This window comes from Clarias gariepinus, chromosome 6 (genome assembly GCF_024256425.1).
Source record: "Clarias gariepinus isolate MV-2021 ecotype Netherlands chromosome 6, CGAR_prim_01v2, whole genome shotgun sequence".
Lineage (NCBI taxonomy): Eukaryota > Metazoa > Chordata > Actinopteri > Siluriformes > Clariidae > Clarias > Clarias gariepinus.
In genome coordinates, this window is record NC_071105.1 from 22027449 (window position 1) to 22543623 (window position 516175).

The 516175-nt window shown below is 37.9% G+C and overlaps 16 protein-coding genes across 32 annotated transcripts; 7 read left to right on the plus strand and 9 right to left on the minus strand.

The window, feature by feature from the left end:
- The first annotated feature begins 3204 nt into the window (after positions 1–3204).
- Positions 3205–6687, plus strand: LOC128526892 (inhibin beta B chain). The gene is made up of 2 exons (XM_053499097.1): positions 3205–3736; positions 4646–6687. The coding sequence occupies exons 1-2, from the start codon at positions 3313–3315 to the stop codon at positions 5410–5412; spliced, it is 1191 nt and encodes a 396-aa protein (XP_053355072.1). The 5' UTR covers positions 3205–3312; the 3' UTR covers positions 5413–6687.
- A 21465-nt stretch (positions 6688–28152) lies between these two features.
- Positions 28153–69754, plus strand: gli1 (GLI family zinc finger 1). Of its 2 annotated transcripts, XM_053498743.1 has the most exons (14): positions 28153–28626; positions 35746–35801; positions 58292–58389; positions 61009–61208; positions 61500–61598; positions 61803–62001; positions 62133–62292; positions 62387–62494; positions 62846–62983; positions 63121–63270; positions 63366–63530; positions 64870–65112; positions 65270–65582; positions 65713–69754. In XM_053498743.1, exons 2-14 carry the CDS (start codon positions 35781–35783, stop codon positions 68238–68240), a joined length of 4422 nt encoding a protein of 1473 aa, XP_053354718.1. In that variant the 5' UTR covers positions 28153–28626; positions 35746–35780; the 3' UTR covers positions 68241–69754. The 2 variants fall into 2 exon arrangements, with proteins under 2 accessions (XP_053354718.1, XP_053354719.1); XM_053498744.1 differs by lacking the exon at positions 35746–35801.
- Positions 69755–74607: 4853 nt separating this feature from the next.
- On the plus strand, positions 74608–101501 carry LOC128527094 (zinc finger E-box-binding homeobox 1-like). Of its 2 annotated transcripts, XM_053499384.1 has the most exons (9): positions 74608–74691; positions 75760–75950; positions 91465–91698; positions 93389–93586; positions 95027–95244; positions 95361–95469; positions 96255–97615; positions 98243–98426; positions 99686–101501. In XM_053499384.1, the coding sequence occupies exons 2-9, from the start codon at positions 75893–75895 to the stop codon at positions 100282–100284; spliced, it is 2961 nt and encodes a 986-aa protein (XP_053355359.1). In that variant the 5' UTR covers positions 74608–74691; positions 75760–75892; the 3' UTR covers positions 100285–101501. The 2 variants fall into 2 exon arrangements, with proteins under 2 accessions (XP_053355359.1, XP_053355360.1); XM_053499385.1 differs by lacking the exons at positions 74608–74691; positions 75760–75950 and adding an exon at positions 87706–87902.
- A 7127-nt stretch (positions 101502–108628) lies between these two features.
- Positions 108629–157632, minus strand: arhgap9 (Rho GTPase activating protein 9). 3 transcript variants are annotated; one of them, XM_053498431.1, is made up of 20 exons: positions 157500–157632; positions 142692–143177; positions 139396–139706; positions 131150–131368; positions 130885–130974; positions 127266–127322; positions 126647–126784; positions 126423–126485; positions 119966–120027; positions 119023–119110; positions 118793–118888; positions 118421–118519; positions 118212–118329; positions 116932–117051; positions 116245–116343; positions 114097–114174; positions 113829–113882; positions 112393–112527; positions 111580–111685; positions 108629–110796 (listed from the first exon to the last, which is right to left on the minus strand). In XM_053498431.1, exons 2-20 carry the CDS (start codon positions 143074–143076, stop codon positions 110604–110606), a joined length of 2511 nt encoding a protein of 836 aa, XP_053354406.1. In that variant the 5' UTR covers positions 143077–143177; positions 157500–157632; the 3' UTR covers positions 108629–110603. The 3 variants fall into 3 exon arrangements, 2 of the variants coding, with proteins under 2 accessions (XP_053354406.1, XP_053354405.1); XM_053498430.1 differs by lacking the exon at positions 157500–157632 and adding an exon at positions 156128–156288; XR_008360814.1 differs by lacking the exons at positions 108629–110796; positions 111580–111685; positions 157500–157632 and adding an exon at positions 156128–156292 and having other exon boundaries at positions 112442–112527; positions 114097–114176; positions 116246–116343.
- A 69-nt stretch (positions 157633–157701) lies between these two features.
- mars1 (methionyl-tRNA synthetase 1) lies at positions 157702–173819 on the plus strand. Of its 3 annotated transcripts, XM_053498539.1 has the most exons (24): positions 157752–157793; positions 157946–157985; positions 158143–158300; positions 160340–160430; positions 160511–160589; positions 161962–162093; positions 163636–163711; positions 163817–163983; positions 164099–164208; positions 164942–165058; positions 165333–165536; positions 166679–166880; positions 167266–167340; positions 167487–167657; positions 167735–167830; positions 168253–168370; positions 169646–169859; positions 170068–170199; positions 171219–171323; positions 171551–171746; positions 171886–171957; positions 172376–172402; positions 173255–173320; positions 173579–173819. In XM_053498539.1, the coding sequence occupies exons 3-24, from the start codon at positions 158198–158200 to the stop codon at positions 173591–173593; spliced, it is 2568 nt and encodes an 855-aa protein (XP_053354514.1). In that variant the 5' UTR covers positions 157752–157793; positions 157946–157985; positions 158143–158197; the 3' UTR covers positions 173594–173819. The 3 variants fall into 3 exon arrangements, with proteins under 3 accessions (XP_053354513.1, XP_053354514.1, XP_053354515.1); XM_053498538.1 differs by lacking the exon at positions 157946–157985 and having other exon boundaries at positions 157702–157793; XM_053498540.1 differs by lacking the exons at positions 157752–157793; positions 157946–157985; positions 172376–172402 and having other exon boundaries at positions 158064–158300; positions 173579–173817.
- A 154-nt stretch (positions 173820–173973) lies between these two features.
- Positions 173974–178335, minus strand: ddit3 (DNA-damage-inducible transcript 3). Its single transcript, XM_053498541.1, has 4 exons — positions 178178–178335; positions 176492–176558; positions 175887–176094; positions 173974–175676 (listed from the first exon to the last, which is right to left on the minus strand). The coding sequence occupies exons 3-4, from the start codon at positions 176025–176027 to the stop codon at positions 175002–175004; spliced, it is 816 nt and encodes a 271-aa protein (XP_053354516.1). The 5' UTR covers positions 176028–176094; positions 176492–176558; positions 178178–178335; the 3' UTR covers positions 173974–175001.
- Positions 178336–187020: 8685 nt separating this feature from the next.
- mbd6 (methyl-CpG binding domain protein 6) lies at positions 187021–202271 on the plus strand. 2 transcript variants are annotated; one of them, XM_053497707.1, is made up of 14 exons: positions 187021–187459; positions 187736–187918; positions 189051–189227; positions 190584–190723; positions 192705–192807; positions 193381–193549; positions 193732–195771; positions 195873–196717; positions 197156–197303; positions 198694–198818; positions 199109–199768; positions 200915–200964; positions 201048–201111; positions 201265–202271. In XM_053497707.1, the coding sequence occupies exons 4-14, from the start codon at positions 190608–190610 to the stop codon at positions 201313–201315; spliced, it is 4371 nt and encodes a 1456-aa protein (XP_053353682.1). In that variant the 5' UTR covers positions 187021–187459; positions 187736–187918; positions 189051–189227; positions 190584–190607; the 3' UTR covers positions 201316–202271. The 2 variants fall into 2 exon arrangements, with proteins under 2 accessions (XP_053353682.1, XP_053353681.1); XM_053497706.1 differs by having other exon boundaries at positions 187021–187918.
- Positions 202272–202347: 76 nt separating this feature from the next.
- On the minus strand, positions 202348–219421 carry dctn2 (dynactin 2 (p50)). The gene is made up of 14 exons (XM_053497708.1): positions 219234–219421; positions 216560–216628; positions 209503–209599; positions 209330–209391; positions 209139–209237; positions 206886–207046; positions 206137–206287; positions 205970–206035; positions 205268–205306; positions 205096–205173; positions 204907–204978; positions 204069–204171; positions 203214–203305; positions 202348–203132 (listed from the first exon to the last, which is right to left on the minus strand). Exons 1-14 carry the CDS (start codon positions 219267–219269, stop codon positions 203046–203048), a joined length of 1212 nt encoding a protein of 403 aa, XP_053353683.1. The 5' UTR covers positions 219270–219421; the 3' UTR covers positions 202348–203045.
- Positions 219422–221355: 1934 nt separating this feature from the next.
- Positions 221356–263457, plus strand: kif5ab (kinesin family member 5A, b). The gene is made up of 29 exons (XM_053498467.1): positions 221356–221600; positions 221681–221857; positions 231910–231997; positions 234310–234383; positions 234467–234571; positions 234692–234740; positions 235209–235264; positions 235672–235759; positions 238122–238246; positions 243346–243450; positions 243595–243743; positions 243844–243992; positions 244659–244819; positions 246053–246121; positions 246280–246486; positions 246621–246767; positions 247933–248121; positions 248203–248320; positions 248651–248700; positions 248896–248990; positions 249072–249173; positions 260858–260918; positions 261018–261089; positions 261175–261279; positions 261404–261620; positions 262352–262502; positions 262583–262653; positions 262761–262788; positions 262932–263457. The coding sequence occupies exons 2-29, from the start codon at positions 221729–221731 to the stop codon at positions 263029–263031; spliced, it is 3060 nt and encodes a 1019-aa protein (XP_053354442.1). The 5' UTR covers positions 221356–221600; positions 221681–221728; the 3' UTR covers positions 263032–263457.
- A 2353-nt stretch (positions 263458–265810) lies between these two features.
- Positions 265811–278703, plus strand: soat2 (sterol O-acyltransferase 2). The gene is made up of 16 exons (XM_053498908.1): positions 265811–266026; positions 270691–270834; positions 270961–271019; positions 271159–271310; positions 271403–271453; positions 271570–271677; positions 271768–272050; positions 273321–273396; positions 274018–274102; positions 274218–274263; positions 274377–274506; positions 276078–276175; positions 276709–276807; positions 276936–277071; positions 277635–277780; positions 278009–278703. Exons 2-16 carry the CDS (start codon positions 270735–270737, stop codon positions 278063–278065), a joined length of 1626 nt encoding a protein of 541 aa, XP_053354883.1. The 5' UTR covers positions 265811–266026; positions 270691–270734; the 3' UTR covers positions 278066–278703.
- A 5418-nt stretch (positions 278704–284121) lies between these two features.
- Positions 284122–291832, minus strand: igsf8 (immunoglobulin superfamily, member 8). Its single transcript, XM_053499622.1, has 7 exons — positions 291748–291832; positions 291457–291575; positions 288108–288488; positions 287552–288004; positions 286595–287005; positions 285547–285972; positions 284122–285290 (listed from the first exon to the last, which is right to left on the minus strand). Exons 2-7 carry the CDS (start codon positions 291530–291532, stop codon positions 285157–285159), a joined length of 1881 nt encoding a protein of 626 aa, XP_053355597.1. The 5' UTR covers positions 291533–291575; positions 291748–291832; the 3' UTR covers positions 284122–285156.
- A 19178-nt stretch (positions 291833–311010) lies between these two features.
- sp7 (Sp7 transcription factor) lies at positions 311011–314789 on the minus strand. The gene is made up of 2 exons (XM_053499011.1): positions 314687–314789; positions 311011–313341 (listed from the first exon to the last, which is right to left on the minus strand). Exons 1-2 carry the CDS (start codon positions 314705–314707, stop codon positions 312007–312009), a joined length of 1356 nt encoding a protein of 451 aa, XP_053354986.1. The 5' UTR covers positions 314708–314789; the 3' UTR covers positions 311011–312006.
- A 12995-nt stretch (positions 314790–327784) lies between these two features.
- stmn3 (stathmin-like 3) lies at positions 327785–333208 on the minus strand. The gene is made up of 5 exons (XM_053498754.1): positions 332956–333208; positions 329660–329755; positions 329274–329452; positions 328717–328908; positions 327785–328198 (listed from the first exon to the last, which is right to left on the minus strand). The coding sequence occupies exons 1-5, from the start codon at positions 332975–332977 to the stop codon at positions 328139–328141; spliced, it is 549 nt and encodes a 182-aa protein (XP_053354729.1). The 5' UTR covers positions 332978–333208; the 3' UTR covers positions 327785–328138.
- Positions 333209–334232: 1024 nt separating this feature from the next.
- Positions 334233–340461, minus strand: arfrp1 (ADP-ribosylation factor related protein 1). Its single transcript, XM_053497733.1, has 7 exons — positions 340080–340461; positions 339827–339914; positions 339658–339740; positions 337822–337903; positions 335584–335654; positions 335019–335119; positions 334233–334764 (listed from the first exon to the last, which is right to left on the minus strand). The coding sequence occupies exons 1-7, from the start codon at positions 340170–340172 to the stop codon at positions 334677–334679; spliced, it is 606 nt and encodes a 201-aa protein (XP_053353708.1). The 5' UTR covers positions 340173–340461; the 3' UTR covers positions 334233–334676.
- Positions 340462–346362: 5901 nt separating this feature from the next.
- Positions 346363–406624, minus strand: LOC128527246 (potassium voltage-gated channel subfamily KQT member 2). 4 transcript variants are annotated; one of them, XM_053499644.1, is made up of 17 exons: positions 406249–406624; positions 375367–375457; positions 374330–374456; positions 373843–374018; positions 365932–366057; positions 365010–365120; positions 364226–364321; positions 362296–362390; positions 359567–359635; positions 359423–359452; positions 358890–359113; positions 357849–357896; positions 354229–354337; positions 351323–351454; positions 350332–350427; positions 348778–348901; positions 346363–348406 (listed from the first exon to the last, which is right to left on the minus strand). In XM_053499644.1, exons 1-17 carry the CDS (start codon positions 406539–406541, stop codon positions 347681–347683), a joined length of 2673 nt encoding a protein of 890 aa, XP_053355619.1. In that variant the 5' UTR covers positions 406542–406624; the 3' UTR covers positions 346363–347680. The 4 variants fall into 4 exon arrangements, with proteins under 4 accessions (XP_053355619.1, XP_053355616.1, XP_053355618.1 ...); XM_053499641.1 differs by lacking the exon at positions 350332–350427; XM_053499643.1 differs by lacking the exons at positions 350332–350427; positions 357849–357896 and having other exon boundaries at positions 354229–354334.
- A 13620-nt stretch (positions 406625–420244) lies between these two features.
- ralgapb (Ral GTPase activating protein non-catalytic subunit beta) lies at positions 420245–473851 on the minus strand. Of its 7 annotated transcripts, none has more exons than XM_053497973.1 (32): positions 473696–473851; positions 469353–469560; positions 457448–457650; positions 455591–455757; positions 455144–455330; positions 450753–450884; positions 449072–449250; positions 447585–447635; positions 446987–447034; positions 444140–444288; positions 442180–442387; positions 437627–437828; positions 433522–433689; positions 432905–433019; positions 432656–432803; positions 432436–432500; positions 431825–431963; positions 431025–431146; positions 429442–429624; positions 429182–429333; positions 428532–428719; positions 427620–427723; positions 426932–427087; positions 426116–426325; positions 425638–425796; positions 425362–425521; positions 425079–425201; positions 424231–424367; positions 423698–423803; positions 423138–423213; positions 422865–423013; positions 420245–422214 (listed from the first exon to the last, which is right to left on the minus strand). In XM_053497973.1, the coding sequence occupies exons 2-32, from the start codon at positions 469527–469529 to the stop codon at positions 422021–422023; spliced, it is 4557 nt and encodes a 1518-aa protein (XP_053353948.1). In that variant the 5' UTR covers positions 469530–469560; positions 473696–473851; the 3' UTR covers positions 420245–422020. The 7 variants fall into 7 exon arrangements, with proteins under 7 accessions (XP_053353948.1, XP_053353947.1, XP_053353946.1 ...); XM_053497972.1 differs by having other exon boundaries at positions 426932–427084; positions 431025–431158; XM_053497971.1 differs by having other exon boundaries at positions 431025–431158.
- Positions 473852–516175: the final 42324 nt, after the last annotated feature.

A 516175-nucleotide genomic window follows, 5' to 3' on the forward strand; every position in this document is an offset into this window, starting at 1 on the left:
AAACAAAAAGGAGTCATTTCTTAAATCTCTCCACATTGTACTTTATTTAAAAACTCTATTTTTTGATGAACTCATTATTTAATGATTTACCACATAAATATAATTGCTAAATATATGCCTTCATTTCAAATTTGGTAGTTGCAACATCCTCCAAGAAAAGATGAGACAGGAAAATTTAAGACCAATAACAATGTGACAAGTAGAAATTACAAGGTGATGAAAAACAAGTGTAAACCAGTTCTGTTATAGTACACAAGGATTTTCAAAGAAATGCCTAGTCTTTCTAGAGTAAGGATGGGGGGAGCCTCACTGATTTGCTAACAGATGAACCAGCAAATACTCCAAAACTTTCGGGATAACATTGCCCAGTGTTAGTACACAGTATTATCAAGAAATTCAAGGAACCTGTTGAATCTCAATGCACAAAAAGCGGGGCCGAAAACCACTTCTGAATATGTGTGGACACTGACATGCTTCTGTAGTGGATATCACAATGTGGGAACACTTTAGTAAACTTTTGTCCCTTAACACTATTTGTCACTATTTCGCTGCATTTACAAATGACAATTAATGCTTAACAAAGATACTGTCCAGCAGTGTCAAGGAATTCTCTGGGCTCTGTCTCATCCGAGATGGACAGTGGCACACTGGAAACATGGAAACAAGTCAACATTTCAAATAGTCTTTTGGAAAGAACACCTTTTATGTTCTCTGGGTCAAAGAGGAAGAGGACCATCCAAGCTATTATCAGCACCAGGTTCAAAAGCCAGCAACAAGCATGGTATGGGGGGGGGGTGCCAGTGCCTGTGGCATGGGTAAATTGCATATCAGTGAGGGCACAATTAATGCAGAAAAATATGTAATTTTTAAAGCAACATAAGCTGCCATCAAAACATCATCTTTTTCAGAGACATCTTTGCTCCGCATTTTGCTCAGATTACAAATGCATGGCTAATAAACAAAGGGTTTTTCTAGACTGGCCTGACTGTTCAAATTGGGAATGTGTGGTGCATTATAAATATGGCAATGAAGACCAATTGAGCAGCTAAAGATCTGCAAAATAGAGTGACCAACTGCTGTCATGTGGTCTAATGTACCTACCCTGGTCCTCTACAAAAGTACTATATTATAGTATATTATGGCGAACAAGGGGAAAACTATGGTACATACAAACAAATTCTTATGGGTAGGGAGATATATTTATCTTTGCAACTTTGATATGTATCTTTCACTTGGAAAGATAAATATATTTAATTAATTTAAATATAGAATGATTAATTGTACATGTACATGAAAATGGACTGTAAAGGTTCAAGGAAATTTTTTTCATTTTTCTTAAATCTTATTCTCATGTCAAGACTGACATGCTGAGACACACTGATTTTATCTTATCTAGTAGAAACTGGAATGTGAATATTATTTTTAAATTCAACCTCTCTCTCTCTCTCTCTCTCTCTCTCTATCTCATTTCTGTGCTGATGAAACATAGGGAGGGGGTTGTTCAGTGGATGCCCTGTGCACTTTTCCTGAAAATGTTTGTTTGCCTTTAAACTTATCTTGCCGGTACACAAAGGCATTTGGGTCGTCGCATTAACAGGCACGTCGAGGTTATTTTTTGGGGGGGGGTAGCGGAGAGAGTTCCCACTGTACCTGTTGACATGATGGGGGTCCTCTGTTCCTCTGACCAGCTTTAGTGTAAAACGTGAGTCTAACATGTCCCATGCATTGTATTGATTGATTGCTGTGTTATGATAGTGGAGTTTATTTTTAGAGGATAAATAACGGCGCACGTAGAACACGTGGCTGCGACGTGTCGCTCTCTGTCCTAGATTTGTTGCACCTCCAGTGTCCCGCCGCTAGGCGGCGCTAGGCTTCGTGAAAAATCAGGCTAATATTAGTTTTGAGACCAGTAATCCGTTCATTGCCCTTTTCCAAATCGAACAGCACGAGCCGTAACGTATAGACGTACTTTCAGCTGTGCAACACTTTGTTCTCACTTCAGCCTCAATTTCAACAGCAAATAATCCATATAAAAATAGCTCCATCTGTCCCCGACCCTGAAAACCTTTAGATCAGGTCTAGTCTTTCCCATGGAGGTGAACAGCCGATTGCATGATATTTACAACACGTGCTTCCGCATGCTTTCCTGAAGCTGACTGTTTGGTTTGGATGTGTGGCAGGATGGAGGTCACTGGGACAAAGATCATGAGCTCCGGACTTAGCTCTCTCTCTCTCTTTCTCTCTCTCTCTCTCTCTCTATCTTACATACACACGCACAACAGTGATGCGCAAATTAAAGGCCAGCATTTATGCCTTCTGCAAGGTATCCCAAAAGTTTTTTTATGCATAGGGCAATCTTCTAAAATGTTCCATATTTAGTGTTAGGAGGAGTATGTCACATAGGGGAGTATGCCTCTACTAGGAAAAGATACAGCCCAAAGATCATTTAAAGAAATACAAAAGGAAGTCTGGGTGTAGGCATAACACCCGAACAAAAGTATCAAAGATGACTGTGTGTGTGTGTGAATGTGTGTGTGTGTTTGAGTGTTTACAAATAAACTTAAATGAAGTTTACACTTTGCTACATAGTGTCCATTGCCCTTATGTACTGAGACTTTCTGGGTAACTGTAATGTGTTTGTAGTGGTTAGTACTGTCGCCTTGCACCTCTAGGGTCCGGGTTCAATTCCCGTCCAGGCTCGATTCCCATCTCTGTGTGCATGGAGTTTACATCTTCTGCCTGTGCTTGGTGGGTTTCCCCCGGGTACTCTGGTTTCCTCCCACAGTCCAAAGATATGCAGGTTTGGCTAATTGGCGTTCCCAAATTGCCTGTAGTGTGTGTGTGTGTGTTCCCTGCGATGGATTGGCACCCTGTCCAGGGTGTACCCTGCCTCATGCCCTAAGATTCCTGGGATAGGCTCCAGGTCCCCGCGACCCTGAATACAGGATAAAGGTATAGAAGATGAGTGAGTGAGTGTAATGTAGCACGTGCTGTGTCCCCTTTATTTGCTTTCTTGTACTCTTAGACTGTACTGTAGTATTGATAAGTTACTGCAGTAACAGTGCATCTCTCTCTCTCTCTCTGTCAGTGTGTGTGTGTGTGTGTGTGTGTGCGTGTTCGAGCGTCCTGACTCGTTCATTGGTGCGCTCACTGGACGTGTCATAACTTTTGGTGGATTACCCCAGTTTTGTTCTGCCACTGCCACAACCCACAGAGTCAGCCGCGCGTCACGGTCACCTCTCAGATACCGCATCACCGCCTCTTATTTTACTTTGGAACAATCTCCTTGACTGTGAACATTTAAGCACCTGCATGCACAAGTACTCTAAGATGTGTTCGGCTTCGGCACCAGTCTCCATGTTCTACCCAGCCGTGTGGGCGTGCCTGTGCGGTGATGTGTGGCGCGGGATTGTTCTGCTCGTGCTCCTGAGCGCGCTCGTGCCCGAAGGCCTGGGAGCGGTGACCGGCTGCACGACGTGCGGCGCTCCGCACATGGACAAGGGCTCGGAGGAGCAGTTCCTCATCGAGCTGGCCAAAAAGCAGATTCTGAGTAAACTTCACCTGCGGGAGAGACCCAACATCACGCAGACGCTGCCGCGCGCGGCGCTCGCCACTGCCCTGCGCAAGCTGCACGCGGGACGCGTCAGAGCCGACGGCAGCGTGGAGCTGGAGAGCAACCTGGCGAGCGCGCAGCACACAGAGCAGGCGTACGAGATCGTCAGTTTTGCAAACACAGGTAAGGAGCTTAGTTCAGTTCAGGTTCAAAGCAAACTTTATAAACCATAATATTCTTAAAAAAAATTGTTATTTTTACAAAATTGCTTTCCCTTCTTCCCAAGTGCTTTGAATAGTTCTAAAAGGACGATAATGAACGCACAGATTTCTGTAATGTAAATGGCCAACTGTACAGACATACAGTCATTTAGAGTAGTTTTGACTATATGTGGCCTATACAGTATGAATGTGCTGTAGTTAAACCCTTTTTCTAATACAGTTTGGCAAGGTGCTTTAAGTTATTATTATTATTATTATTATGATAGTCCATTGTTTGGATTCATTCTGCCAGGGAAACACTAAGCTTTAGGGTTCTACACAGAGCCTTTAAGCTTACAGCTTTTATTTGAAGAGTGCACAATGATGCAATCTAATCACCTGCTATTTTGGTGTCAGCTTTAACTATTATCAACTTTGACCCAAAAACGTGTCATGGACACCAAACTGCACTTACAATTTGCTTTACCAGTTCTTAATTAACGTTAATTATAACGTTTTTAAAGTAATTGGAGGCGTAGGGTAATTAAGATGACTCATATTTAAGAAAAATCACAGACACACTCTGATTCTACAATAAAGAGCAAAAAAAAAAAAAAATATTTCAAGGAATAAGTTTAAGAAACCGTGTGATGTAATATATGGGAGGGTTGAACTGGCTAGTGCAGGAGGAGGTGGGGGGGAGGGGGGTTACGCATATGAATAATGAATATTAAAAACCTAAATGTACACACTGCATACTTTTCTTATTCCCTAATACATTTTACCACTTCTCCCTGCCACTTTCTATTAAAATCCAGCAATTTCTTGTTGTTCTACTCCTGGACCAATTTCTCTTACATTAAAAAAAAAAAAACTTTCTCTTTCTTTCCAGATGATGTCGATTCCAGCAGTATCAGCTCCATTTTGTCGTTCCAGTTTCTGCAGGAGCAAGGTCAAAGCATTCAGGTGCTGCAGTCATCCCTATGGGTTTATATTCGTCCCGCCAACAGTCCCCTCCCAGCAGGCCGTGTCTCTGCCCAGGTGTACCTGTCAGACTCGAGCAGTGGAAATCACACCCTCCTGCTCCAACGCAGCATTGAGGTAGTACGGGGAGGATGGCAGGCCTTTCCCATCACCCGTACCGTACAGTCCTTCTTAGATGGTGGCCAGCAACACTTACAGCTTGTAGTCCACTGCGAAGTGGGTGGACAAAACTTGTGCAGCCAAAAAGGTACCGACGCATCCCAGAGGGCCTACTTGGTGGCACAGGTGCAGCTCCGTGATGACGACCACAAACACAAAGTCAGCAAGCGCTCTCTGAGCTGCGGTGATGATGTCAGTGTTTGCTGCAAAAAGGACTTCTACATCAAGTTCCAGGATATCCAGTGGCAGGATTGGATCATTGCACCAGAGGGGTATCATATGAACTATTGTATGGGCCAGTGCCCACAGCACCTGGCCGGCTCACCGGGCATCGCTTCATCTTTCCATGCCACGGTGTTTAGCCAGCTTAAGGCCAATGGCATTCACACGGCTGTCTCATCCTGCTGTGTTCCCATCCAGAGACGTCCACTCTCCATGGTATATTTTAACTCGCAACACAGCATTGTAAAGACTGATGTGCCTGACATGATTGTGGAGTCCTGTGGGTGCACATAAACAAACAGGGAGTGTTAGAATGCAGTTCATTTTGCAGCAGGGCACTTTTATCATTAAGGTTTCTGAGATATTGTTTGAGATTGTAAATACACATTTAAATTCCCAGGGAAACTTTAGATGCACTAATAGTATAAAGCAATCCAGCATAACAGAGTTTCTAACCTTTAGTAAATTGACGTTTTCTTTACCCCCTTAAAATCAAGATGTGTTATAAAACCAAGCTATTTATAACATAAATATATTAATGCAGTACTGCTGAATTGACACCTCTGTTGCAATTATTGAGAGGCTTTAAGTCTTTTCACTGTACTGTTTGATTAATTTCCACCTGAGGTCACTGGCCTGACCTCTGCCTGGTTACCCAATGAGGTGAGTAAACATTTAATTATTGCCTCATTCTGAATTGAAGGTCTAAAAAGACGTGATGGTAAATGTGCCACATTGATGTCTGCTTGCTGTTGGATTGTAAGGCTTAGATATAACTTAGATTATGTCTAAATCTTCATATCCAGTTTTACCAAAGTTCTCAATGCTTTTAGGTACTGTTATGGTTACATTAACATGAGCAAAGTGTGTGTGTGTGTGTGTGTGTGTGTGTTTTGCCTGTGTGCATGAGATGTTTTATTCAAGTTTATTAACTTAAGACCTTTTCTTTAGACGTGTTACGTTTGTTTAAACATTGTTTAAATCTTTAGATTCTGTTTGTTTTTTTGCAAACATTTTGAATGTATGCTACAATCTAATGCAAAACCTTTTTACCAAACCTAAAAGAAAAAGACATAATTTTCCCAAGATTTGCATAAAAGTTGCGTTTTTATTGATTTTTAAAGCACTTCCTGTACCCAAGCATATTAGCACGGGGATGTTTCAGGCTTGTGGCATCATCATTTGTTTCATATTCCATGTTTACTTCTCTTGATTTCACCATCAGGGCCACAGAGAAAGAACAAAGTCTTTCTAATAGCAGGTTATATAACATTTATCAAACTTGTTTAAACTAAAGCATGTTTAAACTAAACACATATGATTTCCAGGAAAACTATTTTTTCATGTTCAAAGCTGCACTTTATTTGTCAAAATTTAATAATTTACCTGCTCAGTTTTAAATGCTTTATGGTGTTCTTTTGCAAACACTCACGTGTGTAGACTATTTTGTTTTTCCATTTCATTTACTATTGGTAAATACACAGTAACTTATATATAGATGGCAATACTGTAAGTTAAGTTCTCGAAAAAGTTATTCATTTTTAATATAATTTATATAATTTTGTAACAATGCACTATTTTCTTAAAATATTATATTTTCAAAATCTTGTACTCTGTAGTGTAATTTTATTGATTGTTTTTCTATTTCAAATAAATAAATATTTTACCTATTAAAGCAAATTATTCATCAGAGTTTTTCTTTTTAGAGACATTTTATATCCTATAGATTATAGACATTCAATCAGAGAAAGTATAGCTAGGTTAGAAAACGGGTCACATGCATGTTTTTGGGTTACAAAACACTATAATGCATATCAATATTTTAAATGCTAATGTAGTTTCATAAAATATTATTGATTGCCTGGTTGGTATCTATATGTGCTCCGTTATTGATTTTTAAGCACTTAAAATCAATAATGTCTGAAAGGCAAAGAGTGTGTTTGCTTGGGCAAACACCTGAATTAGTTTTTCTATGGACTGTCTATATTTGTCAAGTAAACAGTCATCTTTTTTAAAGACCCAACTCCACTGTTAAATTTATTCATAACTTTAAGAAAATATTTCTGATCATATTGTACTTAGCAATACATATGGCCTTTCTAATACAAGGGCCATTGGATAATAATTGAAGAGGTTTTATATGCTTGTTCCCTTTTAAAGTTTAACCAATTTTGTAATCTGTATTCAGAATTATGAAACTCTGGTGACTGTACAAACAAAGACAAAATGTTGTCTAAAGACAACACAGAACAACTGGACACAAGTCAGGAAACATGACAGTAACAGGACGGGGCAGAGACAAGCCTAGAATGAGAACATATGCACATGGCCATATAGAATAGAACATATGCACATGGCCTCATTACCACTGTGCCATACATGCTCACTCTATCATCCAGAGATATAAGTTTGAATCAGGTGATGATGTAGCCTCCTGCAGCCATTGAACCCAGAGAAAGCTGATCAGTTGAGCACTCGTTGGGGAAAAGTGATGGATGGCACTCTAGCACCCCCACATCACTCTCGATGCTAGACATTCACCACATCATTCTCAACGCTTTCTGTACACTCACACAAGTGGGCAGAGCAACAACATCCTCAATATGATCATAAGATAGAGCAGTGATGTCCCTTCCAGGGTTAAGTGATGATGTCTGCCAGGGTCAGAAGGCAGAGTGACCACAGGGGGACAGAGGGAAGAGCAGTGATGTCCTCACGTGGCTCAGAAAACAAAATGATGACATTCTTGCCAGGAGTAGGAGGAGAAGTGTCTCAAACCTCTGGCTTGGCTGCATGTTGCTGGCCTTGAATAGTGAGGGCATATCAAGCAAGGCAGCATCAGATGCCCTTCCATGTCTAGTTGTCTTCTTGCTAATGTAACATGGGATCAGCTGACTGTGCATGAAAACTGTAATGAAACTTTTTCATTTCTGGAAGATATTTACAAGAATTTGGCACAGAGGCAATGCAGCTCCTCATTTAAAAAAGAAAGAGTGGAGACATTGTAATCATTTTGCTAGTCCCAGCCATTGCCTATGGATTTATCCCCCAGGCACAGATGACAGAAGGTCTTGAAGAAATCAGGGATTTTATGCATAGTTATAGGACAGCTTTCACCTGAAAATCATCACTGGAGGTATACAGTTAAGGTATACATTGGCTGTGCTTAGGAGCATGACTATATTTTTGAATACACTGCCCAGCCAAAAAAATGCACCACCTAGATTTAACTAAATAGATAGGTAAGAGCCTCTCACTGGAAATTTACTGGAGCGATTATGGTTTTAACCCTAATTTAACCCTAATTGATGCAGTGAGTAGCTACATGTTTCTTCAACAACCATGTCAGAAGATGTATCTTATGGTCATAGCAAAGATGATTTGGCCTGCATCAAGAAAAGAAAACAAATAAGGAGATTGCTGAAACTATTTTTGTTAAGAACTGTAAAATGCATTATTGAACCCTGGAGGGATAGTGGTGAATCATCATCTTCAGGGAAGTAAGGTTGTCAGAAAATCATCCTGAATGACTGTGATGGGATATCGAGAAAAAAAACAACAGCAGTAGAACTCACGTCATGTTTAATAATAGAGTTAAAGGCGTTTTTACAATCCCAACATGAAAATAACTCTTTGGGATTGGGATTAACAGCTGGCCTAAGGAAAAACTCCTTCCAGTGAGGCTAATAAAAAATGCTTCAATTTGCTATGGAGCATGGACTGTGGAGGACTGAAAGGTCATATGGTCTGATGAGTCCAAATTTACTTCTGTCCCAGATTGATGCCATATCAGGGTAAAAAGAGAGGTAGAGGAAGTGATGAAGTCACTTCCTCTTCCTGATGGCACAAACATATTCCAAAATGATGATGATGCCAGGATTCATCTAGCTCAAATTCTGAAAGAGGGGTTCAATAATGCGTTAAATGTTTTTAAAGAGGTCATGGACAAAGTCAGCAATTTCTGCTTTCACATCAGTGATGGTCTAATTCTTTTCATCACTAATATGGCACAAAGTCAATCTAATTTGTTGTTGAATTCCAAAGACCTGGTAACAATGGTGAATTGTGAAGAAAAAGGCCAGTCCGTACCTATGCAGGTTCATGAGGGTATACCCCAAAGCCTCAGCAGGGGCAGCAGCAATAACCAGACCAAGCACATGCTACTTTTTAGCAGCTCAAGTGATAAAGATTAGTCAAATGGCACAGGAAGTTCAGTTACCCCAAAAAAGTCAAGGTTGGTACTGAGGTGAGATTATAAAGAAAGAGGAGGGCACATAAAATGGTAGCCTAATCTGATTTCCTGGTGGTCCTACTGTCTACTGTAAGAGCTAGGCTTGTGAGTGGCAACAAGAAAAGGTGCAGTCTTGTCCCAGTGTATGCAGATGGGCTTTAAGCCCTTTAAGACAGCAAGATGTAATGTATAGTAAGTAAAGTAAGAACAGTAAATTGTGAATGTCAATAAGAATGCACAGACAGCAGATTGTTCATTCACCTGAGTAATAGGTACATTCATGTACAGTACAAAAAAAGGAATATATATTTAAAATGACAAAAAGGGAATTATTCGCATTTCTGTCTTGATTTGCTGTCATGTTGTGTCAACCTCACTCAAGTATTGGTTAATGACTAAGCACTGGATGCCTCAACCTATACATCTTTTGTGCACACACTTTAGCAGTGTAATTCCATTTGTCATTGTGTAGCCAAACAATGAAGGATAGCGGGATGCTTATTCTGAGGTAATAACTACATATAACATATGCATACTTGCCTCAGAGCTCTCAGGCCGCACAGTGTCCTAAAGAATATGAAGAAATTGTGCATGGGATGGTGCAATTTCACATATATCATTGGCCATATTCAGTCTTTTATTTGTGTAAATAGCAGTTCTAGTTTATCTCTATTTACTGGTCCCACTTTGCCATATTCTGACATCATCATGATCATACAGTTTGCATTTGTAGACTGTAAATGTTTTTCTTGCCTTGGTCTTAACAAGTCTTAGTAGGGTATTGTCTACAACATCGTCTCTGTTAACAGCTGGTTATTTTCTAGAAGCAAAGTCAATTGTGGTGGAAAATCTGTGCATTGTATAAGAGTTACTCCACTCTAAAACCATCAAGGAACTTGATGTACTTCCCCTATTGCCTTTGCCAGCTGTTATCACTGGCTTTATCAACACAGCTGTACTCCAACCTGCAAAGTTTCAGCCATGTGCTTTTCTCTTCAAAAAGTTTCAGGTGGTAGAATTAGGAAAAAGTACTACAGCAGTTGGAAGAATTTCCATTTCCCAAAGCATAACAGAACAGCAGGTGTTGTGGAAACCTGTAAAATCATAATTGTAGGAACTAAATTGCTTATAGTTTATAGGTTGTGGGTCCTGTTGCCCTAGCCATCTTCCAGCATTTTCCCCTGTGTCCCAATTACTAGATGCTCTCATTATTCGTTGAGCATTTGGACTTCCTGAACACATGCAAGAGCACTATAGTTGACATACCTAGGGGTGAGGTTTAAGGTGGGACTACACCCTGGATGGTACAACACATCCATTGCCATCGAACTGTATCTCATGAAGATCCAATATACATTTTGTTAAGTATGGAGAATGTGTACATGCATTTCTCTCTTTTTTTTGCATGAGAGTGAAGGTTTATATCTGTGATAGGAAATGTCCAAACGCAGAGTGTTAAAGTATTTGCAACCAGGAAGGCACTGATATGTGTGGGTAATATTAAAAGGTGTGTAATCCAAGGAAACCTAGTGACTCACTGAAATACTGACACACTAACCCACAGACCCACAACTCTAATCCCGCACATGCGTCCTCACAAACAGATAATCTTCCATCCCCTTAATCCTCACACAGTGTACTATCCTAAAAGGTTTCTTACATGACACACTGAGCTACATATAGTCTCATTAGTCAGGAACCAACTGGTGAAAAGGCACACGTACAAGCTTTTGAGCTACTAAAAAACATTTTAAAAGTTTGTAGCACAAGGCGAAGTAATACATGTTTAAGGGTTTTGCTACCACAATAGTTGGAGCCCATTGGAACTATAGTCAGCAGTCTGTGATCAAAGATCACATGCTCTTACCTCTAGGTTACTCTACACCTCTAGGTTATGTAATAGCAGACCCACTGCTCAGCCATAACACTAAAAACACTGTTAGGAATAGTGAAAACTTTTTTTCACAATTTAATAAACATTGCTACACCCCATCATGGCAATGATATTGACTAAAGGCAGTGACAATTTTCAGCAAACATAATGCTCCCTAAAATGTTTAGAGGAACATTGAGCTCAACATGTTTGACTTGGTCACCAAGATCCACAGATCTCAAGCTGATTAAACATTCTTGGGATGTGCTGGACAAACTATTCTAATCCATGGAGGCATCACCTCAAAACTTACAGGACTTAAAGGATCTGCTGCTAATGACTTGGAGCCAGATACCACAGCACACCTTCAGAGGTCTGGTGTAGCCCATGTCTTTATGGGTCACAAGTTGTATTGGCCAGACAGGGGGAATCTACAGAAAATTAGGCATGTAGTTTTAATGTTATGCCTAATTGTGTATATGAAATTGTTTATGTAAACTAGTCAAGTTTAATGTCAGTTGATACACAGGGTTCTATTAACTGAAAATATGTACATATTCCAGTAACAACCAACTTTTACCAACTACAATCATTTCCTTCAATGATATAAATTGTAATTTATAAATTATCTATGGGATTTACACAGTTAAGTAGATGTTAGGTGTTGTTGGTCATGGGAATTGTCTAAAGTTAGTGCATTTAATGTGTCAAACTTAATAAATTAGGGGGTTGCAGGGGTTGCAATGCCAGGTTCTGAGTGTGCTCCCATTTGTGTATGATTGGTTTCTGTGGGTCAAGTCAAGTCAAGTCAAGTAGGCTTTTATTGTCATTCCAACCATATACAGGTTGGAATGACAATAAAAACCATTCCAACCATATATACGTGCAAATGTGCGAACAAAGAGCAAAAGAACAATGTAACACGACAACGTAACATGTTACAGTACTTTTTTTTTGTGATGAGGTAGGAGTTGAGGTAGTGGGAAGAGAAATAGTAGACAGTAAATGTTGACATTTCTGAAGTAGGTTGTAGATGGTTGAGATGGTCAATCTGAATAGGACATATTAAGCAAGACAAATGTTCTAATTTTGCATGTTGAATTGCAAGGACTAAAGACTAAAGAGTCACCTTCTCACTGGAGTCCACTGTCACAGGGCGGTAGTTCAGGTAATGTGAAAATTGGTCTGTTTGCAAACAACAAACTGACTTTTCAGTATGGTTCATGGACAGGGCCGAGAAAATCACGTTGGGTCTGGATGTTTTGGCACACAGTTGATCACATCTGTCTCTACATGATTATTTTTCATGCTAAGCAGTTTATTTAATGAACAATTTGTGTAGAACATAACATGTGGATATAATTTGGCTCTTACCTGAGGCTTTTTTTCTTTCATTAATGGTCTCAATTGGTCAAAGAAGTCAGCAAACTGCCGGCAGTATTGGTCACATGCCATGTCTGTGTCAGAGATCAGATTTTTTTTTTTTTTAATCTCATGTTGAGGCCAAACTTGCCATTTCTGCCAAGTAAGCTGACTCTACAGTATACCAATATAACTATTAATCAAATTATGAAAATGAGTCCAGTCCAGGACTGTGTTCAGTAATGACTCTCAAACACTATGTGGAATTCACTACCAGCTGGTTTAAAACCCAAGTGACTAAAAAAAAAGGTTAGTCAACTGAATAAAGGGCAAAGTAACATTTTTCAATCTAACAAACATTGATTCAGCCAACATACATACTTCCAACCTGAATGCGTTGTTCTGTACCAAATACAACCTATTGCCATCATACTCATCAGCAAAGATATACTAGATATAACTCTAATATTCCGCTCTGTCTCACAAATGGCCTGGCAAAGTATTGCAAATAACCCATATAATTCAGACCTAGTCATGTCTACAGTCCTGAGAAGGTCACTGTTTGACTGTTTGCGCTAGTATCTTCCCACAATGCATTTCAAAGGCCACTTGAAATAACTTCCAAAGCTTTGTGCTGATCCCATTACTCTAGACCCAGTTACCTGATTTATTTAAACAGTTACATCACACTTACTCTGCAATCCCAATGATTCACCAACATCAACTCTTAGTGGCCTGGGCGGGGACAACTATCACTTTCATTCTGTGGGTAATTGCACAATAAAGGTTTTAAAAAAACAAGCTAGTAAAGTTCTTACTGTTCATGTTCGCTAAAATCTGTTTCCAGCTATGATTACCTGTAAACAGCGTAGTGTATATTCATTCATCAATTCATACTCAGTAGCTGCTAGGGTCAATGTGGACATGGAGCCAATCCTGAAAACACTGCAGGTGGAAGAATTGACCCTGGACAGGATGCCAGAAAGGAAGAGCAAGCTAATATGGAGAGATATTGCAAAACTCTGAAAAATTCAGTTTTTATTCAAATCAATCCACAGAAAAAGACAATGCTGACATTGCATGCAAGAAACCTGATAAACAGTCCGCTTATATGGACACAAATGCACTGCTACCTTTTTTCAGACAGCATTAGAGTGAGGAGTTTATGAAAAGGTTGTGTGTGTGCAACATTGCTGCTGACTTTACAGATGCAGTATGATGATCTTCTCGGCTGATCCTCTCCTCATAGCTTCAGACACTTGTGATCTGTGTAACTTCCAAACCAGGTAGTGATACAACTGCCAGTACATGCTTTCTATGCTTTTTTTGCCTCTCTGTAAAATGTGTTTAAACTTAAGGTGGAATATTGGCTTTTTTTTCAGCCTTTACAAAAAAATTTTTTAGATGTTGCTGGGGTTTCTTGATAAGGAACTAGTTGTCAGGGACCAGGAATGTGGTGCTCTTGTTGATCTCCATGGAGGATATTTAGTGGAGAGTTACTGTGCTTTCCTTGCACCAACAACCATCTCTTTAGTTTTCTTATTAGTTTTGTCAGGAAGCCCAGGATCCAGTTGGTCGCCTCAGTAGGCTCAGCTTTCATGTACTAAAGAATAAATGTGTTCAATGCTGAATTAAAGTCTAAGAACATATAACTGAACATATTCATCCTTTTTTTTTCAGCTGGCTAAGTGGTCATTTGTTCAGAGTTTTGATTGGCCTCATGAAATGCCTCTCAAAGCACTTTATGAAAGATGTGATGAGATGGTAGTTATTGAGGAAGTACTTTAAAAACAAGGGTTTGAGAACAATAATGGTAGTGTTCAAGCATGTTGGTCTGATGGCACTGCTCTTACTGTCGTAAGACACAGTATGCGGTTATTTGGAGGAGAGGTTGTCTTTAACCAAGCATAGACGTTAACTGGCGAATCTGAATGGAGGCATCACGTAACAGACAGATGTAGTGGCCCAGGGTTGCCACATCATACAACTATTCTGAATGTGGCGGAATGTAAGGTAGATTTGCCTCACTTTTAGCAATGTCCATATGTTGATGCAGAAGAAGCTCTGAATGATTTGAAATAAGCAAGAATAAACAGTCCCTTCTAAATGTGTGTTTAGCATATTTGACAAGGTGTTATGGCTTAATGACTGGGTCAGAGTATTTCCAAAGTGGCAGGTCTTGATAGTACCTATCAAAAGTGATCCAAGAAAGAATAACTGGTGAACAGGTCATAGGGTCATGGGTGCCCAAGACCCACTGGTGCATGTGAGGAACAAAAGCTTGCTTCTCTGGTCTGATTTGACAGAATTACTGTTCTATTGTAAAACAAATTTTTGAAAAAAGTAATGGCGGCCATGAAAGAAAGGTGTGGGTCTATGCTGCCCTCGCCTATGGTTTTCTGTAGTTAACAAGTGTCATCTATATTTATAATTTGATTCACTGTGCCCTAACTGACCATCAGACACATGCTGATCTTTAATTACCTACTGTACCCTTGCTGGCTCGTGTGGATACTGAACCAGGTTCCCAGGTAGCCTTAGCAACTTTGGTGAATCCATAAAAGTTCCTAAGTATTTCCAGAGGATATGACAGGGCCCTACAACTCACCAGTTTGGCAAGGCTCCCAGCCCTTGGTGTTCCAAGGCCTAAGGTAAATAACAACTGGTAATTACAGTTCATCCAGAGTCCACACACCAACAAGTACTTTCCTCGTTGCCAGTATGCCGACAACAGTGTTGTGCGCCACCACTTTAATCTTGCTAGAATTAGCTTGAATTCATGAACAACTCCTGTAACAAGTCATGTGTTGAACAGGCACACCAGTTTCTTGCAATTGTGGTACCATCTGAGGATATCTTGCTTCCTCACCCTGTCATGATCTGGTGATAATGCAGATCTTTGCCTTTTTAATGGTTTTCATTTATAGTTCAAACTTTTATTATGAATGACAAAAACAATTGAAGAAGTTCTAATAATAGGATGAGATGATATACACTGTCCTTGTCGAGCTGAGCAATGGAAGAAGGTGGCCTGGTCTGATGGATCATGTTTTCTTTCTCTTCATCATGTAAACAGTGTGTGTGTGTGTGTGTGTGTGTGTGTGTGTGTGTGTGTGTGTGTGCGCGTGCATCACTTACCTGGGTAGATGGCATCAGCATACATTATGTGATAAAGTTGGCGGAAGCTCTGCAATGTGCTGGGCAATAATCTGCTGGGAAACTTGGGTTGTTGTATTTATTTGAATCATACATACCTAAAAATATTGCAGAACAAGTACACACCTTCATGGCAATGGTTTTCCCTAATGGCAGTTGCCTGCTTCAGGATAACCCACCCTGCCACACTGCTCATAAATTAATTTTTCTTAACAATTGATTGAGTAACATGACAAAATGTTTAAGATTTTGACTTGGCCTGCTAATCTAGCATGTGTGTGGGGTGTGCTGAACATGTAATTCCTGTCCATAGATGCCCTCTTGCACTCTACAGGACTCAAAGGATCTCCTCCTCATTGTGTTCATGGGCCTTTGTGGAGCCCATGCCTTAAAAGCCCATGGGTCATAGCTGTTTGTTGGGACAAGGGGGATAAATACAATATTTGGCAAGTCGTTTAAATGTTATGGATGATGGCTGCAGGTATCAAATTTTTTGAGGGAGGTGAAGCAAGGAAAATAATAATAAAAAAACAGAAGCACATATAAGCATTTAGGGCGGCTGGATAAGTATTTTAAGTTTCAAACATGGATCTACGTTGTCTGGCCACAAAAGTCCACAGTGCATCTTGTGAAGGGACGTAGGACAAAATTCTTATAAATGGTGATTCTCCTGAATCGACAGTGCAAGCAACTACAAAAGTATATCCAGTGTCTTCTTGTGCCAGTCCCAAGTCTGGATAAATGCAGAGAGTTGTGTCAGGAAGGTCATCCGACATAAAACATTTGCCAAATGCAAATCACGAATATAATTCCCATACCGGATCGTTGTGGCCCGGGTTAACAACAACCGCCACTGGTGTTGTTGACCTACAGGGTGCTGGTGGAAATTGGGCTACTGTTGGTCGAAGAAGGAGAGGAGGAAGGCGTGTTCGAAAGCAGAGAGAGAAGAGGAAAGGCAAGAGTTAAGGAGTGATAGTAGGGACTTTAAATGTTGGGACCATGACAGGGAAGGGAAGAGAGTTGGTTGATATGAAGAGTGGAAAGGCTGTTGGTCCTGATGACATACCTGTGGAGGTATGGAAGTGCTTAGGAGAGGTGGCAGTAGAGTTTCTGACTAGTTTGTTTAACAAGATCTTGGAGAGTGAGAGGATCCCAGAGGAATGGAGGAGAAGTGTATTGGTGCCAATTTTTAAGAACAAGGGAGATGTGCAAAGCTGTGGCAATTATAGAGGTATAAAGCTAATGAGCCAGACAATGAAGCTGGGAGAGAGTAGTGGACGCTAGGTTAAGGGCAGAGGTAAGCATTTGTGAGCAGCAATATGGTTTTATGCCTAGAAAGAGTACATCAGATGCAGTATTTGCTTTGAGGATGCTGGCGGAGAAGTACAGAGAAGGTAACAGGGAGTTGCATTGTGTCCTTGTAGATTTAGAGAAAGCGTATGACAGGGTGCCAAGAGAGGAGCTGTGGTATTGTATGAAGGTCTGGAGTGGTAGATAAGTATGTTAGAGTGGTGCAGGACATGCATGAGTGCTGTAAGACAGTGGTGAGATGTGCTGTAGGTGTGACAGAAGAGTTCAAGGTGGAGGTGGGTCTGCATCAAGGATCGGCTCTAAGCCCCTTTTTGTTTGCTCTGGTGATGGACAGGATGACAAATGAGGTAAGACAGGAGTCTCCATGGACTATGATGTTTGCAAATGACATTGTGCTTTGTAGCGAGAGCAGGGAACAGGTGAAGGAACATTGGGAGAGGTGGAGGTATGCTCTGGAAAGCAGAGGAATGAAGGTTAGCCGCAGCAAGACAGTATACATGTGTGTAAATGAGAGGGACCCAGGAGGATCGGTGAGGCTACAGGGAGCAAAGGTAAAGAAGGTGCAGGATTTTAAGTACTCAGGGTCAACTGTCCAGAGCAACGGAGAGTGTTCAAAAGAGGTGAGGAGGCGGGTACAGGCAGGTTGGAATGGGTGGAGAAAAGTGTCAGGTGTGTTGTGCGATAAAAGAGTATCAGCGAGAATGAAAGGAAAGGTCAGTGACAGGACAGTGGCGCTGAAGTAAGGACAAGAGGCAGAGTTGGAGGTAGCAGAGCTGAAGATGTTGAGGTTCTCTTTGGGAGTGACAAGGATGGATAGGATCAAGAATGAGTTCATCAGAGGGACAACACATGTTAGATGTTTTGGAGATAAAGTCAGAGAGGCGAGATTGAGGTGGTATGGACATGTTCAGAGGAGAGATTGTGAATATATTGGTAGAAGGATGCTGAGGTTGCCAGGCAGGAGGTCTAGATGCAGACCAAAGAGGAGATTTATGGAGTGAGAGAGGACATGAAGTTAGTTGGTGTGAGAAAAGAGGATGCAGAGGATAGGGTTAGATGGAGGCAAATGATTCGCTGTGGAGACCCCTGAAAGGGAACAGCCGAAAGACAAAGAAGAAGATCTCTGACGAGAAATAGTTTGTAATAAAAATACAGATATAGTTCTACCATTAAACAAATCCAACCTAGATTTCCTTTTTTATTTTGTCATCAAAGAAAGAAGACTATACTCATGCCTTCCAGGGACAGACATATGACATATTTTAGAATATAACATGTCCAAAGAGCATCTGTTGGTGAGATTCCACCAAATAAATGGCCAACTGCTGGAATTGTTTCATCTGGAAAAATGGAAATCTTGTTAACTCTGGCTACCCAAAGTTGCATTAACTTGAACATGGCAAGAAATAACCTCTGGCTGAACATTCTGAAAATTCATGTGAAACAATGTGTAGACGCTGCTGTTTCATTAATGACTGCCAACATGTTTTACAATATGCCACTAATGGTCATACACTATATGGTTTAAAATTCTTATAGAGTAGGAATTATCTGCGAATTCCTTTGGGGATTGTTTCTACTAAAATCTTTATGACTTTGTGGTTTTTAGGGGAGAAAACTCCATGTGGAGTCCATTCATTTTCCCTGATTGTTAGGAATATCAAGACACCTCACTGGTTAAATATGTAATAACTACATCCAACTCTTCTTCTTGGCTAATTGCCACCCTGATCTCTACTCCAATTTAATACAATCAAGTACAATTTTTTTTCTGTCACATGCACAACAATACACATAGTATGATATGCAGTGAAATGCTTATTGTAGTGTCAAGTTTGGCCTAATATCTTAATGAATGACGATCTCGGCTGAGGTGGCTAGTAGCCCACTAGTCATTCCCTTGAATATTTAGCCATTAAAACTTCTGATCTTTTAAAGTCAACAGATAACTTGTCGCCAATTAGAAAAAAAGACACATACAACGGTACACACAATCAGTAGCACATTACACATCCCCTTGTAAAGTCCTGACATCAAGCCAAGCCGTTTCCCATGTTTGGGCCATTAAGGGTGTTCCTGGGAGGCCATACAGCCAGCCGACCATGTCTTCCTACCTTGATGGTGTTTAAGCACTAGTGAAAGTCTGGGATAAGTACAATAGTGTAGACGGAAATGATGTGGAAAAATAAAGGTAGTTTTTATCTCTCACAACAGAGCTCGGTTATTCTGCACAATCAAAAGTCCTGGTTTGATTTGAATGCCCCTCATATAAGGACTTCACTTGCTTACTGTACGTGCAGTTTATAAAGATCTTTGGTTCATTTCCAGCTACTCCAGTCTGCTAATAAACAACATTGATACTACCATCATGTGCTAATAAACCTAAAGCCAGCTTCTTTTCACCTGTGATTACACAACGCTGCAGTGTTGCACAGCTTAGTTTGTTCTGCAAAAACAGGCCTTGGAACAACATTTTTGCCCAAATGCATAACAACCTGTCTGTTTATGTGATCACTGACCCTTGTGTCATCTTGTATTATGAATGTTTTTTGAATAGCGCCTGTATTTGTACTACCGAAAAAAGAGTGTCTTATTAGACATTTTATTATGATCTGAACAAATCTTAAAGCAGTGGTACCCAGCTCCAGTCCGAGTGACCTGGTTGGTCTGAAACAGCTTAGTGATTTTGCTGTTTATAGATACTTTAGGTGAATTTATAATGCCACCAAAGTGCCATGACATTTTTATATAGTACATTTTTATAGTATATAAGGGCATTTGGGTCTAGGTGGTAGGTTTCTCGTCTGGGTTTGATTCCCAGACAATGCCCTAACCCCAGCCACTGAATGCAATGCCAAGTCAATCTCACAAATGAAGCAGCCCAAAGACTAATAACAACATATATATAGTATACCTCATGTTTTTATTAATAAAGAGTAGGAAGTATGAATATTTTTTCCCTATAAATGCGTGTTTTATTTTTGTACATGCTTAGGAATATATATTCATGTATTCATATTTGTACAAAAAGTTATACTGTATAAATTAGAAGTTAATACATGCACTGGAACAATATAAAATAACAAAATGTGCCTAAATAGTTATTTCCCCCTGACCCAAGAAAGAACATGAAAAGCTCCTGAAAAGCTGCAAGTGCTTGTAATGAGGACTAGTAGATTTCACCAGTGAGTGATCCTGCTTAAGGATTTAATGTCACAAGTGATGCACTCTGTAAACCCCCTACTGGTACAAGGGTTTCAACCACGACTTTGCTAAGGAGACCTAATTCTTTGTGGTTCAAGTGGATACAAGCTACCAGGCGCCCTTGGGAAGTGCATAAGCCTCTGTTGATGTTTTCGTTGTGTAAAGAGCAGAGAGTATGTATTATCTTCCCAAAGACGAAAGCAAGGAGTCATTTCAATGTCAAGGTTTAGATATTAACACAATGTGATCTGCTATTTGATTTTTATCATTTTAATAATGTTTACATTGTAAAATATATGACAATTGATAAATTGTTACATTGTTGTTGTTTTTTTATTTATTTTTTTTACAAAAAGACTAGAATATATTTGTATACATACCAACATATAAATATTCAGTATTGACAAAGGCAAAACTGGTGGATTAAAACCACTCCTAGAATAAAAAGTGTTTCCTAAATGTTTTCAGAGTGAGGATTGTGCAGCAGTGCCCTCTGCTGGGCGGAAAGTGTATCATGGATTCTTTTTTTTAAAATATGCTATTGTATAACTCCGAATGACAAGGTGATCATCTGTTTTTACTTGGATTAATTTTTTAATCATAGGTAGGCTCATTGATCAAGAATTACTGCGATAACGTTGTGATATTTAATTATGTTATTTTAAATGTTTTTTGTCAAAAAAAAAAGGAAATTATTATGTATAAAGTTCAATGGCAAAATCTCACACATTCTTATACAAGTCTTATAAATCACATACTAATATATAGATCAATGCAAGTCATGTTAAGATATTGTGCATAAAATGTGAGACAAATATTAGATGCATTAATTTTCACTTCCACACAGAAATGCCAGTTTGAGCAACCTGCATTGCTTTTCAAAAATGTTTCATCACCTTGAATATATATTAAGTTAATATGCAATCAGGTAAAGTCATGTAAACCCAAATCGGTAACACAAAATACAGTGTTGCCATACAGTCCATTCTATAACATCCTGCCTGTTTTAGTAAAAGCAACACAACATACCTTATTATAACCATGATTCCCAAATGAATGCATGCAAAATTAGGCTAAATTAAGAGCTGGTTTACCTGTATTTGCAACACACTTGCTGTTTGCAGTGCATTTTCAGCAACATCCTTGCAGAATGACTTTGCTTATCCTCCTCTCCTGACACTTCTGATGTCTTTCCTCTTCTTCGCTCTGCTGTGCAGTGGTGGAAGAGAGAAGCTGAGAGAGAAGGGGAGAAGCTGCTTTTTATATGAGACGCTGTGTGTGGTGTATCAGTAGCGGTTCTGGATCTTGGACCAATTGGAAGAAAACATGTGCACGAGACCATCTGTAATGGAAAAACAAATCCCATAACGATGGCATGGATTTTGTACAGCAAAATGCTTAGGCAACAGATGTACTGCAAGATGTACATACCTCAACACACACTTTCTTACACTGTATCTGTTTTCATAGAAAAGCTGACAACTTTATTATTTGTAAAAAATAATAATAATAATAAAAACTCCACCAATTCAAAGCTAATCAAATTGGGATTTAAAGTGGTTTTCTTTCAGATAAATATAGAATGAATTCTACCATTGCACTGATTATAAGCATCATTTGTCATTATTAGTATTTTGCATGGATCACAACCATATGCATAAGCATGACCACAACCCGAACAGATCCCAGAGTTCCACTTTTGCATGGAAAGTGCTGGCCAGAGCTGGGTCTTCACTATCACATGCATGAATAGACTGTCCACAGTAACCTCTGCTCTGGCTTATGGCATGCCTTTGAACTAATCCGCTCTGATTGAGCTCGGCCAGACATCTGTGAATGGACACCTGTAATTTTTAGACTATTTGTGAACCAAGCTCCAGCTTGCTTATTCCAATTCACTGGATGGACAGGTGGTCAGTATCTTATCTGAGCCTAAAGTAGTAAAGCTGAACTTCACTAATTTCTTTTGAAAGCCTCTTTGAAGTCTTTTTTTTAGCGCAAACAAATGTTGCGCCTGTTCTAAGCTGTTCTAAAATGTTGCTGCTCTACTGTATGACATGTATAAATGCACTCACACACACAAACATACATTCATATGGAAAGTGCACCTAATGGCTCTTTTGGGACATAAAACTGCAGCAAAGTGTGTGGAGTTGAAATAGACCAACGCAAAACATCTTCAGTCTCCTCACCCGTCATATTCATAACTCATTCTGAATGCAGGACTCTTCTTATGATGGACAACATCTGTGTGAAGTGGGGGGTGGTGGGTGACAGAAGAGAGAGATAAAAGAGGGGAAATAGAGAACAGAAGTTATAACTAAAGTCACCTGGCATATGGACGTAGCATCTGCTTGAAAAAAGCGCACGGTATCACAGACAGACTCAACTCTCATTCACAATCTGCTCCTGACAAGAGCAAGGGAACTTAGCCAGAGAGCTTATAAAGGAATTCCAGGTTTACACTTAATCCATGTACAATGAATGGATCCAACTGTTTTGCTCAGCCTTTTACCTGTAATGTCTTGTTGCTACAGACACTTTGGGTACCCTGCTTAGATCTGAATATTTTTACTTTAGTTTTATTACTTTTACTACTACCTACATTTAAAACCTAAATACATTGTAGTTATATATAGTATATATATCCATAGCATAAATATACAACCCTATACACACACTAGTGCACAATAATTGTGTATTCTGACATTTTTCCCTTCTTAAATCACAGATCTTCCTACTTTTTGCATGCCTGTTCCAAGAGCAGCTGGACTTGAATGCACTGTTTCTGTTCTCCTCAGCTGCTTCAGGGAGGCATGTGGTGTGTGTGAGACTCCACTCCGGGTTTTTTTCACCTCTCTTCATCTCTCATCAGCCACACACAACGTCCCAGCTCAGCCCACACACCTCTGTCTGGCATGCATAAGTTCAAAAATGTTCAGACTTGCTTAAAGGATTATTATTATTATTATTATTATAAATAATCATAATTAGTTATTATTATTAATAATAATAATAATAATAATAATAATAATAATAACAACAACAACAACAACAATAACAATAATAATAATAATAATTGCATTGCATGACAAGAAACTCGTTACACAAAGCAGGGGATAACTTCTATGTGGTACCAACCTATCACAAGACAGAGGCACACAAACACACTTATACAGACACAGTGATACACCACCCAGCCTACAGTCTTTGGACCGGGGGTGGGGGGGTCTAATTATTATTATTATTATTATTATTATTATTATAAATGTTTAGTGATCTCTTTAAAAACAAACCAATAATGCACTTTTAGGAATAAAATTTGTAATCTATATTCACATTTCCAGGTAAAAGATTCATAGTGCAGAAGCCCAAGAGACCAAGAAAATGAGAGTTTGTTACCTTTATTTCTGTAATTATGGGATCTTACAGTTTGTGTGTCAGTCGTCATGCTGTGTAATGTGGAGGCAGGAAACCCCCAGTGAGGTCAGTGATGTATATCCAGGAGGCCCCTGGCTGTCTTGCTTTTTTTGTGTTACATAATGGTGGCGCAGATTATTATCAATAAGTGTAAAGTTCATATTTTTTTGTCATAAGCCTAATTGAGAGGTCGATTAAACAAGTATAAACAGTATAAGCCTTAACTGCAATTTCATAATTAAAACAAAGAAGACATTTTAATATGATACACAGTGGTTCAAATTTACATTAAATGGAAAGCTCAGGAATACAAGGCTTTACGCTCTTAGAAATAAAGGTACTATACACTACTTTTTCCCTTGTAACTGGAGTGGTATTTAGTGTTTATCATTCAAAAATCATTTAATGGTCATAAATGGACTGGATTAAAATATTAATAGTAATGCTAAAGATTTTTGAAAAAGATTAGGAAAGACACTAAGGGTGTGTAACTACACATTTACCTATTTAAGTACAGGAATTAATCTTGTTTTTAAGCGTTGATTAAATTGGCATGATTGCACATCAAGTCCATAGATGTAGATGAAGTTTTGTGATTCATTTTTTCCCCTACATAAAACCATATGTAGAATCACAATTAAATGACTTTAGAATAATTGTATGTAGAAAACAAAATAACAAACAAATAACAAACAAACAAACAAACAAATTAGATTTTTGCTGCATTTTCACAGACTGGGTCACATATTTGCCTAATTGTTTATGAATAAAACTTATACGGTGGTCATAAGAGGGACATAGCAAACTAGTTTAAAAAGTTGCTGGTTACTGTAACAGAACAGCTGATTTTGTTTTCATGTAGTCTTTAGTAGTAGTTGTAGTACTTAGAATTAGTAGTAGTAGTAGTACTTATAGTAGACTAGTAATAGTAATGATGGTGATAGTAGCCTGGTAGTAGCAATCATATTAACAGTGAAGGTAGGTTAGTAGTGGTGTTAGTGTTAGGAGTATTAATAGTAATAGTAATGATAGTACAGACTGGCAGTAGTAGTGATAGAAGTTGTAGTACTAATTATAATAGACTATTAGTAGTAGTGAAGGTAGGTTAGGAGTAGTTGTGTTGATGTTAGAAGTAATAGTAGTAATGATAGTACAGACTGGCAGTAGTAATAATAGAAGTCTAGCAGTAGTTGTTGAAGCAGTAGTACTAGTTAAAGTGTATTAGTAGTAGTGAAGTTAGGTAAATAGTATTAGTAGTACTAGTAATAGTAGTAGATAGTAAATAGTAATAGTAGTAGTGATAAAAGTTGTAGTATTAACTATAGTAGACTACTAGTAGTAGTGAAGGTAGGTTAGGAGTAGTTGTATTAATGTTAGGAGTAATAGTAGTAGCGATATAGGTCTAGCAGTAGTTGTTGAAGCAGTAGTACTAGTTAAAGTATATTAGTAGTAGTGAAGGTAGGTAAATAGTATTAGTAGTAATGGTAATGAATGTACAGACTGGCAGTAGTAGTGATAAAAGTTGTAGTACTAACTATAGTAGACTACTGGTAGTAGTGAAGGTAGGTTAGGAGTTGTTGTATTAATGTTAGGAGTAATAGTAGTAGTGATAGAAGTCTAGCAGTAGTTGTTGAAGCAGTAGTACTAGTTAAAGTATATTAGTAGTAGTGAAGGTAGGTTAGAAGTAGTTGTGTTGATGTTAAAAGTAATAGTAGTAATGATAGGACAGACTGGCGGTAGTAATAATAGAAGTCTAGCAGTAGTTGTTGAAGCAGTAGTACTAGTTAAAGTATATTAGTAGTAGTAAAGGTAGGTAAATAGTATTAGTAGTAATGGTAATGAATGTACAGACTGGCAGTAGTAGTGATAAAAGTTGTAGTACTAACTATAGTAGACTACTAGTAGTAGTGAAGGTAGGTTAGGAGTTGTTGTATTAATGTTAGGAGTAATAGTAGTAGTGATAGAAAGCTAGCAGTAGTTGTTGAAGCAGTAGTACTAGTTAAAGTATATTAGTAGTAGTGAAGGTAGGTTAGGAGTTGTTGTATTAATGTTGGGAGTAATAGTAGTAATGATAGGACAGACTGTCGGTAGTAATAATAGAAGTCTAGCAGTAGTTGTAGAAGCAGTAGTACTAGTTAAAGTATATTAGTAGTAGTGAAGGTAGGTAAATAGTATTAGTAGTAATAGTAATGAATGTACAGACTGGCAGTAGTAGTGATAAAAGTTGTAGTACTAACTATAGTAGACTACTAGTAGTAGTGAAGGTAGGTTAGGAGTTGTTGTATTAATGTTAGGAGTAATAGTAGTAGTGATAGAAGTCTAGCAGTAGTTGTAGAAGCAGTAGTACTAGTTAATGTATATTAGTAGTAGTGAAGGTAGGTAAATAGTATTAGTAGTAATAGTAATGAATGTACAGACTGGCAGTAGTAGTGATAAAAGTTGTAGTAGCCTACTAACTATAGTAGACTACTAGTAGTAGTGAAGGTAGGTTAGGAGTTGTTGTATTAATGTTAGGAGTAATAGTAGTAGTGATAGAAGTCTAGCAGTAGTTGTTGAAGCAGTAGTACTAGTTAAAGTATATTAGTAGTAGTGAAGGTAGGTTAGGAGTAGTTGTGTTGATGTTAAAAGTAATAGTAGTAATGATAGGACAGACTGGCGGTAGTAATAATAGAAGTCTAGCAGTAGTTGTTGAAGCAGTAGTACTAGTTAAAGTATATTAGTAGTAGTGAAGGTAGGTAAATAGTATTAGTAGTAATGGTAATGAATGTACAGACTGGCAGTAGTAGTGATAAAAGTTGTAGTACTAACTATAGTAGACTACTAGTAGTAGTGAAGGTAGGTTAGGAGTTGTTGTATTAATGTTAGGAGTAATAGTAGTAGTGATAGAAAGCTAGCAGTAGTTGTTGAAGCAGTAGTACTAGTTAAAGTATATTAGTAGTAGTGAAGGTAGGTTAGGAGTTGTTGTATTAATGTTGGGAGTAATAGTAGTAATGATAGGACAGACTGGCGGTAGTAATAATAGAAGTCTAGCAGTAGTTGTAGAAGCAGTAGTACTAGTTAAAGTATATTAGTAGTAGTGAAGGTAGGTAAATAGTATTAGTAGTAATAGTAATGAATGTACAGACTGGCAGTAGTAGTGATAAAAGTTGTAGTAGCCTACTAACTATAGTAGACTACTAGTAGTAGTGAAGGTAGGTTAGGAGTTGTTGTATTAATGTTAGGAGTAATAGTAGTAGTGATAGAAGTCTAGCAGTAGTTGTAGAAGCAGTAGTACTAGTTAATGTATATTAGTAGTAGTGAAGGTAGGTAAATAGTATTAGTAGTAATAGTAATGAATGTACAGACTGGCAGTAGTAGTGATAAAAGTTGTAGAGCCTACTAACTATAGTAGACTACTAGTAGTAGTGAAGGTAGGTTAGGAGTTGTTGTATTAATGTTAGGAGTAATAGTAGTAGTGATAGAAGTCTAGCAGTAGTTGTAGAAGCAGTAGTACTAGTTAAAGTATATTAGTAGTAGTGAAGCTAGGTAAATAGTATTAGTAGTAATAGTAATGAATGTACAGACTGGCAGTAGTAGTGATAAAAGTTGTAGTACTAACTATAGTAGACTACTAGTAGTAGTGAAGGTAGGTTAGGAGTTGTTGTATTAATGTTAGGAGTAATAGTAGTAGTGATAGAAGTCTAGCAGTAGTTGTAGAAGCAGTAGTACTAGTTAAAGTATATTAGTAGTAGTGAAGGTAGGTAAATAGTATTAGTAGTAATAGTAATGAATGTACAGACTGGCAGTAGTAGTGATAAAAGTTGTAGTAGCCTACTAACTATAGTAGACTACTAGTAGTAGTGAAGGTAGGTTAGGAGTTGTTGTATTAATGTTAGGAGTAATAGTAGTAGTGATAGAAGTCTAGCAGTAGTTGTAGAAGCAGTAGTACTAGTTAAAGTATATTAGTAGTAGTGAAGCTAGGTAAATAGTATTAGTAGTAATAGTAATGAATGTACAGACTGGCAGTAGTAGTGATAAAAGTTGTAGTACTAACTATAGTAGACTACTAGTAGTAGTGAAGGTAGGTTAGGAGTTGTTGTATTAATGTTAGGAGTAATAGTAGTAGTGATAGAAGTCTGGCAGTAGTTGTAGAAGCAGTAGTACTAGTTAAAGTATATTAGTAGTAGTGAAGGTAGGTAAATAGTATTAGTAGTAATGGTAGTGAATGTACAGACTGGCAGTAGTAGTGAGAGAAGCCTAGTAACTGTAGTGGAAGTGGTTGTAGTAGTATTTAAAGCTAAAAGTAGCTGTGTAGTCAGTCTACTTCGAAATAACTTCATTAGACGATGCTTGAAACAGGAGAGGAGTAAGTTACAGTCTCAGCAGTTAGACTCTCTCTCTCTCTTTCCTTGAAGAAAAACAGAAAGTTCACTTCCTGTTTCGGGGTGGTCCTCGGAGTGTGTTGCAGCAGGAGCAGGAGGGGGGCTCAGGGCTCAGCTCGCATGCTCTCACTGCCTCGGAAACTTCGGGCTCTGTGCAGCCGGATCCCCGACATGGAGCTCACCTTCACCGCTCAGCCCAAACTCCTGCTACTTTAGTGGAAACTTTCTTTCATGGATGTGTTACTGTTGGTCCCGTGTGTGTAAAGTGGACAACTGCGTGCTGGAGTGTGTGCTGTTCACTGTAGTTCACGCGCCTGAACTCCATCTGTGTGTGTGTGTGTGTGTGTGTGTCCAGCAGGAGAGAGAAAGACGGGCTTTATTGGAAATTCTCTCTCAAACCCCCGGTGGGAAGCTCAGCTCTCCGCTTCAGCCCTGCGCAGTCCTCCTGCTTCTTTTATTTTATTTTGTTTTATTTAGGGAAAGCTGAGTGTGTTTTTTTTTGTTTGTTTGTTTGTTTGCTTGTTTATTTTCGTGGACAGGGAGAGTTTAAGGCCAGACAGACTGATGCGGACTGCTGGAGAATCTGAAAGGTAAGTCTCATTTGAACTTCTCTTGTGTGTGTGTGTGCGTTAATTCATTAATGTTCGGACTGAGTAAATAATTCATCCTCATTAGAGGTAAGGATGTCAATGGCATTTTTACGAGACCTTAAAAAGGCTAATATGTGTAAAGACTCGAGTGCTGGCCTGGAGTAAAGTGTGCTGGAGTGTTAATCAAGTGGAATGTTTGCGCATTGATTAGCAAACCAAACATGTCTCTATATGACACACTGCTGAGGAGAATCACTTGACTAGAGATGGGAAGCATAAGCACATAAGCATACATCCAGACACATACAGCTGTAGTCTCTCAGTACTCTCAGAAGCTTACTGAATGAATAGAATAGACTTTTGCACTCTGGGTAATGAGGTTTACTTGCTGATTCCTGAACAATCATCCATGCTGCTCAAAAGCACTTCTGAAGCTGTTGTATGTGCAGGTTTATATGTTAAATTTTTACTTCATTCATATTCCTGCACGTTGCACGGCAAAGCTGAATGCTTCAGTCTGAGTTTTATGTGTCAGCCAGAAATAAAATGTCTGATGGTGGTCTTCTGGGGTCAACTAAGGCATTCTGCTGCTTTCCACAAAAAATACTTATACAAGTCCCGGCAAAGACATGCACAAGATACGAGCACATCTATATTCCCGTATGCATGCGCCCTTCAGAATCGCCTGCTTGATTTTCTTTTTAAAACAAGCTCTTTCTGTGGCAACTTTGTCACTTTTGATACGAGGTCCCAGGAAGCCTTCTTCTTCTTCAGCCTGGAGGTCACCGAATTCCTGTGTGGCTCGAGGGCCGCACCTCAGCAGCTGTTTCTCGTAACCTGAAATACTTGGGAAGCAAATATCTTTTCCAAATGTGCGTCACCACGGTCAGGACCAGACAACAGGCTTGAAATGTTGGTGATGGTATTTAAAAATGAATCGATCTTGGACATTTTGGATTTACACACAATTTCAATCACCTAATGTCTGGAAAAAAAATCTGCTCGTTTACTTTTTCTCTGCACTATAAACTACAAGCCACCAAATCATAGAAACCAAAAATTAAAATTGGACAGAATAGATATACAAAACAATTTGAATAAATAAAAAAAAAATTGTGTTGTAATTTTTCACAAATAGGCATATGCTTTCTGACATTCTCTGACAAAAAAAAAGTTGCCTAATTGCGGTGGCAGCCATTTTGAAACCTGAATTATTTTATTCTATTATAATTTAACGTTATTAAAATAGCTTTATTATGATATTTTGGTATGTACAAATTGTATTTCTTATTTGTTCACACAGCATTTGAAACGAAAAGGTTTAATAATTGTAAAGTACTTGTTAAGTACATTAGAATCAAAGAAAGTTTAAAACAAAGAAGACTTAGCGAGTTACTTTAGTTAAGATCAAATTCTATCATCCCTTCCTATTTAATTGAAATTAAATAGTGAAATACACAAACTCAGCATGGTTCTGAATACTACAATATGCCAAGGCAATGTTAGCGTGATGTATCAGAACATTATTTTTTGTACTTTTCCAAGAAAAAAAATCAAAACAGATTTTTCACATCTGCTCCCTTTTTTTGCTTTTTTTGGACTACTTTGTTGTTTTTTTGCGTGATTACTTGAATTGATCAAAAAATCTGAAATGAATTTGAACGTTTCAGTGTAAACATGAGAGAAGGAGAGCGATGGTTGAGAGGAGTTTTGAAAGAGGGGGAGATCCGGAGTTTTGAGTGTAAAAGCTTATGTAAGCTTTACTAATCTTCATAATTGCAGTGTAAAGAGCTCAGTCAGGCGTTTACTGTGGTTAGATCCCCTAAACATCATAAACTCGACAAAAAAAAATTCCCATAAATGACTTGTGTTGTGGTTTGCATGAATTGGGGGTATTTCAGCAGGAACAAGGAGCTGATACAGATTAAGTAAATTTCATAGTTGACGTTTTGGCTTATTATTATTATTATTATGAGGGAAGGGACAATAATTACTAATTGAACAGTGTCCAAAACCATCTTTAACTTCAGTTGAACTCCAATAGGGAGATATTTCCTTCCCATCTTGTGATCATCTCAGTACTCTACACTTCACCAGAGGCCACGCGATCACAGTCTCGCGATACTTGGTGCCGATAAGATCTATACTTGCGGTTCTATAAGTATCACAAATTAAAAAAAAATCTGTATTATTTTTTACAAATTTGAAACTTTTGGTTTTTTTTTTTTACAAATTTGAAACAAATTTTGGAAAATTTTTTGCTCCTATACACAGGATGCCAGCATGTGAACAGTTCAGAGTCCACTACTTACAATATAATAGAGCAACATTTTACCACCTCAAATGCAAACATATAAATTACAAAATAATAAATCGATAGATTTTTAAGTCAACATGGCGAAACATAAATTGCCACTCAAAAGAATTGATCTGTGACATACACACACACACACTTTTATTCACAACCATACACATTCCTTTGGAAGTACACTGCTACAGGTTGACATGGTAGCTGAACTTGCCCTATGAGAGGTGAGAATGACTCAGTAGGGTTTCTTCCTCTCCCCTGTTATTCATTATTAGTGTTTGATGGAGCAGTGTTAGGGCCAAAAGGCTCTCATTAGCAAGCACCCTCCCATCCATACATCCACACAAACACGCACACACACACACACACACACACACACACACACACACACACACACACATACACTTACAGCTGAACTTCCTTTTTAATCAGGCCTACCAGACTATCTTCAGTTCCAAACAGTGAGGTGACAAGGGGCTGGCGTATGCGTGTCAACATGGAGGTGGAGACCTGAAGATTAAACTTCACTTGCAAATCAGCGTAGTTGTTATGTCATTATCACATGCTTATTATGCTCTAATAGAGTTCTTCAAGCTTGTGTGACACATCGTTGAAGGATAAATCCAGCGTCTCCAGTCCTAGAGCACATAGGCTTTAACTTTAAACTTCGGTTTTTTTTGTTTTGTTTTTTTTGTGATTGAGCTTGTTGTCAAGCAAAACCAATTTTTTATTTATCCTTTGTAAAAAGAAGAAATCAATCACAGTGAGGGGATTAGCTGAAAATGCAAAACGCATATGGGTGGGATGCCGCTTACTGCTTGACTTAGATGTGTGTGTGTAAGCGAATGAGTGAGCCTGTCTGTGTCAGCGAGCAGGCAGGCAGCATCAAGTGCTGTGTTTTTTCCACACTAGATTCCTTTTTCAGACTGCGCAGCGAGATGCACTCGTCACGTGAGCCTTTCCTTTTGCTTCACCCCTCCACTCCTCCCTCCAGTGTAGAGACCACCCTCATAGGGAGCGTAGCCCCCAATCAGCCCCTTTCACACCCCGTGAACCTGAAACAATCAGAGTTTAATAGCAGCTGTCCATCCGCGCTCCAGCCAGAGAGAAAGACAGAAACACACCGAGCAAAAGATTCACACTAAATGTCCCCCGCTCGCTCTTTCTCTATGTCTCTGTCTTTTTCTCTCTCTCTCTCTCTCTCTCTCTCTCTCCCTCTCTCTGTCTTTATCCCTTTACAAGCCTTTTGTCTTTCTTCTCTTCTTCGTTCTGTGGGTAAGGAAAACCTAAGAAAGGACACGGCTGATGCTGTGCCTTTTATCCTTTTTGCCTACAAGAGTGTGGATGTATATTTTATAAGCCTACTTTTCTTTCTTTCTTTCTTTTTTTCTTTTTTCTTCTCGACAATCTGCAACAGGTTAAAGTTATGTGTGCCCCTCAATTGTTCTTGCCTAATGATTACCCCTGGAGACTTTTTAAAACAAAATTGGATTTGGTCTTGCAAAGCTACAGGTGTAGTGAGTATAGAATGTCAACGTTAAAGCAGAGAACGGGTTAGAGATTTTCAGGTGTATCTCTGAATGTCATTGTAATGAGTTTTTGTCATTGATTGTTGGGTCAGTGACTTGGGTCTTCTCAAGGGGGAAATTTAATGGATGGGGGGAGGGCTTCAGCAGTATTGCTAAGTAGTTGGTTTGACACAAAAGGGCAAAGGCATTAGATGTTTAGCCTTGGGATGATCAGTTCAGACATATCCTGACAAAAGAAGCAACCAAAAGACATTGCACTCCAATAGAACTAATGTGCAGTTTTAATAGTGATATTAATGATTAGCTCTATTAACAATAGCTGCATTAACTGTTCTCAATAACACTAATGGATGTTTTAAAGGAAAATAAGTATTTGGTCCTGTTTCCACCAATATATCATTTTTTAAAATGTTCCTAATATGGTCACTATTAACTCCATTTCTCTTCTATCTGATTGGGCTCTTGGAGTGGGAGTGGCTCTGAGACAGCCCATGTGGTAGATATTAGTAATAATACTGTAGTTAATGAGGTCCAGGTGCTAAAGCACCTCACATTTAACATGATTTTACAGCTTTTTTTTCCCCTTAGCTTTGCAACTTTCCACGAAGCCTGTTGTTTAGTTTTAAATCAGATGAGAGGTGCTGAAACTTTATCTGGTCTAGAGAGGTTGAAGAAAAGAGAGGAGCTGCTTTGATTGCAGTGCACCCTGAATTAGGCTTGTGTTGCAGGTCGAAACAGTTGGCTAATTGAGTTAAACCATACAACTGAGCATTAACAAGAGTAGTCCTTTTGACTGGAGAGTTTCTAAAAAGTAGAAGTGGGGCATTGTTGCCTGGCTGAGAGCTTTTAATGCCTCCACCACTAGGTGGTGAAGGCATTGTGTCTGTACATCATCTTTCTGTCTGTTCTTCTGTCCAAGATTAGTTTGATATATTAAAAAAGTTAACAGAATTTATATTAAAGTGCCTTATAGGCTCTAACCAGCAGATAAAGTGAAGATGGAGATGTCTTTAGTTTTTCTTTATTAGTTTTCTTTCTTTTCTTTTCTTTTCTTTTTTTTTAATGCTTATTCTTTAAAACCCACCAACTACGAAGAAAAATGGGTCAAAGTTAGCATGTTTTTGCCTCTATGTTGCCTGTGTGGATTTCTAAACCAGACTCAGATTTATGCTACTATCTCTCTTTTCTTGAACATGGAAGCATTGCCTTAACCATACTTTACCTTTTACTTTGTAATACAAGTAAAATGCTCTCATGGCATCCATGTGTTATAACATCTGACCAATGTATACATTAGATTGAATCACTCGGCGTCACAGGTGTTCTAGTAAACGTTAATTGCACTAACTGTTGGTCGCAGCAGGGATGGAAGTAGGTCAGTATGGTCCACAGTACTGAAAAATCCATATTCAAAACTAGTCATGGAAGCACTTTTAGCAGGAAAACACATCCCTCTCTCACCCCTGATCAAGAGTACTACTTGGTGTGTGAGGCAATGAATTTTAACACTATTTGGGTTTCACCCTCAGAATCTGAAAGTTATCTGATATTCTGAAGTGGAGAAAGTGGAAATATAAAGTAATTCTCCTAAGGTTCTAAGGACTGTCCACCACTTCCATGGTTTATTGTCCTCACCTTTTGGCTGCATATTATCAATAAAAATTAAAAAAAAACTTTTCATACAACCTGTCAGTCGCTAAAGATGATAGAAGAATGTGTGCTGGCGGAGCAAAATAACTGGTTAATTAATAAAACAAATTATAATCTGTTTAAAATAGCACTCCCTCCGATGTTATATTGCTTAAAAGTATTAAGGAGACTGAGCACAAGCACTTTCTTGCTTTTGAGATTCTTGCTTTGAACATTGACAGTACCATAGTGATTTCACAATAATTTCAAAACTGAATTCATAAAATAAAACACAAAGCACTGTTATTTTGTTAATCACAAGAAGAAAAAAAGCCAAAGAAAAGTAACAACTGGTCAAAACCTCACATCCTTTGCCTAGTGTAGAAGATAGATAGATAGATAGATAGATAGATAGATAGATAGATAGATAGATAGAGTGTTACCTCGGCATATGAACACACTGCTTTGCAAATTTTTGCTTTAAGAACACAAGTTTTGCCTCAGCTTGCAAAGCATTTTTTAGTATCCAACCGCCCGAGTCATTCATGTTTGCGCGTACATCCGGTTGTACATTTATCCAGCTGCACGTATTTCTGGTAGCCTATATAATTATAGTAATGGAAATTGGTATTATTGGTAATATTCGTGGGTGGCTTGAACGGATTATCTGCATTTAAATTATTTCCTTGTTTATCGCAATACGTAATTTCGATTTAAGAACGACGGATTAAATTTGTATGCCAAGGTACCAGTGTAAATAGATAAAGTAATGAATGTATGAATTAATAAATGAATGAGGGAACTGTTTGCGAGCCGAATGGCTCAGCTCTTATTGGTCAGCTGAGCCAAATGATCTGACTCATCAAAGAGGGCAGGAATTCCCATCTCTAGTCAAAGGTCAAAAGCAAGAGAAAAATTCCTGAAGGAAACACACAGTGGAAGATTAAAGTATTAAGCAATGTTTAAATCATTTTTCACTATATTCAACATCTGTTTTTAGAAATTCTTGCTTAAATTGTTGCAGTCAGTACAAACAGAGTGACTCCGCACATGAGATGATGTCTGTCCGTGATCATCATGTCGGAGATCTTTTGTAGTGTATGCTGATAAACCTTATGAGTGTGTGCTGATCTGTGTGTAGGATGTAACTTTGGGAATTCAAAGCCCTCTTTGGTATCATTAGTAAAAACAATATCTCAATTCAAATGTTCATCTTTACACTCTGATCAAGCTTCAGGCTCAAAGAGATAAAGCAATCAGACAAATCTCGAGTATTTAAGGCTGGTGAATTAGATAGATTTTTTCCATAAGCATGTACTTCTTTTACATTTTAAAGCTTTTACTTACCAGTACAAAAAAATATATGTTTTTGCAGTTATTTTAATGCTAGAAAATCAGATCTAAAAGAAAGAATAAGTTATTAAAACAGTTATTAAAACAATCAGATTTTTTGGTGAAAGGGGGAAAAGGCAGTAAATTTCATTAGCTCTTTCGAGTGCGTGAACTCCACAGGCCAAAGCAGGATAAAAATAGCTACTTAAGAAATCCACCATTAAGACTGTGAAGCTATTTAATAATGTCGAAAGTTCAGTCAATTATAAGATGTCAGTTAAGTCAGTTTTTAGTGCCACAATGTTGCTTGTGTTTCTTTAGGATGTATTTATTTTCCATCAATCGATTGGGCAGCGATGGCTTTAGGATGTAACAAGGTAAGTAGATTTGAAAACGTATTGTGTGTATGTGTGTGTGTGTGTGTGTGTGTGTGCGTGTGTAAAAAAAATTCAGGTAATGAGCAGCAGCAGACCCAGAGACAAACATCAAACACAGCATAACACATGCCAGAAATCACTGATACACAAGGGCTCTCTCTCTCCCTGTCTCTCTTACTGTCTTTCTCTCTCTCTTTCTCTCTTTACATGTGCTTTTGTGTGCTTAATACAGTGTGTGTGTGTGTGTGTGTGTGTGTGTGTGTGTGTGTGGTGATGACTCACTGATGTCCACCTCTTTGACAAAAGAGGGGGAGTGGTGTTTATTATTCATCTCAGTTGCCACGGAGACGGCGGATTCTTTCGCTGTCATCAGTATAATTATACACCTCTGATGTTTCTGTTCTCCTCATTTGGATTTTCAGCATTTGACAAATTAGATACAACAGAGAAGCCACTCAATAAGCTGATCTCTCTGAAACGGTGCAGGCATTTACAGTGTATTCACCAGCAGGTTAGTTTGGAGTTGAACCAGAAGAGATGTTGTGCTATTGTTGTGCTGAAATATTGTAATTAACAAAAAAGTAGGCATGAATAGGGCTTTTTGCGTCTTCACTGATTTCCCCAGGAATAGGATTAAAAAGAGATTAAACACTTAAGATCGGTATGTAATAAGTTAGCCAAATGGGTTTGGATAGCAGCACATACACGCCCGTACGCAGGAATATTCACACGGAACATCCAGTAACAAACCCAGTCACAGCTCAGCAAAATAATATTATTCAGAACGTCTGAGAAAGGGTTTTGTTTCATAACCCACTGGTGAGAGGGGAAGGATATCGAGCAAGACAAGAAGGCGGGCTTAGGAATAAAAAAAAAGAAAGAAAGAGAGAGAGAGAGAGAGCTGTAGATTAAATCCACTGTGAGTCAGGCTCTCAGATTTATGCCCATGGGCTGCTGCTGCTTCTTGGGTGGGCTGGAGCAACAGTCTGAGCAAATCACTGAAAGCAAGTGGGACAGAAAACTCTGTGAAACACATTTCAGTCCACACATTTGTTTGTTCTTTTGTTCTGTCTTTTATTATTAAAAAAAAATCTATTTTCTTATTAGCTTACATTTCGTGTCTAATGTATGAGAGATTGTATTGTATGATTCCGTTTCTTCTACATTTGGTCTTCCAACCTGATGTTTATAGAGCATACACAACATGAGGGTGTGCTTTTCGAGGTGAATTCTGTGCAGAGAAATACCTAGATAATGACTTTATTCTGTCAGTACTTGTAAGATCATAATTTACACATAGGTCTTGGAAAAGATGATCTTAATGTATTCTTATATACATCGAGTTGTCCTTTTTTTTTTTTTTTTTTTTAAACCAAATTGTTTTTGTCAGCCCCCTGAGCCCAGTCGATCTGTTTTACACCTTACATCACTGTTTAGTTTTGGCAAAGTTGGAAAAAGAAGTGAGAATTCCACATGATTACATTTAGCAGGAGAAAGAAAGCAGGCTATATGTTTACGAAATCCATGTTTCTCTAAGGGAATGCTAGCGCTGCAGTAATGCTCATTTTCCACGCTGAGCTTCAGATCTGATAAGGCTCAGTCTGCTATGAGTGCTTTCGTGCCAGCCCACTCTGTTTGTTTTATTTGAGACAGGGAGAAAAAAAATCTGAGCCCGCATCTTTCCTTCTCCTCGATTCGCTCTGTAAATAAGACCAAATGCAGGATGTGCCGTTCCAATATTGTGACTGTAGGAGCAACCGAGAGCAAATTTTAAGTTTAAACCCATGTAGACAGTGTTAGAAACGAATATAAAATATTAAATACAACACATTTTGATATTCTATACTACAGGTTATTTTCTTTTTATAAGTGACAAGTATCAAATTCTGTAAAATTGTAAAACAGTTTTTAAGTGTGTTAGAATTTTAGGGAAATAAGTGTATGATGTAAAAATAGTAGTTACTGTATAATTTGTATAATTTGTTAAAAGTAAGTATAATTTGTAGTGTTTTAAGTAAAGATGACATGGCCAAAAACAAATATTACAAGATGTTACTTCAATGCGCCATGAAGGTTTGGCGGATCACTAGTGTGCTTACAAAAAAATCTGAAAGTTTTGTGATTATTGACGTCTTTAAAAATGAAATCTAAAACACTGTAAAAGTAACAGTTTTGTTTCTTGTTTTGTGATTATTGACGTCTATAAAAAAAGGTCTGTGATTATTGACGTCTTAAAAAGTTCCGTGATTATTGACGTCTATAAAAATAAAATATAAAACTGTAATAGTAACATTTTTGTAACATTTTACAGTTTTAACATAGTTAACATCTAAATACAGTTTTTAAAAATAAATTGTGCACAGCAGAGATCATTTTGATTTCATTTTATTTCATTTTATTTCATTTTAATTTAGCCCTTTTTGTCTGTTTCCCAAGAGATTTTTTAACCTTATTGTGACACGAGGCGTCTGGCTTTTTTTTCTTATTCTGTATTTTAACAAATACAGCCAGCTAACTGCTTGCCATCCTCCAGAACAAAATCCCAAGTATATTTTTTGGTAAAAATCACATTCATTGTTTGAAGTGAACTAGTGGTCGCACAAATATGACGTGTTTTAACCTAGACGGTGTGACAAAGATGTATTGATGTGCGCACGCGTGTTTCAGAGCACAAACACATCCACGTTAGAGTCAGATAAAAGTCACTTGTAATCAAGAAAGTGACGGTCAGGACATGCAAATCCGATCTGACCAAAAAATCTGAATTGAGCAATGTGACTTGTAGTGTGGACGTAGCCTTAGCACTCTGCCTGCTAACATGTGGAGGGTTCATGGTAATATGCATGACTGCAAGCCATTAAAGCTATTATTTACTGGAATTTGTGTGTGTGTGTTTGTGTGAGAGTGTGTGTGTGTGTGTCGCTTGTTCATTCTATGATAATTGCGTTCGTTAATTACACACAGTTTGTCCCTTGTGTCCATCCAGCATTCAGTCAGAGTTGTAGTGTTTTCAAGTTCAGATGCTGTGAAAAGGGCCCAAGGAGACCTTCGCTCCCACGAAATCTGATCCTATGGACCTTTAGGGTTCGTCCTTAAAAATCTTTGCAAGAAATAAAGGCACAAACTGTGATTAATAGTGAACAGATCTTTCTTTAAGTGATCTAGCTTAGCTTCAATATTAATGAGTCCAAAGCAGTCTACATTTAACATTGCTGTTTTCTGCTGCACTGTGTGTGGTGAAGATTTTATTCTGGTTCCATCTGTTTCAGCCCTGCTGCCAGTTGTTTTGGAGTACGCACACAGACTCTTTAGATATCATCTCCTTCCGCCCTCATTCTTTAAGGCAAAGCAAACCGGTGTGCTGCTTGCCGCTGCCACAGATGTTTTCTCACTAGGGTGTGTGTGCGTGTGTGTGACCACGTCACTAAGCTACTGTTTAAATGGAAAAGCTTCCTTTTTAGTACAAGTGTGATAAATATCGCCAGTCAATTGACAACCCAGTGTGGAGAAAGTAAGAATTAAGATGGGTCTGACCTGTACCCAGTAGTAGAACAATCTACTTTGAGTAATCATAGGACTAATAGTCAAGGTAGAAATGATCAGTAAATCTACAAAATTCAAATAATTAAATAATGAATATTTAAAAACTTCATTAAATTAATAATTAGGTGAGAATGCACATTGCTGGTCTTTGACTATTCTTATGGCGTTTTTATATTGATCTGAGATCGATTTTTTTAAATTATAGTTTCACTGTAATTATTAGAGTTTTGCATGGTATGAGAATGGTAGTCCATCAGCACAAGATGGAGCAGTTTGCAAGGCAGTGAAATGTTGTTGTCAAGCTCCAATTCACAGCGATGTGGTGTACTTCAGCTCGTTGTGACTTTTAAGCAAATAGACATGCATTCAAGAAGAAGCATTTAGAAGAAAAAGTAGAAGTAGCTCGGGTACAATGACAGAATGTTGAGACCTGTTATATACTAGGACTTCAGGAGTCCTGATCGCTAATAATGTTTTTTCACCATAAATCAAGCTGTAATGATACATTTACCATTTAGCTATCATTTAGGAATGTGTTTATTTTTTCACCTCGTTTTTACGGATAAAAACAATGCTGTCCTAACCGAACAAGCAATACTCTTGGTCTCAGCCTGAAGTGACTTTGCTCTAGATGTATTTAAAGAAAAGTTAGCTCGGCAACCTTGCCACACTCCTCCCTGTTGATGACAAATGTTGCTAAGTTGGCATGCTGCCACAGCTGTTGTTGTTTCAGGTTGGTGCTCTCTTTTTTGATGCAATTTCTCTACACATCCCCCTTTTCCTCTGCCCATCCTTTAGAATTCTCTCACCGTCTTCATCAGTTCCCCCATTTACCCCCATTCTAAAACTTTCTGTCAGCAAAGTTCACAGGATCCAAGTCCACCTGCCGTCAGGGGGTTGGGGGGGGGGGGGGGGGGGGGGGCGTGAGAGAGAGAAAAGAGAGAGAGAAATGGAGAGAGAGTGCGACTGTGACAGAGAAAGGGTTCGCTGAAGGGTTGTGGTACATCTTCAGTGACTTCAGAGCACAAGAATGAAAGGACAGAAGAAAACTAGCAAAAGTGGATCCATACCAGTTGTTTGATCTCGCACTCAGTATGTGAGTGGTTTTGTGTGGAGGATTGAAGGCCCATGCTGAGAGTAGCCTGCTGATAAAGGACTTAAAGGAACGTCACTACAGGCAAGTCCCATGAATGTGAACTTCATCAGTGTTCTATTCAAAACGTGATAGATGTGTAATGAGATTTATAGACATCAGCTCCAACTTACTGGCTCAATCTCGGTTCAAATGAAGTCTAAACTGTGTATATACTGTCTATAGAAGTCTATACTGTGTATAAGTGCACTAAAAATATGGATGTTTAAACGCATCTCGCTTTTCGAAAGCTGACCCGCGCGTGTGAGATAGCACTGTATACACTAAGTATAAATCCATTGTTCCGGTGAAGGTCTTTCCCAGGTGGACAGAGAGGCAGGACAGTGGGTCCACACCTGGATAAATAGTGGGCTGAGGGGTTTGTGGTTCATCCCACAGCTACACATTCGCACACACTTATACACATAGAGACAGCATTTATTTTCTCGCCTTTACTCAGGTGGTGTAAACAAGCATGTGTGGGAGCTAGCTGTTTCTTTCAATCTGTGATTGATTCATTTATTTTATCCAAATGTGATCCAAATGCATAATACATTTTAATAAATAAGTCACTAGTAAATGACTTATTTATTGAGTTTAATTAGGGATAACTTTTAACTCGACTACATTTTTTTGTAAGCAGTTATTGAGTGTTATAACACTTAGTACCAGGTGATGAGTGTGAGCTACAGTTTTAGGGCATGCATATATGTGGAATAATATGTTGTTTAAATGTGTAATATCAAAGAGATTAAAAGAAATGGCAGAGGAACATTTTTTATAAATTTATCCTTATTCAGTAGTCCCAGTATTTATAAGTGTAACATGAAAATGATGTAATGTCTAGTGTGTTAAATCTTAAAACCATTAGTTGACAAGTGAACTGCTAGCAAACTACATTAGTTCACAGGTTACCAATGTAATATGAACTAACATTAGTTGACAGCGAGTGTGGTACACTAAACATGCTGTCTGTATTATGTAAGCATCATTTAAGCCAAAGACCACAAATTATTCACACCATTTTTTTGTGAGAACTATAAAATATTTAACAACTATTAAAAAAAATCTGCATTCAAAATATTGGCTGTTTCTGCTATTCACATTCAAATAAAAACAAGCTCGATCTTGTATGACTGAAAATAGCTCCACAGGAGCATTGCCAAGATGGCCACCAAGTGGACCGACTTTACTACAAGGACTTTGGTGAGCTGGCTAGTTTAGCATGTGGGTTCTGTGGCTAAGCAAGCTACCTAATAATTTCCGTCATGGTCACAATGTTCAAAGCACTTTAGCCCGGTTCACAAAGTCATGAGCTCATATGTCATATTTTTTTGGTTCAAATGGAAAAAATTCTATTTAGCACAGTGTTAGCAAATTTGATTCAAATATATTTAAGTAATACTTGGTATAGAAAAAAAAACGCATATAGCAAGCAGGAATTAATTTCATCCTAGTTAAATGAAGTCACTTCCTATATAATGACTTTCAGTTTGGGACTTTTTCCTGATGACTTCACCAGCAGGTTGACCACATGGTTGCATTGTATCCAGTTTTGAGATGAGCAGGTGTGTGTCGTGTCATGCTTTTAGTGGCTCCCTGTTGAGACACCTGTATGTAATGACTGTGTGTGATTACACAGCAGACTGTTAGAGAGGCAGATTTATGCATGGACTAGTGGGTGAGTGTGGGAAAGTGTGTGATCATGCTGCATTTGTGCTATAAGGGAGAGGACGGGTCAGAGGGCAAAGACTTTTGCTACAGTATTTCTGCGAGAGCGCGATGCTCACATCCTATTATACTTCTGTTCACACCCTCGTGCACAGACACAGAAGTGGCTCTGCTTCGGGAAACTCCACACCAAACTGGAAAAATGTTGCTGTGCTAGAAAGCCGGTTTACACAAATTAAAATGCAACATAGCAACTGTGTGTGTGTGTGTGTGTGTTTTCACCTTGGTCAGCAGCAAAAGATTTTCTGAGGTATTGTGGGGATTATGTTACGAGTTCTAACCATTTTCATGCTATGGGAAAATTATGGTTAGTTGTTGTTATTTGCTCATATTTGGGGCTAACTTCCCTCAGTCAGAGCAGTGTGAGCAAGACCAGAGGCACAGAGGTGTGTGGCTCACCACTGTGTGATCCCACACACGCGCGCACACACACACACACACATATATGTATACTCAGGGTGGAGTCTGGAGTTTTTCCCCTAAGCCTCATGCAGCTCAGCCCAAACCCAGGAGAAGCCTTGAGGCATAGCTCCAAAAACCGGCCTATACACACACACACACACACAGAACCCAAATTCTCTCCAGGGCTGTTAGATACACTGGTCAAGGAGGCAGTTGTTTTAACCCCAGAGCTGAAGTAGAGAGAAGGAGGGGGAGATGGAAGGATAATTCACTGCCTCATCCCTCCATAAACAGAAAGAGAAGGGGAACGAGAGGGATTGAGAAAGAGAGACAACTAGAGAGAGGGAAAGAGTAAAGGCGGTTAACAGTCTGAAGTGTGATGGCTGGTTAGAAAGTGGGGCTTTCTGTGTGGAAGGAGCGGATGCTGAAGAGCTCACAATAGCCCTGCTGCCCCTCTGGCTTTGTGTGCACAAGGGCCTTTACATAACCCACATAACCAATTACATTGTCTAGCAACCAGCCAGCCAGTCAGCTCTAGGGCCTACGTGCATTTGTGTGTGTGTGTGTGTGTGTGTGTGTATGTGTTCTAAGGCAGGCTTAGACAGGCCCCCAGTATGCCTGTTAAAATGCTAATGTACCCTCTGGCTTTAGGATTTTATTCATTTAGGAGTTTCTGATCTCACGAGGAACCCTCTTCTCCCCCATATATCTCTAGTTTATCTCACACACATTTGGCCCCCATCGAAATGAACAGTTTCCTGTTTAAACAGGGTCCTGCAATAAGCTTTAGCAAAACGGCAAAAAGCTGTGAACGTTTTGTTAACTGTTTACCTAGCCTCCCACGTTAAACATTGTTACTTACCAATGAAATTATAAACAGCAAAGTTTCTTAACTTGAAACTGTTTAAGAGTCAGATGTACATACATGATTAGACACAGTGCCAAGAGCAACTAGTTGCAGCTGCGAAATGCACTTGCGGTGCGTCTAAAATGAACGGTTGATTTATTAAAGCTGCATCTCATCACGCCGACTGTGCTCCAGACCTCCGACTAAATGCCCTGTGTGAGGCGTGAAGTGCTGAAAACAGTCGGGAAAATGCAAATGCTTTCTTATTCTGTAACGTATCAGAGCATGTAAACAGTGTATAGTCTAATTTATTATTATCATTATTATTATCTTCATTATCATTTGGTTGATAACTGACTTAAATAAAAAGGCAGCTGTGCTCAAAACAAGCTAGTTTATATAAAAGTACGCAATGAAGCTGTTCTGAATTTGTCCTGTGGTAGCATGTGATTTATAAAACATTTGGAAAATTGGCCATATCTCAAATTTAATTTGCTTCGTTGTTGTTGTTTTTATGTGGTAGATGTGAGGAAATTGATGTGTGGTTATGATGCACAGCCAGGCTTTCCAGCTCTGCATGATAAAAACAGCCTCAGTGACACAGAGCAATAAAAGACCTAGATTTCCTGACTAGTATTTCCATAAAGATTCAAAATCGGTCTTGGATTATTAGACACATTGACACAAATATGAATATCTATAATGATGGACCAAAAACAGCTTGCACTGCAGAGTTCGGTCCAGTTGAGGTAAAAGAATGCACCAGGCAACAAACTTGGAGATTTGTATAGCAGTAAGTTGAATGATTTGTTTTAATATATGTAAAATATACACTTATCAGCCATAATATTAACACCATATAACATTAACACTGATTATTATCTATATACAAGTAAACTGGTGACAGGTTCCTCAGGGCTACCCAAAGAACCGCCTGTCTTGTCCGATCACACAGAAAATCCAATGTGGCACAAATTGGTGAAATAAATCAATGAGAGAAAAGGATCAGAACACCCAGTGCATCTCAGGGTGTGGGACTTATGGGACTCAACAGATAAAAAGTTAAAAGTTCTTGATCTGGCCTCCACATTCCCCAGGACTTCCCTCCACTCCTCCAGGATTCCGATCGAGCATCCATGGCATGTCCTGGACAAACAAGTCTGATCCATGCCGGCCCCACCCTGCAACCCACAGCACTTAAAGGATCCGCTGTTAATGTCCTGGTGCCAGATACCACAACACACCTTTGAAGGTCTTGTGGAGTCATGCTCATTTGGTGGCACAAGGGGAACCTACACAATATTGGGCATGATGTTTGTGCATTTTCCCCTTAAATCATATTTACTGTATGAGGGACAGTAGTGTGCTATGTGCCATCTTGCACAGTGAACCCAACTGCACTTTTAGCAATCTTTATAACATATGTTTGTACATTAGATCAAGAGTGTTCATAAAGTCCAAGCTTATTTAAACAAAATATTTACCTGTAATTCATTGATTTTTTTTTTCCGCAATCCCAAAATCACACAAAATTATAAGTAAAATTTTTTTTGATAACCTTGTCGCTCATGGTAATCTTGGGTAAACTGTGTTTGGGCAACTAATCCTGATGTCCTTCTGTTTTGTGGGGGAAAATTATACATTTAGCTGCTACCTACAGAAATGATTAGAATGTGGGAGATGAGGCAGATATTCACAGTTTCATGCACAGGGACGTTACTAGTTGAAACAGCAACCTATTTGGAGAAACCGACATTACAAATCAATGAGTAATCTTAACAGCACTACTGTTAGCAAACAATTATGAATTATTCCGTTGTTCGTTAGAGGGACACTTGCAAAGCAACGCAACATCAAAGAGAGAAGTGCAGAGCAGAGAGCAGTTAGTGCTTTCATTCATGCACTTTTAGCAGTTCTGTGATTGTTTTTTCTGTGGCAAAAAATATGATTGCTGCCTTCTCCATTACTTTTCCATCCCTGTGTAGTAGAACAGAAATAAATTTGGAGAAAACCTGACCAATTAAGTGTATAATAATGTTTTTGTCAACTTTATACTAATCAAAGAACTTTGACAGAACCTGGGATTATTGACTGTCATTATCACACTTGTTTTATCACATTCCCATGTTAGTGACCCATTTAGCGGTAGCTAGTCTCTCTCTCACACACACACACACACACACACACACACACACACACACATACTTCTCCCATGGTGAAGAGGAAGCATTTATGGCAGTAGTCTCCATTGTCCTCTAATACACAAAGAGAAGGTGCTGTAGCCTTGCCATTGTCATGGGTGTGTGACCAGTCACACAGCGAAAGAGAGACAGAAGGACAGATAGGGGAGGAGGGGATGCATTGCTGGATGATGTCTGAATGGGGAGAACTGGTATTAGGGATCAAACCCAGAAAGGGGTCTTTTGCGTCTGGGGTGAAATCCCCCACTGAGCTCCATGATCTGCCTGCGTTAAGGTGAATACAATCTGACGGCAGGCCTGCGGTCTCGGCCAAAGTGCTACTAATGAGCAGCTGTTCTGAGCCAACCCCCTGCTACATCTAACAATTCCACACTCACATACTAAAGCACCATCAAATGACCTTTTCATGCCTAATATACATACCATGCTACTGTATTCCCATTTAATTAGTCCATTTTTTCATTGCTCTAACTTTCAACTAACAACTCGTACAAGTCCTTAAATACTGTATATCATCCTCTAATACTCAGTTGACCTTTCTGATCACTCCTATTTCATTTGTTCTACACCTGGGAGAATGCATATTCTCTCAGCTTTCTCCCCTTTGAGTTTGATTTAGTCAGACACCATTTTTTTTGCCTGCAGGAAAATAATAAATAATAATAATTAAAAAAATTATTAGCTTTATATGCATTCCACATAATGAGTGAATAAAAATCACAATAGTTGTCAAAGAAGCTAAATACTGACATAAACCTGAAAATTTACTCATGTATCAAAATATTTAAACTTAGGGCAAGTTGACCAACTTACAGTAAGTTGACCAACAATAAAGAATGGTAAAAATTGGTATGTTTAGGTTACATATGAACTTACATATGATTTGAGGAAATAAAATAATTTAAATGTACATATAATTTAAGTAAATAAAATTATTTAAATATACATCAGTCAAAAAATTCATACATACTTCAGGAAAAGAAAAACCTGTATAAATATTGGTATACATTATATATATATATATATACACTACTGTTCAAAAGTTTTTGGTCACTTTCTAACTCCATGATTGTTCCTGATTTTTATTTCTTTCTACATTGTAAAGGAATGCTGAGGGCATCCAAAAAATGCATTAATCTCCTTTGAACAGTTAATGGTGAGATGTTTCTGCTACTTCTGCTCTGTAAAGACTTCATAACGCCTCTAATCTGAGGTGCTGTTAATTGGTTATTTTTCAGACTGATAAATGAACTTCTCGTCTGCGGCAGAGGTAGGTTTTGGTCTCGCCCTTCTGGGATGGCCTTCATGAGAGCCAGTTTCATTATGGTTCTTAAAGTATTTTGCAAATGCACTTGACAATACTGTTCTTGCAAGAACTATTACAGAAAGGCTGACCTCTGTGTCTTAAAATAACAACTAACTGTTGTTTTTTATGTTGTTACGTAATTACCTAATTCCATTTTTTGTTGTTGAATGTAGAAAATAAATCACTAAACAAAAACAAAGAAATTTGCAAGTGACCCCAAACTTTTGAACGGTAGTATATATATACTTGGTATATATAATTGAAGTATTTATTTACTTTAATTATATTTAATTTCATATGTTTAATTTGGTAAACATATGTAAACCTTATGCAAATCTTAGCATAGAAAGTTCAGTTATTATACAAATAACTACAAGGAGTTTAATTGTGGTGTTTCATGATCAAAACAATAATACTAATGAAACAAACTTATTTTAAAGAAGCACTGTTTAACCAAGTGGCCAATTAACTTGAATAAGTGCCTTTTAAGCTGTTTAGGTTACACCATGTTATTAGCATATTCTTCAAGTGGGGTATGTCCTTACTTGTGCTCGTTGAATCTGTGAGTGTTTCAGAGATCGCGAGTGTGTACATATACATATTTGCACAGTGTTATCCAGCTTGTGCGAGGCCAACAGAAGTAAAACAACTGTCAATAGTAGAAGTCTATAAAAACGGGTCGTTCACAAAGCGAGAACAAACAGCCATGGTTTACTCAGGATTTCCTAACAAACACTCGAGGAGAGGGGACACATGACAGAGGACATGAGACGGAATAAAGAGGACGAAAGAACTTTTATTTGTCCGCTTGGCATAGTTTATAGAACACAGCTTCCACTAGGTCAAGTTTCCTCTCGAGTATATAATATAATTTAGTGCTAACTACAAATTTTTGTATAAGCTTTAATCACACACCAACAGATAGTTATCATGGGACACCTGTTTGTACGATGGATTGCAAATGGTTAGTTTCATCATCCGTCTTGGAGTAATAGATGATTTACTTGATTAAACAAAACACAAAGTAGTTAAAGAAAATGCTTAAAGGAAAAGATGGAGATGGTCTTGTGAAGGTCTATCTGTAGAACTATGATAAGTTCAGAGATTGTTAATCCTAATACAGTATAATAATATCAAAGATGCATTTTCTTCATGAATAGTCTCCAGGATATTTACTATATTGCATGCACTATTATTATAGAATAATGTATAATTAGATTTAATGTTTGCTTTTTGTAACATCTGTCAAATACTGTCCCTAATTATGTCATAAACATATGTACTACATTGTTAATTGTTACTCATATAATTGTATTGATTGTGCAGACTAATCTGTACCTTTATTTATTATAATATAAACTATTAGCTGTGATGTCAACAGAAGGAGAAAGCTTAAATGTCAGCTTCACACTTTTGGAACAAATATACTTAGACTCAAAGAAAGGCTTTTGTAGTCCATTAACACAAAGCCAGGACTCTAAAGCTCTTGGGCAAACAGGGACGCTATGAGGGAAAGAAGACTTTTCCAGTGCCTAGGGCGTCATTAAATCACAGAACTCAGTGTTAGTGACTCAGAACATGTAGACACAACACTGTAACTGACAGTTAACTCACTGTGTGTTGAATGGCATTGGAAATTACCTCTAAGTCTACATTTGTTTGGTTGAGGACTGGCATATAGACTGTAGAGATTTCAGTAGTTAAAGATAGAGTAGAGTGCTTTTTTCAATGCACAGTGTGATATAGTAAGTTATAGTTACTAATCTAAAACCCAAACTTGTCAGTCCTTATCCTAATTAAGTGTGTCTGATTCCCAATATTACCACCATACACATGAAAATGAAAAATACCACTGAAAGTAAAAGTACTTGGGAAAGTAGTTCTTTAGAGGTTGTGAGCTGGTGATGGTTGTGAAGCATGAGAAGTTAAATGACATCTCATGCAAAAAAATTTTGCATTTTTTCTCTCCGGAAAAAAAGGTTGATTTTACTCATAAGTTTATCTTACAGGTCTCATACTTATCACCGAAAAAAGTTTGTTGGTTTGCAGTAATGACAGTTGTAAGTATGTAAAGCAAAGTGTAACAATTAGAGATAAGGAAAAATCAATTCAATAAGGTATTGTGATTCATATATCGCCACACTGACACACAAAAAAAAGATGGTTAAATGTTGCCATTCCTCTATACTCTTACAGATATCTAAAAGATAGAGTTTAAGCCAAAAATAAGATGATTAGCTTTAATGTAATTAGTGATATTATTATTTCAGGTTGAAGCCCACATACATGTCTGTCTGTTTTTGTGCACGACAGAACTCCTGTCTAACTAATTAATTCAAAGAAATTAAATTTTGTACTTCTTTTGTCGTCACAAAAATATACTCCCTGTGCAGTTGTTGGAAAGTGAATCACATATGAGAAATCGAAAAAGTAGATTGGATAAAGTTTTGTCTTTAATCAACTACAGCGCGTTATTTCCGCTGTGAAAATATTGAATAATTCCAGAAGAATTATTCATTTTAGCTTTTCTAATTGATATATATGGGTGCAGGTGTTTGTTTACATAGAGCAAGTAGCTTATTAGTATTTTATTTTAAATTAGATTAATAAATCCAGCACGTAACACTTCATAACTTTGCCTTTACTCATCATTTTAATTTCAGCTTAAAATTTTGATTTTTAGGCTCAGGTTTAACTTCAGGCAAAAACCCAATACTACCAAAGTTTCATTAAATTCTGTTCAGCCTGTTTTAAGTAATGCTGTGAAAAAAATCTTCCTGGATAGCCATACTGACACATGCATACAGACAGAAATTTTTTCTAAGACCTTTTGGGCCTTCTGATGTATGAAACATAAAGATATCATTGAAAAGTTCTGACCAATGTGCAGACAAAACCTTTCTTTAACTTATATAGATAGTGAAAGAAGTACTAATTAAGGAACTGTAATTCATGATAATTGCAATGAATACTAAAGCATTATACACTTACAGATACTTTTACAGACCTAACTGTAGTTTAGTCCATATTTATAGCCTGCTAAGAACCAAATACACATACATAGTTACAGTACGACTCGCCTGACAATGGAAACAACAACAAAAAATGGGATCATTTGTTTCTGTACAGTGCTGTACCTCACTGTCCAGGGAAAAAAACACTATTAGGTTATATAGGTATGATGACTGGGCAAGCGATGTAGGAAGTGTTGAGTAGTTTAGGAGGAGTGGGTGATTAAAATTCATCCCACAGGGAGAACAAAAAGAAGCATGAAAAGAGTGAGAATGTGAAAGAAGGAGAATGTGAGTGATAAGATTGTACGACTTCCCCTAACTCAGCCTTTGAATTACAGCACAATCACTCAAAGACAACGGAGTAGAGGAGCTGGGAGAAAGAGAGAGAGAGAGAGAGAGAGAGAGACAGAGAACATTTATTATTCTGGAGGCTTTCTCTTCAGAGTAGCCCGGGCAGGCTGAACAGGAGGTCAACAATTGACTCAATTACAAGACAAACTTCCCAAGAGCCCTACACCCTGGCTCTCAGCAGACCTGCTCTCTCAGCCACAAGAGCTTTTTCTTTTATTTCTCCACTTCTTCTCTCTCTGTCTTTCTTTTTACTTTCTTTTCCTACTCCTTATCATAAATGTTTGAATGTTTGCCCCCCGCCCTAGGTAGGAGAAAGAGAGTGTAGCCTCTTTTATCCATTCAAGGATGCTTCTCCATCTTTCTAAGTGGTGGCAAGAAGGAGAATGGGTGAACGGTGGTGAAATAGAAGGGGAATAAGTGCAGGTTAGAGGGGAAGAAGGCATCTCTTTGTATTATTCTTGTTTTGTACCAAAGTAAAAGAAGTAGATTCAGACCTAAACACAAGGGTCTAGTTCAAAAAGGTAAATCAGCATCACTTGTATTAAAAATTCCTCAGGTCACCTAAAGTTGACCCACCTGGGGCAAATATGTACAAAAAGAATCCATTTATTCCAATAAGAGAGAAACAATCAGAACAAGCTTTTACATGAATAATATTTACCTACTAAAAGAGTTATCAAAAGTGTACACCCTTATTCTGATTCAATATGGGGTGTATCACACAAAGACATAAAACCTAAAACAAGGCCTAAAAAGTGAATTCGGTCCATACTGCATAGAAACTTCAAAAATAATAAAGCAATGTATTTTAATGTTAAAGAGTGAAATAATATAATTGTTATAATATGCAGCATCATGAATCAAGTTTTATAAGCTTAGCTCTTACGTCACATTATGTTGCTTTTTCAAGCAGTTTGCACATCATTCATATAATTTATAATTTTTATGTTGTGGGGTAAGATCCAGAACAGCAGTGGAATGCATTAAATAATTCAGCTTTTAAAAGAGATCATTTTTTCCCACTCACAAAAGTTTGGACAGGACAAAATGGCGACTATGTTTAAAGAAACTGCAGCTGGAATGTTGGAGAGTAATGTCTGATGTCTGTCTAAGAGAGAGGAGAGCTTTGGTAAAGATAAAGAGTAGTGAGAGTGGATTGATATTAGGTCTCTTAGTTGTTGTTTTTCTAAATTCCTGTATAAAATCTATCTATCTATCTATCTATCTATCTATCTATCTATCTATCTATATTAGAATAGTTAGGAATTTAGATGAAATCATGCTGTCTGATGCTATTTGTTATAATTTCAACAATACAATTTATAAAGAAATCTAGTGAAATAAACATTTAAAATGTAAATACTATAACAATTCAAATGAACTTTGTTACATCCTACTGTTAGTTATATTAGTTAGAAGTTAGAAGCATCTGTTCATGTCTGTTCCTGTACCTTTGTAATGCTTTGACTTAGGTATTGTAAGGTTCAGTCACTCATTTATTCCCAAGTCAGATTAAAGATTATAATACTATAGTCACAATATGCAGCTGTGAATTTATTGTATAATTTGCTTTTAGCATAAGGCATATGCTTTTGGCTCTTTTTGAACCCCCAAGAAATGTTTTCCCAATCAAGACAGACCCCAGTAAGACATCCTAATAAGAGGGCACAGCTTGAATCAATCTCTGCAGTGAAGCCCATGTTTCTGGAGCATCATGTGGACCTAAACACTTCAGGTTAGCTGGTATCATTTAAGTGAACTTTTAAGCCATACCAACATTAGAGTTGCCGGTATTGTTCAGCACTCAATAGAAATCTGACCCTGACTGATTCTCTTAGTCACTGGACTGACTTTTGTGAATCAGTTTTGTCAAACATGAGCGGTGCAATTGGTCTGTTATAACCAAGATCTGTATCTGTCATGCTCAATTGCTGTGTCAAAAAAGGCATCCAACAACCCAGCTTTTGGACAAAATAATGAAATATTTAGAAATGTAATTAATTTTTAATTAATCAAGACATCATTCTGTACACATTGCGCACATAGGAGCATGCAGTATTTAATTGAGTTTTACAGGACGGATTTGTAGCGATGTATGAAGTTACAGCTTATCAATAATCAGTGTAAACATGCTGTATACTATTGCTCACATTTTTTATATCCTTTAAAATTCTAATGTTCGTCATTTTATTTTACCTTACCTCTCATAACACACCACGTTTCTCAATTTTTAGTATTAACAATCCAAAATGTATGATGAGTAGAATCTGGTAAATTCTTCGAGAGTGCAGGATCTGGTATAATTCTTAAAGGCAGATTTTTTAATAAAAAATGTTTTTTCTACTATACAGTCCAACCTCCATATAGGACATAGATATATGTCTATGTTTGACTTTGAAACTAGTTATTGAGTTTTGCTGTTGGGTATTCAGAGCTATTTTGAACTGTTTGGTTTTCTGAGTGTGTTCATGAATGTGCGTGCGCGTGTGTATGTAACATGATCAGCGTGAATTAGTTAGCGTGGTGTGTGTGAGTAAGCACTATTGGCTGAGCATCGCAGCCACTGAGGCCACACACGAGCACTGCAGCATTTTTTAATCTTACAGCTACAGCAAGAATCAAAAATCTCTTTTCACTGTGAGGTAAAGAGTTGCGCTCTTAGCTCTTATAGATATAAATTGCAATATGCTGTTGCTGATCTCTCATTCTTGGAGGAAAAAGAACGAGATGGTAGGTCTGGAAAGAGGAAAAAAAAACAGGACTGAAGAAAGGAAAGTTTTGTGGAATAAGCAGATTGTGAGGTTAGACGGCTCTTGCTAAGCCTTGCTGAGGTGGCATTTTAGCTCTCTCGTCAAATTCTAGAAAAGAGAAACTGATGAGAAGGGGAGATAAGTTAAAGTGGGAAATGGACAAGACAAAGACATGAGACAAAAAGCGAATGAGGATGCTCATTTAGTGTGCCAGCAACAGATCCAAAGTGTTGACTCATAGCCTGCAGCCCTTGTTAGTTAATAACACAGGCATAAGCACACAAATGTGTAAGTTAACAAACTGAGTGCGAGTTGAAACAGGCAACATGAAAGTTGACTTTCCCATATTAAAGAAGCAAAGTGTTCAGATTAAACGATCTGAAACCCTGCTCAGACATCACAGAGTCAGTGATGTTTAAAACAATGCATGTTGAAATAATAATTTGTTTCTGTGGTACATTTCCAGATATACTCAAAATAAGAGTTTTTACATTTCTGTGATTGTTGCTTTTCTGATCATTCCTGAAGATTAAGTCCAAACACACAGCCTACTGTACGTCACTTTCCATGTCAGACTAGAACATGATCCCAGCCAGCGTCAGAGTTAGCGTGTGTGGTCTGTGTGCATGAGGACAGTCAGCATGAAGCCTTGCCATGAAACCCGTTTGAAAATGTAAATCTTGGTTTCCTTGGCGTTGCCTCCTCCAAAAACCAGGCATGTTCCTGCCGTCCTGTTCCTCTTCTTATCCTGTGCCTGCTTCTTCTCTCTGACTGCCCCCGCTCCACTGCTTTTTTTGGGGTATTTATAGTCAAATTTATAGTTCCCAAAATATTCAGCATGCACACAAGTTCTAGGGCCACCCATCATTATTAAGATTATTATTTTTTACACAATCATCTGAGCCAACATCAGGGGTTAGTAAAGGGTTATACAGTACTATTCTTGACTCTTTGTCTCAGTGTGTGTGTGGGGTGTGTGGGCGTGTGCATGCGTGTGTGCGTGTGTCAGGGCTCGGCCACTGCAGCTGGATCCCAGCTGTGCATCCCAGCCTTTTGGTGGAGCTGTTTTCCACTCCTCCTCCTCCTCCTCCTCCTTCTTCTCCTCATCTGTTCCATTCCTCCCTACTTCCTCCGTCTCCTAAGGGGAGTTCAAAGGGATACGTGTGGGCACATTTGGGCAAATTGATAACCCAATACTATAGGATGTAAGAGATTTTGGCTCAAGAACACAGCCTAAAGAAAGAAAAAAAATACAGGGCCCCATTATTGCCACAGGGTGTAGATCCCTTTATAATTTTCCCAATTTAATTCCCCAAATCCATGGTAGAAACCGGTTTCATGCTGAGTTATCAGTTGTTGTTATTGGATAAGATGCTTTAAAATAGCTAAATAAATAATAATCCAAGACATTAATGTGTTCAAGTGCAGCTAATTATTTAAGTAAGGACAGAAGTGACTGACAACATAGTAGGAAAGAAGGTATTAGAATTAATGGAAAGCAAGAAAGAGAGAGTAAGGTATGAGGTGAAGGGAGGGAGGGTGACAGGAAACCACAGGTATGCACTGCCTGAAGAGAGAGAGAGAGGGAAGTTGGTATGGATGAAGGTTAGATGGAAAATGGATTTTTAGGTTATTATCATATTGATAACTGCTCATTATGGATTCTCCTTCACACAAGTCGCTCAAAGACCCTTACATCTTTCTGTCTTGCACCCACAGCACTTTCCATAAGAGTTCTGTCATTGGCCACTGAAAGCACGTGTATTTAAATGTTGATAAAGATCTGTGTGCTAAATAAAACTGATGCACCTGAACTCCCCACCAAAGTTACGTTTCCTTTGCCGGTAAACAAATGTTTATTTTTACCAACATCAGTAGGAAATGAATTAGTCAACAACTTCAAACAAATTGTGTGTGTGGAAGTTCACCTTGAGGTTCTCAGCGGCGCTGAAGAATTTGAGTGTGTGTTTGGGGGGTGGGGTGTCTGTGTTGTGGGGAGCCGGAAGAGATGAGTTTGTGTTTTAAAAACAAAGGTAGAATAATGAAACAAAGTTTACCCTCTGAAAAAAAGTAACGTTAAAGGTATAGAAAGAGGAGAAAATGAAAAGGCAGGAAGCGCTTTTTTTTTTCCTTTTTCATTTTTTTATGTAATTCACCAAAATCTCAAGTCTGGTCCATTGCCCCCTCCCTTTCACCCTCGCTCCCTCAGGAACAGCAAGCTACATTAGAGCTGCCATTATCCCCTCTAGCTCATAACAGCCAGAACACCCACCTCGACTCTAAGCAAGGGATAGGGAGGGAGCAATGGGGGTTGGAATGAGAGAGTGTGCAAGATGAGCAGCTAAGGAGGAAAAGGAGGAGGAGGGGGTTTAGACGAGCGCGTCTAGCCCTATGTCTTGTTGTAGAGCGCCTTCTCTCATGGTGACGCAGACTTTTTATGCTGGGGACAGTAACAAACTGTTTATGTTGTAGTTGAGAGTGCCAAGGGAGTGGGAACAAACAGAGCGATTTTGAGGATTAAGGGATAGTGCGAAAGGGTGGAGAAAAAGAGGTGAAGGAGAGTGATGAATGTGGCGAAAAATTCATTCTGTTACATGTATGGTGGGAACGGAGACACAAGGAGTAGTGGTAATAGAGAGATTAAAATGATGGATGTTGCCTTATTTGTGCGGCCATTTACATGCCTGAGAGGAAAAAGTTAAACAGAGTGAACACAGTGAGGCTGCACACAACATGGTGTTTTACATCAGTGTCTTGTAACGTACACAGACAGTGCTGTTGGTCACAGATATCATTCTGTCTATCAGTGTTATGCAAAATAGTACTGGAGGATAATTTATCCTTGCCCGTGCTGGATGCATTTGTGACTGTTAAAGGTTCTGATAGTAAATAAGTGTATAAAAAGCTACGTCAGATTACATGATGCACATACACATTTTAGGGAAGGGAGTGTGCTTCATTTTTTCCCTCAGAAAAGTAAAAAAAGAGAAGCAGAGATAATCGTTCATCCATATATCTCTTCTTCTGGCGTAATCCTTTCATTCCTCTTTTAAATCCTTTCGAGTTTTGGATAGATTATGAATTCATGTTTGTGCCATACACCTAAAACAAATTCTCTGGGACAGCGATTTTTTACTATAGTACATATGCCTTTTTTTATATGTGTGTGTATTTTAGCTATATAATCCTATGTACATTAAAAGAGGAAAACACCACCTCTATTTTAGCCTGCTCTGTATTAAATGATTTATGTATTAACCTGGATATCAATATTGTACAGTTTACTTTTTTTTCTATATTTGGAAAATAACTGGTTTATACAGCTTGGCATAAAGATTACATTCCACTGCACTAAATTTATGACAGAATCCAGATTGGAATTCATTCACTAAACAGTACAAACAAATTTCATCCATGTCTTAATTCTTTTAACTGAAATTCAAGTTGAGAGTAACTCTCTAAAACTCTCTGTACTTTTTTATCAATTGTGTGTCCCCAGATCTGAAAACTTAAGCCATCTTTTACCTAATGCACAAAGACCTGTAGGAAGTGGACAGGGCATTTTACAGGCCAACACTACACTATTAATGCTTGGCGGCTCTTAAAACAGATTTAATTCTTCATGGCATGGATTTTACAAGATGCTGGATACTTTCTCCGATATTTTTGTCCATGTTGGCATGATTGAGTCACAATTCCGCCACTTTTATAATGCACAACTCCTGTTTCACAACTTCCAAAGTCAGATTTAGATTTGGTGATTGGAAATGTCATTGAAGAACATTGAACTCATTGTGATGTTCATGAAACCAGTTTAAGGTGACTCTTGATTTGTGACATAATGCAGTATCCTGCTGAAACTAACCATTAGAATATTTATAGATGTGAAAATTATGGCCATGAAGAGATGCACATGGTTAGCAACAATACTCAAACAGTCTAACATTCAAGCAAAGTTTGATTAAAATTATTGGGCCCAAAGTGCTCAATAATTTACTGCACCATTACATCACCTCCACCAGCCTGGACTGTTAACACAAGGTATGTTAGGTCCATGGATTCATGCTGATGGTGCCACATTTTGACCGCACCGCATGTGTACCTCAGCAGAAATCAAGGTTCCTCAGACCAGGCTACATTTTTCCAGTCTTCAACTATACAGTTTTGGTGAACCTGTGCCCATATTCTGAGGGTTGATGTAAACATTATCTAAAGCAGCTAGTCTACATCATTATGATTGCATGCATTACAAACAGTTGTTTTCCTTGTTTGATGCAGAAGTTCTGAACCGTGACTTTTCTGGATTAAGCAGTTTACATCATCCTAACTAATTTAGGAAATCACATGGAACAAACTTTGAAAAAATCCTATACATAGACAAAAAACGTTTGCTGTGTAATTAATCATCAGTTTTCCTCTATCACAGTTCTTAACAATACTTGTCAACACTTGCCTGCTAAGCGGCATGCCTTTAGTCACTGAGACATTAACACTTGTTCTGATACACATACATGAATACATTTCTCAGTAATGCAGAGCCCTTCTTTTTGGCTTATACACTAATCTCTGCTCTACCCCCTAATGATTCCAACAGGTGTCCATGTGTGTGTGAAGAACTGTACACTGCTATAGCAGCTGTGGCTTGAGAAGAGATCTCTATTGAGTGTTTCCTCCTCTTCTGCAAGTGTTATCAGATATACACCTCAAAACATCTACAGTACATACACACACACATGCACACAAATCTGTCAAACTACTGTATGTGATGCTTAAAAAAACTTTAAAATAAACTTATCTAGTTAAGTTCATGTAAGGGGGAAATGTGACCAAAAAAAATCCACATTAAAAAAAAAACAAACAAAACAATTTGAATCTAGTAATGAAAAAACTTGGTTATTGTGTGTTTTAGTATTATTCATATTATACTGTACATTAGCGATGTATGCTTTTTTCAGGGTAAATATCAACTATCAAATGTTTTTGTTTTATGTAACAAACTGAATAATAAATTATTTAACACAAAGAAATGTGTAGTATATTAAATATGTTAATGAAAGTAATAATGTTTTAAAAGTATTTCAGTGTTATTAAAGCGATGATAGCCATGGTATCTGCGATATAATGTTAAAATAGCAATATCATATCGTCCAACTCTGTGTTTATGCATTTTCTTTCTTATTTATGCTGATGTGAATGTGTTTGTGTTCTCACAGGGTCCTACAGGACTAGCAGGAGTGCTGGCCCCAATGCCAGTGGTCATGCAGCCTCACCACAGGCTGTATCACTACAACACCAGTCTACCAAGCAAAGGGTAAGATGAGCATTTAGAAAAGACATCCTTATACCTTCACCCTGATGGGTGACCTATTATGTGTTTTTTCGAACAATTAGGTTAAGGGCATCCCTATTACAAACGCCTCTGCAAGTTGTGTACCAAACTCAAACACTCTGGGGAGACTGGAGTTCCAGTAGCAGGAAAACTTTCTTTCTGTATGCCCTGATGTTGTTGTAAAGAAGGCTTGCTAGCTCCTCCTCTACTCCCTATCTCCACCCTCCTCCTGCAGAATGCCACCCAGGTTGAGCCAGCATTGGGCTCTCGCTCTTTCTCTGGGGTAACCTGAGTGGTGTTTGGTCAGTCATGCGGAGAGTAGCAGCTCCCTGACCAGTTAGTAATAAGCAGCTGTCAGAGACAGAGGGGAAAAGAGAGAGAGAAAGAATGTTCATCAGGGAGAACAGGGCTACCGATGAGGAAGAGTGAAAGAAAGAAAGGAGCAATGAAAGAAAGGGACCTTCAGAGAAAAAAAATAGGCAAAAAATAGAGGACGCATGAATTGAGGCAGAATTGGGGGGAAGGGGACTTGGTGGATTAGTGCGAGGAGATTAGGAGATGTGGAATACGCATTACATTCTAAAAGAATTACAGCGACTGAGTGTTAAAGTGAACGTAAAGATGTGTGTGTGTGTGTGTGTGTGGAGGGTATTTATCTATTTCTGGTAACTATGTGTCTGCATGTTGATAGGAATACATTACATTTGTGAACTTGAGAGGATGTTTAGGTGGTCCTTTTGAAGAAAAGCGCTTTTGTACACAAACTACAGCTTAGTTTGAAATATTTAAAGCGACTGAAAGATTTCCATTTTGTTCTCGAGATTAAAGTTAGGGTTAGGTTTAGGCAGAGCATTACAGTAAAACACATCACTGAAAATACTTCACAAAAATGTAAAACAAGACTAGGAGTGTGTATGTGTGGAGAAGACAGAGGGAAAGTCAGCGCTAGAGGAATGTGGGAATTCCCCTGTTGCTGTTTTTGCTCGCAAAATACAGTCGCCAGATGCCACCCAGTGGTTAGAAATGTACAGCACAACATCATCTTGCAATTTTTTTTTACATTTATTTATTTGTTTATTTATGGCTTGTTTGTTTCTTTTTGGTCATTTTTGATATAGATTATATATTGCTGTTGAATGTTGCAGGACTTTTTCATATCTGATATGATTTGATTTGAACGTTCAAATCAGGTTTTAACTTCAAAACACAGCTGACATCTGACTTTTTAACTCACATTTAAACACTTGCAACCAGTTTTTCCATTCAATCTGAAGTTGCTATAGACTAGGCCAATACATCTCAGTAATGGGTCAATAATTGTCTTTTTACCCTGTAGTGTCTACATGAATATTTCTCATGCCGTTGCAGAGGAAACATACAGTCAGTTCTGGATCTAATGCCAGCAAAAAATCTTGGCCTTATGGCCAAGAATTAACAAGGATAGAGACCACAATGATCACAGTGGAAACAACAAAATGGTTTGTTTTATCTAAAGCTATAGTGATGCTATTGGTAGAAAAAGTAGGTTTTCCTCCCTCGTAAGTTCCACCAGGGGAGCTATGTGAACACAGGTATCAGATATGTGACAGGTCTCACATACTGTTGGGCTCCGAACATTTGAGGCCGCTAATAAAAACGATTCTATTTACAGTATTTAATGACATTATTACATTATTATTAGTTGTTAAATACATTCTTTTCTACTAAAACAATTTTAATTTAATGTCAGATTACATCATGGACAGCAACCTAAATACAAAGTAGAATCTTTGAAATGTTTACAAGCATTTCAGAGTTGTTTTTTATATATATATATATATATATATATATATATATATATATATATAGTAGTTTAGACATGAGGAAAATCTGTGACCAGCATAAATCTGCTAAGAATTTTCTCAGAGACATTCTCTGTTTAAAAAACGTCTAAACTTAAGAGTGATTTAGGACCAATCTCAGAGATTTAAAGGAAAAGACAAAATCTCTTATCACAGTGAGGAGGTGGGAGTGACCAAGGTATGTAGTGGGTATGAAGTACTTTTTTTCGAAAGTGTGATTGGTTGTCAAAATCAAAAACACTCAATCACACTCATATTTGTTTATTTATTTTATTTTTCATGTTATTTATCATGCTTGTAATTGTACTTAATTTATTTAAAAGTAACTTGATAAAAATGGCTCTGCTCCTTTAAATTATTATGGTTGATATAAAGGCATGCACAGTGTAATATGCAGCATTTGATTTCATTCTTTGAGATTAAATGAGATTCAGTTATTTAGTGTTTAGAGCACATTTCTTCTCCCTGTTCGTCCTTTTGCCATTTTCTCATCTGCTTAAAAGACCTTCTACCTACCTAAGGATCCTTTACTTTAGGGGGTCTTTTAAAAGGTTAAGATGCTTTACTTTGATCTACTTTTTAACTTTAAGGGGAAATCTTGGAATTTTCGTACAATTTTGTCAAGAAGTGCATTAGGGCCCAGAATGTAATTGCTGTTAAGAGTACATTTTAAACGTGATATAATTTTTTAAAAAATATTAATGAATCAAAAACTGGAATTTAATTAACTTTATTGTGATCTGTGATTATGTGTTTGTAGTCTGGCGCCATCAATAAAATCACCTTACAGTGAGGCGTCTCCAGTGTGTGGGGCTCCCTCTTGTGGTCAACCTCCACAAAGCAGAGCAATGTACAACCCATCATTCAACCCTGGAACCTGCATGGATCCTTACATGCGGCCTCCACAAGGACCCCCACCCCATGGCATGATGGGACACCGTGGCATGCCACCGCCTGAGGGTATGCACTGCTATCCAGTATTTAAAATGTATTGTTTGTTAATAGCACTATATAAATTGTAATTATTGATTCCAATTGATTTCAATTTAGAAACTGGTTTAAACAGGAAGTAACGTTATGCATGTGCAGAGGGGGCATTTACTAGGTCGGTTTTATGCAAGATATTTTTATTATTATTTATGAATCCGGAGATGTCATCAACAATGACCCACTGAGAAATGTCTCTACTTTAGGCTTTACAGTTTTTGTTAGCCTGTATTTCATGTTACATTTTTATTCTGTGTATTTTAGGTGGCAATGGTGCTCCTTACTGTAATCAGAGCAACATGTCAGCTCATCATGGCTTTCCTCACAACCAGTCAGGCTCGGAACACATGGTTTCAGGAGATGGTGAGACAGCACTTGCATGATGCATCACATACCACTTCATCCACATACTATATACTTTCCATTATGTTTTAGTAAGTCTGTAAATTTATTTCTCCTAAACATAAACACTATTAGCATGTTGATTTGCCACGGTATGCGTAATGTAAGTGTTCGAAGTGTGTGTTCAAAGTTTGCTAATAATGTATGCTTTTTCCTTTTCACCAGGTTCCCGTTTTTCTACCCCTCGTTCCATGCTGAAGTTGAGCAAGAAGCGAGCACTGTCCATCTCTCCACTGTCTGATACAAGTGTGGACCTGCAGACAGTCATTCGCACATCTCCCAACTCTTTGGTGGCATTTGTTAACTCTCGGTGTGGGCAAAATGCTGCTAGCTCGTATGGACATCTATCTGTGGGAGCTTTGAGGTAAATGTTGTATGAATTAAATGCCAAAAATATGTTCAGCGCATATTCCATTGTCCCCAAAAAGTATTTGGCATAGTAACCTAACCTAAGTGTGCATTTTGCTAAATAACTGATCCTTTTTTTCTATTCAGTCCATCAATGGGTTACTCAAACTCAACAAACTACCAGTCCAGGCCTCAGGGGAACATGTACGGAACTCCACTTGGCCACACCCCTGCTCCCTGCCATGGACCCCCAACTCGCTTACCTCCTCATAACCCTCGTCTGCACGCACCTTCAAAACATGGACATGTAAATAAGATCTTGTGCTTTCTCACCATTTCACTGCGTCCTGAATTGTCTTGGAATTTGACTCATGTTGATGTGTGTATGTGTGTGTATTTAGCTAAAGACAGAACCCATCATAGGTAGTGTGATGGACGGCATTAATGTAAAGAGTTTAGAAGAGCATTCAGAAGGAGATGTGGCCAGTCCATCGTCTACTGGAACTCAGGTAATGCAGCCTAACTATTCAAAAATCACAGGTAATATTTCATTCTCTTGGAATAAATGTTTATTTCAGTCTGGTTGGGTTGGTTGTCTTGGTCTAAACTTAAATGCAGTTGCTATGTTCTCATGTGCCTAAAGGAACTACACTAAAGAAGAATGCACAAGGGTTCAATACCAACAGAGTAAATGCAGCATGTTTTAAAGTATATTTAGGTTTAACGTTTACACTATTTCACAAATACAACAGTTAAGTTAAAGATGAAATCAGTCTGCTAAAGTATGTGTAGGTACATGATAATAAGTAAGACTTTCTTTTTTGCCCAAGTTTTTAATCTGTAAAATGTATTTCCTTTAGGATCCTCTTCTTGGGCTTCTGGAGAGCAGAGATGATTTAGACAAAGAGGAGAAACCAGAGCCTGAGACTATCTATGAGACAAACTGCCACTGGGAGAGTTGCAGCAAGGAGTTTGACACCCAGGAACAACTTGTCCATGTATGACATCTAAAATTATAGCATGGAGGACACATATACTCTGTGGGATTGGTTATGGAGATATTTATGGAATTTTCATTCTATGTCACATTTTTATTTCCTCATCAATTCATTTATTTACTCGTATCTTCCTGTAGCACATCAATAATGAGCATATCCATGGGGAGAAGAAAGAATTTGTTTGCCACTGGAAGGACTGCTCTCGTGAGCAGAGACCATTTAAGGCTCAGTACATGCTGGTGGTGCATATGCGAAGACACACTGGCGAGAAACCTCACAAGTGCACTGTGAGTTTCTATGTGACTGATGCTTTATTCTTTTATATAATAATTTTCTGCAAAGCATGACATTATTTTTAACTATATGGTATTGTATGCCGTAGTTTGAGGGTTGCAACAAAGCATACTCTCGTCTGGAGAACCTGAAAACGCACCTGCGCTCACACACTGGTGAGAAGCCATATGTGTGTGAGCATGAGGGATGTAACAAGGCTTTCTCTAACGCATCAGATCGTGCAAAGCACCAGAACAGAACACACTCCAATGAGGTATGCATCAAACAAACATAATCATGACATCTAAAATGGTCAACTGGTTTTTCACCCTAACCTAGTGGTTCTCAAACATTTTCTGTCATTCCCCATTTAAGGGGGTGGGCGAATTTTCAAGCCCCACTTGTCAACAAAATGATAACGAAATCAGCCAAGTTTACTACCAGTTTTATTTCTTATTGAAATATCAATTTCTAAACCAATAAGATCAAATAACACCAAGTTCAAAACAGATAAAATACAAGGGCAATTGTTATAACAGGCTTACATTGTCACTTATCTAGAGCTTTCTTTCAAAGAGGTTGAGTGGCTTATTAACGTGTGTTGTCTCTAAGTGTCTTCCAACTTTGTCTCATGCTGTCTGCTGCCAGCGGTTTAAGACAAACACTAACGGGTCTCTCCTCTGCCCTCACCATCCCCACCATGAATCCAAGCACAACACAGGCTTCATCATGTTTTCCTTTTGGCTGGCTTTTTGGTTGATTAGGGTGCTGAATCAGCTGCTTTTTTGTGGTCCATGTAACAAATGTATCAATTGACGTTACTATGCTCACTACATACAGTACAGTACGCTACTAACCCGGTTTGTGACGGCGGTAAAGTTCTTTTTATATTCGCATATTCGCGTACATCTCCAAATTCAATAGTTGCGTAAATAAACCTGCAAATAAGATACCCACATATATTTCCTCTACATTGTCTTTAAGCTATATCCACCTTAAATTATACATGTTTAAAAGCATAAACACCGTTATTCTCTACGGTGCAACAAATGATTAAGGGATCATCGCAAAATGCCGCACACCAACAAAAAGCGTAGAACGATATTGATCTTCCCTTCTGTTCAGCGCCTGAAGGATCAAAAAGCAACTTTGTTACCACACTGGAAACTAGAAATGCCAGACTAGGCATTTGCCAGACTGCCTGATAAAATAAATTTTTTTACCAAAAATACAGAAACATCATCATACACATTGAAATCAATGAAATTACATATATAATACCGAATGTTTCCTTATATATTGTTCCTCTGCAATTAACATGCCGACCTTATACCGTTATTGTTGCTCTATGGCTCCACTTTTTCTCTGATGTTATTTTAATTTACTTGTATTAATGATCCATTTCTTTGCGTGTGATTGTTTAGTTTTAAGTGTCCGATCTTTATTGTCAATAAAGAAAAGCATGAAATAGAATAGGCACTTTCCTATTATTTTGCACTAATTCCCTTCCGTTCATTGTGCCCCACCTGTCATGTCTGTATTCCCCACTAGTGGAGCGCTCCACATTTTGAGAACCACGGCCCTAACCATACTTATCTGCTTCTGTTACTCAGAAACCTTATGTGTGCAAGATCCCAGGGTGTACAAAACGCTACACAGACCCAAGCTCCCTGCGCAAGCATGTAAAGACAGTTCATGGACCTGAGGCTCACATTACTAAGAAACACCGTGGTGACACTGGGCCTCGACCACCAGGTTCTGCTCTGACCTCTGCAGGTCAAAGTTCAGAGTTGATGGTAGAGAAAGAGGAAAGGCCCAGAGAAGACTGCAAACTTCATGCTCCTGAAAATACACTAGTGAGATATATATTTTTTCACATACACTCCCTCTTTCTGCTTTTAAATTATTTTCACTGTTTAAGAGCTGTTTTTTACGAATGCTTTAGAATCATAAGAGAATGTTTTTGTTCTTTTATGACTGATCTGCTATTTTTGTTTGCTGTGGATACCCCAGAAATCTCAACCAAGTCCTGGAGGCCAGTCATCCTGCAGTAGTGAGCGCTCTCCATTAGGCAGTGCAAACAACAATGACAGTGGTGTGGAAATGAACCTAAATGCAGCAGGTAGCCTGGAAGACCTGACAGCAGTGGAAGATGGAGGGGGCACCAGTGTGGCTGAGTCTAATGGGGGAGTCAGTTCCGGGGGTATGGGCATGTCTGCACAGGCGCTGAAGAGACTGGAGAACTTGAAGATTGATAAACTAAAGCAGATCCGCAGGCAGACTCCACCAGGCCGGGGTACAGTAAATAAATTACCAGCAATTTCAGGTAAGGAAGAAAAAAACTCAAATTAAATTCAGTTTTATTCATATAGTGCTTTTAACAATGGTCAATATGGGCAGTAAATAATGTATAAGCCAGATCATAATGCTTTCTCACTTTCTTTTCCTCTTCTCAGCATCAGGAGAGATCAGCATTTGTGGCCCCTCCCCTTTGCTTTCTAATCGTCGTGTGATGGAGCTTTCTACCCCAGACCTGAGTGGAGGTGGTATGGGTGGAATTGGCAGAATGGTTATGCCTTGCCCACCCAGTGACCGCCGTGGAAGTGGTACCAGTAGTTTAAGCTCTGCTTACACTGTGAGTCGCCGTTCTTCTGTGGTTTCCCCCTACTTATCAAGTCGGCGCTCAAGTGAAGTATCTCAGGTGGGCACAGGTGGGCATTGCCAGTCTGTTATTGGAAATGATGTGGGTGGGGACCCATTATCACCTGAAAGTAGCCACAGAACAGGTTTGTGCCAGAGCAACAGTGGATTGCCAGGTCTACCGAATCTGACTCCTGCAGAACAATATAGTTTGAAAGCTAAATATGCGGCAGCAACTGGTGGACCACCACCAACACCTCTACCCAATATGGAGCAGCCTGGTACCCCCAGTAGACGTTCTGCTTTCTTGAGTGAGTATGACGGACAGCCACTCCCACCATTTCTTCATCAAGTGGGAACCAGGAGACACAGTGCCAACACTGAGTATGGAACAGGGGTTATTTACCCACATCAGGCTCCTGGCAACAACATGCGACGTGCCAGTGATCCTGTGCGCTCTGGAGCTGACTCCCAAGGCCTACCCAAAGTGCAGCGCTTTAACAGCCTAAGTAACATGACATTAATGACCCGTCGTAATGCCTTGCAGCACTGTGGGTCTGATGCCAACATCACCAGACACATGTATTCACCACGACCACCAAGTATTACTGAGAATGTGATGATGGAAGCCATGGCAATGCAGTCTCATAGGAATAACACAGAAAGCTGGGATCACGGAAGTATGATACAAAGTTCAGACAGGGCCTACATAGGCTACCAGCAGTCACAGTCCCATCCTCATACTGGTGACCAGCTTTCTCCAGAAAATAAAAGCATGGGATGCTTGGATCCATCCTACCAGTCACAGATGCAGGGGCAGTTCCATAGTCAACGTGGGAATATAGGTGTTGGAGAACCTATAGGTCAGAATGAAATTTCAAACACTCTTCTCCAACAAGCTGAATACAGTATGAGCGCCTGTCAGCTAAGCCCCTCTGGACCACACTACCCTGGGCTAGGGCAGCCTAATGAGGGGCCAGGGCCTTGGGGACAAAATGGACAGCACCATAATGCTCCTTTGGGTATGCAAGCAGCTATGCCGTTCCAACACACAGGAATGCAGGGACAACAATACTCTCAAGGTTTGTATGATCCCAACACTGATCCTAACCACCAGAGGGTCACTATAAAACCAGAACAGTTCAATCCACCCATGGGAGGCTCCAGTGCCTGCCAAAATGCCAAGACTTTTCAACAGCGTCATCCACCTAGCACAATGGAGGTATGCCAACAAGGGTATGCACAACAAACAAAAGAGCATGGTTTGCTTAACAAGTCTTCCAACCCTAGCTGTGACTTTGTCCATGGTCAGATCAAGAACCAGACTGATCTTTGTCAACAGCAAACACAGGCTGGATCATTCCTCCATGGGGGAAGCGTAAGTCTTGGCTGCGCAGGCTCTGTGTTGGCTGAGGACCGGAGGTCACAGACTCCAATGCTGCAGGTGAAAGAAATGATGGTACGAAACTATGTACAATCACAACAGGCACTCCTTTGGGAACAGCAGCAAGAGCAACAAACAGCAAATAGTAGTCTCCCACAGAAACCTGAAAGCATGGAAATGGGAGCACAGCCAGCAATGATGCAGCATAGCCCTCAAGATCAGCAACTTAATCAAAACATTTATCATAACAGTTACCAGGGCTACTCAAATCACAATGTCATGAGTCCCTCAGGACAAAGTCAAGCATCCAACTCTGTGCCAGTCAAGGAACAAATGGCTGGCTTACAAGATTCCTCATATAGCCATGATATGCTGCCACATCCACCTCAGGTTCGAAAGCCTCTGAGTCGCCAAAACAGTCTTTCCCAGCAGGCAAATGGAGCATACCTAAGCAGCCCACCTAACTTAAGTCCTGGTCATTCTAGTGCCAGTCCCAGGAGAAGTGTCAGGTTACCACCTGTTCATCAACAGCAGCAACCCACTGATAATTTCTATTACTCAGGCCAGATTCACATGCACCACAACATAGATAAGTCTCTGGAAGCCCATGATGGAGCCTGCCAGCCCCAACAGCACCTTGCTGGAATAGAGCCTTCATCAAAAGCTGCTTCGGTAGCATATCCTCAGTCTGCAACCATGGCAAATACGCTTGAGAACCTGGACTTGGAGAATGCTCAGATTGACTTTGCTTCCATCATTGAGGATCCAGATCCTTCATCCTATAGCCCAGTAAATCCAGTCCTAGGCCACCAGTCATCCTCCCAGGCCTCCTCTCGTCTAACCACTCCACGAAACTCCATAACCCTTCCTTCCAACCTATCTAACATGGCCATTGGGGATATGACCTCAATGCTAAAATCCCTTGCTGGGGAGAACAAGTATTTGAACTCACCAACATAAAAAAGCTTTACATGGTTCAGAAGGTTATGAGAAATTGACTATTGTTCTGACTATATCAACATTCAGTGGACTTATTAGACTCTTGATGATTACCTGATGGGCCAGATTTCAATAGAGGGGCAATTCTGCTTCTCTGTTTCCGTTTGTTTTGGTTTTATTGCTTAATAAACATTGCCTTGGGTTTCATTATCAAGACTAAAATGGTATTTTAGGTGCCATGCTGGGAGGGTTTGTAATAAAACACTTTGTTTAAATGTAAATACCTTTTACTTTTTATATTAGCAATAAAATTTAACCTGAGACAATGATAGAAGAAAAAACAATTCTTCTGCATTATAAAATTTATGGGGACTAAGAAGAGTTAGAGAGAGCACATTTCTTTTCTAAGGTACTAGAAAAGCTCAGCTATAATAACTGGTAGAACATGTCTGAAGTGCCTTTGCCTATTGTGGCTAATGACTTGTGTGTAGTGTTATCTTTTTAGAGTGACAGTCAGACAGGTCAGAGTACCAAACCCATAATGACCAGTCATAGTGTCTATGTGCAGTGCAGTATTCAAAGCCTTATCAGTAGTTAATAGTAATTATTATTATTCAAGTGAATGAGGCAAAACAGAAGACCTGCGGTTAAATCCAGTGGAAACTATTTGATTTAAATGAACTTTTCTGTTTGTCTGTTTTTTGCTCATTTATGTTCAAACAGGTATTACTACTCAAGTTGCAGTGATTATCATTTTTAAAAGGTACTGTTCCCTCAAGGTCTGGATATAGTAGAACATAGTAGGTCTATTTCTATCTGACTCCAGGATTGTTATGATTTGAAACTCCTATTTCTAAACGTGAACACAGACCAGTCACCTAATAGACATTTGAATTTTTGTAGCATTTCCAGGCCTTAAATTGCACCACATCATGTAAACTTAATATTGCACTGACAACAGCACTGAGCTGACTTTTTTCTATTTTGGGTCTTATAGTACAGTATATGTATGATGTTGCGTTCAGGCAGTATCCAGGTGACACACTAAAGGACATAATATCCTTTGTTTTAGCATGGTCATGCAATGCCTCACAATAGTGTGAAGGACTCATTTAAGTGTTTAAAACAAGCATATCCCTGTGCTTTACTACAGCTGTTCATGGCATACCAAAGATGATTAGCACTGGGAAGAGTGCATGTGCACCCTTCAGTATCAATCTTAATACAGTCATGTCGCCATGCCCCTATAGTGCTGCGATAGAGAATGTAATTTTCTAACATTAAAAATAATAGTTTTGTGGAGTTTGCATTTTTGTGTGTTGTTCTGGCATCTGTCACACTTTAATTTGTTTTGTTTTGTTTTTGTTTTTTGCTGGCAAAAGAGAATTTAATGTAGCATTGCAAATTTGTGATATTAGCAGTTATTACATCTATATACAGAAAATCATGTGATATATTTTTTGCATACCATTTTCTACATTTTTATACAAAGTAAAGGTACTATATTCTACCTGTTTATTAATAAACAAGGCCTGTGATGGAATTCTCTGTTGTCATATATTGCTAGTTTATTATAAATACTTCATGACATTGTCTGTGGTTGAGACATACATATTCCCACTTTAACTTTTAAATACACCAGGAAACAATATAAATCTAATATACTAATAATACTAACAAATAACTGCATAAACTGAGATGTAAAGTTAATTTTGGACTTTTCAGGAAGTGTGTCATTGTGTATTATAGCTATTACAAGGATCATGCTGAGCTGGAGGGACGGACGAGGGACGTGTTAAAAAAGTAAACACATGGATCAAGATTCTAATTCACAAGACCCTAATTTAATTCATTCTAACGTATAGTTCATCATACTTAAACGGAATATAACAAACCACACTGTTATAGGATTAGATTAACGTGTCTCAAAAATATCGCAAATGTTGTTGAGGTAAAAATTTACCTCGAAAACCTAACTCTGAATTAAAATATGTTCATTCATGTTTACTAACCACTTCATCTTGATCAGAGTTTAGTTGTTCCAGCCTCTTAATTAAGGTTCCTGTCGATGTTCCTGTCATTTTGGACACTGGGATTTTTAAAACCTCTTGAAACACTAGATGGAGCCAGTGCTGAAAGACCAGGATTTGGGCATCGCAGATACGTAAGAAATATGCAGTGTACATCTAAATGTGTGTGTGTGTGTGTGTGTGTGTGTCTAAGAGAAAGAGAGAGCTGGGAGTGAGGTATAACTTTTTTATATAGTAATACTAATTAATGGCATTTCAAATACAATAAAGGCCAAATAATGTGCAAACACAATATTTTTTTTAGATTATATTAGATCATATTAGATAAGATTAGATTAGATTAAATTTAACTTTATTGTCTTTGTGCAAAGTAAATGTACAGAGCCAATGAAATGCAGTTAGCATCTAATCAGAAGTGTATGAGTGACCTATTTACAATAACTTACAATGTGTTATACAAACAGAAGATGCAGGAGGCAATAGAGATATGGTATCTATATAGTGATATGGTAATATGCAGTATAGCTGCAACATTGTGCAGTGAATGTGCTATGGGAAACAGAAGGTGCATTATGTTATTTATATATTACTTAATGCAGAATACATGCTTAATGCAGAATATACATATGTGCATATGTGAGTTCTGAATAATACAGTATATACAGAATACAGAATAAATACGGGTGTAAACTCGTAAAATTGCCTTCTTTCCTTCTTATTATCTTTATCTAACAAGCTTTCATACTTCATGTCAAAAGTTAAATTAATAAAAATCTATAATTTAAAGGTTGTATTGTTAATACTGTACTGCAATAACAGATTCAGTCAGACTGTTTCTAGTACCGGACGTTTATATAATGACCACAGAGAAGGGAAATTGATCAAATATACTACATACTATATAAGCATCCTTGGGACACCTCTCATCCAATCAGATTAGTGGACCATAACTAACCGTTAAGACTTACTGATTTTTTTTTATTCTTAAATGACCTTTTTAAAACTTAAATAGTGATATTTAATCATACTAAATGTACCACATTAGTGCTTTATAACTGTATGTGAGAGCTTCCATCAGGCACTAGTTAAAAATCTCTACAGTACTGGTGACTATGTGCAAAATTATACAATTAAACTGTGAAGGAACAGAGCAGAGAGTTAATCAGGCCCAGAACTTTAGCCTCAAAATGTGAGCCAGAATGCACGGAGCTAAGCTTTGTGATACAAATGGAAGTGTTGAAATGAGAAGTGAGGTTTTCACATGCGAAAAAGTGAGGCCAGGATAATGACTTTTCTTTTCATGTTTTGCCATTGCCACAAACAGAAACACACTTAAAATCTCTGTGGGGTACCCCACCCCTGGGCTCTACTGTGTGTGTGTGTGTGTGTGTGCGCTCATTTGGTGACCAGATTCCTCGGCTCACCAGTTATCAGCACCTTTTGGACTTCTGATTTGCCCTCTCTCTTTCACGTAACACACACACACACACACACACACACACACACAAAGTGCAGTAATGTAGGCCTATGGGGCTTGGGAATGTAATGTCAATGTCTTAGAGGTGACCTGCATTTTTGCAGCGTTCGGAGTATTAAGTTAGAAAGTTTTTGTACTAACCGAGTGTGATCATGCCCACAGGCTATTTTGGTGTTATAAACTGCGACATCAACACGTCAGTTTTTAACTTTCCGGATGCTACTGTAGTGTACATTGCATTATCTTGTCAAAGTTTTTTTATAAGCACCTAATAATTATGAATTTAATCTTTTTTTTTTTCGAACAGAAATAAGAGCCCTCATATAAGGATCACACAAGGATATACAGTGTAGGCAGTATAGCTGAGAGAAACGTTTTTATGTCCTCGTATGAGGATATTTGGGTCTCGAGAGATTACCGAAAGAAAAAGCAACAATTTAGGACTGTTGTTTTACCAGTGTTGTGTGGGGAAGCAACACTGGTGAACCTGGGGTTGACTCCGCAAACAAACCTAGTTACCCTGTGTAGGTATGGGTTACCTAGAAACCTGGTGTAAGTATCTATCCGATGGCGGAAACTTCAAAGCACTTTGTGTAAGTCGCTCTGGATAAGAGCTTTTGCCAAATGCCTAAATGTAAATGTACCAAAGCTCTCTACAGTACTTTATAAGGTACATACTGTACAGTACTGAATAAAAGTACTCAATACAGTATATATGTATATGGTATATTTGTTTTAATGTTAACGCAGTTGCCAGTAAAATCACTGGAGAATAATGAGAGAACTATAAGTACAGTATAATATTAGCTGCACACATTTGAACATTGGTGTTATCACACTTTGATTTCCTGTAGATTTGCAGGTCGTGTGCACATTCATTTGAAACCTACAGTGTATGGGTTTCTAGAACTGCTACATCTGCTGAGAAGAACAGGCACCCTGACCACACGACAGATATGAAAAGTTGTCTGGTAATGTAAAGAAGTCGAATATCCACAGCATTACTCCACTCCATTCGGGATTTAGTATGGATCTACAGTACGACGTCAATCAGCTGTGGTTTAAACATCCTTGTTTTGTTGAACAGCAGTAATAAGACAGCAACCTCTGTAAAGCAGTGCGACGATCCTGATATGGTTTTCTAGGAGCAAACTCAACATCTCAAGACTATATTCTTCTGTCTCACTTGTCACCTCCCTCCTTCTGTCATCTCATCCCCGATCCACAGCAGGGTGTTGCTTTATTATCCCCTCTGCACCTCCTTTCCTCGCCTGAACAAAAGGTCTGTGACCTCTCATCCCTCACTCTTTCTTTTTCTTTTTTCTCTCCACCTGGAAGGCTCTTTCTAACAGGCCTGAAAAGACAAATTTCCATTAGCAACTGCAGAGGGTCAACAGGAGGATTAGGTTGGTTTTACTCTCAGTTTTGTATGTGTGTGTGTGTGTGTGTGAGAGAGAGAGAGAGAGAGAGAGAGAGAGAGAGAATCTGGATGCAAATTAATAAGGGATCTTGAACTCTCACTTTACTGACGTCACATTTTACCTCTGGACTTTTCCAGAAACCCTCATGTGGAACAAACAGAGTGACATTACCTATGTTCTGTAAAACTTCGTTTTCAGTTAAATGCATCTCTGCCCTCTTAAAAATTCCAGTGATTCTGCGGCGACAATTAGCGTTGTAGGTTTGCGGTTCCTTACGAGGATTTTCCGCACAAAGGGCAACCCTCATCGCTGCTCTGAAACAGCCGTTAAGTTATTTTCAGAGCTGCTTGAATCGGCGACCTCAGCCACATCAAAGCGCGGCGGCTGTTCAGGCGCTTCTCGAGGAGCGACATTTCGAGATGGCGCCGCAAACCATTAAGCAGGAGCCCTGACTCAGTTCAGAATTCCTGATTTTTTATATATATAATTTTTTTTTTTTTCAACAGAGGCGATAAAGCAAAGCAATGTACTGCTAATAATACTATTAACACTATATATATATATATATATATAATTATATTTATAAATATATATATATATATATATGTTGTTACAGTATATATACACCCCCCCCATTTATATACTGTAACAACGCACACACACACACATATTATATTTATGAACGTCTATATGTGTGTAGGGGGGGTGCAAATTAACACTTTTTTTTTTTTGAGAAAATGTTTCCCCAAAAATTCTAGATAGCCTTTAAAACTGCGTTTGACAAATGTTTTTCTATATTATCTATATATTTATTCGTATTCTATTCCATAATTTATTTCTTATTGATAATCTTGATTTTAAGGTCGTATAAGCATTTCACTGCATATCGTATCTGTATGACTGTTTATGAGACAAATAAAATTTCATTTGAATGTGGTCATGACGTACCAGGATAAAATGCAGCATTTTTAATCAAATCAATGTTTCCGAACAGAAATAACAGCCCTGATGTGAGGAATACACAAGGATATAACAGTGCAGGCAGAGTCGTTGAGAGAAACTTTAGGTTTATCTCCTCATATAGGGATAATTGGGACTTCTCAAAAATGACCGACCGTCATGTCAATAAAATTACTTTCTTTTTTTGCGTTTTGATTGGCTGGATAGGTACAAAACTTTTGGGACACCATGTGTATCTCGCCATCTCTTTCTATCAGAACCCTAAAGAAAGGTGATTTTTCCGCACTGTTTGTTCGGTCCCGCTCTCTCTCTCTCATTCTCTCTCTCTCTCTCTCATTCTCTCTCTCTCTCTCTCTCTCTCTCTCTCATTCTCTCTCTCTCTCTCTCTGCGCACTGGAGAACCCACGCTGTGCGTCACAGGGGGTCATGCGTGTGAATGTCAAGGTAGGGGTCCTGAAACGGTGTGTTAGTGGTTTTTTTCGGATGTTTTTTTCAGTTGCTAAACAGATTACGGTCCAGTCATTCACACAATAGGATGACAATGTAATACTTCCTACAGCGATCGGGGAGAGAGAAAGGTGCAGGTGGGATGGCTTTACATGACTTTAAGGCTTTACATCAGTGACGAAGCGTGAAGTCATAACGTGTGCATGTAAAAGACTATTGTCTGAGCGCGTTAAAAGGCACAGGGATAATTCAGGACTTGGCTACGTTAAGGATTTGTTATGACAAGTAGATAAATACTCAACACCATGTAAAGTGTTTGGAATCATATTACTATTACTATTACTGTATTCCCGCCCTTTATGTCAGAGATTATTTTTATTTGACACACATGCGCAGGTGTCTTATATAAAATGTCAATGTTAATAATCATGCTGGATGTGTATAAATTCTATGTGTATTTTGATATTCAATTTTTACTGCACTGTCACTTCTACTCAAGTCTAAGAACGAATTCCTCCTATTTAAAATAACACTTACTTAAAAATTCCTGATGGCCATGTCACATCCAGAGTGTGATCCCAATATAGATAGCTTTTCACTGAGGTGGTACATTCAATTTCCATAGGCATCTTACAGTGGTGGCCAAAAGTACTGAGACAAAATAAAAATTCAGTAATGACAATTTTATATTATAAGATTAATGGGAAGTCCTTTATTCTTCAAAACTGGATCCAGCTGGAATCAAAATGACATTTTCAGTATTCTGGTGTAACTTCCTGAAGATCATGTAGAGAAGATGGTTCCTTAACTGCTACTGCCTTCTTCCCAATTGCCCAACAGTTTTCTATTAGGTTTAGATCTGGAGATGACCCAGGCCATAGCTCCAGAAGCTGAATATTTTTGTCACATAGCCAGTTTTTTACTAGTTTTTCAATTAATTAGCACAACTCTTCAATGCCTGTCAGGCTGGAACTAATTAGTGATGTTATAGAATTCTAATACATGACATGTGTTGTCTTAATACTTTTGGACACCCCTGTACAGAGCACCCCAGTGGCCAGGAAAAGTACAGTTATTTCTGAAAAGTCTTGCATTATATTTATATTATATTAAATTGCATGCAAACGACTTGTAGTGTGCTTGATTGGGGGTTTATGGGGACTGGGTTCACACCCGGGCTAAAATCTCTGACCATGTCAGTACAGGACCAGCCTCTGATGACATCACAGGCGCTGGTGTGCGCGTGCAGGACGTCAGTGAGGCAGAGCGCGCGGGCCACACGGAGAGAACTGCTCTGTCACTCAGCCTGAAACTCAGCGAGGCAGCTGCAGCGGAGCCATGGCCGAGGCGAGCCGCGGAAAGCGCAGGAAACAGCCGAACCCGCGACGCAACCGAGGTAGGACGAGATCTGGGAACATCCCAGATTTATTGCCATTTAAAATAATAATAATAATAATAATAATAATTATTATGCAGTCTGCAGTGGAGCATAAAGTTAGTGCAACCGCCGGCACAAGTTGTGAGACACATGCAGGTAGTGAGTATTAGTGCATGTGTATGTGTGTCAGGCTGTTTCACTTACTTTTATTTCAATCGCGATTTCAAGTTAAAGATGTAAAGTGCTCAGAAGTGCAGCAGCAGCAGCAGCACACACTCCCAGCCAGCAGCCAATAAGATGATGTGCGGCTTTTCTCTCCCTCTCCCTCTCTCTCTCTCTCTCACACACACACACACACATAGACACACGTTCTCTTATCACCAGCATGCACTTTCTTCTTTAGCATCACTAAACTTTACCTACTTTATCATTGGATGCTTTTTTTAATGCACATGGACACAAAGTTGAAAGTTTTAGAATATTCAAAATCTTGCAAAATGGAAAATCAAACGCCGAATGTAAATTAAGTGTTAAATTCACATGAAGTTCAATATAGAAATTGTTTTATTTGTTAATAAAAATGCTATTTGATGAACAAACTCAGGAAACAAGAGATTTCATGCAATGCATGCAAGAATGCATGCAAGCAATTCTTCACATTTTTTAATGTTCTTTTTTTATAAACATAAAAAACTCTGCCTGCAATATATTAAGGTCTACCAAATATCTAACAAATATATTGCTTATACTGAAAAAACAAATAACAAATATGAATTATAATATTTAGACTGGACTTAAAGACTATTTTAAATATTACATTTGATTTTGGAGGGGAGGATATTTTAAATGAAAAAAAATAGAGAGTAAATTCGTTTTATGCTGTTGCTGTGAAAAATGTTTTTTTTAAAGATACTTTTTCTCTGAATTCTTTCTAACAATAAGAACAATTAAATCAAGATTTTTCCCCCTCTTAGAAATAATTTAAAATTGTCTTATTATAATAAAACTTTTTATTTGCTTACGGGATGTACAGTGAACCGTTTTTAGTTTATGTAATTTTTTAATATATATCAGATATAGATATAAGAGCATGCCAGCCGTAATGTGGTTCGACGGAATATTAAGCGTTTAGGAAGTGTAATGTCTTTCAAAACTTAAAAACTCGTCTTTTAAAACTAAATATGTTGACTAATATTTTATTTTGAATCATTAATTTCGTTCTTTTGTACCTTTCAGGCGAACATTTTCTTTTCCATTCGTAAAAAAAAAAATCAAAGGAGAAGTGGCTTTTATAGGCGGATCCACGCAGTTGTTAATAATTATTTTATTGTAGACTGACAAAAAACAAACTCCATAAAAATAAATTAAGCATCCAATTATAACTCGTCTACTTTTAATGCTCAAGAAAGACAATAATAGCAGATGATACCTTCAGTCTTTGCATTCTACATTACTTTTTTATATCGTAGTTAACTTGCAATAGGCCGCATCAATGTACCTTAAATAGCCAAGGAAATGTGGCCGGAACCTAGAGATGAGAACCTTTGCAGAACATTTCATCTTATTAAATATAAAATCTTATAACTAAAATATATGCATATGATGTATGTAGTGATATCAGTCTTTTGCACCGCATGACACACAAATTGTTACGATTTATGAAAATAGTTGTGTGGTTTCGTCAATTTTGGGCCTTTTTTAGATTAGTTTGACTACCAGAGGACACAAAAAACCCTCCCACCTCTGACCTAAGTGAACATTCCCTGCTAGAGAAATAAATATTAATTATTAGAGACATTATACAGGTATTGTGAGACATTGGCCGAAGTTTTCGGACATAAAAAATTATTTTACCACTTGGTAAGGAAAGTTCTTTGCTGAAGATGTACAGTACATGTATGTGTGTGTGTGTGTGTGTGTGTGTGTGTGTGTGTGTGTGTGTGTGTGTGGTGTGATTGACCTTCCTCATTAGTATGCACCGTGAGGACTTATGCTACCATGTACCATGCCATCTCACACATAGACACACATACACATACACACCCAGACACACACACACTGCAGAAGATGTGGGCAGTGAGAGGCGACTTTTTCTTCTTCACAAGTTATGCAGTTCCTCTATTAGGTGATAATGTTCCTACATGATGCAGTAGTTATAGCTCAACTGTCAGCCACACTCTTGTGATGGCAACATGTTTCTCAGAAGTGTCAACTGGCTTTTTGCAGCTTAAATGGTCAGCTTAAAGGAACCCGCAACAAAGGTGACAACTGTTGGTGTAAATTAGGGAGTGTGTCTTCATCACATTTTGCAGCTTGGTAGTATCTTGCTTGCGTTCCAGTATCATGGCAACCAGCATTAGCTATATACAGTAGATACATATTGTGATTTCCCATGTCCTCTCTTGTGTCTTTTCTACATCCATCTTCTCTGCTCTCTTCGACTTTCTGTCCTCTGGGATATGAGCATGTGTACGACAGATGAGCGTGATCTGTGTTGAGAGAAAACACACAGCCAAGCAGATTAGAGATTCTGGGCGAGTTCCCTGGAATGCTGCTTGCTCATGGCTTGTTTCATGGGAAAAGTGACAACAACATAATTCTTAACAATTAACACACCACAGTAAAAAAGAAAGAAAGAAAGAAATTAAAATAATACGTGACGCAGAATCTTTTGCAATGTATATAAGGAAATCAGTATGGTCACCTGGTAGTCATTTTCTTTATTGCACCAAGGTTCAATCAATAGGATTGGTTCCCAAAATATGTTGGGACTGTGGATCAAATTATCTTTTATTTTTTGACTTTAATCCAGACAGTACCTTGAGCTGAAAAGTTTTAGAATAGTTTTTTTTTTTGTAAGTATTACAGCCATTACACACATTCTGCTTCAATCATAGATTAACAGTCAACAATACGCCGCATGTGCGCCTTCATGTGCGAGGACCCAGCATGAGAAATGGAACGCAATACCCTTTTACAGATCAGCGCCAAGACTCTCTCAGCATTTGTATAAAAAGGAGAAGAATAATAGAAGAATTATAAAACCGAGATTCTTGTTCTTGTTTGAGATTCTTGTTAAATAGTTCCCAGTGACTTTGTAAATCAGTAAATGTAACTTGCGATGGCCTGCTGCATTTAACTAAAGTTAGAAGAATTTCTCACTGAATTTCCGACCAGATAAAAACTAAATCTACTCAGAAAGGTGTTCTCGGAGAGTCTTTAAAATTGCCATGTGACGTATCAACATGGCTGATCAGACCATCAACAGCAAGCAAAGGACAGATAATAATGAGAATAATAATAATAAAAACATACATATTATATACACATTATATTAAGTTGATTAGACACATTTGACACATTCAATCAATCGTATTGATAAAACTCTAAAAGATATCAGCTCGTCTTGTAACAAGCGACAAGATTTAATTCTCGCCACAGTGTTTTTCTCTCTTTATAGCTTAAACACGCCAAGGACGAAAATGATGTCATTCTGCACTCCTACCTCAAAGTTAAGTTGAATGCAACATATGTAATTCTTATATTTTAAGAACAAAGAAAATACAAGCTATCGACCATAAAACATGACATCATGCAACATCAAAGGCTGAGCGGTTTAAATATTTGACATGGTAACTGCGATATTTAGATGCTTAGAACTACAGCGCATGTGTCAGGAAGGTTTTTTTTATTTTAAAGAAGGGATCTGGAAATGTATTCTTATTTACAAGTTCTCAAAATGATTCTAGCTATAATGAAGAAGAGCGCATGATAGAGGCTAATGTAAACAGTAATACACGGCTTGTCTTTAGCCACCATGCTCTCTGACCCGTTATTGAATTCTGTTCTGTGGTTGCAGCTCATTTCCTTTTCCCTTGACCTCCTCATTTGTCCCCTTTCTTCAACTTTTCCAATTGCCTCCCTTTCTATAATTTTTTTTCTCCAAGTGCCAATTTATTTAAACTCTTTCCCATTTTTCGACATTCTCCTTCATTGATTTCCAAAGTACTCTCTTTGTAGGCAGCTGGGGTCCAGCTGTGTGTTTTCTGCAGCGACTCTGTGTGTGTGTGTGTGTGTGTGTGTGTGTGTGTGTGTGTGTGTGGTTCTTTGGCACAGGCTCGTCACAGTGGGCAGTGCACAAAAAGAGTAGGGGGGGGTAAGAGAAAAACTGTAAGTGGGAGTCACTTGTCATTTTGGACCGCAGAGAAAAACTGGGCAAGAAATCAGAGAGATTCAGAGAGAGAGAGAGAAAACGAGAAATCGAGAGACGGAGACCAGTGCGGAGTCCAGGCTCCAGGGTTTATTAGCGCTGCTGCCTATACGACAGGGCCAAGGCGTCAGCTTCAGCAGGAGAGAGGGATTCAGAGAGACAGGGACAAATAATCAGCACATGGAAACACCAAAAAGGGAAGTGCGTGCGTGTGGTTGGTAAAAAACAAAAAAACAAAAAAAAAAACAAGCTGATAGAGATAGAGGAACTGTCCTTAAGTAACAGACATCACAACTACTTAAGCTGATAACACTAATGTAGGTACAGTAGGTGTCGAGACAGCGTGTCCCCCAGTGGAAAGATTTGTACTTTTACAGAAGAGTTGACGTGCACATTTTAACGTTGTAACACTTAATAATTTGCAGTGAGTCTGCTGTTAGTGACTAGGTGTCTGTCAAAATTTAACACACTGAGGTGTAATGAGACTCTTCACAGACATTTGGCCTATAAACCTGTGTGCGTGTGTGTGTGTGTGTGTGTGTGTGAATGTGAGTGGGCGAAGAAGTGTGAAGAAAAGGTGAGACTAAGATGCACGTGACTGCAATCATCTGATGTTTGGGAACTAAAACTCCCACAGCTGGCCCAGTGATGAATCAACGCTAAGCCAACTGAGATATTTGTTAAGCTGAACCTTTTGTTTACTGGTGAGGGGATGTGAGTCTTGCTGTGCATGCACACACCTGGGGTGGCGTTTGTATGTGAGGTGCGATGTGGGTCTGCTGGGTTGGGATGAACTGCTGGCGTTTGTCCCTTCTGGTAGCGAGTGCCCACGGATGATTTGCACTCTTTCTTACACACATTTGAAAGCACAAATAAACACACATCGGGACACACACATGGGTACACAGACGGCACAAACACCGCGAGCACTAATCTTAACTTTAGACCATAAAAGACTTTTTGGTTTTGTTTTAGGGGGGAAAAGGCATGTTGCTTTGTAGGGATATCATAGTGGGCACATTTGGTCCTCCAGAGAAAGAAAAAACAAACCAAAACACACATACACACACTTATTACTGAGGTGAAAGTGGTTAAAATTGACCTTGGGTATTATAAGACTTGAAAATTCCTCCCTTTCCCTCCTATTGCCAGTTCCTGCAGGTAACAGGTACAACCTAACCGCCCAGATCCACCTGCTGCACTGTGCTTTCGCTCGCACTTTCACACAAAAACAGATCCAGCCTGCAACTTTCATCCCTCTTTTAAAAAAAATTACACAAAGATCTATTTGCTGAAGGCATTAAATCTAAAAAAAGACCCTGACCTTTAGCACTTTATTGCTGAAGATTACATGGGATGCAAAATGGGAGGGCTGTAAAGGACACCTTTAATGCGAAACGGACCTTTCTACACGTGTAAAAATAACACTACCTGCTTTTTAACTTATTTCCATTGCGACAAGCCAGTTAAATTTCCCCCCTAATGTGACCTCACATAAGTTGCTGTTCTGCAGAGGGCGTGGCTCAACAGAAGCCCATTTACATTGACACTAAAATAGAGCATTTATAGGAAGAGTGAAAGAGAAGGATTGAGGTGTAGAAAATGCATTATCTGAGGGGTTATTTCAGCTGGAGCGTTAACACACAAACACGTTGCGGGAGCTCCGTGTTTAACAATAGATTTTCTTTTTTATCATAAAGCAACTTACATACGTTCAGAATCTGAATTTAAAATAATTTTTTTTTTAAAAAGTCCTGCTTGTCTAACGAGCAGTCCGAAGGTGAAAGACTTCCCTAAATAAGATGAAGAAGAAGCCTTAAGAGGAACCAGTGTCAAAAGGGAACCCATCCTCATTTGGTTAATACCAGATAGTGTGATCATAAACACATCCTTTCTATATCTGTGAGCGATATGGCTGAAGATTGCAACTGTTAGTTACAAGAAGTCGACTTTGTTGAGATTAAAAAACCTTAAGAGATTTTGTTAAGATTAAAACCACTGACGAAGTCTTGACTTTCAGAGCGTTCGCAGTCATACAGAAAAAAAAAAACAGTTTGTAGTGGTATAGGTGTTCAGACCAAATTCATTGGCACTATATAGTGATCCTATAGAAACCAAGAATGTAATGTTATTGTATAGTCATTTATTTTTCATCCAAGAATAAAGCAGACATTCTGTCAATGTAACTGTTTTTTTTTTTTGCGATTCGGTGTCAAAAAATAAAATTAGACACCAGCAGCATGGTGGCTTAGTGGTTAGAGCTGTCACCTCACACCTTCTTTGTTGGAGGCTGAGTCTCACTTTTTCACGTTTTCCCTGTGCTTGGTGTGTTTCCCCAGATACTTTGGTTTCCTCCCACAGCGAAGAAACATGCACTGTAGGCTGAATGAGTGCGTGCATGTGCGCTGTGATTAGTCCACATCCCATCCAGGCCCTATCCCACTGTGTATCCTGTATATATATATATATACCTACTGTATATATATACCTCCTTAACCACAAGCAACCTCGCAATGATTAGCAGCTGACAGAGGCATAGAGACCTTGCTAATAAAATCCAAGTGAATGACAATAAAAGAAGAAGGCTGTGAGTCCTATGGTAACATGGTTTTATCATTCAGAAATGTTGCTTGTCAATAGATGAGATAGATAGAGAGGAGATCAAGGTACATAGAGAGAGAGAGGAAGAGAATATTAGTAATGACATTCTTGCTGTGTATTGCCTCATGTACATGATGTAGATCATTTATAGCAAGCAGAGGTGTGAATGAGGCCTCAATGAAAGGGCACACACAAACACATACACGTGCACACACACACACACATGCAGACACACAGACACAAAAAACATGCAATAATAGGAAGAGACAAGGAGATGAAGCAGAAGGCAGTTGAGAGAGAGTGAAGGAAGGAGGGGGTCCCCCAAGCCCCATACTGTCGCCATCGCCCCCATCCCAGAGTCACACTGACGCCACACACTGCTCCTTTTCCCCCAAAACCACATCACACACACACATACACACACACACATACACACTTACTTCAAATGCGCTACAGCCCACCAACCTTCTGCTTTAACTTACAGCACTCAAGTCCCAGTCATACGTCTCTCTCTCTCTCTCTCTCTCTCTCTCTACTCATCTTCAACATCCAGTTTGCCTTTTTTTTTTTTTACTTCCTCATTTCTTCCTCTCTCTGATTTTCTTTTTATTCTGTTACTATTTTTCCACATGTCTCTCACACATTCACGCACTTACACTTCTGTATGTGTTATTATTTCGCAGCATTGGCGCTTTCTGTGACTTTAATTGGAGTGATTTTAAAGACGTTGGTTTAGGCTTGCATGCGTGCCAGCACAATCATGTGTGCGTGCATGCACACACACACACAAACACACAGGCACACACACACACACACAACGAGAAAGTACATTATTTCTGCAGAGTAAATGCTGACATGTGCATGCATTGCTTGTGCTGTTTTAGTAATATTAACTTGTGCTGTATAATACTTAAGCCAAAGTGGCTGATCTGCTCACATGTACTTTCTGATCATGTCACAAGGTGGTGCTAAGTTTGTTAGCTCTACAACTCCAAAGCACAGCACACCAGATACTGGATAATGTCTGAGGCCTTCTTATGATTATGCTATTAAATGAGTAGGGTAGTACCTGAAGCCACATCAGAGTCGCATCAGCATGGTGAGGTTTACTGAGTCGATTCAGAAATGCCACACGAGTCCATAAAAAGAAGAAGAAACCGTCCTACTGCTACGGATACCAGGCATATTTGAGAAACCCGAAAACTAATTTCTCAGCAAGTGCAAGTCAAGTCGAACTAACGAACTCGCACATTATAGAGCTGTTAAGCTCAAAGAGGCACTTTTATTTCAGACCCCCTCCTATTAAAACTTCAAACCTTTTTTTTTTTTGGTCGTGTGCGTTTGCTCCAAGCTCTGAGAATGTTTTAATAATCACGAACCACGATTGTGTGGTTTGTGCAAATGCGCAAAATAAGGAACCACATCAGATAACTCCGAAGAGGTCGCAAACATTTTCTTATGTTGGGAGGGGAAGAAAGAGAAAAGAAAGAAATAAAGAGAGGGAAAAAAAGAAAGAAAGAAGAAAACAAATTTTTTTTGGTGCGGGGGGAGGGGAGGGTTGGAATTTATGGTGCGGTGCAAGTCAGAGGAAAAGGATGGACAGAAAGAGAGAGGGAAAGAGAGAGAGAACTAATGAAATCTGTAACAAGAGAGAAACGAAAAAGGAGTTACTCGGATTCTTGGAGAGCGGTGCAGTACATGTGTGGGATTAAAGGCGCTCTGCGTTCGACACGAAACCATATCTACAGAGACATGCACATCCACATGTGCACAAATTTACACAGATACAGACACAACAGAAGTGTGATTACCACCTAGCTTTAATGACACATGAGTCAGAAATAGGTTATAGTGGCCAGTGACACCTCCATTGTACACAGCAAAGTAGCCAGTTAGTTGATGCCTTTTACAAAACCACTGAGATGGAGATGTGAAAATTAAGGTGTGGTTGTCTCTAGAGAGTGCACACACACGCACACGTGCACACGCATGCACGCACACACACACACAAATATGCACACGCACACACACACACACACACATGCTAATCTACATGGTACAGGTACATGCATGATATCATCCTGTACCCAAGTATAGTATCAGATGTGTGTATTTTCCACTTGCTGTATACACAGGTACACCGTCACACGTTTCACTCTGTCTCTCTTGCGTTTGCTGTATCTCTCTATCTAGCCTTTTCTCTTTTATCAGATGAGAATAATTTCCGCTAAACTTTTACACAGGTTAACCATCGCGTGTCTCTCTAACACTTTCTTCAGAACTTCTTATGCATGTGTGTGACTTTACTGTATGTCTGGCAGCACAGGATCTGTGTACACTGCTCAGGAACTCAGGAGTGAGAAGAGAGTTTCTAGAATATTTGCATGCAAGGCGGATGTGTAAAAGTATTATTTTTCATTGTGAATATTATTATTATTATTAGTAGTAGTAGTAGTAGTAGTAGTAGCATGAACCTTATGCTGTGGATGTTGTTAGAAGGACAAGCTGCTCTGTAGGGTTTAAGCGCTACACAGTGGTGGTGGTGGTGTGGGTGCAGTCATATAAAAGGCTTTGTCACCCTGCTCTTGGGAATTTCCCCACACACCTCTCTCCTGTGCTGCTCGAATATTTGCTCTAGAATGATCTGAGTCAAGGGTCTCTCACAGTGTCACACATTCTCACACACTACTACAGATCGCCCTCTCCATGTAAGCACTTTCCTCCCCCTTTCGGTCCTTCTCAGAAATCTTGTCTTCTTCCCGTCTTTTTCGCGAACGCACTCGATTGTGGGACAGGCTCAGAGGGGCGAACCCTGACATGCATCAATACACAGTGACTCGCATGTCACAGCAGGATAATCAGTTCAATCTGACTGCTGAGAAAAGCCGTATTCACACTTTGTAGCACAAGACTTTTATTCAGAATGATTAATTCAGTTTTAATTCATTTTAAATTGTCTAAATCGTTGCATGAGCAATTTAGGGGGACTGTGACATATGAATATGGCATCCACAATGTTAGCCATTTTTTATTACACTGTTGATTACTGCCATTACGAGACGGCCTGAACCGATTTCATCAAAATCTGATCGAGTCAACTTGAATACAACGTTAATAAAATGAACAATTTGACGTTTGAAAGTGCATGGAGAAACAAAGCTTGGCGTCCTCTAGATAAGTACGCGCAAGCAAATAGTTTTAATACAAGGGGTGTTCAAGTCAAACCGGGACTTGTGACTAAAAAGGTAAAACCCATAGAAGACATCAAGTGAAACATTTGATGGTGCGAACGTTTTAGAGAAGGCCATACATCTATGAGTAACTATTCTGGCCACGGAGGCTCAGAGCCCACTTGAGTCGTTCCCGCGAACATTTTAGCGAGTCGAATGTCTGATCCTTGAAAATTGATGAATAATTAGTCGCCAACTGTGGGAACACAATTATTCATGAATACACTGCTTTACATTTTCAGCATTTTGCAGATGTTCTTATCCAGGAGACTTACATAAGTGCCTTGAAGACTCTTACACATTATAGGAACTAGACTGGGAGGTTTTGCCACATCGCCCTTACAGGCCTCATCTCGCTCCAAGCCATTTTCACATGTTTGGGAGTTCCTGGGAGGCCAGCGTTTTAGATGAGATGCAGGCAGTCCGGTCATGGCCCCGGTGTACTGGGAAATCTTTCTATCTTGAGGATATTTAAGCACTAATGAAACACTGGGATAAGTTATTAGAAATTTTCCTATGAAGGTATATCCTATTTTAAGTGCATTAGTGTAGCAGGGGATTAAATAGAGAAATAAAGGGATTTTTTACTCTCATAACTGTGTTGTGTTATTCTGCACAAGCAAAAGTCCCGGTTTGACTTGATTGTCCCTTGTAGTTGGATCGTACTAAGTGAAATGAGTTTACTGCACTTACAGTATAAGAGAGAAAAGATGTCTGCTTGTAATAAGGTCTGGGTAAGTGCATAATAAACTAAAGAGCAGTGAAGCCAGTCTGTGTTCTGGCATAGCGGGTAAGAGTGTCCATGCATACCAAAATTATTACAAGAATGAGGTGAGGACTAGCATGTGTAGGCGGATTGCTTATGAGTATGCATGCAAATAAGTCTAAGCATCAATGTTTTTTGTTGTTTTTTTAAAACGAAAAATTCATTTGATACATTCACACATACATGCACGTCTTAAAGCATGACCACATCCACAGATGCACACGCAAACACACACTCAAGAACTTTATAAACACAGATCTGTCTCTGTATATAAACACGATATCCACATTTATTACTCCAAATTAACTTGAAGAGTTTTTCCCTGTTGCTGTAATAAAAACCAGAGCGTATGCAAGCACGGAGCGAAAAAAAAAAAAAAAAGAAAGTACAACTCCGCTGGTGTAAGTGTTAGTTCAGAGGAATAGCTGTAACTTTCAGTTAGTGTCAAGCCTATCCAAAGAAGCAAGCATTAGCTGCATTTCCCTCATATTTATTCGTAATTCAAGGTGTTGAACGTATGCTAGCGAACTCGCACATTTCTCACCTTAACCCCTTTATAAGAGCTCGTAATGTCGTATGTGCTATTCAGCATCACCCGCTACCCACCATGACACAGTTTGAAAGTGAGCTTGCAGTCAATGTGGCAAATGAATTTTAGCTGAGAGAGCAGATTTTCCTCTTCTTAAAAACAACAACACCGACAGTGTGACACTCATTTAAACAGTCCACCTTTACCGTTGCATTTTGCTTTGCTTTGTGTTCTTGAACCTAATCTTATCTACATATGGTGTATTTTTTTGTGTACCGGTCCTCTGAGTATGACTAAGGCATGAGCAAGATTTTGCTGTGTTTATATGTGTCTATGCATATGTGTGTGTGTGTGTGTGTGTGTGTGTGTGTGTGTGAGTGCGCGTGCATGTGTGTGCATCAGAGAGATAGTATGTAGGAGAGGTGTAGGGAGTGTTGTAGCTGTGATGTGGCGTGTGTGTGACTCATTGTCAGAGTTTGAAAATAGCGGCATCTGATAATTTCTCAAGCGTTTTTTTGTTTTTTTTCAACATTTTATGTAATGTAGAGGTTAAATATTTGTTTTTAAGCCCCATCTGGAATAAAGTTGTCGCAGTGGATTTATGCATGAATGACCTTTACCTCTGCTAAAGAAGGTAAAACAGACATTTTGATCAGTATTTGTATTTGTGCTTTGATCTGCTCAGACTGCCTGTGTGATGTTCATTAGTTAAGCACCGTCTGGATTAACCAGTAACTGATTCTAAAACCTCAGCAACCAAAACTAAACAAAAAATAATAAATAATAATAATAAAACAGTGGTGCTAAATGATTTGAAAATTGCTTAATAATAGCCTGAGACATGTAAAAGCGGATTCATCTGACATATTGTTTCTGTTTAAGTCTTCATGTGGCTTCTACTGTACAGATAAAACTTTCACACTGTACAATCGTGTACCGCAAAACACTCCAAAATAATTTGGATCCATTTTCTTATTTTGTTGTTGTTGTTTTTTTTCTGTCACTTTTCTGATAACACTGGCTTTTGAAATAATTTCAATTTAGTTTTCAGTCTCACATTGTGCTGACAGGCTTTGTGTGCAAAAACGAAAGCTGAGAAACACCTACATATGTTATAACAGCATGGTATTGGATATCCCTGACTATACGGTGTTATGATACAAAAACAAAGAAAAATACATCAATGAAATTGCATCCACTATAATGATGGTATACAGTGTAAAAATACATATATAACGACATATATAACGACTACAATGCGTTGTAGTCTGTATTAGCAATGTGACTCGAAGCAGGATCGAATACAGAAAATATACTGCTTTGTTTAACTGATGTCTAAATAAGCTCTCTTTATCATCATATGTCATATTGAAACCTTTTGTTGTTGTTGTTTAATTTTTTTTCTCCAAATATCTATAGTTTTCTGATGAATTTCTGACTCGTAGATTGTAAAGAAAAATCTTGTGTTTTTTTCACCGTCTTCCTTCTTATGTTACACATCATCTTTCCCCCTGAAATCACACCAAACCTCTCTGTCATGTTTAATACTGTATGTGTGAAAATAAACTCTGTATTATTACAAGCAATAATCGGTTTATATCAGTAAATACCTCTTTCCATTATGCCATTATGGTTCTATTTATTTTAAAATTATGTCATTATAAAGTATTAATTCACATTAATTCTTTTTTTTCTGATGCTTATAAATATTTTAGATCAGATGAGTGTTACATTGTAACACATTCAAAAATTTGATTATTCTACATAAAAGTTCTAATAAAATAATTGCAAGTACAGTTAAAACATGTAATGAATTCAAAATGCAAATTGTGTGTGATGGGTTTAAGATAGGATATGTGAAGAAAAATGTGTTACATTACAATAAAAAAAATAAAAAGTGAACAAACAAGAAACTATCCCTGGAATCTCGCAAAACTAAATCGAACCGTCGATTGGCTCAGGTGCTGCTGGTGAGAACTGACTCTGCATACACAGGCATGAGAATCGCTGGCTGCTGCTGTTCACAACTGACACATAACACAAACCAGGACACGCATTATTTCTCAGTTTAAAAACCATTCCGGAAAATATCAAATTCCAAAGCAGCACGTCTTGCTGAATTCATCAGAGTAGATCTCCAGCAAAACCTTCCATTTTGGTTTGTATTGCGTCTTATTAGCGTCCTCAACCAATGACATTATCAGAAATCATGACCTGCGCTCGGCCTGTGCCACTGAGAACTCCATAGCGGAAGTGTATGATTTATCATTATTTGTTAAAGTGACCATACTTGTGCATATATGAGCGCATACCGGTATGAAGACTCGTTTTAGTCTTACGCTCAGTCAGGAGAGTTCAGTATTCTGCACAGTCATAACATGAAAGGTCACGTTGTGCATGGCGTGGGTATGTGCATGCAAACATAAGGCCTTGTCCATACCATAAGCTTGTTGGGAGGTGGGGTCATTATTGTGCTCTGTATAGTCATAACCGAAAAGATGATATTATGAAGAGTGGGTGTGTGTTTCACCTGGTCACAAGTGTGTATTACTCATAGATGAGCAACACTGGAACTTTACCTGTAATGCCTCTTCACATACACACACACAAACACACACACACAAACAGTCAACACTGCATTGTTATTTCCATTACAGTCGAACTGAAACTGCAGCTTCCTGCCACATGATGCCAACAGGTTTATACTTCAACTTATTAGACAGAAGGGAGTAAAGCCAGATGTACACACACACACACACACACACAAATGGCATCACTGATAAGTTCATGTTGAGTGTGCCCGAATATACAGTGTATCTTAATATTATGATTAAAACATACAAAAGACCACCAAATTACAAAAGGTTAAAAGAAGAACCCACATTTTTTTATTAGAAGAATACCCATAATTAATTCCAACATCGCTTGTGTACCTACATGTTCTTTCCTGTTAGTCAACAGGAAGTTATTGGGTTAATAGACTCTTGGGACTAAAGGAATTCTATTGCACTTAACATTTTATACTGATCGTCATGATGGAAATGAGGGAAAAATAGAAGAAATGTGAACAGTTCAGTTTTTGTCATTTATGGATAAAAGCCTCATATTTGGTTGCTTATCTTTTATGCATATATATATATTTGTTTAGGCGTTCATGCTTTCAATTTTCATTATTCGTTGAAATGCAGAGCAGAAGTCATTTCTAGACTAATCGTAGGCCAGGCCTGAGATAAGGCTGCTGTTTTTGTAAACATGCTCGATCATCAGTCTCATTTTCAGAAATACCAGCTGATACAGTGTTAAGTTTCCCCCGCTGATACTTTATGGGAGTTAACTGAAAATAAAAATAAAATTTTGTATTTTAAAAATGATATGTTCAAAAACAATCAGACTGACCGATTAGTTTCATTTCATCTATCTGTTTGCTTTTTCCTCTGCTTTTTCACACGCCTTAAATTAATAGAAAATCCTTTAATTCATTTTCTGTTTTTTTTTCCCCATCCTACGCAACACCTAAAAAGACTGTTATAAAAGGTGAGATTGTGGGTGCACAGTGTCTACAATAGTATATAAATACACCCTAAGCCTCTGCACCTTTCAATGCGTTTCCTGTTCCTCATCTTCCTCATTTATTTTTACATTTTTCTGTTATTTATTATTTACTCGGGCTTCAACTGTAACATAAATAGAAAGAAAATTTAATTGCAAAATAAATAAATAACTGTTACAAATAAATCATTATTTTTAGCCATTTTTAAATAACTTTTAATTGTATTTTTCTGTACATTCTTCCTATGTTATGTTCACAGTTCATTCTACTAAATGTATCTGACCATTAAAGATATTAACCTTCACCTTAAAATGCTAAATAATTTATTGGTTTATAAGCCCTAAAAAAGGGGCTTCCAAATGAAACATTCCTGTAATATTTGATTTGTTTATTTAATATAGCTGAAATACTTACTTTCCATATTACACCAACCATGCATTTCTCATTATACATAATACAGCATATAATACGGAACAAAATAAAATAATGAACATCATGTTTTGTCATCAAAAAAAATAAAATAAATAAATAAATAAATATATATATATATATATATATATATATATATATATATATATATATATAAAACATAATCTTAATTACTTTCTCTTTCTCTCTATCTCTCTCTCTCTCGCTCTCTCTTCAGAGTGCTCTCTGGGCTCTGAGGGAGAGGATGAGGGGTGTGCATGGGGGACGGATGTGCAGGATGAAAGAAATGAACAAGATAAGATGAGTTTGACACCCAGCGAGGGCACGGAGGCTGGAAGCCCTGCTCGCTCCGCCCGTGCCCAGAGCCTGAGCCCCTCGCTGGAGCACTGGGACGAGACTGAGAGGACGACGCTCCCGAGTACCACCGGAGAGACAGAGAATAGTGGATACAGTAAGTAGCTATGATCTATGATTACATGAGCAGATGTCTTCAGAGATGAAAACTCCATACCCCTGTCAGTTCTTTACGAAATCAACAGGCAGGGACCACGTTTAGAAGACGAGAGCAGAAAGCTCTTAAAAATGATGAACAGGCCTCAGTCTTATACAGCACGTACAAGTGAATTTAACAGACTTTTAGTCTATAACATCTGTCAGTAATAAAAAGTGAACAGAGGCTTACAGGATACAAACTCAAGAGGTATCTAACCTGACAGCGCTTATTCACCCCGGACTATATACAGATTGATTTACCATTTATCAACATGATACGAATTGTTGTCTTTTGGTTAGGCACTTACAGCAACCTACTATGTTTAGTTATGATGTATTAAGCATGATTACAATCATTGCAGAAGTTGTGACTCTAAACCGGTTGCCTGACTTCAGCAATTTCCAACACCTACGAGATATTAGAGAAGATAAATAACCAAGCTGTGGACGGAAATTGAAACTTCTTGCTAGCATTTAGATAACGCAGCAGTATCAAAGGTTATTTTCAAAAAAAAGTTGTCACATCATGCATGACAAAGGGCTTTCACGTCAAACAAGATGACGTTCCCATTCCAAAGTCTAAGTAAGTGCAGCTTTGCTTTTATATTCATAGAATTAAAAGATTTGTATAGCTCGTTTAGAAACCGTCACTGCACACTCGCTCTCTCACTCTCTTTCTCTCTCTCTAGTAAAATGAAGAAATTAGGTGCTTTGGCTCTTCTCTGGCCACAGTAGACGATGTTGGATATGCGATGCCAACATCTGCAAACATTTGAGAAATCCTCCTCAAAGTCACAGCGCAGTGCTGGCGTTTGTCCTCTCTTTCTTTTTATATTATTATTTGATAGATTTTTTGGGGCTCTCTGAATCTTGTTGGTCTCGTGGGAAAATCTTAGAAACATTTTCCTCATTTCAGCTCTCATCATTCCCATTTCAGGGCACTTTAAATTCCCAAGACATTAAAGTGTCTCTCTTTTTTTTTTTCTTCAACAATAAGTAAGAAAATATAGCCCTGCTCTCTTTATTTCTGTGTTTTCCAATATGCTGCTTCTTAGGGAGGTTTTATTTTTTCTGCTGTTTGATACCTGATTTAAGATCGACAAATCATGCACATTCATACATTTTTTACACATGATTATACGTATAATATGTAATTATGTAAAAAACATGTAAAGGTCAGTTTCACCATGTTATCTTCTGGAATTGCATTTATGAATTCATCATATGAATATGTAACTTTCCATTCATAAGAATCATGACTTACATGCAAATGTCAATGAATCATATCGGGAAAAAATAAAACAAGTTATTTATAGTAAAAAAAAAATTACATGGAATTGTTTACATGTGATGTAACAAGGGATATTTTAACCATCATATGTTAAATATATATATGAATTTTAATAATCGTATGACCTTATTCAATTAAATTCCCCCAGGACAAACTGTGTATAAATAAATGGGTTTAAATAAATATTCTCTTATTTCTTGCAGCTGTGTAATGCAACCACAGGGTTTGGATAATTATTACAGCCTAGATAATGAAAGCTTGTTGAGAATTATCTTTTTTTTAATGATGTAATTACGACATTAGACAGCAAGTCAGCCGCAAATCTAAGATCAGACAAACCCTACTTCTGCTCCATCAGCACAGAAAGATGCCCGTGTTGTAGAGGACTGGACTCGCTATGACTTCCTCATGCAGCTGAGAAAAGTGTCCCACCTTACTGACTCACAAAACAGCCAGCAGCACAACGGCTCCCTCGCGTCCTATCACACCTCTGGCGTGCAGGACGACACACCGTCCGCCTTGTCGCCGGGCCTTCAGGAGTCACCTGAGGGAAAAGGTATGTCAGTCTAAGGCTGAAGGAAGCTACGACTTGGAAACATTTTTTTAAATGTTGAAACTGCAATAAAAAAACATTTCTACCCAAAATGCCAACCGCAGGGAATTTCATTTAGAGAGATGTTTTAGGATTTTCACCAAGATTTAATGCAGGACAGGGCACATAGTTTAGTCCTGCATCATTTATATTAAAACAAACATTTCTGTATATTGTTCCCTGGAATGTTTGTCTATTTATTTATCTCTTTTAATTTATTGTTTTTTTTAATGACACGAGTCACTTATTAAAATAACTATAAAATTATCACTGCACCATAAAATACAGAAATTATATTTATTTAAAATTTTCCTCTTCTTCCAACACAGGTTTGAATAATGACCTGGGTACTTTTATGCCTGTGTTACTACATTAAATAATAAATCTGTAGAATAATATTTTTTTATACTGCCATTACTTCAAGTGTCCTTAAATTCATGTCAACAGTACATTAGTGCTCTCTCCACTTATGCTTAAACATCTCTCAAAACATCTCTCAAAGTATGCCTTGTGTAAAGTGTAAAGCTGGAGAAGCATGTAGCACACTTAAATGAACACATTATATCCTGGAACGTCTGAGCACAATGAGATCTCAACTGAAAGAGGGAACATAGACAAGACATATATGACTGAGATCTGTATGCTATGGAGGGAGAAATGGGGACACGGGAGTTAAAGTCTTTCTCTCTTTTTTTATTCTTGCAGAAAATTTACTTTAATACCTAATGAGTAAAATTAGATCATGGAGGAAATTTTAAAATTAACAGATGCTTAAGTGCATAGATGTAATTGCATTTCAGTCAAAGAGTGACTTGTTGTTTAGACTGATCTCTCAGAGATACTTAGCCGAATACAGTTAGTGTGAAAAGATCGGGGTAAGTCAGGACACCTCGACAGCTTGCAAGAGTTAAAGGGAGTGGGGAGGAAAATAAAAAGTTTATTAAGGAAAGCAGGGTTTAAAAAGGCAGTGGTGGAGGTGGAAACAATATGAAAAACTAAACAGAAGAAATTGCATGAAAAATTAGTAATTATTATATGTATATGTATGTAAAGTTCCATAATGGTGCATATAAGTTGTTAAAAAATGATAAAATACTGTAAAGAGAAACAGCTATGTTATGACCCAGTTCAGTTTATATATATATATATATATATATATATATATATATATATATATATATATATATATAGAAAGATAATTATAGATAATTATATAAAATTATATAAAATTTTAAACTATGGTTTCCATAATAATATTTCCATAATGGTTACCATAATGATACAATTGTCTTTTTTACTGTAATTGTAGAGCAGTGTGATTTTAGACATTCAAGATCATATTAGCAATAATATTCCAATCACTAAAAATTAAATGAATGCTTTAATTCTCTTCCTGATTAACAGACGCAGACCCTGGGAGCCCTAATCCCACAGGGACAGAAATGCAGGTGTGTCCCTTTTGCCAGCGGTCATATCAGCAGGGCAACTATCTCAGAGAACACATGAAGCTGTGCCAGGAGAGGGAGGGAGAGCACAGCGTGTGTCCGCTCTGTGGCTACAGCACTCCGTACAGGGCACAGATGGAGCGGCACATGGCACTACACGTCCAGGTTAAAGAGAAGGTGGGAGCTCATGCTGCGATACATACAGTAGCTTTCGAATAGAAAAATATTTAAATACTGTAAAACCTAATGGTGACAGTGGACTTGAGTTGTTGTTGCATGTCTGTGTGTTTCAGAATTCCGTGTCTGACCCCAACATGGAAAACCGGAAGTTTAAGTGCACACAGTGTGGAAAAGCCTTTAAATACAAGCATCATCTTAAGGAGCATCTTCGTATTCATAGTGGTAGGGAAAAAATAAGTGTTTTCTCATTTGCATAATCAGGGTAAAAAAAATGTAAAGAAAAAAAGGAAGCCTCTATACAAAGACTCGTAGAATCTTACTGCATTACTTAGCGAAACTGTGACTAATTACACCATAGCTTGTAAAAGTTATTAGTAATATGTCACAGAAGATAAAGTGATGAGAAAAGTTGCATTTTTGCTAACGAAAAATCACGGTGTAGTGTGTAGAATTAGTAAGTCTGGTGAGCTCGCGCAGTTTGGTTGTATAAAGACTTTGTCACTAAATGATTTAAGAATCCGATCCACCAGCTGTGTCATAATAATAACGTTAATAAGCGTAGGAAATAAAATGCCTTCATGACTTTCACACTTAATGTGAATAAAATAATATGCTAGTAGTATAGAAACATTCACATCTCACCTTACAACAGCAGATCTAGTCTTCTTTCCTTTATCCTGAGAGAATGCTCTAATCCTCCTATACCCCACCAACACTTTGATAACTCTTTGCTCGGCGTGTATCTCAGTGACTAATAGATTTCTCACCACAACCAATGCAATGTGACGAAAATATGACTAAAGGGTATATTAATTTGATTTCTGGAGTGGTTAAGAAAAAAGAATTACAATGATGACTTCCTTGATTATTAAGAAAGTCCTAATCGATCAATCATTTAATATTATTTGGTGCAACTATATAAAATCAGCTTTGCTTATCAACCATCCATGAATAAGTGTGTTGAATTGACATAATGGTATGCAGTAAATATACTTTTGTCATTTTAGGTGAGAAGCCCTATGAGTGCTCCAACTGTAAGAAACGTTTCAGTCACTCAGGCTCCTACAGCTCACACCTGAGCAGCAAAAAGTGTCTCAATGGGGGCGGAGCAGGAAATGGTGCATATTTCAATGGCCACTCTCACCCTGCCTACCTCTTCCCCTCCCCAACATCACCCCCTGTAGCTGGAAGCAGGAACATGAACAGAGGGAAGAGCTCTCCATATGGCCCTCTAAGTCACTGCTACACAGAGCAACTGGCCAATCTCGGACAGGAATCTACCGCTTCCGCTCTCCGAGCTTCTGATCTAAGCGGGCCGTGGGATTCGGTTGCGGCCATGAGGATGGGGGTATTTAAAGGGACTACACTTTTGCCCTTACTGCACTCTGGTGGCAAGTTTGAACAGCTCCTTCAGGAAATGCTCCGAAACGAAGTGGTGAAGGATGAGCGGCTTGGACGCAGGCAGGACCGGGAAGAAGAAGACAAAACAGAAAGACGAGAGGGGAAAAGTGACATGCCTGTCGGGGCCGTATCATGTCAGCGCTGCTTCCAGCTCTTTCCAAATGAAGTAGTTTTAAAGCAGCATGAGCGATATCTGTGCAAGGGAAAGGATGAGCAGGATGCTGTACAAATGCACTGCATCAAAGACGGATCACCGCTCAACTTCTCACGTGTCTCCCAAAACCTTTACCACACACCAAAGACTCCTACAACCCCTAACGGAATGAGCCGAGAGCTTTCTTCTCCACAGCGGGCATCCTGGCATTCACTTCCGCAGCAGCTACTTGTGCCTCTGCAGTCACCTTTGCACTTTCGTTCCGATCCCGCACATGCCTACTGGTCAAACAGAAAGACAGACAGCCCTGGAAACTCCAGCATCATGAGCCCTACCTCGCCCTCGCTACAGGAGCGCCAGCGTCCAGGCTTCAGCTCTCCAGTGGTCACATCACCATGCCAGGCTCCTCAACACAGACCATCGCCCAGATCGGAGGTGTCTCAGAGCGAACCCCTAGACCTCTCCATTCCCAAAGCACGTAAAAGCTCAGAGCCTGGCTCGGACTGCAACGGCAGCTCACCACATACAGGCCACATGGATGTGGAGCACATGACCAGAAGATCAAGCCCACTATCCCATCATGAAGTAGGCGGGAACTATAGACCCTTATTCGGAAGTGCAGTTTTCAGCAACTACCCCTTTTTTAATCCAATCATGTCAGGTGGGCTCGCAGCGATGGGGCGTAACGGCCTGACGTCACTTTCTCTAACACCACCGGCACCCAGCCCTGGGTTTCTCTCCCCCATAACATATATGATGGAGGCAGATTCTGAGACCATGCTGAAGAGAATGCATCAGGAGATAAATGTCATGGTAAGAACTCAAGCTGAATCAGCAACCCAATCTCACCTCAAACTTCATGTGGTCACTAATAATATTTCTGCTATGATTATCTGCAACAAAGAAAAAAGAAAAGAAAAGCTTTTTTTTTTTTATGTACACTCTCGCATATATTTTAATGATATTTGCAGAAGCATTTTCATTAAAGCCCTTGTTAAAAGCTATACCGAAACCCACCCACAGCCCCTTCCTAAACTTTTAACATACGAGCAATTTGTACTTTCATTTCAACTCAGGACCTCTTATTCAAGAAAACGTAATGAGCTGAATTGCCATATAAAGAATCAACACAAGCCCTCATTTGCTGTCTCTTAGGCTCTTGTAGGTTGCTCTTGATGCATTTGTTTCCCCCATATATGCTGTAAACAAGCATATTACTCAGAGGGGAATTCCAGCATCAACATGCTTAAAGGGCAGAGAAAATGCAAGCCTGTTTACACACAGTTACACATTTTCTTATTTCACACTCTTTAAATGACTTGACAGATGTAGTGCCTAGTACACACTTTAAATCACATATTACTATATGTTCTTTTTCAATTAAATCATGTTTTATTCTGTTACAGACTCCAATTAACAAAATGAATATTTGTCTTTAAGTGTGATGCCAGAACTCGAGGAAGTCTGGACTACCTCGCCTTAATGGAGGAAGGGCTGGATGGAGACAATGGTCCAGGGAGAAAGAGACTCAGGAAAACAGAGGAAGGATTATACGCCTGTGACATCTGTGATAAAAGCTTCCAAAAGAGCAGCTCTTTGCTTCGCCACAAATATGAGCACACAGGTACTGACGCCACTGTCTGCATGTACTTTTGCCCTATGTATTAGCAAAACCTGGTTGTTTTGTCATTTCTAATTCTGGTAAAAAAGGTTTTATTTATCTGTAATCATAACCATGTTATCTTTGTGTCATGAAAATTGAAAAGCTCGGCAGAAGTGCTATGGATTTGCTCATTTGCTTACTGAAGCTTTCTGCTACAGTAAATGAACATCTCAAATAATATATATATATATATATATATATATATATATATATATAATGTGAATAATTCACAGGCCTTTATTTACAATGCTTGTAGCACTTGCCAAGCTACTGTATAGATACTGATGTAAGGACTAAAACACAAAAGAAAATGCTCTTAAGAACATCATTAGTGGCAAGGTGGAGTTGATGCCAAGTGATCGCCAAAAACCCTACCATCCCAACTGATTTACTTATTCTACAGCAATTTGCCAATTTTGTTTCATGTTTATTAACGACATGGCAGCACAGTGGTGTAGTGGTTAGCACCGCTGGGGTTGGGGGTTTGACTTCTGGCTCAGGTCTGTGTGCATGTGCAGTTTGCACGTTCTTCGCCTATTTGGTGGGTTCAGACATTCAGATTAGACTACCTGGCATTTCCAAACTGCCCTATAGTGTGTGGGTGTATGCCTTGCAATGGCAAGAGATGATGCAACCCTGTACAGGACAAGTAGTAAAGACAATAAGTGAGTGAGAGTATTAACAAACGGATATATTTCTTTCATTTATATTAGCATTAGGGCTATTTGGCACCCCGTTCAGGGTGTGCCCCACCTCATGCCGAAAGTCTCCTGGGATAGGCTCCAGGCCCCTGTGATCCTGTATATAGGATAAAGTAGCATGGATGATTAGACAGTGAGTGAGTGATATAAGCATTAATGCTGTGAAATATCCCCAAAACAGGTCTGTTCCTATTACCACTAAGGGATTATCACAGGTTACCTCTCCTCTCTCTCTTTAAATGAATAAAGCGAAATAAATCAGCTTGTGTTACAGACGAATGGCAAAGATGTGTCATGAAATATTTTATATGTCAGCAAATTGTATATCTGTTTATGAAGAGAGTCCCCCATGCAAGTTCTTGTAAATAGGCTGTGTGCATTTGACAAAAGCCGTGCTTTTACCGAAAACATCTTCTGACCAATCAGATGTGAGAATAAAGCAGAATTCCTTTTAATTGTCAACGTTCTATTAATTGCAAAAGTACAGAAACTGATTGTCGTTTCTTTCTATCTTTTTAGGAAAGCGTCCACATGAGTGCCAGATCTGTAAGAAAGCCTTTAAACACAAGCACCACCTGATCGAGCACAGCCGGCTTCACTCGGGAGAAAAGCCCTATCAGTGTGATAAATGTGGCAAGCGCTTCTCACACTCGGGCTCCTACTCACAGCACATGAACCATCGCTATGCTTTCTGCGGCCGAGACAATGACCCGGACGGCCAGGGAGAGGAGCAGGTTTTGGGGGACGCACCTCTCTACACAAGCACACACACCAAGCATCATGCTGAGACGAGAGACAATTCTCTGTGCCTAGAGGAAACAGCCACGTTCCTCAGTGATTCCAGCCTGGACGGGGCTCCACTGGGATTCAGAGCAGGAGAGGAGGATGAGGACGAGGAGGAGGAGGAAGAAGAAACCTTGCTTAGTAATCATGCACACAAGAGAAGGGAGGAAAGAAGAATGGAGTTAGAGGACAGAAGGAGACAGTCATGTGAAGAGAGCAAGAAGAAAAATAAAAAGGAGGCTGAGGGCCAGGACACAAAAAATGATTATCACAGTAGCAATATCGAAGTGGAGCCTGATGAAGAACAAAGAGACATGAAGCGAGAGATGGTATGATTGCTCTGAATGGAGAACTTTTTAAAGATTTAAGTCAATTTGCCAAAGATGTGTAAAAACTCAAGGACAGTATTGTACAGCACAGAATTTGAATGCCTTAAGTGCTTAAAAGTCTGTCTCGTGCCTTTGGATCTATGCTGATTTAAAACAACAATACAAGACATACACCCCCTTATTACAGATACAGCAACATACAAAGACAAGGGCTAGGTAACCAAATCAGGCTGTATATTTGGTACTCACTAAATATTGTGCTTGCTAAAGGATTTACTTGACCAAAGATATCATCAGAAAGATATTAATATATAAACAGGTTAATTAGAATTATCACAGCAGAATACGCTTAAGTAATGGAAGTCTTCACAATGGCCTGTTGAACTACACTCAATCAAAGGTACAGTTTTTTTGTGAATGAACCCAGGTAAACTGAACATACACTCAAGACAAAATTATAGTATTAGTCTTCATCACTGCATTTTTGCCCGAAATTCATTTATCGCGTACAGTATGAGTAAATTAATGACAGGGCTGATTCGCCACATCTCTGGCTTTCACCACCAAAATCATCTTGACAGCCCTGACATTTTAAAACAAAGATTAATCTATCTCATTATCTGCACTGTACAAAAAACAGAAATATAATGAATATTAACGTTTTTTTTTCTTATTTTGCCATTCAAAATAATCCCAAAACTATTTGCACTCTCTAATATCAGGTTGTCTTTGCTAAAACATGCATATACAAGATACTTGTCTGTATCATACCACTGTGATAGATAACATATAAATAAGTGAATGCTCTATGTAGACTGCCAAACTCTGAGAAAACCTGCTCCAAATAAGAACTAATCATACTGTTGTTGCATCCTGCATTGCTGCATGAGACCGCAGCAAGTGAGAAATATGACATTACTGAGGTTTGCTATTGTGTGGAGTTTAACTATGCAAGGGTTCAGATCAATGCATAGCACCTGTAGCATTCAAACGCCCAAGTAGATAAATGGTGCTTTTATTCCCCAGTTGGTTCAAGCTTTCCCCTGCCTCAAGTGTTTTTCTGTCAAAATGTTGTAAATGTTGCCAAATGTGTACCTCTTAAAACTATTTAATTTTTTTTTATCGCATCAGTGTTACTTTTATACAGAATGAGTTAAGCTTTTGTACAATTTTATGAAATTATTTGTGCATACATTTACCTACAGCTTAATAAAGTTGTACTTATCAAATCTCGAGTGTCTAAAAGATGCAAAAGTGTGAACCTAGTATGTCTAAAAAATCACACGCACGCACAAACGAGCGCATATATATATATATATATATACATTTTTTATAATGAGTACTTAACAGAATGAATCACCTTTATCCCCTGATGAGCAATGAGGTCCCCTGTTCACTTTCTGAATCAGATGTGGACTTTGGGCCGTCCCAAAATTGCTTAACTACATAAATTAATATTAAAAAAGGAAATAGATTTGACAATGAAACACCACTGCGTTCATCATAGTTTTATAACTGAGTAATATAGAGAACAGGGAGTGCTGATCAGTAAGAATATGTCATTTTTTTTCTTAAGATAAAACAGAACGGCACTATACTAATATAAAACAGACAAAACAGTGTTGAACCAATGCCTGCATTTATATATATATATCACACAAGATTAAAGCTAGGATAGCAGGAATAGACAAGATATGGAGCTTCAAAAATATAAAGTTGATGTCTGCTATTTGCAGATAATGTTAATTTTTGTGACACCTCCATGCACTTGAACCTTCAGCACCTCAAGGTTAGAAGTCATGGTTGTTTCCTGGAAATGACTGAGATTCTCCATTCAGGTGAGGCTTCAATCTGGTGATCTGTGAACTTTTTTATTAGTGATGAAAAAAAAAGTATAAATGGATGAAAGAATAAATGAACAAATTAATGAATTAATGAATGAATCAATCAATCCATTAAACAAATCGATCAGTTTCAGAGCACCTTTACAGTACATATAGTCATTCACTTACTGTCTGTATGACATAGAGTACAAAGTGATTATTTAATTAATGATTGTTTATTGTATTATTATAGTGCGATTTTCTTTTTTATTGTGGTAAGATCGTTCTATTCTATTCTATTCTATTTTATCTTACAGTTTTAGGTCATGGGAAGTCATAGAAGCATTTCACTGCGTATCATACTCTGTATGGCTGTGTACGTGACAAATAAAATGTGAATTTGACTTTAATGGAAGTCATTAAATCTAGAAACCACACATGCACTAAAATGTTGTTAAACCTGCAGATGACCTGGTTTGTGAATTTTGGTTATCAATACCCAAAGATCCACTAAAACCTGACTGTCTACATGTCTACAGTATGAAAGTTAAATAAAACAATAAAACAAACAAATCTAATATGTAATGTAGGTGTTTAACTTGCCGGTCAGATTAAGGAAGATAACCCTAGTTGAGACTGATACCGATATATTGACATTTTTACAGAAGTCCTATCATATACTGCCTGTCCAAAAAAGTCTCACAGCTTCGAATACAGTGCACATGTGCCATTGTTTAGACAACCTTATGCAGTGTTACAACATTTATTTCCATTTAGAGTTGCATCAATTCCTGGCCAAGATCTTGTATTGATGATGGCAGACTCCTAACACTCTATAAGGTTTTCTTCAGTGCATTAAATCTTTGTGCTCCCTAGCAAATTGGAGCCAGTTTGTCTTGATTAGCCTCACTAACAAGTGGTTTTTATATGTCCACACAGCTTTTTCGTCCCAATCCTGTGAGGTCTTGTTCCACTGTGCATGTGGAAATGCTCGAACTTTCACTATGAAACAAAACTTAGATTTCTACTTTCATTTTTTCTTAAATAGCAACACAACTTCACTAAGCGTATAAGTGCTCTCCAAACATGGTCATTTGTGATTTTTTTTTCTGACCACCAAAGTTGATGGTTCAGCACTGTCTTTCTGGGTTTTAATAATGCTTTGGACATTTCGTAACCCAATTTCAGCAATGTCCTTTGTTGTTTTCTTGGCTTAATGCAGACCAAAAATGTAACACTTCTAAAACACAGTAACATCTTGTCCATGTCTATGGGACATCCAACATGGTTATTTATGAAATGAGAAGCTACTCACTGTGTCAGTTATGGTTAAACGAATCATTGCTAGCTAAACCACATTAATCCGTGTGGTAATTAATGAATCAGAGGCTTTTGAGTATTAGCTCACTTATTTCTAAATGGTGACTTTTTCTTTGGCTGGGCAGTATGCATGTGAGACACAATTTATTGTCCTTGGGAATCCTTGGGAATTTTGTCAAACGAAAACATAAAACATTGCAGGAGAGACTTTTTGGCTAAGGAAATTAACTGGTACTGTCGCAGAACTGTTAAAGGAGACTAAGATTTGCGTGTTATTCCTGGGACTAATCAAAGCCACCAAAATTATTTTGACCGGAGCAATTGTTTCTTGCATTCCATTGTGAAAAGAACTGGCTGATAGAACGACTCATTCCTTATGGTGTTTTTCCTTTACATAAAGAAATGCAGAGGCAATGACTAATGCCTTCATCTCTTATTAATCAAGTAAGAAGGAATGCTAACATTCTAAATCAATAGAACTATATAAAACAGGTCTGCCAATTATACAAGTCAAAAAAAAAAAAAAATCCATTGTGAACTATGACATATTGGTGAAGTCTTTGAGTAGAACTTCCTCAACAAAGACCTGACAGACCAATTGGGCATTGGGAACACCCATAACTTATGATCAGGCATTCATATCACCCCCTAGTGGTGATAAATACTGTCTTCCTTTTGTCCCATATATTGTCCCATACATAGATTGATTTATCTTCATAGATTGATTTTTTTTTTTTATTCTAAAAATCCATGCACTTGTACTTGTTATGGTGCTCCCGCTGGCAATGACATTTGTTCCCTATATTTTACAGTAATAAACATTGGAACCCATGGTCATCTGTGCATGGTTTAAGTTCACCACTTGGCTGAGGGAGAGGTAGAGGGTCATAGGCTAGTTTCCAGGAATTAATAAATGATGATAAAAGACGAATAAATATTTTTATGGAACTGTTTACAGAACAGTCCAGTGGTGTACACTATGGTAACTGTTTAATCTTGGTCTTACTAAATATACTTAATCTTAATAGACTGGGATAATGTGTACTAAGCCTTGATCAGCATGACATTAACTTTAAAATGCAATGACAGTACAGTCAAATTCCCTGCAGCGGTACAGTGTTCAAGGTAGGTTGCACTCTCTAACTATTTATGTCTATCTCCTTCATAGTCCACTAAAAGTGCCGTTGTCCCAAATAGTTATGGTTTTATGGAATTGGGTTCTGAAGAGCGGTGTGCAAAGGTAAAACTAAAAGTCTAGATGGACTTTTCTAATGTCATATCCTTCATTCCACACACAAATCTTCTTACATGTTGTACCACATTCCTTGAAGCAAACGAGAAGTGAAGAAAGAACAGAGAAAGAATCTGTTGCTTTTTTCCGGTGAGAAAGAAAAAAAAGAATTATGGCCATTTATCTCATAAAAGAAGCAAGGTTCACCTACTCATCACTCAAGAGAGATGCCACCTAACTGAACAAGGCAGGCAGTACAGCAGGATCTGTGGTAGGCTTTTACCTGGACTCACTGGTGCTGAGAGGAACTTTTGCCAAGCAGAAGAGCATGTTCAGTGGCAGACTTCCATCACAGTGAAATCCTTAGTTTCCTGCTCTAACACCTCTTTACGATGCCTGGGGAGATGATTGGAATTGGTCAGATGGTCCCACTACCGGCCTTCGAGTGGCACAGTCATCCGGAGATCGCGAGTTCGATTCCTCTTGCAGCTGGAGGTCTAGAGAGAGCTGATTGGCCGAGCTCTCTCAGCGGGGAGGAATGAGAGGTACTTAGTGCTCCCACATTAATCACGACTCTACAGCCAATGCTCACTCACCAGAGCTCACACAAGTGGAAGTCCATATTTTTCACTCACTTTTTTATGAAGATGCTGATAACTATGATCCTCAGTTACTAAAAACTGAGATTTTGGCCCATTTCGGGCTTCAGCATAAATAAAAGGGAGAGCTAAAAGGAAACAAGCATGAGGGCTCCCTGCGAAGTAACAACTTGGGTGATCAATGAGATTGGGAAAGACAGCATCTAAACATACCAGTTCACCATAATACTCTACATCCACAAGTTCCCTGGATCTGCACCTTTACCTAATACTAATACTTAATCTATTCACAGAAGCTAGACTAAATAAATAGATTTTAAGCCTAGACTTAAACACTGTGATTGTGTCTGAGTCCCAGGGTCTATTACATAACTTTAAGGCTTTGTAAGAAAAAGTTCTGCCCCCTGCTGTAGTTTTCATAATAAGAGGTACTGACAAACATCCTGCATCCTTTGATCAAAGTAGGTGTGGCGGATCATAAAACAATTGCAGTTCTTTTAGGTAGTGTGGTACAAGACCATTTAGTACTTTATAAGTCCATATTAGTATTTAAAAAATCTGTGCAAAATTTAACTGGGAGCCAATGCAGTGTGGTTAAAATAGGGGTGATGGGCTAATATCTTCGAGTTCTAGTGAGAACTCTGATTGCTAAATTCTGGACTAACTAGTTTAACATCCAGACAGTAAGATGTTACAAAAATCCAACCTAGAGGTGACAAAAGCATGAACTAATTTTTCTGCATCATGTACAGACAATATATTTTATTTTACCCGGGCAATATTTCTAAGATGAAAGTAGTCCTAGTAATATTATCTACATGAGCGTCAAAAGTAAGGCTGGAATCTGTAATCACACCTAGATCTTTTACTGCTGCACATGGTGAAACAGAAAGGCCAACCAGAGATACTGTGCGATTAGCAAACCTTCTAGCTGCATGTGGTCCGAGCACAAGCACTTCTGTATTGTCAGGACTAAGCAGAAGTTGTTAATTAGCATCCAATGACGAATGTCCTTCACACATTCCTCAATTATATTAGGGTGTTTTTTCTTTATCTGTCTTTGCTGAGACATAACTATATATGCTAAGATACAACTGTGTGTTATCGGCATAACGGTGAAAACTAATACCATGCTTACATATATTTAGTCTTAAGGTCAAAGACATCCTCTGCAACATGAACAATAAGTTTATTTTTTCTGGATTTCTGGATCTGTGGATTTATGTATTTTGTCATCTCTGCAGGTAGCAAAGTCATGGATCCAGAGAAAATCAAGGTAGTTCAAGACTGGCCCACAGCAGACTCTCACAAGCAGCTTTAAAGCTTTTAATTTTTTTACCAATTATTATAGAGTTATATTACGTTGTCATGGAGGTATACACCCAATGACAATAAAGTACGCCATGTGTTTTTTTTCTATAAATCGTCTCCTGCAGAGTTTAATTATGTTGTGGCCAACAGAGATGTGCTAGCCATTAAGCTAGCATTAGAAGAAAGGCAACATTAACTAGGGAGAAACGAGCTACTTTTGACTGATCGTTAAAAAGCTTAAATAACTTCTGGAAAAAAAAGGTTTAACACTTGCAAAGCCTGGTGGAAACTGTTTTTGTTTTTTTCATGTCTGCATCACCTATCTAGGACGAAGGACCCGCTGATAACAAAATTTATCTTTCTTGGATCGATGGCACCGGTCAGTTGGACATTGGAAAATAGGTATTGAACTTAACCCATAACCAATCAATCTTACTATGTGCTCCAGATAGTCTGTGGTCCCAGGTATTCCAGTGGGGTCACTTTTCTCAACCAAACCATAACCATTATCAAGCAGCAGCGTGATAGCCCACTTTAGAAGCTGATGTTCAAGAAATCATTACTGCATGCCCTATCCGTGCCTAGCACAAAACTTTTTGTCAAGCTCCCTCAAGTCATTTGCTCCCTCTGCCTATTCCAAAACCCACATGGTCTCACATATCACTGGATTTTGTCATGGTCCTTCCTCATTTACAAGTTAATACTGAGTCCTAACCATAGTCAAAGAATTATCTAAAATTACACATTGTCCTGCTATTAAAATTACAGTCAGCCAAAGAAATTGCAAAAATTATGATTGTGTTTTTAGAGTTCATGGTTTACCAATGAAAAGTGGTCCTCAATATTCTTCTTTGTTTTTGAAGGAATCTTGTGAGTTGTTTGGAGCTTCTATCAGTATCCCTTCAGGTTATCTCCCTCAGTTTAACGGCCAGACTGAATGCCTCAACCTTTCCCATCTCCAAAGTAATCGACTCTGGCCATCAGACAAGTTGCAAGAACACTATGCATTCAACCCACATTTCACAGTTCTAAGATCAAGCCATGCAGAACCAGACCATTAATAAATGGCAAAACACTGACATTACTAAGAACAGAATGTCCCTTTAAAAATGATGAGAAGACCAGAAGAAAGCTGTTCCAAGAGACTGGCTGCTCCTTACAGGTAACAATAATCTCCCAAATTCTTCACAGGACTGGGCAATGGGGAAAGATGGAAACCTTTTTTTAACCAAAAGTTAAGAACAGCTCCAAATTTTAGTAAATTTTGATACAAAACCTTGAGGCTTCTAATTAACAAGTTAGATGTATAGATATTTCACCTTTCAGCATTACAGCTACAGTACAGCTCTAAATGAACAAAGGAATGGCTGCATCAAAAGAAGATTAGGGTTTTGGTTAAGCCCATCCAAAGTCCAGACCCAACTAAGTATCTGTAGTTTTACCTGAAGAATACTGTGCACAGGAAATACCCAGCCAATTTGACAGCTATAGAAAGCTTTTGCAAGGAAGTATTGCATTGCATAATATTGCAAGATGTGCCAAACTGATTGACTCTTACCCAAAAAAGATTGAATGCTGTGATAAAAACAAAGAATCATAGTATAAGATCAGAGATGTACATACTTATACAACCAGGTTATTATATCATGTTTCCTTTTAAAATATCTTTATATAAACTTATTTTAGAGGATAAATAAATATATATTATTATTTTAAATTATAGCTTGCAATTTCACAATGAATGTAGAAAAGGTTCTGCCATGGTCTATCTTTGTTGAATTCATTTTTACATCACAAAACCTATCATTTTAACAAGTCCATGAGGATGCTTAATATCCACTGGGGATACTTTATGTGTTACACAACAAAATTATTTTACTAATTCAGATGCTTGCACAAACTATTTGCCTGTACGCATGGACTTTTTCAATTGCTGATTCTTAAGGTGTTTATAACCTTTAAATAATTACTATTTATATTTTTTTACCTCCCTAGAATGGAAGTGATAAAAATATATGTTAATGTATTTTACAAACCAAAAACCACAGAAAAGGCTTAGACACAACTTTCCCAGAAGTTCTTTATAATACATAATCTTTCTGGTACAAACATATTTTCAGATTTACTTTCTTTTAATTTTATTGTCAAATACTTAACTTGAAGTAGTTTACAGGATCTTGAGGAAGAGTAAAGGAATAAACCAACAATTAGCCATATTGGTACAGTATTTAAACAGTATTTAAGGCATCATAAAAAATGCTATGTTATGAGAATGGGTGACTAAACGCCTGCAACGTCTGATATTACTTGATGGAAAAAAAGAAATATCGTATTACAAGTGTCATTTTCATTAACATTCAGTTTAGAGACCAACATATATAAAATTGAACAATGTAAGAACGGAAACTATTTTATAAAATGATGAAAAGATGAGTCAAAGGTCACTGAGCCAAACATTTAGGATAATAAATAAAATATTTCTGATGGACTTTTTACTTGGAACTTGTTTTCTGTGGTCACTCTGAGCTTAAACCAAAGCTTCTGAACCCTGAAGCTTGCACATTTTTTAAAAATTCTTTTTTTTTAACAAACATAATTGAATTAAACAGTTAAAGAAGCAAATTGTAATTCTCCTCTGCTGCCTGTAAGGCAAATTGCAAAGAAAACAATGACGAGCTTTTTCCTTCACTACAACCAAACACATCTTCACTGTTAAATGTATATGTCCTGTGAGCGGCCTTTTAAGAGAAAGGTGCAGGGTTGTGTAGCATTATTCCAGCTCAGAGCAGAGTACATTTCCAGGCTATGGTTTAAATCACAGGTTTGGGATATGGATCAGGTGTGGACATGGATCAGGTGTGTGGTGAGCGTAAAAAAAAATCAAACTATGTGGAAAAGGATTGCATGTAAGAGCCCTGGGCATATGGCAGATTGATCTTTAAAAAAAAAAGAAAAAAAAGAAAAAGAAAAAAAAAACACAGATAATGTACAACAGTATGAAGAGAAGGACATCAGTTCATTAAATATTCAACAAAATTCTCAGAAGTAACAAAAATAAGCTAGGACTTTATTTCACTCCTCCGCTTTTATAACTTCATGCTTCCCATCATAATAACAACAAAAAAAAAAATGAATAAATATATAAACTCTAACATTAAAATCCATATGCTCTTCGTGTTCTTTTCCCTCCCTCTCACTTCTTTTTGTCTCTTGCCAAGCCACAGTCAATATAAAATTACCAAAGCCCTGTTGCTGATGGGGGGTGGTGGTGGGGTGGGGGGGTTTACTCCACATTTTTTTAACATAATGCATTTTTAGCTCTTCTTTTGTTCTGTTATTAAAAACAGAGATTTGGACCAATAGTGGCAAAAGGCTCCACCGAATCAACGAGCAAAATACGGAACATACTTCTGCCCTCCTATCTGTCACGCAAAACACACACACAGAGACAGGCGCACACATGGACACACCACTGCCATAATGCTGGAACAAAAGAAAAGGAGATTACATAGCAATTTGGATTGTTAAAAAAGAACTGAAATGACTCAAACACAGTTGAATACCAGGTTAGACGTCAGACCTGTCTTCTTGTTTTACGCATCCTGGGTGACCATTGCTGATTTTATTTCATAGAATTTAGTTCATGGAGGATAACTTTTTTTCCCCCCAATGCAAAATGTGTGGTTTTCCCAAAGTCGCTGCAAACAATACAATGAAAAACATTTGCGAGGAGACATTGCATTCACAACACACACACACACACACACACACACACACTAACAAACATAAAATAAGCCTCTTGATTCAATTTGAAAACACATGTTTTTTTGTGTGACTTCGTGCCCACTAAAGGCCAGTTGGCTGATTGTTGCTCAAGCACTTCCATCCAACCATTCATCCATCCATCATCCCCCAGGATGGAATTTGTGGCATTACTGCAGTTCTAATGAACGAGGATCATATTTAGCTCCTCTTCCAAGCAGATTTCTCTGGTTCACAGTGCGCAGGTCCTGCTGCTGCTGTCCGAGTTCCACATGAGCGTCAGAGGGATCTGGATGGGTCAGATCCAAAGATCTGGTCGTATTCGCTGAGGATGAGTTCTACTGCCTGGTTCTGATAAACCATGTTAATGGCCATGTTTGCACAGTCGCTCTCCGGACGCATCAGAGTCGGCCCAAAGACGATCCCGATGTTCTGCGTTGTCATGCGATTGCTATCACAGTGCTCCATCACCCTGCAACGCACAGAGAGGAAACGAGATATTGTGTGAGTGCGTGTGTGGGTGAGAGTGCAACAAGGACACAGGGGCAAAGGAAGGGGTTAAACCTCTAGTATGAGCCTTTTTTTTTTCTCTGAAAATGCCATTCCCACTTAACCACAGATCCAGCCAGCAATTGCTCAAAACTTCCACATTAAAAAAGAAAAAGGGGGAAAGGGAAGAAAGGGAGGAGTGGTTTCCGAAGTAATGGCGCTGGTGTTGGTGTTTCTTCTATCAGATGACAACCAAAGGTCTCAGATTATGGAGAGTGAAGAGTCGAAACATATGGATGCACAAAAATGACAAGTTTGATGTATGAACTACCAAGGGAAAAGGAGTAACAGAACGGCAGTTCTATAGCTCAGGTGAAGTTACATTCTGTATAACATCTCAGAATAGTGTTTATTTCAAATGCTTAAATAAATTCTTCTACCTCTATTTGTTGTAACCAAATTAAAGGCAAACTGATTCACCACGGAACAGAGAGAGAGAGAGAGAGAGAGACATAAAACAGGCTCTTAAACAATGTGAGCACCCCACCCCCTCTTGTGGCTAAAAATAATATTCACACAACAACAAAAATATCTATGAAGCTCTTACATAAAACATTTTATAGAAAACAGTTCTGGGTAGATGTAGACATCTAATCTAAATATATAGAAGGGAAAATATTTATGATTTAGGTGTGTTAATGTTACACTTCTACATCATCAATAAGACCAATCTTAATACACTCTCAATTGCGAATGCAGTACATACCGCTTAAGATGCTGGAACATGTGCTTCATGGTGCTGTGGTTTGGAGGAGGCATGTTGACAACTAGCGATTTCATCCGTTCCACTTTATCCAGATAATCAGACAGCTCTAAAATGTTCACAAATATTAGGCAATAATAACAAATGTAGTATGACATATCTATTTTCCATAGATAAGTATCTACTTTCCCCTAGTAATATAAATTTAAATGATTATTTTAATTTCCATATACACCCATGCTGACTTAAAATTGTATGCTTATACAGCATCGCATAATTTAAATATGCCTTTGCACTCGTGTTATCTTGGAGTTTGCATAATTCGAGACCTATTTCAAAATCGATTGCAAAACATCACTTCTGTACACAGCCAAGTACAGTATCTGCCAGAATTAAAACACAAGTGCAAAGTTCTGTTTGACTTTTCATCCATACTGAAAAACAAAAACAACAAAATAATTAATAGAATGCCCTTCCTTTGCGATTGCACTTTCACATGCGCATACTACAACACAGCCAAAAATAAAACACCTCTGCAATCCTGTTCGCATTTGCATTCTCACCGTCAACAATGTAGCCCTGTCAATCAAACATGGTGGGTAGGATTGTGGAAGATTTTATTTTGGCCGAGTTGAGCATGAGGATTAGCATTTGAATTTTAAGAAAAATCTGAAAAATGTCACCATAGCAAATATCCCAACATAATACCTCCCTAACCCACAAATAAAGTATTCTTACTTTCCTATTTATGCTTATATAATAGCCTCTAAAAAGGCTATACAACTATCCATCCATCCCTTTTTTTTTCTCACTTACTGACAGTCTCGACGATTTCTTGAAATATTTCATACGGTACAAGGGGCTCTGGAAGCTCTCGAAAGAAGAGTTTCAAAGCTCCTGTTATGACATGGATGTCCTCCCATTGTGGGTCTTCCAGGTCCACATGCTCCACTGACCCAACAAAGAAGAATGGATGAGTTTGAAAAGAAGAGTGAACAAAACAACAAAGAGATAATAAAATTTTGCTTTAAGATGTTGCAGAAAGAGAGAAAGAAGGAATACTTAAATGCATATGCTTATATTTATCGCAGTGGAGGGCTTATTGTAATTAGTATGACAAGAGCAGTGAAATATAGACAATAGGACAATTAAAACAGCGAGATAAGGGAGAAATGTTGCAAATGCTTAAAGCATTTTATCACATACTGTACTTTTCACACATACACGTCCAATGAAGATTCACAGATTCTCAGAAATGTGGGTGTGGTTCCAAAGTTCAACAAAATGACAAATTACTGTAATCCAGAGCACTGTACAAATACATAATCTCATGTGTCTGTCAGTCAGTGGAGAGCAAGCTAATTAAAACAACAACAACAACAACAAAAAATCAAGCGAGTAATACAGAGAGCGGCATGCTTTAATTGAATGCGTGCAGTGGTTCTGGCCACAAGGTGTCAGTCACAAGCTTCCTCACGATCAATACTGTCAAACACATGGTCGATAACTGTCCACAGTCCAATGTCAGGTGAGCTGAACTGAACGTAAAAGTAATAAAACATTACCAACCCCTCTTAAAAAGATTCATTTAAAGGTTACATTTTAAATGTACAAACTGACTGAACATATATATCTTCTTCAAAGCAGATGAAAATACTCTAACTCACTAGCTATATGTTTAGTACATACCATTTATACATTTGATCAGTAATCCAGTTTACACCCTTGAGTTTTTTTTACTCTAATTTGCCCCCTAGTGGAGTACCAGAGACTAGCTCTTTTCAGAAGTCAATTACAAGCCACAAGACAATTTTGGTTATAAATCCATAAACTAGGCTGGATTAGAGCCTTTTGTCACACCAGCATTACACCAATGCTGATTCGCTAAACATGTCTTCCAATTTAGCTTTAATTTTAATTTAGAACTCATTCATTAGAACCTTGATTACACTGATCCTGGGACCAAAATGAATCCCCTAACCCAAACACTTCACAAAAGGTACAAGCAATGAATGTACATACTTAACGTGACCTTGTTAAGTTGTTCTAAAGCCATCTGGTCTCCTGCTATAATTTATCCATGAATAGTGATATTACAGGCTAAACTGTGGATTTAAGCAACGAGCAGCTGTTGTCAGATCAGAGCAACATAGGAAGGCATACTCCCAGACAACACATAGTGAAAGCAAGCTGGCTTTAGAGTAGAGTGGGAGCAAGCAAGGATTTTCATTTCTGCTGATTAAACGTGCTACCTGGCACTAAATCCTCTGGAAAGAGATAACGTCCGTCTGTAGACACGGCTCGCTCTGGAAGAACGAACAGGAGTTACACACCACCCTTAAGCACCTGATTGAATATGTTATACACAGTAAACACGCTCTCCTTTATAACAGATTATAACAGATTTCGTATCAGAGCTCACCTGAAAAAAAGTAATAAAACATCTCTTCAGTTAAAACGATCTATATTTTTTTATCCTTGATTACCTTGTAGATCTGTGTAATCATTTGGTAGTCTTACCATGGTTGACAGCAAAGCGTAGTTTCTGGATTATAGCCAGATTTCCACTGACTCTGTAGATGCCATCTGTCTCTAAGCCTGAAAACACACATACACACACACAATAATTATCTACTGGGCATTATGCATGTTTACCCATGGATGGTAATGATATCAGAGGTGTCACATCAAGGGGAATGTGAAAGCAAAGCATAGATGCCAAGGAACAGTGCATTTATTAACCTGACTACAGACTTATCATTATCAAGTACCTGCGCTATGTTGATTTCCGATTACATAATAGTATTTGTGAAAGTATAGCCTGTACATGAACGCTTATTTGATGCACAACCCTTCTGCAAGTCTGCATTAAAATGACTCCTGAGCACATGCCATTATCAGTGACAATCAGTTATAATGCATCGGTTACATTCATTCTTATATAAAATCGAATCATTTCCTTCAAAGCAGCAAGATAAAATACAGTGAAAATAGAAAAGAAATTAACAAATGACTACAGTCCAGTAGAAAAGTTAAATCAAGCTAGAGACATTAGCTGTGTTCTGTCCCACAGTGTACAGAAACACCACTCCCTTCTCAATGATCAGGAAATGTCCATTATGGGAACTTCCCTTTGACAAAATTCCTCCATTCTGTAATGCTTTCTCAAAGTGTTACTCTTACCTTACAGTAAGTTGCTCCTATTGTATATATAACCAAAAATATACTACTGAAATAAATATAAATTTTGCTTAAATGTGATTTGATTAATTTATAAAATATATGGTGTATTCCTAGAAATCTGTATTATTATAATCCAGAATAATATATTTACAGATTATTAGTCGGTGGCGAGGTGGTTTAGTGGTTAGCACTGTCGCCTTGCAACTCCAGGGACTGGGTCTGATTCAAAACCAGGTTCGATTCCTGCCTCTATGTGCATGGAGTTTCCTCCGAGTACTCCGGTTTCCTCCCACAGTCCTAAGACATGCCCGTAGTGAGTGTGGGTATGAGTGCAATTGTCCTTAAGATGCTTCTACAACTTGAGCGGAGGTCATCTACATTTAATTATTCATCTATACTATTTAAATAAGTTCATCTAAATTTTTAATTTTTTTTTTATTGGTTGGATTAAACTAGGAAAGGCACACATCTGTCTATATAAGATCTAACAATAGATGGTCTAGAATTAAGCCTTAACCTTTGAGACTGGATTCTGCCAAGTCACAGATCTGGGGAAGGATTGCATCATTTTTAAATAGAAAAGACTTTAGACTAACAACTGTCGTCTTAGCCAAACTGAGTAATTAGAGATGAAGGGCCTTGGAAACCAAAAACCCAAAAGTCGCTACTGTATATATGAGATCTTGAGTTCCCTTGTGGAGACAGAGCCTTATAGAAGGAGAAGCATCACTGCAGCACTCCATTAATCAGGCCCCAGAGTTGGGAGGCAGGGGTAGCTCAGTGGTTAAGACATTTTCCTACTGATCGGAAGGTCTCAGGTTCAAACACCACCACCAAGTTGCCGCTTTTGATGTTACCTTAACCCTCAACTGCTCAGATGTAAAATGAGATTTTTAAAAAATGTAAGTTGCTCTGGATAAGGGCATCTGGCATTTACTGTATTGTAAGTTTATTGTAGAGAATCTACATTAGAATCTCTCAGATTCTACTGAGTGACTGGAATGTCCCCGTCATACTGACAAAATTCCCAAATTTACCCATACGGTATATCCTGGATTGGTATATTTAGTACAATCATGACATATGCACTTGTTGGGTCACACTGACACAACTGTACTTTATTGTACTGTCTGGTAAAAACAACTTTGCTTTAGTATCTACATTTAAATGTCTAGATAATTGCTGTCATAATGTGACAACAACAAAAATGTGTCAGAAAAGGGGGAAGAGAATAGGAAAAAAGGGAAGCAAAATAGTGGAAGTTAAGCAAGTTAAACAATTTTAAGGGGTTTAAGGGGATGCGGCATGTTAAAGTTTTATAAGCAAGTGCACAAAAAGTAAAGTAAGTAAATACATTTTATGTAGTAATTATATCTCATTATTTTTCTGTGTTTGTTAAAGTAATTGCATTCATAAAGGATCAAGAAATTCTTAGTATGAGGCAGGGATTCAAGATCACCGATATTCTATGTAACGTAAGCTTACCTTTTTTTTCCACTGTTTCAGTGCAGATTCTGACAAACCGGGGCACTGTGCTCCTCTCCCTCTCACACAGCAACTCCAAACTACAGCCAAACACCTGGTCTATAAGACAATCAACCACACACATGTCAATCTTAACCTTTTACTACTCAAATATAAGATAAAAGAGCGTTAGAGCTGTCAAGACCTGTATATGACACACATGTATAAATGAGCTCTAGATGGATCGACTGTTATTAAGCCCTGATGCACAACATGCATTTTTCATATGTTCACACCTTTTACATTTTTCCTATTTTTTGATTATAATCAAATGTGGCTATACACAGAATTACAGTATCAGTAGTGCCAGAAATAGTGGAAGTTTTGTCTGTAAATTAGTCTATGGTACTGCTTAGTAGGTTTCTTTCTTTACTGAAATACAAACAGGCTTGGAGATCTGAAATGTTTCAAAACTCATTAAATTATGCAGAATTATAATTATATTATAATTATTATAATTATTATATGATAAGATTATTATATAATTATTAAAATTATAAAAAATATAATTTATCATACATTCTATTATATTTATAATTATATTATAATTCTATATAAAAAAACAGTGTATTGAAGACATATGCCTAGCACTGTTACATATGTACTTGCTTAAATTCTCCACAATCACAAACTTTGGAAATAGCTCACCTTTGATAAGGCCTTTTTCCTGTAATGCCTGAATTGGTGGTCTCCTCAGGATAAGCTTCTTCAAACGACTCTTCACTCGCTTTCGCTCTGAAGTCTCCAAATTAGAGATGGACCGAGGGACTGCATGGAAAGGGAGAGAAAGATTTTAATAATGAGGAAATACGTTTAAGACTGAGTGAATTACTTTGAAATGATTATTGTACAAATATTATATATATAGAGTTTCATTTATTATAATATAGAGTATATTATATGGATATTAGTAAGGCAAATCCATGCAGTGGTCAACCTTAGCATGAGGGAAAATTAGGTATAATTTACAGGGATCCTGCCAAATCATACTGATACACTACTAATACTACATCTGCTTATACTGACTAAAGCTTTACATTAAAACTCAAGTAAAGTTCAATGCTGAGCATTAAAAAGCACAAAAAGGCACAAAAATGATGAAAATTCCATGGAAAAAGAGAGGAAAGAACCAGGAAACAATGTGAGTATGTAATGTCAGTAATGTCAGTAATAATTTCCAATTTAATCATTTAATAGTACTTTACCATTATATATAATAGTATAAAAGTATAATTACCATTTCAAATGGTTCATGTTAAAATTCACTACTTAGGCGTGTTCTTTAAATAGTTTGTAGAGGACAAACTATCGTCACATTCATAATATGTATATGTACTTATCCTTAATAGTTTAATCGAAAAATGATAAATATTTAAAAATCTACGTTTATGTGTTCATTAAAGTCTCCTTTCTTTTAAGTAACACTTTTTGCAGTTCCCTTTTAAAGTAGTTTTAAAAAAAAAGAAAAAAAAGGTTCCCCTTTAAAGTAAAAAAAAAAAAAAAACTTTACTCTCTTATGTCCATTTAATGTCACATTTATTAAACTGTATATTCACGATGGCTATGATACATTTCTAAATTTTGAGGATTATTTTGCTTTTAGCTTTAGAGATTACATTAGATTACAAGTTATGAAAATTAATTCACTGTCACTAAGTAAGTCCATGCTTTGAGGCTTTCTGTTGTCACATCCGTAACACTGAAGACAACTGCTAAGATCTGTTATTACTTATATTTTTAATACTATTATTTTAAAACTGAAAGTTGCATGCGTTTCATTTTTGTGTCTCTGAGAGATGTCAAGATTTGCCAATACTTTAGTTTTATAGACTGCATTTATGACTCCAGTTAGCAATATTTGTCTATAATATGATACAGCTGAGGCCGCACAACTTATTAAATGGGCAGTGTGTATTTGTGTGACTAACGTGAGGACTTGTGTCCTGTACGGTTCTCATCGTCATCCCCACTATGTTCCAAGAGCTCCAAGGAGCCTGTTCTTCTCAAAGAATACCGCAAAACATTATCCAGAGGATTCTCCTTATCCTACAAAACACACACACACCAAATCCACTATTACACAGATATAAAAAATGTAGCAGTATTAAGTAAATATTTATAATATAGATTCACTTACAAGTCTGTCAATGACTTTATATATTGTGCCGTACCACTCTCTAATTACAGAGTCAGTGTCTGATTGAAGCAAAAATTCATTTCCTGTAACCGTCCTCAGCTATACACAAAGAAACACAGACCCACCCACCCACACAGAGAATATGTGTTATTTTATTTATAGCTGTGGAACATAGTAAAGAGGAACTTGCAGTTACATTTGAAAATAAATAAAAAAATAAATAAATAAACAAATAACAAACACCATCACCTGGTAGAACATAATGCAGGACAAACCCCTTATGCTGTTTGTTTAACATGTTCAATATTCTTCTAGTCATTATAATATAAAATTAATTATAATAATCGGATCTTTTGTAATGTTTTGCCTTACCTTAAAGACATTCTTCTTGCTGGAAAGATCATTGGCCCACTGCAGCTGAGCTCCTCTTAGATCCACACTGCTCTCTGGACAGCTGTTCCCTGGTTTCTACACCAGCAGAGACAGGAATAGACGCGCACATACCATGAGCGTTCGACTGAACTCCCTGCCCTTACACGCAAGTCAATAATTCAAGATGCCAGGATGGTTTTCAAATACATGTGGACTGCAGGTTTTCTTACCCAGCTCTCAGAATTTTGAGTTTTGGGATCTTTGAAGAACATGAGACTGTTTCCCACCAACACCACCCACGAGGGGCTCCAGTTTTTCCTGCAGAATGTTCAACATATAGTCTAAGAGTCAGGTTACACATGCTACACTTTCCGTGTTACACATGCTACTGTACAGTAAAATCATTAAAGAGGTCATTAAAATTACAAATGTTTAAAGTTTAAAGATGATTTTCCCCTTCTGTATTTAACTGTTTAAACACATGCTGTCTAGTTTAAGCTGTTTTATACCATGCCAGTACACTGTCACACTGTATAAGATGATTCTAATAAATTCTTGGCTGACCTCTACCAGACTGAATGATAACATGCTATCCATAACAGATTATGATAAAGCTCTTCGAACCACAGACTTGATTATTGCTTCAACCTATGTCACCCTTTCATAAGTGCTGTTTAGAAAAGATTGTCTTTAGTCACAAAATACTTTATCTGCTGAAGTATCACATTATGGCTTCTAAGACAGCAGATCTAAACACACACATCAAAAAGAATTTCCATGATGCGTGATCGTCTGCACTGAAAAATTATTGAAAAAAAAGGTGTGAAGCCAACTCTACACATGTCACATTCAGCTTGAAATGAACCAGTGTAACACAATGGTCTTAAACTACCAGAAACCAAACTTATATTACAAGCTGCTATTCCTCTTTCTTATAAATATGAACATTCCCTGTCAGTTTCACTACTAGTTACGAATTGATTCAAAGACATCACAGCTCTAGGTGATCAGCAGACAGCAATCACTACTCAGGGTCAAAAAAACTTGTTACATCCTTAAAATGAAACATCATTATTAGCAGAAATTCATGTGCAGGACTACTGTAAATTACGACCATAGAGGTAGCATAAACCACAGGTGTGTGAAGACATTTCTCTTAAGACTTAAAATTACCTCAGCTTCCGTCCTCCTTCCGCTATCTTGGTTTTGTTGAGCAGACCTGCTTTTTCAAGCTCCTGTTTTTATAAGTGAACAGAAGACATGCATGTGAGCATACATATAAACAACAATGTAATCTGTACAAATGTGTACTTGGATCTTAATTTCCATCTTTCGATTAATATGTCCTGATTGTGATTATATGATTATAACACAGCACTGTTTAATTCTTTGGCCTGGATTTGTGAATACAATCATGCATCCTGTCATACGCACACATGACGGGCATTCTGGAAACCCTGATCAGTCTACAGTGGTGGCCGAAACTATTAAGACAGCACATGCCATGTGTTATAGTTCTCCCTGTGCACAAAATTGGTGATGTCACTAATTAGTTCTAGTCTGTCTGATTGAAGAGTTGTGCTAATTAACTGAAAAACTAGTGAAAAACTGGCTATGTGACAATAGTATTCCGCTTCTGGAGCCCTGGTTTGGGTTCAGCTTAGTATTCAGCTTCTGGAACCATGACCTAAACCCAATAGAACTGTTGGACAATGGTGAAGAAACTGTCTTCTGTATATGAGTTTTCAAGAAGCAATTATGCAGGCACGGATTGAGCAAGTGATACCAGAGAACTGCATACGTCTTTTTGACTCTACGCCCAACCGGAGTTTTTAAGAATAACAGACTTCCTACTAAATATTGATTGCTCAATAGTACTGTACATTCTTTGCATATAATAACACGTTATCTTTATTGTCATTACTTAAAAAATTGAGAATGTCATTAACACTTTGAATTGCACTTTTTCCTCAATACTTTTGGCCACCACTGTACATTTTCTGTAAAGTATCAAAATGTCGTCTCTGAAGGAGAAATGCTCCCGAGTGTGCTTTGTGGGATCACTATACAAAATCACCAGTTACAGTTAAGCAAAAATTCTGATATTATTATGGATGATATCTGCCACAAGTTACAAGTATTAACACATATAATGCAACATTTAAAGAGACTGGCAGTGCTGGAAAAAAACAATATCTAAGCAACTTAAATGGAGTACATGCTAAAGTTTATGGGCCGTGTTTAAGGTGTTTTTCCAGGTTCAAATCACAGCACCACCAAGTTGCCACTGTTAAGAAAGGCTGTTAACCATCAACTGCTCAGATGTATAATAAGATAAAATGTAAGTCGCACTGGTAAAGAGTGTTGGCCCACTGCCATAACTGCAAATGTTCGTGATTTAAAATAAATAAACAAAATGTGTTATTGTATACTTGTATTAAACCATATGTACTTAGCATAGGTTTTCTGTGATCTATGTTTGAAATAGGGAAAATATTCAACTTAATGTGTTCAATTATAGATATACATATATATTTTTCCATACAAAGTGAAGAAATTTCGGTATTTTTGTGTCAGAGCTTTATTTCAGTCGGTGGTAAAGCTTTAACTTCTGTACATTTTCTAGGAAAGGTCTTGCAGTAACAAGCATGACAAGCTACATTTTTACGCCATAAGAAAAAAGAGAAGCTGCTAAGGGAATGAATGGTTTATAAACTGTATTGGTGAATATAAGCAGACTTTAAAAAGTTACAGAATATGCTGTTATTATATAATAAACTTCATAGTGATGACAACATGCATCATGTTTTATTTCTTATGTAATTAATGAATAATTTATAAAAAAATATTTTTGTTTGGAAAATATATATTCAGAAATCCATAACATATTCCAATGATATTCAACATATTCTACTCAGATAAGAGATGAGGCTTGTCTTAAAATCATCAAACATTTATTATAATATTTTATTCTGCCCTCCAGCTGTCATCTCAACCCTGGAATTAATGGTAAAATTAATCTCCCAGTGTTCATTGTGGCCTACAAATATAGGCACCACAGACTCTAAACCCCTAATGCACACACTCACACAGACAGTCACATGATAACTATGCTCCTGTATATCCAGACATTCATACAACAGTTAGTTCTGACTGAGTAATCTGACTGAACGAGAGTTATTTCATGAGTGGTGATAAAAGACTGTAACAGCACTGGAAAGTTTAACTATGTATTACTCTGTGTCACATGTGTTCCATTAACTGATAATTGAACTGACTGTGAGCCACAGCAACGCTGAATGTAGGTCAATACTGAATGCAGTACTGGGAAAAAAAGAGAGAGCAGCTGCCTGCCAAAACTCAAAACGAGTCACAGAAGCACTTTCAGCAAGAAAACACATCTGATAACATTAAGTTATTGATCTTAAACAAGACTTTGAAACAAAATAATTGCTTTTAAGTCATTAAGAATTATAACCGTTCATGGTGTTTTAATTACGTCTGAGGTGAGCTACAGTACAAAGCTATAGTAACTAGCTTCTTACAATAAAGTCTGAATCCCAAATCCCTCACCCTGATTAAGGGCACTACTTGGTGCAAGAAATAAAGGATTGTATACCTTAGTAGGCTAGCTTTCCATTGAGCACTTTTTAGGATTCAACCCTGAAACCCGAGAGTTAGTTGATATTCTAAATGATAAAGTGGAAATACAAAGTATGATGCATCCGGAAAGTATTGCTTCACTTTTTCCACATTATGCTATGTTACAGGCTTATTCCCAAATGGATTAAATTCAAAGCACAAATTCCTCTCTCCACAGAGAAACACTGGAGGTCTTTCAGTGTGACCATCGAGTTCTTGGTCACCGTCTTGATTAAGGCCCCTTTCCCCCAGTCGCTCACTTTTGGCCAGGCGGCCCACTTTCAAACTTTTTCCCTTTATGGATGATGGAGGCCACTGAGCTCATCTGGACCTTCAATGCAGCCAAAACCTTTCCCTACCCTTCCCCAGTTTTGTGCCTCGATACAATCCTGTCTCGGGGATCTACAGACAGTTCCATGGACTTCATGCTTGGTTTGTGCTCTGACATGCACGGTCGGGACCTTATAGAGACAGGTGTGTGCTTTTCCAAATCAGGTCCAATCAACTGAATTTACCACAGGTGGACTTCAATTGAGTTGTTAAAAAGGATTTTGAGTGTCAAGGCAAAGGAGGTAAAAACTTATGAACATATAATTTTTTCATTTTTTGTTTTTTTAAAAATTGCAAAGATTTCCAACAACCTACTTTCACATTGTCATGGGTATTGTTTGTAGAATTTTGATAAAATTATAAATATAATCAATTTTGGAATAAAGCTGTAACAGCAAAATCTGGCCACCTCCGCCAGTCACAGTTAGTTCCTTTAATCGCAGAAGGATATGTGTTGGCAGAGCAAATTAACTGATTAAATAAACAAACAAATTATAATCTGTTGATAATACATAGTGTTTGTGGAACTGCAGTATAAAAGCAATATCACCCTGGAAATGTCAGTGATGACGATTATTGTACAAAATACTCCTCAAACCATAATACTTTTTAATTTGTAGTATCTGAATTATATTTCTGTGGAATCAAGTATCAGTATCTGTGTTCAGAATCTGTAAACTGAGACTGAAATCTGAAAAGAAAGCAAAGAGCCTGATCATAACTAGGTCTAATTATGGCTATAAATCTCAATATCCCAGCAATGAGACATTTACATTTCGGTCTTGCTTTAAAGTCATCATTAGTTATTGTTTTTTATCTACTTTTCTCATGCTGCATCTTCTTACTTTAGATTTCAATGGTAAGCACTTCTATCCTGCATAGAGCGAGTAATGAATCAGGATGAAAGAATGCCCTTCAACTACCAGGAAATACATTCCTCTTTCTTGTAATACTTCCCTGCTATATCACCATTAGTTCCATATTAATTCATAGTAGTAAAAGAACAAAATTCAAAATGAAATACTAAAAAATAAGCTAAAAATGTCCTAGATTTAATGCGAAAGGATTAATAAAAAGTTCTATAAACATGCTCATTTTCACTCTTGCCATGCATTCTTGACTAAGCCAAATTATTATATAATTATTACAAAGTCTTTATGGGTATATTATAGGTTTGTTTTAAAGCAGGTGAATTCCTCCCAAAACATAGATCCAAACATCAATTTCATTCACTTATTTTGCTTGGGTAGCAACACTCAATGCGCAAAGAACCTCTTGTATGCACAGGAGTAGCTAAAAACAATGAGATTTTTAGTCATGAGACTTGGCAGGCAGCGTACACCTTTCACAGTGCTTTCACTGTAAACATGGGCTATTCAGCCAATATAACTCAAGTGTCATAGATCACTAAGGTGTTTTGTTTTCTCCATGAATCATAAAGTAGCCTTTCCACCCTTCTAACCTAGACGCTAAATATACTGTAATGCTAGGTGTCAAAGGTCTGGTCCCTGGGCCAAATATGAGCTGCTGATAGATGATCACTGGTAATTTGGCAAGATGGCTGAGGAAAGTTGATTCTATGTTGCTTACACAACAGTAACTTTTTAGCTGAGAAACTTGGCCCAACAGGAGAACATCTGTGCTAGTTATGAAGTGGTGATCCTAATCCCCAAGCATGGAAAACCTTTCTCGAAGCCAATTTACTCTTATAAGAAATATAAATTTATAAACAGCCTATAACACTACAGTCCAGAAAATGGTAGGAATATCATCAAAAAAGAAGAAACAACTGCAGGAGAGGAAGCATGATTTTGACAGTTTTTCTTTAGCATGTGATTAAAATATGAGTGTGACACAGTGCGCAGATGCTAATCTGTGTTTGAGGTGATAAGAAACATCACTGAATATGAAGATTCTGCAGGGCATTTGAGTGTAGTAGACAAGAAACAGTGCTGGAAAAAAAACAGTGTGGCATGGCTTCTAAAAAAACGGTAGTTATGTGTGAGTGGTAAGGATTAGCGTCACTTATAGAACTTTTAACATCTGGATCAAGAGAGATTCCCTAAGATGCGAACACAGGTCAAGAGAATGCCAAGCTTAGTCGGGTTAAGATAACTCTATGAACAGACTTTTCTCTGACTTGGACAAGAATCACTTGAGATCAAGACTGACTACATCTTGCATGTAACAACCACAGCTGTCAAACCAAAAATACGCAGTTGAGATCTCGCCTTTCTTCATATTCATCCATCTGACCTTGCAAAAACTTTGTGGGCTGTTCTGATGGGTTGTAGCATCTCAATTTTGATGCAATGAAAATTTTTAAATAATAATAATAATAATAATTTATAGGTTATGAAACTATCGAAATAGAAAACAAACAAGGCTTGACTCCAAATGTGCCGACAGAGATGCCCTCATCACAAGTCATAATTTGCATGCTTAAAATATACCTAAAAAAGGATGATTTTGAAGAGAAACTATTCATTTGACCACTCTGACACTGTTTGGAAGAATTCTGAATCTCTAAACATCCGCTGGTTAAAATGATCTTTCGATATAAATTCTAAAAACAATCAAGCTTTTGTTTCTAAGACATCATGCTAATGAAAGTCTTAGGTAGATGGGCAGATGTATGGACAATCCAAAAACACAATGACCACCTTCAACTCCTTAATGGCAGAAGAAAAACAGGATTTTTTTTTTATTAGGGTCAAGATGTATACCACTGGGCTGCACAATACATCGTTTCAGCATCGATACCGCAATGTGTGTATGTGCGTTAGTCACATTTCAGAAGGTGCGATGTAGGGCAGTGTTTCTCACACATTCAAAAATGAGCTCGCTTATATTAGGGTTAGAAACAACATTCATTACTAATATCGTAACATATTCGTTTCTTGAGTTGCATTAATTGATAAGGCAAAAAGTACTTTTTACTTAGTACTAATCTGAGGCGATCTGGGTTTTCGATTTTCAGTTAGAAGGATTGGGTGGTGTTCACCTTTGATAATCTATTTAATAGGTAAATATTAGCTCATAAACACTTAACCCAATTGTTTCTCTGTTGTTGGAATAAATATATTCTTTCTGCAAATTTGCACACAATGGAGTAACATTAGGTGACTTGACGAGCTTGCGTGAAGGACGTTTTGCTTTTATTCCTGATCAGTAAACTCTGTGAGAACAGCTTTCTCCCACCTGTGTTTATCACTGAGTCCCGGCTGAGGAAGGAGCACTGACTGGTTCACCATTTTATATGAGTACAGCAACTAACCAATCATGGATGAGACTGAATTCTTGTAATCAATCAAACCACAGACGGCAGGTTTTACTGAAATAGATGGGAAGCCTAACCTGGCTTTTAAAGTTGGATACAAAACCTTTTTTGTTTTTCCTTCTTCTTCTGTTATATTTTTAACAGGTCACAGACATTACAGTGGACGAAACCATTTTGCACATTCTGTTTATTCTGTTTGCTTTGAATGTGAATATGTTCTTAAACTGGAATTAAACTGGAACTGTAAACTGGAATCTCTAATTGTAATGATTTCCTTTGGATTGAAGAAATATTTTCCATGTACTGTAGATGTAGCTAGTGTATGGGAGAGAGAGAGAGATAGAGTGAAAATGTGTGTTTGTGTGAGAGAGGTCTCACCGGTGTCATTCCATTACTGTCTGAAGAGCTGTCGGCCGAATCCGCGACCACTGGGTACTCGGACTTTTGAAAAACATTAAAAGACATTAGTGTGAGCTGTGAGAAAGGCATTATAATGGCATACGAAATGAATAAGAGACGTTTGTTGTGTATTTGCTAAAAAATATCAGTATTTACAGAAATGTGCATAAATAAGATTTTTAGTTGCAAGGTGCCTGAGGTACCTTGCCATTCGAAGAGATCCTTTCTGTTTGGAGAGGTAAAATCATCGAATAGGATTGGATGACGTCCCCCCTGCTCTGGGCATCAGTAGTGAAGGAGGAGGAACTGAGCACGTCTGATGAGTCTGCCCACTGCATGGTCTTCAAAATGCAAACCGTCTCTACTCAGTCACATGAATTACACTTATCCATGATAATTAACGTCCAAAACGTAAAGCATTTCTTGCTTCTCTTAACTCAATTCAAATCTATTAGCACACTGATCTGACTCGGGGAATAACCAGCTTATCAGAAAGGTTCCGTATTAAAGTGCCACGCAGACTAGAGACGCTCTCCGTATGCTCTGGATTAAAGCCCACCCTCAGGCAGGAAGCCCTTATTTAGCTTTAGATACGCACACACCAAATCGCACATTTCATCATGAGCATCAGAGCATTTTGTAAGAATAAAGCTTTCAGTTACAACTTTCATAACTACACACTTGAATTCTCTTCAGGATTTTTGCTACATCTGCAGCTGGGTCGCTACTGAACCCACGTGTTCTGAATAAGCAGTTTCAGTGACAGAGAGAGAGAGAGAAAAAAAAATCTAGGACAAATGGTGTTAAAGTAGGTTGCCTCACCTGACTTAGCAGTTGTGCATTTGCATCCTGGGTACTGTGGGTCAGGTCACAGGAGAGCTGACAGAGTATAGTAAGAGAGAGAGAGAGTGACAGAGAGAGAGACAGAGACAGAGAGATAGAGAGAGAAATGAGCGAAAGTGACAGAAAGAAAGTATGAGTATGGAAATCCCCTGGACATTTGTACCAACTCGAGTACACATGACATACACAAACTCTCAACCACAGTCACCACAGAGACTCGGCCAAGCTGAAATGCCTGAACACTAACAAAATAATGGAAGCACTAACAAGGATCATCTGCTTCATCAAATACACCACACTAACACAAGTTTAAAAACAAACAAACAAACAAAAACACTAACCTGTACAGTATAATCTCTGAGCGAGCTTTCAGTGTGCCAGTAAGATCTCAATGTGAGCTAAAACTTAAGCATCTTTTATTGAATTTCGAACATCTGTTGTACTATGACAGTTCCCTAGAGAAGCTGCTATGTGGTAGTTCCTGTATGTCAGCTGAAATAACTGTCAGAGTTGAGGTTCTTCCTGTTAAGCAAAAACGAAAATCACACCCAACTTACAGTGCTAGAGCTCGTCAAGCTACATTCAAATTATAATCCAGCGAATTCCAGCTCTGTGTAATCCAGGGGACAGTCTGCTACTTTTTAAACTACCCCTTGTACCACACTCAGCCCATTTGACGCACAGCTCCGACTCACTTTGCTCTCTATTTATGAACTTCCTCAATTTTGAAAGGAAGGTGGCATAATCAGCATGGTTTGTATTTCTCTCATGCACTCTCTATCTCTCTTCTCTCTCTCTCTTTCTCTAACACATACAGTACACACACGCAGTAGAAGAAGGAACTGCAGCATGGTGGTTTTCTGTTACTGTCGAACCTACTCTCTCTTGCTCACAAATCTCTTATCACATGAGTATTACGTGGCAATATGAATTGTTAGATATGTTTATCATATCTAAAAGTAAACATGTTTTTATGTCCAGATACAGATGTAAAACCTGGTCTAGACCTCATCATTAAATCAACAGGCATTATCCTTAATCCACTAGAAGGATTTACTAAACAAAAAGCAATTCCTGGCAAATAAATAAATAACTAAAGATGGAAAGCATAATCCCCTTTTTAATTCGTCTTCTGCTCTAATCTGCACATTTATTCCCAAGCAATCTGCCATTGTTTGTGGCTGTGTGTGTTTTGTCTATCTGTAATCTCCAGATATAAGTAAGGGACTGAACAGGTCCCTCCAGCCTTTCTGCCTTATCAGTTCAGCCAGAGAACAGACAAGCTCATCAATATCATTATCAGGCTCAGATAAAGATCCATCATATCCTCAAATCAGTTTTCAACAACACACTTGTGCATGTTTAAATATCTGGACAAAACCTGTTTATGTCAATATGTAAAACTTCTGAAACCCCTTATGTGAGGTCTACATGTTTTATGCCAGAGCAAACACGCTTCACTCTTTACCGCTTTTAAGTTTTTAACCGTATCAGACCACATCCTGTGAGAAGGACATACACCAATTCATCTGCTAGCTTCCTTGCTATCTCTAGAGAAACTGTTTTGACAAGGTCACATCATAGCTTACATTTAAGGCTAAAACTAGCGTATTGCTTGTCCATTACAAGAAATTATGAATTCTGACTGAAAGGACATTAAGGGCCTTCTAAATGTATACTTAAACACAATAAAAAAATATATAGGTCCTAACAACTTTTTAGGAAATGTACTAGAAACCTAGAATCTAGAGAAGTGTGCCCCTGTCCTGCACATTTTAGTGTTTCCCCTGCTCTATTAAATTATGAAAAGGCTGTTAATTAGCTGATAAGTTCTTTCAGATGTGCTGGGATCCAAGAAAACAAAGTGCAGGATCAAATGGCTGTTCTAAAATAAAACCATCCTGTGGAATGTAACTGAGTTAAAAAGTTAAAGTGCTAGTCTTTGTTATTCCACTAGGAGGAAAAAACTTTTTAAAAAAGAAATAAACTTTGGATTCTGTAATATTTAGAATTTGTAATCAAGTTTCTTTTAAAAAGCACTAATTCATAGCTTTTATAGCAACATAAATATGCATGCAGTTACAACTTTATATGTTTTTAATCTGTAAATTACTTGGCAAACTGCCATCATCATCCACTTCAACAGGATGTATACCTCCACATTCAAGCAGTTCAAAAGCATACAGTCATAATGAGCCAAACTTGCTGTAGCAGAACAAAAGATAAAAGCATGCAGACGGATGTCAAGAATGTTCTCATCAAAGTTCAGGAGGGGGGATGGGGGGGGGATGAGTGGGGGGAGTGGGGGGTCTGTAAGCTATGGTGGCCGAGAAGTGCAAAAGAAATGAACAAAACCAAAAACATTAACAACCCAGAAAACAAAATGACAAAACCAAAAACAATATAACAAATCAACATGGCTATGTGCGGTTTGCGAATTAAATTCTTATTGCTGATCTTTAGTGGCAGATGGCTCCTCCATCAGCAGTAAGAATGTCATTCGCAAACCACACCTACCTTTTTTGACTTGTTGATTCTTACCGCTTATTGGATGAGAAATCTGTCACTCAAAAGACAGTATGTATACAGTATATGAAGTAACGCGGTCACACGGACATTTAGATATCTTTTCATTTTAGTATTTTAGGATTATACAGCACTTTGGTCAACTAAGTTGTGTTAAATGTGCTTGACAAATTATTATTATTCTGACTTGATAGTACTCCTTGTATGTCTTGAGTGACAGATGTCTCATCCAATCAGCAAAAAGAATCTAATTTGCAAACTATACTTACCTTTTCCAGTTTAAGTGAATTGTTGTGTTTTCTGATTTGTTATATTGTATTTGGTTTTGTTATTTTGGTTTGCGCTTCTCGGCCACCATAGTAAGCTGTGAGTCTGGAGCCCAAAATACCAGCAGAGAAGCATCTCAAAATGCACAACACTCAACATCAAAGGCTGAGGTAAAGGACAAGAAAACCACATCAGGTCGCACCTCGGTCAGCCAGGAACAAGAATCTGGAGCTATCATGAGCACAGGCTCAGTTTAAAAATAAATAAGAAAAAATAAAAATGTAAAAAAAAAAGTCATTTGGACTTTCCAGTCCTTAACTGTCCAGTTTTGGTGAGTGCATGAAAGCGTACAAGGTGCCCTTAATAAAGTGGTGAAGATTTGGGCAACTACTGACTGTAACACTGCTTAAATTCAACAGGGGATGGACATTAATGTAAAGTACTGTAAAGTAATACAACGTAAACAGATGTGCATGAGTAACTGGTCAATTACCCTGAGGTTTTTGGGACAGACCAGAACTACATGTAATGTGACCTGTTACTTTGACCCTCTGACCTAGATCCTTTCTGCCATCATTAAGGAAGTCACCTAAATATGAGCTCATTACTTGTACAGAAACTAGATGAGATGTAATGATATTGTCAAGTAGACATTATAATGTCAAGGCTAAACACTTTTAAGGATTGGACACACACACAGACACACACAGACACACACAGACATACATACACACACATACACACACAAACAAACACACACACACACACACACACACACACACACACACACACACAATTGTTTTACCCTGCTCAAAAATGTGTTTCCTGAGTTGTAAAGGGGATGTGATAGGTGGCTGGAGACACATGGGGAAGTCCCACTCTGAGTAACATTGGCCTGGAAATAAGGCAAGAAGATGATATGAAAAAGAGAGAAATGTCAAAGTGTCATAACGTTCATAGTAGTCATTGTGTCTAATAAAATTAACTCATTCTTGAATGTTTAATGTGTTCATGCAGGCAGATAGCCTACTGTAATACAAGCACTAAATGAACTGTAAGGGCCTGGTTACCGTATTTTGAAGATGGTCCGACTGCCGAGCTCTACGTGGTGGTTTCCATGAGCGCTCCTTCGTAACACTGTTGACGTAATAAAAGCGACCAGAGGCTGGGTCTTGATACTGTTCCCACTGCTGCAGCATCTGCAAAGGCTTCTGACCTGGGAGTGGACTCGGGACCTCTGCACATTGCCTCCTCTGCATGTCTGGTAATGAATTTTGAGAGATGCAGGTCTGAAACAAAAGAAGGTTAAAGACAGGATTTAAAAAAAACAAGAACATAGCAGCTTTGTAAACTGTATACACCTGTATGTACTGTGCAAAAGTGTTCAGCTACTCATCATTTCTTCATATTAAATTATGTTAATTACATTTAATGGGTGGAAAAATATTTTCTTGACAGGCTCCAAAGTGCCCAAAGATACAATTTAACATTAGGTTGTTTATGTAACAATCTCAGCAGAAACCTCATTTCCCCTCTCATCTGTTCCAGGCATTCAGCATCACAAGTAGTATTGATGGGTCCATCATTGATTTTAGTCGATGATCAGGTAACAATTTTAAACGATTTTAATTGTTTAAAACTCATAAAACACGCCTTGTTGAATGTATTCTCTGTACACCCAGGGATCTGGGGTATTGGTAATGTGTATGCATACAGTATAATGCAGATAACTGTGCATGCGCACAACATGGCTGCGCTTGGCTAACAGGAACTAGCTGTGTACCTAATTGGGAAGTACTTGTATAGCCGTACAGTATGGCCAAACAGGAAAGAAAAGAGTTTAGTTCATATTTAAATTTGATTTGTCACGTACACAACCACACACAGTACAATATAAAGTCAAATGCTTGTATGACTGTCCATGACTGAAAATGGAAAGAGGTAATAGAATAGAAAGAAATCCTACAATAAAAGGGAAATTGGAATACAAGAATACAATTAAACTAAAGAATTGGCAATAAAAAATATAAACATATTTAAATTTGGGGTGGAATATACACATGTACGGATTTAGAAAAGTTACAAATAAGATATAATATAAATATATTAAAATATATAAATTACACAGAATATGCAAAGTGTATATGCAAAAAAACTGCAGATAATTTGTACTAAAGAAGAACAAAGGTTGTGAAATTTGACCGCAATTACTTACATTGTAATTCACGGCAGAGCAGGACAGTTCATATCGACCAAGACCTACTAAGTTTTTAATGTAATAGATTTTATAAGCACCTGTTTGATGCATTTTGATTTGTTTTTGATTGAGAGACTTGGGGGAAAAAACAAACTGTCAAAGAAGCATTGTACTGTTCAGTTACACCAATTTTCTAAGGCATGACCCTGCCATTAAATTCTACCTGTAACATAAATTATAGGATTATATGAATGTGTTTGTTATAAATGGAAGGATTTCTGTTAGTAAAAGTTTATGAAAGGGATCACATGTTCATGTTCATGCAATTTAAGTATCCTGATACAGGAGAGTCTTCAGTACAATGCCATTTGTTACTGTCAGAAGCAAAATTATTTTTGTTTGTTTTTTGTTTTTCATAAAAAAGAGAGGTTGGCGATTGAACAAGTTGTTTTGCAGACGTTTCATAGGATTAAATTTAACTATAAACAGATAAAAGTATTATTTGTTATGCATCAGTAACTAGAAATTTGCACTTGTGTTGTAATGTAAGGGTGGTCCGAGCATGTATTATTTTTATGTAACAGCGTGGTTCCATCATATTTTGTACCTTACTTACTGTATTCCACAAAGCTATTAAATGTACAATTCTGACTCATTGTACAGTATTATATTAGTTTGTTTATAGTTTTCAGTGAAGAGAGATTTATTTAGCGTTTATAAAAGATTCTCCAGTGTTGTCAAAGTCAGAAATAATGCTGTAATCTTTTTTTTCATGGTTGGGGTTTCTCAATAAAAAAAAAAAAAAATTATTTATTATCAACAACTATTTAGGGTTGTTCTATGTTATAAATTGTAATATTAAATATTATTATTATCATTATTATTATTATTATTATTATTAATACAATGACTTTTTTATGTAGTCATCTAGGTTATTATGATAAGAATTATATCTAGAGGATTACATTAAAGTGCTTAATATACAAGATAGTTCTTTACAAAATGTGGTAGCATATTTTGCCTATAGCATATCAAATATAAGAACGTTTCTATTAAAAACAAATCTGACTCACACAACACCGAGCTGTAAAAAAAATAAAATAAATAATAATAATAATAATAGTAATAATAATAATAAAGAAAATTTCCCTTCAGCAAATTAGACAAAATATAAACTGGATGTCTGTAAAGTATCCCGGCATTTAAATCTACATATGGCAGCATCTGGCCGTGGTCAAAAATTAAAAACAAAAAAAAAATTTATTTAAAAAACAAAAAAAATTAAATAATAATAATAATAAAATGGACAAAAATTTAACATGTACAGCATTGTATTGAAGTAAATCCATTCTGTTAGGAATCGTTGAATATGTAGCAGTCACTCACCACCAGATGGCTGCTCTCGAATATTAAGAAGAGCAGTAAGCAAAAGATATGATATAAACACTTGAAGACATGGTAATTAAACTACTATTTTTGTTCAATCACATACACTATTTGACCAAAAGTAGGTGGACACCCGACTATTACACCCACAAGTCCATTTTCACTGCACTATTTCCACAAAGTGTGAAGCACAATGTCATTCTGCAATCCAAACTTGTTCCAGCATAACAATGGACTTGTTGGTTGGTTGACAAGGTTATATTGGAACAACTCGAGTGACCTGTACTGGGTCTTGGCCTGGAATAAACTAACACTGACTGGACACCTGGCCTCCTCATGTGACTGTCTGTTCTCACTAAGTCATGCTTCAAAATCTAGTGCAAAGCCTTCTAAAAATTATGAATTTTTATAACAACAAAATCTGGAATGGGAAGCTCAGAAAGGACATATGGTTGGCATGGTCAGGACATGCAGTGTTGCACAATATTTACCCTGAATTTTGTACTAAAGGAGGTGACAGCAAAACGGATACTGTGGGTATTCACACCTGGACAACAGTGTCATTCAAGTTAAACCAGGACTTTTGATTGTGCAGAATCCCTCACATCATAAATGCAGGTCAAGTGCCGGAACACGTGAAAAAAATTTGGAGCAAGGTCAGAACTGACAGCGGATTTCTGTACTGTGCAAGCGGTGTTTATGAATGATTGTGTGTACAATTCCCACAAACAGTTAAGTTTCTTCTGCAAGTTGGTGACAAGTTTTTTAAGGATCAGACCCGCTGAATGTTCATGGGAACGATCATCAGTTACGAATGTTGTGTATTCTTTCAAAAGTTATATTTTGGTGAAAAGTCTGTAAATGTCAATCGGCTTTAAGGCTGCATTCACCAGAAATTTCATCAAAATTCCTAGTTTAACACCCCTCCTATCACCCAGCATATTGTATCTTACGCTTTTATTCTCATAACAACCCTAACTAATGAATCCATGTAGCAGATCACAGATGTAGTGCACTTCCTCCTTCTCGACCACCACTTTAACCTGAAGCAAACATTTAAAAGTTTCAGTACATATATTAAGCATCTGGAAATATGTCATTTATATGTCAGTTCCAAATATATTTTGGAGGGGAAATGGTTGTGGTTTTATATGAAGTCTTTTTACCCATCATCATCTTTGTTCCCTGTTTGTACTGATGTGCACATATGTGTGTTTAACTGTGACCACTGCCTTGTTACTACATAAAGCCTCTTAATAATAATAATAATAATAATAATAATATACCAAAGTAAATCTAGCCAGGATAGCACAGCTCCAACAAGACTTCTGGCTGCAAGATTAATTAACCATTTAATCAACCTATTAATTATTTAAATACATTCATTCTAATGGAGTATGATGAAGTACAATTATGAAAGATGTCTTCAGTATCAGTGCTTAATCTGTAATTTCGAATAAAGCCCAAATCAAAGGTTAATTTGTAATTTCAGGTTTTTTGACAAGACAAATCCTTTAAAATGTAGAGCATTACAGTTTCTTTGTAAAATGACAAACTTTTTTTTCTTTCTTTTCTTCAAAAGGGAAGAAAAAAAGAGCCTGGTACAGGAATAACTATTTATATCTACGTACTTAAAAATGTTATAACAGGAACTAACTTTTTACCCAGATGTTACTCAAAATTAAGCAGAAGTATACATGGATAAAAAGCAAAACGAGCTGTTTTTTTTTTTTATAAATAATCAATGGACAAAGTGAGGAAGACGAAAAAAGTAATTTCTGGCTTTGGAACTGAAGGTACTCTATTTATCTAAGGTTTCGTCTGTACATTGGTCAGAACTCATACATCGGAGGACCGGAATCTACAATTTTTGTCACAGTTTTGTCACAGCATCACGCAAAACTGGCTGGACAGATTTGAATGAAACTGCCAGTCCATCAGTATTTGCTAGAAGTTAAATCTGCGCCATAAATGAAATCAAAACGTCAAGTAGAAGGGACTTTATGGGCAGTTATGTGCCAGATTACATTACAGCAGCTAGCGTTTTTTTTGGAGGTGAGGGCATGTAAAATACCAGAACTGACAACACATTGTTATGCGCTAAAATCAAAATGTGAAGTAAAGCAGTTATAAACTGGATTTTATAATCTACTTTAAACAGATTGTATTTGACTGACGACGGAAGAAGTACAACTTAAGGCACAAGAGACTTAACCTTAAAAAATCTATTTTTTTGTATTAATACGTTTGTCAGAGAGTTCTAGAGGCAGACATGTACAGTATGAGGGTTTTAAACTGAAATAATAATATCACTGACTGCATTAAAGCTGATTAGCTTATTTTTAGCTTTAACCTTTTAACTATTTCTGAAAACTCTTTACCTGTCAAAGACGGGTAATACCACTAGTCAAATTATATATTAGTAAACTGGTACAGTATCATGGGCACCTAAGCCCCAGCAGGTACCTGGCACAAACCGAAAAAAGTCAATTCCGGCTGCAATAGAAAGTCAACAGAAAACCCAGTGCATCTTATCCCAGGCAAAGAGTTCAACGTTGTTGATTGGCCTCCAAATTTCTGAACAAACAAGTCCTATCCATGGAGGCCCAATCACACCCAAAGGAGCTGTTGCTAACCTTCTGGTGCCAGACACTACAGCACTCACAGAGCCACCAGAGCTGCCCTGGTATCACAAGGGAAACCTAAAACCTAGATAAGAACTAATTTGGGAAGTTGGTTAAAGAACGTGTTAGGTGTGGCATCAGAATGATGACGATATTGACAGTATATGCATCGCTGAGATTCTCACTTCTCATTATGTCTTCTAAAATAATTAATGCAAGTGTGTGTGCGTGTATGTTTGCCCGTGTGTTTAAAAGATTGCCACCACATTGGACAGTCCATCAGAGTCAAAGTTTAAGTTTATGTGCTAACTGATACCATAGAATAGAGCCCATGCACTATGGCTCCAGTTATTAGTGTAGACTTTTTTATGGGGCTATATACAGATCCCAATGCAATACAGAAGGTGAGTTAGTGTGTTAAATGTGTTTTAAAAACTGTGATAGAAATTTGGGATGTATGATTATGCACAGCATATCTGTTAAGAATGGGCTACTGTTACCTACTCACACTGTTTAACAACTCATATCAAAACAGATATCAAGGATCTCCAAAATATTTTCATGACAAGACCGATTTTTTCAATGCAGATTTTTTTGCTTTCTACTGCAATCCAATCATAAGATGTGTCATTTTGTATGGCACCCATGCTTGACAGATAATAATACCAGGCCAAGTAATGATGAATATATATATATATATATATATATTTCTACTATAGCTCATCCTGTATAATTTAAAGTTAAATGCTACGGTATAATTTAATAAAAACAACAGTTGTTACTGTTGTTAAAGACGTCAGTTTTTTCGACGTATTTCTCCCCCTTTACCTTACTATCCACCTGTCACTCTGCTACTGTATCTGTGCTGTCTAATGAGTAAATAAGGTTGCTGTATGTGCACGGACACCGGTGTATTTAACCGTTTAGAGAGTATGACTAAACCGGTGTTATTAGATAATTAGACAGGGAGAAAAAAGAAAAAATAATCACCCTTATGTAAGATTTAAGCAAAAAGCCACTTAACATTACATAATAATGTAATTATATTAAAAAATATAACAAAAGCTAATTAAAATACAATAAGCTAAAGGATGCTAATGAAAACATAACAACCCTTGCTTTTACTTTTAATAAGCAAACATATCATCACGTCCAACAGTTTTTCCCGATTATTCTACCTGAGATAATCACTATATAAATGCCAGTGATCACCAACAGGGACTTATCTTTGACCAGGACTAGTCTTGAGGCTGATACCCACAAATCTCTTTACTTTTTGTCAGTAAAACACTAATAAAATTATATTATAGGTTTTTGACCTTGTATGTTATGGCATTCCTATGCACAATACCTGTCGTGGATTGTAAAACCTTAGTCAGATTGCCAGACACAATGGTGGCGTGTTTGCTTTTACATCAGATCTGATGTCACACGGAAAAATTGTATGTTTTTCGGAATAGAATTAGGCCTAATTGATGCTTTGTCCAGCTATGTTGTGAGACCTAATGAAGTGGATACCCTTTTGATGTGAGCTGAGATTGGTATAATGAATAATTTTATGTGAACTGCTCTATAATATAAACACTGCACACTAATTGAGTTACATAATCCTTAAACAGGATGGAACAGAAGACAGATATTGGGCGATACATGCAATATGTGCTGGTCGTTTATTACTAAAACTGAAAAAAAGAAGAAGAACAGGAAATGTCAAGGCCATGTTATGTCCTTGTTCTTTGCTCGCCGTTCAGGTAAAATTGTGGAAGAAATCAAATACAAATAAGTTAAGTATTGCAGTATTACATAACAAACAGTATAGATATACTAATCCTCACTCTTGAGGTTTCACCCAATACAGAAACCTAACTGATATGCTTTCTTTCAAAACTACTATGGATTAAATTAATGTTTTTTTTTAAACATAATATTATATAAAGTTTATTAAAATCAATTCTAAAAAAAAGGAAAAAACGACTCCTTACCTGTAAATATCTCCAGTTCCAAATATAAAGGAATTTTTTAATTGTAATCTGTCCTATTTCTTATAAGATCTGATATAAATTAAAGTATTTCTAGTTTCTGATCCCCAAATGTTTGCTCATATTGTCCCCATAGTGATAATACTTATAAGATCAGTGCCATCTCTAATAGAAAAAAAGGATGTTATTAAGGTTAAGCCACGTTTATTAACATGCAGTCATATTAGACAGTGTGCTCCCAGTAGGCTCCCCTAGTGGAAATTAACCAGACTAAAACATAACTAAATGTTTGACTGATTGATTGAGTTGAAAGAATGAGAAAAGGGATTACAAATCATTAATAAATCAGACTTCTGCCATTCACCCCACCAATCCTACAGCAATAAGGACACCTTAGAAAAAAGTCTACGTTCATACAGAGCAAATTGCTAGAAGCTCTGAAGTACTGGCAATGGCCACAAATCTGCACAAAGCCTGGTGTAAACGTATAGTATTTAGCAATCCTCCACAAACAGATGATCGAAAATCAAAACAAAGATGATTTCTGCTTTCTGCTATCTACAAATTAGTAACACCTTGCTGGATCTGTTTGTTCTGTGCCGAGTTTAAAACCACAGAGCCAGCACAGTCACAGTGCAACAATGGCAATTAGGTCAATTATGTGGAGCATAAATAGCAGAGAGAGTAAGCCCAATAGCTAGTGATAGCTAGTAAGTTTTTTTCAAAGATGTGCATTTCACATACTAATCTTTACCGGTGACACACATCAACACTTACTTTGTGTACTTAGGTTGAGATGATAACAACAGCAAATAAATTACCTTCATAATAGTCTTTACATTGGTGGCATCCCAAAGCGAATACTAGTGCACTGTAAACCTCATGGATTGATTAATCCACATACAAAATATTTTCCACGCTATTGGATTCACCCGGCTAAATCCCATAATATCTAATCAGTATTAAGGCCAGTTATATCTACATGCATAACATCCCTGAGACTCACACATTTATGTACATTTAAACCAATGCAGTCACCTGAACTAATGCCCTGATGTGGGAAAAATATGGCACAGAGCACTACTTTTTCAATGTTTCTATGTGTAAGTGAAAACGTGTGTATATGTCACCTGGATGTTTCCTTCTGTGCGTTTGCGAGAGCCAGATCCCACATCCCACTGGCTGAAGGACTTAGGAGAGCTGGATGGACTTGGCCTACTGATGTTCAATTCACCACACAGGTTGTGAGGCAGGTGACTGGAGCTCTTGCTGCGTGAAATCAGAGACCCCGGGACCTTGAGGTATCCTGAAGGTGAGCCGGACGCAGAGACGGGCGGGGTGGTCAATTGTCTTCCTGGTGCGTCTTTTCCTATGCGTCTGTTCTTAAAAGCACTGTTGCTGTTCAGGTCCTCCATAGAACGACAGAACTCTTTGGTAGGAGCTGATCAGGGAGTAGAAAAAAAAAAGATTAATCTTTGAATACATGTCAAGACCATAACCTACTAATCAATTTTTTAATTTACCAGTATATCCAGATTTCCATGAGGTAAAGAGTATTTGTCTTAACAATGCGACACTACACCCGGAGTCTGACTGGTGCTAAGTAAACATGTGTGCGTGTCCTAGGTGGTATTCAAATAAGGAAGCTCGGAGCATGGTGTCCTAGCCCAATGATTCTCACTGGTTGCTACTCAACCGCAAGAACTAAGCTGACTGAAAGCTGATTTGTTCCGATCCCAAAAAAACTGACCACACTAAAAGGACTGCCCAGGTTTAACCTACATCACTTCCCTTTACACATGAAAGAACATGCTCTCGATAAGGTAGTGTCATTACATTTTATGTGCATTGTTAAAGTTAATCAAACATTCTCTTCATCAAAAGTGATAGAGTCATGTAGTCATGTAGAAGACTATGACAAAACCATAGAACAAGAAAAGATTATTATTTGTACTAGAGCGCAGAGGCAATAGGCAAGGGAGGGACATTTATGTATTTTGAATACATTGTCCTTGGGGCAGCACGACAGCGTAGTTGTTAGCACTGTGGCCTCGCACCTCCAGGGTCGGGGGGGTTACGGCTGGAGTTTCCATGCATGGAATTTGCATGTTCTCTCCGTGCTCCCCGTTCCTCCCATAGTCCAAAGACATGCAGATTAGGTTAACTGGCATTCCAAGACCGCCCGTAGTGTGTGTGTGTGTGTGTGTGTGTGTGTGTGTGTGTGAGTGTGTGTGTTTAGAAGGAGAAATAAAAAAAATAATTTGCAATGTTGCAATACATTGTCCTTGTGATTGCAAGTTATATTTTTACATTTTATGTTTTTTTTTTATTCACTGTTCACACAGTTGCATTTGTAAGTACTGTTCTACCCAAAGGATGTGTATTTGTTGCCTTGCATTTATTTAAAAATCATACGTTAATTAACTATTTTAAGTAATGTGTTCCAATTTTCAATTTTAGCATGAAATGGACATTAGTATTAATAGGAAGTTGGTCATCTACAAAAGTTTATAATTAATTATTTAACTATTAACTATTATTCAGGATTTTTTATAGCATTTTTACAATGGGAATATAAATATCCCTGAATGTTTAAAATAGCTAATAGCTATACTGCTGCTAACGTCCTTGCCATCTTGTACCATCGGTTCGGACCCAAACTTGCATTACTGACTGTTCTCTCATGTCCATTTGGAATTTCTCCATTCTTTCCTTTGTCCAAAAACAAGCCAATTTGTGGATACAGTGTATAAGTGTGTGAATCTGTGTCTGCATGGTCCCCCGCGGTGAACTGATATCTGACTCAGGCTGAATTCTCTCACCTTACACCCAGCATGCCCAGGATAGGCTCTGGATCGTGTGTGACCCTGACTTAAGATGAATACATAAAATAAATAACATTTTAATATTTGATTCAATTAAACATTCTAAAAAACTGATGTCACAAATATTACCTAGTTACAAAAACCTAATCTGCATAATTAACATCCTTTCCCAGTCAAGAGGTGGATGTATGACATAATGCATACATTTTAACATATTTGAACTTGTACAGTACAGTATATTTCTGTTTGTACAGTATATTTCTATTTTTAGTTCTATTTTTCCTAGTTCAATTTAATTTTTCTATTTAATTTTTCTATCGTATTTCTTTTATTCATATTTATTTCTTATTATAAGCTTTAATTCTCTTTTTAAGGTCACTGGCAGTCGTATAAGCATTTCACTACATTTCGTACTGTGTATGACTGTGTATGTGACAAATAAAATTTGAATTTGTTACATGTCTTTTAACAAGTAGTTAAACTTTTACTTACCTTAATTATATGTGAGTACGGTTTTGTTTTAAGTTCACAGTAATAATAGCACTTGCGTATAAAAAACCTGACCACCACACCCAAATGTGCTTGCTGAACTTCCTATTTTAGATTCAGCCTTCTTTGTATTACTTTAGACCCTGTAGATCTTAGATTGATCTTATAGGTGGACTTATCGCTTTAGCAATGTCAGGCACCGAGGAAGCCTCAAGTGCTGTAGGTGCTAAAATTCACTCCCGAGGTGTTCAGTGTGGTTGAGATAAGGGCAATGTGCAGGACACTACGGCTATTCCACTCTTTTCTTAGCAAACCCTGTCTACATGGTCCTCACTTTTTGCACAAGGGCACTGTCATGCTGGAACATATTTTAGGCTAGATGCCTTAGTCGAAGTGAAGGGATCTCAATGCTACAGCAATTGTGTAAGACGTTTCGCAAAACTTTGTGACAAAAGTTTTGCGAAAGACTCACACATGGGCCTTAAGGGCAGTCGTCCAGAAACTTTTGGCCAGGCAGTGTATCTTATACGGTATGTACGATTGATACTGATGCTTATAAAGCTATACTCATTATATTAAATAGTCATAATGAATCCTTGCATCTGATTGGTTAGAACAAAGATATGGTACTCATATCAACAGCACAGCTTATACTATACGAGTGTAGATTAACATGTTCATTCTAATACAGGATCATTTCTATGGCAATTTACACAAGAACTAAGGTGTATTGAAAAAACATGGGGGGAAAGAGAGGGAAGAGTCTCCACTGACAGAAATAATTCAGAATAAAAAGTTCTTTGATAACATGACAGGCAGACATGGAGAGAGAGAGAAAAATGGGTAATAATCATAAAAGCAATAAAATAAAAAGAATAAAAAGATTCATCAAGAAAAAGGATAATTAACCAATAAAAAACTTTAGAAAAGTCTGTTATTAGCCAATAATCTTTACTCACTTAGGAAGCACTGACCTCTTGTATGCATATAACAAAAACAAACTTTGACCTAAAACAAACCCACTTATGTAGTGTATACTAACATTCTTCAGACACTTTCACATGTTCACATTGACACGGAAACAGAGATGCACTGGTTCATACACACTATACCTGAGTATTGTGTCTGAGAGCACGGGTTGTGCGATCTGCGAGTCCCCAGCCAGGGGTGTTGAGGTGAGGCTCCTGTCTGGCTGCTGGCCTGTGGTGAATGCAGTGTGTTGACTGGGACCTCTCTGACATAAGTGGCGGGCACATACAGTGGCTTGGCTTTCTTGTCGACTCCGAGCCTGCGCACCTGCCACCAGTCAGCGTTCGTCTTTTTCAGCAAAAGAAAGCGCTCACCATCATATATGGAGACAGTCCGGCCATCTGCCCCGCGGTATGAGTAGTCATACTGTGCTTCCAGAACCACAAGACCAGGCGTTAACGACCCTCTACCCACTGGAAGGCTGTGGGTGGGGCTGGTCATGCTCCGGTACCAGCTGCCCCTCAACATGACTCTCAGTGGCACCAGGTGGAAGAGCTGATGCCACTGTAGCAGCTAGCACTGTTGGACAGTGGAAGAAGACAGAAGTGTGATGCCCATTGTGCCATGCTCTGAAACATATGGTGGGAAAAGAGATTAGCACAACCCAGGAGGGCCACACACACACACACACACACACACACGCACACACACACACCATGTCCAATACAGAGTGAATAATAACTTGTAATGAGTTCACACATGCTATCCAGTCACACTCATATCACCAGTCTCAAAACTTGGCCCAAAGTAAAAAGTGCATACCTTACATAAAAATATAAACACCATCCACTTGTGTAATTTATGGCTTTAAACTAAGACTAATTGTATGGTTTAGTTGCTGCACTAGCTTGTCTCTTACATGGTTTCCCTTGACAGCATTCTTAGACTCTGACCAATTGTATATTATGATATAAGCTATAAAGAAATTGTATAAGGCCATCATATATGGAGATAGTCTGGTGGTGTAGGGGTTAGCACTGTCGCCTTGCACCTCCAGGGTCCGGGTTCGATTGCCGTCTCTGTGTGCATGGAGTTTGCATGTTCTCCCTGTGCTTGGTGGGTTTCCACTGGGTACTCCAGTTACAGTCTAAAGATATGCAGGTTAGGCTAATTGGCATTCCCAAATTGCCAGTAGTGTGTAAATGGGTCTGTGAGTGTGTGTGTGCCCTGCGATGGATTGGCACCCCATCCAGGGTGTACCCCGCCTTGTGCCCTAAGCCTCCTGGGATAGGCTCCAGGCCCCCACGACCCTGAATACAGGATAAAGCGGTGTAGAAGATGAGTGAGTGAGTGAGAAATTGTAGAAGTCTACCAAATGCTTTAAGTGTAAGTTGTAATCCATGACCAGACAGTGCCATCTGTGGCCAGTTTTTGTGAGGTTATAACACCATAAACACCACAGATGAGCAAGTTTTGTGGTCCTAGTGTAATATGAGCGAAAAAACTGATTGCTGCTTTTTTTCATAGCATTACTTACCTACAGGTTTGTAACCCTCAGTATCTAAACTGTTTTTAAAAAATTAGTATTTAAATGTTTTGTTATAGCATCGCATATTAGAAGATTAGGCCCCTTACTACAAGATAGGTGGACGCATCTCAATAAATGATAAGCAATATGTAGAAGATTAGGGATTACAACACAACCGACAAGAGCTAGACTTGTTCTTCATTTTGAACCCAAAGCTGACCCCAGCTTCCTAACTTGGATGTGCAACAAAAGTATTTTACTGTGCTGCAAGATACATGTGACAAATAATCAAATCTTATCTTACCATATCTCTTAACGAGTCACATCCTTTTAGTCTCCATGTCTTATAAGAATCACACCTAAAAAGCATACTAAAAGAAACTTCTTGATCCATGGAGGCTTACACACCTGTGTTACGCAAAAATCATCCAGGAAATAAAAGTGACACTCACAAAAGGAACTTCCTGTTGCAATGTTGCTCGCTTCTCAAGTAACAGCTGTTTTATATACAGTAGCTTATATAGCTTAGCCATGTCATATACCTGCTAACAAACTTCTTCTTCCAAAATAGCTCAAAGACACCATATGACAAATTTCTGATCAATTGAAAAGTTTTTCTTGAGAATCTTATCTGAAATAATTCCTCATATAATAATTCCCGTCTCTGTGTGCATGGAGTTTGCTTGTTCTCCCCGTGCTTGATGGGTTTCCTTCGGGGTACTCCAGTTTCCTCCCACAGTCCAAAGACCTGCAGATTAGGCTAACTTGCTATCCCATATTGCCCATAGTGTGTGAATGAGTGTGTGAATGTCTGTGTGTGTGTGTGTGCCCAGCAATGAATCGTACCCTGCCTTGTGCCCCAAGTCTCCAGGGATAGGCTCCAGGCCCCCCACAACTCTAAATACAGGATAAAGTGGTATAGACGATGAGTAAGTATATTGTGATGATTTAGCGGTATAGTGATGACTTATCTAAAAATACAGTACTGTGCAACAAGTTTTAAACCACCTCTCATTTCTTTATATTAAATCAAATTCAATTCAAAAGAAATGGGAACTAACATTTTTTAGGCTGCAAAGTGTCTAAACATATAACCTTAAGCTCAGCAGCAACTTTATTTTCCCCTCTCGTCTATTCAAACCACACAACATTCAGCATCAGCAATACACTAATCACTGGCCTGATCATCTGTCATCATCTGCAACCAGTTTCTCACTGGTTCATAAAGATAAAGAGACTTCATTGTCATTGTAGTAATACAACAAAATCTGTTTGGTACCTCGCAGAGACCAACAGCAATGTCTTAAGTCAGATGTATTTCATGCATGAATGATTCATAGATCATTGTGTGGCTTAACAAACAAAAAGCTACCTCCTGAAACTGGTCAGGTATAGGGACTGACCTTTTTCAAAAACATGGTAAAAATTAAAGCCAAATAGTCCTTTTAGGAAGCCTGGAGAACTATTCCTCAAGACTACATAGAAAATACAAGAAAGGCTGACTGTTTGGAAGCAAAACATGAAGAAATGAGAGGTGGCTCAAGACTTTTGCACAGTACTGTATTACAAAATGTTTCGGCACACCCTATAAAATGACCACAACACTAACTGAGTCTCGTTAATGTGTATAATATTCAATAATGTGTACAATAGACTATGAATTTACTATATACGAACCTGTGTCTAATCTATTTAAACCTAAAGCTATTTAACTTCTGTTTAAATAAAAGCTTGAATTTATAATTTAAAATAACTTCTACAGTAACTAACAAATTACAATAGAAATCAGTTACAATATGAAAACAAACAGTACTGCGACCAGTCTTGACTTGGCTAACAATACATCAATTGTTTTCTTTTTAATGTCATCTGGAAGTGAGAAAATGAGCAGATTAAGCAATGATCTATGCACACAGACCAACACTGTTTCACTAAAGGAAGCAGCACTATAGGCCTATTCTACTCTACAATAGACAATAGAACATCACGCAACAATATTATTAATTCATCAATTTGTTTTAAACCAGAAAAAACAAGCACTTAATTAGTAACATAATTATACAAATTCAGTAACATATTGGGCCATTATGGGAGCAATGGCATGTTAGACATCATAATATAAACCAAAATAAGCCCTATAACCAAACCCAGTTCCACATGATAGTGATGGGAAACAATTGACCTCAAGCCAATTACATTTAGGACAGGAAAACCATTGACCAGCTGACAAAATAGAACTGACATGGCTTTCATTCGGCAATGTTTATAACAATGTTCGTAACACAGTGTCTGCTTAATACCTTTGTGGGTGGGCTTACAGTGAACTAGCAAATTTTAACAGCAAAAGTTAAAGAGGGCAGAGATAAATGTAAACAAAGAACTGTACACTACTGACCATACTCTTTATTTCTGACTTTTATTTAAACAATATTTTTGGTCTGAGGAAAGTTGTATTTCATCAGTTTTTGTACTATGTAGACATGCCACAGAAAATCAAACATGGTGCACAAGATTATCCAAGTAGACAGTTCTGGGCTTAGCAAACATGCCCAGAATCCCATCCTAAACAGGTCTGTTTCTGTTTTTGACAATCCATGAAATGAGTTAAATAAGCAAAAAACTGTTTTCTGACCAGGATTAATTGGTATGTGGAAGCCCTATTGTTCATAACTCAAGATTATTTAATTCACCTTAATTCACTCTGCCTTGGACATGTTGTTGAAAATCCCGGACTTCTGAGTATTTTGTCTTGATTATGATTCATTATTAAAAAAAACAACAACAAAAAAAACATTGGATCTATTTTGCAACAAGGCTAGAACTATTTCAAACTATTTTAAATAATTGGGTAGAAGGAAACTTTAAAAGGCATAAAATAAATAAATGAATAAATAACTGCACAACTTAAAGTTTTATAAAACACGGGTAATATGTAAAGCTACAGTGCTGGTAGTGGGATGCATTAGCACTTATTTGCCAACGTTCAGGTCATGCCTACGATTTGGTCTACATGAGTCATTTCAGAAGAAAAGACTTCCTTTTAAAACTGGTCATGTCACAAGTTACACCTGTTCAAATGTTTGTTAACACAAATATCTAGTCAGCCAATCAAATGGCAGTAGCTCAGTGTATTTAGACATGATGATCTGCTGAAGGTCAAACTGAGCATCAAAATGGGGAAGAAAAGTGACTTAAGTGACTTTGAACGTGGCATGGTTGCTGGTGCCAGACAGCTAGTCTGAGTTTTTCTGAAACTGCTGATCTACTGGGATTTTTACACACAGCCATGTCTGGGGCGTATACAGTAGAGAGCAGTCTGAAAGAAAGAGAAAATATCTAGTGGGTGTCAGTTCTCTGGGCAAAAATGCCTTGTTGGTGATAACCTTCTAAAATTTGTCACAAACCTCTCATAAAAAATATTATAATTGATATGATTGATTAGATGAATGTGCAAGGTTGACAGTATGAGCCCTGGCCATGGCAAAATCCTTCACATGATCAAACCTAATATTTTCTATTACATACAGTAAAGTCCAAAAGGTCAGAGCTCAATAATGAAAATGCATCTATTAGCTATATTTTTCATTACAAATGATATTACTGACAACAAGGTGAGTGAAAAGTAAAACATCAGTAATATCTACATGATTTTCAGAGTATCCTAATATTTGATGCGTCTCTTTATTGCTTCATGACGCTGTGCACTCCAGCTGGAGCAAAAACTGATGATCCTTGATTATCAACTGAACACATGCTTTAAAAGCAGAGATTATACGTAATGAAAATCTGACCTTTAGTACAAAGCAGTAAAACATAGTCAGTAGTATAATAGATTTACTTCTATTTATATAGAAATAGTGTGGATTTGTGAATATTAACTATTCAATATATTGAACATTTCATTTGTTTGTTTTAAATAAACTGCGTTCAAGTCAAACCGGGAGTAAGAATTTAGTTTTTTTTTGTAGCAGTATATTCCAACTTTTTAAATATGTATACAATTTATATAAAATAAATAACTAAATAAACATTTTGATTGGGGTCTCAGACTCCTGTGCCCCACTAGAGTCTTTCTAAACATTCTCTTTCGCATAAATCTCAATCCTAAGGAAGGTTTTTATCATTTGAAATTCAAGCTAAAGGTGAAAAAAAGAATTTTACTATTCCATTCCAGTTTCACAATCAGGCACACCACCTACCACTACATTTGTTATTTAATATACTTATTTAAACATTACTGGTAAAATGAATAGAATTAAGTCTTATGATGTAAAATTAGCATTGTTAACATCAACAAATCAAGTCTCAGTCTCATCACTCACAGCATTTATGCACGAGCCTCACCGCTGTATCTTCCTACATTCCTAAATTTCTGAGTACTGTTCTCTGTTTCGAAAATGTGATGGTACAGATACATCACAGAGAGGTTACACACAAGATCTGATTGACTTTTCACTACAGGATTTTCTTTCCTTATCACTGCATTGAGCTCCCTCAGTTATGGCCTTATAAAGTAAAATGTAAAAGGGAAACTGAAATCCAACGTAGCACAGAGAAAGAAGTGGGTATGTGGTCCTTGCCACTTCCCAGAACTATTATTTGTCCTAATTTTAAATATACTTACACTAACATTTTTTCCAAGGACCAGATCCAAATGACATGCTAAACTAATATCAAACATAATAAATAATAAACTGACCAGTAATTATTTGTAAATACAGTATACACACTTTGAATAGCTCTCTTTATGTACAGAAGGTACAACTTGTACAAATCTAATTCAGTCAGGTTAATGTATGGTTTAAGCACAACCACCTTTGCTACATAGCTTCTTTTCTTATAAGCTGATGATCTCCTCAACAACGTGCTGATGCCAACTATATAACCAAGATCTGCTCTTAATGAGAAAAGACAAACGTTCTGATTATCAGCTCGATGATAGAATTTTCCCTGTGAATTTCCCTTCTCTCACGAAAGCACTAAGAACACAAGAACAGCTTGGTATACTGATGATAAACAAGGCCCCTGCCTGGTTTCCTGTATGTGTGTAAGGGTGTGCGTGTCTGTGTGTGTAGGGAAAAAAAATGGAGGAGTTTTAATCCTCACAGCAGTGCAGTTTGCTTGATTGCTGTGGTTTATGTTAAAAACCAAACCATCAGCATATGGAGCACACGTGCACGCCTCATTATACACAATGACACACATATCATGTACATACCCAAAGAGTTTAAGCAGGTGTAAAAAAAAAAAAAAAAAAAAAAAGAATAGCATTTTGCATCAATTAAAATCTACAGAAGAGCCACAAACAGTGACGGTTATATTTAATTTGACAACAGCTTGTTTCTAGTGCTTCTCTATCAGTTACACAGATCTAATGAACATGCTTCTGTCTCTACAGGAAGTAAAGAGTAGGTTTGAAGTCAGCACAAGCACAGAAAACAGGAAACCACACACACGATCACCAAAGTCCAACTCAGAATCTCTGATATTTCCCTAGGTGTTATTGCATTTATTTAGTTCAATAAGGTGTTTGTAGTGGTAATGTCTCTCTTTCTCTCTCTCTCTCTCTCTCTCTTTCTCATGTTCTTTCTCTCAGCCTTATCTTCACATACGCAAACGAATCAAACAGGTACCAGCAGGTATCTGCCTTCATCTAGCAGCAATGGCAAGTCAGGGAGGTGCTTCATGCTAACATTGCACCCACTGTGAAGGGTAGACTGAATGAAGGAAGGAAAGAATGCCAGAACTTAGTTCAAGGTTTTCTTTCTCTGCACATGTGCATAAGGTTTGAAAAACATTTTAATAAATAATGCAAGGCCATATATCACAGCTTAGCAAAAGAAAATACAAAAACCACCCAGTCAGTAATAATAAAATAATTGTGTAAGTGTAACTTTTGTTTCTGTAAAGCTGATTGTGACAATGTCCACTGGTAAAATAGCCATACAATCACAATTAAAAATTATATTTCATAAAAAACAAAATGTGTTTAGGTAAAGATGGAGTTTAAATGAAACATTCGGTACAAAAATATATTGTGACATCCAAACAGCAACAAGTTGTAATGTAAACAACTAGTCCGTCACTGCTATGAAAAAAAAAATCCCTATTTAATTTTTAATTGTGATTGTATAGAGCTTTTAACAGTGGACATTGTCGCAATCAGCTTTACAAAAACAAAAATTTTAGATATAAATTGAAAAACAGCTTTATCGTTTTTTTCATATATTTACAGCTTTATCGGTTTGACCAGAGGTGATTGTGGTGAGATTATGTGAGTAAGAAACCTTAAGAGGAACCAGACTCAAAAGGACACCAATCCTCATTTGGGTGATGCCAGCTAGCATGACCATACGTATAAATTTGTGCCATAAGGTTGAAAGTTGAAAAACTGTATAACAAGGAATGGATTTCAGGTCACCAACAAAACTCGTGTTTGACTTACAGTATGTCATTGGGGCATGTAACCATATAGCATTATGGTTAAAACTGTAATACTATAATGCAAGAGTTTTGCCACATCAGCCCAAGTTAAATATATATATATGAGAGAGAGAGAGAGAGAGAGAGAGAGAAAGAGAGAGAGAGAGAGAAAGAGAGAGAGAGAGAGAAAGAGAGAGAGAGAGAAAGAGAGAGCAGAGGAACAAAGGAGCTATGCAGTACTCATAAACATGTGGTAGACAAATGGTCCTGTGTTGGTGCACAGGCATAAACCAGACAAGACTGGCTTGGCAGATTTAAAGCGGGCTGTGGTCAAACACTAATCAAACCAGGAAAAGATAAAAGGCCTACATTTGCTGTGTATTTGATTCGTGGAAATTGACCATAAACTACAGATGCAGCAGAGGAAGATAAGGGTTAAATAATGCTAGAGAGCATGTGTATTGAAATCATTATGTCTTATTTTTTTCTTTTTTAAGGATGTGTGTGGGTTCCTGTGGTTAGACATTATAAAGTCCTTATGAAGACTTTTATAGACTATAAAAGTGTTATAAGACATAAACTGACACATAACAGCAAAACGCTTATAATAAATCAGTGGTCGTATGTCTGCATTTCCGTATTTCTCCATCACTAATCCTGGCTAAGAGGCCTCAGATCAGCCTCGAAAGTCAAGGCTCGTTGACCTGCCTCAGATGCTGAGAGGAGGTTTTCCGGGGACACGAATCCACTATACACACTGCCATGCACAATTTCCCTCTGTTACAAAGTCAGCTTGATTTAGCCATCGATCTGTTTCTGTGCACACAGTCCAATCAGTTGTCATGGGAGTGACATTTATTACAGCAATAACTCTCAATGTGCAGGTTGGTGCACATTCAGTGGCAAGTACTGTTCAGGAAGCATACTGTAGTCACTTTTTACAAGTAACCTTGTCGAAATATAAAAACACACTACCTTTAACTGAAGAATTATTTATAGTGTAACATTTCAATCTGTGAAAGTGTTTTTTTTTACCTTAGGCTTTATGAATGTAGTGTTTAGTCCGCCTTCTTACACACTATTAAATAGTATGTAACACAAATCATATCACAAAGTTTTTTTTTATTCTGCCATATATATGAGACTGAGGTGTTATAGGCACATTTATATGACACTTCAAACATACAGTATTTTTATTCTGCCATAACTATATCTAATATATAGATATATTTGCAGATCAATTCCTGCTCTCTGTTTCACCCAGATGAGGATGGGTTCCCAGTTGAGTCTGGTTCCTCTCAAGGTTTCTTCCTATTACCATCTCAGGGAGTTTTTCCTTGCCACTGTCGCCCTCGGCTTGCTCATCAAGGACTATCTGACCATTTTGATTCATACACATTCACATTCCATACAATCTTAAATAATTCTTTTGATTGTGTAAAGCTGCTTTGGGAAAATGCCAATTGTTAAAAACGCTATACAAATAAAATTGAATTGAATTGAATTGAATATCTATAAGCCTGAAGTGTCATATGAAGCACAGTTCTGTGGCATGAAACAAAAGGCAACAGATAGTGTTATAACCAGCATGCCTGCAACATAGCTAATCAATTCAGTCACCAGTCCAATAGACCATAATGAATTACTGGACACCGAATTACCTAAAGCCAACCCCCGGGTCAGTTAGCCAGCCATATAATCAACTCTCCCATTTCTGACTGCTCAGGAAGAACTCTTCTTCATCAAGCACACAGATAAACAAAAATATATATTTTATTTCTTTTCTCTTTTTTTTTGTAAGATAAACAACATAAAAATAAATGCAACGTAAAAAAATGCAAAATGATAATTGCACATCTCATTTCACATATCATGGGCTTAATAAAATTCATGGGATGAAAAAACAGTGAAAAAGCAAAAGAAAGCAATTAAATGAGTTAAAAAAAAAAGTTTCTTCATTAATTTATCTCAGGTTACAGCTAATCTGGGCTGAACTGCTCCTCACAGATGATGGCACAGATGACAGGTTTTATGACCCGAACCAAAATTATGTTGACGCAAACAAGACTCATGGTGTTAATGATAAGGTTTGCTACTCCAGACATTATTGTCTAACAGCTGCAATTGATAATAATTTATTACTACAACATCACTGTAGTGTAATAACATGTAGTAAATGTACATGTATTTCTAATAGTATATAATCAACATGAATCCACTTGATTAGCTGTGTGACAATAAAAAAAGACTTGTTACTGAGACTACTCAGAAAAGAAATTAAGGACTGATTGATTGGCCAGGTCTTTATATAAAAAATAATATATGAGCATTTATTTGTTGAAAACACTAACAATTTTATTAGAATTTATCCCAAACTAAATAATACAGTATGAATATGGAACTACTTTTTAAAGAAGCAGACTGTGGATCTCTGTATGTCAATAAATTACACCTAATAAAGTTAGCCGCAAGTTCAGCTTTTTTACATATAGCTTGTCATGAGAGAAAAAATAATAGATTTTTTTTATTGACATACTGTTGAAATAATTGATATAACAAGTTAGATCAATACTAGCAAGTAACCCTATAACCCTGAAGTTACAGTAAAAAGTCTCAGTCTTGCACAATTCACAAAGCACTCCTCTGACTGTGGCAAGCCTATGAAATACTCTGATATCCATGAAATATCCTGCAAAACTTCCTCATGAGTACATGATGCCAGACTTCAACAGCACGAATAGCTAATCAACTTTCACTGCAGTGTATTTGAAAGTGTGCAGCCACTTGAAAAATGCAACAATCTTTGCATCACACAGGGCAATATCGTCCTTTCTCCTGCTTACGCCAATGAGCAGCGGCCATCGAGAACTAATAGGATTCGCCTGGTCCGGCCCTTGGAAATGAAAAAAAAAGCTAGCAAAATTCAGTAAATCGTTGAAGCGAGAGTGGCTTTCAGGAACACACGTTTGCAACCAGCCATGCATTCTGACCCGGTTTCACAAACGGCATTACTCAAATCCAACATGTAACATGAAACTGCAGCAGTTCTACAGCTTGCTTTAGGTAATTTATGACAGCACGACTTATATCATCATATACAAATCATATGCTACTATCCTACTTTGCATGCTTGCGGTTGAAAGGCAGTACAGCAGCGTAACAACTGCGAAATCACGCTATCCTGTCCTACTCTTCCTATCACGCTTTTATCACTCACTCTGCCATGCTCTGTGTGGGGGAAGGAGACATGTCAAGGTGATTTTTTTGTTACAGTGTTGAAGACACAGATGAGGTCTGAGACACATCCAGCCTACACACCTCCTGATCCAGAGAGAGAGCAAAAGCTACTTTCTGACATGTAAATAGAGACAGTTTTTATCTGTGTACTGACAAACTGACATGTCCTGACAGTTAAAAAAAAAAGTTTGCCTGAGAAACAGACATGAGGGAGATATGGACTATATGAATCTGTGATTTACCGGACATATTGAGGTCTACAACTAACAAACACTTACACACAGACCCAGGGCCTGTGAGTGTGTGATTTCTCAGCTTCACTTACACCACAGCTACAGTGCTTTAAGGAGCATCACAAGGCAGTCTGACACTACGCAAAATATTACATCAACAGTGGAAGTGTATTAGCTGGAACAGGACTTTAATAACTTAGATAGGAATGTATACCTGCATATTCATGTCTATTATCAAATCAGCCAATTATGTGCCAGCAGCCCAGGGAATAAAAACATGCAGATATGCATAGGAAGATCTGTGTTGCAAACATTCTTGAGCCACCATTTATTTCTTCATATTTTGCCTCCAAGGACTTAGACTTTCTTCATTTATAATTTACTCTTGAGGAATAGTTCTCCAGGCTTCCTGAAGGCCTTTGTAACTCTCATTTTGTCAAGTTGTTGGCGCTTATTTTTCGGTTCAGTACGCTGTACCTGACCAGCTTCAGAGGAATGATTTTGTTTGTTAAGCCACACAGTGATCTATGAATCATTCTAAATGAATCATAATAAGTGATTGGCATAATCTAGTGATCTAAATGAATCAGAATAAATCTATTTTTAAATCTATTGATTTATTAATTATTATTAATAAATCAATAATAAAATCTAGCTTAAGGCATGAACCAGTGAGGAACAGGTGCACATGAAGACAGATGATCGGCCGATGATTGGTATACCTTTGGTGCTGAATGCTGTGTGGTTGGAACAGACAAGAGAAGAAATGAGGTTGCTGCTGAGGTTGTTACATAAACCACCATTTAATTTAAATTCTTATAAAGAAATAAAGGTGGCAGGCTCGAGGTGCTTGCACAACACTGTATGCTCACATTTATCATCAGAATGGGGGGGTGGGGAATGTGATTTTGACCTTGGCCTGGTTGTTGGTGCCAGACAAGCTGGTTTAAGTACAAGATACAACTGGGTTTGGAGTGATTTGAGTCAGTACAGCAAAACAACCAACAAATTAGGGGCTTCTATCAAAATAGGGAATAAGAATATATTTAAAAAATTGTAAATGGAACAAATTTGAATAAAATTTAAAGAAAAAAAAAATCAAAAAGCATAGAATTAGAAATAAACTAATTAGAAAAAATAAGAACATTTAGTTGAAGGAAGTAGGAAAAGAAAAATGGTTTTCTGAGCCAGAAGGCTGCAGCATGTGCAATTATGTGTGATGTGATGTGTATGTGCTCTGAACATAACTGCTTACTTTTCCACTAACCGTTACAGGTTTAACAAAAGCATGACAGCAAACTCAATCAAACTGAAACCAAGAAAAGAAAACACCAAAGCATGAGAAAAAATGTGCATGCAGACATCAGTGCATCCAAACTATCACGACAGCCACAATAGACCCTTGTGTTACTGCTATATACTGCTGGCTTTTAATTACCTTTAGTTTATCTAAACAAATTTAGCTTGAGTATTATTATTATCATCATTTGCAGAAAGTCACATAGTCTCACATTTCAATCCCTGCTTTTTAGACGTAATGCTTTCATTTTTGTCCTCAATTTTATTTCTATAGCGGCTTTAACTATAGTAGGCATTGTCTCGAGTGTCTTAACAAAAAACTGGATGCAAATTTAGACCTCTAATGAGCAAGCCAGAGAGAGCAGGAGCAAGAAAATACTTCCTTGTTTAGAGAGAAACCACCTATGGGGGTAACGATACAAGATACTGTACTGTTCCATCTTGATTTGATACTTCTTTGTATCGAACTGTATAATCACGCTGCATAATAAACACTGCATTATTGCATAAAATGCATGAGGTGTGTAGTCTGCCTCTAGAGATATGGTGTATTTCTGACAAAATCCTTCATTAGCTGTGCAAGCAAAAAATCTTTCTTTTCCATGATTCATATCCTACAGCTACAGAAGCACTTCGCTTACACAGATGACGGAAGGCTTTTGCCCAGTTATCTCTGGTTTCCCGGACCACAGTGCAGAACACACTGACTTTTTTATTATTTTGCATTGTGTGCAATAATTATTAAGTACACAGCAGTTGCTCAGCCTAAGATGTGTGTTTGTCATCTCCTATGACCTTTAAAAAACAAACACCTAACTTTTAATTGCATTAGACATGACAAAAATATTTTTAATCATACCTGTGTGATATCAGTGCCGTGAACTCCAAACTATTGCTATCCACACAGTTTGCGCATTTTAAAGGAGCAGACTTTCCACACCTCTTAAACTGTTTATGAAGAAACACCAGAAGCATCACATTCCATGTTTAAGGGTAAAACAAAAGAGCAGACACTGGTTCTTCTAAGAGCCCTGGGGTCTGTGGGATTGAAACCTACTGAGCTGTAAATGTGAAACAACAGCAACCACATCCTTTTTCCACATCGTTACATCAGAAACGTCCAAAATCATGTACAAAAAAAGCCTGCCGAGTAGTTTGCTGAAACAGTAATATGTTTTTTCACCTATCCTGGTGTTTACTGCTGTAGTCTAATATAATCATGCTAACATTAAGAGGGAACTTAAGGAATCCAGCACTATATTTTTTAACCTGCAACGGTTTTATAATATCCCGCTTTCTGTTCAAGTCATAAGTTGTAGAAGCACTGATTTTGTTGCTATCACTGTCTATCGATTGTATGGGTAATTAATCCTGAGAGTTGAAATATAGGTAATGTTAATAAGGATTCAATTTTAAAAAATTATAATAAAAATGCATGTGTGGTGCTCTTAAGCAAACTTCAGTAATTTTTTTGCACCCTGAAATGTGTATGTAAAAAAAGCATGACTCTAACTGGTAGTTGCACTTCTGGGCACAATGTCAGTTAACCAAAAACAAACAAACAAACAAACAAACAAACAAACAGTAGCTATGGTTTGGGATATTTTGTGCATGCATCATGCTTTCAGAGTGTAACTCTTCCAGGATAAAATAACATATTTTAATAGTCTGACTGTTAAATTATACTGATAATACATTCAGCACGCATAGATGCATACAGCATCTATGTACGCCTACAAATGTCAGGTTGTCACTCAACTGCACTCAAGTGCGCATGCGCAAAAACCATAAGGTAGTGTAGGACAATTGGTTAGCAAATAACAGTAAAAACTCATCGATCAGTTAGATCTCATCGCAAAAAAAAATGCAGATAAAAAAACAAACAAACAAACGTTCCTGTGAGCTCACTGCAGGTTGCAGAGGGAAGTTTAATCTAAACTATCAGTAATGACTAGGATTGGTTTTATTTTAATGCTAATAGCTTATTGTATTGTTTTGTATTTAACCCGTCTGAATTATTTTAAAATCATGCACAAACGGTCATCAGTTTAAATTTCAATTACAATTAATATATAATAATAAAACTTCGGCACATGCTCAGTATGCATGCAAGATTTAAAACCTAGCCTGATAAAAAATACAACATAAAACCCCAAAACAACCAAAAATCATTTTAAGCGCTCAAACTTTTGTAATTATTTTAAAACTTTGATATTTTTTGTGGGGCTCACCTTTTTAGCAGGTGCACTCGGGATTAATAATCCAAAAACAGCCTAAAATCAGCCGAGCATCACTCTCTCTCTCTCTCTCTCTCTCTCTCATCAGCTCAAACTCCGCTCAAGCGTTTACACTCTGCCCCGTGCGCGCGAGCCGCTCTGGCCCCGGTCACGTGACCAAATTCTGGTCTTATTTAGACGGCGTCACAATAAACCACTTCTCCCCTAAACACGAGCACTACATAGTGCGTCACATAAGGGCTTCGGAAAACAAATCGGTGAGGAGCCGACTTCATTCATTCTGCTCGGGTAATTATTCAACATGGATTAGAATAATTTTAACTCCGAATTATATAATAATAATTATTATTATCATTATTGTATTTATAAGATTTAATGTCAGCAGTATATTTTGTAATAATATAGCATATTTTAAAAGTTGCTCAACTTTCTACACGCAGGAAGTGCAATGCTTTTTACGACATCCTTCACTGATTATGGGTAATGTAGTCCAATTGAGAGCGCGTCCAGCCTGTGTAAACAGCGAACCGGATGTGTAAAAACTACAACGTGCCGAGTTGCAGTTATCCGGTGCCAAGTTGCATCAGCTTGTGAAGGTATAAAAGCGGTTGTATTAACTGTTTTATGTTTCTGACAGAACTCTCCGGGTTGTAAGATCTATCCTGTAGACTGACGGCGGCAGAACAGAAGAGATGAAGCTGTGTGTGAGTGAAGGAAACCCGCAGTGTGTGAAAGCGCTCGCGGCGCTCGAGCACACCGGAGTGAAAAGTGACGTGCAGCTGCTGAGCCACGAGGGTGAGAGGATCAGTTCATGCTCCTTTCTGTCAAAATTAACTTCGCACACAGAAAATGCGTAAAAGGATGCCTGTTTGTTTTAGTGTGGCTGAGGGATTTTCTGTGATCAATGTGGCAGGACTTTCTATAGGAAGAATCTAGGAGTGTATGAGACTGAATGACTCAGATTGTTCAGACCCATTATTATGATCAAGGGGCAAAAAGTGTTAAAGACGCCAACAAACCTGTAGATACTGAATGGGTTAAGGCTGGTGATGTAACTGTGGTGCAGAAACCCCAAGAGAGGGGGGCAGAATTTTTAAACAGATCTCTACTTATAATAATAATAATAATAATCACACAGCTTTCTCTTCTCCATATTACTTTTACACACTTTCACCCCTTAATCATGTCCACCCTTTTGTGATAAGTTTTTCCTTTTTTTCTATTGCTTTATCTGTCTCAGGCCAGTGGTGGTGGTTTGCTGGTCCTGCTGTGAAAGCAGGATGAGCGAGCGCAACACCTGGGGCTGAGATCCACTCAGATGCTTGTTGCTATGCAGTTTCACTTTTAAAAAACATCTCATTCACTCGTCAAAAAGACAACTCTGTATACCTTTTAAAAAGTGGTTGCTTTGTTTATATTTCTGATAGCTCAGTCTTCATGGAGAACTGGAAGTACCAGCAATTCACACAATTACATTGTAATATATGATCAATAATGTAAATTATTGTTCCCCCTTATTGGCTATATATTTTTTCAGCAATCAGTGGAATACCCTGGTTTATCTTCAATCCTGATACTAGGGTGAAAAGTCTGTTTCATGAAAAGTCTGTTTCATTCTTTCAGCTGCTCCCCTTAGGAGTTGCCATAGCAGATCACGTGATCTGCATGTTTTTGTGGCACAGGTTTTACACCAAACACCCTGCCTGATGCAACCCTTCTTATTTTTTAACCCAGGTTTTAGTTTGGTGTAGGGCATCGGCTGGGATGTATGGCCTATCACTGATCCATGATTATGCTCAGAAAGCTATTTTAGTTCATAAAGAAATATTACTGATGTGTTTCATGTTTCTGCTCCAAATTTATTTGTGAACGTCTTTCTGTGAGAAGTTAGGTTTGTGATTCCTCTCGGCAATCTTATCCATAAGTAATCACAATGAGGGCTCATTGTTGATGCGTAAAAACAAAACTGAAAGTCTTCTTACTTACATTGTGTTTTTAGGCGTGTTCAAGGTCATGGAAAGAATAGAAAATCCAAGCAAAGAAAATACGTGGGAGGGAAAATGATTGTTTTGAAGATCAGGAATGCATCAGGTGGCATGGTGGCTTAGTGTTTAGCACCACCATCGTGCACCTCCAGGGTACAGGTCTGATTTCGATTCCTGCTTTGGCTGTATATGGAGGGAGTTTGCATGTTCTCACCATGCTTGGTGGGTTTGCTCCAGGTGCTCTGGTTTCATCCCACATGCAGAATTGGCTTTATGGCGTTGTAATGGATTGGCAACCAGTCCAGAATCAGTCCAGCCTTGTGCTCTGTGCTCTTGTGCCTTGTGCAGAAGCAGTCCAGCCTTGTGCTCTGAGTTTCCTGGGATAGGCTCCAGGCCCCTCACGACCCTGCATACAGAATAAAGTGGTATAGACACTGAGTGAGTGAGTAAGAAATGCAGCGTAACAGAAGTGACTGAGTTTCATCAAGTTATGAGCGATACGAATCGTCTGGTCAGGGTCGTTGATGCGACAACAAGCATGATGAATCACATTCTTATTATAAAATCTTGTATGCAAGTCATTCAGGTTGGATTATATTCCTGTAACTGGGTATACACTGACTGGCCATTTGTTAATTTCGATCTGTCTATATTCTTTGGTCCTGTGTTGGTGTATTTCTAGAAATGATTGACTTACAGGAAGATTTACAGAATGTTTCAGTAATGTCTTTACAAAAGGGACAGATACACTAAATCTGTGCTATAAATGCGTATAGTGAAATTATTTACAATATAACTGGAAATCACCAAGTTAGTAGTTTGAGTTTGCCTGTGTGCGTGTGTTTTCAGAAAAAGTGGTGTCCTTCCTGAACAGCCCGGTCCTGCCTGTTGCGGTGTTACCCAACGGCCAGCAACTTTTCAGTGCTAATGCCATCTGCCAGTAAGTATGTCCTAACACGGTTATGATTTCAGCCTTGGTGGTTTCTGCGGAAGCCCTTAAATGCCTGTATTTTCCCCCAGATATCTTTTCGAAGTCGCTGGGAAAGAAATCACAGATGCTAGCAGGCAGTTCTTGGAATGGGAAGCGACAGAATTGCAGGTCAGGATCCACTTCCCAGGAGCGATGACTGTTGAAGGTTACCGTATTTACGAATAGAAATGTGGCTCTTGCGCATCTTGCACTCCCAGCAGTGTTGTGTTTAACAATGTGCATCAGTATGCTTAGAGATGTTCCTTATAAAGAGTCACACTGTTTAGCTTTTCTGAGGTTTGAATTCAAGGTAATGGAAAAAAAAACAGCAGATTATCAGTTTCGCTTTTATTAACATATTCATCTGAGTTTCACTGCCAATTTCTCTAATCCAGTAATAAAAGTGTTTAGGGAGAGCTATGACGTGGCATAAAATATAAACCAGATAAGGAACCAGATTAAGGAGATGCGCAGAAGTCTTGTTCTGGGACTCCCGTTTGAGAAGATTTCTAGTATAACTGTTGACATGCAGAGGAAAGTCTAAAAGTATGGACTTTGTGGAAGATTTTTATGATCTGATTGATATGAAGATATTGTGCAAGAGTCATAGGTCATAATTTTGTGGTCAACTGCAAAATAATTTATTGCACCGGAAACGTAATTTTAGACATAAAGAAGATGCAGTTGAAACTGCAAAAGGGAAAAAAAAGTAATGCTTTTATTATTATTATTATTATTATTATTATTATTTTATTAATAATAATAATAATAATTAGATTTTTGGACCGTCTTGAAAAAAAACTCCATGCTCTTATTAGTATTTTATTATTAGTTCTTAGTATTAGACATATAATTACTGGTTTAACTTTAGCTATGTGAATGTTTTTTGCCTTTTTACTATCACTGGAGATAATAAAATCAAGAAGTCTTGTTCTTATGCCAGCACATATTGTATCTCCTTTTACTAACTCTCTGTTCATGTGTGTTTCACTAACTTGAAACCTGGCATGTGACCTGACTGTTTGGGAGATTAAACATTTTTATCTAAAAAGTGATGTACTGTGTTCAAAAAACACTGCTTTTTGACTATGTTGTGCTTGTTCCCATAAGATCACATGTAATACGTGAGCTGCAAGGTAATGGCAAAATGGGCTGAAATCCAGTCAGCTGCTTGTTGCGATGCAGTTTCACTTTTATAATGTGACCCCAAATTCAAAAGGTCTTCTCCCAGCAATTTACACCCAAACAATACACCGTGAAATAGCAATATGTGGTGTTTCCATAGAAGTTACATGATTTCATCCTCTAAGCATTTATACAAATGAAGAATACTCTGTAGGATGCTTAGATTTTAGTGTGTTTTAAGTGATGACTTTCAACCTAACATGTAAGATGAGTAGACTTGGCATTAACGGCTTCAAAAACCTATGATGATTAACATACTTCTACAATATGTTAACGTTTGACTTTGGTGAATGGTGGCTTGTGTGTGTTTGTGTAGCCTGTGCTGCTTCAGGCCCTCCAAGTGGCAGTGCTTCAGGGGAAACGTGACGAGGCTGGCACTCTGTTGAGGAAACCTCTGAGCTGGCTGGAGCAGTGTCTGAGTGGAAAAACCACACCGTTTCTGACTGCAGTAAGTACTTCAACCCTGAACTAGCTGAGGTCGGCTCAGCATCGTGGAGACGGCTTGGGTCCAGTACGGATCTTATCTGCATAACGTTCTGTTGTGTAAGGATGCATGCATCTGCCAGACACATTTCTGTGCCTGCATCACTGCTGATCCGACATCCCATGTTCTCCTGTCATTGCGAAACAGAAGTGAATAATGACAAAATTAACTTCCAGCATTATGTTCATGTATTATTATTATTATTGTTATTGGTTTATTATTAAGGCATTATTAAAAGGTTTCTCACATTGCAGAGATTAAGGACCCCAAATCTTCAAAATGTCTGACATGGTTCCAGAGGTGCTAACAACCGTCAGCAATTTATGCAAAAAAAAAAAAAAGTAGTAAGGGGTGTTGCCATAAAAGTAACATGATTTCATCCTCTGTACGTTATACGAATGAAGACCTCTCAGTAAGATGCTTTGATTTTATATTGGTAACTTTTTTTATTTTAAAGCATCACATTCATTTATGTTGTTGTTGTTTTATTATAGCTTTATTAAAGGGTTTCTCAAATTGTAGAGATTAAGGACTGTTCAGATGTACATTAGTGATGGAAGTCGGTAACCATTAAGTAAAACAAGCAACGATCAGTTAATGGACACAGTACGATGCATCTTGCCTCAGTTCCATTTCCTGAAAATCAATCTCAATAACATGCACCATTACTGCACCCAGGGTGCATTACACATGTGTACATCCGCTTGGATTACTCCTATAATGTTTATTAATACGACATGACTGTCAGATCAGAAGTTTATCGTCATTGTAGCCAACTTTATTACTATATTTTCCAGTATGCATATTCCATGTGGCAGATTTTGCACATCACGCTCTTGATGTTAAGATTTTTCTTTACTGATGGTTTATTGATTATCATTTTTTCTAAAATCAAAGTACGCCCATATCCAGGAGCAGCCTCTTTTTCCAAAAAAATTATATAACGGGTCACTGTGAGAAACACTATCCTCTATTGTACACAACTGTTTTGTGAGCATGCGCATTTAAGTGATCTAGTCATACAAGTTCCTTTGTGTTTCGGCAACACGGCGGTTGTCCAGATATGAAGAAAAAAAAAAAATAAAAAAAATAATATATATATATATATATATATATATATATATATATATATATAATGTAGGTGTGTGTGTGACTTGGCATGTTTTAGGTAGTTTTAACAAATAAATCTTTGTAATATGTCTTTTTTTTTTTTATACTCGATTGTTTGAAATTGACTGGTCATAGACTATAATTGAGCATTGTACAAATACCAGCCTAGGGGCGTGTGCACATCTACAGCATCTACCAAAAATAACTCGTCTGGGAGGGGAGCATGTGAAATGGCACGTTTTAACTTTTGAACTTGACATTGACATTTCTTGTTTAATTCCTGCTGCTGTTGTGTTGTGTTTAAACTCTTCTGCCTCTTTATTATTCCCTGACAGGTAATTACCCCATTTTCTACCTAATGCAGACGATTTCACCAGGCATACTTGTGTGTTTCAGGAGACAGTCGAAGTGGCAGACATTGTCTTGTGGGCAGCGCTGTATCCCGTTCTGTCTGACTCCTCTTTGGAAGTTGGTAAGAAAATCAACTCTTTGCTATTAACGTGTGCTTGCTTCAGTCTGTGTGATATTTACCAAAGAATTCCTCTCTTTTGGGGCCTGTGATTTCCTCTGGTTTCAGGTGAGCTGCGTTCCGTTCGAGGATGGTTCGAGCGTGTAGGTCAGCTCCCAGCATGCACCAGAGCAGTGCAGAAGATTTTGCCAGGCAAACAGCCTAATGCTCTAAAGAATTTCCTTCAAAAGCAACCAGCTTCACACACACAGCGAAGAGAAAACCTGAGCACTGAGGTACACGATATTCTTGTGTTCGGTGCAGAGAAGAGGAACAGCAAAAAAATAATAATAAAAAAAAAAAATAATAATAATATTAGTGACCCTGATTGTGGTTAATGTTGTCTTTTAGACTGAAGACGCAGAGCATGTGATGACTGAGGAGGAGATTAAGGCAGCTGCACAGGTTTGGAGTAAAGGACTGGCAGAATGTCGTGAGACTCTAGAAAGGCAACATCCTATGTAAGATTAAAATTCCCTCCTGTGTAAATTTCCATATCGCTTCAAATGCCCATGTATCAAACAAACATGTTTATGCGGGGCGAACTGATTTTTGGCTATCAAGGAAATCCAAGAACAAGCAAAAAGTGTGTGAAGTGTCAAAGCTGACGGGAATAAAGCATTGATCTGTTAGGGGAACAGTGAAGAATGACATGAAAATAAAAGTTTTTGAGGATGTTTCTGTTCATGCGCTCAAGGAAAATAAAAACAAAACAAACCGGAGGACGCATTTGTTGAGGTGCTTTCATAGCCATAGAAGAGATTGACCAGTGTAACCTCAAGCAGCACCCAGAATGACGGAGTTCATTCTATTGGAGAAAAAGTAGAACCTCGAATCAGCCGAACCTCTTGCACAACAGATTAATGTTTTTCTTGCCACTTTTCTCTCTAGTGGTGTTAAAATTGTTGCAAAAGGAGGTGTCCTGCCTTTAATGAACCTGAGATCTCGCCATCAAGCAGTCCAGATCTGAACCCAGTCAGATACTTTATGCAGTCTGCTTTAGAGACAAATTTTGATCAAGGTGACAGACATTGTGGAGTTCAACAACTAAAATTGTGGATTTGTGTTGACTAGGAAGAGCTTGTTCAAGTCTTGCATTTTAGAAGAAGTGGATCATCAAAAATCATGATTCAATGTCGCTGTAACCTGTAGAGGTGATGTTCATGATATGATCTTTCTTTGTGATTTGCTCAGATTACCCAAGGAAGGGAAGCGTAATGTTCTGGTCACCAGCGCACTGCCGTATGTCAACAACGTGCCTCACCTCGGCAACATCATCGGTTGTGTGCTCAGCGCCGATGTCTTCTCCAGGTATCTTAGTCCTTACATCTTTCTCTTCATCATAAGTTTATACATTATTTTAAATTCCTAAAGCAGTAATAGAAAACCAGAGTAAAGAAATAATTTTTTAACTCGCCTGCACTGTTTCTCTGTATCTTTTAAGCTTAAATTGATTCAATAAAAGCATGCGCTCCATCTTATATGCCAGGAAAAAAATCTTTTTACTTATCTGCTTTTTCCTTTGTGTATAATACTGACTTTTAGTTTAATAAACCCTGCTATCTCTCTCTGTGTGTCGCTGCAGATATGGCCGTTTGCGTGGGTGGAACTTGCTGTATTTGTGCGGGACAGACGAGTATGGCACTGCAACAGAAAACAAGGCTCTCGAGGAAGGGCTGACGCCCAGAGAGATATGTGACAAATACTTTGCCGTCCACAATGCCATCTACAAGTGGTTCCAGATTGACTTTGACTACTTCGGCCGCACCACTACTCAACAGCAGACTGAGTATGATGATGAAAAGCGTGTGTGAGATAGAAAGGCTTTAAGAAATGGAAAACATGCTGAATTAATAGTGTGTATTGGGGGAGGGTATGTGGACTGGAGCAACACTGTTGTGATCGGTGATGTTACAAGAGCAAAAGTTTCAAGAATTCAATAACAGGCTTTATCATGGCACATCATGTTGGCTCTCTCTCCCACGCAGAGTAGTGGTTATCATATGATGCTGAAGATCAAACTAAACCATGTTCTGCTTAAAACCAACGTTGGGTGTATAGAGTACTTGGATTACTTTTTTGATGTAACGAGTGATCTAACGCTTTTTTAAGTACTCAGTTTTAAGTACTCGGTTATTTAGATATTGTTTCAAAAATGTAATCCGTCATTCAGACAATTTATGTAATCCGTGAGCCAGACAGCAGTCATTCCGCGTGTGTGCGTGTGTGTGTGTGCGTGCGTGGCCCTACAAGCCCCGCTCCCGATAACTCGCCCCCCTCTGTTATTCCTGCTGTTATACCCCTATCTCACCTATGTGGTTTGACTATGCGAGGACCGACATGCGGAAATATGGAAACCTAATCACAGCGCCAAAACACACAGTGAATCATGATAAACCGTACTTACGGCCACCGCGTGAAACTGCGTAGGTGAGATAGGGGTACTAGTATTATGAGGAATCACGAAACGGGTTTCATTTTCTGCAGTGGAAAAGTACTCAAACTCGTTACTTTTATCAGAAAGTAACACAGTAATGTAACTGATTACTGGTTAATGACAGTCATTTTGTAATGTAATTAGTAAAAAGTAATTACCTTTAAAAAGTAACGTCCACCAACTAAAACTAGACTGAGACTAAAAGCAGATAAGCGAATAGGTGTTTTACTAGTTCCTATAAAGAATTGTTATTGTCGCCGTCGTCCTTAGCTTACAGTACTCATCAGGGACGACCTTATCATTTTAACATTTTATGCAAACTTAAATAATTCTTTTGATTGTGTAAAGCTGCTTTGCAACAATCTCAATTGTTAAAAGCGCTATACAAATAAAATCGAATTGAAATTGAATTGATTAAGTGATCAATGTTACACCTTGAGCTCCTTTTTTTCCTACATCCTTTCCATTCTACTTTCTCTATCACTCTTTTACAGAATTTCACAGAACATATTCTTCCGTTTACTCGAGCGGGGCTTTCTGAACGAAGACACCGTGGAGCAGCTACGCTGTGAGAACTGCCAGCGCTTCCTAGCTGACCGCTTTGTGGAGGGTGTGTGTCCTCACTGTAAGTTTCCTGAAGCCAGAGGGGACCAGTGTGATAAGTGCGGCCGCCTCATTAACGCTGTGGAGCTCAAGGTATGATTGAGACCTGTCTCCAACACCTTTGGATTAGAGTTAGAAATCTTTTATAAACTATATGAACCAAAATATACAATACTGAAACTCGCGCATCTCAGACGTCCATTTGCGTTTGCCGATGCAAACCACCAGATACACCTGTTTCCAGGAGTGAAAAGGACCTTTAGTTGTGCAGTTGTCATTGGAAATAAGTCTCTTGATGAAGGAATATGTATTCATAGTATAATATTGTTCATCTTTTCACTCCAGTACTGTATATTTTGGCGCATACTGTACTTGCGCACTTTACTGATGTGTTTTATGTGAAGATGAAACTACTTGTCCTCATTTCAAACCTAACCTTAGGGGAAAAAAAGTGACTTTAACTCTGACTTGCCCATAGGATCCTCAGTGTAAGGTGTGTGGAAACACTCCGGTGATCCGCACCTCTAAGCACTTGTTTCTCAACCTGCCCAAGGTAAACCACTGTGTCATTACTTTCGAAAAAATAAATAAATAAATGTTTGTGTAATATTTATATATATATATATTATTATTGTTTTTTTGTTTGTTTTTTGTTTTGTTCTGTTTTTTTACACTAAAATGACGGTGTGCATTTATTAGCTGGAAGGTGAGTTGGAGAAGTGGCTGGAGCAGTCATTTAGTACTGGTGACTGGACAGCTAACGCTAAGCAGATCACTCGCTCCTGGTTAAGAGATGGTCTGAAGCCACGCTGCATCACGCGAGACCTGAAGTGGGGGACCCCTGTACCACTCCCAGAATATAAGGACAAGGTAGAAAGGCACTCTTATATACTCATTAATGACTGGATCTTATTTTGAGACATCTAACTTGTCCCTTTTTTCTTAAGGTGTTTTATGTGTGGTTCGACGCCCCCATTGGCTACCTCTCCATAGCGGCCAACTACACCAGTGAATGGGAGAAATGGTGGAAGAACCCACAACAGGTGCCATATATTAACCCCTCAAACGCTGTTCATATATATATATATATATATATATATATATATATATATATTTATTCTCTGTATACCTGCCTATGCTTGAGAGGTTTGTGGAAACTAGTACAGAATGTTTCGGAGATATTAAGATTAGTTAAGAGTGCCATCATTGAGATTCATAAACATATGTCTCTACATGGAAGTGGGCCGGTTTAGTCTGAGAGATGTCAATATTAACTAATTAAGGGCGTGCCTCGTCTCGTGCAAAAAGTGTCCTGGCATAGGCTCAGCCCACCTTCGAGACCCTGTACGGGATAAACAGTATAGAAAATGATTGAATGAATAAAAAACTTGTAATAATATTAATAATAATGATGATGATGTGAAGTACCAAAATTACATGTGCATCGCTCTCATTTGTCCTGCAGGTGGAGCTGTATAACTTCATGGCGAAAGATAACGTTCCATTCCACAGTGTAGTTTTCCCCTGCTCTCTGCTCGGAGCAGAAGACAACTACACGCTCGTCAACAACCTCATCGCTACAGGTGATTCACAGCCACACCTAAAAACATGATGAATTTATTTTATTTTTTTATTTATTTTTAAACGGATATGAGGTGAAATTGTGTTTTGGGTGTAATAAAGCAATAACCCATGAAAGGCCAGGTTATTACAGGGATTTATCAAAAATAATAAAGCTTCGACATTACATGAAGCATTATTTATATAAAAGATGTTAACAAAAAACATATCCGTCTGCCATGTAATGTGGTATGTTAACAGTAATCTTTCTTTGTTTAACAACATAGACAAAATGAGGACATAAAATGGATTGGTGTCTTTTTTTTTAAATTCTTCTTTATGTAAGATAATATTCCACGGCCCAGTCATCGCACGCCATAAAAAATGCATAAATACAACATTCCATAATACAGAAATCTGTGTGAGCTTCATTGCGAGACAAGACAGCCCCATCTAGGAGCGATTTGAGACAGTGACACCCGACGTGCATTCCTTATGTCCAGTCTTCCCTGTAATTTCGTTTTCGTTGCTGACGATCCCGTTTCATAAAGAAACGGAAGCAGTGCCTTTGTGGCAATCTCAGGATACTGCGCATTGTTTTTAATCCAGGACGTCGGCAAACATACTTTTAAGGCCACGTCTAATTATACAGAGCGGGCTCGGGGCATGTGAATCACCTGTTGCAATAATCCTGTAATTTAGGGAGGACTCTTGCTATTTCCTTTTAAATGCAGATTTTCATATTTATTTATTTATTTAATTTTTTTGCCAGTCTCTGTCTCATTTTGGTGTCTCACCATTTGGAATTTTTCTCTTTTTTAAAGAAGCTCTCCAGAGACGTTTGTTTGTCTCACTCATTTTTTAGCTAGAGATATGCATAATTCTGTTGGGTATCAAAACCGATACAGAGAGACGTGTGGCAAAAGATGGAAGTGAGTGGCAGATGATCTGATTTTCTTCTTCTTTTTTTTTAAATAAAACACTTTGCAGACTCCGATAGTCAATAAAATAGATATAAATTTTTTTTTTTTTTTTTTTTTTTTTTTTAGTCCGTCTGTGTGGCTTGGTACCAAATCATCTACAGCCCAGTACTGGTCCCTGGCCCAGTGTATTTGGGGATCACTGCCTTAAAACAATAGCCTGACTGAAATGTTTTGACCTGGTGCATTATTAATGATTGATGTTTTTACCGGCTTCAAACACAGCTGTGTTCACCAAGTCATGCTGATTGACTTTTTTTTTTTTTTTTGAGTTTGAAACATATTGATTTGTTTCATTTGTTATTTATTTACACATAGAATATTTGAACTATGAGGACACGAAGTTCTCAAAGAGCCGTGGTGTGGGAGTGTTTGGAGACATGGCTAAAGATACAGGCATTCCATCTGACGTTTGGCGTTTCTACCTTACCTACGTGAGACCTGAGGGCCAGGACTCATCCTTCTCCTGGGTTGATCTGGCTCTAAAGAACAACTCCGAATTGCTCAATAACCTGGGCAATTTTATCAACAGGTGTATAGACCACACACACATTTTATTTCCACACATTGTCTGCTTAAATAAACATACAAATATGACACACGCATGCAAACATCACAAAATCATAATCAAGGACTGTTACACACACACACACACACTTCTGTACAGCTCAGTAAATATACAGGATTTTTATTGACCTGCTCTGTTTTCTTCTCTCTATTTTTTTTTCTCGGTCTCTCAGGGCTGGCATGTTTGTGAGCAAGTTCTTTAATGGCTGTGTGCCGGAGATCGTTCTGCAGGATGAAGACAAGCGTCTCATCGCTCAGGTGTCCTGGGAGCTCAAGCAGTACATCCAGTTACTGGACAAAGTCAGGTCAGAAATGTCTTTAGTTTATTAGGTCTTTAGGTTTTTTTTGTGATTTTATTTTATTTATTTCATCTATATTTATGTCATTTATTTTATGTGAAGTTTAAAAATCTGCCTTCCAGAATAATAACAATAATATTATTACAATTAAAGAATATAAACATTGTCCTATCTAAAGTGCACTCTAGGACACTTCTTATTCCTTCATTACTGCTCACCAAGCACTGATTTATTTCACAGTTTAAAGAACAAGGCAAAAAATTATCTGCTCGTTGCTGAGAAACTAACAATTGCACAAACCAAAAAAAACAAAACTGTTAAGTTATTTATTCAAATGTTGGTTAGTCTAATTTTGTGTAAAAAAATTATAATAAAAAATGTCAGCTTTAATGAAAACATATAGTTGCCTTTTAAACCTAATGTGAGTTGATAATTTGTGCACAAGGGTTGTGCGTTGTCAAGAACGATATTTAGTTCCGAGATATTTTTTATCAGTACGAGTTGCTCCTGACCCCTGGGGGATAAAACCCTATACACTGTAGAGGATGCTGTTTTCTATGTACATTGCACCAAGTAAAAAAAAAAACAAAACATAATCTCATAATGTACATGATTAAAATAAGTGTATTTCCTAAGTACATTCCATATTTTTATTGCATATAATTGTGCGTATACCTTTTTAAATAAATGTAATTTACTTTTGACTGGTTCAGGTGTAATAAAAATGCAACATGTACAACTAGGTTTCAATAATTTAGTTATTGTATAATTTAGAAAATTAAAAGGGGGGGGGAAATGCAAAAAAGATGAAGCACATTTTTTTAACATATATAAATACTTTTGCATCTCGTAGTTTATTATTGCATTAACCCCATTCTAAAAATGCATTTAAAACTTCACAAGCTGTGTGTAAAACACTTTAAAATGTATATACTGTATAAATGGAAATGCAATCAAATAAACCTGGTGATTATTATTGCATTTTATTACATTTATTTATTTATTTTTGTTTATTTTTTGGTCAGGATTCGCGACGCCCTGAAATGCATTCTGAACATCTCTCGTCATGGCAACCAGTATATTCAGAGTAATGAACCCTGGAAGAAGATCAAAGGAGGAGATGAGGACAGGCAAGTAAATGTGAATAAGCATCAATGGGTCACTTAGTGAGTGAATGTGCCATGGCTTTACCTCAGATAGAATTAATGCACATGTTTTTTTTTTTTAATAAAACGATGTTTCCACACTATTTTAAACACCTCTTCCGATAATAAGAAATGCTCTTAGTGCATCCTATAAAGTAATTGGTTTTGACAGTAAAATGGCTCTGAAGTTGTAATGTTTGTGTGCTGTGTAGAAAACGTGCAGGCACGGTAACCGGTGTGTCTGTGAATGTGGCGTGTCTCTTGTCGGCCATGTTGGAGCCGTACATGCCTACCATCAGTCAGACCATCCGTACCCAGCTGCAAGCTCCAGATAATTGTGCCATTGCCATGCTGAGTGCTGAGGGACATTTCCTCCGCAGCCTTCCAACCGGCCACCAGATCGGCACGGTAATTATTCTGTAATAAGTGTGTAACTACAGCAGCTTTGTATTAAACTCATCTCTTTAGTCATGAAAGCCACTCTTATTGTTTTTATTATTATTATTATTACATTTGATTTTTATTGCATTTTATTTTCCCCCGTCAGATCAGTCCTTTGTTCCAGAAGCTGGAACCTGAGCAAATCGAGATGCTGAGGAAGAAATTCGGAGGACAACAGGTCTGTACATGCGTTCCACAGATTAGGTTTAAAATCATTTTGATTAAATGGCTTCTCTTTGGAGGTCAGTCATGATTATTGGTCTGGTTTGATGACGTGTGACACAGTGACCGGTTCATAAGTTGGATGAGGTGTCTGGATATTACATCATTCCCGAGTGAAATAACAAGCTCCAATCACACCTGTTGCAACATTTTTCAAAATGTAAGATGGGGTGATATTTTAAACCCCATTCAGGAGCCGCTCCCTCCATCAACAACGCCTTCAAACAGGATTACAATACGGCAGAAGAGCATGTTATTTACTTTTCACTTTGTTGATAAATTCAAGGCTAGACCTCTCGCAGCCACGTTCCAGTCCAACCTAACATAGTCTTTGTCCTGTCTTCCTTTTCTTTCCACTTGAACGTTCATTTCAGCCGGAGGAGGAGACTCTTATGGGAAAGGTAGATCTGAGTGCATGCTTTTGTGCCCCTACGCTGCCACCTTCACTCATGCCTTAAGTATGAAATTGATCCAGAACCTGCAGAACAAAGCCTGCTACTGCCAATCACTGGTGTCTTAGTTTAGGGTTTTTGTGCTCAGAATTGTTTGCCCGTAGGCATGCTGGACAAAAAAGTAAAATCGAAAAGATTTTTTTTTAAATAATGTGCCATCTACGCAGAGTGGTCTTTCTCGCAAAAATAAGAGGGTGGAATTAGAATTTCACCGCACCAGTGTGAAAAAAAAATAATAAAAAATCTGCATGTTTGTGGATTTTTTTATTTTATTTTTTTATTTACTAATCATTTGGGTTTGTGAAATTATATGATATTGCCTTGTGCCTATAGAATTGGTTAATATCAATTAATCATAAATTTGACGATTAATATTTAGGTACAGTTGAAAAAATTACAATTAGTAATAAAATGTATTAAACAGTCATGCTATTTATTGTTTTAATATATAGATAATATTAAACAAATCAACAAACATATTTATTCTATGTATGACTAAAATAAGCAAACAATATAAACATGTATCACAATCGATATGTTGGTTATAATCCAGACATACTGCATGAATTCTGTAACGACGAAGAGAAACGTGACTTCTGGATTTTTTACCATGAGCAATTTAGTTTATTAAATGCAAGTTTGATCCATTTAGATTTGCTTGTTAACACTGAAATATATGGTGTGTCAACTAATGCTGTAAATAACGTTCGAAAGGGAACTTTAACATAGTGCTGTTTTTGCCAATGGATCTAAGGTGTTAAATATGAAGGTCATTTCTAAGTCATTTCTTTTCTCGGGCAGAATCCCAGTGACAAGACGAGCAAAACGCAGACCAAGCCCCCCGCTGCTGCAAAACCTACCACTACCGTAAGTGCGGCCGATCCTGAGAAAGCCAAACAGCTGGTTGCTACTGATCGTTGCCCTTTAGATAGGTGTTTGTTATGTACAATAAGTTTAAGTCTTTTCTAATCCTTTTCCAAAATTATTAGTAATATTTAATGTACAATGTTGGACACCATGCCATATTTATACATTTTGTCTATAAGACTTAATCATGGTATTATTAGTTTTAATACTATAATAGTTAATTATTCTTAACTGTTCTTGTATATTTTCACCCCTCAGGAAGGAAAGAATTGATGAGAAGAGGAAAGTGAGTAGGAGTGAGGAGACCATCGTTTGGGTGTACTAGCAGAAGGTACATAGTGCAGGGATATTTTTTCTAAAAGCATCATAGTGAATGAAAATTATCCATGACCAACTTTACATGACTGCTGTCAAGCCAGTTATGTTGAGCATCAAAATACAAATAATGTTCATCAATAAAAAAAAGGCTTTAAGATCACCTAATAATACTTTGTAGAGTAATTATTTCATAACTCAGGTAAAAAAAAATAATTTATAGAACCCGTTTTTTTTTGTTGTTTTTTTTAATTCAGTGTAAAATTATTACCTGTTATTCCCCCCTACCTTTCTTCAAACTGTTTATTCTTTGCATTATTAATTAAATAAACACAGTCACATTCATTTTTGTTTAATTTTGTTTTTCATTTTTATTAGGAAATGTATACAATACAGTAAGTAAAGATGGGAAAATTCTATTACATTTGACTATATAAATACAGCATGCATATTTTACTTATTACACAATACTACAGAGTGAATAATGATTATTTATAATGAGTGATTACATAGATACAATAGAAAAATAAGCATGGGTCAGTTTAAACTGCTTAATCTAAATGTCTAATTCTGTTTAAAAAAAAATAAAATACAAAGGTGATGCATAACTACTAGACCCACCACATATCCCCTATCTATCCACGCTTAAAGGCCATGGCTTAAGTGGAGTTTAAAAAAAAAAAAAAAAAAAAAAAAATTATTCAAATGCAGTCTCTCCTAATTAAACAAAAATGCGAAAGTCCTGAGCTATTTCTGTGAACTAGGTCTATCTTAACATTTTTTTTGTTTTTTGTTTAGAAGCCCTTTTAATTATTCATGATAAGACATGATAATATTGATCTACCTCTATTAACGGGTTACAATGAAATGCACAGAAAATCCTTGCATAAAACCATTTTACACTTCTTGCAAATCTATTTTAAAGGGTAAACGGACAAATTAATGTTTCATTTCCAGAGATTGGTAAAATATTTGCCAGTTATACCCACCCCAGGAGTCTTTGCCATCCTCATACATCGAAGAACAAAAGTAGGAAAATGCAATAAACCTACAGTCTCCTTATTGTATAGAGGAACCCATGTATTAAATGATTAATAAGGTGCCTGATTTAAGGCTGATTCTTACAGTTTCTAAACCTGGGGTCCTTTTCTAGTTCTATAGCCAAGACTTCATCACACTTTCTCCCTCGATCCTTCAATCTTGGGGCAGCCCCTTAAAGAATTGATCTCTCTCTCCCCCAGTTTCCACATGCCTTTACCTCTCGTCTTTATATGTGCATTTCATGGTTACCATTAAATGATTCTACTTGTTCCTTCTTTCTTTCCAAACATTCTCTCTGTCTACCACACTTCTTTCACGCAAACCCTCACTTCCTGGTGTTGACGAGCCTCTCGATGAGCGCGCGGCGTGTCCGCTGGACCTCCTCACCAAGTCGCTCAATCTCGGCTTTAAGCCTTTCATTCTGGTCCGTCAGCTCCTGCACCTTCCTCTCATTCTCCTGCTCCCGCTCCTTTCTGCTCTTCTTCCCTGAGAAAGGTGAGGTAAGTGCACTCCCTTTCTTCCTCTTGCCCAGGCGTGAGGAGGCAGGGGCCGGTGGAGGGGAGAGAGGAGGGGAGGAGGAAGGTGAGCAGTTAAGGGACGGCGACTGCGATGATGAGGAGGATGAAGAGCAAGACAGGGACGAGTTTGGGACCATAGGCAGCTCTTCCTCACTGACTGATGGGGAGGCAGGCGGAGGGTTCGGGGGGTGATGGTGGTGGTGGTGGTAGCCGTTGGTGACCATAACTGCCCCCGTTTCCACCAGACCAACGCCTCCTTCACTCAGCAGCTCGAAGAACTCGGGGGGCAGAAGGTCTCCTGCACCAGAGCTTGCCGTCTCTCGTGCACCACGCTGCTCCTCCTGTGCCGGTGGCTGGCTGAGGAGCAGCGGAGGTGGTGAAGGCTCCTCCAACACACGCTGCACCCCCTCCCCCCACACCTGCCCCTCCGTCAGCCAGGTGAGTGAGCAGCTCTCCAAGACATCCAGAAACTCCGGCTCTTTCTGCAGGTGGGAGATAAGGAAAGGAAAAAAAAAAATTAAAAATAGTTAAATTAGCAGAAGAAAAAAAAAAACTCAATAAACATCAGCATTTATAAAATCAATTAGTTAAAAACATCAAATGCCTTTACAGAGCACAGAAAGGAGGAGGGAGGGCGTAACATTGAAGGTACGAGAGCAGAGACGGCAGCCGTTGCTTTCGGCGTGACTGACCTCGGCGCAGGGTGGGGGGCGTGTGTGCTTGGCCCCACCTGCATCGGATCCCAATATATCTTGCAAGTCTTCATACCACGCCTCCAACTCTGCACCACACAGCGGCGCCACACCGGGGGGGTACATCCACTCCGCAGTCATCTCAACCAATCAGCTGCTACGCACAGACACGACGACTCAACACGCTCCTACACCCAGCACACCAGACCTGGCCCAGAAAATTATTACTTTTTTTATGCAAAGGGGGGGGGAAGAAAGTCTTAAACCCTATACCTACAGCAAAAACCTGTATGGCGTTAAGCAGTATTGCTTGACAGACTACCTAAACTAAGTCCAAAGTAAAGTGGCCAAATACTCATAGAAAATCTGTTGTCTAAGGACACTTAGTGCTCAGATGAAGCTACTACAAAGATCACAAGTCCACCAGACCTTTCAACTTCAGAGCACTCAAGCAAGATGCACACACACACACCAGCCACAAACAAGTTATTTAGAATATTCCAAAAAAAAAAACTAGTGCAACAGTATATTAAACAAAACTGCCATGCAGAATAAACCAACAGGTCAAGTACAATCGAAATAGGAGCAGAAAAAAACATGCTTACCTTTAAAAGCGTTTCCTCTTAATCAAGTGTGGTTGTGGGTTGTCGGCGATATAGTGTCCCAGTAATTCTGAAAAATAATTGTGGAAAAAAAGTTATTGTGGTGAAGATGATTGTTTGCAAGATTTGCGAATATTACTGGAAATTTGCCTTTAATTAGATAAGTATTAATTAAATAAGAATTAGTCAGAGAAATGCTAAAGCCAAAACTTTTCACGACAAAATAATTCAACAAACTTAAATTAGTCGCGATTAAACCAACTGACACGTGTAGATTTTTTCAATGAATAAAAGAAGTGATAGTGCGTGTAAATGAACCGTTTTCATTAAGACGGTTAATTTACAGCAGTTAACGGTCAAACCCGTTTTTATTAAGACTAAAGCGTGCTGATGTTAATTCAGGTCAGTGAGTCTTTCTGTAAACAGCGCGCGCTGTGCTGGCCGCGGGCGCCCCCTGGTACAGTCCGAGCGCAGGCAGCATCGCCCGAGAGCGTCCGAGAGCGTCCGAGAGCGCAAAGCTCACCGTCCTCAACACCACTCCGAGTCAAACGATTAGACTTCAACAACTTCAACACTGGCCACCTTTTAGTGTGGTGTTTTGTTGTTTTTAATGTGATTTAGTCTTGTCTGGGGTGTTGCCGAGCTCCACTTTCTCTCAGATTTTGTCCGATCTCCTTCCAAAGTACAGCATTAAAACCTCCGTGCGCCTTTTACAACAGACACGGAGGCCTGGTGGAGCCGAAATGTCCGAGATGAGTTGTTCTCTTCAATCGCTGAGTGAATACTGCGAAATTATACACAGCCGTAAAAGAACAATGCTTAAGCAAGAAGTTGAGTTACTTCATCATTTAATTGATGGAATTGTCTTCCAGCTTATGATTGCTTAATTAAGAGTTGGATTAAAATAAAAAGGCAATAATAAATTCATGCGGTCAATTTAAAGTTAACTAAATACGTATAAAGTGTTAGAAGTTAGTCAGTGGCTTTTATAAATATGTTATAATAATGAGCCTGTTAGTCAAATTAACTAAAAATCAGGCAGTGACGTCACGAAGTCAAAGTACAAGAGAAACAAAAGGAGGACAAACACAGATCAGTATAGGAAGAATAACCTGGAGTAACAGAGAGAGAGAAGGAGAAATAAGACAACAATAATAATAAGTCATTAAATATTAAAGGTAATAAGGAAAAATATAAAAAGTGTTAAAATATAAAAATGCACCAAACCAATAAAATTGTGTCCAAAACATGTTATAAAATCTAAAAGTGGATAAAAATCAATAAAGATGAAAATAAAATAAAACCCATTTTCAACCAATTGATTTTGATATAACAGCGACGTTGGGGAAATTCTCTAAACCTGAAACACAAACTTGACCTTTAAACTAAATACAAGCAAGTTAAGTAATGAAAAAGGGGGAAAAAGTTTTTAATAATAATAACATAAAAATCCTTTGTTCGTCCAGTGAAAAATAAGAGATGGTTAAAATAGAAAAAAGTCCCGACGAATAAGAAGTGAGAACAACTGCTGTCCAAAAACAGCTGTGGGATCGCTGCCAAAACACGAGCTTTTCTAAAAGGAAAAGCTGAAGTTCACACACACACACACACACACCGGGAGCGGCGGCGCCCCAAAGTTCCACCAACTCAGCCGTGCAACTAGATAATAAACACAAAACGGAAACTCACCCTTTTTCGTTTATTATGCCGTTTTTTCGACTGTCTCGGACTCGGGTTGTGTATATATTTTTGTTGAGATTGCTGATAGCTCATGTTAACCATTGTTCAGTTGAAGTCACCGAGTATGAATTTCGGAAACTCCCGGGGCTGTTTATATAGGAACCTGAACTACAACCAAACTCCAGAGGAAGCGCTTCAGCCTCAACCTACGCCACAGTGGTGTAGCTGAGAGCCGACAGTCGGGCGAATCTGCCAATCCGAGATGAAGAATAAAACTCTTTTGCTTAGAGACATCCAATCAGAGCAGTCTGCGAGCGCGAAAGGCGGGGCTATAGCACGCTGCTAGTTGTCTCGCAGTGAGTGCGTTTGTGTGAGCGGAAAGATGTGATGCAGTCATAAGGCAGCCAGGACGAATTTGGGGCGTAAGGGAGTCACATGAAAGGAATGATGCAATCGTTGGCAACCGGTTTCTAGTCGGAGATTAGACTAGCAGAGCCCGAGCATGTTTTATTAAACAGCCTTGTATTAAAAGAAAACCCAGACAAAATACCTTATAAGGACGTGAGAAAATTGATCGATTTTGCTTGCGTTCGCAAAACACTCATAAAGCATTGCTATATAATATCGGTGTGATGTGAAGACGCTTTTATTGCTGTTGTTTTGTCCCCGGTCCCAATTCTACACATGATACTACAAGTAAAGTAACTTCACAACTAATGTTCTTAAATGAAAAGAAAACAAACATACATTATTAGTTAGTGTTCGGAAAATCCATATAGCGCGCATTAGTAAAAGATATTAGTAACAATAATAAACACTCCTCCTCTTGGGCTTGCCTAAGGATTCACGGAAATCACGGACTGAGTTGTTTTAAAGGGACCCAAGAGCCTACAGCCTACATCAATCATAACAGTATAATATTGTGTTCCACCATTATAATGACTACATGTTTGGTTCGCGTTGTTGTTTTTGTCCATGCACACAGGGCGTCATCTTGGCCATGCGCCTCTCGGTGCGGTGTAAAGCTAAATCACAAAACTATTTCATATAAACTGATACATTTTAGCGGATGAATCTTACTGGACTAGTGCAATATAATTACTGTGATGTAATTTGGATTATTGAAGGGTGTCGACCTCAGTGTGGGATACATCTAAACTAACTAAACTTTCCTCGTTGTTCGTTCAGTGTTTGGAGCAGAGCAGGTGTAACTTTTGTTTCTGCGTTTTTACCGCGCCGTATGGGTGTGGACACGAGAATGACCTGTAACTTGTGGCCATCTGATGTCACCCGAGGCTCATCTCGTTAGTATTCAGAAACTCTCCTGAGCACAGGAGTTGAGAGCACTTTAGCATGCACAGTGCAGAAGCGTGCAGCGTATTGCCTAGCAACAGCGCAAGTGGGCCGCGCGCACGCCTAGCGAATAGAAAGCTCAACTTCTGTTTCCAGGAGGCGCGCGCCGCTCGCGAGCAGCGCGCCGCGAACACGTCACGGCCGCGCGGCTGTTGCTGTGTAGTCTCGCGCTCTCTCCCCGCCGCTAATGGCTGTCACCTGCACGCGCGCGATTCTATTGGCAGCTCAAGCTTTTATTCCCAAAAGTTGTGTTTACTTTCACAGAGCCGTAAAAGCGTGGCCGAGTCGCTCCGTCCACCTCTGTTCGCTTGTATTTCAAACACACACATCTCGTATTCAGTATGTTTTTAAATCGGTGTGTATTTTTTATTTTTTTTTTTGCTCGGTTATGCAAACTTGAGCTGTCAAATTGGTAAATAAATAATAATAATAATAAAAAAGCTTCAAATATAAGATGTGCTGTCTCAAAAGATTTGCTTCATCCACCCTGCGTCTATTAATAAACTTTATAAATATCTATCTATCTATCTATCTATCTATCTATCTACACATAATAATAATATTCATTATTACAATAATAATAATAATTATTATTATCATTTATTATTTAATATCATTATAACAAAATGCCTTATTAGGGTTTTAAATGTGACACTGTAGTTACCGAGGGCTGTATTATAGTCTTACGTATATGGTACTTTATGGTAAGTGTTGTAAGGTTGCTCAGTAATAATTAATCCATGATGCTATCATGGCTTCATGTAGCTATTAAAGGTATATAAATAATATCTTTAACTTTGATCACGCTATGCATGGTATTTACTACACTATTTCAAATTATTCTCTTATAGCTTGACTATGCTGCTTTATGTGTGTGTGTGTGTGTGTGTGGAATCAAAATATCTAAATCCAGTTGCACTGGCACTTAAGAGTGATTATCGTTTTAAACTAAATACTATAATTACTCCACTACTTTTATTTGAGTGGAGGACTATTATACTAAATGAAGGAGCGGAACTGTGTGTGTGTGTGGAGTAATAAGGATAAAACTGTGGTCTAAAGCTTTGTATCCGTGATGACAATAACACCAGAGCTCGTACACCAGTTTAGAGAGTGTGTGTGTGTGTGCTTTGTTTTAGCCACTGGTGGCCACGTGGAGGAAACAAGACACAGATCATAAATAAGTGCACTCATCACAGATACATGAGACCTCACCAAGTCTGTGATTTGTTTGTTAATTTATATGTACTTAATAAGTTAAGCTACTTATAGCTATAAAATATAATACTTTCTACTTTGTCGTATTGAAAACATCGAATGTTTAGCTAAAATCCTGGCTATTTATTTACGTTATATCTTAATCTTATAAAATAAGTTGTAAGAAAATAACAGTTCAGTTTAAACTCATTTTTGTAGTCCAAGTGCTGCTATTGGTTTATTAAACATCAATGTCGTTTTAAGCCACATTGGGCCGGTCACTGCGGCCGAGTTACAAACAGCTCTGTGTTATACATAGATTCTGCTATACATGAGCGTAAAAGACGTTCTCTGACACACTGCTTAGTGTCCATACAGAGGGAATAAGCGGCTATTCGGATTTCAGCCCGCTTCTGGGCCAAGGGGGTTTTACGCATGCGCAGTAGAATAAATCAAGAACGTGCTGTTTGGCGCCGCCCTTAAAGCATTATCGTTAACTGTTGAATTTTTGGGACGTATCTCGGCATAAACGGGTGTGTAACCGAATCGGGATGTCAGACCAAACAATATTAGACAGAGATTATATGCATTTTGACGCGGGAAAAACAAACTTATATGCTAGCCAGAGTAATTTAGAAAAAGGGAATTAAACAGTTAGGCAGGCTATTCATAGGAAGGTTGCAGTGGAGAAGTTTATATATATATATATATATATATATATATATATATACAAACATATAAGCATTACTTCAAATTCATCCATCTAGGAACCTCTGTAGTCCAACCATTACCTCTGTAGGGCAATGGTGACCATTGTATTTATTGCCACTTGTATGACCGTGGATCTCCGGTCAACATTCACACGGGCATACATACAATTTGGGAACGCCATTTAGCCCAATGCATATATTCAAACTATGGGAGGAAACCAGGGTACCTTAAGGAAACCCACCAAGCATGGTGAGAACATGCGTATAGACCCGAGGCGGGAAACAAAGTGCAACAGTGCAAACCAATAAGCTGCCATGCCACTGTTAGTTCTATGGCATTATCTAAAGAACTAAAAAGACACTAGGAGAGGTAAGAAAGGCCAAAGTTTTGCTTTTTGATAATATGCAGAACAGAGGAGCAGATAAAGCTGTGCATAGACTATTAATAAAATGTGCAAGAAAACTATAAAGGAAAGAAGGAACATTTAAGAAAATAAAGTGAGTCGGGGAGTGATAACAGGTAACGGATAGAGGAAGACTTGGAGAACCTCAAACAGATTATCCAGAGGGCAAGGTGAACAGAATAAAGCGATTGCTTAGAGCAGTAGATGGTGTAAGAGTTGAAAGCCTGTCTTAGCTTCTGGAATTTGAGAAGTCTATGTTACCAGAGAAAAAAAAAAATTGGATGTATGAGTGTCCCAGTCAGGTATACATGCTGTGTATAGCAGCGGTTTGCACAGGAAAGCAAAGGTTTCCCAAATGTGGAGACAAACATAAAAGCTGAAGACTGCGGGGATAATGTGCAATAAAAAAGTGCTGTAACTGTGATATTCAACATTAGGTAACATACAGTGGTTGTGAAGTTAGGAAGGAAGCAGCAAAAATTTAAAAGCAAGTAAAAGCAGTTAACAATGTAATCTATGCAGAAGCAGCCAAAAAGACCCAAGGGAAGACAGGAACAGATGGAACTAACAAAGTTAACTAAATGCCATCAGTGAAGGGAAATCAAAAAAGGAAGGTAATATAACGCTAACAGTAGAGAATTAGATTTAATTTAATGCCTATGTAATCAATTGTGCAGATCAAGTCAAGCACAAAACAGAGAAAATTAAAATAATTGTGAAGAGAGCTGAAGAATTTTTGGCAATGAAGGATTTGTCCTGGGAGTAAATGAAGGAAAAGCTTGAAGCAGAAAGAAAGATGGACAGACCTGCTGATAAAATAAGTAAACTTTAAACTTTATAGCACAAAGCAGGGATTGATTTATGGTTATACTATCTGGTATCACTCAAAGGAAGATGGATCCCCTTCTTAATCTGGTTTCTCTCAAGGTTTCTTTGTATTGTCAGCACAGGGAGTTTTTCCTTGCAGTTATGACCCGCAGCTTGCTCAACCTGATCATCATATTTTTATACCTTTTTTCCTTACATTTTCCTAATTTTTATCTATCTATCTATCTATCTATCTATCTATCTATCTAGAGAGAGAGAGAGAGAGAGAGAGAGAATATATACCATATATATACGTAACGTTATGAAAAGTGCTAAATACGAAATAAAATCGAATTGAAAAAAAAAAAGTTTAATTTTTTAAAATACTATTATATAAACCCTTTAAACCTTTTTTTAATTGAAAAATAAAATAATATTATACACAAAATAATAATATTTTGTGATATCTTAATGCACAAAATATACTGTGGAGTAATTTTAATGGTGAGATTTGAATGATATTGAAGGAATTAATGAAGAGAAAGAAACCTACTGTACCTCAATGATGGAAGTGGAACAAGACTCATTGAACAAGTGACAACAGTCATGAAATCAACTATTGATCACACAATTATATCCAGTAGTTTGCCAACTACTTGTAGATGGGAAGTTGTCAAAGAAACAAACGTAGGAAGTGATTACCATCGAATACAAATAAAAGAGGCTTGAATTTAGAAGAGTATGGTGAACTGGGTTAGTTGACCACCAACAGTGCAAATTAGGATAAATTTCAGCAAGTTAGGGATTAAGCAGTTTAAGAAATGAATATAATCAATATATTATTAAGTTAACTGGTCTTGTTTATTGGGCTAAACCAGGCTATTCAAAATAAAAAATATTAGCAGATAAAAAAATGGTGGCATGGTGGGCAAATAAATGTGATAAAGCAATTAAGTCTTGAAATAAATCTTATAAAGTACTAACCAGAACTCACAGAGATTTTATTAAATATCAAATATTGTAGGCTGATGTAAGGAGAACAATTACAAATGCAAAGAAAATGCTTTTGGAGAATATTTTGTAGCTCAGTGGGAAGAGACACAGAAATTTGTCAAATATGGGGAATGGTAAAAGGGATTAACAGGATTTAAAGAGAATATGGATATCAAGTCTTTTTACGGATGGTAAAACAACAGTAGTGGCAGAGCAAAGATTGCAGATGAATGAAGAGAAAACGGATATAATTGCAATAATCTTTGTGAAAATACTTTGTGTAAAAGTACACTAGATACAGTAGCAAAGAATGAAAAACTACTACAGCATGGTGAAGGCATTAACAATCTGTTAAATATTCCATTTACAAAAACTGAAATGGGCTCTAAGGAAAACCAAAATGTCATCACCAGGAAGTATCCAGTGACACATTACTTGAGCTCTACAACTAAGTATGGGAGAATGGGAAACTGCCACAAAGCTGGAAAGAAGCAGTCATTGTTTGAATGTGCTGGAAAGGAAAAGACAGAGAACAAAATGAAACAAGACCAATAGCTTTTACACCCAATATCTGCAAAATAATGAAGAAAATGATAAATGAATAATGATAATTGAAAAGGCATGATATGATGTGGAAGGAAGTATTATTAATTAAGATTGGGAATTGGGAATAAAAGGGCAAATGTATTAGTGGATTAACGACTTTTCAGTGGGGTGAACTATCTAAGTCAGAATAGGAAAGAGCTACTCAAGTAATTTTGTGGTTGGAAATGGCATATCTTGAGGCAGCACATTAAGTCCTATTATTTTCCACTATCCTATGCTAACTGATCGATTCGTAGGGGTAGAAAAAGGAATGGGACATCCTCTTTTGCAGATGATGGAGCAATCTGGAAGAAAGTGAGGAATTTGAGTTTTATGGTTAAGAATGTACAGGAGAAAAGTAGTTATATGAATAGGGTTTTAAATTTCCAGTTGACAAAACAAAGACAATCATTTTACAATTTTACATTTTGACAATCAATTACAGTGAAAAGACAACTGGAAGTATGTAAAAACCTCAATTATATAAGCAAGAATTAGAAACAGTAAAACACTAAGTTTTGAGAATACAGTGTTGCTATGAAAGCTATATACACAGGATAAATAAGATCAGGATTGGATTAAGGGAGTGTGGTGTTTGCATCAGCAGCAAGTACATTTATCAAAGGGTTGCACAGTATTGAATGTTAGGCACTAAGTCTGTGTACAGGTGCATTTAAGCCAACTCCAATAGCTGCACTAGGAAATCGAAGAAATGCCTTTACAAATGAAAGATCCAACTATCAGTAAGTTAGATCTAGTAAGTTGGAATAACTGGGGGAATCTACAGAATCATGGTCAAAATCATGCAACAAAAGACATCTTAAACCTTGTTGGGAAAGGGATGGCAGGAAGTGGGGAGCTTTGAGTGGATAGCTCAGGTAAAAATGTGTCCAACGGTGCCACTGAAACCAGGACACACATGGATACTTCCATCTGCTACAGTAGATTTTACTTTACTAGAAAGGAAAAACAAAGATAAAGGATTTTATTTTGACCCACATAATATACAAGCTTTATGAATAGTTATTACAGATACATTCAGATATACACTGAGAAATCAAAGGACTCAGGAAACAAGAACAAGGTAGCATTTTTCTGTCTTCCAGGATTTAATCTAAAAGTGGAGAAAATGTTCTATTAGGTTCTACAGGTTTACACAGAATAAATATTTGCAATACCTGTAGCATAGAGAACACTAAACCATGGAGGGCAGTTCATCACTGATCAGTTTACACCACAGTCTTTCTAATAGTAGAGCAGACATTTTAATAGAAATCCAACAAACACTACAGAATAAATGACTAAGTATAACATTTTCATGTGTGCCAGCACATAATGGAATAAACACATGGTATAAAAAAAGGAGAAAAATACAGAACACTGATATTATAGTAAATTTTAGTAGAGCAGTAGATAAGATTATAATTAGGGAGAGGCTGCCGGAAAGGTGGCAGCAGCAATGGGTGAGGGAAAGAAAAGGATGATGGTTTCAAAGAAAGGTAGGAGAGATGAGATGTGCAGGGAAAAACAGGAAAGACAAAAAATAATATCAAGACTTAGATTTCGGAATACTAGGCTCAGCATTACGCTATACATATTAGGGAACAAAACAGGCAAATGGAGCTAATGAGTGCAAGAAGAGACATTAAACACATTTTGTTACTGTCAGAAATATAAACAAAAAAGAAGCCACCTAATTCGAAACCTAACAAGCATTTTAAAATTATCTAATAAATATTTTAATAAAAAACTCAGGAATTATCAGTTTTTGTTGTAATTTCGAATAAGGTTCAAGGTCTAACTTATCGCTATGAAGCACATCCTTAACAGGGTACCAATTTGTTGCAGAACACACACACACACACATACACACACAAACAAACACTACAGGCAATTTGGGAATGCCAATTAGTCTAATCTGCATGTCTTTCGACTGTGGGAGGAAACTGGAGTGCCTGGAGGAGTTTGCATGTTCTCCCTGTTCTGTTCTGGTTTGCTCCTACAGTCCACAAACATGCAGATTAGGCTAACTGGCATTTCCAAATTGCCCATAGTGTGTGAGTGCCTTTAGATTTCAGTAGCTTTTATCCATATAAATAAAAGAAAGTTTTCATCTGTAAATTGGTCAGAACTCGCTTTTGTAATGATATCTGTACATTTTATACATTAAAGAACCCAAAACCAGTCTAATAAATTTTTCTGTATGTCTGTCTGTCTGTTTGTATGTCTATCTATATGATTTGTCACAGCATCATGCAAAACTGGCCAGACAGAATTTTAGGAAACTTTGGCATTACTTCTGTATTTCGGTGAGGACGTGTAAAATTCCCAAACTAAGTGCCCAGTATTATGCATTAAAATATCCACCCCAAACCCCCGCCCCCTGGCATGGATTGCCCTAATCGCTACATATAATCTATATATGCAAAAGAAAGGTTTTATCTGTACATTGGTCAGAACTTGCTCTTTTAATAATATCTTTACATTTTACACGTTGGGGAACCTGAAACCAGTCTTAGAAAAAAATTCTCTCTGTAAGTCTGTCGGTATGTATTACAGCATCACACAAAACAGAATTTAATGAAACTTTTGCAGTACTTAGGTTTTTGCCCAAAGTTAAACCTGTGCCATAAATGAAATAAGTTAAAAAAAAATTTTTTTTTACAGAAATAAAAGGGCTGAAGGGGTATAAGTGAATTTTATACACTCAAGTAGTTTTAAGACAAGACTACTTTTTTGATTTGTGATCTGTGATTTACTCTCAGATTACTGAACAGGGAGTGCATTTGGCTGAAGACGAAAGAAGTACAACTTAGCGTAAAACAAGGAGTCAAAGATACTCAACCTTACAAAATTTAATTTCTTGGTAGTAATAAGTTATGCGAAGAGTTTAGCTGTACAAAAAGACAGGCACACATACACATTAACTTCAATCTTAAATAGTAATATCACTGATTATATTAAAGCTGATCAGCTTTTTTAAGCTTTAATCTTTTAAACTATTTCTACAACTTATTTTCTCATCAACGACCCATACTTGTACAGTATAAAACTAAATCCTGATTCACACTCCTTACCAATTGGTGGCGATAACTCGCCATTCTGTTGTTTGCCAAAAGCCAATAAAACACACAAAGAAGAAGAAACGGCCAGCTTTTTGCTTCTGTCGAGTCCAGACGCTCCCTTCAGCGCAGTGCATTGTGGGTATGGAATTCCCTAGGCCGAAGGAAGCCAGTGCGCAGGTCCGAAGGAAACTCCATGATTTTTTTGGCACGAAATCCTGCAGAAAATAGGAACTTGAAACGGGGATTAATGGAAACGGGGAATTACTTAAAGCGCAGTGAATTTTTAACTCTGTTTTCGCGTACTTAAGAAGCTTATTGTGGTTTTGACGCTTTGAATGAGACAATCGGCTCGTCCTCGCGCGACTGAGATCCGCTCGAAATTTCAGCTGATTTCTGGCGACAATGCATCGGGCGCAATAAAACCCCGCTAGCGTTATTGCTCTTTGTTTTTAGGCAGGACGGACGGATGGCGCAGACGGAGAAGAGGTAGGAAAGTGCCTGGGAAACAGTTTAGTGCCATCCTCAGTGTTCACTGAAGCAGCAGTCGGAGCTAAAGGCGGTCCGGAGGCTCCGCTATCTCTCTGCTCTGCCTCAGCGCGGCTAACAAGCAGCAAAACTTCGTAAACACAGGAGGAGGTATGTGGCTAAACCAGCCGAGCGAGCTAACAGGACCTGCTGTCTGCACACTCCCCTCCCCTCACCGATCTGCAGCTATTCCGCATTAATTCTGTCTTTTCCCGTTTAATTTCTTTGCTGATGCCACACTTTCACTATTATACAGTTTTACCGTTCAGTCTAATCGTTTCTCAACAGCCCGTGAAGCTAGCTAGCGAGTTAGCTCAGTAGTGTCTAGGCGCTAGCTAGCTGTTAGCTTTAAACAGAATTATCCTCTCGTTATTATTCTCCAGTCAGTGCACAGCTGCTTGTCTCAGTGCGGTTTTATTTATTCGCTTATGGTTTTAATAAGTCATAAGACTGCGTTAATCCCGGCGACTTGTTAGGTTAAGATAATAAAGCCTTGAAATAATAATAGTGTTTTTATTCCTCCTTGTCCTCGCTTGTTTACTTTCCTTCTGTCATGACACCCTGTAGGTTAGAAACAGACTCGGACATTTTCTCATTCATTTAGGCCTATTGTTTATTTGTTTGTTTTTACTTTTATATTTTAACATTTATAAAATAAAATGATGCAGCTTGCCGATTTGGACTACTAACAAGGTTTGAAGCTTGTTTACGTGCAGCAGCTTGTGTCTGTATTCCTGATAAGATTATTACAATCACGTTTAAACCTTTCCTAAGCTTGACTGAGCTCATTATATTCACAGATTACACTTTGGTTTCAGTAATTTGCCCCCGTGGCATTTGGAGAGCCTCTGCAGTCTGTTCAGGAGGAAACAGGAAATATAGTGACACATTTCACACCTTTATCTCACCATGCTCTTCCTCTGCTCCCTGTTTTTGCTCTTCTCTCTCTCAGCACTCTGTTGTCTTTAGGGGTTTAAGCACTTCAGTATTTCCAGGGTGTGCAGACTTGTCAGAGCCCCTTTTAACTACAAAATAAAACTTATCGACCCAACAGTAGGGATTTCATCGATGAACATAATCCGAATGTTTAAATATTATGTTTATTATTTAAATGCAAACACTAATATTTTCTATGGTTATGATTCATGAACTTTTCATTGTTTGTTCTAAAACACACAAAATTGTGGTCTATAATGTGCATTAAACCAAAGTGCTGATGTCAAAGTTGCACTTTACATTTCAGATTGTGACAGAGGGCTTTCCAAACCCGAGAGTCCACCAGGATAAAGAGAAGAGAGGACTGCCTGTTTCGGCAAGGTTTGAGTGCAGTTGTGTTGAGCGCTGGCGACACTACCAAGGATGTTTTCAGTGGGGTGGATTTCATGGATGGTGCTGATCCTGGCTAAATAAAGATGAAAAGGTACAGTTTAATAACAGAAAAGTAAAGTTTTGCTGTCTGAATATAGTGAGAGTGAAATATAGTGAAATATACAGTGGCAAGGGAAATGTTTGTGAACACCTTTACATCATGGTCATACTCGCTTTGCAATAAAAAGTACCTCCAGTTTCTGAAAAGGCTTTCTACTAGATTTTGGAGTGTGATTGTGGAGATTAATGAGATCATTTGAGGAGGTCGTGTGTGTTCATTGGGTTTGTGGTCGGGGCTATTTGCAGACACTCAAGTTCTTCCTCTCCAACCTTGACACATCATGTCTTTATGGAACTGACTTTTGGCATATTGCCATTTGGAAGAGGTTTGGGTGTCTTAGTTCCAATGAAGAGCCATATCAAACACTTGCTATGCCAATGTTGGAAGCACGCATCAATCAGCCATGTAAGCGTAAACACCACATAGCATTAGCACATTATCACTAATTATTAATTATATTCTGGTAAAACTTGTGACAGGATCATGGTCACCCAAGGCCCATTTTTGTCTGCAGGGACCAAAGACCGACCCGCCTAGTCAGTCTGATCCCACAGTAAAGGGAACGCAACTCAAATCACATAAAAGAAAAGTTTTTGCTGGCCATGATATCAGGGCACGAGAACACCCAGTTTGCCACAGACATGGCCCAGCAGGAAGAACTGCTGCCGAGGCTGCTGCCGACCTGGGTGCAAATTCCCCAGATCCCAATCCACTTGAGCATTCATGGGATGTGAATGGCAAACAAGTCTGATCCAAAGAGGCCCCATCCAGCAACACACAGCCCCCAAAAGATCTGCTGCCAGTTTCCGGTTGCCATGCACCACAGCACACCTCCAGATGGCTGGCAGAGCATCAGGCTTCGGGCCCAAAGCTAACTTGGTGGCACAAGGAGAACCCAAAACCTAGGTGTTGCTGATGCTAATGTTTATAATATTTTGCCTGATTGGGTAATATTTTATTAAAGGCAACTGGAGAGGGACCTTATCCAGTTAGATCTTCATATTGTCAACTGTTACACATTTACTGTTATAATAATGTTTACAGAACTTTTTTGGTAATCTGTAAATATATAGTTTGTTTATCTGCAAATTAGATTTATTTCTTATTGTAAATGGGTTGGCGGCACGGTGGTGTAGTGGTTAGCTCTGTCGCCTTGCACCTCCAGGGTCCGGTTTCAATTCCCGGCCAGGCTCGATTCCTGTCTCTGTGTGCATGGAGTTTGCATGTTTTTCCCGTGCTTAGCCTGGATGGGCTCCAGGTCCCCTCGACCCTGAATACAGGATAAAGCGGTATAGAAGAGGAATGAGTGTAAATGGGTTTTGACTTGTCTGTGGTTTGGATTTACAGGAGCTGGATGCATGTGAGCCAAAAATGACTGGGGGCAGTGAGAAGGCAGCAGGAAAAAAAGATGGTGGTCCGACACTCACCGCTCAGGTCCCTGTTGGTTGGCAGAGAAAGGTGGAGGATGGGGCTGTGGCTTACATTAGGTAACTTTTCACCCATATCAGTTTCCTCCATGTACTTTTGGTACTTCATCTGCTTCATCTGCTGGGCCCGTATTTACTAAGCGTTTCAGAATCACTCCTAGGAATCATGCTTAAAGTTAATTTATATCTAAACATATTCCTAGCTCAGAGTAGGACATAAAATTGATTTATGACGCTTCCTTTTCTTTTCCTACTTTAAGTAAGGAGTAGGACAACTTCTAGGAAAGTGTGTGACATCACTGTTTGACATTGGGAGCCACAAAGTACATTACATTTTATAGTGAGTGTTGTAGTTTTGACAATGTTTGTAGTTTTAAAATGTGGAAAATCAAAATGACAGTCATTGAAGTTGTGTGAAAGTCCTTATTCACATAGACAAAACTTGTCGATGTGTGATATGCCCCTTTAACAGAGCTGTGTAGGATTCTCAATCTAATGACAATAAGTAGAAGAAAAGAAAAAGCAAAATTGGAATATGATGAGACCATCTTGTTTGCAGAGGCCAAAGCAACATGTAAAGAAATAATTACAGGAAAATTCTGCCCTACTTTTACCTCTAAAGATAAACATAGTGAGTGTACGTCAACTTGTGAAACCATCGATGCCACCTGTCAGTTTGCTCCACGTACCCCTGAGGAGTGTGAATGACGGTGGTTACACCGTGTTAATGAAGTGCTTTTTATAACAGAGAATCACAAAAAACAAACAAACAAAAAAAAAAGTTGTGTACCACATAAATATTTTAATAAAAGCGTGTATGTATTAAATCAATGATCATGTTGCATCCACTTGAGTGTTGATGCTGTAATGATGTTTTTGGTTCACATAAGCCTCCTCATTGGTGCTTGGGACGATTATTTTAATCTGTGTGCCATGGATAATGCCAACAGCTTCAGGGAAACCAGTTATGTGCAAGAATGCAGCTAGTTTTCTATTGATATCTTGCTGCGTGATGGGGGGGAAATGTATGAATCTGCACATGATCTTGTGGTGTTGTAAGAGCAAAGTTTAATTTATTATTTCCAACATTGTCGGCTGTGACAATGAGTAGAGTAGCGGTCACCTGCAGAGACAGCATATAAAATGTTTGTTAATGGACCAATACAAAAAGTATTTCTATTTTTGTCCAAACACATCGCTTATGAACTCTAAGTCACTCAATGTCACCAAACCGTCTCTCCTCCGTACACGTCTCTGCTATAACCCCTGGAGTTCCAAGTTTTGCTGGCGATTGGAATGATTTCCTATTTTAAGAACATTGATAAATTGCTAAAAGAGTAGGACAACTAAGTAGGCCACTTGGGAGCAATTTCCTACTCTGAAATGCTTACTTAAATGCTCTGGTCATTTAATTTTTTTTTTTTACAATCTGTATTATGTACAATATTTGTGCACTCTTTATTATATACACTGTTTAATCTGTCTAGTATTTGTTTTGCCTGCCTGCAAAAAGCATGAAGTATAACAGGACTTCTCTCGGTTCTGTTTGCTCTCGGTCCTGATTAACTGCCAGCTCTGGTCACTCTTGATGTAGATGGACTTTTTTTTTTTCCTCGTCTAAAGTTGGGTTATGAAAGCATCAGAGAAGATGGTGTGCATTACATGAATATACATTTTCTGTCAGTACTGTTGAAGAATAATTAGGACAACTAGTGGTTTTTTTTTTTTTTTTAACTCCACAATTTATTCAATGATTACTTTTTAAAAGCAAAGAAATCTGTATAATGTATAATAAGTATAATAGTGAGGAAATAAGTGGCTTTGTTTTAAATAAAAAGTTGCAAGAATGAGGTTCAATGACAGTCAAGACAGCTGTGGGTGTAGCAAAGCAAACTTCATTCACAAACATTCAAACACATTCACTGAGCTGTTAAACAGGCACTTTGAGCTAAGATGTTTAAGCAGAAAATTTATGCACTGACCCCCCCTCCCCCCAATCTCTCTCTCTGTCTCGCTCTCTTTCTGTCTCTTTCTCTCTTAGCCCAAGTGGTACAGTTCTGTGTTCAGTGGAAGAGGTGAGGGTGTATCTGTTGACAGATGGCACATGTAAGTGTGGACTAGAATGCCCACTTGTCCTTCATAAGGTGAGATGCCTGTTTAATAGTTAAAATGAGACCTTTTCTTTTTTTTCTTGTTATTCACTGCTAAAATGAACAGACAAAGAAAATACACAGTAGTGTTGGAATATTAGTTATAGTTTTATATTGTGATTGTTCGCGTTTATTATTATTATTATTATTACTATTATTATTATTTAACCAGTCCTGTTGCATGTCCTGTTGAGTGTTTGCTAGACGTGACGTTATGTGATGTTCTGATTTTGTTTCAAAACTTGCTAAGGTACTTTTTATCATATTTGTGCTAGTGCAAGGAAAAATGTTTTATGAAGAAAAATGAAGTCAAAGGAAATATTTTGGATCCAGTAAATGTTAAATTATTTATAGTAAATGAGCGAAATAAAAATTCAGCATCTTTGCCCACTTCAGATTTTGTCTAAACTCCTGTATTTCATCATTAAATTGTTCTTTAAAAAATTCTCTCTGATTTTTGACATATCCAGTACTGTCTTTATCTGATTAAAGAGCAAAGATGGTGGAAAGTTGACGATAAAAAAAAAAAAAAAATACATGTCTCCTTAATGAACTTTGTTCCTTCAGGTTTTCAACTTCGACTCTGCTGCAGGGGTTCCTGCTCAGAGTCATCAGTCAGGGAAGGTGGAAGAAGATATGACCAAACTGTGCAACCATCGCAGGAAAGTGGTCGCCATGGCTGCCCTGTGTCGGAGTATGCAGGCTTCCCAATTACCATTACCAGCTCATGGCTCAGGTACACTCATTTAATGTCATTGTATACTGACATGGATATGATCCCTGCAGTGTGTTCTGTTAACGTGATAATATCTATTAACTTTCATGTTGATGTGTATGCTTTAGTAATTGATGTTTTGAAATCCATGCCTACATTTATAGTTCATATTTTTATATAGTGAAGTGTGCATTTGCTTCTAGGGAGCAGTGCGTGCTTGGTGGATGGGAAGGATAAGAGAGGGTCTATAGGGGCCCGAGGAGATGTAACCCACCGCACTTACACAACTCAGCTGACGCTAAACCAGGCCAGACCCAGCAGCAGTGGCAGCTTTCCCGTACCATCGCCTCTCGCTCTTCAGAATGGATCTGTATCTCACACCAACTCCATACTGACGCCTGATCCGAGCTCGCCCTTAAAGAAGACTTCTGCCCAGTCCCCAGGGCCCAGCATAGCTGTTTATGGGAAACAGCAGTGGAGCCCTCACCCTGCCCTTAGCCAATCCAGCCTCCAAAGAGCACCATCCAAGCCAGTCTCTCCCAGCACTACAAAATTAGACACGACCCACACGTACCAGACAGACTCTTCCATTCTCGTGACATTTTCTTCACCAACAACTTCTTCATCTTCGCCTGTGATTGCCAGGGCAGGACAGTCTCATGTACAGGGAACGGTTGTGAAATCATCATCTCCTCTTTCTCTCTGTCCATCCCCTTCTCGTGCTCAGGACACTTTCTCCCCTCACCAGCGATCTCGTCACTCCTCCACGTCATCTCTCTCTGAGGGAGCTCCAGGATCCATGCTCGCTCAGGGCGTTAAACCTTCCTCTTCTCCTCTGCCTCCCACGCAGCCCTGCTCTTCGCCCAAACTCTCCCTACCCCCAACCAGCCCACGCAGTCGTCTAGAGGGCATTTTGCAGCACTACAAAGACTGCAGCACCACCACCACCAACCCTGACTCTACGCAACATCACCACACGTTCAGCGGCAAAAACAAACTCCATCCAATGCAAAACTCGCAGCCAGCCCAGAATAATTCCTGCGATAAGAGGAATGGACCGGTCCTAGGTTCTGCTCCAGGACTGATTGGTCTCCCTTTGGGTCAGTTCCTGTGTCAGCAGAAGAGCCAGCAGCACATCAGCAACTCTTTTCCAGCTAGTAGCCTCCTTTCAGCAGCTGCTAAAGCCCAGCTGGCCAATCAGAAAAACCAGAGCCAGGGTGCCCTTCCTCTCCCAGCCTTGGACAAGGAGCAGCAGTCCAAGGTATTAATTAGCACTTTAAACAGTACCCTTAACACCCCTACTGCCCCAACCCAATCATTGACGGCTTTTTTGCTTCCTCACTCCCCCTCTCTCCCCATGTCCAACCCTTCTCCGCCTGAAAAAACATTACGCCGTAAACGCCAGCGCCGTTCACCCACTGTTCTTAGCATGCTAAAAGAATCGCAGGTAAACCGGACTGTGGGAGACCAGGTTGCAACCCCCCCTATTGTGTCTTCCCCTTCTCTATCATCCTCTAGCTTGTCTCCTCCTGTGACCCACTTAGAAAACCACCTCCAGCCTGCACGCTTGTCTGGTGCTCCTCCTTCCACCACTTCTGTGCCTAATAGTGTACTAAGGCAGATGGAATGGGAAGAGGGCAAAAGGGTTGCTCTTCCCAATTCCCTTCCTCTTTCCAACTCCCTTCCTCTTTCCTCAGCCCCTGCTTCATCCCAGCCCCTCTCTGCCCTGCTCCAGCTCCTCAGTATGCAGAGCGCCCAGAACAATACTTCGCCTACAGTCCCACCCAGCCGGCACACGGTTGTGCCCCCTTCATCACCACCTTTGGGTACCTCTCAATCGCCTCAGTATGACAGCCACCTTGAACCACAAACACAAATCCACATAAAGCAGTCTCAGCCCCAAAACCTAGTGCCCACTTTGGAGTCTCTTACTCAACTGGCAAGTACTCAGCCCCTTTCTCTGACATGCGAAGACACAGACGCAGTTGCAGTAAACCTGAAAACAACAGCAAATAGTGCAGTTCTGAATCTGAGCCTGCCTCACACAAGCACCAGTGCAGGAACTGAGCCTTCCATTAACAGCCATACTCTTGGTGTGATGAGCCAGTTGTCTTCATCTCCCTGCCTCTCTGCTTCGGTTGTGTCACAGAAAAGCTCCGGAGCCAAACTAGGGGATGTTGGATCTGATCAAAACATCTACCAACCAAACCAGTCAGAACAAAACCAGGCTACAGATAATGAGGGTAAGATTAATATATAATATCTTAGATTTTTCATGAAAAAGAAACAAAAATAACTTAGTGAGGCCATTTTCTTATAACAAACATGACTTCTCTTTTCTCAGGTGCTGTAATATCCGAAGAGCAGCAGAATTTGGAGACTAAGCTACTTTCTGGCTGTGACCACGACCCTAACCTTGCCCTAGCCCATGCATCTGGCCCCACTTCAGCTGATCTTCCAAACTCTGCAACTGATCATGCAAGCACCTTGCAGCTGGCTGAATCTTTCCCCTTCATGACACAAGAACAACTCCTTCAGCTTCTCTCCTCGAATGCAGCCTTGCCTTCCCTTCTTCCCCCTTTCTTAGGGTCCCTGCCTCTCGGGCTCTGGACGAGCACTCAGGCTCCCACAACTGGAGCCGCACAGACTCCACAACACGCAAGCAACCTCCTCAACCAGGCTTCTTTACTCAATGTTCTGCCTTCTGCACTGGGACCGCAGGGGGACCTCCCTCTTAATCTCGTCAGTCTGTTGAATCCTCCTTCTCCAGGGCCTCCACTGGCTCCAGGTGTAGCTGCAGGGCTTGAGGCTGGTGAAAAGAACCCTGGACTACAGGCGCTGCTCATGGCATCTTTGCTTCTTGGGCAGAACCCAGCTGCCATGCTCCCATTGCCGGGACTCAATTTAGACCTCCCTCCACTGCAGCAGGTATTCGGGGAAGGGATGTCTCTAGAGAAGACCCCGGCTCTGCTGGATTCTGTCTTGATGGGGCCGGGACTCCTAGATGCCCTCCAGGCTCTAGCACCACCTGCAGATGGCCAGTCGCTTTTGCTCTCTGCCCAGCTCACTTCTCCTCCCCCTCCTCCTCCCGCCGCCTTCCTGTCCCTGAACCCTGCACTGCTGGCTGCAGCCCTTGCACAGGCTGAAACCCTTCCCAACCACACACCATCCCCCCCACCTCCTACTCAGGTACACTCACTCAGAATATAGAAAAATACAAAATTACCTAGAAACGTAGGGAACAGAAATGTTGCACACCGCACTTGTTAATGTTAGAAAAGGGAACTACTGTGCTATGCTGATATTCCAAAAGCAAATGTATAAAGAAGTGGTATTTCCTAAAGCACTGCCAGAGTGTGTTAAAACCAGAAGTGTATAGAGATTTAAGCACTTAAATAGTTTCAAATCATTCCATGTGCTGTAAATCGCTAAATGTACACAGTGTTCCCTATTGAGTTTGATTTAAAATCATGTTGAGTTCATCAAGCGGTTATTTATCTGCTATGAGGCCAGGCTCTCAGGAGAGGTGAACTGAGAGAGTGTATAAATAGCCAGACATCTTGAGCTTGAATTTGTAAAAATGTTTCAAGTCAAGATATCTTGTGTATCTATTTTTGCACGTTGTAGGGTTCTGCACTGGTTTCTACCTCTGTGTCCTGTACCCCAATGGTACCAGTCACTGGACAGGAAACATGTGACTCACTGACTGAGCACGACAAGACCAACAGCCAGACGCCTCAATTTCTTCCCACAATCTTGTCCCAAGGGGTTCTGGGTAAGTGAAGTAAAACTGCTCAAAACTATTCCTTGCTTATTTTGATTGTGTTGTTTTTGTTGATGTAATACATACTATTTGTGCCCAGTCCTGTAAGTTCAAGTTATGATGTGATTGTTGTACAGTTAGCTTGCAGTGGAGATTCTCTTGTATATCCCTGTCTAGTCCTCCTACACTTTCTTGTGATGCCTTTAAAATGTGTATTTCGGGCTGGAGGCAGCCTGTGAAAAGTTTCCATGAAAATAGTTTTGATGCCAATCAGGATGAGACCAGGGTTCAGTGGTAGACTGTAAGCGCATAGCAGGTGCCGTATTGGTAAGGCTAGGTGCTGGGACTAACATTGTGGTCATTATGAGGTTCATAGCATATTACTCTACTCTGTGGAGTGCTGCGTTTGTTTATCATGTAAAACACTAGTATTGATGCCTTCAATTGTATTCTAATATCAAAACATATCAAAGTCACTTGATAAGATTGTATTGTTTGTGTTCATTCCTATAGATATGGCTTGATCAGAACCTCAGCTAGCTTTATTTGTGGTCAGAAAAAGTCAACAGAAAAATGGTTTGATATTTTTCCTGATGTCAAAGCGACCAGGAGAGATTCTTTACTCTATGCCTTGACCAGTCAGTGAAGTCTAGCCTTTTGAGATTAGATTAATTTGTTATAAACAGATTATGGTTTACAGTTTTTAAAATGTATTGAATTCAGTAGCACCTATTATTATTATTATTATTATTATTTTATTTTTATTTTTTTGTAATCTATGTATGTGTCTCACCGGGAATCATCCAGTATGATATTCTGATACCTAGGCAATGTGATTTGTGTCATGATTTTTACAGATTTTGAAACTCTAAACAAACCTGGCAAATAATTTGCTCCTACCACACATGATGTGTTGCTGACTGGCCATGTATGAATTTTTAGATCCTTGTAGGATTATACAGAAACTGCAACATATTAAAATGTTTTAAAAATGATTTATAATAAACCAATTGGAGTCAGTGTGGCAATCGTGAATCGCCACATAAAGAAATCACTTAAATCAGATAAAGTGATTCACTCAGATTAAATCACTGAATCGATTTCCCCTCCCATCTGTATTATACACCGTTTTTAACTTGCCTATTGAAATCGTAAAGAAATGCTTATGAGAGCTTTACATGACTTTGACAGAGTTCACCATAAAGACTTTGACATACTGTATGCAAACATGGCGGTCAGCTGGCTAACCCAGTCGATATGATGTAATTGTGGTAGTCCACACGAACAGGCTACAGAGAACTACATATGCTCAGGTCTTAGGAATACAACAGGAAAAGTTTTTTTTTTTTTTTTTTTTTTTTTCTTCAGGTCTAATTAAACACAAACTTTTTCTTGTGTCCAGGTGACCTGGCAGCTTTGGGTAACATCAATAATCTCCACAGTTTACTAGCAGCAGGGCCTTTGTTGTCACTTGGAATGCCACTATCACAGAACCAGGCTGCCCTTAACCCACTAACGTGCCTGCAGGTAACACAGAATTACAAACATATGCAAGACTGATTTTATCCCCCTGTCCCCCATTTTGCAACTCTACCTTTTAAACTTATGTTTGATTTTGCAATAAATAACATAAGAATTAAAGGTGCACTTCTGTATTACGGGCTATTGTTTTATAGATTCATGATGTATAATCTTAAGCAAAGCCGTTCACCTTTCAGGAAGTAACACTACAAAATAATCTAGAATCAGTACTTAGTCAGGGTATATGTTTATCACACTACTTAAATTATAAGTATTTTTTTCCACTTTTTTTTTAGTTGTCTATGGGTCCAACACTAATGGGGGAGAAACCACTGGCTGTACATGAGACCACACCTGCACAAGAAGACCTCCCTCCTTCCCAACTGTGCCAGGATTCCCTGCTTAATCCTGGTCACCTACAGCCTCCTACACAGCAGAAGGAAGAATCAGCAGCGGCTGAACCAGGGCTCATTGACCCGTATGGTTCCTTTATGGACACCATCTACACTTCCTTCCTGCAGGTGAGTGGGCGTGGCTCAGAAGGAGGGAGTGACACCAATGCGCTCTCGTACCCAGAGCTCGCACCCTCTCTTAGTCCTCGGCGAGCATGCTCGGTACACAATCTTGACTTGTCCCGCCTCAGCATGGAAGCCGCCCACTCTCCAGCACGTGGCACGCCCAAACTCAGTGAAGACCCGCCCACCACTCCACCCTGTAAACCTGCAGAGTCTCATCAACCAGATGCTCCCCTTCATCTCACATTCATGGAAGAGGCAAAGACTGACGGCTCAGCCAAGCTGTGTGTCTATAGTAACGGTATCGGTCCAGGAGCAGGAAGGGATGACGACGGTGAGGAAGAACGGAGACAGGCACCGGGGTACTTGAGCCCCAGAGAGAGAGGGAACATTGACCCTGTGGATGATGCCATGGGTAATGTGAACACAGAGCAAGGGAGGGTAAGTGTCTCTGCAAGAATAAACTACTTTGCTGAATTGGTTCTACTACAAAGCTCATTCTTTTTTGTTTTAAGACCTAAAATGACAATATTGTATAATTTAAAAAATAGCTTAAATAATCTCAATGTTTTTCAGCAAAAGTTTTGAGATTGATGCAAAAATGAATTTTCTCAAAGTCTGCTGCTTCAATGTTTAGATTTTTTTGTCAGATGTTACTGTGGTATACTGTATGTTATTACAGGCATTTCATAAGTGTCAAAAGGCTTTTATTTACAATTACATTATGTTCATGCAAAGACTCAATATTTCCACCCGCTTATTGAGGATTGACTACAAGTTCTCAATGGGATTAAGGTCTGGGGGGCCAAAGCAACTTGGTTATCACTTTTGCCTTATGGCGAGGTGCTCCATCATGCTGGAAAGGCATTGTTTGTCACCAAACTGTTCTGGGATGGTTGAGAGAAGTTGTTGCTCGTGAGTGAGCCCATTTCCTTGGCTGAGAAGCAACCCCACACATGAATGGTCTCAGGATGCTCAACTGTTAGCATGACACAGGAATGATGGTAGCCCTCAGCTTCTCTTCTCCCGGCAAGCTTTTTTCCGGTTTTCCAAACAATCAGAGTAAATTAATTCCCCCCAGTCCTCAGTAGTCCAATCCCAGTACCTTTTGCAGAATATCAGTCTTGTCCTTGATGTTTTTCTTAAAGAGAAGTGGATTTTTTTTTTGTTGCCCTTCTTGAAATTTATGAAGGCGAGCACCATCATCAGTCATTTTCAGTCTTCGGTTTGTGTGGAGTTGCTTCTTAGCCAAGAGAGTGGGCAACTTTTCTCAACTATCCAACTTAATGTAATTGTATGTTAATGTAAAAACCTTCGACATTTATGAAATGCTTATAATTGTACTTTAGTATACCATAGGAACATCTGACAAAAATATCTAAAAACACTAAAGCAGCGGACTTTGTGAAAATTAATGTTTGTATTATTTTCAAAACCTTTGGCCACAACTGTACACTGTGCCCTGGTGACTGTGGACTCTAAAGTACTTTTCACAAAGAAAGTGGGGAAAATGTTAAATTAATTCTGCAATGCAGGGGATCGTTTTATTATATTCAGGACTTAATTTTACTTCTCATCCTGTTTCAGGCTTTAGAAATGCGGACAGGAGCCCGAAGGGGACGGAAAAGAAAACAAACGTGAGTCTGTGTCAGTGAGCAAAAATCAAAGCAATTGATCTTTTTAAAGTTGAAGCCAACTCCTTGCTGTCTCTTCACACAAGGCTGCAGAGAGGGCCGGAGTTTCCTGGAGATATCGAGCGCATCATAGAGGAACCAGCAGCTACAGTGAGCCCAACACACAAACATCCCAGAAATGCGTTATAGGCTGTTTTAAACGCTCTTGTACAAATCTTTCTCTCAGACAGAGGACATTCTGCCTGACTGTATCAGGTTTATGTTGCAATTCATTTCTAATCCCGTAAATCTTGTGTGATGCAGATAGCACTGCAGAGGCCAGCGAGAGGGAAAAGGCGGCGTGTGGTCAGATAGACGTTCTAACAGAAGCCCTTATCCTACTGTACTTTACACACCAACACCAGCACTGTCAGTATGGCAAACCCCACAGTGTACAGTTGAGCTACACTGTGCTGTCCTGCAGAACGCACTCCATCTTTTCAAAAGCCTAGTTACCTCACTCGCCTCCTTTCTTCATTCTTCCCTCTCTCTTTTCGATTGGACTTGTTCTGTTTTTACATTTTTCTAGCCACAGTGACCAGAACAATACAAATGATGTAAATGGCTAGCCAACACTACTGCATAGGATGTCTCTCTCTCTCTCTCATTTTATTTTCAGTCCTTATTATGGGCCTGTAACGCCCTCTATCGGCCAATCATAGTTATAGCATTCCCTTTAATTTTCTTTCCTACCTGCCATGGATCATGCTGGAGTGATGCGGGGATAAATTTCCATCAAAACTTTGACTGAAATCAAATATTTACAGGCTTAACATTGTCACTGCGTATGTGATGACCTACGTAACCTCATGAGTAGAGTCTCCTTTCTTACACACTGTTGTGTGTAAGGAAAGTATGTACTGTATACGTGTATGTGTGTGTAAGTCAGGGGGCGGAGTTCAATACTGTGAGCTGTGGCAGTCTGCTTTTATAGTCAGAGCTGTAACTCGCCCATTCCGTTTCCTCTGACATCAACTGCCACCTTATCAACGTAGGCACAAAATATTAAATTAATGGTTTAAAGTAATAATGAGGATGATTATGCAATTTTAATAATGAATTTATGTAAATATGTACAGTTTTAGTATTTTATTTTGTACACTTTTTTAGGAAAAAATGATCAATTTGTAAAGTATTTCCTCCCCAGAAACAACCCCTTTCCTGTCCCATATTTACATTGGTTTTGTAAAGAGAATACTTTGTGATCAGTAGCATTTCTTTGTTTTTATGGGAGTCAACTTTTATTTAACAAATTAAAACAATTACCTGTACATTTTGCTGGTTGTGTCTCCTTCTTGGAACAACTCTACAGTTATGAAGCAGGGTGAAAAAGAACAACTCAACACTTCTCAAAGCATGTTCAATTTATTCTTATGTCTGGAGAAAGTTTTAACAATATTTTTCAAGAGTTTATGCATTTGACAAAAGCAGAGTAACTTGTGCCAATCCATCTTGGTCATAATACAATAAGTTACGAGCGACTGTAAGTGATTTTAAAGGTACTCTGAGAGGTATAAATACAGTATGATTTCTGACTTAATGAGCATACGTCCTCCTACAAACAGTGGCCAGAGGCAGTGGCTCTCGTGTAGACATTTGGTTCATGGATGCTGTTCACAGAAAGGTGAACTAATATTTTAACATGTAGATGCTTCCAAGCCGAGGGCTAAATTACCACACTAATACCAAGTTCATTCTTTCTGGCAGAGTTAAAATGGCAGGAAAATCATAAATTTGTAATTTATTATTTTTAAACCCCATTATAGGAGTTAGGAGTGGAATTTAGGCAAGTGATTGAGACATGTAACTGTCTCTACAAACAGAAACATGGGTGTAAAGGTCACTGGGTTGTTGTAGTGTAAAAGGGCATTTGGTCATAACCTTCAACTAACTACACCTTTGTTTTAAACTTTATTTCCAACATTCAGCGGTAAGGAATAAGTTTAAAGGAAGGAGAAAAGCAGAGGATTTTAAAATGTATGAAATGATCATTTTCCATATCCCTCAATCTCCCTCTCTGCTCATTTAAGGAGGGGGGAAAAATCTTATTTTGAGACTTTCTTCATCCTCTGGTCCAAAGCAGCGAAGTTCTCTTCTACTGAAACTAAGTTCTCTTTCATGGTCTGCTGCACCTGAACAAAGAAACAATAAAATCACAAAAGATGTGCCAGAAAATTGTCACTAGGTACAAAAGAATGTAAAGCTGTGAGTACCTGTGTGAGCAGTGTGCTGTTGTCCTTCAGCGCATTGTTGATCATCTGCTGTGTGGTGTCCAGATGGGCCAGCAGCTGTCCAAACTGCATGGCTAAAAAGAAGACACACAAACACAAAATACTTCCTGTGACAAAAATCATACTAGCAGTTTAACACGGGTCAAATGTGTGGAGTTGTGTTCTTGTGTGTCAGCAAATCAATTTAAACCACAAACCAAGTCGGACTAGACACCACTCGCACGTAGGTTTTTAAAAAATAATTAGAATGCATTCACACCAGTTTAAAACATGCAGTTTCCACCATCTCCTTTCAACTAATTTGCCAATTCATATACATTCTCCTGTCCACATCTGATGCAGATGTTACAGCACATTGCTGTAGAATGCCTTGTTTGACTGTTCAGTAATTTCTGACAGTAGTGCCAGCTGTAACTCAAATCACACGTATATAAATGAATGCACCATTTCTAATATGTTACTGTTTCTACAGTAATCGCTCATACACAGTTACTTGCATGCCTGTTAATAATGAAGTAAATTATACAACAATTCCGACTGGATGAGAGGCGTTCCACTTGTGGCGACATAGAGCATAACAGCACTGGCATGTTTAACTCTAAGTGTAACTCCACATCACATGTGTGTTAATGATTGTTAATTACACTATGTCAGTCCCAGCATGGGGTGAAAGCAGGCTATATGGGTGACAGCAATGGTAAAGAGGAAGAGCAGCTGAAGTCTGATAATGACACTCAATCAACTTCTTTCATTTAATATCCACAGCTTTAAGTCAAGTCCCCCTTTTGCTAAAGCATTACTGACACAATAACATGTAGAACCTGAGAGAAGAGATACCTTGCTCATGTAGCTCTTTAACAGCGATCAGCCTCTGGACCACCTGAGGAAGGGAGGTTGCCATGGCATCCCACTTCTGCACCACATCATACAGCTGTGCCACCTAAATCAAGCACAAACCCGACTCATTAACAGGCAGTGTTTTAAACTAAAAAGTTTTAAACTCTCCGAACAAAAATGTCTCCAAGTTTCTCACCCTATTTTATAAATACTAAAAATATGAAACAGAGATTACTTGGTGTCCTTTACAGACAAGTACAGAGAAACAGTCGTTTTTAAACACTGAGGTAGAGAAACACAAACTCAAGAGTGTCTTTTACTTCTGAGACACTGGATGACACTAAATATTTGCACTAAATATTTGCACTTGTTCAAATCATTTTTTCAGTCTCCTTGCTTTTTTAATACACTTTGTTTATCTGCCAATAAACTTTCACATTCCCTCATAAAAAAAAAAAAAGACTGAGCTGCGAGACACAAATGCACCACTGTCTTCACTTCTTGATTAGAAGTAAATCTTCGGCCTTGTACGGCTGCTTGTGCATCGAAGTGAAAGTTCGATGGAGCAAGATCAGGACTGTAGAAATATTTTAACACCTTAAAACAAAGTGTTTGACAGTGTGGGTAAAAGCGGACATGCATCGCCATGCAAGATTACAACACCCTTGTATAGCAGTTTTAATATAACCAGAATGAGGATGATTCTTTACTCACTATCAGTATTAGGTAAGTATCCCAAGCCTTTTACATAGTAACATGACAAAACACTACTTGTACTACAGTCCTCTCTACCACACAGATCATCCTTCATTTACAAATGCTGACTGAGGATGAGTACCTTGTTTTGTGTTTCAGCATCTTCAATTGCTGCCTTGTGTTTTGCGATTTCATTCATCTTGCCCAAAACACTCTGCAAGAAAAAAAAGCAACACTTTCTCTTAGGTCGTGGAGTATACACATCACAAAAATATTTAACAAAATGTTTTGTTTAGACTGTTCTTCCGTTGCGAGGAAAACCCATGGTTACCTGCAGTCTGGCTTCAACCTGGTCCAGAGTGGCAGCATCCAGAGCACTGACCCGAGCCTGCAGTAGCTCCATAGTCTCCTACAGAGAAGAAGAAAAAAAAAAGTCAAGGACTTAAAGTGGAACAGACAAGCACTAAGTACTTGAGCAGTGATCTAACAGCACGAGTACTCACCATTACACTTGCTCCCTGAAGTCCTGCACTGAGAGGACCCTGCAGTACACACAACCCAAACACAAGACTGTTACTGTGTTCACCTCAAAGTAAGTCACTACTTTACACAGTGGTACAATACAAACCGGGCAAGAACAACTGCATACTCAGTTGTTAATGACGCCTGATGATCAGATGCACTAAACATATTTCCCTAAAAGAATACACAACTGTTTTTACTCTTGTTTAAGGTGTAATAAAAATCATTATAGATAAAGAGCCAAGGAGTTTCAGAGTTTATTCAGACAGTCAATGTCAAGGCGAGGTGCCACAAGAAAAAAAGTACTGAGATTAATCCTGATCCAACTCAAAATTCCCACAATACACTTGCCCGCAATCTGAACACAATTTTCACTTATTTGTAGACCAGATTTTAAAATGTGACGATGTTAGTTGGGATTAATATACAACCAACATAAGTATATTTCAGAAATTCCAGGAAAACCTAAACGTCATAAAATGGCAAAATTTCACAATAGGAAAAATTTTCCTGGGTTACTACAAAAATATGTTCCTTCGATCCATAAATATAGTAAATGTGACGACACAAATTAATTTAAACTTAACACAAAGTTGTGCCCGGACTTATTACAGGAATGTTCATCACAAACCTACGTTTAATTTTCCTAAGGACAATGAAAAAGTGTTGGCAAATGAATGCACCTGTTTATCTAATCCAGAACCTACTGCAGTCTCCAGGTCTGCCAATCTTCTCTCCAACTCTGCTATCTACACATACAATGACAGAGAAAGGATCAGTACATTTAATTTACTTTAAACAAATAAGCTTAGAAAAATGAGAAGAATAAGTTTAGAAAAAAAGTTTGTACCTTAGCAGACTCTGTGAACTTCTCGTGTTCAGGCCGGCTGTGAAGCTCATACATCACAACTCCATCTGGGCCTTTAGGTCCTCCGGATTTTCCATCTCCCCCAGCACCGCTACGCACACCCCGTGCCACCTCCAGCTGAATCATCAACCGCCTAACACACACACACAATGATTATCGGTGTTTACCACACAGAGTATATATTGACAGCTGTCCAAGTACATTTGCCAACACTGTTAAGGAGATTGACGCCATCTGTGATCGATTAACTAGTAGCGGTCAGTTCCTTCTAACGCTACCGGTCCTATACCTGTTTATTCTGCCAAAGTTATACAAAAGCCCTGCCTTATCATTACTTTTAAAACGTAAATCTTACCGCTACTAGAATAGGGTAGAATGACAGGAGGGTTGGACCCTCTGTGGAAATGAATAGAAATATCGAACGAATTAAAATATGGTTATAGGTGATATGTATTTATTGTTTGTTGTACGTAGTAGACTATGTTTGTGCTGAAGAAACCCTGACTATATATAGTAAAATGTACATTGTCTCTTTATTGCATGCCTTTTTTTTTCTTAAACATTCTGAATTGTTCTTTCGGGTTAAGTTTATCTTTGTTTTAGGAGTGGTGTAGCTCATCCTGCACCATGGTTTAAAGCACACACTGCACAGACAACACTGATCCAATATCAAGTGTGTCATCCACACAGAGCCCTAGAGTCCTTACAAATCCATCTTCACTGTTCCTTACTTGGCAAGGGCTCCATCTGGGTCGGCCAAGTTGATGTGGGCGTTTGGGCCCAGCAATGAATCGAGATGGGCCGAGACCAGCTGCTGTTTGAGCTGGGCCGCCTGCTGAGCCAGAACCACCGGCGTAAGGCGCTCCTCTGCACTGCTCTCTTTAGCACTGGTCTAAAAAAAAAAAAAAAAAGCAAAACAAAGCAAGAAAGAAAGAAATTTACCTCACCGTACTCAACAAATACATTTATACAGAGAAACAAAGTCAATGGAATAACAGAAAGGCTTTAATTATTTCCATCTTATATTACAAGTCACTTAAATTACACTAAACACTAATGTACATTCAACCCGGCTTGGGTGTCTGAACACCTCCCTAGACATTTTAGAGGACAGTTAACTTGAACAGAGTTAAGTGTGTTAAACATATTCCTAAAACAAGGTTAATATCTATGAAAGACATGGTAGATGTTCAGATGTCATCTTTGATACTCCAGCTACTAAACTCCCTGGCTCTTTTGCACTTTAAGTGCCTGAATCACAGCTACACTGCTGTACCATGGAACTACAGACTTAATAACGGTATAACTTTAAAACAGGTGCTTGCTTAGAGTGTGTTCACATTACAAGACAGATTGCTTAAATCCGATCGGATTTGCATGCCATGACGGTTCATATTCATAATTACAAGTGACTTTTATCTGAGTCAGATGCATCTGCACTGTGAAAAGGCACGCATATGCACATTGATAAGTCTTTGCTCAAGCCATCTGGTTTAAAATACTTCACGGGTTCATGCGATCACTTATTGATTATACCAAAAATATGCTTGGGATTTTGCTATGGAGGGTGGCAAACAGTAAGTCAGCTGTATTTGTTAAAGTCTAGAAGAAGGAAGAAAGCCAGGCGCCTCACTTTATCTGTTTTAGCAGCTATTGCTAGCACTGCTATGAAATCCCCATGCTGCCGATGTTGACTGACGTCAGTGAGCAACCCACACACGCACAGAGGCAAAAAGTCACATGAATGCCAATCTGCCCATTCATTATTCAAGTTGCATGACCACATATAGAAAGTGACAAAGTGACTCATATCCAATCTGAAAAAAATAAAAAAAACATCTGATGTGTGATGACCCTGTCACATTACGGTAAAAAAATTAAATAAAATCCAGACTGAGCCACTTTAGGCTGGTCACATGAACGTAGCCTAAGTGAAAGTAGTGGGCATGTTTTTCTACATGATGACTTAGTGTTGCAGGAGGAAGACAGTCCACCAATAATATGCGGTCTAACTCCGTTATTCACAGTCCTTGAACACTAAGGAAAGATTACTTTCCACTAAAAGTAAATGTGTTGCTGTTGTTGTTGGCACAAGTGTTTGACAGATGTAATACAAAGAAAAAATTTATTACTAGAAAAAAAAACATTTCCTGCATGTCAGCTAAACTACTGTCACAGTGTGACCTCTGATGCGAGTTAAAGTGTAATCTTTTTGGAAATTTGAAATGCTAAAGTTTAATAGGGTGCAAAATGGCAATAGGTATTATTACTCGAGGGGTATTTCAGCTCTCAGAGAGCTCCTAAATTATCTTAAAAACTTAGCTTAAGAGTGATTTAGGACCAATCTCAGAGAACCGCTGAGCAATATGAGCTGATATAATAATCTGAATATGATAGAAGAAACTTAAGAAACTCCTAAAGCTCTTTAAAATCCTCCTCACTTCACCTAACAGATTTTCACCATAACCCTTTTAAAGGATTAGAATGTTTGATAGATAACTTTTATCTTTAATTATAATTTTCCTCCTTCGGCTCCAGACCTATAACATTTCCCTTCACAGATTCTTGCTAACATGTAGAATAACAAATACTGATTTCATAATTTAAATACTGGAACTTTAAAAAGCTAAAACAGATATAACCGTGCATGTCTCGAGTGTAAAACTAAATAAACAGACTAAGTAACATAGTTTTATCAATAAAATAAAAACGCCAGCAATTTAAGAGTGAAGGTGGTATTGATGACAAGCAATTAACATGTCATACCTTAATTGATAATTACCTTAATTGGTTGAAGTATTTGTACCTCATGTTATCAATAGATTAGCAGATACAATGTTTCTGGTGCTTTCTGGCTCAGGAGTATTAGTATCAAAATTACTGAATAACGTTTGTGACTATGACTTAGAGAAAGTTAAATGTCTGAAAAAATTAGTTATATAAGTTTTTTTTTTTTTTTTTTAAAGTGTGTACCAATCACTAACCTGAATGTGTTCCACTTCCTCTGTGAGCTCCTGAATCTCATTCACTAGTCGCTGATACTTCTGCTGAGGAGTCTCCTTAACTCCACACCCATCACCCAGCTATAGGGAAACCGACAAAAAGGTAGAATGACTCATTAAACCAAACCCGTCAACTGTTATATGCCTAACAGTGATACTGAGGGAGAACTCACAAGCTCGTAATCTCCAGACTCATAGCCGACTCTGCGACTCTTGCTGATCCGGTCCGAGAAGTCTGAAAATAAGCAGGTCGTCAGAAGGGAGAGCCAGAAAAGTAACACGAACATTAACGTTTCATATAACAAATTAAATACAGACACGCCGCAGTCACTGAACTTGTACTCACCAAGCCCCTTTGTGCCTACACGCTTCTCTTTGAACTTGTCATAGGCGGCATTGGGATTGACAACAATCCGCTCCACACTGTCACTGCACAGCTCTTCCTGTTAGAGGGGGAAAAAACATGTTAACAGCTGTTGCACAAGTAGAAAGATCTGAGGCTGCTTTTTACACCTGAGATTATAATGGCATTGAAATGCCAAAAGCACTAACATCTGCTTGCACTTATAGCTAGTGTTTAAATGCTATGCATGCTAACTGTTCTAACAGTGCAACTGCACTGTGCCTTGTTCACATTCAAACAACATTGATTTTCTTACACAAGCAGTTTGCTTTTTAATTCCAGATGTAAAAAGGTCAACACAGCAAAAAACATACAGGTAGAACACATGCCGGCTTTCAGAACAATTTGTACATGCAATGTTTTTAAGAAATTAAAACAGAAAGGTCAGAGTGATGATTAAAAAAGGACTGTAAAAAACAGATTTAAGGTGAGGACTTAAATCACTTTCTAATTATCATTTTAATTGAAATCATCAGCACTAATCATTCCTAATTCATATGTTAATTGGCTTATGTCCCGCTTTTTTGGCCAGAAATAAATGTATTAGGCTTTTTTAAAATTATTATTATTATTAAATCAGTTCTTACACAAAATAAGTAACAGGTTGCAGATCCGGTAACATGCACAGATCGATCATATAGATCAAAGATCAGACTGGAATCAGATTGTTTTCAGCTTAATCTGCCACGCCCAGTGACTGGCTGATTAGTTTCAGATATATCAGATTCTGTCCTGTCGAATTTACAAGCATTGGCCCAATTATTTAGAGAGTGTGAGTTTTGATCCTGGCTGAGTATAAACACCAGATTGGCCATGCTCTCAGGAGAAGGGCTGGCATACAGCACTGTGTCTACAGCACAGTGCAGCCCCCTAACAATGAACGAGCTGCAGTTTAAAAAGAGGCAGTTGGCTGGCTTCACGAAATAGCATTCACTATCTTGTCTAACCTGTTTTTACAAAATGCTCTGACCAGTGATATGGAACACTTTCTTTATTTTACGTCTTGTCCGAGTAAGAGAAAGTCCAGCAACCTTGTGCAATTTTCGAGAAAATGTAAATATTATAAAATATACATTAAACCAAAATCAGTACAGAACCACAAACTTGATTAGTCTGCCAGGCTGAAACGATTAAAAAACGTGTTATAAATCACACAGTATTGATATGTTGATTACAACTTTAAATTCAATGTTATTTACTCCCTTAAAACACACACACACACACACACACACAATTTGACAAAGACATGTGGGCAAAATACAAAACTGGATTCGTGGATTTTGTTAACTAACTATGGTTAGTTAGTTAAACTAATTCCATGTGTCAGAGTTTTTAAACTTACAGAAAATCATAGTTCTTGGATCCAGTTTCATACACCCACTAAAGACAACTATTACAATCTCACACACATTGCAGATGGCTCAGAGAAAACTCACTCATGTGCTACTGGAAGAGTGTGACTGTACAGATGTTATATGGGTTTGGGCTTTGCTTTCAGTGTTCGTGATATGCTGCCTAGTTAGCGCTGGATTCGTAAACAATATTATATTGACGGGGAGATGCACAACACAGCAAACACTCAGTCAATCACACCATTTGAAACAGACAAGGGGTTGATTTTGATTAGAAATGAGGGTGATGTTAGATGTTAGGGGAATCACATAGGCTCTTACCAGCTCCTTGGGTTCCCAAAGAGAGTTAGAGGGGAAAGAAATAAAGGTGGAACAAGACACAAAGAGAGAGAGAGAGAGAAGCAAAGAAAAAGACAAAGAGAGAAAGAGAGAGAGAGAGAGACATATTAATGCGGTTATCACATGACATGCACAACAAGAGCTGGTGGCAAAGGCAAAAAAAGGGATGGTTGCTGTAAGGACCCATTGTGTTGTTTATTGAATCCGCTTTTCTCTTGTTTTCAAGTCCACAAGCTCATAAGACAAGCATTTCACTAGCTTCTCACAGCAAAGCTGCGAGTCCCAGTCTGAACAGAGTTAGAGCAGGAAACCAGGGTGGCATGTTGCAGTCGACGTAGGTTAAGCAACAAGAGCTTCGGACAGTTGTTTCTGCCTCAGTCTGAAGGTGAAGGATGAAAAGGCTAAAGTACCTTCCACTTCAGATCAGAGAAACAGCACACAGTTACACACATTTAGAGCTCACACTGGAGGCACAAGTAGGCTACTTCACCATCATCCCTTTTCTTCTGACAAATTTCCTACACAGGTTCTGGTCCCCAATTTGGAGCGGTTTTACGGTGCACTGAACCCTCAAGGCTGGCAATACTTTGTGTTCATTTTGTGGTCACTCGAGGAGCTAAAGTTATTTAAATGATTGGTAAAAACCACTGTGGCAGAATTGTAAAAAAATTATAAATCAATAAAAAAACAGTCAAGTGCTGAAAACTTTTAACATCATACTAACGATCAAAGCTGGAAGGAGGAAACTGAGCGATTATTTTTTTTTCCCCTTCATTGTAGCTAGCAGATGTTTGCGCTAAACTTTCTATTTGGTATGTTTAAACTAAATGTGCTTCATGATGATGCAACACACCTTGATGCTAAAACTAAAGTTAAAGCTTCCAAAAATCCCAAAGTCTGCCTCACTACACACATCAGCTTGAGGCATAGTCTGTCTGACAGTAGAAATGTCATTACTAGGCAAATTAAATTTGATGCGTAGATGGTGATGGATGATCTTTTGACAGGAACACGAAGTATGTTGAAAATAAAGTTTAACGCAAAGCCATCACATCATTCTCCTGCTCACCTGTCAAGAGAAAATAAAGATACTAGACGTAATATTTTTATATTCATTGAAGGAATGAAACATAACCCAACCTTTAATTGATTATTCGCTGTCTTTTTGTCCAGGCCTACTAGTTTTTAACCTGGTCAATTACTTCTGGCGGCACACAGGAGCTTTTAGGGCGTTTTGAAACTTGACGCCAAAGTCTGGTTCCATTTGGTCAGGGAGAACACAATCATTCCACGCTCAGGAACCATGTCTGAGTCCGCTTGAAGAGGTGGCCTTGAGAACAATACAGCATATGTGGGCACAGATCGAATCAGATATGGAAGCCAACTGTACTTAAGAACGAAAGTGGATGAGTGCCTTGGTCTCCTCCGAAAACTCATTGTGTACATAGCAATCTCATCCTCTGACCTACATAGCTAGGCCATAGCTAATACAGTATGCAAGAGCATTTTCCCCAAAAAAATTTAAATAATATTAGGCGGAGTGCAAAGGTTGACTCAGTCTCTTCTGCATTTAATGCATCCTGCTAGGGATGCACCGAAATTTCGGCCGCCGAAAATTTTCGCCGAAATAGCATTATCGGTTTCGGCCGAAACGTAAGAAAGCGCCGAAAATAAAAGCCGAAATTGTCGCCGCGCCTCTCCCATCCTCCCGTCTCGTTCGCGCTGTCATTACGCATCAAACACGGAGTATGTCGGCGGTTTGGAAGCACTTCAAAGTTTCAAATGAGGACAGCTCATATATAGGAAAATATTATAAACATGTTTTTTAATGAAGCCATTTTCGGTTTCGGTATCGGTTTTCGGCCAAGTGCATCCAAAAATTTCGGTTTCGTTTTCGGCCCAGAATTTTCATTTCGGTGCATCCCTACGTCCTGCATTTAATGGTAGGTCATAAAACAAGTAGATGCATTTTGCCACCTGCTGTATCAGAGAGTATAAATATGCAAGTGTTCTCAAGAACAGAGTACAAAAATAATGTAAACACTGGCCAGCGGTGGAGTTGGGTTGGTTCAAATTAGGTCGTGCCAATTTAAAACACCTTTACTTATCGGGTAAGCAACCTAATAAATGTATATCATTTCCCCTTATTTGATATCTTGAACATATCTTAAATCACATGCGCATTCGTTCTCTATGATGATATTTCACTTAAGGCTAACTTAAATTCTCGCACAGTCCTCCACATTTATTCTCATTATTACCCTATTTGTCAAATCTCACATTGATTGTTTAATGCCTGAACTGCTGTGTTGGTGGAAAAGACGTGACAGTCAAATGTGTATGCGCTTAAAGATATGTTAAAGATATCGCGTGAGGGCAAATGATACATTTATTAGGTAGCTTACCCGGTAAGTAAATACTTGTAATACAAGGCACTCTCTATTTCATGCTCTGTCAAAAGCATTTGGTCTGAGAATTAAGCTACAGCTAATGTGATCTTGTGCCTTGTTGGCTCTGTGAGTTTGTCCTTCGGTGCAGCTCATGAACATTTGATTCTATCCCATGCTAACATTATATAACATGAATCAAAACAAACAGATGCCAAATTGAAAAAACTAATCAGAAAGTCCCATAGCTCTGAGACATGATTGTTCCCAATATTTCTGGGGAACATCTTAGTTGCACGAGCTAGTCCAAAGTGGAAGATATACTGTAAAAGGAGGGAAGGTGCTGTGACAGGGAAGGTAAAGCAATATCATGTTAATGATGGTAGATTAATTAGCACAGCTTAAAGAAAAACAAAAAGGTCTTAAGATGCACAAAACTGAACAAATATTTAATTGTAATTACTACATGCCATAAGTAATTGTTTTAACTTCCCTTTGGGATCAATAGCATCTCATATGAATAAGCAATTAATATATTACCAAAGCAGTGGCAAGTTTACACATGACAATGTAGCATACTGTATTTTGCTAAACTTTTTTTCTGCTTTAGGTAATGTGTCGACATAAATCCACATGAAGGATCATGGGAAAAGGGCAGAACTTTTCCAACTGTGTCTACAGAGTGCAAAAGTTTGCATTCCCCACAAGGTCTCAATATGAATCAAATGAAATACCACCATCTTAAAATATATCTGGAAAATGTATAAATCTGAACAAATAAAATATACATATGAAAAACAGAACAGTTTGAAACAGGACAGAAAGCAAGAAGCCATGTTTTTTTTAACTATGAACTTTTGAATATGACTTTAACATAGATTTAACATCAAGTTAAGACAGATTGTTAACTATTAATATCTTAAATTACGTATTTAACCAATTTGATACTCAAGATAAATGAAAGTTCTAATAAACCTACATGAAAAAAATAATGAAGTCAGGAATTTGTTTTAAAGTAGCTTCTTACAAACACCCAATATAACATTATGTCCGGATGAAAGTCCATTCACTCCTACTACAGGACTGCATGAGGTCCAATGGGTAATGATCAAAAACAGTTAATTTTGCAAGTGCAAGTGTTGGTGCAGCGACGCTCATACTCATCTCATAGCTCCCACATCCCTGATTTAATCATATGCTTGTGTTTCTCTCTTGTGCACACGGTCACATGTTCTGCCCCTTTTCCTTTTCAACCAGGGTGCAGGGTCTAGACATCTGAATTAAACCTTTGGTGTGGTATGTAGGGGGAGGTGAGAGACACAGCAATTGCAGTAATCAGAACACCAGAACTCCTCAGCATTCTGTGTCTCTCTAGTTTTAAGTAAAAGCTAGCTTAGGTCAACTGCATTGAAAAAGCAATTTAAATTTCACTGATGCAGCTGCAGGAAGTGAATGTAGCATGTAGCATGGTTTGCATTACTTATATAGATGGATACTGCTACACACACCCAAAAGGTGCAAACTAAAAAAAAGGAAAGAGCTGTAGCATAATCTGGATAATTCAACTAGAGAATAAAAAAAGATTAAAACACTGGATCCAATATACGATTTTTTAAATAGTTATTTATACCATTATTTAATCAGTGTTCCTCAACAGGGCCACCTGGCCACCTTCTCCCATCGCTCCATGGCCAGTTGTGATGCTCATGCTTTTTTGGTGGTATCGGCGGTCAGCATGGGCACCCTGGCCATTCTGCGGCTGCACAGCCACACACACCAAGATGTTATAAACTGTGTGTCCAGACAGCTTTCTATCATTGACAATGTTACCTTGAGCTACAGAGGGAGCAATCTGAGATCTTCTGTGGGATCAGACTAAATGGGAAAGGCTTCTTCTTCTTCATGTGCAACAATAGGCTTCCTCACCCCAGTTCATTAGGTGTCTGTCTCATGGTACATTTTTAGTAGAGACTAACCAGCACTTACAGGGAAAACGCCAAAAGACCTGCTGTTCGAGTGATACTTTGACCCAGTCATCAAGCCACCACAATTTGACCTTGGTCAAAGTCGCTCAGATGCTTAACCTTGCCTACTTGCGAGGGTGCATGTGGCTTCTAACGCATGCAATTTCTGAGTAATTTGAGCTTGCTTCAATCATGTCAACTCTGAAAACAGACTTTTCACTTGCTGCCTAATTTATCCCACCCGATGAAAGATGCATTTGTATCTAGATAATCAATGTTATCTTTTATCCATCTCCTAAAAGATCAAGACCTCTTCACAGGTCTGCCAGGAATGCCACTCTTAAGGACTCACCTGTACTCTCTCTGGTTGTTAAATCTTAACAACTCTCTCTAATCTCTCTCCATTGCTGTTTCTTCTTAACATCTCTCTCTCCCACTACTCTCTAATCACTCTCTCTCCTACTTTCGCCTTCTCCATTGTTCACATAACAAGCCTTTTTAGATAGGGGTGGATCTTTTGTATGAGGATACAAATATGAGAAACTTACCAACTTTCCTCAGGCTAAAGAAGATACTTAAGCAGTGAAACGTTTCTACCTAACAAAAAAGAAGTCCAGTTGACTCAACTATCAGATCAAATTTATTTGCTTTACCCGTATTCATCCATGTCATATAGCTGGTCAGTGTTAATGTATAGAGACTACTGTACTGAGTAATAGGCATGAAGGTGCTTTAAGTAGTGGCCTACACCGAGATGCAGACTGAGGAGGAGAATGAAAGTGTAGAAAAACAAAAACAGTAGACCCAAAACCCCTTAATGGCCAGTGCACTTCTGCAGGTCAGAGTAAATTTATTTATTTGCCTTTTTCAGACTGTTGTATTAAAATACAAACTTTTCTTCTGAAAAAGTTCGCAGAAAACAATGCAGTTTGACAAGGCTATGTGTGGAACAACTCACCGACTCAAACTGCGCCTGGTCGTCCTCGGGCAGGTCGCTGGTCTCATACACATCCGGCTCATTAGAGGCCTGCGGGGACAAGAGTGTATGCAGTTAGTGCACAGTATCACGATTTTATACATTTCGACATGCATTGTTTTTTTTCTCTCACAATTTTAAACCTTTTAATTATAAAGTTTAATGGGTAATCAAATATCACCCGTTCCTTATAACATTAGCTTTCTTTTTTTTTTTTTTTTTACCAAGGGCAGTATTTAAACAATACAAACTAATTTTACATACAAAAGGTTATCATTTAACTTAAAATTAAATCTCTCTGTAATTAAATTACATCTCTGTTATTCACCATAATTGTTATTTCTAAACAACAGCAAATAATTCAGCCCTAGGACACAGGATAAAAATGTAGTTCAAAGTGTGCCACCTGTATGATTCTAAAGTAATGGTGACGTTTCCTCTAATGCCTCCCAAGTCTCAAAACGTGACAGTATGCACACGGGCACGTGGGCCTTCTAACTCAAGCAAATTCTGGCTAATTTGAGCTTGCAGTGTTTAGAGGCTTGTGCAAGTGTGTGTAATGAGCAAGTTTGAGATTAATTTGCTTACTGAATTTCGGGGGGAAAAAAGCAGATTGGAGGTTACATGTAATTTTTTCTATAAAACTGTGTTTCTGTTGTTCCACTCTAGATCCTCTGCAATCTTCAGATTAATTTATTTAATCGCCGGTCACGGCCAATCAAAATGAGGACCAGCCAATTCTAGTCACTGCCTGATCAACTACTTCAATTCTATTATTAAAGGTAAAAAAATATTTTTAAAAAACATATATTCTAGAGTCAGTGTGACAAGATGTAAATCGTCACACAAAAGAATCGCGATTCATAATGGAATAAAATGAATTTTTACAACCATCTCTAATACATACACACATACGGTATGTATATTCATCATATTCAATCATATATACATATATATATGATTGAATATGATGAATATATATATTCATCATATTCATACATATTTTATATACATATTTTATATATATATATATATATATATATATATATATAAACACACACATACATACTGTACACAATATATATGCATTAGATGTGCCCGCAAGTTAGTTTACGTGGAGTTTAATTGCACACTCATAAGCATGTTTTAAAAATATTTAATGCCATCTGTTAAATTTTGAGATGAACTAATGATACAGGGTAGATTTTATTAATGACATAAGGGTGTTTTCCACTTAAAATTCAAAGTACTATATCTTCTTTTCAGGTGGGCCGATTGCGATGAAACAAAGCCTATATGTTACCTCAAGCTTGGCCAAATACACCTGTGAAAACCCCAGTAAAATTCATTGAGTAGTTTTTACATGATGTGTGCACAAACAAACAGACAAAAATAGCAAAGAAATCTTGATGTGTTCTATTACTCATCTTATGCTCCCCCCCAAATAATTTTTTTACAAATATCTTTAATATACAGGTTTTATTATATGTATAGATTTCATATTAGTTTACATTAATGTATTCCTATTTGGACATTGTACACAACTGTTTTATGAGATTCTGTTATAAGCTAAAATTTTATCGCATCACTTCATTAACACAACAGATCACCATTTTTCTACACTCCTCAGGTGTACGTGTGACAGGTGGCATTGGTGGTTTTATTTTCGGAGGTAAGACAATAATTCTTTGAAATATCACTTTGCATTATATTATAGGAAATTCTGTGTATATAAATGTAACTTATTCAACATTATTTATCCTTGTATTACTCAACGTAAGACCTCTTTATGGTGCCTGATTTTAAACTCAGTTGCACACCTCAATTTGCACTAGTCGGTCCACTAAACACTCTTCCTCACTACCTATATTTGCACATTTTCATCTCATTCTTTACAAATATTTACTTTATATATTTTATATCCTCTTTTCCTTTTAGCCATTTCTGTTGAAACATCTCTCATCTCCCACATGTGTAGTTTCCTGCTCGGTGCAGAAGTTGAGCAGGACCTGATCGAGTCCTAGACACTGGAGGCGACGCCCTTTAAAGGAGAAGCGCCTCTACAGTGTGGGTGGAGAACAGCTCGACACACAACCACAACACTCACCTGACCAATTTTACAAGAGCTTATTTATACACCAGTGCTGATGTTCATATTTGCCAAGCCAGTGCAATAAAACAAAGCTTAAAATCAATCATCTTAGCTAACCAACATGTAACAACAACAACCTCGTGTACATATCCAGTGTTACTTATCAGCCTGTAAATACACATATTTAAGCACATTTCGCTACAACATTATACTGGTAAATCCCCCTTTTCTCCCCATATTGTTTGCATTAATAGCTCGCGACGGAAAGATGATAACGGCCGTTAGCCGGCTTCTGTGTGTTTACGTGTCCACTCGGCTACCTGGCTAGTTCACTTTATTAGCCGTTATCCATATAACGCCTGTAAAATAATCTTCGAAACAGTGTGCCGTTATAAGTTGCCTATATTTAGTTAAAATACATCAAAAGAAAGGATTAGACGCCACGCGGATAACTCTACACTAAGCGCTGAGTTTGGCTACACGGCTGCTAGCGCGCTAGTCCTGTTAGCTAACTAATGTTAGCCTCTGACAGTCGCTAGCTGCTCATAGGTTGAAGTAACTTACGATGCCAGGCAAGTTGGCGTACTTCGGGTCGGCCATTGCGACACAGATAAACCAAACAGAATCCCACCGAGTGTCTAATACTGGTTTTATTACAGTATTTCCAGTATGATGAGAAACAAGCTAGCACCAAAAGCGAGCCGCCCCGGTGACTTGCAAGCTGCTGACAACAGCGCAGACGTCAGGCGTGAACCCAGAGGCAGGGTTGCCAAGTCTGCAAAAGACAATAGAACTAAAAAACACACTAAATTGTAGTGATGTGGTAGAAATTGACTCTTATTCGACTATTGTCTTAAGACCGACTATTATGAATCGCGATTTTTTTGTGTGTCGATTTACACTGACTCCAAAATAGTTATTTTTATTTACTTTTTTTGTTATTACATTTTTTATAGAAATGAACTGGTCGATCAGGCAGTAACCAGAATTGACTCGTCAATTCTTCCTCAAAAGCCTCAAAAAGTGAATTAAAAGCCTTTTCCTCCAAACCCTGTGAGTCTTAAATCCCATCATTGCACACGTTTACACCAGTCTCACCATTTCACATCTAAGGAATGCAAATTAGTCAAAAATCACATGCGTTAGAAGACTGATAGCATGATAATATTTTATTGTGTGGTGAATGATGAATGACATTTATACTAACTTGGTACTGCTAAGTCCACACTGTCCAATATCGTTGTCTTAAATGCACTCTATTGTGTTTAAAATGTTCATTAATTTTTTATTTTGATAAAAAAAAATTGAAAGTAGTTGGTTGATGTTGTAGGATTAATTTCCCTTTACCATAGCTTGTCAAATCACTCTGGAAAAGTCAGATGTTTTAATGAAAGTCTACAATCACAAGATGCCTTCATAAATGTACATACAGAGGGATTATCCCAAGAAGCCAAAACTGGTAACACTCAAGACCAGAAGGGCCAAATTTGATTTTTATTAAAAAAAAAAATAAATAAATAAAAGGAACAGTCTGTATAGCCTTGAAACAAAATGTACTTGTACCCAAATGATTGAAAGATATGGTGAAGGAAAGAAACGGCTCATTATGCATACCACATCATCAAACATCGCGGAGGCGGTGTTATGGCATGAGCACGCTTGGGGTGTTTAGTGATGTAAGTGCTGATAAAAGAAGCTGAATGAATTGTAAAGTAGATAGAGCATTCTGCTTTACTTTTCGCTCAGATTCAGCTAAATGTTGCCAAACTGATAGGACAGGGTTTCATAGTACAGGTGGACGGTGGCCCAAAACATAATGTACTGTAAAAGCAACACAAGGCAAATAAATTAAATGTCTATGCAAATGAGCAGGCTTTTCATTTATTAAATGCAAAACTGAAGACAAAAGGACCCACGATATCTGAAAGTGGCTGCCAAAAACCTTGGTAAAGCAACTCTAGGGAGAAAACTCTGCATTTTGTGATGTCATTAATTGTGATGTTTTTTAATTCAAATATTAAAATAATTTAAATATTTATGATTGGATTAGTTTATCCCATTACTTGTAAGCCTTTAAAAAAATGAAGGGACATGAAATATATACAGATAGACAAGATAATCGTGTTCATCATGTTCAAACACTTATGGACCTGACTATATAATCTGTGTGCAGTGTTGGATATTCTCCCAGTTTATTCTCCCAAATGTACACATGAAAACTGTAGATCTGGCAACACTGGAGGACATCAGTCTCGCGAGAACAACATCTCAGCAACAAACACGAGCTTATACTAAAATCGATATGTAACTCACTTTACTTTAAGTGGCAAATCATTGCATATGGCATATTTTCGCGTCATAACAGATATAATCTATATAATTTCTGGACGAAAATGTAATCCTCTATATTTGATCTATGTAGTATATGTACGTGAACTAATATGTCTATCTAAGAGTCTAAAGGAATGGACAATAAACTCTTAGTTTGATAGTGCGTTTGTCATAAATGATCTGATTGTATCTGGTATTTGATAATAAGTCGTTACATCTTGCATCGTGCATGTATCAGTGGTCGTGATGCGAGCATCACTTGATTGTCATGGCATCAGAACACAAGCCACGCCCCCTCGCTACTGTGTTCTCAAGCGGTGCCTTTCACGCAGCATCATCCTGCACACCTGCCTCCTCCGGTTGCGCATGGAGTAGGCAAAAGAGAAAAACTATCCGGACATCCCAAAACATTTCCGTCATCTAACGATTTAAAACAAAAACAAAACAAAAAAAAAAAAACGAAATCAGTCTGGCTGTTAGATTAGATTTTGCGGGCTGCCGCATCATAAAGACGCATTTTTCTGTTTTTGGATTCTGCACGGCTCAGGGGAAGGTGCGAAACTGCGCATCTGTCATCCAGCCAACTCAAACGGTGCCTGAGTGAGTGCTTCGACTAATTTACTCCCAACTGTCTACCAATCTGTTTCAAAACCAGTATCTGTTTTTTTTTTACGCACCAGGACCGTCTCGAGAAACCGATCGCGTTTAAGCCACTTTCACATCACACAATGGCTGAAACCGGCGCAGAATGCAACATCAACGTGCTGTGCCGTTTTCGCCCATTAAACCAGTATGAAATCCATCGTGGAGACAAATTTCTCCCAGTCTTCCAAGGGGATGACACTGTCATCATGGGGGTAAGTTGCGTTCATCTAGACTCTCTTTAAACTCTCTTTAAATGATTTGATTCATTTTATTTCTAGAGAGTGACGCAGAGTCTTACACTGTCTTTCTTTAGAAGTTACTAACAATCCGTCAGAAAACCATGAATCGATGAAAAACTGACTGTTATTTAATGGTTAGTCTACAGTCATCCATCAAAGTGACATCTATCAGGATGCCAGATTGTTTTTAGGGAAATGGTTAAGATGTGTTTATTAGAAAATTTATGACATGTATAAACCAGGCCAGGTTAAATTTGGCCGCCAGTAAATCATGCCTCCAGGATGAATGAGACTAAAAATCCTCAGCCAAATGTTTTTTTCCCTGAACACAAGCGCATACGAATAGTACCACTGTGTAAGGATGTATAAGGATGCACTGATTTGCATCCTTGTCACAATGCATGGGATTTTGTGCGTTCGTGTGTGTGAAAAATACCCTGGGAATACAACTGTGCACATACTCTGTAATATATCCTGTACAGGCACTAATAATTAATCCTTCCACATTACTTTCACACATCCAAAGAAATGTTCCATGCTTTAAAGAAATTCCCTAACAAGGTTGTGATAACTTGTGATTTAGCTTGATAATAAACACATGCAAAAGCTGGCTAAAAAGGCAAACAGTTGAAGCAACTACTACTGTAGCTTCTCTCTTTAGAGAGTGTTCACTCTCTCTCTCTCTCTCTCTCTCTCTCTCTCTCACACACACACACACACACACACACACCTTATTATTATTATTGATTACTGTGTGTAAGAGGGCAGCAGAGCGAGGCTGAGGGACTCACACAGAAACCAAAGTGCAGTTAGTAGTAATAGGTTCTTAATAGTTGGGTAAAATTGAATCAGTGCACTGTTTGAAAGTCAAAGCTTCTAATTTGGAATGTTATAAATACTTTTAACCATCAATTCTAACCATGCTTTGTTCCAGTTAAGTTCTTTTTTTGGTCAAAGACTATTTTAAAACACTAAATCCAGCATATTACTGAGATTTAACTGCTGTATCCAGAATTAAAATCAATCCAAGATTTCTACATGGATTGAATAATTCATAAAGGATCATAATCAAACAGAGTAATTGGGTCAGAGATTTTCACTCCGGTTTTTAATCCGAAAATAATTGATTCTCTTTTCCTTCTGTCTATTTCTGTCCTAAATGCAACAACGTGTTTTATGGTCCTCCCACTCATGCTAAATAAACAGTCTTAACAAATAGAGAAAGGATACAGCCGTCCCATTAGATTAGATCCGGTTCCATCAGAACGTGTAGAGTGTAGAAAACACTCAACACTAAAAAAAATAAATAATAAGCCAAAAATATGTTCCGCTATCTGCATTTCCCTGATCATAGTAAGACACACAGGTCCATGTTTGCAGCGTATAAATGGAGTTAAATATGTACACAGATAATCTAATCTTAGATCAGGTCCTTCACAGTGCTGGCTGGGAGCATTACGCAAAATTAGTTGTCATTTTTTCTTCTAACAGCAAAGAATATTCCCAATGGGGCATGGGTTTTCTCACCCTTCTCCATCCTTTCCTTCTTGTTAACATGTTGTGTGAGTCACAGCAAGAATGAATCAGCTGAGCTTGATGTTAAGCATATGTGACTTCTGTATTCACCCATCTGTCTACCTATCCGTCCATCCATCAATCATCTTATATATTTTTTTCTTTCAGTCTTTCCACTCATTATATAAAGAGAGCATCCACAGAATGATGTGCTTCAGGCAAAGAGGCATAAATTAAATGGAGAAAAAAATACTGAACAGCACCACATTACACGTTACAATATTTCTTCATACCTGCCCTTTTTCTCCTATTGTCTTATCAAATATTAGCAAGTACATACATACATACATACATACATAAATACTGTATTGTGGAATGACAAGGCCAAGTTTGGACAAGTTTGGTCATGTCAGTGAGTCAACGGCTTGCTGCACTTATTGCATACAGGATATACAACCAATAGTCTGTGTCCTGTGTCTGTGAAAATGCAAATATTTTATATATATATATACGCACACACTTACCTAAAGGATTATTATAGAAACACCTGTTCAATTTCTCATTAATGCAATTATCTAATCAACCAATCACATGGCAGTTGCTTCAATGCATTTAGGGGTGTGGTCCTGGTCAAGACAATTTCCTGAACTCTAAACTGTATGTCAGAATGGGAAAGAAAGGTGATTTAATCAATTTTGAGCGTGGCATGGTTGTTGGTGCCAGATGGGCCGGTCTGAGTATTTCACAATCTGCTCAGTTACTGGGATTTTCACGCACAACCATTTCTAGGGTTTACAAAGAATGGTGTAAAAAGGGACAAACATCCAGTATGCGGCAGTCCTGTGGGCGAAAATGCCTTGTTGATGCTAGAGGTCAGAGGAGAATGGGCCGACTGATTCAAGCTGATAGAAGAGCAACTTTGACTGAAATAACCACTCAACCGAGGTATGCAGCAAAGCATTTGTGAAGCCACAACACGCACAACCTTGAGGCGGATGGACTACAACAGCAGAAGACCCCACAGGGTACCACTCATCTCCACTACAAGAATGGAAAAAGAGGCTACAATTTGCACGAGCTCTCCAAAATTGAACAATTGAAGACTGAAAAAATTTTGCCTGGTCTGATGGGTCTCGATTTCTGTTGAGACATTCAAGTCATAGAGTCAGAATTTGTCGTAAACAGAATGAGAACATGGATCCATCATGCCTTGTTACCACTGTGCAGGATGGTGGTGGTAGTGTAATGGTGTGGGGGATGTTTTCTTGGCACACTTTAGGCCCCTTAGTGCCAATTGGGCATCGTTTAAATGGCCACCATGTACCCATCCTCTGATGGCTACTTCCAGCAGGATAATGCACCATGTCACAAAGCTCGAATCATTTCAAATTGGTTTCTTGAACATGACAATGAGTTCACTGTACTAAAATGGCCCCCACAGTCACCAGATCTCAACCCAATAGCGCATCTTTGGGGTGTGGTGGAACGGGAGCTTCGTGCCCTGGATGTGCATCCCACAAATCTCCATCAACTGCAAGATGCTATCCTATCAATATGGGCCAACATTTCTAAAGAATGCTTTCAGCACCTTGTTGAATCAATGCCACGTAGAATTAAGGCAGTTCTGAAGGCGAAAGGGGGTCAAACACCGTATTAGTATGGTGTTCCTAATAATCCTTTAGGTGAGGATATATATATATATATATATATATATATATATATAGGTCCTTCTCAAAAAATTAGCATATTGTGATAAAGTTCATTATTTTCTGTAATGTACTGATAAACATTAGACTTTCATATATTTTAGATTCATTACACACAACTTAAGTAGTTCAAGCCTTTTAATTGTTTTAATATTGATGATTTTGGCATACAGCTCATGAAAACCCAAAATTCCTATCTCAAAAAATTAGCATATCATGAAAAGGTTCTCTAAATGAGCTAATAACCTAATCATCTGAACCAACTAATTAACTTTTAACACCTGCAAAAGATTCCTGAGGCTTTTAAAAACTCCCAGCCTGGTTCATTACTCAAAACCGCAATCATGGGTAAGACTGCCGACCTGACTGCTGTCCAGAAGGCCATCATTGACACCCTCAAGCAAGAGGGTAAGACACAGAAAGAAATTTCTGAACGAATAGGCTGTTCCCAGAGTGCTGTATCAAGGCACCTCAGTGGGAAGTCTGTGGGAAGGACAAAATGTGGCAGAAAACGCTGCACAACGAGAAGAGGTGACCGGACCCTGAGGAAGATTGTGGAGAAGGACCGATTCCAGACCTTGGGGGACCTGCGGAAGCAGTGGAATGAGTCTGGAGTAGAAACATCCAGAGCCACCGTGTACAGGCGTGTGCACGAAATGGGCTACAGGTGCCGCATTCCCCAGGTCAAGCCACTTTTGAACCAGAAACAGCGGCAGAAGCGCCTGACCTGGGCTACTGAGAAGCAGGACTGGACTGTTGCTCAGTGGTCCAAAGTACTTTTTTTGGATAGAAGCAAATTTTGCATGTCATTCGGAAATCAAGGTGCCAGAGTCTGGAGGAAGACTGGGGAGAGGGAAATGCCAAAATGCCTGAAGTCCAGTGTCAAGTACCCACAGTCAGTGATGGTCTGGGGTGCCATGTCAGCTGCTGGTGTTGGCCCACTGTGTTTTATCAAGGGCAGGGTCAATGCAGCTAGCTATCAGGAGATTTTTGAGCACTTCATGCTTCCATCTGCTGAAAAGCTTTATGGAGATGAAGATTTCATTTTTCAGCACGACCTGGCACCTGCTCAAAGTGCCAAAACCACTGGTAAATTGTTTACTGACCATGGTATTACTGTGCTCAATTGGCCTGCCAACTCTCCTGACCTGAACCTCATAGAGAATCTGTGGGATATTGTGAAGAGAAAGTTGAGAGACACAAGACCCAACACTCTGGATGAGCTTAAGGCCGCTATCGAAGCATCCTGGGCCTCCATAACACCTCAGCAGTGCCACAGGCTGATTGCCTCCATGCCACGCCGCATTGAAGCAGTCATTTCTGACTTTTTTTGTATTAAAAACACTTTTCTTTTATTGGTCGGATGAAATATGCTAATTTTTTAAGATAGGAATTTCGGGTTTTCATAAGCTGTATGCCAAAATCATCAATATTAAAACAATTAAAAGGCTTGAACTACTTCAGTTGTGTGTAATGAATCTAAAATATATGAAAGTCTAATGTTTATCAGTACATTACAGAAAATAATGAACTTTATCACAATATGCAAATTTTTTGAGAAGGACCTGTATATTCATTCAGGTATTAATAATGTGTTAGACAGTTCTTAATCTAATTTCTGTACTTTCAGCAATCTCCTTAGTAGTTTTACTTTACTAGATGCTAGTACTTTACTAGATGCTTTACTAGTTTTGCATTTACTTGATGCAGGCCAATAGTTTGAGATCTCTAAAACACAGTAACAACATTTTCCAAGGTGTACGTCTTTCAACTTTGTTGTCAAAGAAATTCGAATTTCTGCATTTGGTTCCACATTGTACTTCAAACTGTATTTTATTACTCGGTTGAGGGAACATTACTACACAAAAATTCCACCATTTAGAATACCCTGAGGCATTACCAATGCAGACTTACATTACCCCAGTAAATTAAGCATCTGGGATACCTGTTACTGTTGATGTAGAACTTTCACACTGCTGAAACAGCAAAGAGACAGACAGAAAAACAAATAAACAAACAAGTAAAATAATAATTGCATTATTATTGTATAATTGTAAGTTATTGTAAAGCAAAAACTGATACATTACAAAACCTACTATGGAAATATGTATAACTTGTGAATACTGTAAATAAGATGTAATTAATTTTCATTCTAATTTTTGTGTATATATATATATATATATATATATATATATATATATTTACGTTAACGTTTAAGTGATCTCTGATGATTGTCATTAATGATTTGTTTTTCCCATCCATTCTTCTGCAAAGGTGATGGTTTTTCACTATCCTTCCAGGTTGTAATAACTTGTTTAACGTGCCTAATTCCAGTACTAATCTTACTGGATTGAAACAACTCAAGTGACCCACACAATACCCTGACCTAAACCCCTCTCACAGTTCATGCCACTGGCATAAGGTTCTGTGCAGTTGTTGTCTTTGCTTGATGCAGCTCAATAATTTGACTCTTCTAAATCGGTGACCTTTTTGTACTCTACCTTGTTTCACAAACACATTAAATAGAAGATAGAAAGTTATTTATATTTATATGCATCTTTGGGATGCGTCTGGTGTGTGGGGACGGTTTCACTCTACCATAAAGATGGTTCTGGCCTCGACTACTGTTGACAGCTGTTACTCTGAGGACCTGACTTGGCTGCAGTTGCTCGATAGTTCAAGACTGCCATTGTCTCCATCAACTGTTATAGCTAAACTGCCTGCCACCTAACAAACTGTATAAATGCAGATTAATTCCTACTTTCTGTTTTACCCAAATGAGGATGGGTTCCCTGTTGAGTCTGGTTCCTCTCAAGGTTTCTTCCTATTACCATCTCAGGGAGTTTTCCTTGCCACTGCCACCTGCGCCTTGCTCACCATGGACAATCTGCTCATCTTACATTCCATACAGACTTAAATAATTCTTTTGATTGTGTAAAGCTGCTCTGCGACAATGACAATTGTTAAAAGCGCTATACAAATAAAATTGAATCGAATTGAATTATTTATGACAAAACCTTAGTAACAAAGTTGCATTCTGTTCAAGACAAACAAACAAATAAACAAAAACAGGCAAACATTATTTCTTTTTTTTCCCAGCAGCTCTCTTTTTTTGCTTCAGTTTTTTAGGGCTTAGTGATAAAGTTTATACCTTAATAAAAACAAAAGCACCCACTTTCAGTTTCAGAATATTTTAAACACTAGCCAGATACAAGTAGATACTGCATTACACACCAATACACACAAACAAAGGCAGGAAGGAAGGGGTCTTACTTTATATACAATATACTGTACACAGCACAACAAAACAGTTATTAAATGAAAAATGGGAGCAGTGGATCCTGTGTTCAAACTCACAGCACTGAGAATGAGCAGCAGCAGAAGCAGCCGCCTGGTCTCTGCTCTGAACAGAGTGTAGAAATCTAATCTTGTGGAATCTTTAATAAAACAGAGGCAGACAAAAGGAGATTGGTACGAAAGGTTGGTCTAAAAAGAATAGTATCCTGAGATAAAGAATATTGTGCTCAGAGGTTGTGAGATAGGAAAAGTGTGAGAAAGAGAGAGTTAGAGAGAGGAGTTTTGTACATAGACTGCTGCAGTTCTGTAACTGATGGTACACTCTTAAAATGTATATTTAAGGGTACATTGGATGGTTCAGCCTCTTTAAAGGTTTTATTAGGAACACTTAACATAGCATGCCCCAGTCCAAGCCACATGAGGGACGTTTGTGTGTTCAAGCATTACAAAAATGCACCTGATTGATGATGAGTTACGGCTAGTAGAACAAGGCCAAGCAATCTTGTATTCCCTGACAGCAGTGTGGCACCACAGCTTGTCTAATTTCCACCAAAGTGTGAATGTGTGCATTTATTTATGGAGTATTTCTGTCTCATGTCCAAGGATAAACTCTGGATCCAACGTGACCGTGACCCGGATAAAACACGAACGAATGATATACACTCTACTATACAGTAAGACCTTCTATGACATCAGAACCTTTAAAATTGGCTGTGCATTGCATTATAGGTTTACCAGATACTTATTGGGGATACTGTATGTATTGTGTTATGTACAGTTACAGATTTACAGTTTACTAAAAAAAAGGAATACCTGTTTGAATATTATTTGTATACTCATGTTCATTTTCCTTAGATTAAGAAGTAATTAGAAACACATTTCAGCTAGTTTAACCGGAAAGTGTAACGAGGCAAATAAGAAAACAAATTTTTTATGGTCTCAACCACTCTTATGGGAAAAGATGTTTCCACTCCGCTTGTACCCACCATGCTCTGCAGTTTATTACACCACAGTCTCAGGTGGATTGTGTCTACAAGAGGATGTAGATTGTATTGTTCCCAGACCTGCTTATGGAGTTTGCCCTGTTCTGCTATTTTCATGTTGTTGTTTTTTTAATACAAGCTTATCATGCAGGCTGATGCATTTCAATATGTCATGTCTCATTAATTATTAAAAAAAAGAAGTTAAAAATTAAGAACTCAGGTGATCCTTATGATCTATTGCTCTTATAATAATAAATCCGGATCGCTCCTTCTAGATTAAGGTCAAATGTGTGTGTGCGTGTGTGTGTGTGCGTGCACGCATACATCTAGGTATGTGTGAATCCAAATTGCATTTCTTCCTAGTTTAACTCTATCTTGCTTGTTTATTGTTTTTCTTTTCTTGTTTTCATTTCCCCTGCATTTGCCTTCTCCCCCCTTTTTTTCTGCACTCAATAAGTTTTAATGTTCCTGAGATTTTGTATTCTAAGAATGAAAGTCATTACTTTCTGGTATTATTTCCCACTCCGTATCGTTTTCTTCTCATCCCCCCACCTCACACTCACAGTTTGAGCCTATTTAATATAGCATGATCTACTTCTGTACAGAGATATGCTACATGGTTTTTGTTAATAAAATCCTGGTGTCTTAGTCAAGAAAGATATAAGGATGTTTGATTTTAGTGTGGACCAAACGCAACTTTATTTGACCCTTTTCGTATGTCTGTGGAACATCCTTACAAATATAGTAAAAGTCTATAACTGACATGTGTAACATGACTCTCATTATGCCCTGATACTGTCTAATACACTATATCTGGTAAATATAGCCAGGTTTCCCTTGTCATTTATCTGTAAATATAGTCGGTTTTAACTTTAGAAGCTGTCTGTGCAGTGTGGACCTGTCTGTCAGGAGTTGTTGTGCTTACAGAGAGTGAGAAAGAGCTTAGCTGTGGTGTTGATCCTCTAGTGGGTGCTCAGTGGAGAAGGTATTAGAGGGACTAATTAATGATCGCAAAACAACAAAACAGACGATGGAAAGAATCTCCAGGGTTCCTAGTACAATCCTGACATGAAGTTAATGTCTGAGTGGATTTTCGCGTGTCCTTTCTGTGTTTATGTTGTTTTCCTGACCAAATAAACCCATGCAGGCAGGTGGATTGGCTAAGCTGCATTACTTTTGAATGAAAGACTGCACCAGTGCACGAAGCAAGGTCCAAAAGGACATGGATGAGCGAGTTTGGTGTGGAAGAACTTGACTGGCCTGCACCTCAACTAGATAAAATACCTTTTGGATGAATTAGAGCGGAGACTGCGAGCCAGGCCTTCTCATCCAGCACCCGTGTCAGACCTTACAAATGTGCTTCTGGAAGAATGGTTAAAAATTCCCATTAACATACTCCAAAACCTTGTGCAAAGGCTAAACTCCTAGACCTTATAGCTGCAAAGGGTGGGCCGACATCATATTAAACCATATGGAATACTAATTAGATATTACTCTAGTTTATATGCCTTTGCAGGTCGGTCAAGTAAATTCATTTGGCAATATAGTATATGCTTGTAATATAATGGTGGCCTGCAAAGGCCTGGTGTGAAATGACCTGTTTTGCTCCCAGTTGTCATTTGATGATTCACTGTAACCCTGATAAGGATAAAGAGGTTACTGAACATTAATGAAGATAAAAGATTGCATGTAATAATTAGTGTATATGTTTTTATGGGTTTTTGGCAAGATGGAGATAATAGCAAGCATTGTTTTATTGCTTCTGCATCTCTAATGTACGCACATGCTCATATGCTGTCAATGCTGCCATAATTGATGCAAAATGAGAAGGTTCCTGCAGTGTTCTGACCTGGAAGTTAATGCATTCAGTGATTCACTTTTATCTAATTCCACTGAGTTTAAATTACAACAATACTCATAAACACCTACTGTTATCACAGTTCAAGCTGAACAACCTTACAGATGGCTAATAATACGGATTTTAAATTAGGGATACGTTGGATGACAATCATTTACTAGCTTCCAGAGGGAGAAAAACAAAACATAAATGTATTACCTCTTCAGCAAGAGAAAAAAAACTTTACTAAATCCAATTTCCTTAAAATATATTGTTTTCTCTGACACAGAGCTGACTGTGAATTACTGTAACAGCATTTTCAGGGTGGCTCACAGCAGGTCAGGAACATTATATTATAACGTAATTTTGTTGCCTGACTCAATATTTACTTAGTTTACTTAATATTGACTTAAATTTATTGTAAAAAAAAAAGATCACATACATTATTATGGACAACAGAATTGTTAGTCAGGTACAATAATTAATATTGTGAATATTACTGTGAATACATATTGTAATTCTGATTATTGGAAATTGCCTCCACATGCATAATGACAATGATTTTCTTTAAACCTACATTATTTATTCACAAGTTTTTCTTCCCTCTCTTTCTCCTCTATTCAATCACCAGTTTGTGCATTGCTCAGTTGTGGCTGTTGGATAGTAATGCTTGTGTGTTTCTTATAGGGGAAGCCTTTTGTATTTGACCGAGTCTTTCCCACCAATACCACTCAAGAGCAAGTCTATAACAGCTGTGCCAAACAAATTGTCAAAGGTGAGTGTGTATTAATCACTGAGTGCATCTTATATACAATAGGTAACATTTGTCTTGGAATGCATGGTGTAGATATAGGCACAATTTTTAGAGTTGAGTTCATGAAGACATTGACCAGTGAAATGTATTGTTGCTGTTTAATTTCAGGTAACACTCGGTTACCATCTGTAACTTACCCGAAAGTATACTTTATTTATTATGGATCATCAATAATGTAACTGAAAATATATACAGTAGAACAATGTGCCAAACACAGTTGCTCTAGTTTTTTAAGGAGCAAATAAATAAGGTAAATATTTTTAACAATTTTTTGCTATTGTTTGCTATTGGTTTACAGTACAGCTGCTGGTGTACAGTAGCATGCTTGTTTGTATCAGTATTGTTGCCTCATAGCTTCAGGTTTCCTAGGTCGGTTCTGAGCTCAGACTGTGCGACATAGTTTTTTCCCCTATGGGTTTTTGGTTTTCTTCTGTCAAAAATTTACCAGTAGGTAGAGTGGCTATGTTACATTGCCCCTAGGGAACTGCGCATGTGTGTGTCATGCCCAGTGTTCTCTGGAGATCCTATGGAGCAATTGTTACCTTGACCAGGATAGAGCAGATACTGTTAGTGAGTGAGTAGGTAATTCAAGTACTGAAAAAACGAGCTGCAATATATTCACAATGATGACCTCATGTGACTTAATGCCAAATTAAAACATAAATTAAAAATTAGACTCAGTGTCGACAATCAGAAATTTTAGGAAATTTTCCATTTATGTAAATTCAGGGCAACTTAAGGTGAAAGCAATTTGAGGATTTTTAAAAAAGACATTTTAATGAATCCAAGAGGCCCGGGATGTCTGGATCTTTTTATAAACGGTTGCACTTCCTTCACCCAAACAGCTTTAAAGTGCGGGGAAGGACAGGAAAGAAAGAGAGCATACTTTAGATATACAGTATTTCAGTCAATTTGAGTGTGTGCGTGTGTGTGCGCACGCACGTATGTGTGTGTGTGTGTGTGTGTGTATGTGTAAGCACATTCTGGCTAGCCATCTGCCTAGGGGAGATAAGTATTGGTATTGTTGTGCTTCCCTATTTCTCGATTCTATCCTCTTTGATTGTTCCTTTTTCTCTGCTCTTCAATTTGTCATTATTCTCATTACTCTCCTGGACTGTGACAGGCCTGTTATGCTTAAAACTCAGCACTTCACTTCTCTCTCTCTTTCTCCCTAACACACACACACACACACAAACACACACACGCTGATGAGTCACGCTGCACTGCACTTTCCAAACAGCAGAGAAAGCAGCTCTTTAAATCAGCCCAAGTGGTTTCTTTTCATTTAGATACAAGTAATTTGTTTGCAGAATATTACAGTATTGTTTAGTATATTTAAAAAACTTGTACAGTATTTATATTTTTAACTAACATTAAAAAGCATACACATTAAAAGCTTAACACATTTAACTTAAAAGCCATTCATTCACAAGTCCAGATTCTCTCTAGGAGCAATTTTCAGACCATGAACAACTGTACAAACAAGCGTATGCAAATATAAAAATCCAAAAGTACACTGCAAACACAGTGGATGAACTTCCAGGGATGAACATACATCAGGTAACCAAAATGCTGTCACACACTAAAAAAGAAGCTCTTACTCCAAGACGGGCAAAAAAAAGCAAGTTTGTAGTTCATCACCAGCCATTTGGAGAAGTGTTTTCTGGTTAGGGGTAACAAAAATTTATCAGTTTGGCCCTAATCAACAGTGCTTTGTATGGAGAAAAAAAGTTGAAACTTTCAATTTGAAGAACACTGGGTTCATTACAAAGGGCATCAGAAAACGTGCCATCCAAGGAGGTGAAAATAAACTGGTGCAATTCAGAAAATACAAACTATTATGACCTCAGGACCTCAAGAAATCAAAAAATCCACAGGAATATGTGTCATTATTATTTTATGACTACCTGAGGTTGATGGCACCTTATCTAAGATCAATCTAAAAAGTACATTTTTTTCTGGGACAGAAGGTTAAAACATTACAGATTTAATATAGATGTGTGCGTGCCAGCAATACATTTGCTAGGAAGATCTGGGGCGGAAGAAAGATTTTGAAATTTGACCTCTAATATTTCTTTGGCAAATTCAAACACCAAAATCTTAACAGTATTACATAGTATGTGAATATTAGTTTTATTTGTAAATATATTAATACAGCATCCCATAAAAAGTAAAGTGATACACATTATTAAACATATTTAGAAAAAAAAAACTTAAATACCTAAAAACTCAATTAAATCTGTATATTTTTGTCCTTTCTCTATTTACTTTAGATGTGCTGGATGGATACAATGGTACCATCTTTGCATATGGACAAACATCTTCTGGCAAAACCCACACAATGGAGGTGAAGGACAGCCAGCTTTATCAACATGTGTATTATTATTATTTTAAGTTTTTACCAAGGCTAAGGTCTCTTTTTTTAATTAGGGAAAGCTCCATGACCCAGACAACATGGGCATCATTCCGAGGATCACCGATGATATCTTCAACTATATCTTTGCCATGGATGAAAACTTGGAATTTCACATCAAGGCAACAATAACTTTAATCATTTTAATATTTCTAAATAGAATTTATGATTGAGCAGTAAATGTACAGTACATGTACTATGTGGCATTATTAGCTGTTCATGCATCTTCTTCTTTTACACAGGTTTCCTATTTTGAAATCTACATGGATAAAATCCGAGACCTGCTTGATGGTGAGAACGAAAGAAACAGACTGTTGTATGATGGAAAAGGAAAATGGTTATTATAATGAGTTAAAATGATATGCTGTCACAGAACACAAACACTCATTTAGATTCTAGTTGAACATTTGGATTTTTATCACACAGATGCCTAAACAGCAAGGGAAGCTCATCTTCATTTGTAGTCTATCATTCCTGTCTCATCTAAAACACATTTCCACTGGAGTTTGATCATTTGAGTGTGTGTGTGTGTGTGTGTGTGTAAGTCACACAGATTGTTTAAATTTATGCCTACTCTGTATTAAATATTAACAGCCTGTGATAATGTATTCTGATACTATGACATATTTTTTTCCACTCCCTGATCTTGTATTTTCCTCCATTCCCTTTTTATTTATTCAATTTTCTGTCCACCCTTTTACATGGTATGGTTGTTGTACTTTATTATATTTGCTGTGAATCTTTTTCACCCTTTCTCAGTGAGTAAAACCAATCTGTCAGTGCATGAAGACAAGAACAGGGTCCCATATGTCAAGGTAAGATTGAACAGAGTGTTCAAGTTTTATTACAGATGATGGCTGTACTAACAAAAATTTACTAGGTTACATCAGACAAATCATAGGGTCAAAATACTGCCATTGCCCTTGGCTTACCAATACAAATATACCTTTATTTCACAATTGTCTAACAGCTGGTGTACATATTTGTCTAAATTAAGTGGTATATGAGATCAGGCAAAAAGCATGAATTAACAGAAATGCCAAAAGATCAAAGAATATGCATAAGAGATTTTATAAAAACAATGCAAAGCATTGGCATATATTTTACTATAGAATATCTATACCATAATGAGATGGTAACTTTTTAATCACATGCAAACTTTTGAACTAATATCAAGGTTTACATATATCATTGTTTGTGTGTGTATGTGTCTGTAAAACAGGGTTGTACAGAACGCTTTGTCTCAAGTCCTGAGGAAGTGATGGATCTAATTGATGAAGGGAAATCTAACCGTCATGTTGCTGTTACCAGTAAGTTTTCCATGTTAACAAACTTTTATTGAATCGTAGTATTATCAGGTTTTGTCTGCCATCCAATCATAACCATAATATCGTTAATCACATATAGGCCTTTTGCATGTAACGTCATGATGTTTGTCGGATGGATGGATGGATGGAACCCCTGCTTCCCTACAGCAAAAGTGACTATGCCAGTGCCAAAGCCCACATAACAAACTAGTCATGTTAGCACTTTAGCATGAAAACACATCTGCTAATGTGATATCATCTTAAACATCACTTTATCTCCTTAATAACCCTTATGCAAAGAAAGAAACTGTCAATATAATGAATAATTTAGTGTTCTGATTTAAATATGTTCACAATATGTGGAATAATATATTGAATTAATATATTAAAATATATTGAAAAATACATAATGAATTGCCGCCTTTCATATATGGAAAAATATATGTAAATATATATCTTATATATATATATATATATATATATATATATATATATATATATATATATATATATGAAAAAATATGTGAAAAATACAATATATAGTTTTTATTGAGTAATAAAGTTTCAGTTTACACAATATAACAGGCAACCTGCAAAATCTGGCAAAACAAGACACTAAATGATACTGATACAAAATGTCACCCAACCTGATAAAGATATTAAAAGTCACACTGCTCAACTCAAGATATGATTTTTACAGGAGTCCACAGCATTGTGACTATCTTTCAGTGAAAAAAATCAGTCAAAGAGGGGATGGAAATTTTTTAAGGGGAAATTGTTTGCTTGCTGTATGTAAGGGCTACAGGAACAGGGCTGGAAAAGTTTTTTTTCTCACTGGCTACATCAGTCTTCTCTTATGGCGTTTGTCTAACAAGTTTGTCCAAAGTCTGGAGCTCCTGAAGCTGCTTAGTATCTAATGGGTGTATCTAATAGAATTTTTTATGAAAAATGTATTTAAAAAATTTGAGATTTACCTAAACACCATTCAACTACTCCATTCCCAACTGTCTGAAGGTTGAGAGGTGGGCTTGAGACAGCTTGTGGTGCTTATCCGCCTGATGATGTGGTACAGATGGAGACTCCAGGACATTCTCCTGCAGTTTCTTTGTTGAGATTGTTGTTCTCCGCAAAGGTTTCTGAGGTGGCATGCTAGTGAAAAGGACCCAGTTAAAGTAAAGTGAATATAAATACGTAGATAACCATTCCACAAACAAACAAATTGGTCTTTATTTATAAAATAAACGTATATAAATTAATAAATAATAAATAAATTATAAATGTCTAATCAAAAATATGTTTGGCCTTAAATGATAAGTGTTAATTTAAATAAAATTAACACTTGTATAATTTGCACACTACGTCTGTTTTTACAGTGTTATATTTTAGATATTCATTTCATACGTTTGCATATTTTTCATATTCTGCCTTAATTCTATGTTGATATATATATATATTTTTTTATTATTCAATTTTTTATGCTTATTTTCTACTTTTAAGCGGCAACAGAGGAAGATTTTCATTGTACATGTTTCATTACTGTGCATATGACAATAAAATAATAAAATTTGAAACTTACATGGCCCACTCATATATTGCAATATATTAATAAATATAAGCACTAGTTTCATATATGTAGAAATGTTTTATTTAATATATTGCCATATACTTTTTCCCGTAAGGGATTGCTTCCAAGTTGGTCTGAACAGCCTCTGAAATATCTGTATTGTGTTTCCTGACTAACCGAGTTACAAAGCTAACTAGCTTCTAACACAAGTTTAAAATCCCAAATTCCTCTCTAACCTGAACAAAGCACTGATTGGTGTGTGCAACAAGTGATTATACAACCCACATTTCCATTGTATGTTATTTGGGATTCAAACTCAGAACAGTTACAGTAGTTGGCTATTAACTAGAAAGCTCTATTAATTACCGGCACATGATTTTATGAAGCGTAAAACACATTTCATAGCATCGCCTCATTTGCAACTGAAACACAGAATGAGCTAATGCTATCAAACACCACCAAATACTGTCTGTGGTAATCACGTTATGAAAACAAATCAAACTTTTACAAATTAAAATCCTTATCACCTTTTTCATTAATTTTTTACACGCTTGTTTCTCTTTTGAATAAGTCCACCAATAAATACTACATATAAAAATAATCAGTAATTCAGAAGCTATTAATTGCTAGGCTACTCTTTTATCTATGTGACAAAGTATCAGTTAATCTGATTTTTAAATATTCCATAATGCTAGTTAATATTGCTTAGTAGTCACATGATTGCAAAAGGTCTATAATGTAGTTTCCCTCTTTGAGTCAATTTTTTTAGAATGCAATAACCTTTGAAATTTGCTGTTTCAGATATGAATGAACACAGCTCCAGAAGTCATAGTATCTTCCTCATAAATATCAAACAAGAGCATGTGGAGACAGAGCAAAAGCTCAGTGGCAAGCTCTACCTGGTGGACTTGGCTGGGAGTGAAAAGGTGAGACCAGGTTTCATGTTTGTATCTGTGTTTGTGCCAGAGCTGGGTGCTACTAGCTTTATTAGTTGGCTTGTTCTAAGAAAATAAGAAAACCCAGAGGATAACTGTTATTAATTAGAAATTGTGTGACTAATTGCCTTTATCATTCCTGTGTATGAAAAAAAAAAGAATTCCATAAAGGGTGGTTACATATTTATTCTCAGGCAACACCATATGTGCCCATTGCTCCAATACATGCTTCATATATTATTTTTTTTGTGTGCCAAACATAGGCAGTGATTATTTATAGCCCCCATCTACTGGGGTAGGGTCAAACTAGGGTGTACAGAAAAGTGTCCAGCGTGGATGGGGGAGGAGGGTCTTTAAGAACTGGACTGCTTGGGGAATATTGCTCAGTTTTGCAGACCTGCTCCTGATGCTTCAGAAACGTTTCCCAGAATGAAGAAAAGAGAATATTTCTTGGGAGGGGTAGGAAGAATCAGACAATGCTGATGGACAGAGGAATAGACCTTAGAGGTGAATATCTCTTGTAGACAGGGGGAGGGAGGTGTTCTGCTACGCTTGTCTGCACATCTCTTGGGACAGCTCTTCAGTTTTGACAATCAGCAACTCATTATTGCTGCTGATGAGCCCCAATACGGTGATGTTGGTGGTGAATATGTTTCCCCATGATGCCTTGATATGGTTCTCATTATGGATGGCTCCCTGTCCTGCACATTTTAGTGTTTTCTTTGCTCCCAACACACCTGTTTTAATGAATCAGCTAACGTTTATGAATTGAATAGGATAAAACTGTGACAACACTAAACATACAGGACAGAGGGTTCTCCAAAACCAGGGTTGGAAACCACTGTCCTAGAGTGTTGTCTGGAATATACTGTATTATTATATGATATTATATTATATGACATATATACGTATATAGATTATATAGATTATTATATAACATACTATATATGCAGGTATACAGTATATACAGTCGTGGCCAAAAGCTTTGAGAATGACACAAATATTAGTTTTCACAAAGTTTGCTGCTAAACTGCTTTTAGATCTTTGTTTCAGTTGTTTCTGTGATGTACTGAAATATAATTACATGCAATTTATACGTTTCAAAGGCTTTAATCGACAATTACATTACATTTATGTAAAGAGTCAGTATTTGCAGTGTTGGCCCTTCTTTTTCAGGACCTCTGCAATGTGACTGGGAATGCTCTCAATCAACTTCTGGGCCAAATCCTGACTGATAGCAACCCATTTTTTCATAATCACTTCTTGGAATTTGTCAGAATTAGTGGGTTTTTGTTTGTCCACCCGCCTCTTGAGGATTGATCACAAGTTCTCAATGGGATTAGGATCTGCAGAGTTTCCAGGCCATGGACCCAAAATTTCAAAGTTTTGGTCCCTGAGCCACTTGGTTATCACTTTTGCCTTATGGCACGGTGCTCCAGCGTGCTGGAAAATGCACCAAATTCTTCACCAAACTGTTGTTGGATTGTTGGAAGAAGTTGCTGTTAGAGGGTGTTTTGGTACCATTCTTTATTCATGGCTGTGTTTTTGAGAAAAATTGTGAGTGAGCCCATTCTCTTGGATGAGAAGCAACCCCACACATGAATGGTCTCAGGATGCTTTACTGTTGGCATGACACAGGACTGATGGTAGCGCTCACCTTCTCTTCTCCGGACAAGCCTTTTTCCAGATGCCCCAAACAATCGGAACGCGGCTTCCTCGGAGAATATGACTTTGCCCCAGTCCTTAGCAGTCCATTCAGTAAACTTTCTGCAGAAGATCAATCTGTCCATGATGTTTTTTTTTGAGAGAAGTGGCTTCTTTGCTGCCCTTCTTGACACTAGGCCATCTTATAAAAGTCTTCGCCTCACTGTGCGTGCAGATGTGCTCACACCTGCCTGCTGCCATTCCTGAACTCTCCACTGGTGGCACTCCGATACCACAGCTGAATCCTCTTTAGGAGACGATCCTGGCGCTTGCTGGACTTTCTTGGATGCCCTAAAACCTTCTTAACAAGAATTAAACCTCTTTCCTTAAAGTTCTTGATGATCCTATAAATTGTTGATTTGAGTGCAATCTTAGTAGCCACAATATCCTTGCCTGTGAAGCCATTTTTATTCAATTTTTTTATTTTTATTTATATAGCGCTTTTAACAATGATCATTGTCTCAAAGCAGCTTCACAAAAATAAAATAAATTCTTAAAAAAAAATAATAATTATAATAATAAATTGTGTATGTGTGATAATAATAAGATGCAGGAGATAATAATTAGATGAATGAATTAAATGTCTCTGATGAACAAGCCAAGGATGAAGGTGACAGTGGCAAGGAAAAAGTCCCTGAGATGGCAAAAGGAAGAAACCTTGAGAGGAACCAGACTCAACAGAGAAATCATCCTCATTTGGGTAATAACAGATAGAGATGATATAACATCATGTGTGTTATGCAGCTGAAAGTACAATATAACAGAAATTCTTTAAATTAACATGAAGTCCAGTTCAGCACAGGGAGTCAGTAGGTGCAAAGGGCAGATGGGGTCTGGATCACTGGGAGCACAGGAGCAGGATATGTAGCTCCAAACATCATAAAGCAGAATCCAGCTGGAGCTGGTCCTTCTCTGGAAGCCTAACAGGCACGTTGTTAATTTAACTGAGGTGATAAGTTTATAAAGCTCTTCCTGTCCTATACCTGTAAAGCACTGAAAAACTAAATGTGAAGCTATAGGCTAAACTGGATCGTGAGATACTACTAGAGGTTGAACCTCCGTTATTTTCTTTCTGATGCTATCGATTTTTTCATTAAAGAAGTCCATAAAGTCTTCACTACTAAAATGTTGTGCAGGCATCTTAGGTTTTGTTAGACGGGCCACTGTACTAAATAAGAACTTGGGATTGTTTTGGTTTCTTGCTATCAGTTGGCTAAGATGCTCGGTCCTAGCAGTTTTTAGAGCCTGTCTATAGCTGCACATACTGTCTTTAAACGCAATTCGAAAAACTTTTAATTTAGTTTTTCTCCATTTTCGAGGTTACGGGTTGCTCTCTTTAGGGCGCGAGTATGACTATTGTACCAAGGTGCAAGTGTTTTATCTCTACCTTTTTTTAATCTGATGGGAGCAACAGTGTCTAATGTACTGGTAAAAATAGTGGCCATGCCGCTAGTCACTTCATCTAGATCGTCTGCATTTAGGGGTCTAATAAGAAATTGGGATAGATCCGGCAGATTACTTGTAAATCTGTCTTTAGTAGTCGGATTCATATTTCTAATAAATCGATAACGTTGGGAGACACAACTAATCTGTTCTACGGGTAGAGTATATATCAGGAGGTGCTGATCTGTAATATCATCACTTTGAGGTAAAATCTCTATATTAGAGACATCTATACCATGGGATATAATTAAATCTAGCGTATGCTTACAGCGGTGAGTTGCTCCATTTATATTTTGTTTAACCCCAAAGGAATTTAGTAAGTCCATAAATGTGGGTGCAAAAGCTTCGTTAGCATCATCTACATAAATGTTAAAGTCTCCTACTATCAACACTTTGTCAGAGTTAACCAATAGGTCTGATCACTCTTCATTACATTCTGAAGTATATGCAAATTGCTATTATAAAAAATTAAGCAGCAACTTTTCCAATTTCCAATATTTATGTAATTCTCAAAACTTTTGGCCACGACTGTAGATTATTATTTTCCCAAGGGTCAAGAATGGTTTTGGTAGCAATGTAACTTACACAGATAAGCATATAATATCTTGCTTTGAAGTGTCAGCGGTTTTATATTTAGGTTTTGTTTGTCTGCAGTGCTTTGTCTGCTTTTACCTCTAACTAGGCCAACGATGTCTCTTATTTCAGGCTGTTGCAACTGCAGCTTTGTCTATTATGTATGCTTATATACCAGGTTGAAGATTTCTTGCCCTTTCAAACAAATATACTGTAGGATTTCCTTTATGTCCACTGTAGAGTATGACAGCCTTTCACTTGAGCTGCTATACCAGGTTATGGATCAGGCAGTCAATCAGTTGCATAAGAAGGAGAATTAGCTTTATTTTTGTCAAAGTGGCCTTCTTACTTGACTTTCAGCACATAAACTGTTATTGTACCTTGTACTTGGATGTACAGTCTTACTTTCCAAATTGGTTACTGGTAGACTATGTACTGTACATCTGCTCCAACATAGGTAGTTTTAGACAGTGAGATCCAGCCACTGAAAGTAAGCCACTAAACCTCTATGCTCCTCCATAATGTGTGCTTCCTACATGTATATTACAGTTGACACTATGCTGCAGTTAGGGCATGAATAGGTATGTAGTTTCCGAAGATGCACTGGTATGAAATTATTTTTTGTTATTAAGTACTGCCATTGTGCAATTAAATAGGACATCAAGAAGTTGGAAAAGGATATATGTTTAACAATGATGACCACACATCTTTACTACAGGATACTTTTCCTCAATGTTTATGATTTCTTAACGTAACATTTTGCAATTAGATTGTGCTGACTCTTTTTGATATAGCTTTTTCCCAGCTGTCATTTCATGAAAGCCATTTTTTAAGTGTTCTAATCATGAACATAAACAGTTAATGTGCTTAGAGAGGCCAGTAGGTCACATGCTCTTGGATTATTATTATTATTTTTTTTATATATCTACGGGAATTAAACTGAATTGAGCTGAATTTGTTGGGTTACCCAAAAAAATGAGCAACCCAAAGATGGGCAACTTTGTAAATGATCCTTTAAACCTTAGAGTGATTAATTGTTAGGAGATGGCCTTATAATCCTTCCCAGATAGATGAGTAGCAACAACAGCTTCTCTGAGGTTACTGCTGATGTCTTTTCTTCTTGACATCATGTATACAAACATCCATCAGCATTTTATGCTCCAAAACACAAAAACTTCAGTTTTTATAAAAGTAGTCATGTTTTATTCTTGTGCACAGTCGTCCTTATGCATGTTTCACAAATGTAAGCCCTGATAAAAAAAACACAGAATTAAGGGGTGAATGTACTTTCTTTTTCACATGACTGCTTTCATCCTAGGCATATAAAAATACTTAGAAATTAATCTTCTCTCTTTCACTCTTTCTTTAAGGTGAGCAAGACAGGTGCAGAAGGTTCTGTCCTGGATGAAGCCAAAAATATCAACAAATCACTTTCTGCATTGGGCAATGTGATATCAGCTCTCGCTGAGGGAACGGTGAGCTCAGCAACTAAAACAGAGTCAATAAATCAAAATATCCATGTTCAGTACATTGCAGCTTTTACCACTGTGGGCATACACAAAATTTTCAAAAATGTATTTCAAAAAATCTTTTTTTTTTTTGGATCTTTCTGTATGTAGAAGACCCACGTACCTTACCGAGACAGTAAGATGACCCGAATTCTCCAGGACTCTTTAGGCGGAAACTGCAGAACCACCATGTTTATTTGCTGTTCGCCTTCCTCATACAATGAGGCTGAGACCAAATCCACACTCATGTTTGGACAACGGTAATATAAAATACAAAAAAAAAGGAAAGGATTGATCATACATTATTTCTATTTTTTATACATATGCACTATACTGTATATACCCACCCACCTTTCTTAGTGCTAAAACCATAAGAAACACAGCATCAGTGAACTTGGAGCTGACAGCAGAGCAGTATAGAAGGAAGTATGAGAAGGAGAAGGAAAAGAACAAGAATTTGAAGGAATGCATCAAGAGACTGGAGGCTGAACTTAATTGTTGGCGTAATGGTAAGGCCTTTAGAAAGAATACCTGTCTTGTTCATTATAGACACACTTTCCTTACATTACCTCGGTATGTTTTCGAAAGATAGAGGCTGCATCTAAGCTTTAAATAGGGCTTAGGGCTATTCTCTGTTATCCTGGATGTTCCTATTCTTTCCATCTCAATTACAGAGCTTGACATTAGCAAAAGGGGAAGGGAAAGAAGATAAAAGAAAAGAACATATGGTCCATATTCACTTTCTGGCATGAAAAGGAAAACGGCTGAACATTTTTTTATTTGAACTTTAATTAAGAGTAAAACTTTATATCTATTCTGTTTTATACTTCTTTTTATTGCATTTTCCTAACAATTAATCAGATACATAGTTATAATATTAAACCTACAGACCAAAAATATTATTTAGTTGACATTCATTAGAGCAATTATCCAGTCCTGCATAAATATCTGTCTGTATGTCTTTCTTTATTTCTCTTAATTAAAGTAAATGCAAGCAAAAATGTATTTAAAAAATGTATTCAGTTACTACAGTAAAGTATTGTAATGGTTGGGGATAACATTACACATCTACAGTAATATGTATGTTAGTGAATTGTACATTTAAAATATATATAGAGGAAAAGTGTGTGTTTAGGTAAATTGGTATCACAAAATGGTGATATATAATGATGCAGGAGAGGCGGTCCCCCAAATGGAGCAGGACGCTGTGTGTGTCATGGACTCTGAGCTCATTGAAGATGTTGCTTTAACTAACAGCAGCAGTGGTCCTTCCTCAGTTCGCCCCACGGTTACAGAGGAAGAGCTCTGCCATCTTTACAAACAGCTAGATGACAAGGTAGGTAAATTTGGACTCTTGCTGCTTGGTTAAAAAAATAACTGTCTATATTCTCACTGAGAACAACAGATGAGGTCAAAGATAAAGAACCAGCTAGGCAAGGATATGTATGTTTAAGTAGCACTTAAAAAGGTGCATAGCCTTTGCCCTCAGATTATGGCAGTTAATAATTATGCTGTGAATAAAACCTGAGAAAAAACATTGTGTCAGTAAACTTTATCCCATCTGTCTGTGGTCCGATGAAATTTCTTAGTAAAATGCTGGGATATGTGCATTAGTGTAGCAGCGGATTATATAGAGAAATATTTTTTTTACATTTACTTTGTTCTGTTGTTCTGCGCATACAAAATTCTTGGTTTGACTTGAACATCCCACATACACAGCAAACAATTCTTAAAACAGACAAATTAGCAGCCTAAAAGGGTTAAAATCCCTGTATCCACACTGATACTTAAAATATCAATTTTCTTAGACAGATTTTTGCCTAAACCTTTTTTCATTTATTCAGTTTAATTAAGGATATAGAGAAAATGTGAGGTGGGAATTCACCCTGGATGAGACATCAGTCCGTCTTAGAGCATTCACTCTCTGATGCACAACCGTTTTTTGGAAGGTGGTAGAAAACCTCCACACTGGAGTTGTGAGGTGCCACTGCTATACAGTCCAACACGGTGCCCCCATGAACCTGTAATTATCTCACCCATTTTAATTTATTAAAAACATTTATTTTATGCCTATTTAAAAACTGTTTTTATTTAGTCACATATTTGCCTAAAATAAAAACTCCTAAAAAGGTCCCAATTTTGTATTTTATTTTATCTTTTTAAATTTTTTTTAAACAATTAATATAGGTCTCAGAGATCCCTTGAAGTGTCCAGCTGTATTGCGGTATTGCTCCAGCTGAAATAATCCATGAATAATGCATTTTCATACCTCAAACTCCTTCTCTTACTCATTTCATTGCCTGGGCATAGGTCAGCAGTGACTCATTTACACAGCAGAGCTGAGTGGATCTAAGCAAAAACTCTCACGCTACTGTATATATTAGGTCATATAAGGGGGGAAACTAATTTAATCATTTAAGACCTGGCCAATACAAAATGGAAAAAAGAAAAAAAAAAAAAAACAGGTTCCCACCCCCTGAATTTTGGTATTAGGGTTTGGCAATGTTTGTTTTTTTCTTATATGTTAATACGTAACTTTTTGCTTTTGCTCCTGTCCTCCCGAATGCAGGATGATGAGATTAACTTGCAGAGTCAACTGGTGGAAAAACTGAAGAAGCAGATGCTGGATCAGGAGGAGGTGGGGAACTGTGCTGTCTGTGAACTCTGTTCTTAGATGTCTCATTCACTATTCTGGTTTCTCCCCCTCAATATGCTAATCTCTGTAGATACTGTACTTTTTAATGTGGCTGTGGCAATCCTTTATGACTATTTCTGCATAATCATTTTTGTATGCAGTTTTTGGCATCATCACGTGCAGACAGCGAGCGGGTCCAGTGTGAGCTCGGGCTCCTTCAAGCCGAGAGTGAGAGTGCTAAAGCAGAAGTTAAGGAGGTTCTTCAGGCTCTGGAGGAACTGGCGCTTAGCTATGACCAGAAAAGTCATGAGGCTCAAGACAAGAGTATGGAGAACAAATTGCTTACCCAAGAGCTTGCTCAGAAAATGGTAAACCCCCTCTTTATTATTGCTAAACTACTGTCTCATGGGGTTCCATAGTAGTGACTTTTCTACTAATATAATAACTACGTATCTACTAATTCAGTATATTTTAACATGGCTAGGGGTCATTTATGTTTCAGACAGATTTGATGTGCTTGGAGACAGAATTCTCGAGGCTACAGGAAGTGAACAATCAGCAGAGGAAACGCATTACTGAGGTTTTAAATACACTGTTGAAGGACCTGAGTGACTTCACCCTCATCTTGGGCAGTGGTGAAATCAGGCTGGTATGTTTATGCATATGTATGTGGAGGCTTTCCAACATTCCAGAATTTGATCCTGAACTGGCATGAACTTCAGACTGTAGCTAAATTTTAATTTCCTGACAAAGAAGCTGTCAAAGTTTGGTGTGCCACAACATGGTTTGGGAGAAATCGTAGCCATCTAAACATTTTTTTTTATCATGCTTGAAAACTTGTAGCCATGTAGGTGCTGACTCAAAAATATTGTAACCATTTATAATTAGATGGTGGATTTAGTGGTTTCTAGGTGGTTGTAGGTATAGAAACTTTCTGATATGCATGATTGCTGTTAACATATGAGTAACTATAGGAGTTCTTGACAAGCTTTATCAATTTATAGCAAATTAAAAGGTGTAGTAGGTACTTAGTTATATTTGGTAGGTAAATAATGACAGTTGATAAAGTCATGTATGGATGGATAATTAAAAGAGTAAAGATGAGGCTCTAGAACTGGTGCATTGTCCCAGATGAAATAATGTAGGACTGCCTCAAAATTCATCCACAACCACATATCATCAGCCAGTCAGTTGGGAATTGGACAAAAATGTGTGTTACAACAGGACAGTAACCCCAAACACACAATCCAACAATAAGCTTTTGAAGACTCAGCTTTATCAAGATTTTGTGGATGAGGCTTAAAAGTTGCATCAATGCGAAGAAACAAACTAATATAAAACTACCCGTTTTGCCAAGAAGGACGGTCGATTATCCAACCAGATTTTTGCCAGAGGCTTGTTATTGACAAAAAAAGCCTCTGCTGTTCTGTATGTATAATTTTGTCCCTGTGTTGATCCCCCCACCCTCCCCCCCCCCCCAAAAAAAAAAACCAACAACTAATCTTAACATTTTATACCGCACACATAGTCAATTTGTATTTAATTAGGCATATTCATATTTCCTTAGTGATTTAAGGCATGTGAGTCAAAGAATTTCAATATGGGACAATTCAGCCCACCCTAGCAAAAAGTTGAGGAATGTAGGAAAGCCCCCATAGACCTACAGTGCTTTATCTTTTACAGTATATACATTTCTTTCTAGTGACCTAGTGACCCTTGTTTAACAATCCCTGTTTGCACAGATGGCATCCTTTATTTCTGTACACTGCTTTTCTCCCACTTTTTTTTTTTTGCATCATTATTTGCCTCCATAGCCACATGATCTCTCTGGTGTGTTAGAGGGAGAGTTTGCTGTGGTGTGCGTTTACATTAGTAAGGTAAAGTCAGAGCTGAAGTCCCTAGTAAACCGCTGCAGGCAGCTTGAGAATTTGCAGTCAGACAGCCAACGCAAGATGGAGGAGACTGAGAGAGAACTGTCGTCTTGCCAACTGCTCATATCCCAGGTGAGAAGGCATAAATGCACACTCACATCCACTATTTAAAAACTCTGTCATGTTAACTATGTTTTTCTCATTCATATGTAGCATGAGGCAAAGATTCGGTCTCTGACTGAGTACATGCAGAATATGGAGCTGAAGAAGAGACAGCTGGAGGAGAACTGTGACTGTCTTGTGACTGAAATTGCAAGATTACAGAATGCAGGCAAGCCTGAGCAAACACTACCTAGGTAACATGCACAAAAGACCATGGCAGGGATCAGATGCATTTCAGGGATCCTAAGGCCAAATATTTTGATATGCTTAAAATCTTTGTCCAAGTAACAATAAATTTACAATTTAATAGAAATGGAATAAACCTAAAAAACTAAAATCAACCACTCATATATTAAACTGCCACAATTATATTGAAAATAGTAAAGAGCCTGTATAGAGCTAACCAGGGATGAAGCGCTAATTTCTCATATTTGTATGACCAGAAACACCATCTACAATTGAGTGTTCAACAATAGCTGTTTTTTTTTTTTTTTCACAGAGAGCCTTCAAGAAAATCAGCAAGACCATGGGGAATCTGGAGAAGCTAAGGTGAACACAAGTACAGTACATCTGTATTAAATATGAATGAATAAACATTATCTTACCATGTGTAATATGTAGTAGTAGTAGTTCTAAATATGTATGTGTCGATGCCACAAATATTTCCATTAGCTTCTGCTCCTTGTTGCTAGTGAAGTTGAAGTATTTTGTTTAATATGGTTATAATGTTTTCATGTGAAACAGCACCGAGTCAATCATCTTGAACCCCAGCACAAACAACTAGCACGCCTACGTGATGACATCAACAACAAGCAGAAGATAATTGACGAGCTCACAGAGTTAGTGTTAACAAAATTTTTTCCTTCTAATATTTTAGTTATTATTTTTGCTGTACTCTCTCTTTTTCTCAATATTTCTAGTGACAATCAGAGGCTCGTTGTTGAATTACAACAATTGCGTGTGGAGTTTGTTAGCCTGAAAAGTCGAGAGTGTGAGAAAAGTGCTCGGCTGGAAGAGCTCAAGTAAGTTTTTTCATTCAAACACAATTATTTACTGAGCCCTCAAAGCGACACAGGTAAAAAAAAAATGTACGGAATAAAATTAAGCTAGGAAAAAAATCTGTTTATTTTAAGGAAAAATGTTGCTTTTTTGTTTGTGAGATCTCGCCAACATTTAAGATTTACAAAACACTTGTAAATCAAAGCAAATTTGCCCATAAAAGAAATAATGGAAACTCTATCTAATTATTTGTTCCACAACCCCAAAAAATAAATACATAAAAATAATTAATCCAAAAAATAAAGTAAAAATAAAACAAATTAACCTGCACTTTACCTTTAAAAAAAAGTAAAAATATATCCCAACAGATAAGTGTTTCCGTTTATGCGTGCAGACGCTGTGCGTGTGTGTGAGTGTGTGTAAAGCTAAAGTAAGAGAAGACTATTACTTTCAGCCCCTACTGGTTCCCCCTTCACACACATAAACATTATTACACACACATTAACGGAAGTAATACACACACATTAACGGAAAGACTGTTTTAAATCACTGCTGTAAATTAAAACCAACCAACAAATGAACCTGCACTTTACCTTGGAAAAGAATCGCGACAGAGCAGTGTTTTTGTGTAGAGCAGAGTGTGTGTGTGTTTGTGTGCACCCCCTCTCTGCCTCACACACACACACACAGTAAAGGTGAGAGAGAGAGAGAGAAAGAGAGAGAAAGAGAGAGAGTGTGAACTGGCACGTGCTCACATAACGACAGGCTGAGGGAGAAAATGGATCTTTAACTTTTCTAATGAGACTTTCTTTTGCTTAACACGCGTGCACACGAGTGTTATAAGAAAAAGTACATGCAAGCTGTACACGCATGCACGAATGTTAATTATACCAGTGAGAGACGCGCACTAACACCGAGCAGGGCAGACGATTACCCACAATTACCCACAAAAATATTGGGTCAGTTGTAATCACATGACTTTCGTAGAAGAAGCGCATGCGTGATACATGATACTCAGTACAAGTAAACCAAGACTTGCTCATTTTTCAAGTCACAGTTGATTAAAAATCATTGGTCCTCTTGTGGAACACTCGCTAACCATGTTACTCGCAATCTGAAGTTTTACCGAGGTATATCTAAAGATTTCATACATTTTACTTTTGAAAATTTTACAGGTAAAGCCCAAGGATAGCCCAAGGCATTAATAATGTTATGGCATGGGGCCATATTGATAATACATCTGATTAAAAGAATTTATAGATTTTTGTGGGTTACTAGCAACAGTAGTAGATGTTGTGGCAGAAGGTTCTTGCAGTTTTAGAAGCCCACAGGTGGCCATGGGTTTATGATGATCGTACAGTATGGGGCCAAACGGGTAATATCAGATTATACTGACTTATTTGGGTCACGAGTCATCATTATGGCAGTGTTTGCTATTTTATTAGTTGAAACAGTTTTAGTTAAAGCGGTAGTAGACACCCTTTATGGGAAAGGCCCAAGGATAGCTGTAAGACATTGGCTAATGATGATATGGCATGGGACCATATTGATAATACTGTACATCCGATTGAAAGGATACAGTCTTAGTATCATTGGTGACACTGTGAGTGTGTGCTTTGTGATTAATTGGCAGCCTGTATACAGGATAAAGTGGTATAGACAGTGAGTAAGACTATGCTAAAAATAGCATCAGAATGATATGAAATTTTATTCATATTTATTTCTTATTATAAGCTTTAATTCTCTTTTTAAGGTCACTGGCAATCGTATAAGCATTTCACTACATATCGTACTGTGTATGACTTTGTATGTGACAAATAAAATTTTAATTTGAATTTAGAGACATTTTGCCTCTGATATTTTATCATATTTTACATATTGAATGGGACATTTGATATGAACAGTGATTACAGTGTTCACTCACATTAATTATCATTAGAGATGCTTTAAAATTATCATTGAAGTTTAGGTTTAACTTTACTGTTGTGCTTGGCCACATTCTGACTTGTTAAATAGAACAGTAATGTGGTAAAACTGTAACAAAAATTTTTATTGAATTTTGTCCCTGTACATAAAAGCATAATGCTTTTTTTATACAGTGGATATAAAAAGTATCTAAACACCTGTTAAAATTGCAGCCAACCAAGTTTAATTTAAGTAAAGTTAAATATACTTAACTATGTGATATGGCAACGAAAGAGACTTCAAGCACTTTTCTACTTCTAATACAGCACTCAGTGTTTGGGTGAGTGTCTACTAACTTGGCATATCTTTATTTTAGAGTTTCTTTCCCTCTTCCTTGAAGAAAAATATTTGGATATGTAAAATTGTATGTACATATATCTTCTATGCATTGCACTTTTTAGGTAAGTGAACAGGATTTTTGTAAAAAAAGGAAACATACTTAATATTTCATAATAGTTAATAATAAACTATATTTAATAAGATTAATATCATCATCACTTAATATTAAAGACCTCTCTCCTTCTTTGTTTGTTTGTTTATGTAAATACTTTATCAACTGGCCAGTTAGCTGTAGAAGGGTGAGCTGTCAGTCATAAGCTGTCTGTCAAAACCTCCTTTAAAGCTCACAATAAAGTGTTTGCATTGCGCTTAACAAATTTATTAATTGGTATTGTGTGAAAGGGTGTTTCTAATCCAATACCACCAACTCACAATACAGAACCACAAAATAGTCACCTCCATTTTGTGGACAGCTGTCACAACTAATTTGGAGCCAGGCACTTTTTTAGATACTGCTGATGCTTGGTCATTATTACCTGGGGGTCTGTTATAGGCATAGCAACCTCTTATTCCTTTTCCATATGCTGCCCTGTCATCCATATGCATAAGTGACTTGAGCTGCTTTCTTGGCTTCTGTGTTTATTTGTCATTGTTGGACGTGGGCGTTCAGGACTGGAAAATTGTTTAGGTTGCAGTATTTGGGTCAGATTTGTGTCTAAATTAATCTTGTCATGTGTCAGCACAAGCACCACTGCTGTCAGTGCAGGGTGACATCTAGCCACAAACACCAATTACTGAATTAAAAATTCAAATCATTGCTAAGACTCAAAGACCTGACTAATTTGCTAACATCAGTTATGTTCACCAGTGTGTCTTTCTTTGCTCTATACATAAATGTATAATCTGCCTGCTTCCATAACTTTCTTCGTGGGGCCAACATGACAAGATCTACTGTAGTACAGTGAATGTTCAAGCTTAATATTAACTAGCCAGGCTACATGTGTAACACTTGTTTTGTATGTATAATGTAGCACACATACGGTATATTGGTGCCACAATAAATTTTGTGGGTGCTCGTGAATTTTTGTTAGTGGCAGTGATCCAGCTTTAGAAATGGGAGCACCTCTGCTATATGAGGAATGTTGAGCACTGCAAGTAGTACAAAATATACTTAACATCAGGTCATTCAAGTACACTTACAATTGTCTGAATATTTTTACGAGACAATAAACATTACATTGAAACTGTTAAAATACTGAGTGATGTACTTTAATTTATGATACTTGTTTATTTATTTATTTTTGGATGTACTTTTTTAAATTTGGGTTTAGGAACTTTGTTTATTTCTCTTTAAAAACAAACAAACAAACAAACATAGTCTTATGTACAATAGTTTGCAAAGTACAGTATAATAATATGCCAAATTACTGTACTGATTTTTTACAAGTTTACACAAACTTAAAAGATGCTAATGCATTACATTTGACCTTAAAGAACAGGAATTATAGAATAGTATTTGCAAAAGTTTGGACACCCCACTAAGTGTTTTTTTGTAGCCAGGTAGGAGTATTTTGGTTCTTGTTTTAGAGGTAATTGGTGTTAATATTCAATTTTCTTTTATTTTCAGTATGCCATTTATACTAAAAAAAAAAATCTAGTTTTGGCCATAGTGGATAGACCCAATATTTATTTTACACTATGTTTAAGTCAGAGAAAGCCATTCCAAATGGTTAATCTTGCAATACTGGAAATTGGTCATATAATATTTTATGGTATGTTTTGGGTCCTTGGTCCTGTTCTTGAATCCACTCCTGTGCCATGTTTGTCTGTGACTCTGGGTGCCACACATCCCAAAGAATAACATATCCACCCTGAATGCCTAACAGATGGCAATATGTTCTTTTCATCAAAATACTCACCACTCTTCTGTAAATTCTGGCTGCCTCAGATCCCAGATGTCTTTTTATGTAATCCCAAACAGACTCAACGATGTTGAGATTAGAGCTCTGTGGGAGCAAAACCATCACTTTTAGGACTTCTTGATCTTTACACTGAAGATAGTTCATAATGACATTGGCTGTGTGTTTTGGGTCATTGTCCTGCTGCAAAATTAATTTGGGGCCAATCAGACACATCGCTGTACTACATGGTGGATAAGCATCTGCCTGTATTCCGCAGCACTGAGGACACCATTAATCCTGACCAAATATCAACAACTCCATTTTGCAGAAATGTAGGACTTGCAATGAACCTTCAACGTGCATCACTGTTGTCTTCATTATTCTACTAGCCATTAGGTCTGCAACTGAAGCCGCAGAAAGAGCCACAAGATGGCTTTGGATTAAGAGGGCTGACCCGTGGATAAATGCTGCTGGGACACAGGCCGGAGTCTGATCAACTCTGGTTGGGTCGCCTGGGTGAGGGTGTCTGATGTTGAAAGACCCGAAACACCCAGTGACCCCAGGTTACATCACTGATGATGTGTCCAAGCGCATCAGCAAGATGTATCTTTCACCTGTCAATCTGGTTTAGCCAGTGACGCTCAGGAACAGACTGGGTGGCAACCAGGGACAGTCTGGTGACAACTGGAGAGACAGTTGACAGCTCGGAAAGACGACAACCGGGGCAGGGAGGGTTAGCACCCCAACCTGCGTCTTCCGTGAGGAAGAAACCCAAGCGTGCTACGGAAAAGCCTTCTGAGATATACCCCCAGGGGAGCCCGAGAGGGGGGGAGAATGAGAGCCCCATTCGGACTGACCACACGGCATTGACATACGGCAATGGAAATTTGACTACGAATGCACAATGCATCTGCGGAAAAGTGTGTAAGAACTCGCGTGGCCTTAAGATACATCTGGCCAGAATGAAGTGTGGGGACCAGAGGAGCACACTGCAACGCACAGGACCTAGTCCTGGTGAGACGCAGGAGGGGCCAGGCCAGGAAGCACCCCACAGTGCCCAGCCCCTCCGAGCAGTAAAGCCTCTGTACCCGTGCAGGTCATTCCATCAGAAGCAGATCAAGTGGCCTTCAGCCAACAGCCAGGCAGCATGGGCACAGTTTGACACAGATGTGAGCCAGATCCTGGAAGCCACCGCTAAGGGAGAAGTGGACAGGCGCCTCAAGACCATGACATCCATCATAGTCAGCTACGCAGTAGAGAGGTTTCCCGAAGGAAGAAGACTCAAAGGACATCAGTCAGTTTAGGATAATCTCGCTGCTAAGCGTCGAAGGCAAGATTTTCTTCAGAATCTTGTCAAGACGTCTAACTGAGTTCCTTCTGAAGAACAGTTATATAGACACCTCTGTTCAGAAGGGTGGGATTCCTGGAGTGCCTGGATGCCTGGAACATACAGGAGTGGTTACACTACTCATCAGAGAGGCTCGTGAAGGGAAAGGAGACTTAACCGTACTGTGGCTGGACCTAGCCAATGCGTATGGCTCCATACCTCACAAGCTGGTTGAGGTCGCCCTCTTGCGACATCATCCCACTAAAGTCAAAGATCTTATCCTGGACTATTACAGCAATTTCAGGCTAAGAGTCACTGCTGGGTCAGGCACATCGGACTGGCATCGACTTAAGAAGGGCATAATAACAGGCTGTACAATCTCAGTCATCCTTTTTGCACTCGCCATGAACATGATAGTCAAGTCAGCAGAGGTGGAGTGTAGGGGACCCCAGACAAAATCTGGAGTACACCAGCCCCCTATAAGAGCGTTCATGGATGACCTAACTGTCACCACCACATCTGTCCCGGGCTGCAGATGGATTCTGCAAGGGCTGGAGAAGCTCATCACATGGGCAAGGATGAGCTTTAAGCCAGCAAAATCAAGATCTCTGGTGCTCAAGAAGGGGAAGGTGACAGATAGGTACAGCTTCTCGCTGGCTGGAACCACTATCCCGTCTATTACGAAACAGCCAGTCAAGAGCCTAGGGAAGCAATAGCAGCCTCAAGGACACTGCATCCATTCAGAGAACCAGCAAGGAGCTGGGGGGCTGGTTGAGATGTGTTGACAGATCTGGCCTGCCAGGGAGATTCAAGGCTTGGATTTATCAACATTCCATTCTGCCCCGCATCCTGTGGCCGCTGCTAGTGTACGCAGTACCCATGACGACTGTAGAGGCCATGGAGAGAAAGATCAGCAGTTACTTGCAAAGATGGCTTGGCCTACCCCGAAGCCTGAGCAGCGCTGCCCTGTATGGCAGTAGTAACATCCTGCAGCTTCCGTTCAGTGGACTCACTGAAGAGTTCATGGTAACCAGGACTCGGGAAGCCCTGCAATACAGGGAATCCAGGGATGGAAAAGTGGCATCGGCTGGCATCCAGGTGAAGACAGGTCGGAAATGGAGGGCCGATGAGGCTCTGGAAGTGGCCGAGTCGCGACTGAGGCAGAAGGTACTTGTCGGGTCCATTGCCTCAAGGTGCGCAGGAATTGGATATTTTCCATCAACCAGGGTGGACAATGCCCAAGGTAAACAGCGGCAGCGCCTCATTCAGGAGGAAGTGAGGGCAGGTGTGGAGGAAGAACGAGCCAGCAGGGTGGCGGGAATGGGGCAACAAGGAGCATGGACTAAATGGGAGAATGTTCTTCAGCGGAAGATCACCTGACCCAACATTTGGAGAGCAGACTCCCTCAACATCAGGTTCCTAGTCCAAGCTGTTTATGACGTCCTACCAACTCCATCCAACCTCCATGTCTGGGGCAAAGCAGAGACACCATCCTGCACTCAGTGTCCAGGACGGGGGTCCCTGGAACACCTCCTCAGCAGCTGCCAAAAGGCCTTGGAGAGGGGCGTTATTGCTGGCGCCACGACCAGGTGCTAAAGGCGGTTGCTGAGAGCATAGCCAAGGCCATTAACATCACCAAGGACCACAGCAAGCCTAAGACCATCAGGTTTCACAGAGCTGGAGAGAAGCCCAATATCACAGCAGGACTGGCAGCTGGAAGTGGATCTGGGCAAACAGCTGAAGATCCCATCAAGGATAACATCTACACGGCTCCAACCAGATATGATCATTGTTTCTAATTCCACCAAGCAGTTAATCATTTTGGAACTCACAGTTCCCTGGGAAGAACGCATGAAGGAGGGAAATGAGAGGAAGCGTGCCAAGTACCAGGAGCTAGTGGAGGAATGCAGGAGCCAAGGCTGGAAGACCTACTGTGAACCCCTGGAGGTGGGATGCTGAGGATTTGCAGGGCGGTCCCTCTGCAAAGTGCTCACCATGCTAGGCCTCACTAGTGAGGCAAAGAGGAAAGCCATTAGGTCTGCAACTGAAGCCGCAGAAAGAGCCACAAGATGGCTTTGGGTTAAGAGGGCTGACCCATGGATAAATGCTGCTGGGACACAGGCCGGAGTCTGATTAACTCTGGTTGGGTCGCCTGGGTGAGGGTGTCTGATGTTGAAAGACCCGAAACACCCAGTGACCCCAGGTTACATCACTGATGATGTGTCCAAGCGCATCAGCAAGATGTATCTTTCACCTACTCATTGTACATTTAGCCCTTCAGCAGACAACTTGCTTCCTGCTACAGACAAACATTTCAGGCTAATCAGGCTAAACAGAAAAAAAAGTATTCAATTTGCAAGAGGGTATAAAAAAGGTCATGTGGTCTTGGAAAAAGGTCATGGTCAAGGTTTTTTCTACACTGGTGGTATGAGCATATTTCAAGATAAAAATGCTAGGATTCATTTGTCTGAAATTGTGAAAGAAGTTTAGAGAGCAGGAGATGAGATTTTCATGAGTATATACTGTATATAAAATGGAACTGCATGGATATTATTTATAGCATCCTGCTGCCTTGTAGGCATCAGTAAAAATTTATTTTCAGATTTTCGTGTGAGTCAGAGAAGTTATTATCCTTTGATAATGATTAATGAATTCCTGAATATTGAATCCTAATGAATCAACTGAAGCTTAACTTAAAGTTTATTTCAGTGAAGTTAAATAAAGTAAAGTTCAGAGTGTTATGTGGTGGAGAGAGCGCATGGTGTTAGTGCGCTGGGTGATTGAATAGAGCTCTTATGCAAGGCGTCGGCAGGGAGGCTGTGTGTGTGATCTGCGGAAGTGCTTTGTGTAAACTTTCCGGGAAAGTTTACCGTTCGGAGATAACATGGGTTTAATAATAAAACTAAATGAACTGAAACACCAATGTAAATGCAAATCCCCTGCTTTCTCTAAACAGGGTTAATCCTTTTTCCTTTTTTTTTCAATTTTATCTTTTCAGTTTTTCTCTTTTTTCAGTTTTTTCTTTTTACTTTTCTTGTCAGTTTTATATTTTTTCTCTTCTTTTTTCAGTTTTATCTTCTCTTTTAATGTCAGTTGTATCTTTTTTCTTTTCTTTTCAGTCTTTCTTTTTCTTTTCTTTTCAATTTTATCTTTTTTTTCTCTTTTCTCCCTATATCAGAGGATCACTCCACAACCTGGTGCTTACTAAATGTCCACACATCTACTGCTTTAAAAAAAAAAAAAAAAAAAATTTATAGACATGCATCCAGGTGTTGTGCATTCTCCTTAATTGTCATCATGGAAGCGTTGCCTAGTGACAGCATGAGAGGGCGGCCGTGGGCCTGCCCGACTGGAAACCCATAGCGCAGTTGACCGTGGATTTGTGGATTTGCCTGTTACGAGACTGCTGTTTAAACCCCTATTCTGCAACTAAGACAGTGATCTACTGTGTGTTCTGATACCTTTCTATGGGAAACAGCAGTAACCTTCTCAACAATTTGCACTGCAGTATCGGCCTACACAGGCCACAGTTCAATCCTCATGTGCATTAGTGAACCTTGGTCATCCATGGCCCTGTCACTGGTTAATTGGTTTTCCTCCCCTGGACTACTTTTGGTAAGTCCTGACCACTGGAGACCAGTAACATCTTACAAAAGCTGCAGTGTAGTTCTCTAGTCATCACAATTCAGCTGTTGGTAGTCCATCAAAGCCTAATGATTGCCCATTTTTTCTCCTGCCAACACATCAACTTAAGGCACACAATATCTATTTGCTGCCCACCCACTTTCAGGCACCATTGTAATGAGATATCGTACTGTAGATACTATGACAAGGGCCAGATTGTAATGGCTAGATGACTGGGTCAAAGAAGCTCAATAAGTGCAGGTCTTGTGATATTTTCCTGGTCTCCAGTGGTCAGAACCTCCCAAAAGTAGTCCAAGTAAGGAAAACCGGTAAACTGACAACAGAGTCATGGGCACCCATGGCTCACTGATGCATATTGGGAGTAAAAGAAAAATTGATATAAACCTTGACACCAGCTTGCAGAAGACTGACCCCTCTCCAAGCTGTTTCCACTATCAGATGTTATTGTTAACATCACACAACATTGAACAAAACAGTGTTTACACTGTTTATTAATCAGGATCCTGTCCACAAAAGGCTTATTTATGCCTGTTTGTAGCAAAGGTTAGCGTGTCTGGTCTAATTTCACAGGAAAGGAAATGCAACACAACTTAAACTCAGAAAAAGTCAAAGAGCCCAAGTCTCCCTTCAAACTCCCTAGATCCCAAACCGATCGAGTAGGCAGGGGATGCTATGGAAAAACAAGTCTGATCCATGGAGGGTCTACCTCGTAACCCACAGCACTCAAAGGATGCTGCCACCATCATTGTACCACAACACATAACCAAAAATCTTGTTGGGATGCTTACATACAATTGTATTTTTTACAAATAAATCACTTAATGAGTATTATCAGCTCTTAATAAATCTCATAATTATTCAGTCATGCATGGTAACTTAATAGATTTAAACAAGATGATATTCTTGAGCTCATTTCCAGCCATCATTACAAAAACCTCATAATCACAAGTACTTAGAATGGATTGAACTGGAATATAATTGGTACAGTGGAAACTTGGTTTGTGAGTGTTTTGCAAGACAAGTAAATTTTTTAAATTAATTTTAAATTGTTATACGAGTGAGGGCTTGATATACAAGTACTGTAGTACGCATGCGCTTTGTCTGCTGAGCGTCACATGATCACAACTGAGCCAATAGTTCTTCTCTCTTTTGCGATGTGGAATTGTGGGTAATCATCTCCCATAGTCAGTCTCAGTGCACGTGCGACACTTGTGTAGTCAAATAAAAAAATTTTATTCGTCACATACACAGTTATACACAGTATGATATAAAATGAAATCCTTATACGACTGCTAATGAAAGAAGTTTTAAGAAAGTTTTAGTGTGAAGAAAGAGTAAGAGAAGTAAAAACTTTTAAATTTACATATATACAAGCAATAAGATAATGAAAATAAAATAGTAGAATAAAATAGAAATACACAAAATTTAAGAATATATAATAAAAAAAAATATATATATAGTAAAATAAAATATAGTTAAAATGTAATGTAGTGTAAAACTAGTTATTGTTCCAGTTATTGGCAGGATAATGTGCAGAATAATGTGCAAGGTTGCAGTTCAATTTCACAGTGTACTGTGCACAGTGTACAGTGTGCAAAATGTACAAATGCGCGAATGTTCCATGTGTGAATGTATGTGTGTAATGTGTGTGTCCTAGTACAAAGTTCGCAGGCCTGAGGTGTGCAAAATGTGCAAGCGTGAGAGTCCTTTGTGGTGTTGTGATTGAGAGCCCTTACAGCCTGCGGGAAGAAGCTCCTCGTCAGTCTCTCTGTGTTGGCCTTGGGAGCAGAAGCGCTTTCCTGAGCGCAACAGAGAGAACAGTCCATTGTTGGGATGGCTGAGGTCTTTAACTATCTTCCTGGCTTTGGTCCAGCACCGCTTGCTGTAGATCAATTGAAGGTCAAGGAGCTCGGTGCAGATGATGCGTTCAGCTGATCGCACCACCCTCTGTAGGGCTCACCTGTCCTGTATGGTGCTGTTCCCAAACCAGGTTGAGATGTTTACCATCAGGATCCTCTCTATGGTGCAAGAGTAGAAGTTCCTTAGCACCTTAGAGGGCAGTTTAAAGTCTCTTATGTAACATTGTGACCACATGTGTGTGTTCCCTAGTAAAGAAAAAAGTTTAAAAGGCTATAGCAGTGCGAGAGATGAATCTGTTTAAAGGAGTGATTCCATTAGTGTTTGTGTGTGTGTGAAAATCGTACACAGTAGCCCTCCTGCTTCTACTCTCTTCTAACACCAGTCAAGATTCTTTTAAAACGTAAAGTGCAGGTTAATTTCTTTTAATTTGACCTTATATTTTGTATTAATTATTTTTATATGAAAATGTTTAGGTCGTGGAACGAATCATCTGAGTTTCAATTATTTCTCATAGGGATTTCCTTTTGATATACGAGTATCTTCCTATACAAGGATGCTTTCGGAACAAATGATGCTCTCAATACAAGGTCTAACTGTATATTTAATACTGCTGTCCAGTAAAAACAAACAAAAAAAAAAAACATGAACAGTGCACTGCATAGAAATCTGCACATGACTGATACCAGTGAAGTCTAACACAATGTGTTGGGCTTATGATTTCTGTGAGCAGATATCTTAATGAACGCCATGAGCAGGCTAAGCAGGACATGAAAAGGCTGGAAGAAACTGTAGTGAGTATTCAGCTTTTAGCACATAAGCCTGAAACGTAAATCATGAAACTATAGTAATTCTGACTATCACTTCCTCCCCTACCCCAACTCCCTACCAAGGCTTGTGAACTCCAAAGCTTGCACAACCTGAGGAAGCTTTTTGTTCAAGACCTCACTGCTCGAGTTAAACGAGTAAGTACGAAGAAATATGAAATGACATGTTGGTTGCACCACTAAAATCCTCTTCAAAATAGTGATATCTGTATGGTTACTGCAGAGCTCTGAAATGGAACTCGATGATAGCGGAGAGCTTTCTACCCAGAAGCAGAAGATTTCTTTTCTTGAGAACAATTTGGAACAGCTTACAAAAGTACACAAACAGGTCAGTGTAACAAAAATGAGTTTGCTGAAGGTATTATTACATGATGTAGGGAAGGCATTCTCAATTAATTCTTATTTCCGCAAGAGTGATTTTTTTTATTTGTCTTTTACTCTCTGTCTCTCAGTTGATTCGTGATAATGCAGATCTGCGTTGTGAACTTCCTAAACTGGAGAAACGTCTCCGTTCTACAGCTGATCGAGTTCGCGCACTGGAGGGTGCACTAAAAGAAGCCAAAGAGGGTGCCATGAAAGACCGACATCGCTACCAGCAAGAAGTTGAACGCATTAGAGAGGTCATGAGAACCAAGAACTTCTTCCATCGCCCTAATGCTGCACTGATTGGTCAGTTGATATGAACAAAGCACCCATCAATCTGTTTAATAACTTAGGTTTAAGATAAGCTGACAATTAAAATTTACAGATGTAAATGCTATATTTACAGCAAATTTGCCAGGTTATCCAAAAAAGATACATGCAGATGTGTAATACTGTAATACCTCTTTAAATGATAAGTCTAGCAAAAATAATAATAATAATTGCACAATATAATTTTTCTGATTTTGTTTGGAATAAAGACAGGCCAATAGGATGTGCATACAGTACCTAACCAATCATACCCATGTACTTGCTGAAGCCTTTGCGCTAGATTTTGGTTCCTGGTTATGTGGGTTTTTCTCCTTGAGCCACAAGTGCATTAGTGAGGTCAGACAGTGGTGTCAGGTGAGGAGGCCTGGAATGGAGTCACCATTCCATTTCATCCCAAAGTTCTTCAGTGGGGTTGAGGGGCTGTTCCACACCCACCTTGGCAAACTATGTCTTCATAAACCTTGGTTTAGGCAGAGGGCCACTGTCATGCTGGAGCAGGCTTTGTTCCCCTTAGTTTCAGTAAAGGATAAAATGCATACAAAGAAATTGTAGAAATTGCTTCAATTCGTAGCAACAGGTTGAGGAAGACTGAAATAGAGGCGTGAACAGTCAGGTGTCCACATACTTTTGGCCATTTAGTATATATTTTTTAGTTTAAGTGCATGGTTCTTATTATTGTTAACATTTTGCATATTTTCTTTTCTTAGCCAAACCTGTTCGGCCTGGGCACTACCCTGCATACTCACCAGTCAATCACATGTTTGTGCGCACCAGTGATCCAAGAATCACATTTAGCAATGCACTGTTTCAGAGAGGCACTCAACCTCATACTAACACCAAATCGAATTACACGGACAAGTAAGTTATGCTAAAACTCTATATATGGATATACATATTATTTATTTTGATTGACAGTTTATGCAATTTGCCAATTGTAGAGCTCTTGAAGACAGACACAGCGCAGCAAATGAATCGCTAAACTGCACTCACAAACCCAACCCTGTCAATGGTAAATGACTCTATGATCTAAACTGCAGTTTCTGAGTTAAATTGATTACAGGTTACCTGTAGCAACTTCATTTCTATTTATAAATATTATGTGGTATTTATTCACAGGGAATTCCACAGATATCAATGACAACAGGTAGGTCTAAAGCATTACCTAAATACCTTAAGTGTTGTACACACAGCTTTCTGTTTTTGTACCTTACTGTTCTTCTCTGCCACGGGATTGTTCTGTCTTGCCCTAATAAAAAATCCGGCGATGACGTCTGATTCCTGCTATAGCGTACCTCTTAGTGACTGTTCGGTGTGTAGCAGTGATGGGACCAGCAGTGCTCCTCCTGACCAGAGCAAACAGCAAGAACAGGAACAAGCGACCAGCTAATCACCTAGAAAATGTACCAACTAAGGTACACAAAATACACAAGAAGCACAAAGGATACAGATATACTGTAATTTAAACAACACTCTTAACTTGGTAGTATTCAGTAAACAATATTCCATTTATTACTGAATCTTGTTCCAACATTTAGGTATGTTATAATTTATTGCCATGGGATCATTAGGAAAATGAATGCTTGTCTTTGTTATAGATAACATGTTGTATGTTCCTTTCTGTATACATGCATGTTGTTTGCAAAAGGTCTCTGCAGAAAAGTTTGCCTCGTTTCTATATTCTGCAAATACAATATAAAATAGCTTTTAATATTTACCAGCAGATGGTGCTGTTTTGTGTTTTGAAGATCCGCATTTGTGGTACTGTGGATACAGTATCGAACTCAAATACTGCAGAAGTCTCTTGAGATAATGAATAAAGCAAAAGGCATTATGATGTAAGATGGCAATTTTATCAAAAGGCAGTTGTCTGTATTTACAGTATGTTTTCTAAAGTTATATTAAGATGAAAAGTCACATGCCCAGGCACCATGGATGGTAGATCAGGCTAAAATCCTTTGACTATTAACTGGTAAATAAAGACCATTCGTTCACAGACGTTACTCAGTATGGGCCTTAAGTGTCCGTCTCTGTGTACTTGTTTTCTGATTAGCCTGTTAGAATGGGAGAACTTTGGAGGTCGTATACTAACTGTACATTCTGTACATAATAAAGATGTAAAGATAAATAATGGATATTTGTTGTGCTACAGGAGATTACTCTGGTACAAAATGTTTCATTTGGGTTTGAAATGTTTATTCAATGACGTTCAACTGAACGCAGTCATGAACAAGCAAATTTCTTGTGCTTTTTGTAATCTAAAGTTGTTTTTTGACAGAGAACTTTGGAGAATTGAAGTGTTTTTATGGGTGGGCATAATGTAGTTCAGACCTAGGGTCTGCATATATATATCTGCATATATATATATATATATATATATATTGCTAACTAATCTTTGAAGGGTGTTCAAGTCAAACTAAGACTTGTGATGAAATTTCTTGTGAATGAAGGCATAAAACTGACATTTACAGGAAAATTTAACTCTTAGACGCAGTAAAACATTTGTTTGGTTCATCCAATCCATGAATGACGATGCTGGTGGAGGCGGCTCGGGACCTACTGCAGTCGTTCCCATGAACATTCATCGAGAGGAATGCCTGATACTTTAAAATTGACAGATAACTAGACACCAACTTGTAAAAAAGAAGCATCTGTCTGTGAAAATTGTACACACAATCATTCACAAACATTTGCACATTTCAGGAACTCAGCTGGGTGTTATTGCCACATTCCCCGTACAATCCAGATCTCACTTCAAGCTGTTTCTACATGTTTGGGCTATTAAAGGAGTTCCTTGGAGGCCAGTGTTTCAGATGTGAAGCAGGCGGTCAGACCATGGCTTTGGCGTACTGAGAAAGCTTTCTACCTAGCTGGTATCTAAGCACTACTAATATTCTGGGATAAGTGCATTAGTGTAGCAGGAGATTATATAGAGAAATAAAGGTAGTTTTTGTTCTCATAACTGTGTTCTGGTATTCTGCAAAATCTAAAGGTCCGGTTTGACGTGAACACCCCTCGTACTGTAGTTGAGGAAAATTGCCTAATGTAATGCAAATGGAGATTTGTAAGCAAATATAAATTATATGTTTGAAGGTACTAATCCTTTTTGGCTTCACTTTTTGTGTATTTTTTCTGTGTATAAATTATAATGCATGCTGCACAACATGCATCTGTAGCAGATAAGGAGGCCCTACTCAGGAAATGTGTCAATAAAAAATATATCTCTAAATTTTAATTTCGACTGTTATTTGAAATTTGAAATAGCCCTGATTCTGACTCATGTCTTTTGCACTAAAGTTATCAAATGTATTATTCTTAATGCAAAATGAATTTTGACAATGAACATTGTGTCTGAATGCAAGCTCTCATTTCTACCTAAATCAGTCTCACCACTGCTGCATAAATTTATAATCCAATAATTCCCTATAACTTTACTATCTGGCAGTGAGTAAGCCCCTTGACAGTGAGAATGACACAAAAGCAGTATAAAGGAACAGAGTGCCTTAGACCAAACACAGAACCATGCTGATAATATACAGACTCAGAGGACACAAGCTGGCTGTCGAAATGGGACATACTGTAATAAATACAGACTTGGCATAAATGCATTTAACTTTTAATCCCTCTGTTTTAAATAAATCTCTGACTTATTTACAACCGTTACTATCCTTATTAGTATCAATATTAATTTCTGTTTTCAACATTACAATTATGCTATTCCTATTCTTAAAATCTTATTGCATTAGGTAAATGATTTTGTTAATAACTTCCTCTTTCAATACACAAGCAAACCTTAGATAGATAATGGTTATTAAAGGTGCCATAAAGAGAGAAAATGGCTCTAAAGTCCAAACATATTCAAAACTGACATTAACAGCAACAGCCGTACAGCATGACTGTTACGATTGTTGGAGGTGTTCTCTATTTGAAAAAAAAATTTCTTAACAGAGTACACAAAGGCAGTCCATGCATTGTTTCTGTTCCTGAAGACTCAGATAATTGTAGATAATACAATCAAGCCCTTGATTTCTTAAGGCCTTTTTGATAATTTCTAAAAACATTTGATAAGGAAGAGAAATCAGGAAGCAGAAAAAGTGGGAAAAGGTCTTTTGTGGTCACGAGTATAATGTACCTTTAGTAGCAAAGGTTACTAAAATGGGGTCGGGTTCTCAAACAGATCAATAAAAGAGGGAATATGTAGCGCCCACTGGGAGAGACTACAGCTGAGCCATCGTGTGGACCTGGGACACAGGACAAAGTTGAGGATAGGCAATCAAGGGCCAGACTTCTCAAAGACACACACATACATAAACACACCAGATAATCATGGTGTTCGGATAGAAGGATGTGGAGGTTTTGACCAAGAGGAAGAAGCTTATGTAAAGGTGAGTTTAAATATCTTTCTAAACTGCTTAGATGTAAGTAGATGTAAGTAAAGATTGTTTCAAATGTCTAAGAAAGATACTTTTACTCTTATCCAACAAATCAACATACATATTCTCTCTCTCTCTCTCTCTCTCTCTCTCTCTTTCACAACCTGAAAACCTAATATATTACATAGCCTTTGTAATAAGCAATTTTTGATAATAAATGCTCCTGTCATGCCATAGTCCAAAGTGAACTTAGGTATTAACATTCTTGCACTGCACATTTGAAACTCTGAAATTTACCTAAATTTATATACATGGCGAATTTATGTACCTAATGTAACAATGTACATTAAACAATAGCTTGATATAAGTCATAATTAAGAAAGTTTATCTACCTGGTGGTCTAAATATACTGTACATTGTATGTCAGATATATCTGACCATCACACCCACAAGTTCTTGTTCTAAATTTGAAACATTCCCTTTTAGGTTTAGTTCTCCCTTTGCCATTATAATATTATAATATAATATATATTATTATAACCTTGAATAGTCTGTGAAGGCTTTAGTAAGGCTAGTAAGGTCAGGCACTGTTGATGTCTGATGAGAAGGTGTGGTGTGCAGTCAATGTTCCAGTTTATCCTAAAGGTGTTTAGTAGGTTCTTCTACTCCAATCTTGGCAAACCATGTATTTAAGGACCTCAATTTGTGCACAGGCACATTTACATGCTGGGTCCTTTTTTTTAAGACTTTCTACAAAAATCTAGGCTTTCAAATTTGAAGCAATACTTGAGACTCACATGTGATGGTGATTAAGGTGACCATGAATTTTGAAGTTTCATAAAATGAAATAAGTGAAAGTTCAGTTGTAAGCTGCTTCATTCTTCAAATTATTTTTTAATACCCTGCATTTATAAGGTTCATCCTGTCTTTATAGAAAAAATTAAGCTAACGCTATAAATACTTACATGGCACTGAATACACACCGATTATACATAACATTAAAAACATTAACATATAAATATCTAAGTATTGGATTCCCGTTGTGCCACTGACACAGGTCGGGATCCCTGGAGTGTGACTCAGTAGGGCCCCTTGGGGTATGCTGGGACCAGGATATTAGAGACGGATACTTTGAGTACTGTGGGTTGTGGGGTTGGGCCTCTGTGGATCAGGCTTGTTTGTCCGATGTATTCCAAATTAGGATTGGGATCTGAGGAATTTGGAGTCTGGGTTTGGAGCCTTGGGCTAAATGCCTGCCGGGCGTCGTCCACAGTGGGCTGAGGCGCTTGGCTTTTCTGTGGAATCTGACTGGATGGGCTGGGCTTTGGTCTCCATGGGTATAGAGCCTTGGATGCCCATGATCCTGTCACCAGTTTACTGTTATATAATGGACGTATAATTGTACTGTAATTAATTATATTTCTCTATGACTTACTCCCACTTTTCATCTACTCAATAAAGTAAGTTGTCTCTCATTGTAACCCATTGATGTAGTTGGTTGTAAGTGATTGTTTTTCTATAAAAACAATAGGTTTATAGGTGTCCGTCCAGTCCGTCCAAAGCTGCTGCATAGTCACCCAGGCCCTCTAGGACTACAGCACCCTCCAACACCTTGTTCGTGCTCCTTCTGTTGACCAACTATCACCCCTCTGACCCAATCATCCACAGGAGAGCTCTGGTTAAAGAGAACAAGTGCAGTCTTGTAAAGACAAAGATGATAAATTGCACAAAATATCTATGTAGTTAAAAAATAAAATATATTAATGAGGCTATATACCACCAAAACAATTCTGGGTTTTTCTTGAACTTTAATATTGTTATGAACATTAAGCTCCTTAACTCCTGTGCAGTACCATGAAGCATAACATTAGCTAAATTCACCTCAGTAATGTCAGGGAGCCTCACACACAGGCCTCACATTTATAACGTTAACTGTCTAAAATACCCGTAAACTAACTGAAACCAAATTTATAAAAAACAAAAAATACTTTCCCAGAATAAAGAGTCCAAAAAATGACAATTGTCACGTCTTTAGTGCAGTTTGATAGCGTCAGTCGTTTATTTAGTCTTTCAGTTTATTGTGTCTTTCAAGAGCACCATGTTACCCGTTGTCTCAACAAATAGCACTGTAAGAAGTTGGGCCAACAATACAATATTAATTCATTCAACATTTATCCAGTTAAAGTTTTGCAGTGTACATCTGCCTGTTTTCTAAGGTTGTAATTTTGTAGATGCTGAGACATAATCTGGCACATAACTGCTTATAACTTCACTTATACTCACTTATAACATTTATTAGTTATTAGAATGAATTTATGATGCAGGTTTAACAGGCAAATACTGACAGACTGGCAAAGGTTCAATAATTTCTGTTCAGCCAGTTTTGAGTGGTGCTATGACAAAATCTGACTGGACAGACAAACATACAGAGAAAGTTTTCTGAGACTGGTTTCGTGTAATATAATGTATGAAACATCAAGATATAATTAAAATAGCGAGTTCTGACCAATGTACAGACAAAATCTTTTTTTTTTTTAATGATAATAATCGATGTTGGGTGGGACGATGGTGTAATGGTTAGCACTATCACCTTGCACCTCCAGGGTCTGCGTTAGATTCTCGGCCAGGCTCGATTTCCATGTCTGTGTGCATGGACTTTGTATGTTCTCCCCGTGCTTGGTGAGTTTCCTCCGGGATCAGTCCAAAGACATGCAGGTTAGATTAATTGGAGTTCCCAAAAATTGCCCATAGTGTGTGAATGAATGTGTGAGTGTGCGTGCCCTGCGATGGATGGGAACCCTGTCCAGGGAATACCCCATCTGTGCCCTAAGTCTCCTGGGATAGGCTCCAGGCCCCTGCGACCCTGAATACAGGATAAAAGATATAGATGATAAGTGATTGAGTAATAATCAATGTTAATGTGGGAATGTTATGTGGTGTTAATGTTTTGGCTGATCGGTGTCAAATGGCTGCGCAGTGCAGCAGGTAGTGTAGCTACTTCACAGCTCCAGAGTCCCTGGTTGTGATTTTGAGCTCTGTAGAGTTTTACATTTTCTCTCTATTGTTCACATGCGTTTCCTCCAAGTTGTCTGGTTTCCTTCTAGTGTCCAAATCATGCGTTCAGGTTGATTGTTTTTGGTATTTCTTTGTGAACCCTGCCACCTCCAGAGTGTTCCCAGAATGTAGTTAATAAACTAAAATAAATGAATTACTATAGAACATCTGCAATCCTGTATTAATTTATGTAAGGTACAATTACATCTTTTTATAGTATAGTTTATTGTTTCTATCTATCTATCTATCTATCTATCTATCTATCTATCTATCTATCTATCTATCTATCTATCTATCTGCCATGACATTAACACATGTATGGTATCAAAAACTATGATTAAACGTATGTAAGAATGAGTTGTCTATTAACAACACTTTATGTAGAATATTAAAATAAAATACAAGCAAGATTTAAACAGCAATAACACAGATTGAATGGCTAAGGGGTAAGATACTCTGTCACTGTCCTTTCTCTTTAATCTATATGTCAATATGATGTGCTGTCTCAGACACACAGTCAAACAGGACAAATCTATTTGTTATCTGGAAAAAAAAGCAATGTACACTAGCTAAGCTTAAACATATACTAAACATTGTTTACATTATGTGATAACCTAATCTTGACAACTGGGGACAATGACTCAGAATAACACCAAGGTAACCAGAGGTCAATGTAAATATACAGTGGGTACAAAAAGTATTCAGACCCCTTAAATTGTTCACTCTTTGTTATCTTGCAACCATTTGCTAAAATTATTTAAGTTAATTTTTTCCCTCATTAATGTACACACAGCACCCCATATTGACAGAAAAATAGATTTCTTAAAAAAAGAAAAACTGAAATATCACATGGGCCTAAGTTTTCAGACCCTTTGCTCAGTATTTAGTAAAAGCACCCCTTTGATCTAATAAAGCCATAAGTCTTTTTGGGAAAGATGCACCTGGATTTGGGGATCCTCTGCCATTCCACCTTGCAGATCCTCTCCAGTTCTGTCAGGTTAGATGGTAAACGTTGGTGGACAGCCATTTTAGGTCCCACCAGAGATGCTCAATTGGGTTTAAGTTAGGGCTCTGGCTGGGCCATTCAAGGACAGTTACAGAGTTGTTGTGAAGCTGTGTGCTTAGGGTCATCGTCTTGTCTAGTCTGAGGTCCTGAGCACTCTGGAGAAGGTTTTAATTTAGGATATCCCTGTACTTGGCCGCATTCATCTTTTTCTCAATTGCAACCAGTTATCCTAAAAACACAGTATGATGCTGCCACCACCATGCTTCACTGTTGGGACTGTATTGGACAGATAATGAGCAGTGCCTGGTTTTCTCCACACATGTATCCCTATGTGATATTTAAGTTTTTTTTTTTTATAAATCTGCAAAAATTTCAACAATTCTGTGTTTTTAAGAATTAACTTAAATGATTTTAGCAAATGGCTGCAATATAACAAAGAGTGAAAAATTTAAGGGCGTCTGAATACTTTCCGTACCCAGTGTATGTAAATAAATATATGCTGCAGGGTCAACCCACATTTGCACAGACTTTTTTTTTTTTACCTTACTTTTATATGTTTTTTTTTGTATGATGGTAATGAAAATACATTTGCCAGTTTTTTTCTTTTGCTCCCCAGATGCAGTTCAGATCAAACTGAAGCATTTCGGAATTAGAATAACCATGGCAGCTAGCAAGACAAGCAGTAATGTGGTGCATCGTGCCAGTAGCTTGGCATCCCATAGTAATCCTTCTCCAACAGAGAAACGGTCTGTCAGACAGGGTGAGTATTAATCACACTCATACAGTATTTCACTTATTAGAAAATATAAACATAACTGTATTATTATGGTAAAGTGTTTTTTATAAATAATAGTCAGTAAGCAGAAAGTTTTGTGACTGTTTGTAGGTACCAAACACCCAGAGCAGACTTTGGAAAATATGCTTCAATGGACAAGTAATTTAGAGGTAAGAGAGGTTTGTATAAGTCAGGAGATCATAAAAACCTGTCAGTTAGTATACACCCTTACAGTTCTTGGTGCCCCTTATCAGCTTCAAAAGCTGTGTCCTCGGAACACGCGCTGATATATCACTCTTCCCTAAACAGCGAATAAAAGCAGAGGTCATTGAGCAAGTAAACGCTCAGATGAGTGAAGTGTTGGACAAAGTGCTTACAGACAAATTGCAATCATTCTCCAAAGGTGCACATTCAAATGCAGTTGACAATACACACCAAAAGTCTGATGGAAAAGCTAGGAGGTAAACTCATACAATGTAATTATGATTTTTCAATAGCAATGCAAAAATAAATAAATTAATAAATCCATTAAATTATTTTTTTTTTATTTTAGACATAGAATGGAGGATGGAAAGGTGTTTGTGGCCAGGCAGTCCATACTTGAGTAAGTGTGAATAAAAATGTATACTATATGACCATATGTCAGACGTACAGTTCATAATTCATACATCAATTGAAAACATCTGTACTAAAGTGTTATTAAAAATATTCTTTCCTTAGCGAACTTTTTGAGATCAGTCACATCCAGACCATTTATCACATGTTCGTTGCTGCTCTCTTCCTCTTCATCATCAGCACATTGGCAGTCGACTACATTGACCAGGGCAGGTTGGTTTGGCATATCTATACCTTGACATTTCTTTATTATCAAAACACAGTGCAAACACTTTAATTGCATATACTGTTTCTTTATTTCAGGCTGGTTCTAGACTTTGACTTATTCTTCTATGCCTTTGGTCAGCTGGGCACTGTCATATGGGCCTGGCTTGTCATGTTCATTTACACCCTGTTTGGACCATACTTTATTCTGAGCCAGTGGAGGGAACTGCACACTCACTCCCAATGGAAGATGCCAGTATCAATAGTAACATCTTTGGTTCTGTTGGCAACTCAAATGAGTGTGCTGGGGTATTTTCCTATGTATATTGTCCTGCATTATCAGTTGCCCCCAGCATCACGCCTTATCATTGTCCTTGAACAGGTATTTTGAGAACACAATGATCACAATTGTCATGCTCTTATTTATATGTGACTCAGCTCTGTGACGTAACAAGGATAGATGTTTGTGCAACCTCATTTGTGAAATGATCAAATGGTTACCCAGCCATTTACTGCTGATATTAGGTTAATGAAAAAAGTTTAAATTTCCAATATATTATTCAGTATTCTCCACAATACAGATAACCCAAGCACCCACAGAAAATAAAAAATTCATGTTTAGTTAAAGAACATGTACAGTACGTCCTTGTGCATAGTGCAATTCAAAATATAATTGGTCCAATCAGCGAAGAGGATCCAAAGAGAATCAATGATTACAGTAGAGTTCAGAAGGTGAACAGAAAAAGATAAGGAAAAACTCTTTGAGAGAAACTTAAGCTTTTAGAGAGAATTATAAATATAGTATATAGTCATATTGGGGAATGGAAAGATAATTGAGATAAGCAATGAGTCAAAAGATAATCATAATCAGAGCAAAAGATACAAGGTCTATAAAAGTTATTCACTCTGTCAGGGAATACTGTGCTTAATAAGTGCTTACTGACAGGAGAAACCTATCAGATTTTCAAATAGACTTAAAAGTATATAGTTCTTTCTGACAACACAGTGGTTTGAGATTAAAAAAAAATGTGACAACAGATCAAATGTTTAGCTTTTATTAGCTGATTTTTACATATAAATCTATTAAATAACTTAGAAGGTGGTACTTTTGGTAACAGACTACTCAATCTGTAGGAAAGCGAGGTATTGGAATAAGCATCCTACTACTATAAGGACATCATCAATAAAGATTAGTGATCCTGTTTCAAAAGCAGCCATGCAAGCTCCAGCCATGCCATTACCACAACTGCACTCAGTTTGCTTGAATCGGATCTACCAAGAAATTATCTACTTATGACCCAAAACATTTTGCCCCCATGTTCTAATGTTTTTGATCACTTAAAAAAGGATGGTGCCACCATGTTTTAAGGGTTTCATCTAGACATCTAGAAGAAAATATAAAATATAAGTGAAATATAAAGTTCTGAAAAACTATAAAAATCATAGTCTATCCGTATTTAAGGTGTATCCATACGCTTTGAGACACATTAGCGTGCATGTTGAATTATTCCATAGTGCTGTACAAAATTGCAAATATTGGTATTTAGGAACATGTATTTAGGAACTTGGTCATGGTGTAATAATTACATTAGTTAGATAATGTTTGTTGAAGACTTGGATAAAATCTGACCTTATTGGATGCTTTATACCAGATACGATTCCTGATGAAGAGCTATTCCTTTATTCGCGAAACAGTGGTGGCAGCCCTAAGATCCAAACCAAAAAAAGGTAATACTGCTTAACCTGCATGCTAACCACCCTAAGCACACCTTGTAGTTAATTAAGTCTTCTGGAACCCTCAGATGTCCTCTGATTCCAACATGCTAGGAGCAAGCCTTTAAAAGCACCGAACACTTAGTCTAGAAGAATTTGGTGGACGTACAGAAACAAAAATTAAACCCCTTGTAGATGAGATTGCCACCTCACAGGGTGTCTGGTTAAATCATGGGCTTGGATTGGTATCTGTGCAGAATTTTGTATGTTTGTACTGTATCTCTGTGGCAATCTTCCACATCCGCATGGACAGTATTGAGTATTTGATTGTTGGTAAATTAGTGATTTTTGTGAGAGAGCAGGTGTGTGCATTGTGTCCTGTAATCACATCCCGTCCAGCTTGTATTTCTGTGTAGCATACCCAGGATAGGCTTCAAGGTTACAAGGACCAAGGACCCTGACAAGCATAAATTACTGTAAAGAACTGAAACTCTGAATGTATACAGTGCTTAAGAATTATGTAGGATTAAACATACAGCAATACATCTGACCAATCCTCAAAATATGGGCTTTAAAAATACTGTGTTGGGATTAAATCATGCTGAAAATCTAAATGTTTTTATGTGTATGTTCCAGATGAAGCTGCCACATTCCCTACTCTTTCCAGCTATCTGTACTTCCTGTTTTGCCCAACTCTGATCTACAGAGAAACGTATCCTCGGTAGTTATCCCTCACATTTGTTTATCATTATATCAGTCTGCTTACTTCTCAAAGGCCACTGGCATTATGGATAATATCAGACAAATTCAATATGTTTAATGGTTTTCATTTTTAGAAACCCTTATATCAGATGGAAATATGTGGCGAGGAACTTTGCAATGGTGACACAGTTTCAGATTTTACTGATATCAGTCATGTTACATTAAAGCTGACTTTATTTATATATTTTGTGATTAAATAATATATTTTATTCTTTCAAACCATTCTGCTGTAGATTCTGGGGAGTACGTTTTACCTCTACTTTATCCTGGTACGTCTGTGTATCCCTGTGTATAAGAATGAGAGCAATCAGCCTTTCAGCCGACGCACTCTGGTTCTGGCTGTGTTTCACTCAACCTTGCCAGGTATGTACTGTACCATAGACCTTTGACCCACACACACACACACACACACACACACATACACACACACACAAAATTTTTTTATAACTTGTAATAACTGCACAAAGCTGACGACCCAAACCAAACATTTACCAAACAATTGTATTCATCTTCCTTCTTTCTGAAGTCAAAATGCCTTACAGTAAGTCTAAAGCCTTCCATTTTTTCCCCAAATGATGTGTTGGCAGTGTGTTTTGGCTCAGTGTCTTGCTGCATGATGAAGTTCCTCCCAATTGAATTGGATGCATTTTTCTGTAAACCTGCAGAGATAATGTTTCTGTAGATGTCTAAAATTATTCTCCTGCCACCACAACGAGTTACATCATCACTAAAGATTAATGAGCCTGTTCCAGAAACAGCCATGGAAGTCTTGGATCATGATAAAACTCTATTTCTCCACACTTTGGCTTTTCCATCACTGTTAATCTTGGTCCCTTTTGTGGCTTGTCTCTGTATTTTTTGTAAATTGCAAGCTAGTCTTTTGACTGCTAATAGGTGTTAGTTCTGCTTTTTAAAAGGTGGGATGTGATACGACCACCACTGTGTTGTGAGGTTTGTTGGTGATGTCACTCACAGGGTCTATCTTCGCAGCTCCCATTTCTATCCTACAGCTGCTTTTGGTTTCTTGGCCAACCTGTTCGATGTCAGGAAATAAAAGCTGAAATTGAACTCAAATTTATCCTGTAATCTTAAACACAAAAGTCTTCAGTCTAAAGCAAAACAAAGGAATTAGTATTGCTGTCCAAATGTGCCTATATATTCTGCTTATTTTTATTCAAGTAAAAAAACATAAATAATCCTTGTATTATGTAATTGTATTAGATTTATTGTATTATTGTATAATTGTATTATTAATCCTTGTAAATGTAATTTGTATTAGAGTGCTACACTGTATACATGCTACAAAGCGCTGTAAATATATTTAACAATATTTTCAAAATATAAAAACAGGAGGGTGCGCATACAAAAGAGTCACACACTTTAATATTTTGTTTGGCCACATGTACTGTGGTTTTGATTGCATTTACAGTTGCAACTTAAGATCAGAACTTGTACAGTGGGCGCTATTCATGTTGTTTCATCGCTTTATGTGCTTCCCTTCTTACCCCTTTAATTCTTTTTTTCCCATTTCCATTTCTTTTAAGTCCAGTCTTTATACTCCCTCTGAAATGCAACCTTTGATGCCAGGCAGTGTGCTGTATTTCTGCTCTTTAGGGTCTCTACCTTTCTGCCACACATTTACACGAGTAAGTGGGTAGAAATACTGTATGCACAGAGGAGTCATACATAAAAGAGATAAAATAGAACTGTTTAGACTGTTCCACAAAATATTAAGCAAGATATCTGTGTGTGTTTGTGGGACTGTTTGCACACACTTGTCCAAAGTTCTGCAACAGAGTCTTATGAAAACAAATTATTGTGTGTCCTCTTGATAACGTTTTATTTATTAGTTTTTTGTATCCTGTCTTATACATTATAATGCATATTTATATCGCTTTTAAAATAAGTGCATGTGTTTGTGTTGTCTTTCTCAGGTATGCTAATACTCCTACTGGGATTTTTTGCTTTTCTTCATTGTTGGCTTAATGCCTTTGCTGAGATGCTGCGCTTTGCTGATCGGATGTTTTATAAAGTATGAAATCTCCTCCACTCTTAGACTTAATTATATACTGTATGTGTGGTGGTCTGGGAAAACCCATCTGTGTTGGTGCAGCTGAATTCTAACAAGATCTAAAAAATGCGGCTTAATTTTTTTAAGGTACCTTTCTGCAAAAGTCAGGCAATGAACCAATTTAACAAATGCATCAGTAATTGGAGTTTAAAGATACCTTGCTAGCTAAGTGTATTTTCCTCACAGAATGAACAAATTTATGACTTTGATCAGTTTAATGAATTCATTTCCCCCCTTTTTACATTTGTTGTAAATGGATTAATGCTGTAAACATACTTCTTGTTAAGATGCGTGCAAACATTTAGGATTTATATATACGGTATGTTTACTTAGTTCAGGAAAACCTGTGGATTTCATAGGTATGTGTAGAATGAAATGTCACAGTTTCACCATGTGAAGTTTTTTTTCCCCAAGTCACCAGAAATGTATAAAAAATCTGATTGTGTACATTCCAATAAAACAATCCCAATATCTCTTTCCTTTCCTGTGATTAGGACTGGTGGAACTCTACCTCCTTTGCTAACTACTACCGCACCTGGAACGTTGTGGTGCATGACTGGCTCTATTATTATGCCTACCGGGATTTCCTCTGGGTAAGACACTTTATATCTTAAAAGTATCTGTAATTATCCCCTCTACATATTGTCTGTCCAAAGCTCTACATTAAAAAAACTAAATTCTGCTAATCTCTCTTATCCCCTCCCCATCATCTTTCTCTCAGTTATCGGGCCATCGTCTCCGTTCAGTAGCCACGCTGTCTGTGTTTGCGGTTTCGGCTTTTGTTCATGAATATGCCTTTACCATGGCCTTTGGCTTTTTCTACCCTGTGATGTTCTGTCTGTTTGCAATTATTGGAGGTAAGACATCACACAACAAAGTACCTCACAAATGTGCACTTCCCTTCCTGGGTTAAAGGAACTTTTTCCGTACCTCATAAATAACAGAGATTAAAACCTGTCTTACTATAACCCATACTTGACTATTTCAGTAACAGGTTAATACAGGTCACAGAAGTCCCCCAAAGTGTCTCGTTTAATGCTCCAGCTGAAACACTCCTCAGATAATGAATATTTAGTACCTCAAACTCCATCTGTTTCATTCCTTATCTGAACAACACTTCAGTGTGCTATACAAATGAGCTAATGGTGAAAAACACCCCACCAGAAAACAGCTTATGCGGTATCTTTTTGTATGGTGTCACAAAAGGGGTGTAATTAGCTTGTTTAAGACCAATATAAACATGGAAAAAGATTTTTTTTGTTTTGTTTTTTTGTACATGCACATTTGAGGCCCAATCGAAGATCTAAAATTAACTAAAAAGTGATTTGTGCATACAGTAATAGGTGAACGTTCAATACTTTTAAATGCAGCTTTTTGAGACATTTATATCAGTAAAAATAGCATATATCTACCATCACAGTGGTCTTCAACTTCACCCTCAATGACAAGCGCAAGAGTCCTGTTTGGAACATTATCATGTGGACCTGTCTGTTCATTGGCCAAGGTGTGCAGGTGTGCCTATATTGTCTGGAATGGTATGCTCAGATTCACTGCCCGCGCACTGGGGTAAGACACAATACCACTACCAGACTGACTGTTACAATTTAATGTTTACTGTATAGCAAATTTTTAGATCATATTAGTACGTTTTATGCCTGTTGTAAACAACATTTTTGTAAAACAAAACAAAAAAAGAAGCAGTTCTGTTATGGCCACTTGATGGTGCTGGAGGAGCAGATTGAATTTGATATCTGTGTGTGTGTGTGTGTGTGTGTGTGTTTCTCCACCATTCAGACAGGATTCTGGGAGTTGGTTACGCCAAGATCTTGGACATGTAGTTATAAAGGATAATGTTTAATGTTATCTATTGCTGTCACAGTATAATGCAACAGTGTTTTTTATATGATGGCTAGACAAAGGTAAAGCCAATATACAGCCTGTGTTTATCATCATCAGCATCATCATCATCATGCTACACAAAAGGTTTTTGGACACCTGATCATCACACCCATATCCTTTAGACTGTTATTGGAATATTGGAGTCACACATGTCTTCATTCTAGAAACATTTAAATATCCACTCAATCGTTGCTCTACATTTTATTGCATCATCCATAAACGTTCCCAAAATTCCCTGTAATTTTTAACCTGACCAGCAGTAGGAGTTATTGATTCAAGCAATATTTTGACATGCAGACAAGTTGCCACATGCAAAAGCAAAACCTATGTTGCTCTTACATCATCTTCAGTAAAAAAAAAAAAATCAATAAATCTGGTTTTGCATGTTTAAGAGTTAAAGCCGAAATGATGTAATTCCCCATAATTCACTTTTATAATACATTGCTGTAGTGCCACTGGGAAATGCAATCACTGTCCAATCACAGTTCTAAGCCAATTTTTAATTTTGTGGTTGTATAAGGACAAGGGAGAAGGGCCTGAAAGCATCATTTTCTGGGAGGTGTTGCTCTCCATATAAAAGAATTCTTCTATTTCTAGGCTTCTTGTTTCTTTATTCCTACTGCACTACTTATTTATTCTCACTCTTTTTTGAATGACTTACAGTAGAGAGTAAATTATAATTAAAACTCTCAAAAAAAGAGCTCTTAAATAGGCAAATATCAGATTTAAAAAAATATTATTTATAATGATGTTATATTTCCAGTTAGAAGTAGGATTAATGTTTATCAGTTAATCTCTGCTGGGTTTTAGGACAACATTATGGTATAACCAAGAAAGAGCTCTGAAAGTTCTCTAAAATTCCACACATTAGGAATATTTAGTCACACAAGCACAATCTGACAATTGCACAGTGTTACTGTATAAGGTTTTCCTGCAAATGTACTAGATATATGCAATATGTAATACTTAAAAGTAATTTTAATTGTAGGTTGGCTAGTTTTAAACTGAAATGTATTATTTTGGGGAGCTTGTAATTTGGTTTTAATTTAAAGGTATTTATGCCATGGATCATCTTATTACAATAGCACCTGTCATGGGGTAGGACCTTATTGTGACGGGTAGATGACTGGGCCAGAATATCTCCATTAGTATGCTGTGGTTAGTCCCAACCAAAAGTGGTGCCCATGCTGACCCGTGTCCACCACCAAAATCATCTACAATGGACATGTGAACATCAGAACTAGAAAGTAGGCTGATCTGATGAAACAGATTTTCCTTTTACATAAAATGGATGGCTGGGTGCATGTGTGTGAGGCTTACCATGGAAACAATTGCACTAGGATGTACTGTAGGGAAGATGGCAAGCAGTGTGATGCTTGGGGCAATGTTCTGCTAGAAAACCTTGGTTTCTGGCAAATATTTTGATGTTACTTTGGCACATAAAACCTACCTAAACATTTTTGCAGTCCAAGTATACCCCTTAATTGGAACAATACTTCCTAATGTCAGTGGGCTCTTTCAGCAGGATGTTGTTACTTGTCAAACTGCAGAACATTGTTCAGAAATAATTTTTGATGAACATGCCGAAGAGTTTAAGGTGCTGTCTTGCCTTATCAAGCATCCATTAGATGCGTTGGCCAAATAAATGATCCATGGAGGACTTACCTCACAACATCCAGGACAAAAATGTTCTGATGCCAACATCTTGCTCTGATGGATCATCGTGTGATTTTGCTTGCACCATGTAAACTGAATTTATTTATAATAAACACGGACATTACTTTTCTATTTTTAAACAGTTATCTTTAAAAACCTGAAAGTAAAACTAATTTATTTGATATTTAAAGCATCTCTGTCAAAGGTTTATAATTTAAGAATAATTTTTGAAACACTTTTGCATAAATTTTAGATTTGCTCACAAAAAGATTTGATCACTTTTTATAACTACAGCAACATCGCCTGACATTAACCTATGCTTAGTTTGGAATAGACTGAAACCCTGGTTGAAGCTATAACCTCATGCTTAGACTACTGTAATTTCCTATTCTTTGGTATTTTTGGTAAAACCACAACTCCAACACATTCAAAGCTCAGCTACTGGAGTCCTTAATCCTAACAAAGAATTATGCACACATTACATCCATTCTCTAAGAATAAATTTCACTTTTCACTCACAAAGCCATTCATTCCACAACCTTATCTCTCTGAGCCATACACTCCAGCTCTCAGGTCCACCATTTCTAGTTTGCTGGTGGTGCCCAAAAACAGACTGACTAACTCAGGGCAAAAATGTACAGTAGTGCTATATCCCCAAACAATGGAATCCCATCCCCTGGCACCATCCCTTAGTTTGAGAAACATTGTTTAATTGTGTAATCATTTATATGGTAGAAACATAATCATGCAGTTTTCTTGTTTATTTAAAAGCTGCTAATCAGCTAGTTACTCTTTGAGCATAGGTATGTAAAAAGTGACAGCCGCTGAAGCAGTGAGAATCTTCTGGATGTATACAATTCTGTGAGCTCATTTAGGCAGAAGAGGGTAGTTTTTGTTACCAGGTTACTATGTTAGTAGTACACCAGAAATTGATGGGTCCCTGTCTTCCGTCCCTGCCCTGGTTTGCTCCATGCTTGTTTGACAATTTTACAGTACATGAGATTTAGTCATATCAATGTCATCGCTAGTCATCATTGCTTGTCAGATGGAGGCACAGGAAAAGAAATCTTGCCTGTCAGAAAGAGTTTAGGTTGAAGGATTGGCTTTGTTAACTGAATCTAAGTGGCTGTATGTTTACATATCAAATATATATACAGGTTTTAATATCAGTAAACAGAATAATTTAATGGCAAATTTTTGTATCATTCCCAGATGTTTTTTCCTTGTGTTAATACCATGTGAGAAAAGAAAAAGCAAAAATGTCCTGTTATTTCAAAAAACTTTTCTCAAGCGATAAAATGTAATTTGACACAAATACATTTCTGTGTTGTCTGGCTGATGACAGGACAGAGCCGGTGAGTAGGAATGACTGATGAAAACCATAAACCATGAGGCTATTTGTACAGGACACTAAATGATATGACCCTGAAATGCTGGTCATCAGTAACCAGGTCAGTTAGCTGCTGTAGTTTTTCTTTTTCTTTCTGTGAACCGTTTGAGCTCTTGTCATCAAAAACATCCTAAAATTATGTCCTGATAGTCTTCTCCACGGGACAAAAAAATTCAGGTTTTTTATCTCTGTTACACTTAGATACTAGTTTCCAGAACAAATCCGTTGTTTAGGATAACCGTTATAATCCTTGGTTAATCAGAGGAACTCTCCTTGTTCTTTGGCATGTAGCCATGTCTCTCCAGAGATCAATAGGTAAGTAGGTGGGACCTTCTGTGCTATTCTGTTGTGCTCCTTTTACGGCAGCAGGAAGTTGTTTTTATTAGATCTACCTTCTTTCATGTTTTAACAGGAGTGTTGTATCTTCATGAATAATCACTTAGCAACTAGAGTTAGGAGTGACGTTTCTGCTCAGTGTCCATGGTTGCATAAGAATATTATTTTCCCCATTTCACAAACTTCTGAACAATGGGAAAATTTGGCTGAATTCCTATAAGCAAAGTGAAAACCTTAATAAGAATTATTCATTATCACTTTATGAGGATTTCACAAGAACTTACTCAAGAATTTTTAAGCAAGAATGTCACAAGGCATCTGTACTGAATATAGGAGGTTATTAATTTAATTTTTTTAAATAAATATTAGATCACATTAGATTAGTTTTTACTGGAGCAGTTCCCTTCAGTTAAAATGACTATTGCCTTATTACTACAACCTGGTCTGTCAGTCTGAGTGGCTGAATGCCTTGAAATTTGTCCCAAATGATCACACTGAACGTTGCCTGTTTTGTAGTGTAATAATGGTCATGTTTAAAATAACTAGTGTGACTTGCTAACAGGCTTGTTACACATGTCCATGGATGTAGTTATAAGTAAAGTAAGACAGGCAGTTCCTTGAGTTTTGATTCAGTCTCCTGAAGGCTGAAAGTACATCCATTAAAATGTCAAATCTCAAAAGAAAGAACTTTACCCAAAACCTCTGATGAATAGTGTACAACCTTATAGTAGGAACCAAATGTGCTCAATTTCACTAGCATATTAAATTTGTGGAAGTGTATTTTGTATTGTCTAGCTTTTCAAAATAGGGAGAACTTACTTGTTTGAAAACCAACAAATAAAGAAAAAAAAACAACAAGAAGTAGAAGTGAGAAAGCAGAACTGTGGGAAGTGATGGGAATACTGATAAAATAATTGGTTTAAAGCATCTACTTCTAATTATGTAGCTAGCATTGATGGTATAAATAGTCATTTTGCTTAAATTATATTGATAACTTTTTTTTGAGGTATATACAAATTTCATACAATTATGGTATAAATGGCTTTATAGTAAAATATAAAGCTGGAGTTTGGATTATTAAATTACAAATAACTAACAAAAAGAAAAGGGCATATTATTAAAATGTTTAGACTATTTAGACTCATGTTTTATATATTCTTTTAGCTTAGTTAGTTGTATAGTATTCTTCTATTAAATTAAGAAACATCTATATTTTATACTCTATTTATATATTTCTAAACTATTTTTTCGGGGAAAAATGCATCCACAGTATTGCTGCAAAATTAACTATGAATTATTTATGTCACCGTGCAAAACCTACATGTAAGACATAAAAAAAGTAGGAAAAAACAGGATACCCAGGAAACAGTGTAAGGGACATATGTTACTAATCAAAATATGAATTATACAGACTATAGACTGTATATATAGTATATGTGGTTAATATATGTATATATTAATAAATGTAATTACACAAGAAAGAGTGAAACAGAAACAATAAATGCAGTTGGGCAGAGCTCAGGGGTGGCTGTGACCAACCATGAAAGATCACAGAAAGTGAAATTGGCATATACTTTTAACAAATGTTTTTTATTGCATTATTTGAATCAATCGCTTACTTCTTTAATACATAATTCAACAACTTGTAAGTTTTTTATCATCTTGTTTTTATTACTTATTTATGTTCCTAAAGCAAACCTCAGGGGGCAAGCAGACACTAACAATGAAAATAATTACAGTTCACTGTCGACACTTTCAAAATGAAGTGACATCTAATTAAATTACAAAATTCCCAAAAATTACTTTCAAAACTAAACAAAAATGACAGTTTCATAATCTCTATAATTAACATAAAAACTAAAGAAAATACATAGTACATTCTAAATTCAATTGTGCCTACATGACTTTAGATGCACTACTCCTGAAACCCAATATTTGCATGGCATGGCTGAAAGCCTGTCCATGCAAAACCATGCAGAATCACCAGCAACCATGAGTGTAACAATGAAAAACAAAATGAAGATTAGGCTGTTCCAGCAGTATAAATCCAGAACAGTATAGGATGAATTTAGTCAGGGAGAATACATTTAATATATTGTAAGTATTTTTTATAGTTATATTGTAAACATAAGGATTAATAGACAGCTAGACCACTGAAATGGACACATGATCCAGCTAGGTAAGAGGGTAAATCCGCTTAAAGATTTATATGACAAACACTGCAAAGCATTTTAGCATGCAACTGCAATGTGTGTTAAGTAACTTTCCAAATGTATTTAAAGATAAGAGGTATTTTTATTTCCTATATCATGCTGAAAACAGAAATCAGATTCATTTATCCAAAAAGGAACAGAAGTGCTACAGGTACATGTCCTCTTTGTCTTTTTTCCCCATATCCGTGACCTAAGCCATAATCTCCTTTTGTGTTTCTCTATGTTTGTAAATTCTGTGGTTAAATCCTATATGAGATGTAAAAAAGCAGCAGTAATAGGAAAAACTTATGCATGCATAACAATCCTCCTTATTCACACAAGGTACAACACAAAGCATTAATGTATTTTAAAAGGAATCCATTTCACAGTACCAATTCTATGGCAGTGCAACGCATACAAAACAAAACAATAAAACAATAAAACAGAAATCATGCCTAAATACCATTTTAAGAAGAAAGAAAAAAAGAATTGCGCTGGTCCCTAACCCACCTTGGTGCTGCCAATTTGGCTGGGAATTTGGCATCTATTCAAGTTTAGTTTGACCTGACCTGCAGCAGCATTTTAATTAGTGTCTCTGAATTTCTGACAGCATAAATTCTGTGACTTACAAGTACTGCTTTATTGCAGTGTATGGGGAGCACCCCTCAGCCTTTCAGCAGAGTAACCAGATTACATTTATCAGCATTTTCAATTTTTTTTCAAGTGGTTTAGTTTTGTTTATGGTTACTGAATTTTTTTTACATTTTGTATTACCACTGCTAGCGTAATTCAGTATACGACTAACTTCTACTAATGTAGTGCCATGGTTCTATTCATTCAGTGGCTCCAAGATGATTTCAAAATTGCTGGGATGTTGGGAGTGTTTAGCTTATTCCACCCACTGTAAACTAATTCCTACCATCTAGGCTTTGCTTAATTACAGTACAGAGTGTGTGGACTGTGTGTGGGCTATAAGTGTATAAGTACCTGAAAGGGCGTGTTTTTCTATTCTCCAGAAGTCAGTGCAACATTTTGCTTAGTTTTCATTGTTTCACAAACGTCATAAAAATGACGGTGAAACATTTATGACATGCTATATAGGAACATTATATATGGTTTCTTAAACCAAAAACCACATTTGTTAAACATATTACATTTATAAAAAATATACATACACCAAAAATTGGTCCATCATTTGACACAAAACAAACAAACAAACAAAAGCCACTATATACAGCTGACGTGATTTAAATCCTTCAAATTTAAACGCTTACAGTTTATTCCCAACATAATTTTTGTTGGCACAATATGAGTGTGTTCATAAAGTTAATACCCTTTCACAAACATGCCAGCAGAAGTCAGTATACTTCATTTTCTCCACCAAGTACACTCTTAGTTTTATATATACACACATACAGTTGATCAGTAATAAACAGTCTGTTATCACTGCAAGGAATCTGGCCTCTTTCCTACCTCCTTATTTTGGAGCGCTGCCTGGCAAGTCGATTCATGAAGCAGCACGTTACCATGGCAATGATTACCACGCCCACAAACAGGGCAGATGAAACACCAACCACAAGGGGTATAAGAAGAAGGTCAATAACTAGGCAAAAAGAGAGAGAAACATAGTTATATTGCAGCTCAACACTTCAGACTGTCTCTTATTTTATAAACAATAGCAATATAATGTCTGCCAAAATAGTGCCATTTCTTCTTCAATTAATTTTATGCGCAACGGTTAGAAAATAGCAAAATTAACAAAAAATCTAAAAAAAATAAATAATGTAACAAAAAAAGGGAATACGAAACAGGAAAGGACAGATACAAACTCACACTGTCACATACTTCCTTAAACTTACCGCGTGCATATAAATATAGATGTGCTGTGTTTGACTTCGCCTTGGCGTCTGTCTTGTACCAGCTTCCGGTGGAGTCCTGGGTCCATACTACCACCTGGCACTGGTAATCTCCTTGGTCATCCTCATGTGCTGAAAAGATGCGTAGTCTGAAGGTCCCAGCAGAAATACGGTCCACGCTCAATTCACTTTCATCAGTGTAAATACGAGAAATTCCATCATACGTCAGTGTTGCGAGGATGCTACTTGCGGCAGGCACTCGGGGCTTGTCCCCCTTCCCATTAAGATCCCACTTTTTCTGCCACCACTGCACTTCTACCTGAGAGGGGCCTGTGGCCACAATGGAGACGTTACAGAGCAAGGCGACGGTACTCCCACGTTTCAGGAGTGGCCGATGTTGTAACTCGATGACGGCCTCAACACTGGCCTCTGTGCCAACAAAGAGAGAATCGACATTTTAAACTTAGGCTTCATTTATCAAACTAGATTTTTGTGTAAATAAAATCAGTGCAAACAGCAGAAGTGATATTACTGGAGGAGGTACTAGTTGCCTTCAGGAGGCAAGAGGTATTATAAGATGATTTCCCTATCATTCAGGGATCGTTAGTTTAATTTGCGGGTGATGCTGTAGCCTCTCGCAGCCGGGGGCCTAGTGCGAGCTGATTGGCTGAGCTCTCTCAGAGGGGGTGGGATTAGAGCCACTAATTGCCATAATTGGATACAACTAAATTAGAGAGGAAATCAGGCAATAAACTAAATTAATAAATAAGATGATATAAAGTTTTTTTTGGGAGGATGAAAGACTTATGAGTGAGTTTTGCTTGTCAGAGTATCTAGCCAGTTTATAAAGGCTTTGCTGTGGTTTGGTCTCCCTCAGAAGCAAAGAACTTGACAAAAAGAAGTAAAATTATTTTACTTTGATTATTTTTCCTGTCTGCACTTTTTGTGCTGGATGAAGAATACCAAATTCTGTAATTTCTCTATACACATTGGCCGTTTAAGGTGAATCCTCTGGATATGTTTGTCAACGTCTGTGCTCAGCACCACTCACCTTTACTCTTAAGGCTGACCATTACACCCTCAGACCTCTGAGTAAGTGTAGCAGGACTGGACGGTGCTGGACTGAGCTGCCCGGCATACACACTCACAGAGCAGCGGTACTGTCCAGCATCAACTGGGTGGGTGGCGAAGCGCCGCAGAGAAAATCTCCCCTCTGCCCCCTTCTCCATGCTGCCCCCTCCTTCACTGCTGATGTCATCGCCCCAGCTCACCACTCCATTTGGACTCATGCGGGCCACCTCCACCTCCACTCCTCCTGCCGGTCCACGTCGCAACCACTGCACCAGCAGAGCTGAGTGATTCCATGAACCCGCGCCCGACACTAGACAGGTGAGACTGAGCGGGGCCCCGGGCTGCAGTGCCACCTCACCCACTGGCACTGTGCTCACAGACAGAGTGTCCGCTGCAGCAAACAAGTGTTACACATGTATTGTTTAGCCAGGCCTAATATTTAAATTTGCCATTTTGCATGGTAACATAACAGTGGTATAAATGATATTTTTAGTGCAAGGACTAGATGTTTAATAAAGTTATATAAATTGCATAACAATTTTCTTAAACTAAAAAGTAAGGTTTTAACTCTTTCAACCAGGATACCTACAGCGACCCTTTTAACTGTTTAATAAATATATAACAGATGGTTTTATATAAACAAAAGTACAATGAAACAATATGACATCTTGGTCGGCACCAATCTGGTACTAAATTTCACTATTATCAGGGAAACATTGGTCTTGGATCAGATATTGAACCCAGTTACATTGCTGGATGGCATCATTATATAAGAACCACGATCAAGTGCAGACCTCATAATGTCATTCCCCTTGATTGAAAAGTCTCCTTTAAATATATATATTACAGTAGTGGTATTTAGACCATTTGGGTTTTCTAAGCACTATTTAAAAAAACAGATTTTTCAGTGAAAGTTAGAATTATTCTAAGATCTTACCAAGTGGCTTCACAGAGAGAGTTCCCAGTTCCACGGTCCTCTGGGCGATGCGTTCCCATTGGCCTGAAGGGTCCAAGATCCACTGTACTGCTTCGCAAAAATATGAACCGGAATCCTCCAAGGCCAGCATGCTTATTTTTAGAGTGTAAAGGTCCCCTCCTTTATGTCCACTCCTCTTCTCCATGGAAATCTCACCATTATTATATCTCTTCTCATAAGAACCTCCCCGGCCAGGTGTTACACGTAGCTCACGGTCAATAGAGATAACTTCCTTTAGGTTGTGGCCTAAAGAACCAGAGCCTGTGCTGCTTCGCATTCCGAACGTGACAGACAAATGTGTGTGCTGTGCTGACTGGACAGAGGCAGTGCATGTCAGCTGAAGCTCTGTGCCTTCTATGACAGGCTGGCCGTTCAGAACCTGAGAGTGGGTTATCAGGAGCGTGTCTGCAATCACTGAAAATGGTAAATACAATAAATATAATAACTATATACTGTAACTAATAAATAAAGGTAATATAAAAGACACATGGTTGCATTCTGAGACCATGTAGGCTACCTTTGACATCCACAGACGCACTGTAGGTGCCTTGGTATCGTGTATCAGTGCTTGGGGTGTAACACTCATAACGTCCCTGATCTTCCAGAAGAAGTCTCTGAATCACCAATCTGGCTTTGTCACCCGAGTCCCTTTCCACCCGAATTTCTCCTGATTTCACTCGGCCCTGGAAAGGGGCATAGGGAAAGCCACTATCTCTAGTAGACGCCACGCCGATCTGCATTTCCTTCGCACTCTCACGGTACATGTACCACTCAAAGTCCTGTGTCCTTGAACCCTCATAGCCTGAAACAGAGCAGGGCAGAGACAGGGGGAACCCTGCTACACGGTACAGTGGACCTGGTGGGAGAGTCACCTCACGACACACGGTGCACTGGAGCTCTGGAAGATCATGACACAGAGTGAATGAGTGTGTGTGTGTGAGAAAGAGAGAGAGAAGCAGAGAGAGAGAGAGAGAGAGAGAGAGAGGTGAGTGCAATCTTTGCATATTCACTGGAAATAGATATAAAACATTGGTTTATTACATAATTCACAGATACCTTTAGGCCTAGTCCACTCTGTCGAGTTTAACATTTACATACCTTCTTAAACATTTTGCTCTTTGCAAACCGCACTTTTGTCTTTTCCTATCATTGCTATTTTTGGAGTTTCGTGTGATCTTTCTGATTCCAAGATAGAGGAACCCCTTTTGTTTTTAGTTTCGGCTATGTTAATTTTATATTGTTCTGCTTTGTACTGTATAAAATATTATAAAAAGTAAGTGGCTTGCGAAGAATTTGCATTTAAATTCATTAAAAAATGTCTAATTCTACACACAAAGTGACCCTGGCCTTGGTCTAAGAGACAGATTGTCTGGAACACTGGGTTGCTGAAGAAATCAGTCACTCATTTGATTACCATATTAAAATTACATTTAGATTATGTGGTCTTATGTAGTTCATTTGAATTTCTTCATTTCTAGGTAGTTATGATTAATATTGACTGTTAAACACACTGGATTCAGACTTGTTTGCCCGGTTTGTCCCACAGATTACCTCAGAATCTCTGATTGAGATTTGAGGAACTGAGAGGCCACGTCAACTCCTAAAACTGTCACATTCCTTAAAAGATTACTAGAGAACAATAAAAAAGAAAAACATATATATATATATAAATATATATTAACATATATATATATATATATATATATATATATATATTCTCCTGAAAGAGGCCATTGTAATTAAGAGAATACTGTGGTCATGAAGTTTTTATGGTGTAGTGTAAAAATGTTTAGATAGGAAGTACATGACAAATTAACATCTACATGGATTCCAAAGCTCAGGGTTTCCCAGCAGAACTTTGCCCATTGCATCAGACTCCCTCTGATAATTTGCCTTCTTCCCACAGTGTATCCTGATTACACACAATCAAACACCTGGACATCCCATAATGTAAAAAAAAATGTCATTCATTAGATCAAACCACATTCTTCTACTCCTCCATGGTCCAGTTCTGAAGCTCACTTGCCCAACGCAAGTGTTTTCAGCAGTGAACAGTGGGTCGGAATGGGCACTTTGACAGTCTGCAGTGGTGTTGCCTTGAATGCTGCAAGCTACGATAGACTGTGTGTTCTGACACCTTTCTACTATAGCCAGCATTCACCTTTTTGGGGTAGCTGTTTTGTTGGGATCAGCCCAGAAGGGCCACATAGCTTAATGAGCCTTGGATGTCCACGATCCTGTTGTCTTTGCTCGGACTCCTTTTGGTAAATAATAACAGCTAATAGAAACAGCCCATAAGTCATCTAACCATCTCAATTTAGGCCTGGTCAAAGTTGCTTAGATTCTTACACTTGCGACTTCCAATCCACCCTTTGACAGGTGCCACACAAATGAGATTATCAGTGTTTTCCACTTCTCCTGTCAATGGTTTAAATGTTATGGCTGATCACTGTATGCATATGTGTAACTGTGGTCTAAATTGAGCTTTGAAATGACTTTTAGCCTGTTTCTTGACTGTGAATATGTTTACTCAATTTCCCCCCGATGCTTAGAACCCCTCTTGGCAGCCCAATCCACAAAGCAAGCATGGACTGTGCTTCTTAACAAAAGCGCTTTATGCTTTATGCAAGTAGTAACTAGTGGTGTTCTCACCACCAGAGTACACTAGTAACCAATTATGTCAGACTAAGAGCTGCACAATATGTTATTTGTCATCTGGGATGGAAAATTAAATCAACAAATGAATGATAATGCCACTTGACTCTTGTGCAAAATATAGCTTCAATATATAACTATAATACATAACTATAGTACACAACTATAATATTGTATTTTGTCCACTCTTGTAGCATACCTCCTGCCATTCCTGTAATGTACTTTATCTAATTAGTTTGAAAACTATCCAAAAAAAGTTCCTGTACTCTCTTAAAAGGTAAAATCTAATTTTCCGAATATGTCGTAATCCTTATCTTAAACATTCGTTTACTGATGACTCACTTGTGCCTCAATGTGCGCACTCACACACACACACACACACACAGTGCTCTGTTTGCGTTCTGTCAGCTCTGTTAGAAGCGTCCCCTTATTTGGAAATGCAGTTTATTTGCATCTGCGCTTATCTGGCTGTGAACCTGTATTACTTTAATTACAGTACCTGGGTGGAGGCGGTACAAAACTGACGCCCATAACCTGAAAAACAAGACTGGTGGTCTTGTGATTACATGCAGTTTGTCTAGTGCTGGGTTAGGGTTTTCCCACACCTGTACACCACCAATCTGTGGGAATACGTGTAACAGTACATGTGGAAGGGTTCAATTCCCTCCCAATGTCCAAACCCCAGCCACTGGATGCAATGCTGGTCAGTGCTGGGTTAAATTGTATTAGGAAGTGTATCTCGGGTAAAACCTGTGGCAAGTTGCGTGCGGCTCAGCCAAAAGCATAATTACAGAGGAGTAGTAATACAGGTACAGTCAGGCCGCTAAGCGGATCATGATGTAATTCTAGGGCGCGACCACTAGGGGTGTGTGACCCAGAAAGCCATTCTAATGAGCTCTTGCTCAAACGCGTCTGATGTAAATCTAAATGTAACTCGTAGAACCAGCACAGCTGGACTGTAAACCTCCTCCGGCCGATGGTGTGTTTGGTTTCTATGATAAGACTGAACCTTACACGACTTCATAAGCCCGTTTTGTTTAAGGATTTTTCGTAAGAAAGTCGCGAACTGAGATCAGTCAGAGAAAATCGATCAGATCAGACTTTACTGTGCGCGCGCGCGCGCGTGTGTGTGTATAAACACTAAGCTATGTTGTGAGATAAATTCAGGACATATACGGGTATAAACGTGTTAGAGATGATATCAGACTCACCCCACAGCAGGACAATCAGCACTATCCTTCTCCACCGCCGTGCCATGCTGGTTCCCAGTTCTCCCAGTTCTCCCATTCACGCCCAACTGCCTTCCACAGCGACACGCATAGCCATAGCACTGATATTAACACCACGTTAAGAAACCGCATTTACACACACACACACACACACACACAATATTAAACCAACGCGTTAGTCTACTAGAACAAGCCAAGTTACACGATTAAACAAGTGTATATGGATAGACAGATATCTATGAACATCTCATTCAAATACGGTCACGTCCCAACCTGAGTGTTTCTGATCGAGTGTATAATTATAATCTCCTCCGAAGGCGTGTGATTCTCCTATGTTTATCCCAGCTCGTCTGCTCCAGGGTGGTAGGCGGGTCTAGTAAAACTCTCACTGCTGTGGCTGCAAATCTACTGGTCAGCAGATAACTGACCCTAAAAGCAACCAATAAGAACCGAACGTGATGACGTCACTGTTGCTGCTAGCCAAAGAAATCAAAGGCGGGGAGGTAGTTTTTCATTCAGCACGTCTAAGCGGGATGACCACGCCCTCATTCACACTACACACTGTCTTCAAGGGCCATGAGGCCTCAACTGTTATAGAATTGTTATAAAACTGTTATAACCCCTATGCTACTAACAAAATAGAGCCACTAATGACTTCTTCTTACTTCTTTTTGTCTTTCGCTGTTCGTTTTCAGGGGTCTCCACAGCGAATCATCTGCCTCCATCTAACCCGCTCCTCTGCATCCCTTTTCTCTAACTTCATGTCATTTCTCACTACATCTATAAACCTGGATAAATGTTTTTCCTCTAAACGTCCTGCTTGGCAGTTCCAACCTCAGCATTCTTTTAGCGATATATTCACAATCTCTCCTCTGAACATGTCCAAACCACATCTCTGACTTTATCTCCAAAACATCTAACCAATAATTATATATAAAATACATACGTATATTTTAAAGTTATCAGTCATATGTACAGTAATTATCTTAATAGTGCTGGACAATTAATTTCCTAAAAAAAAAAAATCACTATATGGATGGTAGTGATACCAGCAATGTTGTTTGTTTTGAAGACGATGCTGCTGACAAAAAAGACAGGAAGCAGAGCTGGAGGTGGCAGAACTGAAGATGCTGCGATTTGTGTTCGAAGTGACAAGAATCGACAGGATTAAGAAATAAATATATTAGAGGGACAGTGCAGCTAGGATGGTTTTTGGACAAAGTTAAAGAGGATAGATTAAGATGGTTTGGACATGTGCAGAGAAGGGATGAAGGGTATCTGGGGAGGAGAATGTTAGAGATAGAACTGCCAGGAAAAGAAGAAGGCCCAAGAGGAGATACAAGGGACAGATAGGTAGACAGTGTTAAATGGATGTAAATGGTCCGCTGCGACTGGCCCTAAAGGAAGCAGCTAAAAGTAAAAGAAGAAGACTATATGGACTTGTGCAATTATTTAACTGCAATTTATTATGGTGATATAATATCAGCCATCAGCCACTGATCAGCCATAACATTATGGCTACTTGCCTAACATCCCACAAAAGCTGCAGTTTTGGAGTTGCTCTGACCCAGTTCCCTAGCCATCACAATTTGGCCCTTGTCAAAATTACTCAAATCCTTATGCTTGCCCATTTTTTCTGCTTCCAATACATCAACTTCAGGAAAAAATGGTTCAATTGTTGCCTAATATATCCCACCCACTTCCAGCCGCTATTGTGACAAGATATTAAAAAATTTAGTTACTTTGAGAAGGGCCTGATTGTAATCTCTAGACAACTGTTATAGCAACTGTCATGGCTGATCAGTGTAAGCATAATTTGTCAATAATTTAAGTAGGCCTTTAAAAAACAAAAAGAAAAATTAAGTTAATAAATAAATATTGGCTAACTTCTCCTTAGTGACTTGTTTTTTATTTAATTATTTGGTGTTATCTTAAAATATGTTTGAATACAAAATGGTACATTTAATAGTTATAGATCTCAGTTTAAATCACAATGTGGTTCAAAATAACCTTAATTTATTTATTCATTCATCGATCTTCTGTACTGCTATATCCAGTATACAGGTTTAGGGGGAGGGGGAACCCATCCCAGGAGGTTTAAGGCATGGGGCGGCTCACACTAAGGGCAAGTTGGGATTTGAACCTGGAACCTGAAGGTGCAAGGCGACAGTGCAAACCATTAAGCCACCGTGCTACCATCAAAATAATCACAGTACTTTTATTTTGGATCAAACCATGCAGACCTATATTTTTAGTTCAACCAGTTGCAAGTTTAGTTTCATATTTATAGAGTGGATTCAGCAAACACTATGTATTTGGGATACTAGGTGGTGTCAGGTAAAGTGAATCACTCTCATTATCCATGTTAGGATAAGATATTCTTAGGAGCCTATCCCAAAGATACTGGCTGTAAGACCAGTCCCTCACAGGACACCATTTAGATTAGTATGCTTATTTACATTTAAGAAATTTTATCTTAGCTAATCTATGTACGGTCATATTTTTGGGAAGTTACCAGACAACTTTACACAAAATTGTGTACTGCATGAACATTCTACAGACTGTAACCCAAAGTCAGAATCAAAACTGTACCACATGGGACAGATGTTGTTGTCATTAAACAATCAGATTTTTATCATCAAAGGGGTGGTCTTCATGTGGCCATGTGTTTAATATAAGCACATTGTGCATTCGACTTTTTCTGGGATTTTGCCATTGTAGTTGTGTGCAAGCCGTTTTCCCTGTATTTGCACTTTTGTAGTTTTTGTGGTCATAAATCGATGCATAATGCGTCACTGTGGTACAAAGCATATAGCATATTAAATGTCATGCAAAAGAGGATGGATTCAATTTTGAGTCCCTTTTAAGGATGTTTCCTCCTTATGTTTTTTTCTTGCCTCTATTGCCTCTGGCTTGCTGACAAAAAAAAAAAAAAATTATTGAAATATAAAATTATATTCAGATTTTTAAAAGTAGCTTTGTACCAGTTTAATGTTGAAAGTACAATATACAGTAAATTTAATTATATAAAACTGAATGGGATGAAGCAGTTCCTGAAAGTGAAGGGGAAGTAACATATTGCACTGATGTGGCTGAAAGGGTGCAAAAAAATGAAGTGAGAGTTGAATTTTTAAACATATTTAAAATAAAAATGTATCTGTATCATTGTCTAAGATGCTAGATTAGCACATACTCAGGGAGAAGATCTTTTAAGAAATGTTTAAAATATACATCATCCCACTTCAGTAGAAACAGACAACTTTATCGAAAAAAGAGAAGAAATTTAATTATTTAAACTGTACTATAAACTCTATAAAAACCTATAAAATTACCTATAAAAATTAACTGAAGGTTTACATATATACCAAAAGTTTTATAAAATATCCATTTGTCAAGCATAAATTTTTACTTAGATTTTAAATCGAATTTGGTTCCAGACACAGAAAAGGCAGAGCGCAATAGAGATTATTATTATTATTATTTTGTTTTAACATATTATTGTACCACATTTTTTAATTATAATTTTAATAATACAATGCTTCGAAAACACTAATGGAATGAATTCAGGTAATTTAAGACAGTTACATTAAGCAGCATTTATTTTATGCCTTGATTTGTAAAAATTAAAACATTGCAAATTCATGAGTCCTTGCAGTGGATTTAGGTTGATTGGCGTTTCCAAATTGCCTGTAGTGTGTGAATGAGTGAGTGAGTGTATGTCCATGTGCCCTGTGATGAATTAGCACCCTGTCCAGGGTGTACCCTGCCTCGTGCCCTAAGGCTCCTAGGATAGGCTCCAAGCCCCCCGCGACCCTGAATACAGGATAACGCGGTACAGAAGATGAGTGAGTGAGTGAGTGAGTGAGTTACTATTGAGTAAGTGCAAAAACATTTCTGATTTTTCAAACGTTAGTATTCCACCACTATTTCTATGCCGGTAAAGAAGGCAGAATATTATATGAACATTATAAGTGACCATATTTCAGACAATCAACCAATCAATCAATACATACTTTATTAAAGAAGCAGGTGCAACAGTCAAAGTCAACAGTCAACAACCAAAGAACTGTGAGTGGTTCTGCGAGATGGTCAGCAAAACTTACAAGCTAATTTACTTATAAAAATGCACAAACTGTACCTAAGGCTGAAGGCTCCCCAAATCATTGTCACAGCAAGAAGTGTTTACATTTTGTTACTACTGTATACATCAAATGGTACTATACATTATATGGTATACACTTATTGAGCAGAAATGCATCTCAGCATAAAACATTGAATATTTGGTTGGATGGGTAGCAAAAGATCTCTGTCAGGCTTATGTCGGAAAGATACTTTAAGACTATCATTGGCACGGACACACCCAACTTTCACTTTACTTTTAGCTGAGACCGGTCTATCAGCCAGTCTTGTCATTGTGCTATAGTCTTTCCTCATATATTTGTATACCACTGTTGTCTTACTGTTGCCTGTTGCTTGGGGTTTGAATCTCACCTCTAGTTTGTGTGCGTAGCCTGTTTGTTGATTTCCTCCTTGCTTTGTAAATTTTCTCTAGACACTGCAGTTTCCTCCCACAATTTAAAGACTTAATCCCTGAGATGATTGGCCAATTTCAAATTGCCTGTATTGTATGATTGGTATGTCTGTGCTTGTGTGCTGCAGTAAGTTGGCACTGCATCCGGACTGACCCCCACCTTGTGCCCCGTGTTTCCTGGAATAGGCTTTAGGCCCCCACTATCCTATATAGGAGAAGCAGTATAGAACAGGAAATAATTTAAAATAAAATATAAGTAATTTAATAATATTTAAATGTGTTATAATGAGTGCAACACATCTGTATTTACTTGCTGTTAATTACCCTCACTGATTTTCAGTGCAAAAATTTAAACAAACAAGCAAACAAATGTAAATTAAAAATCCAGGCTAAGGGGTATGCAAAGGCAATTGAGCCTGGAGCATTGTTAAGCTGTTTTGAAACTCCTGCCCCTAAATGCCTCCTCCTGTGGGAGTCTGTAGTGTGAGTGAATGAGTGAGTTATACTGTAAATTGGCACATTTGCCTATTTGTGGTTTCTCTCTCTCTCGTTCAAGGTTTAAAGGTAGCTTTTTTGGCATGACAAATATCAACATTCGAATTGCCATATCTGGGTTACGGACTTTGGAGCAATTCACAAAACAGGAAGAAATAGAGAGAAACATTTGTACAGTACTAACATTCAACAATGCAGTTAGAAAGAAAAAAATCACAAAAAAGGAATAAGTATAAAAACTGGAAAAAAGAAACACCAGGTGAACAGGTTAATAGCAAACTTAAAATTCCATGTTTCCTGCAAACTGTAACACATAATAGCCCAGTTTCCCAGTTTTTTGAGCAAACACACAGTGTGTGTGTGTGTGTGTGTGTGTGTGTTTGTGTGTGTGTTTGTGTGTGTGTGTGTGTGTGTTTGTGTGTGTGTTTGTGTGTGTGTGTGTGTGTGTGTGTGTGTGTGTGTGTGTGTGTGTGTTTGCTCAAAGTGACAGTGGCACTGAAGAAAAGACAGGAGGCAGCGCTAGAGGTAGCAGAGCTGAAGATGTTGAGGTTCTCTTTGGGAGTGACAAGGATGGATAGGATCAAGAATGAGTTTATCAGAGGGACAACCTATGTTAGATGTTTTGGAGATGAAGTCAGAGAGGCCAGATTGAGGTGGTTTGGACATGTTCAGAGGAGAGATTGTGAATATATCGGTAGAAGGATGCTGAGGTTGGAACTGCCAGGCAGGAGGTCTAGAGGAAGACCAAAGAGGAGATTTATGGATGCAGTGAGAGAGGACATGAAGTTAGTTGGTTATTAGAAAAGAGGATGCAGAGGATAGGGTTAGATGGAGGCAAATGATTCGCTGTGGCGACCCCTGAAAGGGAACAGCTGAAAGACAAAGACGAAGATGAAGATATACAATTTAGTAAAACTTTATTTAATAATCTTCTTTTAAATGAGTTACTAATAAGCTACTTTCTCAAAAAAAAAAAAAACACTTGCACCAATAGATATTAAATAGGAAAAAAGATTACTTAATATTTTCACTGCAGAAATAACGGAGCTGAAGTGGTAATTGTTTAATGGACTGGAGCTGTTTTAGGACAAACTTCTTTATCCAAACAACTTTTTTCGATTTCTCATCTGTGATTCACAGAATTTGTTTGGCGATGAAAAAAGTAGGGCTTAGCGTAAACAATTTCTTATAACTTATTTCTTAAGTTTCAATCAATTGTAATAAGATAATAAGATAATAATTACCTAATAATTACCTAAATAAATCACCTTAGTTCCAAAAAGTGCAGAAAAATCTACTACAACTAATAATAATAATAATTATAATAACATTTTCAAAAAAAGATATAAGTGTATAGGTCAGTAAGACCTAAGCATATAATAATAAATAATAAAGTAAATACCACACATCATGTTTAAAAAATATGACCCTGATTACATTCAGTCATTGAGTGCAGATTTACTTAAGTTAGTGACTTCTTGAGTGCATAATTCTCACAGCCTCAGGGAAAAAGATGCACCTCAGTCTTGTTGTTTTAGTTCTAAGACTTCACAGTCTTTTAACTGGAGGAAGTGGAGCAAACAAACTGTGTGCTGGGTGGGTGGGATCAAGCATGATACTTTCTGCTCTGCTTCTGCATCTCCTCCAGGAAGAGAAAGCTGCTGCCGGTTATTTTTAAGCAGATTTAACTACTCTTCTCAGTGCCTTCTTGTCAGCCGCAGAGCAGTTACCATACCATACAGTAATTGAGGATGTCAGGATGCTCTCCACTACACAACAATAAAACAAAGTCAGCATCGCTGACCTGAGGCCAGTTTTCAGCCTCCTCAAGAAGTAAAGGTGTTGGTGAGCCTAAATTATTCTGGCTGTGGCACTTATGCTAGTATTCTCTAAAAAGCCTACAGTATATGCCAAATACTTTACAATTCAGGGGGTACAATTAAAATTATTGTTACAAATAGAAATATAACATGCTATGGCAAAGTCATGATTCTACCTGGAGAAAGCTTTCTACCAAATGTTACTGACTTAGAAGAGAATTACTTAGAGAAAGGAATCAAGCGTACAAGAGGACTTTTAAATTATTTGGCGGGATCCCCAGCCAATAACCATAGCCCTAACAAGTCAACAAGACAACTAATGCACTGAAAAAAAGTCTTGAATAAAGTAAAAGAAGAGAAAGCCATAAGTAATTTAACTAAAATAATTCAATTTGTCAAAAAAAGAAAAAAAAAGCGTCCAAACGTTGCTACAATGAGAGAATTACGTTGCTGTAATGAGGGGAAAATTTCTTTAGTCTGATTAACCAGATTAAAACCCAACACACCCAAGACTCTAGTTTCCTGATTATAAGGTTGGGGGTTCAAGCCCCAGCACTACCATGCTGCTGCTGTTGAGCTATATTAAATTTGGTATATAAGATTCATTGCTGTACGAAGTTTTTGCACTTCTATTTTCACTTAAGCCAGTAAGGTGGACGGGATCAAAGCACATCATACAGAAAATAACTCACCCTTAACCCTATCTGCTACAGCATCCTTGGAACAGAACAGGTTGAGGGTGAGTTAAGGCTTATACCAAAATTGATCTGCACTGCATACTTTTATTTTTAACCACATTAGTTTTTTTTTTTTTATAAAGGATTTGCGAATATGTTGGATAATCCTTTTAGACATACTGTTGGCTACAACTAGTGTGACTTTGTGACATTTTTACTGTGCTTTATGTTTTTTTATGATATAAATGAACTCCTACATCTGTGAAACGGTATTACATCATGTTTGCATCATTGAGGAGCTACAGGGAATGACATGAACATGGATATGGATAAGAGCCATCATCATCCAATCTAAAAACCAATCACAGTAAAAAAAAAAAAAAAAGGAAAGAAAAAAAGAGAAAACTCAATGCTGCCATCTAGTGACGACAAGTAAGATTTTCAGAATTTAGGTGAAATGTAACTAAACGGGTGGACAGATACTGTAGCTCTCTAGACTGTAAACCATTGAATGCTGTTATTATTTGGTAGAGCGAATATTATATGTGATGTCAATAATCTAGTTTGATTTATCTAAAAATACAAAAAGCCTGAAAGAGAGCATTACACTATGAACTAATGGCCTTGGCCAATGTGATTTATTAAAGTTTGTGGTCTTTGTAATGAAGCAATATATTTATTATTTTTAACTGATTTAAATTAATTGAGATATTAAAATATAATGATGTATTAAAATTTTTAATTAACGTTGACTGATAAATAATGTCATTTTAACATGGCACAAAAGACAACTATGATAACAAATGCTTCACTAGGCTACATATTAATTTAATATGTACAGGCACCCTTTATACAAATTAACAAGACTGTCTCCTAAAAAACTACATCTACCATCTATTTTATTAGGAACCCATGACGCATGTACACCTGCAAACCCATGGTATTATCCAATCAGCTTGTCAGACTTCAGGAAATATTGGTATTCCTTTAAATACGCTTCAGTTAATGTTCCAAATTGCCCATCAAACATCAGAATTAGTTACAGTGACAGTGTGTACAGGTTCACCAAAACTGTAATAAGAGTCAAGCATTAATGTGGCCTATACTGTTGTTCCCCATCCACCTGAAATTTCAATGGATTTCAGCTTACTGTGGTTGTGAAGGGTGGTTATGTGAGTTACTGTGAGTGGTTCTCAACCTTACACCTGGAAGAACCTGTCCTGCATATTTTAGTCTTTTACCTCTTCTACCACATCCATTTTGATTATAAAAATACTTTTAATTAGTTAGTCAGGTGTACTGGGAGCAAAGTAAGCACTAAATTCAGGGCAGTGGTCATCCACGACCAGAGTTGAGAACCACTGATGTAAATTTCCTGTATAAGCTTGAACTAATCTGGCCTTAATAATCAATTAATTAATTAATTAATTATTTTTTCTCTGGAGCATTCGGTGTAACCTATACAGACTGTTCTCAACAAAAATTCCTGATCATCAGTGGTTTATGAAATACTCAAACCAGCTTGTCTGGCACCAACAACCATGCCACGGTTGAAGTAGCTGAAATTTTGATTCATTCTGATGTTTGATGTGAGCATGAACTGAAACTCTCAAGCATCATTAGAGCTATGATTGACATGTGGTGCATGTGGTGTGGCCAGATCAAACCTTACGGTTATGCATTGTGCTGTTGCCACAGCTGATAAAATCGTGAATGGCTGATAGATATGATTTGCTGATGAATGATTGGTCATGAATGAGTAAATAATAATATATCTATATATATATATATATATATATATAGGGGAGAGTGAGGTAAGATGAGCCAGTGGGTAAGTTGACCCACCCCTTGTATCTAGGTAACTGTGTACATGTTTTGTCATGTGACCATAAATCCAGGAAGCACCCATCATTTCCATCCTGCTATATTAAAGAGGAGCACATTGGAGAAGGGGTAAGTCTGTATTACACAAAAAATGTTTTTTTGCTTGTCAAAGTAAAATTTCTGCATATCAGGTAAATTGACTGTAATATAAAAAAAAATGTATCTGTGTCTAAAATGATATATTATACCTGTTGGTGGCTTTCTAATATATAATATCATCTGAATAAGTTTTCTAAAGATTAGCCTAAATTTCTAAGCTAGCCCGTTTTTTTCAAAATGGTGGCTATGGGGCAAAGTGATCCAAAGGCTATGGGGTAAATTGATCCAATAGTCTGTGCTGTCAATGCGACTGGTAACGCAGTCCCTCCGATGTTTATCTTCCCACGGGTTAGATACGAAGACCACTTCATTGCAGGAGCACCTCCGGGATCAATTGGTACCACTACAAGATCAGGCTGGATCAGTGAAGATGTCTTTGTTGTGTTCCTTGAACATCTGGTTCAGCAGACCAAGTGCTCCCCTGACCTGCCACTGCTGCTAATCATGGATAACCATGAAGCCCACATTTCACTGAAGGCTTTGGACCTAGCAAAAACAAGTGGTATTGTAATGCCCACAATTCCACCCCAAACTTCCCATCGCCTTCAGCCTCTGGATAAGTGTGTGTATGGTCCATTTAAAACCTATTACAACAGAGCTCTTGATGGCTGGATGAGGTCCAACCCAGGCAAAACTGCCAGCATATACCAAATTGCTGGTTGTGTGAATGATGCTTCCATGTCAGCAATGACACCACGAAATATCTCATCGGGATTTAGAGAAACTGGGATTTTCCCTTACAACAGAGATATCTTCTCTGATGCAGAGTTTGAGCCATCCATGATGTCAGACAGGCCCAACCTGGAGCAGCAGCCTGCCGCTGAAGGTGTTGCACCTGTGGTTTCAGCCTCTCTTTTTGCTGAGCTACCTTCACCACGCCCTGCACATGCATGTGGTTCACAAAGTGACCCCAACCATGCTGGATATGTGTCCCCCACTGATATTCTACCCTTACCCAAAACTCAGCAGCCCAGGAAACAAACAAATTCGAAAACGAAAGCGTTCGAAGACACGAATCCTGACTGATACACCTGAAAAGCAGGCAATTGAGAGAGCCCATGAAGAAAGGAAAAATAAACTGAAAGGCAAAACAGAAATAACCCACAAAAAGCAAGGAATGCGGAAGAGGAAACAAACCCAGACAAAAATTGCAGTGGAAAGCAGCTCTGAGGAGAGTGATGTCCCCATCCCATTTGAAGACACTTCTGAGTATGAGAGTTCCAGCGATGAAAGAAGTGAACCAGATGTCTCAGATCTGGTAGTTGGTGACTTTGTCATCGTAAGATTTGCATCCAAATCCAGGAGCCACCATTACATTGACCTGATTGACAGCTTTGCAGACAACGAAGTGAGTGCCAGATTTCTCAGAAGAATCCGAGGGATCACTGGCAGTAAGAAACCCACCTTTGTGTTCAAGGAAAATGATGAGGCATCTTTCCCACGCAATGATGTGCTGAAGAAGCTACCTCAACCTCAACAGGCTGGAGGAACTGCAAGGAGGGAGCAACAGTTCATATTCCCCTGCAACCTTGATAGTTGGAATATTGAATAGTTCTTTTGAATAGATGGTTTTGAACTGGTGGTTTGTTTAGAAACTAACTGGTGGTTTGTTCTCACAGGTTTAAAACTGTTAAAATGGTTTGTTTTCACAATATGATCAGTTTTACATTTTAAAAACTACATGGTCAGTTTGCCCCAAGATGGCTCAGTTTACCCACTGACTAGGTTCAATTTACCCCTAATCTGGGGCAAGTTGAACCACAGGAGCATTTTTTTTTTTATAGGTCATTATTTTGGATAGCTTCATCAGACATAGATTCTGATCATTACATTTGAAAGAAGACATCCTGAAATAAAGGAATATGTTATCATTCTATTTCTGTGTCATTTTTTCTCACATCCAGGGCAACATAAGTAAAAAGTGGCTCATCTTACCTCACTCTCCCCTATATATATATAGTGTTTAAAATAATGGTGTGTAATTTATATACACAATTCCCAGTGTGTCCATCTAAAGACCATTAGTGACCATTGTATTTATGGGACAATATCACAATCTCATTATTATCTAAATAGGCTACATATTTTCTCACTCATACACACTTCCATAAATTTTCTTTTCATTTTGTGAAACTGCTTTAAAACAATGACCATTGTTAAAAGCGCTTTACAAATAAAATTGAATTGAAAATTGTGCCAATTTTTACAACAACCTTTCAGGACCTCTGGTCAACATTCACACACTTTGTAAACACCAGTTAGGCTAACACATATCTTTAGACTCTGGGTGGAAACCAGAGTACCCAGAGGAAACCCACCAAACATAGAGAGCACATGCAAACTCTATACGCACAGAGTCCCAAGGCGGGAATCAAACACAGATCCTGGAAGCACGAGGCGACAGCGCTAACCACTAAGCCACTGTGCCACCATAATTTGTGCATTTATTTTATATATCAGCGTTTGGTCATTTTCACAAATAATTATTTAGGCTAGTGCATAATTAATGTTAGATATAAGAATTAAAACTTTATTGATTAAATAATTTCTTAACAATTTAATATATTGGTTCTCACTGATATAAATCTTTGGCTGGATGATGTTTATCTGTACTTCTGTTGTAGTTTGCAGTAATGAAGCCCAGTGCATTCACACATTCTTCACATTGTAATGCTTTCTTCCAACTAGGACCCAAGAACACGAGCACCCATGGATCCACTGTATATGTTTAAGTCGTGTAGGCCACAGTGGCCTGTTCCTGTAACCCACGTGCACCATTTACTTTGTCACACTAATACCTTCAATCTGATGACTTGGTGAAAACTTTCAGTGACTTTTGGGAATTATGAATGTAGCTGCCACTGCTGAATGACTTGCTCTTAGAACCACCGCATTGGGCAGGATATTTCATCAGCTCTCCATTCAGCATTACACACACACACACACACACACAAAATCGTGAGCGTCGTTTGTTTCCTCTTGACTTGGCCCTCGTCTGTAGATTCGATTCTGCGGCTTCGCGCTGAAGCCAAAATCATCAGCAGATTCTGGGTATCTTATAAGAAATGGAGTAAAGTTATATGAACAATTTTTTCCTTCCACCCCCGCTCCCCTGTCCGCTGTGTTTCCTTTTTTGTGTGTGTTTTGATCCGGGCTCTAGCGGCGGGCTGCTCTGCGGTGAGGCGCGGACTGCAGTGGCGCTGCCGGCGTGTTATTTTTGGCGGCAGCGGCGGTTGGTGGCTCTCGGGGAAGATGGAGTGCAGCTCTCCGGCTCCAAAACCCAGGAGCCTGTTTAAGGGATTTCTCGTCCCAGAGACAATCACTCTGTAATGATCAGAGTCATTACGTGCTCGCGCTGAACGCGGGTCGAGATCCGTGCGCCGGGTTAATTGCAGCGGCCCTGGAGAAAGCAACTGATTACTATGGAGACTCACAAACAGGATAAACGGGTCCAAATAAAATCTAATTAAAAGCTATACTATGCATACACACGAACACTTGCACGCGTACGTGTATATATATATATATATATATATATATATATATATACACACACACACACACATTGTATATACATATGCCTATACGTACATAGGTTCATATATACTGTGTGTATATATGCTGTATATATACATGCATATATACAGTACATACAAATACATACATACAGTTCACACACATATATACATTCAGTACACAAACAGACATGCATACATACAGACACATACAGTACACATATGTATACATACATACATACACGCACAATTTTTTTTTTCTTGATTGCACTAAAACCTTCACACAGTTAGTGAGATCTGCAATAACACATACAAAGAGAAAAAAATACAAAATAAAAAAGCACATGTTGGCACAACTATACAACCACATTCTTATCCTCACACGTTAAACATAACACTAAGCATACTGCCTGCTGAAAGATTAAACACACTTCCCTCTGTTAGACACAAAAATCTAGTATGATTTCACATTTTACATCTGCCTTTCAAAGTACCACACCTCTGAACCAACTGAACCACACTTCAAACTTAACCATTAAGTGCGCATGCAACTCCCCTCTTAGATCTACACACTATAAGAAGGCAACAGGTGAGTTTACCTGCAAAAAATGGAAGCCAGAGCAGTCCAACAAAAAATAAAATTCAGAACATTTCGGCAAGAGTACAGGTGAGACAACTTTTCTTTAATACCTACAATAAGATTAGTATAGTATGACCTACTGCATGCATTACAATAGCTTTTTTGCAACCATTTTCTGCATTTCTTGTTTAAAATGATGCTTTGTTGGCTGTCCTGTGATCTGTTAAATACACATGTTTTGATTTGGTCTACCTAGGGTTGAAAGGTGTTCTCTCAATATTCTGAGGCACAAGAGACCTATTGTAAGTATGATTTTAGCCAATAGTTTAATATGCCTCAAAGAAATTCAGGCTCACATTCTGAGCGACATCACCATCGTAAATAATTTTTATTCAGTGTCTTTACCAACACTGTGATGAAACCACAAATAGAATCAAATACAGATGAAGCAACTCTTTCAAAATCCCTTTTCAGTGGAATTCAGAGGTATAATGTAATAATTTTTCTGAATTCCACTGAAATTCAAATTCAAATTATATTTCAGCGAAATTACATTTCAGTGGAATTCAGAGAGGTAATGTCAACCTTCAGCTCCCTGAAAGAATGAGTGAAGTCGAGGGAGAAACGTAATTGGTCACTGAGCCATTTTGAAAGCCACAGGACAAAGATGGTGTAGCATTACAATGTGTGCAGCTATCAATCAGAATAGAGTCCTCCACCGTCATGCCACTTAAAGTGCTTACAAACCTCATACCCTTATATCACAGCAGAATCTCATATGGATGCAGAACAGACTAGATACATTGTCACCTTACACATATCTTTCCAAAGATCTGTTTTGATACAACCGTGGTTCCAACACCTCCATTTTTTTTCTATTTCAATATCTTCCACAACACTCACCCTTCCTTAGCTTTATGTTTTTCTCTGGCATGACAGTGGAAAGTTTACAATCACCAGCCTGTCCCAACTCAGGCAGCCTGTGACTAAATTGATGAAAGGTCTATCCAAGGATGACGATGCCATTCAAGACAATTATTCTTTCGTTGTCTTGCTAAAAATGGTATAGCATGAGATGTTGCAGTATTATAGCCAGATTCAAGTTTTTAGTGTTTTTACAGTAATGTATGCATTCTATTTTTCTTTTCATTGTTTTGAAAAAAATTGTACATTTCAATGCAAACTCAGCATCTGTAAATGCATGGATGTACTGACCGATGTTGAGAAATAACTCTAATGACTACCATTTCAAGTGTAAAATCGTTTTTGATTGACAACTGCAGAGTGTAACTAATTCCAACAGTCAGATGGTATGAACCATTGTGTTCCATATTGTGACACAATTGGGTATTTATTAATGAAATTAACAGTTTTTTATCAGCTGTCATTTTACAAAAGATCCCAGGTGATCTGCTACTCGTGTGTGATTATGTAAAGTGTTTTGACAAAGTGAGCATTGTTTTTAAAATTGCGCTTAAACAATCATAAAAAACACTTTAACATGAAGGCATTGAAGAGAAGGTTAGTGGGGAAGTCCACTGGCAGCCAGTGGGTGAAACATAGAGTGGTTTCTGGTAAAAACCCATAATGAATTCTGATTTAGCAGCAGAGCACTCAACACAATGAGTACTCCGTTTACAAACTCCATCTGAAACCGTACAAACAAAATGAAATTATATAAAAGACATTGGCCTTTTTACAATGATTAAATGACTTCTCAGTGGCTTCCTATAGCATGAGAGCATCATAGAGCTAAAAGAAATGTAGCAAAAATACATGAACAAAAAGAATTTAGAAGAGCGGACAGGTCGAGAAATGCCGCAGATAGTCTATAGCGTATTGTTTGTAATTTCTAGAAATACACTCTGAAATTCATTGTTTTTGATTTGAGTTAAAATGTTTAAACTATTAACATGTGTGTTAGACTGTAGGTGTTAATCCATCACTGGGGTTTATACTGCAAAATCTTTTTTACTCGAAGAGAAAAAAAGTATTTAAAATAAACACAAAGACTGTGGTTTCTAGTTCAGTGTAAGAGTGCACATCGACCATGTCAGCTGTCTGACTTGAGGCTCCCTCTCTTTATTAGGAGCACCAGTGGGTTTTGTGCAGCGTAAGGCATTTTTCCTCTTCCCATTACTACATATAATGCAAAAGACTGCAAGAAGTTCTTTAACTATTTTTGGCAGCAAATAAGAGAATAAAATTATGCTAGTTTATATATTTATTTTTGGTGGTGAACATGTGTAACTATAGTTGTATGTTGGTGTGCATCAGTGTGTACTCATTTGTGTGTGTGTGTGTGTGTGTGTGTGTGTGTGTGCGTGTGTTTGTGCTCACCCACAAAGATATTTCAATTTGGGCAGGATATTAAAGAAGCATGGAGTGGCAGTAGCTTGGTGTCTGCCAGTAGCTTGGTTTGGGGGTGTTGTGGCCATGACTGTAGGGGGGAGGAAGAGGGGGGGAGAACGGCTCATGGTCAGAGCCCCCGCCGGACACACTGGCGCCTCTTTCTGGAGGACTTCTGAACCACCACACTCCTCCGCCAGAACCCTGCCAGCCCTCTGGAAGCCCAACTCAAATCACTCACGTTTAACTCTCTCTCTCTTTCTCTCTCTCTCTCTCTCTCTCTCTCTCTTTAATTCTCATTCCACATTTTTCATTAAATCCTATTGCCATTTTTGTTGCTTCTGCTTCTGTAGGCTATATTTAATTTAACCCCTTTCTTTATACTTTTATCTTCTAAATTCCACTTTTGCTTCCATGGAGATAGTCAGAGCCATGCAATTTAATAGATAAAGGCCTCACCAGTTTTTTATTTGCTTATCTTTATCAATGCCTATGTTCAATTGAGGGTGCAAAACCAAAATTAAGTTTCTTTTTTTTTTTTATCACAATTTACTTGAAAAATTTATAACATACCACAAGCATTTCTACATAGCAGATGACGTCACTGACATAAGATGATAGTCTTTGGCACTTCATCATGAAGACAGCATGCCGCAAACACCCCTTAACTCCCTGTCACCTCTTATTTCTGTAGGCAAAATGTTTTAGCAGCTTTTCACTATATTCACCTATAATGTATTTTTTTTATAGTCAGTAAAGACTCAAATTGTGAATTTAAGGAATTAAGAAGAGGATGTCTATTTTGAAGTGTCACAGCTCATTTCCTTAGCTTCCACTTTTTTTCCTGGAAGCAATTTGTCATCCAGGGGACATTTAATAGGGAACATATTATCTTTTTACAGGGATATGGAGCCTGCCACAGCCTGCCCACAGTTCCTATAAACAGAATTGGTCCATTTAGTGGTGTGTTTGATACATTTCAGAGCAGAAAGCAACTCAGTTACAGAAAGAGGCCTATAAAGGCTGCTATGAAAACCCTAGATAAGTATTGCTAAGCACCACCCGCTTGCCAATGCAGTTAACTTAAATAGACTAATGATGATCAATCTGAAGTTTCTTTGTAGGGTTGAAAAAGTGCTTTCCTCTTTCTTCATCAGTGACCATCTGACCTTTCCTGACCTCTTGCAGTTGTTCAGGTCACCGATTTCTCATCTCTTCCTTACCAGATTCTTGTATACCCCCCCCCCCCTTCCAGCCAACCCTCTCTGTCCCCAACCAATCTCACTCCCTTCCTCGAATACAGCCTGAAGGCAATGTTTACCTGAACTCACACCTGTGTGTATCTGTTGGCATGCATCACTCCCAGTCTTCAGGGCATGAAGAGAATTTATCACACACTGCAAGCTCAAAAGCTGAGGAAGACCCATTGTTTCCACTCTTCCCCACTGTAAATGCAAAGTGAGGGTATTCACATGTTTCAGTGAGTTCAAATAAGCTTTGTTTTAGCAGCGTTTTTTTTTTTTTAATGGTTGTGCCTTGGGTTCACGACACCAGAGAGTCTTTTTCAATCCCCTCTTTTGCCTTTTCTTTTTCATCCAGTGTCTTGTCTCAATCTCCACTGGGTTTTCTCACATCCCTAAGTATATTTATCTTTTTACTGCCTCACTTGAGGCACAGCTCTTTCCTATTTTTTTTTAAAGTCTTCGAACATAAAGTTTTAAAAATAAAACCAGGTTACCACCACCACAGGGGAGTATAAAAAGACAAAAATAATAGTCATGCCGGAGTCAAAAGCCACGGACCCTCTCCTACCCCCCATATCCCCCAACAGACACATATACACACGCACGCGCGTGCACACCCCACCCAAACCCTCTGCCTGGGTCTTAAAAGCTGTGGACTCGACCACACGCCCACTTCAGACCTCCATAAACATGTCAGACCCTGATGACAGACTCGGCCCCGGGACCAGCTGACCTCAACTCCAGCTCATTAGAGTCAGTAAATTAGAACCATACAGCCAGGGCAGGAGAGGAGGAGAGGTGCAGGAGGGAAGCACACTGTCACAAAATCAAAATGTGTGTTTGTGTGTGTGCGTCTGGGTTCTTGCATGTGGTACTCTTAAAATTTCTACCCTATGAGTTGTGATTTACTATTATATTTAATACATGTAAACATATGCTGGGACAGAGTACAACACCATGCAACTGGTTGGATTGCTTGACATGCTCAATCACTGATCACCTCAATACTTGTTCCAAAATATTAGCAAAGGCTTTGATAGGTTAGATTTAGGCTATCCTCAGTGGGAAATAACCTTACCGGAGCATTGTGCAGTGACTCATTACAAAAGAAAATTTGATTACTTTATCCCAAGATCCCACTGAGTTACCAAAGTGCTCCTTGTATTTGAATTCCTGCAAACATTAACACCAGAAAATTTTGTATTTGGTTTTTGAAGTCCGTTGCTAGCTCACTGCCACATGGGCAGCCCGCAGTTCTGTAAACAGTATAGTGACCCAGCTTCCCCCTCCCTCCTCCTCCTCCTCCTCCTCCTCCTATTTTCTCTTTTCTTTACTCTACTCTCTTCCGCTGCCCAGCCTGTAGTAGTGCTGTGGAGTAATTGTCCAGTAGCAGGGTTGGTGGGGGTAATTGGTGTACGCAGACAGCGGGGGAGGTTTAATTTTCTTCGACAGACCTTCAGTGGCGCTCTGTGAGACACATTGTGTCAACTGAGAGCCCTGCTTTGTTTGGGCTGTGAGAACTAATTAAAGCATTTGTTCAGCCATAAGATCGCAGAGGATGACAGGCCTGAGTGGGACAAGGCAAAAAAAAAAGAGGAGTGGAGAGAGGGAGGGGTGCAACGGAAAAAAAGAAAGAAAAAACAGAGTTGCGTAAAGTATGACTGAGGAATTCCATAAAAAATTAAAAGAAAAAATAGGGACTTATAATTGTGATAATGAAAATATGAAAAAAAAAAATAGTTTTAAATGTTGGAACTTCATGAATAATAATGCTTAAACTATGAAGCAAGCTCAGTCTGTTCATTTATCACTGGTTACTTGTTATCATTCAGCCTTATTAAAAGGTTTGTTGTTAATACGTTTGGAAATTATTTTACTATTCCATAATAATAATAACAACAATAATAGTAATAATAATAATAATGGTTGTTAATAGAAATAAAATAATAAAAGTTTAAACAAAAAAAGTGCTTTATTGAGGGGTTTAGTAATGATTTTGTGCATTCCTGATCGAACACTCTTATGTAAACCTGAAGAAACCATTTAGAACGAACAAAAACAAATAATTTTAAAAATACCTATTAGTTATTGTATTTATAATTATTTTGGACACTGGTTAATTAATGTTTTTCAAAAAATCTAAATTATTCTCTTATCCCGAATATTTGGGCATTTTCATTACCAAAAAAGGAATCGTATCACGTATAATTCGCCTATTTTAATCATTGCCTATTTTTTTGTGGAGATGTGGAAAATGGTGTATAGTGGTATAATGAATGAAAATACAACAGGGAACTGACTTTCACTTAATTTAATTATAAAGACATACAGGTAGCTGAAAATTCAGAACTTGAGTTTCATATTTACATACTAGTAAAATAATTAAAATAAAAATTAAATTGATGCTTCAGAAAAATCCACTTTAATCCTTACAATTTGGCTTTTAATATTCCAGAGAGTTCATACAACAGCCATCAGAACCTGAAAATCAACAGTGAAAAAAATAAATAAATAATCATAAAATTAAAACATGAAAAATCCTTATTTAGTTATGACTGGCTTTGCTTCATTGAGAGATTTTCAATTCCCATTTAATGCCAGTAAAATGCAAGATTGTCTCTTGTTATTGTTTATAATTTAAGGCATAAATAAAATTGTATGTAAATAGGAAATTAAATAAGACAAAAATAGCATTCAAATGGAACTAAAAGAAAATACTAAACTGTACACTGTAATCCCTTTTTGCAGCCTACATAGATTTATGAGCCCTGATTTCTCAGAGAATTATTTAAGTCTTAGAAATGATTGTGATTAAATAAGCAAAACTAAAGACTCACTTTTTTCTCATAAAAACTGCACCTTTTGTAAAAAGAACTGATAGTAAAGTCCAAATTCCTGGACAAACCATTAGTCACTGACAAAATCATTAAAAACATCGCTTCTCATCATGTTTCAATAATACTATCTATAGCACAATGTAAGATAGTGATCAGAAAGGACAAATATGACAAAAGAACTGAACAGCTCAAAAGAACAAAATAGAAAGATCCAGAATCATAAAAAGCTTTTTCAAGACACAGACCTCACTTTTGGTTTGCATATCAAAAAAACTTAAGTTCATGTTAATGGCAAACATGTTCTTGTTTTTGCTGTTCCTTCATGTTCCACAGGAGAATATCTGTGATAGTGGTGCCTCGTTTCCCCTTAGGGACAACAAAATGTATTTAAAGAATATTGTCAGAAAAAACATACACTTTTTCAAATTATTATTTTAAATGCTGATTAGCACCAATTAGAACAGCAGCTTAATCTGAAGAACCTTTCCCCAGATATGGAGGTTATATCTCCAGCAGTCCACTACTGTTCTCCACTGGGTTTCCTGTGGTGATCTTCTCCTCTCCATTAGTTGTGTGCTCCTGCATGCCATTTCCTGGACCAGCTGGGGCCCCATCACTTGGGTCCACAGCATCATCTGGGCCCCTCGGTTCTGACTCATTCTCCCCACTCCCAGCTTTCCCTTGCAGGCTGGCCTCAGAGTGGGTCTTCTGGTGCTTACTGAGGTGGTCGCTACGTGTGAACCGCTTATTGCACAGAAGACATGTGAACTTCTTCTCGCGCGTATGTGTGCGCACATGGCGCTCCAGCTCGTCAGAGCGTGTAAAGCGCTTTCCACAGAAGAGCCAGTTACACACGAAAGGTCGTTCCCCTGTGTGCCAGCGCAGGTGGGCCTTGAGGTGTGAGGCCTTGCCATAGACCTTCCCACAGCCTGGAATGTGGCAGCTGTGTACAGGCTTTTTGCGTAGTGAGGCGGCAGATGCCCCTAGACGTTCCAGCTCCTGGCAGTTAGGGCAGTCACAGGAGGACCTGCTGGTGGCAGAACTGCCTGTATATGCCCCAGAGCCCCGAGATGGCTTTAGGCCCATGGAGCTCTCGACAAGACCGCCACTGGCTACTGGCTTGGGTTTGTACATGTCTTGTGGGAGCATGTGCTGGGAGGACTGCAGGAGGTGTGACGAGGAGCTGAGACCCACAGAAGGATAAGGTGCTGGGTTAAGGGAAGTGAAGTCTGAGCTATAGCTGGACATAGGGGGGCTGAGAGATGCCTGAGGCGCCACAGGCTGTAATGGGGCTTGGAGACCATCAGACTGGGTTTGGCCTGCACTCAGCCAGTTGGAGCTGGGGTGGACATCCCACCAGGAGGATGTGGCATTGGCAGGTGCGGCTGTGATTCCTGGGTGAATCCCTGCCTTGTACCAAGAGCCATATGGATGCGTCATGTCAAGCGAGGTGTAGACACTAGTCAGACAGTCAGCTGTAGCATGTGCTTTGGTCACCAGCAGTGAAGGATCCTGAGAGGCTGAGGAGGTTTGGAAGGAGGAGAAGGGGTTGTAGTCAGAAGTGTATGCTCCTGTGGGAGGAGGGGGACTGCCGGTGGGTGTAAGCAGGCCTCCACCTGTACCGAAAGAGGTGCTATAAGAGTCTACTAGGCCTTCACTGTTTCGGCCGTTTTTAGGTGCCTGCAGGTCAGAAGTCATGCTGTAAGCTTTCTTTACTGATACTACACTTCCTGCTTTTCCAGGTGTGGCTGTGTCACGAACTGGACTGGTGCTGCCAAATTTGTTACAGGTGGCAGTCAGCATTGCCAAAGGACTCGAGCCATAACGTGTTTCCTCCTATGAAAAATAAAACAAAGAAACAAAAACAGCAATAAGATTTTTTTACTATCATGTACATTCTTTTTTTTAATTAGTTTTGTTTACTGCCATAGACCAAATTGTGACAATATTTATTTTTGCCATCATTCGATCACCGAACTGCAAGCAGTAAACTTGTGCAATAATCGGAAGCCTTTTCTGTTCAGAAGTATGCAACAACAACCTTTGCCTTAGTGATTTACATGCCATCATAGATACAATTCCTGTTAAACACGTTTTCCGTGCAGTTATCACTAGTGCCGGAATAGTTAGACGTTGTTTTGACGACATTTGCTCTTTACAGCCTTAACCTTTTATTGTTTTGTCTATCACCCTGTCATCTGAATGAATAGGTTCAGTCAGACTTTTTAAATCCCAGTTACCAGACTGTATACAATTGGTGATGAACAGCGACAGAACGATATAACGTATAAGGATAACAGATACTGTACACGTATGCTGTATTACCGTGAATTTGCATTGAACTCTTTCTATTCGGTCACAGCATGTTTCACGTGACTTTCACTTTTTGTATAGTAAAACTGATAGAACGTCAAGAGCTTGCACATTCAGTTGTGTCTCATTATATCTGTGAATGAACTACAACTATTTTTTTTTCATATTTTAAGGTAAAATATAAACAAATGTATCATCTTAAAACTGATCATGTTTACATAATAATGTAACACTCTAATCTAAACAAGTGCGAGCTTTTCTTTCTGTTCTCTCAACACAAAATCAGAATTCTAGAGAACATAAGGTGAACTAAATCCCCACAAGAAACGTGCGCGCGGCGACCATGTCGACAGAGCGCATGCGTCTGCGGTTGGACTTGGCGCGCGCTGCTGTCCCCGTTTCCAGGTAAACTACCATTAGAATTAACCACACAGTGTTTTCTGTACCAAAGCCATCACCGTGAGGGTTGCTTATCTATCTATCTATCTATCTATCTATCTATCTATCTATCTATCTATCTATCTATCTATCTATCTATCTGTTCGTCTGTCTGTCTGTCTATGAGCTTAATAGGAATTTATATTAATGTTAAGTATCCATTAGAATATTTAGTTCCCCCCCCCCTAAGAATGAATCTTCTCGTTTCAGCATTAGAAGCAAATAACAAATTAATTAGCACTCTATATTTAATTATATTCATGCAAATAATCTTCCCAACCTATGCTCATACGTTTTCCAGACAGTATCAGGTGATTTCCCTGCATAATGCAGTTATCATTAGTTTTATGAAATGTCTATATATTATAAGAAACGAGCCCGGGGTTAAAAGACTTCGCATGCATTTTCCTGTTAGTTTGACATTTCGTACCTCCAGAACCGATGCAGCCATCCCTGAGAACCAAATTCCAAAAGTTCGAGACTCCGAGACCTGGAGGTTGAGTTACAGACGCGTGTCCCGGGACAGTGTGTGTGTGTGTTATGTGTGTGTGAAGTAAAGCTCCGCTCCGAGCGCTGCGACTTCTATGTGCTTTCGGAGACACGCCTCCTAATGACAGGCTCCGCGTGCTTTGAAGTAGAGAGAGAGAGAGAGAGAGAGATTCATGCGCCACTCGTTCTTAACACACACACACACACACACACACACACACTTTAAAGTACTTTATATTATAATGTGATGCTCAATAGATTTAAATGTATCTAATGGTTGTACACACATGGTTAAAGCAAATAATTTTGCGCCCTATCGTACCACAGCAGCCTTAGGCTAGATACCTAAAATACCCATGGCTTTACCCGGAAATCTGAATCTTCTTATTTCCTTACAACTGAAGTAAAACTTTTGTCAGTAAGTTAGCTGCAGGCCATGGCATGGACTACTGAAATGTGTAATTAAAATGATACACAACCACCTGATTGTCAAAGTAAAGAAGTCCCTGCATTTTTTAAATGACAGTGGGATAAACAAAAACTGCAACAAACAAACAAACAAACACAAACAGCACCCTGAAGTCTGGAAAGTTACCAAACTATACTATCCCCTCTAGTGCCACCATATGCACTTTACAAAAGTAAGTGTGTGAAAGTATGGTGTAGCCTGAGTAGTGTTTAGTAATTTTATTTAAATTTTTGTGGGGTCTATCTATCTATCTATCTATCTATCTATCTATCTATCTATCTATCTATCTATCTATCTATCTATCTATCTATCTATCTATCTGTTTAAGCTTGGTGCCTTTACAATGTAAGTAAGTTGTATTAAGCTGATTTTATATGAAACGCATGTGTCTTATTTATTTGCATTGTGCCTTTTATCCTAGGGGTCGTCACATTGAATCATTTAATCCGCAAGATCTGGAACAGGTTTTACATTGGAACCCCCTTCCTACATGCAGTGGCTGGGTTGTATGGGGCATAGGGTTAAGGGTATTGCTGAAAGACCCAACAGTCAAGATTGGCAGGGCTCAAATTCGTGACCCTCTGATCAGCTACCCAAAGCCTTAACCATTTACGGCACATAGAATATGTCACTATTATATTGTAATTAGTAAGAAATATGCATCTTCATACAGTATATGCTACTAAAGAATTTTTATATTTCTCAGAAAATGGTGACTATTGTCTATTTACCTATAGGCTATTTAAAAATATCCCATAGGCAACAGGTACCTATAGAATATTTTTAAATAGCCTACTTAGATTAAGGCTGATATTTTTTATTTAAAAAAATTAATTACACAATTGCACAAGAGATAGATAGATAGATAGATAGATAACAGCTTACATTTATGTATTAATTACATTTACCTTTACGTTTATTTATTTTGCAAGCGAGTTGTAGGCAGAATAGGGAGACAAAGATAAAAGGGAAATTAGTACTAATTAAACAATAACATAGAAACACTAATCACAAAACAATTAAAGGAAAGATGATACATTTTTTTATGACTATTCATCTAGTATAACATGTTGGTTAACTGATATTGGATCACACTGTTAAACAAAAGGATAAATTGTGTGGTTAAGTGGTTTAAATTTCTCAGCTTCTTGTTTTACACACAACGCCAAATAATAAAATGTTTTTTTTTAAACCATTTATACTGAAATCGTATGAGAAATACCTAACTAGTGTTGTGTACATATAAGCCCATGTGCTGATAAAAGATAATAAATAAGCAAATTCTCACTACAGGAATTAGACAAAATAAAATTATACATTAAAGAAATATATTTCTATTACAGTATATGCAGTTAGTCTTATAAATTCAATACAATTGGCAAGAGTAGATGAAATAAAATTAGTGAAATAATTTTTAAAAATCTAATTCAGCTGTGTTTAAAACTGAATGAGGTTTTTAAAAATTATTTTATTTCATTAATTGTAGTGAGAACTACACTACTCTATTATCTTTATATAGTTCTCATGTTTTAAACACATGGGCTGATGTATGCAACACTAGTTAGGCATTTCTCAAAACTATTTCAGTATGAATGGTTTTATGTGAATCTTATGTAAATTACTTACTCACTCTTGATAAATTCACACTGATATTTTTAAGCAACTGTACAATATACACAGTCTTACAATATTTAATAAAATCAGAAATGCTTATATTTAAACATCAAATAACTGTAATTACATGGGGTTTAACAAGGTCAATGCAGTATGATTACTAACATTATATTAAAATTTCCTAATATTAAGGAAGGAGGGAGAAGGTAAAAGGAAAGGAAGAAAAAGGAAAGAGAGACAGTGAAGGTGGATTATTGAAATTTGGTAAACTTCTAAAATTAAAATTTACAAATATAAATTTGTAAGCTGGGAATGCTGTTTGGAAGACAAATCAAGCAACTCCTACATTTTAATATTTGCTTAAAATGAATAAAAGAAAAGTTGAGATTAGGGCCATTACTCCTGCATTGGAGGCAACTTAGAGATCAGTGACATGTAAAGTCACTTGAAGTGTGGGAGTGTAGACTTGTGTAGGCACAGAATGACTTAAACCTATGATTAAAGGTCTTTAAAGGGATACTCCAAAACATTTCTTATAGCAGGTTCATTAAGCTGAGCACAGTATTAATGTCAACATGAAAAACCTGGCTTCTTTTTATGGCTAGTGATTCATAGCAGAATAAAACATTGCAAAGAAATAGGCATGGTGATATCACTTATGCTTTCCTTTTTTTTCCTACAAGCCAGGGATAATCCTTTTGCATTTAAAGAGAGGCTAAAACAGGTCACCATGTTAAAAAGTAATTCTCCTAAATGTCTCATATTTATTGTCTTTAACAAAAGTCACTATGGAGGGATTTACACTTAATAAAATGTAAGCTACACAATGTACATACAAGAATGTTGATTTTTTTTTCAACTACCAGAAAAATGCAGCATGCATTTCTACTTTGTGTGAGGGTAGCTTACAGACGTTCATCAAATAAATAAACAGTTAAAATGGTCTTCCGGTAGTCCATCTTGGTTTGGAGTGTCCTTGTGGGTGTCTCTTTTTTCCAAAATGAGTGGAGAGAAGATTAAAATTGTTTTCAAAAATAAACATATAATTTCATTCTTTATTTTTTTCCTTCAATTACAAGGCTTGGTCAGAGCAGGCTTGTAGTTTGTGAGAGTTTGGCCTTCACTGTAACACACAGACTATATTTAGCAGTCTGCTCTCCAACTGACCCTCTCTCTGTCTTTTGCTCTCTCTCTCTCTCTGTCCCTCTCTCTCTTTCTGTCTTTGTCGTTCTGACTCTCTACCTCTCTCGCTAACACATGCACAATCACTTAATTCTTTATCATAGTCATGACTAAAGATGGGATTCCTTTAGAGGGCACTGTCAAGCCAACTGCAAGTCTAGTCTATATGTATTACATCACCTTTCTTATAATGTTTGTTCAAGATAGAAATGGCAAATAGAAATGCCAGACCATGTCCCATAATATACTTTAACTCTTAATCAGGCGATGAACCACATTTGGTAACTTCAGTGGAATTTGTCTATTTTTGTCCTTTTTTTTGGAAAGACTTTTTTTTTTTTTTATACTTTTTTAAAGAGATCTATGATAACTTTATTGACCTTGAGTTTTGACCTTAAAACATTTTAATGTCTGAGTATTTTAATGAGTCTCCTATACAAGAGACCTGTTGTAGAAAAAGGTGTTAAATGCACTTTAATTAATTGTAATTTCATCATCATAGCCTGTAACAACTTAAGAGCAAAAAGTACAACATTTTTCATATACTTACTACAAAATGTTATGCAAAAGAAAATGAATTTGTAATTTTATACCAAATAAGGGCTATATATTCACACCTGTTCAACTGCACTTTAACAAAACATATATTCAGTCAATCACATGGCAGCAACATAATGCATTTAGGCATGTAGACATGGTGAAGATGATCTGCTGAAGTTCAAAGTGAGCATCAGAATAGGGAAAAAATTGGATGTAAGTGACATGGAACGTCGTATGGTTGTTGTTGCAAGACGGAATGGTCTGAGTTTTTCCAAAACTGCTGATTTACCGGAATTTTCATATACAAACATTTTTAGAGATGTCAACGCAATAAAACACATTAGGATGTGCAGCTGACAAATCTGCAGCAACTGTGTAATGCTACCATGTCAGTATGGCCCAAACTCTTTAAGGAGTGTTTCTAAGACCTTGTTGAATCTACAGTACTATGCAAAAAATCTTAGGCACTACATATGCATGTTTGCATTATTATGTATAAAATACATTTACTATTTCTAAACACATCTTAAAATGAATAAATAACATTTCAGATGAATGCAACATTTGCAATTTCATGCCTGTGAAGAAAGCAACATATAACATGGCAGACCAGTTTCAGATGGAGACAAAAAACCTAATGTAGGCTCATGGGTTTTGCATGAAAATAGAAAGGAGCAAGTGTAACCAGAAGAACTCATGGCATTTTCTCCAGCAGGTTTATTAAAACATCTACTGCACAAATCTGAAAAAAAAAAAAAAAATCAAATATACAAACACTGTATAAAACTGTATAAAATGCAAATAAAATCAAGAATTTATATTTCGAGGCTTAATTCTTTTTGAACATGATTTATAAACAGCCTATATATACTTTTCAGGAACCTACTAAGACTGATTTATAACCACAGTTGAGCACTGCATTTTTCATCTTATGTCAATAAAATATATTCTCCCTTTTGGGCAAAGGAAGGGTGCAAGGGTGTTGAGCCCAAGTTTCTCAGTTATCATAAGCTTTCTACATTTACAAAGCCAGTGTTTCACATTATGGGTAAAAACAGCACTAAAAAGCAGTGGCGTTTTAGTGGAACATAACTAGCGAAAAGAACTAAAATGGACTCTGTTTTTATTACAGCCTTGCATAAATATTTAAATCTTATTTTTGCTGTCTTGAAATGGGTGCATTTAAATTTGCAATTAAGGGTTGAAAAAGAATTATGTTTTGCACGTTGTATTGCTACATTCTTAGTGTAATGTAAAGCATCCTGTATTTGAATAACTACTAAAGGTTCTGATTCTGAAACTTTTAGTGCTCCTGACAGAACTTAATTCCCTGCTTCAGATGCACTGAATATAAACGGTAAATTATAGTGCCACATATGGAAGCCTTGACTGATGTAGCATGAGGAAATGTGAGGAAGTGTGAGTCTCTTCTTGCGATTTGTATGTGGTTTCCCCATTTCTGCTAATAGCTTCGCTATTTCCCTTTGATGATCAGTAATAACACATCCTGAAAACGTGCATAAAACTGAAAGGAGACTTGTAGAAAGTCTTAGTACAGAGTGCCAGTGGAAGTAAGCACTTTACGGGGATGTTCCTTCTGTGCTTATCCCCACCAACAGATCTCTTCAAAGGGGGAAAAAGACTGCATCTGTAATTAAAGATTTAGTAGGAAACCATTTAGTAGGAAATCATTTTGAGGCTATTTTTGAATTATTGACATTAAAGTTTCTGCACTGTTGGGCAGAGTAATAGCTTGTAAAAGCATATATTACTGCAGTTTATGACAAGTTTGTGTGCAAAAATGTGTAAAGCTGAGGGTACGGAGGAGAATGTGTGAGCGGGAACTTCTTTACACTTATACTTTACATCATGACAGAAAGATATAAACATAGAAAAAAATATTAATACTGAGAAGAACTTATAATGGATGCTTCTGAAATCCGATATTTTAATCCCTAAACAGGATGATGGATTATTTTTCATCCTAACACAGGATTGCTGTAACTGCTTTAACACTGTAGAGTTTGGTTTCAGCAAATATTACATTTTATATGCAGAGGTGTTTTATTTGAACTGTAAATCTCCTGAGTGAGTGATTGTCTTGGAACATATTTCAGAGCTTTTTTCCCCCCTTAGTTCTGGGGTCAATATGCTTTCATCATCAGCCTGTGTCGTCAGCGTGGCGAGGCCTCAGGGTGGTTAAATGGGAATCAGTGGAATCAAATGTTCATGAATTCCTTCACTGTAGCCCTCAGAAAATTCAGCTTAATACTCCTGCCACACAGGGAAAATGTGAAATGATTAGATGTGTGTGAGTGGCTGTTATGATGGAAATGTGGTGAGGAAGAGATACAGGGTCAGGGACAGACTTGCCTTGCAGCATGACTGTTTTTTCCAGGCATCATGGTCACAAAAATCTTGGAAAAATAAGGCAGAGAGACCGACCTATGTAAGAGTGAGTTTAAGAGAGAATTTAAATGAATCACCAATACACATTTCTGCTACTAAGTGCTATTGCTGACACTCATCTGCTAAAACAATAGTTTTTATTTTTTATTGCACTTCAAGGCAACTATTCGTAAAATCTTTTGCTGCTTATCTCTCAGCTGGTGGCAAGCTCACAAGTGACTTTCACTCTTTACTGTAGAAACAGCTATCCGCATCATTAAGACAAGGAAATGGACTACACTCAAAAATGCTTAGAGAGAGAGAGAACAATGCACACCCAGGTTTAGAGGATGGGAGGAAGCAAGGAAGGAAACTGAAAAGACGAGAACAGAACACAGAGACAGAAGTCTTATACATCAAGGTAAAAATAAGCAGGTTGTACCTAAAGAGAACCTTTCCTTTAAACCCCAAAAACAAAACAAGAAAGGCCAGAAAGCCACACCATATGTAAGCTAAAGGAGGCTTAGACCACCCAGTGCTGCTCCCACACCCTGAAACTAAACGAGGGAAGCAGCAGCATGTAAAATATAGCCATTACAAAGGAAAACATTCGATTCTGGAGTATAACACAGCCGCCACCTTTTGCTTTGTAGACATTTTTATATTTTGAGAGCCACATAAGCTCATCTATCAAAAAGAGTCATAAAATGCCAAATCTATATATTTTTACAGACTACCAGTGCGCGTTTGTGCAATAGACTTGAAACTGTTTTCCCATTGTTGATCAAGAGGAGTGCTGGCAGTGAAGCCTCTTTAATGTTTCAGCCTTCAGTATGTACATGTAAGAATAAGAAATAAGCTCTTGCCATGCAGTCTGAACCTGAAAATAAAGCAGCAAACCCTTCCCTTCCCCTGGCTGAGGCGTGCGGTCTGAGACTGCCTCTAAATCGGGAGGCCTGGCTCGGCTCGGCACAGCGCGGCATCCCCCACACTGAGCGGACACGATGGGTGTGGCCCCCGAACAGTTGGTTTTTGAGGGGGCCCCTCCTGAAACATTGTGCCACATGCCAGCGCCCAAGGGCTCCAGTCAGCCTGACCAAAGCCACCACGAACTACCCACGCCACGTTAGCAGACCAGCTTTTAGCGAAGAGCTCCCTCTGCAGGAGCCAAACAAACGTACTTCAGAATGGCCTTTCCTCTCCACCTCCTGCCTCGAACAATTGCTTGCCATGTGCCTGCCCAGATGTTATTTAGCTATTTGTGTACACGAGAGTGTGTATTGGATCAAAACATAATCATCTTTAATCATCGTGTTATATGTGTTTTATAACTGCAACATATTGATGATTAAAACCTTAATTATAGAGATAGTAATATAGGAATAGTATGAAATCCACAGCAGTGCAGCCTACACTTTCAGCCAAACAGAAAATGTTGAGACATCTACACTGCACATAATAAAATAAGCAGAAATATTGTGCTATCAATAATGTGAAACAGTAGCTCATGCTGCTGGTTTTATGTCTCTGGGATCGAAATACATGTCGTTTGAGGTCACCCCGGGCGAGGATTATTTTTCACGACACTAGGAGCCGAGACATATTAGAACCAGCACTCGCGCTCCTCCAAGTCAAACATAGCAGCTCCTGTTCCTTATTCAGTGACCCATAATAATTTGATGGATTTTTAGAGCTAACGGTTATTTAGCAAGTTAATACGCGCTTCCTAAACAATCAACCATAATGTGGCACTAATTTGAAAAGTAAAGGAGTTGCAGGGTGAGTGGAGCGGCTGGTTTGAATCAGCAGAGGCCTCTGCCTGGGTTCAGCTTTACTGCCTCCCCCTCTCGGTTTTAAACTGATCTGCGTGTTTGTGGAAGTGCGGCTGGCGGTCGACTGCTTGGCCTGTGAGGCAGCACTGTTTAATTGGCCTTTGTTGTGGTTAAAGCGGGGAGCTGTGGTCACATCTGTACAATGGTGATGGCAGCTGCCAACAAACACACATATATGCGCGCACACACATATATACGCATGCATGCATATGTGAAACTGTAAAATAAGGTGAGTTCACGGAAATACAGAAAAAGCTCACTCACAAGCCATGGCTGGGGGTGTCGGAATGACTCAGTGTTTAAATACTCTGATATATTTCCTCTGTGTAAGGGGATTTTGAGAAGCATATAATTATCACATTTACAAAGGATAGCTTCTGAATAATAAGATGCTACGTTGTTGTAGAGTTTTGGAGTGTGGTATGTGGGCTGTCAGAGACAGACATACATAAAGAGAGAGAGAGAGAGAGAGAGAGAGGGAGATCTATCTTTGGGGAAACAAACCCTGACTTCTTATATCATTCACTTTTTGGTTTAATTTGATTCAATCTTTATTTTTACTGGCTTTCAAATATACAGAGCTGCTCTTCATCCAGGATTTTCACAGAATGGTGTTCGGAGTGTATGATTCCTTTAATATATAAAATATGTTTTTTTTTTGTTTTTTTTTTTTTCGTTCAATATCCTCCACATTTTATTTTAATAACATTAAAATATTTAAAGAAATTGTACCCCTCCTCCTTCCTTTTCCACCACCAATCCTACTTCATCTCTCTCATGTGGGATTGATTGAGCTTGTGGATTCAGCTTCATGAAAGATGGCTGTGGCTGAGTGGAGGCAACCCACTGCAGCTCCGATCTCCCCTTACCCTAATGAGGCTGCGCGCACACACACACACACACACACACACACACACACACACACACACGCAGAGAGAGAGAATGTTGGCAGAAAAATTCCTGCTTTTTACTGAGCTGTCATGTTTTCCATCTGTCCTATTCTACACCAGGCTACTCTATATGTCTTTTCTTACCATGTCCTCTTATGGCATTTGCATTTATATAGAGAGATTGATGAAGCTTCATGAAAGTAGAAAAAAATGCAATATTATGAGTATTAAAGACTTACCAAAAGAAACAAGGACTATTTAGACAAGGAATAATTTTAACATTATTTCTCTATATGTATGAGGAATCCTGTGATGGTTTTACATCCCATCAAGGGTGTACTCCGCCTTGTGCCCTAAGTCTCCTGGGATAGGCTCCAGGCCGCCCGCTTCCCTATATACAGGATAAAGTGGTATAGACGATGAGTGAGTGAATGAGTATGAGTAATCTCAGGATGGTAATTAACTAACTAAAAAAGATTACTGGGTGCTTATGTGTGATTGGTGCTAGATATGATTTCTGTTAAACGCACACAAAAACGTTCTGAAAAACTTCATCTGCTCAGATGCAAGCTTATCGAATTGGACGATTTTAATTTTCCTTATTAGGTAGAAAAGATACCCAGTCAATATTATTATTTAATTTATTTGTTTGCTTGTTTGTGTGTTTTTATCTATCAGTAAGATTAATAAAATAAATTAATAAAATAAAAAAGTCATATTATTTTTATAGTAATCATAGCTTTATTCCAGCAGATGGTGCTGTTTTTTAAAGTCAATAAAGTGAGTTTAATGTACTGTACTGTACAGTTCCCTCTCAAAGTATCAGGAAGGCATGGGCAATTCTTTTGTTGTTTTGTTCTTTTGCTACACACTAAAGACGTGTTTGAGATCGAAAGATGATGAGACAACAGACCAGAAAGTCCTGCTTTCACCTTGTAACAGTATGAACTAGATATGATAAGAAATTTAGAAAATGAAAATTTTATGCATTTTTATGCATTTAAATCACAAGCCAGTGACACACTGACATCACCAAGATGTTCTTATTTGGGGGATGCTTTAAAAGGCTGAGTCTGGCAGAGTTTCACCTTTTCCTTTTTCAGCAGGTGAAATGCCTGCTCAATGGGGGTTAGAATCTGGTGATTGCCTTATATTGATGAAATCCTTTGTTGCGTTGGCAGTGTGAGATCTCTCATCTCATGCTAGTTTTTCTTTCTTTTTTTCTTTTTTATAATCTCAAAATCTGTCCCCCGGGCTCAGCTTGTCCCTCTAAAATATTGTGTATACTGTGAGGATGCTAATGTTAATTGGTGTCACGGCTTAAACATAATTTCTGTCAATAGCGCAGACAAACTCTTTGGATGAATATGCACGCTCAAACACTTCACCTTTTCCTTCGGGGAATGTTTCACAGGTCAACATCTCTTCACTCACCATCTCTCCAGGGGAATGATTGCTCCAGTTTCTTTATGCCTTTGATGTCTGTATTACAAGTAGCTCAACTCAATTGTTTTTTCTTGAGCCAAACCTTTCCAGGACCAGCTCACAGATGCTGTTGTTAAGCCACGTTGCAGGTTGTTCAGGTCTGGGAGCTTCACTTTACTACAGAGGCATTACCCCAATGCTATTTTTATTTCCTCACCTATACATTCTTTCAGTATAATTTTTCATGTTATCCAACACCTCTGCCATTACTAATTTTACAAATAACTTTGCCTGATGATTAAAATCAACAAAATTTCCCCAAAGCTAGAACTGGATTTATTAATTCTGTTGGAATATATTATTTATAGTCTTTGGTATGCACAGTGATTATGTTTATTGTTATTATTAATTACGTGTATAATTACATCCAATAAATAGTATGCACACTTAAAACAGTATGTTTTTTTAAAAATAATTAAACGGACACAAAAGTTAATTGATGTCATCCCTTAAATACCTTTCCCCGTGCCTTGTAAAAGAACACTGCTTGAGCCACTGACTAGGCAATTTCCTGCATAACCTTTATGAAATCAATACTCTGAATCTGGATGCTTTAGCCAAATAGATTTTTTTCTAGCTGAGCAGCCGCAGCACTTTTCCCTCATGCCAGATAACTGACATCTATTCTAAGGTATAATTTACTTTCCACTATTGGAGAGAAAAAGCACTAGTACAGTGATAAGTTACCCCAGTATCTTAAACTAGGGTCAGAGATACAGTACCTGTAAAGTATACAAAAATATTGTTGAGTATGGTTTACACTGTGACAAGCACTGTTGATTGTTGGACCTTTTTCCTGCTAAAGTTACAATACTGGCGCATAAGAATACAAGAAACTGTAACCATCAAGTTTACAGCACACTGACTTTGAAAATGTTTCTATTTCATACTCTGCCTGATAAGACAGTTCAGCAAAAAAAGCTTTTGATACAGATAATTTTTTACTTCGCACTTCCCAAAACATGTTTTAATCAAGTCCTACAATTGTTTTAATAAAATGAACTGACCTGGATATATTTGTACCTTAAAAACCTCATCATAAGGCCTGCCCTGTACTCACTCCTCAACTGTCCTAACCCACATGTTGTTTAAAGGATTAAAAATAACCATTTTAACAGAAGATTGCAGAAATGCAGAATAAAATCTTAATTTGCTATCAAATTGATCATGTGGATGAAAATAATGCAATGATTTATAATCCCATTATCAAATGCCATTTAGAAGAGAATGGGTTCCCACATTGAGTTTTTTTCTACCATTGTTGTCTCTCGCCCTGCACATTAGGGATCTAAATCTACGTCCAGATTTTTGTAAAGGTGCTTAGAGACATTGTCTACTGCTAAAAGCTATACATAGATTTGACCTGAATTAGACTTTTTGATGAGTTTCATATGGGATTTACTGCACATACACTGTAATGAATAGACACCAATTTTACTGATAAAAACCTATTTTGAAAAAGGAAAACAAGTAACTGTTGATGTTTTCTTTTGTTTTAATCTTGTATTTTATAAAATTTGCATCTGTGATATTTTCTTGTGACTAATAGGGAAAAGAAAAACAAAGGTCATTTGGAGAGCAACTGAGGTTTTCATTTCAGTATAACTGAAATTGAATAAGTAGTTATTTTAGTACTCATCTTCTTTTCCAAAGCATTATATATATATATATATATTCCTGATTTTTATTTCTTTCTACATTGAAATGCATTAATCTCCTTTGAACAGTTAATGGTTAGATGTTTCTGCTACTTCTGCTCTGTAAAAACTTCATAACGCCTCTAATCTAAGGTGCTGTTAATTGGTCATTTTTCAGGCTGATAAATGAACTTCTCGTCTGCAGCAGAGGTAGGTTTTGGTCTCGCCCTCCTGGGATGGCCTTCATGAGAGCCAGTTTCATTATGGTTCTTAATGTATTTTGCAAATGCACTTGACAATACTGTACTTGCAAGAACTATTACAGAAAGGCTGACCTCTGTGTCTTAAAATAACAACTAACTGTTGTTTTTTATGTTGTTACGTAATTACCTAATTCCATATGTGTTATTTTATAGTTTTGAAATCCCCAGTATTGTTGTAGAATGTAGAAAATAAATCACTAAACAAAAACAAAGAAATTTGCAAGTGACCCCAAACTTTCGAACTTTTATATATAGATAAAAAAGGAAAAGATAGTACTAAAATAACTACATATTTTAGTTAGGCTGAACTGAATACCTCGGTTACTCTCCAAATGACCTTTGTTTTTTACTTATGGGAGTTGGCTAGAAATTCATTCTACTTCTTGCATTTATAATTTCTGAGGCATCAGTGACAGATGGGCTGTTAAATTCTCTTTCTGTTTTGTTCGCTTACACCCTTTACATTGTCACCAAAGAATCTTAATCCCACAATCCAATTTTACTACATTGTAGTCTGCAAGAAAGAAAATGAAAACTCTTCTACTCCTATGTATTTCACACTGCTAGCTACTATAGGTAACATTAGCTAACCTGACAGAATTTCAGTTAGATTTTTTTGTAATATTTATATTTATATGCTTCTTTAACAACATTTAGCTTCACAGATCATTTCATGTTCATTGGGGATTTAATGCATGTAGAATTCCTTAATTTTCATAAGTATTACCAAATCACTTGAGAATGTGGCAAATTATTTTGCTAGTTCAACATTTAAAGACAAAGTCTTTTTTAAATGAGGGTTGCAAATAACATTTTTATAAGAAGTCATTATAATGCACTGAAATCAGTTTATTGTCATTAGCATTCAATCAAGTGTCATATTGCTTTAAGAAAAAAAAAACTACAAGGGATGACCCATACAATTTCACTCACAACCAGTATATGCGTGATTATTCCAGAAAGTGCTCTGTTAATGCAAAGCTTTATATTTGTATATGAAGTTCAGGCATCTAAAATGACAATAAGTCATAGACTATTACTTTCTGCCCCAAAGCCAAAGGTTGGTAGGCTTTTAAAATATGTGTTGTCTGCTTCAGCCAGAGAGTCCACACTGCAGCTCCTTATTCCTGCGTACCTCTGCAGCATGTAACTCCTGGAAAAAATAATTCAGGGTCCACTGTAAAATTAATTCATGGCATAAATCATTTGAATGCAAACATACTTTAATTCAATTTGCTGAAACACATCGTTTAAACCCGAGTATGGACAAAATCAAATATCCAAATCAAGATAAAGTTTTAGCACAGAGGCACACTAAAGGAAGCACTATAGGAATACCTACTGTTCAGTTTTGTCAGGCTATTTGTAGTTTATCTACTGTAGGATAAGCAGGGTGGGTCATACAGACCGAACATTGTAATTAGATGTGCTCGCTTTTGGCTGATTGAGATGAAAAGCACACATGACATTTTTTTTCAAACAACTTAGATGAGGACTGGGTTCTCACAGAGGAGCCAACTACTGCTAGAGTCCATAAAATGCTTAAGCCTGAATTATTGTTATAGGGCCTCTAATAAAAAATTAAAAAGCCTCTAATACCTTTAAAAAATGTAAACTTCTTATACCATGTGCTAATAAAATGCACCAATTAAAAACAGAAAGAAAGCTTACTTTTTCTCTCAGGCGTTGCTTTAGGGCACTGAGATAGGCCGCGCGATTCTCATTGCTCACTTCCATTTTGTGATTGAGCTTCTCCTCTGTGATTCTGCTGTAGTTGTCATTAACTTCATGGGCCTTATTGAGAACCTCCCTCTCATGTTCTCGCTTCTCTGACAGCTGCTGCAAAATCTGCTTCTCCAGACTCTGTAACCACAGAAAGATTAAACAGGCAGAGAAAAGTAGAATTAAAAGATGATTAGCTTATCATTTCATACATAGTAAAGCATGTAACCAATCAAAAACAAGATTGAATTCTATATTATATTGTAGAAATTGGGAAGCCTAACCTAATCCCAATGTTAAAGAAAAAATACTTCTTCTGTTATATTTCTGGCAGATTAAATGCTTCACGGTGATCTGAACCACTGTGCAAATTTACATTTCAATTAAATGCTTTGAGTATAAACACACATCTTATATAATCAACGTCCATGTCATTGAAAAAATATTGTAAACACAGGTGATGTCAGTGATGATTTCTATTGGTTCTCTAAATTGATTCTTCTTACTCTTCTCCTTTCCTCAGCAGCATCCAGTTTTTTCTGCAGGTTTTCCAGTAAGGGCTCCTTCTTGTGGGCTGTCAGATAGAGGCTCTGAGGCTTGTCTGGTGACAAATCAGTGGGACTATTCAGGATGATCTCAAAAGCCTGGCTAGATGTTCGCTTATTCAGGGACTTTACCTCAATATCTACAAACAGAAATGAACAAAGCTATGTTACTTAACATTCTACCTTCAAAATTGGCATTGCACAGTTCTTCATATGACAGCATTTTTCCCCCTCTTGCAGCACACTGCATGTCTGAGAAGATGTTTTAGTTGATTTAGTTCAGCTGTCCATATATCATTAGGTATTTATTCACAGCCATATTATAAATCACGAGAAGTACCACATACCCTCAAAGTGGCTCATGGTTTGAGAATGAGGCTGCGAATAGAGGCAGGAGCAGATGAGAGACAGCATTGACATCTCCTTCAGTTTTTCAGAATAGGCTGCAAAAGAAGATTTGTGGAGAATTGAATTGCAGACTCTCAGCTGCACAAACAGCAGATATTTACAGAGAACATCATTTACAACAGATATATCAGAAGACATTTTAATGGGATTACTACAAATGTAAAATGTCTACAACATTTACTGTGTATATTTCTTCTACGATCATGGCTTTGCCATACTGAGAAAACTTACTGAGAAAGAAAAAACTAAATGGTAACCAAGCCCTAGTGAAACACTACTGTAAGTGCATTAGTGCAACAGGGAATTACATAGAGAAATAACTGTTATTCTGCACAATCAAAAGTCCCAGTATGACTCGAATAACATTGAAGAAGATACAGTCACTTCATTGTAGCCTCATGAGACCCCAATGTCCTCATATGAGGACATCACCTCTACTTCCAACATACAAGGGGTGTCCGAGTCAATTCTGATTCCGCGAATGAACACAGACAGAGCCATGATCGGACAGCCTGGTTCACGTCTGAAAGGCTGGCCTCCCAAGAACTCCTTTAATGGTCCAAATGTCTTGGAGTGAGGCCAGGACTATATGATGATGTAACAATAACTCCCAGCTCAGTTTCTGTAATGTGCAAGTAGTGTTCATGAATGATTATGTGTACAGTTCCCACAGATAAGTTATCCATCGTTTTTCAAGGATCAGTTCCTCCACTGAATGTTTATGAGTTTAAGTTGCAGTGGCCTCTAAGCCACCTTGGCCAGGATTCTTATTCATGGACATACTGTCGTCTTTAAAACATTTTAACCACTCAAATATTTTACTAAAGCTAAAAGTTTCATCACCTTACTGATACATGAAATCATTTTTATTTTTTGCCTTCATTCTTAAGAACTTTTTATTACAAATTCCGGTTTTAGACTTGAGCACCGCTCTTACACTGTGTATGTCATATCACATGAGGACCACTGGTTATGGTTCTTTTGCCAAATCTTTGTTTAAAAACCTTCTTCTTTGGCACAATCTTCTTTGCAGAATTGTTTATCAAGCATAAATGGCCTGCCACAGTATCTCAATCTAATTAAAGTGCATACTTTGACTAGGCAACCCTAAAGCCTAAATTTAGTTTTTTTGATTAGCAGCGGCTTTTGCCTTGAAACTCTCCCTGGATGCAATTTTTATCTCTTTCTTATTGTTTAATCCTGAACCTTAACTGAGGCAAGTGAAGTCTGCAGTTAATTTTGCTGTTCTGTGTTGTTTTATGAGCTCTTGGAGGATTTGTGCTCTTGGAGTAATTTTGGTGGGCCGGACACTCCTGGGAAGGTTCAGGATTTCTTCTATACAGACTCTTCTTCAGTTGTGGATAATAGCTCTCACCGTGGTTCGCTGAAGTCCCAAAGCCGTAGAAATATCTTTGTACCCTTTTCAGTCTAATATGTTCATGTCAAATACTTTGTTTCTCATCTGTTCTTGAATTTCTGTACATAATTTAAAAACTACATTTTGTATTTACTTTTGTATTATACATTTCTTTTGATGAGCTCAATCATGCAAAAAATAAAAAATAAGGACGAGACAAGTACTTTTTCACAGCACTGTACTTCAGAACAATGAGCAAAATTTTATTTAAGTAGTTTTCTTGTACTTACTCTGGCATAGTGTGTCCCCAGTTGAGCATGCAGATGTTTTACAGTATTACAACCAGAAATGTAATTATAATTATATTTCATGGATGTATACTAAACATCCTGTTTAGAAAGAGACAAAATGATTGCTAAAATATTTTCTTCCACTGCTATAACAACGGTGAATTTGGTCTGAAGCTTTGCCAGAATGCTGAGTTCTTTTACAGACTATAAAACACAGTAAGACCAACAAACCTTCAGGTACTTGGGAGCATCGTTTATTCCATATTCATATGGATTAAACCATAGTGAATATATGTGTTTGACAGCCGAGTGAATATCATATACAAATACCTGGGATATTTTGGATTTTCCCTAGTAGAGGTCAACACTCCCCACTATTACTCAGCGATGTGTATCGCCTCATCCTCCTGACATGCCAGTTGGTTCCTTAGAACATTTTTAACTCCCTTAAATGAATCAGAACAGCTTTCCTTCTGTAACTTGATGGCTTCCCTCACCACTGCTGTTCACCATGACAGGTACCAAAAAGTCTTTCAGCTTTACATTTCTGTGAACATGATCCATTCAAACTTAATGTCCTATACTTCATGCACTTCAAGGGTGGCAATTTTCTGCCAGACACGCAATCCTGGAGTCTTATCACATTCTGTCAGGAGGTATTTCACCTTGTTAACAAACATGCCGTTATTGAGCTGGCATCCCTAAGGTGCCCCTAAACCTGAATGTTTTTGGAAGTGTGTGACAGATGTACTGGTATCCCATTTTGGTTTAACCCATGTCTTGTGTGCAGCAATCCTGTAATGATGGAAATGGTCCACCAGACCGGGCTAAAGCATTTACTGAAGATAAAAAACATTTCTGCCAATTTAGTTAAAGGACATTCTTAACACTGTGCGAGCTAAGAGCAGGGTGGCGTGTGTTTATTTGTGCTATTTATCATCAGCGAGCTTAGCAAAGAGTTGACAGAGAGAGAGAGTTCTTGCAAATTTGTTGCAAGTGTCAGCGTCAGGTCACAGCTATAGTGTCTCCTGATTCAGAAGTCTGTAACCAAAAACAATACTGTACCTTTTTACGAGAACCAGGTGATAAATACAATTAGAGACGGTTCTTCATGAAACAAGGCCGAGTGGGTGGTAAACTACAAGACTGTGTTTTTAAAAGGACTGACATTTACTGTATAGTGTTGCATGATCAGAAAAAGCTTTCGTCTCTGAAGTCACGCACACACATTCCTTGAAAACTGCCCCAGGCATGCTGCCCTAGAAAACTGCAATGTAACCACGCAACACAATTACACATACTACAGTACATTTGTTAAGGTTTCAACAAATGTATACTACAGGCATACTACAGTACATTTGTTAAGGTTTTAGCATAGCATTAGGCATAAACATTATAGATACATACATGATACATTAAGTGTTTATACTATCCAGATTAATAATGATGCTATAACAGTGTTAACTAAGCGGCAGTTTTAAGGTCTGCAATGATCTATGATTCGGCACGGCTTTCTAAAGATACCCTGTAAAAGCTTGAATGATGCAGATTCCCTGTTCATAAGAAAACAGACTATTGTAGGCCCTACCTGAAATGGTGTTATCCATCATGGTGCTGGATTTTGGTCAGATGGAGGACAGAAAGAGGGAAAATGAGAAAGAAGAAAGAGCTAAAACAGGGAAGGTGACTGGGAATTAAGTGATGTCGAGGTGCTCTTCTTTTTGAGCTAGGGATGCAGCAAGAGACAGAAAGGGAGGGGTGATGGAGCAGTAGGAAAAGTGAAGGGAGGGGACGGGGGTGCGCAGGAGGTAAAAAATGTGGCGAAGCAATTTGACAACGCGACTGCATTTTGTTGAAGGTGTGTGTGTGGGGGAAATGCAGGGCTGAAAGCAGGGCTGTTGTCTAGGAAACAAAGGGCAGATTTTCTGCTTATGCAACCTACAACATAAAGAGTTTTTTTCATTGACAGAGACACACACATGCATGCACAGAAAAGAGCAAAAACAAAATCAGGTCAGACTTGAAGCAGAATGCGAAAAATACATTTCATTTTGGAGTTGCAAGAGGTGAGACAAAGCATTTATTAAAGCATGTATGTATGTCAATAAGTCGAATAGTTAGGTTACTGTTCTGCTCTGCCTAACTACTGATCAATCACAAACTCTTCAGAACCTTGAGCTTAATATTGCTGTAGTGTAATATGTTATTATATTGGTTCATTCTACATAAAGAATTTGACTTTCACTGATCCCTTTTTGTACGAACCAGCTAAAGCTGTTACATAATACAGTGGTCATACACAACTTGTGCAAGGTCACCTTTTGAATATGGCTTGCAAGATGGCTGAGGTCACATTGTTCTGTATAAGGAAGCCCTGTAATAAAAGCTAGCTGGTTTCAGCAGCATTTACCGCTCTAATTACAGTATACAAGAGTTGTGCAGGGCAGAGAATTCTTCCTGTTCTCTTAACAAGCATGCACAACTGGAATGTCAAGTTACATACATCAGTTTTGTGTGTGACTGTACTTAACTTTTAATTACTACATTTGTCAGTGTTCAATTAATAAGCAAGCCAGATCATTGTCTACATTAATATGGAGATAATCATATTAATCCTCTAGAAGGAGGTAGGCAGGGAAGGACTCTTAAAAGACATGCACATTCACACCCATAAGACTTCGACGATCCAGGAAGGAGTCAGTGCAAATTACGTTTGAAATAAGAAAGCGCAATCTAACTGCAATCAAATTATACACACCCACTGACTGACACCAGAAAAGTGCTTTCAGGCTTACATTGGATTCTAGAAAGCTAATCAATACCACTTGTAAATGAAATGCAAACATTTCCTGCACGGCCTTAAAGAACTACAAGCAGTTTTAGGAAATGCATGTCACAAAGGCTTTTTTATTTTCAACAATGTTTTTTATTACACAATTTATAGAAGTCGTTCAAATCCCGATGTGGTGGGGGTCAAAAGTGTTAGGCTTCTGTGCAAAGACTCTTGGCTATTTGTATATGTTTGATGTAGAATGTCTAGAAAATTTGAATAATATTTTTTTAAGGGTACAGCAGAATTCATATTTAATGTTTGTTAAAAAAAAAAAAAAAAAAGAAACACTTAACATTAATGTCCATCCTCTTTACACACTCTTTTCATAGCTGGTGTTTTAGTGTAAAACAAGATGCTGGGATAAATGCAACCACTGCAATAAAATTTACCTGGACTGATTTCTTACAGAACAACAACAGTTAAGGAGGCACACACACGTATGTACACACACACACACACACACTAAAAACGTCAGTTTATGTAATGTCTTTTTGTCGAGGTGGACGATGGATGTTCCGAACCACACACTTCACCATCCACTCAATTCCTTCGTTTACCCCCTGACTGAGAAAAAAAACACAACATGATAAAAAGCATACAAATATTTACAGAGATAACACGTTTAGTTTTATTAATGCAACACTTTTAGTACTGTATATGTAAACTGTGTGATAAACATGCACTTAAAATATTTTAAATAAATGACAACTTTCTCCCTTTTTATAAAAAAGGATGGAAGTCTTCGTTCTATTTTTAAGGCCACAAATTAATAATGAGACAGTGAGAGAGAGAGAGAGAGGGAGGGAGAGAGCTCTTACCCCGTCAATGCAGTACAGGGCTGGACCAGACAGTCCCGTTTACCGATTTTAGGTGCACAGTCACTGAATGCCGTCTTAATGTCAGGTACAGACAAACAATTCTAATAATAAAAAAAAAATCTAAGTAAGAAAGTATTCTAGCGGATATTTACAGTTTTTGAAAGACCCAAAGCTGCCGCTCATCATTCACTTTTATTGGAGTGACATTATGTGTTTTTGAACTGATTTGCGGGACCGCTGTACGTATGTTGTTCGCTAGTGCCAGATAGTTAAAAAAAAAAAGTCAATTACTCAAGGCGCAACAGCGCATCCATCAATCTTTTGTTTTTTTTTCTGAACACACCCAAAATGTCAGGCACACTTACTGTCAAGCCTTGGTGTAACAAAACCATGTTAATTTATATACTGCCTGTAGCTATAAATTATGTAAAAATAACATTTCATTATTATAATGTCTAGGATTATTGAAAGGTTCAATAATCTTTACCAATGCTGGGGCATTTTATTTTAAAAAATATAGCGCCACCTAGTGACAATAATCAGGATTTTAAAAATAAGTGCATACCTCTACATCTTGTTTATTTGCAAGAACCAGGAGAGGAACACCTTCAAGAGCCTCGCTGCTAATCATCTTCTCTGGGGAAGAAATAGCAGCAAAAGATTGGAATGGCACAGAAATTAAACATTTAAGAAAACTATAATCATTTAAATAATGTCTATAGAATAATACTTCACATGTTGGACTTGTGGGATAGAAATATACAAGTTTTAGTATTTAGTATACACTAAAAGATATTTGCTTAAGCAAATATGTCAAATAATGGCAACTAACTAACAAACAAACATGAAAATAAACAGAGGTCTGCTAAACAAAATAAAACAACAAACAAGCAAACAAAAACTTATGGGAGCTTATTACAAAAGAAAAACAGGACAGTGGTAACCAGCCGTGTAGTGATGCCTGGAGAAGTATCCTGTAAATGTTTCCCCCAATTGTTTGTGGCCCAATACAGCAAAGGGAAAAAAAAGTGGCAGTTGCAGTGGATCACCAGGGGCCATCTGATACAATATTATCACGATACCTACTTGCTAAATTAATTGATATTTTGATTCTGTAAGTATCATGACTTGATATCCTGATTTTATTGTTTTGTTTTTCTTTTTAGATTTTGTTGCAATTCTAAACAAACTCAGCAAATCATTTGCCCCAAACATGCAGGATGCTGTGCTTTGTAAAAAGAGTTTAGAGAGCACCACCTGTATAACTATATAGGGACTGCAGCACTTTGCCACCTTATATATATATATATATATATACACACATACACACACACACACACACACACACACACAGTGTATATCTACACTCACCTAAAGGATTATTAGGAACATCATACTAATACGATGTTTGACCCCCTTTTGCCTTCAGAACTGCCCCAATTCTACATGGCATTGATTCAACAAGGTGCTGAAAGCATTCTTTAGAAATGTTGGCCCATATTGATAGGATAGCATCTTGCAGTTGATGGAGATTTGTGTGATGCACATCCAGGGAACGAATCTCCCGTTCCACCACATCCCAAAGATGCTCTATTGGATTGAGATCTGGTGACTGTGGGGGCCATTTTAGTACATTGAACTTATTGTCATGTTCAAGAAACCAATTTGAAATGCTTCGAGCTTTGTGACATGGTGCATTATCCTGCTGTTAGTAGCCATCAGAGGATGGGTACATGGTGGTCATAAAGGGATGGACATGGTCAGAAACAATGCTCCGATAGCCCGTGACATTTAAACGATGCCCAATTGGCACTAAGGGGCCTGATGAAAACATCCCCCACACCATTACACCACCACCAGCCTGCACAGTGGTAACAAGGCATGATGGATCCATGTTCTCATTCTGTTTACGCCAAATTCTGACTCTATCATTTGAATTTACCATTTTTCCAGTCTTCAACTGTCCAATTTTGGTGAGCTAGTGCAAATTGTAGCCTCTTTTTCCTATTTGTAGTGGAGATAAGTGGTACCTGGTGGGGTCTTCTGCTGTTGTAGCCCATCCGCCTTAAGGTTGTGCGTGTTGTGGCTTCACAAATGCTTTGCTGCATACCTCGGTTGTAACGAGTGGTTATTTCAGTCCAAGTTTCTCTTTTATCAGCTTGAATCAATTGGCCCATTCTCCTCTGACTTCTAGCATCAACAAGGCATTTTCGCCCACAGGACTGCCGCATACTGGATGTTTTTTTTCTTTTCACACCATTCTTTGTAAACCCTAGAAATGGTTGTGCGTGAAAATCCCAGTAACTGAGCAGATTGTAAAATACTCAGACCGGCCTGTCTGGCACCAACAACCATGCCACACTCAAAATTGATTAAATCACCTATCTTTCCCATTCTGACATTCAGTTTGGAGTTCAGGAAATTGTCTTGACCAGGACCACACCCCTAAAAGCATTAAAGCAACTGCCATGTGATTGGTTGATTAGATAATTGCATTATTGAGAAATTTAACAGGTGCTCCTAATAATCCTTCGATTTGGTGATTATATATTATATTATATATATAAATTTGATTTTGGAGTCAGTGTAAATTGTCATACATAGTCATTTATGAATTTTATCTGATTTTCCCCAGGCATTTCTACTGTGAACTTGTGTATACACTGGACTACACCAGTGGTAATGGCACTCAATTTCATAGCTCAAACCAGTACAGAAGGAATTTCACATGCTTAGAGTGGTAGAATTTGGCTCTAATGCAACTTGATGATGAATACATGTTTAGTCCAGACTTCACACTCACCAAAGGCGTCCTTTGACTCAGTAAGACGCTCTTCATCAGTAGAGTCAATTACATAAATAACTCCATGAGATTCTGCATAGTACTGGACAAGAGAAAAAGAAAACCAAATCAGAGGGTTAATAGTGACTCGGAGGGGAACGTGTTTACTTTTCTTTTGTCAGAGCAAAACAAAATGGATAAATCCAACTCAAACACAATAGCAAACAAAACACATACCAAACTGGTCAAATTGGTAGACCATCTTGGCCAGCAGAGGTTAATATAAGCTAAATTCAGTGTTTAAACTAAAATAAGTGCTTTACTGCTGTGGTATTTTCTAAATGACTTGTCTATAGAGAGGAGCAGCTTGGTGGCTCAGTGGGTACTTTTGTGAACTCACAGCTTGACTGCCCCGGTCCAATCCTGAGCTTAGTTTGCCATCTTTGTAGAGTTTCTGTAAATGTGTGTTGCTGTGTTGGATTTCTCAGGTTTACTTCCACACATGCAGGTGAGTCCCAGATCAACTAGTTTATTTATCAATAGATAATTAGGGATGTTGTAGATATGGAGCAACGATTATATCTGGGTATTTTTAGGCTAAATGATGATACAATGTATTTTTTGGTATTTTCTACAAAGTGGGCTAAGTGTTCAGTTGTAAATCAGAGCCGCATGCGAGATGAGCATAAGCACTTTTACTTAAACAGACTCTGTACCAGTCAAACGTTTGGACAGAAGTTTAAAGTTATTTTCTACATTCTAGAATTTTGTTTTTCTCCAAAACTATTAAATAACATATGCCATTGGGTAATTAAGTAAAAACCACAACAGTCATTTCTTATTTTAAGACATGAAGATCAGTTGTTCTAGAATACTTCTTGCAAGAACAGAATTGTCAAGTGCATTTGCAAAACCCATCAAGCATTATGATGAAACTGTCTTTCATGACCTTCTCAGGAAAGCAAGACCAAAATTGACCTCTGCTGCAGAGGAGAAGTTAACTTAGAGTTACATAACTATAAAACAAGCTCTGAGAATGATCATTCAGTTGATCCCAACAACAATAGCAGGTTGTTTCAAATAGTTAAATACAACTGAATAACAATTAAAAGAAACAGGCCTCTGATAAAGTAGGTAAGTTTTCTACTGGGATAGATGCAGAGCTTCCTGGGTGTGAGAGAGAAATAAATATACGTTAAGGGTTAGTGTTACTATGGTAATACTATTGCACAGTGTGACCATAAGTAATACAACATCAACCTATAGCAATATAAACTGTATTGTCTCATCATATATACAGTACAAAATCTGAGGCCTGTACCAAAAGTAAAGTAAAAGCGGGCATAGCATTTTAATTATTTGATAGGTTGTTCAAACTGCATATTATCAGAGTAACTCTTCCCCTATACACAGGCACTACTCTACCTACTCTCCATCAGAAGTGATGCATTTGCACCATCGTTGAACCACTGTATGGTTTGTCTTGTCATATCATGGCAGCTGCTTCACTCAAACCCCAACTCCCTAACAAACAAAATATTTTTACTGTACTGTAATGTGCATGTGACAAAGATCCATGTAACACTGCCCACGGTTATGTGTGTGAACAGACTAGCATCTTGCAGGCACTTAAAATAAATAAATAGTCATATAGATATGTAGCATTGCAAAGTCTGATTTAAAAAGGAATTTTCCCATTGGAAAACATGGGATTCCAGTTTGACCAGCACCGCCTGTATTTTTGGGAGCTGCAATTTTGTCTGGATTTTTTTTCTCTCCATCAGGCAGGTACAGAAACAAATCCTTTTATCAACGTAGTACAAACCTGGAATCACCAGATCTAATGAAATGACTTACTTTGTCCCACAGTGACTGCAACTCTTCTTGTCCTCCAAGATCCCAAAACATCAGGCGTGCTTTGCCCACATCTATAGTGCCAACTGTACAAAAGAGGAAAGGAATTTAATATACCAGTTTATACGTCATGTCTGAACACTTTAAATCCACAGATTTTAAATTCACTTACTATTCAATCCGACTGTAGTGGTGATTTTGGAAAGGCTCATTCCTTTGTAGTTCTTGCTAAATTTCGTTTTCGTTTGCTCCAGAAATGTCTAACAACAGCCAAGTAAATAGCGTTAGTGTAAACTGTAGCTTCCTCAGTGTGTGTGTGTGTGTGTGTGTGTGCATTATCAAAAAATAAGGTCTGTTTAGGTTCCGTCATCATTATGACTAGTCTGAGATAAGGTTGTAGAAATAAAGCAGGATAAGAAACGTACCGTTTTGCCAGCATTATCGAGCCCAAGGATCAAAACACAATACTCGTCTTTCTGAAACATGTATTTGTAAAGACCTGACAACAAGGTGTACATCCTGAAACCTTCTCCCTTTTACCCAGGCTCACATCACATTAACAAAACTAACTTGGAGGTATCATGCTAGCTTAGCTGACTAAACATGCTAGCTAATCAACAATAACGTACACTCGAGTTATGTATTATTAGCTTAAAACAAACAAACAAAAACAAAATAGCCAATATATTTAAATAATGTTGCAAAAACAAACATAAAGCATATTAACACAAATCAAACCATTTTCCCCAGAAAGTAGCTTAACACTTCCGTTATATTTCCGGCAACGTTTACCGTGGGGCATTGTGGGAATTGTGGTGTTCGCCTTCCTTGGTGTCCATATTAGCAGCGTGCCGTTTAAACAGAAAAATTGTATACCGCCACCTACTGCTCTGGCGGACAAGAGGACAAATTCTGACAAAAAAAAAAAATGCAGTAAAAACTTTTCCAGTCTATACTTGAGAGCACTGCTACTGATTTACATAACAAGTTCCATATTTATTGCTTGACCCTGTCATGCATAGATAATTCCTAGAAATATTATTTTTTATTATAAAATTGTCATGTCATTAAGGTTGTAAGCAAAGTACAAAAGAAAATGTAATTTTTTAAAAAACATATATACTTCAATATACACTGATCAGCCATAACATTATGACCATTATGACCACCTACATAATATTGATTAGGTGCTCCCTTGTGCCACCAAAACAGCAATGAACTGTGTGTTCTGACACCACCATTAGGCTTTTCAGCAATTAGACCTAAAGCAGCTGGATCAGGATAGATGGGCCCGCCTTCACTCCCAATGTGCATCAGTGAGTCTTGGATGCCATGACCCTTTTGCTGGTTCACCAGTTTTAATTCATTGGACCAATCCTGACCACTGCAGCTTGGAAGCATCCCTCAAGAGCTGCAGTTTTTAAGTTGCTCTGCCCCAGTTGTCTAGCCATCTAAATTTAGGCCCTAAAAAAGTGGTCCAAGAAAGGAAAATCTTTGAAATGGGCGGTCATAATTTTATAGCTGATCGGTTTTGTATTAGCTATAACATTTGATTTTACAGTATAGTATTTTTCTTGATGTTTCAATACTTTTAGAGAAAACTGTATAAAAATTATTGGTAAAATGACACCTACTTTAAAAATAGAAAAAAAATTATTCTGATCTAGATGATGGTGAATCTGGAGCTTTTTTTGGCAACACATGTTAAGTACAAACACATCTTACTAGCTGGGAATAACTTTTCTGCAGTGTTGCTAAAAAGGCTCCAAAAAGCAACTGTGGTTAAAATGCACTGATTTGATAACATATAAAATCTATGTACAGACAAATTGTTACCTGTTTACAGGACGTTGATCAGGTACTTACTGACCCTTAAACTTTCCAGTTTGAAATCCAGTCTTTCCAACTGCCGAGAGACAATTTTCAATGTTTTTTTTTTACTATTGAATATTAATTGTGAAGTTTAGTTAGATGCCATAAAAATGTGTTTAGTTTTACCTATTTTTTCCCTGGATGCTGAACTTAGGTGCTGTGGGTGGAGCCTGAGAAGCTGTCCTACTGCTCCGGCCAAGAGGCTGAGATTGAGGGTGATTTGGGCACTTGAATAAACTCTTACTTAAATAAATAACTCTTCATGGGCATCCAAGGCATTGGGAAACAAAGGCTAGTCCGTCTATTTAGCCTGTTCCCACTGGTTTACACCAAAAAAAAGTGGCATGACATGGACAAAAGCCACCACACTGCCCATTATTGTCTGTTGTATTCTATATACGTTTCGTTGTATTGATGGGACACATTAAGCTGCCCATTTTGTGTGGTGATCCTTAACAACAGAGAGTAAGACAGCTATTAGTGGCTGAATCAAGACAGGACAAGTGCAAATTTCAGTAATTGTGGCTTGATGACTACCACTGGGGTAACTGTGTCAAGTTGTTTACACCCATAAATATCTCACAGTACATTCACTTGACAAATGTATTCCAAATCCTAATAATCATAGAATTTTATAAAACTACACATTGGATGGGGTGCTAATCCATTGCAGGGCACACACACATTTACACTATAGGCAAGTTGGGAATGGCAATTAGCATAATCTGCATATCTTTGGACAGTGGGAGGAAACCAGAGTACCCGGAGGAAACCCACCAAGCACGGGGAGAACATGCAAAGCCCATGCACACAGAGACAGGAATCGAACCTGGACCCTGAAGGTGCAAGGCGACAGTGCTAACCGTTTAGCCACCGTGCCATCATTCCATACAACCTGTATGAACCCAAATTGTCACAAATTATCGATCTCAAAACAACTAGTTTGTAGCATTAACACAATTCCACAGGAACACCTTGTTGAGAAGAATGGCCACACTGGTTAAAGTTGACAAGAAGTATGTAGTAACTCAAACATCTACTTTTTACAATTGTGGTGAGCATAAAAGCATCTGCAAAACAACACGCTGACCTTCAGTAGAATTGCCTACACCAGCAGAGGACTACATTGGGTGATCTTGGAAATATACTGGAAAAATATTTGCTGGTCTTTTAAAACTTTTAATATTTTGCTAGTTTTTATCTGTCCAGTTGTGTGATCTTGGTAAGATTTGCAGATTAGCATGATTATTTGGGTAATATCTACACTTGAAGTTTGCAGACACTGTAAGCAAATACATTTAAACTCAGTTTTGCAAAATTCCTGACAATTAGTGCTAGAAAAAATTCCCTGTCTTAGGTCGTTTAATATCACTACTTTATTTTAGGAATGTGAATTGTTGAGTAATAATAGGGAGTAATATTTATTTCAGCTTTTATTTTATTTCTATAACATTCTCAGTGAGTCAGAAGTTTACATACTCCTAGTTAGGTAGCATTGCCTTGAAATTGTTTAACTGTAGCCCCTGACAGAACTGATATAACTGAGGAGTCAGGTTTGTACAGTAGGCCTGCTTGCTTACACATGCTTTTTTAGTTTTTTCTCTCAAACATTCTACTGGTTTGAGGTCAGGGCCACTCCAATACCTCAACTTGATTATCTATTTTGAAGACCAATTTGCAACTAAGCTTTATTTTCCTGGTTGATGTCTTGAGATGTTGCTTCAATATTCCCACATCATTTTCCTTCCTCTTGATGCCGTCTATTTTTTGAAGTGCACCAGTCCTTCCTGGAGCAAAGAACCCACACAACATCGTGCTGTCATCATTTTGGAGCAATGGCTACTTTCTTGCTGAGCAACCTTTCAGGCTACATCAATTTCTGTCTTGTTTTCCAATACTTTTGTGCCCGTTTCATCCAGTGTCATCACAAGATCATTTGCCCTTGTTCTTTGATTGATTTGCACTTTTCGTACCAAAGTATGCGTCTCCTTCCTGAGATGTAGTTAATTCTATTTAGTTTTATTTGTATAATGCAACACTACAGAATTAAAAAAGCAAAAGAGGAACAAGCCAAAGGTGAATGTGCCAAGAAAATAAACCTCTTTAGATGACAATAAGAAGAAACCTTGAGAAGAACCAGACTCAGCAGGGACGCCAGCCTTATTTGGGTGGTATGATGGCTGTGTGGTCGCATGTTGTTTATATTTGCTTAGTTTCATCTGTACAGATGAGCATGGTACCTTCTGGCATTTGGATATATATAGAAACCTTTGACTTCAACTTAATGTCAATAAGAAAACAGAATAACAACTGGGAAATGTTGTAAGATACACTTTGTATGAATTGCAGGGATGAATGAAAACGGTGAGGCACCAGATTTGAGACTCCTGAAAAACAGAAGGGTTCTTTTTGATGTCTTGAGATGTTGTTTTAATATTTCACTCTAGGTGGAGATGTGCTGATGTGTTGTTTTCAGTGAGAATTTACAGATCTAGCTTTAATCTTGTGTAACACAAGAGGGCAGCATATGAGCAGGATGTACACATTGACCCTGAGAGGCATGAAAGAAAACACATTTTTTACCATTACCACTGCTGCAGAGGAGAAGTTCATTTAGAGTTACCCGCCAACAAAGCATTAAACCAATAAACAGCACCTCGCATTAGAGCAGTCATGAAGGCTTTACAGATCATGAATAGCAGATACATCTCATCCATAACTTTTCAAAGGAGATTACTGCATATTTTGGATGTCTTCAGCATTGCAATATACGTATACACATACATACATACATACATACTGTATATTCCACCCTTTTGTGCATATAGACATATTCATGAAAGGAAATCGGAACTAGATAATAATACAGAATATACAAAAATGCAAAGCAGTAGTCAACTGTTGTAATAATACAAAGTTTATTATACAGCTCCCATGGATTTGAGTGACTACACAAGGGATATGCTACATGACAATCAAAAGCTATATTTATGGCATTCAGTGGTTTAAAACATGCTGGCAAGCATTTTATTCCTATAAGGAAACAAAAAAGTGCCTTTTGTGTAAAACAATCATGTAAATGACAAGAGACCATTAACACAATGCAAACACCACTGTGTCGCATTCAAGTTACAGACTTTGCAAAGACAGTTTTTCTTCCACTAAAAGCTTTCTAATTAAAAATTTTATTTTTATGTAAACTTAAATCATGTATTTGCCACTTGAGACATAAACTGGAAAAACAAAACAAAAACATAAGGCTTGCAGGTAACATGACATGCGTTAAGTATTGCTCGTTCGCTGTGTCTGTCTTCTGTGTCTTGTGACCGTGTTCTGAGGTTATTTTTAAAAATGACTTTTTTCTTTTTTTTTAAAGCAGAGATAGACAATCACACTGTAGCATTCCATGTTTAAGTTTTTGTTCTTGCAATTTTAATTCCAATCACAAATTTAATTCCAACGCAATTTTTTTTTCAATCACTTGCCCAAACAAAATGACGCAGCACAGAATGATGCATATATTTAGGAATGATGTACCTAAACATATAGCAAATGCCTTACAAATTAGTGTGAGCCAAAAATATAATATATACAAATCAACTGCAATCCATTTACATTATGAATTATGGTTGTCTACATTTACCAGTGCCTATGTCTTTGTGTGTGTGTGTGTGTGTGTGTGTGTGTGTTGTGGGTGCGTGTAAGTGAGATAGCAGTCAATAATACATTCACAATCACGATGTGTGTTTAAAACAGAGTTGCAGCAAGAAGAGACTTATACATTACAGAAAATGTGGACAAAACACCAAAGGTAAATTTAGCAAAATACACAATATTCTTTGGGGAAAAAAAAAATAATGTCTTTATTTATTTATTTTTTTAACCAAGCAAGGCAGCTGTGAGCAATAAAAACACAAATCAATGACCATGACCAATATTTCTGGTGTATAATACACCACAACACTTTTTTTTTTTTTTTTAAAGAACTGTGTGTGTGCTTAAAAGAGCTTTTGAGCTTTGTAAATTAATTACACTTCTATCACATTTTCTGGACCTGGACAGAAAATGGACACATGAGAAATGTCTGTAGAATTTCATACACAATATGTAAGTTAAGGCCTGCATATTGGTTCCTCACCCACCTTATATTAGACTAGCAAAGTTCAACCTGAAGATTTTTTTTAGCATGCTTTATCCTAATCTAATTTGTGACTTTATCATCATACTTACCTCTTCAGAAATGAGTTTTGAGCATGATTACACTTCTACCCCCTTTAACAAAGCTGTGGAGATGATGGCTTAGTGTTTCTAACAGAACATGCCTATTCTGGATAAAGTAAGACAAAGCTGCATGGAAGACAAAAATGATGTAAACTAAGCCAGTTCTCTTTAAAGATGCACTTTGTGGAATTGTGCACTTGAGGGCTGTAACACAGGGCTGAACAGTGTGTATGTGGTGTGGATAAGACATGGGACCTTTTCATACAACAGGTGCACATTTACACAACCTTTACACAACCAACGTGTGCACCCTATTAAAAAGGTGTTCAGATTGAGGTCCAGTTACACAGTAAATTTCAGAATTAGCTATATTTTCAAAATCGGATTCCAGTTGTTACTCTTATAATATTATAATATTCCATACACATTCTCCTGTGATTAGGGGGGTGTATTATAAAGTGACCTCTCAAGCACTGAAGCAGTTCATATTTTGTAAAAAAGTGAAATTGGTTATAGCGTTTGTAAACAAAAATCACTGGTGTCAAAAGTAGATAAAGCTTATGATATTAATATCATAAGCTAATAATTATATATATATAATTATTATTATTATTTTTGCCCTGTGACCCATATCTACCTCTAAGAATGTTGACCTGTATATCTGCATGCCCAGAAGTATATTTTGTGTTACAGTGAAAAGATTTTGTGTTGGTTGCAATTAATGTGAAAAAAGGCAAAAAGATGCAAAGATATGTGAATGTGGCTGGTGCACTCGTGTGGTAAGTACATGTGTGTTCAGAACTGTGCAATATCACAATAAGAGAATAGATGATTTCTCAACCGTTTTTTTTTTTTACGAAAAATTGACCGTGCCAACAAACGATCAGTAAAAATTACATCTTCGAATGGACCAAATAGCTGTGCGTAACATTATATTAGAAGGTGTTCATGTTCTTGGAAAACACAGTAATGCAATGGATGAACTGTCAATCTTTGAAAAAAAAATGTTTGCTTAAAATATATTTCTGAAAACGCTTTTTGGTGTGACAATTACACATGATCTATGCATCTATACCATTTGATTTGTTAAATGTGTTTATATTTATGGTAATAGTTCATATACATTATATTTATTGATAGCTTTAGCAGTTCTCTTCATCAAAAGAACCAAGCTTCTGCATAAAATATTAAGCTTTTTTCCCCTTTTTGAGCCATAGGTTTGTATAAAATAAACTGTATAAATATTCTAAACTCATGCAAATTTTTAAAACCAAATTACTTAAAAAGGTGTTACATTGAAATATTTTACCTTTTAAATATAAGTAAATTTCTGGTTTCTTCTATAGGAGTACAGTTTTCCTAAAAAAATTATTTTGGTATGAAGGATGATATTGAATAACAATTTTGGACAATTTTTAAGCAGTGTACATTGTGAAGTGCATCAGTGGGCTAATGTTGATAACAAGAAACCATCTCGTTATCTGTCTCAGATAACAAGATCATGTGACTAGAGAACCTGAATGCTTGGAGAAATGAGGGTCAATGTGACATAAGATGGAGATGAAACTATGGCATTTTTTTTCAGCTGACTCATCTTTTTCTGTGCGTTTTTCTTGTCTCAATTTTTTTTTAATTTTAGGAAAGGCGCACAACGACTGAGCAGCAGATGCTTGTCTCTTGAAAGAAGAATGACACCTTTAAAGGTAACAGCCACAAGTTCCACCTGTCAAGGAAATTCTTAAATACCAGAAAGCTCCATATTCAGGTGGTTGGCATTACTACCAGGTTCTGCCATGGAATTTGAAGCTGAAGCATCTGTAGGAAGTAGCCATGTGTTTACAAATACAGCTTCTTGCCACATGTGGCCTGCGTTTGGTTTCAGAGATTACCACCCCCTTACAGAAAATCCCACTTTGAAAGCTCTTTTTCAGTTTTACTTGGGCCCGGACCAGCCCCTGTCACTGTATGCTCCTTCCCCAGTGGCAGAATGAGGTGAAGGGGCACAAAGCTCGGAGTCTGTATCGGACTCACCCTCTGCGATGTAGGGCCTCACTTTGGAGCAGCGTGTCACTCCGCTGAAGTATTGGTTGTTAAGGAAGTCTAGGTTCTCTTTAGACTGTGAGATACTGAAGCCACTGAAGGAGCGTTCTAGCTCCTCGTGATCCACAGAGGGAATGGAAATGGAGGTGTCACTCTCAGCACCAGCCTGCTGCTGAGACAGAGCTCCAGGCTTCACCTCCTCCACAGCACTGCATCGGGAGCCTCGGTTGGAGCCATTATGGCCACTGGAGGATCGCTCATGAGTGGGTGGGGGCGGGATTCTAACCAAGGAGGTGTCAGCTACTGGGGAGGTGCCTCGGCAGCACTGAGGGGGTCCAGGAATGGCATGGGGTTGCCATGAGGTGGATGGAGGGCAGTTGTTCTGGTTGATACATGCAGATGGAGGAGCATCAAGATTCTTCTGGCCAGTTGAGCTGTTGGAACGGATGATCTTGGTAATAGAACCAGACTTCTCCATATGCTCGATCGGGCTATGGTACGGTGGGGCTGGGTCAGGCTCCTTAGAACCAAAGTAGGCGTCTGTCTCAGATTGTGGGATTCCCATTCGCTGGATATAAACATTCACCAAGAAATCAAGTTTCCTTTCCATTGACATCACCTGTTCAAGAGCAGAGATTATGAGTGATCACATTTCAGTCTTACAGCTGGTTTATTATTTTTTTTATTAATGAGCAGACAGTTCGTACAGCTCATACCACCATTGCAGTTTATAAAGTTGGGTAGTTGGATCCACTGGTTTAATGGTTAATGTTTTAATTGACAACTATATTGGCAGGTATATGTTTACATCTTTTCAAAGAGGTTTAAAGATTATAAAGCAAGAATAGAAGTTTGCTGGAGTTAACGTAACTTGTACTTTATTATATAAAGCTAAAACATTAAAATATGCAGATGCTATATTAAAAAAAAAAATAAAATGGTTAATATATGAATGTCAAACTAGCAGGTTAACTAATAATGTTTAATGACCTGTTTCTCTACTTTCAGAAGCCGTCCCATCATGCTTGGGTCCTCTGCAATTTCAGCTTCTGTCGAGCTTTTAGGACGATCCTTGTCTGTGATCGGAGCACCTCTGCCAACAATCTGGTCAACCCTATTATTCAAATGAGAAAGGAACATAATCTAGACTATAGAAATTTTTTGTAAAGCCAACATGTGATGTACAAGCCTAATTATAAATAGAAAAAAATAAAAAAGTAAATAAAAATAAATAAAAATGCAGAGACAGCTATATAGACTTGGGGTGGGTTAGGGAATACATTTTGTTAAATGCGAAGAGGAAAGTAGAGCAGGAGGGGACAGGAGATATAAGAACATCCTGCACTCATTTACTAGCTCTCTGCTGGAACATCATGTATATGAATGAAAACATGCAGTATGGTGGAACATGATATGAACAGGTGTTTCCATATTAAGAAAGAGAGAGAAAGAGAGAGAATGGACTAAGAACCTGGCCCACCATAAGGACTATATACACTACTACTGTATATGTGCATTGAAATACAGTATTTGAATAAGGTGTCATTGAAGGTAACAACCATTAAATCTAAAGCTGTATGAACTACAGTAAAACTAACATGGCTTGTCCAAGCTGTATTTGAATTTTTTATATCTTCCCGATACATTATTCTAAATATATTATGGTTATTATTGAAATATCTCTTTATATTTCGTTTAATATTACACTGTATTTACAATATCATTCAAGTTTCTTGAATGATCTCAAAGACCCCCAAAAAAGTGAAAATGAAAAGTGATCAATTAAAAAAAGGATTTTTTAAATATAAAAATAAGCTTACCTAGACATACCTGATACTCAGACATCCATAGATGGTCGTTGTGTATTATATGGCATGCCCCAAAAATATGTCATGCCAACATGCATAAAAAAAGACTGTTGAAATTACGATTCTACTTTGGTCATAGGCACCTTTGCTGCATTTTGCTCGGTCCAGAATATTCATTTCATACAGCGAAGCAAGCAAACCAGCTTAACCTGTTTTTGTTTAGTTATACAATACTTACCGTGATGGTATATATGATATATGAATCCTCTAATCTTCTAAGTTTGATATCTACTGTATATGACATATGTGTGAATCATAACTTGGACATGTACCATGCTCAGTCTCAACAAACAAAAGTTGTAAAGCAAATTAAGAGTTTATCAGCAGCCACTAGCTAAATCCCTGCACAGTTGCATTTAGGAAAGTATGTATGAATAAGTGCTCAGGTCATCTTCCATCTCAATGACCATGAAGAGCATGCATACCCCATAGAAATCGGAGCTTTTGTGATGTTTTGTTAATGTCAATTGAGCATGTCACATTTCAGCTTCCAATCCACTAGAGCTAATGCTCAGGTCTTGTTTGCGTTAACTGAGCATTCCAAGAAGCAATGCTTTACAAGTCATGTAATGTGAAACAAAAACAGGTTGTTTTTCTTTTCCGCTCAGCACACGCAGCAAAAAAATTAAAATGTAGCTCTAAGGCGAGCACGAGATGCAGTTTGGTGCGTCCTAACCTAGGTGAGAACTGGGGCGACTCTTTGGTTCCCTTGGATGAATACTTCTTATGGCGGGGAGTGGTGGGACCCGGAGGACCCAATATCATATCTATCCTGGCAAAGCAAATAGAGGAGAGGACAGCACAATGCAGGATGATGCGACACGGACCAGCACAGACGTCAGGACCATGGGCACATTAGCACAGGAAGGGGGGAAACAACCAAACCATGAAAAAAAGGAAATTTAAATAGGAGAAGAGAAAAGGAGAAAAAGTGAAAAATATATTCCCGACATACTTTACAGAGTAAACAGCTGCATGGCTGTTTTCTAACTTTTAGCTGGAGCAGTGATGGTGTGATCTTGGCAGTGAAACAAAAGTAGATACACTGAAAGTATGCCTAAGTATGCTTCAAGAGCATGAATATATTCATAAATTGCACATATTGAAGTTTCTAAACTCAGAATACTGCATACATATTTCAATATTCCGTGTAGATGGGATCGGTATGAATGCCCTTAAATTCAGAGACTGTATGTCAAAGAGATTTGTTCAGGTTTGCCTTCTGTACTAACATACATTTTGGGTTATCACTCAAAATGAGCACTGAGTCCTTCCATGGTGGGTGAGTGTTTATGCACACAACACACCACAAAAAATACAGACTGGTACAGACCATGATATTAGATACACACAATGAAACAGTTTCGACCAATTTGACTTCATGGGATACACAGGTGAAAAATGTGATGTCATATTGCTTTAAATAAAAAAAGGAAAGGTTCTAAAAGAGCAGGACATGCGAAAAAAGATGTCTAATGTTATACAATAGCTAGTGCTTTGACTAGTGCGCCGTGTACTGTAAGTATACTAGTGTATGTGTACGTTTACAGGTTTAGTTGGGGGAAAGAAGAGGACAGGAGAGCAAAGACAAACAGGAGAAGACAGAAAAAAAAGCAAAAAGGAGAAACCACTACCTAAGCACACAGAGATTTTATATCTGGTCTTGCCTGGACTGCAGATTTTTAATCCTGGCCAACATGTCTAGGTGTCCAGCTGAATACTGCTCAATAACATCCATCACATCATAAGGCCGGAGACTCTCCTTAAACTTTCTCTTTGACACCATAAACCGCATAATGCTGCAGAGACAAAGAATTTGCACACAGTATATTAATGTCAAATTAATACAAGGGGTGTTCAAGTCAAACTGGGACTTTTGATTGTGAGGAATAACAGAATGCAGTGATGAGAGTAAAAACTACCTTTATTTTTTTATATAATCCCCTGCTACACTAATGCACTCATCCCAGAATTTCACTAGTGCTTGGATACAATTAAGGTAGAAAGTTTTCCTTGGTACACTGAAGCCTAAGACTGCCTGCTTCTTGTCTGAATCCCTGGCATCCCAGGAACTCCTTTAATGGCCCAAACATAAGAAATGTCTTGGAGCGAGGTCAGGACTATATGGGGGATGTTGCAATAACTCCCAGCTGAGTTCCTGTAATGTGCAAGTGGTGTTTGTGAATGACAGACAGATGCATTTCTTCCACAATCTCTGAGCCACCTCGACCGGGCATTGTCATTCCAGATGTATGGCCTTCTTTAAAACTTTTGCACCACTTAAAAAATTTACTGCAGTTTCTCATCAGCCTCATCATCATACTGTGCCTGAAGTCTTCTGTAAATGGGAATCAGTTTTACGCCTCCGTTCACAAGAAATTTCCCTACAGGTCCTGGTTTTACTTAAATGCTCCTCATTTTAGATCGTCAATACATCAGCATTATATACTCAGCAAAAAAAGAAACGTCCTCTGACTTTCAACTGTTTTTACTTTCAGTAAAATTAATGTGTAAATATTTGTATGAACACTAAAAGAGTCAACACCATAAGACATAAACTAAAAATGTTTCACTGAATGGAGGGAGGCTCAAAATCAAAAGTACCAGTCAGTATCTGGTGTGGCCACCAGCTGCTTGAAGTACTGCAGTGCATCTCCTCCTCATGGACTGCCTATTGGGGACAGTCTGAGCACTGATGGAGGGATTGTGTGTTCCTGGTGTGACTCGGGCAGTTGTTGTGGCCATCCTGTACCTGTCACGCAGGTGTGATATTCGGATGTACCGATCCTGTGCAGGTGTTGTTACACGTGGTCTTCCACTGTGAGGATGATCAGCTGTCCTTCCTGTCTCCCTGTAGCACTGTCTTAGGTGTCTCACAGTGCGGACATGGGAATTTATCGCCCTAACCACATCAGCAGTCCTCATGCCTCCCTGCAGCATGCCTAATGCACGTTCACGCAGATGAGCAGGGACCCTGGGCATCTTTCTTTGGGTGTTTTTTACAGTCGGTAGACAAGTCTCTTTAGTGTCCTGTGTTTTTAGAACTGTGACCTTAAATGCCTACTTTCTGTAAACTGTTAAGGTCTTAACGACCATTCCACAGGTGCATGTTAATTAATTGATTATGGTTAATTGAACATGCATGGAAAACATTGTTTAAACCCTTTACAATGAAGATCTGTAAAGTTATTTGGATTTTTACAACATTATTGTTGAAATACCCAGTCCTGAAAAAGGGATGTTTCTTTTTTTGCTGAGTACATATATAGTCTGAAGTTGACACATGAGATATAAAAAGTAATATGATTTATTTTAAGCTTGATAATGTCACAATGTTCAGGGAACCCATTCCAGGGTGCTATAGGGCCATTCTCTTGTAAAATGTCTGTCTTCAATGCTAAAAGAACACCTGAAGTCTTCTCACACGACCATGTCTTTCTTCCCACTCTCCTATGACATGTGACTCTATGCTTGATGGAATACCTTAAATGTGTAAATTTTTAATAAAACGAATGTGCTTCTTGAGATTTTCGGAAGGCACAAAGATATAGTATATCTATAGATATAGATATAGCCACTTAGATATATTGTTTAATGCATAGAAAGTGGCATCTTCAGTGACAGGGATCCTTATTAATGAAAATGACTCTAAAAATAGCATGAAATGGAAAGCTCTAAATTATAATATACTCTGTATGACCAAATATATGTGGAAATCCAGTTATCACACCTATACTGTGTACTGTTTAAGCTTACTGGAAATCCCATTCCAGAACAGTGGGCATGAACACAGAGTTGGAGATTTCTTCTGCGATTATACCAGCCTTCACATAATGTTGAAGCATGTTTGTGTGAATTTGTGCTCATTCAGTCAAAAGGACCTCTGTGAGTTAAGGCACTCATGGCCTGCTTGTATTGCAGACAACATTCCAATTCCACCCAAGGTGTCCAGTGGGAGTTGTGGTCTGGACTTTGTGCAAACCACTGTGGTTCCTTCACACCAAATTCATTAAACCATATCTTTACGAACATTCATTTTCTGCATGGGAACCCATTCATGAAGCTCCAAATATACATTCATATACATCCATAATATATGTGATGTTGTTGCATCCAGAGGCAGTTTTGAATAGTGAGCGGTACAACCGATGATAGGTGATCCCTATGCTTCAGCACTAAGCTGCGATGCTGTGTGAGGTTGCATGGACTACCACTTTGTGTCTGGGCTCTAGGCTTCAATTTTTACAAAAATAGCACTTACTGTACTATTATCTATTATGTATCAGGGCGGAAATATCACAAACTGATTTATGGAAAAGCTGGCATTCAATGACATTGCCACATCTACAGTCATTGAACTCTTCAGTACAACTCAATAAAGTTTGTTTATTGAAATTGCATGGCTTTGTCTTTGATTGTACACATCTGTTAGTAATAGGTGTGGCTTAAACATTGTTCACATACTTTTGGCCATATAGTGTATGTTAAATTCAGATTATTAAATATATGACCAGGAAGTTTCCTTTCCTGAGTCTGCTTTTTGCATGTAGGGATTCTGGGCACTGTTACTTACCACACCGCCCTGATGGTAACTTTAATTCCTGGTGTTAAATCTTGTGGAACAAACTCACAATGGCAGCTCTTATTGTCATCAACAATGTCTTCTCCAGGAAGGCTGGCTTCTACAGAAAAGACAATATGAAAACAGGGTACTCCAGTATTAGTTAACAAACCCCTAAATCTTCCTTGTTTAATTTTTTTTTCTGGGATGGCACCAAGCAGAGACCAGCCACAGCCATTAACTTGCACAGCTCAGTAGGACAGTGTGCCGTTGAATACCAGGTTAGGTCAGGGCAGGTTAACGGGCAATGTGAGCTCATCTCATTGAAAATGTGAAATCACAGCAGTCTGATGCACAAGGAGAGGGAAGGGACAGGCAGGATTTAGAAATTAGACTTCAATAAAAACTACTGTAGCCCAGAAGAGCATGAGCCAGCAAATACAGCAAAGAGGAAATTAGAGCTAAACACCTCTATAAGAGCTTTAATTACGGTGACTGTGCAAAAAAAAAAGGTTCAGTCCTCTGTGATATTTCATGTTTAGGAGAACCTGTGAGTCAAACGCCATTGTTTCAATTAAGGGGAATTATAAAGCACAGAACCAGAGTAAAAAGTGCTTATGCTTTTAAAGTTACTAGTAAGTAAAAGTATTTAATAATGTATTTGACTGAACTGTTTTAGCTTACGTGCAATAAATATGATTCCCCTTTTAATGAAGTTATATTTTCTAAACATTTCTATTTGAGTGAAGGTGTCATTAATATTTTTTAAATCGATTATATTTTAAAATACCTCCTGGTTGTTTATCATGCTGGTGCAGCAATTCTAGGTTACAGTTTTGGCAACTTTTGTCCCATTTGTCTCCATAGTTCATCTGGCATTAGAGTAATCATTAGAGTAGAAATATTTGTGCTTTCTATACCAGCTAAATCACAGAGCTGAATAAAAACTGTTCAACCCCAACCTCTCAGGTGACTTATGAAGGGCTACAATATATTTTGGACAACTATTGGGTTGCTACAGTGCTCTGTGATACCAGCTGGAAGGCCCCATCAAGTGAGGAGGTTGCAGGGGCTTCAGAAACTAATCAGCTTTTCTCACATGCAGGTAACAGCACAGCATTGCCAGTTGGCTGAGGCTGAGGCTGTTAATTTAGAATCATGATATGATGGGTCATGAAATGGCTCAAGAACTGAAACATGCACCCTGGTTGTTTGTCCTGTTTCTAGGATTCAGGAAAAAAAAGCTTGCTATAGTGGCCACAATCATGTGATTATTGTCTTACTGATCAACCCTTCAATTGCTGCAAACATTGGGAAAAAAGATGACAATATATTGGTTAAAATGTGGCTGCCAAGAAATCATATGATAAGGCCATTTTAAATCGAATGGCTAAAGAGCTTGAAAAGAAATAAAACAACAAAGAACACTGAGGGATTTTTTTTTTAAAAAGAAGAATTTTTTTTTATAAGCATAAGATTTAAGATTAAATGCAGGGCTGGTCTTGCCTTATACTGTAGAAAAGGGTCCCACCTCTGATTCTCATGTGCATTATAATGTTTTTTTTTTTTTTGCTATAACAGACTCACTTCAACTAATCTTCTTAATCCAATGAGATGGAGTGTGTATGTTAGAGCACATGATGTTAAAAAAACATTACAAATTTGAATACAGGGGGTATCACAAGACCAGTGTTGAGGAAGGTGAAATTAAATTTAATGTACGTGCACCCAAAGATGGGAGTAAAAGAATAAGAATAAATATATACATATATATTAAAAAAAAAAAAAAAAAACATTTACATACCAGGAGAAGAATATTGCCATTCATGAAGACATGATGAGCAGTCCCATGAACTTAAAGATATGAAGATTATTTTGCTATTTGTTACCTAATTGTGCATAAAACTTATTACATATATGATTTCAGGACTTTTAGAATTTAGACAGAATAATATGATGAGGATTTGCTATATTTTAAGCAAAACTAGATATTATGAAAAACAAAAGAAAAACTTTTAAACACAGATTAATGATGTTTGCACATTAGCAATTAACTAAGAGAGAATTGCTCCTCAACTTATTCCCTTTATTAAAAATATGGTTGATTTCCGAAGTGCTGTATTGCCTTAGAATGTAGATTTTAAAACAAAAGCAAGACATACATGATTCAATGTTTCATTAATACTGCCATTAATTACGTAAGGTACTGTAAGTAAGTGTGTGTACTGTATGCATCACTCTGGTAGGAGACATTAGCTAAGATATTATTATCAAACCATTTGTTATAATGGGAAATTTGATGATCCTGATTAAAAATGATCAAAGCATTGCTTCAATACGTACTAAAGGTAAAAACTTATTTAACCTCCCCATCAGATTTAAAAGCACATAAAATATGCTTCAATTTTAAGGATCAAATTAGTTAGTAAATACTGTATATTAAGGAACATAGATGAATTTATATATTGTTGTATATTCTATTTTATTACATTATATTATGAGGGGTGTTCAAGTTAAACTGGGACTTTAAATTTTCTCATGAATGAAAGCATGAAACTATTTGACATTTACAGTAGAATTTAAGCACAGTATGGTGATAAGACCACTAGCTGTAGTTAAACATTTGAAACATTGCAAATGTTTTACACAAGGCCGTATGGCTTGGAGACCACTTTGGTCATTCCTAAAAATAAATGGATAACTTGTTGCCAACTTGCGGAAGAGACACATCTGTCTGAGGGAGCCGTACACACAATCATTCATTAACATCACCTGCACATTACAGGAACTCAGCTGGGAGTCATTGCCACATCTCCATTGCAGTCCTGATCTCGCTACACTTCCACATGCTTAGGCCATTAAAAGAGTTCCTGGAAGGCCAGTGTTTCAAACATGAAGTATCCAATAAAGAAAACTAAGCTAGTATTTTCTAGTTCTGTATTCTGCACAATCAAAAGTACGGTTTTGACTTGAACAACCCTCATATATTATATTATATTATATTATATTATATTATATTATATTATATTATATTATATTATATTATATTATATTATATTATATTATATTATATAAAGTGTATTCTATTTATGGATTATTTTCCAAACTTATTTACAAATTAATCAAACACAAAAGAAAATATACGGTAAAATAAAATAAAAAATATATATTAAAAATAGAAATCTAAACCTTTAAACAAAAGGACAGAATGCAAGTGTTTCTTTGTGGAAAGAACACCAAGAGCAAAAACCAGTCCATTACTCTATGAACTTTTCAAAATTAAAGTACTTAATACACGCTGCATCAAGATACAATTTTAGAACCTTGAAAATTGTGGACCTAGAACCATTGCACCAGAGCAACAATTTTTACATCTTACCAAGTTAAACAAAGAGACACAATATATACTGTACAGTAATTTCCAGTTTTGCACATCTACAAAGTATCATACGCTTGTCTTTTTGCTCAGCATATGCATTTTAGTTTTTAAAAAGATAAAGTTACAGTAAAAAAAAAAAATCTTAATTAAAAAATAAATATTAAAGATGTAATTAAAGCTAGTTTGATTTTGAATAGTGTTGTTTTAAAGGGTAGAAGTTGTACAGAGCCCAGACCCATCTGGTTTGCCTGACCTGGAGAGCTCTTCTGCCTCAAATCTTCTGCCTGCATCTCAATCAGCACTTTAGCATCGGCATCGAACAGAGAAATGAAAAGGACAGCATCAGGATCCATATTCATTAAAAAGCAATGGGGGAAAATCAGCTCAATGAATTACAAGTCTATACTTTATACAATGTGCTTTTATCAGAGCCCATATTAGTATGTTTTTACTAAGAATTAGTGGAATTAGGTAAATCTGCTTTAAATGTTTATTAATACTTGGATTTTTATACCCTGTACATATTAAAATGCCATTTTGGGGATTTTCAGAACTGCACATTGTAAAAAGTGTGACCAGAGAGCAAACTTCAAAGCATTTTTTCAAAAATATGGCAGTAACACACAAACTCTGGTGTTGCCACAATAGCTATAATTTTGATGCAACATTAATTACATGATAAAGATCAGTTAAGCAGGAACTATGCTTAATTAGTTTCATTTCCAGTTCCAGAGTTTCTGTGCTTCCACTTAACTTTTAAAAGTATATATTCATTACCACACAGAACGCACAAAAAAGCTACACCACATTACACCAAAAACCAGTAGGAAAATCACAAAAACAAACAAACAAAAAAAAAAACACACAGAAGTTCAGAAGAAACAAAATCACTGGGTAAGTATTTCATGCAAAAACTCAAGGGAAAAAGAACAAGAATCCTGATGTTTTTACTTATAGGTTTACTATCTATTCAGTCAATTTAGGTAACTTCAATTCACAATTCAATTCAATTTCCCTAAAATAAAAAGAAGGTTTAATGCTCATTTACTAAAAGTGATTGAATACAACCAGTTTAAGGAAAATTAAAATGACAAAAGAGACAGAGGAACTAGACCCATGACTTCACACTCACACAAACCACATACAATATGATATAATACCCCATAAACTCAAAATACCCAAAGATCAAACACAATTATACGTACAGTTATACAGACCTTCCAATGTCCACTTCATCAAATTTTAGAAACAAAATACACGTATACATGATAACATCTTTATTAGATTTCCTCACCTTCTGAGTTTTGGCGTGAAGCCGCCCCTTTGAGGCGAAATGCTTGTTTAGCACGGCTACGGTCACCAAAGCTCAGGCTCTTGGGCACCTTAGAAGGACTGTCTTCAATGTTATCTGCACTAGGAGAACGTCTCAGTGGTTGCTGGCCTTGGGGTGAACTCTTCCCCTTTGTGCCCGAGCTTCTCGGGCTGGAAAACACTCGTTCTTTCAGGCTGACCTTCTGACTGCAAAAAGGTATTATAGATGTAAATATCATCAGTTATATTAAGTACTGTAATAAATCTCAATTACCAAACAAACCATGTATTTTATTGTATTGTCTAACAACAGCCAGGGAGGAAATTTTTACAGTTGGCTAAAGATTGTATTTTTCAACAAACAAAAAATTTATGAGAGGATCTAACATGATAGCAGTAAAGACAAATAAGAGATTTATCTGGAATAAGCTATGAATAGAAATATACAATACTCAGAAAGAAATATGTTCATTGTTAAAATGTACATCAGTTAGAGTTTTTTTTTTATATATTTACCTTGGCGATGGCTCTGGTTGTGCTTCCTTCCTGTGTGAGAAAACATATACTGAAAGGTTATCCAGAACCAAACAGAGATAAAACTTTCTATTTTAAAATTATGTGATAATGAGACAAATTTAAAATTATAAACCATTATCTTACCTAAAAGAAAGGCCAGATTTGCTCTTCAGGTTTCTGAGCAGATCAAGCTGGTTAAGCGGAGGAATCAGTCTTAAAAAAAAAATTAAATTAAATAAATCTTTTAGGCAAAGAAAACAGTTAATGTGTGCGCCATATCCCGTGGCACTAAGGCATATTCGTAGGAACAGTAATGTAAAACAACTGTGCACCAAACACTGGTTTAAAGAGCACTTAAAATTCTATTTAAATGAATAAATAAGTAGTTTCCAATGTTTTTAAAATCAGTTACATTTTAAAGCTTAGAATCCAGAATATTAGGTCTATGTTTTGCATTGTACTGCTGCCATGTTTGCAGTCTGCCACAACCTAGTATGCAGTGGCAGGAGATGGAAAACCATAACTCCATGGTGTGCTTCAAGGTATATTTTTAAAAGCAGGAAGGAAACAAACTTGATGTGTTAACGATTTATGCTGAATAGTAAAAATGAGCTGAGAAATTGTGGGGCATGTAAGAGTTATATGTGTAGTGCATATAAATTTGTACAACAGAAAGCTGGAGGTGTGAGTTACTGCCAGCAGTATGCAGTGGCAGTCTGAAAGGTCATACAGTGGAAAAGATGAAAGTATTAGGAAAAATGTTAACAACATTCACAACTCTTTCACAATTTATGCCTAATGAATCTTGCAATTGTTGTCCTGGAATATGCCTCTGCCATCAGGAAAGAAATCTATTGATGATAGGGTAAACTGGGACTCTTTGAAACACAAGACCTTTTTCATCGCTCCAAAGTCCATGTTTATGCTCTCTGGCAAATAATTTTTTTTTCAGATTATTCTAACTAACAAGTGAACACTTAACTGTTTAGTCCCAATTCGGAACGTGTTTTACATCTTGGATGTTTTACATTTTACTTTCACTATTAAAAATAGCTGTCATTTCCACTAGATTGCAATTTCACTCAGTTTTAAGTGATCTCTAAACATAGCCATTTTCTCCAACCATACTTCTACAATGAAGTGGTTAAGTGATAGTTTAGGTACCCTTTCAGGCTACAATAATGTCTCGGACAATTCGTAACGCAATTCCATTAATTTTTTTAGTTGTTTTCTTCGCTTAATGCCAATAACTTGGTTAAAGATATAAGAATCACTGCATCAGTTAGGGTAAAAAATAAAGGTGTTCCCAAATGATATATGGTTAACAGTCACCCTATTTGAAATGTTTTTTCTTCTGTGAAAATGTCATACCCAAAAGTAAAAGTAGCACTGTCTAAAATGCTATGATACTAGTAATATTAAAATGGATTTTACACATTTACAGTATAAAAGAATAGATTCCTATTAGGTGCATTGTTTTAATTAAACATCAGTCATTTTAATTGATGACACAAGCAAATCACACAATTTTTCACCATTCTACCTAAAAGATATTCATGAAAAAGTACAAATAAAATACTGTAGGAGTGTGCTCAATACTTAATACATTCACTGGACTCCGGAAAACTTAAATAACCTATAATGGGCTCCACATGGGTTTTTATCCCAAAAGTGAAAGCAGCTTTTTAACCTTTGTTGTAATTTTTTTAAAAGACGAACAATATTTTACATGCTAGTAACTTTATTTGGATGAAACAAAATGGATGAGTTATCAAGACCATATCTTTAAGATTAAGATGTGGATAGTAAATATTTTAAGGTAAGGAGACATTTGCTAGCATTCACTGATTTGGCACTTATTTTGCAAATGAATCATAATTGCTTTGAATTGTGAATACTGAAGAGTAATCGTTGCAATAATGTCCAATCAGTGGTTCTTATGAATTCGCAAATTTAATTGAAACTGATTAAAAATTACAAGTGGGATCAAAAAAGTACAAGTAATATACAAGGTATTTGGGTTCTAATTGTATTTTAAAAAACTTTTGCATGCAGTACTTATTAGCCATTTGAACATTAGGTTTACTGCTGACCTTTATACTTTCCAATAAATAAATCCAGTTCACAGATTGACTTTTAAAATGAATGATTTACAGTAAAAGCATTTTAGTAAAAGGAATAGATGACTAAAGGACTGAAGAAAGTCAGGACTGACAAAATAATAATGATATTTGCTGTGGTAGATGTCTTCAGTAATTTATAAAGTCTTCTACTTGAGAACTTCTACTCATGATCAACCCATTAAAGATGTTTTTTTTTCTTTTCAATTGTATCCACTAGGGGCTAGTGTGGCTGCAAGCTTTCATTTCAACCAAGACAGTGCCACACTTTATTCCACCTAATCTGTGAATCTTGGATTCCAATCAACTGTAAAGTGTTTGGAAGCCACACTGGCCTTTGCTGATAAGATTGATGATCGCTGTGTTGAAGCTATAAAGGTCCTTAGTCTCACACATTTTTAGGTACGTATACCCCAAACCTTCATTCTCTTATGTAACAAAATCTGCTTTTATAGCAGCAATGGGAATCTATGGTAGCGTTTCTTCCCTTCAAACCAACCACCTCCAAAATAAGGTCACAGTCTGGATCAATGCAGCTAGCGCATTGTTCTCATGTGACACAAAGAAGAAATATAATGAGAATTAAACCAGGACAGAGATGGGGTGCATTTGGGGTGGGGGTGGGGGGTGTTGGGTTTGTGATCAAGTGTGTGACTATTGTAGACGAAGTGCCACTGAGATTCTGGAGAGAACAGCAACAAATATTACAAGACTTCTGAGAAAGGCAGAGTGACATTCTATCAAGCCTCATACCTGTACATAGGGACTGACACAGTTCTCTCATAGTAGTCCCAGGTTGACTGCAGGTCCGTGCGAGAGAGATTGGTAGCATACACTCTCCAGGCTGCCTGAAACGTCATATCAGACAGAAGCACATAACTAGCACAAGCACAGTGCTTCCTCATGTTATTAAGAGATGTCAGTTTATATTATATACAGTAGATCAAGTACTGTAATACAAAATGTGAATGAAATAAAATATATGCTACAGTTTTAGGTAGTTTTATAACAATAACTGGAAAATAAATTAGAAAAATGAATAGGAAAATTCAAAGTGAGAATGATGTTGACACTCAGACATCACACGAAAGATGTTTAAGTAAATCCTCTGCTTTTCTAAGTTTTTAAAGAAATTCCAATATTTTTGTAATTAGTTTACAAAGCGCTATCATGCTGGCTAGTCTAAAAAGAAAAAGTAATAATAAAAAAAACTGCAAAATATTTGTAAAATTATTATGCATATGCACAAATTTGAGCTGAGTATTCTAAGAATGTGTGATCAAAATATTTCAGATAAAAATTTTCTGTAAAAAAAAATTAATATAACAGACAATTTTTACTGTTTATTTGACAAATAACACCAAAATATTAACATGAAGGGTGGTCATACATTAGGGGGAAAGCACATTATATATTATTGGTATCAGTGATTAACAAATATACAAAGGTCATCATCATAAGCATCTTATATAAAATCTGACCTGGTAACAAATTCCTTGAATTTATTGAACCAGGTGATTATCACTGCTTACAGTCACCATTTTTACAAGAAACCTTTTTGTTGGTAACTTTAACCACTTATACCAGACAACCACTCAGTGAAATATCGATCAAGCAAATGATGTTATCAATGATGAGAAGCTGTAACTTCAATTAGCCTTGAACAGTGACAGCTTCTGTAATCATCTGTAAAGTGATTGACAGCGGTTTGGGTCTCCACAGGAATTAGGAGGCAAGCAATAATGTAAATTACACTGTTGAACCTGGAATGCAGCCCATAGGGCTGGATGATTGATTTATCTTTATTCCCATAGAGAAAAACTGAAGTAATTCTCTCCTGGTTTTGTCTCGGAAGATTTAAACTGCCACATACTGCTGACACATATTTACTTATATAACCCACAGGTTGTATTACAGTGTATCAGTATCATGTGGTAAAATATCTAGAGATGTATGTCTCATTTTTTTTTACGATGTTTTCGTTGGTTTGATTTGTATGAGGGTTGGAAAGGAAAGAGGGAAATCCATAGTATACATAGTATATACAGTATTGCCGTTAAGTTGCTTTGTGAGAAAGGCAGTACAGTAGTTAAAAGTGCTTATTTATTTAAATAGAGTTTAGAATTGAAAAGTTTTTCAGTAAACAAAAATGCCAAAATGTATGTCTCTTGGATATGCATCTATAAGAAAGCTTTTACTCTCACTATTAAACATAGCTTTGTATAATAACTGTTTTTTAAATACAATTTGATTTCACCAATGTTTAAGTGATCTCCAATCATCATTATTCATTTTCCCCCCATAAACATGTTAGTTATTTACCATCTTTTTAGGTTTTTATAATTCTTTTACAGTTCTTAACTCAATTTTAGTAGTTTCATCTATCTCCTTAGTTGTGCTCTTTTCTTATTTTTTTTTTATTTTTATGCAGGATAATATTTGAATCCTTCAGAAACAGATTAACATCTTTGCCACAACCACCGGATATGTCTTCTGACATGGTAATAAGAAGCTACTCACTGTTTCAGCTAGGTTTAAATAACTTGTTGCCAGCTGAAACATATTAATCACTGCAGTAATTATCTAAGGGCAGGCACTTACCTATTAGCTCAGTTAAATCAAGGTGGTGAATTTATTTTGCCTGGGCTGTGTATAACGGAGATACTGTTAAAGTTTGATTTACCTGAATGAGCCCCGCAGCTGGATTCCGTCGTTTCTCAAAATGTTTCTGCCGATGCTGCTCCTGGACCTTCAAGGCAAAGCCAGAGCCCAAGATTCCCTAGAATGCATATAGGAGCGGATGCTTAGAACAGGAGTTTCACCACAGGGCAACTTTGCTTATTACAAATCAAAGGACCACAGCATCATTAGCATATCTATACAACAGTAGCATATCTACTAGTGATGGTCGTTCATGAACGATTCATTCTATTTGAACAAGTGACTCAGAAGAACAAGTAGTCTCAGAGAGTCATTTTCTACTGGGCGCGCATGCGCAAAGTATCGTAAATCCTCCGTAGGTTATGTACAAGAAAGAACAATGAGTAGTTACCTTTGAGGCTTTGGTCTGAATCGTTTGTTCTTTTATCACGTGACTTTCATAGACGCTAATAGTGTAAAGGAACAAACGATTTGGACCAGAAAATATGAAAGGTGAGCTGCTCATTCCGGTTATAATAATATGTCTTTAGCTGCATTGTAACATTTTTACTAGAACTAGAGCCAAAATTTGTGCACGTAGACGTGTTGGGGGTCTGTTTTTTGAAAATGTAAAATTTAATTTTATTCCTGAAATCAACTAAATTACTCAAAAAAAGATTTGTTAATTTTGATGAACAAGATTCAAAGAACCGAGTCACTGAAATGATCCAAGCTTCCCATCACTAATATCTACGCAACAGTAGTATATCTACACAAAGGGTGTTAAAGTCTGTGTTTCTCTCCTCCCAGGCCCTCTAGAAACTTACAGCAGGCAAGGCAAAGAAGGACACTCCAATGAGGGTGAATGTTGCCGCAAGAAGACGTCCATTCCATGTTATTGGATACTTATCTCCATACCCTATTGTGGTCAGTGTGATCTAAAAAGACATTAAACATGTAATGTTTTAAAATATTTCGGTCACTGGAGTCACTGCTATACAGCATTTGGAGAAATAAAGATTTTATCCAAGGTAAGCATTTTTTACATTCTGGATTACAAAAGGCTCCATTACATCATGTTCATCTGCCGTCTATTTGTGTTTGTTTATTTTTTTTTATGTTACATTTGCATTGACATAGAAGTGTGCATTGCCGCACACCTCACTTGACAATACGTGACTGACTAACTGCTGTTACCACTCGCCATGAAAACTCTTCTGATGGCTCAGGCATATGGCATATTGTTGCTGTCGGAGTGTAACAGCATGGGCACTGCAGATGCAAAGTACCTAATTTAATAAGTTAGTGAAACAGAAAACAGTATCAGAACAGTATGTGTACTTAAGTGATTTGTATCTTTAATAGGGAACAGTATCAGCATTAAGGGTCATATTTAGATTGTAGAACAGTGTATAGTGTGGAATTATTATTGACATTGTCCAAAATAATTTTTAGACCTCAAAGATATTGTTGCAACTGTGCAATAATTATAAATTTGCACAGAATTCGCAAGTGGAGGTTTAAAGAATGAAAAGAAGACAGAGAAAAGCCTATTTACAAAATTTATCTTTCAAACCACAACCAAAAAGGAATCCAATTAATACAGTAGCGCTCTATACAGTAACAAAATCATCATTTTAGCAGAACGATGGCATTGTAGTCTTGTTGTTGGTTTTATTAATTATGGAATCTCCCATGCAAAACCTACACATAACAACTATATTAGAATGCTATATAGATGTTACTTACGAGACCCCACCACAGAGCGTCAGCATAAGTCGCAAACATCTCATTGTCCTCTTTCTCAGCCAGATACACCAGGAAACTGGCCAGGATCAGACACAGGAAGCCAATGTACCAAGCTGTGATCAACTCCTGCCAAGGGCAAACACGACACAAATTTAATTTGCAGTATAAAGTCAATGTTCTTTGTCTTCCTATATCATTCCCGAAAGCATTACTTTTAATATTACTACAACACTATTTTTGTAATTTATTACCTATTACCTAGTTAACCAAGCAAACATTCATTAGGTGTATGTCCTCTATAACTAACAAAAAAGAACAAAGAAACTGTACAGGCAGAAAAACCTAATTCAATTGATGAGTAGATCATTGGATAAGGAGCTTGTGCTTCATCTTCCAATAGATAATTAATGGATTACAGTAAAATGAACCTTTCTCACAAACTTAATGTAATGCCATTTTCTAACCTACTGTCCATAAAGTATAACCAGGAACAAAGGCTGAGGTTGGCAATTGGCAAAATAAGAGCCAAGGCATTATTTAAAATTATTTAATTAGTACAGTTAGACTTTGGATTGCGACTCATATATCAAAGTGAATTTCCCTATAAGAAATAATGGAAACTTTGATTCCACAGCCCAAAATATTTATATAAAAATGAATAATACAAAATGTAAGGTAAAACTAAAAAAAATTACCCTGCACTTTACCTAAAAGTTTGTAGAAGAAGGTGGAAGGGGGCTACTGTGTACTGTAGGATGATGTTCACACACAGAGACACACATCGGCGTGTGCGCACAGACACACACACACTAACGGAAACTCGAAACGAAAGGAAAACTTCTTTATTGGGGATGACAATAAATAAAATAATGACATTCGTGCACACATACACACACTAACAGAATCACTGCTCTCTGGCAGGCTGAGGCTCTGGAAGTTGGATCTTTAACAAGTTCATCTTTAACGACCTCTCTAATGACACTTGCTTTTGGTTTAAGTGCTTGCATACATACATGGTCACAATGTTATAATAAACAGTACACGCGCACGTATGTTGACTACATGAGTGATGCACACGCACTGAGACTGAGCATAGAAGATGATTACCCACAATCCCGCAGCGCACGTAAGAGAAGAACCATTGGCTCAGTTGTGATCATGTTACCGGCAGACAAAGCGCATGCGTGCTACTCGTATACAGTATCAAGACCTCACTTATTTATTAAGTAAAAATTTTGTTTTTACTTAATAAATAAGGCAGAGCAAGTTACCAAGGTTACCAAGAATCCAAGGTTCCACTGTACTATGAAAATATATAATACCTAAAATAATCAAGAGCATTTTATTCAAATTTAATGTAAATTCATATTCTATACACAAAAAGGTTCTGATAATCAATTTTCTCCCTGTGAGTGGGATTTTTTAAATGGATATCAAACTAGTAATCACATTACAGACACACTCTATGCAGTATAAAGCCTTCCTGTTTTAGTAAATTTTTACATTTTTTTAGTAAATATAGTAAATAATACATTTTAGAAATTCATTTTATTTAAACTAAATTGACAATTACAACTCCTATTAAGGTAGAGCAAAACAGCATACAACACAAAAGCTTTCAATAAGCCAAATAAACAAAAGAAATGACATCTGCAGTTTTTCCTCAGTACTGTACACTAACATTCCCTGTGACTGCGACATAAGCAGAGGGACATTAAAGTCATTAAAACCTATAATATAGTTAAGAAAGTGCAGATAGTGCACTACAGTCAGTAATTGGGATTTTATCCTTGAAGGTGGCATTGAAATTGTGCTTGTCTCAGCACATGAGAATGACAAAAGCTCAGTGCCACTCAACAAACGCCACCTATGCCATACCCTGTTACGGGGTTATGATACAATCCCTGACATTGTGCTAAGCTGACACTTTCATGTTGCCTTACTTCCAGTTGCCACAAGTGATCATGGGAGGTAGCTAGAGGGTTGTTGAAGGTTAGTATGTTGAATTTAGGAATTTCCCACACTAGTATTGCAGGCTGAAATGGTACTGTAGGATGGATTTTGCTTTAAAAAAAGTCACATCTATCCATCTTCAGAAATCGCTGAGAATACAGAGCATAAGGCAGGAATATTTATAATATATATAATATATATAATACTTGCATACACACATTCAGAAACTCAACCACACTTACGGCAATATCCCATAGCCAATACACCTACAGTATATGTGTGTATTTGTGTGACTGAAGAACACCAGTCAACCTGCAGGAAAACTCCAAAAGCACAGGGAATATACAATAATTTAATATTCAAGGCTTAGTCTAATACGCAGACCTTTTCTGATCTTCATTTCTACTACACATAAGAACTGAATTCTCTATATACTGTTAATACAGGATTTCCTTGATCAGCCTTATTCCAAAAACTGTATAGTCCGATAATGTTTTAAAAGTTAATATAAGGAAGGGAATGCAAATGTGACAGTGAAAATCTTGGGAAATGTGTTGAAATGTTTTTGAACTTATATAATTCTGCTCAGCCTGATACGATCTGGACCATTGACCTTTTCTGGCCACAAGCTTTAGAATGTTGATGACTGCAATCATGACTGGCTTCCTGCCCTTCCATGCTTTATTAATGAGTATTGTTTGAAGCTGTTAGTGGAGCATACAGAATAGCATTTGCAGAGGGGCTTTTCCTATAAAGTCTATGGATTGTCATCTGATATATCAGTCAAGTGAAGATGAAAAAGTAGGAAGTAAACAATACATTTATTGATGAGTGCTAGGATGCTTAATTAGAGGAAAAGAGTGATATCAACCCTGTTGCTGTGCATGTGATGGAAACCTTGAAAGTATTATTTAAAGCACTTATTTATCCATTCATCATTAGTAAATAACTGCTTTATCATGACCAGGGTTGAGCTAGAAAGCTGAAACTTATTCTGGGAGCACTACAGTACATGTGTGCACAGCATTTTCAACCTTGTTCTTGTACAGAAACTCCACACAGACGTAATCTAAACTGTGGAAGAACCAATAAGTTTAGCCTCACTATGATACATTATATGGCCAAAAGTTTGCGGATACGCTTACACTGCTACACCCTTATTTAAGTCTTCCCCAAACCCTTGCCACAAAGTCAGATACATGCAAATGTATAGAATGTCTTTGGATGCTGTAGCATTATGATTTCCCCTTGCTGGAACTAAAAAGACCAAACCAATTCCTGCAAGACGATGCCACTGTGTGGTCCATGAAGATATGGATTGCTAAGAGTGAAGTGGGAGAACTCAAGTTGCTTGTAAACAGCCCTGGCCTCAATCCCACTGAATACACAGGAGATTAAAATGCAAATGTGATATACAGTAAATGTTACAAACTAAGAAAATGGAAAAGAAAAGGTCTAAATATTGTCATTGTCCTATGAAACAACATACAGTATTCCTAGCAGGGATGTTAATGTGTTAATGACATATTAACATAATCTTTTTAAAATACAGTGCAGAACTACCCGAGCACCATTACCTACATAAACCACAGTTATGATTTAAATCATTAGACATCCCTAATCCATATTTGCAAAAACATTTAAAATGTATCAGTATTTACGTATGCCATAAGGCAGCAAGAATTATAATGTTAAAGGCCACGATTTCCAAGCCACTTTGGAAATATCTTCATAGTTTGTCATAACAAGGGAATCCATTAACTTTTTAACATTTTTATATTTATTTTTATCAATTCAAGACGAGGCAAAGCACATAACTAAAAAGCAACTTCTTAATCTGTTCATAAAACAGTTCTGATTTTCACATCATTAAACAAAATTCCACTGGCATAGGGATATAATAAGACTTATTCAAGCTTTTATTCCAGCAGGCCTCCAGGGGGTTATTTATTAAGTATGAATATTGGTTACATAAAAAAAGCAAGAATGTTGCATCACCAGGACTGCAGCTTCTGAAAACTGCATGCAGACTCCCGCTTTGAACGAGCAGAAAAGGGTTGAGGAGGGCTCAAAACGTACTGATCTAAAAATAGAGCAAGGTCTATGTATGTATGTAAATGAATGGGTTTAGATGCAATGAAGAAGGGTGGCATAACAGACAGACCATTTCATTGCAAGAAAGTAACCAATAATTGGTTTTGAGAGTGAATATTAATATTAATGCACTAAATAAAAATAAATAAACAACTGTATAGTATTGGGGGACAAAAATTAATAAATGTTCAATCAAATATTAGGGTTTACAATGGCTTTTTTATAGACCATGTCATTTTATTATTTAAGGTTTGGTCTAATCTGCAAACATAAACCAAAACTAAATGCTAATATATTATATAGGAAATAAATTCCTTATATTATAAATGACAAAGAACATGCTATTAGCATGCTAATAAAATGATTTCTACATGTTCTTTTTGTTTAAGCTTTTATCAGAGCTGGTTTTTTTCCTTAAAATGATCACCATGGCAGGGACAATGTTCTGGTTGTTGACCTTTTTATTATATTAGCCTGTAGACAGTCCAATTGAATTTAATAATGACAAGACATTTCACCCCTCCTCCAAAGGTCTCTCTGATACATTAAGCACCTTCATGCATGGGGATTGATTATGGGAGATGTAAGGGGTATAAATCGTGCTGGGTTTTGCCTGCATATTACATTAGGGAAAATATCAGAGATCAAGTTATAATGGAGGGTCTGTTTATCAAGTTCAATTTAAAACAATTTTAGTCCTATTACATTGACATCAGCAGAATAGTGAATCAGATCCTTGGACTCATGTATGATGTATGCTTGATCGAATACAATATGCATTTACTGCAGACATTTTGACAGCATCCTGATTTTGACCATCCCCCAGGTGAAATCCTACTCATCTTCCATCCCTTATACCCAGCCTTTTTTCACTAGCTGTCATACAGCTTGATAAATAGGGTGCAGAATACCTAAACTAATTGAAGGCAAGCTAAGCATGGCTCAAACACTCTCAGTCATGTCCCCAATCCATTCTAAAGGACACTTAATCAGGATATTGCATTACAGTGTGGGCAACACCACAGCCTCTTCACCATAGCACAAAGGAGCTATACTTTGTTAACAAGAATCTAGAAATCCTGGGACACCATCAAGATCTACTTCATCAACTGGAAAGAAATGGCAGATCGGTTTAATAATTTAATATAATGCCTCCAGCTGGATTGGTTCTCACGTGGCTTCTACTGTAAGTTGGAGTAGTTTTACAAAGGTACAAAACTGGGTTAAATTCATAGTGTACAAATTCATCATTTTAACGAAGATTATAAAGAGGAAAACTGATTCTTGATTAAGAACCTGGAATATGTAAACGTGGATGTTCATTTGTTTCATAAAATTAGCTTGGGTACTATGTGGGAAAAATACCATACAGTAGCTATTCTGTGTTAGCAACATGTGCAGGCTTAAGCTACAGTTTAAAAGAAAACACAATTTTACACTCACCACTAATAACATTAAAGCCACTGACAGTTTAAGTGAAAAATATTGATTATCTCATTACAGTATTAGGGGATGGGATATATATTATTCAGCAAGTAAACAGTTCTCAAAGTTGATGAGTTGGAGGCAGGAAAATTAAGCAGCAAAAAAAAAAAAACATTTAAGCGACTTTGAGAGGTGACAAATATAGATGCATCCCATAAAAATAGAACATCTCAAAAACATCAGGTTTTAATAGGCTGTTCCTGGTACACAATGGTTAGTACCTATCAAAGCGGTCCAAGAAAGGACAACCAGTGAACTGGCCACAGGATTATGGGTTCTCAAGGCCCACAGGGCTTTCCACAAAAGAGCTACTATATTACAAATTGCTGAAAAAGTGAATGCTGCCTATGATAAAAATATGTCAGAAGGCACAGTGTATAACAGACCAGACAGAACGCCTATGCTGACCCTGTCCACTGCATTTACATTTAGGCATTTGGCAGACACTCTTATCCAGAGTAACTTTCAAAAGCGCCTACAATTGAAATGTGAATCAAAACTAGACCATGAAGCAATGGAACGAGATTGCATGGTCTGATTAGTCATGTTTTATGTCATCTAGATGACCGGGTACATGTGCTCTGCTTACACAGGGAAGAGATAGCACCAGGAAGATTTATGGAAAAAAGCAAACCTGCAAAGGCTGTGTGATGCTCTTGGCAATGTTCTGCTGGAAATTTTTGGGTCCTAACATTCAGGTGAATATTACTGACCCCCACCGCCTACCTACATTCTTTTTCAGCGGGATAATGCACACTGCCACACTTTACAAAGAAATTTAAAAATATTCTGAGGAACATGAAAAAGCTCACAGTATTCATTTAGTATTCAATTAGTTTGCCCAGATTGTTGTACAATCAAGCATCTGGGGATGTGCTAAGCAAACATGTCATATATGCTCCACCTCGCAACTTACAGGACTGCCAAAAATTTTTTACCAGTTACCACATGCGGTCAATGCCTTTCAGATCCTTTCAGTTTTAGTTGTACAGTAAATGTACCTTATTATTCAAATCAATCAAACACAAACAAATAATAATAATAATAATAATATAAGAGGTGAATACAAATGTGACATAATGTGTGTTTAAATAAAACCTAAGTGTTGAAATTATTTGTACTTAGTAATACTGCAAGTGCTAAATCCTGCTTCTAAGATAATCTGGGCAATTGAGCTTTTCTGGCTTCAGAATGATGATAGTTGCAATCTGATTGGCTCGCCGCTCTTTCATCCTTTATTAATGAGTTTTGTGTGAAGCTGTTTGTGTAGACCAGGGGTCTCCAAATCCAGTCCTGGAGAGCCAGTGTCCAACACAGTTTGGTGATTCTTCTTCTTAAACACAGCTGATTTAACTAATCTGTTAATTACTAGGTTCAGTGGGTGTGTTTAGGTGTTGGTGAATTACTGTGCTGGTTACTGGCCCTCCAGGACTGGATTTGGAGACCCCTGGTGTAGACTAAACAAAATACTTTTGCATATTTGCAGAGGCGCTTTAGGAATTCAATTCCATTCAACTTACATCAAATCGAATTTTAGTTATATTGTGCTTTTAACAATGATCATTGTTGCAAAGCAGCTTTACAAAATAAAAAATGGAAATGAGTTTTACAGTAAGTGTGAGAAAGTACGGTATGTACCAAAATACACAGTACTGAAACTCGCGCATCTTGAACAGACTTTTTTTTTTTTTTTTTTACTTTTGTTACTGGAGGAAAATTTGTGGGAAATTCAGTCCTGAGCTATTGAGAGACTGCAGTCACAATCCATCAGAGAATAACTGCCCGCATCAGCAAAGACCATCTTCATGATCAAGTGGAACCGTTCCCTAGTCACCACACGCATTCCAGGAACACCAAACACAGGGCCATCCTCAGCAAAAGGTCCTCAGGAGAAGGTCTATGCTTGGTAATCTGCTATGTTAGTCATATGAACTACTTGAATACATTTATTGATGAATGCTAGAGGTCTTAACTTAAGTAGAGTTAGATCAATGCTGTAGAAATTGCTATGAATGTTGTGAAAACCTTGAAAGTGATATTTAAAATATTCATTTATTCATCATGTGAAACCTCATTACCTTTGTCAGGGTTAAGTTGTATCTACTGCTGAACTACTCTCGGAAATGCTGTGTGTGCCATTTTTCACTGAGCTCTCACAAAGAAACTCCACACAGACAGTAACCTAGGGTTCGGATTAACCCTGAGATCATGGAATGGTGAGGTGGCAATGCTCCCAGCTGTCTCACTGTGCCATCCTTACTTGCCGCAGCTTAACCAGTTTGAGAGAGCAACCTTTCCCTGAGAATTACTAAACATTTTTCACTTGCTGTATTAACAGGGACATTTAGTTTATGACTCATGCTCAGTGAACTTGATTACCTTGCTGTGAGCATAGACAACAGACCCCAGCAGTTTCCAAGTTCCTCCACGGCGGTCCATGCGAATCATGCGGAGGATCTGGAGGAACCGAAGACTTCTGATGGCTGATGTGGCAAATACATTGCCCTGTGTGCCAGCTGCCAGCACTGATATGGAGGCTATTAGCACCATGATGTCTGTGTTATACGGAAAACCAAAAGTGATTATGGGTCACACAGGAATTGATGGTGTGAACTGCTCTAAAAATAGTACGAGGCAGTTTAACCAAAAGGACATGCTCAAAAACTGAAGCAATAAATGCAGCTCTAAATCTGTTACATTTATTTAACATGGAACTGTAATAAACATTTATTAAAAAAAACAATATTACTACAAAAAAGGTACATACATAATATCAACAATTATTGAAATTTAAACCATGGGTTATTACAGTACATATATAAGTAACTGTATTAATATGTTTTTATCTAATAATTTATGTGCTTACCTATGACGCAAAAAGGCTTCCGAGCAAATTTTAGCCTTCCTCTCCATCCTCTGTATCGACAGCAACATCCCGCTGACCAAATTCTTACGATGTATTCAACTCCAAACACCACAATTGTTACAATTTCCTTTACATAGACAGGAAGATAAGAACCATCACATACAGTATTGTAACATACACTCAATGCACATTCATGGAACTTTCAAGTCGACTAATCCATTAAATTATGGGACATGTCAAGAGCTTCAGGTAACATTCAAAGCAAACATCAGAAAGGGAAGAATGTGATCATAATGAATAAAGGCATGGTGGTATGGTTATGTACCAGAGCTGGATTAAATATTTCAGACACTCCTGATCTCCTGGGATTTTCACACAAAACAATATTCAGAGTTAGCATGCAAAACTCCAAACAATAATAAACGGCATACTGTACAACCATACAGTATATCCATGGCGATCATGAAACCTTTCCAAAATGGCCATGGCACACTACTACAAGACAACCGTACTGTACCAATCGTGTCAGCCATGAATGGGAATCCGAGGCTCTGTTTTGTGCTATTAAAGTTTTCGGGGAGTATATATACAACTCAACCTCACTCATCATCTATACCACTTAATCATGTACTCAGGGTCGCAGGGAGGCTGGAGCCTATTCCAGGAGACTTAGGGCACAAGAAGGGGTACACCCTGGGTACACACACACACACACACACATTATGGCCAATTTAGGAACAGCAATTAGACTAATCTGCATGTCTTGGGACTGTGGGAGAAAACCAGAATACCCAGGGGAAACCCACCAAGCATAAAGAGAATATGAAAAGTTCATGCACGCAGACGCAGGAATCAAACCCGGACGGGAAACGAACCCAGACCCTGGAGGTGCAAGGCGACAGTGCTAACTACTTAACCACCATGCCGCCATACTCAACCTTCAATCTATAATTTATTAGATAAAATTAATTCAACTTAATTCAACAAATTAATTCATCATTAATTCAACTAGATGTACTTTATAGAAAATTTCATACCAGTATATACAAGGCATCCTCAGAGCTCTTTTCATACTCCTTGATAGTTGAGAACACAGACAGGACCAAACAGGAGAACACCAGCAAGAAACTGAAAGAGAAAAAGCCATGTTAATTTAAACATCTAAGACTGTGTAATACTAATATTTTCTCATAGCATTCTAGTCATTACGCATTTTAACCATATCTTTAGGTTTGGATTAATTGAACCAGAGCTAGTACAGTATGAGCCTCTTAACATTTACTAAAAAATTATACTGTTCACAAGGCACACATACAGTAATTAAACACAATATGGTCAGTCATTTCTTCAAATGTCCTAATGAATGGGATAAATACTTTATCTTTTTTTCCTACAGCAGGAGGCTTGCTGCAGTTTTCCTAAGGAGTTCAACAAGATTCAGCTGAAAGTGCTGAGCTAGTCAATGCAAGAACAATGCGAAAGACATAAGATCCCCTGCAGGACATCAGACTCCCATAAATACACTACAGCTCTTGGCTTCGGCTTCTCCATTTTCCTGTGATCTCATCTCTGTGAAAAAGATTATGCAGTTTATTGACACAAATGCTATATCTCTACCTTAATTACCAAGCTACACAATACACTACATTGATGCAGTGAGTTGAAGATGTGATGATTTGCGCATTTGGCAAATATTCTTATCCAGAGCGACTCACATTTCATCTCATGTTTTACACCTGAACAATTGAGGGTTAAGGGTACACATGTAATGTACTGTATTTACCTCTGCAGTGTATATAACTCACATGTAAACCAATAGTTTTTTTTTTACAAGAAAGAACACAAGACATAATTGTACATTTAAACATAAAGCAAATATTTTGTGTGTTTGAGATTTTTATTGTACAGTCAGGTTTAATTCATTTGCAAATAAACATACAGTAATTAAATAAATCTACCTCAGCGAAAACTATGAAAACGGTTACTTTGACATTTAACTTCAGAGAACATACACATGTACTGGATCTTCATGTTCAAATAAAATTAAAAGCAGCTTCCTGCGTGCTCCAGGTTTTTATCCATACCCCAGACATTCCAGAGCCAGATCAAATCCCATCAGCCATCTATGGCCAGGAGCCAAGGAAGCAAAGTTGACTGTACTCTCTTTCTCCTGTAAATCACTATCCAGTGGTGGACATGTGTGGTCCATGCAACTAGACTGTTTTCTGTTCTGGCACCTAGGTGATAGAATGAACTTCCCTTAGATGTCTGTACAGCTGAACCACTGGCAATCTTTAAGCATTAACTAAAGACCTATCTTTTTCTTCAATATTTAGGACAATCTACCAGTGTAGAAACAGACAAACAGTGTCTGACCAGTGTAAGGATCTATCCAATGACGGAAACTTTTCAGCACTTTTGTGAGTCGCCCTAGATAAGAGCGTCTGCCAAATGCCTAAATGTAAAATGTACAGTAACTGTAATATGTGAGGTCATGTAGGACAAAAGGACAAACATCTCTTCCACGTGTGTAGTGCAGTGTGAGCAATAGTTCCAAATAATGCAGTTGGCTGGCTTCATTTTTCTCAGAGGAACCACGTGTTAGCCTTCACCCTCTTCAGTAGGGAGCTGTTGTGAACTCTAATTACTTTAGAGTAGGGGTGTAACGTTACGCATATTCATATCTTTCAGTACAGGATGTACCATTCTGTGTTCCTTGTGATCCGGGTGAACAGAGTAGCTTTAAGAAGTGCTGGGTGATTTTCTGTATTCATTCGAATAAACAGGCAGCTGAACACAGATGAACACATTTATTTAAAATACACAAACTAGCATTACATGGTTAAACTGTAATTTGCTTGTTGAAATTAGGTACATTTCCGACTCTGGCGGGTTCGACAGATAAAGTGGGAAAATAGACGCCCCCATGTTCATATTTTGTTAGCTAGCCAAATGTCTCAGGTAAGTGAAACATGTTTTCTTTTTCAAACTTCTAACTTTATAGTCAGTGTTTAAGCACTTAGGAATGTTGATCAATCTAAAGCTTATACTTACAGGTTTCAGTATAAATATATATATTTGTTTAATTTTATTACTGTGCATGCAAATGTAGTAACAGTGCCATTACCAGTACAAAATACAGCAAATAAAACAAAATAAAGAATAAATCTATAAATATCTTTATTTAAAAAAAAATACAGTTTAAACTACGTGCTGTGAATAGTGCTGTTACTGATCTTAAATAACCTAGTACACCGCTCTGATTCATCCTAAAGGTGTTTTATCAGGTTGATGTCAAGACTCTGTGCAGGCCAGTGAAGTTCTTCCACACCAAACTTGCTCATTCATGTCTTTATTGGCCTTGCTTTATGCACTGACGCATGTCATATTGGAACTGGTGTAGGTGTTGTTTTTTTGTTTTTTACTGTATTTGTGCTTACTTCTAGTGAAATGACCTTCTAATGCTTCAGCATACCAAGCCATTTTGGAGAATTTCATGCTCCTAACATTGTAGGAACAGTTTGGGGATGACCCCTTCCTGTTCCAACATGACTGCACTTCAGGGCACAAAATGAGGTCCATAAACATAGTTTTATAAGAAATTAAGGTACGTGCTTTTTGTGCATTCATTATGTGTTCAGGAAATTATGTCCAGTTTGCCAGAGTACTTTATAAATATAAGGCAGAGTAAGCAACATTTTGAAAGCCTTCGCATTGGCTTAACTGACGAATAAGTCCCTAAAGAAAAAAAGTAAAAAAAATAAGTTTTGTTTACATTGTAATTTTTTATTTCATTTTATCTATATTTTAATTGTTGCCATTTTCCATTATCTCCCCTATCTCTTCCCTATGACACAACAGTTACTAATCAGGGTCTGCAATCAGAGCTACCTCTCCTCTTCTGCATACAAGAGACATCCACAACTAGCTAGTATGGCTTGCTGACTCGCAGTGTAGAGAAACTGCTGTCTACATGGTTTTATACAACTATCAAATATCATGTTACATACATACATTAACAAAATCAAAAAAATTCAAACATACAGTGCACACACACACACACACACACAGGTATAGTGCATGTGCACACATACAGTAACAAGTAGTTTCCATGTAAGACAATAATTCAGGAAGCGAGACATAATAAACTGTATTTATTGTTACACTAACAAAATTATTAATTGCCTGACTATGCATTAATAGTGATGCATGCAATTTGTATGAGAAAACTGCTCACTCCTATTTCCAACAAAATACTCTATGTGTTGGAAAAGAGGGCTTTTAAGATGAAATCTTAAATCATTTCAACTGCAAACTATAACACATTAATTAAACTAACACAAAATAGCAAAGGTCACAGCAAAGCAGCCTCAAACACTACCTGGCGACCAGATATGATATTTACTCCACCTAGTCCGAATTGTCTGCCTTTTCTCTAATCAAATAATCTACAGTTACTGACATGTGTCTACAACAGCTTTTAGCTTTTAGTCTTGTATTTCTGCTTTGCATGGTTCACATTACTACACAAAGATGTAAGACCTACGTGCTTTAGCCCAGCAAACAGAAATTCTGTCCAGCAGATTAGATGACACATTAAACCTTCGATCCAAAACAAGAGACAACAGTCAATAGTCCAGAAGGCACACTGAGGGGTAAAGACAAACATTTATCACTCATTGTTTTAACAATGTTGTTAAAAGTAAAAATCTCTGCAAGTTTCATTAACACGCGCAGTGTATAATAAGCTCCATTAGTTAGTACCAAGGACAGTTCCTCAGCTAGGGATATACAGTACCGTGAAAAAGACTTGAGCCGACTATGACTTTCTTCATATTAAATAAAAATACATTAAATTACTGTATTTATTGTATACTGTAATTGATTGTTTATCAACAACCTCAGCAGCAACCTCATTTCCCCTCTCATCTGTTCCAACCTCTCAACGTTTAATATCACCAGTATACTAATCACTAGACTAATAATCTGTCCTTATCTGCCCCTGTTTCTCCCTAGTTCATACCATATGTTAGATCCTTTTTTATGTTTAATTGACTCAGAGGCCACCGTATATAAATTATATATACAGTGCATTTAGAAAGTATACACTTTTACAATTTTATGTTGCAGCTTGATACTACAGTTTTTAAAATATTTTTTTCTCATTAATCTACATTCAGTATCCCATAATGACAAAGTGAAAACTAAATTTCAAAAGCTTCTGTAAATTTATTTTAAAATAAATAAATAAAATATGACATGTACTTAGGAATTCAGACCCTTGGCAGCAACATTTCATATTTAGCTCAGGTGCCTTCAATTTCTCTTAACCATGGCTGTTGTTTCTACACCTTGATTACAGTCCACCTGTGGTAAATTACATTGATTGGACATGATTTGGAAAGAAACACACCTCTCTATAGAAGGTTTCACAGCTGACAATGCATACTGTATCAGAGCAAAAGCCAAAAAAGGCAATGGCCTGCAGAGCTTAAAGACAGGATTATTTCAAGACACAGATCTGGGGAACGCTAAAAAAATTCTGCTGCACTGAAGATTCCCAAGAGGACAGTGGCCTTCATAATTTGCAAATTGAAGAAGTTTGGCATAACCAGGACTCTTCCGAGAGCTGGCTGCCCGGCCAAACTGAGTTTGTTCCCTCAATTGTTACTAAGAGCATCACCAGCAAATCACCCCCACACCATTATACCTCCTTCTCCAGGCTTCACAGTGGCAACCACACATTCAGGAGCCATTCACCCTCTCTACATTTAACAAAGACATGGCAGTTATAACCAAAAACCTAAAATTTGGTCTTATCAGATTAAATGACAGTTTTCTTGGCTCAAGCAAGTATCTTCTGCTTACTGTCAATCTGAAATATTGTTCTCTCCCCTGCAATTCGGCCATGAAGGCCTGACTCATGCAGTCTCCTATGACAAATGGCTGTTAAAATATGTCTGTATAAATCAGGGGTTTCTAATGGTGGTCATTTTAATAAACTTATGCTCTGCACCAGAGGTATCTCTTGGTCTTCCTTTCCTGGTACAGTCCTTTTGCCAGTTTTTTCCTAGCATTTGATGGTTTTGGAGACTGCACTTGGGGATATCTTTAAAGTTCTTAAGATTTTTGGATTGACTGACCTTGGACTGCCTTGTAACTGAGTGTTTCTTAAGATAATATGGATTTTTACGTTTGTTGTAACACCACTAATAGGGCTATTGACTATATTGGCTATTGTACACCCTTACCCTACACAAGACAACTGAAGGTCTAAATCCCATTAAGAAGGCAAGAAATGTCACAAATTAACTCTTGACAAGGCTGTGAATTTAAAACCATTCTAGGTGATTACCATAAGAATTTGATCAGAGAATGCCATTTTAATATTTTTTAACTAGAAGATTTAGAACATATTTATCCAATCTAGTGTGTTTAAACTTATGACTGGTTGTGTATTTGGCCCAATAAATACCTGGGGCAAGTTTTTTTTGTCTTTGCTGTTGCAGGATTAGGTGAAGTAAATCTGTCTGTCACGAGGGTAACAAAATATGCAGAAAAAAACTAATATATGATTACACTGTTTGGGTCTTTTTGTGTTTCCACAATCTAAAAATTAATTCAGGTGGCTCTCACTGAACATTTTCTACCCATTGCTATGGAAACAGAAACATGTACTGGCACTAATATTGAATAAAGAGTTGATATTTTTATTTTCACGTCAGCCAGAGATCTCATTATCTTTGAGAAAACCTACAGTATATTCTTTGTGGCAGTGAATATATTTAGTTAACAATATACTATGTGTTTATATATTTTTCTTTTTTTTCTTTTTTTGTGAAAGTGTGATTTGTTGAAATTAGAATAATTATCAATGCTGAGACGACTGATTTGGAGTGATAATTAATATTGGAGTAATTATGAATATCGGATTCACAACAGCTTTTTCCATTGTTTCCATTCCAGAAACACCTGGCTAATTTATGCACGAAAGAAGGAACCACGTGAGGCATGGCTAAGCCCTGCAACCACATCCGATTGGACCAATCACCTGTGGGACGAACTGACCCCGAAGGGACAAAAACCCTAAGGAAGTCTACAGAAAGTAGTGAAAAGGAGAAGAGAAGTTAACATCACAACTGCAACCTACAACATCTTCCAAGCAGCTCGGGCTCCCGCCGCCACTGCTGGCGTTATTCGCTTTTCAAGAACACTCAACGAGACTTCGTGCCAGAACTCCAAAGTCCAGCTACAAAGGAAACCTCAGGAGAAGTTCCAGAGCGCAGCCATCGGTAACCAGGCAACCTAAGCCTCACCGAAGGGCTTTCCCGACTGACGTCATCTCTACAACAGCGCACCAACCAACCAGCAACGCCGTGATTCCCTTCGCTGGAGGCAAACCAACGGATGGGAACGAAACGTAACGCAAGTAAACAAACAAAGCTGCATACCTTGCTGAAGTTGGTGCTCGTTTCATAACTAAACCGTAAGTTTAAACCCAAGACTCTGCTCTTGTGACTTTCGTTGATCTAGTAAACAGTACTAGAATAACTTCATTTCATTTTCACCTTCCAAACTGTTTGTGTGTATGTATGTGTGTGCGTGCTTTCAAGTAGTGTAGTTTCATGTATCGTAGACTAGTCAAATAAATTCTTGTTTCTTTATAAAGTACTGTTGTCCTGGTCATGTATTTTAAAGTCTTAACATTTGCCCAGATCGTGTTACCTTGCTCATAATTGCTAAATACTAGATTTTGTGTTATAGCCGTTGGCCATGTGATAACCAGAACTGGTAAGATACACTAAATTGTGCTAAACGCTGGACGGGTAGTCGATAAAGTATACATTATAAATTTTAATTCAGTTAATCAAATTAACCCAAATCGTTAAAGATTCGATACAACTCTGACCCAGAGCTAAACATTACTTATTAATGATGAAGGAGGCGTTGGCATTGTGTCCACAGTAAAATGTCTACACTTATTGGTGGACAATGCAACCGTCATTCGTTGTCTTTATTATGTAAACCCTACATATTAATGATGAAGAATGCCGGCAGCCATTCATTGTCATTATTACCTTAAAACCCTACACTGAATACAGGATAAAGCGGTATAGAAGATGAATGAGTGAGGGTGAGTGATCTGTATTTGTCTGAGGTTTTAAACATTGATTGATATCAACAAATGATGTTCTACTTTGTACGAGCCCTAAATAATGATCTACTTTAAAAGCTGTATCCAGGAAGGTAACTGGGCTTACTGTTACTGTGCTTTTTCTTTCAACAGAGATGGACTGTATCTGATAGCTGGTATAAGCTCACATTATTGATTACCACTGAAAGAGCATCATAAACATTTGCTAAGTTCATTTATGATTTAATTAAAAGCATATTGTATCAGAACTCTTTATGTTGATTTGTGCCATTTATACTGATATGTATATAATATATGACGGCTGAAGATGCTCAACCCATTTAAACTTCCCTTTGTTCAGCCAGTAACAGTGCACCCGCTCTATTTACCAGGCCCAAGCTTAAACTAATGTGACCAGACAGCCAGGAAACGGCGCTCCTTACTCAGCTAAAGCTGGGATGAATAGCCAAGTGGAGGAAAAGGAAAAGAAATAAGAGTGGCATGAGGAAGAGATTGAGCAGACCAGATAGATAAGAAAGATTGGTTGTAAGGGGGCAGTGCAGTGTTACAGTATATCAAGGAGTGACAGATGAAGAGAAGCATCCTATTATATACTGTAGGAGAAATAAAGAAATTTAAAACAAGAATATGTTTTAGAACGATTTAATATAAGTATGTAAAATTAATCGAAGTAACATATTAAAACAGCCCTTTTTTTTTTTTTACCTGTCAATCACACTGTCAGTGAATGTCTTGTATTTCGTGTATGGTTAATCAGTAGCAACCAGATATTTTTCTGTACTTTAAAAATGTAGTGCAGGTGCTGGTTTAAAGCTTTTAGGCCATTTTATTGGGTTTCATGGAGCATGTTATGTAGTTTTATGTAACCAATCCACTAGAGTAGTGACTGCTTTTGCTCCCAGCATGCTCACACATTCATATACACCATTTGCTGCATTGTATCCTGATATGATTTTAACCACATGCATTTACTTCTCTTTATATTCTAAAGTGCTCCAAATGAGTGCCATTTGTAATCTCACCACCCCTGTGTCTTCCCAAAATGAGCATTCAACGTGCATGCATGTCAGGAGGAGTTTTCATGGGTAAATTAAGCCTGGCGAGACCGATGCCTTTACACTTGTATAAGCTGGCTAAAACGTGTCTCAGACCCAAACATGTGCCTTGAGTGATTGCACGTGTCTTGGATGCAGCAGACACACGATATGGTCAAGTGTAAAACAAGGTCAGTGACAACAGGGACAATGCAGATGTAGATGCTCCTCCTCCTCCTCCTTTCCTTCCTCACTATCAGGTGCATCCATCCAGCAGCTTGGTCACTCCAAAATTGATCTGTGTGATTTAATCTGCTTTTTGTAAAATGATTATTTGTACACTGACTAAGAACAAACCTCAAGCTCTAATGCCAACATGTTAAATGCTTTTAATGAAATAAAGCTTGGTACCCCCTAAAATCCTAATCTCATGATATCTTGATGACATTATCTTTTGCAATGATTCAAGAAAACATAAATTTCAATTTTTATTTTTTTCAACTTTACGTTTCTGAAGAAAATATTTGCGTGAGTGGGTTTTTGTTCGTTAAGATTTAATTGGCTTATGTAAAAAAAAAAAGATGCTTACTTAATTGAATGATTATATAAGTTATAAGTTATATAAGTAAGACGAATTTGTAATAATTTGTGTTTTAAGTGAATAGTACAGTCTTACCAAGAAGCTAACAAGGATAAAAGGTGTTCAGTGAAATACAACAATGCATTTTCCTGATTTCGGTTTACCTAGCCTGTGTTCTTTTTAATAGTTAGTGTTTCAAATTTTTTAAAAACAACCTAACATGTATTATTATTATTATTATTATTCTTATTATTATTATTCTGAATCAATCAAATAAAGTCTAAAAATCTGAGACCACGCTAAAAATCTGGGGATTTTTATGTTCATTTAAAATTGGCATAAAGGCTAAAAATAAGCTTTATTATTTTAAAATGTTTAAAATAAGGAAAGTAAGTGTTCAGTATCTTGCCTATTTAATATTCCAGTTTTTGAACTATTTTTAGGCCTCTGTACAAAACTAAGCGAATCTGTGGTAGTGACCACGTTAACTGCTTTGCTCTAAAGGTTAGGTTTTCCTGCTGGTGAAGCATATGCTCAGTTGATACTGTGAGGGATTTGATCTAAAATACATCATAAGGCTCACACAGTTGTGGAGTCCATGCCAGCTCAACTCAAGTAAGTTTCCCCGGGCTTCTTAGGTTTCATCCCACAATCTAAAGAATTGCGGAGTAGTCTAATTGGCTTTTCCAAATTGCCCGTAGTGTGTGAGTGAGAGTGTACATGCTTGTGTGCCCTGCAGTAGACTGGCACCCTGTCCAGGAATTATCACACCCAAGTAACCTAACCTTTGGGATATGTTCCAGGCCTCCTGCAACAGGATAAGTGGTGTAGGGAATAATGGTCTCAGACTTTTACACCCCCTTGTATTAATAAATCAATCAAATTCAAATTTTATTTGTCACATACAGTACATTGTACGAAATGCAGTGAAATGCTTGTATGACCGATCGTGACCTTAAAATCAAGATTATCCATAAGAAATAAAAAATGGAATAGAATAAGAATAAAATATAGAAATGCCCTGGGAATGTTAATCAGACTCAGACAGTTTCTCTTAGTTATTAAATCACACCCACATGTGTAACACACACATATGCATTTGAATGTATACTCGTCCATTTATAATAGCCACCTTTCCTTTTGATTACAGCTGATAAGAGTCATATAACTAATGATTTAAAAATCCATGCTTATTACTGCCTCGAGTAAAAGCATTGTGAAACTTTACACGGTGAAGTTTGATGTGACAAGGCATTCAGTTCCTCCTGCAGTGTAGTCTTACAAGTGTGCGCTGTACTTTAGCTCTGAGCCGTATAAATGAGAGTGTGATGATGCACGCGTTCACAGTGGGAATGCTGAGCTCACTCTTGAGTTTCTCTGGACTAATTAAAATTTAATGAGTTTCTGCAGTAGTAATTGATGGGCACTTGCTAATTTGAGTATGCTGTTTGATGTCTGCTAGCATGAACAGCCTGGATTCAAAATGGCACCCTCTTGTTTCATACTCTCTTTCTCTCACATTTATATTTCCCTGTTTGTTTTCTGTTGGGTGGTGGACTCAAGCCCTGGGGTTAATTTGGTCTTGGCGCCAGCTGATCTTACTAATTACATCCAATTACAAACTAATTATTTCAGATAGTCGCTACATGACAATAACGCCAACACTCCCAAGGCGTTTTTCCGACTTGGAGTACAGAAGGGCAGCACAGATAGGCATGTTGAAGATCATTGGACAGTGGACCTTTTATTATACCTGGCCAAATAAAGTAGATTTGTTGGTTCCACATTCACTGAAATTAATCATTAAGAATTTAAGCAAAAGCAAACTGTAATAAAAAATAAAGGAGGCCATTAAAAAGAAAAAACAAAAATGGCATGGCTTCAAAAATAGGGTACAAGATTTTTAAGGGGAACAAAGGTGATGAAAGCATTTCCAAACTCTCCTTTTATTGTAACACCACAGTTACATCCAACCCATTTAGATATGTACATCACATTTGAGCTCCTGCGGCTTACACACAAAAGGAAAGAAATCCATCTTTTCCATAGGATTCACTACATTATCTAAAAACATCACATGACTCCTTCAGAACAGGAATCCCTGGAGTTACTCAATTATACTTTCACTGCAGGTGGTGTGAACAAAAACTGCACAGACACTGACCCAACGGCTATTTAAAACACATCAAGTATCTCACATTTCTACGCTGTCCCTGCAGCCTACAGGAGGGTAAAGAGAATGCTTAAGACTTTTCATAAGTGAAATTTACAAATTCCTCTTTGTACCATAATAACAGACAGAACTAGAGGAGTGGTCTAGAGGGTATTATGGTTCACAGAGCTGCCAAAATGTTCATTTCTTTCAATGCTCCAGAGACTATTACACCACGAAGCAATGCTGGGTTTTTCACATGAACGCATTAAGAACCATAAAAATCGGTCAGACATTAATTAGCTTTTGTGGTTGCAAATTGTGTACCCCCCTCTTGCCCCCCTCTGCCCAACACACACATAAAGACACTGCAGTATCCAGTGGCTGTCTGAGCCCGATTCAGCACTGCAGTCGTGTATGCCAACACTCCCGTCTGAACACAGGGAAGAACAGAACGTTTTTACTGTGCTTTTAGCTTTGCAATATTGTTTTTTCCTTTACTTTGGCAAAATATGTTTAAATGGTATAAATGTACACATTGTTGTAATTTTTGTTGTTAAAGAATATAACATTTGTTAACCAGACTGATGATCCACAACATCGGCATTCAGGATCTCTTTTAATAATAATTTATGATCAAGATACAAGGTTTATGCCATGCATTACATGCAATTCCCTGTACACAGCTTGTGAACATCTACATCAATGCTCTGTATGGTTACATTAGCATATTCTCAGGGTTTAAGTGTTCAATTTGTTTTGAGCTGTAAGGAAACTTTTAATTCAATTCAATTTTATTTGTATACCGCTTTTAACAACTGTCATTGTCGCAAAGCAGCTTTACACAATCAAAAGAATTGTATAAGATTGAATGGAATGTGAATGTGTATAAATCAAAATGGTCAGATAGTCCTTGATGAGCAAGCCGAGGGCGACAGTGGCAAGGAAAAACTCCCTGAGATGGTAATAGGAAGAAACCTTGAGAGGAACCAGACTCAACAGGGAACCCAACCCCCGTCCGCAAAAATACCATACCATACCATACCATACCATACCATACCATACAATACCATACCATACCATACCATACCATACCATACAATACCATACCATACCATTCAATACCATACCATACCATACCATACCATACCATACCATACCATATCGTACTATACAATACCATACCGTACTATACAGTACCATACCGTACCATTCAATACCATACCATACCATACCATACAATACCATACCATACCATTCAATACCATACCATACCATACCATACCATACCATACCATACCATACCATACCATATCGTACTATACAATACCATACCATACCGTATGATACCATACCATACCATACCATACCATACCATACCATACCATACCACTTTATTTCTAAAGCACTTTAAAACAACAACAAAGCTGACCAAAGTGCTATACAAATAGTCAACATTTAGGCCATAAAACAGCAGGGTGTTTTATAAAAAAAAATATTAAGTTGATAAGTAATATAACAAAATAAAAATTTTAAATTAAAATGATGGTAAGAAGAAAAAGAAACAACAAAAAAAATAACAACACAAAAAACAAACTACTACTAATAATAATCATAATAAAAAATTATGATAATAAAAGTAGAAACAAAATATAAAACACAAAACATCTTAATAAAATACTTCACACTGGGTTAAAGGCCAGAGAGTAAAAATGAGTTTTTAAGGGTAAGGGTAACTCATTCCATAGTTGGGTATTTTTAAAAACGGAGATTTTTCTCTGCGGTTTTCGCATTTCATTCCCACACAAACGCAGTTTTGGTTGAAAATTGAGCTTTTGGAGAACTTCTGAAAGATTTTCCAAAACTCAATTTTTGTTGGTGTTGTGTGAACAAGGGATACGGAGATTTTGGCTTGTTGTAACGGCACCTTGCGCCGATGATGTGATTGTCTGTGTGCTCGTCTCCTTGATTTGATGTTAGCTTTGTTTATGAGGATATTTTGTGCAGTGGTGGACGTACTACAAAATTAGTTAACATGTACTGAACTTTTTACATGCGTGTACATACACGCGCAGTTACTCACACATTATGTTAATGAACAGAGATGCCTGAATGTACTACTATGCTCACTGCTGCTACATACTGTACAAAACTTCTACAAAGCACAACAGGTAATGGCGTTTTGTCTAGGCTTCTGATTGGCTCTCTGTTGATTAAGGGGCCCCTAAAAGCACAACAGGGCATTTTTTATTTTCATGTGGACAAAGATATTTTTAAAACGTAGGTCGTGTGGATGGAATTATTTTTAAAAAAAGAAGAAGAAAAATCTCGGTTTAAAAAAATACCCGGCTACGTGTGAACATGGCCTTAGATTCTTTTTACAAGGTTTTAGACCTTAATCAGCTTGTTAGATCTGATCCATGGCAACAGCTGTCAGTACTAAATGCCAATTTCAAAGCTTTACAAATACTTTGACTCTTTAAACCTTGTGCACACACTTGCGGACACTCAACAACCATGGGTTCCTCTAAGCAGCTGTGACTGTGAAAATGAAAGTTATCGATGTCCACAAAGCAGGAGAAGGCTACACGAAGATAGCAAAGTGTTGGAAGCTTGCAGTTTCCACAGAAATGTAATTAAGATATGGCAGTTCAGGGGAACTGTGGAGGGCAAGATGAGATCTGGAAGACCAAGAAAACTTTCAGAGAGAACTGCTCGTATGCTGGTTAGAAAGACAAATTAAAACCCCCATGGATCCACCCCTATTTGACTGAAAAAAACCTACAGGAGGATTCAGCAGACTGGGAAGTGGTGGTGCACCTTCATGGAAGAATCAGCAGAAGATTCCCCTGTCCCCATCATAAATCAAACATCAGACATATGCAAAAGAACATCTTAAGAAGCCTGATGCGTCTTGGAAAGTGCTGTGGACTGATGAAGTTAAAATAGAACTCTTTGGCCACAATCAGCAAAGGCATGTTTGGAGAAAAAAAAGGAGCAGCATTTCATGAAAAGATCACCTTGCCAACTTTTAATGCATGTGGGTGATTCTAACCTGCTTTGGGGTTGTGTTGCAGCCAGGAAACATTTCAGGGGTTGAGGGAAGAATGGATTCCACTGAATACCAGCAAATTCTGGAAGCTAACATTACACCATAACACCAAAAAGGCTAAAGATAAAAAGAGGACACGACAATGATCCTAAACATTGGCTTCTAACATCTTATCTTATCTTATCTTATCTTATCTTATTTTAACATATCTCTAATTCCACTATGGAATACCTCAAGAGCCACAAGCCGAAGGTTTTGAAATGGCCACCCCAGTCCCCTGATTTAAACATCATTGAAATGTAATGCACTTTCAGGTGGATGCCAGACAGAACAGTGATTGCACATTATGGCAGGTCCATGTAAAAATATTAAAATAACATGTTTATAATAGAGGAAAATTACATCTTATAAGTCCTGATCATTCAAACAGCTATAGGAAAAATGCTGAATTGGCTAATCCTGTTTCTTGTCATAGCAACAGCTTCTTTAAGACCTAAATTGAGAAGTAGGTTCTTCATGAATCAGGCTCGCTTGTCTAGCACATCCCATAGATCCTGGGGAGAACTGAGATGTGGGGAATTTGGATCCCAAATCAATTATTATTATATGCCTAATATAAAGTTGTCATATTCTTCAAACCATTACCAAACCAGTTTTGCAGTGTGGCAATTTTTATTATCCTGAAGTAAGAGACCCCTGCCATAATAGGCATTACATGAAGGTGTGTACTTTGAATGCATTGGTGTTTAAATAGATGGTATGTGTCATAGTACCCTCCACATGAATGGCAGGCCCCAAAGTTTCCCAGCAGGTAAGTGATGCACACACACATGGCTATACTTCATCAGACCAGGCCACCAACTTCCACTGCTCTCTGTCCAGTTCAGATGCTTACATGCCCATTATAGGTTTTTGCAGAGGTGGACAGCGCTCAGCATGGGCACTTTGCCCAGTCTGCAGCGACACAGCCTCAGACACAGAAAGCTGCAATGCTCTTTGTGTTCTAAAACCTTTCTATTATAGCCAGCATTAGTATTTTAATGGTGTTATAGTACTGTTGCTCTTCTATGTGGATCAGGAGAGGTAGGTACAAGCAACTGTATACCAGGAGCACCCCAAAAGACCTGCCACTGCAGAAATGGTATTACCCAGTCATCTTGGCATCGCAATTTGGCCCTTGTTACTCACTTCAAGAAGTGACTGTTAACTTGCTGTTCAATATCACATCCCTTGATAGAAAGGTTTTAGAACACAAAGTGCATTGCAGCTTCCTGAGTCTGAGGCTGTGTCGCTGCAGTCTGGGCAAAGTGCCCATGCTGAGCAGATGTGCCCATGCTTGACAGATGCCATTAGATTCATTCTATAATTTTAAGTCCATTTCATGTCCATTGATGATAATTCTGTTTTAAATATTACATTTTTAAATATCATATCATTACATATTAAGGGAAAGCATACAATAATATTGTAGCGTTTTTACGCCGGGAAGGATGGTGGAGAGACAAGTGAGCTTATTTGCTGCCCAATGCAATGGCTGGGAGTACTTTATTAGCACACAGCAGGTATGGCATGAGCAGCACCTTCACTCAGGAGCCTACATCCAATTCATCACTATCTTGAACTGGAGCACATTTCACACGTCACACACCTCAACACACACACAACAGGGCCGAAGTCACTAACCCAAACACCTTTCCCCATCATGGTGAACACACCGACATTCCCGCAAAGCATGCTGGTCGTCAGCCGCCGCCCCGCCCACGCCACACTGCCCCCACCCGAGCTGTGACCGTCCCTGGTCACCATGAAGAACTTTGTTTCGGAAGCGTGGAGGCGGTCGGCGCTGGCGGTGGTAACGCCGCCGTCCTTTGGCAGGTGAGGGATGAACGCAAACGTAGTCCTGAGGCGGTCCGGCCTCCACAGAGTTCAATGTTTCCCCGGCGTGCGGCTGGCAAGGTGCAAGACGGTCCCGGTGGAGCAAAACTCGTGCCCGCCCCGCCAACCGCACCCGGTAGATGACATCGGAGAGCCGAGCTATTACCGTACAGGGGCCCACCCAGTGAGACACACGCCCGGCCGAGAGCCCCCTCCTTCTCCTTCCGGAGGAACACACCCACACCTGCTCGCCAGCAGCAAAATCTCGCCCCTGGCTGTGAGTGTCCACGCCCATTCGCCCCATAGGTGCCCCCACCCGAAAGTCTTGCAGCGGTGCCCGGGAGTGCTGGGTGGGGCCCTTCTGCCTGGCGATGAGCGGTTCACAGTTCAGCTGTGAGACCGGCGAGACCGCCGGAGTGACTGCGGGTGACGCTTTGGGTGACGCAGTAAGACGGCTGCATGCTGGCTTGGACGGCTGATCACCACCGGAGGGTCTGGAGGGCTGCACAGGGGAAACGTCCTGCGTCGAGGGTTCTACGTCGGCTACCTGGAGTTCCATTTCCCGGTGTGCTGCTAACCTGTCCAGCTGTGGTTTGGGTCCGAGCAACCTGGCTACCCCGAAGTTACCACGCAGAGTTCCGCTGGACAAGTTCAGCACCGCACCCCATCTATCCAAAATGTCCAACCCCAAAACGCAGTCCTCCTCGACATTCCCCACTAAGAACTCGTGTGCGTAAGTTCGACCACCCACCTGGACTCGCACCGTGCGACACGCCCGTACCTTGACGCAGCCCCCAGCAACGGTGCGGATGCTGAAGGCAGGATCAGGCCGTCGGCGAACACGCTTGCTTTGCCCTAGTACTCCAGAGCGCAGCAGCGAAACAGTGGAGCCGGTGTCCACGAGCGCCCGCAGTAAGACGCCATCCAGCACACAGTCAATGTAAAGCCCCGCGCGGCTTCCCAAGTGTCCTCCCGGCGCTAGTTTAGCGGCTGCTGGTGTATGCTGTCCCGTGCCTCGGCCTCGCCGCGAAACGTCGGAGAGTTGCTCGTTGCCTAGCCGCGACGGGTAGCCCTGTCCCCGGCTAGGTTCACGAACCGAGCGCCACTGAGCTGCGGGCGGTCGCTCGGATCTTCCGCCGTGATGTACCGCCGATATGGGCTTAGCGCGCTCGGCCTCGGGCAGCGGCAGGTCGCTTTGCCGGCTAACGGCGCGCGGAGCTGTCTCTTGCTCCGGCGCTTGCGCAGCGCCAGCCTCCGCCCCGAGATCCAGCGCCGGGATTTTCACCTCGTCGCTCCGCGTTGGTTGCCGTGGTGTGCTCGCTTTAGCGCCGTCGGGAAAGCGCTTCTTCTTCGCGAGTAGTCGCTCCGCTACTCGGCGGCCCGCTTGGATTTTCAGAAGGTCCTCCGTTGTGCGCTCGAACCCGTTACTCTCCATCCCACTTCTGACACCAGTTTTTACGCCGGGAAGGATGGTGAAAAGACAAGTGAGCTTATTTGCTGCCCAATGCAATGGCTGGGAGTACTTTATTAGCACACAGCAGGTATGGCATGAGCAGCACCTTCACTCAGGAGCCTACATCCAATTCAGCACTAGCTTGAACTGGAGCACATTTCACACGTCACACACCTCAACACACACACAACAGGGCCGAAGTCACTAACCCAAACACCTTTCCCCATCATGGTAAACACACCGACATTCCCGCAAAGCATGCTGGTCGTCAGCCGCCGCCCCGCCCACGCCACAATATCACTCAACAGACTTATGCCCACAAATAAAAAAATTATAAATATTTACTAAAATATACATTTAAAAACACTATGGTATGTAATCTTGTTATTAATTATCTCTTGGAATATGATGATTAAATGTTCATAAATAACCCAGGCAAGCCTTCAGTTGAATTCCTGGGTCAATCAGAATTCCTGGGTATTTAGTGCTCCCACATTAATTATGGCTCTACAACCAATCAGGTGCGTCTGTGAGCAAGCGGAAGGAGCGGATAGCGCTGTCCTCCGAGTGCGTTACACTGCCCCTAACGGTGCGTGAGCGAACAGTTCGAAAAGATGCGGACGGCTGGTGTCACGTGGTTTGGAGGAAACCACGTGATGGTTTTTCCGACTAAGTGGCAGTAATAGCCTTAATTTGGGAGCCCCCTAGTCACAGGGAGGAGTTTTACGTGACTAAATAAGGGAGAAAATCGCCTATAGGTATAATTTCACTTTTCTCCAGCATCAACACATCTTAAAAATCCAATTATTTTAAAATGATGTCAGCAGCTGAGTAAGAAAGAGGAAATACAGGCCATGTTGGATGCTGATCCTGCAAGAAGGATAGCACAAATGTGTTTAAAATGAGTGCCATTGACAAATAAATCCATATTGTGATGCATATTATTTTCTTTAGTGTGCAGACATTTATCATAAATGAATTAAATTTATTAGCTTTAATATTATTCATGCATAATATTTGCATGATAATATAATATACTTCATATTAATAGATAACATTGTGTTTTAAAAAATATTAAGAATAAATGTAACTATCATCAATGGATATACATTCCTGATGAATCTGATGTTTGGAAAAGAATTAGAAAGAAAAAGATGGCAGACTCTCCGTAGCTCCTCAAGGCACAAATAAAACACACCTGACTCGACTTAATATGTTCCATATGGATTCTGTGTGCACTGTAGTGCAAATAGACCTGTACTTCTCAGTCATTTTAAATGAAAAATAATCAATAATAGGGTGAAGAAATGGAGTTACTATCAAAACCCTAATTAGCCTAATTAGCACTGTCTTTGGACAGTGGGAGAAAAACCCACCATGCAAAGAAAGCATGCAAACTCCATGCACACAGACCAGAGGTTGGAATCGAACACTTGACCCTGTAGGTGTGAGGCCACAGAGATAACCCCAACACCACTGTGCCGCCATATCATGTGTTTCTAAGTTAATAATAATAATAATGATAATAATAATAAAAATAATTGCTAAAACTGTTTGCAAAACATAACTGTATGCACAGATCAGCCATAACATTACAGCACAAAACATCAAATCCAATATTGTGCAGGTTCCCCTTGTGCTGCTGAGAAGGATCTGACCACTAAAGTCATGATTTCACAAGATTTCCGGTGGTGTGCTGTAGTTACTGGGACAAGGATGTTAGAGGCAGATCCTTTGGGTGCAGTGGATTGCTAGGGTGGAGCATTCATGGATCAGACTTGTTTGTCTAGCACATCCCATGGGTGCATAATCGGATTGGGATCTGGGGAATTTTGGGTTTGGTCCGCATGCATGGTGGGCCGTGGTGCCCTAGGTATTCTGGGGTCTTTCTATCATGGCCAGCATTGACTTTTTTTCTGCAAGTTGTGTGGCTTTTGCTTTTCTGTGTGATCCACGCAGACAGCGTAGCCTTTGCTCCCAGTGGATGAGCCACCAGCTTACTGGTATATAATTGATAATCAGAGTTAATGTGTTAATATTATAACTGATCAGTGTATAGACTGTTCTTATTTTATTGAAGTGCAAAATTTGATCAAATGACTATAAAGACATCTAGTTTGAGCGATAAAAAACAGCTTTAATTTGCAACTAGAAGATATGTTACAGTGAAAGATTTTATCTACTTGGATCATTGATTTTTTTTATTCACAAAGAACAGTGTTTTTGCACTTTTTTATCAAGGTGAACTTTTTTACTGAGGCAAAAATGCTGAAATAGCTCAGGCAGAATTTGAGTTTGAGACCGCTGATGTAAAGGATGAGAAACAGTAAGCGGTATTCTCACTTTCCCGGAAACAGGCTCAAATAAAGCAAATTTTATATCACCTTTCCTAACTAACAGAGGCAGTGAGAATCAGCTGGATGCTAAGGCTTTCCAACAAAAGCACAGTCAGCTTTCATTTTCTATTTCACACCTTGTACACCTGAATGACCACATGTACACAGTACAGCATGAAGCTATATGTATACTGTTCTCCAAAGCTAGGTTATAGCATCCTTTCATTCTCTTCTATCTAAATAAGGCAAGATGTGTCATTATTAGAAAAGTGCCAGCCACCTTACCTAACCCCACAACTCCTTAAATTGCTGGAGCAACACATTTCCAAAAGTGAGGTTTCAGCACATACTGTAGCTGGGCCACTAATGCAGTAGACTATAACATGTCATTGTCTAAGAGAGAGGAGACCTGACACTGGCCTGCTGGTGATGTCAACAAAAGTGGGCCCATTTTAAAACAATGTACCATGAGAGAGACATAATCACCACAGTTGTTTCCTTTATAGGCTGGACTACTGTATAATGTGCTATCACAAGAACAGAGGGTGTGTCTCCCAGTCAGAATACATTAACCATCCAATCCATCTGTCCCTGAAGATCCTCCTGCCAGTAATGAGACATTGGCACAGCAATATCAACCATATGGATGGTACACGGTTGAGCAACCTTATTCACTTTCAACAGAATCTATATAGATGTGTCTGGTTTGCTTAAATTACAGCAGCTCATCTGTGCATCTGCAGATACCTTGCCAAGATGGCACATTCAGTGTCTGTACTGTGGTAACACAAGAGAAAAGGGAAAGGTTCGGCAAAACACAAGTCCACACATTGTGGAGTGTGGTTCTCCAGGGCAGTGATGGATAGCCCACTAAAGTACAATGTTCTATCCTACATCTTGCCTCAAATTCTATTTCTTTTCTTCTGTCAATCATCATTTCAAGATTGCAGCAAATTCAGCAATTATCAAACCCCAAGTTGGCAGACAAGACCTAAGTTTCTACTTTGGCTTTTGCTAATGGACAGAACTCCCAGGGAAACTTTATGTGGCCTTGTGTGACCTTGGATAAATGCTGTGTGCACCTCGCTAGGTAGTTTTTTTTTTTTTTTTACTAATTTACATTTAGGTATTTGGCAGAGATGCTAGCTTTTCTTTAGGAACAGCTACATATTAGCATACTGTATCTACTGTACATTTGTGTTAAAGGCGTATGTAGCAGCTATCACAATGTATTACAACATCCTTATGAGCTAATGGACAATATCAAAATAAAATTGCCATTCATTCATTTTCTATACTGCTTATATGGTTAAAGGGTCGCTGGGACCTGGAACCTATCCCAGAACACTTTTGGCACAAGGTGGGGTTTAGCCTGGCCAGAGTGCCAATCCATTGCAGGGCACACACACACACACAACCCAATTAGCACTGTCTTAGGGGAGTGAAAGGAAATCAGAGTACTAGGAGAAAACCCACAATGCCAAGGGAACATGCAAACTTCATGCACACAGACCAGAGGTGGGGATTGAACCCCCGGACCCTGTAGGTGTGAGGCCACAGTGATAACCCCAACACCACTGTGCCACCATATCGTGTATTTCTATGATAATAATAATAATAATAATAATAAGAAGAAGAAGAACATATAACATTACAGCACAAAACATTAAATTCTATATTGTGCAGGTTCCTCTGTGTTGCTAAGGAGGATCTGAACACTTCATGATTCCACAAGATTGCAGTGCCAGTCCCAAGCCCAGATAAAATGGTGAACCTGTGCCATGTTGTGGGAAGATCTAATGGTCCACTGGGGCGCCCCCACGACGAGACCAGCCGAAACACAAACAAGAACAACAACATTATTTAGGTTCCTCTGGGGGAGTGTGGTGGTGTCTGGCACCGGGTCTCAGTGGTGGATGCTTTTGGTACTGTCAGTAAAAAGCATTGGGGGTTAGGGCCTCCATGGATCGGACTTGTTTGTCCAGTGATCCCATGTACGGTTGATCAGATTGGGATCTGGAAAATTTGGAGGCTGGGTCAGCAGCCTCAGGTTTTTTACCCGAAGGTTTCCATTCATGGCAGGCTGCGAGCGCGGGGTGTTCTGGTGTCTTTTTATCGTGGCCAGTATTAAATTCTGCTTTTCTGTGTGATTGGAGCTGATGGACTGACATTTTGTCCCTCCTAGAATGGGTGTCCTTTGGGTGATCATAAACCTGTCAGTTATAAATAATCAATGTCAATATGCTTATGTTTTGTGCTGTTAATGTTATGGTTGACCAATGAATATTCATTTCTATTTGGGCTTCCTTTTTATCTTTGTTTTTCTTGGAGAATTTATAATTATGTCTTTCGGGAGCATAGGTATAGTATTTAGGAAAAAACTCAATAATAATTATACGTTTTTTATTCTCACAAGCCTGCTTTGAATGTTCTATATTACAACTAACCAGGGATATTGAATGAGGACCAATCCTCAAGACACAATAAAATGGCTACTTAGTCAGCACCAAGTAGTCCTCTGCTCCCGCAGGAATTCTGCATTCTAAACTAGATCAATGAAGAAAGGACAGGTTGACTTAAGGAGTCTCTTATGAAGTTCCATGATCAGATCCCTCACTGGATTGTACTCACCAATCTCCTGCCACTGCGTTCTGCTCTTCATTGCATGGCTGGCAGTTATCCATGGGATTCCACCATCCCTGGTGGGTAGGAGGGAAGAAATAGCCAGCTGTATGACAGTTTAATTCATCACAATGTGACATCTTAGCATATGTGCACAAGAAGCTGTATAGGAGATTCTCAACTATACCCACTGTCTGGGGTATACAAAAACACAGTGTGTACTATACTGTACATTATATACCTAGCATTATACCAACTGTTATAATGAGTAACCATACTGGATTGAAGCAATGGGTAGACCTATAAGTTTAAAGAGGGCCTTTTATGCTTTTTCAAATATGATATTTCATGCAGTGTGTCATGTAGCTGTATGTGAAGTGAGTTTTTGTCTATTAAAAAAAGGAATCAGCTCACATTCGCCTAAACAAGTCGTTAACAAATCTATTTTTACTCTGTTACGGATCCACGTCACTCCGTGACATATTCGCATAATGCCCGCCCACATTCTACGTTGCAAACAACTTGCCCGCCATGTTAGAATTAACGTTACCACACTCTTGTTAATGTGATCGAGAATTCATGCTGGGTTCGCCTAAACACTTTGTAATATAAAAAAACAATAAAAACGAGAGCACACGAAATCCTTTTTAACTGTTTATTCTCCACCATTTACCAACTGAACTTAACCGTGCGAATGAATTTTTTATCTCGGGGCTTGCCGTAGCTTCCCAGAGGGGAAACATGCATCCGCACACACGAAGTGCGCATGCGCCGTGCCCTTTCCCTGACCTGCCTTCGAAGAAACAGCCGGGAAAGAGCGGGAGTAGTAATGGTGGAACAGCGCTTTAACAACCGTTATTTCTTTGGACGAGAGAAGGAGAGATTGCTGTGGATCATTTTCTAACCGGATTATCTTTGACTGGACATATTCCCCGGACTTCTTACCCTCCGTCATCGGCCTCTCGGACTTTATTAACCCCGATGAGACCGAACCACACTCGATATACTCGGATAACACACATACAATAAACACAGACTTTGGACATTTTCCACTCACTAGCGTTCACATACACATACAGTTTATTATATGTAGTTTGTAAATATTGTTTATATCTTTGTTTGGTTATGGTGCACCTTTTTCGTTGACTTTATTTAGTTTTGTATAATACACGTTTGCTTTATCTACTTTAGCTCACCGGCTCAGACCTCTCGATTTTTGTAGCCACAGTTAATATAAAATTAGCTGGTCGTTACACGGTAAAACCGACGCCATCTTTTCTATGTATTGACGGGTCTCCAGAGCCGTCGTTCAGTTATGCGTTTTGTTTCCCGACACATGCAGTAGCGGTACACCAATTATCACTGCGCAATCTGACCAATCACAGCAGTGAGGGCCCACGGAAAGGAGGGGTTTAGACAACCTGAATCTTCATACTGCTTCACACAAGTCGTTTACGAATCATTTAGAAATAGGGTGAAATTAAATCTACTTTTAGAGTAAACTGAAGTGTTTTTTGACCTTGCATACATGTAAACCTGTTTTAGGAGACTCATAAAGCAATATTAGCAACCTTTAAAATGGCATAATAGGACCTCTTTAAATTATTTTGATTGTTTAGGGCACACAAATCTTTATTTTGTGCTAAAGATCTTTTTTTTTCATGGATAATCTGATTCCATCCAAAGATAGTAGACAGCAATTCATCTTTTTGTTCATCCATCCCTCATCCAGCTATCCATCCATCCTGCCAGCTGTACATCCACCCTTGATTTATTGCAATAGCATTGGCAGGATGCGTTTAACTGACACACTGGCTAACAATGTTGACTGATGATGAGTGGTTTGCTCAGTGCAGCTCAGTGCTGCCCTTCCATAGCTCCTCAGTTTGTACCGGACATTTGCAAGCATTTTATAGGTGAGGTCAACATATTAGAGCAAACAACATAAGAATCAAGGCCACTTATGGAAAGGCATTAAATCTACCGACAGAGAATTTAATATAATATACTATATACCAAGTCCAACAAAAATTCTCTAAGTGCTACAATACTAGCACAGTTGGCTATACACAGTATAAAATGAACTGTTCTATAATCTTCTAATTTTTCTTCAAAATCATGCCAATGGTTGAACAATTGTTAAAAGAACGAGCTACGTCCGCCATCATTTTATCTCGCTCCATTCTCTCATCACCGCTGATTTTACGCGTGCTTCCTGAATGTACGCCGGACATGTGATCTTGAACGAACATGTGAACTTCTGTTATTGAATATGTGTAAACGTATTGTTCGTATCTTTGAAAGTTTGTATCTCAAATGTTCTTATGTACTGTAGGGGCTTACTGTATATGTTCTTGCATGAAATGTTCTTATATATGTATATATAAATAAGTGTTTTATATATATATATATATATATATATATATATATATATATAAACAATTACTTTACCCCAAGATCTTGAAGCATAAGAAAAATATATCATAAACATCTATTAACCAAAACAAAATCTGAATTATTTAGAAATGCATAAACAAATTTATAAGTAATAATCAATCCTGAGTCAAACAATATGTAACGCGTTAAGGAAGAACAATGTATCTGTATGCCAAATGGCCTGCAAAAGCAAAAGTACTAAAAGACAGGGCTTATAGGAATACCAGTCACCTGATAACAGCAGCTCTGTTGCTAGAGGAAACAAATGCTTTCATACTGTAACTGCAGCAGATGTGATTAGCCTGACAAATGAGTTTTTTATGCAATAGCTAGTTCATTGTTAAATATTGTTAAAATGTACAAATGTAGCTTCAGGCTTGTCCACATACATGTTAGTAAATAAAACCACAGTCCTAAATCTCTGGGAAAGATGTAAAAAGTGTTTTGTATTTTATTTATTTTTATTTATTTATTTATTTATTTTTATTATTGTTTTTTTTTTTTACAAAAAAAAAATATACTATTGCTTTTAAATTCCGACCTGGAGTATACACTGACTAACATAAGTGTGGGTTTAGCTGAGATAAATTATTCAATGTTCAAACAGTAAATCTCATAAAAGGGTTTCAAAAAAAACATAAAAACTGTGCACACCTCTCCATTATTATAATGGTCCATGGGCCTCTCAGTATGACTCAGGGCTTTCCTAACCATGTCTATGTTGGTGTTTTAGCTCGGCCCCAGGCTTGGCAGTGTGTAGTACTGCAAGACAGATGGCAATGTGCTGATCTCTAGAGACCAGTTATCATGCTTGGTATTTATATAATACATTGATGCTGGTGTCTGCTTTGCATCTGAACCTTGCACATGTATACACACACACACACAACCACACACACACACACACACACACACCTGCATTGTTGTCTGGTGGGGTATCAGTATGGAGCCTTATAATGACCATCTGATGTAGCCAGCAACAACTTGTCCAGCTACAGTATGGTAAAAGCACATATTCAGGTGTGAAAAGTGAATTGTGTGAAATGTCCTTTGGAGCAGAGTGATGGCACACAATAACGACCACTTTGGAGCAGATCTTTTAAACAAAAATATGGACATTCCATATCCTTCTGCTAACAACTATTCTCTTTAGCTGTTCATCATGAACTGTACAACCGTGACTGAATTGCTGATGAATCTAGTAAATCTTTTCAACACTTAAGTGGTTTAGAACAACAGAACAATTTACAGCCAGTTCTATCGAGAACATTAAGATGCATGCTTGACTCTGTGATGTTTGACAATCATTATGAGGGGATGACTGCACTGCTGCTTGTCATAATGAGCTGTATGGTGTACTGTACAGTATAGGGAATAATAGCAATCAACAATCTATAAATTCTACACTGGACAGCAGTTCAAATGTATTAAAGCTAATTATTAGCTTATAAAACAGCAGAAATTGTACCTGAGACTCAATGCGTTGTCACACATAATACTGACTTTGTTTCATTAATTACTGTTTACTTTGCTTTCTGGTTTTATGGCTTCACTGTTTACCGTGCTTTATGGTTGTATGCCTTTACTGTTTACTGGGCATTTTTCAAGGCATTCTTTCCCTACAGCATTTGTTTGCAAGTTTCTAAGACTTTAACACAGTACTGTATTTCATCAGCAACTAGATGGGGTACAACTGACAAAAAAAGGAGACACAGAAGCAGAACTTTATCTGCTTGTTTTACTGGTCACCATAGCAAAGGATTATACTGACCTATCCCTGCTACACACCAGGCACCACTATTTTTGTGATAAATGTTTTTTTAATAAGAAGAAAAACATATAAGTAGGTGGTTATTCTAAATTATAAATGTGTGTTCCTGGTTCCTGGTGATAGATAAGCGTGCCTTCCATGGCATACATTCCCACCTCTTATCTAGTGCTTCTGGAATAAGATCCAGCTCCACCATGACCCTGACCAGGAAAAAGCAGTTACTGAAGGTGATTTAATGAATATATTATTTAGTAAGTATCAGCAAATTTACTGCACAGCTCTCTAAAGACAATCTCTTACAATCTCTAAGCTTGTTTCTTACCTCACAGTTAAAGGAGAAAGATAAGAGAAATCATTCAGTCATCTCAAGAAATTAAAATGCACTATTTCAAGATTCCCTTTTGCTCAGTATCAATTTTGTAGCCAAACAACAAGCAGAATGAAGTCTAAAAGGATAGACCTAAAGAGGGAGAAAACCTGGTCTTATATACAGTAAATTAAGGCAAAATAAGTGTTAGGACACTTTTGGTATCGCTATTTACTATACACTTATTAGTCATAACTTTTTACATCACCTCCAGGTGAATTGAATAATACTGATCATCAATTATATTCCAGTAAACTTGTGACAGGAAGGCTTATCTATGGTCTGATCCCACGCAGAAGCCGATGCAGCACAAACCACTGAAAAAGTCACAGCCTTTCTTGTACTGTATAGGGCTTAGCAGGGAAAGAGTTCAAGGTTGTTGACTTGGCCTCCAAATTCCCCAGATTCCAATCTGATTGAGCATCCATTGGATGTGCTAGACAAACAAGCTCTATCCATAGAGACCCCACCCTGTAACATACATCACCACTAAGGGCCCAGTGGCAAACATCACAGCACACACTTGGCAGTCCCGTGAAACTATGCTCTCAGTAGGCAAAGCTGCCTCCGCAGCACAAAGGGAAGTTAAAATCTAGGTGGTTTCAATGGTAATGGTTTTAAAGTTAAGACTGATCAATGTATTTCCCATGCATTTATCTATTTCAAATGCCTTTTGACGCTCTCCTTATAAATATGAACAAACTGTATGTATTCATAATCATTCAAAACTGAGAAGAAGAAAAGTATTCAGACACTGAATAAAAATATGCATATTTACTCAATGTTGGTATAAAAATAAATTGAGCTGCAGATATACATGTTGCTAAACAGACAATGATATTGTGCAGGGAGAAATATTTGAGAGGTATTTATTCTTATCAACCAAGAAGCTGAATCTAAGGAGAAGATGGAAGTTTCAGCAAGATAACCATTCCAGACCTACAGCCAAATTACCTCTGGCTGGCTTCGCCAATCTCCGGACTTTAATCCCCTTGGGAATGGTGAGTCCATAAGAGGAACTCTTAGCCTTGGGGAATTGAAGACGACTTGTCAAGGGGATTGAGCGAAAATTGAAACACAATTGCTTCTTATCAGAGACACTGTAAAGCTGTAATTACCAACAGCTTTCCGACACAGTACTTATGTTAGTAATTTGTGGTGGCTGAATACTTTCTCCCAACCAGTGTATGTCTTTGATTATGCTCACCATACATACATTTTGTTCACATTTATAAGAAAAAAGTCAGAAGATATCATATGCGGTAGATATTGCAAACTCACTGGATATACATTTAAGTAACAAATAAACAAATCAAATATAAATTCTTTATAGCTGAGGCTGAGTGAAATCTATGCTGTTTTTATTTGTTTAGTTCTTCATCGTTCTGTTTTAAAAACTAAACTGCATAACAGTTGAGGGAGCCCTTGTGATTCCTGCAGCTTTGGCTATTTCTAAATCTAATAGTGCTATATTTAATAGCAAGGCAGTAGAGTATTCTACATGTATAGTAGAGAAAAAAAACGATTTCCCAAAGCTTGCGAAATTTGATTTCACTACAAAATGTTCTCATGTTTGAAGAAAACAGAGGCCTGAAAATAAGCTGGTCAGCACATACTGTTAATCACAGAAACACAAGAAGGAGGCAAAAACATACACAAGGCCAGTTTTGGAACTTTTCCATTATGCATTTTGTGCTATTAAATAAAAGCACTGTAAAATAATGTACTTTATTGTCAATCTGGATTGCTATTAAAGTACTATAATATTTACAGTAAACAAGTATGAAAACAAATTGCAATTAAAGTGTTTTAATATACAGTATTACATATTATAAAATAACACATAAAATAGCACATTTAGGCACACAACCATCTGACCTGTAACTTAAGTCTTAACAACTAAGCCAATACAACTGGCTCCACTAGATTGCATTGATGCAGTGGCATTAATTTAGTGGAAGAAGGGGTTGAATCAATGTGAGCTAGTTGAGTGGTGGCTCAGTGGTTAAGGCGTTGAGTTGCAGTTCAGAAGGTCATGTATTTAAATCGCAGCACTGCCAAACTGCCACTGTTGGATTAACCTTCAGCTTGGATGAATGCTGCATCAGCCAAATGAGCAAATGTACTGCACCATGTTACTTTATACTATAGATGATATGACAAAACATCTCTGTAAATATGTTTTATCATCGTTTACTGTATATATTCCATTATTGACTCAGGGTGGTGATAGTAAAATGCTGTAGAATTTATAGCAATTTTATGCTATAAGCAAAACATTCATTTTAATTAATAATAATACTTAGTGAGCATGGACTATATGCTTTAGCTACTGTAAAAATGTTAAAAATACTTATGAATCAGTAATGACAAAATTGCCAAGAACTCATCTATAACTGCCTTGATTCACATACCAACTGTCCCAAAGTAGCTACTATACTTCAATTTATGAATTGACAAGACTGACAAGACTTGTCAAGAACTGTTATGATTATCACCTAATAAGATGAACACCCATGTTTTGCATACTGTACCTGTGACTAAAGATGCTACAAATAAACATCATGTAAAGTGTAGTATTAGAGCATACTAAAGGTGAATTTTATCAGATTTTCTCCACTACCTGTATGAGAGGTTTTTTCGAGTGCTCCAATAGGTCAAAGCTGCATATGTCAACTTGATAAAAAGGCACAGACGAGCTACAAAGTCTATGAGCATCAAAATTTAGAGAATGATACACACACACACACACACACACACACACACACACACACACATATATATATATATATATATATATATATATATAGATAGATAGATAGATAGATAGATAGATAGATAGATAGATACCAAGATTTTCTCCCTCACCGTGACGATCCATTACAACTTCTGATGAACTTCCTAACAATGGTGTTTCGTTTTTCTACAATCTCAATAACACGGGTTTGGGTTCGAATTCCGGAATGTGAGACAGCCTCACTTGTTTTCTAAATGAGTCCTATGTGAAATCCATTTTAACCAGGAAACAGACTTTATTTATAATTTCATGTAAAAACTTTAAAGATTATTAAATAGAAAATACTGAGGCATGCACAGCTGTATGCAGTGGACTAGTTTCAGCTGGAGATGCAGTCTTTTGTTTAAGCAGCTGCTCATGGAGCTGTCCGAGGCTCGCTGGTGCTGAAATGGTTGAAACTTGGCAGCAGGCAGATCAGTGAGCATCCTCTCGATCCGGGAAAAAATACACAGATTGCGAGGGGGTGCTGCACACTGAGCGTGATCTGTTATTGCTTTACTTTAAAACAACACTGCTTATTAGACTTCAGGGCACGTCCGCAGCACCTGGAGCTGCCACTGTGCATGTAGTCAGCATGGGCCTATCTTCTAAAGAAACCAAACATTTGCATTGATCACGATCAACAACACGCATGTACCTATGAACGGGTGAACCGTAATGCAGACATATCCGTTTCCCTTGTTCATACGCAGTGCACAACATAAGTCCAACGCCTCTTTGTCTTCTACGATTACTATTACTACAACCGTCGGTGGCGAAATGTTGTTTGACCATATGGTGTCGTGAAAGAAATAAAAATTAATAATAACTGCAGTTCAATTAGCTGTTAAAGCAACAAAAAACAACAACACTGAAATGAGCAAGTCATGTGCTCCAAGAGGGATCTTAATCATTCAAAACAAAAATTACAGCATACAAATGTCGGCCATCAGTGATGCGCTAAAGAGAAAAATATACAGTATTTTATGATCATGTGGCACAATATCTGAACTTAGTAGGGGTGAATGACCAGAACAAAACAGAAAAGAATGATGAGTAAACGCAGAAGGAAACTGTAAAGCATCCTGGCCATCTCGATGCATCTAGTCAGTCATTTGCGAGGTTAAGACGAAAATAAGCCCATGTGGTAAAGAGCTCTGAGTGAATTGTTTTAAAGAATGGTCGTGTAAATAAGATTTCTGACTGCTTATACCCACTGAGACATATCACCAGCGGGACTGGACAGCAACAACGATAATAAAACATCTGGATTTTCAAGCTCTGCAGCATCACTGATATGTGTTACTCACACATAGGCGTGATAGATGAATGCCCAGCCTCGTGGTCTCTCCAGAACATTGTAGAGGAAATTCTGCAGGCGCCGGTAGAAGGCGTTGCGCTTGGGCGGCTTCTTGCCCGCGATGCCGGAGCGTTGCTTGCTCAGGATGCTGCCGCGCTTGGTCGCGTCACTGGCCGCGATGAGCAGCGCGCCGTCGCGACTCGAATCCGCCGCGGCCGCCTCGAGCCCCACAAAGCCCACCTTGAGCTTCTTCTCGGTCTGCGGGCCCGGATAAACCCCGCCATTGCGGGATTTCTGCACCATGTTGGCGGCGGCGCTGGCATGGAGAGGAGAGACAGAGAGGAGGCGCGGGCGCGCGTGCCGGGGCTCCTCCGCCCTCTGCCAGGTGCGTGCAGCTTAGGAAGTGAGGAGCGTGTGCGCGCGCGGGCAGGGACGAGAAGAAGCGCGTGTGCGCGCGCTCAAGGAGGAGCTCGGGTGTGCGCGTTAAGGAGAAACCAATAGCGATGCGGGAAGAGAGTCCGCAGTCTCTCTCTCTCTCTCTCTCTCTCTCTACCACTCTCTCTAAAGCATCTTCCGACCTCCTGACAACAGAAGTGGAAAACAGAGAACAGGTGCTCAATAATTCAGGAAGGATGAAGAGAGAAGTGGTCTAACACACTCCAAGATAGAGAAATAAAAAAAAGCAATGACCTGTCTATGAAAAGTCTAACCTGTCCAGTGATCCTCCAAAGAAGTCAAGTGTTAAAACAGATATTAATAATAGCGTCTGCTGTCTCTCGGAAGCCAAGGGAGCGGTCTACGGATCGTAGGAGGATTTAGAGTTACTGGAAAACAGATATTTATGTTGATATTTAAACAAACTCAACACCGGAACAAACTGCTCCATCAGAAGCTCCACCCCACAAATTCATGGACGCGCATTGCCATGGCAACGACCATAGACATAGTACACATAGACGCAGCACTGGGCCCTCAGCGTCGCCGGGCAACTTGCCATACCTCGCATAATATCTCACATCTTATTCCATTTCTTATCATTATTTGTATGTGTGTGTGTGTGTGTGTGTGTGTGTCCGCGCGCGCGCAAACATACTTGGCAATAAAGTTCTGTCTAATTTTAATCTGATTCTGATAAATATATTAAATAGATGTGTTTGTTGATCCTTCACACAGAATTAATATGTACTGTATAAACCAGGGATGCTTGACTAAAAGTCACCATTACTGATTAAGTTATGAGTATAAAAAAGCAAAGTAGAATTTTTTTTACGTTTGTTTTGTTCATCATAAGCTCTGGAAACTGTATGTTTGGTATTCTCCTCCCTTGTCTATATACAGTACGAATTCTTCAGGTCCTCTGATTTTATTCCACCTTTCAAAACTATGGCAGAGGTTTTATGTTCTAAAATGTCAAAATTTGTGTCTTTATACTCTTTATACAGTATGCTAATAATTGTAATTTAGACAGTTGTTGTGCATTTGCTTTTGGTCAGTTGGGGAAAGGTTCTGCAGCATTAATTTGTATGCTTGGATAAAGGTTGGATAACAAGAATTACGTTTAAAATAAATTGTACAGTAATGACTATTTCAACCTTTTGTGGTTGACTATCCATTAACTCCTGAATTGGGTCCACCAAATCATCAAAAGTTATAGAACTGTGACCAGAAATGAACAAATAAACACAAGACTAAACAGAGTAAAAGATGCCGGGCTAGTGTGCACCCTGGGTTTGTACATGCACAATCCAAGAGTAAATCTTAAGAACACTATTAGAGTGATTTTAGTCATTATACTATTATTTGTGATTTAGCTGTCTCCCAGAATAAGGCTATTGATAGTTAATACACTAGCTAGCAGTAAGAGCTAAGACCCATAGGAAAGCAATCCATCTGTTATCTACTGTATACCACGTAGCCTAGGGTCACTGGGGGCCTGGAGTCTATCCCAGGAAATTGCCCATACTAAAACATTATGGAGATGGCACGGTGGTGTAGTGGTTAACACTGTCGCCTTGCACCTCTAGGGTCCAGGTTCGTTTTCCAGCCAGGCTCGATTCCCGTCTCTGTGTGCATGGAGTTTGCATGTTCTCCTCGTGCTTGGTGGGTTTCCTCCGGGTACTTCACTTACCTCCCACGGTCCAAAGACATGTAGATTAGGTTAATTGATGTTCCCAAATTGCCCATAGTGTGTGAATGGGTGTGTGAGTGTGTGTATGTTTGCGTGCCCTGCGATGGATTGGCCCCCTGTCCAGGGTGTACCCTGCCTCGTGCCCTAAGCCTCCTGGGATAAGCTCCAGGTCCCTGCGACCCTGAATACAGGATAAAGCAGTATAGAGGATGAGTGAGTGAGAGTGAGTAAAACATAATGGCAAATTTCACAATGTCACTCAACCTCCTAGAGGAGACCTGGAGGAAACCCTCCAGAAACAGGGAGGACATGCAAACTCAGCACACACAGCCTGGAGGCAAGCCAAACCTGGAGTTGTGTTGCAACATTGATAACCACTAAGCACCCATGCTGCCCTTTATACCATCATAAAAATCATATTATATAATTTGCTTATAATCAAGATTTTCTTCTAGATTATATTGTATATATTGTTATATTTTTTTCCAAATGAATTTTTATTAAAAACATTTTATGACAAGCATAATTTTAGCTAAGAGACATATTACTGTAGGTAGTTGGCTGGGTTACACAGTATGCACAAGTATCAACTAAAAATAAGTCAAATCCGTGCTTGACAAACATATGCAAAAAGAAATTATGACAAGAAATAATTTTCAAAAAGGCAAGTATGTATTTACAGTAGTTGTTTTTTGTACACATACATACTCTTGAATATAAAAAAATACTTATCGAAAAGGTGCACATACATACTGTACTATACAAGAAATGTACACATTAAAAATCGCAGCTACCCAATGTTTTGAATATTTCTTTACAGTCCAGTCTTGTTTTGACATATACAGTACAGTATGACAATATGGTTTAATTCATTATCAGCAGAAACAGCCAGTGCAGCATTAAGGTACAGTATACATTTCTATGGCAGCAACACTAACAACTGGGCTAGCTGTCTAATATATTGATATAAAACATCGAACACAAATGCCCCCTGTTGCTGAATGTCTAGAATAGTACTGTGTGGTGCGGCCTGCACCACTTTGTTTGTTTCCTGTTTACAGTGCAATGGCTGTGTAAGAACCCCAGATTTTTTTTTAGCCCACACACACAAAGCGGACAGCTAACAACCCATGAGGAGATTATTTGCTATATTTGACAAAGCATATTAGATTAGAATGGCTAACTCGTGCTTTAAAAGGAGCAAGAAATAAGACTAGAAATCATGTTGAGATCATGTCCCTTGATACTAATAGCCGCTCCAGCTCCAACTAATCTAATCATGAACAAATGCTGATATATACACCATACCTGCCCAGGCCTGTCACTGGTGAGAGAGAGACAGAGAGAGAGAGCGAGAGAGAGAGAGAGAGAGAGAGAGAAAGCAACATGCCATCATGCCATAGACACTTGCTCTCTAACACTCTGATAACTGTATTCCACTCTATTATGCATTTGTAATTTCATCAGAAGTACAGTCAGTGCTGTTTATTTCATGTACCATCAGGTTTACACTGGAATGAAGATGAGTGAGCAGCACCAGAGGGCTGAGATCATTTGAAAGTGAATCATACCAACACTGTTTAGCACACAGTGTTCTAAACAATATCGGGGTAGGCCTATAACCCATTATGCTAATGCCTGCTACCTTACTCCCTCCTATGCACGGTAATACAACACCTTTTGCTTAATGATTCATATTGCCGATTAAGTAACATTTATTAAATGTAATTTTGTATGTTGACTGATTATGTAATAATACAGGAATGTTTTTTTTTTTTTTACAATGTTTACATGCATATTCAGGGTGGTCCTTAATGGATAGCCTAAAGCTCGCAGTGGGTGTACTGTGGATGGTACAGAACCACACACAATCCCTGAAGATGGCCGTGGATATCATTCCTTGGTGAAACTAAACTGCAACAGCTAAGGACAATTAACACTCAGTTTTCTATTATTTAGCAGTTAATAACATCAGTTTGATACAACAGTTTTAAAGTTTAGTCATAATTTTTATATCAAGTTTTTATTAGCACAATGAACACTTTTTCAGTATATAAAATCTCTTAATAATTTAGATTATCATCAAAAAAGTTTATTTATTTCAGTAATTCAATTAAAAAGGTGAAACTCACATATAATAAAAGTTCATTACACACAGACTGATATATTTCAAGCGTTTATTTCTTTTTATTTTGATAATTATGTATTACAGCTAATTAAAATCCAAAATTCTGTATCTCAGAAAATTAGAATATTCCTTTTTTTTTTTTTTTCAGATATGTTGGACTTCTGAAAAAAAAAAAAAAGGTATAAACATGTACAGCACTCAATACTTGGTCCGGACCCCCTTGGCTTGAATTACTGTAGCAATGCGGCGTGGCATGGACGCAATCAGGCTGTGGTACTGCTGAGATGTTATGAAAGCCCAGGTTGTTTTGATAGCGGCGTTCAGATCTATCCAAAAAATGAATTTTGCATCTCTATAAAGTTGTTCAAGTGCTCTAAAACTTTCTGGTAGTTGTTTGCGCTGACCTTGGACCTGATAAAACATAGTAGACCAACATCAGCAGACGACATGGCTCCCCAAACTATCGCTGACTGTGTACACTTTACACTGGACCTTAAGCAACTTGGATTTTGCTTTTCCTCTCCTTTTTTCCTTCAGACTCTGGAACCTTGGATTTCAAATTTAATGCAAAATTTACTTTATTTGAAAAGAGGACTTCAAAGGTTAAGAGTGGCTTGATACATGAAATGTGAAGGTTGTAGCCTATATTATACACATCTGTTATATTATAATACATCTGTGTGTGATGGCTCTTGAAGCACTGACTCCACCTGCAGTCCACTCCTTGTGAATCGCCCCCAAATACTTAAATGCACCTTTTCCAGCACATTTTTTCTTTCTATTGAATTTTGTGCCTAAATATAGCACTGGCTAAACAGCTTTCTTAGCAATGAACTTTTGTGTCTTACCCTTCATGTGCAGGGTGAACCAAACTGGGAGACCTTTTGTGTTAATTAGCTGATTAGAGTGTGACACCATGAGCTTCCCATATTAAACTTTTTCACAATTCTAATTTTCTCATATACTGAATTTTAGACATTAATTAGCTGTAATCAAAATTAAAAGAAACAAACACTTGAAATATATCAGTCTCTTTGTAATGAATCTGTATAATATTAAAGTTTTTTTTAATGAATTACTGAAATAAACCATCTTTTTAATGATATTCTTATTTATTGAGAAGCACCTGTATGTACTGTATAGATGTAACATTTTTCACACTATTTAGTATTACTCAAATGAGCATGAGCTCACTTTTGGGTCTGATTTCTCTTGAGGTTTCTTCCTTATATCATCTCAGGGAGTTTTTCATTTCCAGCACCTCTGCCTCCAGGTTTTTGCTTAGAGCTGCTTTGGGAGAATTCCCAAATAATATTTATATTATATATAATATTTTTTCTTTAAAAAAAAAACTTTTAAAATAAATTTTAAAAAATTGTTTTTAAATTGACAGTTTGACAAGCCAAATATTGTGCACATCGTTTTATTAAACCTCTGCAAGAAAATTATGTTATTTATGTTTTGATGCAGGTCAGCCTTAATTTTAAGTGTGATGGGTATTTCACTGTGCATCCAAGGGCCTGCTGATATATAGGGAACAAGAACTTAAATACACATTGCTCATCAATTGTACATAGTTTCCACCTACTGTACAATATTTACTATGCTTTCTAAATCCTTCCAGTACACTCTGTGCAGGCCTGTTGTACGAAATGAATTTAATGGAGAATCCTGTGTGACCCAGCTACATACTGGATGTTAATCACAGGTTTCAGTACATCAGAACCTTGGGGTGTCACCGAAGATGACTTTAACTGTGATAGTGATAAATAATGCATGTCTAGATGCTGTTTTTCTTCAGATAGGCATGGAAGCAGAAGAACAGGAAGCCTTTCAGCTGTTCGTCCAGGCGTTTCCATGACAACAGCCCAGTGAACAATAAGCCAGTTTTTATGCATACCTCTACTCAAGATTCCCAAATCAGAAATCGACAAGATTGATTCTCTCTCTCACGCTCTAAAAAAGGGAACAAAGGGAGAAAAAGAAAAGAAACATAACATGGAAACAACATAATCCAGGGTCATGGGAGGCCTGGAGGCTATTCCAGGGAACTTGGGGTACTAGGTATGGTAAACCTTGGATGAAGTGCCAATTTGTGCAGGACATAGACAGACAGACACACACACACACACACTACAAACAATTTGGAAATGCAAATTAGCCTAACCTGCATGTCTTTGGACTGTGGGAGGAAACTGAGCACCCAGAGGAAACCCATCAAACTCGAACCCTCGACCCTAGAGGTGCGAGGCAACAGTGCATTGCCACCCTGACTCCATGTAAATACATTTAATATAAAAAATTTGTAAACATTATTTAATGTAAAAAGCCCTTAATATAAAATGCACTGTCATATAGGCTAAATTAATTAAAAATTCCATTTATTCTTGTAGCTGATGTTTTAGGTCATAGATATCCTAAAAAAAAACACACGCATTACAAATAGCATTTCATTTTGTCCACACAGTGTAATAGTAAGAGACCTAACTCACGTCAATTGGTTTCTACTGATAGTTGATGAATTTCCCAGTTTGAAACTGCTTGGCTTTGATAAAAAATTGGATAATGCAATTTATTCTAAAATGGCCAGATATAATTACTTCTAGAGGAATGTATTTTGAATTACAAATCTCCTGTTTAAGCTATGATAATGACCATATTCATTTTTAACCAGTGTTTTTCTCTGTAACAGTCTAACATGATTTAATAGACTGCAGACACTAACAGAGGGCTCTTTGTGTGACTAAACATAAAAGCCTGTGGTTGTGGCTTCCCCAGAAGCAGGAGTGTAAAGTGGTGCACTTTTCCATCCTACATTAAATGCAGTGGTTTATTTTCTAAGGTAGAAACTGTGCTTTATACATCTGCCCCAATATGACTTTTCCTCTTGCTGGTTTGTTAGGGCAAATAGGAGTATTGATAGGAATTACTGGTCTCAGCGTGAAGGTGGACTTGGTATGTGATGGGAGGAAACTAAGGCATATTTAGCTGAGTTAAGTCTCTGTGGTGTGTGCCTCCTCACAAAATCATGTAAACATGTCAAACACAGAGACACGACTGCTCCACATTCAGCACCAAATCAGGTTAGGGGCTAGTTACCATGACAACTCGGTTCATCTCATTCCTCCATGCAAAAGTCAGGTAGAGTCTCTCACGTTCTCATCAGCTTGCTTAAACAGATTAGAATGAGAGAGAGAGCGAGAGAGAGAGAGAGAGAGAGAGAAAGAGAGAGAGAGAGAGAAAGAGACATATTTAAAGAAGTCTTCATTGTGTAGTCTGATCTGGAAGAAAAATACTAAGAAACCACACAAATTAAACATATAATATGAGATAATGTAAAAGAATGTAAATTAGTAAAACATACACGTACTGCACTATGCATGTTATTAGAAAAAACATGTACACCAGCCCTCTGACAAAGTTTATTTTTGCAGCCAATCATGTTGTCTACAAGTGCACAAAATAAATGGTTCTATGGGTGGAAACACCTCACTGATGAGAGAGCCTGATTAGCATAGGCTCAAAGGGAAGTTGAAAAGCAGAAAAATACCAGGCAATGCGTGAAAAGCCCAGGAGATCCCAGCTTCCTGGCACCAACCACCATACCATGTCCTGAGATCACATTTCTGTTTTTTATGTTTGATCTGAACATTAACTAAAGTTCTCGCCCTGTATCTGTTTATGCATTATCTAATTTTTTGTCAGGTTCAAAAAAACATTTTGAGATGTTTTTAACTTTGTGACATGACATGTTATCTTGTGCTCATAAAAGGGTGGACATGGTCAGTATTTAGATAGACTATTGCATTTAAACAATGCTCAAATTGACTCTAAGGGGTCCAAAATGCCAAGAACATACAGCCCACACCATTACATCACCACCAGCAGCAGCCTGAAGCATTGATAGAAAGCAGGATGGATCTATGGTTTCATGTTGTTTACACCAAATTCTGACCATACCATCAGAATATCTCAGCAGAAATCAAGTCTCATCAGACCAGACAAACATTTTTCCAATCTTCTATCGTCTGTTGTGCGTTCAGAGATGCTCTTTGGTTTTGCATGAAAATCCCAGTAGATCAGCAGTTTCAGAAATACGCTGACCTGCCTGCCTGGCACAATTAACCATGCCACGTTTAAAATCACTTAAAATGCATTTCTTCCCCATTTTGATGTTCAGTTTGCTTCTTCAGCAGCTTCAGCAGCTTCAGCAGAATTACTATCTTGACCATGTATACATGTCTAAGTTGCCAAAATATACCATAAAACATTTGTAACAATTACTGGATTGAAATTGTTTCCTAATGATACTGTATGTACTGTAACAATGTACAAATAGATAGTGTTGCTCCCAATCCTGGATAAAAATGGGAGGGTTGTGTTACCTGGGCCAAAAATTTTGTGCAGATCAGATAGTCCACTGTCATGTCCCCCTGACAGGAGCAGCCAAAAGTATGCTATGTCTCTTATTTAGTCATGTCAAAATCTGCTTATCACAATAATCCTCACAAATGTAAAGGTGTTTTCAAATGTTGTTACTATTTCCATAAATACTGTATACTTAATACTGTACAGTATTACTAATATGCAAGATAAAAGTAACATTTGAGAATTTATTAATACAGTAAGTCTACATGCTTACAATTGTATCCACTCATATTTAGTCAGAAGCAGAGATCTTTACTGGTCGAGTATGGAAAGGTGCAAGGCTCTCCTGGCAAGACTATCATTTATTGCATGGGTTAATGCACACACATTCACACACTCATTCATACCCTCGAGCAATTGAACCCAGAGGAAACCCCATATAAACACTGGGAGAACATAAATTGCTTACAAATCATACTGCTGCAGTATGAAAATCAAGCAATGAATTACATCCATTATGTACGTTCTGTTTTATATAGATCATGCAGGTTAAATAGAAATCAGAGGATGCCCTCTTTTTGTCTTTCAGTAAAGTTTGAGGACAGCTGGACCGTAAAGCAAGTTATGCAGGGAAACCCATTTGTAACTTGGATGGCAGGAAAGGGCTTCTGCTCTTCTGCTGAGTGTCTGCCGCTCTGGTAATCTTTCAAGAATATATTGTTATGGTGCCCAACAGACAGAAGACCATTTCTCAAATAAAATAGGTCTACAAATTGGTGCTGCTGTAGATATATGGATGTGTTTAGGTAAGAACAAAAGGAAGGGACTGTAAGAAGCAAGGTATCATAAGGTGGCTCTTTAAAAATACCTTGATCAGCTGTAACATTAAAATGCAAAACATTAGGCCCACTATTGTGTACTGTAAGTTCCCCTACTGGGACCTGCTGCTGTGGGAGCACTAGCCTCTTGGGGAATGCCTCCACAAGACCTCGAAGGGGGTGTTGTGGTGTCTGGTACTGGGACATTAGCGGAGGATCCTTTGGGTCCTGTGGGATGTGGGGTGGGTCCACTGTGGATCTGACTTGATTGTTGGGTGCATTTCATGAATGCTCGATTGGATTGGGATCTGTAGAGTTTGTAACTAAACCTCATACATGGCAGGCTGTCGCAGCCGTGACTTTTTTAAGTTTGAGCTACACTGGCTTTTTTGTGGGACTGCCGAGCCTTTAAACCCCATCGATGAGCCTTGGGAGCTCATAATCCTGTCATCAGTTACTGGTATATAATTGATAATCAATGTTATTCGATTTATCTGGCAGCAGTGTTAGTGTTGTGGCTAAGCAGTGTATGCACAAAATTATACAAGGGACACAGTATACTACATTTAATTCTCCATTAAATCCCCTGCCACACGAATGCACTTCTCCCAGCATTTCACTAGTGCTTGGTTACCATCAAGGTAGAACGTTTTCTTAGCACCAGATCTATGGAGAGACTTCCTGCTTTGTGTCTGAAATGCTGGCCTCCCATGAACTCTTTTAATGCCCCAAACATGTGGAAATTTCTTGGAGTGAGGTCAGGACTGTACAGTATGGGGGATGTGGCAATAACTCCTAGCCAAGTTCTTATCTAGTTATGTGTATAGTTCCCACAACAGATGAACAGAAAAACTCTTCCACAAGTTAGCGACGACTTCATCAATTTTCAAGAAGCCATTAATGTTTGTGAGAACGACTGTACTGGCCGAGAATGTAATTCAAGGTCATGTGGCCTTCTTTAAACCGTTTGCACCATTTAAATGTTTAGAAGTTTCGCATCATTATACTGTGCTTGGAGTCATCTTGAGTTTGACTTAAATACCCTTCATATTAATGAAAACTTTTTAAAAATCTCTTTTTACACACACTCTTTTCAGAAGGTGACCTTAGATTATAATTCTTCTTCTTTTTTTCACTGTCTGTTTTTTAATGAATTTGTCCATGGGCAGAATCTAACATACAATGCCTGCATGATTGCTTAATGGAGGTCAAATGGCTTCAGCTGATAGAACACACTGGAGAAACGTAAAATCACGATGAAAAGTAATAACTCGATTTTTTGTATTTTTTTTTTAACCAAAGGCTCTTTGTAGTCATTAAGACTACGTGCATGCTGACGCACATGATGGCATCATTAGGCATTATTCAAAACGATCTGGGTTAAATAATAAAATATTGAGCTGTAACACACTGGTCCTATGGTAATAGAGAGCAGGCTTTACAGTAAAATTGTTTATTATTATAATTATTATTATTCCAATATTTAAAAAAAAAATCTGTTGGTATTAATATTATTTCTCAAGCAATAGAGAAACTGTCCACAGAATTCAAGGGGAGATAGGAAAGGGCAGCATAAGGCATTGGACAGGCTTCCAGCAGGGTAAGACATGGGCATGGCTGACTTTCAGAGCCTAACACAAGCACACAGAGCCTGTCAAGGGGCCAAGAGTCAGTGTCTCACTGCAGTCTCACACGCCACACGCTACACACACACTTCAGAGCATGCTACTGACACAGGCCTTTTTTTTTCTCTGTTCCGGCTCTCAGAAGTCTGAGCCCCATTTCAATACAGTATGTCAAAATCTACACTTCTTTTAAAATCAACATTTTAATTTACTTTAGTGTGTGTATGTGTGATACATTTATTTATTTACAAAATGTCTTGGTAAGCGCTAAAGACAGCAGGGATAATGAAATCCAATAAATCCAAATATTCTTCTTTAGCCTCTCTCCGAACAGCTTAAAAGCTTCCAGGATGAAAGTATAAGGTCAATCCAGAGAGTTTGGGAGTAGAGGTCCAGAAAAGGGGGTTCTCAAGAGACTAGGTAGAGTGTAGATGTGTTTATACAAATGTGAAAGTCACAATTTAGTAAATGATGGCTCATTAGGTAAAGCCTGAGTCATCTCTTAGGACCCGTCTATGGAACAAGTATGTAGTATGAACAACAACAGTTAGTGTTGGGAAGATTCATATTGCACCGTGTGTTTAGTACATACTTTATATGTCCATTACATAATGGAAAATAATCAATACTTCATGAGTCTTTTCTTTTAATGCATGATGAGATTATAGAGAATACAGAGAAGTGAATCTTGGATCATTATAATATACAGTAATAATATATACATGGATAAGCGAATTTGGCTTGAAAGAACTTGACTGGCCTGTTGAGTCCTGACCTCAACCCGACATAGCACCTTTGGAATGAATTAGAGCAGAAACTGTGAGCCAGGTCTTCTCATCCAACATCACTATCTGACCTCACAAATGTGCTTCTGGAAAAATGCTCAAAACCATAACCATAAACACACTCCTAAAGTTTTATGTCAGGCAGTTCCATAGACGTATTACTCTTATTCTATAAAGATTCATAATTTGTTGTTGCTGTTTATATGAAAATGTCTCTCTAATCTCCATGGACCTAGAGTGCACATCTAGCTAAGAAGGTTCTGGTAAAACTGACTTCCTTATCTATTTTTGCGACATGCATATGTACATAAGACCACATAGCAAAACAAGGACATCTATGCTAAACAGAATGTGTTAGAGCTAAAAATAACCGTTTCTCCAAATATACCTATAAATTTTTCTGCCTTAGCGAGTGTAATTTCCCTACATTTCTAGTGCTTCCTGGAAAATGTCTCTCTTGAGCTTTTCCATCTTTAGCCATAGCTATTACTCATCATGCTGTATGAGTAAGCTCTAGTCCTGTGTTATTTCTCAGCAGGGGTGAGTAACCATAGGTTCGGGTTCTCCCTTGTCGTCATCTCCTCAGAGCATTTCACACTGATCGCAGTCTAGCTGTGAATATGTCCTGCTATCATGGTTAAGCACTTTTCTCTTAACACTTTTACTCCACTGAAGTGCAAACTGAAACCAAAGACGGGGCTCAGTCCTTTCTCTCCTCATTCTGCTCGGTGGGTTTTCCCTGGCCATTATCTGCTGAGATTTCCTCACTTCCTGCCATCGACTGCTTAGTTGGGCCGTGGCTACATCATGTGCTGTTCACTGCTGCGACTGCTATGTTAGATACATTTTCTAACACTGTACAGTAACACTGAGGCTGGAGTCAATTTCTTTCTCATCTCGGAATCACCACTGCGTCAGGTTTTTCTGTCCATTTCTCCACTCAGTTTCCATATCTCCTGCTGTCTGACAGACATGTGGCAACATAATACTATTAAGAGGTGGTCCTTTTATATGCTGTAATTAGCACTATTCTTGGTTTATTAATGCAGTAATTATGTGAAATTTAATGTATGAAATAGCTAAGATTTTTAAATAATAGAGATCCGTTTTCATAAATTTGTGGAAAATCTAATTTTAAATAAATTACCTTACAGACAGATGATTTAGTGGTTGGCATGGTGGCGTAGTGGTTAGCACTGTGGCCTTGCACCTCCAGGGTCAAGGGTTTGATTCCTGTGCTTGGTGAGTTTCCTCTGGGTGTTCTGGTTTCCTCCCACAGTCCAAAGACATGCAGAATGGACTAATTGGCCATTGGAGTTTTCCCATTGTGCGTGTGTGCCTGTTTTCCCCTGCAATTGTCACTTCGTACAAAAATGTCAATCAGTGCCCCTTCCTCAGCCAGAGACCCAGTGGATAAAAGTAAAAAAAAGGTGGGAGAGGGAGCTCTATTCATAAAGTTTACTGATCAGGAATTACCGTTCCAGAAACTCAAGATAACTAAGGTTACCCCTACCTGGGGCAAAGACACACAGAAACAATATACAATAGCAAGTCAAAAATTATCCGGACTCCAGTTATATTAAAACTTCTTATCAGCATTTGTGGCACTCAGATCAGCCTAAATCTTTTATAAAGACGGAATACAAAGGCTTGTTGACAGATGGACTAAGTGTATTAAGAAATTATGTAGTTGTCTTTTAAAAAACTAATTCAAATTAATTTTACAATCAGAGTGAATAATTTTACTCATCCTTGTATTTATTCCATCAACAGAAAAATGATCAGATCAAGTGTTTAAATGGGACTATTTCCCTGTTGAATAGATTATCAAAAGGTTTCTACCACTTATTCTGATTGCAAATTTATTCCGATCGGCCCGTTTACATGATGGATTTTTATTCTGATTATTAGTGGAATATTATGTTATATACCTAAAGTTGCATTATGCACCAAAATAGACCTGCTGGCTACAATTTAAAAACTGAGATTAATTAAAAATGTTCTGATTTAAAGCATATATGTATAATTGACCATAGAACTACTAACAGAATATAATTATGTACAATTTAAACATAGGCTAATTTGTCATAAACATGCAAACACACACACAACAAAGGATGCGTGAAAATCAGGACAGCAAGTTATGATAAGAAGTTAATTAAAATCTTTATTTCATTATATGTGTTACATTCAATACCCAATGTGTTTCTTTAGGACACATATATGATAGGCATAAATACAAACAAGCGTTCTTTTTTTTTGTGGCTTTCCTAATAGAATAAGATGAGTGAGCAAAACTTCACACCCTTATATTTACATTTAAAGTCCAACTTTATACAAAGTCGATGCCTGTTATTTACAGAAATGAGAAGAAGGACGTGTCTAACCAACCAAATAAAGGTCCAAGTCCTGCGTGTAGGGAAACATACTGTAGCTCGGTATAGTCGGTGTCGTCTATAGTAAAATGGGAAAGTTCGTCATTCCATCGGCTGAAATTTGGAGTTTTTCTATTGATATAAAAACTGATATGATGTAGAATTTTGCAGATTATTTGTTTTGTTTTAATTTCAAAGAATGGGATTTTTATGCTTTTATAGCACAAGACTTGTCCTTTATTAATTAAAATGGTTCTCTTGTTTTAAATGAAAGGAAATAAAAAAAACAAAACAAAAGCAGGTTGACCTGAATGAGCATCATGGACCAGTACAGTAACGTTTTAACAGTCATTCCTTTCAGTCAAGTTCTGTGTCGTGACGTGTGTTTTAAAAGCTACATGTCAAAACACACCAAGGAAGGCAAGATGACACTACATACATCTCTCTATGTGACTAAGAGATGAAACACGATTGGATCAAAAAATATTTTTAAATCTAAAAATAAGGAATGAAAAAACAAACAAACATGTAAATAATGTCTAAAAAAAAAAAAGACCAGTGTTTCTGACATCCAGCAGAAATTGAAAAAAAAAAAGAAAACAAAAAAAAAAGAGATGGCACCTACATTTACCAGATAACTTAAAATGAAACCAAAAAATAGCCCTTATGACTTTTAATTCAAAACATGTCTGGACTAGGCTGGAGAAGAAGAAGAAAAAAAAGTAAAATTGACAACAACAAAAGTCTGACAAAGTGTATGGCAGGATTATGTAGGATGGGAGTAAATGTCTGGGATGTTGTAACAGGAAGTTCAGTAGTTTGTTGTTGACTTTAAACAAATCACAGGGACTCATAAAGTCATATTTCTGTTTTATAACTGTTTTATAAATACATAAAATAGAGCCAAAAATTCTTTGAACGGAGTATCAGCATAAGGACCTCTTTAAGGTTAATGTCAATGAATAAAGCAAGGGTGGGAGGGGAGAGAGAGAGAGAGAGAGAGAGAGAGAGAGAGAGAGAGAAAGTGAGAAAGAGAGATATGAATGAAGCTGAGGTCAGCTTGTTGGAGTGCATGACTATGTCAATGCATACGAACAATGGTAAAACCACCTGAGTTTGAAAAGAAAAGAGAAAAAGTGTTACGCACCAACACAGACTGGCACTAGTGTATACGAGTGAATGTGTCTGGAGATGAAAAGCCAGGGTCACCCTTCATACTCCATGTGCTGACACACACATTAGTGTTTATTATGAATAATATATTGGGGTACGTGTGTTGCACCTCTGCTCCTTCTTTTCCGGTTTCAAATGGCGTAAAAATAAAAACTTGAAATACAGTAATGAGAAAAAACGGAAGAGCATCCATTCCAGCGTCAGCGTTTGGACCAGCTTACAAGCTGTCACATGGGCAATGAACAGAGCTTTCGACAGCTGAAAGACTATGGCCATTAGCCATTAAAAAAACAAAAACAAACAAACAAAAAAAAACCCAGCAACTCTCCACCACGGGGAAAAAAAAACAAGCCTTGTGCGGTAAGTGTCTGTGTATGTGTGTTTAGGGATTTAGGCTTGTCTCTCCAACCTCCTGAAACAGTGACGTGTAGAACTCAGGCTCCAGCTGTTTGTTCCGGTAACGGTTAACAATTTCAGCGATTTTCTGTTTTCGCCGTACATGTGGAGGGCTGTACGAGTCGCTGTCCAGTCTCTTCCTCCGACACGCATTTATTACCGTCTGTCTCACTAGAAAACCTGGCAAGAGGACACAGGTAGAACAACGTGCTGAAAATCTATAGCGTGGAGTTTGATTTTCCCGCCATGTATTCTAGCCATTCTAGTCCATGCTGAAAACGTAACTGGACACTCAAGACCACTTTAATGGAAACATGTGTATTCATGCTCATTTAGGTGACTCTTTAATCTCCAGATAAGCTACAGTAGTCAGGGAATTTCAGAAACTGCTGATCATGTAAGATTTTCATGTTTTTAGCATTTAAACAGCATGGATCAGGGCGAGAAATTTTTTTTTATTGTCAGCAGAACTTTTAGAGAATAGCTAAACTGGTTGAGACAGATGGGCTACAGGAGCAGGAAAGCACCTCAGGTTCCACTCAAGAACGGAGACTATAATGGGCCCAGGCTCTCTGAAACTCAACAGTGCATGAAAAGTAAAAAAATTTAAATTAAATATTCAAACCTATACAAATGGCACAAACAACTATACTTAAAGTTACCCATTCTGTTGTTTAACGTGTAGATCGTGACCTGTATTTGCAAGATTTTATGGGCTTTGCTCTTGATTGGTTAACTGCATGGATGAGCAGGTGTACAGATGTTTCTAATAAAATGGACACCAATTAGAAATGTTAAGTCAAATAAAGGCACACTAGCAAGAAACCCACCCAGTGATCTCCTGCTGACCACCATGTTGTCCACAAGGGGGATGACCATGCTGAATTTTCCCATAGCTCCATGCAGTTTGATGCGGAAAAGGCCGGTCTTTAGTGGGTGGATGAATATGACTGGCACATCTTTCTCAGACGAGGTGGGCCTGTTACAGAATAGACATTATAGAAATCAGACTCAATCAGAGCACACACATATAACCACACACATCTGAACTGTGTTTCCAATAGTTTTGAAGTTAAAAGCAATCTTATGTGGGGGGTATTGACCTGGAAGCACTGCTGTTGACTGCACTTTCCACCCCTGTGCTGGTCTCAGCCAGCAACTCAGACACAGGAAAGTTTTCTGCAGAGAGTAAGATCACGCTAATTTCAGAACGTTATAAAAACAAACATCGACTGTGGTAATACACACAATTAAAAAAAATATATATATTTAAAAAATAAATACAGCAGTGCATGCAAGGCAGTATTTTTTTTTTCTCGATTTGTGTAAGTAAACAAGGCAGAACAAAGCCAACAGCTTTTAAGTTCTCTAAAGCTGCAGATGGAGAAATGAAACCCGTTTGCAAATTTGTTTAATGACCAATTAATCAAAGAATTATAGCACCAAGTAATAATTCACTAGACAATTAAAAAAACATCTAGCAAATTTACAAGGTGTAAAGCGACACATCATTATTGTGTTCCTGGATTAGACAGCATGCACCATTTACATACAGTAACAAAATATAACGGATAAATCATACAGATTTATCAACCACCACTGTGGTTTTATGTGGTTTTCTCAATATGATATCCCATTGCAGGTGCTTTTTTTTTTAAATTACCAATGTCATCATAGCGCTCCACCCAGACCACCAAGACTTTAGTCTCCGGACCCAGAGGCGGTATGTTTCTTCCTGATGGCAGCTTCTTACTCTTTACTGTAGGAGACTGACAAAGAAACAAACAACAAAAAAAAAAGTTGAAAACAAGGGACAAATACGAACACGGCTGTTACAGTTAGATGATTTCAGCTAAAATTTTTAAAATACTGCTTTTAAAAGTACGCCTTTCTTTTTTTTTTACCACGGATGCGTCAAGGGCATGATGTCAAGTGAGTGTGTGTGTGTGTGTATGCTGTAAAGACATTGTACAGTGGCTATAGAAAAGGCAATCAGCAGGCTCTCCATTTCACTGCAGGACACACTGACAAATCTTAGCTCAATTTCACATGGCCGCTAGCTCTCTAATTTCTATCGGTTGATGTTTATCCTCTACCTATTTTCACTCCTGGGAGATTAAGTGAAAGGTTCAGTGAGTGTCTGTGTATGAGAGAGTGTGTGTGTGTAAAAGATAGGGTTAATAGGTACGTGTATACCCGTTGTGCAGGTCCCATGTTGTCAGAGTGGTTGGGAAAGAGCTCCAGTGTGAGGTTGGGTTGTTTCAGTAGACTGGGCATCAGCTCCAACTGGGAATCAGAGTCCGCGGTGGGGAAACTGTTCTCAGATGACTCTGCTACACAGACACATACACGCACATACATGTATTATCATTAAACTGTATAAAATGCAATTTGTGTAACTGAATAAAAACATCAGGTACAAAAGTCTTCTCTGTGTAGTTTCTCAAATTCTGAACATGACAAGATGCAATGTGTTCTAGTAAGCATGACTGAAACTTTTTAACTGAATAAACGAGTGAGCTTTTGCGCTTTGTCTGCCAAGCGTCACGTGATTACAACTGAGCCAATAGTTCTTCTGTCCTGCACATGCTATGGGATTTGTTTATTATAAAATTGTGACCACGTGTGTGTATGCACGTGCGTAAATCAAAAGCAAGTGTCATTAGAGAGGTTCCTTGTTAAAGAAGTTTCCCAACAGAGCAATGTTTCCGTTAGTGTGTGTGTGTGTGTGCATGTGTGTGTGTGTGTGTGTGTGTGTGTGTGTGTGTGTGTGTGTGTGTGAGATTTTCAAAGATAGATGGGTTCAACGATGACGCAAATGCATTGCTTGTGATGGAGACTTTTTATAGAGGAAGAGCCATCTGAACAACCTGTGTCAATGAATGAAGAAAGTATGCTTGTTTTTGTATTACTTTCGGTACAGCCCTCGTATAAGCCTAATAACACTGACATGTCTTGTCTAGCACCAACTGTTTTGACTGCACAAAAACTTTGATCATTTGGTTTTATCCTGAGAGCAGCTTCAGGCTTCTGTACGTGTTTACCTGAGGAGTCACTGAGCGAGGGCACCACAAAGGCGATTTCTGTGAGAGCATCAGCGTAGTACAGCACCCTCTTTTCACCATTAAAAATTCCTCCTCCCGACTCTCCCACAGATACAATCTCATCTACAACACCAAAAACAGTAAAGGGACATCTTCGTTAGTCCACATTTAACATAAAATTACGCTGAGATGTAATCCAGTAGCATATGGTTTGTTATATGATGAAAACAATTCCAGAATTATATTAGTATATCGACTTTATTGACTGTCTGCATGTGTCTACCTGGTGTGTCTGTGCCATTGGATGTGTTGATAGTCCAGCTGGTGTACACACTCCCAGTCCAGCCTGGGTGTTGTCCCACTTCCACTGGCCATCCAAGAGACAACAGGAGCTCTAGAAAATGTGGCTGCACACTTGCTGAGGACTCCATGTTCCTCAAGATCTACACCCATACACACAAGCATCCCACAGTAGGGATTAAAAATCTTGATTAATACACACCAATACAATCATTATTATAGTCCTGCAGATAGTGCACAGAGGCTGCTTATACTCTACCTCTTGGCTGCTCTTCTGGCCCGCCCTCATGTAGAAAATGAATACAGTGTCACATGGTCGGCAAGGCAACAAGTCCAGGTAGCCAATGTCGTCAAAAAAGCCTGATGTGGCCGAGTCAAGAGCGATGAGGTGAGGAGGCAAACGACTATTACTTGGCTCCTGAGAAAGAATAGAATTAGGCTTGTATGATTACAGTGCTCTCTCTATATATTCTTCAGTTAAAAGTTCCAACTAAATCCATTGCATTTTCTCATTTTGGACTCCCAATGACAATATTCAACAATTCAGTCAGAACCAACACATTAACACATTACAGTATATATATCACTAGGCCAAAGCTAAAAAAGGGATAAGAAACAACGATGTATAAATGACAGTATATGGTGCTATATGAGGAGTGAGATCATGATAACTGTACGAGGGAATCCACTAAAAATATTAGGAAGCACTTCTTCTCTTCTCTCTTGTCTTCTATTACCTTTAGCGCCTCTAATGAGAGGAAGCCGAAATGTGAGAGAAAGAGGCGAGCGGTTTGGAACTCCTGCGCTGGAGGCGGAGGTCTGCAGTCAGTAAGCGGGTCGGGGAAGGGTTTATTTCTCCACAAATCCTCTGTGTAGTGCTCTAGGCTGGTCTCATAATCTATCTGCTTTACCATCACACCACGAAGCTTATCATGCTGCTGTTCCAGCTGACACAAACACACACACACACACAACAGTGTCAGTTGACAGATCCACATAATATTTTATCTTACAATCTTCATCCAACACACAAATACTAATGACTGCAGCCGTGAAAAAAATGATAAAACAAGGTTAAAATTTAGATGAAAGGATGTTTATATGCCCATCAGGCACTCAATGAGAGATAAATAATGCCAGCTTAATCAACTACCACTATGAACCATACCATGATAAAAATAGAAAATAAAGAAAAGTCTTCGGCCTGATGGAAAAAAGGGAGTTTTTATTAGTTTATCAGTTGTACCCGTCCCCCAAAACAACCAGAAAAAAAAATACTCATGCAAGTACAATTAGGACTGTTAACCAGTGCACATCATATCACCATGTGCTGATGTACTAATATGTGACAGTAAACCCCACACCCATAGACATATGCTCAAACTCACAAAAGCATCTGAGTGCTTCAAGGCTGTATGCCATGACATTAAGTCAGTAAAAGACTCCTGTCAGTAAAAACACAGATTGCACATCTTTCCAGTCCTATTGCCTTCTTTTATAGTGATACAATGTCAACTAAACATCTTCCAAACAGCCACAAAGTCCTTGCTTACCTCTTTATCTACTATATCATGAAGATCTGGAATGCTGAGGTCAGCTTTGACGAACGGTATCTTGTCCACCTCTTCAGGGAATGGCCGGTGTTTGACATTAAACCGAATCCCGACATCATTTTTGGGCGTTGGCCGACCCTCTGGAACAAACACCTGCTGCAGGAGAGAGGGAATATGCTTAAAAAATGAATAAATAAATTAAAAAAAATAATAATAAAACCTGTGTTTTTTTTTTTAATCGAATGCTCGTACTAGATGCTTCTAATGCTGGGTGGTGATTATAAAGTAGGTGGACAAGCGGTATGTTACTTTTACCGTCGTGGCGCATGGCGACAGCATTTGGGTTTGTGCGTTTGCTGGCTTTTACCACTTAGTGGCGCTATATAACTATAGACTGACGCCTCAGGCATTAGTTCGTTCTCTCCAGGATTAATGAGCCACAGCTCGTCTAGAGCCACACGTAGTTGCAGATAAAATCAAGTGAAACACTGTAATTAAACAAATTCATAATCACAGTAGTAACATTACAGTACAAATTTATAATTAAAATTAAATCAAATATTTTTAGGATTTTGAGTGTGACGGTAATAACCATTCTAATTGTCCACCTACTGTAGATAGAAACTCTGACACTGGATTCTGATTCTGCATTTTTAGCTCCGACAGGTTTTTTCAGTCTATAGATTACCTTCTGATTGGCCCTGGCTCCTCGAGGCTGGTGGAACAGTTGCATCGTCCAGGCGTGGCGACCACACATGCCTCGAACCAGCATTGTGACAGATGGACAGGGGTCTGAGAACAGAAACACAAAATGGCTTTGCTGCTAAATCTACTTTGGCACAGAACGTGCTGCCCTCTAGTTTAAGTTTAAGAAGAAATTGATTTTATCATTTGAAATTGATTCAAAAAACATGTTGCAGTAAGCCAAAGAATGATTTGGGAAAAGCAAAAACAATCTACCTTAACAAGATACAAGTTAGAAGAAGTGGATACTTATACGATGAAGACGCTTGCAATTTTCTATTTTTAGTTAAAACAATGTAAACATGTATGGAATTTTTTATAATAAAAAAAATAATTTGATATAAATAAGGCAAGGTACTCCCAGGGTACTCCCTGGATGGGGTGCCAATCCATCGCAGTCTACCTAATTTACTTTAGCCAATTCTCTTGGGTAGGGGAACATCCCTTCAAGGAGATACCTGTTAACCAGGAAGGACGGAGACTATCATGTGCTTCCTCAAAGACACACCCCATGACCCTCCCCCATGACAGCACGGCCAAGTTGTGTGTGCTGTCTACACACACGGCCATGGATGACTGTCGCGTCGCATAATCCAGTGTTTCATCATTTTTTTTTCTACCTTGCCATAATTTCATACTAGTAGCAGAAATTTATAGTTACATCAGCCTGCGCTACTTTCTCAATATATCATACCTTTAGTTTACTATTTTAATTACTTACATTGCTTAGATCTAAGACAAGTATTTGGATACTTTTTTTGTATTCACTTAGCTTGATGTACAAGAAAATTCTATTAGTGCACCAAATAATGCATATGCTTCATTTTAGATTCCACCATAAATACCAGGTACTCACTTTGTTCATTTCCGAGGGACTGCTCCAACATGGCCAGGATGACCGAATTGTCAAGGACAAAGTATCTGAAGTTACTGTGAGACGTGGATGTCAGCCTGGAGTATTTAATCAGCGTCTCCTCGTTCAGCAGACTGCATGTGGAGGCAGGGCCACTTGGAGATGGGAATGCCCCCAACACCTGCATTATACTGGAAGAGAAAAACACAGGAGTGATTGACATGTGAAACCAAACTAGGTTTCCTTTACAGTACCTCCTGTAATAACACTGATTAATTAGTTCAGCAAGTTTTACAGTATACATTTACAAACCTCCTCAAATAACACTTTAAAAAATATATATATTCTGTTGAGCAAGAAAAGAACTGTCCCTTTGACGATCTGTCCTCTCGATCCTCTTTTAAACTGATGTTAATGTAATCCATTACAAGGCACTGTAGGACTATCTGCTCCCTACTGCATGCATGAACATTGTGATTGGGCAGGGTCACTGTAATGGATGAGGAAAAAAAATAGCAGGACACCCCTTCTTCCCAGAAAGTACTTTCAATTTTGGTCTTCGGCGCGATATCGTCTGGATTCAAACTCACCATCCATCTCCGGACTATTCCACTTAATTACAATGACATTATTCATCTCATATTACAACTCACCAAGACAACGTAGCTTCGGCTGCGTCCTTGACCCTCATGGAGGCAGGATTATGTTCTTTGTCGCCCTTATACCTCACTTCCTGGTCACCTGTCTTGGACTTGCTACCAGAAATGCCCAGTTCAACAATCTCCAACACTTCTATCAAGCAATCCTAAAAAATGGACGGCAATAGACACAAACTCAACAGAAAAAGAAAACACGCATACAAAACATAGATTCTAATCACACAATGATATAATGCTCTGTCGTGACTGAATACCTTTTCATTGAGCATGTCAGGATGCTCGGTGAGCCACACGCAGAGGCACTGGAAGGCAGCAACGATCATGGAGTGTAGGTCTCTGGAGTGGTGCGGGGCAGGTCGACTGCACTGGTATACAATGTAACTACAAACCGAACTCACAGCTCGTTTCCGGTCCGAAGACTCCACACTTGCTTTCACCTAAAAAAAGAAACAGTTTTAAAAATATGCAATTGTTTGTATTATTCTTGACTGAGCTAAGTCTCTTTAGCCATCATAACTGAACTCACGAGTCTTCTATAATGTTTGAGATTACATAATGCTAGAATGAGATTGGAGAATTCGGAGCAAGAAATCTAAGATCACACATTAATGCAGAATCTCTTCAGATGCACTTTTTTCAGAGTATTTTTTTTTTATGAGCTCTCCTTTAGTTCACCAAGACTGGGAGGGTCGTGTCAAAGGTGTCAGAAACTGTGAAGGCATTGAACACTTGTATGTCTTGCTGGAAGATCCGAGGATGACTCAGATCTACGCAGAGGAAACATTTAAAATTCCATGGGACATTATGGAGTCTTAACAATGAGCATTCAGATCCTTTTACACCAAACCCACTTATCTAACCACAGAAACAAGTTGCATTCAAACTTCAAAGTACCATCTTTGTAAACTCCATATGCTTGTTTTTGTGGTTAGATTTGCCTTGCAAATACTTTCTTTGTGTGGTTGTAGCATCTAATCAATCTGGAGATTCGGTTGCCTCATCTTCTGCAAATCTCCCACCACATTTTTTTTGCTCTTTATCCATCGTCCTCACTGTGCAAGTGGACAAAACATACTTATCCCCTTCCAGGTAATTTCATTACAGCTCTGCGTGTTTAAAACCTTTTAATTATAACCCTAACATAATCACAGTAATCTTCCCCATGCTGGTGTATGACTGAATTGGCCTCTGAGTCACCTCATATTTAAACCTCAGTGAAACAGGAAGTCACAAATGAGCATACAAGTTCTTAAGCACTCGGCTACACTCAAAAGAGGAATATACATTTTTCTGTTACATTTTGGTCGTAATAAAGACTTAAATATGTCTAACAAATCTGATTTGCTTAATATACTGTATATCCTTTTTTAATACATACGGGCGTAAATTGCACTTGTTTTCTCAGAGAAATCAACTTCAATTAACAGTTAGATCTGTCTTACATTTGTGCGTTTGAGTGTGAGTATTCAGCTAATTATCCTAACCTATTTAAACCTTTTTATTTATAAGGCTGCCAGGTGTTGTGCTGCTGGCATGACTTGCTTAACTGAACACCTGTGTCATCATCTTGGATTGCTCCACTTCTTAGCAAGACCTCAGCACTAAAGCCAAGAGCAGAAGTGAATCTCAGTTAAGAACAGAATAAGACAGATTATCTGCAGTGCCTAGGTTATGGCTTGCCAAACCCTAAGAATAAAAAAACACTTGGCTCGAGACTAAGCTAAGAAGTCAGCACTGTAGAGTACTAAAGTACCTTCAATACAGTAAGTAACATCATCTTCCTCCACCAAATTCCCCCCCCAATCTATCGATTACATTATAAAAGGACAGTGTGTACCTTCGCCAGGCCGGCAAGCAGCTCCAGGGCAGCAAGTGAGATGCTCATGTCAGGCCTCCACTGCGAGTTGAGTCTCTGGGTGACCAGGTGGATGCTGCGGATCAGCAGGCCGGCTGCCGTGTCTGTGTGGAGAGCTGGGATATAACACACAGCATGCCACAGAGAGCGGGTTAGTCACACACACACACACACAAGCCAAGCAAAGCAAAGCAAAGCACTGACACACAGCCAGCAGCCACATGGAACAAGAAAAGTAATGTCAAACATACAAATGCACAAATGCACATAAGCATGTATGCATGCATAATAACCAACGCGATCGCCGCACTAATTAAAAACACAGATTCCTTTACTTTCATACACAAGGTGCTTTTGATCTATTCTAAAACCATGCATCGAAACAAATACTAAGATAAAGCTGTACATCACAGTTGGATATTAGCTTTTTTGTAGTCTCAAAAATCTTGGTTCTTTGATTTAATTATTCTACTACATGTAGCATTCGTATAATGACCAACAAATGCGATGGCACATGCAAAGTCTATAATGATGTCATGCCTTGATGAGAAAAAAAAAAAATCGCACAACAATTTAAATAGTTTGCAATACAGAGACGACCAAAGTCGAAAACAAGGCCACTGAGACAGACATTTAAAAAAGCAATTACTTATGCTAGATCTATTTTTTAACACTATGTCCTCATTTGTCTTAAAAAAAAAAAAATTGTTTTCCCGTGAAGTGAGCAGACATATTTTCTCTTCTCAGAATGCATCAGTACAGAGTTGTCCATCTGGACTTACCATAGTCTCGCAGAAGAGCCTGGGCAGGTCTCTCACTGTCTGGTGTGGTGGCCTCAGAGCTGCCTGCACTAGAATTACTGATGCCACTGTTATTGCGACTGTGGCTCTTAGCCAAAGAATGGCTGCTGTCCACGCTTCCCTGAACATTGAAGGAGGAGAGATGGCAATGCTACACTAACAATGGTTTTATTTTATTTTTACCAGTGGACTCCAGAATTACTGGCAGGTGACAAAAAGTACAGGAAAAGATGTAAAGTAGAATAAATTTAGATTAAAAAAAACTGTAGACACTGAGACATTTTCCATCCAGACCAGCTGAATGAGCATAAGAGTATATTATTGTTAATATAAAATAAAAATATATATATAAAAAAAAAAAAAAATAAAATGAAGTAAGTTCTTTATTCTTTTGAGCTGCCACCATCATAGTAAGCGTTTTGAAAGAATCACATAAAAAAGCCTTTAACTACTATTTAATCACTATGCCAATAATTCTGGAGTTGACCATAATTCCACTTGAGATAGGGTACAAAGCTGCTTCTTCTTTTTTTTATTTAAGTAACAGTTTAGGGAAAAAAATCATATTTATATAAAATTTATATGCAACCTACCACTTCGGTTTGGGCTCCTATAGACTCCAGTAGTGCAGAATCTTGAACAATATTCAGCATTGCAGCTATAAATAAAACACAATATAAAAAAAATCAACCCCATAATCCATAGGATGCTGAAGAGAGACATCCATCAATCTGACACACTGGATAAAGTAGTGCAAAATAAGGTTAAGAATAAGTTTTCTTGAATAAATCAATTACATAAAGATAAGCAAACCTAGTATCATCTGTGTATTAAGTGGATCAGTTTCTGTTTGCAAAGCACCAATCAGAATATTGACCAATCGCAGCTTCAGTGAAAGGAAGGACACTGGCTTGTCATGAAGCGAACCCTCATCATTGCTGAATTTCCCTTCCAAGAGAACCTAAAAAATAGATCATTAAGTAACTTCAAGTCACCTCATTAGTCATGTTTAAACATTAACATTGTTATAGAACTGCTGAGTTTAGAATATAAAGCATTTACCTCAGATTTAACGTTGCCAAAATGGTGAGGCAAGGGCAGCATGGATAGCAGGATGTTAATGGAAGCTCTCCTCAATTCAGTGGGGTTTACATAGGATTTAAATTTGGTCAATTCACTGCAAGAGGGAGGAGAAAAACAAATCACTTCAATTGATCCATGCTACTATAATTGATCACGGACAGATAGTTAGGCTAATAAAGCCAAGAGTCTCTGTTTCTAGCATTCCTAGTGTGCTTTTTGGTGAAAATAAAAGGAAATAAGCTGAGAGACGCAGTAAGAAAGTTATTAAGAATGGACCTGACGATGAAGACACTTTAGGGTGTGGTAGAATGTTTTTTTTTTTAGTCTGAGCAACTTAGAATACATGAACATATCTAAATTATAAAATAGAATAATTTGATGAGGTGGCATTAATCATAATAACATAAAGAGGCATATTAATTAGCATTCTGTTGCTGATATTTTTTTATCAAAACATTTAAATAACGTTTCCATTTTGGATGCTGCATATTCTATAAAAATATAAAAAAAATGTTTATGAAAACATTCAATAATTGTGGCTGTAGAAAATAGAAAGTCAAAGGGGCTTGCAGTAGAGGCCTTGCACATCTCCTCACCGGTCAGGTAAAATGATTTCCAGTGCAGATATAAAGTATGGAACCACTACGTTGATCCCTTTCAGATCAGAGCAGAACAGAGCTGAGGAGTTCAAGATAATACTGGCCAGAACCGGCCTGCAGATGAAGTCAGAAATTTGGAGGCCTTGGATGAGGACCATGTAGAACCTGTTTAAATGGAGAACAGAAACTATTTAAGAGAAAAAAGCCAATTATTTTAGAAACCTCTTTTCAATGTTTACATAAGAACAAGTTTGTCTGTCAGATTATATCTGCAGAACAAAATTGCAGTGTAGATGTTTCAAATGAAAATGTGAAATTAGCAATGCAAGCAAATAACACACTGGTGTGCGAGAGTGTGTTTTGTGTGTGTATTTAGAAAGAAAGCTAGCCAGATTGATAGATAGATGTGTGTCATACACAGTACTTACTATCAAGATTTCCTAATTTTATGTTTCACACTTATCTTAAAAAAGATTCAAATACTTTTTAGATGTTTAGAGTGTTTTGTTAATTTATTAAAAATAAAGCCTGAAATATACCATTTACATACTGTAAGTATTTGCAATTGAGCTTTGATGCATCCTTCGTCTAGCAATGGTCCTTAAGATGCTTTTATAACTTTATTGGGGTTTACCTGTGCCTAACTGAATTTACTCACTCATCATCTTCTTTACCGCTTTATCCTGTATCCTGTCGTAGGGGGCCTGGAGCCTATCAAAGGAGCCTTGGGGCACAAGACGGGGTACACCCTGGACAGGGTCCAAATCCATCGCAGGGCACACACACACTCTTTGGGAACGCCAATTAGCCTGATCTTCATGTCTTTGGACTATGGAAGGAAACCAGAGTACCCGGAGGAAACCTACCCAGCATGGGGAGAACATGCAAACTTTATGCACACAGACACAGGAATCAAACCCAGAGGTGCAAGGCGACAGTGTTAACCACTACACGACCGTGCCACCCCTAACTGAACTTGCTGGATACAATTAGGAAAGACACAAACCGATTTATATAAGGTGTCACCATAATTTCTTTTGTTTTTGTCAGAGTGAAAATAAAGCCATAAGATTAGGAGAATTATCTGTAGACCTGCGAGACAGGATTGCATCAAGTCATAGATTGGGGAGGGATACAAGGAAATTTCTGCAGCACTGAAAGTGCCCAAGAGCACAATAGCCTTCACTGTCCTCAAATGGAGGAAGTTTAGAATAACCAATAGTCTTCCCAGACCTGACTGCCAAGGGTCTTGGTCAGAGAGGTAACCAATTCAATTTTATTTGTATAGCCCTTTTAACAATTGTCATTGTCGCAAAGCAGCTTTACACAATCAAAAGAATTATTTAAGTTTGTATGGAATGTGAATGAACCAAAATGGTCAGATAGTCCCTGATCAGCAAGCCAAGGGTGACGGCGACAGTGGCAAGGAAAAACTCCCTGAGATGGCAATAGGAAGAAACCTTGAGAAGAACCAAACTCAACAGGGAACCCATCCTCATTTGGGTGAAACAGAAAGCGGGAATTGATCTGCATTCATACTGTGTGTTAGGTGGCAGGCAGGTCAGCATAACAATTGATGTTAATATGGAGTCCAGGTAGTTATTGGAGGCTCAGGTAGAAGTGTAGGAAATTCCGGTCCTGAACTATCGAGCGACTGCAGCTAAGTCAAGTCCTCAGAGAAACTGTCAAAATCAGTCGAGGCCAGAACCGTCTTCATGGTAGAGTGAAACCGTCCCCACACACCAGACGCATCCCAACGAGACACACAGGGCAATCAAGAACTCAAGGGTCACTATATCATTATCACTATATCCACCAATCAGGCCTCTGTCCTAGCGTAGCCAGACAGATGCCATTCTTTACTAAGAGGCATATGACATCCTGCTGAGAGTTTGCCAAAAGCACCTGAAGGACTCTTCGACCATCAGAATAAAAATGTTTTGGTCTAATGACACAAACATTTTGCTATTCGCAATCATTAAATCAGGCATTTAATAAATCACCTTATTAAAACCATTCCTGTAGTCAAACACTGTAGTGGCAGCATCATGCTGTGGAGATGTTTTTCTTTGACTGGGAGAGTGAGATTAGTACAAAGGAAAAAGAATAGAGAAAAAATATACAGCAAAATAAAAGCTATTCTGAGTAAAAACCTTTCTCAAGAGTTCTCAAAGGCTAGGGTAATTGTTCAGTTTAACAAGACAATGACCTAAATCATAACACCCAGAACACAGGAGTGGCTTCAGAACAACTTTGTGAAAGTCCTGGAGTGGCCCAGCCAGAGTCTCTAGAGATCCTGAAAATAGCTGCGCTCATCCAACCTGGTTCTGCTTGAACTTTTCAGCCAAGAAGAATGAAAGAATCTTGCAAAAAAAAAAAAAGAAAGAAAAAAGTGACAAGTTTGAAGCATCATTCACAAGCAGACTTGAGGCGATCATTGCCGCCAATGCTGCTTTAACTGAGTTTTAATACTTACAGTACATTAATGAGATATTTTAGTCCTTATTCATTTTTTGTTTTATATAAATAAGAGACTCCAAACACCTTTTAACTTTGTCATTGTGGAATATTGTGTGAAGAATGATGAGAAAAAATAGGATTTAAATTAATTAAATGAGTTTAAAACCTAAAATGTGGAAAACTTGAAAGGGTCTAAAAACTTGAACATGTACAGGTGTAAAGTCTACAAATGTTTGGCGCTGTACTGGAGGGACGGACCTCAACCATTAGGGCAAACTAAATAATATTCCCTTAATAGGTGGTTTTATGATGGTGATAAAGCACTGACTAACATGTTGTTCCGATAGATATTTAATATTTTGAATTAATTTGAATAGATTTTTTTTCTTCTATAATGTGATTTATTTTGAGATATATCCATAGTGGTGGAAACATCCCTAGTCTGTGGGAGATTTAATGGCAAAGCAAATATTTCTTTTTTTATTTGCAGTAACCCAAATATAGCACTTTCTAGCTTTCTTGATATCCCTTCCATCAACTAAAAAAAAAAAAAAAAATTTAACCACCCAACACTTGAAACACACTTAAATGCAACACACTCTATTTGGTTAACTAATTTAAAAGCTGTGTAATGCACTACTAGTATGTGCTACTCGTTCCCAAATCTCTTTGCCTGTTAAATGACACACATGTTCTGGGACAAATATGGATCGATGATGGGTAATATTTTTACAAGTTAAATGAATTAGCTAAATTTCTTAGGTTTGTTTTTGTGGATATTCCACATTATTACATGTTTCTGTAAGGAGTATATGTTCTCTTCAGGATTTCCTCTGAGATTCACAAAACATTTCAATGGGTAAACTAGCTACTTTAAATGTCCTCAGGTTGTGAATGAGTGTGTGCATGGTGGTCCGCGATATTCTGCTGTCCCCTGTATGTGCACGTGCATGTTCATAGAATAGGCTGTGTATCCACCATAACCAGGATAAAGCGTTTAGTAAAGATGCATGAACAACCTGAAAAATATAAATAGACTAAAAACAATAAGGACACATTGTTCTTTCACACTGAGCCTAATTACACTACACTATATTTTCCCTTAACAGCACGCTTGTTGTGTTGTCCCCCCCTCCGTTACTAACAATAAAATAGGCGAGGTGAACACAACTCGCAGCAGAACCTCACACAAAGACGCACTGACGCAATAATGACGTTACATAAAAACACTATCAGGATAGATTAGGGACTATTTCTGTACAGAATCATCTCCTCTAAGTACTTATTCAATTTTCTTTAATCTGTACTGAGTAATGGTGTCATTAGCTAACTAACTAATCTTGTCATATTTTGAGGTTAAATTATTATTAATGATGCCATTTTTAGGCTGGTTGATTAGATTTCCAGGCAGCCAAAAATCAGATGACCTGGGCAGCACACTGAGGATTTTACTAACTCAGTGGAATGGGATCTATAATCTGTCCATGCTGCTGTCTCAACCACCTCCCCTCCCCCCGACCACCCCACAGTTTTCCGATAAATTATTATTATTATTTTTTTACATTTAACATTTTTTTATTAAGTTGTGCAGCTCTAACTCATTGTTAAAAGATTCTTTGCCCAAACCCCATAATTCCTCTACCTTGACAGGTAGACAGGCAGGATTTCCTCTCCAGTTTTTTTGCTGCAGAAGATTCTGCACAGTGTTCCGCAGGCCTCTGCTCGACCAGACTCATAATTTTCCGGAAACTCATTGGCATCAAACATAGGGTTTGACACCATGGTGTCGGTCGACATTTGAGAACCTTTTCTCCTCAATTCAACTCCAGCCTGAGTAGCAAGGGCTGAAAAAAAAAAGAAAACAGCAAGAGAGGCCAAATTTAAATGACAGGTTTTTTTTTTACATCCACTAAAAATGGTCTTAACAGGGATTACAGACAAAGAGAACCAAAAAAAAGATTTTTTTTAAGTTAATATATTTTACTATATATATATATATATATATATATATAGTATCCTGCAACTACAATGCAGGCTACACTGCGTTATAAGGCATTTCATAGTGAATTACCAGTACTAATATTATTCATCTACCTGTTCTACATTTTCTTATATGTATTCAGTCCCATTTCAAATGTCTGTTGTGCTGGTTATTATAGTTCATCTGCTGGTTTATCATCTTTGGATTGCAACTTTGAGAGTGGTTCAAGTCAAACTGGGACTTTTGATTGGGCAAAATAACAATGGTTAAAAGAGTAAAAACTACTTTTATTTCTTTATATAATCCCCCTGCTGCACTAATGTGCTTGTCCCAAAGCTTCACTAGCACTTGGATACCATCAAGTTGTTGTTCCACAAGGTAGTAAGTTTTTTCAGTACGCCAGAGCCATGATTTACGTCTGAAATGCTCAGCTCCCAGGAAATCTTTTAATGACCCAAACATAATGAAATGGCTTGGACCGAGATCAGGACTGTACAGAAGATGTGGCAATAACTCCCAGCCGAGTTCCTGTAATGTGCAAATAGTGTTCGTTGATCATTGTCTGCACAGTTCCCACAGAGAGATGTGCTTCTTCTTGTGGTGACAAATTATCCGTCGATTTTCAAGGATCAGGTGTTCCACTTGCCAAATAAACACAGGAACTAGTCTTTAACAGACATACGGCCTTCTTTAAACATTTGCAAGAGACTTATCGCCGTACTGTCTTTGAAGTCTTCTGTAAATATTAATCAGGTTTTATGCCTCAATTCATGAATAATTTTATCACAAGTCCCAATTTGACTTGAACACCCTTCAAACGTTTCTGCCACATTAACAAGTGCTATGCCATTATTATCTGATAACAGTTCAATGTTTAAATCACATACAGTTCTTGTACAATTATGGTTCTGGATCTTTGGGGGAAAAATCTGATGCAAAGAAAAAAAAGAAATGAAAAGAGAGACAAGCTCTCCTGGTCAGCCTCCCTGTTATTGAACACAGCAGTTCAGAGTTCATGGAAACAAATGAAAACAAAAAGGCAAATCACTCTTGATTAGCACCTTTCCATAACACAGTAAAAGGCACACTATGGCAGAAACAAACTGCACACACATCCACAACATGCAGGAACGTCCATACCAAAAAACGTAACAGGAACTGAAAAATCATAAAATTGTAAATGAAAACACCAGGCGAAACTGAAGACAATGTTGGTTGTTGTGTTTCTTTGGAGGAGATTGGTTAGTAGAGGTCCTTTAGGTGGATGATATGAGTAAACAACAGGTCGTATGATCGTATGTTAATTTACATCCAAAAAAATTATGATAACAAAGAAATACATAAATAAATACTAAAGGATCAATCACAACAAATATTCCCAGGCCTTTGCTGGTGCTTTGATCTAGATATTATTTGACAAAGAAAATTTTTGAATATTTGTTGCATTTGAGCCTGTGACATTTGGGCAGCAGTCAATAAATTTTCCGGACCCCTAATACCAGACTCAAGCAATGAATGATCAAATCTCTTGTCTCAAGAAAACAATACTGCAACGACAACAAAAAGTGACAATGTCAAAGCAAAAGAAACGAGTCAAAAAGGAAAAAAAAATAAATAAATCAACCAAATAATTGCAACTGGGAAAGCTTGTGTTCCTACTTACAAGATTTATAAGAAAGAAGAATTTGGAAAAATGTTGCTGCAAGATAACAGAGATAAAAAATGGAAACAAATCAAAGAACAGCAGTAATAGAGATCCAGAAACTATAAAGAATGTCAAAATGGTGGTTGTTTTCGTTTTGTGTCTTTATCTTTACTTGGATAGTACTAGAGCTAAAGATAGTAGAGTAAAAATAGTGACTAGAACAATTTCAGTTATTCACCATGCATATAGAGAAATGGAACGGAAAGAAAACAAGCAAACACATTGACACTTGGCTACAAATCAAACTAACATTCAGCTCAGAATACTGTTTTAATTATGGTTTTTTTCTTGCTTTTTAAAATCTAATACCACTTCAATTTCCGTTCCACGTGCATGTCATACACTTCAAAAGCAGTTTTCAAGAGTTTTGACCTTTTTTTTTTTATTGTATGGTCACCTTGATTCTGAATTCTACTACAGTTTAATTTTGAAGACATTTATACACTCGACAATGATCACAAATGACATTACGCTCCCCTTGTGCCAATAGCTCTGACTCATCAAGGGACTCTACAGGTGTAAGCTTGTATCTGGCACTAAGAAGTAAGCAGCAGATCACTTAAATCCTGTATGTTGGTTGGGTCCCCATGGATCAGACTTGTTTGACCAGAACTTCCATCAGATTTTTGATTGGATTTTCGTGCTCCTCAAACCATTCCTGAACTATTTTTGCAGCGTGGCAGATTGCATTAACCTGCTAAATGAGGGAATACTGTTGCCATGAATGGGTGAGTTTTCCCAGCAGAATATTGTCCAGAACATCATACTGCCTTCACAGGATCCCCCCAATGCTGGTGCAATCTCTTCCCCAAGTAAGCGATGCACAAGCACTTGAACATCCACATGATTTAAAAGAGAATGTAATTCATCAAACCACCACCTTCTTCAATTGCTCCATGGTCCAGTTCTAATACTCACATAACCATATGTTTTGATGGGGGACAGAAGTCAGCATGGAAACAAGGATTGCCTTTTTTCAGCAACTTGTACTACAGTAGCTTCTCTATTGGATTGGACCAGACATTCTAGATTCTCCCACCATGCTTCTCTGGTACTTGGGCACTGATGAACCTGCCAACAGTTTACCGGTTGCCCTATGTTGGATTACTTTTTGTGGGTACTAACCACTACATACCAGGATCACCTCACAAGACCTGCTTTTTAAGATCCTTTGACCCAGTCATCAAGCCATCACAACTTAGACTAAATAAGAGTCACTCACATCTGCCCATATGTCCTGCCCATTTAACAATACATCAAATCCAAGAACCTCCTGTTCACTTGCTAATATATAATACCCTATGATGGGTAACAAGATACTCAGTGGTGTTCATTTCACCTGCCAGTGATTTTTAAAGATGTGGCTGATCAGGTTATAAATAAGATAAGAAATTTAACATTAAGAGCCCAGGCTGGTGTTAGACTACATCACTAAACTACTACTTCTACTACCATGAATACTAAATATAATCATATCCAAAAGCATTTACTCCAAAAAAAAGGAAAACAATTTATTAAACAATGCTAAAAAAAAATTTAATTCAAAAAACATCTCAAAACATTCCCTAATCCTGGAAGTGACTAAGCTGATAAACGCATGCTTTTGTTTAAGTTGTTTAAGCTTGCAATGTTACACATGTTTGGATGAACAAGCAGCAATTACAAATATTTCTTCCTTCAGGATTTGGTCATTTTGCAATACTCAACCACAAGCATGGGCTTCCTGTGAGACATGTGAATCCTGTTTTCAAACATCTGCTCATGCTGCATCACAGGGCAAAGTAACACACTTAGAGGAGAGAGTTATCTGGCTCTTCCACAAAAACAATTGGATAGCGTCACTTTGCTTGACAGGCCAAAGATAGCTCAGCAAATCTTTTACCCTCTTGGGCTCCTGGCTGTGGATGGGCGTACAGTAGCATCTTCTGGAATCACACTTGTGTCCAAATTAACGTTTGTATATGGTGGCATTTAGAAGCCACCAAATAAACCGTTATCTGAACATAGCCTTGGCAAATGACATCATTTTTTGGACATCATTCAGATCGAGACACCAAATATTTGTAGAGCTGATTTAAATACAAATACATGGAATACAGGTAAAAGCCTTAACAAATCCTGAAAATACAATATTTTTTAATTTTTAAATGTTTGAGAAACAGTTAAAACCTTCCCCAACCTGTACCCACATAGTCAGATTTTTCTCCTATAAAGATTACTAGCAATTTCCCCCATCAACAGTGTTATAACACCACAGCACAGTGATTCGCTACAGAATATTCTGAGCTGATAACTGCTGGAACTGCTTCACAACATTAGTGCTACCTTAATGGCACATATGATCAGACTCCAAATGTAGTACAATCTTGCAGGTAGGAATAGCCTATTTTGTATAAGTAAAATAACATAAATAAATTAGGAAGGGAGATAATGAGAAACGAAAGCAAAAACAAGTGACTGCAATATGTTTTCACAAGTATTAGAGGTCCAACCCGAGGAAACGCCTTACCAGTCACGCTGCTTTCTCTGCTCAGGCCAGAGTGAAGTTTGCAGTGAACCAGTGCAGCATCAAACAGCCACTGGCCAAAAAGGTTTAGCACACTATTGACCTTTGGTCTGGTGGGAGCAGGGAGCGGGCGTGGCTCTGAGCTCGTCTGATTGGGACTGGAAAGTGGAGACGTGGAGGACGGCTGGTGCAGCACTTTGGACTGGCCAGTCTGGAAAGTCAAGTACAAACATTAGACATTTATACAACAGCTGATGCTTCTTACACTGATATGACCATCACTTTGGAGTAGGGTCAATCTGAACTCATCAGATCACATGACCTTTTTCTTTGCTCCAAAGTTCAATCTTTATGCTCCCTCACTATTTGGCCTCACAGCTGTTTAGTGACAATCCTGTGAGTACTTGTTCTGTTATGTGAAAATGCTCTTACTTTCTACATTAAACATAGACAAAGTCGCACATGACAAAATTACATTGACCTTTAGCTTTGATTACAATGCACAATGTGGTGGCAAATTCATGTGTGAAAATGATTCCGCTACCAGAATCACTTTTTAATAATTTCAAAAAGTCAGTAGATCTAGACAACTAGACCTGACCAACTAAAGCAACCTCAGATCATTTCACTGCTCTATGGGGCTCGCCACAGGTATAGAAAGACTATACCATCTCCTGATCTCCTGATGGTATAGTGAGCACTATGCATGATGGGTGCATAGCTAAATGCGCTTCCCTTTTTACCCTGATGTGCCCTAGACTCTGGTATTGAGCGAGTATGGACTGTTCAGACCACTTTTTCCATAACTCTAAAGTCCAATCTTTACGCACCCTAGTCTCACTAACAAATGGTCCTCTTATGTCCTCACAGCTGTTTAGTCCCAATCCTTTGAATTCTCATACTTTCACTATTGAAAATAGCTATGATTTCTACTGTCTTTTTTTTTTTAATCATGCCTCTTTACTAAGCGTTTGAGTAATTTTTCTGACCACAAGGATCAGCACAGTACTTACAGGTTTTCATAAGGTGTTGAACATTTCTTAACTCAATTCCAGAAATTTCAAACCAACATAAACTGTTTTTGGTGCTTAATTTGACCAAATAATTTGACCCTTTTGAAGGCGTGAAACCTTTTTTTTGGCTATGTACCATTTCGATTGGTCAGTATTTCTGACCAATAGAAATGGTACATTTCATTATCATTTCATGCTTTAAATTAATTTTAGTTATTTTAAAATTTGTATTGCTTAATTAAAAACAATAATTTGTTCCTTTAAAAAAACAGTTGCTTTGCAATATTAGCAACAGTTAGCATTAGACTGAAATTGATACCACGGGCTGTCAGTTAGTCTGCATGTTGGCATGGGAACCTGCAGCAATCTAACCAGCTGTGGTAACAGTTTTTGTTGATGGACCAAATAAATGAATGAATTGTATTTGAATTGTCTTAAGTCGTCCTACAAGGCCCGCCCCCAATAACTATGCGGTTTGACTATGCGAGGACCGACACACGGAAAAATGGAAACCTAATTACAGCGCCAAAACTCGCAGTGAAGTATGATGGACAGCACTTACGGCCACCGTGCAAAACCACATAGGTGAGATAGGGGTATTAGTAGTTAACAGATTATGGGCCAAACTTTGCTGAGTGATGAAGGTAGAATAATTATAAAGGTCTTGACTAAAACAACATGCATGAGGAATCACAAATGAGTTTTTATTTTCTGCAATGAAAAAATACTATAACTAGTTACTTTTATCAAAAAGTAATGCTGTAATGTAACTGATAACTTTTTAAAGACAGTAATTTTGTAATGTAATTAGGTAATTTTAAAAGTAACGTCCCCCAACACTGGTTATAAAAATGTTGCTGTACTGTGCTGGTGTTCAGTCCAACAACACTCTTGTTTATGTAATGCTGGCAGGTTCAGAGTTTTTGTAATGTTTCTTTAATGAAACGTACCGTAGAGGCTTTGCTGGTGGTTTTATTAACAACTGTAGGTTTGTGTCTGCGGCTGTGAGGGGGTGTGGTGTTGGTGGTGGTCGGCGGTGGCATGCTTATCCGATTAACAGGAGTAGGTGGAGCGCTGTCCGAGCGAGGTCTTGATATACCTGCAAGAGAAGTGGGGAGACATATGTGTATATATATATATATATACACACACACACACACACACACACACACACACACACATACATACATACATACACATACAGTGAGGTCATTAAGTATTTGACCCCCTGTGATTTTTTAAGTTCTCTTCTTTACAATTTTCAGCACAGGTGCATTTCCACTGGGAGAGACAAAATCTAAAAAGAAAAATCACATTGTATGATTTGTTAACAATTTATTTGTGAATTACTGTGTCAATTAAGTATTTGATCACTTGCTTATCAGCCAAATTTCTGACCCTCAAAGACCAGTTATTTTGCTTTTAAATAGTCCAGCTACACTCTGCTCGTTAATCAAAATTTTTTTTGAGGTCGTTAGCTGTTTGAGGTCGTTAGCTGTCATAAACACTACACATAGACACTTAGTGCACCCCACAATCAGCCAAAGTCTATGTAGATACATGGGGCATCAATGATGCGAAGAATGGTGAAGAATCAGCCCACAACTACACGGGAGGAGCTGGTCAATGCCGTGAAGAGAGCTGGGACCATCCAAGGCTACTATCAGTAATAAACTAAGACATCATGGTTTAAAACCTTGCATCGCACGGAAGGTTCCCCTGCTTAAGTCAGCCCATGTCCAGGCCCATCTGAAGTTTGCCAAGGACCATCTGGACGATCCGGAGGAGTCATGGGAGAAAGTCCTGTGGTCAGATGAGACCAAAGTAGAACTTTTTGATCTTAACTCCATTCGCCGTGCTTGGATAAAGAAGAATAATGAGTATCATCCCAATAATACCATACCTACAGTGAAGCATGGGGCAGGAAGCATCATGCTCTGGGGGTCTTTTTCTGCACAGGGGACAGGACGACTGCGCCGTATTAAGGAGAGGATGAACGGGGCTATGTATTGTGACATATTGGGCAAAAACCTCCTTCCCTTAGTCAGAGCATTAAAGATGGGTCGTGGCTGGGTCTTTCAACATAACAATGACTTAAAGCACACAGCCAGGAAAACCCAGGAGTGGCTCCGTAAGAGCATATGGACTATTTAAAAGCAAAATAACTGGCCTTTGAGGGTCAGAAATCTGGCTGATAAGCAAGTGATTAAATACTTATTTGACACAGTAATTCACAAATAAATTGTTTTAAAAAAAAAATCATACAATGTGATTTCCGAATTTTTCTTTTTTCTTTTTCTGTCTCTCACAGTGGAAATGCACCTATGCAAAAAATTTTAGACCCCCCGCCCCCTCATGATCTCTAAGTAAGAGAACTTGCAAAATTACAGGGTGATCTTTTTGATCTCACTATATATACACACATATACATATATATATATATATATATATATATATATATATATATATATATATATATATATATAAAGACAATGAAAAAATCCCATGAAACCTGAAAGCTTCATGCCTTCCTCACAGACCACACCAAATCAGGATAAGTACAGCGGCTACTTTAGGCCAGGCTTACACATAGAATCAGCAATATAGCATAAACACAACACTTTTATGTTGTATACTACTTTGACTATTGTGTGCACTAGTGTGAAAATTGTGAAAGGTCACTGAACAACGCCAGTAAAGTTTAAATCAAACACCAGGTGGTTTCAGATTTGCTTACTTGGTTTCTACCTGGTTAAAATAATTAATATTTCAGGATAGTCACACAGTAATCAAAGACATGTGCTATAAATTGCATCAATTAAAAAAGAAAAAGAAAAAACATCTATACTAGAGACATCCATGAAGCTGAATGGTAAGTATTGATTGGGTGAGTAGAGTAGATTCAAAGTTATTTGATTTTGCATCCAATCTGCAAAGATTTGTTTCTGATGACATAGTAAAAAGCTCCACATAAATGACCCACGATGCAAAGAAATGCCATTTGGTGCGTAAACCATTAGAAAGGAGACGCTGGAGTACAAATGGAGGGCATTCTTTTCTGAGCCATAAAATTTTGGTTCCCTGTGCCTTTTAAAACATCCATTACAATTCTATGCATAAGATTTTAGGAACGGCTTTTTCATTTAAACGCATGCCAACCCTTTATTTTCCCCACGCTCTGCACCACCTATATGATTTCCACTCATTGCTCTTTTTTTGTTGTTGCATGCAACCTTTTAATCACTCCAAGACCCCTGTGATTTGTCAGGAGCATGTTTTTAAGCAAAGAAATACCATAAGATGGGAGCTTGTCTCGAAACACAGCGACACCTGGGGACAAATGGGATTAAAATCGCTGACAGAGCATAAACGCAGTACACGCAGACACACAACCTTCAAGTTTTTTTTTTCTTATTTTTAAGAAGGATGCAACTTTATAAAAAAAAAAAAAAACTTTTATCTGAATATCATACTGCTCATGACAAAGCTTTTCCCCCCTAGTTTTCCTATGCAAACAGAACAAAATCACAAGAAAAAATGCACTAATACAAAAATCAAATGCATCAAAAATTAGAAACAAATTTTTATGTTTTTCTATTTCGATATTAGTTCTACTACATATTCAACATTACAGTCTCGAAGGAATGCAAGGATACATTTATTCATGCCTTAATGCATCCTTAAAGCTCATCTACACACTATTTGTCCCCCCAAAAAAACAACAATCAGTAGGGATGCGTGTCTAACCCTGTACTTGGTTAGTCACTAGTTGATTAGGTTGGTCAGTTTTAGGATACCTAGAGAAGGAAGTCTGTCTCGAATATATCTCCTAGACAGTGTTGCTCCTGAGAAGAAGAAAAACATGAGGTCCGCTGATGTACGGAGATACACACTGCACGCAACGCACAAAGCAATGAAGTGGCTAATACAAAGCATTAAGCAATTAGTAATTACACCTACAGAGCACACACTGGCAATTAGCCTGAGAAGTAAAGCCTACAGTCCTGCACAGAAACTGAGTCAACCTAAAAGGATTTAGAAGATCGCTATTGACGGCTGGCTGATTTATACTTCTAGCTGATTGTATGTGTAAAGCGCAGCATGCAGTAGTGACAAGCTTTAACAACAAACACTAATCACATTAGACCATTTATTTTTATTGAACACAGGGCTCCTGGCGTCACTGATGGCAATCAGAGTTGTTACTTGTTCTGCGGTTAGTCAAACCAGCCAGTCCTAACCAAATACCCCTAATTAAGTGTTACTGAGTTCTGTTCTGTACAATATGTTTGCGTGAAAAAAGGAATTTTCGATCTAAGTGTGATATTAGTGAACCCCTAGTGCCCAGATTTACATGAAGGAAGTAGAAACAGAAGGTGCACTTTCACTGAGTACCATAAGAGGGCAGAGTTTCATGACTCTTGTTTTTCTTAAAAACTGCCACACCTAGAAGGGGAAAAAGAAGTGGACTTTGGGACAAATTTCCATTATGAAGACGTACTGTAAACTACAACAGAACTACATAAAAAAAAAGAAAAACATTACAAGACTTACATTGTTAAGACCATGGAGGTATAATAGGAGGCATAATTTCATTAAAGCTGTTTCATTCAACAGCACAGTTACTGGCGTAGTTAAAATCATTGTGGCATTAATGTCTATACTATGAAACGTGGCAGTTTTGCAATGTTCAGCAAAATATACAGTGTTTATCAAAGTAATAATCTGATAATAGAATCAATTTAATTTATAAATCATTTTACATTGTGAAGCATTTGCTTATGGAAATAGTTAGATTTAATTACGTAGATTTCATCACTTATAATGCGTGTGTGTTTTATCGTAAACAGCCCAATACCTTTCACAGTGATGAAATTTTGTGTTAATTAAAAAAAAAAAAATACAAATCAAATATAGTTGTTTTTTTAAAACAAATGCGTTCACAGTAGATAACAAATGTTCACAAATTTAATGACTTGTTAATATCAAAAACTGAAAGCTACTATTGCTTTTGATTATACAAATGATCTGATGTCAATTATGCTATTATTACTCCATGGTTAAAACAGTTTTTCTTAAATGGGCAAACATGGTGGGTTTTTAGTGTGATACATTAATAAATATACAGTAGAAACAGTAACTATTACAGGTGCATCAATACCATTTTAGGTCCAAGTTAGAGTAAGTAGTGCTCACAAATTCTGGCGCTGAAATTAATAATTTATGTCAACAATTGATTACTAATTACTAAGTATTAGCTCTGATTATGTTTTCCCAGTTTACATAGGGGCTATTAGTTACCATCTTTATAATGGTAGTGAGTTGATTTTAAATGAAGTTCATGAGTTAACAGTTTTTATCTATGATTGAGTCAGAAAAGCACTACTGTTCAGTATTGTACGTTTCCTCGTTTTCATTGCATTAGAATCCCTTGCTGAAAATGAGTTGATCACCAACAAACTAAGCACTGAGACGCATGCATTTCTGCAGACAAAAAAGGAAAAAGAAGAGCTTTTACCCAGACTTGGCAGAACTAAAATATTCACAGCACCTTAACACTCCTACTGATACGGCTTTGCATGTAGTACTGCACCACACTCTCTATAAAACGTACTGTTATATCCTACAAGATGTTGTATCAAATGACTCATCTTAATATTTTTAAATAGTTAAAATGCCATTGTTAAAGTAAAGATCGTAGCCTTTTTGTGGTACTGATATTCGCACACTTGTGCATGACCACAAATATGAGCATGAGCAAGTATCAGGCTGCCACATGATACTTGTATTGGTATTGATGCATCTGTACATAATGTAGCAGGTATCAAAAACAGTAAGAATCATCACGTTCAAATCCATGATATAATTTCAACCAGTCTCACCTAGGAACGCGTCCACAAGGCAGCTGATGCCCCTCATGGCCCTAAAGAAGATCTGAGGCAGTTGCTTGAGGCAGGGGTGCTGGATCACCTCCTGGGGCACACTGCTGACACCCAGCAGCTGCTCCTGGAACTTGGGAGTGGAGCTCACAATCACAGGGTTACTGAGATCTACTGGATTACTGACGAGAAAGAAAAAGACATCTTCTTACAAGTGTGAAAATCCCAGAGGAAGGAAATTGAAATATTTCCAAATATAAAGTCATACATTTTAAATTTATATATACATTTGTAGGCCTAGTAACTGGTTTAACCTCTTTCCAAATTTCTTTAAAATAATTGTTTGCTCTGGTCTTAATTTATCAAGTTGGATATCCAAATCCAGAAACATTTCATAAATCAGTTTTGGCTTTTGAGCTTTTTTTTTTTTTTTGGATAATAGCTGCATTATCACTCCTGTAATATGTCCCTCATGGAAATAACAACAAAATACTGAGCTCGTGTACTGTTAACATTTTTTTTTTTTATTACTATGGAAGCATTTGTGTCCGACACATGCTTTTTCTCAATTCCCTCCACAGGTTTTTCCTCCGTCCACAACAGTCCTCCGAAGACTTAATTGCTTTCATTAGGGAGAAGGTTAACAAGATCTGCCAATCTTTACCCTTACCTCAGCTCTCATATTACTCCTCATTTCCTAACTTGTACAGTAACTTGTTTTCTTCCTCTTTTTCCAGATGATCGCTTCCTTCCCTTTATCAAATGCAAATTAGTGTCTCATTCATCAAAAGTCATGTACCTACTCCCTTAAAGACAGAGAGGTATGAAAAACCTCATATCATACAAATCTGTAGTTAAATACTAATAAGTGTTTTAAGTCCTATTAAAAAAAAATATATTTATTCTCTTACTCAATATAAACCATCTCCAAGATCCCAACTGGTTTGGTAATTAATGAATGTCTCACTTATCTGCCCTCTCAAACCTTGTAATCACTAGCTTTGTGACTCAAAGACATGCTCATATCATATGTAGCTGTGTACTGGCGTTTCATAAGGCTCAATGCTCAATCCTTATCCATTTTTCTTTTAGACTAGCTCTTTGAATTACACACCATCTTTAAAAGGCTAATTTTACTCATACTATATTTGCTTTTACCAAAAATGCTACTTGTATTTTGACATGTCTGGTAGACATCTCATATATTGCTATAGTGCATGTTCTGATCTAGTTGTTTTCCTTAATCAAAAATCAGCAGGGGTTTTGGACAATCAGATCCTATTTTCATGTTAAAACTATCCTATCCACACAGATTCTACCATTTCGCTAAATGAAAATAGCTCTGGTGTTTTCACACATCCTGTTATGTCCTTATATCTAATCCAGGATTCAGAAACTTGACTTGTCTTCAATTTGCTGTCAGGTTGATTGTTGCTGCGTTTCTCTGGATCCCTCATGTAGCTGCCTGAATTACCATTTAAAACATGATGCTTGTCTGCAAATCAGTGCAATCAGAGCTAGACAAGACCAGCATTCACATACAACTTTTCACTGTACTGGTGCTCACTTGAAAAAAACAACAACTTCAATTTGAACACAGACTGAAAACTAATTCTTGGCGATCTTGTATTAATGAAAGCTTCTGTTTAATCAATGAGAGGAAATGTAATGTTCGGCTCAATACCTAAGCATGTGTAGGAAGCGATACCAAGTCTGTGCTACACAGTCGTTGTCCATTTCCGTAGGTATGAGATTGGCCTCCTCCTCTGGCACTTTAAAAGGAGGGAAAGATGGTCCATATGTGAACCTTAGCAGTCTGAAAAATAACAAAATATTATTACATGAGATAACAAATAATAAATATTCCCATGAAAATTATATCTACCTTCGTACCATAATTCACCATAGACCGACAAGCTATACAGAGGTCTCAGCCGTGCGCCCATGCAGGTCTCACCTTTATATTTTCCCAGCTTAACTGTTATTTATTAAATCCTCTAAAATTATCATTACCTGTTTTAATTATTCTGAGGTGACAGTCTACAGCAAAAATACATCCCACTACATCTCTGCATTTGGGATCGGATTTTTAAGTAAAACATTGACATTTACAATGAACATGATGATGATGATGATGATTAATGATTTTAAGCCATACTGTAGCTGACATCTTCACATTACTTTGATATTCTGTGGCAACACCACAGTATTAGTAATTCAACTTTTTAGCATTTATTTTATCATGTTTTAGTGGTGTAACAGGCTGTAGTTAATCCATAGTGCGAAATTACAATTTACTACGTTGTACATCTGGGTCTTAATTTTAAACTGGTTTTGCACACGCGCCAATTATATTTTTACTGGCCCAAACTCTCACACATGCATAATTTGTATTAAACAGCTTTGTGCTTATAAAAATCCTCCTTAGCAGTTCTAAAAACATTACTCATACTATTAGCCCAATTATATATATATATATATATATATATATATATATATATATATATATACATACATACATACATACAGTAGTTGATCAATTGGAATGGTTATTACCGTCGCGCTCACCGCCGCGTAAAAACGTCAGCGGCCAAAATAAATCAGTTGCATTTCAAAGTCATTCGTAAAATGGCCGCCAGGTGGCGCAAAGTGACATTTTCGCTCGTTGCCGTAAATACAACAGTAACCGTTATACAGCGTATGTCTGTATCGGTTTATTGTTATTTAAGTTCTGGATTATTTCAGGTACTTTAAACACATTGTTGGGTTGCTCATGTTGGCTCATATGAGATGTAGTTTACAAATGAACACCTGGTTGGGTTATTTTGACCCAACAACTGGTTTATTCATTATTCTTTCCTTTCTCCAAATATCAGCCTGCAGAATGTTTGAAATATTACTGTTTATTGTGTTACAGGTGTAGTTTTAAGAGTTGTATAGGCAGGAATCCGTGTGTATACAGCTCAAAACCTCCATCAGTTATTAAAGATAGCGGCTATTTAGAAAACATGCCCAGTGATTTCTGAGCTTCAGGAAATCTCCCGGCGCTCTGCGCATAACACCGGACCAACTCATGTCGGAAAGAATTTATAAACAGTTTCTAAACATGGGCTATTGTTTTTTTACTTATAATATTTGTTAATTTAATTTAAATGAGGTTTGGGCTCAGGACCTCGACTCGGCATCGTGATTCTCCTCTTTAATTTACTCCATAGTTTTAATCAGCGCTCAGCCGCATGCATGAAGTTTTCCAGAGCGCACCGGCAGAAGTAGAATAATGATTATGAACGCGTCGGGAAAACAGCAAGCGGACTGACTCTGACCATTTAAAAAAACGTTTGCGTTCATTTTCTGATGCGCTCAAGTTCACCAAAAACAATACAGAGCAGCGCAGCTTACAACACTTACAAAATCACAACACTTACAAAATCACAACGTTTTTTCGTTATTGTGAGTGCGCTTAAATAAAAGTTGAGTCTTATAAAGGCATGTAGTCTTATATAGTTTTATTATATAGTTTTTGCACATTAATCTGACACAGTTTTTTTAGCCTGTCACGGCGTGCGCCCAAATCAATATCGCTCCTCGCTCACTAGTTAGGCGGCCTCCCCTTCAGACATGCGAAGCAGCGGGACCGCAGAATTACACATGACTGGTGAGCTATCGTTGCTATCGTTGCCCGAGCTTGCACCCAGCGCTATAAAATACTCGGGGTTTGTTGGGCTACAGTGGATTTTACTACGCGCTGTGTATGCAGCGCGAGTGCAACAACGCGGAAGTGCGGCATGCAAGCAGGGCAAATGGAACGCGCCCCAGGGACTTCAAAGGAGCAAGAGGTGGGAGGGGGGCGGTACGGCAATCCGCGGAAAGCAGAGTCAGCGCGAGCAGACGGATGGCCATTGCACTCACACCGCGTAGTAAAATCCACTGTAACCCAACAAACCCCAATCATCACCAGCCGTGCCTTATTCCGTCATGTCATGTGGGCATTATAAGCTTTGTATTAAAAACTTCTAACTAAAAAGTGGCAGCTGGCACGCCTAAAAATAGACGCAGGTTATTTTTTTAATAGTCTAAATAAAAACCCTCCGTTTTAATTTCCTATAATCTAAAAAGCGCTCAACCGCACGCATAGTTTTCCCGAGCGCGAGGAATTTTTTTGTGCTAAATAATGTTTATGCAGTATAAGAATTCCTATTAATCCTGGGTTGTTCTTTTAGTGTCACTATAGTGCTTTACAATGCCAGACAACATTCAAATACAAATTATTCACCCTCCCCAGGTGTGAATCGGCTGTTCTCACCTATACATTCAGAGGAACTGAAATGCACTTCTCCCCACTTTAAAAACCTCTTGAATCTAAGGCTCTTCTGGAGACTTTCAGTGATTTCAATTTGCGTAATTTTAATCTCCTGGATTCTAGATTCTAAAGTTGACATTGTTACCTTTTTTAATCATTGGAATGGAAGAACTTGTTATTTTCCTTATGATAGCATAAATTGCATTGTTTTTAATCAGTCTATACACAATAATATTCTTTGGTATTTTTATTTTTTTTTAAACAGGTATGGGGGCTATCTTGGTTCATTAATCTCCGCGCCTGGTTTAGGTTTAGTATTCAGTGCGCATCTGTTATATTACAACTATCATAACACTCAAATACCTTTTATTGGGGGTTAAATGACTGATGTGCCTAACATTTTTCAGCTGAGCCTTTGTTTCACTGAAAACGACAGCGACACCCCTCTCTTTCTCACACACACACACACACACACAGAGCCGACCAAATCATTAGCACGTCCCTCCCCCAAACAGCACAGACATTTACTTTCTATCCATTTACTTACACCTGAACTGAGTTGTTTGAGTAACATGGGTCGAACCCGTTACAAATCATAACAGTCTCCTGCATTTCATTCTTATAATAACGCAAAAACACAAGCGGGGCTGAATGACCAACATCAGCTGACGCAGTAGAACGTGCTGACAATGTTATAATTTTTATGGTCATTTATTTTAGTTAATAAATCTACTATAAATTTAAAGAACACAAGATATAAGACGACACAAAACCCTACACGCGTCTTTTCTAATTACACGTAATTAGAAAATAAATAATAAATAAAATTTAAAGGCTCACTGTGTTAACATTTATTTGGTTTAAATTTGATCCTAATAAGATTTAATTTAATTTAAATTCTACATTTGTATCGTCATTTTAGTTCTGTGATTATAAATTTGTTTAACTACAATGTTTTACTTGATTTTATCCGCTACTACGTGCAGTTCTAAAACTCTGTGTCTCATTAATCCAGCAGAGAATGAACTAAGGCATGAGGCGTCAGCCTGTAGTTATATAGCGCCACTCAACGGTAAAAGCCAGCAAACGCACAAAGCCAAACGGTACCGCCGAGCGCGGCGACGGTAGGACCTACATTCCGATTGATTAACCACTGTACATACTTTGTTTCACTAAAATCAGCCATATATTTTATGACCATGAAGATAAAAACTATTCCAATTATTATTTCATTTGTTTAAAAAATGAAGGCCCTTACCATCTGTCTTTAAAAAGTAATGAATGATAAAGTAGCTACATGTGTCCACATCATAAAAAAAGAAAAAAAAAATCAACATGCCTCATATAATTATATAAATATTTTAATCTATCCCGCTTACCCTGTACAGAGTCGCGGGGGTCCTGGAGCCTATGCCAGGAGACTTAAGGCACAAGGTGGGGTACACAAGAGAGTGCCAATCCATCGCAGGGCCACACACAAACAAAACGCACACTTTGGAATTCCAATTAATGTAATCTGCATGTCTATGGACAGTGGGAGGAAACCAGGGTATCCAAGGGAAACCCACCAAGCACAGAGGTTACATGCAAACCCCACGCACACAAACCGGAGGCTGGAATTTGAACCCTTGACCTTAGAGGTGCGAGGCCACCTACTACCCACTACAATTCAACAATTAAATATTGAATTTTTATTTAGACTATATCTATTATAATTATTTATTTTAACGAATCATTATATCTCTGGAACTAATTCACACCATATATAACTGCACCTTGAGGTTAGAGCTGCGATGACTTTGCTCCACTGCTCGACCACAGGGGGGTGGTGTCTCCAATTCGCCAGCATCTCTCTGGCAGTCTTCCAGTATGGCGGAGTTGGGAAGCAGCGTGTGCAGGCCAGGAACCAAACTTCAAACAGTACACTGATCAATTTCTCAGCCAGCTTCTCAGCTATGCCACCTGTAGGGGACATGCACAGCCGACTTGTAAACACAAAATCATCGTGTTGTATTGGCTAAACGACATTAAATATTTACAGTACAATAAGCATGAAATACCCTCCTAACTCACACAGCATCAAGCCGTGTGCAAAAACTATAAAAAGCAGGGTATCATGTTTGACAATCTTGAATCACAAAGCAGAAACTGTGCAGCAGTGTTTTGGAATTAAGGGAAAAAAATGAAAGAAAAAAAAAAAAGATGTTGCCATGGCTACAAACCTCCCACAGTGGGTGGGGCTAGCAGCGTGTCGTTGATCCGAAGCAGGAAAAGAAGCAGCACCTCCCATGTCTCTCTGGCCATACAGGAGGAGTCACGGGCGAGTTTCTGCACTGCAGAGAGCACCTGCTGACACAGCTTGAAGTGCATAGGGCTGAAGTGCTCAGGCCTGGGAGGCACACAAACATTTAGTGTCATACATTACATATTTGTGCTAATGAAGCAAATAAGATGAATCACAGTTTGGGGTCAAAACATTATACTGGATGAGCCTTATGTCTTTCCTCAACTTTAAACACATTACACAAAACCCACACATTACACAAAACCCACGCTAGGCACAAACACGTAGCGAACTGAAGAACTACGTCATAACACGATGTTCATGTTCCTATTCTGCAGATTTTAGAAAAATGATTGTAAATAATCAGGGAAGGGCATTATGATTACACTGTCGATAACACACAGCTAAAAGATTTTTGTTAGTTAAAATTTACAGCCGTGAGGACTAGAAAAAGCCGAACCTGATCATAGGCCTGTGTGCATTCAGGCTGACATTAGTATACATTCACAGCCTGAAATATATCAGTCGCTCAGATTGGAAATATTAAGTTCAGATAAAATGCAGGAATTATTTATTTTTCAGTTATAGTTTGGAAAGAACATAACAGGCTGTAATAATTTGCTTAAACCTAATGCAAACAAGGTCTGCAGATCATTTCCATACAATGCTTATATAATTATTTGCTTGCAAACAAAACATATTTATTCAGTCGGTGACTGAGTAGGTGCTGGTCGCTGCTTTTCATTTCAATTATTATCCAACTTTGATTTTATGCAGGTGTGCGTTACATGTTGACCCACTTGTATAAAAATCTTTGAACTGTCTACTTCTTCCAGTAATTTATGTACATGTTGAACCTGGACCTAAGTCATTGAACCAGTAACTCACAAAGGAGTCTCATCTAACTTTCAAGAAATTAGTGTTTGAGTTTTGACTATGATGAAGTTTAGTGAGTGCTGTTTGGTGTCCATTACTCTTAACTAGAGATTTGCAACAAGTGTCTACACTGACCTCGGTGCAAAAATGAAAAAATTTTTTCTAAACACAGACAATATAGACATAAACTGAGATTATAATCAGTTTTAAAAAAAAATCACAGAGATGGAAGCATGTTTATGACATATATAGAGAATTGGTTTTTTTTTTTTTTTTTTTGTGATTATGCACTACATCCAGCTCATTTAACTAACATTTAACTGGGTCAGATGACAATAACATGTACCCAGATTATATCTGCTATAAACTCAACAACTTATTTAATATTAAAGCAAACTGATGTGTAAATTAATGAGCGAAAGAACCTAAAGAATTCATTTAAAGGGGATATATTATGCAAAATTAGTCAATCAAATAGGTCTGCAGTGTTCAACAAACATGAGAAAAATACCTTCCCTGCTTTTTGGCCCATTTCTATTTTTGTATTGGCAGGGGTTTAAACAAGATTAAATTTCCCCTTAATAGGACCGCAACTTCAACTAAGACCTTAACTAAGTAGAAGCTTTTACATAGACACTAAAAGGGTGTGTTTAGAAAAATGCCTTATGTGAGGAGTATTTCAACTATAGCATTAACAGACTCACTTTAGGGGAGCTCTAAGACCTATGGTAATTCTTATAGAGATAGTAACATATTGGATTGTGCCAAATGGCTTGAGTCATTAAGAGTACTCTAGTTAATTAAACCCTAGTAATGATTCTTTAAAAATTAAATATCTTAGTATTTGATCTTGCTAGTAAAGATGAAATTAATCATACAAAGTTTATAGCCCTTTTTTTTTTATCATGCATGTTATTACCTTGGCAGGAAGAGGTTATAAAGATGTTTGAGGATCGTCTGGACATAAAGGTTGGGCTCTTTAATGATGGGTTGGGGTATGGAGTCTCGTGGCGACACAAGTGCCATGATCCAGTCCGTGTAGACGTCCACACACAGCTTAAGGGTTTCTACATCCGAAGGAAGAGTCAGACCGTAGCATATTACCTCCATAGTCCATTTCACCTGAGGATGATCACAAGATCAAGAGAAAGATTAGGGACGTTTCCACACACCATTTATTAAAAAAACAAGGTCATAAATTGTAATGAAACAGCAAATGAAACATTTAATTATGTTTAAAGTTAATTTAGTATGACCATGTTTCCTGCACTGTAGCTTTTGCAATGTTTTTTTTTTTATTAAAAGGTACACATTTCAATTTAAATAAAAAATAAAAAAAACACTTCAGTAATTTAATCTCAAAATTCTTTCCAAAGATGCACATTTGATTCAGCTATTTCCAGAGAATGAGAGTTGCATTTGTTACCAAATATTAAATGGATTTGTCTCAGTGGGACTGGGACGCTTCACTGGACTATGGAATGCATTTTAGCATGGGATGAAGGCTGGAAAATTTGGCCCTTAGATTGTACTCGCATTCAAGATGAAAAGCTTCACAGTCTCTTCAGGAAAAAAAATTATAATGACTTTATAATTGTAATGTACTTATATACTTATAAGACAGACATGGAAAACTCTGAACTATCCCTCGGAGTTCTACTGCACAATCATAGATATATACTTTATGTGTGTAAGAAAAAAAAATACATTTTCTTAACCAAACATTCTTGCATTACTTTATTTTTTTTTTTAGGTTTTTATATTACATTATAACATATCACAAACTGAGAAATGTAACTGCTAAGTACTTAGCAGATTTAAAATACAAAATAAGCAGATTTGCCCATACTGTCTGAATTAATCGATAATAAATGTCGGTTAATCAATATTAATATCTTGTTGTATAAAAGCAATATCAGCCTCAATATAGTGCCGTTATACTGTAACATACTCCTGATGTTCAATAAAACTGCACTCCTGCTTGTGTGGTAACACTTGATTAAACTGTAAAAAAAAAGTTCTTCTACTGTTCCAGGTAAAATTCTTTTATGGCATCTAAACGAATCGCTGAAATCTTTTTGAAGTAACGAAGAGAAAACAAGAGACATGATTACTGCTCTACTTAAAAGCTGAAATTTCTCACCCATATGTTTCTGTCCAATACATTTGTCTCCTCTTCATTATTCGACAGATATTTAAAAATATTTTTAAATATTTTAGACAGTTTAGAATGTTTCATAAACCAGCATTCTACCTTAAACGCTGGCCTTATAATACAGTCGTGGCCAAAAGTTTTGAGAATGACACAAATATTACTTTTCACAAAGTTTGCTGCTAAACTGCTTTTAGATCTTTGTTTCAGTTGTTTCTGTGATGTACTAAAATATAATTACAAGCACTTCATACCTTCAAGGCTTTTATCGACAATTACATTACATTTATGTAAAGAGTCAGTATTTGCAGTGTTGGCCCTTCTTTTTCAGGACCTCTGCAATGTGACTGGGCATGCTCTCAATCAAGTTCTGGGCCAAATCCTGACTGATAGCAACCCATTATTTTATAATCACTTCCTGGAGTTTGTCAGAATTAGTAGGTTTTTTTTGTCCACCCGCCTCCTGAGGACTGACCACAAGTTCTCAATGGGATTAGGATCTGCAGAGTTTCCAGGCCATGGACCCAAAATTTCAAAGTTTTGGTCCCCGAGCCACTTGGTTATCACTTTTGCCTTATGGCACGGTGCTCCATCGTGCTGGAAAATGCACCAAATTCTTCACAAACTGTTGTTGAATTGTTGGAAGAAGTTACTGTTAGAGGGTGTTTTGGTACCATTCTTTATTCATGGCTGTGTTTTGGGGCAAAATTGTGAGTGAGCCCACTCCCTTGGATGAGAAGCAACCCCACACATGAATGGTCTCAGGATGCTTTACTGTTGGCATGACACAGGACTGATGGTAGCGCTCACCTTTTCTTCTCCGGACGAGCCTTTTTCCAGATGCCTCAAACAATGGGAAAGAGGGTTTATCTGAGAATATGACTTTGCCCCAGTCCTCAACAATCCATTCAGTAAACTTTCTGCAGAAGATCAATCTGTCCCTGATGTTTTTTTTCTGAAGAGAAGTGGCTTCTTTGCTGCCCTTCTTGACACCAAGGCCATCTCCCAAAAGTCTTCGCCTCACTGTGCGTGCAGATGCGCTCACACCTGCCTGCTGCCATTCCTGAGCCAGCTCTGAAGTTCTTGATGATCCTTTAAATTGTTGATTTAGGTGCAATCTTAGTAGCCACAATATCCTTGCCTGTGAAGCCATTTTTATGCAACGCAATGATGGCTGCACGCCATTTCTCGGCAGGTCACCATGGTTAACAATGGAAGAACAATGATTTTAAGCATCACCCTCCTTTTAACATGTCAAGTCTGCCATTCTAACCCAATCAGCCTGACATAATGATCTCCAGCCTTGTGCTCGTCAACATTCTCATCTGAGTTAACAAGACGATTACTGAAATGATCTCAGCAGGTCCTTTAATGACAGCAATGATATGCAGTGGAAAGGTTATTTTGGGATTAAGTTACTTTTCATGGCAAAGAAGGACTATGCAATTAATCTGATCACTCTTCATAACATTCTGGAGTATATGCAAATTGCTATTATAAAAACTTAAGCAGCAACTTTTCCAATTTCCAATATTTATGTATTTCTCAAAATTTTTGGCCACGACTGTACAGTTTCATTTAAAAGAAAAATAATAAAGCTTATCCACTTCCTTCCAAGCTCAAACCATTTTCACAAACACTGGTGGCTTTCGTATGGATTTGCATTTTATACCTCGTCTGTCTGTCAGGAATCTCACTCAAGTTTGTTGTTGTTAGAAAGTTTCAGGCTGTTTAATTCGCTAGCAGGTCTAGTACACCTAACCTAGAATGCCACAAAGTGCAGTACAGTATAGACATAAACAGGGTACAGAGTCTCAAGCCTGTATTTCCTGATGCTGAACACATCATTGTGCAGTTTTACTATTTTGTTCCTTTACATTGGAACTGTCAGTAATGTAGTACCATTGGGTGGATTTTATATAGATTAAAAATAAAGTGAGTCCAGGTTATTGTTTAAACACAGCTATAAAGTAGCACAAGCTCATGGTCATTAAGCTGGAGAGGGTTTATTCGTTAACATAACTAATTAACTATCCTAGGCCAATAATAGGGCAGAGGTAGCACAGCGACTTAAAGGTCCTACACATCATATTTTTCATTAAATGTTAATATGATCTTTAGGGTCCTAATGAAAAGTTTGTATTATACGTTAATTAAAAATTCAAAAGGATTGTGTAAAAAAAACACTACTTTTACCTGGTAAAAACTAGCTCTGTTCTCAGCAACCTGTTTCAGTACATGCTAATTTAAATGCTCATGACCTCTGCTGCCTCATGACCTCCGCTGCCGCGAGCAACAACAACAAAAAGCGGAAAAACCTCCCCGAGAGAGATACGGACGCGATGTGTTTACTGATGTGTTTACATGACTTCTTAATCTTCGACAGACATCGTTATAAACCATCTAACGTTACAAAGGTAAGCATAACATAGTTTTCCGACTACGTACACAGTTTGCAACTAGACAGTCACCTTAATGCATTGTTTATTATAAACGGGGGATTAGGGATTATATAGAGACGGATGTACATAGAGAAGAAGCCATAACCATGTTCTATGAGAGTATAAGTTAACTTACACTCCGCATTCATCGTGATTATTAGAAAAGGCGATCTGCAAAGAGTCATAGTAAAATAAATTACACTCACCGAGCCTGGTGAAGATGAAGCAGGAACACGAAGCGTTAGTACAGATCCATTTTTAGGAGCAGCTTCCTAGTAAAACCTGCTTCATATTGACCCGCGTTTATAAAGCAGTCTGGTGAAAAATGATTATCGCAAACATGAACGCATTTAGGTAAATCGGCGGGGACGTTAGCTTTAAAAACTAAATTCAGCCACTGCCTCCTCAGTGGCTCAGATACCTAACCCTAGGTAGGTACCCTAGGTCACTAACCCTAGGTAGTGAATGACGACTGCTATGTTCGCTATTACACCCAACAACTGTACACCACACCCGCTTAGGCAACATTTTGCTCCAGCGGCGAAAAACAATGGCCGACAGCTTCTTCTCACTCGGGGCGGGTCTTTGCTAAAACACCAGTGTCAATCAACTTGTGTAGGAGCGGCCTCTGTCGGTTTGGCGTCACATCGACAGGCATTTGTGATTGGCCTGATTTCAGAAGGGGGATGTTACTGTAATAAACGAAAAGAAAACCACTGGGCGGCTCTTTATCATCGTAGAGTGGTTGTGTACGCACTCTCCTAACACACGGTTCAGTCCAAACAGCTTAAAATAGTGCATGTAGTGCTGTATGACCCCTTTAAGGCTCTGGGTTACTGAGTAGAAGGTCGGTGGTTCAAGCCCCAGTTCCACCAGGCTGCCATTGTGGGCCCCTGGGCAAGGCCCTTAACCCTGTCTGCTCCAGGAGCACTATATTATGTTGACTCTGCTCTCTGACCCCAGCCCCAGGCTAGGACATGCAAATAAAAAAATAAAGTAATGTATATGTGTCAAAGGTTTAACTTAATGGTTACTCATTTCCAACAAAACACCTTGTGCATGCACTAAAAAAAAATACACAGGACACTATGTCTGTTGCCATGTTAATGACATTTTAAAGTATTTTAAATAGAAATTCTGATTCAAAATACAATATTAGTCAATTTTTTGACATTTTAATGGGTCTCCACTGTGCGTTCACAAACAACAACTAAAATTCTTCGGGGGGGAAAAAAATCTTTTTGCCCTTTTTTAGATTTTGTACTGACCAGAGCTTAAACAAAGGTAAACAGATTTCCCCCTAATATGATCTCATTTACAGATTGATGAGTCCCCAAGGAGAGCCTTCAGGCCTTCCACAACCCTAAACAGGTTAAACAGTATAGAGAATGAGTGCGTGATAGTGAGTGACCTCATAAGGAGTTACCCTCCCCCACCATGTCGTTTTTTTAGCTCTGCTGTTTTCTCTGGGCTGTGTCTCAGTAGTAGCTAATTTACATAGACACTGAACTGGTACATTCAAAGGAGTGAAACAGGGGGATGTTAAGGTATTATTAAAATGCATTATCTAAATAATATTTCAAGCTGAAGCATTAACACACACTTGTGGTATTGCTACACTTTAACAGACCTGATACGAGTACCCAGTAGCCTCTGAGGTTGCTTGTGTTGGCTGCAAGCTGTGAAACATCTGGGACCTCAAATCTACTTAAAAATGTCATTTAAGTATTTACAGCATCACTTCACCACTGTAGTGTTCATTAAGCACATTAAATGGGAACATATGCCGTCACGATATCGATGTGATTATAACAGAAGATCACGTGTGGTATATACTTTATACCACTAATGAATAGCTAAAAAGTCCCTGACCTAAAAACGGTGCCTACAAAGAAAAGCACCGTGAGTATGTTCCTGGCACTGACTTGCATTACCCAAATAGCTTGAAGCCTGTGTGGAAGCTCAGGGGGTGGAGACAATCGATAAGGATCAGGTCCAGAGAAGGACCGAAGGGAATTCGCAGGATATCCTTCTACTGTTATCAGGCTGCACAGAAGCCTGCAGGAACCGCAAATACAATATAACAGATGGGGAAGTTAAACCTCCAAAACATGAAGTGAAACACACACACACACACACACACACACACACACACACACTAAAGGGTCAGAATTTGCAATACCACGCTTCCTACAAATAAGAAAATTATTTTTTTTTAAGCCTTTACATTAACTAATACATGACAAAAAAAATCAGCAGGAGTAACAAGCTCGAAGAATCTTCCGTGCACATTCTATGAACATTTCCAAGGCAAAATTATGTAAATACAACACACAAAGGTTCATCCTGACAGGATACCAAATGCCTTTACCAAAATAGTTCCTGCATAGCCTGTAGTGTTCACAACCGTGCACAAAAATACACAGATAGATGACAAATTAACTGGGAGGAAAAAAGCAAAGTAAATTATTTGGCCATTGCGAGATGAGAGTCAGCTTCAGCACACAATGGTATAAACTGTACAAGTCTCTGGAGTTGCACCAAAACAATGATCACCACGTTGCTGTCTAAAAGCCTTGACAGAGAAAGGGCAAATGGCTTTAAACTTTGCGGTAAATTCAATTAGGTTTGTAATGAAGTATTGGGACATATATTTAGAATTAAAGCTTAAATTTTCCAATATTTCCATCAAGATATGTTGCAACCAGGTTTTGGATGAGCAAGAGAATTGGAGCAGACAGCGGGGGAAAAATGCTTTGTGCTTGCGATACCCCTTGTATCAAGCCAGTGACTCTTCACCATCACCAAACTGGTACATTCTGTTTTTCATGCTGCTTTTACAGGTTTGTTCCATAACCTCTTTCTTTTCACATGGGGGCTTCTTCCTACAGCGCCCTCTGCAGAAGGGAAAATGTACACTTAATTGTGTTACTGTGATAGCCAGTCTAAACCTTTCCATGCGTTTCATTGGCAGTGTGTTTTGGCTCATGGGTTTGCTGCATGATGAATTTTCTTCCAATTAGATTAGATGCATCTGGCAGACAAAATTACTCTAGATGTCTGAACTCATCCTGCTGGATTACATCATCAGTAAAGATTAAGGAGCCCTTTCCAGATAAAGCCATGCATCCATGACACAACCTCCACTGTGCTTGAACAATGAGCTTGTTTTTTTGTTTGTGTGTTTTTTTTTAGATCATTAGCAGATCCTTTCTTTCAACACAGCTTGGTTTACTTTGGAACAGATTAATCTTTGTTGAAAAATTTCAGTGGTTCATCCCTGTGTTTATTGCGAATTTCAACTTTGCCTTTAGATTCAGTGGATTGTGATGCCATCACCCTGTGGGGGATGTTGGTGAGGTTTTGGGATTTTACTTCCAACCTCAAATATTCTTCATGTCATCAACTGCTGTTGCCAACCATTTCAATGTGTGGCTGTTAGTGCGTCAGGCTTGTTAGTCAAAATCTTCAGTCTGGATGCAGACCCTATTTTAAAAAACAAGTACAGAATTGTTAAAAATACTTTTCAATACACTTTGTCCCTTCCCCAGAAGTAAATCTTAATCCTTATAGGGCTGCTTACAGGGGACCAAAATAGTGAGTGTTCAATGGAGCAAGATCGGGACCATAGGGAGGATGCTAAAACACTTCATTGTCATGCAAGATCATGACATCCTTGTATAGCGGTCCTCTGCATTTAATCCAAAGTTTAGCCTTCAGCTCTTCAATAAGCAGCTCACTGTAATGAGCACTGTTCATCATTGAACCTTTTTTCCTGGTAATGTAAATAATGGAACTCTTAAATATCCCAGAGAAATGTAAGCATCAGTTTTACAGCTAATAGATGACTTTTGAACTTTTTCTTGGTCGGCGATTAAGGATGTTCCATTTCATACTCTGCCGTTTACTCTCAGGTTCATAATGATGAATCAACGAAACTAAGAAACTTTCACCTTTCTTAGAGTATCAATATCCACGCGCTTCTGGGTATGCTCTATCGTGAGTTGTTTCGGCACCAGTTACACCGGCAGATCAAATAATTTTTTTTTTATTCCACCGCACACTGCTCTTCTCTCATGCAAATCACAAGTGGGGCATCCATTTTTGCTCGCACTGCAGTTCTGCAGTTACAGAAGAACTGATGTAACACATTCACACCTGCACAGCAGTGACTAGGGAGTAGCCTTAAACAGAAAGTACTCATAACACTTAAGTGGAAAGAAGTTTTAACTTGGGCTGGGTATCGAGTTCGATACTTTTGAAGCACCGACCGAATCGTCTCGATACTTTCGAGTATCGAAAAAATCATTTTCGTTCGGTGCCAAATTTCGATACCCAAAAGTATAATCTTGTCATCGTCAGTGAGCTACAAAAAGTGCGGCATCCTTAATGTGCCCGGATCAAATGCTGGTGATTGGCTGCTGCGAGACTGCCTTGAAAATCATTAGTTTACAGCGGTTACGCCCACTCGCCCAGAACTTGTCAAATGTGAGGCTGTAATGCACACTACACTTTAAACCGTAGCAAAAAATTTTACGCAAACGATGTTTAAGCGATCAAAAGTATGGCTACATTATGCCAAGATTGACGGCAACAGCGTGCGATGCAATATTTGTAAAAAGGTTATCGCGTCCAAGACTGGCAACACGTCAAATATGATGAAACACCTGACAGTACACGGAATTAATTTGCGAGCAGAAAGTTGCTCCGTGTTTGAGTGCAAGAAGATCACGCCGGTGCAGTCATCATCATCCTCTCAGTATTTTCCTGACTCGGGGCCTCCAACAACATGCCCACCACAAGCGTCGTCCTCCGTGACTGATGAGGATAACGGCGCGATGACTGGGGCTCCGACAGGTAAACCGACATACACAATCGGCTAACTTTTAGCGCTTCATGCTTGTGTACCGTTAAAGTTAAGTTTAAGTTTGTGCGGGGTCACTTTAATAAATCATTTTTACCTTATGCAACGTTATGTACTGTTTGATGGCTTTAAATACGTAGCTATGTTGATGCTAAAATGCTTTAGTGATTCTTAAAAGGTTAGTTCACTGAAAAAAATGAAAATTCTGTCTCTAATTACTCACCCTAAGGTTGTTCCAAACCCATAAGACCTTTGTTTATCTTTAGAACAAAAATTAAAATAATTTGGATTTAATTCAAGAGCTTTCTGATCCTCTCATAGATTTACTGGATATGCATTTTTCAATGCCCAGAAAGGAACCAAAAACATCAAAATAAGTCCATGTGATATCAGTGGTTCAATCAAAATTATAAGAAGCTGTGAGAATACTTCTGTGTACAAAAAACAAAAATAACTTTATTCAATGATTTATCTATGGGAGGATCAGAATGCTCTTGGATTAAGTCCAAAATATCTTCATTTATAGATAATTAATAAAAGAATTTTCATTTTTGGGTGAACTAAACCTTTAAGCGACAGTGAGCCTCACAAATACTTAAAACTGATTGAACTTTATTAAAACTGTTTACACTGATCTATTATGTTAATTACACTTTGTTCATTTTGTGCCTTTGTTTACTGGTCTTAGAGATAAGCCTGCTGTGAAAAGTGTCACAAACATCCTGAAAAATAAAACCAAAGTTTCTCAGAGATTATGTGTATTATGTAATCTTTTTAAAATATTTTTCTTAAATAAAAGTATCGAAAAAAGTATCGTTCGGAACCGGTATCGAATTCAGGGTATCGGTATCGGTAATTTTGGAACGATACCCAGCCCTAGTTTTAACATAACCAGAGTGCGGTTAATTTTCGACTCACACTCGTACCTTGGTAAATTTCTTTTGTTTTTCAAGACATGCCAAATTGGTATATTGGCTATTCCTATTGCTTGCTTGGTGAAGTAAATTTACTCATCCAGTTGCCTGATTGGGCATAGGAATTATAATTGGTAACAAACCGCAGGATGTTCCGTCCCTTGTGAAATGTCTTGATAATGGCATGTGCGAGGAGTGACAACAAAACAGGCTATTATTTATTAATTATTATTGACAGGTGTAAGGTTTGGTCGCAGCACCAGAGTGCGACATAACAGAAACAGTGTTTAGATGGTAAAGGAAAATCTTGATAAAATTCATCAGGTCAGCTCACCAGTATGGCACTTTATTTATACATTTTCTTATTACGTCTGTCCAGTAAACATAATTGCATGTAAACGGTCACAGCACTTCCTGTTACTTCCTGAAGCACAGTTGAGCTGAGAATGCAAAATATGATGCCGTCCAGTAAAGATAACGGCTGTAAACACAACCAGTTTGTTTCGCCCTTTAAAATCTGCCATCCAGCTGAACACTCATAAGTGTTAAGTGTAGTAAAGTGCCATCAGACAGCCATCAAGCAGAGGAGCTTCGTCTAAACAACAGTCTACTGAGTTGACTTTAGCTGCCATTACCCCATATGTAAAAGTGGGATTGGCATCCGTCCCTCACTACAAAAGCATTCTGTTTACATAAAAAAAAATTACAGCCAAAAAGAATTATACACACATCAGAAAAAGGTGATGTATATTATATTAATATACCATTAATAACTAAAATATAATATTAATTATTAATATTATCAAAATATTATGCATCAACATACAGTTTATAGCCATAAATTTAGAAAAACAATTTTTTATTTTAATTTCTTTGCCTATAGTATTTTGTTTGACTAATTCTGTAATATTATATATATATATATATATATATATACACACACATACAGTGGGGCAAAAAAAGTATTTAGTCAGCCACCAGTTGTGTAAGTTCTCCCACTTACAGTGCATCCGAAAAGTATTCACTTTTTCACATTTTATGTCACACCCTTATTCTAAAATGGATTAAATTCATTATTCATTACTATAGAATTTTACACACAACACCCCATAATGACAACATGATAACAGTTTACTTGAGGTTTTTGCAAATTTATTAAAAATAAAAAAATTGGAAAGCACATGTACATAAGTATTCACAGCCTTTGCCATGAAGCCCAAAATTGAGCTTAGACGCATCCTGTTTCCCCTGATCATCCTTGAGATGGTAATCTACCAATCAGGCCTATATGGCAAAGTGGCCAGAGAGTCTCATCAGACCTGAGAATTTTGTTTCTCATGGTCTGAGAGTCCTTCAGGTGTCTTTTGGCAAACTCCAGGCGGGCTGCCATGTGCCTTTTACTAAGGAGTGGCTTCCGTTTGGCCACTCTACCATATAGTGGCTTCGTAAGAAGCAGTTCAAGGTCCTGGAGTGGCCTAGCCAGTCTCCATATCTCAACCCCATAGAAAATCGTTGGAGGGAGTTGAAAGTCCGTGTTGCCCAGTGACAGCCCCAAAACATCACTGCTTTAGAGGAGATCTGCATGGAGGAATGGGCCAAAATACCAGCAACAGTGTGGAAAACCTTGTGAAGAATTACAGAAAACGTTTGACTTCTGTCATTGCCAACAAAGGGTAGATAAAGTATTGAGATAAAATTTTGTTATTGAACAAATACTTATTTTCCACCATAATTTGCAAATAAATTATTTAAATATCCTATAATGTGATTTTCTGGATTTCTTTCTTATTTTGTCTCTTATAGTTGAGGTATACCCACGATGAAAATTACAGGACTCTCATCTTTTAGAATGCTATCATTTATGTAAAATTTCATCACAAGTCCTGATTTGACCTGAACGCTCCATCTAAACAAGTCAATACCATGTTTATCCATAGTGCAATATGTTAAGTTCTTGTGGAACTAAATTGAGCCATCAGAGCCAAAAGGTGTTATTTTGAGCCTAGGTGCAATCCGTGCTCTCTTGAAACATCTTGGAATAAATTGCACATTGCAGACAGAACTCTGAATGAAGGTGACAACAACTGGTAGTTCACTCAAAACCTAAAAGCATGGTACAGAGCAGTCTGCACAAGCCGGCAGCACAAACGCTTAAAACATACCCTTCTGTTCGGTACATTCAGTGGCTGATGTTAAAGATTACAATTCATGAAAAAAGCTTGATATCATTTCAATGCAGTGGTAAAGTACTGTACATGCAGCAATTTCATAGTTTAATAAGGCGAGTAAATTTACTCAGTTTCATTGTTGCACTGTTAAGATTAATGAGGTAAAGTCGGTGTGTAATAGCTATGCATAAACAGAGACAGAGATTCAAAGTTATAAATGTGGGTTTTAATCATTTATAGCAACTTTTAACACCGTCGAGTGTTAGAAGAACCGCACGGTTGTACCTCTTTATCTGTCTTGAGGAGGCACTCGGAGGCAGAAGCTCCCAGGGTGGCACCCAGCGGGCGAACCACCGCGTTGGCAACATCACGGCCCACGCCAGGCGGGTACGAGTGCAGGACGCTGACGTGACCCTGATCGCTCTGCACCACCAGGTGCAAAGACCTCCATTCTGAGTACATGGCTAAGACTTCTACTGCATCCAGCTGAGCTCTGAGGAAACAAGCAACAAGGAAAGACGTTCAAATGACTTTTGCATCTACCGATGGCAGAACAATATACAATAATTCCCAGTTCATTACCAAGAAGAACTGACACTTGTTTTTTAACTAGAATTTAGAACAAAGTTTGTGTACACGTCAACAAGTTTTAAAAATTAGCAGTTTTGGTCATTTACCCACTACCTTCAAAACTATTTATAACACCAAGTGGTTTTCTGTATTTACAGGAAAAATACACAGCCAAAAATACATAATTCAGATAAAAATAAATAAATCAACCACTGATTATCCGATATGTGCAAGGAAGAAACGCGCTCTGAATAAGATCCATTCCAGTGCATCATAGGGCACCAGACATGCTCATTTTACACACTCTTTCACAGCCAGTTGTTCCACCCTCTGGTTTGTTTATGCTAAGTGGGAGGAAACTGGAAAACCCTGAGGAAGTCGATTCATGCAAAAACGACAGAAATCTGAGCTTAGGCAAAAAGAGATCGTGGACCTTACTGGCGGCAAAGATAACAGCTGCAGTAAGCAAAAACATATACACATATGAGAGTGAAGGAATAGATGTACACAAAAAAAAGTCATAAATGAACCATCAACCATGAAATGTTCCATCAAATACTTTTCAGTTCATGATTTAGCCACTTTACTGGTGCCACAATAAAATGGATAATCATTTATTTTTTCCACATTATGGCAACACAATGATTACACATCCAAACATTTAACAATCGCTGTAAAATGTCACAATCAACTCTGTCCAAACGGCTGTGTGTTTCTGAGTGGAGAGTCAGACGAAGGAGGGACGTAGACTACATAAAACACTACAGTGACACTGCTGACACTTTCCAGACTACTTCAAGACTTTATTTCCTCTTCTCCACACTGTTAATCATGCAACTGCTCTAAATAGGCTGGAGTCAAATCAGATTCACAAGCTGTGAATACTTCTTGTATGCGCTATGGCTGCCTGGGAAAACCACAAAGCATCGTTCAGTGCTGCTGTTAAACAATATAGAGTACAGTGCAAAAGTACAGTAACTGTACATGAGCAGTTAAGGAGGAATGTTTTTGTTTCTTAAGCCACACAGCGACCTATGAATCATTCAAGCAAAAAAAAAAAAAAAAACTAAGGTGATGACAGATAATCAGGTCAATGATTGGTATGCGTCTGATGCTGAGTGGATGAAATAGATGAGAGGGAAAATGAAGTTGCTGCTGAGGTTGTTGCATAAACAACCAAATTTTTTAATTGTATCTTTGCTGCCGGTCACAATAAAACATTTGTTCCCGTTTCTTTCATTTATTCTCCCCCACTTGCTCATTGTCTATACCGCTTTATCCTGTATACAAGGTCGCGGGCGGCCACGAACCCTATCTCAGGAGATCTAGGGTATGAGGAGGGGTTCACCATGAACATGATTTCAATCCATCGCAATTCATTTATTTTCACACTACAGGGCAATTTGGGAACACTGATTAAACTAATTTGGATGTCTGTGGACTGTTGGAGAAAAACGGAGAGCCCAGAGGAAACCCACCAAGCCTGGGGAGACCACGCAAACAGACCCACATCAATCCCCGACCCAGGAGGTGCAGGGCGACAGCGCTAACCACTACGCTATTGTGCCACCTTAATTTATTCTACATTATTTAATTAAACTTAACATGAAGAGGGGTGGCTCAGGACTTTTGCACAGTGCTTCAGATGATTAAGCACATAAATATTAAGCTGTAAACTGATCAGAGATGTGTGATTTATTAGAAAATCAGCTTTATATTATGTCAACCTTTTGACTAACTGACTTAAGTCATTGCCTGGTCCAATACAGGGAAGTAGTTAAATAAGATAATACATTTTACCAAATGGCAACCAGCAGGAATCAATTGTTTTGTTTGGAAGTGACTGTTTAATATGGTGGACAGCGAAATAGCTGGAGCTTTATTTTAGAATCCTAGTTTTTAATTACAACTCATGATACACAACAGTCGGTTATTACTTTAAGACATGAAGGTCAGCTGTTCTGTAACAGTTCTTGCAAGGAAAGTATTGTCAACTGCATTTGCAAAACCCATCAAGCACCATGATGAAACTATCTCTCATAAAGTTCTTTGCAGGAAAGCAAGACCAAAACCTACCTCTGCTACAGAGGAGAAGGTTATTTAGAGTTACCAGCCTCAAAAATCACTAATACAGCACCTCAGATTAGAGCCGTTATGAAGGCCTTACAAAGCATAAGTAGCAGACACATCTCAATATCACCTGTTCAAATGCGATCATTGCAAATTTTGGATGCCTTCAGGATTGTTTTACAATGTGGAGAGAAATAAAAATCAGGAAAGACCATGGAATTAAAAGGTGTGTCCAACATTTTGACTGGGAGTGTATGTACTTGTAGTTTAGTATTGCTCCAGAAACTTTGGTCAGCTCTGTGTCTACTGACTATGTGTAAGATATAAAGTGTGCAATCATATCCGCAAACATGTCTGTGTCAGTAAGGTATCTATCCATCTATCTATCTATTTAATCAATCTACTTAGGCAGGGTACCTTACACTTACCTTACCACTTGACATTTGTGAAGTTTAAATCAAGAGCAATCAATCACCTACCAGTTAAACAGGAAATAAAATGCAAATCACTTTTTTCAGTTAGAACCGCTTGGACCTTTAGAATTTGGGCATTAGTACTCGAGATACACCACACCCATGGACAAATCTAAACAAACCTGACAGACAATAAACTAAATACGGAGAACTGAGAGGAAGGTGTGTGTCAACTGAAGGATATTCCGGCACCTCCTTCATACCTGTCGAGAACAATATCTTAGATAATGAGATGCTGTGTGTTTTTAGAGCAATTCTGTACACGACTGAACTTTCAGTCAGACTGAGATAGCAGATCCACCCGCACCGGACAAGATGCAAGTCTGAAAAGTGGGAAAGACACAAACATACTGTTTACCTTTTCTTTTTTCCTAAAAAGGCGCTCATAATGAGTGAGTCCCATACCAGGGGGGCGGGACATCAAGTTTCAAGAGAACATTTAATTGGGCGAATAAAGCACCAGTACACGATGAATCATCAAAAATATGAACCGCTGTCCTGGAAGTCATGGACTTAACTTAATTAAAACGAAGACATACCTAAAAAATGTTTCTTTACTCGTATTAGCATTTTGGAGTCCATCAGACTAAGGGACACGTACAGCTTGTATTTCAGGGACACTTAACCTTAACACTTGTCACTGCAGACTTCCGTAGCCACCGCTAGCTAACTCTAGGCGCAGCAAACAGAAAGGGGCAAAGCTGCATCTCAAACCGCATCCCCTCGTACTAAATAGTACACGAAAGCAGTACCACTCCGATACTGAACCCACTACTTCTATGTATACTAGGCGATTTGCAACGCAGCCGCGGTGATCCCGGACAAGACAGGAAGCTAATCACGACAGAACATTACATCTCCCTCTCTCTGTCATTTCCTCAGCAGCTGTCATTACACACCCAAATACACACACACACTCACAAGCATGCAAGTAATAACCCGTGAGATATATCCATTGTGTAAAATGAGTTATTAGAATGTATAAGAATATTAGTGTACTTTTAATTAAAGGCAATTCATCTAAACAAACATTAGCCTAAGTAGATTGTTTTGTTATTGTGGTTGTGGGATTAGACCAAGTCATCACATCAACTCCTAAAATAAAACTCGCAGATCTGAGAGAACATGCAGCAACAATAAATAAAATTCTATCACAATATTGGTCTAAGTTTTTTTTTTAATGAGAGAATTTCTTCTGCCAGAGTTAGCTAGAAAGCTAATTAGAGTTAGCACAAGAGCCTAGCCTTGTTTCACGGATCATCAGATTCACTCAAGCTTTCGTTTCAAACCGAAGTTTACTCCGTAAATAAACTGCCTCGTTTTCTTACAAATAAAAGAATTCAGAGCAACATGCGGAAAATGTGAACTCGATTATCACTGGTAGCTTAGCCAGGCTAGCTTAGCAACATCGGTTGTTATTGTAGGCCGCAATGCGGGACAATCCTGCAGGGGAAACAAATAAAACAAAGCCTCCTGGCAGACGGACTAACAACATCAACAACACGCCATCATTACCTGCTTCCGATGTCATAGCAAGCCTTCGTGTATTTTCAATGGATCTGACAGGACGAACAGGAGAAACTTTGCAGCATCTTTGTCGCTAGCTAGCTTAGATTCCATCCATGGCTGTGCAGCGCAGACGTTTGGCCACAGCGCGGAGAGAAGACGTCACCGTCACCACCAGCAGGGGGCGCTGCACCAAGCTTAGCAAGAAGTGAATGACTGTGCGACAGAATGCGGGTCTGCGTTTCAAACGGCTTAACACTCACTATGGAGGTTTACTAGAGAGCGCGTGAGCTAGGAACTTCAGAGCAGAGCTTGTAGCACCCTAAGTAGTGGTCTTGTCTCGTACGACGATGTTTGGGATTGACCCCTGTTCATTTAGACTGCCTGGCATGTGTTACTATAGAAAATACATGTCGTTTTAAATATAACATTGAACGGTATATATTTCATGGACTCTATTGAGGTAAACCTGCTTCAAGAACATTATTTAACTATGAAAAATCATATGTATATGCCAAAAAATGTGTATACGCCAAAGCAATATTTATCTATGCCCTTTTTTAAAACTCGAGTTGAATTGGGCACCAATGTGTAGTAGGTTATTTTGTTTTCTCTAAAGATGTCAAATCACAGACATCTTTGCTAGTAATTGTGGAACTTTAGGCATCCCATAGCACATATTGAGAAATATTTGTACAGAATGTATGTCTTTGTCTTTATCTATTCAGCTTTAAAAAATAATCTTTAAATTCACTCACTCCATTCATCTTCTATACCGCTTTATCCTGTATTCAGGGTCACGGGGACCTGGAGCCTATCCCAGGAAGCTTAGGGCACGAGGCAGGGTACACCCTGGACAGGGTGCCAATCCATCGCAGGGCACACACACATACACATGCATTCACACACTATGGGCAATTTGGAACACCAATTAGCCTAACCTGCAAGACTTTGGACCGTGGGAGGAAACCAGAGTATCCAGAGGAAACCCACCAAGCACAGGGAGAACATGCAAACTCTATGCACACAGAGACAGGAATCGAGCCTGGCCGGAAATCGAACCTGGACTCTGGTATATACAGCAAAAATGTGAAAAAGATCATAGGCAACCAAAGCTCACCCACGCACACTAAGGACCAAAGGCCTGGTTCAGTTCGATTCCCAGGAAAAGCCAATGCATTAAAAGTCACAACAAAAAAAAAGCTGGTCATGCTTGAAAGGCATCAGAGCACCACAGCCAGGGCCAGTGGGGAAGAGCCCAAGACCATCCCCCAGCTTCCTAACTCCCCAGAACGCAATCCAATCGAGCACCTATGAGAAGTCTAACCCTGGAACCCACAGCACCAAAGGATTCACTGTCAACATCCTGGTGCCAGGCACCACAGCACACCCCCAGAGGTCTTGAGGATTCATGCCTTGAGAGAGTTGCCCAGGCGGCACAAGGGGGAACTCTTGTGCCGCCTGGGCTGTTTTGGCTGATCGGTGTAAATATGATGCAGACATTTAAAAGTAAATGCTTTGTTTAGGCAAATTAAAATTTGTATGTAAAATCCTTTGATCTCTTGTCCAAAGTGAATCCTTCTGTGATTTGATTATTTGATTAAATAATATTTGGTGCTGCTTTACACATGATCTTTGTAGCATCTGTTGTTTTTTTTGTTGCCATCTTTTTGTTCCAACTCTCATCAATGGAAAATTTGCAGGTGGAAAAACGTACTTAATGCAACTACAGTATTTGGGGATTTTGATGTGTCATGTTGTACAAATTGTTTTAACAAAATATATCATTTAATCATTCGGCCATTAAAACCAATATACGTTCTTTGAGTAAAAGCCAAATGCATCTCACAGACTGTCTTAAAATCCTAAAAAATATCATTTTACACACCAGGACTCCCCCTTATCCAGAAGACCTAATCAGTCTATTAGCAACTAACTTGTGTAGACCAAGAGCTCTTAAACTATTTAGAGCTAATAACCTATTTAACCCAAAAAATGTATTTAACAAACATAATTAAATTATTTGAATATTAATAATATTAAGCTCATTATTTTAATGTACAGTCTACAATAATATTCTGGATATGTTTTCCCACCATAGCGGCTTGTTATTCCTGAACTTTCTTTACTAGCTAAAGTTTTTGAGTTTTTTAATTAGAAAATTATCAGGAAAACAGGCTAATAACTATAAGAACTTGATAATAAATGTAATAAGATAGATTCCATTTTGCGAACCACTACTACGGGCAATCGAATAACAAGACAACCCTAATTGGTGTTAAATTAAGTATTAAAAATTCAATATTTTTTCATGACTATGGTGTACCAAATTATAGCCTTATAACAAGCTAATAATATTTAAAAGTATAATAAAACAATTGCAGGTTGTGTGATTAAACAAACTTATACTGTATGTTATCGTTATAAAGCACACATGCTGTTTAATGCCTTTAATAATTTTTATATTTTTTTCTTGTAATTCACATGATTTAACTGATGCAACCTAGCTATGAGAAAACAAATATTGTGTGAGGAATAGGTTTATTTATTAACTTGATTTCACATTTACAAACTTTCTGCATTAACACAATAAGAGGCAATATGAGGTAATCCACGGTGTATAATTTTGTTTTAAACATATTGTGTGAATATTAAACAATGGTGGTTTTCCACAGGATTATTCATAGGGCATTCATTGTATCTGAACTCTGTCATAATTACAATATAGGAGCAACCCTACCTACCTATTATTAACAAACTTACATGTCTCTGAGTTATCATATATAATGCATCGACAGCATGTTATTTGTTAACAATAAATTACCTAGGTAATGATGGCAGAAAGGTCACAGAAGAGAGGCTGAAATTAACAAATGATGTGTAAAGCTGCTTTGCGACACTGACCATTGTTAAAAGCATGATATAAATAAAATTGAATTGAATTGAATATGGTTATGAAGTAATTAATGTTTTTTTCTTCTCAGTGGGTAAAACACATTGACATTCTTTGACGTTCCCTGAGTTACTGTATTATTTTCTCAATGCAAATAGCTAGTTACAGTACATATATTTTTCTTATTCTATGTAACCTGGACAACAGATTGGATCATGTACGCCATAATGTCAAGGAACCAACTGAGCTAATGGAAGGGAATGGAACTAATGGAATGCCAATGGAAGAGGTGATGTTAACTTGAAATTAAATACTACTGAAGTGAACAGCAGGACCAACCTAGGAGCAGCATGCCCATGATGAAATGACACTTCTCTTCGAGTGGCATGTCATTGTAGTATTTCAGGCCGTCCAGCTTCCTGTATGCCATGGTGATGATGTCCATCAACCAATGGGCCAATCACTGTTTCAGTAAGGAAGTCTAGATCTTACACCTGTGATACAGTAAATAAACATTCTTATCAGATATACACGGTTCAATCAACTGGCAAGGGATGTGAAAAACTGTCAGTGGAAAAACAAAAAAGAAGACGTGACAACACTGAATAGGAATGGGCACCCGAAGTTCCACAGACTTACCATGTTACCAAATACTCTCACCATGGCAGAAGAGAAGGGCACACAGCTCTGCATGGTGTACATGTAGATGGCATTAGTAAGAAAGTAAAATATGGCAGTCATATTTATTGCAAATACTACAATAAAACAAAGTCCTTAGGTTGCAAACACACATGCACAAAGGGGTATTCATATGATTTCCTCAGCCCATGGTGTTTTAATACAAATGCACACAATTTGGGAAAAACTCACCATTTATATGCCAAAATCAAGTACTTCAGTACTTCATGATGTCTGCCATACAAATCTAGCATATAATAGCATACAAATACTATATTATACACAACTCAGTCCACCATTGCACTCTGTTATGATCAAAAACACTAGCTATAAAAAGTGTCACAGCAATCAACAATGAATCGTGCTTCAACTCATTCAAATACGTTTTTTCATCAATTGGTCAATATTGGACCCCATGCTGATGTCCTTGCACAGACATGCCATGGTCAGTATTGCCATCATTACCATGGCAACTTTATTTTCACTCACATAAGGATTGCATGACAGGGCTATTTTGCACAGCCAGGAGGAAAAAAAGATGTCTTTTGGTAAATAATAGATGTTTGTTAAACAATGTGCCATTCTAGTAGTTTTAAAAAATCCAAATATATCCTGTCCTCATATTAAACAAATGCTTGAGCAACTTTAACTAATCTTCACTAACCTCAGTAATTGAGAAATGCCTATATATGTATGTATGTATGTATGTATGTATGTATGTATGTATGTATGTATGTATGTATGTGAGTCTCCACTCTAATTCATCTCAAAGGTGTTCTATCAGGTTGAGGACCCTGTGCTGGCCAGTCAACAAAAACAGGCCTTGGTTTGTGCACTGATGCACAGTCATGTTGGAACAGGAAAAGGCCATCCTGTTCCCCAAAGTTGGGGGCATAAAATTGTCCAAAAATAACTTGGTATCCTGAAGCATTAAGAGTTCCTTTCACTGGAGCTAAGGGGCCGAGCCCAACTCCTGAGAAACAACTCCACATCATAAACACCCCCTCCAAAAAAAATATTGCACAGGAGGCATCCTATCCTGAGAACGAACCATACTTTCACGACTGTTTGTAGAAGTGGCCTCCAAAATTATTTGGAACTAATTCAGTTAATGCTGTGACGCTATAAATAATATCTTAAAATATCTACTTACTGCCACCTTTAAACTTTATCATTCTAGTAAAAGAATATTGCTTAAATTTTAGGTTTTGCATTATCATGCTTAGCAAGTTACTGAATGCTATACATGCTATTTAACGTGTGTTTCTGTTAGACTTCTAACTTCATAAAATGTACACTCTGTGTATAACGAAATATAACTTTGCAAATGGTAAATTTACAGCTATGGCCCACCAACACCTGTAAACAATGGTGTATGGTAAATAATTTGTATAGGCTTGAGGAATGCGAGTGTAGAATGTTTGATTGTCAGTAAACCACTCCTGCACCCCAGCAGTAGAGTAAAAACTGACATTATCCCAAAATTTCAGTATGGCTGCTTTGATTGTCACCACCCCCTTTAGTTTTGAAGGAAAGCTGGGAAATATGTGGTGTTGTATTGGTCTAGAGTTACATGGCTCATATTGTGATATTTCCTTCATAGAACATCCAGCATGGCCCTATGGCCTTTAACTTTTCACCATCATTCATTTCCTCCTTTGGGACAATAAACCCAGCTTCATCAAGGAGAATTGTAGAAAATCATATCATTCTATACAAGGTTATTATAAACCATACTATACTGTATTGCTCATTTGGACTTACTTGCACATTCCAACCGTTAAATAATGGTCCTTGACATTTTCTCTGTTTCTTTCCGATGGTGCTTAATAAACTCCTTTCACTGACATTCTGTTAAGGTGAAGCGAAGTGGTCTTTCCTGCAGCTGCATTCAGCTACTGCTTGTTTCTGGGTCATTCTGCCTTCTGTCTTGTCTCCAGGAAGTGAAAAGCAAGTTCTGTTTGCTTGAGAGCATCTAACTTAACCAGTGAAGAATATCACTTTTCTTTGTCTTGGGTAGCTTTTACTGTATGTTTTGGGTCATAATCCATCTGCCGTATGAAGGAGCATCCTACAGTATCAGTTTTGTAGCATTTGGCTGAATCTGATCATAGAGTATATACTTATACACTTCAGAATTCATCCTAACACTTAATGATCATCAGCAGTCAGGTCATCAATACACACCACTGACTTCATTCCCTTGGCAGCCATACATGCCTATGCCATAATATTGCCTACACTTTTGATCATGAGCTGTACCTTTCTTTCGTCATACTTTTCTTTTCCTATCATTCTGTTAATCTGGCAACATTTTCTAGCAAAGTCTAATCTAGCCTTTCTGTTCTTGAGCACTACTAGTGGTTTGCACCTTGTTGTGAAGCATCTATATTTATTTTATAAAGCCATCTCTTGACTGTAGCCTTTGACAATCACATGCCTACCTCCTTAAGAGTGTTCTTGACTTGGCTAAATGATATAAAAGCGTTCATCTTCACCAATGGGCAGAATCCTGCAATCATCCACTTTAGTTTCAGTCTTTAGTAGGCCTTTTGCTATTGCTGAGCTCTCCAGTTCCTTATTTTATAAACCTTCCAAACTATTGCTTTGGCCCAGTGTTGAATTTTATTTATTTTTTGATGGGTTTTTAAATGCCACACACAGAACCGCCTTCAGGCCTTTTATCAGCTTAATTATCCAGGAGTAATGATGGAACAAACCACACCTGGCCATGCAACTGCTTGCAGCTAAGTGTTTCATTATTTAAGCCCCCCCAAATGCAGATGTCTGCACTAATATGGCTTTAATTATATTAAAGCTGCAAGTCTTGACTTCACTCACATCTTGAGTGTTTTATTCCAAATTCAATGTGGCGGTGTACAAAGGCCAGATGCCAAAAAAACTTATCTTTGTTCCGAAATGCATGCACCTGACTGTACAGTATACTAGCATCATATTCATAGTTATGTGTTTATATAATTTTATGTCTACAAAACACATACATTTTTTCATCAAGGCTTGTAGGAGGGGTGTGATTAAGGCTATGACCTATTAATTAGACCCTCCAAACCCTAGCCTCGTCAAGCTTCCACTGTTGGGCATTTGATCAATGCACACACACCCTCTGTTTAAGGGTTAATGTATTTGTGTAGGCGCTTAAGTTATCTATATTAGAGTTTATAAGATTGAAGTCTGTTTTTCTTTCTGTCCCTTTCTTACAGGAAAACTGAGAATATTGCGCCCAAGGGCATGCCATGTGTAACAATACCGTATTGTATTTTACACAATACTGTATGTAAAAAAAAAAAAAAAAGCAAAACAAAACAAGAAGAACAACAGGGCAGAGGGCTGAGTCTATGCCAGTGTTGAAATTGCTGTTTTTGTTTTTTGGGGGGTCTGAAACTCTGCATCCTGAAGTCACACAAATCTGAATCTTTGCTCAGGTTCGCTCACGAATATACTATAAATAAGGATGTGCACAAATAGAAAGTAGAAAGTAATGTTCTCTTTGTTATTTCTCTTCCTCTATGGCTTCCACTTCCTCTTTAGTTTGCTTGTTCTTCTGTTTCAGCCTAGTAAGGTTCCATTCTGAACACTTATTAATATGGCAGCATTCAGCAATCCTGGCTGTTTATTTGGTCAATTTAGTTGTTAAGCGATCGTCTAATGAAAGTTTTGTTCATTTAAGGATTTGCGTTAATCACAGTGAATAGCTCAGTTTCTTTTATACGTTATATAGTTAGACTGTGCACAAACAAGTGTCTTTCATTACCTTGTATTATGTGGTTTGGGATGCGTGCTTATAAGATTATTAATATCGAAACACTTTCTGCAGTTCACCGGTTATATCATAAAAACACAGTCATACTAGAATGTGCTCTTAAAGTGTACACTGTATGTTTGTTTTAAAATGAATCAGGGATGTGATTTGGAGAAAGCTATGAACTGTTGGCCTAGATTTCCCAAGCGGTTTATGTGACAAACTAATCAATACAATATTTTAACTTTTGAACAAATGTATGGTATTAAGTTATATTTTAAAGTTATAATGAATGTAATGTGTTAATGAAAGTTAAAAATGATGAACACAGCAGAATCTACATAATATATGCTTTAATTTATTTAAAAAAAGAGTTACATTTTACCAAATACACTGTAACATCGAAAGATTTAGCTAGATACTATATTTAGATTTAGATATTAGATTTAGCTTATTGGGACTGCAGAAGCTTCTTATGAGTCTTAGTGGAACTGTAGAAAGTGTTTTTGCATGGAACAAGGGTTGTGGAATTTGCTCCTGATTACTTACATTGTACTCACGGTCTGTGTGAGAAACTTCACGGTTGGTGTGCAGAGCAGGAACATTTGTAACATCCAAGATCAATTGTTCTTTTTTTCTTTTTTTATCAGGAAAACAATCAGGACTATACCTTTAATAAGTCTAAATATGGCTTAAAGAGCATGTTTGCTGAGCACTGTTAAACAAAACTGAAATTTGCTAATCAATAATTACAGTAAAACGTAGCCAGAAAGGCATTGATGCAACTAGTGCAACCGACTAGTTCCCAACTTGCTCTTAGTGTGTGAATGGGCGTGTGTGTGTGTGTGTGTTCCCTGTGATGGATTGGCACCCCATCCAGGGTGTACCCCGCCTCGTGCCCAAAGTCTCCTGGAATAGGCATCAGGCCGGCGCAGCCCTGTATTCAGGATTAAGTGGTATAGACGGTGAGAAAGCGAGTGAACGAGACCTTTTGGGAAGGAAATCCAAAACACTAAAAGTAAATCGCATTTGCTTTCCAGTCTGAACAGCATTAGAGTGTTAGTATCCCCTGACCCAGTAGATGGCAGCACATTCACATTTAAAACAGTGATAATCCAGTGCAACACTGTATTCCAAAAGAGAAGACTCTGCTCTTCTCCACTCTCCTTTCTAGACCTAGGACAGCTTGCTCGGCTGCTTTCTCTATCCTTATAAAATAAAAGTACTCCGTTTGAGGAGTTTTCTTCCTCCATAGGGATGGAGTTGGCTTACAGGTATGCAGATAGAAATGGACTTGTCAGCAGAACAATTATGCTTCCTTTACTTCTTAAATGCTGAGCAGGAAGGCTTGATTACAATCTGATGATGAGCTTGTTATTTTGCTCACAAAGGCACGTTTGTCATCAGATGTTAATAACCTTCACATCTTCATTCTTACTGTATTTGTGCTCGCAGTCTTTAAGGACAAAAATGATCTTTTTTCTCGTTTCAGCTTGTGGCTTTATGTAGAAGCCTAGTACAGAAAGAGCACTCAGACATGTATACATACAGTACACACACACACACACACACACACACACTACATGTCTAGTAAAGAAGAAAAATGAAGAAACAGCAGTTTATTGTATAAAAGAAAAACCTTATCTCAGTGACAAAACTTTTTTTTTCATGGTTGGTATTACTGTGTTGCTGATTGCTTAATAACACAATACCGATTGACAATGATTGCATATTCCAAAAGAATGCGTAGGAGGAGTGTGTGTATGCATGCGTGTGTGAGTGAGTGTGTGCATTGACAACAAAATGTTTTTTTGCTTATTTGTTTTCTGCTTATTTTTTTTTTATAACAAGATCTCAGGGTGCAACAACTGTGGGGTGACGGTGCTCTAACACACACACACACACACACACACAGAACTTTACTTATATAACACTCAATAATAAATGTTCCTATGTGTTTTATTGTGTATTTGTTATTTCTTCTGTCATTATACGTTTATGTATTTTGTGTTGCATATTTTCATCCTTTTTTTATGCCTTAACTTGATCAATAAAAGACTGTAATGCTGATTGCAGTCCATGCCCCACTCACAAGGGTCTCTAGCTCTCCGATCCTTTATTTATTCTCAATAACAACCCTGTGGAGCGATGCTTGTCATTCTCTAATTACCCTTGTTGTCGCAAAGCTTCTGTTGTTGTTTTCAAAGTGCTAAGAGGGTCAGCCACGACTTTTAGTGAGAAACAAGCTAGTTGATCGCAAAAGCCTCGTGAATAATACAATACTGCACTGTCTCAGAGACAAAATCAGGCATAACAGGACTTGAATAAGTCCAGTCAAAACCAAATTGCTGTTGATTTTATTCCAATTTAGAGTTAAATAATGTGTGCAGCATCCGTAAACAGCTTAGTTCAGAGTCGCCATTATGCTGTTCTTCTTATTACTTGATTACTAATGCACTCTTGCATTAGTAATACGCTTCTAACTGCTTTTATCAGCCAATTTCATTATTTAAAAGGTGGCCTACCATAAGATGTTTTAATGTTACTGTGCATTGCTAATAAAGTATGAAAGCACTTTATGGAACAGCTCTAAGTGTATTTTGAAGAATCAGTGTTAAGCCTCTCATTAAGAGCTTCAGAAATCTTCAGTACTGAAAGTGTTTGGTGGGAACTGTGAAGCATGAGCGGTGTTTGCATTTTACTCAGCAGATAGTTACACACGTGAATGCCGAGGGTTTTCAGCACTGAAACATTATGAAACTGCTTCGTTTCGCCCACACCACCGCATGCTCTCTTTCCTTCTCTGTCTGACCTGTCGTTAAACCAGCCATTTCTCACCAAGCACCAGCTTTTTTTCTGTAATATCTGTTGCATATACTTGTCTCCTTTTTACTACAGCAAGCATTTTTTTTCCTCTTCTGCAACCGCATTTAAATGTCACGCCAGCAGTGGAAACTCAGTCTCCCCATGCGTGATGATGGACTGTCCAAACACTTGTGTCTCTCCCTGTTCTCCAGAAATGAAACTAGTCGGCTATTAAGAAGTGAGTGTTTCTTGGTAAATATTACAGGGGTTTACACAATAGTTTAGTTATCACTTTGCAACAAATACTGAGGTAAAATAGTCAATAAAAATCTATATTTAGTATTGTTAACAAAGTAACCTTTTTTGAAATGGTAAAGCAATTCACATAAAAATAATTTTAAAAAATAATTATTTCATAAAAAAATGGTTACCCGTATAATAATAATAATAATAATAATAATAATAATAATAATAATAATACATCATTATACCATATAGCTCTAAAAACATGTGTTTTTTTAGAGAGAACCAAAAGATGAGATTATTCATAATTAAAATTTCCTGATTTAACATCTTCGGGTGGCATGGCAGACAACACAATCTTTATGTGAGCAAAAGTATTAGAACAGGCAGTGTCAAATTACCACCACCGTGCTTGACTTACAAGCTTGTACGCTTATATATGCTTTGATCATGATCAGATCATTTCTTTCGCCACACTTTGGTTTTCTATCATTTCAGTAGAGGCTAATCTTCCTAACAGAACTTTTGTGGCTCATCTTAGGATTTCTTGGGAATTCCGATCTGATCTTCTGTATCTTGCTGCTGATTAGTGGTTTGTATCTTGTGGTACAGGCTGCATAAGTCTTTTGTGTGCATTAAATTTTGCGTTTCCCTCACTCTTACCCTGGTGAGGTTGTTGATGATGTCATTGGCTGTTTTCTATGGGTTTCTCTTCACAGATCGCACAATGTACTGTATGTCATAAACTGCTGTTGGTCTGCTTGGCTGACCTGTAAGAGGTCAGGTTGTTAGTATTGTAGGCCAAATGTTTCTTCCTTTTTAAAGTAATTCAGATTTTTCTCAGCTTTAACATGGTTCACGTTTCTCCTATCGACAGTCTATAGGTCTTCTTTTTGGTTTATTTGTTTTAACAACAAATGCAGCCTTCCTAGTTGAAACCCAGGGCTCAAAGAAAGATCAGATATTCAGACCAATTAACTGTTAAAGAACCTTATCTACTATAACAAGGCTCGAAGAAAAAAAATGGTTCATGCATCAACATATTTAATTTAAGAGTATATATAAAATATATAAGCTGAAAAACAACAAAAAATGGTATGTGTATGGTAAGCTAATTAAGTACATTTACAAATGTAATTTATTGTAATTAAGTTGATAAAATAACAATTTGTAAAAGCTACATGAGCTGAAAATTTATTTAATTATTTATTTATTTCATTTATTTATTTATTTTAGTGCACTAATATTTAAAAATTCTAAATCTAAAAATGAGCATGCTTGAACAAAAGTTGCCATGTTTAAAGTTGTTTAAAGCATTTAGATATGAATATCAGGAAATGAAAGCTGAAATTCTGATCTAATCATCTCATATTTATCTTTGATCTCAAACCCAACCGTCTTGTGTGTATAGCAAAAACCAAAAGTATTGGCCTTGCTGTTCCAATACATTCAGAGAGGATTTAAAAAAAAACGTATATAGTTTACAGTATTTAACAATACACTGTATAGCCGTACCATTGAAGTGGCGGTTATAGATGCAGAGTGGAAAATAAAAAGATATAAATATCATTACCATAACACTGACTGCAAACCTTCCCCACATTGCAATACTACATATCAGAGTTCATACAAAGCACATGCGCTGCTCTTTCCTGCAAACGAAGACAAAGCAACAAGCCAAGTCAGGAACTCTAAAAATATATAGTATAAAACAAATGACAGATCCTGAGAATATTCTCTCTCTCTCTCTCTCTCTCTCTCTCTCTCTCTCTCTGTTTTTATTCCCCCTCATTTCAGCCAGCACAAATCAACAGCACATATAAACAGGGCCTGGCTCCTGAATAATGCATGGTGAATCTGTGTACCTTTATTCCACTCAGGCCTTTCCCAGTTCTCTGCAGTGTTGCAGCAACCTTCTCATTTTCTGTGACAATGAACGTGAGCTGTAGCTGAGACTGATGAAAAATAACATTGCTGTTGATATCTTTGCAGCCCCCCCTTCATCCCCACCTCTTCTCTCCCATGATAAAGAGCGATTCTAGTATTGTAGAAGAGGTTTTGCACATTGTATAAAAAACAGGAATTAGTGTTAAAAAAAGGAACTTCATTTTAAAAACATATTTTATTTATTTGATGGTTCATGATGGATCTGTGTATAATCAGAAGTATCATAAAAATCATCATTAGATTTGTAAAAAGTGAAAAGTTATTATTGTCTATAGTGTGTATATGTATATAAGTGTATGTACACACTCACACACACACACACACACACACATATGAGTACGTTTTTAATACAAGACTGAAGGCATCAACAATATGCCATAATATCCTTACTGTAATCTGAGGTAGTGATTTTTGAGGCTGGTAACTGAACTTCTCCTCTGCAGTAGAGGTACGCTCTGGTCTTGCTTTCCTGGGATATTCTTGATGAGAGCCAGTTTCATTATGGTGCTTGATGGGTTTTGTAAATGCACTTGACAAACCTGTTCTTGCAAGAACTATACCAGAAGAACTGATCTTCCTGTCTTAAAATTACAACTGACTGTTTTTGTTGGTGTCCTTTTTACATAATTTTTTAATGCCATATGTTATTTGATCATTTAAAAAAAAACACATGTATCTCTCGCTCTCTTTCTTTCTCTCTCTCTATTGATGGGTAGATAACAGATAATTTAAACATTGGTTGTTCATGATGTAACAACCTCAGCAGCAACCACTCAGCATTCACCATCAGCAGTATACAGTACTAATCGCCAGCCCGATCATCATCTGCACCTGTTACTGGTTCATGCCAATGCATATTTCTTCACTGGTTCATGCATATTTTTGAATGATTCCTAGGTCACTATGTGGCTTAACAAACAAAAAAAAAACATTCCTCTGATACTGCTCATTTAGACGGACTAGACTAAAAATGAGAGCCAATAAAAATTCCTTTAGGAAGCCTGAAGAACTATTCCTCAGGAACGCATAAAAAATGACAAGATAATTGCTATTTAGAAGCAAAATATAAAGGACTTGGGGGTGGCTCAAGATTGTTGCAGGGTACTGTATATTACATTGTATTGCATAAAAAGGTCACATCATACATCATGAAAAAACAAACAAACAAAATGTCTGTCTCCCCCAGTGGAATTAACGGTTCACACACAGCACTCGTATCTATTGTCCCTAAACCTAAAGACACAAAAACATCACAAGAATGCTCTACTTTTTTCTTTTTTTTTCTTTTTCTTCTTCTTCTTTTTTTTAATTTTCTGCAATCACAGACGCCATCAGAGATAACAGACATACTAGTGCAATTACTGCTCTTTGGAATCAGGTAACCTTTAGACTATGATTTCAAGAGTGACTCATGCTTGCCTAATTTTAGGGACCTGTTCCACACTCTACTGCCCCTGAAGTAGATAATTAAATAAAATACGACAGAAGATGAAGTGAGATAGTGGCTTGACAGAGAAGCTGTAGGTTTTGACTCCAGGCTTTCCCCTAATTACTCTGACGTGGCTTCCAGTAAAAAAAAAAAGTGAAATAAAATAAATTTCAAAAATAACATGAGAGCATTTATTCTTTTATTATATTACAGTAATGCCAGTGTTCATATAGTTGTATCAGCTATTACGATAACTTTTCAACTGAGATATTTATTCAGTGGTAGTAGTAGATGATTCAGTAGTAGATGGTAGTTTTGTGACTTTGTGTGTAATGTGTACATCTTTTTTAAGTAAGTTTTTAATTTTTTTTTATTATGGTCAATTCTAAGTTCAAACAGCATTATTACTCTCTGTTAGTTTTCTATTCACCTTAAACACTGTATTGCATCAAATGTTTAAAAATATTAAATTTGAATGATATATTATCAAAACCAAATTACATCTAAAGCAAATTTGCACATTACTTTGCTTATCAGAGTAAATTCATCTGTGTAGATCTGTTTTCTCACCACCATATACTGTACTGTATATTTAACATTTGTTACTCATGTCTGTTAGTCATGTCTGTTACTCACGTCTGATAGTTTCTATCCTTTATCTTTTACTGCATTGTTCACAAACTCAGAATTTAGCATATTTATGGCAATATTTATATTAATAATTAATACATGAATCTTGAAGAGTACACATCATTATAACTATGCTTATTTTATCATCTAGGTTTCGGTGAATGTCTCTTGTAGGTGTGATAAATGTAGAAATGGTAAGACTGAAACTTGACTGGTGGTTCTTCAACAGCCAAGGTGACCTTTAAAAAAGGAAAGAAGTGTGCTTAAACATGTCACCTTCAGTAACAGGCTCATATTCACACAACACGTGAGCTGCCCCGTGCTTCACAAGTAATAAATGTTATTTCTGCAGCAACTGCATATTTTTAGCTGGCAAAACAGCCTTTATGTGAATTTGGATGTCTGTGTTGTACAACATAAGGGGAAGACAGAATTAGCATATCTCAGTGCTCAAACAGCTTTTCAAATGAACTGTTAAACCGGTTGCAATGCTCTACTTCTGAAGTAGTGTGCACTGGTAAGCAAGTATGTTCATCATCGTTATGCAGTAGTGGTGCGAAAGACAAATGGCAGGGTTTTCTCACAAATCCGGAGCTTTTCTGAGCACACCTACTCATACTTTGTGACCTACTAACTTTTAAGTGAGCATACTTATTGAAAAGGAGGGACAAAAGTTGCTTACTCATGAACTTTCCAATAGAGCCAAAGACACATCTCTTACCCTGTGCAAATATTACAGGCTTATGCAATGCAAAATAGGTCCTGACTCAATACACTCCTTTCTCATTTTCAGCAACGTTTATCTCCGGCAGTATAAAACCCAAGAACAATTTGTTCTTTTTATCAGCATATCAAAATCAACGAGGGGCTGAGAACGTCAAAATATTTTGTGTGGAAATGTGCGGCTACATTTTAACAAAGGTGTGAACTGATTAATGTAAGAGATACCACAGTTCTACTGTGTGACAACAAGTTGCATAAGGTGTGGTTTATGTATGCTTTCAGTATGAAATTTCATCTGGCAACCATCCAAGGTACCAACTGATCTTCAGGACTGCAGGACTGTTGGGAAAAGTTTTTTTTTTTTTTTTTTAGCTGTAGTTGGAAAGCACCTGATTCTCCAGCATCCCTGACTACCAGCTTAACTCTCAAAGTGGAAATGTATAACTTATTTAATCCCAAACTAAAAATAATGAAAAATTATAAAAATAAAATGTGTAGTCATATGTGTGAAGACAATATGTAGAGTCTCTGTAGCTTAGAATGAAGTACTTGAATTCCCCTCCCCCTTTTTCCTGCTCATTTCTGCTCCCTTTGTATAACATCCATTTGTATTTTTTTCCCCCTATAAATTCCTCATTGGTTGGTTCCAAATTCCTACCCATCTGTGGGTATGTGATACTTCTTTGCAGCACAATGGGCCTGGTAAGGAAGACAGCGTTCTACATAATCCTCCAATTCATTCAACTCTCACATCATATCATGCAAATGGGTCCGGCGTTTCAGGATCCACAATCCTGTTCCAAACCTATGCCTGAGTCAGGTGTGATACCACAAATTTATTATGCATGCGTCGCACTAAGCTTATGGTAATAAGGTATTAAATTAGTGCAGGACATTATTGCTCCTGAAGATACTTTCTGTTTGAGAGATTTTTCATAAAAGTCACTTGACACTAAAGGAAACAGATTGTGAGCCTGATGAAGAGAAAATGTATATTTCCACCCGGCGTTTGAGCATTCGGCTCACCGTCATTGCCATCGCGCTGCATATTTTTCCGAGAGCACGTGTGTCAGGCTTCAATATAATCAATTACCCGTCTTGCCCCATGTTAAATCAGTTAAATGTTTTAGACAATGGAGCAAACACTTAACTGTGCCCAAGGTGAAAGAGATGGCATGAATTATAATCTCCACTTGGTCAGATGAGCCTTGTCATGCCTTTGCTCGGTCTAGCAGGGCTAGAAACTGTGTCACTAATTTGATCAGCGCAAAATAGTTTGCACTAAACTTTTACCTTACAGAAATTCAGTCATTACATGAACATTTTCACAACACTGCTCACATATGGAAGTGTTCAGGATGCATCATTTATCAAGCTTATATTACAAACAAATTGTCCTCTAAGGTAAATTTAAACCATCTGCATTCGTGACATTTGAAAGTCCACAACAGCTATTAAAAATATTTTACGTCTTATTACTGACCAACAAGGAAACAATCCTGGTACACACCCAGTATAAATGTGCTATTTTAAAAAATTATATATTTTGTTTAATTGAAAAATTTAATTAAAACGTCTGCTTTTACAGCTTTTAATGCCCTAATGCTGATTTAGTATCAGCTCCAAGACCATACTCAAGTTTGTGGGGTTTTTTTTATGCATCAAATAATTTCTTGTTAATCATTAATATGATTCTTGCACGTACCAAAAGTTTCTGCGTGAACTAAAACATTTCTTTTTTTTTTAATATCCATCTGATTTAGTCCTACTTGTGGATTCAAAGGGAAAGCACAGTCTTGTAATATGTGGGAGTTTTGGTTATACAGAGGCGTGCAACTAAGATTACCTAATTCCACTTTTCGTCATCACATGGTGGGCTACTCGGTTAAAAAATGTCTTCTTCAGTTTATTTCTCACACATTCTGTGCCTTAACCTACATTAGGCTAATGGCTTGTTATATAAGGATGCTTTTAAAAATGATTTTCTAAGTTAAATAAGAGAAATATGTGTGAGGTCAAGAAAGCTTTTTTGCCAACGTATTGAAAAAAATGTTTAAGCATTTTTCCCCCTGTTTCTGAATTTTATTTTAATTTTTTACAAAATTTTCTCCTAATGTGGTCATTGTGAAGTTTCAGCTCCTAGCATTTACTCCTGCAGCCTGACAGTTACCAACCAGAGGGGGTGAAAAGTAACATATGCTTCCTCTGAGAACCGCATCCTTTCGAACTGTTTATGATACGTCACAAACCATTTGAACACTTTGTCGAAAACAATAGCTTCACTTCTCTGTACTGAATACAAGAGATAACGGATCGGCTAACGTTTAAAATCTAAAGACTGTATCTAGTGACACTAGGCCAAATATTTAAAAATATCTAAGATATATGCCAGTTTTTACTATAAATTACAGCTTTTAGTATAATTATTATATAATGTTTAACTGAATTGAGATGTCAGCTAGCATGGCTCCACCCCCAAAGTTGGTCTGTGTGGTGTGTGTTGTCCCCCCCCCCCCATCTCAATATGGATTTCCTCCACGTTCTGAGGTTTCCTCCTACCTCTCAAACATGCTGATAGATAGATTGTCTATGATAAATCAGGTGTGGATAATTTGTCTGTTGTTCTTTGCTACAGACTGATGATCCATTCAGGGAGTTTTCTCAGTTTACAGTGGTGTGAAAAATCCTGATTTCTTATTCTTTTGCATGTTTGTCACACAAAATGTTTCTGATCATCAAACACATTTAACTATTAGTCAAAGATAACACAAGTAAACACATTGCAGTTTTTAAATGATGGTTTTTATTATTTAGGGAGGAAAAAAATCCAAACCTACATGGCCCTGTGTGAAAAAGTAATTGCCCCCTGAACCTAATAACTGGTTGGGCCACCCTTAGCAGCAATAACTGCAATCAAGCGTTTACGATAACTTGCAACGAGTCTTTTACAGCGCTCTGGAGGAATTTTGGCCCAATCATCTTTGCAGAATTGTTGTAATTCAGCTTTATTTGAGGGTTTCCTAGCATGAACCGCCTTTTTAAGGTCATGCCACAACATCTCAATAGGATTCAGGTCAGGACTTTGACTAGGCCACTCCAAAGTCTTCATTTTGTTTTTCTTCAGCCATTCAGAGGTGGATTTGCTGGTGTGTTTTGGGTCATTGTCCTGCTGCAGCACCCAAGATCGCTTCAGCTTGAGTTGACGAACAGATGGCCGGACATTCTCCTTCAGGATTATTTGGTAGACAGTAGAATTCATGGTTCCATCTATCACAGCAAGCCTTCCAAGTCCTGAAGCAGCAAAACAACCCCAAACTATCCCACTACCACCACCATATTTTACTGTTGGTATGGTCTATTGGCGGTCCACAAGGTATTTTCCCAAAAGTCTTGGCAATCATTGAGATGTTTTTTAGAAAAATTGAGACAAGCCTTAATGTTCCTTTTGACCTTAATTGAGGCAAGTGAGGCCTGCAGTTCTTTAGATGTTGTCTTGGGGTCTTTTGTGGCCTCTCAGATGAGTTGTCTCTGCGCTCTTGGGGTAATTTTGGTCGGCCGGCCACTCCTGGGAAGGTTCACCACTGTTCCTTGTTTTTGCCATTTGTGGATAATGGCTCTCACTGTGGTTCGCTGGAGTCCCAAAACTTGAGAAATGGCTTTATAACCTTTACCAGACTGATAGATCTCAATGACTTTTGTTTTCATTTGTTCCTGAATTTCTTTGGATCTTGGCATGATGTCTAGCTTTTGAGGTGCTTTTGGTCTACTTCTCTGTGTCAGGTAGCTCCTATTTAAGTGATTTCTTGATTGAAACAGGTGTGGCAGTAATCAGGCCTGGGGGTGACTACAGAAATTTAACTCAGGTGTGATAAACCACAGTTAAGTTATTTTTTAACAAGGGGGGCAATCACTTTTTCACACAAGGCCATGTAGATTTGGAGTTTTTTTTCTCTTTTAATAACATAAACCTTCATTTAAAAACTGCATTTTGTGTTCAATTATGTTATCTTTGACTAATAGTTAACGGTTTTTGATGAGCAGAAACATTTAAGTGTGACGAACATGCAAAAGAATAAGAAATCAGGAAGGGGGCAAATAGTTTTTCACACCACTTTATATGAAGTTCTCCCAATAGAAGTTAGATATACAACAACCGTGACCAGGATTACATACAGTAATTATTGAAGATGAATGAATGAGTCTGAAACTGTTGATACAAGAGTAATTAATACAATGTTGCAAATTAGCACTTACGCCTATCAGCCATAACATTAAAACCCAAACCATTAAGTCCAGTACAGTATGTGCATGTTTCCCTTGTACCTCTGGTTACTTGGGGCAAGACATCTGGATAATGCTGTAGTGTGTAGGATTGGGATATTTGTGGGTTTTCTGATACCTTTCTGTCATGGCCAGCTTTTACTTTTCTCATCTGTGCTGCATTGGCTTTTCTGAATGATAAGACCCATCAGGCTATGGGTCCCCAAAGGCATAGATGGGCCATGATCCTGTCACCAGTTTACTGGTATACAATTGATAATCACTGTTATTCAATTAACCTGGTGGTAGTTTTAGTGATATGGGTGATAGGTGTATTCAATTTATTTGAAAAAAGAAAACTCACTTCTCCTATGTGTTTTCTTTTCGTCCTGTAACTAACCTCTTAGTAACCACACTTTAGGCTGATTGTTCTCAGATTTTTTAAGTATTGAAACTATAATAGGAATTGTTTTAAATACACTACAAAGCATTTTTTTAATTACTTGGGATAAGGGGGGCCGCAAAATGGTATGACTGTAAATGTGAACATGTTTATATCATCTTAGTTTGTGGCATGACAAGTGCAAAAAATAATACATGAATATAAAGAGACCATTATAAAAGTTTCATCTGGATCTACACAAAATCTTTTTAATAATAAACATACTTTACAGTATTTTAGATTGAAAAAATGTCATTAAGTTCCCCAATGAGTTTTTCCTTATTTAAAAAAAAAAGCCTCACCAATATTTCATGCAGTAATAAGCACCAGCACTGTCTCATTATAGACACTGCTATCTTTTAATAAATAATCAAAATAAATGAAACTATGTGTGGACAACAAACAGTCATGTGTAAAAGTTAATGACTCTTCTATTACATTTTAATTAAAATCATCTGATCGTAGTTGGTCTTACTATTAGGAAAATACAACTTTGTATATACAACATCCAAGTTTTTAATTGTGCCATTATTTATTATATTCAAAAATGAAGCCAGAAAGAAAAAAAACATCTCATCATCATCAACTCTTGATTAATTGATCATCAGCAAGTGTGCAGAAATCTATAAAAACAGATGTTTTGGCAGTTTGCTGCTCTAGACCATTTAGGTGTGTGTTAACACAATGCCAAGAAGGAAAGACATAAGCAAAGTCATAAAGAAGGAATTGTTGCTGCACATCAATCTAAAAAAGGGTTATAAACCATTTCCAAACAATTTGGAGTTTAACATTTTACAGTGAGAAAGATTATTAAGGGAAGTGAAAAGCATATCCGAAGCACTTCTGTAAATCTAAATCTGAATGGCTGAAAAATAAAAGTATCAAGGTTTTGGAATGGCCTAGTCAAACTCCAGACCTCAACCCAAATCAATGACCAAAAAACTCAATGAACTTAAGCAATGTTTTAAAGAAGAATGGACCAAAAACGATGTGAGGGACTGATAAATTTATACAGAAAATTATCACTATCTACAAGCTATCGAATCATTGAGTACTTAGTATTGCCCGCGTTTCCTTTTACTTTTTGCCTTCATTTTTGTTAAAAAACGTATACAGTATATTGTTTGTCTGAGGTTATATTTGCCTAATACTAATCTGATGATCGGATGTCTTTTTTAAATTATGATTTTACACAGAAAACACACAAACATAGAATTAAATTTACATATGACCGTAATCCAACATTTAAACTTTCAACATTTTTAAGTAGAGATCTTTCCTGCATCTCTTCAGTTGTACTGTTGAGGTGCTTTGTGATCTAATGAGTTTAATCTTACTTCATCAATTACCAACAAATCAGATATTTATTGTTACATAATGTGGCACTGATGTACAGAAGAGGGGAAGAAAGACGAGAGAAAGCAAGTCTTGCAGGTCTGCATTTCTAAATGAAGTAGTCACGCATATTACTCTCACTACACTGGAGATTGACTGAGCATGCCACATAATAATTGGCCTTATTTCTTTAATTCTGTCATATTTACCCAGATTAAATCCTTACATTAATAATGTTTTCATGACTAACTAATGGCTTGCACTTTGCCAAGAATCGTTTTCTTCCAAGGCTAATCCAAATTGGTCCAATTAATCATGTGAAAGGTAATTAGCGCAGTCAAATGAGATGTGAAGGCTTGTTGGTGCTCCGGGGATTTGTCTTTTCTTTTTCCCGTCTCTCGATAGAAGTAAAAAAAATTTGTCAAGGATGGTAGTAGCAGGAAGCCCAAGCATTTGTGGCATAATACTAATGACTGCGCGTCTTTGTGGCGTTGTGTGTGGGAAAGACAGCCATACTCATCCAAAACTGCTGGCACATTCACTGAGATGTGGAGTCAATGAGAAATCGAATGCAGGAGTAAGAATGAAGAAAAGGCCAGGATGGGCCAACTTGAGAACATATATTATATTCACTATCTGTACATAATGCTGCATATGACTGTTGATATAAACATCGAGTTATTTCCATTCTATTTTTTTTTCAGTTCTTAATAAGGTTAATTGTTAAAACGAACTGTAAACTATGAATTCAGACAGCAGGTTGCTTTAGTGGAAATGCACAAGAAGTCAGGGCTCTTTCATTGAGGATGTGATGCAACCACAACAGCATCTCTGGCACAGGGACAGCAAGGTCAGAGGAAGTGTTTGAACCCCTCCCCCCTTCTCTGTACAGGTGGTACGGGGTTGAAATGTCACTAAGTGAAGAAGCAACTGTCAAAACACTTCAAAGTCTTCTGGTTAACTCTGCATTTATTTTAAGCAGCATGTTGCAACACTGCTACATGCAAGTTGGACAAGCTTGCACCTTTTCTAAACATCTGAGGAAATTTATGAAATGCTGTAAGAAGAACTACATATCAGTAACTGATGGTGATTACTCAGAATTGTTTTATTTTGTTTTATTTAGTTTTTTCCCCAAGTTGATTTACTCAATTGTTTTCACAGCATGTTTTAACTAATGGCGCAGAATTATTGAAATATACAGTACATGTTATTTCAAAAGTTTCCATAGAGCAACTTAACACATTCTTTAAAATGTATTTACAATAAATCCTGCACATTATAGCATTTTTTAAACATAGACAGAGTTTCTAACATTAATGATGAATTAATTTTAGCAAATCTGGTGTTATGCTTGTAACAGCACTTTAAATGCATGTCTTTAAATTCAGCAATGCGAATGATCGTCCCTTTGCCAAAGGCATTCTTAAGGGCTACCGGAAACAATTTTATGTGGAGTCTGGACATTTTTTGAAGTCCATACTTCCAAGAGTTCACTTTCCCTATGAATTGAAAATTTGCAGAAATTCTATACAATAACAATGAATTTACAGTATATGTTTAAAAACTCGGTTCTTCTATGTATGACATAAATAAAATCCAAGCTATAAAAATGAACACTAATGACGGCAAGTCAGATGCTTAGTGTCATGAATAAAGAAAAAAAAAGGCAAGCAGGCAAATTCAAAACAATGTTCAGTACTTGTGGTCTAATACAAAAGGCAAAAGGTCAGGCAAATTGCAGATAGCAACTGTGGGGCAAGGACGATTTTATAAACAAGATGAGAAGGGAAAGTCAAAAACCAGAATAATCAAACACCCACGACAATACAAGGAGAACATACAAAACATCACACAGACAGTAACCTGAACTCAGGATAGACCTAAGGACCCCAGGAGCCATTGCACTACCATGCATAATATTAGACTAATTCTAATGGTACTTTGATTGATAGGTTTCTGAAAAATGAGGCTTAATTAAGAGACATGTTACCTTTTGGAATGCATGAGTATGAAAAACAAGTTTGCTGTGTTTCATGTCCATAAGCTGTAACATGGTTTCGAATGAAGCTTCTAACAAAATAGAAACATTTTAAAATAATAAGGGCATTCTGTTGATTTACTGTATGAAGACATCATCATTTGCTTATTCTTCTAGAGCTGTAAGGCATCATTGCTACCCGTTGCACTATTGTGTTATACTCTTATCCTTGTCAGATAAACACTGCTAAAGATACAATTTTATATATTTCTCAATGACTAAGAGTTTTTGAAGATAACAAAGTATGCTATCTATTTATAAAACAGGATTTATGTGCTATAATTCCCCAGACTGACCGTTATACTGACCGTTATATTTGCATTTGGGTCTAGCTTCAGTTCTTCTCCATAAACTCTAAGCAGCATGTTCTATCCTCATTCACACTGTGAGCTATAAGCAATGGAGGCAATTTAGCTAGAACTCACAAGTATTGATCAAGACCTGGTGAAATAAATAGACTGCCAGGCTCTTATCACTCAAAGCTGACAACATATGAGAAGCAGGACCGGCTTTCAGCAGCTCACCTACATCTCATAGGGCTGGTTTTTACCATTACAGTTCACTGTACACCATGCTCTACTGCTCACAATCTTGTACAGTTGTACTTGACATCTGAATATGCTAAATTGCAAGGTCTCTATGTCTTAAACCGGTAGTTTAAATTTTGAACAGCAAAATTGTTAACACTTCTGTACGGATTCCAGAGTTAGCTTGAATGCTCAAGTCAGGGATGGAAAGTCAAAAAACTATATGCACAGTTGGTACCGTTCATAAGCAATTTGTCTAATGTAATGGTAACTACTTTTTGGATGATTAAATCAAATTTACTAAGATTATTTAAATAGTACATTTAACTTTAATACCTTAGTTTTTAATAATATTTAAATGTAATAAAGTATTTAACCAGCTGCAACTATTCCCAAGTTGAAAGACAGGCAGATTAGGCTGATTGGTATATACAAATTGTGTGTGTGGATGCTTGTGCCCTGTGATGGACTGGCACCCCATTCAGAGTGTATCACACCTTGTGTCTTAAGTCCCTGAGCTAGGCCCCAGGCCTCCTGTGACCCTGTACAGGATAAATGCTATAAGTTAATAGAAACATTTGAAATAATTACATTTTAAGACCCGATAAAAACAACAACAAGAAAAAAGGATTTTTTTTTTTTTTTTTATTGATAAACTCGATGAACAGCAAATTCTTTAGCAGAAATGTCTGAGGCAGTGGAGACAGATAAACATCTCTTGCCCAATTTATCAGATATCTTTCACAGCTCAACATCTACCCCATGGGGGAAAAAATGTACAGGCAAGGCATTAGCTAGCCGAGCAAGCAGGTTGCTGAGCCATTTTACAGTACGAGAAATCTGTATGCAACTGAAGATATTACAATGATATTTGCCTGTTTTGTTTAATATATCTGTTTCTATACACTATAGGTATCACTTAGGTTAATGTGCAAAAATCATCTTAGCTAAATAGCTAGAGACAGTAAAAAGTTATCATGAGCTAGCTAAAAGAAACTAGCAAGCTAATCAAGAGCATTTGGTTAAGTTAGCTTCATAGCTAATTTGATTGTTGATACCTGGAGTTTGCAAATTGGCTTGAGAACTTTTACTCAAGTCAGAGTGTTTTATGCTCTTTCCAGATAATAAACATTTAGAAAATTAAATCAGTGGCAAAAACATTTGGAGAATGGATTTTTATCAGTAAATCAATGCATCAGTCACTTCTGCCTTGGGTCAGTAATTAACTCCCGTCAAGCGCGGCTAAACATTTTTGACGTTTGTCCTCATCTACAATTAACTGTCACAGAGGAGAGAGAAAGTAATCTTGTCACATTGAGTTCAAATGAGGATTACCAAGTCTGCGCTCTCTCTGTCTCTCTCTCTTTCAGTAATGAATAAAAATGGTGGGAAATATGACAAAGCACAGACTTGCATATAGATGTGACCAACTCGTTGCCATTTTCGCATCTCTCTTGATTTTTAACAAAAGCATTTTTTCTATAGCTTCATTTCAACAGAATAATACATTTTAACTTTTCTGCTGTGAAACATTTGAATGAACTAAGAGCTAAAAATTCGGCCAGGAAATTCTGAAACATATATATACATATATATTACAGTTCCCTGGGGGAAAAATTCTTATTTTGATTAAAAGCCTTAGATTCCTGTTCTCTCTCTCTCTCTCTCTCTCTCTCTCTCTATTTTGTGGTTGTTGTTGACCTAATGTTTTCGTTGTTGTAGCCCATCTGTGTCAAGGTTCAGTGTGTTGTACATCCAGAGCAGCTTTTCTGCTCACCATTGTTTTGGCTACATGAGCTCACCAATGTCCATGACTGGTTAGTGTCACGTTGATTGACAGGAGAACATGGATAATTTAGCTATCTTAGACTCCTGGCCACAGATGGCTGAATTGTTGTTAGGATTGAAACTCTAAATCTTGTGATGAAAGAAGCCCAGGAATAAAAATTATATTTCTGTTCTTTATTGGTCAGTGCACCATCAGTGCATGATGTATTCAAAGTAGCTCCCATTCGCTGTCTTTACCCATTTATTGATCTTTGTATCTATCTTTAGATAGACAGATAGTAAGATGTACCAGCCATCCTTTCGTTCTCCTTGTCAAACTGAATAAAGATACAGTATATGGTCTCAGTTAAAAGGCTGTTATAAATATACCTCTAAAAGGTTTCATATGTACAATCTCAATAACTCTATAACACTATATGGCAATATCCTTGCAATAAAGGCATGCTCCTGTACAGTCTCTATAGCTTAATAGTGCTTAGTGATGCAAAAGCTCATACAATGGAGTCCTTGGTCAGAGTCAAAATGAGATCTATGAGAAACATTTCCTGAGATAAATTCTAGACCAGGGCCATTTTTTCAGAGTACACTTTCTGTCATTCAACTTAACAAATGGAATTAAACTGTCTGTTATAAAAGAGCCTGCCTCAAAAACTCAGCAAAATCCATTGACTGTCCATAATAAACAAATGAAATGGCCTGCAGCTTGTTTTTTTTTTCCTTTTAGAGAGCAGAGAGAAATAGAGAGCAATCAGCGGTTATAAGAGGAAGTACTGCTCACTGCAAGTCATTTAATTAGAGCACCAGCTTGTTTCACTTTCTCTAATGAAACACAAAAAGATCTGTGCGGCGTGCATCAGTTTTATGCCATTTTCATGACCGAGCATGAAAACAAATCTAAATTAAATGAGAGATAATCAGAACACAAACTAAAGCTCTCTCTCTCTTCATCTTCCAGTCTCTCTCTCCAACCAGCCTAAAGTTTCAGCTTAAATAAGTCCCATCATCTCCATGACAACCGTTGTGCGGGTAACATGGAAACATATTAATGTAAAACCATGGCAACGTTTTCCAATTGAATTAAGCAGCACCTGTGCACATTATAGAGAGAGAGAGAGAGAGAGAGAGAGAGCAATGATCCTGGCCTGCGACAGGCAGCTGTGTCTGCACTCACTTCAATTTCCATTTTTATTTTCCACCAAGTCAGACATTTTGTTAGTGGATATGAGCATTCATTGTATGGTTCTAATGACAAAGACTGCTCCTTATATAACACAAGAACAAAAGCATGTGTGCTTTCAGCTCTGCATTAGAATGAAACAGTGACTGGTGCAAGGTTGTGCATCTTTCTAATATCGTGCAAAGTGAAATTGAAGTGGACGGAATTTTGATGTCGAAGGTAATGATAATGATTTAGATATGCTGATGCCTAAAGCAAGAAAACAGGAGAAAGATGAACAAGAGAAAGAGGGAGAGTAGAAGGGAAAAGGTGGGGGTTTTGGAGGGGTAGTAAATGAGAAGGCACAGTGGTGGAGGGGCTGGCTGGGGTGAAACAGAGTGGTTGTCAAGTGTACAGGAAAAAGGAGGAGAACCAAATCAACAATACACGTGCAAAAAGAAAAAAAGAAAAAGAAAAAAAGAGAGAGAAAAAAAACGGTTCCTGTTTTCTGTTTCTCGTGCCCTTTATAGTCAGATCTTTAGTTTAGAAAAATTGGGACAAAGATAAAAGCATACAGTACTGTACATATTTGGTAGTAGTCAAAATAAGTCAAATACATGACTAAAACACTGCATGTTCTATTGCACCTCCCTTAACCATGAACAGTGGTGAGGATCGTCTTGATAACTTCTAGTGCATTTTGAATTAATCTAGGTTTTTTTAATATATATTTTTTCTCTTTCTTTCTACCATTCTTTGTGTTTTTTTGTGACTCTCACTAGAAACCCACCACATAAGATCTCCCTTTTTTAGTACTTTATTGCTTAATATCTAAACCTCTGCTATGTTTTTGCTATGTAATTGTATTTATTATATTACTACTGTTCAAATGTTAGAAACAGACTTGCACTGTGGCACTCATCTCTAACAGGTAACAAGTAAGGATGGTATTTCTTATTCCTGTGTTGATTAGAGTAATACTTTTTTATTTGTTCATGTGGGCAGTTTCTTTAAAGCATGTATGGCTGCCCTGTGATGCTGCAAAAACATCAGGCTGAAAAGATGCGTGTGAGCTTTAGTAGCTAGACACAAGTAAGGGCAAGTAGTAATTAACATAAACATAACCATCTTAAATGGCTTATAATAATGCTTTTTTCCGCCTGTTTTTTTTTTTTTTTTAATATATTAGTTTCTTCACTATAGCCAATAAATCTAATAATCCAGTAATGGGTCAGTGGTACAGTAGGTGATTCATCTGCAGGAAACTAGGGTTTAAGTCCCAGCCAATATCTGGGAGGGTTGCATCATGAAGGGCATCCGTAATAAAACTTGTGCTAAGTTGTGAGAGTTGATCGGATGGACTGCTCCGGCGGCCCCTTGACGGGAGCAGCAGAAAGAACAAGAACAACAAGTGATAGCTAATGAATAGAAATTGACCCCCTCTATGCAGCATGCTTTTATGTAAATATAAATCTGACAGTAAGGGTGTGTCGGGATGCCAACCGGTTTATACCCTATTCTCTATGATAACAGCTTCCTCTCTTCTGGGAGGACTTTCCACTATATTTTGGAAAGTGTCTGTAAAAATTTCATGACTGTCAGGCAAAAGAGCACACGAGCTTGTGTGTTGATGTTGGGTGAAAAGGTCTGGGCATGGCTATCATTCCAAATCATCCAAAAGGTTTTCCATGATGGTTACATCAGTGCCACTTGAGCTTCCCCTCCAACCCTGGCACACCGTGTGTTCATTACTCTTTACACATTTGGACCCCTTAGCTTGAGTAAAAGGAACATATTCATTTCTTGTTTTAGGTATATTTTCAGTTGGATATCACTTTATTGAATTTTATTCTTAGGTTTATACCAGCCTTAATTCCCATCCCCTTTCCCAACTCTCACTCCAATAATGATAAAATAATAGATCAATCAGATTATAATGCATTCCTTGGATTATATGGCTGAATGGAGTGAAGGGATCGTGGAAATGTTTGTCATTTGGTATGGGTAATTTGTTACTTATACAGTCAAGTTCATGGTTTGATTAAGCATCTGTTTTAAACTCTTTGTTTAGATTTAATGGAGTTCTGTCACAGCCACAGAAGGGTCTTTAATATGATTCGTATTCTTCTGCAGGTTATCTTTCATATTCAAAATATTCCAAACTCCAAATAATTAATAGATGCAGCCCTAGCACATACCAATCTGTATTTCTTTGAATGTTTTTGACACTAGACCTGGCAATAAGAAGGACTCTGAGGACTCAGAGTGGCTCATTTTGAAAATAGGATGCTTCAATCCCACAGATAAATCAGCAGCTGGTTTATAGAGTGACCCAGCTGCCGGGCAGAAACACCTGATAGCAATGAAGGAGAAGGACAGGGAGGAGGAGGGGCAACTGAATTTGCCTGTCACAAAGATTAAACCAGTCACTAACCCAGCAGCTGGGTTACAGGAAAAAAAAATGCTTTATCCTGGTATGGGTCGCTGTGGATCTGGAAACACTGGCCTAAAGTGGATAGGGAAAAATAGTCCCTAAAAACAGTCCCTAAAAATTTCTTATGCCTTACTCTTGAAGAAATGAAATAAAACACTGTATCTTGCTAAAGATTTAATATCCTCCTTTACCTTGACTCTCGCATAATTGCAGAATGTTATGTTCTCTGCTCTGAAAAATAACAGCCCTGTCTTATGAATATTTATGATAAATATAGCTATTTGTGATAAATATTTAATAGGAGCTGTTTCTGAAGACTCAGGCTTTGCACAAACCAGAGAGAGAGAGAGAGAGAGAGAGAGAGAGACATGCTCAACCATTCTCAACCATTAGTTGCCAAAATTAGGGCAGACTATTTCGAATTACCCCTGACTGCATATCAGAGATTCAGCGCACAGCCTTCAGTTAGATACTTAACTCTGCTTTCATCAAGCTTATTGGGACACTGCATTCACCTATGAGATAGGAGTTTTAACTGGTCATATCAGAACATCTGTTAGGGAATTAGTCAAGTATAAATACATCATAATTATTGCTTTTTCTGTTTATTGTGTAGTTAACTTTTGGCCCGTACTATGGTACTGAATGTAGTGTGAAATGTATTGTTTTTGTACTGTGTATTGTTTTTCACTTGTACCTTATTTAACTGTCCATGTCTCTGACGTCTGTTGCTATGCTATTAAGCGGTAGATGAAAGCAGTGGAAAAGGGGGCAAAAGAAGAAAGTGAGTGAGTGAGTGAGTGAGTGAGGACATGAGGAAGTGAGTAAATGAGTTAAACGCATTCTCCAAAAGAAGAATTCTGTGGGTGTTTAAAACAAACAAAAAAATTAAAAAGATAATTAAAAACATTATCTTTATTTATATTTTTCACCTCTTAACAGCTCTTAATATACCTAAGGACTATTTATGTTTAGTTACTATTATATTCATAATTCTTCTGTTTTAGTCTCATTTCTATTCATTATTTTGTTTGTTTTGGGGTTTTTTAATTTATTTCTTTGGTTATATTAATTTGCATTGTAAAAATGTTCAAACAGGCATGCCAATGAAGCCCAGTTTAAAATTAATGTGTGGTTGAGTGAAAGCAAATGAGTGAGTGAGTGAGTGAGTGAGTGAGAGTAAATGAGTGAATCATTAAATGAGTAAGTGGGGACTGAGTGAATGAGAAAATGATAGTAATAAATGAGTAAGTGGGGAGTGAGTAAGAGTAAATGAGTTGATGAGTGAGTGAATGAGTGTCTTGGTGAGTCACTGAATTATTAAGTAAGAATGTAAAGGAGAATGTGAGTGAGTGAGTGAGTGAGTGAGTGAGTGAGAGTGAATGAAAGAAGGTAAGAGAGGGAGTAAATAAGTAAATAATTGAGTGAGTAAGTAAATGAGTGAGTAAGTGAGTGAGTGAAAAACAGCAGCAGAACACCTGAGTATAAAAACAGTGTGTGTGTGTGTGTGTGTGTGTGTGTGTGTGTGTGTGTGTGTGTGTGTGTGTGTGTGTGTGTGTGTGTGTGTGTATTTGTGTGTGTGTGTGTGTGTGTGTGTGTAAGAGAGAAAGAGAGAAAAAAAGAGAGAGAGAATATGTGGAAGACAATGTGTTAATATAAACACATGAGTTAAAAGGAAAATCCTGTAACATGCGCAGACACATGGCTAAAAAGCAGGGAGAGAAATAGGGGAAATGTACGGATAATAAGAAAGCCTTGTTACTTTTAAAATATTAATGCATCAATGAAAGCCTCGAACACTTTTTGAACCCCATCCACTGAATCCTTAAGCAGAGGCCCCCTTCTACATTATGCTGAAAAACAACATTGTTCCCTTGTCTGTCTGTCTGTCTGTCTGTCTGTCTGTCTGCCTGACTGTCTGTCACTCTGCTCAGTTTGCCACACCAAAAGATTGTTGAGTGTTTATCAACATGTTTTGCATTTTTTGGTGTTATTCACAGTGCACGGACTGTTTGTGACTTTTTTTTCTCAGTTCTTTCCTCCTCTTACTTCCTGTGACTCAACCATGAGGGAGGAAATGCCAGGCAGCTGTACCTTATTTTTGATGTAAAAATATGTCTTAATGTGCAGCTCTGAACAAAAGCAGGAATCTGCTCTGAGTTTTTTTTTTTTCTCGGCTGCTCTTAAAAATTCCTGTACACCTACTTAATTTGCCTGGGCTATTGAGTGGCAAAGTGCAGTGAAGGGCTTTGTGTAATCCTTTGGTTATTTAAGTGTGTCAGGAGCTTAAAGTAGCTTATATAACTTTACTAGCTGGCAAAAGTAAGTAGAGTGCTTCTATTGCTTTTGATCTAAAGTTTAATTCATGTACAGGCTGACCCCAAAAGCCTTGATCTAAAATTTACAGTTTTTTTTTTTTGTGATAATTGTGATTTTTTAAAAATTGTCTAAATTATTAAGCAGATGAAGTGCCTTTCAAACAGTTTAAAATTAACTAATGACAGCTTGAAAATGACTTATAATTCCAAAATTAAAGTATAGGTCATTTTTCTCCTGTGCTACACGTAGTTTGTTTAATGGGAGTGGTGAGCTGAATACCTGTTTTTTTATGTGCCAAAAGAGGTTGGTGTGAGCAAGGGGAGCTCGAGGCTACGTTTTTCCAAACACTTGCCATACTCTACAGAGAAGTCTCTGATATGATAAACTTGTTTGTTTTATATTCTCCTGGATGAACTGCTGGAATGTTGCCAGCATGTTACACAACCCAGAATGGCATTCCTTCAAACGGAGGCTCTTCGAGAGGTGCTGAAAGGATGTCACTGCTCTTCCAGTGTTACAGAAACGACAAATCCATCTGACAGCGCTTTTGTTTATACACCATTGCAATGTTGTTAAGGAAAACATAATTACATAATGTGACACTTTGTGGGCATCAAATAATGTTAGTAGTAAGTACGTGCACTAGCGGTGTAATGCAGTGCCACTATTTGTATCAGAATTAGTTGACGTTTAATTATAACTTTAACCTTAGTTTAATTCTCAACTAGATCCATCTATTAGTTCTTTATTTGTAACGCATATCCTGTGTAGCGTCACTGCGGGCCTGGAGCCTCTCCCAAAGGCGTAAGGTGGGGTACATTTACATTTACGTATTTTGCAGGCATTCCTATCCAGAGTGACTTACATAAGTGCTTTAAAGTTTTCATCATTAAATATATCCTTTCACTGGTTCACTATGTTACTAACTAGAAGTACCATCACTCAAACACTGTTGGGAAGATTTTTTTTTTTATTATGGTTGAGGGGGTAAATGTTTAACCCAAATACCTAAGAAACAGGTAGGTATTAAATAGTCGCTTAAAATTGGCTGTGACAGGAAGTTCATTCCACCATCTAGGTGCCAGAACAGTACTGTAGATGCACGTCTTTATCGATCCCTAAGAGATGGTGGGACCAGTCGAAACGTGCTGGAGGATCGAAGGGAAGGTCATGTATTCGGGGGGTGACAAGTGCTTTGATGTAAGTGGGTGCTAGGCTGTTTTTAACTTTTCAGACAAGCACATTTGTTTTTTAATTTGATGCGGGCAACTACAGGAAGCCAATGGTGGGAGAGGAGAAGTGGGGTGGTGTGAGAGAACTCAGTTGAAAGGTTGAAAACAAGTCATGTAGCCGCATTCTTGATCAGCAACAGAGGACAAATGGTGCATAAAGGCAGACTTGGAGTACATCATGTAAAGGCAGACCAGGTACATCCTGGGTGAAGTCCCAACCCATTGCTGGGCACAAGCACTTTACTGAACTTACACTTGAGGCAAGTTGTAAATGCCAATCAGTCAATACCACATGCTTTTAGAGTGTAGGCGTAGGAGTGTAACAAAAGTACAAGAGTATGTTGCATGTACGTAGCACCTTGATCCTGAAGGAATGTGTCTTGTTTCACTGTGTACTAACTGTATATGGTTGAAGTGACAAAAGCCTACTTGACTTGACGAAAAGCCAAGAAGCAAGGGAGAACTTTCAATAACAAAATGAGGTATATGGGTGTGTGCATGAGTCTGTGCACAGTAGTACGTGGAGTGGGTAATCAAGGAAGTATGAGCAGGTGCACTGGATGTTTGAGCCCCGTGTTGATTCTGGTGCTGGCATGAAACTTCATACAAAGTAAGGTTCATAAAGACATTGACTGCCAAGGTTTAAGAAGAAGACTTCAACCCAATTAAACATCTTTGGGATGAACTGGAACACCATCTGTACCCCGGGCTTCCTTCTCTGACATCACTGCCTGTCCTCATTTATACTCTTGAGAAGCATTAGTGTTTGAAGGGATAAAGCCTAACAGCTTCTTCTTTGTCTTTCGGCTATTCCCTTTCAGGGGTCACCACAGCGAATCATCTGCCTCCATCTAACCTTATCCTCTGCATCCTCTTCTCTCACACCAACTAACTTCATGTTCTCTCTCACTGCATCCATAATTCTCCTCTTTGGTCTTCCTCTAGACCTCCTGCCTGGCAGTTTCAACCTCAGCATCCCAATATATTCACAACCTCTCCTCTGAGCATGTCCAAACCACCTCAATCTGGCCTATCTGACTTTAACGCCTAAGGATAAAGCCTTAAACTCATGCTCCAAAACCTAGTGTATAACCTTCTCGGACAAGTGGAGGTTATTAGAACAGCAAATTGATGGGGAATGAAATCTTGAATGAAATGTTCAAAAAGCATATTTTGTTTGTGAAGGTCTACAAACCTTTGGCCACATGGTGTATTTCACCTCTCCTAACCACCAGAGGTGGCTAGATTTACCTAAAAATCTTCTTGTGTGCGCATACCATGCCAAGACCTTCAGGAAGTCTTCAGGAAGTGGCATTTGACACAGTATTTGCAACCACCATGATAGAGCCATATTTATATTACTTTTTCTCACCTCATAAACATTATAGACCATATGCACACCATCTGAATGTCAAAGAGACCATGCCCTGCTGTACTGTCTGCTTTCTGCCCATGTTTGCTGCATACACTAATGTAACTATGAGGCTGGAGACATGTTTTCTCCCTGTTTACCAATCTTACTTCCCACTGGAACAGGGTTTTTCCACTTTCCCTGCCATCAACTGACTCATGGGTTCCACTATACTCCACTACCATGGTCAAGGAAACACATTGCGCACTGTACACGTCTGAGCTGCCTATGCTGTTAGCTAATGCTAACACATTAATAAAAGGACTAGATTCTTGTTTCTGCAGTTTTTATTACAAGCCCTAAAGGTTTGCATGCACATCCTTAATGGCACCTGCAGGAAAATGTGCCAGTTGAGGTACTACCAGAATTTATTGAGAATTGTGTCCTTCAAATAAACTAAATAGTATGTGTTTTTCTGGTTTTCCATGAGATTTCCTGCAAAACATAAGCAAGGATATGAAAACTCCACGCACATAGATCAGAGGTGAGTTTCGAAGCCCCCAACCCTGTAGACGCAAGTTGACAGTGCTAACCACTAAGCCACACTATGCTGACTAAGACAAAATTATAATTAGTATTTTTAAAATGATCAAAAAGCTGATATAATAAGTCTTAATATAACTGTGGCAAAATTTGTTTCACATTAGACATTCGCTGTATGTTCACAGTCAAGTGCCAGTAGCATTTAAATACCAGCGATGTGCAGAGACCTTTAGAGGGGCAGGTGCACAAAGTTAAAAGCGGCACAATTTTTTTTTAAAAAGGTAGACTACAACATAACCTGCTGAACTATAGTGACTGATATCAAAGATGAACATAATATCATTATATGATCCAATGAGCATTTATAATATGAACAATTTGAAGAACATGCTAAATGACATTTTCATACTGGGTTCCGATCGGCTAAAAGTTCAAAGGTTCAGGATCTTAAGGCAGATTCCAAACTGTAAGGAGTGAAATTTCTTTGTTCAACGGAAAATGTGAACACTGTAAAGTTGAACAAGTGAACAATGGTTTATCGGAGTGGACGAGCAAAATTACCCATCAGCCATTGTGACTTGCTGGAGTGCAAAAAAAACAAACAAACAAACAAAAAAACCTGGAATTAATTTTATACACCATTCATTATTATCAATGAGAACATAATGTTAATATTACTTTCATTTCTTAGCAAGCTATGTATATTTTAAGCAATAGTTTGTTAATATTACATGATTCTTTTTAATCTATAAATAAATAAATAAATACTTTTTTATGCAATTGGTATTCTGCATAATACCAATTGCAGAAAATAACAGTTTACAAGTTATATACATTTCAGTAGTAATGCATGTGTTTTTCAGCATATGTTTATATATATTTTTTAAATCTATATTTTATTTCAGTAGTGCCAATAGGCGGCAGGGTGGCATAGCGGTTTGTATTCTTGACTTGAACCTCCAGTGTCCGGATTCGAATCTCCCCTCGGGTCTGTGTGCATGTAGTTTGCATGTTCTCCCCGTGCTTGGTAGGTTTTCTTCGGGTCCTCCAGTTTCCTCCCAAAGACATGCAGATTAGACCAATTGGCGTTCCCTAATTGCCCATAGTGTGTAAATGAGCGTGTGTGTGTGTGTGTGTGTGTGTGTGTGTGCCCAGCGATGGATTGGCACCCCCGTCCAGGATGTACCCCACCTCGTGTCCCGTATAGGCTCCAGGCCCCCCTTGACCCTGTATACTGTACATACAGAATAAAGCGGTATAGATGACGATGAGGGAAGTAGTATGAAATTTTCACAGCAGCTGCAACATGTACCCGATATGCTTAAGTTACCAAGGTAACAGAGGAAGTCATGTCTGCATTGGTGACATTGCAGGGTGTTCTGAATGGAGGAATTCTGTCCTAGGAAGTTCCGTTAACCAACATTCCCCACACAGGGAGCAATGAGCATCGAGTACACTCTGAGTACACTGGGGAATGGAATGCAGCTTTAGACTTTTACTCATATTAGCATATTATTATTCTCTGACACACAAGGTTGTCTATAACAAAACATTATTTTAGAAGCTTTAAACTTTGTGAAAAGTGTCACACAAAGCTACCAGTCTCTTTTTTTCTGTCTTTTACCTGAAATGCAGACGCATTGTGATGAACTGATAAAGTCAGGAAGGAAGGGATTTCTTTAAGTTATTGTTGCTAAATGATCTACAGGATATTGAATCATGGCTATTGTACTTACTATTGGTACTTAGTATTGCCCACGTTTTTTTTCCCTTTATGGTTTCATTTGTCTTAAATAAATAATAGCCTGGTGAAAAATGCCATATGTTGTTGTTCGTCTGTGGTTGTATCTGTCCAATACTAAGTCTCACTATTATGTTTTTACACAAAAACACATAGAATTAAAAAGAGAGGGTACTAACTATTGAACATGATGTATGTGTATGTGGAATACTGTAGTGAAAAAAATGAAATATGTATTATCGATTTGTGTACAAAAGGCATGAGACACCGAGTGTGTGTGAAAAGCTGATGGTTAATTGGGACATACTGTACGAGTACTGTAATAGGGATCTGGCATCATGTACTGAAGTAAATCTGTTAGAGGAGGAGGCTGATAATGCTGGAAACTAAAATGTTTCTTGTTATCTTCAACAATCATTGTAGTTAACTAGGTTTTGTTAGGTTTTGACTCACTACTGTATAAAATCACATTCAAAGCATGAGTTTTCTTTTTTTTTTGTACTGCTTACTAACATATTATTGCTACTAACTTGCATAATTAAAGTACCACAAACTTAACTGCAGGACGATATTTTATTTGCGCCAAAATTGTGGGAGGTACAGTTAGAGCTTTTTTTTTTTTTGCTAAATCACACAAAATCCTCACTTACATAACCCAAAAAATTTTTGACAAAACATTTTGCCATTTGTGCTTTCTAACATCCTTCTCGTTCAAAGTAAACATTGCTTATTTTCTGTTAGTTAGCAATACTTCTTTTCATTTTGAAAAATGGACTTATCTCATTTAGCTGTCAAACTGTTCATATGATATTAATATTACTTATTTAATAACATAAAGTGGCTAAATGTGGGTAGGATTAACCTACAAGTAACTGATTTTTATTGTTTTATTCTTTTTTATTTATTGATTTTTTTATTTGCTTTTCCTGCAGTGGTACCGTTGCATCCTCTTAGCTTTTGTTTAGTTACTGTACATCCAGTATGGAGCTTCTTGTTGTCTAATGTCAGTGTGGGGTTCCCCCTCAAAGTACCTCTGGGACAAACTCTGGATCCACTGCAACTCTGACAAGGATAAAGCAGGGAACTTTAAATCTTTTAAGCTGGCTTTAGATTAAATGACTGCTGAACTTGTATTCAGAGGCTCCTGAAAACATATTGTAGATGAATTATAGATTGGTCAGTACTCTACTGTATTTGTGAATGTTTCCAGCAATAAATGAAAAGCCTTTCTTTTCAATGCAATTCAATCAAATACTCAAAGAAAAAAATGTCACAAAGTTTTTTTTTTCAAAATCATTATTTTAATTAAAATTATAATATTTATTAAAAATATTTAAACCCTAAAACTCTCGTACACAAAAAAAAAAAAAAAACGAAACACATCCTACATACTTGTTCTGCTATATGTGGGTACATGTGTGGCGTGTGTGTTTATGCTCGCGCGAGCGCACGCATAATGATCAAGCTAATCATCATGAGTGTCTGCAAGCTTTGCAGATGCTTGGCTGAGCTCTACATTTAGTTTATTAGTTTTAGTGAGGTGTCCAGCGTTAGGCCTCACTGCTTCTACCATCTGATAAGTGGTGTGTTCCTGCCTCTGTGTGTCCTTACCATGACTAAATGCTTTAGCTTCCCTCCGGGGACAAAGGGACAGAAGAGGAACCAGAGATTTCTGTTTTTATTAGCTAAACTGTCAAGGGAGGGAGTGAAAGCAAAAGGAGATTGCTCGACAGTGTGTGATGCCGAGAGTAAATACATTTTTTTTTTCTTTTACATTTTCTAGGCACTGAGCAGAGAATGACATTAGCAGAAACGTGAACGGTCCTATGCAGAATTTCCACATGATTGCTTGACAAAGGCACTTTATATGAGATGTAATAATTGATACAAAGTCTTTTATTCTGCATGTTGTAGGCTCTCTGTTAATGGCCTGACATCTAAACATTTTAATATAGTTTCAGGACTGATGCTTTATGGTATCATGAAGGATTTTTTTTTTAGACATTTTCAAGATTGAATAAGATCAGACCTGGAAATCTAATTTACCAGCAATCCAATCTGAGATATCTATGGGTAATTTGATTGAATTCCAGTGAGTACCATCCATTTTGTCCGTAATGCGATTACAAATATCACAATTCCGATTTTCTGTAGCTCTCCAAATAGGTTCACATGACAAATGTAGAGATGTTGATTCAAAAGAAAGCTTATAAATGCTGTTTTTGTATTTTAACAAACACATCAGATGTAAATATTCTTTTCGGGAAAAAAAAGCCCTGTGACTGAAAGCTGACAGGTGCACTTGAATCACCCGGCTTTTCAAACTATATTGTCAGCAAATATTATTTGTAGAGCACTTAAAAGGCTGGAACCTAATAAAAACCACTATGCTATAAAAACCGTACAGTTTGATGAAACTGCAGATTACTTATTAAGCCTTCAATGTTTATAACGCTGTATTTCAAAATAGCCTTTAAATTGCCCAACTGAAAGCAAAAGTGTTATTTGTGCAGGATGGTGGCTTCTTTTTTTCTGGCGCTCCCCTCTTCTGGTGACCTTTACTGTTTAATACTCCATGTTTGGTAAAGGTCAAGCTTGTTGTGGCTTCTCACTGTGGGTTTTGATGTACAATTCAAAATGTGAGGAGAAGCACGGCGATGTATAAATATTTCCCCGAATCTGTCACAAACACTGAAAGACCAAATAATCATGATGAGATTTATGCTTTTCTACAAATGTATTTCTCATACTTGTACTTCACACAAAGGAATGCTGTTTGTTCTAAACATATGTTAAAGTTAAAAAATGACAAAAAAAAGCTTTTATTATTCTTTTATGATGTTTTTTTTTATAATTAATCTCACAAGACCCCACACTTGCATTTCTGTTGCTATTGTTTTGTGAGTTTCTTTTTTTGTTTTTGTTTTCATATACCTTATAGGTGTTAACATGTGCTAGGTTTAGCATGCAGCGATGTGCATTGTGCTGATGGTGTGAAGCAGTCATTCTCAGGGTACTCTAATGTTTCCGTACACCAGTGAGGTCATTTGTGTTTTAAACTAAAACTAACAGCTAGAATATTTATAGCTCATCCTGACTGTAAGCCACACGCTTCTGTTAAAAACGCCCAGCGCTGCATGCTTTATGTTTCCTGCGTTATGTATGATACTTTATTTGTGGTCAGTGCTAATCTTTTAATAAGAATGTCATAAAAAATATGACAATAGAATGTAATGGCATGGGGATTAGTTCTTACAGTGTGCTGATCAAAAAGATTATCAAAGCAGAATATTTTACAGGGTCAGTGTTCTAATGTCAGATCAGCAGTAGCCCTCTGTTTGCTAACTAGGTTAATAAAAATCTCTGCAGCTACAGTATATATTATACCAATCAGCCATAACATTAAACCCAACCATGACACACCCATTATTGCGTACTGTAGTTTCCCTTTGCGACAGCGGGGTAGCTCTGGCCCCTCAGAGACTCCACAAGACCTCTGAGCGTGTACTGTGGTATCTGGTGCTGAGACATTAGTGGTGGAATTCTTTTGGGTGCTGTGGGTTGCAGGGTGGGGCCTCAAAAGATTGGACATACATGGCAGGCATTGAAAGTTCTGAAAACTTTCTATCATGGCCAAATTTGTTTCAATTACATGTGGCTTTTCTGAGGGATCAGAGAAGAATAGCTAGACTTTGGTACCCACAGTTCTAGGTGAGCCTTAGGTGCCTATGAACCTGCAACCAGTTTACTCATATAAAACTGATAACCAATGTAAACCCATGTTCTACATCAGAGAATACCAATTTTCCTTGATTTGTCTCTACAGGCACGGGCCAGTTTGGGTGGCGGGCATGGAAATTCTGGCGTAATAGGACATAATTTGATGGAATCCAGCAACTTCAGTCCTTAGACCTCCCAATCAATAAGTTACTGAAGTTTGCCTGTCTGGCACTCTGAGTCCAAGATGTTCTTGTTTAAATAAGCTGGCTCGCCTTCTGTGTTTAAGGATGTGATGTGGAGGAATGGGTGGAGGCAGATTCTGCAAGGGGACCTTGGTGAACTGGTTTGAGCTGCAAGATGATGAAAATATGGTGATATGCGACTGGATTTTCAACAGGCCGATAAATCTGTATGTCAAATTTCTGCAACGCTTGGTTCCTCAAACCTCTCTGGTGCTTGGCCATACCCGATCACCTGGTTCAGAGATGGGAATGTCTCCTCTGTGTCAGTCTGCAAACCTTTTTATGAGAATGGGCTACTTGTTGAAGGTGTCTTTGTGTTGTACCCAGAAGTGGTAACTTCTTCTTCAAGTGATTTTGTGGGAATAGAAGTGGTTGGTATCTCAAGACACAAGTCAGCTGGGTACTTGAATGGACTAAAATTGGAGTTCTGATCATATTTGGCCCAAGGGAGAAATTGGGCCCAATCACCTTGATTATTGGTGCAAACTCATCTCAAAAATGAACCTCCTGGTTTGCCCTGTGGTTTACACCGTCAATAAAATAACAGCCCACAAACATAATAAACCACAAAAATTTGCAGCTTTTAATGTAATAATCCCACAAACATTTTACATTACCTTTCCACTTGGCCAATAGTCTGCGGTTGGTATCCTGATGTTAGACTGACATTGACACCCCCATTGTTCCCATGAAGTTTTTCCAAAGTTTCAACGTGAATTCTGGCCCCTGTCACTTACAATGTCCTCTGGAAAGTTAAATATCTGAACTGTTTGGAATGCAGTAGGTATGCTTGGTAATGGAATGAGGTTTATTGATTTAGAGAAATGTCGTGAGATTCTGGTCGGAAACATGTTTGAGAGTTCTTTGTTGATGTCCCATGTGATTTGCTCCCATGAAAAGGAAGGATGGTTGGCTATGGTCCTTCGTGAATTGTTTTTTTTCTGGTTGATAGATGTGTAACAAAAATCTGCTTTAGTGTTCTTTGATAGTAAATGGTAAAATTGAAAAGTGTGAATAACAGGGCTCATCAGGCTTGACGACAGTTCAGTCTCTCTGCTATTCTGATATATTTAAAATTTTTGTGATCTGTGAAGATGAGAAATTGATGGAGTACCCCCTCTAGCCAGTATCACCACTCTTTCAGCATTGGTTAACTTCCAGTAATTATTTCCCACATCATAGTTGCATCATAGACAAATGGCAATTGGGTGAAGCTTTGCCTTGCCACAATCTCTGTGACAGTATGGTTGTTTTTAGAAGCATGGTCAAGTGTGCAGCAATTTCTGATAACCAAGCAGAATCCAAATCCCTTGAAACATTGTAGTTCTTTGAAAACAGAGAGAGCGGGCTGCTATTTCGCTAGAGTCCATTTGCACTCCTTTCAAGACCAATGATGTGACTAAAAAACATCACCAATTTGCTAATGCAATAATTTGCATTATTCACCATTAACAAATATAGTTCAGGTGTTACTGTTTCACTCTGGCTATTCAGGATGGTGCCGACATCTTCTGGATGTGCAACGGATAAGGTTAATTTACTCTACGATTAATATGTTATCTACACACACCTACACATTCTCACACTCAATCACAACTAAATGGAATTTAGTACAGCCAATCCACCTGACTGAAGGGAGCATACACACTTACAAGGTTTAGTTCTTTTACATTATCACTTCTCTTATCATGTTGGTGTTATAATGCTGGCAGCATAACAGTACTGATTGTGCTACCTTAAGTACATCATGATGTCTGACATATAAGTTAAACTATGGGTTGAATAGTTCACTTTTTTTCCGGCTTATAATGCTTCTCCTTTAATACTAGCATGATGAAGTCTCAATAAAATGCACAGTAACCCTGAGATTTTAATTATAACAGTCGGTCCATAATTATCACCATGTTACGTATGCTTACTTAATGAAACTTTCCAGTGGATTGCGTTGGCTGTCGTCTGCAGACTGTGTGTTACAGTCATACTGAACTTTTTACATTTAAGTTGCCACACTTACCTTGAAACAAATGCCCCTGTTATAAATAATTATGCTGTTGTTATGTCCCACATAACAAGAGAGTCATATAACAACAATGATTTTACACAGACGTTTATATATGTGTGTGTGTGTGTGTGTGTGTGTGCATGTGTGTGTGTGTGGTGTGCACGTGTGTATACTTCTAAAGACAGCTGCAATGCTATCGATTTGAGAAATTTAAATTGTTCCATCTGTTAGTAACAGTTGCACTGTTA

What these genes read in the sequence shown, in the direction of transcription:
- ralgapb (XM_053497971.1), bottom strand. Translation starts at nt 469,529, where the DNA reads ATGTACTCAGAATGGAGGTCTTTGCACCTGGTGGTGCAGAGCGATCAG. An exon ending in ATCGCAGCTCTAACCTCAAG is followed by an intron (nt 450,885 to 455,143) that starts GTGCAGTTATAT and finishes GTTATTTTTCAG; the next exon opens with ACTGCTAAGGTTCACATATG. An exon ending in CTGCCTGTCTACCTGTCAAG is followed by an intron (nt 433,690 to 437,626) that starts GTAGAGGAATTA and finishes CCATTTAAACAG; the next exon opens with GTTCTACATGGTCCTCATCC.
- kif5ab (XM_053498467.1), top strand. Translation starts at nt 221,729, where the DNA reads ATGGCTGAAACCGGCGCAGAATGCAACATCAACGTGCTGTGCCGTTTT. An exon ending in GCCAACTGCTCATATCCCAG is followed by an intron (nt 248,122 to 248,202) that starts GTGAGAAGGCAT and finishes ATTCATATGTAG; the next exon opens with CATGAGGCAAAGATTCGGTC. An exon ending in AAATCGAATTACACGGACAA is followed by an intron (nt 262,503 to 262,582) that starts GTAAGTTATGCT and finishes TGCCAATTGTAG; the next exon opens with AGCTCTTGAAGACAGACACA.
- igsf8 (XM_053499622.1), bottom strand. Translation starts at nt 291,532, where the DNA reads ATGGGAGAACTGGGAGAACTGGGAACCAGCATGGCACGGCGGTGGAGA. An exon ending in TGCGTCTGTGGATGTCAAAG is followed by an intron (nt 288,005 to 288,107) that starts GTAGCCTACATG and finishes TACCATTTTCAG; the next exon opens with TGATTGCAGACACGCTCCTG. An exon ending in GGTCAGCCTTAAGAGTAAAG is followed by an intron (nt 285,973 to 286,594) that starts GTGAGTGGTGCT and finishes TTGTTGGCACAG; the next exon opens with AGGCCAGTGTTGAGGCCGTC.
- LOC128527246 (XM_053499644.1), bottom strand. Translation starts at nt 406,541, where the DNA reads ATGGTGCAGAAATCCCGCAATGGCGGGGTTTATCCGGGCCCGCAGACC. An exon ending in TTGTCTATGCTCACAGCAAG is followed by an intron (nt 366,058 to 373,842) that starts GTAATCAAGTTC and finishes TGCCCTTGGCAG; the next exon opens with GAGTTGATCACAGCTTGGTA. An exon ending in AAATCTGGCCTTTCTTTTAG is followed by an intron (nt 359,453 to 359,566) that starts GTAAGATAATGG and finishes TTTCTCACACAG; the next exon opens with GAAGGAAGCACAACCAGAGC.
- soat2 (XM_053498908.1), top strand. Translation starts at nt 270,735, where the DNA reads ATGGCAGCTAGCAAGACAAGCAGTAATGTGGTGCATCGTGCCAGTAGC. An exon ending in TCTGATGGAAAAGCTAGGAG is followed by an intron (nt 271,311 to 271,402) that starts GTAAACTCATAC and finishes TTTTTATTTTAG; the next exon opens with ACATAGAATGGAGGATGGAA. An exon ending in CTGATCGGATGTTTTATAAA is followed by an intron (nt 276,176 to 276,708) that starts GTATGAAATCTC and finishes TCCTGTGATTAG; the next exon opens with GACTGGTGGAACTCTACCTC.
- ddit3 (XM_053498541.1), bottom strand. Translation starts at nt 176,027, where the DNA reads ATGACTGCGGAGTGGATGTACCCCCCCGGTGTGGCGCCGCTGTGTGGT. An exon ending in GCCCCCCACCCTGCGCCGAG is followed by an intron (nt 175,677 to 175,886) that starts GTCAGTCACGCC and finishes TCCCACCTGCAG; the next exon opens with AAAGAGCCGGAGTTTCTGGA.
- LOC128527094 (XM_053499384.1), top strand. Translation starts at nt 75,893, where the DNA reads ATGGCCGAGGCGAGCCGCGGAAAGCGCAGGAAACAGCCGAACCCGCGA. An exon ending in GACAGAGAATAGTGGATACA is followed by an intron (nt 91,699 to 93,388) that starts GTAAGTAGCTAT and finishes CTGCTCCATCAG; the next exon opens with CACAGAAAGATGCCCGTGTT. An exon ending in GGAGTCACCTGAGGGAAAAG is followed by an intron (nt 93,587 to 95,026) that starts GTATGTCAGTCT and finishes CCTGATTAACAG; the next exon opens with ACGCAGACCCTGGGAGCCCT.
- mbd6 (XM_053497706.1), top strand. Translation starts at nt 190,608, where the DNA reads ATGACTGGGGGCAGTGAGAAGGCAGCAGGAAAAAAAGATGGTGGTCCG. An exon ending in GGGGCTGTGGCTTACATTAG is followed by an intron (nt 190,724 to 192,704) that starts GTAACTTTTCAC and finishes TTTCTCTCTTAG; the next exon opens with CCCAAGTGGTACAGTTCTGT. An exon ending in GCCCACTTGTCCTTCATAAG is followed by an intron (nt 192,808 to 193,380) that starts GTGAGATGCCTG and finishes TTGTTCCTTCAG; the next exon opens with GTTTTCAACTTCGACTCTGC.
- stmn3 (XM_053498754.1), bottom strand. Translation starts at nt 332,977, where the DNA reads ATGATGGATAACACCATTTCAG. An exon ending in GATGGATAACACCATTTCAG is followed by an intron (nt 329,756 to 332,955) that starts GTAGGGCCTACA and finishes CTTCTTTTGCAG; the next exon opens with CCTATTCTGAAAAACTGAAG. An exon ending in AGCAACGCCTGAGAGAAAAA is followed by an intron (nt 328,199 to 328,716) that starts GTAAGCTTTCTT and finishes TATTTTTTCCAG; the next exon opens with GAGTTACATGCTGCAGAGGT.
- gli1 (XM_053498743.1), top strand. Translation starts at nt 35,781, where the DNA reads ATGGCTTTAGGATGTAACAAG. An exon ending in ACCAGTCTACCAAGCAAAGG is followed by an intron (nt 58,390 to 61,008) that starts GTAAGATGAGCA and finishes ATGTGTTTGTAG; the next exon opens with TCTGGCGCCATCAATAAAAT. An exon ending in CACCTTCAAAACATGGACAT is followed by an intron (nt 62,293 to 62,386) that starts GTAAATAAGATC and finishes GTGTGTATTTAG; the next exon opens with CTAAAGACAGAACCCATCAT.
- LOC128526892 (XM_053499097.1), top strand. Translation starts at nt 3,313, where the DNA reads ATGCACAAGTACTCTAAGATGTGTTCGGCTTCGGCACCAGTCTCCATG. An exon ending in CGTCAGTTTTGCAAACACAG is followed by an intron (nt 3,737 to 4,645) that starts GTAAGGAGCTTA and finishes CTTTCTTTCCAG; the next exon opens with ATGATGTCGATTCCAGCAGT.
- arhgap9 (XM_053498431.1), bottom strand. Translation starts at nt 143,076, where the DNA reads ATGTTGAGGGGCAGCTGGTACCGGAGCATGACCAGCCCCACCCACAGC. An exon ending in GCAAGAAGAATGTCTTTAAG is followed by an intron (nt 118,520 to 118,792) that starts GTAAGGCAAAAC and finishes CTTTGTGTATAG; the next exon opens with CTGAGGACGGTTACAGGAAA. An exon ending in ATAAAGTCATTGACAGACTT is followed by an intron (nt 118,330 to 118,420) that starts GTAAGTGAATCT and finishes TGTGTTTTGTAG; the next exon opens with GATAAGGAGAATCCTCTGGA.
- arfrp1 (XM_053497733.1), bottom strand. Translation starts at nt 340,172, where the DNA reads ATGTACACCTTGTTGTCAGGTCTTTACAAATACATGTTTCAGAAAGAC. An exon ending in TGCAGTCACTGTGGGACAAA is followed by an intron (nt 337,904 to 339,657) that starts GTAAGTCATTTC and finishes TCTCTTGTCCAG; the next exon opens with TACTATGCAGAATCTCATGG. An exon ending in CCCTGTACTGCATTGACGGG is followed by an intron (nt 334,765 to 335,018) that starts GTAAGAGCTCTC and finishes TTTTTTTCTCAG; the next exon opens with TCAGGGGGTAAACGAAGGAA.
- mars1 (XM_053498538.1), top strand. Translation starts at nt 158,198, where the DNA reads ATGAAGCTGTGTGTGAGTGAAGGAAACCCGCAGTGTGTGAAAGCGCTC. An exon ending in CTAGAAAGGCAACATCCTAT is followed by an intron (nt 164,209 to 164,941) that starts GTAAGATTAAAA and finishes TGATTTGCTCAG; the next exon opens with ATTACCCAAGGAAGGGAAGC. An exon ending in TCCCAGAATATAAGGACAAG is followed by an intron (nt 167,658 to 167,734) that starts GTAGAAAGGCAC and finishes TTTTTTCTTAAG; the next exon opens with GTGTTTTATGTGTGGTTCGA.
- sp7 (XM_053499011.1), bottom strand. Translation starts at nt 314,707, where the DNA reads ATGGCTGCATCGGTTCTGGAG. An exon ending in TGGCTGCATCGGTTCTGGAG is followed by an intron (nt 313,342 to 314,686) that starts GTACGAAATGTC and finishes TATTTTTCATAG; the next exon opens with GAGGAAACACGTTATGGCTC.
- dctn2 (XM_053497708.1), bottom strand. Translation starts at nt 219,269, where the DNA reads ATGGCCGACCCGAAGTACGCCAACTTGCCTGGCATC. An exon ending in GTTCTGGATTAGATAAACAG is followed by an intron (nt 205,307 to 205,969) that starts GTGCATTCATTT and finishes TGTGTACTGCAG; the next exon opens with GGTCCTCTCAGTGCAGGACT. An exon ending in TTCAGGGAGCAAGTGTAATG is followed by an intron (nt 205,174 to 205,267) that starts GTGAGTACTCGT and finishes TCTTCTCTGTAG; the next exon opens with GAGACTATGGAGCTACTGCA.